This window comes from Chionomys nivalis, chromosome 12 (assembly GCF_950005125.1).
Source record: "Chionomys nivalis chromosome 12, mChiNiv1.1, whole genome shotgun sequence".
Lineage (NCBI taxonomy): Eukaryota > Metazoa > Chordata > Mammalia > Rodentia > Cricetidae > Chionomys > Chionomys nivalis.
In genome coordinates, this window is record NC_080097.1 from 43,104,937 (window position 1) to 43,624,648 (window position 519,712).

At 48.3% G+C, this 519,712-nt stretch overlaps 19 protein-coding genes across 48 annotated transcripts; 11 read left to right on the forward strand and 8 right to left on the reverse strand.

The window, feature by feature from the left end:
- The first annotated feature begins 2,841 nt into the window (after positions 1-2,841).
- On the forward strand, positions 2,842-18,262 carry Fhip2b (FHF complex subunit HOOK interacting protein 2B). 2 transcript variants are annotated; one of them, XM_057786589.1, is made up of 17 exons: positions 2,842-2,929; positions 7,914-7,992; positions 10,351-10,523; positions 11,473-11,577; positions 11,670-11,792; positions 12,610-12,852; positions 12,930-13,126; positions 13,448-13,556; positions 13,805-13,881; positions 14,131-14,320; positions 14,925-15,070; positions 15,182-15,310; positions 15,432-15,522; positions 15,663-15,806; positions 16,134-16,274; positions 16,461-16,561; positions 16,713-18,262. In XM_057786589.1, the coding sequence occupies exons 1-17, from the start codon at positions 2,885-2,887 to the stop codon at positions 16,849-16,851; spliced, it is 2,232 nt and encodes a 743-aa protein (XP_057642572.1). In that variant the 5' UTR covers positions 2,842-2,884; the 3' UTR covers positions 16,852-18,262. The 2 variants fall into 2 exon arrangements, with proteins under 2 accessions (XP_057642572.1, XP_057642573.1); XM_057786590.1 differs by lacking the exon at positions 2,842-2,929 and having other exon boundaries at positions 7,915-7,992; positions 10,351-10,446.
- A 3,104-nt stretch (positions 18,263-21,366) lies between these two features.
- On the reverse strand, positions 21,367-24,436 carry Nudt18 (nudix hydrolase 18). Its single transcript, XM_057786380.1, has 3 exons — positions 24,141-24,436; positions 23,004-23,217; positions 21,367-22,789 (listed from the first exon to the last, which is right to left on the reverse strand). The coding sequence occupies exons 1-3, from the start codon at positions 24,300-24,302 to the stop codon at positions 22,194-22,196; spliced, it is 972 nt and encodes a 323-aa protein (XP_057642363.1). The 5' UTR covers positions 24,303-24,436; the 3' UTR covers positions 21,367-22,193.
- Positions 24,437-29,038: 4,602 nt separating this feature from the next.
- Hr (HR lysine demethylase and nuclear receptor corepressor) lies at positions 29,039-46,536 on the reverse strand. Of its 2 annotated transcripts, XM_057786420.1 has the most exons (19): positions 46,420-46,536; positions 44,581-45,230; positions 43,093-43,879; positions 41,708-41,858; positions 41,421-41,608; positions 39,634-39,798; positions 38,102-38,191; positions 37,839-37,954; positions 36,277-36,358; positions 35,047-35,210; positions 34,693-34,929; positions 34,309-34,474; positions 34,049-34,118; positions 33,672-33,802; positions 33,420-33,539; positions 33,202-33,317; positions 30,966-31,130; positions 30,444-30,572; positions 29,039-30,257 (listed from the first exon to the last, which is right to left on the reverse strand). In XM_057786420.1, the coding sequence occupies exons 2-19, from the start codon at positions 45,190-45,192 to the stop codon at positions 30,195-30,197; spliced, it is 3,552 nt and encodes a 1,183-aa protein (XP_057642403.1). In that variant the 5' UTR covers positions 45,193-45,230; positions 46,420-46,536; the 3' UTR covers positions 29,039-30,194. The 2 variants fall into 2 exon arrangements, with proteins under 2 accessions (XP_057642403.1, XP_057642402.1); XM_057786419.1 differs by lacking the exon at positions 46,420-46,536 and having other exon boundaries at positions 44,581-45,241.
- Hrurf (HR upstream open reading frame) lies at positions 46,508-49,258 on the reverse strand. 2 transcript variants are annotated; one of them, XM_057786422.1, is made up of 2 exons: positions 49,155-49,258; positions 46,508-47,015 (listed from the first exon to the last, which is right to left on the reverse strand). In XM_057786422.1, the coding sequence occupies exon 2, from the start codon at positions 46,669-46,671 to the stop codon at positions 46,567-46,569; it is 105 nt and encodes a 34-aa protein (XP_057642405.1). In that variant the 5' UTR covers positions 46,672-47,015; positions 49,155-49,258; the 3' UTR covers positions 46,508-46,566. The 2 variants fall into 2 exon arrangements, with proteins under 2 accessions (XP_057642405.1, XP_057642404.1); XM_057786421.1 differs by lacking the exon at positions 49,155-49,258 and adding an exon at positions 47,523-47,630 and having other exon boundaries at positions 46,690-47,015.
- Positions 49,259-52,861: 3,603 nt separating this feature from the next.
- On the reverse strand, positions 52,862-56,516 carry Reep4 (receptor accessory protein 4). Its single transcript, XM_057786244.1, has 8 exons — positions 56,016-56,516; positions 55,188-55,260; positions 54,753-54,829; positions 54,543-54,663; positions 54,000-54,113; positions 53,691-53,826; positions 53,410-53,564; positions 52,862-53,321 (listed from the first exon to the last, which is right to left on the reverse strand). Exons 1-8 carry the CDS (start codon positions 56,045-56,047, stop codon positions 53,256-53,258), a joined length of 774 nt encoding a protein of 257 aa, XP_057642227.1. The 5' UTR covers positions 56,048-56,516; the 3' UTR covers positions 52,862-53,255.
- Positions 56,517-63,432: 6,916 nt separating this feature from the next.
- Lgi3 (leucine rich repeat LGI family member 3) lies at positions 63,433-72,353 on the reverse strand. The gene is made up of 8 exons (XM_057786072.1): positions 71,716-72,353; positions 70,833-70,904; positions 70,136-70,207; positions 69,740-69,811; positions 69,561-69,632; positions 68,569-68,738; positions 68,262-68,426; positions 63,433-67,489 (listed from the first exon to the last, which is right to left on the reverse strand). Exons 1-8 carry the CDS (start codon positions 71,919-71,921, stop codon positions 66,672-66,674), a joined length of 1,647 nt encoding a protein of 548 aa, XP_057642055.1. The 5' UTR covers positions 71,922-72,353; the 3' UTR covers positions 63,433-66,671.
- A 6,562-nt stretch (positions 72,354-78,915) lies between these two features.
- On the forward strand, positions 78,916-81,965 carry Sftpc (surfactant protein C). The gene is made up of 6 exons (XM_057786073.1): positions 78,916-79,001; positions 80,115-80,273; positions 80,654-80,776; positions 80,986-81,096; positions 81,428-81,578; positions 81,787-81,965. The coding sequence occupies exons 1-5, from the start codon at positions 78,960-78,962 to the stop codon at positions 81,566-81,568; spliced, it is 576 nt and encodes a 191-aa protein (XP_057642056.1). The 5' UTR covers positions 78,916-78,959; the 3' UTR covers positions 81,569-81,578; positions 81,787-81,965.
- A 687-nt stretch (positions 81,966-82,652) lies between these two features.
- Bmp1 (bone morphogenetic protein 1) lies at positions 82,653-126,293 on the forward strand. Of its 5 annotated transcripts, XM_057786106.1 has the most exons (21): positions 82,653-83,024; positions 91,058-91,171; positions 94,320-94,484; positions 94,668-94,785; positions 95,084-95,262; positions 95,655-95,760; positions 97,919-98,043; positions 98,560-98,675; positions 108,878-108,980; positions 110,681-110,797; positions 110,919-111,064; positions 111,175-111,370; positions 111,966-112,091; positions 112,957-113,117; positions 113,444-113,624; positions 117,401-117,526; positions 120,570-120,697; positions 121,057-121,270; positions 122,831-123,081; positions 125,592-125,680; positions 125,832-126,293. In XM_057786106.1, the coding sequence occupies exons 1-21, from the start codon at positions 82,859-82,861 to the stop codon at positions 125,959-125,961; spliced, it is 3,057 nt and encodes a 1,018-aa protein (XP_057642089.1). In that variant the 5' UTR covers positions 82,653-82,858; the 3' UTR covers positions 125,962-126,293. The 5 variants fall into 5 exon arrangements, 4 of the variants coding, with proteins under 4 accessions (XP_057642089.1, XP_057642090.1, XP_057642091.1 ...); XM_057786107.1 differs by having other exon boundaries at positions 125,592-125,975; XM_057786108.1 differs by lacking the exons at positions 82,653-83,024; positions 91,058-91,171 and having other exon boundaries at positions 94,347-94,484; positions 95,047-95,262.
- A 6,016-nt stretch (positions 126,294-132,309) lies between these two features.
- On the reverse strand, positions 132,310-142,956 carry Phyhip (phytanoyl-CoA 2-hydroxylase interacting protein). Of its 2 annotated transcripts, none has more exons than XM_057786063.1 (5): positions 142,661-142,956; positions 138,916-139,100; positions 137,541-137,715; positions 135,437-135,554; positions 132,310-134,335 (listed from the first exon to the last, which is right to left on the reverse strand). In XM_057786063.1, the coding sequence occupies exons 2-5, from the start codon at positions 139,078-139,080 to the stop codon at positions 133,801-133,803; spliced, it is 993 nt and encodes a 330-aa protein (XP_057642046.1). In that variant the 5' UTR covers positions 139,081-139,100; positions 142,661-142,956; the 3' UTR covers positions 132,310-133,800. The 2 variants fall into 2 exon arrangements, with proteins under 2 accessions (XP_057642046.1, XP_057642045.1); XM_057786062.1 differs by lacking the exon at positions 142,661-142,956 and adding an exon at positions 141,876-141,899.
- A 14,398-nt stretch (positions 142,957-157,354) lies between these two features.
- Positions 157,355-162,673, forward strand: Polr3d (RNA polymerase III subunit D). Of its 2 annotated transcripts, none has more exons than XM_057786060.1 (9): positions 157,355-157,502; positions 157,713-157,882; positions 158,650-158,693; positions 159,460-159,611; positions 159,753-159,877; positions 160,695-160,863; positions 161,219-161,484; positions 161,640-161,792; positions 161,925-162,673. In XM_057786060.1, exons 2-9 carry the CDS (start codon positions 157,718-157,720, stop codon positions 162,045-162,047), a joined length of 1,197 nt encoding a protein of 398 aa, XP_057642043.1. In that variant the 5' UTR covers positions 157,355-157,502; positions 157,713-157,717; the 3' UTR covers positions 162,048-162,673. The 2 variants fall into 2 exon arrangements, with proteins under 2 accessions (XP_057642043.1, XP_057642044.1); XM_057786061.1 differs by having other exon boundaries at positions 157,359-157,528.
- An 11,910-nt stretch (positions 162,674-174,583) lies between these two features.
- On the forward strand, positions 174,584-231,061 carry Piwil2 (piwi like RNA-mediated gene silencing 2). 2 transcript variants are annotated; one of them, XM_057786609.1, is made up of 22 exons: positions 174,584-174,781; positions 177,645-177,732; positions 177,896-178,034; positions 178,958-179,164; positions 179,893-180,003; positions 187,663-187,780; positions 188,379-188,503; positions 189,527-189,607; positions 189,896-190,009; positions 198,630-198,818; positions 199,338-199,422; positions 201,135-201,224; positions 202,829-202,969; positions 204,796-204,909; positions 206,030-206,218; positions 207,655-207,756; positions 208,660-208,776; positions 209,294-209,382; positions 212,063-212,168; positions 228,202-228,455; positions 229,669-229,776; positions 230,905-231,061. In XM_057786609.1, exons 1-22 carry the CDS (start codon positions 174,593-174,595, stop codon positions 231,059-231,061), a joined length of 2,913 nt encoding a protein of 970 aa, XP_057642592.1. In that variant the 5' UTR covers positions 174,584-174,592. The 2 variants fall into 2 exon arrangements, with proteins under 2 accessions (XP_057642592.1, XP_057642591.1); XM_057786608.1 differs by lacking the exon at positions 229,669-229,776 and having other exon boundaries at positions 174,593-174,781.
- A 7,069-nt stretch (positions 231,062-238,130) lies between these two features.
- On the forward strand, positions 238,131-284,111 carry Slc39a14 (solute carrier family 39 member 14). Of its 3 annotated transcripts, none has more exons than XM_057786341.1 (10): positions 238,131-238,262; positions 259,536-259,611; positions 268,896-269,174; positions 270,632-270,818; positions 271,390-271,559; positions 276,484-276,603; positions 277,097-277,285; positions 277,397-277,604; positions 278,512-278,696; positions 280,912-284,111. In XM_057786341.1, the coding sequence occupies exons 3-10, from the start codon at positions 268,911-268,913 to the stop codon at positions 281,056-281,058; spliced, it is 1,470 nt and encodes a 489-aa protein (XP_057642324.1). In that variant the 5' UTR covers positions 238,131-238,262; positions 259,536-259,611; positions 268,896-268,910; the 3' UTR covers positions 281,059-284,111. The 3 variants fall into 3 exon arrangements, with proteins under 3 accessions (XP_057642324.1, XP_057642323.1, XP_057642325.1); XM_057786340.1 differs by lacking the exon at positions 271,390-271,559 and adding an exon at positions 273,414-273,583; XM_057786342.1 differs by lacking the exons at positions 259,536-259,611; positions 271,390-271,559 and adding an exon at positions 273,414-273,583 and having other exon boundaries at positions 238,144-238,262.
- An 11,790-nt stretch (positions 284,112-295,901) lies between these two features.
- Ppp3cc (protein phosphatase 3 catalytic subunit gamma) lies at positions 295,902-366,121 on the forward strand. Of its 5 annotated transcripts, none has more exons than XM_057786092.1 (15): positions 295,902-296,204; positions 318,912-319,109; positions 319,653-319,777; positions 328,563-328,674; positions 336,399-336,544; positions 338,011-338,150; positions 342,477-342,554; positions 342,638-342,732; positions 346,594-346,719; positions 347,910-347,981; positions 359,121-359,147; positions 360,143-360,224; positions 360,786-360,883; positions 364,667-364,696; positions 365,767-366,121. In XM_057786092.1, the coding sequence occupies exons 1-15, from the start codon at positions 296,156-296,158 to the stop codon at positions 365,937-365,939; spliced, it is 1,551 nt and encodes a 516-aa protein (XP_057642075.1). In that variant the 5' UTR covers positions 295,902-296,155; the 3' UTR covers positions 365,940-366,121. The 5 variants fall into 5 exon arrangements, with proteins under 5 accessions (XP_057642075.1, XP_057642077.1, XP_057642078.1 ...); XM_057786096.1 differs by lacking the exon at positions 295,902-296,204 and adding an exon at positions 296,299-296,365; XM_057786094.1 differs by lacking the exon at positions 364,667-364,696.
- A 10,362-nt stretch (positions 366,122-376,483) lies between these two features.
- Positions 376,484-402,831, forward strand: Sorbs3 (sorbin and SH3 domain containing 3). 5 transcript variants are annotated; one of them, XM_057786445.1, is made up of 21 exons: positions 376,484-376,619; positions 380,783-380,930; positions 381,167-381,284; positions 382,666-382,859; positions 384,391-384,454; positions 387,651-387,689; positions 388,164-388,260; positions 390,129-390,219; positions 390,414-390,500; positions 390,602-390,655; positions 391,463-391,549; positions 392,007-392,068; positions 392,582-392,724; positions 392,945-392,997; positions 393,096-393,142; positions 393,311-393,425; positions 396,619-396,744; positions 398,706-399,014; positions 400,374-400,477; positions 400,701-400,807; positions 402,072-402,831. In XM_057786445.1, the coding sequence occupies exons 1-21, from the start codon at positions 376,513-376,515 to the stop codon at positions 402,131-402,133; spliced, it is 2,214 nt and encodes a 737-aa protein (XP_057642428.1). In that variant the 5' UTR covers positions 376,484-376,512; the 3' UTR covers positions 402,134-402,831. The 5 variants fall into 5 exon arrangements, with proteins under 5 accessions (XP_057642428.1, XP_057642429.1, XP_057642430.1 ...); XM_057786446.1 differs by having other exon boundaries at positions 380,786-380,930; XM_057786447.1 differs by lacking the exon at positions 376,484-376,619 and adding an exon at positions 378,128-378,439.
- A 2,723-nt stretch (positions 402,832-405,554) lies between these two features.
- Pdlim2 (PDZ and LIM domain 2) lies at positions 405,555-418,202 on the forward strand. Of its 4 annotated transcripts, none has more exons than XM_057786877.1 (10): positions 405,555-405,673; positions 407,981-408,075; positions 408,799-408,950; positions 410,888-410,957; positions 411,060-411,211; positions 411,381-411,459; positions 414,369-414,451; positions 414,622-414,749; positions 416,244-416,361; positions 417,623-418,202. In XM_057786877.1, exons 2-10 carry the CDS (start codon positions 407,983-407,985, stop codon positions 417,798-417,800), a joined length of 1,053 nt encoding a protein of 350 aa, XP_057642860.1. In that variant the 5' UTR covers positions 405,555-405,673; positions 407,981-407,982; the 3' UTR covers positions 417,801-418,202. The 4 variants fall into 4 exon arrangements, with proteins under 4 accessions (XP_057642860.1, XP_057642858.1, XP_057642859.1 ...); XM_057786875.1 differs by lacking the exon at positions 405,555-405,673 and adding an exon at positions 406,558-406,616; XM_057786876.1 differs by lacking the exon at positions 405,555-405,673 and adding an exon at positions 406,577-406,616 and having other exon boundaries at positions 407,951-408,075.
- Positions 418,203-422,274: 4,072 nt separating this feature from the next.
- C12H8orf58 (chromosome 12 C8orf58 homolog) lies at positions 422,275-426,868 on the forward strand. 2 transcript variants are annotated; one of them, XM_057786431.1, is made up of 7 exons: positions 422,275-422,395; positions 423,791-424,239; positions 424,594-424,734; positions 424,866-424,962; positions 425,110-425,222; positions 425,435-425,541; positions 425,993-426,868. In XM_057786431.1, exons 1-7 carry the CDS (start codon positions 422,347-422,349, stop codon positions 426,099-426,101), a joined length of 1,065 nt encoding a protein of 354 aa, XP_057642414.1. In that variant the 5' UTR covers positions 422,275-422,346; the 3' UTR covers positions 426,102-426,868. The 2 variants fall into 2 exon arrangements, with proteins under 2 accessions (XP_057642414.1, XP_057642415.1); XM_057786432.1 differs by having other exon boundaries at positions 425,438-425,541.
- Positions 426,869-427,461: 593 nt separating this feature from the next.
- Ccar2 (cell cycle and apoptosis regulator 2) lies at positions 427,462-443,091 on the forward strand. 3 transcript variants are annotated; one of them, XM_057785870.1, is made up of 21 exons: positions 427,462-427,630; positions 428,456-428,546; positions 428,738-428,829; positions 429,420-429,511; positions 429,719-429,833; positions 429,979-430,108; positions 430,257-430,353; positions 435,155-435,274; positions 437,449-437,671; positions 437,746-437,859; positions 438,164-438,327; positions 438,715-438,886; positions 439,102-439,329; positions 439,422-439,658; positions 440,267-440,411; positions 440,737-440,819; positions 441,168-441,314; positions 441,424-441,535; positions 441,621-441,809; positions 441,931-442,136; positions 442,344-443,091. In XM_057785870.1, the coding sequence occupies exons 2-21, from the start codon at positions 428,489-428,491 to the stop codon at positions 442,386-442,388; spliced, it is 2,769 nt and encodes a 922-aa protein (XP_057641853.1). In that variant the 5' UTR covers positions 427,462-427,630; positions 428,456-428,488; the 3' UTR covers positions 442,389-443,091. The 3 variants fall into 3 exon arrangements, with proteins under 3 accessions (XP_057641853.1, XP_057641852.1, XP_057641851.1); XM_057785869.1 differs by lacking the exon at positions 427,462-427,630 and adding an exon at positions 427,735-428,167 and having other exon boundaries at positions 440,740-440,819; XM_057785868.1 differs by lacking the exon at positions 427,462-427,630 and adding an exon at positions 427,737-428,167.
- Positions 443,092-443,306: 215 nt separating this feature from the next.
- Bin3 (bridging integrator 3) lies at positions 443,307-482,997 on the reverse strand. The gene is made up of 9 exons (XM_057785871.1): positions 482,878-482,997; positions 464,004-464,052; positions 458,571-458,611; positions 458,153-458,214; positions 452,329-452,465; positions 451,755-451,795; positions 446,617-446,758; positions 446,330-446,464; positions 443,307-444,081 (listed from the first exon to the last, which is right to left on the reverse strand). The coding sequence occupies exons 1-9, from the start codon at positions 482,883-482,885 to the stop codon at positions 443,935-443,937; spliced, it is 762 nt and encodes a 253-aa protein (XP_057641854.1). The 5' UTR covers positions 482,886-482,997; the 3' UTR covers positions 443,307-443,934.
- Positions 482,998-501,056: 18,059 nt separating this feature from the next.
- On the reverse strand, positions 501,057-506,749 carry Egr3 (early growth response 3). 4 transcript variants are annotated; one of them, XM_057786771.1, is made up of 3 exons: positions 506,091-506,222; positions 505,610-505,662; positions 501,057-504,792 (listed from the first exon to the last, which is right to left on the reverse strand). In XM_057786771.1, exons 2-3 carry the CDS (start codon positions 505,647-505,649, stop codon positions 503,780-503,782), a joined length of 1,053 nt encoding a protein of 350 aa, XP_057642754.1. In that variant the 5' UTR covers positions 505,650-505,662; positions 506,091-506,222; the 3' UTR covers positions 501,057-503,779. The 4 variants fall into 4 exon arrangements, with proteins under 4 accessions (XP_057642754.1, XP_057642753.1, XP_057642751.1 ...); XM_057786770.1 differs by lacking the exon at positions 505,610-505,662 and having other exon boundaries at positions 506,091-506,749; XM_057786768.1 differs by lacking the exons at positions 505,610-505,662; positions 506,091-506,222 and adding an exon at positions 505,811-505,978.
- Positions 506,750-519,712: the final 12,963 nt, after the last annotated feature.

The following is a 519,712-nucleotide window of genomic DNA, read 5'->3' on the forward strand; positions in this document are numbered from 1 at the left end:
AGCTGCCCAGCACTGGTGATATATCGCTATTTCTTCAGGGGAAGCAGGACTGGGCTTCCCACATGCTACCAGACATCCATTGACTATGGAGAAGTTCCTCCTGCTGGAGCCCGTGCAGTTCCTGTCCACTTGGAACTCACGGGCCGCTGTGGAAAATGCGTGTTTCACTGGTTACCAAGGAATGCTGAAAACTACATGATCAGGCCTGGCGGTGGTGGCGCACGCCTTTAATCCCAGCACTCGGGAGGAGGCAGAGGCAGGAGGATCTCTGTGAGTTCAAGACCAGCCTGGTCTACAAGAGCTAGTTCCAGGACAGGCTCCAAAACCACAGAGAAACCCTGTCTCGAAAAACCAAAAAAAGAAAAAAGAAAAAAAGAAAAAAGAAAAAAAACTACATGATCAGATGGACGGGGAAATGTGTGTGATGGGACTCCTTTTGACACTAAGCCCCAGAGGATTTGAAACTCCTGAGACTTTAGAATCCTTCAAAGTGAGGCTCTTGGCCCCGAGAGCAAAGTGTTAGTGAAGACCTCCATGAATCCTTCCCCTGACACACAGACGTATAACCTGGGAAACTGGATTCCAGTGGTTCCCAAAGCTTTGGTTTTGGTTTTATCCCATCTCCCCATTTAGAATCATGAGGTGAGGGCTTAGAATGCGGCTCAGGTGGGAGAACGCTTGCCCACCATGCGTGTGGCCCTGGGCTCTCTCCTTAGCAGTGCTGATGTTAGACACATGCTGAATTCCACACTAGGAAAGGGAGATCAGAAGTTTAAGGTCGTCCTCAGCTACACAGTGAGTTGAAGCCAGACTGGTTCACATCAGACCCTGTTTCAAAAAAAGAAATAAAGATGTCATATTTTTTAAAAAAATACATCAACTCTACTCTTTGGGAGATTTTGAGTTTTGTTTTGCTTTGCCTTTTTTTGTTGTTTGTTTTTGTTTTTGAGAGGGGGTTTCTCTGTGTGGCCCTGGCTGTCCTGAAACTCTGCTGGCAACATTACTTTTTTATTTATTTATTTAGGTTAATTTTATGTGCATTGGTGTGAAGGTGTTAGATCCCTTGGAAGTGGAGTGAGACAGCTGTGAGCTGCCATGTGGGTGCTGGGAATTGAATCCAGGTCCTCTGGAAGAGCCATCTCTCCAGCCCACTTTTTTTTTTGTTTGTTTTGTTTTTTTTTTTTTTGGTTTTTCGAGGCAGGGTTTCTCTGTAGCTTTTGGTGTCTGACCCAGAACTAGCTCTTGTAGACCAGGCTGGCCTCGAACTCCCAGAGATCCGCCTTCCTCTGCCTCCCGAGTGCTGGGATTAAAGGCGTTGTTTTTTTTTTAAATTGTGCTGCCGAAGCCTGAACCCAAGGCCCCCAACATGTTAGCCAAGTCCTCTTACCACTGAGCTATACTTCACCTCCCCACCCCCGCTATGTGTAACAGCCCTGGCTATCCTGAAGCTTTTTGTGGACCCAGCTGGCCTAGAAATCTCTGAGAGCCATCTGTGTCTGCCTTCTGAATGCTGGGTGCCTTAGTTACCACACCCTCCTTTATTTTTGTATTTTTTTATTTATTTTTTGAGTCAGGGTCATACTATGTAGCCTTGGCTTGCTATGTAGACCAGACTGGTTTTGAACTTAGAGATCTGCTTGCCTTTGCCTCTTGAGCATTGGGATCAAAGACATATGACACCAAGCCCAATTTACAAGTCCAATTTTCTTTTTGAGGTCTCACTAGATTTCCAAGACTGGCCTGGAATTTACTGTGCAGCCCAGGCTATCCTAAAGCTCACTAAGGGCTAAAATTATGCTTACATTATCATGTCTGGCATTTATTTATTTGTTTGCTTATTTATTTGGTACTGGGGATTGAACCAAGGGCCTTATGTTGCCCTTGTTTGTTTTTTAAGATTTTTTAAATTATGTATAGTGTTCTGCCTGCAGGTATCCCTGCAGCCCAGAAGAGGGAACCAGATCTCATTACGGGTGGTTGTGGGCCACCATGTGGTTGCTGGGATTTAACTCAGGACCTCTGAAGAGTAGCCAGTGCTCTTAACTCCTGAGCCATCTCTCCAGTCCCAGGACTTGTTTTTTTTTTTTTTTTTTTTTTTTGTGTGTGTGTGTGTGTGTGTGTTTGTTTTGTTTTAAACATCTTCAATCTCTCCCTCCCTCGGCTTTAAGAGCTGGATTCGCTTGGAATTCAATCGGACTGCATACTTCATGGAACGTCTTTTACGATAACTACTTTTTAAAAAGAACTAAACAGCCGGGCGGTGGTGGCGCACGCCTTTAATCCCAGCACTCGTGAGGCAGAGGCAGGCGGATCGCTGTGAGTTCGAGACCAGCCTGGTCTACAAGAGCTAGTTCCAGGACAGGCTCCAAAACCACAGAGAAACCCTGTCTCGAAAAACCAAAAAAAAAAAAAAAAAAAAAAAGAACTAAACAGGTGAAATTAGTACTAACCATAAATTAGCCCAATATAACCAATATCCTGATTACATTTAAACGCACCACCAATATCAATGGGAGAGCTATCTAATCTCCCCACACACACATACCCCATATGTCTTCACTTCGGGAGTGTCCCTGACAATTTAAAAGCTTCTCAGCCAAGTGTGGCCAGGGCTACTGTATTAGGCATGGCTGTGGGGACGCATGAGAAATTAGAAGTCTCTGGGTGTCACTCCAAGGGACGTCGAAAGGCCAAGACACTGGCAGCCATCAGCTCCCCAGGGCGCCCCCGAGGGCTCCTTTACGACCCAGCCAGCCCCGTGCTTGGAGCGCCCCCAGGCCTCCGGCAGGGGCGGGGTTCCAGGGCCGGGTCCCGCCTCCCGCCCGCTGGGCCACCTCCTCCGCCACCGCTGCACCGCCACCCGGAGCCGGGCCGGGCCGCCATCATGCTGAGCCGGCTCGGGGCACTGCTGCAGGAGGCCGTGGGGGCGGTGAGCCCGGGCCCGGGGCGGGCCGGAGGGGAGGGCGCGGGCAGGGGGCCGGGGGCCGGGTGGGTGCGGGCCCCTTGGGCAGGGCCCCTCCCCGGGCCCGACACTGCTTCCGGGGCCTCTGTCTCCAGATCGTGTCCCTAGTCCCCGCCGCCCAAGAGCGCCTAGCTCCGGATTCTCTCCAGGCTGACCGCCCAGCTCCCTCGATCTTGCGTCCCCACTCCTGATCCTGAGCCACGCACGCTCCCCTGGTGCTGAGTCCGGATCCCTTGATCCTGCCTCTGCACTGCTTCCTGTTATGCTCCCTGAGCCCCACTCCCCTGATCCTGCGCGCCGCAGTGCTTCTGGTTATGTTTCCTGCGCCTGAGAGCTTCTGCTTGCCTTCTAACTCTTCTCTCCCCAAATGCTCCCTTGTCACCAGCGCATTCCTCCCGGATCTCCCCCTCGCCTCCTCCTCAGCCCCTGGCAGCCTTCCTTCCTTCCTCATTCCTGTCTCTCCTCCATTCCTCTTCACCTGGGACTAAAACAGCCTTCCCCTTCCCCTCTAAGGTGCTGGAGAACTCCGGAGACCAGGAGTTCTTGCACCAAGTTCCCTTTCTCAGCCAGGGCACGGGAGTGACGAGTCCTCAGGAAGGTGATAGAGAGCCTTGCAGGGGTGGGTGGTCTCGGGATCCCGGAAACAGTCCTCTGTGAGTCACCGGTCTGAACGGGAACTGACCTTGAGTTAGGAAGGGCCAGCCGAAGGAAGAATATTTTGTTTTTGTTTTATGACCCTCAGCTTGCGTTTGGACCTTTTTTCTTGGAGTGCAGGTCCTTGGCTACCTGCTGTGTGCGTATCATTTCATTCAGTAGCTTTGCAAGAAGCTATTTGGAAAGTTATTATTATTTCTCTTTGTATAAGAACACCCACTAATTGATATGTTTAGTCTATCAAATTGTCTCTGGAGAAACAATTTTGAGTTTGACTCCCCTTCTTTCCTCGCACCCTCTTCCCAGTCGGAGCATTTATTACTATTTTTGTAATTACTATATTTGTTTGAGACAGGGTTTCTCTGTGTAGCCCTGGTTGCCCTGGAACTGCTCTGTAGACCGGACTGGCCTCGAACTCACAGAGATCCGCCTGCCTCTGCTTCCCAAGTGCTCGGATTAAAGGAGTGCACCACCACCTATTACTATTATTGTTAAAGACAGCCTCAGCCTTAGAAAAACTGGTAGAGGAGACAGAGACACTTCTGTAATCTGCCTTTTTCCAGCACCCCAGTCCTGCCCTGCCCTGAGACCAGGGATTAAGGTACCCCAAGAGGGAGAGTTTCCAAAATGAGCCTTTCTTCTCCTTCATGTTCCAAATAAAAACAACTATCGTGTTAGAAATGGATCTAATAAGCTAATTCATGCTACTGGACTCGGGTCCATTACAAAGAGGGTTTGAAGGGTGGGCAGGCCTAAGCTTCCTTGGTCCTCACACTGTGAGGGCAGAAGGCTCAGGCACCAGGATCTGAAGATGCAGAGTGGAGGGACATACTTTTAGGCAGGTGACCTGCGCTGTGGAACACACAGACCATGTCCTGGAAGTGTGGTTTATGACACACAAGAGTCCCTCTTTTTAGCTCCACCCACTGTTGTCTTCCTTCAGATGGGACCGGGTCATTATGACCCATTCAAAGTACTAATTTCTGCTCCCTCTTGACAAGATAGAATAGAAATCCCCATGGCTCTTTCTAAAAATACTGCTCTTTTTAGAGGAAATTGTCCTGTAGTTTCTTTGGTCTGGTATCTGGTAGTAGATTCAGGTAGCGATTTCAGCCCTGTTCTGTCCACCAGGTTTTGATGGCTGTCCTGCCTTACTATGTGAATAGCCTTTTTTTCATGAAGTTTGCCACAAGGATTGTGGAACTCATAGATGAAATCTGAGGCTAGATGAGACCCTATCACAGGAACTGTGAGGTTATTATGGTGCTAGCCAAGGCTCCAAGGACTATTCAGAACGAGAAAGTAGGAGGGTCTTCGGGAGCTTCCTAAGAGTTGGTAAAAAGCCCCTCTGAGATTGCCTGGTAAAAACCACAGCCCTGGCCCTTGGGAAGTGCATAGTCTATCGGACCCTGAATCACAGTGTTCTATGGCTGTGAGCCAGGTCACTCCTTGTGGACGTGGTATCTTGTTATTACGTTTCTTTAGTATGTGTGTGTTTGGGGGGTTTTGTCACAAGCACGCATGTGGAGGTCAAAGGTCCTGGGATTCAGACTCAGCATCAAGGTCTTTACCATGAGCTATCTTACTGTCTGGGGTAGGACATCTTGAAGGACTGAGTCATGCCTTGTTGGAAGAGTCACTGACCCTGCATCTAATTTATTCTAGTATTTTTTCCTGGAACTTGCTTTGTAAACCAGGCTGGCCTTGAACTCACCGAGATCCTGCCTGCCTCCTGAGTGAGTGCCATCACACCCGGCAACTACTTTGAAAAAAGAGTCTGCTGCCTGCATGGTGGGTGGGACTTGCTTCGAAGTCTCTGTCTGATTTTGTCATATGTGTCATCTTGCCCCCACCACCCATTTGCCCTGGCCAGCTAACATCTCCATCTTCCTGCCTTTGTCTCCTCTTTTGCCTGACACTGCCAGGTAGATCTTCCCACCACATTCCTCTGAAGGTGGCACTGACCTTGCTGACTTGAACAGGCTTCTTGACTTGGCCTTAGACCCACATACTCCGTATGCCCTTTGTCCTGATATACTTTGCCCTTTTTTTTTTCCTGTTGGGAACATCTTCCTTGCCCTGCTAAAATTTGATCCAGTTGGAGTTTTTATTCTTTAACCGGATCTTGAAAGGAACCTGTTAGTGACCTCTCTTAAGATTTATTATTTTTTCCTGGTGGTGGCAGCAGCAGCAGCACACACCTTTAATTCCAGCACTCAGGAGGCAAAGGCAGGCCTCTGTGAGTCTGAGGTCAGCCTGGTCTACAGAGCAAGTGTCCATACAGCCAACACTACACAGAGAAACCCTGTCCTGAAACTGTCCCCAGAAACAGGTCTGTTATTTTTACTTTGTATATGTGTGTAGCTATATCACATGTGTGTGGGTTCCTATGGAAGCCAGAAGAGGGTGTTGGATCCCCTGGTGCTGGGGTTGGAGTTGTGAAGCATCTAACATGGGTGCTGGGAACCAAACTCATGTTCTCTTGAAGAGCTGCAAATGCTCTTCGCTGAGCCATCTCTAGCCCTTGAGGTGACGTCTTTTCAGTGGAAGTCCCTTTCCACTCCTGCTGCTTCTTCACAGATGAGTGTTTAGCGACTTCATATTCTTTTCTCGGTGGCGGCACGTTGACTGGGGGCTCAGTTATCATTAGATGACTTGTGGCCTGTAGCGTGGCATCTCGCACCAGGCAGGCTCTCACAAGATGTGTACCAGATACGTGATTCTAGAGGATGCCCTGCTCTGGAGATGCCTAGTCCTTCGCTGACCTCACTGTGGAGTCGCAGGACCTAGACAGATGTAAAGGAATGATGGACCCAGATCATTGTGACCTAAGCAGAGACCTAGAGGAAATAAACACCCATGGTAGGGACTGGAGATACATTCTATCTTGTTAACAATTTTTTCCTTTTTTTGAAAAAATAATTTTTTCTGAATTTCTTTTCTTTTTCTTTCATATATATATTTAATTTTTTAATATTATTTATTTATTTATTTTTGGTCAAGATAGGGTTTTCCAGTAGCTATAGAGCCAGTCCTAGAACTCACTTTGTAGACCAGGCTGGCCTTGAACTCACAGAGATCCACCAGTTTCTGTCACCTGAGTGCTAGAATTAAAGGCATGCATCACCACCACCACCTGGCTTTTTTTTTCCCCAATTTCATATAAATACTGTACTTAAATCATTTCTACCCCTTACTCTCCCCCCATCAACTTTTCCTATGTCCCTACTTCCTCTCACATTTATGACTTCTTTAGTTATTATTGTTACACACACACACACACACACACACACACAGAGCAGCCATTAACTGTTGCTCTTCATGTAGGGGTGGGGGCCTTTTGAACTTTCCCCATCCATGTTGGCATGCCAGCTGATGTTGTCATTGTTCAAGTCTTGATTAGGTGACCCTATTGTTGAGATTTCATGGGTGCAACTTCTCTGTCATGTAAAAGACACTATCTTGCATCAGACAGGATGTCTGGTCCTCTAGTTCTTACAATCTTTCCACTCCCTCGTCTTCAGTGTTCCCTGAGCCTTAGGTGTAGGATCATGTTGTGGATGTGTCCATCAGGACTGGGAAACCCACTGCCGCCTGTTCTCTGCCTGTAGGAACATTCACTGTACAAGGAAAGAGGATGTGTTTTCAGGGCCATTGGTCACTCTCAGTTCAAGGCCAGTTTCAGCTAGAGCGCCTGGAGGGAGAGGATGCTTTTGGGAAGGGGGAGTCGAGGACTTGCAGAGAGCAGGGTCTGAAGCCACCAGGTTGATGGGAACAGGTAGGCACGAGTTAAGGGTGCAGACTGTGGCCTGGGATAAAAGATGGAAGCACTCTATGAGTAAGGCATCTCCTTTATCGAAGTGTTAACCATGTCACTGAATAGAGCCTGCCATGGCCTTGAACATGGCTCTCCTAGACTCCGGCAGAGCCCGGAAGCGTTTCCCCTGTGTATCATTCTTATCGTCTCCTCGGGTGCCACTGTATTGTTGGCAGTCTCTCTGTTGTAGCTTGTGTGGCTTTTGGATTGTGCAGAAATCTGTGTCTATTCCTCCTTCAGCATGTTAACTTCTTGGGGACAGAGCCTGTGGGATGGGGACATGTGGGAGAGAGAGTCCTCTGGGGAGGCTACGATGTTGTGTCTTGGAGAGATGAGTCGCTCTTCCCTTTGGAAAATCGGGAACCTAGAAGTCACCCCACTGGGCTCTGAACAGGCACGTGGGCCTCTGTTCCCTCAAGTGCTGGTGCCAACCGGCTCATGGTTGCACTCCAACTGAGACCATGTCTCCTCTCTCTGCAGCGGGAGCCCAGCATTGACCTGCTGCAGGCCTTCGTGGAGCACTGGAAGGGCATCACACACTACTATATCGAGAGCACAGGTAAGCCTGCTGCTCCCCAGCCTGGGACCCAAGGAGGGAGCTGGAGAGAGGGGGCAGAGAGTGACCACAGGTGTCTTGGGAAGGTGACGTCAGGTGCTGGATCACAGGACATCTCTGGGCTGAGCCAGGGAGACGGATGGGGGCAAGACCAAGAACCCCAGCCATCACCCGTCTTCATGGTTAAATTGTTGGTCTCACTCTGACTTTTGGGAGCGGAGTTGCCTGAGTAACGAGTAGGGACAAGAAGGTTGGGGACCTAACTGATCCACCTGCTTGAATAAAGGTGGTTCCACTTGCTGTAGTTTAGCTGGGCACAGTCCCCAGGCTTTCAGTCCCAAGTGCTTGTCACTAGTACTGTTGACTAAAGGACCTGCGTGTAGCTTAGTTGATAGAATGGTTGCCTGGCATTTGCAGAGACCCATGCTCAGTCCTCAGTGCATAAGCCAGGTGATGGTACATGCCTGTAGTCAAGTGCTTAGGAGATGGGAGCAAGAGGATCAGAAGTTCAAGGTCACCCTGGGATACGTGAGACTTTGTCTTAGAGAGGTTCAGTCGGGGAGAGGAGAAAGATGTTCAATAAATGATTTTGCCACCCCCAGAAGTACAGAAGGAAAGAAGGTGTAGAACATGCCTGGTTCCCTTTTCTCCTAGCTGACATCTCAAAGGGCCAAAGCTTTCATGCATTAACCCACTATAATGATTTGGTGAGGCTCAGAATCTGATTGGCTGCTTTGTAGTCAATAAGCCTGGTTGCCAGGTAACAAAGTCCTGTATCCCAAGCTTTCCATCTCCCTGAGTTCAGACTATGTCTGGGCCTAAGACTTTCCTAGAGGCTCTTTCCAGCCTGAGCCAGTGCAGGAATTAAAATGGCCTTTGAGCACTTTGGGGGAGACTTGGAGGATTCTGTTAGAGCAGGGTCCTTCAGTCTTGGCGCAGTGGCTGCTGAGACTGCACTGTGTTGAAGGGGAATGACTACTATCTGTTGAGCCTGTCCCCACTAGGTCCTGCTATCACCTCTCTCTCAACTGTGACAGCCATGAATGTTTCTAGACACTGACAGATGTTTCGGGGTCGGGAAAGAATCTCTTCCCAGTTGGGAGCCACTCTTTTAGACTAAATCATATGTTTTATATGTCTCTCTCTGTATTGGGGATTGGTTGAACCCAGGACAGTCCTCCCCACCCCCGGGCCCCACTAAGCTACATCCCTCAGCCTTTTTAGTTTGAAATGAGAGCTCCCCTAAGTTGTCTAGGCTGGCCTTGAACTACTCTGTAGCCCAGACAAGGCTTGAATTTTCACTACTCATGCCTCACCAGCCTCATGAGAAGCTGGGATTACTAACCCATGTCACCAAACCCAGCGTCAAACTGTCTTAAGAATCTTCCAAGTTCCCTGGGTCTTTCTGTGTATTTGGGCCTTTAATTTCCAGAGCTGTCTCTAGACCAGAGTTACAGGGAGGGGGTGAGGCAAGCTCCTTGCTTATGCCTTAAAGGAAAGCTAGGGGGTGCTCCAGGGCCAGTTGGAAACCTCTCTCTACTGAGGTACTACAAATTCCTGACAGGTTGTCTGTGCTTGCCTCTGACTGCCCTGCATGGAAACGGAACAAGAGCAGGCCTTAGGAGATGCTAGGAAGGAAGCTGCTAAAATATAGCCTGGACAGTCTCAGGACAGACTCCATAGCGGCTCACTTAAGCCTGGAATGGATAGACAGCTCTCAAAACATCTCCTATTGACCCATGTCCTCCTCTGGGCCCATGAGGGGTCCCTGTTCTCACTTTGGTAGGGAATGTTGCTACACACTTGGGCAAGCACACACTCAGCCAGCAGGCTGTATCCTGGACCTTGTCGCCTACCACTTTTGTCTTTTTTTTTTTTTTTTTTTTAATTTTCGAGACAGGGTTTCTCCGTAGCTTTTGGTTCCTGTCCTGGAACTAGCTCTTGTAGTCCAGGCTGGCCTCGAACGCACAGAGATCCGCCTGCCTCTGCTGGGATTAAAGGCGTGCGCCACCACCGCCCGGCTACTTTTGTCTTTTTTTTTTTTTTTTTTTTTTTTTTTGGTTTTTCGAGACAGGGTTTCTCTGTGGTTTTGGAGCCTGTCCTGGAACTAGCTCTTGTAGACCAGGCTGGTCTCGAACTCACAGAGATCCGCCTGCCTCTGCCTCCCAAGTGCTGGGATTAAAGGCGTGCGCCACCACCGCCCGGCTACTTTTGTCTTTTTTAAATGTGCAAGTATCAGCTGTAAACTTCCATTTTCCTGGTGGCCCTCAGCCCACCTCAGGCGTGACTTCCTCTGGGCTTGACATGAGAGGGTCTAGTGCTCTTCATGTTACCTACCCTTGTGTCTTGAATCTCGATTAGATGAAAACACCCCAGCCAAGAAAACAGATATTCCCTGGCGATTGAAGCAGATGCTGGACATCCTGGTGTATGAAGAGAGGCAGCAGGTATCCTCTGGTGAGGCCGGACCCTGTCTGGAATACTTGCTACAGCACAAGATCCTGGAGACCCTGTGCACTCTGGGCAAAGCGGAGGTGGGCATGCTCCTGGGGCATCTGGAAATTTCTACCCCAGGCAAACCCTTATTCCCTGATTTTCTATCTGTGCTTCTCTGCCTTGATGGGACCATTACTGTGACTGTTACTTGGAGTGGCCCAGCCTGTCACTCAGCAGAGAGGAACCTGCTATTTTCTGGACTCTATTCTAGGTGCTGGGTGCTGGGAATTGAGGGATGAGACAGTCACATACAGGGAGCCCTTGTTATTCCAGAGGTTGGTCTCCAGATCCTGCTACCCCTCCTCTCTGATCCCAAATCTGTGACTGTTCAAGTCCTTTATATAAAATGGGATCTGAGGACCAGCAAGATGGCCCAATGGGTTAAGGCAGTTGCTGCCAAGCCTAACGACTTGAATTCAGTTGTTGGGGTCCACATGGTAGGAGAGAGTTGCCAGTTGTCCTTTGACCTCCACGTGTGCAGTGTGGCACACGTGTGTGAGTGCACACACATAACTAAGTGAATAAATAAAATAGAATTTTAAATAGGGTTCAGAAAGAAAGAGAGAGGGATAGAGATGATGGATAGGTTGCTAGAAAATAAGTATTTCCCAGAACCAATCTCATATGGATACCTAGGGGTGGGTGTAGATAACTTACATAAGCTTCTATGCCTTTAAATCATCGCTAGATTGCTTATAATTATTAAATCTAAGTACTACGAAACTCCTGATGCTACAATAATCAGGTAATAAGAAAAGGGTCTGTACATGTTTTGAATATTTTTAATGTGAGGTTGATTGAACCCATACATACAAAACCAGTAGCTGCACTGTGTTCAGGAACGGCCCCGTCATGAAAGGCACGAATTCTGGAAAGGGGGTTGGTGGGGCAAGGGAAGAGCTGCTTTACACACTGTGCAGAAGAGGCCTCCCTGAGAAGAAGGCCTCTGAGCCGTCGCCTGACCTCTGACAGGACGCTCTGTCTCAGTACCCCCCAGGCATGCGACAGCAGGTGTTCCAGTTCTTCAGCAAGGTCCTGAGCCAGGTGCAGCACCCGCTGCTGCACTATCTGAGCGTGCACAGGCCTGTGCAGGTGAGGACCAAGAAGACATGGGGTGTCTGGGCCTAGGGCCTCCTTTTCCCAGCACCCCACTCTTCCGGGTTTCTGCGCTGTTCCTCTTTTAGAAACTTCTCCGACTTGGTGGGGCAGTCCCTGGATCCCTCACAGAAAAGGAACAAGTCCAGTTCACCACTGTCCTCTGCTCTAAGATCCAGCAGGATCCAGAGCTGCTGGCGTATATTCTTGAAGTAAGTGTTTTTGTGGGGACCAGGGTATGGTGCATAGGTGAGCCCTCTTGACCCTGCTGAGGAGGCAGAAGAGGGTGGTGCCCATAAGCACTCAAGGATGAGGCTTTTTTTTTTTTTTTTTTATCTGCTCTGCATTTTTTTGTTGGTTTTTGAATTTTTTTTTTGGGGGGGGGGGAGGTCTCATATAGCCCAAGCTGGCTTCAGATTTACTGTGTGGTCAAGGATGACCTTGAACTTCTGAACCCCCCTCCTCTATCTCACTATATTGTTATAGGCATGTACCACTATGTCCAGTTTATGGGGTGGTGAGGATAGAACCTAGGCCTTCACATGTTCTAAGCAAGTACCATGCCAACTGAGCGGTATCTCCAGCTCTTAACTTTCTTTACGTGTGCGTGCCCGTGTTTAGGTCAGAGTGAAACTGTGGAGTCAGTTCTACTTTTACAGGGACTCTGGGGATTATACTCAGGTCTCTAAGCCTCTTGTAGCAAATGCCTTTACTCAATGAATCGGCTTTTTTTTTTTTTTTTTTTTTTTTTGAGACAGGCTCTTTCTCTATATATCCCAGGTTTGGCCCAATTTTACAATCCTCCCGCTTCAGCCTCCCAAGTTCTGGAATTACAGAATGTACTACAGTGCCTGGCAAGACACACAGCAGACTGTGTAGCCAGGCCAGCCTTGACCCTGGGATCTTCCTCCTTCTGCCTTTCAAGAATACTGGCGCGCTCTGTTGCTCCACGCTCCGCCACACTCTCCTCTCACCCTGTACTCCCAGGGAAGCACTCTGGCCTTGACCTCACCCTACCCTTCTCTGCAGGGTAAAAACATGATAAGCAAGAAGACTTCCAGAGAACCTACAGCTCCATCTAAAGACACAGCTGGCTGCAGGGACAAGGACTGTCCCCACAGTGCTGCTCCCGGCAGGGATCCTGGACCAGATAGTGAGCACTGTGGTGTCCTGGCCTTGAGCAGCCACCTGCCTACAGAGACTGAGGGGCCAGAAAACGGGCCTGGGGAGAGCAATCTCATCACCTCCCTGCTCGGGCTGTGCAAGAGCAAGGTCTGGCTGCAGAGATGGCAGGGGTAGGGAGGGGTGAAGAGAACTCTTGTCTCAGACATCATCTCCCCATCCCCTAGAAGAGTCGGGTGGCCCTGAAGGCCCGGGAGAATGTATTGCTGCTGGTAAGCGTGGCCTCGCCAGCAGCCGCCACCTACCTGACACAAAGCACCTCCTGTTGTGTGGTGATAGCTGAGCACCTCTGCCAGCTGTACCGGTCCATGCCTGCCTTCCTTGACCCGGCAGACATTGCCGCGTTAGAGGGCATCAGCTGGAGGTGGGTGCCTGACCTGGGGAGCCGGGGAGATACCTTCAGGAGCGTAGTACATAGGATAGGCAGCCTTGGGCTGGAGCGATGGCTCAGCCGTTAAAGGCTAGGCTTACAACCAAAAATATAACAATAGGCAGCCTTGCTTGCTACCTTCTCCTGGGCGGGAGAGCTAGTCCCCAGGGCCCTTCCCAGCCTCCCAGAAGCCTCACTTCTGCAATCTCAGCATCACAGAGGTTCTAGATAGAGGGGATTCCAGCTCCCGGACGTCTTTCAGGAAGGCCTGGAAACTTAGTGCTCATCCTCCAAGCTCCTGCTTCCCTTTCACAGGTTACCCAGTGCCCCATCTGATGAGGCCTCTTTCCCTGGCAAGGAGGCTCTGGCTGCCTTCCTGGGCTGGTTTGATTACTGCGACCACCTTATCACAGAGGCGCACACGGTGAGCAGGGGCAGGTGTGACCAGGGCTCTGTCCTAGCTCCCCTGGGTATCTCGTCTCAGGGATGGAATAGAGCTGATACGTGGTGACTTGTGGCCAGATGCCAGCTTGGGCCTGGTTAGCAAGGCCCCTCTGACATAACTGGGGCTGTGAGAGGACACCATGATTTTTTTAGGAATGAATGGGAGGGAGTGTGAATGTAGAAGACGTGTTTTGTTTTGTTTTGTTTTTTTTTTTTTTTTGATCCTAGGTGGTTGCGGATGCCTTGGCGAAGGCTGTGGCCAAGAAGCTGTTTGTAGAGACCCTGCAGCCCCAGCTCCTGCATGTGTAAGTGTCTGTCCAGTCCCTTGTCCATGGCTCTGGTCTGTGTCTCTTCCCATAACAAAGGCCAGAGACTACCTGTTATTACTGGCCGGGTCTCACAGGCACTGGGCTCTACGCCCCATGGGGTGGAGCACAGCCTCCCGCCTCTAACTCTAGGACCTCATGAGAGATGGGGAGATAGCTAGAGATATGTCAGGCAACAATGGAAGGAGAACGGGACCCTCTGACCCTCTGCTCCCCCCCTCCCCACAGGTCCGAGCAGACCATCTTGACCTCCACGGCCCTATTGACAGCCTTGCTGCGACAGGTGCGCTCCCCTAAGCTGCTGCAGGAGGCCATGACCTTCCTCTTGGGCACTGAGCAGCAGCCCGCAGCCACAGAGGACAGCCCCCATACTCTGGGCACACACCTCATCATGCACTGTGACCATCTGTCTGACGAGGTAAGGCGGAAGGGCCTTCATCTCAACTTGCTCCACAAGTATCACTGGGCTTCCAGGGGGGTTCCTCCTGCTTTTTCAGCTGGCCCAGGTAGCTCAGCCTCAGGCCTCAAGTCAAACCAGTGGCAACATGTGATTGACAGCTGTGCTGTCTCTGTCATGATTTTCTATATATTTTCCAAACTGCTTTTCTATTCATTCAGCTTTTTGGAAACTTGAGCATTCTGAAGTAGTGTTCCCCCCCTTTTTTTTTTTCTAATACGGAAATGGAGGCACAGAGAAGCCCATGGGTCTGCCTGAGAGGGCACATCAAATAAGGAATGGAATACTTCCTCTAGCCCCTGACCAACAAGGGAGGTGACCCCCTACCTTAGAGGGTTTTGGTTCTCAGGCACTGAGAAGCCAGGAGGAGCCAGCAGTGGTGGCACGTGCCTAAAGGTGCATCCTGGCACTTGGGAGGCAAGAGGGAGGGGGATCTCTGAGGCCAGCCTGGTCTACAGACCGAGTTCCAGGATAGCCAGGGCTATACAGAAAAACTCAGCACAGAGAGAGAGAGAGAGAGAGAGAGAGAGAGAGAGAGGTCCCCTGCTGCCCTCTCTCACTCTAGATCAGCATTGCCACTTTGCGGCTATTTGAAGAGCTGCTCCAGAAGCCTCATGAGCGAGTCATCCGAAGTCTGGTCCTGCAAAACCTTGAGGGCCGCCTGTATGTGGCCCGGGGCTCGCCGGAGCCTGAGAGCTATGAGGACACCCTGTAAGTGGAACAGAGAGGGAGGCAGGGCGCCCACCCAGGACTCAACACACACAGCCATACACGCCCCTCATCCATCTGTTCGTTGGTACATGCCAGTCTCCCTGTCTGCAGAGATCTGGAAGAAGACCCCTACTTCACCGACGGCTTCCTTGACTCTGGACTTCAGCCCTCCACAAAGCCTCCCCCAGCTCCTGCCACCAATTCAGATGGCAAAACAGCAGTGACAGAAATCGTCAACAGGTGGGGAGGAGGTTAGGACATTGGAGTCACCTGAATTTTATCCTGTCCTTGGGGTCTGGTGAACAGCAGAGTGTGGGGGAGCTGGGGGAGGCGCCTCCACACCTAGGCCCCTGTCTCTTAGCTTCCTTTGCCTGGTCCCTGAGGAAGCCAAGACGTCAGCCTTCCTGGAGGAGAACGGATACGACACGTATGTGCACGATGCCTACGGCCTGGTAAGTGAAGGGCCCATGGCCCCCTCCTCTCCTGGCCCTTTGATACCCTGATACGTCCCAGTTCCACACGGTTTTTATGGAGTTCCTCAGCTAGGCCCTTCTGGGCTGACTCCTTCAACTCTTCCTCTTCGCTGCTTCAGTTCCAGGAGTGCAGCTCCCGTGTAGCTCCCTGGGGCTGGCCCCTGGGCCCAGCGCCCCTGGACTCTCATGAACCTGAAAGGCCTTTCTTTGAGGGCCACTTCCTCCAAGTGCTCTTTGATCGCATGACCCGGATTTTGGATCAGGTAGCCCAAAGACTGTGCCTAGGAGAGCTCCAAGCTGAGCCTTGAGTCTTTCAGGAGAGGTGGGGTCGGTGACCAGGGTGGACCCCTGTTTGGTTCCTCGGCTCCACAGGCCTTTACCTTTCCCCAGGCGGGAAGCCCTGTCTCGCCTGTTCCCCACACGCCCTAACATGCTCTGGCCCTCAGCCCCAGGGAATCCATGACATACACACATCACGTGAGCCTCCCACCCCCGCACACATTCACACCAGCCAGGCGCCTTGCTTGGGGAGTGCAAAAATGCTTGCCACCCGTTGCCAACACTGGTGTTGTCCATCTTGTTCCCTACAGCCATACAGCCTGAACCTACAAGTGACCTCAGTCCTGTCCCGGCTTGCCCTGTTCCCCCACCCCCATATCCATGAGTATCTCCTGGATCCCTACATCAGCCTGGCCCCTGGCTGCAGGAGTCTGTTCTCTGTGCTTGTCAGGGTAAGGATGGGGGTGCAACGGGAGGGACGGAGCAGGGCTAGGGGTGGGAATGGAGAAGTAGGCACCCGTACCCGTGCCAGGAAAAGCACAGGCTTCCCAATCCCTCTCTCAGCTCCTGTGGAATGGTAGAGCCAGGGGCAGCTGTGGGACATGGTAGTTCTCATCTTTGTTCTTTCTGGACTCTAGGTGATAGGGGACTTGATGCAGAGAATTCAGAGGGTACCCCAGTTTCCAGGCAAACTGCTCCTGGTGCGCAAGCAACTGATGGGCCAGATTCCCGGAGAACAGTAAGTGAACAAGGGAAGTGGGTGTCCAGGGTTAGGACGGCAGCACTGAGGAGGCTCCTGGGTCAAGACTTGTGGACATGGGCTGTCATGCCATGTGCACACCTGCTGACTCCCCGCTATGCCACGCCCCCCCCCCACTGTGTCTCCTCAGTCTGGACCATCAGACCCTACTCCAAGGCGTGGTAGTACTTGAGGAATTCTGCAAGGAGCTGGCCGCCATTGCATTTGTCAAGTTTCCCCCACATGGTCCTTACCTGAACTTCTCTCCTCCCCCGGAAGGGCAAGTCTGAGCCAGGAGCGTGATGGGCGGGGGAAGACTCCTGTCTGTACTTCTGCCCATGGGCGGCTTCCTGCCTGGCCATGCTGCCGCTCTGTCCTCCAGACTGGGGACTTCAGCTACAGGAGACCTCACCTCTTGACCACGTGAGCTGAGGTTTCAGGGTGGTGGCGCGCGGCAAAAAAGCTGGCTTCTAAGGCAGTAGTATTCTTGGGGCCTTCTTGGAGCACCTGGAGGCTGGCCAGCGAGCATCGAGACCCTGCCCTGCATGTGTTGTGTGACTATCCCTGCTATACTGTGACCAGGGCCACAACATGAGACAACTCTAGGGGCAAGGGAAATGAACTGTTGCCTTTGAGGCTTGCTAGGCATCCAGTCTGGAGAAACAGGGGCCAAGAGCCCTGTCTGTCACATTAGGTATCATGGAAGCTGCTGAGGACTCGGTAGGTTTCTTCATGGCTTCCATAGTGTGAACAACAGTGAAGGAGACAGAGGAGGGGATCGAGGGGAAGCCCCCTCTTCCAGCTCTGCCCTCCTGGAGACTGTTGCAAAATCCCAACTGCCTCATGGCAGATGCCCAAAGCGTGCTCCGCGCCCAGGCGGGGGCAGCTGCTAACAAGAGCCTTGGCGCAGCTGCAGCTGGGGCAGGCGAGGGCCTGGGAGCTAGGTGCCAGGCTCCAGCTCCAGCTGGTTCCTCTCTGGCGCCTTCTGAACCCGTCTTAGCAAGTCCACAACACCTGGGTAGAGAGGTTATTGACCAGGGGTGGTGAGCCTTGTCCTCCAAATCCTGCCCAGGACCCAGGGATCCCAGTGAAATGCATTCCTGGAGGAGCACAGGCACTCGAGGTACATATAGGATAGGGCACCCCAACTCCAGACCCCTGAGGCCTAGTGAGGAAGGACTGAGACACAAAGCAGATAGCTCTGCTATTGTTCTTCGTGTGTCCTCCATGGCTGGAGCTGCCACCCCGCCCAGCTGGAATCTGTCTCAACCTGCAAGAACACACGGGCGGCACCAGGCATTACCTCACAACAGGCCTGCAGTTGTTGGCTTCGCTCCTGGGCAAGGAGGAGCAAGCCAGAGCCCCTTTTGCTTCCTTTTCCTGCCCATGCCGCCTCTCGAAGCTGGGCACAGGTTGCCAGGAGGTGACATGAAAGAGGAGGAAACTCAATGACCTCTACCTCTCCCGAATTCCTCCCAGCGGGGGAGGACTTGTCTGCTGCTCGGAAGAACATCATGCACTCCTGTGTGTACAAGCTGTGTGTGTATGTCAGGGTACACGGGTGCTGGTGTGGGAGCAGATCTCGGTGGAGTGGGTCTGTGCTCTGAGATTCTTGCCATTCAAGGGTCTGGGCAGTAATGCACTTTGGCATTTGCATGGCGTCTTCACAACAGCGCAGCAATAAACAGTGTGATTGTGTGGACACGATGACCGTTTCTCAGTCTGCTTGTCTTCTTCCCAGAGCTTTTCTGCCCCTTTCAGCCGGTCTTTCACCCCAAGGAAGACAAACTCAATTCCTTTTCCAGCACTGGAGGTGGGAGGTAATGAGTTCTGACATTGCAAATTTGATACTCCTCAGCACCAGCCCGGAACTGACTCTTGGCTGAGCAACATTGTTTCAATTCGCTTCACCTCCAACTGAGCCTGCCAGCAAGAGTCGTCAGGCAGTGGGAGGGCATGGACGCAAGTCTCGTCTTGTGTGTTGCTGTGTGCTGTTTGACCACGTCAGTCACGATTGGGATTGATGAAAACTTGGTTTGGAGAGGGGATTTGAAGGTATAGGTCAGAGACAAGAGTGCTTAATCAGCTGGGAAGTGGTGTGGCCTGCCTTTAATCCCAGCACTCAGGAGGCAGAGGCAGGCGGATCTCTGTGGCCAACCTGGTCTACAGAGTGAGTTCCAGGACAGCTAGGACTCCACAGAGAAACTCTGTCTCAACAACACAAAGTGCTTATTTAGCATGGCTAAAACCCGTGGGTTCAATCCTTACACTGCTTTTTATGTTCATTTTAGTGGGTTGGAGTTTTTGAGAAAGGGCCATGCTCCCAGGCAGGCTTTGAACTGGATGATAATTCTCTGCCTCATCCTCCTGAGTGCTGGAGTTACAAGTGTGTACCATGATGTCCAGCTCCAAGTTTCGTCTTAAGGGAAAAAGTGGTATGGAAAAATGGGTGTTCTGAGTCATCAGGAGTACTAGAGATCAGGCAGTCAGACTAGAGAAGCAGGCTTCAGCAAAGCTCCAGTGGTATGTGGGAGAATCACCTAGAGAGGTGGGACCTAGCTAAGAACACACACTGCTCTTGCAGAGGACCTGGGTTTGGTTCCTAGCACCAACATTAGACAGCTTTAGCTTCCTTTGACTCCAGCTCCAGGGAATCTGATGTCTCAGGCCTTGGAGGGCACTGCACTGACATGCACATACTCACACATAGAGACATAGAGACAGAATTAAAACGAAATCTTAAAATATTCCTTCAAGGGGCTGGAGGGATGGCTCAGTGGTTAAGAGCACTGACTGCTCTTCCAGAGGTCCCAAGTTCAATTCCCAGCAACCACATGGTGGCTCTCTACCATCTGTAATGGGATATGGTGTCCTCTTTTGGCCTGCAGGTACACACATGCAGGCAGAACCCTGTATACATAATACATAAATCCAAAAAAAAAAAAAAAAGAAAGGTTTCAAGAATAAATCTAGGCCAGCGGTTTTCAACTAGTGGGTCAAGATCCCTTTGGAGGTCCAGAAGCCCTTCCACAGGGGTCACCTAAGACCATCGGAAAGCAGGTATTTACCTTATAATTCCTAACAGTAGTGAAATTACAGTTACGAAGTAGCAATGAAGTAATTTTATGGCTGGGGGTCAACACAACATGAGGAACTGTACTAAAGGGTCGCAGCATTAGGAAGGTTGGGAACCAGTCCTAGGTTTCTTTTTGCGATATCGGTGCCAAGCTGGGGAGATGGATCAGTGGGTGAGAGAAACTGTTCACAAAGACATGAGTTTGAATTCCCAGCACTCCAGTAAAAAAAAAAGGGGGGGGGGGCCTGGCTACACACACATTGGAGCTCTAGCACTGTGGGTGAAGAAGACAGGAGGATCACTGGGGTTTGCTGGGTGCCAGCCTAGCTCCAGTTCCAATGAGAGACCTGTCTCAAGGGAATAAAGTGGAAATCGACAGAGTAGGACTCCCAGCATCCTCCTCTGGCTTCTGCACATGAGCACGCATGTGTGCACACACACAAATAAAAATGCCAGCGCCCAGCTGCCTTCAGCAGCTTAGTCAGTACAGTGGGTGAACAGCATTGTCTGAGAACTCTCCGGGGGATGGTGATGTGTACCCAGGATTGAAAATTATCAGGCTAAATAGCCCTTCTCTGTATAGGAACTGGAGGAGGGGCTCTGAGCTGAATAAAAGGGTTTTGGTGCTAGTTGGGACCATTAGGTAGCCTGCTTACCTAGCACATGTGAGACCCTGGGCTCAACTTGCAGCACCACAAAAATGAAAAAAAAAAAAAATAGAAACAACTTTATCATTTTTCTTGTTCTACTTTTTTGAAACAGGGTCTTTCTTTGTAGTCCTGGCTGTCCTGGAAGTTGGTATATATATATACCAGGCTGTCCTGGAACTCATAGAGATCCTCTTGCCTCTGCCTCCTGAACATTAGGATTAAAGGCATGCCCTACCAGCGGGGTGGTGGTGGTGCACCCAACAGACGCAGAGGCAAGTGGGTCTCCAATGATTAGCAGCACATGATGCACTTCCTTTGCCCCGCTCTTTTGGTTTCTTTTTTCTTTCTTTTTTTTTTTTTTAAGTTTTTCGAGACAGGGTTTCTCTGTGGTTTTGGAGCCTGTCCTGGAACTAGCTCTTGTAGACCAGGCTGGTCTCGAACTCACAGAGATTCACCTGCCTCTGCCTCCCAAGTGCTGGGATTAAAGGCGTGCGCCACCACCGCCCGGCTCTTTTGGTTTCTATTTAACATTTTCATTTTTAATTGTGTGTGTCTATAGAGGGGTATGTGCACATTGAGTTACAGTGTCCACAAAGGCCAAAGAGGGGGTTGGATCACCTGGAGCTGGAGTCATAGGTGGTTATGAACCACTTAGTGTGAAAGCTGGGAACTGAACTCAGGTCCTCCGCAAGAACAGTACAAGCTCTGAATTGCTGAGCCATCTCTCTGGCCTCCAAGTTTTCATCAAATATAATAAAATAATAATAATATACTATGTCACTTGGCATGCTGAAGCACATCTGTATTCCCAGGACTCAAGAATCAGAGGTGGGAAGATCACAACAAACTTGAGGTTAGCCTGGTCTATATGAGTGGATTCTATCTCAAGAAAACAGAATCCTGTTATGGCCTGGGAATGCAAGCCAGTTGGTAAAGTGCTTGAGTTCTGCAGACATAGGATGATCAGAAATTCAGTGGCATCCCCAGCTACATTATAAGAGTTCACGGTCAGTCTGGGCTGTGTGAACTGAGGAAAGGGCTTGAACAAAACTCGCAGGGCAGTGGTGGTGGCACACGCCTTTAATCCCAGCAGAGGCAGGAAGATCTCTCTGAGTTCAAGGTCTACAGAGCGAGTTCCAAGACAGGCAAAGATACACAGAGAAACCCTGTCTCAAAAAACCAAAGCCAAACTAAAACAGAGTCCTGAAGCTCAAAGAGAAGGAAGCTTGGGCTGAGAGGCCAAGGTGTCATTCTCAGTTCTTGTCCCCACATGCAATTTCACCAGACCAAACTGTTCCAACACCTGGACAGGTCTGAGCTGTGTTTTTATTAGGGGTGTGGTCACTTCAAAGTCCCACACCTATCCCAGCAGGACAGAAAGGCTAAAGAGAGCCTGGGTGGGTTGAGGCTTCAGTCAACAGCGCTGCCTAACCTAGGAGCCCTACACCCCTGCATAACATGAGTGTGTATATCAGGAGGAAAGACCTGGATGACTGGGGGTGGGACAGTGGCCCTATATCTTCCCCACACACACATTTAGGCAAGAAAGCAAGTTAAACAACACCTTTTTACTCAGCAATGAGGGCTCTGCCCTGAAGGACGAGTCGGCCTTGTCCCAGCCCCTTCTACATTCCTAAGGGCTTGGATGGATTAACATGCGACTTTCACCAAAGTGGACAAAGAAATAAGATGGTGCCATTTGGGGCTCAAAAAGCTCCTCGCCATCTTGAGAGAAGCATTGTGTACCCTGAGAACAACGGAAACCCTTGAGCACTGGATTCAAGGCACTCTCCCCTTGGGCTCCACGTGGGGTCCCTGCACACAGTGCAATGAGATCTCTGATCGCCAGCCTCTTTCCAGTCCACAGAGGGAGGGTGGTGGCTCAGCTGTCACTGCTGGCGCCTCTCTATCTGCTCAGGGGGATGACGGAAGATTCCTGGAGTCTGTGTAGAAGCTGTTTTTGTAAGTCTTCCTCTAAAACCTTCCACCAAAAGTAGTTCTCACCCCGAATCTTTGGGGGCTCATCTTGGATTCCTGGGTTCCGAAAAGCCACGGCCACTAGCACATTCAGGCAGATCCCATCTGCGTGGTCTCTGCCCAGGTGCTGCAGTCCAAGCAACCCCTTGGTCTCCACGGCCAGATTGTGGAGCGTCAGGCACTCCTGTAGCAGCCGCAGGATGGCCACCTTGACGCCACCCCTTTGCTCCATAGGGGTGAAGCCACAGGCAGTGATGGGCAAGTGAGGTGTCCCCACTGAGCCCACCAGCACCCACACTGACTGGACTGTGGTAAAGGTGGCCACCAGCCGCTGGCAGACCACACTGCAGGGAAGCTCTTGAGGCAGAACGTGAGGGTGCATGGCTTGTTGGCAGAATTTGGCACCCAGCTCTACCAGGTGCAGAACATCATGGGCTCTAAGTGGAGTGGGCAGGGAAACCCGTGGGTACCAGCCAGCCTGTAGGGACTCAGCATCTGCCTCCTTGGAAGTCTTGAGAACTCCACCTAGGGGAGATTTGGGGGATGAGGAGAGAGCCAGCATGAGAAGTGTTTAGTCTGAGAGAGAAAAGGTGTTGTCACCCAAGCATTCCAGGTGGAGGACCCCTTCCCCCAAGCTCTCAGCCTGTACTAGGTCAGTGGCAATTTACAGAAGCCACAGTGTGACTGGCTTAGGAGAAGAAAGGGAGGAAGTGCCCGATTGCCCCCAGGTGGGATGTACCTGTGGGCCGAGCAAGGAATACAAAACGGATCCAGGAGGCACCCCGCTCCTCCACAGACAGCAGTGTCACTGGCTCACAGAGCAGCCCAGCCTCCTCCTTCACCTCCCGCTGCATCGCCTCCACGATGGTCTCCCCGGCTTCCATTCTCCCAGCAGGGAGGTACCATGCTCCCCGGCACTCTCTTTTGGCCTCCTGGATCATCAACACCTCATCCTGAGAGAAAAGCAAGACAATCTTCACTCCTACCCAGCCAGTCAGGGGCTCTAAAAAGAGCAGCCCCTAGCTGGATGGATGGTGGCCCAAAGCTTCCTTCTTGGTAGACACCTTCAGGGTTGCAGGGTCCTCGGGACTCAAGAGTCTGCTGTGGTTCAGCGCTGTGGCTGCGGCCTTCTCTATGCTGTAACACGACTTTGGATTCAAAAGGATTTCTGTTTGTAGGAAAGGGCTGAGGTCCCTGGGCGGTGCTTCAAGGAGGCCCTATGCTGAAGGTTGCCACCACTCCAATACTGACTCATATCTACGCCACTGTGATGCTCTCTTGTTCCCCACAGGACTTAAAATCGCTTGTGTCCAGTCCCCACTTTAGGGTCTGAGCTTTGAAATTCAGCTCCGCCTCCATACTACCTACCCCTACTTGGCCAGATGTTTTCACATAGACTTTTACAGAGGGGTTCACTAATAGATGATAGATAGATAGATAGATAGATAGATAGATAGATAGATAGATAGATAGATAGATAGAAAGATAGATAGATAGACAGACAGATAGATGATACTCTCAGAGGGTCAGAGACCTACGTGTAAGCTCCCCATTGCTAACGGTGGGGCCGGGAGGGTCTAGGAAACCCCTTCAGTAAGCCAGACGTGGTGCCAGACTCCTGGTAAGGAAGGAGGTATACTGCAGGCCTCTCCTAGAGGAGGCGAGGGGGAGGGAGGATGACAAACCGCCCCGGGGCCTCGGCTTCTTCCTCTGTATTATAGTCTATAAGGACGATCTCAGCTTAGCGGCTAGTGTGAGAGTGCTTTGCAACACTGGGAAGCGCCACGCACAGGCAGCGGCCGTTGGCTCGCCTGTTCCCACCGGGGCTGGCGGCGCGCTCCCGAGACCAGCTGAAGGCCGGCGGCCGGACGCTCACCTGCTCGTTGAGGAACACGGCCAGCACCACGTAGCAGACATTCTTCCGCAGCCGCACGGGCGACAGCGGCTTGCCAGCCGGCTCCGAGTCACAGCTCTGCACCAGCAACCCCTTACCCCCCAGCACGGTGGCCAGCGCCCCCGCCAGGCCTTCCGAGGCCATCAAGTCTCCAGGGAGGTGGCAAGCCGGGACCCGCCAGACCCCCGGAGGCAGGCGGCGGGGACCGGGGCTGCGGTGGGTCGCTAAGCCCAAAGCCCCCTCCCCTGCCTGGAGAGCCAAACCTAACGCGGAATCTCCAGGAGAGGCCGGGCTGCTGATAGGCTGCGCGTCACCACGGCCTGCCCGGATTGGCCAGCTCACGGCGGTTACCGAGGGGGCGGGGCTCCGAGGACCCTCCCTCTGCTCCCCCCGCCCCCCCCCCCGCCTCTCTGGGGTTTCAGCCGCTGGTCGCTCACTATTTTCCCCTGCTCTTAGCTAATTCACCCAGCACGCACTTGTCCGCGCGGGTTCCGACGATAATGTCACCCTGCCTGTAGGGTGCTGAACCCCACCGCGACCGGGGTCGGAGGCGTCACTCGTCTGATGACATTACGGAAGCCTAGGCTATGCCGTTAGCTCCCACTGTCCTGCTTTTTATCATAAACAAACTAGAGAAGCACTGGAGAGGAATAGGCCCCAAATAACTTTCTGACTTCGTTAAAATGTTCTGAACTTCAAGTGGCCGGGATACATAACGTTGCCTTGGAGATTCTGATCTGTGTGGATCGATGGGCCCAGACATTTGAAAAGTCAGCTGCAGGACTGGTTTGGGCAAATTATGTGATTGACATGGTTCAGAGGAGAGATGGGACAGGGCTGGTATGGTCAAGGTGGGATAGGACTGGGGGTGAAGGAAAGGGATTGGGGGAGGGGTGAGAAAGAGCTTGGAGACCGCAATGCAGCCTTTATCAAATTCCCCCTGCTCAAAGCATTTGCCATGTAGTTTCAAGGCTTCTGCAGCAGACGGCATCCTTAGAGGGCAGGGGTGGTGCCCTCCTACCCAGCATGCAGGGCCTAGCCATGGGGAACAGGGTGTGGGTTGTTTTGGCCAGCTCTGTCCTCTCCCCCAGCCTGACCTTTCTTCCTCTGAGCTTCTTTAACCTCGGCTCAGGACAGGAAGGCAGGGCCAGCTGGAAGGAATCCACAAAGCAGGCCAAGTCTGGGCTCCTCACCCCATCCTAGCCTTTTCCTCCTCCCTCCTGCTGGCTCTGTGTACCTCCTTTGGGGGACCGTGGCTTGGTGGTGCTGACAAAGCTCTGGAGTTTAAGCCAGACATCCAGCCACTGCTGGCTGGCTCTCTCTGTGCCTGGGTGGCCTCGATTTCCTCATCTGTAGACTAGGTCTATAACAACCGGCCTTCTCCCCGGTTGTTGAGAAGCCAAGATGGGCTGGGAGGAGTCACCTGGACTATCTGAACACGGCGACCAGGCAGTCCACCTATTCTCCAGTTAGGATGTCAAAGTCATCGCGTTTGTTGCTACACAAAAAACAACCTCTAGAGCCCTGTGAAACCGGGGGTGGGGTGTGTGTGTGTGTCTCAGCAGTACAGAATTTGCCTAGCATGCGGAAGAGCCTGGGTTCAATCCTCAGCATCACAAAACAAACAAACAGCTTCTGTGCTCCTTGGTCTTCACTCTCAGGATCTCAGCCCCATAGGACAGACACGTCATCTAGCTTTTCTCCCTGATGCTGATGCTGACTGAGTGCAAACTCCCTGGAGATGAGACTGTCTGAGGTGGGACCCACCTAGTGGACCACAGTATTTGGAGACACTTGAACACTGCTTGCTTGAGGCCATTGAAAACCTCCCACCTCCAAATAACTGCAGTCACTGACAGAGAGGCAAGATCAGGCCCCAGGGTGCAGATGTGCCTGTTAAAGCTCTTCCCTCCTTTTCCTTCCCTTCCTCTCCTCTCCCTCTTCTCCCCTCTCCTTTCCTCCCTTCTCTCCTCTTCTCTTTCCTCCCTCCCTCTCCTCCCCCCTCCTCTCCCTCCTCTTATTCTCCTCCCCTCCTCTCCTCTATTGTCCTTCCCTTCCCTTTCCTTTCCTTCCCTTTCCTCTACTCTCCTTTCCTCTCATCTTCTCTCCTCATCACTCTTGTTTAGATCTCTCAGTTCCTCAGTTTTCCCATCTGTGAAGTGGAGGCAGCACTGGTCATAGACTCCATTCTACCTCCCAGGAATGATTTGGGAGAGGGTGAGGTCATGTCTGGGCAGGCTGGGAGAGCTGCAGAGGCGTCCTAAGATAAACAGCAGACAGCCTAACTGCCTGGAAGAGCAAAGGCTGCCACAACCGCAGTTCCATTCCTCCATTATCATGGGGGAAGGGAAAACACTCAAACACTCGTCTGTTGTGGAGGGCCTAATTGCCTCGTCATAAGCCACACTGAAGCAATAGAACACCGAAAGCCCCTTGTAAACACAGAAGGCATTTGAAAGAGGCAAACAAGAAAGGTTGGCTTTCTCAAGGCCCTGGGGAAAAGAGCAGTGGTCAGAGACAGGTGAGGGAGTCCTGGATAGAAAGGGGTTCATGAGACAGGGAAGGAAACCGAGACAGACCCGCTCTAAGTATGTCTTCTATCCTCTGGGGGAAAACACTCCTGGAGCGGCCGTGGACAAGCATAGTCTGCCTAGTAGGGCTCTCCCAGCACCCATGGGAGCAGGCTGTCTTAGGGTGCATGCATGCGCATGTGTAAATGACCTCGTGAACAGAGGGATCTGAGATAGGCAGAGTCAGGTCTCCTGGGACAGGGCTGGGCAGGCAGGATGAGGCAAGGGTGTCTGGGATGCTAGAGTACTTTACAAGGTGGCAAATCCTGTCTCTTGACAAAGAAGGGATCCGCGAGAAGGACAGCAGGAGGAGGGCCCTTGGGCTCTACTGCTAGCTCCTTGAAAGACTTTGGAGTCACAGATCAGACAAAGGCATTTCTAAACCCTGGGACACAAAAGGGTATTACTGGGAACACTGGGGAAATTCCTGTGAAGCCGAGGCTTCCCGGATAGGATCATAGTAATGTTATGGCCTTGGTAATGATAAAAGCACCAACCTTGTATAAGATATTCCCACTAGGGGACACGAGGTAAAGGAAATGGAAGCTTTTGTTTGGCTTTTCAAGGCAGGGTTTCTCCCTGTAACAGCTCTGCTATCCTGGAAGTCGCTTTGTAGACCAGGCTGGCCTCTAACTCATTGAGATCCATCTGTCTCTGCCTCTCAAATGCTGGGATTAAAGGCGTGCACCACTGCCACCCAGGATTTCTCTGAACCACAAACCCCAGCAGTCCAATGGGAAGCCACGCATGCGCAGGACATTTTCTCCCAGACACCTGGAGCCCCCTTAAAAACGGGGCGTCTCAACCCGCCTCCCTCTTCTCCTTTCGTCTCTTCACTCCCGTCCCTTACCTGTTGTCCCCCCCCCGCCACCCCCGCCATTAAAGTTTACCCACGTGGGACCCCACGTGTCTCGTGTTTCCTTTCCAACCCCGCAGAAATAATAACAGCCAGTAACTAAAAGCTTTATGTGCTATATCTGTTTTTGTTTTCTGAGGGTTTTGTTTATTTTTTTAGAGGCAGGGTCTCACTATTTGACCCTGGCTGGCCTTGAACTCAAAGCACCACCTCTCAAGTGCTGAGATTAAAGGGATATGCTACCACACCATGCTATGTGCTATATTTGCAACTTGACTGTAAAATTGTAATTATTTCAAGATAAAATGTAGGGAAATTTTATAAGAAAAAGGGACAAGCAGCCAATGAATGGAGATACACCCCTGAGCTCACTTCCAACTTTTTAGCTGGTGTCATGGTGGATCTCAGACAAGTACCGGAGCTGAAGGCTGACCAGGAGCCACGGACCATGACATAAGCAGAGGCCCCAGGACCTCTGCTGGGAGCAGTGCCAACCAAGGGCCCCCGGCCTACGTCTCAGGGTCAGATACTGTTTGGGCTAGCTCTATTCTTGGTCCAATCCTAGAATAAATGAGTGCTGGTCCAGCTGCTGTTTGTAAGGGCCAGACAAATCCGCCCTCCAGGGAGCTGTGATGGTGGGGGAAGGGTGCCTCTGCCATTTCACCCCAATTCACAAAGCTCAGGGCTACACCTTTCCCAGGAAATCCTGTAGTCGGGGCTTAGGGTGACATTAGGACAAGGCTAGAGAAGGTAAAGCGTTAAGTAAGAACATGCCACTTGGAACGCGATCCGCGCTAGAGTCATGAGGATGGAGGAGCAGAAAAGCTTGTCTTTAAACTCCGTGAAGCGCTAAAACTAGAACGTCAGCGAGGTGTCTTGAGTCAGCAAACTTGGTTCAAATCCCATTCTGGCACTAAAAAGGCTGGGTAACCTTGGGTGACTTATTTAGCCCCAAACTGCCTGTTTCTTCTGTAAGATGGAAATAGACTGTCTGTACCTCAAAATAGCATCAGGGATTAAATGAGATGGTCTAAATGAAATAAAAAGGACACAGTAAAACATGGCCGTTCTCTAGAGTTCCCCACTCCTTTGAATCAAAAAAAGAAAAGAAAGAAAGGAAGAAAGAAAGAAAATGGAAAAAACCTAACCTTTTTTTTTCTTAGATGGGATCTCATGAAATCTCAAGTTGGTCTCAGAATCCCAATGTAGCCAAGGCTGGCCTTGAACTTCTGATCCTCTTGCATCTCCATCTCCCCTAGTACTGGATTTACAGGTGTGTTCCATCACACCCAGCTATAACACAGCTTAAAAGAAAGAAAGCAAGACTCCCTGAAGAAAATGCTAGAAGGAAACACAGCAAAATCTAGCATCGCTTACGTCAGGCAAGAGAGGATTGTGGGTGACTTGTTGTTTTCTAAATTCTCCGAACAGATGTTATATTTATAATAAAAATGTTTATTTAATTAAAAAAAAATCCCCAAACCACAGCAGGAACAGTTAAGTATAACAAGAGCTGGTGCATTTGTGCGGTTGAGATACACAGGGGAAAGAGGTAGAGAGCAAAGCGTTACCAAAAGGGCCATGGGGTTGGGGGTCAGCTGTCTGAGGCAGTGAAGCTCTGTCTCGGGGGGACCTGGACACCAAGAGTAGCTGGACTGAGCAAGGGCTCTCCTGTCTCTCCAGGTCAGAGCACACAGGATAGGTGGGACAGAGGCAGGGGGATACGAATTCTCCACAGGCTGATGCCACCCAGGGAGGCCTTCTCAGTGCTGCACCCTAGAACTCTGACTTTCCCGGTGTCCGTCAGGAACATCTTCAGTCCCCAGAGAGCTCCAGGGGTCCAGACCTCCCAAAGATCTGGCAGTGGTATTTGAGGTCTCTATCACTAGGTCCCCTGTCCCTATTCACTCTGTCCACTGGCCTCTGCTCCAGAGCAGATTTCTGGGTTTGCCCTTGTGGCCGGCAGAGTCAGGTCAGTCTACGCTGGCAGCAGTCACCAAACGATGGATTTTAATACAGACTGGGAAGCCGAGAGGTAGAAGCAGGGCCACAGTGGCACTGCCCATGTCATGGCCTCCAGCCAGCCTGGGCCATTAAAGGAGGCCATCTCCTTACCAGCTTCACAGCTCTTCCGTAAGGGGAAGAAGAGTTCTATGCCTTCCCCTCCCCCCCATCTAGCAGACCTAGAGTCGGAAGGGCTGTCCAGGATCTCCATGTGGATGAAGGCAAGCTCTAGCGTAGCTGGGGGCCTGGGACAACACAGGACGAGGCAACAGAAGGAAGTGTTGATTAAGCCAAAACAATTCCCGAGCTTCCCCAAGGAAGGGTGTTCATCCCCTGGGGTGGAGTACAGGGGTTGGAAGGAGTCATTTACCCCCAGTATGAACCTAATACCAAGGAGAGGGAGGCGTGGAGCAGGTGCACACTTCAATGGCACTACAGCAGATCCCTTTAGGGCCAGGGCCAAGGTGAGGAACAAGGTTCTGACTAAAGTGGTGTCGATGGAATGGACCACACCCTCTAAGTTCCCCCATACCATTCCTTGTTCAAATTATGCACAGCCTGAGCACTCGGTTACGTGCCCACCACCCCTCCAGGTACCAGGATCCCCTATTTAGCTTCCTGTAATGTCCCCACAGCCACCTTCACTGCTTGGAACACAGCCCGATCCATCTAGAAAAAAAGAAGAAGAAATGGCACAGTATTTTCAATCCTGTTCCAGCTCCTACCCTCCTGTTCTACTCCCCGCCCTTCCCAAGGACACCTTTATCCGACACAGGCTAGAGGCCCGCTCAGTTCAGATAGATCTGCCCTGCTTGCTGAGGCCGTGCCTCAAGACTAGGATGGCGGCACACTCACCTGGGCATAAAGCATACGGTGGTCAGGGGGCAGGCTGGTTCCCTGGTGGCAGAGCTGAGCAGAGAGGGCAGAGGTCTCAGGAGACAGAAAATGCTGGGTGACGCTGATTGTGCTCACCAGGCTTTGCACCTGTACCATGGGGGACAAGGGCAAGAGGGTAAACTGAGGCTCAAGCCATACTTCCCCTATTCCTCTGATCACAGAAGTCTACTTCACCCTTCACCACCCAACTTTCAGGAAGCAGTAGCCATGGTTACAGGACAAGACATCCCCAACAGCTTGGCCGGAATAAGATCTGAGGGATGCTGGAGTACCAAGTAAGTTGGCTTAAATCAGATCTGTAGAAAGAGTTCCACATAGCTTTCAAGATCCTCACTTTGCCATCTCCAAGGCTTCCTGTCCTGCCTAACTTTCTGTCAGGTAGAGAATGCTGTGCGATCATGTCTCTGATATGGTGCCCTCACTACTTCTGGTCTTCTGCTAAGTCCCGCCCACCAGGGTGTAGTAGCACCAGGGAAGCACCTGATGGGGTGCCCCAGCAGGCACAAGCACCGCCTCTCCAGGGGCTTGCAGCAGAGTCCAGCAGCTCACACCCCACTCCTCTCTTAGACGGCGACGCAACCCTGCATCCAAGTAGCAGCTACCTGGGGCCCCGGGTTCCAAGGTCCCTGCTCCAGCTGGGCACACCTTAAAGAAGAGGAACAATATGAATACTTATGGGAATGAAGGCAGGGATTCAACAGAGGAAGGGGTGTGGTTTCTCTGGGGGACCAAGTGCAATAGGATGCTGAAGCTGTCTTAAAGGGCAAGTGGAAGAGGAAAGAGGAGGGAGAGAGTGAGGTTGGTAGTAAAGGATGGGGGTAGGTCCAGGTTAGGCTGGAAGGAGCTTAGGAAAAAGACACTCAAGCTGGGGAGGAGGGGTTCAAATCCCTGCTTTTCCTAGGATGTGTCTTTCATAGCCTTTGTGACACTGGCCTGACCACTTGTCTTCTCAGTGGTCCCCTTTCTCCGAAACCCAGGAAGATGTCCTGCACAAGCCTCATTCATAACTGTATCAACAAGGAATTCTTAAGTTTTTGTAAACAGCCTGCATTATAAACCAAATTGTGGATAAACTGTAGCTTCCTCAGGGAGACGGTCCAGGATCCAGGAAAGGCAGGACCACACAAAAGTCCTGACTTGGCAGTGGGTGGACAGGCTGAGGCCCCTGCAGCAGGCACAGCTATGGGAGCCATCACCAGCCCAGGCGGAGTCAGAGCTCCGTGGGCAGGCAGGGACATGCGGAGGCCGGAAGAGGTGCCCAGAGAACACTTGCAGAGGTGAGCACCGGCATCATGCTCCAACTGGCCACTGGCTAAACCCACCCTCTCCAGCTAGGACCTCAGCCGTTGTCCCTGGATTGAGAGGGTGATGGCAGGGGTGGGGTGGGGTTGGGAGGCTTGTGAACCACATCCCCTAGAGGGGTCCCTGGGGGATGCCAAAGATTGGTTCCAAAGACTCAAGTCCATCCTGGGGCTATGGTAGTAACAGGCTACCCAGTGAGAAAGTGCCCCTCAGACCTCCCCATGAGTCACCCCACTGGCCCATACGGGACTGCCAGCCACACCCAGAGCTGACAAAGTCATCTGTTCATGATGGTGCTCTTGTCAGCTCCCCTCTGTGTGTCACAACATCTGGGTGTGCATCTGCAGATGTGTGTGTGGACAACACCAATCGACCCCTGCATGTTTGTGTGTATCTTAGCAGGGTGGCACTTGGTCTTTTCTCTAGGACAGCTGGGACTCAGCTAGACTTTGAAACCACCAGGTCCGCCTTAATCATTTATTTATTTTACTAAGTATTATTATTTTTGGTGGTGGTTAGTTGGGGGAAGTTTTAGTCAGGGGTCTCTTGTAGGCCAGGCTGGCTTCAGACTAACCTTGTGGACTGAGGATGACTCTGAGCTTCTGATCCTCCTGTTTCTACCTCTCAAGTATTGGGATTATAAACATACACCACCATGCTTAGCTCATTTATTTATTTTTGAGACAGAGTCTCATTATATAGCTTAGGCTGGTCTCAAACTCATGATCCTCTGTCTCAGAACTACCATATCCCACCTCCTATATCCTTATTAACCCTGGCCTCCCACCGCCCCTGTTCTGGAGTTTTCTGCCCTTTTCTCTCCCAACCTCTACCACTACGTACCTATCCCGGTAGGCATGTGTGCCCACCTTCCTCCCTCAGCCCTCTTCATGGCTAGTGCCTCCCCTAAGGGTCTCCAGTATGAACTATAGGAAAGGGAGAAGCTGCTTGCCAGACTCTTAACCTTGGAGCCCAGGTAGGGGAGAGGGACTTCCTGTTTCTAGGAGGAAAACAGGGTAGTAACCTAGAGTTGGAATAAATGCAAGTTCAGACCCCAGGGTTACCACCAAGTCTCAGTCTTCCCATCCATAAAATGGGAAAATAGCTGTCCCTGCCTAGCTCAGGAGTGAGGAAAAGAAGAATACCCATTAACCAAGACAATGTCTCAAGCCCTTAACGTAATGCCCATCCTACAGTTATTGTCTCATCCCCCATGAGATTCTGACTCCCCTGCTAGATCCTCTCCTTTCTCTTAGCCCCACCAGAAAATCAGACTTCTGGCCTGCTCTCTCTGCACCTGGCTACCTAACTCACCTCCAGGACTAGGGTAAGCTGTGCGATCACAGGAGATGGGAGTGAACCTATCAGTTATGCAGGGACAAGGGGGAGGCTCTGGGGTCCCCTCCCTCCTCACCATCTGGAGAAAGCGACGGATGCGCTGGGCATCCTGGGCCCGGAACACGTGCCACACAGTGCTGGTCTGGCTACCTGGAGACCAGACTCCCTCCCCTTCCAGGCCTGAGAGGATATCTGTAGGAGAAAGAAGGCTCGGGTGAGCCCAGGGTCGGAGGAGGCACACACTGCGGCTGACTGACAGTTTGACTTGCTGGTGTCTCCAGCCCAAACACTTACCTTTCTGTGCTCGGTGCCAGGCAGGCAGCTGTGCCTCGGCGTGTACCAGGATACTGATTAGGTCAGACACCTCTACACATAGGTTCTTGGTCCCCAGGTGTCCACGGTGTGGGCTCACACCTGTGTGGAGGCAGAGTGAGGACAGTAGGGAATTAAATAAGAGACATTTCTCAGCCCCCAAACCTAGGCACAGGTTCTCACGTGCCCTAAGATGTTAGGTAAGGCAGAGGTAAGGAGTGGAAGGGCACTCACCATAGGCTGCCCAGAGCTGAGGCTCCAGTGGATGCAGGGTGAGGCCCAGGGGGAGGTAGGAAGCTAGGTTGAGTTTCCCTTGGTGTGCACAGTACTCTGGGAGAGGAAGGCTGGACGCAAGGTTTTCCACCCTAGGGATAGGAGTTGGGAGGGGCAATCATGCATAGTAAGTCCAATTTAGATACCTGAGACCCATAATACCTTCCCATGGCTGGGGTAACATCCAGAGGGCAAAATCCATCCCTCCAGGAATTTCTATCACTCCCCCAAAGAGAGTCCTTCCATCCCTGCTCTAGCTAGACTTCCATTCAGAGGGCCTGGACATTAAGGGTGGGGTTAGGTAGGGAGACAGCACTAGTCTTTGGTACCGTACATACCTGCTAGCGTCCTTGTCCCCCAGGGTTCGGTGTAACAGGAGGACAGAGCCCTCATCTAACTTTGGACGTGCTAAGAGAAAAGATGTGCGTCAGGCACCCAAGGTGGAAACTTTTGGCCCAGAGACTCCTTCCTGTCCCCATGGCAGCCATACCTAAGTTCAATTTCCAGCTGCCTCCAAAGCCACTCTAGGGCTCTCTTGATACCTGACCCCTCAAGGACACGCTCCCAGTTCCCTCCATCCCGTGTCAGGAATACTTACTCTCAGGGTGAGAAAATCCCTCCCAGAATGCTGTGCTGTCCAGGCTTGTGGGCTGGGGAGGCCCTAGGGCAGTCAGTGTCTGCACCTGGCCACCGAGTGTCCCAAGAGCTTCCATTCCCCACAGGCTACCTCTCAGTGTCTTCTGGATGCCCGACACTAACACAGGCTGTAGGGAAGAAAAAAGAAGAACACAAGATTGGTGGGGGAGCCCATGGCAACCGGGCCGGGGTGTGTTGTGACAACACCAGAACCATGGGGGAAGGGCTGGGGAGAGACCAACCTTGCTGCTCCCTCTGAACACCAGGACACCCTGAGCCTGAGAACCAGGACCCTGCGAAGCAGGTGAGGCCATAGCACTGGGAAGGGAGAGGCAGGCCAGCTTACCTGGCCCTGCCGCCAGTGTTCCTGGAAGAGGTGAAAGCCTTGCCGAGGCCTGGGCTCCTGCAGCCACAGCAAAGCCCCAGGAGGAGACAGCCGGGTTCGGACCGGTGACAGGGGCAAGCTCAGGCCCTTGCGTAAGCCTGGTCCTGCTCGAAGGCCCGGCCCTAGGGCTTTCTCTTGAATCTTCCGTTCTACTACCTGCGCAATGATGCTGTCCAGGATGTTGGTGATGCGGTCATCCTATGGGGAGGCAGGGATGAAGGGGCAGGAAGGCTCAGGACCTACTCAGTCACAGAGGGATGGCCACCCAGCCTCTGGTCCTCAGGCCCTTAGACCTCCCTCTGAGCCCTTGCTCACACTGGGCAGAGCTGGGGTGACAGGGGCAAAGGCCATGTGAATCCGCTCATGCCCCAGACAGAGCTTGACAGCCGTAGACGCCAGCAGTTCACAAAGAGAGGGACAAGGGAGGGGTGATCGGCTAGCACGGTCCTCTGCTGGGGTCTCAGTGGAGTCTGGGGTCTCTGTGGAAGAAGAAAATGGTGAGCGACTTTCTGCTTGGCCTTTAGTCTTTACCTCAAAAAGAATCCTCGCACCCCCTGGCCACGCCTGCTCTCTCCTCAGTAGCACCCCAACTTTACTTACTCTGCTCTGTCTGGGTATCATCCCACCACTGCCTTCCTAAAAGAAGTTACAGAGCCTCTAAGAGAGTGGTATAGAATGGAAGTCTTGGCCTGGGAGACAGCTCAGCACGTAAGCACACAGCATTTGTATGTAAGCACAAGAATCTAAATTCAGCCGGGCGGTGGTGGCGCACGCCTTTAATCCCAGCACTCGAGAGGCAGAGGCAGGCGGATCTCTGGGAGTTCGAGGCCAGCCTGGTCTACAAGAGCTAGTTCCGGGACAGGCACCAAAGCTACAGAGAAACCCTGTCTTGAAAAACCAAAAAAAAAAAAAGAATCTAAGTTCAGGGGCTGGAGAAATGGCTCAGAGGTTAAGAGCAGTAGCTGTTCTTCCAGAGGTCCTGGAAGTTCCCAGAAAACAAGTGGCGGCTCACACCCATCTGTAATGGGATCTGATTCCTCCTTCCAGTGTGCCTGAAGACAGGTCACTCATATACATAAAATAAATAAATATTTAAAAAAAAAGAATCTAAGTTCAACTCCCCAACACCCATGGCAAAACAAACAAAAAACAAAAATGGGTGTGGTCATGCCTGCCTCCACAGTTCTTGGATTGGAGAGGGGTTGGCTCAGAGACAGGGGACCACTGCTGAGGCTTGTTGGCCACCAAGCTAGCTTCAGGTTCAGAAAGAGACCCTATCTCAAGGGAGTAAGAGAGAAAGTGACAGAGCAGGACACCCGACATCATCACACACATGCAATAAATGAACCAGTGCATAAATAAATAATAGAAGGTCTTGCTGAAGGAGTCGGGGCACCCATCTTGAGGTGAGAGATGGGGATTCTTGATCACGAGGAGGGGAGCTTATTGCCAAAGTATTGCCATGTTTCTTCTGGAGACTTTTCTTTCCCACATTACCCTCCTGCACCCCCCCCCCCCAACGGGTATGCAGACCCAGCCACTCACCCTCTTTGATGTCCTTGGTCCTATTGGAATCTCCATTGCAGGAAGGTTGTGGAGCTGGGGGAGTTTTCTCTGTTGGTTCTTTCTGTTGAACCCATCAACCACCAACCCAAACCCAAAAAGAGATTTTAAAACTGGCAGACACAACTGAATTCAATGTCCAAGAATTAACAATGATTTCTGACAAGTCTTAAAGTTGTTTGCAACTACATGTTACAGTATGTAGCACTAATAGAAATGTTACAGTATGTAGCGCTAATAGAAATGTTACAGTATGTAGCGCTAATAGAAATGTTACAGTATGTAGCGCTAATAGAAATGTTACAGTATGTAGCGCTAATAGAAATGTTACAGTATGTAGCGCTAATAGAAATGTTACAGTATGTAGCGCCAGTAGAGAAAAGAAAACTGGGATGTAGTTCTCCATAGGGTATGGTCTAAACAGTGTGTTAAAACAGGCACAAATAAATACAAAGACAGATAACTGGGAAAAGTCAAAATAGTAATGGCAACTTAAGAAGTCAGCATTATTTTCTTACTTATACTTGTTTATATTTTCTGACTTTTATATAATGGATATATGGCAGTCTCTGGCATATAAAATGTACTTCTCAGCCAGATGGAGTGGCATACATCTGTAATCTTTGTACTTTGGCTACCAAGGCAAAGCTCAGCTAACCTGGGATGAAAGACCTTACCTTTGAAAAAATAAACTCTACACAATAACATGTACCTTTTGCTTTCCCATGCTCAGGATGCAATCCCGGGCTTTAAACATGCCAGGGAAGCCCTCTGGCACCTGGCTACATCCAACTTTTGGTTTTTATGAGACAGTCTTCCTGTGTTGACTAGGCTAGTCTCACACTCCTGTTTCTTCCGCTTCTACCTTCTAAGACACGCACAACCATGCCCAGTTCATAAAATACTCTTATAGGGTCAGCAAGATGGCTCAGCAGGGCACCTTCCAAGCCTAAGTTCAATCACCAGAACCCACACAGGAGAAAGGAAAGAGCCAGCCCTCACGACTTGTCCTCTGACCTCCATGTGTGCGTCTTGGCATACACTGTGCCCCCCCCATACAAATAAATAAATAAATATGTTAAAAGTGTAAATGTCCATAATTAACTCTTTTTCAAGTGAATAACTTTTATCACAGAATCATGAAGTTCAAAAAAATTTTTTTCTCAGTACACATAAAGTGGCTGCCCCGAGTGGGGTGCCAGGGCTACTCAGAAGGTGAGCTGACACTGAACCCGAAAGCACCCACGGCTAGGGTGGTGATGATAAGGTAAAGTAAGAAGGGCTGACTGAGAAGGCAGGACTCTAGGAAGCAGGGAGAGAAGACTTGCGGTAGGGGATGGAGGGAAAAGGTGCAAGCTAAAGTCAACATCAGGATCCTGCTTCCTCGAAAGGTAGGAAATAGCTTATTCCACCAGCTTCTATGTCCTCCTTCATCCCCACCAACAGAGGAAGGTCAACCCCCCACCCCAAGGTCAGTCATGTACACGTACACTGCTCAGTACTGGGGTTGGCAGATGGCACTTGGACCATGCCCTGGTTCTTACCTGCTGACCCCCATCCCCTGGGGCCCACACACGGGCATCAGCTTGGCAGAAGCAGTGCCCCCGGATGTCAAACTTGGCCCAGACTTGGTGCATCACAGTGCTCAGTTCTGCCAGCGCTGAGTGTGTAGAAGAAGGATAGAGATAGAGCGGCCTGGTCTCACCAACCAGGAGGCCATGTCACCAGAGTCAGGAACAAGGAGACAGTATGACTGTCTCCCTCGGGACCCACCCACTGCATGCCCCGCCCCTCCACAATGGCTCACCCTGGCTGGAGACGAACTGGGTCAGAATCAGGGAACAGGCAGCATGCCCAGCCTCCTGGGCACACTCCTGTGTGTGCTGCTCCCGAGAGCCTGTGGGGTAGGAAGAGAGGAGCTGCAGGTCCAGAAAGCAAGGTAACCACAGGTTAAGGTCAAGGAAGGAGGCCAAGTACATGATATTTAAATCAGGAGTTCAGCAAGCCAAACAAGTGCTTGCTGGGAAGCTTGGGCATATGGAACAACATAGAATTCTTTGCTTTTGTAATGCAGAGGTTTTGGAATGCATATGCTGGGCTGCTTTGCAGGATCCTAAGGTGGGGGCCTGTGAGATGGCTCAGCAGGTAGAGGTATGTGCAGCCAAGTCTAAGGACCTGAGTTTGAGTCCCAAGACTCACATAGTGGAAGGAGAGAACGGATTCCCAAAAGATGTCCTCTGACTGTCACACACATGCTGTGGCACGCGTATGCATATGTATGTGCATACACACACAAATAAATAAATAGGTCAATAAATAAATAAATAAATAAATATCTTTAATAGAAGATCCCAGGATGGTCATATAAAAATGTATCTGGTTCTAGAACTCTTTTCGCCATGTCTACTGGAGCACTGGGAAACTCCAAGACCAGAGGTGGTCAAATTGAGCCAACGGAGTGAAAACTGAAAGGCTGGAACTGAATCAGAAGACCCGAGTCTAAAATCCTGGCTATAACACTGACTTGCTTTGGGACCTCAGATGGGTCATTGATCCTCTCTGAGTCATTCTTATGTGGAAAATGAAGAAAATCACACCCATGTCACTGTGCTAACGCGGCAGCCGATCCAAGTGAGACGCATCCAGTAGGTGCCTGACTTCTGTATGCATGCGCATGTGTGTGCGTGCATACACATGCATGCACGTATGCGTCCGCCTTATCCTTTGAGGCCAGATCTCTTACTGAACCTGGAATTCATTAATTCAGCCAGGCTGGCTGGCCAATGAGCTCCAGGAATCTGCCTTCCTCTGATCCTCCAGTGCTAAAACACCATGCTCAGACTTAATGCAGGATCTGAACTTAGGTCCTCGTGTTTGCTTGATCAGAACTGACTGGATTCATCCCCTCGGTGCTCAGGTACTCGACTTCTTTAAAGAGTGGGTAAGAAAGGGGCTGGAAGCCAGGCAGAGGTGGTGTACGCCTTTAATCCCAGCACTTGGGAGGCAGAGACAGGTGAATCTCTGTGAGTTCGAGGCCAGCCTGGTCTACAAAGCAAGATCCAAGACAACCAGGGCTGTTACACAGAGAAATCCTGTCTCAAAAAATGAAAATATAAAAGGGGGGGGACGTTCAGTGGTTAGGAGCATTTGACCCAGGTCCAGTTCCTAGCATGTACGTGGCAATTCACAACTGCCTATAACTCTGGTTTCAGGGGCTCTGACCCCCCCTCTTCTGACCTCAACAGGCAGCAGACACACACGTGGTACATACCCAAACATGCAGACAAAATACTCACACGTATAAAACAAATCTAAAAAAGCCAATCTGCTTTTCCTCACCTGATTTCTCCTTGGTTTTCCCAGCTCCAGCTATGCGACCACAGGCTACACACAGCCGGTGGCTGCAGCGGGGACATCTCCAGTGGGTGTTAAAGAGTCCATGGTTGCAACGGCTGCAGCAGTGTGGAATGCCCAGGCTGTCCTCTGTCATGGCTGGCCCCTGGCCTGTTGACCACAGAACAGGGTCAGAGGGCTCAAGTACACTGTCCTCTTGGGACGACCACATACAGCAGTGTGTGTCAACCTGCGTGTCTGTCACCCCTCTGGGGTCAAACGACCATCTGAATATCAGATATTTACATTACGATTCATAACAGTAGCAAAATCACAGTTATGATGTAGAAACCAGTGTATGGCTGGGGGTCCCCACAACGTGAAGAACTGCATCATAGGGTTTCAGCATTAGGAAGGTTGAGCTGTGGCCCTGGCATACAGGAAGTAACACAGGAGAGGCACCGAGCAATTCCTACCGAAGACACTAGAAGAAGGGAGCTGGGCTCTGTGGCCATTCCTTATACTTTACTCAACACACTTGTCTGGCAGTAGCCATCCTCTCCAGCACACTCCCAGGACAGTCGCGGCCAGCCCCACCTCCAGTCTTGCCCCAGGGATTTCCCCCAGTGTGCCTGTATTACTAATCCACACCACTTCCAGCATATTTTTCCATCCACCCCCCCACACACACACCCCGCAGCCCCACTGCTATCAGAAGTGGAAAGGCATAGCTGCTACTCGGGTGGTCTTTCCTCTAGGGGACTTGGTGGATTAAAAGGAGAAACTGTGAGAAGCCATGCCTACCCTTACCTAAAGGAGTAGATTTTTTTTTTTTAAAGAGCCAAGGTTCAGACTTGGTAGGTGGAAAAGGCCCCAGAGCACACACATTCAAGGCATCCCAAGTGGGCCCAGGAAACTTTCTCAGGAATAGGTCAGAGTTCCTCAGGAATAGGTCTTGCCCTCCTAGAGTTCACATCCCACTCAGGGAGACAACCCACAGGCACCGATGACTACAGGGATCCTGGCTGGAAAGACCATGGAAAGATGGGGGTGACGTGGCAGGGGAACTTCACAAGTGGCCCCAAAGGGTGAGTAAGTCCTTATCCACCAGGTTGCAAGGGATGATCAGGGCATTCCAGATTGAGGGAACAGCTAGTGCCAAGGCCCCAGGGGACAGACAAGCTTGGTGATCCGGGAAGGGAAGGACGACGGGTGGCATGTATGCCAGGAATCCAGGTTGGGAGTGGCAGGACCCTAGAGGAGCTGGCCTATGACTGAACTAACTAGGGGCTGCCCTCTCTGGAGTAAGACGGGGACCCTGGAGACCTCCAAGCAAGGAATAACTTGTGGGTCCAGGGCTGAGGTTTACAAAGATTATACTATTGCTAGAAAGAGTTACAGAGGGGTGCCCTGGATCTGAGGAATGCTGAGTCTCTACCCTCAGCCTGAATCCCATCAGCTCTCTAGGCCCACAAGCCTCATCCCTCTGGAGGCTTTCCCTGCCCTTCACCTCTCTGGAGCGCCATCCCCTTCCAGGCTCTTAAGACGTTTATACTGGCTGTTTCCCTACAAGCCCATTGTTCTCAGAGAACTGAACTGAACCAAGTTTCCAGATTTCTCAGGAGGCTCCCCCACCCAGACCCAGAAACCTCAGAGTTGACTAAGAGTCCAAGTTAGGAATAAGGATAAAGAAGGACGGAACTCTCCTGAGTAGACCTGGGAACCCTGAAGCTCTGGTAAACATGGCTTGGGAGGGACATGCAGGAGCAGGCCCACAAGGGAGGTCAGCTCACCTTCACGCTGTGCCCAGGCAAGGGCCTCCCGCTCCCTCCTCAGCAGGCGGCAGAGTCGGTCACCCAAACCACTAAGCAGATGCTTGGCCAGGCCCTTGTTGAGGGGAGCTTCTGGGTCTGACCCTCCGCCATCCTCGAAGCTGGCAGAGGAGCCCTCCTCCTCCAACTGCTTCTCTTCCAGAGGCAGCCTGGAGAGGAGATGAGGGAAAAGGGCTTGAGGGGGGAGCCCATGCGGGAGAGTGGGGGGTGGGGTGTCGCTGGATGCGATAGACAGAAGCAACACTCACCTCTGTGATTTCTGGGAGTGGCTGGTCAGAACTCCTGCCTCTCCAGTTGCCTGGGCACAGCTTTGGCACTGAGTGATACCTGCTAAGTGAGCCTGGCAAGATGTATCCCGAAGCCTGGATTCCTGGAGGTTAATCCTGCCATCTTGGGGTCCTGAGGGGACAATACAGCTGCTTTAGGGAGTCTGGTTCCTGAGGCTTGTGTTAGCCAAAGCCCTGAATTAGCACCCACCCTGCCCACATGCAACCAATTCAGCCCCTGCTGCCCAGATTTGTGAGGACTAAATCAGAACCCAAAAGAGAACCAGGCAGGTATAAGTTTCATACACACAGGGCTGAACAGTAGCTGGAGAGAGCCCTGGCAGGAACAGAGGCTGAGAGGTTGCTGGGCATGTTCAACTCAAAGCTCTGGGCAGCCTGAGCATGGTCCTGGTACACGTCCAGAATCCAGACAGTATACACTCTGGATAGGTTGCCTAAAGGCTCAGTGGCCATGAGACACCCTGAGAAGATGGTTCCAACGCAGACAGATGGGCAGATGGAGGGCACCGGAAAATGAGAAGGCCAGAGTTTCAACACAGAACACAGGTGCTGTAACCCAAGACGGCAGAGGGGCCAACAACATCCCAGCCCAGACTGAAGCCTGTGAGGGTGCAGACAGACCCACACCAGGTGCAGGGGCCTTGGGGTCAGGCCACAGAGACAATTCTCTGGGTTCAGCAGTCCAGGAGGCTGAGAATGAGGTGAGCCTGCAGAAACCAATCTGGCTCAAGGATTGCTGGAACCCTCTGTGAAGGGGACAGTGCAGCAGGAGTCCATGATGCACCCAGAAGGTTGTCATGCTGGCAAGTCCAAACTGAGTCTCCAAGAGCAGCTGGCTAAGAGAGGCTGACAGTGGTCCTTCAGGAGAGGTAATGCCCAAACTAGGATTTGTGGCACGAATAACCACGGCATTGACGAGGTGTTGTTTACGAGATGCCATGAGATCTTCAGTGTCCTGATGAGCCGTTTAATCCTTTCTGTAGACTTGATAAGGTGGGGACCGTCTTTACTCCCACTATGGATGAGGGAACTAAGGCTTTCAGGCGAAGTAACTTTCTTCAGGTCACAGCTACTGATTGGCATATCAGGAAGCAGATCCTGTTTTCGGAACCCTTGCTCCAGACCATGCCACTGAATTGCCAACAACAACTCACCAAGAGGCAGGGATGGAAACCACCGGCTAGAAAGCTGTGGTGGCGGCAATATTAGGAACTAGGAGGCTCAGGAAGGCACCCTGCCATCTTAGTATGACCCATCACAAAAACTTATGGACTCTAGTCCCTTGCAAAGACCCAGCCCTGTTGCCCCTTCTTCAGCAGGACCCCTGCAGCCAGTCACCCTCTTACCTCTCTGCCCCTCTTGTTGCTCTGCCTCCGCCTTGCTCCCTGAGGATGTGTCTGGTACCTCCTGCCAAGCCCTGGCCCCCTGCTTCCCAGTGCCTGGGAAAGGGTGGGATGGGCGTTTGGGAGCTGGGCCCCTTGCTGCTCCCTGAACTTCTGGACTGCCTGCCCTCTTGAGTGCCCGGATCCTAGTAGCTGGACTCTCTTCCTTCCCCGGACAGCCACCTGGGCACTCAAACTGTTCTGAGTGGCGTGTGAGCCAGGTCTTTTTTAGCTTGGTGTGATGGCTTGGGGGACAGGACCTGGAGTCAGCCTTGTTCCTTTCTTCACTAGATTCACCTGGCCCACTGGTACCTCCCTCTGGGCTATCCTGGCATTTCCTACAAGGGCCAAGATCCCCTTCTCTGGCAGGTAGGTGGGATGAGCAGCAGTCCCCCAGAGGAGTGGGAGCTCCAGGAGATGGGCATCTTGGTGTGACTGGTGGTTCCAGCTGATACCCAAGGCTGCTGCTCCCTGGACCAGACCAAATGTTGCTGAGAGTGTGAACTAGGCCTGGGGGACAAGAGGGCCAGGGGGTTCGAGGAACACTATCTGGGTACCCCAAGAAAAGTGGGCAAAGGTTCTGCTGCCTGCCAGTGCCTGTTTCCCCATCTCTCTGGTGAAGCGAGGGACCTTCTGCCTCACAAGCTCGCTGGAGATGCCCACCAGGGGCCAAGCCCAACAACCCAGGCTCTGAGGCTGCCAAGGGCTCTTTTGCTGGTCTGAGGATGTTCGGATCCTTGTGGTAAAAGCCCTGAAAAAAAGGCAAAAGGGTTAAGTTAATGCTAACGTGGGTCCTCAGCATTGAATAGGGCAAGCAGGACTGACAGCAGCCGAAACTACAGCTATGGGGAGTTAATGGAGAGCTTATGGACTGGCAGGGAAGTGGCACCTCCCCAGGTGGCTCCTCTACTACCCTGGGATTCCCCTTGATCTTCCCCCAAGCTTTCTTAGATTCCTCCAGTATCCAGAGGCTGAAGGGTAAACACTTGGCATGGCAAAAGGACATCAGGATCTACTAGAGAATTCTGCTTTGATCCTCATGGGCTTTCGCTTGTTCTGGTTTTGGAGACAGGATCTTTCTCTGTAGTCCAGACTAGCCTGGAACTCACAATCTTTCTGCCTCATAGGCATGCACTATGATGCCCATTTTTGACCTCCAAACACTTAAAAATTTCATTCTAGGCATGCGGGGTAGCCTGTCAGGAAGGAGTCCCAGAAACAGGCCATGAGGACTGCACATCTCACCCACTCTTTGCCCTCAGGATAAGGGCACACATTCCATCGGCAGTTTCTGCAGCCTGATCCTGGGTGAACTATGGGTGAGTCAATGGCTACGGAGGCCCAAGGGCAGGGCAGGGAAGGGCCGAGGAGCTGGAGCTGCCCAGTGTTTGGGTTTGTCTTTACAGCTAGGGACAACTGAACTCCATGCACCCATTGCAGTCCATCACTCACCTTGCTGCCTAAGCTGAAGGCAGAGGGCACTTTTGGCTGACCTCCAGAGTACACCCAGGGGTGAGAGGCCAAACGCCAGTCATACGGACGCTCTGGGGGCAGGCTGGACATTAGGTAGGGGGGCAAGCAGGTGGGGACCCAGAAAGGAGCTCGCTCTAGAATCTTGGTCTCCAGCAAGAAAGGGCAGTGCAAGGGCCGGAAGGCCACAGGGTCACTCTTGGGATGACCACCACTATGCTCAGGTACCAGGGGGCCATAGCGAGGTGGGCACGTTGGTCCACAGAACGCCAGTGGATGGGCCAGCATAGCTTCCTTCCAGAGCAGTCCTTCCTTGCTGCCCAGCCAGCTGGCCTTCCTTTCCCCATTCCGAGGACCCTCGCCCTCCACCAGTGAGAGCGTGTCCTTGGGGCCTCGGGGGAAGCCAGGAGGGAGCCAGGAGTCCGGAGTGCTCAGGACACCCCTCCAGAAGGGAGCAGGTTCTCCTAGACACAGTGCCCCATGGCGCAAGCCATCCTGTGGTGGGGTACCGGGCTCCTGTCCCACAATGCCGTTCTCAGGGGCTGTCTTCTCCCAGGCTGGGGAGTCCTTCAGGAAGCTGGGCATACTCTCCATCACTCTCCTGCCCTCATGGGGCTTTCCCAGGGGGGATCCTGGAGTACAAGGACAAAGCAGGAACTCTTTAGGCACATGCCCCACGTACCTTACCATGGGCACCACCCTGGGAATACCAAAGTGGCTCAAACCAGTAAAGCAAGTGCCAGGCCACAGAAGGGTACAATGCAGCCTTCCACATGTGGCCAAAGAATTCTGCTTCATGGCAGGAAATTGAGACCTTTTCCTAAGTTCTGACCCCTAACTGAATTTGGGGGTACAAATTCAAGAGAAGGTTGTCACTTCTGGGGTGAAAGGTTCTACCTTATGGAGCTAGGAATCTGGTTACAAGTCTTGGAAATGGACAGGAAGTATGACTGCAAAAGGTTAGCTTAGTAGGACTCAAGTGGAGGCCAGTGAGGCTGAATCCTGGCTCTGACCCTGAGTCACCTGCTATGTGGACGTTCAGCGGATCATTTTCTCCTCTGGGCTTCAGCGTACCCTTGTGTAAAAGTGGGACTCGGGGCACAGAAGACTCTTTCTAAACTTCAGTCTATGGTTTTGGGGATGCTGCTTTCCCACCCCCATCTCCAGCTCCACCAGGCTTGCAAGATGAGGATGTTCAGGCCTGGCAGGCTGGAGTCACTGGGCAGGGCAGCTAGCCAGGGCTACTGGCTGGTGTCTCTCCTTACACCTGGGCTGCCTGACTCTGCCCCTTCTTGGGCTCTAGTTTCTTGGCATCTCCAACAGAGGACCAGGACAACTGCTGGGGATTTCGGCTCCCAAGAGGAGGAATAAACTAGCATGTGAGAAGGTTTCAGACTAGGGTGGGTCGAGCTGCCCAAACCGAACGATAGTGCAGGGCACCGCTGCTAACTACAGCCCGGAGGGGGGAGGGAAGGAGGCGGGGAAAGCAGGCTGGGCCCCAGCGATACGCAAGCGAGGGAAAATTGAATGCGAGGGACCAGGATGACAGGTGGCACCAGATTGGCTGCACTCTCCAGGAGCAGTCCCCTTGGCCGGCCTGAGAAAGCCCCAAGAAGGATGGATATACGGGAGCCGTGGCGGAGGCTCCAGAAATTTTTGGAGCTGTAGCCCATGCGCGGTCCAGCCCCCTTAGTTGGGCATCCTAACTTTTTGATGTTAAGAAGTGAGGTCCAGCCTAGAGTGGCACCGGCACTTCACCCTCGCCTGCACCTTGGGATGGGCTCATAAATCCCCCAGAAGGCGCCCTCTCTCGGCGCTTACCTGGGCTTCACAGGCCGGGCGCGGTGTGGGCGGCGGTCGTGCTGGCCGGCGCTGGGCACTCGCTCCCCATGGGCCGGCTTCGGGGCTTTCTCCCTCTTTCTGCTCAGCGCGCTCGCGCTCTCTTTTCCCCCGGGCGTCGGGGGCGCTCTAGGGCCGCAGGTTGGAGGGGTCGGACTCCGGGATTTGCAGGATGCGGCACACGGCACGGATGGGCCGCACCAGCTTCTGGGCCAAAGCTGTGGGTTGCGCCATGGGACGCCGAGACTCCGTGCTGCGCTTTGGGGAGGGTCGAACCGGGGCTAGGGAGCGGGTGTCCCCGGAGGGAGAGAAGGAACCGGGCCGGGGGGAACGCGCGCCCCGGGTCGGAGATGGCTGAGTGGGGGGAAAGGCCGAGGGGCCGGGGAAGGGGGTCGTGCCTGGAAGTGGGGGGCCGATCCCGTGAGCCAGGAGCGAGGCACCAGCGAGGGCGCAGCACCGCGCAGAGCGGCTAATGGAGGGAGAGCGCAGCGGAGAGCGCAGCAGGACCTCTGATCGCCATCGCCAGACGCGCAACTGAGAGTGGGGAAGCTGCTCCGCCGGTTTCCTCCTCCAGCACCCTGCGGGAAACAGGAGCCCGTGATTCGGCGGCCCCGCCTGGGCCTGCCCCCTTCTAGCCCCGGGGGCTTCCGCCAACGCCCCGGCGATGCCACCGGCTGCGCACGGGGAGAATGAGCCCTTTGTTCCCCCCTCCCCCCGCGGCACCCGGGCGCCTGCCGAGAGAGGCTCCCCTGGGGCAGTGTGCCAGCTTCCCAGCCGCCCCACCCTCCCGTGGGCCCGGCCCGGAGCCTGGCAGGCGGGCAGCACCCCCACTATAGGTGCCAAGCCCGGGAACTGGAGCAAAGGGCGGGAGGGGCCGGACCAGGCCACTGTGAGGCGGGGTGCCCCCCGGGGTGCTAGGGCGGGGCGGCAGGGAGGGGTCAGTGCCAGAGCTGGCAGGGGCAGTCGGGTTCTCACGGGTCAGTGATGGGTGCTGCGACCCACGCCAGCAGGCCCGTGCCTGCGGACCACTCTCTCCTTGTCCTTTTCAGCTCTGGGCACACCCCAGTGGTTGGTGTCTTCCCTACCTCATTCTTCATCTTCACCTGCCCAAGCCCCTCTTCCTAGCATCCCTCTCAGGGGCACAAGGTTACACCAAGCTTTGGAATCTGGGAGGGCCTGCCATCTTCTGGTCTGTTCCTTGGTTTAAGGACCTTGATTTCTACCAAGTGTCTAGAGAGATGATGGGGCCAGAAGCGCACAACCGTCTGAAGCTCCAGTCGGGGTTGCCTGCTGGGCTGCCCCATCCTCAATGTTCCTGGTGCTCCCAGGCCCAGCCTGGAGAGGAGCCCATGGGAGTGGCTCCTGGGAGGGAACAGCGAGTAGGAGAGGAAATGGGCAAACAGGGCACCCTCCACCCGAGGAAGCATCCCTGCTCTTCTGCGGGGGTGGTTCCAGAGCACACACACAAACAGACAGATTCAGACAGACACACACAGAAACCCACACGCCCAACGGGTGCTTCCCTTCCCTAAAGGCACCCACCTCCTGCCCCTCTACTCCTCTGCCTCTTCAGTCCAGTCCCAGTCTGAAACAGAAACAATACCACCTACTTCCCCATCTTTGCAGAAGGGATAAATTTTGGTGGCCACAACCAGGCCCCAAGTTACACCACCATCTCTGAAAAGGGGGGAGGTGTACCATGAAGAGCCCAAGGTCTTTCTCTCAACAGACAAGAGTGAAGGCAAGGAGCTTTTCATCAACTGTTGAGGACAGGATGGGTACTTGGGAGAGGAGGTCGGAACAGCCGAAACTGAACAGACTTGGTTCTTGTTGACATAGGTCTTTCTAACTCCTCACCTTCAGAGGCCAAGTCTGGTCAGGCAGGCTGGAAGGGATTGTTTACTTGACTGAGTTTTTCATACCCCTTTTCTTATTCACTTTCTTGGGGATGGCCTGACCCTAGTGTGTTATGGGAGATGAATGAGGAGGGTCTAAAAGGGACTGGAGCCCAAGGCTCTAGCCTGGCTTCTAGCTCCCAGCCGGGCTCCTGGGCAAGGTGGTGGGCTGGGACATGCCTGTGGTCCCAGTCTAAGCCCTCTGGCCTACCGTAAAGGAGGCCTGTGGGAGAGTCGTTGTTTTGGGGAAAGTCCTGTGGCTTGAGGCCTGGAAGAGGCCAGAGTGGAAGCTTGGGTTGTCCAGAGTCCCAAGGGCCTGTGGCTGTCTTCCCCTGAGGTAATCGGGACTGTCTCAGGGCAACTGAATAGGTGCCCACCCCACACCTCCAGCTGCCATATCTGCCTGTCAGATTATATTGCCTGGACTAGACCAGAGCTCTCAGGGCTATCTTTTGGAATGTTTAGGGGTAACGAGATAGAGGTGGGGAGAAGTAGCACCCGTACCCCACCACATTCCCCGTCTTTGCATTAGAGCCTATGCCACAGGCCAGAGTCCTTGTAGCTGACTGTGCTGTGCCTGAGGACGGAGCAGAACTGAGGACACACACAAACACAGGGGGGTGGGGAAGCCACCCACTCAGTGGTCACAAAACCAGACCATGGACCTAGCAAGCTGACTAGCACCCCCAGACTCACGTGGGTCCAGCCCTAGCCCGCCACGACCCCTCACGCACCGAGACACATGCTGACACACACACTCGTGCTGACAGGCATAGCCTCTCTCACAGCCAGCTGCCCTTTCTCCACCCCAGAGCCCCTTACCTGGGCAAGCACAGTGCCCCTCAGGCAGAGTAGCCCCCTGCCCAGGGGTGGGCAGCAGGCAGGGCGGGGGAAGGAGCCCCGGAGAGTCAGGCCAAGCTGCCACTAATCCGGGCGGGGAGAGGGGGGGCACACACGTCAGAGCGGGGACTGCCGGGTGGAGGGCATCTGAGGACATCCCCTCCCACACACGCGGCCGTCTGGGCACCTAGCCCTGCTTCCCCAGCCCCTCCATCCTTCAGACAGCTGAGGCTGGCCTCCCCCCATCCCACCCCCACCCCTGTGGCCATGCCTGAGGTGGGGGACACGGGGGGGTGTTGATACTGGGCGAAATCTCCCAGGACCAGGGGGAGGGGACAGGGAAGGGAAGTGTGGAGATGCTGCTGGAGCCAGGAGGAAGCTCCGTGGTAGTTGCTATCCTCTCCTCCGGCCCACCCACCCACATCATTGACCTAATTCCTCTTCTGGAGCCCTCCTCTCTAGCCCTCCCCCACTGCCATCTAGCTTCCATTGTGTTCCAGGCTGAGCTCGGGACTTGTGTGCCCAGCAATGTCAGCTCTGCCCCCAGGATCACCCAGCCCTAGGCACTAGCCTTCTGCGATGAAGATCACCTGTCAGTGCGGCCCAATCCCAGATGCTGGGTGAAAAATGGGGGCGAGGACCTAAGCAGTTACCCCCTGAATCCCCTCTAGTGGAGGACCGGGTCTACCAGGACCCCTAACTCAGCCCGGGCTAGGGGTTATGTGGGATCTAGAGGCTTAGCGGACTGAGAGTGGCGGCTAAAAATACAGCCGTGGGTTCCTGTGCGTTGTGACCTAGAAGCCAGAGAAGGAGAAAGTGACTAGGACAATGAAAGGTCACAGGTCAGAGGGACAGTGATGGAGCCAGAGGCAGAGGGCTAAAGGGATGGTAGGAGGTGAGGCAGAGGGAGAAAGGAAGATGAGAGAGAAGCAGGTAACAGGCCAGGATGGGGGTGGTGAGGCTGAGAACAGGAAGGGGAACAGGGACCACAGAAAGTATGCTCTAGCTCTAGGGACTGGCCTTCATGGGGTCAGGTCCTTTCCAGCCTTGACCCTACCTGAGACCAGGTACCCTGATATCAAGTTGGTGGCCCTTGGAAGGCAAGAACATGGCTTAACCCCCACCCCTCTAAAGAGGCCCCGGCCAGAGGATCAGTGGTGGGCCAGGGACCCTGTTGAGGTGGATGGTGCTGGGTGGGGGTGTGCCTGGGTGGTTCTCAGAGAGGCAGAGCTGCTCTGAGGGATGTCCAGGTGATACCCAGTGCCCCGAGTCGTGGGCTCACATTTATGCTTGCCCAGAAATGCCTACACTTAGACATCTACTCATTTCTTCCTGTGTGGCCTCAGGATGCCTTGGTAGCCATAGATTTTAGCCAGCCATTCATCACCAGAGACACTGGTGGTTTGAGAGCTGTGTGGTGGAACTGAGGTGACACAGGGCAGAGACACCAAAGCACAAGTTCCCTCCCACCCTGGAGAGGGTTAAGACATTGATGTATGTGTTGCTTTAGAAGCAACCTTCCTTCAGGCCTCTGAGGTGTCAGGCCTTGGGCTGAGGCTAGGAGCCAGTCTTGGAGATATGGACACGATGACAAACGACTAATTCTGTGCTGGGAAGTTCGAGAGGCTTCCCAGAGGAAAGGGTGACGCTTGAGCTCAGAAGTCAGACAACTACTACCAGATCCCACAGTTATAAAAATACCTCAGCCACTTGTTCTGGGCTGAGATACAACAGTAAAATAAGGCTGGTTCTGAAGTCACGACTGAGGAGGGACAAAGACATGTGACGTACTCAAGATGAAGACAGAACCCCTCCACGAACAACGATCCGATCCGATCGTAGGAACAGCAGATGAGAAGGCAAGGCAGAGGCACGCCCGCTGGCAGAGGGTTCAGGTATCTGAGTTGGGGTAGGAGTATAAAGCTGAACAGGACAAGGCAGGGTGGGAAAGAAAGGGCAGAAATGATGGCATGCTGGCATGGACTTTGCCGAGCCTGCAGACACTGGCTCCAGTTCTGCCAAGGGGGACCAACCGCTTTTGCCCACCTCCCAGGCAGTACCGTTGGAGAGGAGAAAGCTCTTTCGCCCATAAAATAGGCATGGACCCGTTTGAGAGAATCCAAGAAAACTATCTCTGTGAAATGCCCAGCACAAGGTCAGGCATGTAACAAATATTCCATACATGCCAGGCTCCTTCTCCCTGCCTCCCAGGCAAGGAACAGCTCATTGACTGAACAGTGATTAAGAACATCAGCTCTGGAGCCAGACTGCCTGGTCCAAAGCCCAATCCTGCCACTTACTAGCTAGGCCACCTTGGGCAAATCACTTGCCCTTTACGTGCCTATTTGGGAAATGGGGATTATAATAATAGTGCCTACTTCCTTGTCTTCTCACCCCTCTAGTATCTAGCGATACATCTTTTGAGTGAATTAATGAGGTGGTAAATCAGCATCACAATGAGTGGGAATGCCATAGAGGAAGCCACTAAATCCCAATCCCAGAGAGGCTAAATCAGCCACACAGATTAGGTGCCTTCCCTCCAATAAAACCCAGATAATCCCCACACCAAGAGTTAATCCTCACAGGCAACTCCAATTTAGCAGCTCATGTCTGCCCTCCGTCCAGCACTCTCAGTCACCTCTTTAGCCTGAAGAGGGAACAAAGGGCAGATGGGGTGTAGGGAGGGAGCACCCCAGGGCACTATATCACTCCAACATCACGGGCAGATGACCCAGGCATCAGAGGAAACGGATCAGAGTCAGTCCAGGGCAAAAGCCTGGGTCTCCGTGGATGGAGCAGGCCACAGAGCAGCAACTAGCAGCAGAGAAGGGCAATTACTGGCCCTGTTGGGCTCGGCATCATTCCTTTGGCCTGCCCCATCTTCAGCCAGGCCCCAGCAGGGCGAGGCTTTGGCTAGTCTCCGAGCTCCGCCCACCTTGACCTGGAAGGTGGGGGCAGCTTGGCCCCAGGCAGCTGCTGCCCTCTCGTGGCTTCGTGTGCAAATTCACCCTGATTATACCTGAATGTTCACAGGAAGGTTTACAGAACTGAGACCCTAGCCTGCCTCCCCAGGTTTGCTCTGTGCGGTTTCCACACCCTCTCCATCCCTTTGCCTCTTCCTGTGAGAGCCAGTACTGACTCTTTACTCTGAGTCCTCTTCAACAGTCTGATTCTTTTATTGTTTTTTTGAGACAGGGGTTCTTTGTGTTGCTTTGAAGCCTGTCCTGGAACTCGCTCTGTACACCAGGCTGGCCTCGAACTCACAGAGATCCTGACTCTGCCTCCCGAGTGCTGGAATTAAAAGCATGTGCCACTACCGCCCTGTGAGAATCTGACTTTTGGTTTGGGAGTTTGTTTTTTTTGTTTTGTTTTGTTTGTTTTTGAGACATGATCCCCCTAGTCCTGGAACTTGTTATATTGACCATCCTGAACTTGAACTCACAGAAATCCTCCTGCCTCCCTGAGAACAATGTTGGGATCAAAAGCTTGTGCCATCACTCCTGGCTCCAGCCTGACTCCACGGGGGTCCCGAGGAGCTCAACCAGGACACTTGCTGTTGTGACTGTCGGTGGCCTCCCCTTTTAGGCACAGAGATCTTCTGGCAGTCTTCCCACCCTTTTGCAGGAGCCTACAGAGGGCTGCTAGTTACAGTAGGAAATGTGAGGAGCCAAGAGACAACCAGGGAAGGCAGACACCATAGGTGTTTATTTATAAAAACATTCACAAGCCCGACCTCACTCACCAACATGAGACACACAGCTAGGACACACACACACACCAGGCCTTGGGAAAGGCTGTCAAGTACTTTGAAGGACAAGAAGGAATGAACACAACTGGTTGGACTTTTGATTTCATCTAAAGGGACTAGTGGGGCTCTGGTCCCATGTCTGGAAAGGGAAAAGGTTGAGGAAGGCAATAAATAGGCCCCTGGGTCTGGCCTGCTTTGGTATACTGTAGGTGCATCCCCATGCCGGGGAACCACACCATGTGCCCCTTAGGCAGCTGCAGAAGCCCAGGCAGCTGGTGTAGCAGCAAAAGGTCCCCTGCTGGCTGGAGAGGTAAGATGGCCTGACTCTGCAGAATCTAGCTGTCCATGTCCGAGGGCATCGTCTTTTTCCGGGTTCTGACCTTCATGGAGCGCGAGGTTCCCTTGGGGAGAGAAAGCCAACATACCATGAGTGGCGTGGGAATGGTAGCTCAACTGCCATCCGTCACACTGTCCTTCCAACGCACTGACCTCTCGCACCAATGGCTTCCTTCTGACCACCCGAAGGCTCTGGCTGCGGCTCAGAGGTTTCTCTCGGGGCCGGACAGGTGGTTTGGGGGCTACCTCGTTGTCTGACCAACACTCTTCCTCTGTGTCACTATCTTGCAGGCCGCCCGCCTGGTACCCTGTGGAAAAGAGGCCAGGGAGGGCAAAGCTGAACATTTCTGCAAGCCTGGAGCCCCTCCCTGCTTCCCTTTAGCCCTCAGAGAGGCAGACTTCCCAGGTCAGCCCTGGGTTCCTTTTCCGCTTACCAATCGGGGGTCTGCGTCGGGGTACCTGGTCTTCTAGGTAGAGAGGATCTTGGTAGGTGGGGGCAGCGGTGTCAGGGATAGAGCGGAGGTCTTGCATGGAGAAGCTCCGCAGCCTTCCAGCTAGAGCGCCCTGACTCTAGGAGGTGAGGGACGGGAGGCACTGTATTAATGGCAGAAGAGGGCTACAGGGGAAAGACTTTAGCGGGGAAGCTGGCCTTCAGCTCATCACTGGGGCACCAGATTCAGAACTGAACTGATTCAAAGCTATGGGGGGGGGGCTGACACTGCGAGCCCCAGAGTCCAGAGCACCTTGGTAGCAGCCTGTACAGCAGCCGAGGCAGCGATGTTGAGGCCCCGCTTCCCGAAACTCAGCATGGTCTCGTAGCTGCGCTCCCTTGCCTGCACAATGCACGCATCAATCTCCTGCAGACCCAGAGTGGAGAGCTCAGATCAACAAAGGAGCCATTTCTCTGCGGACCCCGAGAAGTCACTGGTTGTCATCGTCCCTAGCCCACCCCTACCTAGGACCCAGGAGTCAGACAGAGGCTCAGAACAAAAACTAAGAGCGGGGTTCCCCGTTCACACACCCACTCCACACCTCAATGAGTATCCTTTCCATTTTTCCATGCCCACATCAACTTCCTGCTGGCATGTCACACCCCTAAAGTCCATTCATGTGTATCACCCAGGTAGAGGAGGAGAGCCAACCCCTTTCACAGTCCCACAGCAAATCTGAAGTGGGCAGGAAATTAGACCCAGACATCTCCACCTCCCTGAACCTGAGATACAGGGCTCTCTCTGACACACCCTCTCCCGGACACAACCTTCTGTATTCTACTCCCCCTGGGGTACCTTCTCATGGCGGGATAGGGACGGGTGAACAAACTTTCGGTACAGCAGGCTGGCCCCCTTGGTGTAAGGCGAGAGCAGCCACAGCACAAAGGCCATCTTGATCTCATAGTAAAAAGGGAACCTGTGGGAAGGGGAGGGATGTGTGTGAGCCAGGTGCCAGGTGGTGGGTAGGCCTTCCTAACCCATCGCCTGCCAATCCTTGTGCCAGACCAGGAAATGAAGACATCTGTGAAGGTCTCTGCTGCCATGAAGATTGCAAAGACGATCCAGTACATCATCCACCGGACCTGTGGGTCAGAGTGCACAGAGCTCAGCTTGGGAGCCTGAGGTGCCAACGCCCACCCCCCGGCGGCCCAACCCAGAGATTCCTGAGAGCCAGTCCCACTGCATTGCTGCATTCCCCCACATCTGCTCAGACGGGAGCCCCTGAGAAACCGCCTTTCTCAGTGCGCACCCCAGCATGCTTCACCCACAAGATCCTCCATAGGCCTGCTAATGGCTGGCCCTCCTTCCACGCTCCCTTTACCTGGAGTTTGAGAGGCCAGCTCAGGCCTTCCATATCACCAAGTTCGACCACCCCCTCCCTGACCACTCCTCAAAGGTAACCACATTAGTTAAACTTTCCCGCCAACCCTTTGCACTCACATATTCTCGAATGTTCTTGCTCTTCACAGCCTTGTAGGAAGCATATGCAGGATACAGCATCCCAAATATGAGCCTGGAACAGCAGCCATAGGAAGTGTGAGGGGCACTATGCCCCACCCTCTCCCTGCCAGGTGGCTGATTCCCCCAACTTGGGTGCGAGGTGGCAGCGCCTGCCCTGTTTTTCCCGCTTGGCTTGCACAACCCAAGGTGCCTGAGTCAGTGCCCTGGAGGCTGCCTCCCCACCCGGCTGTTTACAAACATCCCAAGCCTGCTCAGGCCTGCACCGATGGCCCATGGGTACAGGATAGCCTGAGAACACACAACAAGGTGGGTGAGGGCACCAGGCTGTCCCCTCCCACCACACGCAATCAGGCTCAGGGCCACCAGGATGCAGAGAGAGAGAGAGAGAGTCATCTGGGCCCGGTATTGGAATATCCAAAAGTGAGGGGTAGACCTAGGAGGCCCAAACTAGGGTGGTGGGTCATGTGGCTGCTCAGTGGGGAAGGAGGCACCTGGGTACTCCGCCCACTGCCGAGCCTATTGCCTTCTCACGGGGCTGTGGGTGGCAAAGCCTGACCCTGCCTGCACCTGCCTGCAGTGTGTGCGCGTGTAAGAAGGGTCCCAATCGGTGTACAAGGATGAGGGTTGGGAACAAGGCACTCAGTGACCAAGGTCCCACTTCAGACCTCGAGGACCGTTAAGCGTGTGCTGGGGAAAGGCTGACGGAATTCAGAAAACTCTCTTCTTTACCAAACGTTCCCAGCTTCCACCCCAAAGGCAGGCTGATACTGGGGATCAGAGGGGGGGTCTCACAGGGGCCATACTCACACCACCAGGCGACAGATCATCCAGGACACCATCCTGACAGTCTTGGGGATGGCCTCCAAGAGACAACAGGAGGGACGCTCACTCAGGAACTGGGGGCAGGAGCCGAGTGGTGCTGCGGTACACCTGTCCCTCGGTGTAGGCAGAGACCACCAGCCCTGACCCCGACCCCGCAGTGCGAGGAGTCTGGAGAACCCGGAACCAGTGGACTTAGGGCCTTGAAGAAGAAGCCGACTTGGGAGCTGGGAGGGCGGACGCGTTCCTCCGCCCCGCGCCGCGGAATCCTGGCGGCTCAGTCCAACGACTCCTGCCGCGGAGTATCGCGAGTTCGCCCGCTGAGGGCGCCGCTGCTAGTCCAGGGTCGGGATGGCAGGTCCCGATCTCCGCTCTCCCGGGCCACCGGGGTCCCGGGGTGGCCGACCACCTGTACCAGTGTCCGGGGCGGAGTTTGTAACTCACTTGAAAGTTGCACGGAACCTGGTTCTGCCCAACCCCAGTGCTCAAGCTCGAGGCGCAGGCGCAATGGAACCTTCAGAGGGGCGGGGCGAGGTCATGGAAACAAAAGGCCGGTCCCTTAAAGCGGCGACGCCACGCGCATCTCCGAGCTGGGGCCACAGGTCGAATAGTGTTCCAGATCTGAAAGGTCAGCAGGTGGAAAGTCACAACGGGAAGACAGAGAGGAACAAAACAACCCGGACTCCTAATGGCACACACATGAACCCCTGAGGCTGAGGCAGGAGAATTACCAGTTCAGGCTGGGCTACAAGATATCTCAAGACACTGCCGCAGATAAACAAAAGGGAAGAAGTTCAGAATGAAAGAAAAAAGTAATTGCATTGGAGTCTCCCAGTGTCCTTTTCTTGGCATTTCTCCCTCTCTGTAAAATGAGATAGAGCACGAAATGAGTGCGTCCAGCTGGGGATTCAGGCACTAGTTGGAGGCAGGCTTGGCTGATCCCACCGTCCTAGTGCTCAAGAGTGGGTCCGGGGTCATCCTTCCAACAGTGGGTTTCAGGGGTCCACTTCTCTCTAAAGCAGTTTTCCAAGATCCATACATCTGGGCAGTCTGACCCCAGTGTCTTGAGAGGCTGATCTGGGTTCATCCAGGTCTTTACCAGAGGTTTGAAATTCTACCTGTTTCCGAATCAAGTATACAGGTATCATAAGAAATTCCAAAACCAACGCTTGCCGTTTTGTGCAGTGCTTTTGTGCTCATGTATTTCTTGCTGTGTGAAATGGTGGGATTATTAAAGATTCTTCTTATGAGGTCGGCCACACTGGAGAGGTTTAACATTTGATGAAACTTGGGTAATTTATCATTAGCGTCATTATTATTTTGGTTTTCAAGATAGTTTTTTTTTCCTAGACAGGTTTTCTCTGGGTAACAGAACAGCTCTGACTGTCCAGGAACTCACTCTGTAGACCAGGCTGGCCTCAAACTCAGAGATCCACCTATCTCTGCCTCCAGAGTGCTGGGATTAAAGGCTTGTGTCATCACCGCCCAGCTTTAAAATGTTTTTATTTATTCTTTGAGAATATATTTTGATCATTTTTTTGGTTTGTTTTTTTTTTGAGACAGGGTTTCTCTATAGCTTTGGTTCCTGTCCTGGAACTAGCTCTTGTAGACCAGGCTGGCCTTAAACTCACAGAGATCAGCCTGTTTCTGCTTCCCAAATGCTGGGATTAAAGGCATGTGCCACCACTGCCAGCTTTTTTATTTATTGTTTGAGAATTTCATATAATATATTTTTGATCATATTCTTTGCTATCCCCCACCCCAGATGCCATCTCTGCTTCTTGTCCCTTCTCTCTCTCTGAAAACACACAAACATGACTTCGGGGAGAAGCTTCCTCCTGTAGCAGATGGGAATAAATACAGAGACCCAAAGTCAGACATATGCATAGGATGAGAGACTTTGGAACTCTCAGCCCTAAAGGAAAGGCCTCCACCAAATCTCTCCCCTAGGGTCAGGGAGCCCCATGAAAGAGGAGGCAGAAAGAGTATAAGAGTTCGAGGGGATAGAGGACACCCAGAAAAGTAAGGCCCTCTAAATCAACATGGTCATATGAGCCCACAGAGACGGCCTCAGCTTGTACAGGGCCTGCACGCACCATGAATCTGCACCAGCTCCTCTGCATATATATCGTGGCTTCCAATTTAGTGTTTTTATGGAATTCCTGTGTGTGCGCACCAGTGGGTCTCTGTTTCTTGTGCCCTCTCTTGGCTTGTTTCCCTTCTGTTTGTTTTGTCCAATTCCGGTGTGTTAGTTTTTGTTTTATCTTATTGCATTATATTTTATTATCAATTTGAAGCAAAATTGTCTGTTTTCAGATGGGAGATGGAAAGGGAGTGGATCCGGATGGGAGCGGAGGTGAAGAGAGACTGGGAGAAGTAGAGAGATGTATTATGTTAGAAAAAAAAAAAATCCCCTCCCCCACCGCCGCCGACAGGTTTCTCTGTGTAACAGCCCTGGCTGTCCTGGAACTCACTCTGTAGATCAGGCTAGCCTCAAAGTCACAGAGATCCACCTGCCTCTGCCTCCTGAATACTGGAATTAAAGGTGGTAATCACCACTGCCTGCCCCCCCAAAAATCTATTTTCAATAAAACGAATCCCCTACACACACACACACGCACACACACACACACACACAAAACCATGGCATCTGATTTGTGTTGGCCAACTGCTCCTGAGCACAGACCCTGCCCTGTGGTTGATCTATACAGCAGCACTCCATTGGAGAAAATGGGTTTCCCACTCACAGCAGGTGTCAATTTCCAATAGCTTCTTGGCTAGGGGCCGGACTTGGTACCCATGTCCCTTCTCTGTGCAGATGTTTTGTCTGGCTTGCTTGTGTAGGTCTTATGCATGTTGCCACAGTCTCTGTGTCTTCGTACATGCATCTGCCCCATCGTGTCTGAAGAACACTGTTTCCTTGAAGGCATCCACCACCTCCAGTCCTTACACCCTTCCTGTCCTTGCTTTTGCAGAGATCCCGGAGCCTTGACGGGAGAGCTGTGACATAGACATCCCATTTAGGACTGATTACTCCGGAGTCCCTCACCCTCTGCACGCTGTCCAACTGTGGGTCTCTGTCAACTGTCTACTGCAAGAAGAAGCTTTTCTGATTTTACTCATGGTCTTAATCTTTGCAAAGATTCCTCCTCCTCCTCCTCCTCCTCCTCTTCTTCTTCTTCTTCTTCTTCACATTTAAGAAATGTTCTCAGTGAAGTAAATGGCCCAATGTTACCCAGTGGTATTTAGTGCTGGCTAAATATGTGGCACAGCCAATTTTCTTAGGACTCGGCAGCAGCCACTGACGAGGGGCTCTGGGAGGGGACATGGGCCTGAAGAAGTTACCCTGATGGGGTGAGTACTCCTGCAAGAAGGGACAAAGCTGTGCAGAAGAGAGACCGTGGGTTTTTTACATAGGGGTTTTCTTCCTTTGTGACACCTGCCTCCTGTGTCAGTTGTTCCTTCTGAACACAGGGAGATCAGTGTGTCGCTGTCCCCAGACCCCCACCACTGCTGCCTTGAGGTAAGGGTGTAAGCCAAGCTACCCCAGGGCGTGGGGGTGGAAACACAAGCAGTTACTTCTTTTTATTAGAACACAGTTAACACCCACCCAACTATGAGGATGGAATTGGTAATGACGGGAGTCAGGGAAAGGAGGCTTCTTGGGAATAAACAAACACATGGTGATTATACAGTCTTAATTATTATCATCAATTTTATTGGTATTGCTGGATGTGGGAGCCGGTAATGAAACCTGCCCACAGGAGAAACTCCTCCATGCCTTCAGTCGCCCTTGTTCTGTTACGGAGAAACAAAAACACCAAGGCCAGAGAATATTCCAGACACCATCCATCTTGTGAGCCATTTTTGTTTTTCCAGACAGGGTCCTATGTAGTTTAGGTATGGCCTTGAACTTTTTTTTTTTTTTTTTTTTTTTTTGGTTTTTCGAGACAGGGTTTCTCTGTAGCTTTGGAGCCTGTCCTGGAACTCCCTTTATAGACCAGGCTGGCCTCGAACTCACAGAGATCCGCCTGCCTCTGCCTCCCGAGTGCTGGGATTAAAGGCGTGCGCCACCACAGCCCGGCTGGCCTTGAACTTCTGATCTTCCTGCTTCTTCTTCCTAAGTGCTGATATGCAGGCATGTGTCACCACGTGTATCCATACAGTGCTAGGGCTCGAACCCAGGGCTTCATGTGTACTAGGAAAGCACGAGACTGAGTCACATGCCCAGCATGTCAAATCAGATATATATATATATTTTAATGTGTATGAGTGTTTGCTTGCATGTATGTTTGTAAACATGTATGCAGTGCCTGCGGATGTCAGAAGAGGGTGTTGGATCCCCCTGGAACTGGAGTTGCAGGTGACTGTGAGCCTCCATGTGGGTGCTGGAAGGACAACCAGCACTCTTACCTGCTGAGCCATTTCTCTGGCCCTTTAGATCTGATTATTTAGGCAAAAGGTATCATGTAAGGCCAGCTGTGGTGGCACACTTCTTTAATTCCAGCATTCAGGAGGCAAAGACAGTGAGATCTCTGTGAGTTTGAAGCCAGCCTGGTCTACATATCAAGTTTCAGGACAGTCAGGGCTACCTAATGAGACCCTGTCTCAGAAACATCAAACAAACAAACAAACAAAAAGTATTGCGTTATCTCCTTGAAGGCAGAAAGATCCAGCTGACAGAACCGACTTAGGAAGTGCACAGAGCTATAAAAGAAGGAAGAGACACCCACCTGTCATGTGAGAAACCCGTGTGAATCCAAATCCTTTGGTACATTCATCCACTGGGTGACTTTTAGAACATCCTCCCTGACTCTGGCATCACAGCCTCTTTGTGTGGTATAGACATGGGTGGGCATGTGTGCAGAAGGATAGGAGTGTGTGTGTGTGTGTGTGTGTGTGTGTAGGCAGTGGTGGGCATGTGCGTGTGTGCAGAAGGATAGGTGGGGGGGTGTGGAGGCATGTGTGGGCATGTGTGTGTGTGCAGAAGGATAGGTGTGGTATGTGTGTGGAGGCATGGGTGGGCGTGTGTGTGTGCAGGATAGGTGTGTGTGTGTGCAAAGAGCATATGTGTGTGCAGAGACATGAGTGAGCATGTGCATGTGTGTGTGTGCAGAAGGATAGGTGTGTGTGTGTAGGCATTGGTGAGCATATGTGTGTGTAGAAGGATAGGTGTGTGTGTGTGTGTGTAGGTAGGTAGTGGTGGGCATGTGTTTGTGCAGAGGCATGGGTAGGCATGTGTGTGTGTGTGCAGAAGGATAGGTGTGTGTGTGTGTAGGCATTGGTGGGCATATGTGTGTGCAGAAGGATAGGTGTGTGTGTGTGTGTGTGTGTGTAGGTAGTGGTGGGCGTGTGTGTGTGCAGAGGCATGTGTGGGCATGTGTGTGTGTGTGCAGAGGCATGGTTGGGTATGTGTGTGTTTGTGGAAGGATAGGTGTGTGTGTGTGTGTGTGTGTAGGTAGTGGTGGGCATGTGTGTGTGCAGAGGTATGGTTGGGCATTTGTGCGTGCTGACAGGGGTCTTGCAGAGGACAGCAGGATGTCTTTCCCAATTATTTCTCTCCATTTTTTGTTGAAGATAGGGCCTTACTATATAGGCCTGTCTGGCCTAAAACTTAGAGAGATCCCCTAACTCTGCCTCATGAATGCAGGATTAACCCAGCTTCTACCCTTTTTTGTTTGTTTTTTTCAAGACAGGGGTTCTCTGTGTAGTCTTGGCTGTCCTGGAGCTTGTTCTGTAGACCAGGATGGCCTAGAACTCAGAGATCTGCCCGTCTTTGCCTCCAGATTTTTGTTCAGTGTGCCTGAACACTTCCCAGCATATTTTTTGAGGTAAGGCCTCTCGCTGTTCCTGGAGCCCACTATTTCAGCCATACTGGTTAGCCCATAAGTCCCGGAGAACATGGACACCCCAGGATCTGTCTCCACTCCTCCAGGGCTGGGATTGCCCTGATGTGCCTCCATGCCTGGCTTTTTGCATAGGTTTTAGGAACCCAGACTCAGATCTCCGTGTCTGTGCGACAGGCACTTTACCCACTCACTAACCCATCTCCCCAGGCCAACCCAAGCCATGTTTTGTGCTAGGCATGGTGGCACCTGCCTGTAAATCCACGCACTTAGGGGACCGAGACCAATTTCAAGGGTTCTCTGGACTACCTAGTGAAAGCCTATCTTAGAAGAAAGAAAAGAAAACCAGCTTCCCCTGGCTTGCATTGGCTGGAAAGAGGTGGCCTGGGCCCACTCTGAGCTTTCCCAGATGGGACAGCCTCTCTCCCACGGAGACTCCTGGCCATGATGCCGGTGCTTGGGAGAGCTAAAGGGCAAGGAATCAGAGGTTTGATGCTAGGAGTGGAGCTTCTCACAGAGGAGGGCGAGGCCGGCAGCCAACTGTCACCCTCCTTGGCTTTGACACAGTTAAGTGGCCTCTAGCTCTTATAGCCTTTGGTCCTGAGTTGTTGACACAGCCACCCAGTTACCCTGAGTTGCTAAGCAGCTCCATGGACCCATGGCTGACCCCCCAGGTGACCAGGCAGCCACGCCACAGAAAGCTGGGCATTCAAGGTTTGCTGGAGAGAATGTCTCTCTCCACTGAAGGAGTGGCTTGTTAGGAGCGGTGTTTATCTTGCAGCTGGGCAACAGAAGGCCAAGGTGTCTGGGAGACTAAAACCATTTCCCTTGGCAACCTCAGTGGGCATGGGTAAGGGTGCATTTATTTCCCGTTTGAAAAAGGAGGACAGCGGCTGAGGAGGTAGCTGAGTTGGTATAGTGCTTGCCTGGGTATACATAGAGTCCTGGGTTCAATATCCAGCACTATATAAAAATGCCAGGGTCATATACAGCTCTAATCCCAGCATTTGGGAAGTGAAGGCAAGAGTCAGAATTCAGTTACCCTTGGCTACACAGTGAGTTTAAGGCCAGCCTTGGCTATATGAGATGAGGGAGGGAGGGAGGGAGGGAGGCAATCCCAGGACTGGGTAGAGAGGATTCACGGGTCCCCACTCTGCTAAGAGCACAGGAATGTGATTTGAGCCGATGAAAACCTAAACCTGTCCTGTCAAGCTGTGGCCAAGGATAGTGGGGAGGGCCGGGTGCCTGAAGCCACAGATGGGAGGTAGTGTGCAGGGGTTCTGAGGGTGCAGCTAGTGGAGGAACCCCCACTCTCAGAGAGCACCTGTCACCAAGGATTGCCTTTCTTTCACTCCCATGAACCCCGCTTCTTGGAGCCACTCCATCACAAATACAATCCTACCGATCAAATAGCTCATAATTATGCACCAGGTACATTCTTCAAAGGGCCCGACAAGCATCCGTGTTTAATGCATGTAAATCTCACGAGAGGTAAGCTAGGCCTCACAAGCACTTGTTTATCCCATGGTAGTTGACCCTGTTGGCATCATCAGACCCACTCTGAAGACGGGGAAACTGAGGCACACAGAGGCAAAGTAAAGTGACCGAATGCCATTTGTCGCTTTTCCTCAGGAAGTGAACGGAAACAGAGTTCTATAAAGTAGGTTCGTTAATCTGCTTTGCCAGATTTGAGGTTCGGGGAAATAGCTGACACCAAGCAAAATGATAGAGCCCATGTCTGCGCATGTGTGGTCTAGACTGTGGCGTTCAGAGCATGCTGATGATGCATGCTCTCAGACCTAGGTCCCTCCCCTTGGGACAGATCAGTGATATGTGCCACTTATGGGCATTGTGTGGTTTGAACAGGAACGGCCCCCAGAGGCTCATACATTTGAAGGTTTAGTCATCAGGGAATGACTCTGCTTGAGAAGGACTAGGGGGTGTGGCCTTGTCAGAGGAAATGTGTCACTAGGAGTGGGCTTTGAGGTTTCAGAAGCACAAGCCAGGCCCAGTGTCTCTTCCTTCCCCACTGCCTGCAGATCTGGATGTAGGACTCTCAGCTCCTTCTCCAGCATCATGTCTGCCTGTATGGCGCCATACTTCCCACCATGCTGATAATGGACTAAACCTCTGAACTGCAAGCCAGCCCTTAACTGGGCTTTTTGTTTGATTGTTTTGTTTTAATAAGATTTGCCATGGTGTCCGGGTGGTGGTGGCACACACCTCTAATCCCAGCTATCAGGAGGCAGAGCATGCAGATCTCTGAGTTTGAGGCTAGCCTGGTCTACAGAGCGAGTTCCAGGAAAGACTCCAAAGCTACACAAAGAAACTCTCTGTGTCTCGAAAAACAAAAAAACAACACCCCAAACAAACAAACAAAGGGATTTGCCATGGTGTCATGCTCTCTCTTCACGCAACACACACCCTAAGAAAGACATATTTGTGACATGTGAGAGCTGAAAGGGGCCATGGTAAAACAGGTGGGAAGCAGGAGAAGAGAAGGGGCGTGTGTGTGTGTGTGTGTGTGTTTGGCAAGGGGTCACACACTCCAGCACACCACAGCTGGAGTTATTGTCATATCTACCATTCCTGTCTCTTTCCCTGTTTCTTTTCACATAAGATCCAAGGCTGGGTGGAGAGGAATGACAAAGAGGGAAGTCCCACAATGGAGCACGGCAGTTTTGCAGCACAGAGCTATGTGCCTTCCCCAAGATGCTCCACATTCCCCAGTGAACCTGGTCATCACTTTCGCCCCGGTCCCTGCCTAATGCTCTCTTCCCCCTCTCCCTTTGCGAGAGGTTCTTACTGTAGTCTCAGGAATAGACAGAATGGCAGCAGGCAGGAAAGGGACGGATGCTGCTGCATCTGCTGGCACCAAGACTGGAGGAGCTCGATGTCAGGCACGAAGCCACGGGTTTGTTTTCAAAAGAGCAGGGAGCTAAAGCAGGCTCCTGGGTAGCGGATGACATAATGGAGAGATGTTTCAGGAAGGCCGGACCAGAAGGATCTAAGAAACAGTCTGGCGGGAGGGACCTGGAGACTATAGTAATGAGGACAGAGATGGATAAAGGCTGTAGTGGGGTAAGGGGAAAAAAGAATGCTCATTTGGAAACCCTCAGAGAAGGAGAATTGGTAGCTGGTTAAAAGTGGGAAGAAGAAGGACCAAGATGTTACCTAGGACTCCAGGGTGCCTCAGCGTGGTGGGGGGCCATGACAATGGCAGATATTTGCCCAGTGGGAGGTTCAGGGAGGAGGTGGTAGAAGACAGGGTTGCTGAGGGCTGACCACATCTTTGCTTTGTTGCTTAACGTCCTCCTGACAAAGGGACAGACTTAGGTCTTAGCAGGTGGCAGGCCTGTATTGCACTGGGCTGTGAGTCAGACCCAGGTGGAGGAGACTCATCACACTGCCCAACACCTGAATGTCATCACCGCGAACTCCTGACCCTAGTGCCAGCTGACCTTGTCAATGCCCAATGCTCCGAGGGAAAGGAGCCACGAGGAAGAGGACCTGGAAGCTGGCGTGGTCCCTGTGTGTAGCAGGAACAGGTACACAACCCTGGCTCTGCTCCTAATAACACACCCTGAGGACACCTGAGAGCTAGCAGTAGGGTGGGACTTTTTATTTGAAGCAAGGGAATAGCATTGCCCCCAGGTGCCTCAAGGTGTCGGGGCCCCAAGAAATCCTCTCAATCCGGCCATTTCCTGCTTCTGGGCTGCTGTTTCCAGTGGACAGCAGAGGGCAGCAGAAGCCTGATTCCCAGGTGCCCTTCTCGCCACCCTCATCCAGCCTCCGAGTCACACTTCCAGGGGCATCTCCATGGGATGGAGAGGTGCCAGGGGCCCCAACATGTGCCTGGCACTCACACAAGTGGCTCAGGCATTCTCAGGTGTTGCCTTGGCCAGTCATTCTATCCACCCAAGGAGCAGTCACAGTTCAGGGTCCACATCCCCAAGGTGGGGCCCGAGAAGAGATGGTCCCATCTTGAAAAAGCAATCGCTACCCAGGGAAAGCCTTCCCACCTCTGTCCAGGCGAGCTGGGACTGAGTCAGGGAAGAAAACTCTAGTGAGAAGCAAGGTATCCTGCCTCTGTTGCTGTTATTGCTTCAGGATGAAGGCGCTTTGTCCCCAGGAGGCCACGGCCATGCTTACTGTTATTATCATCATCAGCTACATGGGGGGCACACTGGAGTGAGCAGAGGAGGTGTCGTTGCTGTAAGGCACCCTCCAAGAAGAGTGGCTAGGCGACAGCAGGGAAGCCTGTTTGCTCAGCACCCAGTCTGCACGTCTGCACACTCCCAGACATGTGCATATATGGAAAGAAGGGTGTGGCCTGGTATGCACAGGTATGCAACTGAGGATGTCCAGCAGTGTCCACGGGTGCATGCAGAAGGAGCATGGCGGGCATGGGCACACCTGGAGAGTGTGGATGCCAAGCAGGCACACGGACACCTCTAACATCCACAGGAAAGGCCAGGGGGACAGAAGGCTAAGCCGAGAAGAAAAGGCCATGGCTCACCCGTTCCTGCACCCATTGCGTCGCTCAGACACACTTAGCGAGGGAGCAGAGCATGGGGGCACTGTAGATAAGGGTGTACGCATAGAGGAGAACCTGAACTCTGGGTACCTGGTGCATACATAGGTGTTGATTACAGTAATGGGGATGGCTTCCCGGGTCTGTGCCCAGGCCCACTTCTGTGTGTATGTGTGTGGGGGCACAGATATAGGTTAGCCACATGTGACGTTTCCACCCATCTTACAGCGCCAACCTGAGGAACCCAAAGGACATAACTTCCTTCTAGGCACTGAGATCCACCACGACATGTCGGTACACCAGTGTTTGTCCCTTGAAACTGGGGGCCAGGAGCAGCTGGGCATCTCCAGCAGGCATATAGCAGAAGGCCCGAGGGGCCTGTACGGCCAGCTCCTGGAACCGTACAAACTTCTGTCGCCCCTCGTCCCACTGGTAAATCTGCGTGAAGGAGAAGTCACTGCCCAGTGCCAGGTAGCGGTGACCACCTACCAGGAAGGGCTGAAGGGCCAGCGAACCCCGGGAGGGGAGGGCCTGCACCTCAGAGAAACGGGTACCCTCCCAGCGCAGGATTTTGGAGTCACCGATGTAGCGACTAAGACACAGGTAGCTGTCGCGGCCAGCACGAAAGTGTTTCACGGCCTGGGCGTCAGGCACCTGAGTCACCTCTCCCTGCGCCACAAACTGCTTCTGAGAACGACTCCACTGATAGATGACGGGGGCCTGAGAACTGCTAGACACAATCAGCCGCGGCTTGCCCTCACCGTCAACAAACTCCAGGTCAGTGTCGCGGTGCCAGGCGTGCAGGGCCTGGTGGGAATAGAAGCCATTCTGGTGCCAGCGGTAGAGGCTAGTGGCGCCTGCCTTGGAGCTGTCAGCCACGGCAAAGTACCAGTCACCATCAATGCGGAAGGCTTCCAGGTCATTGGGCTTGCGCACGCGCTGGGGGTCGATGTCCTGCAGCTTGGTGAAACGTGTGGTGTTGGGGTCCCAGTGGTAAATGTACGAGCCACCAAACAGCTGGGCCACGATGACATAGAGCTGGCTGTCCACCACCATCGGCTTGCAGTGCACCGCTGAGGGAGCTGCCGGGACAGAGGCATGAGGAATCAGACAGCGTCCAATAGCACCCCCCTTTCTCTCCCAAATGAAAGATCAACGTCCAGACGTGCCCCACAACTGAGATCTGCTACAGAATCCCACTCCCAGCACAGCCCCACCCAGGACTCAGGGTCCATAATTGGTTTTGTTTATTCGTGGTATCAGGGAAGCCCTGGCTGACTTGGACCTTATGATACAGACCAGGCTGGTCTTGAACTTGCAGTGATTTTCTTTCTCTACCTCCCAAGTGCTGGGATTACAAGTGTGAGCCACCATACCCAGCAAGCTTTGCTTTGTTTTGTTTGTATTTTCCCTCTGAGGCAGGGTCTCACTATGTAGTCTAGTTTTGCATTCTTCATATTTCCCCTTCACCTCTCAAACGCTGGGATTATCGGTGTGAACCACCATTTGTACGTGCTAGATAAGAACTCTACCCACTGAGCTTCATCCCTAGCTCTCAGTATTGAATTTACTTATTTTTTGACATGGAGTCTCTCTGGCCTTGAACTTGCCCTGGCTGATCTTGAACTCACAGAGACCCACCTTTTTTGCTTCCTAAGCACTGGGATTAAAGGTGTGCAATCTATCGATACTATTTTGTAGCTACTGGCCTTCCTCAAATCCAGTAAAATCTTTAGGGGCAGAAAAAAATTTCATCCATCCTTCTTCCTTTGGGAATTGACTGGAGCTGGACAAGAGAGCCTTCTGCCACCTTCCCCTGGATAGGCCCAGCACAGGCAGGTCACAGGCAGCTACCTGGAATTCTATCATAGTCTCGGAGCTGCCGTTCCACGTAGTCCCACTTCAGGATGGTGCAGGCGCTGGCACCCGGCTGGGCCAGTGCCAGATAGAGGTCGCTGGAGTAAAGGAAGGGTTCCGCTGACACTGCGGGGAAGGACAGAGTCTGGAAGAGGACGAAATCTGCAGGGACAAAAGGCACAGGTGGGTGGGATCCACACGAAGGAAAAAGGCACTAGCCCACTGGGCGGCAGCTGGGACCTGGTTACAGAAGCTGGGCATGCCCTGCTGGGTGGCCTTTAGTCAGAGGCCAGTACCATCCTACCAGTGGTGATGCAGTCGAACTCCCGAAGGGGCAAGTCTTGCACCTTGTGCTCCTGGAAGCGGGGCGGGCTGGCACAGTAGATGGGGGCCACCGTGGTGTTGGTGTGTGCCAGCCACTCCACCAGCCATTTCACCTTGCAGTCACAGTTAAGGGCATTGCCCCGGAGGTCTCTGGATTTGGAGGGAGGGACACAGAAGGGGAGAGCCTCAGCTGCTCTGCCCAGCAGCCTCCCTGGCCTTCAGAAACTGCTGGGAACGGCTCAGAGTCCCCACAGCACAGGCTTGGTCAAAGGCGTGCTGGGTGAGCCTAGGCCCTGTTTGCTTACCTACCTGACCAGGTGCCTTTTTTGTTTGTTTGTTTGTTTGTTTTTAAACTTGTAATTTAAATTTTTGTGACTCTGGGGATTGGAGCCAGAGCCTTGCACACTCTAGGCAAGTGCTCCAAATCACCAATACTACTTTTACTTTCTAATCATAAGACAAAATTTTACTGCTTGTGATCCTCCTGCTTGGCCTCCTGAGTGTCTGAGATTACAGGCCTATAAAGTTGGTCCTGATAGCAAGACTTTTTGCAGTGGCCAACCTATCCCATTTCATGTTGCCTTCCTATTCCTCCAACCTTGACAGAATTTAGGAACTTATCTATCTATCTACCTATCTATCTATCTATCTATCTATCTATCTATCTATCTATCTATATGACAAATGACTGCAGACATGCTAGAGTTCTTTACTGTTAATTCAAATCAACCATACATTAAAAACAACATAAGTTTTCCATACATATCTAATATACATTTGAGGAGGACTATGGAGACTTGAAGAGCCCCAATTTGGAAGGCTCTCAGCTATAGCTAACTACCTCATCTTCTCAAAGTCCCTAAACCTAACCCCCTCCCAGTCTTTGATCACCCTAATTCTGACTCCCATTCTACTCCCTCCAGGCATATGCCCTCTGTGGCACTGTGGGAAGAGGCAGGATTCAGGCCTTACAAGTCACTCAGGATGTCCAGGGGACGGAAGATGTCTCTGGGCAGTGTCTGCAGGTTATTGTTGGCCAGTGAGCTGCAAGAAAGACCCCAGGGTCACCAAAAAACCACGACCAAGATCCAAGGAAATCCAGGGGACACACGGGTCCCAGTCCCATGTGGGCACAGGTATCAGGTACTCACAGGTGTGTCAAGGACTTGAGTCCTCGAAAGGTAAACTTGGAAAGTGCCCAGATGTCATTGTTCTCGATGAAGCTGGAGAAAATAAGAATCTGCCTCAGTTGCCATTCAGAATCAAAGACCCCCCGGCACTGAATTCCTTACATCTGAGGCCAGAGCCCAGCCCAGGAGCTGGACAGGCTTCTATAGCGTGTTCTATAGTAACATCACAGTGGTGGTGACAGGGTGTTAGGCATGGGTGAGATGGTCTTCTGCTCCTTCCTGCTGTCAGGAGTCTCAAGGGCTCTTCCCTCCCATCCCACTCCAAGCGAGCCTTCTCATTCACTGCACTTCCCCTCAGCCCGCTCAGGCCAGGGCTCCCTCCTTCTACCCTGCCGTTAACCCTTCCCTCCCACACACAGGTACTGCAGGTGCGACAGTCCTATGAAGGCATTGTCTCCAATGAGCGTGAACTTGTTGGAGTTGAGCAACCTGGGGAGACAAAGGTTGAATTAGAACCCGCAAGGGTGTGCCTGCTGCCCATGCCCACTGCCCCACCCTTGAGCTTCCTCAAGATCTGCCTGCCCTTGCTCCAAACCTCAGGACCCCCTGGACAGCAAGATCAGGTGTGAAATTGTTTTCCCTATCACAAGCTCCCCGTTTGCTCCTAAATATGACGGGAGGCAATGTTGCCCTGGTAACTTGGCTCCTGGCCCACCTCCATAGCATCTCCTCTTCCTGTCTTCTCACCCTTCCCACAACCCACTCTAGCCCTGGGCAGACCACACCTCCCAAACGCTGATCCCTGGAGCTATCTGTATCTAAGAGGACCCCCTCCCTTGAAGCGCCCAGGCTTTGGCGCTGGCCCAAGCCCTTACACCCAATTCCCTGGGGTCTCCAGAGCAGCCAAATCTGTCTTCTACATCCCACATTCTTGGCTTCTGTGTGCAGTTCCCCTGTTGCCTGGCCTCCTGACCCCAGGCCACTCCACCTTCTGCAGCATTTTCTAGCAGGGCATCTGCATTTTCAAACAGTACGTCTATCTACTCTCCCACAAGCTCAGCATCTATCTGACTCTAGCACGTCCCCACCCGCCCTTCCACAAGGCCATCCATACAAGAACTGTAACAGTGGCAGGTGGGAGAAGGCTCCGTCTTGGATCTCTGAGAACGCAGCATTCACCAGGGTCCTGCAAAGGAACATAGGAGTCAATACGGGGTAAGCATCTGAAGGACCTGTACTGGGCACAGAGGTAGACAGGGCAGCCAGTGGCTTCTGTTCTCAGCAGCCCTAGGCCCCACCTGCATCTGTCCTTTACTTCCCAAACTCAATGCCCTCCACCGATTTTCTCCCCTGCTGCTTCCAGGAGCACCAGTGGCCCCGAGGCTCCCCTTCACTCTCAGTCAACAGCGGGTTCCATTACCATCACCATTGCCATTATCCAACCCACAAAAGTGTTGGTGCTGCCGAGGGATGGGGCAGCAAGATGTGGGTCCTGGCAGCCTCTCCAGTCCCACAGGCAAGGGGCGGGGGCCGTGGGCCAGTTGCTGCAAGTGAGGCTGGCCCAGCTGTGTGCAGAACAGCAGACCCAGGGGCAGGAGCCTAGCCCGTGCCAAGATACCACGAGGGCCATCTCACTTGTCACCCCTCCCCCTGATGCCATCAGTTCTCCTGCTTTCTGCCCTTGGTGTGACCTCACAGGGAGGGGCCTGCATGCTCATGTAGTCACTCCCTCCAACCCACACTTAGTAGGTCTCATTACGCTACTGGTGATGATTCATTCTTGGCCATGAACTCTGGTTTTCCCGAGCTATGGCTGCTGTAGGATTGCAGAGCTCTCTGCAGACTGGGGCCTGAAAGTCCCCAGTTCTGAGGAACCCCGGGGAGTGCTCCAGGTCTGTCTCCTCTGAAAAGAGGAACAGGGTTTCTCTCTTCCAGAGCCCTCGGTGCCCTCCTTCCCTCCCCGCCCCCCCTCGCCCCAAGGCTATGTACACACTCACAGGGAGATGACCTCTGAAGGCAGGTTCTTGGGCACTGCCTTAGAGTCCACGCAGAAGGCGGTGTCCCTGGTGCAGGAGCAGCTGGGTGGGCAGGGGGGCGTCTTAGGAGGCTTCTTGGCACTGGCTTGCAGCATTAGGCAAAAACTCAGCGTAGACAGCACCAGTAGCCTGCGCCCAGGGCCCAGCCTGGCTCGTAGCCCGGCCATGCCTCCTACAGGGTCTCCCCTAACACCACCGGCCTGCCTGCGCCCCGCTGCTCCCTGCAGGCTGCTCTGCTCCTCTCCGGAGCTTCCACCTCCGGGCTGCCGCAGCTCTGGGCGACCCGCACTCTAGGCGCCACCTATTCCTCCTGACCTCAGGCGCTGGCTGCAGTCCTTTCAGCTTGGAAGCGCTGCGCGGAACTGGGACCGCAACTACCGGCTGCCGGGTCTGGTGGACGCGGACTGCGGCGCGGGCGGCGGGGGCGCGCGCGGGGGCGGAGCGGGGAGGCCCAGGCCCGGCGCCCGCCGGAGAGCAGCCAAAGGATGGAGTGGTTGCACCGGTCCGCAGCGTGCCCTACCAAGCCACCAGCCTGTGTCTGATCTCCAGGGCCATATGTGTAGCGAGTGCATTTGTATGAGAATGTGCATGTGCACGGGTGCACATGGATCTGTAGACCTACATGCACCTGTGTGTACGTCTTGGCTGTGAGGGGGCGTAGAATTCAGGGGTATGTCGCAAGTGACTCACGTACATCCAGGTTGGCATGAGAGATTGGGAGCTTGAGAGTGCGAGCGTGTTTGCATCAGCTGAGGAACAGAGTGTGCCCTTGTGCCTGTGAGCTGAAAAGGGAAAGGTAGCCACTGACGCTGGAGTGGAAGTGTGGAATCCGGGAACATTTCGCACCGCACGACCGCAGTCCGATGGAGCTGGTAGCACCTTGGATGTGCTCCAGCTCAGGTCTTTGTTTTATCAACAAGGAAGCCGAGGCCACGAGAAAGGGAAAAGAAGCCAAACTCCCTATCTCTACCGTGTACTTAACATGGTTAATTGGCTGGCCCTTTGAGGGGAAGGGCCATTAATTCCCTTCTACAGATAAGGAAAGTGTAGCCTTAGGTCCAGAACTCCAACTTCAAGTTCACAGCAACCCTTCTCCACCAGTGTCCTTCAAAGGGAAACTTTAGAAGTCCACAGCTCCTTGAGAACCTTCCACAGAGTCTTGAGGTCAACACACTCTACCTTAGAAGGACATTATTTGTCTTTTTCACTTCCATGCTGTCATAAAAACACTCTGGAATTTTCCAGAGCTATATGGCAAGTCTTTTATGAAACCTCAGACTAAAGAGATTTGCAAAAATATAACAGCAACACTTCTTTCTACAGCTATTTTTGTTTAAAAAGGCAAAGGCATATGGGTTGGCAAGACAGCCCAGCAAGTTGTCACCAAGCCCAATGACCTGAGTTCAATTCCAAGGGCCCTCGCAGAGGAAGGAAAAAACTAAATTGTGAAAGTTGTCCTCTGATCTCCACATCCATGCCAAGGCATGATAATAAATAAATAATAAATGCAATAAATTTTGTTACAGATGTAGATGTCTGGGAATATGATTCAGTGGGAGCATGTACAAGGCTCTGGTTCGAGCCCTCAGCATGGGGTTGCGGCTGTAGTTCAGTTCTTAGTGTTTGGCATTAATGGGGTTCAATCTCCAGCCCCACATTTTTTTAAGGGTATAAAGATGTATGGCTATAATCCCAGCACTTGGCAGGTAGGAAAAAGAGAATTTCAAGGTTATCCTCAGCTTTATCGTGTTTGAGCTTAGCCTGGGATACTCAGGACTTTGTCTCAAAAACAAAACAAAGAGGTATGTGAGCCAATCAGGTATAGTAGTGCATGCCTGTATCCAAACACGCTAGAGCAGTGGTTCTCAATCTTCCTAACGATGCGACCCTTTAATACAGTTTCTCATGTTGTAGTGACCCCCAACCATAAAATTTTTTTTATTTATTATGCATACAATATTCTGTCTGTGTGTATGTCTGCAGGCCAGAAGAGGGCACCGAACCTCATTATAGATGGTTGTGAGCCACCATGTGGTTGCCAGGAATTGAACTCAGGACCTTTGGGAGAGCAGGCAATGCTCTTAACCACTGAGCCATCTCTCCAACCCATAAAATTATTTTTGTTGCTACCTCATAACTATAATTTTGCTACTGTTTTTGAATCATAATGTAAATATCTGATATGCAGGATATCTGATATGTGACCCCTGTAAAAGTGTCCTTTGATCCCCAAAGGGATCTCAACCCACAGGTTGAGAACAACTGCTCTAGAGGGAGGCTAAGGCAAGAAGATCAAGAGTTCAAAGCTGGAATGGTCACATAGTGAGAGCTCATCTAAGAAAAAAGGCATCTTCTCAAGCTGGCCTGCTTCCACCATCAGGGGAAATCCCTGTTCTAAGTTAAAGTCCCCAGACTGTTCTTCCAGACTGAGATACTCCTGCCTTTTGACTCCCACTGGCCTCTGCTGGTCCAGTTGCCCATCTGCCTTGTGCATGCCAGCTTGAGGGAAAAGAGCAAGGAGGGGTAGGGAGGATGCCTGGGGCAGCTGGACAGCCATCCCCACTCGTCCCTGGCACGGCTTTGCCCAGCACACAAAGGCCAGAGTGAATCTTGTCCTGGACCGTGCAGCTGAGGGGCTGGGAGCGGGAAAGGGATAGTGGCCACTGTGAGGCTTTCCACTACCCACAGATGTTACTGAGGGCAACCCAGAGATGAGGGGGAGGAGTCTGGATCCTAGACTTAGTCAGTGAGAGGCCCCTGTGGATGAGGTAGATGATAGTGATGACGCTGGCCTTTTATATCCATGAAGTCATTGGCATGTCAGGACAGCTTAGTGGGGGGCGGCGAGACAGGTGGCAGCAGTCCCGTTTTAGAAATGAACACAGTAAAGTCTAGAAAAGCAGTACTTCCTGTAGGTTCCAGAGCTTCTAGGGGGAACACAGACCTCATGTACCTAAGGACTTACAGAAGGAACCTGCTTGTGCTGGCTAACAGTCTTTTGTTTTGCTTTGTTTTTGTTTTTCAAGACAGGGTTTCCAGGGTTTCTCTGTAGGTTTGGAGCCAGTCCTGGAACTAGCTCTTGTAGACCAGGCTGGCCTGGAACTCACAGAGATTCACCTGCCTCTGTCTCCTGAGTTTAAAGGCATGCACCACCACCGCCCGGCATTGGCTAACAGTCTTATGGTTGCATATGATCACATATGGGCTGTGTGCTTGCTCCTTGCCCTGTGACAGGTTCACAGAAACACAAAGAAAACATATTAATTTCCCTCCATTTGGGAAGACAGGGTGACAGCCTTCCTCCCAGCTTTTATAACTGACTCTAGTTAACATTGTGTGTGCTGAATGGTGGCCTAAAGTTGTGTGTGTGTGTGTGTGTGTGTGTGTGTGTGTATGTGTGTGTCGGGGGGTGGTGGCAATGAAAGGATTTCAGAGTCTGGGGCGAGGATGGAGGGGTCACAGAGCAGGTGCCATTGACTTTTCTGCCTTTTCGGAAGAGTGATATCCTCCACTGTGGGGACTAGCATCAGTGAACGCAAATAAAGAAGGCTGTACAGGCTGCACCCCAGGGCTGGTCTGGGGAGCAAGGTTGAGGGCTGTGTCTGCCTAGCTGAAGAGACAGCTTCCCTCCTTCCCCAAACCCTCTCTCCCCATCGTCCTCCTTTCTTTCCAAGGAACCCAAGGCCCCTACTAGGAGTTGAAAAACATCTGCAATTCACTCAGGGAAGTTGGCCAGCAGCTTTTCCCAGATCCCAAACTGACAAAACCAAGTTGTTACTCTTGTTTTCAAGTCATAATGCTGTGAGAACCCAGCCTAAGGGCAGCCTGCAGGGGAGACTGAGGACCTGGGAGAGAACAGAGCTCTTCTCTCCACACTTTGTGATGATAGCAAGCCCCAACTGTAGCTCCTGTTCAGAATAAGTATCACAACTAGACACTGTGCCTCCCCATGCCCAAAGGGACCCCGAGATGCCCGCAGTTCTTCTTGGCTCTCCTGCTGCCCTACTGCCCACCTGGCTCAGGCCCAGTGTGTGTGAGTCAGACATCAATCACAAGGTTTGCAGGACAACCCAGGGTAGGAGTGGAAGCCTGGGGGATGGGCAGGGAGGTAGGTAGTGTAGGCAGGGGTCTTTTACATCTGCACACCACTAAGGGGAGAGGACACTGGCTTTCCCCTCCTTTCCTTCCCTCAGCCCTCCCCTTCTACTCACTCTAAGACCCTTTGCTGGGCTCTGGGAGGCTTAGGCAAATATTTAAGGAGGTAGTTAGAGGGGCTCGGAGGATGGTGGGAGCAAATATTTCCTTCCTTTTCCTCTCCACTAAATGTCTTAGGAGCTCTCATTTCAGATGCTCTGCAGTTGTACAAACTTGAGAGGAGGTCCTTCAGCTGGAGAGGGAATCCTTGGGGGACAGTGGAGGTTGCCAGGGCTGGAGAGAAGGGGGCCAGCTCATGATCAAAGGGAAGGGCAAGGTGCTAAGGAGTCTGGGGCCTGGGCTAGGAAGCTGTCTGACCTTTCAAAGTCCAATACGGCTGGCTCTCTGCATCTCTTGGTTTGGTCTTCACCAATTCGACGGTAGATGGAGCTGAACATGGTGGCACATGGCTGTAATCTTGCCCTCAGGAAGTGAAGCCAAGAGGATCGCCACTAGTTCCCGGCCAACCTGAACAGAAAATAAGGCTGTCTCAAAATAAAAACAAGGGACTGGAGAGATGGCTCTTGCAGAGGATCAGAGTTCAATCCCCCACATCCAAGTAAGGCAGTTTACAAAGGTCCGTGACTCCACCTCCAGGGAATCCGACTCTTCCTATGGCCTCCACAGGCCCTGCATGCACACATGTGCACAGATACACATTCAAGCCAAACATAAATCTCAAAAACAATTTCATTGGAAAGATTTAAATTTTTTTTCCGTATTTATAGTTTTGATACTGTATGTATGTTTTCAAGGCTGACCATTTGGCACTGGAAAACAAATTGGTGTGTCCTTCTTTGGAGAAGGCCATCTTTCTGACAGCCCCCCCCCCCAGCTTTCCTTGGTTGCCCATAGCTCTTTGTGTAGGATTTAGGCCTTGTAGGCTTTCCCCATCCCGTTTGGTACATTTGTTGGTGTCATCCTTGTTTAACTCACGTTTGGGTGGTGATGTTGGTGAGACTTGATGTGTGTAGCTTTTGGTATTACTGGGAAACAAAGTCAAAGCCTGACAGCAAACTCCCTGCTCCTGATTCTCTGGTTCTTACAGTCTTTCTGTCCCCTCTCCTGCAATAGTCCTTGAGTCTTATGTGTAAAGTGTTTTTGTAGATATATCCATTGAGACCAGAACTCTGCACTTTGATTGGGTTGTGGTTTTCCGCAGTGGTCTCTGTCTGTTGCAAAGAGATGTTTCCTTGTTGAGGGGTGGAGGCTACAGTTCTCTATGGGTGTAAAGAACAAATGTTTATAAATTGTTGTTGGGGAACATGCTGACTTAGCAAGTTAGTGAGTAGATTCTCCTCCAATAACCATGGCTTCACTAGCACTGAGTAGTTAACTAGGCTTCCAGCACCAGATATGATTCTTTCTTGTTGGGGGGTGGTCTAAAGTCAAATTAGAGAGTTGTTGGTTACTCAAAGGCATTTTTTAAAAGCATACACGAGAGTATGCAAGTGGGTGTAACTTCTTTAGTCTATTTTGTATAAGGGATTTGCACACCTGTGGATTTGGCGTGTCCATGAGGAGTCCTACAAGCAATCTGGGAGGTAGAAGGGGCAGCTGTGTAGGAGAACAAGGGTGTCAGGTCACAATACACAGAAGTGCTGGGCTCTGGCTTACACACTGGTAAAATTTAAGAGGTGCAAAGATGTTTCAAGACCACCTGACCAAAAACTAAAAGAGAATTTGAGGGGTTAGAGAGAAGGCTCAGTAGTTAGGAGCTTTGCCTATTCTTCCACATGGAGGCTCACAACTGGCTGTGACTCCAATTCCATTGGATCCAATGTCCTTTTCTGGTCTCTGTGACACCAGGCTTGCAGGTAGTGCGCAAGCAAACATGCAGGCAAAACACATAAAATAAAAATGAATAAATCTTTAAAAGGGAATTGAAGGCATATAGCCAAGGCTAAGTTGAAAGGGTATAGCCAATCCTAAGTCACTGGTAGATATGACTTAGTACCCTAGGAACAGGAGAGAATTTGAGGAAAGAGAGAAGGCAAGGAGAGGGGAGAAGGAGGAAGTCATGAAAATGAACAAGATTTGGTTAAACCACATTGGGCACATTTAGAAGATATAAAAAGAAGATCAGAAGGGCAGATAGAGTGGTAGAAGGGCAGAGGTGGCTGATTGGGATCACACTCAGCCCTGTGCAAGGTCATCTCCGCTTAAGAAAATGTCAGGGGCTGGGATCGTAGTTCAGTGGTAAAAGGCTTCCCAAACATACTCATGACCCCATGTTTGATCCTCAGCAATGGAAGGCAAAGAGTAAGGCCTGGAATAAGCTCTCAGAGTGTTCAACTTACGGACAAGCCTAGAGCAAAAACAGGACTCATCACTCATGTGGAAGAGTTTCCCAGCAGTGGGGATGGGGTTACCAGAATAAGGAAAGTGACTGGAGCAAATCCGAGGTGGGGGAAAGCCTGCATGGGAGGTTGGGTAAAGAGGAATCTGACCCTGTCTAAGAAAGCACACTAATGGACCCCCAGCTGCTGTCCCAGATCCTGTTCCCCTGGTAGGCACCTCTCCACCCCCAGCAATAATCACCACTTTCTCAGGCCCTAAGTGGAGCTAGAGTCTGAACCTGGGGAGATTATCCGGTGGGAAGGGATGGCCAGATTCCTGGCTACAGCGGGGAAAGGTTTGGCTTGTCAAAAGAAGAGAAGCCACAGGGCTGCAGGGGCAGGTGCCAGCAAGAGAGGCAGACATGCCAGAAAGACTCCCACGGTGAGAGGAGCAGGTGGCCTGAGGGTGAGTTTGCTCACCTCACCCAGGTTTGCTCTTGTTGGGGCCAAGAGGATTCATGTGCCTAGGCCAAGGGCCCTTGGGGGCTCTTGCAGCTGGCTTATCAGGGCTGAGGCTCTGAAAAACCAGGAACAAACAAGCTTCAAAGCCAAGGACTTGGCTGGCAGGCAGGAGACCCAGTCCTTCACCTCTGTCTTCTCTCTCTCTCTGATGATATATATATAGGACACCGGTCACACCAGAGAGATGAGAAGAGGAGAGAGCCTACAAAAATGGACGTGGGTAGCAAAGAGGTCTTGATGGAGAGTCCACCGGTGAGTGTGTGTGTGTGTGTGTGTATGTACAGAGTGTACTGGGCTTGCCTGTTCCATCCTTAATAGGCTTTTTTCATCTTCTAGACTCATATAGTCAATTAGTTTGGGATTGATCATTAAAAGTCCCTGGCAGAGACAGGCATGGCAGCCATGAATTCCTGTATAAAGGGGTTGAGAGTCACCAGAGGGCTCAATAGAAAGGCCTGTGAAGAACCTTGGTGATAGAGTCACCAAGTAATCAAGAGATCACAGGAAGCATCACAGAGAAAACAGAACCTGAGGCTGGAATGTAGACCAGTGGGGAAGAGGGCCTTGCAAATATGGGTCCTGGGTTCAGTCCCCAGGACCACACAGACATGGGATGCATGCCATTTAAGAGTGTAAGCAAGGTAATCATTCAGGGTCATCTTTAGATATGTAAGGAGCTGGAAGGCAGCCTGGGTCATAGATATGATCTCAATGAGTAAATAATTAAAATAGAAAGGAAGAAAGAAAGAAAGAAAGAAAGAAAGAAAGAAAGAAAGAAAGAAAGAAAGAAAGAGAAATGGTTCCACAGATAGGAGGGCTTGATACCAAATGTGATGGCCTGGGTTTAATCTCTGAAACTCATAGGATGGAAGGAGAGACATTGTCTCTGAGTTTCACACACCACACACACACACACACACACACACACACGTAAATGTAAGAATATAAAGATGACACATGCACTGACTAGGAAGAATATACAGACACTCACCAGGCAGAGGAGGAAGGAACAAAAGGAAGAAAGGGAGGCTACATAAAGGTGCGGAGATGGTGCTCTCTGGATCCTTGGAGGGAACAAAAAGCTGGCTAGGTCTGAGGTTCCAGGAGCCTTGGGAAAACAGAAGACAGAACTGCTAAGTAGTTCTCTTGGCTCCTTCCAAACCTAGATTTTACTTCTAACTTTCTAAGTATCTATTGGTTTGTTAGAATCCAACCACCTTCCCCAAAGCCTTCTCTGATCTCCCCAGCCCTTCTCTGCATATTCATAGCCTAAAGGGGCATGAGAGGATGTTTGGTTTGTACAGGGAGAGGAGTAAGCATCCTCTCAACAGCCTTCTTGTCTCTCTTCTTCCCCCACTTCCTCAGGATTACTCAGCAGGTCCCAGGAGCCAGTTCCGCATCCCCTGTTGCCCCGTGCATCTCAAACGCCTTCTCATTGTGGTTGTGGTGGTGGTCCTCGTTGTCGTGGTGATTGTAGGGGCCCTGCTTATGGGCCTTCACATGAGTCAGAAACATACTGAAATGGTGAGCAGGCCTGGGTTGGGCAAAGGTCAGACAGCGGGTTGGGTGAGATGGGCAGAGAGATGGGCAGCTGCTGGAGATTAGGAGAAGGGAGTGGACAAACAAGGGTATAGCTTGGGTGACACAAGCAGAGATGGGGTAGCAGTCCAGCATTGATGGTTTTCCTCCAGCCCCTGGCCTGCAGTGTGATAACCACCAGTCTCTGCAACGCATGCTGTGTTTAGCCTTCCTGAGATCTCAGGAAAGGAGGAATTGTATTTGAATAGAGGGCTCACTCTGGATAGATATGTGTACCAAGAGGCTGGGCTCAGGGCAGATATGGGTACCAAGAGGCTGAGAGAAGAAGGAGGAATGCCAGGCGGTACTCTGACACATCTCCCTAGGTCCTTGAGATGAGCATTGGAGCACCGGAAGCACAGAAGCGCCTAGCCCTGAGTGAGCACATGGACACCATTGCCACCTTCTCCATTGGTCCCACTGGCATTGTTGTGTATGACTACCAGCGGGTGAGTGTGCCTGAGGGACCACTATGACTTTACTGGAACTGCCCAGTTGTACCACCTCTTCCCAGAGGTCTCTCCCCATTCCATGCCTGGCTGCCTCCCCTTGGATGCTCGAATCAATAACTTCTACTTGTCTCCCATGGTCATTCGGGGTTTGGGGAGTGAGCAAGGCAAGGGACCTTCGTGAATGACCTCCAGTGTTACATGCCTAGCTCGTGACTGCCTATAAGCCAGCTCCGGGAACCTACTGCTACATCATGAAGATGGCTCCAGAGAGCATCCCCAGTCTCGAGGCTTTTACTAGAAAATTCCAGAACTTCCAGGTGGGTATGTGAGTGAAGGGAGTGAGCTGTCTCCCTCCAAGGGCTGGGGAGAGGGATATTTAAAATGATGGCGAGTGCTAACTGTACGGTATCGATTCCCCTGGGCCAGCTGTGTTCTTGCTACAGTCACCTGCATCACATCTTCCCCAGCTGTCAGCTGACCTGCCACTAACTTGGTGGCCTTGGCTGAACTCAGACACCACCTATGGGCCTTTGGTTCCAGTCCAGTCCCTTTGTATTGGTGAGGAAACTGAGCCTCAGAGGTGGCCTGGCCAGTCTAGTATCCCATAATAAGGACCGCAGTGAGATTAAACATAGGTGCTTTTCCCAGGCCAAGCCCTCAGCAGCCACCTCGAAGCTGGACAGGGAGGAAGGGCGTGATACGGGTTCCGAGACTTCCGGGAGAGATCTGACTTTCCTAGGCCTTGCTGTGAGCACCTTGTGTGGAGAGCTACCACTGTACTATATCTAGGACTCCTCAGGTGAGCCGCGGTTCCTTTCAGGATGCCAGAGCAACACTGGGAGGGCTTGGGCTGCTTGCTTTGTCAGCAGAACAGGGATCTCTCGAAGTCAGTGGTCTGGGGAGCTCAGAGGATAGCAGGCTCACAGACACAGCCCACATTGGAATCAAGCGGATGGCTCCTCAGTCCCCCTCCTTCATGTGATAAACATCAGTTCTTTGCTTCACAGGGTCGGTGGCCGCATCGGGACAGGAAAGTCCGGCAGCAAAGGGTCTTTTGCAGACAAGCAGGAAGCTGCTCCTGTTCATGCCCGACAGGAGAGAGTAGAAGCCAGTAGAGCAAAGGTGTCTCCTACCGGCCAGGGGGCTCCTACCACAAAACAATAAAGCAACCTGACTGAAAAACAAAGGGTGGCATTTCTTTTCTTTCCCATTTTTTCAGCTCCGTTCCCGACGGGAGCCGTTCTGGGAAGGAGAGGGTTTGGGGGAGTTGGGGTGCTTTGCCACATCCTTTCTAAAAGTGATGAGGATTTGTTCTTAACCCAGGCAGTGTGGAAGGGGGCAAAAGGCGGGGATAGGGGGACGGGACCTAGGTGCCATACACGGGTGTTAGGCGCCCTCCAGCGGTGTGTCCGCAGGGAAGGACAGCGACAGAGATAGGCAGAGAGACAGCAAGACAGAGAGACAGCAAGAAGCGAGAGAGCAGGTCTGACACAGACAGACTGGAGTCTCAGGCTGAGGGAACGATCGCTGATCCAGGGACCGAGAGGCAGGAACGGACCTGACAGCGTGTCCCGTGCCCCGAGGCACTCCGCCCGGCGCGGGACAGCAGCCACTAGGGGGCCCCTTGCGGGAGCCGTGCCTCCGGGCATCCCCGGCCCGCGCCCCCTCCCCGGCCCCGGCCCCAGGCAGCCGATCCCCCTCCGGGGCGGGCGGCGCTACTCTCGCCCTCCCCGCCCGGCTGGCGCGCTTCCCGGCCCGGCCGAGCACGGTCCCGGCCCCGAGGGGGGCCGAGCTGGGCGAAAACCCGCCCTCCAGCGAGCTCATTTCCCTAAAAGGGGGGGGGGGTGAGAGGGCGGCGGAAAAAAAAAAAAAGAAAGGGAGCGACCGAGCCGAGGGCGAGGGGACGCCGGAGCCCAGGGCTGGAGCGAGCCGGGCCGAACGGTGGGGGGGGCGGGAGACAGGAAACGGGACGGGAAGAGGTGGCCGCGGGGGGAGAGCACCTCCCCTTCGCCTCCAGCGCTCCCTTCCCCGTCGCCCCGCTCCCGCGTCCGGGCGCGACCGCCACCGCTGCCCGCCAGCATGCCCGGCGTGGCCCGCCCGCCGCTGCCGCTGCTGTCGCTGCCGGTGCTGCTGCTGCTGCTGCTCCCGCGCGCCGGGCGGCCGCTGGACTTGGCCGACTACACCTACGACCTGGGCGAGGAGGACGCCCCGGAGCTCCTCAACTACAAAGACCCCTGCAAGGCGGGTGAGCGACCCCCGGTTCCCCCAGGGGCGCACGGGAGCCGAGCGTGAGCAGGCCGGGATCGAGGCTGCGAGCCGGGCAGGGGTAGGGGTTGGGGTTGGGGGAGGACAGTCCAGTGTGGGAAGCTGGGAGCTGCTTGGTTGGCAATGCAGTGGGGGAACAAAAGACCGAGGGAGAAAGGGAGGGGGAAGTTTGGGGGACTTTTAGGACTGAAGTTTTGCTGCTGTTTGTGGAAACTGCTGCGGCTGCTGCTTGCCTTCGAAGAGGATTCCTGGGGAAATCTCCCTGGATCTCAGCGAATCCCGCTGGCAAGGCAGCTTTTTCTCCACAGAGAAACTTTACTGGCCAAACTCCGAGAGTGAGTGTGTGTGTGTTCTTTTCCCTTCTCCCCTATCCCTCCTGCTTTGTGAAATATTGGTGTTTGCCCGCTTGTCTGTTTGCCACAGTGCTACACATCTGTCTGGTTTGATGCCCAGAAAGCCTGCAGCTCCAAAGGAATACACTTCCCGGATACTCAGCCCAGTAGAAGGAGAAAGTTTTTCAGGGGGTTTCGTAAGATCCTCTTTCGTGGGCAATTCTGTGCTTCTAAGTAGCTGCAGCAGCCCTCTGGCCACTCAGGAGACAGCTGTCAAAGTCAGAGAAACCAGGCTGGGGAAGGACTTACCTGTGCTCCTGGGTGCCAGGAGAGCTCTGCCAGAGCCAAGTTGGGATAGCAAATGAGCCACACACACAAAGAGACCTCGGATATTCTCCATCAGCTCTCTCATTCTACAGACACCTGAGACTAATTAGTCAAGGTCAGGGCTTCGTGTGTGTGTGTGTGTGTGTGTGTGTGTGTGCGTGCGTGCGCGCGCGCGCGCGCGCGCGCGCGCGATCTTTGTCCATGAGGACAACCGTGGTCCCCTGGAGTGACCAGATACCAGGCACTCAGGCCTGGAATATACTGGGAACAAGATGTCACAACTTTTCCTCAACTTCCTGCTTCTGACTTCAGCCTGTCCATGAAGAGCTAGAGTCAGGAACAGGGACACAAGGAAAGGAAGTGAACACAGAGTCTTGGGACAGGCAGCTATAGTTCTGACCACAGGAGGCTTGATCTATCCCCTCTCCTTGTTCCAACTTTACCCTTGGGTAGATAAGGACCATTTTAGTGTGGGCAGGACAAGCCAAACCCTCAGTGCTTGCTCCTCCATGTCTGATGGGCTGTGGGTAAACCAGAACATTAGCTGTCTCCATCTCATTGTGTGTGGTGGATGGGCAGGAGGAAGAATGAGCAGGGCATGGACTCTGAGGGACTCATTAGGTCCTGGGAGCTAAGCATAGTCTCTGAATTTCGGTTTTCTCATTAGTAAAACAGGAGCTGGCACTACATCCCTTCATAGGGCTGGTGGTAAGGTCTGCATCTGAGAACACATACAAATCTTTATTACTAGCATACAGTAAGCACTGAATAAATGGTTAGCTGTTGTGCTCTGTACCTCCGACTCTTGACTCATTTCTTTGGAGAGAGCCTAGCCTTGGATTTTAGGCAAAGCTAACATCTCCCCCACCCTGCTCTGTGTCTTTTATTCATTCAGAGATGCACATTCCCTGACATATCTCTGGCCTGGGTTTGATGTGGGAGGTGCAGAGAGGTGCCAGACAGAACTCTGTCCTTAAGGAGATCACGATCTAAGCCAGGAATCGAGAGCATGTTACAGTTACCTGGCATAAGCCCTGAAGAATAGGGTTCCCTTGGCATCTCAGAGCAAAGTGATCGCAGGGGTCTGGGAAGGTTTACAGAGTGGAGGCTTTGTGGAGGATGTGGGACAGAAACACAGCCTCAGAGAATGAGTAGGAAGCCATGCTGATGTTGAAAACGGGAGTGATTTTGGGGAATGGCAAGAGGCTCAGGGCTCCATCCCCAGTCTCAGATTTCATGCTAGGGTGGGGCCGGCTGAATTGGAGCTTCAAACAAGGGCTGTGGAGAAAGCTCTCCACCACGGTGAAGTGAGGCTGGAGGGGAGCTCAGCCAGGCCTGAGGTGATGGAGAGGGCCTAGAGCCTGACGAGGCCCAACTTCAGGGTCAGGTCAGGCCTTCTCCTTGTGGCCCACCCCTGGAGGGAGCTGGGCTAGATTACATACACAAACACTTCAGCTGAACCTCAGCTGCTCACCCCTCTGCAGACCCACCAACTCTCTTCTCTATGCTGCTCCTCCCTGCCTGACTTTGCTTCTTGGTCCCTCCATAGCCCTGACTACCAGATGCCAGGGTACCCATGGCAGGTGCCTGTCTCTACTTCCTTTGGAAGTGCCTGATAGACCGCTCCTTGTTCCTCTTTTTCCTCTTCCTTCTTTCTCCTTCCTCCTCCTTCCTCCTTCTCTACCTCTTCTTCCTCCTCTTCCCTTTTCTTACCACACAGAGAACTAGCAAGGAAAGCCTTTTGATTCTCCCAGCTTAAATGGGATCTCTCTGTTTATTCTAGACATAGCCAGGCCTCATCATTTGAAACTACTTCTGTAGTTACTGTTTGAGTTAGATTTATTTATTTACTCTATCAATGGTGTCTCACCAAATTGGCTTTGAACTCATCATCCTCCTCCGCCCTTAGCCTCCTACACGCTGAGATTACAGGGGTGAGCCACCATATCCATCTATGGCTGCTGTTAAAGAAAAAAATTAAGACCCCTGGGGAAGGTTCTGAATTTTTGGGCCAGAAGCCAACCTGTTGGTGTGCTTAAGGCTGATCCTACCAAGTCTGCTGGCAGGGGATTTACTGGAAATCCTGGTTTCTTATATGTTGAATGCCCAGCCATGTAAGAGGATTTCAGATATTCCCGGTGTAGCGTCCCCACCCCAGATGTCTTGCCACTGACACATATGGCTTCCACTGATACCTCAGCTGGCAGCCAGGGGGTCTGCAGGAGGAGAGGTGAACAGTCCCTCTCCTCACCCTTACCCCAGAGTCCTTGTAGCCCAGGTGTGGAGTCCAGAGGAAGCACACGATGTTATCTCTCACCAGACAACATTCCCTCTTCCAGACACCCTGAGTGAGTCACTCCGCCCACTTAAGACCCTGCTCCCGGCCTGAGTCACCCTCACTTTTAGGTGCCCCAGGCACAAAGGAAAACACATTTCCGTGGGCCCTCATGGAGGGAGACCAGTTACATACCGCAGGAAGAAGGGACCCTTCCCTTGTTTTGAAACAGAATCTTACTATGTGACTGGCCTGGAACCCCCTCTGTGGACCATTCTGGCCAGGAACTCACAGAGATCCACCTGCCTCTACTTCTGAGTGCTGGGATTAAGGGTGTGCGCCAACACAGCTGGCAGGAAGAAGGGACCCATGAACTGTGTGTCTCCAGTGATTTGGGTGGTGGTGAAGGAGTGGAGCAGGCCTCTCCTGAGGGGGGGGCTTAGTGGGTCCCTCCCTCCCTGCACATGTACACACCTTGGTCCATTCCTGGAAGCCCATCTCCTTTGAGGGGCGTGGCTTGTGAAGCATAGCATCCTGCTTTTGTTTTCTTTTTTGCATATGTCAGAACACCCTGGAACTGGCACAGGGAATTGGTTGCTGTTTGCATTTGCAGATGTGTCTTGCTTCACAGATGGTCAGTTCACCTGTGTGTGTTGGGTGAGCACAGGTACAAGTGTGCACTGGCATGTAAACGGATGGGAGAATAAGCCTATTTGCATGTTCTGGGGCCACAAGTACATCCTCTCTCTGCTTTAATTCTGCATCCATTGGGGTGGATACATGCCCGTCCTGCATACATGGCCTTATGCTTCATCACACCAACCAGGCTCCAACAGGAGGGGAGGCCTGGCCATGCCAAGGGGGAGGGGACTTTGGAGTCCAGAGGCTGATCTAGGGGACAAAGATTGCTCTCTAGGTCCACACGCACATTGATGTGTCTCTGTGATCTTTCCCCTCCAGCACCGGGCCTGGTGACAGAACACCCTCAAGTGCTTCCTGGCTGCTTTACAGCCAGAGAGCAAAACAAAAACTTTTGATCCTGTGTGTGTTGAAAACAGCTGCTACTTTGACCCTGACCTTGACCCTGGGGCTTCCTTTGGGCCAGGAAAGCATCCTGAACCCTCCTGCGTCTAGATTGTCCAACTTCCTAAGGTTAGGATCCCAGATGAACCAGCTGTCAGCCCAGCTCCTGGCCATAGGCTCCTCTCCAACCCCACCCTGCCCCCATTCTGTTCCCATGCATTCTTCAGTCATGACATCTCCACCACAGGGCATCCAGCTGAGCTCTGTTGCTAGCCCTGCTCCTTCTACTTGCCCTGCCCTGGTCCCACACAGCCCTGGTCCCACAGGCCAATGTGGTTCTAGAGTCTCTGTCCATAGATTTGTTCAGTTGGGGATTGAATGCAAGGGATGGAGTGTGTCCGGGGAAGGCTTGGCGCTGACGTTGGGTCTTTGGGGTTGGGGTTGGTGTGGCGAGCATAGTGAACCGTTTAGCGGTTGCTTTTTACACTACGGGCTTGGTCTAGATGCCTCATCTACACACCCGATTGCTCGCACTCATCTTAGGAGATGAATTCTATCGTGCTACATCTTTTAAATAGAGGAGAAAACTGAGGTTTCTAAAAGTTTACTTGAATGTCAGCTTGTGGGAGCCAAACCGAGATACAAAGATCAGCCACTACCTCCAAAGACTGCTTTTTGCTAGTAGTCTAGCCCCTTGGGTACAGCTGCCTTTTGTGTCTGTGGGCTCTGCACCCACAGGTCCCACCAATCATGAATCAAGATTATTCAAGGAAAAAATTGGTCCGGATGGAACATCTACAGACTTTTCCATTTATCCCTAAGAAATGCAGTACGTTGTATGAGGTAATTTAAATCATCTAGAGATGATTTGAAGTATATAGGAGGGATGAAGTATATAGGTCAAAAGAAGGCTTGCCTAGCATGCACAAAGCCCTGAGTTCCAACCCAAGTACTGTTATTTAGGTAGGCTGGTGCCTGCCTGTAACCCTCGCATTTGTGAAGCAGAGGCAGGAGGATCAGAATTTCATGGTCATCTTTGGCTATCTACGGAGTTTGAAGCCAGAGTGGGCTACATAAGACCCTGTCTCAAAAAAGAAAAAGAAAAGACAAAAAAAAAAAAAAAGAGCAAACATTTGAAGATATGTTAGGTTCTGTGCAAACACAATGCCATTTTATATATGAACGTGAACATATGAAGATTTAATATCTCTAGGGGTCCTGGAATCGATACATTAGGGAGACTGAGGGACAGTTGTGTCTGGTGATGCCCACAGGTGTGGGTGTAGAAGCGTGGAGGTGCCATGTTTGTTCAAAAGTACAAAGTGTACAATAGTGTGAGGGGTTCCTGTATTGTCATATAGGAACCTACCATCTCCTCTATGGAGTCACTCCTGTCTCATGCCCTTTTGTAAGCTCCAAAAGAGACTCTTGCCAAGTTACAGGCTGGTGACCTTGGACATGGCATCTCCCTCTTTGGCCCCAGGGTCCTGATCTCTGTATTCAAGGGAGGGGCCAGCATCCAGCTATGAGGTTATCTCTCCAAATGTTTGTATGGGACACTCCTAGGGTGTCATATGGCTTACTGGGCACGTTGTGGGTGGGCCAGGATTAAATGGACTTCTTAATGAGCGAACACTTTGTGAACTGGAAAGCGCTGGGTAAATTTCAACAGACATTTACATAAGGTGTCATTATTGCTACTATTACTGACTTAATGAGTTCTCAGAGCCGGCCACTGGCTTGTGTGTGTTGGAGCTCATACCTGTGTTTTTTTAGAACTCTGTGACTGTGTGTATATATTTTTTTTTGTGTGTGTGTGTGTGGATGTGCGTGTCAGAGTGTCTATTTTCGTGTGTCCGTATTTACAGTATGGGTTCCTGAGAGCTAATGAACTTGAGTAAATCGACTGGACTAGGAATGGTGAAGCCTGAGTATAAAGCAAGTCTTCCAGAGGCCTGAAAGTACAGTCTATGGGAGGCAGAGGCAGGCGGATCTCTGTGAGTTCGAGGCCAGCCTGGTCTACAGAGTGAGTTCCAGGGCAGCCAGAGACACACAGAGAGACCCTGTGTCGAAAAAAAAAGAATAGTCTAAAGTCAGTTTCCTTCTGGGCTTCAGTTTCCTAAATTGATAAATGAAAAGATTGGCTTGATGATTGCTAAGGTACATTCAGGTGATGGTGTCTGAGTGAGCTTATGTCTCTGGGCGTGCATTTGCAGACTAAAAGAAAACTGGCATGATCATTCATTCATTCATTCATTCATTATGTTCCATCTGCCCAAAAGCCAGTGCTGGGTGTTCCTTGCATGTGCAGGGGTGTAGTCCCTGACCTCAGTGGCTCTGCACAGACAGCATGGGTTTGGATGTCACCATATGCCCATAGGGACGTTAGCCATCTGTGACTAAGTGTGTGATAAAGTAAATGTATATGTATCCACCCAGTGGGGCCAACTGGGGAGGCGGAACCCGTGCGTAAGGCCTCAAGGTTAAAACAATTTGTGTAATGCTGACTCTGCCGGGATGAGAAGCAGATGTCACGGCTGCAGGGAAGCTCCTCCAGTTCCAGCTCGGCCTCCCACCTCCCCTCGGCCAGCCCAGCCCAGTGTGAATCTCACATCTGGGCTTTTTCCAAGGCAGACAGCGCTATGCCTCTGCTTCCTCTTACCCGAGATGTCTGAGAGGAGACCGGCTGCTCATCCCACCTCTCCAGACGCTTCTCTTCCCAGGCCCAGTCATGGAAATGACCTCTTGGGGGGCGTTGGAGAGATGAGGGTGTCCTACCTCTGGGCCTTTCCTCCCCAGAGGGAGGACCCAGAAACTTAGGATTTGTTTGAGAACTGTTACACCTTGCCTTGTTAGCTGGGAGCCTCCTGGTATACGTCTTGGCCTCTCAGATTTACTTACCCATGCCAAGTCTTGTCAAGCCAGGTAAGCATGGTAGACATCTCATAATACTTCCTGCTCTCCCCGGTTTGGTTGAAGTGGCATTTGCTATGTGACATGGTATACTCAGTACAGAATGTGGGCTCAAAAATAGACTGCTAGTTAGTCCGCTTTCCAGTACTATAACCAAGAGGACTGACTTAGAGAAAAGGTTGATTCTGCCTCACGGCTCCAGAGTTTCCAGTCCAAGATAGTGGAGAACTTGGTTCTGGCGTCTCTTAGAGACAGTGACTTGTGGTGGGAACACTTGGTAGAATAAAATGGCTCATCCAGTCCCCCGGGAGGCAGAGAGAGGCTGAGGAAAGGACCAGGCCCCACGATCCCCTTCAAGGGCGCACACATACAGTGACATAAGCATCTCTCAGGCCCCACTTCCTAAGGATGCACAGAACCGCCCAGGAGCACCACATGGGGACCAAAGCCTTTAACTCGTGGCCTCTTAGACACCAGAGCATCCTTTCTTCAGCATGTCCCACTGTCAGAGTGTTTGTCTCTCTGTGGACTTCAGTATTTGTGTGAGCTTTGTGTTGTCAAGGTTAGCTCCATAGGACCAGAGGCCTCTTCTGCCTTGCTACTGTCTGACTTAATGTCTGGCCCATCGTGGGGACTAATTATTTGCTGAAGAGTGACCCAATTGTGTCTTCATGGGACTATTTATTTATTAGCAGTTTTATTTATTGTCTGTCTGTCTGTGTGTGTGTGTGTGTGTGTGTGTAGATCAGAGGACAACTTGAAGGAGTTGGTTATCTCCTTTCTCAGGTCATTGGGTTTGGAGACAAGCCCTTCTACTCGTTGGGCCATTTGACTCTTGGGTCTGCAAAGCCCAGGCCCACGTGATCCTTCTGCCTCAGCAGCCTGAATAGCTGTGGCTATAAGCCTGTGTTATCACGCTTTGTTCTTGTTGGGATTTAAAGTAAAAAGCAAGTATAATCCCTAGAGAGATTCTAGAAGCTGACCTGTCGTTGTCCTTCTCTGTCTTTCTCAGGTGGCATCTGAGGATCCCAGTGGCTATAGGGGTCAGGGGCTGTGTACCACTGTGTCAGAGCTATAGGCCCAATGAACACAGCCATGGATAAGAGGATTAACTCAACCTCTGGCCCCTTTCTTTTTCTCCAGCTGCCTTTCTTGGGGACATTGCCCTGGATGAAGAGGACTTGAAGGCCTTCCGGGTGCAGCAGGCTACAGCTCTTAGACAACAGACAGCCCGAAGGTCGTCCATTAAAGCCACAGGTACACCGGGGACAGGCTGGCTCTCTGTGTCTTCGACATGTGTTTCAGATTTGGGAAACAAGGATTTCTGTCTCCCACTCCCACCCCCATTATCAGCCTGGCCTTCCCAGGACAGAGGCCGTGAATTTGAACCCAACATAGGGGCTATCTTATCTTTATCCTTTCCTGTCAATAAGTTCTGTCAATCAATGTTGACACCTGTGGGAACCAAAAGCCAGTATTTTTCTAGCATACAGCTTACAAAGTGCTTTCAAAAGTATTATCCTGCTTGACTGTCTCCAGCCACCTTCAAGAGTGTCTTAGGGTGTATATAATATATGCCGTGGTAGACCACTAGGAAACAGCACTCAGGTCAGACTCCACCACCGAGAGAAATCAGGGCAGGGACTCAAGGCAGGAACCTGGAGACAGGAACTGAAGCAGAGACCACACAGGAATGCCTATCACTGTCCTGCTCCTCCTGTCTGGCTCAGTTTGCTTTTTTTCCCTTTCCTTTCTTTCCTTCTTTCTTTCTTTTCTTTTTCTCTTCTTCTTCTTCTTCTTCTTCTTCTTCTTCTTCTTCTTCTTCTTCTTCTTCTTCTTCTTCTTCTTCTTCTTCTTCTTCTTCTTCTTCTTCTTCTTTTTTTTTTTGATTTTTTTTCCAGACAAGTTTTCTCTGGTAGCTTTGGAGCCTGTCCTGGAACCCACTCTGTAGACCAGGCTGGCCTCGAACTCACAGAGATTTGCCTGCCTTTGCCTCCTGCATGCTGGGATTAAAGGCGTGCGCCACCACCACCACTGAAGTCAGTTTGCTTTCTTATACACTCCCAGACCACTTGCCCAGGAGTGGCACTACCCACAGTAAGCAGGGCCTTCCCACATCAATAATTAATCAAGACAGTACCCCAAAGAGTTGCCTACAGGCCAATCTTATTGAGATATTTTCTCAATTAAGAGTTCTTCCCAGATGACCCTAGCTTGTGTGAAGTTGACAAAAATATCCAGCCAGGATAAGGGTGTCAGGACCCCTGGTGTTTCTCAGAAGCTGAGCCTAAGCCACGCAAAGGTAATTTTCCTAGTATCACACACACAGTGTCTAGGTGGCAGAACTGGAACTAGAATTCAAACCATTGTCTCCCAGTCCATCAGCTATGCCCAACCCCACAGTTCTTCCTGGGTCTCCTGGTCCCAGTGTGTAAGCTTCTATGCATTTTTGGGGGGCCATCCTCAGGAACTTCTTCAGTATCCCTCGCAAACTGTCTCCAAGACCCAACTCTTTATTTACCTTTACTTCCAGTGTTCTGCTGTTCTGTGTCTAGTTAGGATCTTTCCATACTTTTCCCACACAAAAAGGATTTATTTACATGCTTTTGGTTTCCTGGTGGCCCAAGCACCTATCAACCTATGTAGCATTGGTGACAGGGAAAAAGAATGGTTTGGCTTTTCCTGGCCTTCTTACTGCGATGCTGAGGGCAGTCTCACATCAGGATGGCGCTGGACCATGGTTCAGAAAACCTGCATGGAGCTCTCCATTCCATAAGCGAGGGATACCTATTGAGGTTCAGTTCTGGGCATACAGGAGTGTGCTGGGTCGTCTTCCCTGTTCAGCAGGAAGGATGATTCTGGTATGAGCATTTGGAGGTTATAAACCAACTATCCAAGAGGGCAGTTGGCATCCAAGGGTAACCTGGTGTCTTGGGGACAAGAGATGTTTACAGGACCCTAGTGGAGACCAGTGGGACTGGCACAGGGGAATGTCTCACTAGGGTCTGCTGCCAGCTCAACAGGTGACTTGGGGCAAAACTTTGACCTTCAGATACAGGCAGTGGCACTTGCCTCAATGCCAGAGAACTGCTGTGTCATGTGGGAAGGTGGCTCCCCAAGCCCCGAGACAGCACATAACTCCATTCTTCACTGGCATCGAGGCTTCTTAGACAAACGGGGACATTTTCCAAACCTCGATTCGAGTCCTCCTCTTTCCTGGGAAAGGAGTTCCTTCTTGTCTTCGTCTGGAGTCCTAGCCCAGTCTTGCTCTCCGTGGCAGTTTCAGCTACTTAGAGCACAGCCTCAGCTGTTATAGAACTTCATAGTTATTTTACCTAGTCACCGTGAAGAATGAATTAGCAAATAATGAGTCATTGCTCCTAAGAGAAATGCAGGCTCCCACCAGCCTTTGTTACAGTCATCACTATAGGACTACATTTTATGTGTGTTTCTCTTAAAGGTACCTTATTTAATATAAAGTTAGTTCATTAACACTGAACTCATGGCTAGCAGCACTGACTTGAGCCAGAACAAATTTATTGAATGCGGGCATTTCTTAGTAAAATACATTCCAGCTTTGTTTTGTTTTTGTACGTGTGTGTGTGATAATGTGGGTTGAACCTGAGGCCTCATGCATGCCAGGCCAACATTTTACCACTGAGATACATGCCTAGCTCCATTGTTTTGTTTTGTTTTGTTTTTCAAGACAGGGTTTCTCTGCCTGGCCCTGGCTGTCCTGGAACTCTCTATAGACCAAGCTGGCCTCAAACTCATAGTTCTGCCTGTCTCTGACTTCCAGGTGCTGGGATTAAAGGTGTGCCACCACCACCCGGCTGCCTAGCTCCATTTTTAATTCTTAATTTTAGATAGGGTCTCTCTTAGTTGTCCAGGCTGGCATTAAACTCACTGTAGAACTCAAGCTGGCCTTGAACTCATAAGCCTCCTGCCTCAGCTTCCCCAGGAGCTGGATGATAGACAGGTCTGCATCACCAGGCGGGGCTCATAGCCCAGCTTTTTTACCTTGGGAACACAAGAAAGCACAGGAGCACTTTGCTTAGGAGTTGTTTTAAACAGTCAAATTAAAAAAAAAAATACTTGAAAAGTGTCACTAGGTTTACCTAAGAAAGGACGTTTGTTTATAGTGTGAGGGGTGAAGCAGGCAGGCAGAATTCCTTGGCTGGGAATGTGCACCCATTGGACCTTTCTACTGCTCGGTGCATGTTCAGGGATGATCATGGAAGCCTGACGGTATTGATCTGAGAATTGCACATAAGTTTTTAACAAAGCAGACGAACGCAGATCCAGAATCTACAACTAACAGGATGGGTTCCACCGATTCTGCCTCCCCCACTCTTCCTGGCCCCTCACTTGCTGCTACCACTGACAACTCTTTCCTCCTTCCCAGGAAACTCTTCGGCCCTGGGTGGTCAGAACACTAGCGGGCAGCCACAGAGAGAAACCAGGGGCAGATGGAGAGGCAGGCCTCGGAGCAGGCGGGCAGCGACATCCAGACCAGAGCGAGTGTGGCCTGATGGAGTCATCCCCTTTGTTATCGGAGGGAATTTCACTGGTGAGTGTGCCGCTGTGAGCAAGCCTGCACCTGACCTTGGCCTGGTTAACCTTTGGCCTGTCCACAGCCTCCTGAGCTGGGCGGTGTGCCTGCAGAGTGGCTGTGACATCGTCTCAGCGGATGGAAGTGCCTCCCAGCTCACGTGATTGACACCATGACAGCCGGGCTTCTATCCTTCCGCAGGCAGCCAGAGGGCAGTCTTTCGGCAGGCCATGAGACACTGGGAGAAGCATACCTGTGTCACCTTCTTGGAGCGCACGGATGAGGACAGCTATATTGTATTCACGTATCGACCCTGCGGGTGAGCAGGAACCCCTGGACATTATACCCTTGGTGGTGATCCCCAGCCAGGTTCTGCCCTAGGCTCTCCTGCTGCCCTCAGCTGGGCCTGCCCACCCCCTCTTCCTGCTATGGGCATCTCCCATTGATTTGGCTCTGACCCTGGCATACAGCCTGTGCATTGGGTGCTCAGGGCCATCCCCACCCCCTCTGCACCCTTGCATACTCCCCCCGCCCTCCCTCGGCAGCCTGGCCCGGCCCCTGAGTGGATGCACTCCCCCAGCTCGGGACCACCCCCCTGAGCTGGCCCCGCCCTCCAGGTGCTGCTCCTACGTGGGTCGCCGAGGTGGGGGCCCCCAGGCCATCTCCATCGGCAAGAACTGTGACAAGTTTGGAATCGTGGTCCATGAGCTGGGCCATGTCATTGGCTTCTGGCACGAGCACACGCGGCCTGACCGGGACCGCCACGTCTCTATTGTACGAGAGAACATACAGCCAGGTACACACACCCCAGGGGTTGTATCCCATCCTAGGGCTTACGGAGCTGCTTGGGGGTCTGGCACAGGTCCTGGACAGAGGGGAAGCCAGCACTCCTGAGGAGAAGGCTGAGGCAGCCAGCTTGTCCCTGGATATCCCCACAGGCTTATGTCTTTACCTGTCCTTTGCTAGTTCTGGTCTTCACTCTGTCCTTCCTGCTTCCTGTCTGTGGTCTCCTGAACCTCCCCCTTCAGCAAGTTCTCCAGTCTCTTCTCCTGGAAAGGACTCCTCTGTAGCCTGTCTCCTTTCCCCTCTCCATCCTCCACACCTTCAGATAGACAGCCCCTCACAGGTACAGGGAGGACACAGGCCACTCCCTCCACCCCACCCCCACTTTTCTCACGGTCTTTGCAGGGCAGGAGTATAACTTCCTGAAGATGGAGGTTCAGGAAGTGGAGTCCCTGGGAGAGACCTATGACTTTGACAGTATCATGCATTATGCCCGGAACACGTTCTCCAGGTGAGAAATGGCCTGGGCCTTGCCCAGGGTAGCCCAAGCCTTCCTTCTGAAAGCCATTCCCTTGCTGATTTCCTAGTCTCTATCCTGCCCTGCCCTGTCCTCTGGGTGCCTGCAGCCCCTGTGGCTGTGGCTGCCTTAGTAGCCCTTCCCATCAGTGCAGCTGGAAGACCCCAGGCTTTGCCCGTTGCTGTGTGAAGCAAAGGTTTGTGGCTGAGAAGACAGAAACCCTGAGTTCACAGGTCCTGCTGTGTGGGGTCTCCAAACTGTGCCAACCCAAAGGAGCCGAGCTTGTCTCTCATCTGCTACGAGCGTACATTTCTTTCTCCTGTGATTCCCGGGGGTTCTCCTCTTTCTAGTTGTCTCCCCCTCCCCATTTGTTTTTGTTTTGCAGTACTAGGGCTTGAACCCAGGGTCTTGTGCATACTAGGCAATTGTGTACCCCTGGCTTATATCTCCAGCCTTATTATTTATTTATTTATTAGTGATTTTTTTTTTAAAAAAGTAATTTTATGGTTTATTTAACTTTATTTTTATGTACATTGGTGTGAATGTGTCAGATCCCCTGCAACTGGATCTTCAGACAGTTGTGAGCTGCCATGTGGGTGCTGGGAATTGAACCCGGGTCCTCTGGAAGAGCAGTCAGTGCTCTTAACCACTGAGCCATCTCTCCAGCCCTTATTAGTGATTTTGTTTTTATTTTATGTGCATTGGTGTTTTGCCTGCATGTGTGTCTGTCAGGTCCCCTGGAACAGGAGTTACAGGCAGTTGTGATCTGCAATGTGGGTGCTGGGAATTGAACCTGGGCCCTCTGGAAGAGCAGTCAGTGCTCTTAACCACTGAGCCATCTCTCCAGCCCCTAATTTTTATTTTTGAGAGGGGGGTTTTACTAAGTTACCCAGACTGGTCTTGAATTCACTATGTGACCCAGGCAGAGTTAGAACTTAGAATTCGTTTTCTTTTCCTTACATTTGTTAATGTGTGTGCATGTGTGAACACACGTGCCACACGGCACCTCGTGGAGGTCAGAGGACCACTTGCAGGAGTTCTCCTTCCTTCCACAATGTGGGTTTTGGGGACCGAACTCCATTTAGCAGGCATGGTGGCAAGTGCTTACTCACTGAGCTGTCTCGCTGTCCTGCGGACAGGCTGTCTTGCCTCAGCCTCTCAAGTAGCCTATTACAGACCAGGACTGGCTTTGTCTGCTTTGTGGCTGGCTAATTTGAACGAAGCTTGGTCCTTACCTTGAACTGGCCTTACCTTGCACTGCCCCCCCTTGTCACTTCACAAGAGACCTCCTTAACCAGGGCCTGATGTGAGAAGACCCTCCTACAGGGCTGGGAGAAGCACCCCACTCTTCACACCCCTCCCTCTACTGCCCTTCTGGCACCCCTCTCCCTGTCTTCTCTCTTCTTCTCTGAGCTCCCCTAGACCCATTCTTCCTGCTCTGGGCCTGGGAATGGAGACCAGGGAAGAAAGTGAACTCATTCACCCCTCCACCCCCACAGACCCTCCTTCCATTTCCCATCATACCCACGCCCCTTGCTGGGCCCTGCACGGCTGGATGTGAGTCAGGAACCCTGGGGATGGGGAGAGCGGCTGTCTCCACTTTGTTCTGCTCCTCTGCTGTGGAAACACAGAGATGAGCAGGAAGGAGTTGGGAAATAGGAACGCTGTGCCCTGAGAGCTGGCCGGCCACTGTGGAAGCTGCCCGTCGGCCTCTGTCCAATCACAGCCATGTTAGAGGGCTAGAGTTGACTCTAGGAAGTCAAGGGAGAAGTTGACTGAGACTGAATCATCGTTTGAGGGCTGGAGGTGGGGGCTGGGTGGTGTTGCAGAGATGGCAAACAAGGGCCCAAAGCTCTCTCAGGGCTGCAAGTGGAAGCCAGTTTGAACATCAAGGGCCTAGGTCCTTGGTCCTCAAAGCATTTCTGGGGCTCTCCCCCAGCTCCTGTGGTATAGCTGCCACGGAAGAGGGTGGCTGCTGGTCAGTGGGCAGCTTAATGACAGGGTGAGATATCTCCACCCTTCCCTGACCCGACCGAGGAATGTCTGCGCCCTGGCAGTGCCATGCCCTGTGGCTACAGATGATCACGCTACCCTTCTTCTTCACCCACCTTCCAGAAGACTCAGTCCCTCAGTCTCCTCATGTCCTTCTCAGGGGCATCTTCCTGGACACCATCGTTCCCAAGTATGAGGTGAATGGGGTGAAGCCTTCCATCGGCCAAAGGACCAGACTCAGCAAGGGGGACATCGCTCAGGCCCGGAAGCTCTACAAATGCCCAGGTCAGAGCAGGGAAGGGAGCGACCAGGAGGGATGGAGAGCAGAGACCAAGGAAGGCAGGGGCCAGGGCCTAGGAACACCTAGAAAGTCACGGCTGTAAGTCTTCAGAGAAGAGTGTTGGGAAGGACAGACAAGAAGGAAGGACAATGCTAAGGACCAAACTGGAGATCAGCTAGTAGGTGGTGGGAGGGCCTAGAAGAGGGAGGACGAGTAGGGGCAGCAACTAGCCTCTCTCCTGGACAGTGAGGAGGAGATGAGGCCCACCAGAAGAGCTTGGCCTGAACTCTGCAATCCATGTTGCCTTGACAACAGGGCATCTGGTTACCCTGGCAGCATTCGACCAGGGAAGTGGGATGGTTTATGCTTGCATGTAAGGAGGAGGGGTACATCTTAAAGGGACAGAACCCCTCTCTTGAGCCACTCATGTCTCCCTTATGGGATCTGGAGCTGAAGGGTGAGCCAGAGACAGGGTTCTGGCGCCTGCAGTCAGCAGTCTTGTTATTTTTTTTGATTGACAGCCTGCGGCGAGACCCTCCAAGACAGCACGGGCAACTTCTCCTCCCCCGAGTTCCCCAACGGCTACTCTGCCCACATGCACTGTGTCTGGCGCATCTCGGTCACGCCTGGGGAGAAGGTAACTGTGATGGACCACCTGCCTGAGTCTTCCTTCCTCTATGGGGACCCCAGAAGTGGAGAGCATCTCCCTCCAGGAGCCTCAGCCCAGGGATGTCTGGTCACTGGCATGAATGCGTTAAGTACGCAATGAGGGGGGCTCCACACCAGTTGCGACCTCGCTCTGTCCCCCTCCTTCCGACGAGCCGTACATCTGTGCTAACCTGAAGGTTGTGTTGCTATGTACAGTTGCCATGTAGTTCTCTCGTGATTGTCCAGCTCTTCTTGAGTGCTTTTTAAAGTGCCTGTCACATGGCTCCTCTTTTAATTTTCATGGCTACCCTAAGTCTTCATTTTGCAGAGGAGGAAACAGTTCACAGGAAGATGAATTAAGTAACTTGCCCAGGTCATACGTACAGTTAACAAGGATAGGGTAAGATGTGAACACTTCCTAGAGCTGGATTCAGCCCCAGCCTTTCCTGGGATGCCCTGGGTGCCCAGCCCTGGGCTTTCTCCTCGGTGTCATCAGAGTTGGAGTCAGGGATTTCCAAAGGGCCGTTCTCAATGCCCACAGGAAGTGGTCCTGAGAACGGTTAAGAGCAAGGCAAATGTCTCCAGCCCTGCTTTTGGTCACGGCTGTCCTTCCTGCCCTTACTGTCTGGGACCCTCAGGTCCTGGCTCTACCTGCTGCTCATGCGTGTGAGCAGCGTAGAACCAAAGGTGCGAGGGGCCGAGAGCTTGCTTAGTGCACTACCCCATTGCCTGATTGATTAGCATTGTTTGAATACCTGAGGTGACAAGAGCTTGGGACTTTCCTTGTTATTCTGTTCTGTTCTCTTGCCAATTCTTTTTTGTTTGTTTGTCTTTCAAGAGAGGATTTCTCTGTATAACAGCTCTGGCTATCCAGGGACTCATTCTGTTGAACAGACTGGCCTTGAACTCAACAGAGACCCACCTGCCTCTGCCTCCCAAAGTACTGGGATTAAAGGCGTGTACCACCACTGCCCAGCTCTTGCCAGCTCTTAAAGCTACAAAGTCTCCTGGAGAAAGGGGGAACTTCCATCCCTGAAAACCCTCAGGACTTCATTTTCATCAGTTCATTGTAACTCACCTCCTGTTTCCCAGACAGCCCTCCAATGTAGGAAGGCCACTCTCCTCCCTTTTTAAAAATTACATTACAGGCCGGGCGGTGGTGGCGCATGCCTTTAATCCCAGCACTCGGGAGGCAGAGGCAGGTGGATCTCTGTGAGTTCAAGACCAGCCTGGTCTACAAGAGCTAGTTCCAGGACAGGAACCAAAAGCTACGGAGAAACCTTGTCTTGAAAATCAAAAAAAAAAAAAAAAAAAAGACATTACATGCATGAGTATGTGGCCTGTGCATGCAGGTGCCCGAGGGGGCCAGAGGCATCAGATTCTCCTGGAACTGAAGTTGGGAGTTGGGAGCTGTCTGATAAGAGTGCTGGGAACTAAACTTGGGTCTCCTGCAAGAGCAGAGACACAAATCCAGCCCCTCTTCCGACTTCTTAGACACACACGTGGGCTTGTCACATGGCGTCTTGACTTCTCAGCCAACCCTAGACCTTTTGTGCTCCTCATATTTTTATTGTTCCCAAGAGTGAGCTGGTACATAATTGGAATTTTCCAATAATCCCATAATTGGAACATGGTGTTTGATTTGGTGTTACTGTTTTTTTTCATGGAGCCTTCCAGCACCTTGTGCAAGAGGGTTTAGAATCAAGAGTCCCACCGTCCAGCTGGACACTAACTAGTAGCCTCTCACCTCTGCCCTTGCCCATTGGATAGCTCTGACATCTGAGACTCTGTCCTGAGCTTTATTCAGAATGTGGATCAGGAAACAGAACAAAGTGTGTCTAAGATCTCCCTCCAAACTGCCGTTGACCCTAAGCTGTAGGTTTCCACCAAGTCTTGATGTCCAGCTGATGTCCAGCTACAGGCCACTGCCTGATGGCGATACGCTCTCCTCAGGAACCTCTGTGGTCTTTCCCTAGCATAGGAACCTATCGGGCAGTGATGGATACAGAGCTGGAATGCATTACCCAATCACACTCGCTGTCCCGACAGTTGGGAACAATCCCTTCAAAAAGGAGGAGAAATGTCCTCAGCAATATGCCTTGTTTCTGTGCACCGTACCCCACCCCAACCTCACCCCACCATGCATCCCTAAGCACTTCTTTCCTAAGTAGCCACAGACTGTCTCTTTAATTACGGATTGGCATTCAGCTCTACGGTTTGCAGTTCCCAGAATCTGCTCCTGACCCCCTCTCCACAGGCACACACACGCCGACACACACACACGCCCCTGAAACTTGAGAACGCTTTTGCTGTGAGCTGATCGCACTCACATATGCGAGTTATTTGACTGACCTCTGATGTCATCTGGGAAAGCCTAGAGGCAAACGTCACCTTAGGAGCGCCTTCCTCTCCCGCCTGTCTGATTGGGCAGCGGCTTTCCCTTGCTTTCCAGAAGAGGTGTGATTTTGTTTTTGCAGCTTGAAGATCATGCTTTCGTGTGACAGATTCTTATTGAGAATTTGGTAATTGTGTTATCTCTCTCTTAGTTGGCAGACTGCCATCTTCCCTTAAAAGCAATCTTGTCCCTTGTTCTTCTCATTCCAAATCTCAAAATTGCAAGCTTTCTGCTATTTTTCAATAGCCTGGCCCTGGCAGCCTCCCCAAGGGTCTCTACTACTCCAGTCCTTGGAAATTTGGAAATCTTATCCACAAATATGAATAGTAATAATAATAATAATAATAATAGCTAACAGCTATTGAGCTTATGATTAGTTGAGCATGTGTTCAATAATTTCTGTGTGTTATGGTTTTATTTTGGTTTGGTTTTTTGAGACAGGGTTTCTTTGTACCTTTGGAGCCTGTTCTGGAACTAACTCTTGTAGACCAGGCTGGCCCCGAACTCACAGAGATCTGCCTGCCTCTGCCTCCCGAGTGCTGGGATTAAAGTCATGCGCCACCACCACCCAACATTGTTATGGGTTTTTTTGTTTGTTTGTTTGTTTGTTTTTTGTTTTTTGGTTTTTTTTTGTGTGTGTGTGTGATGGGAATCAAACCCAGGGTTAGCTAGATAAAGGCTTTCCTGAACTGTAACCCCCAACCTAGATTGTGCTTTTTAATTAGCATGATGGCATTTGGTCTTGGTACTGACATGGTCCCTGTTTTACTTAAGAGAAAGTGACCCCTGGTCCAAGGTCACACAGAAGCTCGATTTGGATACACTGGTCTGTGTTGCACTGCTGCTCTGTTCTGAGGACCCATTGCAGCATCTCAACAATTCTGGCACTCCGCGGGGAAGTGTCGATGCACAAAAGAGCCTGGTCCTTAAGAGCAGTCAGGGTTCAGCATTGCTTTCTTTCCGGGTCAGGAGTGGGTCCCAGTCATCAGGAGTGAGGCCAGGGGACCTGGATCAGCTTCCTCCCCAGCAGTTTCCGGCTGCATGGGCCGGCTCTAGTCTCTCGAGTGGTCACAGGGCCCTGGTCCTCCCCGGGCTGTAATCCCTCCGTAATTTCCAGGAGACCTTTATCCCCTTTCAGAACCCTGCTCAGAGCTCCAGGACAAGAAGTGGATCCAACATAGAAGTTACAAATGCACCAGTGCATGGTTGTAGAAATACATCAATTACAAAATGGTAAATCCAGCCTAGCTCTATGGGCGCTCTCCTTTGATCCCAGCACTGGGAGGCAGGGGCAAGAGGATCTCTACGTAGTGAGTTTCAGGACAGCCAGGACTACTTTGTAAAACAAAACAGTAACAACAAAAAACAAGATGGCACCCTGGGGTCATGACCCGGAGGCTGCTGCTTTCATAATAATCACCATTTTCTCTTACTCTTGATCTGTGTCTCACATTACAGTTGTAACCTGGGGCTCTGGATTTGTTGTTAGAACAATTTTATGCCAAGCAATGAATCAGGCATGTGATGCGTGTAGTCTCTTGATGCCCGTAGACATCGTCAAGCTTGTCACTGTCACCTCTACTGTGTAGACGAGAGAATTGAGGCCCTGGCGTGTAAATGTGACCCGGGAGTTCTAAACTGTGTGACTCCTAAGTCTGTCCTTGCAAAAGCAGCCCTTAAATAAAGGCCCTGCCTGAGTGGATGGACTTTGACATCAAATCTGGCTACTGGGAGGTGCTGCTCTAGTGCTGAGCTCATGGCCAGAAGTGTCGATGACAGTCCCGTCTTGGCTTGTCGTGGGTATGTTATCTTCGAGAAAGAGTTGTTTCAGGAGCTGGGTGGTGGTGGCGCACGCCTTTAATCCCAGCACTCAAGAGGCAGAAGCAGGTGGATCTCTGTGAGTTTGAGGTCAGCCTGGTCTACAGAGCAAGTTCCAGGACAGATAGAGCTGTTACACAGAAAAAACATGTCTCAAAAAACAAAATGAAACAAAAGCAAAACCACAAAAAAAAGCCTTCCGGTGGCCCAAGTGCCTGTCAATGCTCATGTACTTAGCAGCTGGCCTGGGGACTTGGCAGTGTTTCCCAAGTAATGAAGCAATCTGTGTCTTTGTTTTTCTACCTGCAAAATGGGCCCAGTGATTTGTGGGTTTATATGAGGATTGAAGGAACTCATTCAGAAAGAGCTTAAGCTGTGCAAATGTGTGGAGACATCTCAACAAAGGTTGTGGTTGTCTTCTCTATATTCCCAGTGGCTCGCTGGGTCGGTTTCCCCAATGTCCTGCTTTTCTCTCTCTACTTCCAGGATTCTGATCTGGACCACTACATGTTTCAAAATGTCTTAAACAGCTTAGAATGGCTGCACAGGACTAGAATCCCACCTACTTGGAAGTCAGAGGCGTGAAGCTTTTAAGTTCAAGGCATGTCTGGGTAACTTCATGAGACCTTGTCTCAAGATTTAAAAAAAACCCTGCAAGAAGGGCTAGCAATGTGCAGTTAAGTGATAGGGCGCTTGCTTAGCGTGTGCGAGGCACGGGATTCAGTCAGTCCCCGGTAGGGCGAAGACTCAAGTAAACTGATTCTAAAAGTGAAGTCCAGGCTTGCTGTCTGCCCACCTTGCACCAGATGGTGATGTAAGCCCTGGGTGGCAGGTCCTATGACCCACTCATAGATAAGGAAAATAGTACCAAGGAATTCAGTGACATGTCTAAGATTGTGGGGTGAGGCCACCTTGAAGCCAGTGAGTGGTCTTAGGCGTGATATGGTTAATGGCCTCATGCAGCTCCTCCCCAAAAGAGTTCTTCCCTGAGATCACCCCCATGTGTGAGGGGACCTCTTCACAGATGGCCACACAGTACCTTACTTCGCCCCAAATGTCTCCAGTGTAGTCACTGAGACCCTGTCAGATCTGTAGACAAATATCCGGAGGCCTAAGGAGCTAAAGGCCCCAGGTCCTCAGCTGGGAAATAGCAGAGCTGGCTAGATTTCCTTTGGCAAAGGGCAGTGCCCCTGCCACCAGGGCACAGCTGTGTCCACATGACAGAAGTTAGTACAACTCTTAATTAGGTACCTCTGCTCTCAATATAGCCACTGCTGTGCCTCCCTTGAGGATGCTACTGACCACCAACACAGGTCTCTCTGCCCTGCCCCCCCAAATCAGGTGACTTCTGTCTGTCCAGCCCCTTGGGAGGTCTTGGGTGGACCCCCTGGGGTTCTGCCCTCTGGGTGTGGTGACCTTGGAGCCTGAGGGAAAGTAGATGTTTGTTCTTCTTCCAGCTGCTGAGCAGAAAGAAAGACTGGCAGCCCAGGGGACTGTCTGCATGAGGGGCAGAGGGTGGGAGCGTGGGAGTCGGGGCGCTGCGCCTCAGCTTTCCTCATCCCTTCCTCCATCTGGCATTCCGCGAGGGATATTTTTGTCATTCGTTAGATATATAAAAATAACATGTGCATGATATAAAATGCCTGAACAGTCCATAAACACAATGTAAAAAGAATGAATATTCTCCTCCTTAATCTTTTATATCCCACTTTTCAACAGGGACTGAGCACGAGGAATGCTTTGATGTGTGTGTCTATGTGACACACATAAAGCCAAAGGGACTCACGTTCGCATAATGGGTTTCTGCAGCTCGCCTTGCGCTTCGCAGTAAATCCTGTCCTTGCTTTGGGTCAGCTTGTATAGATTTACCCCCTCTATTTTTACGGCAACTTTCCCTCAGCCTGCTTCTGTCTCTCTCTCTCTCATTCTCAGTGATAAGGTTTCTCTGCGTAGCCCTGGCTGTCCTGGAACTCGCTTTGTCAACCAAGCAGACCTCGAACTCAGAGATCCACCTGCCTCTGCCTCCCATGTGCTGGGACTAAAGACCTGCGCCACCCCCTCCCCCTGGGCTGTCTTCATTTGTCTTTATGTAATTTTTCAACTACCTCTTGTACAACACTAGTGAAGGACAGTTAATGTTTTTTTTGTTTTTTGTTTTTTTTTGTTTTTTGTTTTTTTTTTGGTTTTTCGAGACAGGGTTTCTCTGTGGTTTTGGAGCCTGTCCTGGAACTAGCTCTTGTAGACCAGGCTGGTCTCGAACTCACAGAGATCCGCCTGCCTCTGCCTCCCAAGTGCTGGGATTAAAGGCGTGCGCCACCATCGCCCGGCAGGACAGTTAATGTTAAGTTTTCATTATTACCCAAGATGCATCAGTAGACATCTTTCTTTATACTTCCATCTTTATACACTTAGGCAAGTCTGCCTGAAGAATCCTAAGAACAAAACCGTATTTGAGAGATAGTTTTTAAGTACCTACTAAGTGCCACCTGTGCAGATTTTGTGCCACAAATGAGATTTCTGCCTGCATGGGTTTGCGTTTCCATGTTGGAGGAGAAACAGAATGGATCAGAAAGTCCCCAGGAGCAGGAGATGGTGATGCATGCCGGGGAGCGATCAGCAAGGAGAGTGACTCACGTGGGGTTTTCAGGCTTTATTCCTGGCAGGCATTTGGGGCAAAAACCAACAGGAAGTGAGGGAGCTCCTGCAGGCCTCTGGCAAGAGCTTCCAGCTGTATGGACAAAGGTCCTGAGGTAGGTGTGGTGTGTTTGAGGATGAGCGTGGTCCACGTGGCTGGAGCCTCGTAAGGAGGAACGATGGGAGACAGGGTCAGAGGTAGCAGATGAGATGGAGAAAGGCCTTTCAAAGTGTGGATGGCAGAGTTTATTCTGAGTTATGCATCTGTGGTGTGTATTAAAGGATTCTGAGCAGAGGTGGTATGATCAGATTTATATCATAAAAACTGTACTCAGTGCTGTGCTTCAGGCAGGGCAAAGCCAAAAGCAAGGACTGTGGAACTAATCCCAGACAAAAAGCTGATGGTGGGACTAGAATGGACGGATGATCAGAAGTGGCGGAGGACAGAGGAGAGGTAAGAGCTTGGGGATGATAGGCAGACTTAGCCTTGCAGCGCCAAGGCCCCAGTGGGTAGGTAGCATGGCATCCCAAGTGACACAGTCACACACACGGGCAAGTGTGGCTGTCCATATAGACAGAAGACAATGATCTGGACGTGACCAGCTTGTAGTTTTTAGGTGAGAACAGTGAGCTGGAAGAGGAGTGTGTGAGTGGAGAGTTCACACCATGGCAGTTGAGTGTGAGGAGGTGCCGGTGCCGGCTGGCTGTGGATTCGCTTTGAAGGCTACCTTGCCAGCCCTTAGCTGCTTCCTCCATGGGAGGATTTGTTCATTTTTCTAAACGGGATGAGTTGGGTGGAGGGGCTTGTGCTTTCAAAACTGAGCCAGGTGAATGGATCTCTGTGAACCTTGTCTACACAGGGAGTTCCAGACCAACCTGCGGTGGGGGGACATGACACTGTGGCTCCATGGGAAGAGTTAGAATGGATTTGCAGCTTCACCCTTGGAAAGTGCTGACGTTAGTAATGATGACAGCAACAGCTTTCCATAATAATGACGAGTAGAGAGCGCAACATAGAATTCCCTTTTCAAAAATACAGTCTCATTCAGATACATCTCCGGTCACTACGAGTGATGAAACTTTCATCGTGAATTCAGTAAGAAAGAAGAAAAGCGGGGAGTGTGGACGAAGGAGGGTGGCAAGGAGGAGTCATAGAAATGCCTAGAGTCCCAAGACGTTGAAGGTCACAGTGAGGACGTTTCAGGTCGCAGAGAGAACCGCTGGCAGCAGTGTGAGCTTGGAAAGATGGACTGTGGAGTTGGGGCCCTAGGAGCGGAGATTGTGAAAGGGGCACGTGCTTATTAGTGAGCCTAGGGCATTCTGTGCTGGGGTGTGGCTCAGAGGGATAAAGAGAACCAGGCAGATGGTGTCCTGGAACAGAGAGGTCAGGAAAAAGGATTGATGAGGTGGTGGCTACAAATCACCCGGAAGGGCTGGCAAGATGACTTGCCCCCCAAGTCTGTCAACTTGAGTCTGATGCTTGGAACCCACATGATGACGTGAGAGAGGCGGTTTTCTGAAAGTTGTCCTCTGACCTCCATGTGACTGTACATACACACACTAAGTAAATAAACAAAAAGCATCCACACCCTGCACTGACAAAGCTGGCTTGGGAGAATGCCCAGGAAGCAGGCACCTGTTGACAGTGATACAGACATTGGGTGCTGGTGCCTGACGTGGAATCTGTCTCGTTCTAACCTTGCCATCAGCATCTAGCTCCCCACCAGCGCCTTGTTCCTTCATTAGCACAAAAACCCACTAGCTGAGTATATCAAACCTGACCCTGGAACCTTGACAGCACAGCGGACTTCGGGATCTTTCTAGACTTTTCCAAGCAAGTAGATCCCCTTAAGCCTCTGCCTTTTCTTTTCTTTCTTTTTTCTTCAAAACAGGGTTTCTCAGAAGCTATAGAGCCTGTCCTGGAACTCGCTCTGCAGACCAGGCTGGCCTTGAACTCCCAGAGCTCTGCCTGCCTCTGCTTCCTGAGTGCTGGTATTAAAGGAGTGCGCCACCACCACCCCACAAGCCTCTGCTTTTAAAAAGCCACTGGTCTGGGGGGCTGGAGAGATATAGCCCAGTGGTTAAGAGCATATGCTGCTTTTGCAGAGGATCCAAGTTTGATTCCCGTCACCTACGTGGGGTGGCTTACAGCCACCTGTAACTCTGGTTCCAGAGGTTCACGCTTTCTTCTGGCCTCTGGTATACGTACGTATATTCAGTCACAAAATGACACATATGTACCAAGGTAAATAAGAAAACATTTTAAAGACAGTGTCTCACTGGGTGGTGTTGGTGTGCATCTATAATCCCAGCATTTGGGAAGCAAAGGCAGACAGAGCTCTGTGAATTCGAGGCCAGCCTGGTCTACAGAGTGAATTCCAGAACAGCCAGAGAAAGAGCAGCCCTGTCTCAACCCCCCCTTCCCCACAAAAGAAGACAGTGTCTTTCTATGTAGTTAGTCCTGGCTGTCCTAGAACTCGTTCTGTAGACCAGACTGGTCTCAGGCTCATAGGGATCCTTCTGCCTCTGCCCCCCTCCCAGTTCTGGAACTAAAGGCATATGCCACTATGCTGCCTCTAAAGTAAAATCTTTTTTTTTTTTTTTAAATTCTCGATCATGGTTATGGAGTATTGAGACTTACCAAGGGGCTGTGGCAGGTGTCAAGTCAGTACGGCTATGTGATCCTTTCTGCCTCCAGGGAATACGGTGGTGTCAGAGGCTGTTGCGTGAGCTGGGTCACGTCAGGGAGGTTGTATGGTTGGCCTTAGGACTTAGCAGGAAATATAGGCTGATTCAAACCCAGGTGCTTGGGCTGGAGTTTACACTTTTTTCATACATCTGCCATCTCATTCATAAACTCCCTGAGGGCAGAGACAAAACATTAAATCCTTTCATGAGAGGGACCTGTAACCTGATAACTACTCCCTGCAGATACTGTGCCCCTTCCCAGAATCAGGATCCAGGGAGTTTGTATGACTAGTGTATCAACCTTCTTCTTGGCCCCTTCTTTCCCGTCTCCGATCACCCTCCCCGATTCTGGGCAGTTCTTAGCCCTGCCCTCTTCCATTGTAAGGACATCATGGTTTATACTGATGGTGAGGGAATCTGATTGGTTATTTAACCCAGGACAATAGCCCTGTACTGGGGTGGAGAGTGCAGGCAGTGAAAGCCATGCTCTCTCCTGGGTGTTTACGATGGGACCAGTAGACAGGTGTTTTCAGTTAGACTGATGAGGGCTACATGGTAAACCGTGGCGGTGACGGTTAGCTCTCACTCCTGCCAGGGGCAGGTCCAGAGTGGGAGCAATGTAACCTTCTCTCCTCACCCCTTCTCGCTTTCCCTAGATCATCCTGAACTTCACGTCCATGGACCTGTACCGTAGCCGCCTGTGCTGGTATGACTATGTGGAGGTGCGTGACGGCTTCTGGAGGAAGGCACCCCTCCGAGGTAAAGGGCACTGACCACTGAGCCTCCTCAGCACCCTGGTTCCTTATTGGAACCTTCTGTGGCCCAATACCCTAAGGAGGGTGGGGGTGACATCCTGATACGAGACAAACTACATCCTCTGGTGTAGTTTGTCCTGGCTGGTTCCGGCACTAACTAGTGCTGCGACAGTGGGTGACTTCAGTCTGTGGTCCAGACTTCCAGTTCTTACTACGGACTTTTGAGTTATCGGCCGAAGATGCTATTAAAGGTTGGGGAGTCCCAGGAGCACACAGAGATGTCTGTTTTGCACATCCCCATAGCTCCAGGCTCACACCCTCACTGGGATTTCCTTGATCTACAGGGCTTTAAACCTAGTAGGGCAGGCCCTTGACTCACCTTGATAACTATAGGCTTGGAACAGTTGCCTGGCTCTCTTTGACAAGATACTTTGTCGCTAATAGTGTGTGCATGAAGTGAGACGGGGTCAAGGCCACAGGACAAATCTAGGCATAGTAGTGCCATACTTCCAACTTTGGGGAGGCCAAGGCAGAAGGATCCTGAGTTTGAGGATAGCCTTCGCTACATAGTAAGACTCTATCTTAACAACAACAGAAAAACAAAGCACCCCTGGACAAAAAAAGCAGTTCGGTGGGCATAGAATTAAAGCAAAAAGGACATCTGCACTGAGCCTGAGGTGTTGTGTGACTCTGTTCATTGTCCATCTGCACACAGTCTGACGTGATTCAGGGTTCCTCATCCTCGGTGTCTTTGCCCCATAGTCTGTGGGGAAGCAGCCAGCTGCTGTCAGTCATCTCTTCACTTTTATTGCTGATCTTCTAGTGGACCTGTCAGTCACTCAAAGCAGCTGACATTGCAGCGTTCCCTCTACAGTGGATTAGGTCTCCCAGGGTACACTCTCTTTCTCGGAACTGACATTCCTAGGCAAGCACCTACCTCTTGGCCCTTGCTGAAAGTTGAAAACCACTCAGTCTTATTCGGAGCACACAAATCATCCCCAGTCAACTCTTGACTCCAAAGACCCCACAGATGGTCAGCTTCACCCCTTGTGTTGATTCTTCGTGAGTTTCGTTCAAACAGGATTGCTTTCTGCCCCTGTTTGATTTTGGGGTTCGGGGTTCTTTAGGCATCTCCCAAATTTGACCCCATGGCAGATGCAGGGGAGAGCATTCAGTAACATTATATGCAGAGGAAGTTGTACCTATTGTTTGTTTGCATGGAGATCTCATGAAGACCAGTCATGATGGGAACGTGCTTTTAAAAAGGGTCAATAAAACTTTGCTCCCAGGACTTTGAAGGCTGAGACCAAAAGTTCAAGGCTTGGGCCTGGAGTGTAGCTCATGTGATAGGGTGCTTGCCTAAAGTGCACAAAACCATGGGTTCAGTCTCTTGTGCTTAGAATCTTAGCACTGGAGAGACTGAGGCCTTGAACCAAAAGTTCAAGGCCAGCCTGGGCTATATCGTTTGCTTTTAGAAAACAACAACAACAACCCCTCCCCCAAATAGCCCCCCCCCCCCAAATCAGTAAAACACATATGTCATTCAATCTTGTCCTGTCCCTTAAGGGGTTTCTGGCTCTCCTGGTGGTCTTGGGAACATGCCCAGTAAAGTGGCTGCAGACTGGAGCCCTGGGCATCCTGGGAAATTGGGGCTTACATGGAGAGACCTGGGACTCAGGAGTCATCTGTCTCTACTGTCTGCAGGCCGGTTCTGTGGGGGCAAACTCCCTGAGCCCATTGTGTCCACTGACAGCCGCCTCTGGGTGGAATTCCGGAGCAGCAGCAACTGGGTTGGAAAAGGCTTCTTTGCCGTCTACGAAGGTACTGAGGGAGGGGAAGGAGGGTGGGCAATGGGGAACAGGGTACATGGGAAGAGCGGGGAAGGGAGGGGCACCTAGGCAGGGCCGAGCATACTGACCACCATTATCCCGTGTTCCCAAAGCCATCTGCGGCGGGGATGTGAAAAAGGACAATGGCCATATCCAGTCACCTAACTACCCAGACGATTACCGGCCCAGCAAAGTCTGCATCTGGCGGATCCAGGTGTCTGAGGGCTTCCACGTGGGCCTCACGTTCCAGTCCTTTGAGGTAGCCACAGACCCTTCAATGTGTACGTTGGTCTCTAGGACAGTCAACGTCTCTGGGAGTAGGGATCCTGGAAACCTGCTCCTTACCCTGACAGAGCCCCTGCCTCCTAGATTGAGCGTCACGACAGCTGTGCCTATGACTACCTGGAAGTACGCGACGGGCACAGCGAGAGCAGCAACCTCATCGGGCGCTACTGTGGCTACGAGAAGCCTGAGGACATCAAAAGCACGTCCAGCCGGCTCTGGCTCAAGTTCGTCTCCGACGGGTCCATTAACAAAGCTGGCTTCGCAGTCAACTTTTTCAAAGGTGCGCTCCCTGCTGTCCTGCCTCCCTTCTGTGGCCTCACAGTCCCTCTTTATTTGCCATTCGTTTAATGTGAAGACCCCACGAGAGATGCAAACACAGGGACACCGAGGTCGTGATACTAAAGCATTGTGGGTAAATAGTAGCAAAGGTCAATCCTGTGTGGCGCAGAACTGCGGAGGCTTACGGAGAGAGGAGGGTTTTTTTGTTTGTTTGTTTGTGTTTTCCCCACCAATGTGATCTGCGGCAGACTGCTTCCACAGCCTCAGTACTTTACCTATACGGTGGATACCACAGCCGCCTCCGTATTAGGTATTGCATAGTGAATGAAGGAGAAACAAGAGGACAGTGCTTGGATGGGCACTGGTACACAGGAGCTGATGGTAGCCGCCAGCCAGCCTGAACGCTTGGAAGCTGTTGTAGGATATATCCTGTGGGTTCTCAGCCGCCATGGGGACTTGGGGATAGCTCAGGGCTGAATGGACAAGCGAGGTTTTCGGGGGACTTTCCCCTGCAGTGTGGGGTAGGTTCACAGGAATCCTGAGAAGGAGGAGCGAAGTCGGGCCCGTGGTTTGTGACATCTCTTTCTTCTCCGTAGAGGTGGATGAGTGCTCGAGGCCCAACCGCGGGGGCTGTGAGCAGAGATGCCTGAATACCCTGGGCAGCTACAAGTGCAGCTGTGACCCCGGGTATGAGCTGGCTCCAGACAAGCGTCGATGCGAGGGTGAGTACCCCACTCTGTCCCTGGGCCGCTGATTTCTTTCCTGTGCCTTCCGGTCGGTCCATCTCATTCCGGACAAGCTGTAGAGATTCCCTAGTCCCATTCCCAGCCATGGATGAGAAAGCCGTCTTGCATGTCAGCCTGGGCAGAACAGACTGGCAGAGTGTGATATACACTGACATGAGGGGGTTTTATTCTGACTCCTTTGTTTTTTTAATATTTATTTATTTATTATGTATACAATATTCTGCTTGGGTGTATGTCTGCAGGCCAGAAGAGGGCACCAGACCTCATTACAGATGGTTGTGAGCCACCATGTGGTTGCCGGGAATTGAACTCAGGACTTTTGGAAGAGCAGGCAATGCTCTTAACCACTGAGCCATCTCTCCAGCCCCTCTGACTCCTTTGTTAATACTGATCTTGACCTGGTGATGGATGTCACCACCCTCCCTAGGGTCATGATCCACAGTTTGGAAGCCACTGTTTTTCAGAGTCTCAGCCTGCATGTTAGTGACAGTCCTTCAGGGCAACAGCTTCAGATCAGGCTGGTCTTACTGCCTTTGAACAGCCCCTCTCTGTGTCTCCCGGGACTGCTACATATACATGTTCCCCAGGCCCCTCCGTGTCCCCTCCCAGCAGATTCCTTGCCCATTTAACAGAAAAAGTGGTAGAAATGAGCATATATGCAGCCCACCTGCTCTTAAACTTTGGACTCACCTCCAAAGATCTCCATCTACTGTCCCATGACCCCAGGTTGTGAGACCTACAAACCCTCATCTCCCCCTGACCTAGTGTCCAGCCTAGGACTCAGACCCCTCCCTAGAGTGGGGACTCCTGGTAGGTAATGCCACTTCCCTTGTTCCTCCAGCCGCGTGTGGTGGGTTCCTCACCAAGCTCAATGGCTCCATCACCAGCCCCGGTTGGCCCAAAGAGTACCCTCCCAACAAAAACTGCATCTGGCAACTGGTGGCCCCCACCCAGTACCGTATCTCTCTACAGTTTGACTTCTTCGAGACCGAGGGCAATGACGTAAGTGTCCTGGAGCCAAGACGGGTAGGAAGGTTGGGGCATTGACACAATGCTTGTCTTTCACCGTTGGGAGGGAATCGGAGAGAATCAGGCTCTGAGAACAGAGAGGAGACTACCCAATACAGGGAAGCTTGGTGGGTTAATAGGCCCGGAGTTGGGAGCTTGTGGAATGCGGAAGGGCTTGGGGCCAACTGCCCCGGGGCTCCACCATGCCCGGAGCAGCATTTGATGGGGGACCAGCTGCTTCGCCTGACAGTTTCCCTGGAAGGGAGTCATCAAGAGAGAGGCTTCCTGAAGGAGGCAGCCAGAGCTGGACTTTCCGGCAGGTTTGCAAGTACGACTTTGTGGAGGTGCGCAGTGGACTCACAGCGGACTCTAAGCTGCACGGCAAGTTCTGTGGCTCCGAGAAGCCGGAGGTCATCACTTCTCAATACAACAACATGCGCGTGGAGTTCAAGTCTGACAATACTGTGTCCAAAAAGGGCTTCAAGGCCCACTTCTTCTCAGGTAACCCTGGATTCCTTGGTCTCTAGTCCCATCTCCCATCCAAAGAGGGGGTTCCCCTGCCCTCCCTGGTCTCCTAGCCCTGCCCCCTGCCTCCCCAACTTATCATCCTCCATCAGGTCAGCCCCTGGGGCATCTGGATATCTTTACTGGGAAGCCCTTAAAATCTTAGTTGTGCCAGGCCTAGGGAGGGGCAGAGCATTTTAGTGCAGAAATGAAAAAGCCTGCAAGCCAAGGCCTGAAAGGGGAGGTCCTAGACAGGGAGTTCAGTTGCTTAAGAACAGAGTTGCCTGGGAATAGAGAAGAGGAGGGTGTTTGCCTTGGACTGTGTGGGCCAGTTCATCTGGCAGCAGCTGGACTTCTAATCAGACCCCGCCTGGCCCACTGGGTTCATGCCAGGCCTTCTCAAATGTGGAATCGCCTCCACCCTCCAGTACCAAAGCTACCCACTCCCCTGCCATGGAAGGCTTGGCTTGGTCCGTCCCTTAGCTTCATCTGACCCTTTTGAAGTACCTCTCTGGGTGGTCCAATCCCCAGCTTTTCCAGGCTGGACCTCTGGGGTCTGGAGAGACCTCTCCCCTACTTTAGAAATCCCTAAGTCTTTGACCCCGGGTTAGTGTGAGGCCAGGAGCAAGGGCCCAGACCCAGCAGTGAATGTGAGAATTCTCCGCTGCAGAGTGTGGAGAGAGCAGGACGTTGGCGCGCTGGCTGGAGCAGGTGGCTTGTGGAGGGGTGGCTTAGGGACCTCCACCCCGACTTCCCCTGGTGGGGTGGCCGTAGGGTGGTGGGCAGGAAGCAGGAAACCCATGATTCTGTCCATGCTGCCTCCCTTCTCCCCTCCTTACCCAGGGTCCTGCATCCTTCAGCCCCCTATGCGGCTGCCCTGCACCCTTGCCTGTCCCACCTGGATGCCATGCACCTGTCCCTGTGCACTGGTTCCCTGCTTGGCACTGCCAGCTGCCCTGCTCTGCTTAACGTGCTCTGTTGAGCTATCGCCCCCAACCCCCTGACTCCCTGCTTTCTGGGTCCCTCTGTGTAACACCGAGCCCCTCCTTCTCTAGAGCCCCCTAGAACAAAGGCGCTTTCCCGAGGCTGAGGGGATATAATACCTGCCAGGGTGGGCTTCTCAGAGACCATTACCTGCTTACTCTTGTCTGTCTCTACCTTTCTGTTGTTCCAGTCTTGGAGAGGCTGGGGGCAATATTCATGTCTGTCTGGAGTTATTGCCTTGTCTCCCTATCCCCAACATAAGACTCAGCACTGTACAAGATACGTACATGCCTGTACATATGCTCACACCATATGCAGACACACGTGCACACACATGCATGCACATACATGCATTGCCCCTTGCACAAGAGACCTGCAGAGGACCCTCATGGATGGGCATCAGAGTTCAGCCTCAGGGCCTGGGGCATGTGACTCTGGCCCCCAGGAGGGGGCTGTATGGACTTTTGAGACACCCATCGAGGAGACCCTAAGACAAGAAGGAGAAGCAAGAGCCTGAAGACCTTCGGTCTGACCCCCCAGCACCTCCGGGGCATTTGGGCACTGTAGGGTGAGTGCCATCTCCTTGTTGGGGTCTGTGCCACCTCCCCTGCCCTGCCCCCCTGTCTACTCTTCAGTGTGCCAGAGTCCCCTCCCAGATATTAAGGCAGTCATCCACAGAACCTACATTCCCTCACTCGTGTCTTTAGTTACTTGCCTACCCGTCCACCCGTTGACTTAATGTTTTTATTTTACCCTACCTGTGTTCCAGACACTGGACTAGGCAATTGGGGAGCACATATGAAGAAGGCATGGGGGTTCAAACATGAGAGGGAAGCTGTGGCTTCCTTCGTGAGTCATGCCGCCTGGAGCTCCTAGCAGAGCCCCAAGAGAGGCGCTCCCTACACCTGCACTCACGGTATTTCTCACAGGCACATGGCAGCTTCCTTGGTCAGGTTCTGCTCTCCAGAGGAAGTTCTGGGGAGAGGCTCGTCAACTCTACCTCTAAGCCCTATGCATCTGTGAACTCTTGATGGGTCTAGCTCAGCTGAGCATGGGTGGGAGAAGCAGGGCCTTCTGGGAGTCAGTGCGGCAGCCCTCAGGCTAGATTAGGAACAGTGTCCACTCGTCACAGACCTGCCTGGTCAGTGACGTGCCAGCAGCCATCTTTCCACGTCATGGTTCATCTCTGACATTCCTGGTGTAACTGGGATCCACACATCTGTCCTGACCGCCTGCTTCTATGACAGACACACCACCTTAAAACAATGGTGTGGCCTACATAAGCCTGTGACAGTGTGCATCTTTGTAAGTGTGTGTGTGCACGCCTGTCAGCGTGTGAGCAGCTCTATGTGTAAATGCCCACACGATGGGCATGAGCACCTCTGCATGGATGTGTATCTGCATCCGCATTAGGTCTCATGACCCCACGTATGCACGTTTGTCTGTCTCCTGCCTGTGTTTCTGTCTGCATATACTTATACACACACACACACACGGAAGGAGGTCACATGGGTCTTGTGGGTGCACCCATCCCCAGATGGGCGAGCAGGTTGTATGTGTGTGACTATAACTCTGTGTCCGAGTCTTCCTGCTGTACTGTAGGTGTTTGCCTGTGTGTGTGAGAGGCAGGACGTGTGCCCCTGTTTATCTGTGGTCCCGTGTTTGTACAGCAGTTCTTCCACGCGCAGGGTTGCGTGGGGAGCCTGTGTTTACATGTGTGCCTGTGTCTCACACACTGTCTGCAGCTGTCAAAATGAGGGTGAGCAGAGCTCTCAGGCAGCCCTTTCCCCAGCTCCCCTCTACCCACAGCTCCAAGTTTCTCTTCCCCAGTATGCACACCTTAGAACTGTGTGATCCCTGCAGCCCTCCCCCTTGCCACAGGCTCAGTCTTGTCCCCTGTTGCTGTGCCTCTTGCTAACCCAGCCGTAGTGACATGGCCGTCCTGCATGCGGGTCTGCCTGCCCCCCCCCCGCCCCACTCTGCCCTGCCCACCTGTCTGGAGACCCTGGGTCTAGTTGTCATTGATCTCCCTCCCTGGTTCCCGCCCGCCACCCCTATTCCTCGGCCCCCTTTCTCCTTCTCTCTCTCTCATTTCAGAAAAGAGGCCAGCTCTGCAGCCCCCTCGGGGACGCCCCCACCAGCTCAAATACCGAGTGCAGAAAAGAAACCGGACCCCCCAATGAGGCCTGCCAGGCCCCCAGACCCTTCATTACTCAGGAAGCTCACCTCGGACGGAGTGGGCTGGGGGCTTTGGAGCCCACCCACTCCCTGCCTCCACTCTGCCATTCCAGCCGCCTCCTTTGGCTGGACAGACCTGGTGCTCTCCTCTTCCCCTGCCCCCTTCAGCAGACAGGGGAACCTTCCCTGCCCCCTCCCATTTTGATGGTGTCTGTGACATTTCCTGTTGTGAAGTAAAAGAGGGACCCCTGCGTCCTGCTCCTTTCTCTTGCAGTCTGCTTGTCCCTGTGTCTGTTTTTCCACTTGTCCGTCTGTCCAGTAAGCAGGTAATGGTAGAGGTTCCCATGCTGGTTAGTTCCAGACCCCAGCCCTCCCGCCACCTACTTCTGCCCACTTCTGCCTTCTCTGCCCAAAAGCAGAGGCCCACTCAGCTGCCTCCACTGACACGGCGGCGGCGAGAACTCCATCATCACCCTGACCTCTCACGCCACGCCCGCCCCTCCTGCGCACTCCCTCCCACAGGAGGAAGCCCCTGCCAGGCCTCCCACGTCCCCTGGGGTGACCAGACCTCAGCCCACACAGACCCATTGCTCTTCTCTGCATCCTTACAGACAAGGACGAGTGCTCCAAGGACAACGGTGGTTGCCAGCAAGACTGCGTGAACACGTTCGGCAGCTACGAGTGTCAGTGTCGAAGTGGCTTTGTCCTTCATGACAACAAACATGACTGCAAGGAAGGTAAGACCCGCGCAGAGGGTGAGGAAGATGGAGAGGGTAACCAGAGCATGTCAGGTACCTCACACTGCCTAGAGACCTCCACACAGACAGCTCCATCCCGAGGAATGGAAGGCTAGCACCTCCTACCTGGTGCGTGGTCCACCCTACCATACTGTGGTAGCCAGGACATCTGCACAGGTGCTCTCCCCTTGCCCACACCAGGAGAGGAGTCCACAGATGCCGAAGGTCCATTTCTGGGCTCTTAGGACCTGCATCCAAGCCTTTCTGTTTGTTACGGCCTCCTCGGGCACAGAACAGAAAGGAGAGCAGCTAAGCGCACACACAGACTCTGAAGCTAGGTTGTCTGGCTTGAATCTGTCACTTGGTTGTGTGCCCTTGAGTGACTGCTTACTCTCTCTGTGCCTGGATTGTTCCCGTGTAAAATGAAGATCCTGGGTGCTGGGAAGTGATGAAGTAATCCCAGCGACCACAGTTGAGTACATTGCCATTATGGGCCATACCTCACTCTGGAGACTCTCAGGGCAGGGCTGCTACTGTTTCTGACACCAGAGCCCTGCAAAGACATGTGAAGCACCCCTAAACCGAACACTCACAATCCAGGCTGTTCTAAAAATCTAAAACTTTTTGAATACCATCATGATATTGCAGTAGGAAACTCTACCCCTGACCTCATGTGATTGGCTGTAGTCAAAACACAGGCATGCTAAAAATATGAAAGATTACCTTCAGGGACTGGTAAGATGGCTCAGCCTGAGTCCCTTCCTATAACCTGTGTAAAGGTGGAAGGAGAGCTCCAACTCCACAGATATCCACACGCATCCACACACATCATAATATTACGATATGTATATATCTATATATAATAAATTTAAAATTTTTTAAAAGATTTACTTTATTTTTAATTGTGTGTGTGTGTGTGTTTGCACATGAGTGCAGTTACCAGTGGAGGCCAGAAAAGGGTATTGGATTCCCCTGAAGCTGGAAACTTGATGTGGGTGCTGGGCACTTATATTTAGTCCTTTGAAAGGGTGGTATGTGTTTTGAACCGCTGAGCCAACTCTCCAGCCCCAAATTTTACAAATTTAAAAAATACTTCCAGGCTTTGTTCATAGGGTATATATATGAAACATGAATGAATTTAGCTGACACTTGAGTTCCATCCTTACAGCTCATTACCCAAAAAACTATTTGAAGAAAACAACTTAAAGAGAAATTTTTGCCCAGTGGTGGTGGTGCACACCTTTAAGCACTCTGGAGGTAAAGGCTGGTGGATTTTTATGAGTTCAAGGTCAGCCTGGTCTACAGAGCGAGTTCCAGGACTGCCAAGACTACACAAAGAAACCCTGTCTCAAAAACAAAACAAAACAAAAAAAGAGGGGGTGAATTTTATCTTGGCTCATGCAGGGGGTTTGGTCTATGGTCACTTTGAACTTAAGGTAAGGCCAACCTCATGTCAGAGTTCATGATGGAGCCACAAGCAAAGCTGCCCAACTTATGATGACAGAAGGGGTGGGGGCAGAGAGGCAGAGAAAGGCAGCCGTGGTCAGGGACAAGAAATACCCTTCAAGGACTAGTGAGGTGCTCTCCCTCCAACTTGACTTCACCTCCAAGAGTTTGTTGGCACCCACTAGTCTGTTCAAGTATGAATGCATCGGTGGATTCACCTATTGAGATCCAGTGACATTCCAGAAGCCGTATTGCTCCACTGGGGACATCTCTTGAGTGTCTAAGGGACATTTTAGGTGTGTGGTACCACACCTGGAGTTCATGTGGGTGCTGGAGACTGGACTCTCACATTTGTGCAGCAAACACTTTATTTATTTGTTTGTTTGTTTGTTTGTTTGTTTGTTTGTTTTTCAAGACAAGATTTCTCTGTGTAGACTTGGCTGTCCTGGAACTCTGTAGACCAGGCTGGCCTCAACCTCAGAGATCTTCCTGCCTCTGTCACCTGAATTCTGGGATTAAAGGTGCCACCCCTGCCTGGCTGGCAAGCATTTTATTGGCTGAGCCATCTCTCTAGAATCCTCTCCTTGTTTGCTTGCTTTGTATTGAGGATGAATTTAGGGCCTTACACACCCCAGGCAAGTGTTCAGCACAGAGCTACGTCCCAGATCTCTTTTTACTTTTTATTTTGAGGGAAGGTTTCACTAAATTGCTAGCTGCACTTTGATTCTCCTGCCTAGGCCTCCTTTGTAGCTGGAATTACAGCAAATGCTCCCAGGCCCAGATGAATGGGGTTTCTAAGGTAGAAGGGTAGGGTATCAGGTGACCAGACATGTCATCCAGCTGCAGAGGGGAGCCAACTGATACTCTGGAGGAAGACAGACTTCTAGGTGGTGGGTCCATTATTTTAATTCAACCAACCTCCTTCTGAAATATAGTTAATCCTCTGGGCAAACATTGTACCATTTTATGTGAGACTTGAGCATTGTGGATTTTGGCAGTTGTGAGGGGTTCTAGATCAAATCCCTTGAAGATACGTAGGGACTTCTAAGCATGCTGGGAAAAAAATGCAAGAAGGGAATGCATGTTGGAAAAACCCAGCATGAGGTTGTAGGGAGAGATGGGAACGAGAAAAACCCAGAAGGTCAGAAGCCACAGAGGACGTGATGGATGAGCTGGCCCCTTGTCTGTTTCTGTCACCTGTGATGAAAGCAGGAGTGGAGCTTGGGGACGACTGAGTCAGGTGCCCAAGTCTCTGGTGACATAGCCTCTCACGGTGCACAGACGCTCCCGGGTGGCAAAGGGGAGGAAGAGTGTGTGGCAGCTGGACAGAAGTGGTGTGGCCATATGATCACAAAAGGGTAGACCACCCCATGTGATGCGCCTAGGGGTCCTAACCAAGGCGTCATCTGAAACCAAGTCAGCAAATTCTCCCCCAGCCTGGGTAACTGAATGAGGAGGACATGTGTGTCCTCAGTCCATTCTGTAAATGGAGGACAGGAGGCAGAGCAAAGAAGTGGGCAGGAGGGAGACGCCTTCTTCCCAAGAGACATCGGGGTGGGAGGTCCCTGGTGATCCTCTTCTGTCACTCATCCTACAGCCGGCTGTGAGCACAAGCTGACATCCAGCAGTGGCACCATCACCAGTCCCAACTGGCCCGACAAGTACCCCAGCAAGAAGGAGTGTACGTGGGCTATCTCCAGCACCCCTGGGCACCGGGTAAAGCTGGTAAGATACCACTTGGCACCCTGTATGGACACCCCGCTCTTCGCTATCAAGTGACCTTTTGCTTCTGCCATCTGCAAAGACTTGTGTGAGTCCAAGGTGTGACTGTAGACAGGGTGGCCTGATTGAGCCTCAGGGCCTACCCATCCCTGTGGAAACAAGTCTCCCTAAACAGGAGCCCTCTTTCTGAATATATTTTGGGGATGTCTCTGCCACTACCCATTTCTGAGTCCTCCCTGACCGTCATCCCACAGTCTCGATTGCTACCATAGGTGTACATGAGCTGGAGTCTAGAGGTATAGAGGTTTAGGAACTCCTCTCAGTCAAGCCTCTAATCTGGACTCCTCTCTTGTATCCCGCAGACCTTCATGGAGATGGATATTGAATCTCAGCCTGAGTGTGCTTATGATCACCTAGAGGTGTTTGATGGGCGTGATGCCAAGGCGCCAGTCCTTGGCCGATTCTGTGGCAGTAAGAAGCCCGAGCCCGTCCTGGCTACAGGCAACCGCATGTTCTTGCGCTTCTACTCTGACAACTCGGTACAGAGGAAAGGCTTCCAGGCATCCCACTCTACAGGTGAGGCTGGCCTCGGCCTAGGTGATGCCCTTAGGCTGATGTTGACTTCCGGTACTAGCTGACTCTGGTTACCAATCCTGGCCTTGAGTTTACACAGGACCTTCGAAGGCCCATAGAACAGAGCCCTGTAGCCCCAGGGCCAACAGTGTTCTGAGACACAGATCGCTGGAGAGAGCGCTGAGGCATGGGGGAGAAGTCAGGGATTTACAAAGGTCAGAAAACCGGTTATAGTGACAGTGGTCAGAGGGAGGCGTGGTTAAGGAACCTACGAATGGGGAGAGCATCCCTGATTGTCCCTACTGTAGCATGTGCCATAGCAGCCTTGGCCACACTCCATCCCTGCAATGTGCTGTCTCTTTCCTTCTAGAGCTGTCTATTTTCAGGCAGCCTGCGTAAGCCATCGTTCTGAGTGCAGGTCCGAAAATGAGCCTAGCAGGAAATCCAGATCCCAGCCCTCTAGGAGCTTGCTCTGCTTGTTTATTTGACCGGGGGCATGTGGCAGTGAATCAGCCCTTACCCTGCCTGCCCCAGGAACTCATAGTTCAGCCGAGAGATAAGCCCTAGGCATGGATGATTACAGCCTAAGCCAAAATAGGACACGGGCAAAAAGAACGGAACCTGACTCGGGGGAGTTGCTGGAGAGTCGTTCCAGCTGGGGAGGGGGGCAGAACTCCGACTCATGGTTCACACAGATGGACTGCTGTGTCACCTGGTCTGACTAGAGCAGGCGGGGGTGAGGGGGTTGTGAGGACGGCAGTGGGAACCACGTAGCTGCAGAGGGAAGCTAAGCTGGAGGCCAAGTTCTGAGAGACCCAGCTGCAAACCAAGGATGTCAGTATCAAGTTTCCTTGTCTACTGGTGAGTTCTGAGCATCCCAGAATTGGTAGGCCCACAGCCCTCCACCTTCCCATTTACCTCCATCCTAACACAGCCCTTGCCTAGCTCATCTCTTCCCCAGAAACTGAGCCTAGGTATAAGAGGAAGGCCAGGGACGTGCAGACGAGGGCAGTTGCTCCCATGGTGCTTTGCATATCATTTCCCTTGCCTAGCACACATACACAAACCAGAGGCTGGAACTCCACAGTGTTTGACCCACAGTGGGGTGCTGGGCTTTATTTGTTGTTGGTGGTTGTTTGGTTGGTTTTTATTTGTTTGGCTGTTTTTTTTAAGCTTGAGTCAACACTTAAAAAAATCAGCTCACCTACAAGCATATAGCTTTTCTCTGTAAGTGTACAGTCTGACAGTGCTGGGCTGTGTTCTTCCATGACAGCCCTCAGCTAGGACACAGGAATAATTCCTTCTCAGGCAAAACTAACCTTTCCCAACACCACTATTCAATGCGACCTCTTCCCCGGGGTCTCACCCTCCAGTGTCTCCTAGCCTCCTCCTTCGGTCTCTATCCGGAGGTGGCATAACAGGGCATTTGCTTGAGGCTCGGCCAGATGCCGCCTCTCACTGGCCACATGGCATCGGTACCGGAATTTGTGTCTGGTTCTGGGTGGTTCTGTAAATATTGTCTTCTCATCAGTGACGGTCAGTCTTGTCATTCCTCCCCTGCAGAGTGTGGGGGCCAAGTGCGGGCAGATGTGAAGACCAAAGACCTTTATTCCCACGCCCAGTTTGGCGATAACAACTACCCTGGAGGGGTGGACTGCGAGTGGGTCATCGTGGCCGAGGAAGGCTACGGTGTGGAGCTGGTGTTCCAGACCTTCGAGGTGGAAGAGGAGACCGACTGTGGCTATGACTACATGGAACTCTTCGATGGCTACGACAGCACAGCTCCCCGACTGGGGCGCTACTGCGGCTCTGGGGTGAGCACCCCCCTGGCTCCTGACCTCCCATTGCCTTCCAGCTCTCACCCTAATCCCCTGCCTGGCCCTCTGCAGACGCTAATATGCTAGACCTAATATGCTAATATGCTAAACCTGGGGGTTGCTTACAGAGACCATCACGCCTTGGGCTATACTGACCCAGGGAACCAGGGGCCTTTCTAGGCGGTGTAAAAGTTTCTACAACTCCCGGCCTGGGCCCCACCCTGACCTCTGCTCCCTCGGGACCAGTTTGGTCTGGCCTGCGGCATGTATCTGGAAGTGGGAAGTGATAGGGTTCTCCCTCAGTCACACAACCCTTGACCCCACCACCACCACCAGTTTCCAGGGCTTAATTGGGGTGTGGAGGTGGGGCAGAAGTTAGAGCCTGAAACAGAAACAGGGGCTGTGAGCAGTCGCTCTAACCAGGCTGTCTGTCTGTCCCCTGGTGAGAGGGCTGTGTTCTAAAGCCATTGCTGCTGTTGCTATTCAAGCAGGCCTTCGGGGTTGCTTCAGATTCTGTCTAGAGGGTAATTTGCAGAAGCTGTGGGCACAATCACTTTGACTGGTTTGTAAGAAAAGCCAGGCCTAGCCTGTAGATGCACTTATTTTCCTCCCAGTAACAGATTAGGGTCTTGCTCTCTCTCTCTTCCTCCCTCTCTCTCTCTCCCTCATCCCCTCTCCCCTCTCCTTCCTCTGTCTTCATCCTCCCATCCTTCCCCATTTCCCTCACACGCATCCACAAGCAATGTCCATTCTGATGCAGGCCCTGGCTCCTGCCCCTCCCTCCTCTTTTGATGCCCCCAGAGAAGGTTAAACTTCCCTGGAGCCATCTCAGCTGCCAGGCCCAGCATCAGCTAAACCTCCCTTTAGGGCCGTGGTTCTAAATCTGTGGGTCAAGACCTCTTTGGGGGTTGAACAACCTTTTCACAGGGGCCGCCTGAGACCATCAGAAAACATAGATATTTATATTAAGATTTGTAATAATAAGGAAAAGTACAGTTATGAGGTAGCAACAAAAATAATTTTGCGGTTGGGGGGGGTCACCACAACATGAGGAACTATATGAAAGGGTTGCAGCATTAGGAAGGGAAGAACCACTGCTTTAGAGTCTGAGCTTCAGCCTAACATGAGCAGCAGGGGCTGGGCCAAGGGGGAAAGGGCTGTGGGAAAAGAGGCTGTGTGTAGCTCCAGCCTGGCTACCCAGGCTCTCTGGCATCCCTGGCTGGCAGGTGAGTGCCTCCTCTCTGCCTTGTCCCTTCCTTTTAGTCATAGAGCAAATGAAATGTCATCGGGAGGCTCTTCCAGGAATGTCCCCAGGTTGGGGCCTGTAGAGGGGATGTGGGAGAGGAACCCAGACAGGCTTCTTGGTACAGTTACTGGAAATATCTTTAAGGCTGTCGGGAATGATTCCTTCTAGGATTGGGGGCCAGGGCATAAAACCACCTCAGAAGAACGTTGCCTCTCTTCCTCAATCCCTGGCCCCTCACTTGAGGCAGCTCTTCAGAGTCTGGAGTCAGAGCAAGAAGTTGGGTCTAGAAGGAACCAGGGCAAGAGCAGAAATAGGTGGAGGGCAGCAGTGCCCACATCTAGGCTCCCTGCCTAGCCAGGTGGGCAGAGAAGAGCGCTCCCATCTTCTCTAAGTGGTGTACACTTACGATCCCGGCGCCAGAGAAACAGACAGGCAGACGCCTGGGGCTCACTGGACAATCACTCCTTGGCAAGTTCCAGGCCAGTGGGATCCTATCTCATCAATCAATTAATTAATTAGTTAATTAATAATGGATGGTATCTGATCAATGACACCCAAAGCTGTTCTCTGACCACACACACATGAGTAAGTAAATAAATGAATACGTAAATAAATAAACAAATATAGGAATGGCTGACTCTGAGCTGAGTGTGGTGAGTTTGTTTTGTTTGGAGGCAGAGTGTCACTATGTAGCCCTAGCTAGCCTTGAACTCAAAGAGATCCACCCGCCTCTGCCTCCCGAGTGCTGGGATTAGAGGCCACTCTGATCTTACACCAAGCTGCCCTTTCCAGATTTCACTTTAAATTCCTAATAGCATGAAACTCTGCTTCATTTTTTAAGAAAATATTTTATTTTTAACTGTGTGTAATGGCGGGGGATGGGGGCTTGTGCAATACCTAAAGAGGCTAGAGACAAGGTTATCAGATTCTCTGGAACTGGAGTCATACGTAGTTGTGAGTCACCCATTGTAGGAACTGTACTCAGGTCTCCTAGAGAACAGGAAGTGCTCTTAACTGCTGAGCCATCTCTCCAGACCCTCATCTAGCTATAAAGAGATTTTATATATATATATATACATATATATATAAAATATTCTCACTAGAGAGCCCAGACTGTTCTCCTTCTGGTTCTCTTTCTTAAGTGCCAGGATTACAGGCACACACTGCCCTGCTTCATGGGGAATCTTGAGATACTGAGGACCTCTGGCAGGGAAGACAGCAGCCCCATCCCAGCTCCTCATTCCCACTTTCTCCCTGGCAGCCTCCTGAGGAAGTGTACTCGGCTGGAGATTCTGTCCTGGTGAAGTTCCATTCTGATGATACCATCTCCAAGAAAGGCTTCCACCTGCGGTACACAAGCACCAAGTTCCAGGACACACTCCATAGCAGGAAGTGACCACCCCTGCATGGCAGCAGGAACTGGGGTCCTGCTTCCCTTGGTCACCCAGACTGGACAGTGGGGGTGACAGACAGATGGTGACACGGTGTTTCTCACCCCCAGGCACCAGGACCTACAGGGCCAATGGGCCAGATGTCATCGGGAGATAGGGGATGGGACTCCTGACAAGCCAGTTCCCCGTAGCCTCCCACCGGCGGGGCCAGGGAACCAGAGCTTTCACCAAGACACTTGAAGTGACCATTCCTCCTTGGGCCCCGCCTGGGGCAAGACAGTCTCCGTGCAGGACCCTGCTGCCTCCCTGCCGACTCTGCACACCGTATTGTGTATAGCCGGTAGCCCTAATCTTCATTGTACCGTACATTTCCTGCCCCTTCTCCAGCCTCAATTTGATTTTATTTTGAACCCCCATTTCCATGTTCCCAGGGGCACAATTATCTGTATCCCCTTGGAGCTATACGGTGGGGAGTTGGAGAGGAGGGAGTGGATAAATAAGACAGGGCTTCTCTTAGGCCCACAGGCTCATCAGCCACACCAGGGCACCCCAGCCAATAAACAGAAAGTGTTACAGCCAATACCCTGTGCCAGATGTTGTCTGCGGTGTGGGGACATGTGGATTCTTCCAGATGTGTCAGTTTGCTGGGTGTCTGGAGCCAGTATGGAGCCAAAACACCTGGTTTTGCTGGCTGGCCTTCTCTCTCAAAATTCCAGGACTCCTAAGGGTGTGATTTCACACTGAAGTGAACACACACACACACACACACACACACACACACACTACTTATAGCCCTCCCACACAACAGGAGTAGAACATTCTATAAAGAGGCTGTCTGGAGGAGGGAGGAGGCATATAAAAGAAGTTTAGGGTATGTTTGTCCATCTGGCTTTTCTGTCTCTTGGTCTGGGGAGGGAGGGGTCTGTGAGAGTGTCTAGCTGGCATGCCCACTAGAAGTGGGAAGACCCACATTGACTAAGTTAGGTCCATTCCTGACCCGCAGAGGCTGGGTGCCAACGCCAGGAATCCTCTCTCTCTTTGGAGAAGAAAGTCAGGATGGTTCGGTAGTCACTGAGTAAACATTCCAGCTTGGGCCCCTCTCCCCAGGCGACAAAGGCTGCTGTCTTGTCCAGTCTCCTCCTCCCTGCCGTTGCCAACAGTGAGGCCCAGACCGGAGCCTGGAGAAGCCAGAAAAGAGCCGTACCCCCTCCTTTCTGAGACTTCCCTAGGATTTCTGACTGTATCTCACAGAAAGCAGGACACGGCTTTTCTCCCTGTTCTGGCTATATACCCCGATACTGGAGCAAGCCAGTAGCTTGCCCTGAGGCAGGACTCCCTGAGATGCTAGGATTCTTCCATCAGTCCCAAGCTCCTCCCTGTGGCAGATGCAGACACTCTACCTGGCCACCTGGACCCACCCCTAGGGAGCAGCATGGCATGATGGACCTCCTATAGGCCTTTTATGCAGAAAGCCGTGGTAGAATGTAGACAGGCACCCAGGGCCTTCCTGAACACCAATTACTCCTGTGCCAGCCTGAAGCCATCCCACTCCCTCAGACAAGGCTACAGACGAGGCTCTGGAGACCTTCATGCATACACGAGATGTCCAGAGGTCCTATCACTTATCCCTAATCCCCCTCCTGTGGTGAGTTAAGTCTGTAGGGCCATGAGCAGAACTCAAGAGCTTCTGAATGATGGGAACCACATGGCATCTCCCGTACCCTCTGGTCACCTACCAACTGAGCAATGGCTCGTCCATGATTGTCTGTAGTAATGGTCACAGTTGTCTCTACCAGCCTTTCAGGTTCTTGTGAAATCCAAAGGAAGGCAATTCCAGTTCCTAAGGCATATGCCCAAAGGAGCCAAGAAGGTCACAACCTTGTCTAAGCTCAGACTTCCAGCCGCTGAGACTCATCAGTTCTCCACTTTGGTGGTGGAGGCAGCTGTGTGTGTGGTGTCTGGTGAACAACCACAGCATGACTAAAGACAGATGACCTACCCATGCAGCTGCCCCAGCGGAGCATCATAGCTTACATAGATGGAAGCATCACACACTTGGCTTTCGTGTAGGACCAGAGCCATAGTCTTGGCTCCTAAACAAGTGTGTGAAGTGGGTGCAACATGAAGACCATGGAGTAGGTTCTTGGAGTGGTTTCAGGGTTCTCCGTCACTGTGGAGCTGAGAAGTCGGGGGACAAGTCCAGATGCCCAGATGTTCACCTACAAATGCTTGTGATCGGGCAATGGCAGCTGAAGCGTGAATGATGAGAGGTGAGGGAGGGAGGAGGGGCTTTGAGGACAGAATGCCAAAGTGCGGTGGTGGAAGAGGGCGAAGATGGAGAACAAGGCTCTCCTCCTTACAGTGTTGGAAGCTATTCCAGGAAGTGGAAACATTTTGGGGATGGTCTTTGTTTTGTTTTGTTGTTGTTGTTTTTTGCTTTTCCCGACATGGTTTCTTTGTGTAGCCCAGGTTGTCCTGGAACTTGCTCTGTAGACCAGGCTGGACTTAAATTCAGAGATCTGCCTGCCTCTGCCTCCTGGGTGCCACCACACCTGGCTCATGGAAGTGTTTTTTAAGAGTTGATAAAATCACAATGCTCCCCAGTACCAGCCTACCCTCACGCCTAAACACTTAGCAATCTGAACTAGGTCAACTCCAGTGCAGTATATGCGATGCTGTGGCTGAGGAAGGCCCAATGGCTCCTCCACCGTCCCCTAGCTCTGAGTGAGTGTCCCCAGCATCCAGATACCAGATGATGGAAACATCAGGGAGAAGGCCCATTTCACCTCCACTCCTAGAGTCAGGAGGAGAAAAGCGAGCTGCAGAGCCTTCCGCCTGTGTTATCTGGGAGCACATCTCAAATCTTGGCAGAGAGGCCAGCACAGCCACAGGACAGTTTCCTCTGTGACACTGACCAGGTGCTCCATGCTGGTTGTCTGCTCCCTAAACCTGTCCACCCACTGACAGCTCCCTTGCTGCTACAGAGACAGTCAAGAAACCCCAACATCCAGGCTCTAAAGCCACCAAAATGCAGGCTAGGATGCAGAGGCCTCTGGGATCCTTTCAAGGAACTGAGGGCCCACTGTTGCCTCGACTGTCAAACCAGGAAGGTTGGGCGCCCAACTCTGCCCCTCTTTTTCTGTCATGTGTCTCAGAAGCAGAAAGGTTCCGAGCTTCAACACCAACAACCCATTTTTGGACCCTGGTTCTATCACTGGGTGCCTGTGCAAACCCAGGATGACTCAGTCACCCTCCCTTAGCCCCAGCTGTGTCATACTGCCATGCTAATGATAGAACACCTGCTCTGCCACGGTTATGACGAAGGAGGGAAGTGACCTCTGAGCACAGCCTGTCACTGTGCCTAGCAAAGAGTAGGTTCTTAATGATCAGGCTTTCTCTGCCAAAGAGCTCCCCATCCCGGACAGCTCTCTATTACTGTTCTGAAAACAAACTTCTGGGTACACCGGTTCCCAGTTAGACACTCTGAGCTCAAGGCAGCTCTTCCTCTGCCAGAAGGGAAGCAAGCATGCTTAGCCCTCAGCAAAGCGGTGCCTGTGGGGCAGCAAGGACATATTTCTGGCCAGCTGGTGGCCTTTCTGGGTACCTCCCAAGTTCCGCCCTGTACTTGATTGTCCCTACGCACAAGGCGGATTCTGGAATCTGTGAGAAGTTTGGCTGCTCCAGTTTGCAAACATAGTGATGCCTGCCTTGGAGAATTCGGGGGAGAGGGCAGCCAGGTGTTCTCCCCAGAGTGCCATGAGCCACCCCACTGCCCGCCCCCCCAAACCTAACCCAACCTCCTGACCAGAGCTGCTGCTCCTGCCTGACGCCCTCCCTGCCCCCATCCCAGAACATCTGGTTCCAATCTTCTCCAGATGCTGCGGCCACACTTTTATGGGCAATCACCTCAGCTCGGCTTCCTAAATCAGACCATTCTCCATTTCAGGGTACAGTCCCTCTTTGTCCTTTCCTTGGGACCTCAGCTACCTCTTTTTCTAGCTGAGAGAAGTCACAAACAGAAGACAGAGGAAATTCCGGAGCCCATAGAACTGGCCTTCTGCTCACTCCGCTCTGGCAGGCGGAGCTCTTTTCCACCAAGGACTAAAAGTACAGATACTGGCCAGGGAGCAAAGAGGAAGCAGGGAAGTTGGGTGCACAGTAGTGCAGAGGAGAATATGGGGGTCATGTGGGCCTTGGAGGGAAATGGGTACGACCATGTGTTTGTGCCTGTGTCGTGTATAGGGGAGCACCTACCTATATATAACCCTGAGCCTAGCCTTCAGTTCCCTTTTCACTCAGCCCTGGAGACAAACGAAGGTCCTTTAGCCACAATCCACCTTGGACCTCCTTTGCTTCCTCCAAAGCCAGTGCCAGGGAAGGGGTGTGCATCAATCCCTATGTGGATGGTGTATATGTCTGTATGCATCCCCTTTTCCTGGGTCAGATGGACCCTAAGCGAGAAAGAATCCCAGCACAGCCTGGAGTGGGTGGTCTGCCCATCCTCTCTCTGCCAGGCACACAGTCCAGGGTCGCTCATGTGCTGGGAGTGCCCATCCAGACAGAGAAGGAAGCAGGCTTACTTCTGTTCTCTACCCTTGTCCCCCAGTATGAGGACTGTGAGTCAGTCCCTCTTTCCAAGAGACCCAGAAGGTCTTTCAAAAGGACAGCTGAAGCCCACCCTTCTTAATGGCTCTGAGAATCCACACTGCCCAGAGGCAAAAGTCACTCCTGATCCTTCAACCCTGGGCTTGCTGCTACCCACTCCTTTAAAATAAGCCTCCGTGTGACATTTGTAACTCTATAGCCCCCCCTGGTGTCATTCTGAAGCTAGGCATGTGGTTGGTTAGCTGGAAGAACAGTGGGAAGGGTCACTAAGTGGGAGACAGCCCCTGACTGAGTCTTTCTTTTTTTTTTTTTTTTTTTTAATATTTATTTATTTATTTTGTTACATATACAATATGTCTATCTGTGTGTATGCCTGCAGGCCAGAAGAGGGTACCAGACCTTATTACAGATGGTTGTGAGCCACCATGTGGTTGCTGGGAATTGAACTCAGGACCTTTGGAAGAGCAGGCAATGCTCTTAACCACTGAGCCATCTCTCCAGCCCCTGACTGAGTCTTTCTAACTGTCACACTCAAACTGATATACTCTCAAGAAGGCAGCCACAGGGGCTCCGAGTGGAATGTTCCCATTTCTGAATTCCCATAGACACGTGCAAGCCTCTAAACTTCTTTGCGCCTCAGTTTCCCCAAAGTGAGGTAGGAATACCACGCCATGTAGACCAACCCAGCTGCTGTGTGGGAAGTCCTCAGCTGGTGCCTGCACAGGAGGCTCTCGGCGGTGGTAAACTGCCCTTGGGTTTTCCTTTCTCCCAGAGCGGCCAGGCCCCATGACACATGTAAACCTGGCCCTGACGCAGGCAGGGCTAGTGCTGGTAAGGTACCTCCGACAGTTCTGGAACATTTCCACTGCAGCTGAGAGCCATTTTAATAAGCCTATAATAATAGGCACAGAGGTGACTCAGATCTGCAACCGCGGAGTCCTGCCAGGGAGGAGGGGAGACAGGGCTCTCGGGAGAGGGGAATCCAGCGGCACCTGGGTCTGAGCCATGGCAGGCTGTGCCAGTAGGGAGGACTCCATCAGGGTACAGGGATTTTAGGCACACATTCCCTAGACACCCCAGTGCGACATCTGGAAAGCATGGGGAGGGAGGGAGACAAGATGATCTCTGAAGTCATTTTCACGGGTGAAGCTGTGCCTGTCACCCACTGTAGGATTCGGGCTCACTACTGGGGCAGTTTCAGGTGGCCTCAGGTGGCATACCCATGTGAGGTCCCTGGTGGCTACAGCAACTCAACCACTCCGTTCATCTCTCTTTCATCTCGAAGAGAGCCACTACCATATTGCCCTGCATATACCCCAAACCCAAAGTTCATATTGAAATTCAACTCCCAGTGTTGGGTTGAGGTGGCATTGCCTTTCACGAGGATGGAGTCTTAGGAATGGAATCAGTGCCCTTATAAAGGAGGCTGGAAGGTGGACTGAGCTGTGGTCCAGCAGAGTGCTGCTCTAGCGTGCAAAGAGCCCCACATCCAGTCTTCATGTCCTTATAGATCCTAGCACCCTGGAGGCAGGAATAGGAGGATCAGAAGTTCCAAGTTCAGCTCACATAGGGAGCAGGAGGCTGGACTGGACTAGAAACCCTAGCTTTTGAAAAGGGGGGGGTTGCTGGAGATATGGGTCAGCAGTTAGGGGCACCCAGGTTCGAGTCCCAGCACCTACCTGGTGGTGGTTCACAGCCTTTAGTGTTTTCTTTTGGACAGGAACTAGACAGGTACATGGTGTACTGACACACACATAAAATATTTTTAAAAACTTAAAGGCTAAGGAAACTTATTCACCCCTTCCATCATGGCGGGGCTGTGGGGTGCACAGAAAGCAGGCAGAGATGGCTGTCTATGCATCAGAAAGCAGGCCCTCCCCAGACATCGAGTCTCGGTTTGAAGAACAGTGAGAGAAAAGGTCCTGCTATTTGTAAATCTGTGGCGTTTCACTGTGGTTGCCTGAATGGACCGAGACAGATGGAGCCCTTGGGCCATGGTGGTTTATTGATGCACATGGCAAGCACAGCACAGGAGGGTGTACCCCACCCAGGGACAGAGGACAAGGCAGCAAGCCACGCCCACAGCAGCGCTGTCAGCAGAGGGGGAGGGGCTTAGGGGTCAGATCCTCTTGTACACACATTTCCCAGGATCCCAGACTTCCTGTGCCATTCCAATGAGGTGCTTGCTGTCCACCAGCATCACCTCTGGAGACCAGCCATTCACCTGTCCCTCAGAGGGATGGCCCTGTGGGCCTGCCAGCTCCTCTGTCCTTCACAGAAATCCAGAGGCCTGTGTGTCATCTGTCACCTCTGAAAATGTGACTTTGCCCTCCCTCTACTCTACCTCCCCACCTGCCTGCCCACTCTCACCACCCTCCTGACCCAGACAACAGCAGGAACAAGATGAACACATGGGAAACTGTGTGTGTGGGGGGGGGGACCCATCAAGAACTCCCCAGGGGAGCAGCCCAGATAGGGCAGGAGGTGGCATGACGGAGAAGCCCACAGTCGGGCTCACACACAGCACAGAACAGTCATGACTCGAAGGCAGAGCGGGCAAGGGAGCGAGCAAAATGCACAGCTGGGCAGGGTGGCAGGGCTCTGCGGGCCACACTCGGTTCTCTAGCTCTATCAGACCCATCAAGACATGAGGTGGCCCACTTCTGGCTGAGGACTAGGTCTCGGGGTTTCCTTCCCCCTCCTCGACCCCAGTAGCTGTTTTTTTTTTTTTTTTTTTTTTTTTCCTTTTAGGCCCTTGTGCTCTCTGAGCGAGGGAGAAGGTTTGCCAAGGAATATATCATCCCCAGACAGAAGAAAGTAAAATCTCAAGAGCCCAGAGCCCTCCAAACTAGGAAACGAGAGAGGGTACTTTTCCAGAAAGTGGGAGGGTATCTTAAACGGCTGATGACAGTGACAGAAAGGATGGACAGTTCTCCCATGCGGGAAGAGGGCTCCGGGGGTAGGGGGAGGAGCAGCCAGGGTGAGACAGCAATGCAGGAGCTTATTTATAGAGGGAGGGTCCTGGCCTGGAGGTGTCAAAGACCTGGGGCCCAGCTGAGTAGGGAGGGGGCTGTCTGGGGTGGCCCTGAGTGGGGTGGGTGGGGCTAAGAAGGAGGTGCCCCACAACTTTCTGCATCTATGTGGAGGCCAGGTTACACACGGGCTTTGGCCCAGGAGGCAGGGAGGACTCTGGGAGATAGAGGCCTGCTTGAGGCCCAAAAGCAGAAGAGGAAAAACAGAAAAGGAAGTCATCTCCTGCCGAGAACCGCCCCCACCCCAAGTCCACCAGGCCTGAAATGGGCCATGCTAACAAGAGGACTACCTTCTGTTGTCACCAACAACAGGGTGGAGGAAGGGTAGATGGACAGAGTGGAGGGAGCAGGGGGAGGAAGAGAAAGCCAGCTCCCCAAACCTAAGCCACACATCCCCGCTCTCTTGCCATCTCTCCCCAGGCCGCCAGCTCCCCAGGAGTCCCTAGCGGCCCACGCTGATGTTGCAGGTCTTGCAGCTGGGATCTTTCTTGGCATCGGCAGTGGACAGGCTCATGAGCTGGTGCCCGCTGATCTCTCCCAGCGTGCCCAGGGACAGGTCGACGGGCTCGGTGTAGATAATCTCCAGGATGAGGTCCTGAGCATGGCGGAAGATCAGCTCTCCGTCTTCCACACTGCAGGTCAGGAACTTGTTGCAGGCAATGTCCAGGAGGGGCAGCCGGTCACGACAGAAGCGGTCCCCCAGGGAGCCCTTGGGTGCCAGTACCAGGATGGCATAGTGGTAGGCTGTGTACATACAGTAGAAGTCCGCAAAGTAGAGGTTGGTGCTGGGGTTGAAGAGGCGCTGGGCAGGGATCTGGAAGCGCCAGCGGCCATAAGGGGAGTCCTGTGGGGGCTGGCCTGTGTTGAACTCCGTGTTGCAGCTGAAGAAGACACCGTGCAGCATGCCACTGGTTGGGGAGCCATGGCTGCCACTGTTGTCCTTCAGGTAAGGCTGCAGCACGTTCCCGCAGTGGGTCCTGCCCACCAGGGAGGACAGCCAAAGAGAAGGGGAAATGTCATGAGTTAGCCCTGCTGGAACCAGGCTGCAATACGTAGCTGAGCAGAGAACGAGCCAGCCCGACTCCAGCAGTTCTGTTAACCTGCAGCCTCCACTAAATCACAGACATAAAGTCCTTTCATGCTGTCTCCCTCGCCAGACTCTGAGGATGAGACTCCTCTGCCTTAGTCTATGTGCCCTGGACCCCAATTAGCAGCCCGGTGCAGGTGGGTATCCCTTGTCTCTTTCATTCTGAAAAAAAAAAAAAAAAGGAGCCTAAACAGGCTCACTGCCTCTTCTTTAAGAGAAGTACCAAAGACTCCGGTTCTTTACTGTTTTCTTAGGGCACGGGTGGGGAACGCCCACCACAGCTGCCAGTAATGATAAAGACAGTAACTGTGGCAGATTGCCCTGACCTAGCTTAGAAGGACATAGACTTGAAGCGGCGTCAGCAGACGTGGGGGAGGGTGGACAAGACCTCGTCCTGGCTGTCCTGAGAGACAAGTGACTTGCCAGCCCTTGGTGCCTTGGGCTCAACATCAGTAGGCTGAAGTACTAGAGCTGGTCTGTCTGTCTCTTTCTCCCCCTCTTCCCTGCTCCCCGCCTCTCTCCTCAAAAAAAGCAATGTAAGCGGGAGCCACTGACAACTAAGTTCGAGGCTATGCTGGTGGGTCACGTGGGTGGGATCCTCCAAGTCCTGGCCTTTGGCTTCCTACCTGCCTCTTATCAGTATCCTATAAGATTTCCCAAAAATGCTTCTCTGGAGCCTCTGTGCTCCTGGGTCCTGAAATGGAGAGAGCTAATGTGCATGATAGACTGCAGGGACTGTCCCAGAAGGTGGGGTCATACCTAGAACTTATTACCTGACTCTGCCAGGAAGCCCTACTTCAACGTCCTTGATCCTTCCTTAGCCCCAACCCTAAAGTACTTAAAGTACTAGTCTTTTTTTTTTTTTTTGAAGTAAGGTCTTGCTGTGTGGCCCAGGCTGGTCCTAAACTTGCAATTATACTTCTGCTGCGGCATGCTGGGATAGAGGAAGAGCCGGGAAAGGAGAAGCCCTTGCCGGTCTGTCTTGCCCTACCTGGCATGCTGGAAGTACTCCTTGTGATGGTTGCGGTAGAACACAGAGAAGCGGAGCATGCGGCCAGCGATCTGCTCAGCCTTCTCCTGCAGCTGGGCCAGGTGCTCCTTGGCATAATCTGTAAAGAGTCCGGGTAGGGTGAGATGAGCAAAAGATCCACTGCAGGATGGCAACTTCTTCCTCTTTACACCACCCACCAAGCCTGCAGGCAACCTCATCCTCTGGACCAACAGGGGAGCTTCTGCAATAGCCTGGACTCAGATGAGACAGGCCAGCTGGCCTCGACTGGGAACATGAAGAACTGTTTGTTGTCTGTTCTCACTTCTGTGGCAGCACTGCCAGAGGCTCAGGGTCCTCTGAGTCCAGAAAGGACAGAGGAATGCCTGTCATTATACCAGGGGCTCCAAGACTGCCATCCCAGTGAAAAGAAGGTCAATAGGAAAAGTAAAGACTTGAGAGAGAAAAAACAAGGTCCTTCAAACCCAGGGTGAGAGCCTACTCCACAATTAGTGTGGTGGCTAACTGTAGTTCTAAGTAGGGGCTGAGGATGAATCAAAGCCTGGGCCTCAGGTGAGCGTTCAGTAAAGAGGGGCTAAAGCATTAGCTGTCTACTTGAGCCTCTCTATTTGGGATAAATAAAAAGGGCTGATACCAGGACAGGAAAACTGCCCCGAGACTGGACCAGGGGCCTTGGGACCTGCACAGAGTGGGTGGCTACACAGTGTCTTGGAACACATTAGAGGAAGGTGGTTTTTCCTTATGGTAGCGCTGAAGGTGCCCTTTCCTTATGGGAGCACTGCAGTTCTGTGTGCTTGGTCTCTGGAAAAGGTAGGGTAGACCCAACTACACCAATTCCAGATCTTCAATTTAAATTAAATACCCACTGCATATGCAGTTTGGGGGCAGGGGCAAACCAAGATGCCTCTCCGTGCCGCTCTAGTACAGGTATGGCCACTCAAGGAGACCGGGGGCACAGAATTTGGCAGAGGATGGAGCCAGCAGCCTTGGAGGCCCCAGGGCAGGGAATGTTCTCTGCCCCTTCCTTGTGACAGAGAGCAATCTGGAGCAGATCGCACATGGACACCAAAGGGATAGAATATTCTGGGGCAGCTCCTTGGCTATCGGTGACAAGCATATACAAGGTAGTGTTTGTTCAGGCTAGAATCTGTGAGTGAGGCTCTGCCTAAGAGACCTTACAATACCACCAGATGGGAACCATTTTTCCAGGCTAAGGAGATACTCAGGATAAACAAAATGTTACTGAGCTACCAAATGACAAGCGGTAGACTATTGGTGACCAAAACATGATTTAGTCAATACAATGGAATAACCTAATGAAGGAATGAAATTCTGGGTGTCTTGCCGATATTCAGGTAAAAGAAATAAGCCAGTCCCCAAAGGACAAATACTTTGATCTCATTCATACAAGCCACCTTGCAGAGTCAAAGATCAGAAAGACAGAACAAACAGGGGTAGGCATGTCCCAGAGGAGAGGAAATGGGAAGTGAGGGCTCCTAGGGTATACTGTTCTAGCTTTGCAAGATGGAGAAGTTCTAGAGATTGGATGCACAATCACAATATAAACCCCCTTAACGCTTCTGCACTTAGAAACGGTTCAGATGGCCAGTTTTATGCTACATCTATTTACCACGAGGACAAATATATATTCTTGGGGCTGAAGGGATGGCTTAGCCATGCGGAGCATTTGCTACTCCTGCAGAGGACAGGAGTCTAAGTCCCAGCATCAGCATAGGGCGGCTCACAACCACCTGTAACTCTAGTTCCAGGGGATCCAACACTCTCTTCTCATCTCTGTGGGCACTCAAATGTATGTGTGCACACACAAGCACACATGTACACATAAAAATAAAGATATATATATTTCCCTTGAAAAAAAGCCAGAAAGTAGTTCCACTCCTCATGCAGGTGGCATTGCCAATGTGTAGGCAGACTCTATGTCACCCCTCTGGCTTAAGCATAGCACCCAGGATGCAGCAGATGTTTCTGTGTATGCCAGGCTAAGATGAAGAGTTCCCCCCTCCGTGGCCCAACCAAGCCAGATGTGTGACAGAGGCAGGGTATTCATGCACCATCAGGGTCTCACCTCCAGTGCAGAACTCCACAGTCTCACTCCAGCCAGACACCAGGTACTCCCCATCGCTCTGCTTCACCGCTGTCTGCACGGCCACACTGTATTCTGTACGGGGACTCAGGAACCAGTGGCCTCTCACTGTCATGGGCAGAGGCACTGCTTTGGCCACGAGCTTGGTGGGGACATCCTGAGGAGAGGGGTACAGATAGAGAACCAAAGATCAGTCTTGAAGTCATATTCCATCTTGCCATTATTCTGGAATCCCCACTCCCCCAAAACATCTCTCCTCTTCCTCCCAAGGAGGATCGGAGTTTCAGAGACTCCACGGTTTTGTGGCCCAGCCACCATCTCACTGAAGAGGCAAGCAGTAGCTTGAAGCTACCTCCTTCAAGCCCCATGATGCCCCATTCTCTTGAGAACTAAGGAGAAAGACCACTAGGGAGGAGGGCCCCAAAGTTGAAGGTGGCAAGACCTTCATTTCTGAGGGAGACTTTGAGAAATCTGCACACTGCAATGCTGTCTCCACGGCAACAGCAAATGCTGGGAAGCCAGGGAGGAAGAGAAAAATATGCCTTATTCTTTGGGGGGAGGGCCAAGGGGATGGTGTGGAACATTCACGTCACCGTGGCAACTGGCCTGCCAAAAGACACCCAGATCTGGGGAGCCAGATTCAGAGAGAGAGAGGGAGAGAGGGAGAGAGAGAGAATAAATGACAGAGAAACAGAAAGAGAGAGAGAGAGGGAATACGGGAGAGGGAAACAGAAAGGGGGGGGAGAGAGAGGGGGAGGAAGAGAAGTGAGAGCGCCCACACCAAGGCTGTCACCCTGGGAGTCAGATCCTTCACGCTGAACTCTCCCCATCCTATGCATGCAGCTGGAGAAGATGTGAGGTTCCCTCCCACCTGCTCCTATGCTGGCTTTTAACCTGGGGAAGGGACACACTGAAGAGCATCCTCCTACATGTCTTTCTACACCTAGGAAATAGACTAGCAGGCAGGGACGCAGCAGAGAATACCTAGGACTGTGTACAGTATCACATACCCAGATGAAAGGTGCCTACATAGCTCACCCAACCACAAGTATGACCCTTGAGTCCTGGGCTGAAGTTCCAGCCATAGGGGATAACAGCGTTGGAGCTGTGGTATGCATGGGACCAAACAGCACAAAAACATCTCCCACGGAGTCTTTTCAACAGCTCTATGGGGGTAGTGTGGTCATCCCATTATTACCAAGGAAGGCACTGAGGCTCAGAAAGGTGAGATCATTTTGGCAAGATGACCCCGTGAGAAGAGTCTGGATTTTGGCCAGGCATCTACTGCGTCCCTATTTGTCTGCTTGCTTCCACGTAAAATAGGAGTGGGGAGGGTATCAGGACGTCTTTTACTCACCCGGTGTTTGAACTTGTTGGAATTCTTGTTTTCCTTCTTGTTGAGGTCAATGAAATAATGGGTGACCCTCTCCAGGTCACTGTCTTCCATGGCCCAGGAGATACGGAAAGAGTCACAAGTGATATTGTTGATCTCGATGCTGTGGGGGGTGGACAGCAGTTCCATGGTCCCCTCTGGTGTGGATCCTGTGGGGATTGAGAGCCAGAGGAAGGATTAGCATCTCCCTCCCGTCACAGGGCTTTCTGGAATGTGCTGCTCCCATCATGCTTTGAGAGGTGGAGTCTCTCGCGTACCCATCGAAGCCCCCTGCCTCATTGAGGTGATGGAAAAGATTGCTAGGGGGCTAGCCTGGATAGGAGGGGCCCGAGGTGAGACGGGATAGCCTCTGGAAGGGGCTATTGGCTCTCCTTAGAGGGTCCACAGAGCAGACGGCACCTGACAGGTGGCAGAGGCAGTGGGAACGCTGCAAACACTGGGCAGGGACAGATTTGCAGCAGATGGAGCTGAGGAGGGAGGGGCCCTTAGCCAGCAGGCGTGAAAAGAGAATGGGTGGGAGTGGAGAGGCTCCGGAGGAGGAGGTACACAGGAAGCACCTGCTGAGGGGCCGAGGCCTGAGGGTTGAGGCAGGTGGCAGGTCAGGGGTAGCCAGAGTCCACAGGTGCCAAGACCCTGTGGCTCTGGCCTCACTCCTCCCTAGAGTGACTGGAGCAGCTAGGGGCCCTGCTGTGGAGGGATGGAGGGACAAACGCTCTGGATAGATCTTTGGTGGGTGGGGCGGTATGGGCCACAGCCTGCTTTAAGCTCTTTTTGGTCCATTACTTTGACGTGCAGTTTCTATCTTCACAGATTCACTTGACTTTTTTTTCTTTCCTTTATTTCTTTCTCTCTTCTCTTCTTTTCTGAGAAAAGATCTTCCTATTCAGACCAGAGTTTGAACTCACTATCCTCCTGCCTCAGCCTCCCAAGCACTGAGATTGGGAGTGTGTGCTTACTTTGCTCTTTTAAAGAATTCCTTTTGGTCTTTTTGAGGCAGGTTTTCTCTGTGTAGCCCTGACTGTCCTGGGACTCTGTAGACCAGGCTGGCCTCCAACTAAATCTGCCTGCCTCTGCCTCCTGAGTGCTAGGATCAAAGATGTGTGCCACCGCCCCCGGCTTAAAGAATTACTTTCAACACTGACATCTATTGGGGGCCAACAAACTGCTAACATCTCACACAGTCTGGGGGATATATAGGTACTGTTATCCTCTTTATTCATCCCCAAAGATGAGGATGTCGATATGTCCACACAACCTGCAAATTACTTACATCTGGAGGCTGCGTTCTTTCTTACGGACTAAGGCTGTGTGTGCACGTATAGTGTGTACATGAGATAAAACTGTGTTCCCACTGTTTACTTTTCTCTTTTGTATTCTTCAAATGATTGAAATTTCCTTTGCCTCTTACTCCCATTCCTTCAGGTCTACCCCGACTTTGTGCCCTTTGGGCATGGAAAAGACTACTATCTTTCTTGACTGTGCTTAACCAGGCTAGAGTTAGCTGGGCTTGTCTATAACCTGGTTCTCCCAGGAATGGGGCACTTGGAAGAGACACAGAGCAGCGGGTGGACTCGCTCAGGGTCTTTCCTGGCTTCTCTTCTGCAGCCTGTAACCCAGCACATCTCCCAGCACCTCCTTCTCTGCCCTCATCTTTCTTCCCCTTCCCTTGCCCAGGAGCTAGGGTGAGGGCACCTTGTGCCTGCAAAATCAGGTACTTTTATTTATAGCTCCCAGAAAAATCCAACCCACATTTTCCTGTCAATTAAGCCTGCTCCAGAGCCCGGCACCACTAAATTAATCTGTGGACTGCCTGGAAGGCAGGTACAAGGAGGAGTGCGGGTAAGGTTGATGGCCTCATCTGCCCAGGTGTTCCCCAAGTCCAGTATTGTCTTAGCTTCCCTCCCTGCAGTCAAATGTTCCTGGCTTCATGCGTACGAAAACGATGGTCAATGAACACGGGGATGCTACCAGGTCTCCTCCAAAAACGAGACAAAATGGGACGGGGTATCAGAAACAACGCGACAATAATACTTCTTGTACGTAATTTTGGAAAGAGGTGTGGAGCAGCAAGGGATTAGCAATGCCTTGGGTCCTGACAAGAAGCTTCGGAGGGAGCTTTCTGTACCCATGAACATGAACACACACTCCCACCTGAGCGCTTGAGTGGCTCCCACCTACGTGGGATCCAGCCTACGCCTGCCCTGAGCAGACACCTGTCCCTGCCTTGATCCGTCCTCACGTTTGAGTCTTCCCAGAGGCAAGGGCAGCTTTGGTGGTGGGTGGAGATTCCAGGCCAGGTGCTTTCTCATCCCTTCTCCTCTCCAGCTCTGGGAGAGCTGCACCCCACCCTAGCCTAAGGTCTGGGAGAGTAGGAACAACCGACCCTGCCAGGGCAGCCAGCCAGCATGGACGAAGGGCGGGTGTCAATCCCGCTTCTGTACACCCAGATGCCTAGGGAAGGGCAGCCTGTGAGGGACGGGTTGCGGCAACACCCTAGGAACACCCACACTCCCATGTGAATCCACCCTAAGCAAGCATGTACACACCCCCACGCAGGCAGGCATGCACGTACAGACACATGTGCAAGGGGTGCCCACACTCCTCAGCACACGCCTCCTTAGACATCCTCAAACCTCCACGCTCACCTACGCATGGATGTACCCTCCTCCACCTGGCACATTCTAAGAATGTCCCAGTATTTCCCCTTCAAAAAGCTGCTGCCTTCATGTCAACGCACACACGTTCATGTCCACAGGCTCACACATACCCACATGCGTGTGCCCCTCAGCATCACAAATCATATCTGGGGAAAAGAGGAAGTCACGGGCACCAACACATATGCAACGCTGCCTCCCCCAAGAAGGCAAGCAGCCCACAAGACTGCCTGTTCACACATGTACGTTCAAACACACGTCAATCCTTGCCTGGATCCTGATATTCCCCACGGAGGTTCCAAGACACAGACTTTGAAAACATGTTTGCCTCTGGCCACGTTGGTCTGCCTGCTTCTTCACAGGCCAACAGGTTTGCACACCTACTCAAGTTTGCCCACAAACAGAGGTTTGTGCCCACACTTCCCACCTACCCACCTCAGCTCGCCCCAAGTTGCCCCTCCGCGTAGAAACAGCCTGGTTGCTACACTACTCCCTCAGCATGCACTCCCACCCACACGACAAGTGACATGTCCACCCCCTAAAAATACTGCCTCTTGGGGCCCCTGCCCACATATGCCCACAGGCTACTCAGATAAACGCTGCCCCCGCACACATGTACCCCACGCGCAAAAATGTTCAGAAACATAAGCCGGTCAGAAACCCCAAAGGAACCTAACTGAGTGGAGACAGACCTACCTACGCAAGCTAGCCTACAGCCTCCTCCCAACCATGCAGACACGTTGTACACACTGGGGCCCCTTCCCCAAGCTCATTCCAAAAAGCCACTGGCATATCATATATAGGGAAAGCTCCCCCACCCAGCTGAACCTTTTGGCATCGCCGGCTGCGCAGAATGGTCACGGGGTAACTAACTGTGTCGCCGCGGAGACCAGATCCAGCTGTTAAGCTCTTTGCCAAGGACTTAGGGGAAAGGGGACAAGGTCGCCAGGCCTGGCAACCCAGAGGGACAGCCAGGACAGCTGTGGGACCCTGGTGGCTACAGCTCTCAGCCTTTCAGGGTACGCAGGATGGTTTGGGGGAAGAAGCGCACTTACCTGGCTTTAGCCGGCCCTGCAGAGGGAGACTTGGAAGAGAAGGAAAGGCGAGACTCTCTGTGGATGATGAGCTCCCCACGCAGGGGACAGCAGCCTCACTCCTAGGTCACAGACAGCGGGGCTCGCTCGCTTCTCTCTGGGCTACCGGGGAGGCTGCTTCCATGCCCCACAGGCAGCCACTCCTGTCAAGCTCTGCAGCTACCGCTACTGCCCCCGGCAAGAAGACCAAGAAGACAACGTTGTTCACAGGCAGCCCTGCGAGTGAGTGCACTAGAAGAGAGAGGCAAGAGCGAAATCAAAGCAGCGTGGAGGAAAGAGAGGCAGAGAAATCGAGAAGGAACGGGAGAGCCAGACCGAATCTGGCTCCACCAATGGGATCAGAGGCTGCTCAGCGTCAGGTGATAACAAGCAAGCTTGGTCCCTGCTCGCCCAGGCTTGTGGGAGGGGGAAAGGGCAGAGGGTCCCCGGGGAGCTATACAGATGTCCTTGGAGGCAGCAACTGTGGCTTCTGCCACATTTTCTCCATTCTTACAGGACAAGATGCCTCCCAAAGTCAGTCAACACACCCCCTCCTTGGAAATCTGGGGCTTAAATGCAGCCCCCAAACTTTAAGGTGCTGGGATAGGGGTGGAGCTTAACCCAAGGGCTCCGGAGGCTGGGTAGGGGAAGGGTCCCAAAGAGGTAGGTGAACTGGCTTGGAGGGACCTTATCTTCAGTCTAGGTGATCTCCTAGGGCATCTTCACCGATGCCACGGCTCCATTTTCTTACCAACTCGTATCAAGAGAAACCAGCCAGCCCCATAGGCTTCGGAGACTCTGGAGTGTCCAGGGAGAATCTTCTAGCTGCTTAAATGTCTCCAAGGAGTGGGAGAGAGGCGTTGTAAAAAAAAAGGGGGGGGTGGGGAGGGATGCACAGAGGCAAGAATGTGGGGGGTGGAAGGAGACACAGAGCTTTGAGTGTTCTTATCCCTTACCACCCTCCAGGCTCGAGGTCACCAAAGAAAACCCCGAGACTACAGCCAGAGGGCTGTCTGTCTGCAGGAGGCTTGTCTATCACCAAGACCTGAGGACGGCTGGCAGTTCCCAAAAGAGCAGTCAAGGAAATTTGATGGAAGCAACAGTGACCAAGAGTTGATAGTGTGGTGAAAAGCCCAGGTTTTGTAGTCTGATGGCAATGGAAACAGCTCCATGGTTTTCTAGTTGGGTGACCTCGGACAAGTGACTCTGAGCTTCAGTTTCTTCATTTGTGAAGTGGGATGATAATACAGGTTTATTGTTATTGCGGAATGAGATCATTATGTAAATCATTTCACTCTGGGCTTGGCACCTGAGAAGTGTCTGTCAACCAGTCAGAGTTGCTATCTTTCTCATCGTCGGTGGCAGTCTCTGTCCTGCAAAGTGCCCAGGTTTCTAGGGGAGGTAGGAAGGACGTTTAGATAATAAGGTGCCTCTAGTTGGCCCTTCTCCATCCTCTGATACAAGCAAGGATCAAAAAGATGTTTTTAGGCGCTGGAGAGATGGCTGAGAAGTTAGAGCACTTGCAGAGGACCCAAGTTCTATTTCCAGCTCACAATTATCTTTATCTTTCTGACTCCAGCTCTCGGGGAATCCCATGCCCGCTTCTGGCCTCTGCTGACACTGTACACCTGTGGTGCTGCCATACAGCAGTTTCCTAGGAGATCAAAGCATTCCGTCCTACAGGGGAGCTCCTTCAGCAGGAAGGTAAACAACTCAAAACAGCTTCGGGAAGTCCCTGAAACTGACCAGATTCACTAGGGTCCCTCCCTGCCAGAGTAAACAGTAAAATCTGAGAGCCTTTCAGAGGAATGAAGCTGAGCTGCAGAGAAGACTCTCAGACAAACCAAGGAGCTGCTGAGACCGGAGCAGCTGCGTGGAATAAAAGCAGAAACTAGCTGAGCTTCTGGAAGAGGTGTAGACCAACAGAGGGACCAGGAAGGGACACTCACTCTCCAACCTGCTAAGCAGCCTGCAGGCTTTGTAAGTTGTGTTGCACGTTGGGGTGGGCTTTGGTGGTGTAGCTGTCTTTGAGTCATTTCTGCCCCTGTAAGTAACCCTTCACCCATATTCCCGATAAAACTCAATGGTACACCAAGTTGGACTTTGGTGGTGTTCATACTTTGGTCTCTCATGAGCTCCCTATCTGGATGTATGTGTTTTGTCTTCCCATGCAAAGTTTTGTCACACACAACAGGTGCGACAGACATACATGCAAGCAAAACACCCATCCATGTATAGTAAGATAAAATTTCAGACATTTTCTCATATTGATTTGTGGTGATGAGGCTTTTGCTTAGTTGGTAGAGAGTGCTTGAGTATTTGCCCAGAATGCACAAAGCTCTCCCCAGGAGTGGCAATGCATGCTTGTAATCTAGTCCTTAGGGGATAGAGGCGGAGGAGGATCAGAATTCAAGATCATCCTTAGTGAGTCTGAAGCCAGCCTGAACTACGTAAAATTTGGTTTAACTGTATTTGTATTGAACACGTGCAGAGTTTTATTTCTTAAACCTCACTTAATATTTAGATTACATTAGATAGTAATCTAATGTAAATAAGTAAATTGTGGGGATGCACTTAAGTTGCACGTAAACTCCATGATGTTTTTATGCAAAGTACTTGAATATCGTCTTGTTTGGGTATCTGCGGAGATGTTGGAACCAACCCCACCAGTGCATAGAGAGGGTGTCCAGCTAAGTTCTGGATACAGATAAGTGTTCAGAGCAGGGAGAGAGGCCGACTCCTGAGCACAGAGGAGATGGCAGCTGAGAAAGGGTGATGGGGTGGAGAGGGGGTGACCTGGGGACAGCCGATGCCACTTGACCTCAGAAAGCAGAAGACATGAGCTGAGCATCAAGGGACATGCATGGAGAGGGACTTGGGGGTCTGTATTTATTGGTGGTAAGGGTCAGACAGGGTGCCAGACAGAATGAAGTATCCACAGGGTGTAGAGCCAAGCAGAAGCCAGGCCTGCCTTGAATGAGAACCCGAGCGAGTCTGGTCAGATCATGTACCACAGAATGTGGAGTGGTGTGTCACACAGGCGGGATTAACACAAGGCCCTGCCCCTCACACACCCACACTAAGATGTTGAAACTCAGAAGAGATTTGAGACATCGCCACCCAGTTAGGGACAGTTCCAGTTGTCTAGCCTAAAACCAAGAGCAACCTGAAGAGTAGCAAGGGAGGAACAGGCAGGTTCTCTGTGACTCAGTTTCTCTTCTTTGAAATGGAGGACTCCTGAACCATTTATGCTTCTCACTTTCTGAAGATGGCACTTGAAGTCAGCCTGAGGTCATGAGCCTTGGTGGTGGTGAATAGCAGCCGCATGAATGACCCTTTGTGCAGCCATGTGCCCGTGAGCCAGATGAGCAGGTGAAGACGCAACGCTTTATGGCTCATGCCTCTTCATGCCTCACAAGGACTCCTCTCAGAGCAGGAGGGAAACTCATGGTCAGAACAAAGCACAGCCAAAAATAACTAGCTGCACATAGGAAATCTACCGAACAGCCAAGAGGATGATGTGCTTCTGCCATCTTAGTTTGGTTTGGCTTCTTGTTTCTTTTTCTTTTTCTTTTTTTTAGATTTTTATTTATTTAGTATGTGTACAGCATTCCTTCCATGTGTGCCCGCATGCCAGAAGGGGGCGCCAGGTCTCATTATAGATCGCTGTGAGCCACCATGTGGTTGCTGGGAATTGAACTCAGGACCTCTGGAAGAGCAGTTGGTGCTCTTAACCACTGAGCCATCTCTCCAGCCCCTGGCTTCTTGTTTCTTTAAGACAGAGTTTCACTATAGCACAGTAGCTGGCCTGGAACCTGTTACATAGGTGTTGACCTCACAGAGATCCTCCTGCCTCTGCCTCTCAAGTGCTAGGATTAAAGACATGTGCCACCATGCCTAGCCACCAGCTATGTTAGTATAGTAACTTTTTCTTACACAAGTCACACATGGTCACTGTAGAAATATATGAAGTACTTCATTGTAAAAATTAAGAGCGGGGCCGGGCGATGGTGGCGCACGCCTTTAATCCCAGCACTCGGGAGGCAGAGGCAGGCGGATCTCTGTGAGTTCGAGACCAGCCTGGTCTACAGAGCTAGTTCCAGGACAGGCTCCAAAGCCACAGAGAAACCCTGTCTCGAAAAAACAAAACAAAAACAAAAAAAAAAAATTAAGAGCGGGGCTGGAGGGATGGCTCAGCCATTAAGAGCTTTGGCTGCACTTCAGAGGTCCTGAGTTCAATTCCCAATAGCTACATGGTGACTCACAACCAGTTATGAGATCTGGTGTCCTCTTCTAGTCCGCAGGTTACATGCAGGCAAAACACTGTATACACAATAAAAATATAAGTCCTTTTTTAAAATTAGGAAGGAATTAAAATGATTGGTTTTCCCATCTTTCAAAAATAGATATATGATATATGCACATGGTTTATTCCAAAAGTGGGAGGAAGAATTGGAATGTGCTTTTCTGATTTAGCAATATCCTTTTCTTTATGATATGGTCTAAATTGCTGTATTTTGTTCTATTGTTGGGTCTCTTTTGGAATCCTCTACTCATCTGATTCGATTCTCTGTCTCTCTCTGTCTCCTAAACAGTGAACACACTTATAGCAAAATTTCTTTTCATGCCTTAATTATACTTATAATAATTATAAACACTTAAGCTATTAAAATACAGATTTAACAAACTATTCTTTTAATTTTATTTGTTTTTAATTGGGTTATACTTTTTCCCCCAGTACCCTTCCTTCCTCCCCTCTCCCCTTTCACCCTCCCCCCACCCATCACCCTCCCAATTTACTCATTAGATCTTGTCTTTTTCTTTTCTAGGCAGATCTATGTATGTCTCTCTTAGGGTCTTCTTTGTCGTCTAGGTTCTCTGGGTCTGTGGACTGCAGGTTGGTCATTCTTTGCTTTATGTCTAAAAGCCACTTATGAGTGAGTACATATTATATTTGTCTTTCTGGGTATGGGCTACCTCACTCAGTATGTTTTTTCTAGTTCTGTCCATTTGCCTGAAAATTTCAAGATGTCATTATTTTTTACTGCTGGGTAGTACTCTATTGTGTAAATGTACCATATTTTCCTTATCCATTCTTCAGTTGAGGGGCATCTAGGTTGTTTCCAGGTTCTGGCTATTATGAATAATGCTGCCATGAACATAGTTGAGCAAATGTCTTTGTGGTATGATTGAGCATCTTTTGGGTATATGCCCAAGAATGGTATTGCTGGGTCTTGAGGTAGGTTGAGTCCCAATTTTCTGAGAAATTGCCATACTGATTTTCAAAGCAGCTGTACAAATTTGCACTCCCACCAGCAATGGGGAAATGTTCCCCTTCCTCCACATTCTCTCCAACATAAGATGTCATCAGTGTTTTTGATCTTGGCCATTCTGACAATTGTAAGATGGTATCTCAGAGTTGTTTTGATTTGCATTTCTCTGGTGGCTAATCATGTTGAGCTTTTCCTTAAGTGTCTTTTGTCCATTTGAGGTTTGTCTATTGAGAGTTCTCTGTTAGGTCTATGTTGTATTATTTCTTCGTTTGATGTCTAGTTTCTTGAGTTCTTTGCATATTGAATATCAGTCCTCTGTCAGATGTGGAGTTGGTGAAGATCTTTTCCCATTCTGTAGGCTGCTGTTTTGTCTTGTTGACTGTGTCCTTTACTTTACAGAAGCTTCCCAATTTTAGGAGGTTCCATTTATTAATTGTTGTTTTAAGTGTCTGTACTACTGGAGTTATATTTAGGAAGTGGTCTCCTGTGTCAATGTGTTCAAGACTACTTCCCACTTTCTTTTCTGTGAGGTTCAGTGTGGTTGGTTTTATGTTGAGGTCTTTGATCCATTTGGACTTGAGCTTTAACAAACTATTTTTTAAAAGATCAACCAGAGCAGGGCAGTGGTGGCACACACCTTTAATCCCAGCACTTGGGAGGCAGAGGCAGGCGGATCTCTGTGAGTTCGAGGCCAGCCTGGTCTGCAAGAGCTAGTTCCAATGCTACAGTGAAACCCTGTCTTGAAAAACCATAAAAATATCAGCCAGATGTGGTAGCTCATACCTCTAGCACTTAGACTGAGACAAAGCAATTGTCTTGAGTTCCAGGGCAGCCTGAGAACATGTCACTGTAGCCACCCCCACCCCACAAAAGAACCAAACCAAAGCATACAAAGCAAAACCACTAACTACCCAAAGGACTGGAGAGATGGCTCAGCAGGTAAGAAAACTGGCTGTTCTTCTAGAGGACTCAGCACCCATGTGGCAGCTCACAACTCTCTGCCATTCCAGTTCCAGGGGATATGACACTCTCACACAGGCAAAACATGAATGAAATGCACATTAAATTTTAAAAAAAATTTAAAAATCATTACCCAAACAAAACAACCCACTTATGTGACAGTTGGAGAGACTGACATTGTTTAGTTTTGTTTTTTTGAGACAGGGTTTCTCTGTGTAGCCCTGGCTGTCCTGGAATTCTTTCTGTAGATCAGGCTGGACTCCACCTGCCTCTGCCTCTGTAGTTCTGGGATTAAATGTGTGTGCTACTGCCTTTAATGTTTCTAAAGAATAAGAACTTTACATTTCTTTGACTGAGAAAATTAATTTTTTTGTTTGTTTGGTTTGGTTTTTTGAGACAGGGTTTCTCTGTATAGCTTTGCCTGTCCTAGAACTCACTCTGTAGACCAGCCTGGCCTCAAACTCAGAGATCCACCTGCCACTGGCTCCTGAGTGCTGGGATTAAAGGCATGTGCCACCACTTCTTATCTGGACATTTGGTAATATTTAGGAATCACTGGTTTGATGATAACATTTCAGTTATTTTTTTAAAAAGATTTTTATTTTCTGTACTTGTTTTCCTGCATGCATGTCTGTGCACTGTGTGTCTGTAGTGCCACTGGCTGTCAAGGAGGGCATTCAGTCCCCTGGAACTGGAGTTCCTGGTGGTTCTGAACAGCCAGGTGGATGCTGGAAACTGAAGCCAGGTCCTCCCAAGAGCAACAAATGCTCCTAACCTCTGAGCCATCTCTCCAGCTCTGCAGTTTGTAGTTATTTTTTAAAGCCCTTATTCTTCAGAAATGTATATTGTGATATTTATAAATGAATAACATACTATAAATGGTTTATTTCAAAGTAATCTGGGTGGGTGGTGATTGAGATAAAACAAGGGTGAATAATTAAAGCTGGGCTCGTGGAGATCTAATGAGCTATTTTCTTCTACTTTGTGCCTTGTTGGAAGTTTCCACATTAAACATTATACCTAAGCCAAGACTGCAACAATAACAAAGACACGTATTAAGCACCAAGACACTGCCAGACATGTGATTTGGAAGGCAGACTTGAGAGGTTGATTCATAAGTCTCATAATTGAAAGGGAAATGGAAAGGAGGCCCAGCCCCAGAGTTAGAAAAGGCGTATTCAATTTCAGATATGAATGCAAAGTCTATATTTTACCTCATGGAGATGGGTAGCAGATACAGAATCTGATATACTCTAGAAAGAGCCTGTCTTAAAAACAAATTAGATGTACTTATTTTATGAGTGTTCTGTTTGCATGTACGTATGTGCTCCACATGCACACCTACAAGTGGTTGGGAACCATGTATGTGTTGGGAACTGAACCTGGGTTCTCTGCAAGAACAGAAAGTGGTCTTAACTGCTGAGCCATGTAGCCAGCCCCAAGCTTACAGTCTCAATACCGCCTGTGCACTTTATGAAATCAAAATGTATAGATTTTCTTTCTAGGTAAACTGAGTGTGGAGAGCCCATGAGCCAACAAAGCACACATGTCCATGAAGCCCCTTGTTCATTCAGTTTGTGTTCATTACAGTGAGACAGAGGTAAGGGGAAGGGGTGTCTGTGAGCACTGCACGGGTTTCCCATGGCCTACCTACTTTCAGTGTTTGAGCCTGCATTTAGATACCCTGCCACTCTCAGTGCTTACACTTTTCATACTTAATAAAGAATAGTAATAAGCGGGCCTAGTGGAACAGCTACTCAGAAGACTGAGGCTGGAAGATCACATTTGTTGCCCATCAGGACAACTTACAAAAACAACCCCTGCCTCTGTAATGGTTTGCATAAGACGTATTTGAATGGTTAGTCAGTCATCAGAGAGTGGCACTGCTTCAAAAGGTGTGGCCTTGGTGGAGGAAGTGTGTCACTGGGGGTTGGGCTTTGAGCTTTTAAAAGCCTGAGGCCTGGTGACTCTCGCTTGCTGTTGTCCTTGTTCTGACTGTAGAACTCTCAGCTCCTTCTCCAGCACCACGTCTGATAACGGACTAAACTTGAGAAACTGTAAGCCAGCCCCAATTAAACATTTTCCTTTATAAGAGTCGCAGGGGTCATAGTGTCTCTTCACAGCAGTAGAACATTGACTAAGACATTCTGGAAAGATAAATCCCTACCACTGATGACACCATGCAGTTTGGACGCAGGACCCAGATGACCTAGGCTGGATCTGTCCTGAAAGTCTCTTCCCTGAAAACTGGCCTTCATGGTGTCAGAAGGCCATACAATCTTCCAAAGGAGGGAAGCAGCCAATACTCCCTCTCAGCTATGAAGAACAAATATCAGTTTGGCACAATAACCCTAAGGGTGCAGTAGTTGACACCATGTTTTGGAGGTGAGCAAAGCTCACTAATTGGATCTAAGACCTGCTCAATAAGAGGGAAATAATGCCTGGTACTGGAAACGATTTGGAGTTAGTGATTATAGACTCTTGTCACGGATCTTGGAGGAAATCTACAACGACCAATTTACTAAACCAGCTTAATCCCTAACTAAATTCTACTTAGTTATTCTAGCATCTACAGGTAAGCGTGGTGCTCATCCCTCATCAAGGTAATTTCTCTCTGCAATAGATGGGGACCACTCAGAAGCCCACAACTGATCAATACAGTTGTGGAGCTCAATACCAGTGGATACATCCACAACATAACTCCTGTGCCTGAGATTTAGATTCAGGGACCGTTGCAGAAGAGTGGGCAGGAAGACCGCCAGAGGAACAGGGAGTTGTCTGTGAGGTTTTGTCTTCTAGGAAAGTCAAAGAAGCTACATCCATGCAGTCTCACCAGCATGGCTGCCTAAACATGATCTGAACAAGGGTGACACCAATAGACTTGCTAACACGGAAAAGGGAAAGTCCACGAGGCCCCAACCCCAGACAGAGAACTTGAGCCAAGTAAGGAACAGTAGGAGAAGGAGAAATAGCCTTACCCAGGGAAGAGCACGCCAATCTGTTATTCAATACCAAATGGCCAAGTTCAGGTGTGGTGCTGCATACCTTTAGTTCCAGCACTTGGGAAGCAGAGGCAGATTGAGTTTGAGGCCAGCCTGGTCTACATAAAGAGTTCCAGGACAGCGAGGGTTACAGAGAGAGACTCGGCATCAGAACAAACGAACGATAACAACAACAACAACTAAATAAATGGTCAGCCTTGAAAACGTATACATAAAGTAACGTACAGCAAGTTGTGGTTATATTTTAGGAACACACACCACCACTACCAATCAAACCTACTGGCACCGCATATGAGGTCCTAGGCTTGGTCCTAGTATTTCGAATCAGAGAGAGAAAATATGAAAATCTAACTCAAAAATAGCATTTATGTATTTATGTGTTTATTTCTGTGATTCCGGAGACTCAAACCAGGGACTTGTATACTCACCTGCACCCGCCCTAGGCCCGAAATGGCGTTTTTGTGAATGGTGTCGGAGATGAATTTACCTCCTAGAAACAATTGACCTTTATGTTTCTAGCCATGGCCTCAGCATAAGCTGCAAGTCGTTCATTCCGTTTAAAAGATCTATTGGACACTCATTATATATCAGGCTCCGTTTGAGGCAGGAGGAATAGACAATGGACACCCACTTAACCTCCAAGAAATTCTTCTCATAGGGCTTGTTTCCTGGTAGGAAGGCGGCAGACACATTAACAAGCAGACACTACAGTCTACTGGGGTGATGACAGAGAAAAATAAGTCAGGAAATAGGAGTCAGGGGAAGGCTTTTTTTGTTTTGTTTTGTTTGGCAGTTTTAAGTAAGGCCACCAGAGAAGGCATCTATGTGAAAATGACTAGGGAAGCTGACTCGAGGGAGGGAGGGGCCCATGCAGCATTCTAAGGGGAAGGAGCATTCTAAGCAGAAGGGGCAGGAACCCTGAAGCAGAAGTGGGCTAGGTATGTTCCAGCTGGGACTGGAGTAGCAGGAACAGTCAGTGAGAAACTCGGGAGTGGAGGCCCGAGAGTGTGTGGGTGGATAACCAGATCATGCCGGGCCAGGGAGGCCACCCTCAAGCTGCTCTCCTGAAACAGGGATCCACTGGGAAGTTTAGGCACAGATGTGACCTGATGGGACTGTGTCACTGGCGCTGTGGAGACTAGACCAGGAGGCCCATCTGGAAGGGAGTCCAGCCAGGCAGGGAGTTATTGTAATAAAAAAAAAAAAAGAGCCACCAAAAGTGGCCTGCACCAGAAAGTGGTAAGATTCTGGAAAAATCTAGAAAAGCTGACGTGGTAAGAAAGTCTATGAGAGAAGAGAGTCAAGGGGACTGCAGAGATACATACACCCTGGCTAGCGTGCCTGGGGCGCTGGTTTTAATCCTCACTGTGGGTTGGGAACAGATTTTTGATGTAACAACTAGAGGAACATAGTTGCCACTTAGTAAAATGGGGCTGCTTTCTAACAGTTTGGATGTGGACTTGGGTTTTAGATGCTGTCTTAGGGTTTCTGTTGCTGTGAAAAGACACCGTGACCATGGCAACAAATTAGAGATCAGGAAATAGAAAACCCTGTATAAACAAATAAACAGTATGTGAAATACCTGATTTAAGTCTTCTGTCTAGAAATTCCATAAACATTGCAAGAGAATTGACCATAGATTTTGATCATATTCATTTGTCCCTTATCCTCTCTTGTGCCACCCCGTTTGTCTTAGGTTAACTATTGCTGTGGTAAAAACACATGACCAAAGAAACAGGGAGGAAGGGGTTTATTCAGCTTACACTTCCACATCACAGTTCACCATCAAAGGAAGTCAGGACAGGAACTTAAGCAGGGCAGGATCCTGGAGGCAGGAGCTGATGCTGAAGCCCTGGAGGGGTGCTGCTTACCGGCTTGTTCTCCATGGCTTGATCAGCCTGCTTTCTTATAGAACCCAGGACCACCAGCCCAGGGATGGCACCACCCACACTGGGCTGGGCCCTCCTTTATCAATCACTAATTAAGAAGATGATCTACAGGCTTGCCTATAGCCCAACCTTAGAGAGGCATTTTCTCTATTGAGGCTCACTCCTCTCCAATGACTCTAGCTTTGCCAAGTTAATAGAAAACTAAACAGTACACTATCCTGCTAATCCTCTTCTGAGCTAGCTACCATTCTACTTTTCTACTTTTCTGTATTTCTGACCATGATTCTATGAGCTTCATTAGGGCTGTTGAAGGGAACATGAGCATCTTACCAATGACTCCACCACATCTTTCCTTTCTTCCCGTCAACTTTTAACTACCTGGAAAATCCTCAGAGAGGAGGGGGATGCATGAGACCCTCCCCTATGTTATTCTTAACATTTTTAATAGAGATACTTCTTAACACAGTACTTTTTTGTTTTTTGAGACAGGGTTTCTCCATGTAACAGTCCTGGCTGTCCTGGAACTTAACTCTGTAGACTTGGCCTCAGACTCACAGAGATCCACCTGCCTTTGCCTCCCGAATGCTGGGATTAAAGGTGTGCGCCATGACCACCACCCAGCTAGTAGAGTACTTTGAAAAAATGGACTTATTTGTTCTCATTCTATGGGTATGAGTATTTTTGCTCACATGAATGCATGTATACTATGAGCTTGCCTGGTAGCCCCAGTGGCCAAAAGAGAGCACCAAATCACCTGAAACTGGAGTTATGGGCAGCTTTGAGCCCCTGTGTAGGAGCTGGGAACAAAAACAAGGCTTTTAGTCACAGAGGCATCTCTCCAGCCCTCTAGTGCAAACACTTCTGGAAAGAGATTTAGTAGTATCGATTGATGAGCCACAAAATACTCACCAAAAAGAGTCTAGCCACTGTGGAAGCCAGTTTTTGTTTTTCCCCCCAAATTAATCATACAGTCATACAAATCAACAGGTGAACTCCTTCCAGAGAAATGAAAAGTCGTACTTACACAAAATGTTGCACTTTGTTCACAGCAACTTTATTCATAATATCCACAAGTAAACACTCCAGATGTTTTCCAAAGGACGGGCTAAATAAACCATAGATATTCAGCAGAAAAGGGAACAAGCCAGTGATACATGCCACGTGGAAATAGCCACAGAATTATGGGGATAAAAAAGTAGCCACAAAAGCTAAGTCTAAAGAACGGCAGCATTCCTTTAAGGCTAGCATGGGGAGGCAGAGGCAGACATCTCTGTGAGTTGGAAGTCAAGCCTTGTCTCTACAGTGAGCTCAAAGTTAACCAGGGGTACATGGTAAGACCCGCCTCAACAACAAAGCAAGTCACATACTATATGATTCCATTTCTAGAATATTTTTGAAATAACACAGTTATAGAAATGAAGAATAGCTGGGCAGTAGTGGCACACACCTTTAATCCCAGCATTTGGGAGATAGAAGCAGCCAGATCTCCCAGTTCGAGGCCAGCCTGGTCTACAGAGCAAGTTCCAGGACAGTCAGGGATACAGAGAGAAACCCTATCTAGAAAAACCAAAAGACAAAAAAATGGAGACCAGATTAGTGGTGGGAGGAGTGGGGGCAGAGAAGGCTCATTAGTAAAGGTGGTTGTATATGAAAGGGCAGCTACAGGGATACCTGTAGTATAGAAAATGTCCCTGGGTGGTGGTGGTGCACGTCTTTAATCCCAGCACTCAGGAGGCAGAGGCAGGCGGATCTCTGTGAGTTTGAGGCCAGCCTGGTCTACAAGTACTAGTGCCAGGACAGGCTTCAAAGCTACAGCAAAACCTTGTCTCAAACAACAAAACAAACAACAAAAAAAAAAAAAGAAAGAAAAAAGAAAAAAGAAAGAAAATGTCTTATACTGAGACGATAAAAATGTCAATATTCCGGTTTTGATGTAACTGCTATTGGGGGGAACAAAGGAAACAGAACTTGGGGTCTCTCTGCTGCACCATTGTCATCGTTATCATCATCAATCATAATCACCATCATATGAAACAGGATCTCATTTTGTAGTTCTAGCTGGACTGAACTCACAGGGACCCGCCTGCTTTCACTTCCCAAGTGCTGGGTTTACAGGCATGCACCAACATGCCTGGCTCTCCAAATCATTTATTCTTTCCTTTTTTTTTTTTAAATAACTGCATATGTATGACCTCAAAACTTACTTTTAAAACATACATCTCTTTCCTAGGGATATAATCTAAGAGAAAATTTAACAAAAAGTGGAATGTATCAAATGTACACTACAGTTATTTACAAGGAAACACCCATATAAATGAAGTGCCCAATCAGGAAATAGTCATTTGACACCAACAAAGGATACAGTATTGTGGCACAATATGACAGTACCTCACAAATATTATAATACTAGCAGTTCATGGAATTCTAGCAGGAATAGTTTCCTTCCCAAGAACTACATAACATTGCCACAGTTTTTATTCGTATTAGGGGTCGGTAGGGTGTAACATTAAAGAACATTTTTCTTCAGATTAAATTACAGGCCAGGCGGTTGTGGCGCACGCCTTTAATCCCAGCACTTGGGAGGCAGAGGCAGGCGGATCTCTGTGAGTTCGAGACCAGCCTGGTATACAAGAGCTAGTTCCAGGACAGGCTCCAAAACCACAGAGAAACCCTGTCTTGAAAAAAAAAAGTTTTTTCAGCTTGGATTGGTGGTGCACACCTGTTTTTGTTTTTCGAGACAGGGTTTCTCTGTAGCTTTCAAGCCTTGTCCTAGAACTAGCTCTTGTAGACTAGACTGGCATCGAACTCATGAAGAGATCCGCCTGCCTCTGCCTCCTGAGTGCTGGGATTAAAGGCAAGCGCCACCACCTGTAAATCTCAGCACTGAGGGGGCAAAGAGACAGGATTCTTATGAGTTCGAGACCAGCCTGGTCTACTTAAAATCCAGATTAGAAAGGGTTACACAGGGTCGTTTTAAAATGAGCAAACAACCAATCCCCCTCCCCCAAAAGTAACAACACCGCCCACTTAAAAAGCAAACTACAGTTCCAGACTTCCCAGACTTTGATCAAGCAGTCATGAGCCCAAGCAAGTGAGAAGAGCTACTGGCTGCTCTGCCCAGCTGCGTTAAGGGTGACACACCCCAGGACGCAGAGGGAAGGCGCTGGCGAGTAAAGGACAAGGCCTGGAGGTACAGTGACAACTCCAAGGTCAACGCAAAGGTGCAGGCAGCCTCGGTCTGAGGTTACTCCCTGTGTCCCCAGCCCCATTCCGACCGGCGACCCCATTGGTCCTAGAGGCTAAGCAGCGGGGGACTCCACACGTAGCAGGTAGGCGACCTTGGAGCACCACCACGGACCCTGAGGACCACGCCCCCACTCCCTGCCAGGGGATCGAGACACGCCCCCACGAGTCCCGTCCCGGCGAAGCTCACATTCCACCTCTTTATCCTTTTTTCGCCCTCTCAACCCAGCTTTTCCCGACTCCGGGAAGAACCGGGAAGAGAAGGCGGAGGGCAGCGAGGCGCCGTCGGATAAATACTATGGTCCAGTCCCGCCCCTTGATGTCACTTCCGCCTCAGGGCAAGATGGCTGCGCCCGGTCCCTGCCACGCAGACTTCCGCCTGGCGGGGCGAGCAGGTGCCCGTGGTGGCTCGTGTCGGAGGTGAGGTCGTGACACTCTGCGTGGAGTCTAAGCGCAGGTGCGTCAGACGGTCCGGGAAAGAGGGTATGTGGCGAGTCCAAAGCTAGAGGTGGGGCGCTTCGGGGAGCCTCGCCACGTGGGACCGGGAGGAGCTGAGGCGCAGCGAGAGCGACGCAAGGACGGGGGGCGGGAGGCCACGTGGGTGGGGTTCCGCCCAGGGTCGGCGCGTCCCTCCCTTGGAGTCACTTGGTTGCCTGTTTTCCTCCAGGCACTATGTCGGAAGGAAACGCTGCTGGCGAGCCCAGCAATCCTGGAGGGCCGCGACCCCTTCTCTCGGGGGGTCGGGGGCTGATCGGCCGGCGACCCGCACCCCCGCTTACGCCTGGCCGCCTTCCCTCCATCCGCTCCCGGGACCTCACCCTTGGCGGAGTCAAGAAGGTACCTGCGAGCTTGTTTGCACAGAAACCCAAATACCTTCCAGGCCGTAGGGATGCAACTCCTGATGTTCTTGTAGGGCCCACAGTGTCCCTGATGGCATGTCAATCTCTAGGGAGACTTTTAAGTCTAGATGCTGGTACAAGATACTGAGATGGCTTCACAAGCAATTAAAAGACAGAGAACCTAGTTAATCCAGGGTGTTAAAAGTGCTTCTTATATTTTGGACACCTTTAGAAATACCGTGAAAGTCAGGCAGCCGTGAGCTTTACTTGAAGTTTGGTTGGTGTTCAGAACTCTGGGCCGGGCGGTGGTGGCGCACGCCTTTAATCCCAGCACTTGGGAGGCAGAGGCAGGCAGATCTCTGTGAGTTCGAGACCAGCCTGGTCTACAAGAGCTAGTTCCAGGACAGGCTCCAAAACCACAGAGAAACCCTGTTTCGAAAAACCAAAAAAAAAAAGGAACTCTGGATGCCAACACTGAAACTAATAATCTAGTATGTGCTTCCTGGAAGGAATGACCTTTACTGCTCTGTGTCCTCTTGCAGTATGTATGTGAGATATGATGCGTAGCTCTGAAAGGAAATAGCAGAATGACCCAAGAATAAAGCTACTGAGTTTTGCCTTGAGTACTTCTGCTAATAGTCTACCCATGACATCCGTCTGTGAGTGCTGACTGATCTGTCTTGCTAAGCCTTCCCAGAATTGTTTCCCAGTGAAACTGACTGGTCTGAATAGCACTTTGAAATGCTATTGTATTCTCCTTTCCAGAAAACCTTCACCCCCAATATCATCGGTCGGAAGATCAAAGAAGAGTAAGTAGCCAGTACTGATGAATGCTTACCCTGTGTTGCTGTGGACTGGGGGAAGCAATTAGGTGTGTGGCTCAGAAATTGTAATTTACACCATTAGCTTATTCACTAATGGAGACAGGGTCTCTGTGCATTTCCAGGAAGTCACTCTGCAGACCAGGCTGGCCTAGAACTCACAGAGATCCACTTGCCTCTGCCTCCTGAGTGTGGGATTAAGGTGTGTACCACCATGCCTGGCTCTAAGGCACTTTGATTTAGAGGTTTTTTCCTTCTTTTTTTTTTTTTTTTTTTTTTTAATTGTAATAAATAGTTGAGGTAATCAACTTATAGAGAGGGAAATTTTATTTTGGACCTCCACGTTTTGGGGATTTTAGTCCATGATCAGGTGGTTCTTTCGTTTTTGCGTCTGTGATGTGACAGTGAGCGTGTGATAGTACCTAAGGGAGGAAAGAAGTGGAGGAAAGGAAAGGGGAACTTCAGGGCTGGCCAGCCATCCAGGAGGTTCTAGCTCTTCTAGTACTGCTAAGGTGGGGCTAGACTCTTCGCACTTGTCCTCACGTCTCTGTCCCAGCCTTTCTACGTCCAGGAAATGGAAAACAAAACAAAAACCCCCACCTTTTTAACAAGAAGGTAAAGTAAAGGGAATGAAAAGCTCTGCCTTGTGAAGGAAGTCAAAGTTCCAGCAAAGGATTGGCTTCCGCTTCTTGTGATGTTGTAGGAAATGGGGTAGTTTTCTGAGACAGACCCTTTTATCTGTTCTCCTTTCCAGGCCAAAGGAAGAAGTAGCCATGAAGAAGGAAAAGCGTGAACGGGATAGAGACCGCCAACGGGAGGGTCATGGACGGGGACGGGGCCGCCCAGAAGTGATCCAGTCCCATTCTATCTTTGAGCAGGGCCCTGCAGAGATGATGAAGAAAAAAGGTATCCAAAAGGGATCCATTCTAGATTTCAGTTCGGACTGCCTGAGAAGGCAGAGCAGTGGAATTCTCCATCCCATTTTGGTTTTCCTTGCTGTCTCTGTCTTCCTTATTTATCCCTAGTGAACAGAATGGTTTTCCACAGGGAACTGGGATAAGACAGTGGACATGTCAGACATGGGCCCTTCCCATATCATCAACATCAAAAAAGAGAAGAGAGAAACAGACGAAGAGACCAAACAGATCCTGCGTATGCTGGAGAAGGATGATGTAGGTACCAGGAGCCTGGGGGTCAGGTGTAACAGGATTTCCTGGACCATTAGCCCCCAAATCATGACAAGAACGGATGCTTAGTATTATGAATGTTCTACCTTAGTTTAGGCTTGTCCCCTTAGCTCTTATAACCTCACCCCACCGCCTATACAGTTTCTCTGTGTATCACTGGCTGTCCTGGGACTCACTCTGTAGACCAGACTGGCCTCAAACTCACAGAGATCTGCCTGCCTCTGTCTCCTGAGTGCTGGGATTACAGGTGTGCACCACCTCCGCCCAGCTAGCTCTTATAACTTATATCAACCTGTTTCTCTTCGTCTACATTTTACTTTGAGGCTTTTTATATTTTTTCATTCTGTATGTCCTACTTTTCCTCCCTGCCTCGCTGGCATCTTCCTCTCTCCCCTCATTCTCTTCTTTCCCAAGCCTAAATTCCTTCTCCTACTTAATTCTTTCTACCCACTAACCCCGCCTACCCTCTACTGCCTAGCTATTGGCCATTCAGATTTTTATTAGCCCAACCAGGTGTCTTAGGCAGGCAAAGCAACACATCTTTACATAGTTAAACAAATATTCTGCTACATAAACAAATGCAACATGTTCTAGCAGAGATAAAGTAATTTTCCACAACGACAGGCTTCTTTGTAGTTGCTAAAGAAAGCATCTAGGGAGCTAGGTCAGGGGGTGCAGGGCTTGCTGATGTCCTGAAACTTTTGGTTACACTCACAAAGAAAGCAAAGAGAGGTGGGTCCTGTAGTGGACTGTGACCTGGGCATATGTGCTGACATTCTGTGTGACTTCAACTCTTTGGCAGTTCATCGATGACCCAGGGCTAAAGAATGACAAACGGAACATGCCAGTGCAGCTGCCCCTGGCTCATTCAGGGTGGCTTTTCAAGGAGGAGAGTGAAGAGCCAGATGTTAAGCCTTTTTCAGCTGGCCCCAAGGAAGAAGACATGGAAGTGGACGTGCCTTCTGTAAAAGGTATCCTGTGTCAGCTCCCTTGTGTTCCTAGCTCCCTAGAAGCTCTCACATGGCCTCCAGGGCTGCTGCTCACCAGCACCTCCGTTTCATTCCCACTCAAAAGTATAGGCACAGAACCAAGACAGAACCTCTCCTTGGAGTTCACATGTCTTTGTATATCAGTACGCTTGGCCTCAGCTTTTCCATTTTAGAGGAGCCACAGAGCTCTTGAATTTCTTTCTTGCTCCTGTTTATAATTGGCATCGCCAGCTTCCTGGCTGAGCCACGGTAGAACACGTGTGTGAAGGGTTGAGAACAGTGAGCTGGCTTGGTGGTTGACTACTTAATGTCTTTTTCTTTATTTCACTTTGGGCAGTGAAAGAGGAGCCACGGGATGAGGAAGAGGATGCCAAGGCGAAGGCCCCTCCCAAAGCAGTCAGGAAGACCCCCGCTCTCCCAAAGGACGTGTCTGTTGCAGAGCTGCTCAGGGAATTGAGCCTCACCAAGGATGAAGAGCTGCTGTTCCTTCAGCTGCCTGATACCCTTCCTGGGCAGCCACCCACCCAGGATGTCAAGCCTATCAAGACGGAGGTGCAGGGCGAAGATGGACAGATGGTAGTCATAAAGCAGGAAAAAGACCGGGTATGTTCAGCAGCGGGTTCTGGGGAGATTCCAGGTTGATAGTTCCAGGGCATGGCCCTTGTTTCAGGCCTTTGTTGCTGGTGCCTTTCTGGCACAGTACAGGGGTTCATTCACGAAAGTTGTTGCCTATGTCTTTCTCCTGCTTCTCTCCATAGGAAGCCAGGCTGGCAGAGAACACTTGTACCTTGGCTGACCTGACAGAGGGTCAAGTGGGCAAGCTGCTCATCCGAAAATCAGGGAAGGTGCAGCTCCTCCTGGGCAAGGTGACTCTGGATGTGACCATGGGAACAACCTGCTCTTTCCTGCAGGTGCGACCCTTGTGGGCCAGGGAGAGGCTTTGGGAAGTATTCACAGCTTGAAGCAGTGAGGGGAACATGGGTCACAGAACTGAGGGCTGACTTGGGTCTGTGGTTCTCACTGATGTCTCTGTTGAATGGCAGGAACTGGTGTCTGTGGGCCTTGGAGACAGCAGGACAGGGGAGATGACCGTCCTGGGACATGTGAAGCACAAACTTGTATGTTCTCCCGATTTTGAATCCCTCTTGGATCACAAACACCGGTGAAATGAGCAGATGGAGGAGGGTGGTGACTGTGCCCACGGCTGCTGCCTGCTCCAGACGTTTTGTTCTCAAATCCGTGCAGCCCAGAAGGGACCTGTTTAGCCCACCCACTGCAGCCTTTGGCAGCTGTAGTTCCAGTTTCCCCCGCTAGGGCCCGTGCCGCACCCCCCACCCAGCAACTGTGAAGGCACAGTGACCTCTCCACAGCACAAGTATGGAAGGTACATCCTCGCTGCTGGGGACTTGACCCTGCTATTTATTTTTATTTATGTCTTAATTCCCCACAACTAACTGCATTCTCCCAAGGTAGGATGGGCAGGCTTCTTGTTGGGGGAACCATGGGCTTCAGGGATGGGAAGGAGAGGGGTCCAGCAGGTAGGAAAGAATAGGGTAGAGTTTGAGACTTAGGACTCGGTTCCAGCTCACTGGTTTCTGGTTCTGTGTTTTTGAACAAATCACCTGACCTTTCTGAGCCTCATATTCCTCATCTGACAAACATGAGGATCATACCTACCTCACAGGGTTGGTGTGAGGATCAAATGGAATCTTGTAGTTGAGAACTCCTTGCACAAGACCAGGAATACATTATATGTATATATATGTGCTCAATAAATACTAGTTTCCATTTCCTTTGCTTGAGTCTTTTCCCAATCAAATGAACGTTATACTCTATAGAAGTAACTGGTTCTGCGCATACCCCTGCTTCTGTGACTCATTAACCTTTTAAATTTTTTTTTGCTCTTTGGTGCTGGGGCCTGGAGTGTGCTAGGCGAGTCAATACCACTGAGCTACACTGCCCAGCCCTCGTTCATGCTTACTTTGCATCCCATTCCTGCCCCAGGCTGATGTGGTGAATGTTTACATCAGCTCTTCTGTACCTTTCATCGCTTAATGTCTTAGCCACCTGCTTCCTCCTGGAGGTTCTGTTGGAAGAAGTTAGAGGCCCCTTCTGATAACCTCAGAGGCCTTTAGATAATGAGGGGGGTTGACGCTTACTCTCCTGCAATGAGTGGCCAGTAGACTAACTTCCATACAGGTGTTTCTCAAAAGAAACATCTGGCCACAGAATTCGCACATTACATCCGGTAGTGCTTAAAATAACAACAACAACAAAAACCTTGGTGGGATTGGGACTGACCCTTGATGGGTGACCTCCTGCTTTAAGAAGCTTGGCATTTGAGACGTCCCCTTCTGCCTCCTATCACCGCCGGATGTGCTGCCAGCATGTCCTGCCTGGTTCCCACTGCTCTGGTTGCTGTTGCTTGTCACCTTGCTTCCTTTGTAGAGTTGTTGTGCTGTGTGTGGTGCCATGAAGAACATCTCTTCCTTGTCAGTAGGGCTGAGGCATTTTCAAGTTGGTGACAAACATGAGGATCAAATGGAATATTGTAGCTGAGAACTCCTTGCTCAAGACCAAGCATACATATACTACACACAAACACACACACACAACACACACACGCGCGCGCGCACACTCAATAAATGTTAGTTTCCTTTTCCTTTGCTTGAGACTTTAAGACAAACTGATGTTTAGCATGTAGCATCTATACTGATGAACCTCAAACTCAGGACTGCCAGGTGGCCCTAGAATCTTTGGGTATTTCTTCTGTAGTCTCCCATTCCTTTCTCTTTCTCTAGTCTGTGGCTTATTGAGCACCTCTGGGACTTTTCCTACAGATCTTCTCAGGCTGCCCAGCCAGCTGTGTGAAGAGATTGAATCTTTAGTGGCCCCATTGTCCTGGAACCAAAAGTTCATCCGTTCTGTTGGGTCATGGGATTAGTGTTCATAGAAAACGGGAAGAAGGGTTCCTTGGGAGTGTGTGCCATGGATATCCTGTCTGGTCGAAGGCAGCTCTGGACTCCAGCCCTTTGTGCTTTTAAATAGCTGATGTACTGCCCTTGAGTGAATCTCTATGGGATCCTCTCTGTTGTGACTCAAAACCCTCCTCCTTTTTTGGGAGTAACCCAATGACCTTGTGTCTTTAGATGTTTGCGATTTTGTACAAATTCTTTGAGAGGTTTGTTTTTTTTTTTTTTTTAATTGAGACAATTTCTCTATATAGCTCAGGCTGGCCTCAAACTTTTAACCCTGCGTCAGCCTCCTGAGTGCTTTAATTACAGATGCGCAGCAACCATGGGCAGAAACCTTTTTTAGTTCCTCGAGTCTTCCAACAAGAGCCTGGAACACCTTCGTCCTCACGTCACCATTTGAAATGCCTTAACAGTGTGGCTTTCGACAGTCAGTTCTCACCACCTGTCGAGGCTCCAGACGTACAAGTTATAGAGCTCATCGCTACAAGGCTGGGAAGTGAGGCAAGTCTCCTGTCTTGGCTGAGCCTCTGAAGTGAAGCCTCTATTTCTACCAGCAAATGTGCGCAATTAACGGGGGGTGGGAAGGCAGTTCATGCAAGGGTGCAAATGAATGCAAATATATTACTACCTGCATCTGTGTGTATATATAGAGTGTTAGAAACAGAATGATAGACTTGTTCATTTCTTTGTGTAAGCGGCTGTAGACTTCAGTCAGGCTTGGGATTGGTTTCAACTCCACAAATAACCTTGGGGAGAAAAATAATCACTTGCCCTCTCTAGGTTTATTTTACTTAATTTTTTCAAAGAATGTTATTACTATAGCTTTTTAATTAAAAGGATTACTTTATGTGAGTTGGGGGTTCAAACATGTAGAGGTCAGAAGACAACTTTGAGAAACTCTCAACTTTCTACCCTTCTCCTCTCCCCTGGCTTGGTTTCTCAAGGAAGGGTTTCTTTGGGTACCCTTGGCTGTCCTGGAACTCGATTTGTAGACCAGGCTGGCCTCAAACTCACAGAGATCTACCTGCCCGTGCTTCCCAAGTGCTGGAATTAAAAGCGTTCACCACTGCTGCTTTTAACATGGGTTCCAGGTCATCAAGAGGACATCAGAGTTCCTTGAGTTATGGATGGGTTGTGAGCCACCACATGGGTGCTAGGAATGAAACTGAGGTTTACTGCAAGAATAATTGTTCTTCATCTCTGTGCCATCTCTCCAGTCCCACTCCCCGTACCACATTGCTTTTCTTTTTTATTTTTTTAAATATTTATTTATTATGTATAGTGTTCTGTCTGCATTTTTCCTACAGGCCAGAAGAGGGCACCAGACAGTAGTGAGCCACCATGTGGTTGCTGGGAATTGAACTCAGGACCTCTGGAAGAGCAGTCAATGCTCTAAACCTCTGAGCCATCTCTCCATTCCCCCACTCCCCCCATGTTGCTTTTCAGTGGCAATGAAAGAATTTATTGGGTACCAGATAGATAGGCTCCAGTAGCAGACACTTGTTCATGATCAGCAAGTTCTTATTAAACCAGTCTATTCATAATCATAGAACAGCATGGAACCCTCCTAGGATTTCTGCATCCTTTCCCGGTCCCCCGAGTTATTCCACTTCAGCCGCACAGACCTTGCCGCCATGTCATACAGCGGGCAGGCTGTACCTTTTTCCCCCCATTTCTTTGCCCAGGTCTGAACTCAACTTGCCCCAGACGTTTCTAAGTCTTGCTTATGAAACCCTCTGGTTCTCTGAGACTCCTGGGCCACGCTCTATAAATCAGCAAACTCAAGTGTGGTGCTCTGCCCTTGTTGCCAGCACTGATGATGCTACAGCCAGGGTATGAGCTTGAGGCTAGCCTGTGCTACACAGTTTCAGGTCAATCTAGGCTACCCAGCAGGGCTTTATCTCAAAAAGGACAAAAAGAAAACTCACATTTCTGATACTTTTGCTTCCCTTCCCTACAGAGCCATCGTCTCCCCATGATACTCCACTCTTTACCAGCTCTTCCCACTCGACTGTGACAGTAGAGCACAGATGTCGCTGTGCATACGTGATACTTTAGTACATCACAGACAGCCTTACACACAGCAGGCAGCCAGTAAGTTCTGGTTGAAAGAATCCAGACAACTCTTATGTGCAAATTGCGTGTGTTCTAGTCAACACCCACATTTCTAAGCAAACGTGAGAAAACTGATCCAACTGTAAGGTCCTTCCCTCTTCCAGGAAGAAGAAAGGGCCAGGCTAGCCCTGTGGATTGGGCTTTGGTCAGGTTCTGCTTAGTGTTTTGTCAGTACTCTTCCATTAATGTGTCAGATGTACTCATAAATGTCAAAGGAATCATGACAGGTGGAGATTGCTTCCTATAGACTTGTGCTTGCACCTTTGGGACCCCACGACCCGAGTGGTCGCTGTGAGATAACTGACTCTTTGGTTGGCTCTTTGCTATTGCAGCATGATTAAAGGGGAGTAGCCTCCTTAGGTAGTGTTCTGTGGTAGGGTTGGGATTTGCTGCTCCTTTGATAAGAATAATATATCTCTTTTTTTTTGTCTTTTGAAACGAGTAGGTTTGTTTTTTTTGTTTTTGTTTTTGTTTTTTCATGTAGCTCAGATTTGCTTTGAACTTGCTATGTAGAAGAAGCTGGTCTTGAAACCCTGATCTTCCTTACATTACTTTAGCTGGGATGAGAGGCATGTACTGCCACACCCAGCTGACATAACCCTTTTGAAAACAATTCTTAAGGTTGCTCCTAGGTTCTCATTGAAATTGAATACCTGGGGTAGGGTGGTGATGTGTCTCAGTGGGTAGAGGACCAGTTAGTTGTCCAGCCTTGTGTCTAAGTTTAATCCCTGGGTGGGACCTGTCTTCACGGTAGAAGGAGAAAGATTCAATTGTGTAGCTCTCCCACCTCTACACACTTGCCATGGCATATGCACACACATACATACTGGCAGAGTGTCCCAACTGGTACCCATCAAGGCCTCACGACAGATCCTCCCCTTTTGAGGTGGGCTAACTAATTCAGTGTCTAGTGAGGACCTAGCCAGCTTTTCACGCCACAGTCCTACAGTGTATTGCAGTACGCTGGCCTGACATTCAGCTCTGTCGATATGGGGGGCTGGGAGGAGGGATAGCATTTATCCCTTTGGTAAAATTTACCCTCTGCTCCACAGCCCAAAGCAAAGGCACTGGCTCATGAAGCTCCCAGTTCACAGAGGTTTCCTTATATGCCAGACCCTGGTTCACTGATGTTTGCTAAGCTGAAACCAGCAGTGTTCCAGGGGCTGTTATGGCAGCATCCTCACCAGATGTGTGGAATGGAAAATGGATTCATTTGCTCCGCTCAGTGGACAGAACTCAAAGCTGTTCTAGCACTGGCCAGTACTATTTTTACTGACTCCAACTGTTGACCTGTTTGGTCTACCATTTGGAAAACTACAGACTGGCAGGTTGGAGATTTCCCGTTTTGGAACCATGAAACATAGAAACAAAGCTGACAGAACCAGTTGGGTCAATCATGTCAATGCCCATAGTGAAGGTTCATTCTCTAATGAAACCGACTGGAATTGGCATGGGCTGAAGCTGTACCTCCCAGGTTGTCACCTTTGCTATTTGGATTCTTTGTGTCCTAGACACGTCAGGAGCTAAAGGGCCCATATTTGACATGCACAAACTGCTACTGCACTAATCCAACCACAACTAATAAAAATTAAACTGTCAGCCAGGTGGTGGTGGCACACTCTGGAGGCAAGTGGATCTCTGCAAGGCCAACCTGGTCTAACAGAGTGAGTTCTAGGACTGGCTTCTTAGCTACTGGGAAACCCTGTCTTGAAAAACAAAAAGTGTAAAACTGTCAACCAGGCATAGTAGCATACACCTATAATCCAAGCATTCAGGAGACTGAGACAGGAGAATTGCTTCAAGTTGAAGGCTAGTCTGGGCTATATAGTGAGTTCCAGGCTGGTTTTGGATACAATGCAACTCTATAAAAATCCAAAATAAAAGGGGGGAGGTAGGCTGTGGATGTCGCTCAATTGATGGGACACTTGCATGAACAAAGAAAGCCCTGGTTTTGATTCCCAGCACTTTGTAAACTGTGATAGTACATGCCTATAATCCCTGCACTCTGGAGGTAGAAGTAGGAGAATCAGAAGTTCAAGGTTAGCCTCAAGATCAAGGCCAGTCTAAAATACATGAGATCAAATAAATACATAAACTGTCTCTTGGTAAGGGAGACAAGGCACAGCATGAGGCCCTTGGGCTTTTTCGTGTGAGCTTTCATTGCCAAGACAAGTATTCAGTAGAAACAGTTGAAAGGAACTTAAAGATCACAGTCCAAGTCAATTGACTCTGTTGTTTGTGGACGTGTAGTTCGGGAGAATGTCACGGTGAAATGGTGTAGTGGAGCCAAGGTGACCACTCAGAGACAGGAAGGGACTAGAAGAAGGTGTACCTTTCTTATCTTTAAAATATTTACTTACTCTCTGTGTATGAGTATTTGGTCTGCATGTATGTAAGTGCACTAAGTGCTTGTTTGGTACTTAAGGAGTTCAGAAGAGGATGACAGATCCCCTGGAATTGGAGTTACAGAAAATTGTGACATGCGTAGATGCTAGGAATCAAATCAGAGTCCTCTGCAAGTCAAACAAGTGCTCTTAACTGCAGAATCTTTCCAGCTCCAAGACATACCCCCAATGGCCAACTTCTTCCAACTAGGTTCTCTTTCCTAAGCTTCCAGCACCTCCCAGTAGTGCTGTTGGATTATGAATCCATCAGCATATTTACCTCCTATTAATGAAGTCAGACCCTTCATGAGCTGTCTCTCTAGGTGGGAAGAGACAGGAGCTGAGAGGATTCATGGAGAAAGACTCTTGCCCACTTTGGTCTGAGGATTTGGTAGGGATAAAAGTCTCTGTAAGGAGCCGGGCGGTGGTGGCGCACGCCTTTAATCCCAGCACTCGGGAGGCAGAGGCAGGCGGATCTCTGTGAGTTCGAGACCAGCCTGGTCTACAGAGTTAGTTCCAGGACAGGCTCCAAAGCCACAGAGAAACCCTGTCTCGAAAAAAACCAAAAAAAAAAAAAAAAAAAAAAAAAAAAAAAAAAAAAAAAAAAAAAGTCTCTGTAAGGACTGACACCTTTCCTTACTTCTCTGATCTTTCAGTATTTACCCCAATATCTGACTCTGGGTTTTTATTATTAAGACCAACTAGAATTCACACTACACCTCAGTTTGAAGACTGTTTAACAGGTGAAAATTTTTAATAGGGGGTGTTATGCTAAAAAATAAAACACTGCAGGTCCCCGAGTGGCGACAGTGGGCAGCAGTCCACAAGGAGCTGTGGTGGTAAACACTGTGGTTCCCTGAGAGGCCCACAGGCCACGAGGGCCAGTGGGTCCCAGGCAGGGAGCCACGCGGCAGGTGAGAGAGAGAGATGGATGGGCACACACCATGCAGAGTGAGGTTGGATATTTATTTAGTGGGTTATAGAAGGGAAGGGAGAAGGGGGAAGAGCAGAGAGAGAGAGAGAGAGAGAGAGAGAGAATTAGAGAGAGGATGGGGAGGGGAGATGGGGGAAGAAGGGAGAGAGGCAGAAGCTGCCTTTTTGGGAGAGGGATGGAAAAGAAAAGAACTCAGGCTGGAAGCAGAAGGAAGATCTGCCTGCCTCAGCAGATGGGAAGAGGGGGAGGTGGGCAGGGCTTGTCTCTTAAAAGGACAGGACAGACCCCATTACAGGGGGTAATTCAGCCTTTTGGTTCTGTTCAGGCCTTTAATAGAGTGGGTAAGCTGGGCCACATTAGGGCAGGGCATTCTGGCTTACCATTTACATTTCTTCTTCCTCCTCTTCCTCATGGTGAAAAGATGTCTAAAATGTGTTGCATCTATTTATGTGTGCATGCAGATGTGCACCCATCATGGTAGGGCGTGCAAAAGTCAGAGAGCAACCTTCAGGAGTCTGTTCTCACCTTCCATCATTAACCACCCACCCACATTTTATGCTTTGCCCGCATGTATGTCCATGTACCACATGCGTGCAGTTTCCAAGAAGACTAGAAGGACCAGAAAGAAGAGGGTGTTGTGTCCTCTGGAGGAACTGTCTCTCCAGCTCTGGTTTCACCTTCCGGGTTCTGGTGGTTGAACTTGGGTCATCAGGCTGGCTGCAGGTGCCTTTACCAGATGAGTCAGCTTGCTAGCCCCAAATAGGGTTTCTTTTACTTTTGTTTTAAAGGCAATGTCTGGCTGTCTAGCCCATACTGGCCTTTAACTGAAGGTCCGTGTGTAAGGATTGCTGCCATGTGGTACCACACACACCCAGGTTGCTCTGTTCAACTCTCTTGCCCAGTTAGCGATGCTGTTGTTGTCTCTCAATGTTTTATATTTTTATTCTCTTGTATGGACTCATATTTGTTAACATCTTTTATGTGGGTGCTTTGGCGACCTGGCCGTGGGTGTGTTTCTCCTGGGAAGATTTATATTTACTTCTGCCTAAGATATTGAAGTCATACATCTACTTTAAGTGGAATCCTCCCTGTCCTTCCTGGGCCAGTAGGGTAATGTAATTCCATGTGCTTTGTGATTTTATTCTCTGAAGAACAACAGTAAAGTCAGACTCTGTGATTCTTACAGGGCCACAGTATTTGAAAGCAGGAAAAGTTGTACCATGTATACTTATGGACCTGTTTTCATCCTTAGGTTCTAGAGCCTGGTGGAGTTGTGACTTTTCTGAGTTAAAAAAGATATATCATCTGTATCTCAGACAATGCATGTATACTCTTTTGGCAAATCAGTCACTGTATTTATTTATGGGGACAAATGGGATATTTTATATGTATTTCATTGTAGAAAGATTGCAATTAAATATATTTTTGCCTCACGCACCCCCACCCTCTCTGTGGGCATGCACCTGGTAAGATAGTGTGTGCTTTATGAGAGTTATTTTTGGGGGGGGGGGTGTGCTGGGGATTGTAGCCACAGGCCTTGCATGCAGGAGACAAGTGCTGTATTTGTGCGTGCGTTTTAGAAATTGCTTTCCTAGAGATGACATGTTTGTTGACAAGTTGAGTGTCTCAGCAGGGAATATAAAAGGCAAGAGATGTTGCTTAGCGCTGGAAAGAATCCCAACAGATGCTGATGGTTCCAAATGCTTCCCATTTTTATCTCCAACCAACACTAAGATCTGGATTTTTCCTTTGGTGAAACGGTACTCGTGGTGTACGGATTACTTGGAAGCACTGTACCGAAGCCACGTACTCTTGGTTCAACACCGAAAAGCTAAGGAACCCGATCTACAGCCTTTGTAAGGAAAGCTGCTTGTGTCGGGTTATGATGAGGTGTGCTCTTCATCCGGGAGACTCTGAATCCTTTCCCTAAGTGACTGTTTCAATGTTCATTGAGTGAATCTTTCATGCAAGCTTCGGTCAGTGTTCCAAACAGGACAGGGATCTGGGATTTCATTAGGGTTGGAGCGTTTCTTTCCCACCCCACCTCCCCCCACTGTGGCGGCTTTGGTGCAAGCCCTCGGTCCCTGGCAGGGCCAGTGCTCTACCACAGAGCTACAGCCCTATAGCAAGCTTTGTTATTTACCACTGTATCTTATAACCTTTAACCTGCGAGGACAGAGCAAGTCATCGTCAACAAGAACCTATTAACTAAATTTGTTACAGGAGCAGCCCACCGAAAGGGACTCAGGACCACCCACGCCCTCAACACACTTTGAAACTACTCCCGTGACTTCTACCACCGTTTTGTTTTTTTTCTGGGGGGGGGGGGGGGAGAATCAACTTCCTAAGGCTCCTTGAAAGGGCGAGCCAATGAGGTGGGGAAGCCTTCGGAGTGGCACGTTGTCTAGCCAATGGGCTGAGCTTTTGGGCTGAGGCGATCCGAAAATCCGACTGGGGCACGTGGCTCATTTGAAGTGGCGGGTGGGGTGGTGAAGGCGGTGTTCTTCTAAGGCAGGGTGCTTCAGGGTCCTGACGACTCAAGGCCAGGTGAGAGGATGAGAGTCAGGTGTGAACAGCCAGGAGGGCATGGCGCAGGCGTGACGGGCTTTTGCTCATGCGCCTGGTGGTGAGCAGAGCGCTCTCAGCCAGGGCCCACCCCTTGGGTTGTCTCCTACCCCACGCCCCTCTCCCATAAGCACGAGGTGGCGTGGGCGGGGGGCAGGGTGGACTGGAATTCGTTATTCCAGGCCGAGTGTGCGGGAGGAATGCAGGGCCTGGAATAGGAGGGAAAAGAAGTGGCTCGAGGAGGAAGGACACTCGCTTGGGGTTCATTGACACAAGCTCTAAAGAGAAAACTAGGCCAGACTCGGCTGGCCTCAGTCCAGTTGGTTGAAAAGGTATTTTGCTATTGTGGACCCTGGGTGGGTTTCGCTGTGACGGGCTTGGTCTCAGGTTAGGCTCGAGGCCTAGTGATCCAACCCAAAGGGCATGCATGGAGAAGCGGAAGAAGATAGGACTGGTTGGGGACCCTTCACTGGCCAGTGCTTGAGAGCCAACCCAGTGAGGAAATCCACTAGAAAGAAGGCCCTTCAGGAGAAGTCCGAATCTGTAAATGTAATATTAGGAGGGTAAAAAGGATCCCAGAGGTTTGTGTTACAGCTTCGTACGTACCGGTTAGACAACTGACTTCTAGAGTCTTAGGTAGGGCTAGGGTGGTGTGGCAAAAAGTACAAGCTTCTGAGGAGCAGGTTTAGCAACCAAAGGATAGAACTGTGGTAGTCGTTGAGAATGGAAAGAAAGCCTTAGTGGCTTTTGTAGTACAAGAGGCAGTGCTTTAGTTCAAAGGCTTTTGGAAGCCCTTAAGCTACTTCCATCTGGACCAGCACTGAGGAATTAGTTGAGCGTCCATCTTCTTTCTACGTGTGGCTGGGTTTCTCTGTAGCTAATAGTGCAGGCTATATTTCAAAAGCTCAGAAGAGATTTCTGAGATTGCGGAGTGTAGCTCAGTGGTCTAATGAATGCATAAGGCCTTGGCTTTGATCCCCAGCACAAGAGGGGAATAAAGGAAGAGAGAAAAAAGATAATTCAAGGATCAGGAGCAGGTCAGGCCAATGAAAGAAACCCTTTACAGAGTGAGTCTTGAAATCTGTAAACCATAAAATGATTCTGAAGAGGCCTGATGGATTTGAGATAGGCTCTGGCTCATCCCTAAGGAGCTGGGGAGGGAAGGCATTTAATGGAACCTGTGAGAGTCAGCAGGTAGTACAGGCTCAAAGCAGGAAGCTTTTGTTCCTTGGAGACCTCAGTCCTGCTGGTGTTTGAAAAAAAAAAAAAAAACCTGGATAAAGATTCAGAAAAGCAACTAAACCCAAAAGAGTAGAGTAGAACACAGCTATAGATTGTGTGTGTGTGTTGGGGGACACAGGGACAAGGCCGTGTTAAAGGAGAAAGCAAAACAAAAGCCGTACGTATTTGTTGACAGTCATTTTATCGTATGGAGGTGTCAGCTATAGCAAATCACACCCATACATAAAACCTTGTTCCTTTCTACAGTAGGTGGTTAGTTGATGGACAGTTTCCAGAGAGGCTGTTTAGGTAGAGAAGTTCAAGGAGGACTTTGGTTAGTGGGAGGTGCTTAGAATGTTGTTCTTAGCTCCACTAGGAGTCTTGATGGGACGTGGGAGCTTATTCCTATAATCCCCGCACACAGAAAGATTGCAAGTTCAAAGCCTGCCTGAGCTACACAGCAAGACTCTGTCTTATAAATAAGAGAGGTGTGGTGGCCCATGCCTGTTATGCCAGCACTTGGGAGCTTGAGGCACGAGTATTGTCAAGAGTTGAAAGGCAGGTAGGGCTATATAGCAAGACCCTTCTTCTAAAGAAAATACTTTGTTTTTTGAGACAGGGTTTTTCTCTGTATCCCTTACTGTTCTGGAACTCACTATAGACCAGGCTGGCCACAAACTCACAGAAATCTGCCTGCCTCTGCCTCCAGAGTGCTGGGATTGAAGGTGTTCATTACCACCGGCAAGAAAAAGAAATGTTTTTTAATTAAAAAAAAAAAAAAAAAAACCTTTGGAGTGAGTCTGTTTTAGGAGACTGGACCTGTCACTGATCTATCTGACCTGTTTTGAAGGAAGGAAAAGGCAAGCAGGGGGAATTTAAAAACCTTTATTAGTTCTTTGAGAATGTTACACTTAAGTGTTAGGATTGTACTCATCCCTCCCCAGATTCTTCCCAGATCCACTCCCCTTCCCTACCGGCCCAACTTTGTGTTCTGTTTTTTTTTTTTTTTTAAACACCCATAAAATCTAATTTGTGCAACCCATATTCTCCTGGATGTGTGGCCTTTTTCTGGAGCATGGCAGTTTACTAGACGCTGTATTGATAAGGCTCCCCACCGCCCAGCTATCAATTGCAGTAGCTCCTTGGCTAGGGATGGACTTCGTGCCCACCTGTTCTCTCCATGCAGGGAGCTGGTATGGCTCAAGCAGTAACTGTCCACTTTCTGATTGTATATAAGTCTCACTGCACAAGATGAAAGTCATACCTGGCATCATTGTCGGGCCAAGAACTTGTGACTAGACAGGTCCTAGGTCTCAGGGTAGAATCTTGTTACTGTTATTCTGCTTAGTGGACATAGTATTAAACTGACTCCTAAAGACTTATTACAGCCATAGATTAGTACATCTCTCAACTCTCAGCAGAAAAGTTCTATTTACAATAGATGGTATAGATCTAATCCTTTGAAAATGCTGGCAGGTAATCAGAACAGAATCGGCAGCCATTTCTACAGTCTCTCGATGGATCCTGTCCGGCCATTGTTCAGGGGGCCCACCCCTGTCCCTCCATCTCAGTGCGTTCGGATGCCAGGCTGTTGGCCCCAAACTAGACCTTTGGACTCAGGCTGGGATAGGGCAGGACCTCCAGGCAGAGGCCTTGTGTTTAGAAAGCCAGAGGAATCCAGTCCACAGCTCCAGCCAGTACAAAAGGTAAGACTACTTCAGAGGGCTTAGGAAATAGGATACTTTGTGTAAAATCAAGGACTGTTATTTTTATTTTTTGTTTGTTTTGGGCAAGTAGTTGGATCTTGTGCAATTCAGGTCCTAGTGAAAGTGCCTGAAAATAAACACTAGATGGGCATGGTTGCCTTGGGTTGGTTTCTAGCTTTGGTCCTCTCTTTTCTTCATTTTTTTTCATCCTTTCATATATAAATGAGAAGTTCAAACACAACCTGTTGCTGCTTCTGAGTGTTGAAATTCTACTCTGATTAGCTCTGTAGTACTGGCAACAATCTTGCCTCCAAGGTAATAGTTGTTTAGTTTGTTCCTTTCAAAAATCCCTGGATAAAACTTCCTTGAAGATAAAGAGGATCCTCGCTGTTGCTGCTATAGTGTGAGCAGATTTAATTTCTCAATTCTATGGTGGTTTTTTAAATATTTATTTATTATGTATACAATAGTCTGTCTGTATGTGTGCCTGCAGGCCAGAAGAGGGCACCAGACCTCATTACAGATGGTTGTGAGCCACCATGTGGTTGCTGGGAATTGAACTCAGGACCTTTGGAAGAGCAGGCAATGCTCTTAACCACTGAGCCATCTCTCCAGCCCCCTCTATGGTGATTTTAAGAACAGTATTCATCTATAATTAATATGTCAAGGGTAAAGAATGCATATAGATAATGGAGTTATGATTATTCTAAGTAGAGTTGGAAGGGTTAGGAACAAGGTTTTTATGAGAAAGCTGACAGCAATGGTGTATTTCAGTCAGAGGAAATGCTGTGGTTTGCACGTGGCTTTTACTCACCTTGCAGTTGTCACCAGTGCAGCAGCGACCTTTCAGGACCCACAGCAGTGCAGCCATAGGTTTCAGTGGACATCGCTTAGAAGAAGAAAACCACAGACTGGGACTGAGGCTGCAGGGCAGTTGGTAGAGTACATGCGTGGCACCTAGGATTTGATCCCCAGCCCCACGTAACCATGTGTGGATGCGCAAATCTGTAATCCCAGCACTGTGGAGGCGGAGAAAGGAGGGTCAGAAGTACAGTATTTATCTTTGACTATGTAGCAAGTTTGAGACCAGCTTATTAAAAAAAAAAAAAGCAAAATAAAAAACCCTCATCTTCTGATAGCCTTCAATGATTTTTCTTTTTTTTCCATAAAAAGGTAAAAAGATTAACCAATGTTTTTGTTCCCTTTTAACTTGGCTATCTCAGAAACAGACTTGGGAAAGGGCTGGGGAGAAGATTCAGTGGGTAAGGACCTGAGTTTGAATCTCCAGCACCCATGGAAAAGCTGGGCACAGTGGCACAGTTATGTATGTGACCCTTCTCTGTAATCCCATGACTCCGACAGGGATCTGGGAAGTGGAGATGGCAGAATCCAGAGACGCTCCCAGATGTGCTAACCTGGGGTATGCACCAGCAAACAAACAACAAGAGACTGGTCTCAAGGTGGAAGGCAAGGGCCTATTCCTGAGGTTGGCCTCCAGCTCACATATACCCACCGTGGCACACACGGATGCCCGTAGTCACACTAATTCACAGAGATAGAAAATGTTTTTAATTTTTAAATTAAATAAATTGAAATTTAATAATAAAACGAATCAATCAATCAATCAAACAAACAAACAAAAAGCCAGGGCTGAAGAAGTGGCTCAGCAGTTAAGAGCACTTGTTACTCTTCATTCCCATGTTGGCTCTTAACAGTTTGTAATGCTGTTAGGATAAAGTCTGATGCCTTCTGCTGACCTCCACGGGCACCAAGCACACACATAGTGCACATACATACATGCAGGCAAACCAGTCATGCATATAAAATTTAAAATATTAAGTAACTGAGTGAATAGTACATGCCTTTAATCATAGTACTTAGGAGGCAGAGGCAGGTGGATTTCTGTGAGTTTGAGGCCACCCCAGTTTATATAGAGTTCCAGGTCAGCAAGGGCTGCATAGTGTGACCATACCTCAAAATAAGTAAATAAAAATTAAAAACCTGGAAAAGCAGACAAGTATTTTGTAGTATTTTCTTACACTGTCCATCATTTTGTTGTTTTTGTTTTGTTTGTTTTTACTGTTGTTGAAATAGGCTTTCTCTATATAGCCTTGACTGTCCTGCGAATTCATTGTGTAGACCAGGCTGGCCTGAAACTCACAGAAATCCATCTGCCTCTGCCTCTGCCTCCTGAGTGCTAGGGTTAAAGGTGTGTGCCACCAAGCCTAGCCAAATTTATAGACTTTTTAAAAAATGTATTTCTTATGTGTACGGGTGTTTAGTCTGCATGTGTGTGTGTGCACCACATGCACACCGGGTGCCTGTGGAGGCAAAAGAGGGCTTTGGATCCTCTGCTACCACATGGGTGCTGGGAATCGAACCCGGATCTTCTGGAAGAGCAGCCAGTGCTCTAACTGCATAGCCAACTCTCCAGCCCCCTAAATTCAAAGTTTTTTAACTCAACTACATTTACTTTAAAGTCTACTAAGAGGTGATAAGAAGTGTTGAAATTTTTTATGAAGAACTTTATCCTTTTTTAAAAAAGTTTTTAACTTGCATTTATTTTGTGTGTAGATGCGTGTTGCGTGTGTGCACAGGCACATGTGACAAGCAGGTGTGGTCAGGGGACAACTGGTGAGAGTGGTTCTCTGCTTCCTCCATGTGGGTCCCAGGGATCAAACTCCGAGTCTCAGGCTTGACAGTAGGCACTTTGATTCTCTGAGCCATCTCACTAGCTGATATCTCTTATTCTTATAACATTGATAGAATTTGGAGAAGGCGTTTTTTTTTTTTTTTAGAAAGCTGTTGTTTCTAGGGTTCCAATCCACTTCTTAGTATAACCTTACTAATAACCTTTCCCTAGGAGTCTGTGGGTCTGGTGTCCATGTTCCGTGGCATGGGCCTTGATACGTCCTTCCGGAGCCCTTCGAAACGAGACGTGCCTTCTCTAGGTATGTAGAAATCAACTGGAAATGCGGAGGCATATGTGTCGCTTGGTTCGTGTGTGACGGAGGCCTGTGAGATTTGGCTCTTGTGTCCACATGGTTTGCCTTCAGAAACCTACGTGTGTGACATGCTCAGCTCATAGTAACAGCTGACGTTTGGTTCTTGCAGGCAGAGGCGTTCTAGGTCGAGGCTTTTCCGCTAACATGGTTCGCAAAGACAGAGAAGAACCCCATTCTGCTTTGCCTGATCCTTCAGTGCTGGCAGCTGGGGACAGCAAGCTGGCAGAGGCTTCAGTTGGTTGGAGTAGGTAGGTCAAGTCACTTTGTCCCGTAATCTCACATGTAGTATGTAAAGAGAGGCTCTGGGCTAGGCATGTTACCATCCAGATGAACATTCCCAAGATGGGTGTCCAAGGTGGGTATTTCCTGGGAATAGTTGGTGGCTGCTCATCCAGGAAGCCATTGGGAAGGGAGAGTAGTTTCCACTGGGAACCACAGCTTCTTTTGACTCTTGAGAAGATCCCTGATGGTAAAATATGCGTCACATTCCCCTTAATTCTACCTAGACAGGTGGCTTTGAGAGTGCACATGAAGAGTGGACGATGAGCGGGCTTCTGTTTTAAGAGAATCCCAAGGCTGACCTTGGGTCCATGGCAGCAGTGGTTGCAGCACAGCTGCATTGGAGTGTGTGTGCCGTGTTGCTGACCTGGTTGCTCAAGAGACCTTGGAAACAGTTCTGTGGAGGCTGTTCAAGTCTCTGATCTTAGTACTGTCCCCAGTCTAGGCTCTAGACAGGTATGTGTCTATGAGAAGCCCTAGGGTTGTGGCCAGGCTTCACACTGGCCAGGTCATCATGTCCATTCACACCAAACTGCCGAATAAGGAACTTGTTGAGGCCCTGTGTAGAGCCAAGTTCAAGTTCTCTGGCTGCCAGAAGACCCATCCCTCAAAGAAGATCCACGCTTCACTAAGTTTAATGCAAATGAATTTGAGGACCTGATAGCTGAGAAGCGGCCCCTCATTGATGGCTCTGAGGTCAAATATACCCCAGTAGTGATCCCCTGGACACATGGTGGGTCCTGCACTCCTGGGGGCTTCCTTGTGTTGTCCTGCACACCACCAAATCATGTTCAGTAATAAAATCACAGCCAGTTTTTAAAATGAAATGAATGGTACACTTGAGTGGATTGTCTAGCCAGAAAAGCCCTGATTTGCCTCTTCTTCATTTCAGAATGCTGGGAAGAGGCAGCTCTGATGTTTCCTTATTGCCACTGGGAAGAGCAGGCAGCAGTATAGGCAGAGGAGTGGACAAACCTCTCAGCGCCTTTGGCCTGAATGCTCGGGATCCCCCTCGGCTGCCACAGCCTCTAACTCTGTCTCCGACCCCACTGCACCCTGCAGATCCCCTTCCAGTCCTGACTATGGAACGAAAGGAAAAGTGAGTTCCGATCACCTTCTGCTCTGGAGGAGGCATGGTGGAGGCAGAGGTGCTTCTGCAGCCTGCCTCAGCCTGCTGGGTATCAGTGTGGATGCTGTCCTGTGAGTCCACGTTCATCTGGGCTGATACAGGTTGCAGTGTGTTTGCCTTTTGACGGAGAGGAGATAGGCAAAGAGATTCCTGAAGAAGTGATGGGTTTAATTGTGACTATAAACAGTTGGGTGTTCCGGTGAGCAGACACATGGCCTGTCACTTGCCTTCCACATGACACTGACCGTTTGCTGTCATGTTGAAGATAAGGATGTCACCTAGGAGGAGTATTAGCAACCGCTCATCTCTCTCTCTGGAAGTAATTCTTTGTCCCTAGAGAGCTGGCCTTGGTTATTTTAGCCCTGTTTGCAGGGCAGCCTGGATGACCTTTACCATGTAATTTGACGTGGCTGCACTTGTACACTTTGATTCCCAGTTTGTGTAGCTGTAAGTGGAATGGGAAAAAATTATTTTCCCAGTTTTTTCCTTGTTGATGGGGACTGGTCAGTTGGTTATTGGGGTATATGCTGTGTGTGTATGTATGTATGATGTAGTCCCAGCTGGCTTTGAACTTCTGGGCTCAAGGGATCTTCTGCTTTAGCCTCCAGAATAGACGGAACTAAGTTGTTTATTCTCATGCCTGGCTTGTGCTTTTTTTTTTCTTCTTTCTTTATCTTTTTTTCTTTCCTCTGTTCCAGAGAGATTTTGGTCAAGCAAGGATCAAAAGGAACACCCCAGTCTTTGGGACTGAACCTCATCAAAATCCAGTGTCATAATGAAGCAGTTTATCAGTATCATGTGACTTTCAGGTTTGTGCAGCTGTTTTTTTCCCTCGTGCACTTTCTAGAGGACAGGGATCGTCTGGAGGTAACTCGGTACTCGTCTGAACTGCTCCTCACTGACTGCTCCCCATGCACTGAGCCTGCAGTCAAGTTTCTGGGAGGAAGTTCAGAGTTAGTATGAATGTGTTCTTTAGCTCTTTTCCCAATTCAGGCTTTGATTTCATAGGCACAGGTTTGTGGTCTGAGGTTAGACATGGATTTAAAGTGGAAGTGATGGACTGTAAGTTCAGGGCCTGTGATCTGCACAGGCTCCTCCTCTAGCTTTTCCTTTTTCTCTGGCTGTCCTAGTGCTTGAACCCAGGGCCTCACACATGCTAGGCAGTGCTCTGCTACTCCCATGGTCTCTTGACTCATCTAATTTTTTTCCCTTTTCTTAAATTCCTGCCACTTGTATAAGTTCCATAACTCACAAAACCTGGATCTTCCTATACAGATATTATCATAATCGGCATTTCATATCTCTCCAGTGACAGTCCAGGGTTAAACTCAAGGGTGTGGTATTGAGATGCTCAGTGGTTAAGAATATGTGCTGCTCTTGCAGAGGGCCCGAGTTTGGCTCCCAGCTCCCTTATTGGGCAGCTCACAACCAGCTGTAATGCCAGTTCCAGGTGGCCTGACACCACACCCACACACAGACACATACAGATAATTAAAAGTCATAAAATAAATCTAAAAAATAAAATAAACTCGGTTTGAAATCAAAGGAAAAAACTTTAATTTTATAGCAACATTTTAAGACTTTTTTGTTACTTTTTAAGCATAATGGTTCCTAGTAGTTTATGTTCTCTTCGTAAAATTATAGGAAAGCCTTTCTCTAGAGGTCATTGGCTGGAATCATGAAAAACAACTGTTTTGAAATACAGTTGAAGGAAATGTGAGGGTGGAGACCTGCACTTTTCTGACAGTTACTGTAACTGGAGCTGACCCTAATATTTTCCTGTGTGCACACATCGTGGCACTCACTGACTTATCTGTGACATCACCTACTTGCGGGGAGAACACTCAGGTTCCTCTGAACAGCGTATTAGAAGTTATGGTCACTCACTGAAGCTCACTCTCCCATGTCACAGAGCACGGCTGCCTTGATGGCATCTCTCGTTCCTCATCTCACCATTACCCTATTCTGTATGAGTTTGGTTTTTCTTTTTTTAGATGCCACCTATAAGTGAGATCTTTAAAAAGGATTTTAAACTATGTGTATTTATGTGTCTGTGCATGGGTACGTGCACATGGTGTGCAGGTGTACAAGGAGGTCAGGTGTCAGATCCACCTGGAGCTGGAGTTACAGGCAGCTGTGGGCCTCTGCCTCCCGAGTGCTGGGATTAAAGGTGTACACCGCCACCACCAGCTGCAGTGCATGCTCTTAACCACTGAGCCATCTCTGTAAGTGAGAGCTAGTAATTGGCCAATTTCTCTTGAGATAATGTCTTACAGGCTCCTCCATACTGCAAATGACAGAGTTCCTTTTCACAACTACAGAAGTGAGGTATGGGCAACACTATGGTGATCCCAGAACTTGGAGGCCAAAGCAGAATTGTCCTTCATTCAAGGCCAGTCTGCCTACATAGTGAGTTCCTACAGAGATTGTAACTGGTCAGAGTATTAAGAATTAAATGATCGTGAAGTGCTCAGTTCTAAATGAAATAATTATATCCCTCCCACCGAACCTCATATAGCATTGTAGAAAAGGAATGGAGAGAAGGCTAAGAGCTGTGGATAGGAAGTATGCCGCTAAGAAAACAAAGCACAGACTCTCAGCATGGCATAACCATTGCATTTGTGAATTCCCTATGGCTGGGTCATCTTGCAGAATGAACAAGATTTGGCCTGCTAACATTTTCTCATGAATGGAGGAGTGTAGTGGGGGGGAGCTGCGGGCTGTGTTCCTGCCACCCCAGTTCCTGGTCACCTAGCTAGCTTATGCCCCAAAATAACAACACACAAACTGTATTCTTTTAAACACTGCTTGGCCCATTAGCTCTAGCCCTTACTGGCTAATTCTCATATCCCGATCAACCCATCTCTAATAATCTGTGTAGCATCAATCTTACCGGGAAAGATTCAGCATGTCCGACCTGGCGGCTTGCTTCATTGCGTCTGCTCTGGAGAGGAGCAGCATCGCGTCTGCCCCAGAGATGAGAGGAAATGGCATCTGAGCTCACTTCCTCTTCCTCCCCGCATTCTGTTCTGTTTACTCCACCCACCTATGTTCTAACCTATGAGGGCCAAGCAGTTTCTTTATTATTTAACCAATGACCTTCCTCCATCAGAGGAGGGGCCGATGAGGCCCTGTCCCTGATGACAGACAGTGGTAGTTGATGGTCATTGGGAACTGGTATAATTTTCTTCACTGGTGTAGTCTTTAAAAGTTGCCTATATTGTAGTAACTAATATCATACAAGCAACCTTAGTGAAACTCAGTGAGTCATATACAAAGACATTAAGGCCAGGGGCTGGAGAAATGGCTCCAAAGTTCAGAGCACTGGTTGCTCTTCCAGAGGACCCGGGATTCAATTCCCTGAACCCACATGGTGACTCATAATCATCTGTAACTCCAGTTCCAGGGGATCTGACACTCTTTCCTGGTATCCCCAGGGACCAGACACACACATTCAATAAAAATAATATGTGCACAGACACATATAATAAAAATAAAATAAAAATTTAAAAATACATGAAAGTCGGAGGGGGAACTTTTCTCTCTTTTTTCCTAATTGGATTCAGGAAAACCTTACTAGTTTTATTTATTTATTTACTTTGGATTGTGATTTTTTTTAAAAAAAAAGACTAGGCACAATCCCTCATATCAAGACTGGGTATGAGGAAAAGGGTCCTAAAAGCAGGCAGAAGAGTCAGAGACACCTCCACTCCCACTGTCGGTCCCACAGAGACACCAGGTCAACAACAATAACATATATGCAGAGGACCTTGTGCAGACCCAGACATGATAGCTGCTTCAGTCTCTGTGGGCCCCTGTGAGCCCTGCTTAGTTGATTCTGAGAACTGCCTCCTGGACCCCTCTTCTATAGCGCCTCCTCCTTCACTTCCATGAGGTTCCCATGCTTCAAGGGGAGGAACCCTATGGAGACCTCCAACCTGGGCTCTTTCTCCACCTAATGTTTGGCTATAGGTCTCTGAAACTGCTTCCACCAGCTGCTGGAGGAAGCCTCTGATGACCTGGGTTAGGCATTCGTCTATGAGTGTGGCAGAGCATCTTTAGGAATCGTTTTATTGATTGTTTTTCTAATCGTGTTTGATTCTACCCTGGGTCTCTGGGCTATCCAGCTTCCAGTCCCTGGTCACGCAGGCAGTGTCAGGCATGGGCTCCCTCTTCTGGTGTGGACTGCAGATTACACCAGTCATTGGTGGGCTACCCCCGCAAGTTCTGCCCCACCATTGCCCCAGCACATCTTACTGGCAGGACAAATTATAGGTCGAAGGTTTTGTCGCTAGGTTGGTGTCCCAGTCCCACCACTCGGAGCCTTGCCTGGTTACAGAAGATGGCCAGTTCCGGCTCCATATCCTTTATTACCAGGAGGCCTTGCTAGGGTCACCCTCATAGGTTCCGGAGTTTTCACTGCACTAGGTTTCCACATTGTCCCCCAAATACCCTCCCAGTTCCAGTTTTGTTTCGCCATACGCTCTACCTCCATCTATCCCACCCCACCTGATCTCTCCTGTTCCCGTCCCCACCCCCTCTCAAGCAACCCACAAATCTATTTCCCCTTCCCAAGGAGATCCTTCTGTGCCCACCAGACCCCTCCTTGTTACTTAGCGTCTCTGGGTCTGTGGATTATAGCATAATTATCATTTATTTAACAACAAATCCCTCCTTATGAGTGAGTACATACCATGTTTGTCTTTCTGGGTCTGGGTTACTTCATTCAGAATGGTTTTTTCCTGGTTCCATCCATTTGCCTGCAAATTTTGTGATGTCATTTTTAACAGCTGAGTAATATTCTATTATGTAAATATACTACATTTTCTTTCTTTTCTCGTTGTTTCATTTGTTTGTGGTTTTGAGGCAAGGTTTCTCTCTGTTAATAATCTGGCTGTTTTGGAATTTGCTTTGTACACCAGGCTGGCCTCAAACTCAATGGAGATCTGTCTGCCTCTGCCTCCCAAGTGCTGGGATTAAAGGCTTGTGCCACCACTGCCCGCTAAAATAACTTTTTTTTTTTTTTTTTTGCTTTTCTTTGTATATCCCTGACTGTCCTGGAACCCTGGAACTCACTCTGTAGACCAGACTGGACTCAAATTCAGAGATTCACATGCCTCTGCCTTCTAAGGACTTGGATTAAAGGCATGCACCACTATTATCTGGCTGCCACATTTTCTTTAGCCATTCTTTGGTTAAGGGACATCTAGATTGTTTCAAGTTTCTAGCTATTATAAATAAAGCTGCTATGAACATAGTTGAGCAAGCGTCCTTGAGGTATGATGGAACATCCTTTAGGTATATGCCCAAGAGTGGTATAGCTGGGTCTTGAGGTAGATTGATTCCTAATTTTCTGAGGAACTGCCGTATTGATTTCCATAGTTGCTGTCCAAGTTTACACTCCCACCAGCAATGGAGGGGTGTCCCCCTGCTCTACATTCTTGCTAGCATGAACTGTCACTTGTGTTGTTGATCTTAGCTATTCTGACAGGTGTAAGATGGAATCTCAAAGTGGCCTACTTGGACTTCTGCTGGCCAGCGTGGTTGAGCAGGGGGTCTCTGCCTGAGTCAGGGGCAGGGGATAGTGATGAAGAGAGGACATTGGGGACAGGGCTGGAAATACCAAGAGAGTCTGAGGGTGGGTGGTCTACCTGGAATTCTGGCAGTCAGCGTGGCCTTTCTGGTCAAGCAGGGGGTCTCTGCCCAAGTTCAGTACTTCTGAGGAAGAATGGCTTTATCTGAAGAGGGAAGAGAGGAGAGGGTAATGGGGTGAAAACTACTGAAGTTCATTATATACATGCATGGAACTTTCAGAAGAACAGTAAAAGATATGGTATAGAACTTTAATGTGTATTTCACATTTTCTGTATCCATGTGCTGATAAATATGTCATGGCTATTGTGAAATTTCTAAAATAAATCTAGGTTTGTATGTAGATGTTTATTTGAAATGATTGTATATCTTTTAGATCTATATATGTAAGTGGGTTACTGGATCATACATAGTGTTTGGTTTTTATATATGCATGTACATGTATTCAAGCGTTCATATATGCACACATGTAAAGTCCAGAAAACAACCTCAGGTGTCATCTTCAGGAATGTCATTCACACCTTTCAAAACAAGGTCTTTCATTGGACTGAATTAGGACAGACTGGCTGACTAACAGACCCCAGAGATCCTCTTGTCTGTGGGGACACAAGGACACGCCATGGAGGCTGAAGAGATGGTTCTGTTAAACCCACTGTCTGTTCTTCCAGAGGACCAGAATTGACCTCTGTTCAATTCCCAACATCTCACAGAGGCTCACAACTGTCTAAAACACTGTATATAAACACTCTGTGCTGGCCTCCACAGGTACTACACACGTACAGTTCATAAACAAGGTGACGTAACTGGACGGTGATGGCGCACGCCTTTAATCCCAGCACTCAGGAGGCAGAGGCAGGTGGATCTCTGTGAGTTCGAGGCCAGCCTGGTCTACAAGAACTAGTTTTAGGACAGGCTCCAAAGCTACAGAGAAAGCCTGTCTCGAAAAAAACAAACCAAAAAAAAAAAAACAAAACCAAAAAACCCCCCCAAAAAACAAGGTGATGCCATCCTGCCCTGCTGCCCTGTATTTTTACATGGGTTTCGGGTGGGGGTTGCTGAGTGCTGATCCTTGTATGTGCAAGGTCAGCACTTGACAAATTAAGGCATCTCCTCAGCTGTGCTCTCAGTAAGAGGGAAAGTAAGATGTACAGAAGTAAAAAAGGAAAAAGCCCAGAGGCAAAAGGTAGTTGGGGATAATTTAAGATTAGAAAATGTGGCAGGAAACAAACCAGGCTAAGACTGAGAATTCAAAACTAAGAATAAATCTCTGTGTATGATTTATTTGGGAGCTGGGTGGCGGACCCCTCAATAAGCCAAAAGAGTAAAACATCAAACAACAATCTCCCTAAGCGCCAGGGACTTTTGCCGCCACAGTGTGAAGGTGATGTGGGGTAGCTGAGAGATACTGATAACATGGAAAATGCTGGTGTGCACTGATCTCCTGAGCTTTCTCACGGACTAGGGAGAGCAGGGCTAATGTCAGAATGTTGCTCTAAGTGTAGATTGGTTGTTCTCATCTGAAAACCCCAAACCTGAAGTCCTCCAGAATCTGAAATTTTTTGAATGTAGACTTGATGCCGTAAGTAGAAAATTACAAACCAGGGAACTTTTATTTACTTAATAAATACAAATTTATTAAGTATTATAAGGGGCCAGAGAGAAGGATGGGTGGTTAAGAGCACTTGCTGCTCTTACAGAAGCTCAAGATTTGGTTCTCAGTACCCACATAGTGACTCAAACATCAGTAACATCAGTTCCAGGGGATCCAATGCTCTTTTCTGACCTCCGTGGTCATCTGGGATTAAAGGCGTGTGCCTCCACCGCCCAGATGCCAGTTTGTTACAGTACATTAATGAAAAGTTGAAGTTGCCATGTGTGAAAAATGATTAAAATCTAACTTTTAAAAACACTTTATGGCAGGATATGTCTTTAATCCCAGCACTTGAGAGGCAGTTGCAGGTGGATCTCTTTGAGTTCAAGGCCAGCCTGATCTACATAGACCCTGTCTCAATGAAAAAATAAAAACAAAAGGCTGGAGAGATGTTCAGAAATAAAAACCAAAACAAACCCCACCACCACGACAGGAACTCAGCTGCTCTTGCAGTTACCAGCATCGGTATCAGGTGGCTCACAACCCCTGTAGCTCCAGCTCCAGGGAACTGCTCCCCTCTTCTGGCCTCTGCTGGCACACAGACACATGCATATACACATAAGTAAAAGTAAATCCTGAAGAAAGATGTTAAACACTTAAAAGGAAACAGCACTTTAAAAACGTGTGCCTCTGAAGACAGCAGAGATTGACGAACCACAGTCAGCCCAAGGTCAGTTCTGGCCCACAGCTTGTTTTAAAGTGAACTTTCATTGGGGCTTTGCCACACTCAGGAGTTTCTATGCTGTGTATGATTTTGTGTTAGGACAGCAGAGATGCACGATCGTATGTTCCTGTAAAGTCTTAGATACTTACAGCATGGCCCTTAGTGTTCTGACCCTGCTCTTAAGTCTAGAAGGGAGTACATGACACGTGAAGCTAGCTAGTGAAAATTATGGGTTAGTGTTCGTTTTGTTTTCCTTCGGTCCAGGTCCCTCTCTGTTGTTCAGAGAGGTCTTAAACCCATGATCCTCCTGCCTGACCCTCTTATGTAGCTGAACAACAGGCATACACTCCAAGCCTGGTAGATTTACAATATCTAATGTTTCTATCCAAGCAGGTATCCTTGCCTCATTGTTTTAGTCAGCTGTGTAATTATAACTGTGACCACTAGGTGGAGGTGCAGTTACAAAAAACTGCTTCTCAAAATAATAGACTTACTGCACAGCTGTAGTAAGACTGCTGTTCGATTCAGTCTGAACTAAAATCCTCTTTTGTTGTTTTGCAGCCCTAACGTGGAGTGCAAAAGTATGAGGTTTGGCATGCTGAAGGACCACCAGACTGTCACGGGAAACGTCACTGCTTTTGATGGGTCTATTCTCTATCTTCCTGTCAAGCTTCAACAAGTGAGACCTGGTGGAGATTGTGGTGTGGGTGAAACTCCCATGTGCTCTGATGGTTCGAGTAATGGCGAAGTACAGACCCCTTGGACATTTGACTTGTTCCTTCCCATTTTTAGACAGAAGGTAGACTTCTGCAGGACACAGCAGAGATCCCCCACTTAAGTTTAAGAAATGACTTTTCACATAGGTTGAGTGGTAAGAAACTTTGACCTCTGTGGCAAAGAATCACTCAAATTTTCATCATCAGGGCCTGGAGAGATAGCTCGGCAGTGAAGAGCACTTGATTCTCCTGCAGAGAACCCAGGTTTGGTTCCTAGCACCGGTACTGGGCGGTTCTTAATCATCCTTCTAATACCAGGGAACTCAGCACCGCCTTCTGACCTCCTTGGGCACTCGCATACAATGAAAAAAAATAAAGATTTAAAATTTCAACTTTGAATTTTATTTATTTTTGTTTATCTATTTATTGTCACACTGATTTTGCCAGCACAGGCTGCAGAGAGAGGAGGAAGTTGAAACTACATTTTGAGCTGTAGAACTCGATAAGTTAGGGCTAAGACTTCATGTCTGTAATTTCTTGTTCCTTGTACATATTTGTTAGGTTGTTGAGTTAAAAAGCCAGAGGAAAACGGATGATGCCGAGATCAGCATCAAGATCCAGCTGACGAAGATCCTCGAGCCCTGCTCTGACTTGTGCATTCCTTTCTACAATGTTGTTTTCCGGCGGTAAGGAAGCTGCTGCAGTCTTGCGCCTCTAGTTCACCGTGCTTGGAGTATGGCTCCCCAGGAAGTGTGGATGGTGCCACACGGTGTCTGTGGGTGGCCTTGGAAGCACTTAATGGGTGACCTCAGCATCAACTCATTCAGAAGTTACCTCTCACTCGATGGGTCAGGTTTGGGTCCCTGCAGTTAGGCATGTGGGTAGCTGAGTAGGCAGATGGAGGCCTTTGGATTAGTTTTAGGAATTTTCAGACCAGATGTTTGCTTTAAGATAGGATTTCGTATAACTCAGGCTAGTCTCAGACTTGATAAATAGCTGAGGATTGCCCATCCTGATCCTTCTGCCTCAGCTTCCCTAATGGGATTTTACAGGCATGAGCAACCATATCCAGCCAAAACAGATGTCAATATTGTTTATTTAATAGTGCTATGGGTGAAGAGACTTCTCAGAATGCAAACATATTTGCTGGCAGATATTTTATAGGCTTTAAAGAATATGCATAGCTTACAATTGTTTATCTTTAAAGAATATGCATAGCTTACAATTGTTTATCTTTTTTTTAGAGGCTTTCAGTTTTGCACAGATGTTAATCCCAAACTACCTCTTATTTAATGAAGCAGAACTTAAAGTGAACTGGAACAAACACAGTCCCCTTGGTGGGCTGTTCACAAATTTGGAAACTAGTTCACTTGTTCATAGTGAACAGTAACACAATTAGGCTGGGAAATAACCCTGTGTTTGGTGAGTTGGGCACTGAGAGAGCCTTCAACCATTTGTTCAAACTTCAGATGACTGCCTTGCTAGCTTTACGTTTCTATAGCAAGATCATTCTAAACATAAGCTACATTATGCAAAACACAAAAACTTTTCCGCACCTTCAGGTTTGTAGAGCAAGCCATAGCTAAGACTAAAAGAGCTTTTTCTATTAGGCCTGGGATGCGGCTCGGTGGTGAGTGCTTGCCTAGCTCTGAGTTTCACCCCCAGTTCGGAGGAGGAGAAAGGAAATTCACCCCTCACATTTATTTCAGGGTAATGAAACTTTTGGATATGAAGCTTGTGGGGAGAAACTTCTATGACCCTACCAGTGCCATGGTGCTACAGCAACATAGGTAGGTGGTTTGTTTTTTTCTTCCTTCACTTTTGAATGTTCTGAAAACTTCATTATGCCCACTACACTTAGGACAAAAACTTCACCAGTATTTTACGATGCTAACCACAATTTAATCAACTAAATCTTTTTGTTTCTGTTTTTAGTAAAATTGTACTGATAACTGACTTGATTACATTTCCCCCCTAGGGCTTTCTTATTATTATTGGAAAGGACAATATCAGTATTGTGTCTAATTGGGACATGGAATTCTGTGGCCCTGATGCTCTTGGAACACCTCTTTCTTTAGGTTGCAGATCTGGCCTGGCTATGCAGCTAGCATCCGAAGGACAGATGGAGGGCTCTTCCTGCTTGCTGATGTCTCTCATAAAGTCATTCGGAATGATTCTGTGCTGGATGTCATGTGAGTGAATGATTCACCTATAACATGCAATTGCTTTCTGACTCTGCTCTGTGGGGACTTTTTTTTTAAACTTGGTATTTTTTTTTTAATTTTTAAAAAAGAAACAAACTATCTTTTTTTCATTATACATACCAATCCAAGTTTCTACTCCTTCCTCTCCTCCCATTCCCTCCACTTACCCCTCTGTGGGGACTTTTAATCATAAAATGTATTAAAAGAACCAAAGTCTGGTATGGTGACTCCCCCAGGGCTGAGCAAGAGGATCACCTCAAGTTCAAGCCTGGCCTGGGCTATGTAGAGGGTTCCAGACCAGTCTGAGCTACAGTGTGAGATCCTGTCTCAGAAAACAGAACAGAGAGTGGAAGGGATGTGCTGTCTCCTGAAGTCTAGTGAGATGGGCATCTGCTGTTCTCCAAGAAGTCGGATCTCTTGGGTGGACGAGATCAAACTGGTTCTTCTGGGCCCCTGATTTCGTCTTGTGCCTGGTATCGCCCTCTTATGTCACACAGAGGCTGAGGTGATGGGTTGGGGTTTTTTTTTTTTCCTACTGGAACTCACTGTGGTCTGGGTTGGCCCCTAGTATGATTACAGTACAAAGCCAGTCAACTAGATCTGTGGCATTCAGGGGACCCTGCTACTGGCATGGCCTCTTTCATCCTCAGAACTTTTTATGTTACTACAGACCCAGGAAATGGCCAAAGAGAAGCTATTTTCCCAGAGGTCAGAACAGCTCAGTCTTTAGAAATAGTAGATTTTTTTTCATTACTCAGGAATAACTTCTAAATAGTAGCGAACAAATAGGTTTACCCAATGGATTCAATGTTACCTGTTGCTGCTACAATCTCAGTAATTGATTTAATGGGCTTCAGGACCAACTTCAGTGTCTCCTGAGTACTGGTGCCAGTTGGCTTGGCTGGGCTACCCCCACCTACTTCCTGGTGCTTATGCCTGTCAGGTCTCAGACCTAACGCTGCCTCTGTGTTATCCCCGCTCTGATGCAGGCCATGTCCTCCGTATCTCCTTAGAGCAGGGTGCATAGGAGGACATGCTGTGAGCCTCAGATCAGTGAAGCTCTAGACAGAAAGTTCTTTGCACTCAGAATCAGGCAGTGCTGCTTTTGAGCAACCAGGGCCGTGTTGAGTTCTCTTTCTTAAATTTTCAGGCGTTGTCTTTACTATGCTTCCTGTCCTTTTTGGAAGGTCCAAAAGCGACTCTTTGTTGTTGTTTTATAAGCATATATTAATTACAGTAATGGTGGTTTCATGCTGTTTCGCATCTGTTTGGGATGTATTTTGATCACCCTTGCCCCCCCCTTCTTCTGCTCCTGCTTACCTCTTGCCTCTCCTCGCCAGCCGCTGTCTCCCCGCTGTGCACTCTTTTGCTGGGCATATTTTTGTGACTCAGCAGCGTAGGTTGCTCCAGTGTCATTAAAGAAACTGCTTTCCAGTCACCCAGCAGCCATCGGATCCAAAGAGAAGGGTGGGACCTCGCTAGCTCCTCCCCACTAGCAACCTTTAACATCCTATCAATCTCTGGGGGCCCCTTGTCCTCCATGATGGAATTTTGACTGCCAGTTTCCTTCAGGTTTCTCAGTGTAGTCTCCTGAAATATTGCTTTTCTATGTTCCTTCCTGTAATTTTAGGATTCTTTCTAGTAGTTTTCTTTTTGCCTGAAGTAATACTTAGAGTATGTCATTTAGTTTAGGATTTGCTGATGACAATTTAGATGTTTATTTTGCTTTTTAAACTAAAATTCTGCACTTGGTAGATATTCTAACATTTAGTCTTTATTCCATTATCTTCTAGCTTACATGGTTTGTATTCACAAGTCAGCTGCCTGTGTTACAATTGTTTTTTTTTTTTTTAAACATTTATTTATTTATTATGTATATAGTGTTCTGCCTGCATGTATGCCTGCAGGCCAGAAGAGGGCACCCAACCTCCTTAGGGATGGTTGAGAGCCACCGTGTGGTTGCTGGGAATTGAACTCAGGACCTCTGTAAGAGCAGCCAGTGCTTTTACCTGTCAGCTGCTGAGCCATACAATTGTTTTTTAAATTGTCCTTAATTTTCGTCTTTTCAGAAGTTTTGCTATAGTTTATCCAGTTTGGTTTCTGTTAAAGAAAAGAGATGTGACACTTGTTCAGGAAGGGTAAGGTGGACTGAGGGAGGACCATTGGTGGGAGGAGTGGATTCAGCCATGAAGACCACTGGCAAAAGGGGATTGTTCTAGGAGGGCTTTTGCTATGCTGCTAGGCTAGTCTCAAACTCTTGGTTGGAGCCAGGCAGCACACCTTTAATCCCAGGACATGGGAGGCAGAGGCATGGCAGATCTCTGAGTTCGAGGACATTCATAACCTGGTATACGGAGTGAGTTCCAGGAGAGGGCTACACAGAGAAACCCTATCTCCAAAACAAAACAGATACTCTTGGTTGGGTAGCCCCCAAGGTGGCTGGCACTACAGGCGCATACCAACACATGCACTTGGGAAGTGGGAATGTCTAAAACAATAACGGCATAAGGGAGAGTAGAAGGGGTTACCAACAGGGAAACCCCACAGAGAGGGAGAGAGTCTAGCCAGAAGAGTATTCTTGCTGTGGCAGGCCTAGGACATCACCTGGATGGGTGGGGGATGATGGATGGGAATGAAGGGTTTGATCAGATATGCATGGAAGACAATCAGATATCAAGGTTGGAATTCAAGCTAAATTGATTGAGTCAGATTCTTGCTAAAGTCTAGTGCAGTGGTGAAAATGGAAGCCTGGAGAGGAAGAGCCCAGCTAGACTTTGGTCAAGGAGAGGCTCCTCCTCCGTTCCTAATAATGGTGGGGTCTGTGTGGTCCTTGTGCAGGCCTCTGCTCTGCAGTGTTGGCTGGGCTTTCCCACCCATCTTAGTGACAGAGTGTGCAGGAGGGTAGAGTAGGAAGACTGTGCTTCCCGTCTGTGGTGGGCGATCTCAGGGTCCTTGGGGAAGACCCAGGCAGAAGCCAGAGGCTGCGTTGCAGGGCAGCCCCGTGGAGTGGCTCACTTCCGTGATGTTAGAGATACGCCTTTTTTCTGCTCAGCCTTGAGACTTGGAACCTTGTTAAGAACTGCCTTGATAGGCCACCTCAATTCCTGACCCACAAAGACTGAGATAATAAGTATATGTCTGATCTTTTCTGTGACTGGAGACAGAACCCAAGGCCTCATGCATGGTAAGCTAGCATTCCAGCACTGAGCTATGTTCCAGCTTGTGTATGATTTTTCTTACATTTGTTTGTGTGTATGTATATGTACATGTGTGAAGGTCAGAGGACAATTTGAAAGAATAGGTTTTCTCCACCTTGAGGATCAAGAATCCAGCTCAGGTCTTCAGATTTGGTAGCAAGTGTCTTTACCCACTGAGCCATCTAGCTGGCCCCAGTGTGATCTTATTAAACAGCTTATTGAGATACAAACTATGAAATATACTTCCTTGGAGGGTGCTGCTCTGTGACTGTTAGTGTATCTAGTGCTGTATACTGTTGGTGCAGATAGTTTTAGGACGTGTTCGTCATTGCAGAGAGAAGCCCACACCCGTTGGTCATCAGTGTCCTTCTTTTCCATAAGACCTACAGAAACCATCACTCTGTCCACTCTCTCTTTCCTCCCTCTCTCTCTCCCCCTTTCTTTTTTTCACTGATTGAGACAGGATTTTGCCCATGTTGGCCTCAGATTTGTAATCCTAACGCACTAATTTGTTTTCTGTCTATTACAAACATTTCATATGAAAAGCTATATTATGCATAATATTCTGTGTCTTGGTATGCTTTCAAGATCCATTCATGTTATAAACATGAGACAGCATTCTTTTTTGCATGGAACAATATTCTACTATATTGGTATTCTATATTTTCCTTTTTAAAACATTTTCATTATGTATGTATGAGTATATGCTGTATATGTGTACAAGGGAGACCAGAAGTTAGAAGATTGTGAGCTATACAGCATGAATGCTGAACTCTGGTCCTCTAGAAAACCACTGATCTCTCCAACCCCAAGTATTTTCTTTTTTTAAAAAAAAGTGATCTTTAAATGTTTTATTTACAGCCGGGCGGTGGTGGCGCACGCCTTTAATCCCAGCACTTGGGAGGCAGAGGCAGGCGGATCTCTGTGAGTTCGAGACCAGCCTGGTCTACAAGAGCTAGTTCCAGGACAGGCTCCAAAACCACAGAGAAACCCTGTCTCGAAAAAACCAAAAAAAAAAAAAAAAAAAAAAAAAAGTTTTATTTACTAATGTGTGTGTGCATGCTGCATGTTTGCAGGTGTGTCTGCTGCTTGGGTTTGGAGGTCAGAGGACAATTTTTTGGTGTTGGTTCTCTCCTTCCACTTTTACATGGGTTCCAAGGATCAAGCTCAGGTCAATAGGCTGGGCAGCAGGAGCCCTTCCCTGCTAAGTCACCTCACTGAGCTATTTGAGGGATGCTTGTTGTGTTCACTGTTTGGCTATGAGCTTGCATGTCCAGATCTTGGTGTGTGTGTTGCCATTTCCATGTGCTCTATTTTAAGCCTTTATTTAGCCCAAGAACAGATGAACATTTACTTATGTATTGTTGGTTTTTTGACTGTTTGGGGGCCCACCATCCAGCTCCCAAATAAATTCACAGAGACTTATTCTTACTTATGAACGCCTGGCCTTAGCTTGTCTTGTTCCTAGACAGCTTTTTTAACTTAAATTTTCCCATTTTTCTTTACATTTTTGCCTCTGGACTTTTTACTTTTTGTTATTCTATATATCTTCTTTTTTTACTCCATGGCTGGATGTATGGCTTGGTGGCTAGCCCCTGGCATCCTCCTCTCCTTCTTTTCTCATTCTTCATTCTTTTCCCTAGATTTCTCCTATTTATTCCCTCTGCATGCCAACCCAATTTTTTTCTCTCTTCCTGCCCAGCTCTTTATTAGGCCAATCAGGTGTTTTAGGCAGTCAAAGTAACACAGCTCCACAGAATTAAACAAATGCAGCATAAAAGAATGCAACACATCTCTGCATCATTTAACAAATGTCCACAGCATAAATGAATGTCACACACCTTAAACTAATATTCCACAGCACTTACGTCCCCGCCAGTGGTGGTCGAAGGCTCCTGCTTACCTGCAGCTTCACTTGCCATCTGTTGTTGTTCTAACCCCCTTCGTATGGAAGTGACTCTCACTGTGGCTTTGACCACAGTTCCCTTATGACCACTGACACTGAGCAGCTTTTCCTGCACCTTTTTGGCCGTTTGTGTATCTTGGTGAAATATTTACATCTTTGGCCCATTTTAAAATGTACTTTTAAATTTTTTATTTATTTTAGTTCACATGCATTCGTGTTTTGCCCATATGTATGTTTGTATGGAGTTAAATTATAGACAGCTGTGATCTGCCATGTGCATGCTAGGAATTGAACTTGGGTCCTCTGGAAGAACAGCCAGTGTTCTTAACCATGGAGCGATTTCTTCAGTGCTTTATTTATTTATTTATTTATTTATTTATTTATTTATTTATTTATTTATCGAATCAGAGTTTCTCTGTGTAGCTTTGGAGTCTGTCCTCAAACTCGCTCTGTAGACCAGGCTGGCCTAGAGTTTACAGAGTTCACCGGCCTCTGCCTCCCAAGTGCTGGGATTAAAGGTGTGCATCACCACTGCCTGGCTCTAAAATGCCTTTTTTAGTTGTAAGGTTTGTGTATTTTAGATACAGATAGCCTGTCAGATACACAATGCAGGATATTTTCTTTCATGTACGTTGTCTTTCCTGTCTTGGTTAGGGTTTCTATTGCTGTGATGAAGCGCCATGACCAAAGCAGCGTGGGAAGGAAAGGGGCTTACACATCACTTACACGTTTACACAGCACTGTTCACCATCAAAGGAAGTCAGGACAGAATCTCAAACAGGGCAGGAACCTGGAGTCAGGAGCTGATGCAGAGACCATAGCGGGCTGTTCCTTACTGGCTTGCTCCTCATGACCTGCTCAGCCTGCTTTGTTATAGAATCCAGGACCACCAGCCCAGGGATGGCCCCACCCACAATGAGCTGGGCTTTTTCTACATTGATCACTAATTGAGAAAATGCCTTACAGCTGTGAGTTGTGGCTCATGCCTTTAATTCCTGCACTCAGGAGGCAGAGGTAGGCGGGTCTCTATAGGATCTCTGTAGGCCAACCTGGACAACAGAGTGGGTTCTAAGACAGCCAGGGATACACAGAGAAACCCTTTGTCTTGAAAAACCAAGAAAGGAAAAAAAGAAAATACCTTACAACTGAATCTTATGGAGGCATGTTCACATTTGAGGTTCTCTCCTTTCAGATAAGACTAGCCTTGGGCTGGAGAGATGGCTCAGTGGTTAAGAGCATTGCCTGCTCTTCCAAAGGTCCCGAGTTCAATTCCCGGCAACCACATGGTGGCTCACAACCATCTGTAAAGAGGTCTGGTGCCCTCTTCTGGCCTGAAGATATGCACACAGACATAATATTGTATACATAATAAATATTTAAAAAAAAAAAAAAAAAAAAAAGACTAGCCAGCACCTTTCTTCCCTCCTTCCCTCTACCCTCCCTCTTTCTTGTGAAACAGGATCTGGTTATGTAGCCCTGACTGGTCTGGAACTTACAGTGCTGGCCTCGGGACTCACAGAGGTCTACCTGCCTTTGCCTCCTTCCTGATAGGACTAAAGATGTATACCACTACTCCTGGCCCAGTTGCCTTATTTTTCGTAGAACTCTTTGGCACATAAAAACTTTCAGTTTGATAAAGATAAAAGCCATTTATTCTTTCATTAATTTATTTGCCTTTAATTACATTTTATATATGTATGTATTTATGTGTGTGTGTTTGTTTACTTGCATGTGCTCCTGTGTATGCCTGTGCTCAGTGTGTATATGGAAGTCAGAGGGCAACTTACAGAAGTGAGTTTTCTCTTTCCACCCATGTGGATCCTGGGGATCCAGTAGCAAGTGCCTTCACTCACCGAGGCATCTCATGGCTTTTTTTTTTTTTAGATTTTAAATTATCCATATTTTTATGTGTATAAAAGTTGTTCTAATAAATGTGTGTGGGGTGTGTGTGTGTGTGGTTTTAGGTATGAAAAGGTCAGGATTTTAAACTTTTTGTAGGTGATAACCTCAGGGTAGCTCATTATCGCTCTGTCCCCTCAGCCTCCTGTGGGTGCTTTATTGATTGTAATGAAATGTGAGCACCCTCGGCCCAGGAGGCGCTGTGCAGGGTGACTGGCGTCACCACGTTACCACTTTGCTTTAGATTGGCATGAGAAAGCAGATTAAAACAGTAATTAAAGTTCACTAGAAGTAGCCACAAACCCTTTTGCCCCATGAGCACACATCAAAGAAGGGCTTCTCTGTGAGCAGAGCAACCTTACAGAGCTGTGGGACAGAGATGTTCTGTGCTCTGAACCACTTAGTCATGGTTCTTATGGTTTAGCTTGTGGTTTAAAATAAAAATTATGGACAAATTACAGAACTTTCCACTCTTAGTTTTAGTTGGAGGTCATGAGTAATTAAAATTTAAAATTTTATGTATATGGGTGTTTTGCCTGTGTGTACATACATGTGTGCGCCACAGGTGTCTCGGTTCCCACAGAGGCCCGAAGAGAGTCAGATCTGCTGGGATTGGAGTTACAGATGGTTACATGTGAGCCTCCATGTTACACACTGGGAGCTGAAACTGGTCCTCTGTAAGATCATGTGCTCTAGGGCTGGAGAGATGGCTCAGCAGTTAAGAGCATTGCCTGCTCTTACAAAGGTCCTGAGTTCAATTCCTGGCAACCACATAGTGGCTCACAACCATCTGTAATGAGGTCTAGTGCCCTCTTCTGGTCTGCAGGCATACACACAGACAGACTATTGTATACATAATAAATAAATAAATATTAAAAAAAAAAAGATCATGTGCTCTAAACCACGGAGCTAGCTTTCTGGTCTCAATTTTTGTTTTGTTTTTGTTTGTTTTTTCAGACAGGGTTTCTCTGTGCAACAGTTCTGGCTGTCTTGCAACTCACTCTAGACCAGGCTGGCCAAACTCAGAGATCCACCTGCCTCTCCCTCCTGAATACTGGGATTAAAGGTGTGAGCATTTTCTTTTTTTTTTTTAACAATGCAAGTGACTTTTCTTTGGGGAACCTCAGTTAAAAAACCAGCAGTTACCTGAGTGTGGTTAACACCTTTAGACTCCTAAGGGTAGAGGTAAGCAAATCTCTGTGAGTTCAAGTCCATCCTGGCCTACATAGTAAATTCCAAGCCAGCCAAGGCTACATTATAGTGAAACCATGTTTCCCAAAGAGGAAGTGAGTTGGGGTTGACTAGAGAGATGGCCCAATGGCTAAGAGCACTTGCCCGAGCTGATGCTGCCTGTCTCCTTGGGCACTTGCAATTACATGCACATGCCTTCCTGCAGACACACACACACCACATGCACATAATTAAAACAATAACAATAAGTGCTAAAATGAAAAGGGTAGGTGACTCACATCATGACTGTGACTCATAAGGAGTAAAAGCTGTGATCAGTCCTTAGGCCTTTCCTCATTTTTTTGGCACCCCCATCCCTTTTCCTATGACCCTGAGTGTACGGATGCCATGCAAAGCCTCTTGCCTCTCCCCGAAGGCATGCTATCTACCAGCAGAACAAGGAGCACTTCCAGGACGAGTGCAGCAAGCTCCTGGTTGGCAGTATTGTCATCACCCGCTACAACAACCGCACCTACCGTATCGACGATGTGGACTGGAACAAGACCCCCAAAGACAGCTTTGTGATGTCTGATGGGAAGGAGATCACATTCCTGGAGTACTACAGGTAGAGAGGCTCGATTGGGTCTGAGGATGGGGGTGTGATGTGCTCTCCCAGTCTCTGGGTTATTGAGTACGGTTAATAGCAGGGTACAGACACTGTTCAGATCCATAAACTAGTAATACTCCCGAGACCGAGTGAGCTTGTCTGTGGGCTCTGGCCTGAATGTGTTGCCTTTACAGTAGGTTCTTTTGGCAATAACTACATAAGTGAATTTTGGGCTGTGAATTGTATTTCTCTTGTTGATTTTTGTCTGGTGAGAGAAGTGGAATTCAGCTCTTTAATCAGTAGACTTTTATTGTCCGAGCCCTTAAGCATGATGATCTTTCACACGCTTCTCTCCTGGGCTTACAGCTTCTGTTCTTCGTCTACTAGCAAGGAAACTGTAGCCTGCCTCTTCCACTTAAGTCTACTATGATCGGTTTCTGATGGATTCTCAGAGGGCCCTGTGCCTGTTGTAAGCTGTAGCAGCATTGGCCGGAGCTGCAGGGAGGGGTGACACTGTTTCTTACTCTCTTACTCCAGCAAAAACTACGGGATCACAGTTAAGGAAGATGACCAGCCACTGCTCATCCACAGGCCCAGTGAGAGACAGAATAACCACGGCACAGTGAGTGATAGTTCTCTGTCCTGTCGGCCACTTCATATGTGTGCACTCACAGGCATGTCCGCAGGTCTGCAGTGTGGGAGGCTCACTGGGCCTGGCTTTATGTTTCCTCTAGCCAGAGTTGCTAGGCCACATCAGGAGGAGCTGACTACCAAAATGAACAATTAGGTTAAAGGCATTAAGGAGAATTTTGTATAAATAAAGATGGAAATTCTGGGGGCTGGAGATATGATAGAGGGGTTAAGAGCACTGGCTGTTCTTCAGAAGGACCTGGGTTCCATTCTCATCACCCACATGACAGCTCACAATTGTCTGTGAACCTAGTTCCAGGGGATCTGAAGCCCTCTTCTGGCCTCTGTGGTACCCAGGTACATACATACATACATACATATACATATACACACACACACACACATATATATATATATATATATATATATACACACACACACACATACATACATACATACATATACACACACATATACATACATGCACACTAAACACTCTTAAAAAGAGAAAGAGATTAAAACTCTGATTTGGACATGGTAGGACATGCCTGTAATCCCAGCACTTAGGAGACAGACAGATTTCTTGAGTTGAAGGCCAACCTGATCTACATCGTGAGTTCCAGGCCAATCAGAGCTCTGTAGTGAGACTCTGCCTCAATAAAAAAAGAAAGAAAGAAAGAAAGAAAGAAAGAAAGAAAGAAAGAAAGAAAATGTTGAGTTTATGGGGGTTGGGGAGATGGCTCAGTGATTAAGAACATAAGTGCTCTTTCTCAGGACCTGAGTTCAAATCCCAACACCCACATCAGGCAGCTTAGAACTACCTATAACTCCAGCTCCAAGGGATCTGACACCTCTGAGCTCTAGGCACTTGCATTCATGTGTGTATACTCCATCACACACATAAACATAATTAAAATAATAAAAATGAATCTAAAAAAACACAAGTAAATCTGTAGATTCAGATGCAAATCTGTATAACAGGAGAAGGGCCCAGAGAATTGCCTTGATATTGTTCCTGATCTATTTTTTTTAATTTATTTATTGTGTATACAATATTCTTTCTGTATGTATGCCTGAAGGCCAGAAGAGGGCACCAGACCTCATTTCAGATGGTTGCGAGCCACCATGTGGTTGCTGGGAATTGAACTCAGGACCTTTGTAAGAGCAGGCAATGCTCTTAACTGCTGAACCATCTCTCCAGCCCCTTGATCTATTTTTTTAATTAAGAAACATCTAGATTTATTTATGTCTGCCTGTATGTCTCTGCACCACATGCATGCCCAAAGCTCACTGAGGTCAGAGAAGGTGTCTGAGATGTTTCAGATGGTCGTAAGACATTATGTGGGTTCTGGGACCCAAACCTCATTCCTCTGCAAAAGCAGCCAGTGTTTTTAACTGCAGAGTTGTCTCTCTGGCCTCACCTCTTCTGCTGAGGAGAAGCACTGAGCTTGACCAGCCGTCTTGCCATTGTCCTGAGGCTCAATAGGGCCAACCTCCCCCCACTTTCCCTCACTTAAACAGCGGCTGTCACGAAGAGGACACTAAGGGTAGACTACATGCAGTGTTTCCTGTCCTCTTGTTCTCTCCCCTGGGATTTTTATGAAAGTTCCTCGGTGGCAGGTGTATCAGTGCAGACCTGCACCCACCTCCAGTGGGCCCCAGGGTGCCATCTCTGTCCCTCATTTTCCTGTTTTCTTGTCTCAGCTGCTGAAGGGGGAAATCCTGCTATTGCCTGAGCTCTCCTTCATGACGGGGATCCCTGAAAAGATGAAGAAGGACTTCAGGGCCATGAAGGTTGGACGCTTGCTGTTTGGGGGGTACCTACTGTTTGGGGGAGGTGCCTACTTCAAGTAGCCACCTTTGGGATAGTATCCTGACTAGCTCTGACTCCCTGGGCGAGCCTTCCTCTGGGCTCTAGTTTTCCTTCCTGTAGAATCTTATCCACATTCTTTACCACCAGATCCAAGCTTGGGGGGTCTTTAGAACAGTGCAGGTCCTGGATTCTAAGTGAAAATGGCAGCCGTGTCCTCATCTCCCCAGTCTGCCGATGATAGCTGACTGGTTATGTAACTAACGAGACTCTTTGAGAGCACCACGTTACCGTAGTGTTCTCTGGGTCATCAGTGTCTGTGCCGGCATGGAGGAGAACGAAGCCAAAGCCAGCGAGTGGGGAGATGAGAAGTGAAGCTCAGGCCCTGGGAGCATCAGGTCAGCACTGACCGGCAGAGATGGCCCAGCTGTCCTCTGCCTCCTTGCTTTTCTGGACTGTCCCAAACTCACAGACTTTGTAAGATTTTTGAGTAGCATTACAGAGAGCCTAAAGAAGCAGAAAGGCCCTGTGAAAGATTTCTTTCATGTTTACCTTCAGCTCCGACTGTACTGTGCAGGTCAAAGCTTCCTCCCAGCAACACCCAGCCCCTAATGACTTTATGATCCCTGTGATATCTGGACAGCCCCAGAGGCTCTGAACAGCAGCTGCATGGTCCATGAGCCTCAGAAGCACCAAAAACTCTTACATGATTCAGATTCCTCACCTGTTGAGTTTCTCTCAAAGCACCTATAATGTGGCAATACTGTGGCAAGTGGTGGGGGTGGGGAACCTTATGGTGGTGCTGACTTTTTTTTTTAATTATTTATTATATATACAGTGTTTTGTCTGCATGCGTGCCTTCAGGCCAGAAGAGGGCACCAGATCTCATTACAGGTGGTTGTGAGTCACCATGTGGTTGCTGGGAATTGAACTCAGGATCTCTGGAAGAGCAGTCAGTGCTCTTAACCGCTGAGCCATCTCTCCAGCCCTGGTGCTGACTTTCTAATACACAAAGACAAAGTGAGACCCTGAGTGTGGTTCACTGTCCTGTTGTATTTGACCCTAGCATAAACATGGGGCTCTCTACCCCAGCCCTTTCCCCTACTTCTTCCCCAGATTTTAAAAAGATGTAATTAAGCCTCCTTCATTCCTGTTCGTAGACTCTCTTAGGAATTTTAAATTTGAAGATGCCTTGCAAAAGAAATCAGATGTCATGGAGCAGAGTCAGTAGCTTAAAAAAATTGAGACAGTGTCTTGCTATTTAGACCAGGCTAGCCTCAAACCAGGAGATCCACTCGCTTCTGCCTCCTGAGTGCTGGTATTAAAGGCGCGTGTCACCATGGCCTAGCAAGAGAGACAGACAGGGACTTCTGAAAGTTGTTAATTTTGTTACTGAATTTTCTCCATGTACCTCATTCACATTCCTCAGGAGTATTTACAAGAGTCCTTGGCTACATTTCACGTTTTCCACTGATTTCCCTGAGCATGAGATTGCTCACGGAAACATTTCATGCCACTGGGTTTCATTTAGCCTCCTGCTAGAGGAGTAATGCCTAGAACTTGCTATTTTCTTTTTAATTCTGTCTAGGACTTGACTCAGCAGATTAACCTGAGCCCTAAACAGCACCACAGTGCTTTGGAATGCCTGATGCAGAGAATTTCACAAAATGATACAGCCAACAATGAGCTGACCCGCTGGGGGCTCAGTCTGCAGAAGGATGTGCACAAGGTGAGCCAGAGGTGCTTGTGTGGAGGTGCATGTGTGGAGGTGCTTGTGTGGAGGTGCATGTGTGGAGGTGCTTGTGTGGAGGTGCATGTGTGGAGGTGCTTGTGTGGAGGTGCATGTGTGGAGGTGCTTGTGTGGAGGTGCATGTGTGGAGGTGCTTGTGTGGAGGTGCATGTGTGGAGGTGCATGTGTGGAGGTGCTTGTGTGGCATCTGCCTGGACCAGGGCCTGGAGCTGGGAGGGAGAGGGTGGCCTCCCTGTCCCCTGTGGGGCTTTGCTTTGCTCTTCATTTCATTTCATTTTTGTTTTTTGTTTATTTATATTTTGTTTATGTGTTCTCTCTTTCTGCCTTGTATGATTTGGGGATCAAACTCAGCCCCACTTAAATTTTTTAGGGTGTTTTTCTTAGGTGCTAGAGATTGAATCATCACCTAAATTATTTTTAAGAGTTCTGTGCCTTTCTTCTGTTTTCTTTTTAAATGTTTTTTTTTATTTTTTTAAAGATGTATTATGTATGTGATTGCTCTGTCTTCTGGTGTGTCTGCAGGACAGAAGAGGGACTCAGATCCCATTATAGATGGTTCTGAGTCACCATGTGCGTGCTGGGAATTGAACTCAGGACCTCTAGAAGAGCAACCAGTGCTCTTAACTACTGAGGCCATCTCTCCAGCCGTCTTGTTTGTTTTGCAAAATTTTAGCTGGATGTTGGTGGCACACACCTTTAATCCGAGCACTCAGGAGGCAGAGGCGGGCAGATCTCTGTGAGTTTAAGGCCAGCCTGGTCTACAGAGTGTGTTCTAGTACAGCCAAGCTACACAGACAAACGATGTCTTGAAAAAAAATTTTTTTGGTTGCATTTTATTTGTTGTGTGTGTGTATACACAGGAGTATCTTACAGCATGCATGTGGAGGGCAGAGGACAGCTTACAGGAGTAGGGTCTTTCCTCCCACCACAAGGACCTGGGGACCAAACTTGGGTTGCCATACCACAGCATGAGAACCTCAGTTCCAAGTCCTCAGTCCCTAACACCACATAAAAAGATATGCCTGGGCCGGGTGGTGGTGGCGCACACCTTTAATCCCAGCACTCGGGAGGCAGAGGCAGGTGGATCTCTGTGAGTTCGAGACCAGCCTGGTCTACAAGAGCTAGTTCCAGGACAGGCTCCAAAACCACAGAGAAACCCTGTCTCGAAAAACCAAAAAAAAAAAAAAAGATATGTCTGGTGCTGTGGATCTATGCCACATCACACCAGGTGGTCACAGTGTATAGGCAGGCAGAGTCCCAGTGCTCACTGACCAGCCAGTCTAGACAATCTGGGCTTTGGGAGACAGGCTGTCTCAAAAATAAGGCAGAGAGCAGTAGAGGAAAACACCTGATGTGAATCCCTGGCCTACACAATCAAACACACACACACACACACATGCACATGCAGCACACGAATGTACACGCACAAAAACACACTTGCATACATATTATGACATGCATACAAGAAAATGTTTATTAGAAAATGATGTCCGTGAAGCCAGTAGGTAAAGCCACTGCTACCAAACCTAACAGCCTAGGTTTTGAGCACTCTGGAGGCACAGTACAGAGGCCACATGATAAGCACCTCAGGCTCTGGTGACGGCCTTTCTGGCATTGACTCTCTGCCCTACCAAGTTGCAAGTTGGAGGCCAGCAAGACTATCTATAAAAGAGAGAAATGGAAAGGGGCGGGGCTGTAGTAGGTCAAGTGTGTGTGGAGCTGAACAGGCTTCAGAGGCAATAGTACCAGTATTTTCTGATGTCTGTAGCTGGCTCCATGTCAGAGGTACTTTATTCTCTGTGTAGATCGAAGGTCGACTTCTACCAATGGAGAGGATTAACTTAAGGAACACTTCATTTGTCACGTCTGAGGACCTGAACTGGGTTAAGGAAGTGACCCGAGATGCTTCCATTCTGACTGTGAGTGATTTCTGAGGTGCTGGAGAATCAGTATTCCCCAGAGTGTGGGAATGGGTGATCTGTGCTCTCTTTGAGAGGAAATAACCATCTGAACCACTCTGAGTGGCTCCTGAGCAAGCCCTTCTAGCTGAGTGGGGCTGGAGGGAAGCCCTGTCTGACCACAGATTGAAGAGAAGGAAATACGTTACCATGGGGATTTGTCTGGTATCAGCCCATCACCTGCTCTTCCTTTTCCTTCTCCTTTCCTCTTTGCCCCTGGGAATTCCCAGGGTTATTTTTATCCATGAAAGAAGTCAAATTAAAGCAGGGCTCCCCCAAGAGACAACTCAGTGTTAGTTATTTGCCTCAGAGTATAAAATAGTAGTCAATTATTTCTGAATTTTTTCAACCAACTTCATCTTTGTGGCCATATATGGAAAACATCGAATTTAGAGCTTTTGTTGAAATACAGCAGTGGTGCTGCAACACTTGGCGGCAGAGGCAGAAGGAGCTCTTGAGCTTGAGGCTAGTGTGGTCTTTAGAGTGAGTCCCAGGACAGCTAAGGCCACCCAGAATACCCTATATTAAAAAACAGCACCAGAAAAAGAAGAAAGAAATACAGCATGGTTAAGGAAAAAGCACACTTAGAAGTGCATAACTTGATTTTTACAAATTAAAAGACCTATATAACCAACACCAAGGACTGAGAAACAAATTTATAGGTACATTCAACCCTCTCACCATATTTCTTGGTTATTGCCACCCCCATGCCCTGGAAATAACAACTGTTGAAGTTGGCAAAAGCATATATTCTTTTTGCTTTGTAATGTTTTATATATCTATATATCTATATATGTATGTATATAATGCATATATATATATATATAAATCAAAAAGTGAATAGTCTGAGGTCTGACTGCTTTCTTTAGTCTTGTGTTCACGAGTTTCATGCATATTGTTGGATGTTCATAGATCTTCCTTTTCATTGTTGTATAGTATTCTGTTATATGACAGTCAGTTTATAAGTCAGTGAGAATGATAGGAATATATAAGGCAGAGGGACTCAAGCAGAGGGAGTGCAGAGTCACTTACTCTCTGTAGTAATATCTCCACAGTCTAAATATCATGTTCTTGTTCCTAGATTCCCATGCATTTCTGGGCACTTTTTTACCCAAAGAGAGCAATGGACCAGGCCAGAGAACTGGTTAACATGTTGGAGAAGATAGCTGGCCCCATTGGCATGCGCATAAGCCCCCCAGCCTGGGTTGAACTGAAGGATGACAGAATAGAGACCTACATCAGGACCATTCAGTCCCTGCTGGGAGTTGAGGTAACGCAGTAACTTCACTGGAGTAAACTTACAATGCTTAATCTTAAATAAGCTAGGTTGTGAGTCTGTTAGTGATGCCCAGGAGCCCGTGTCCTTCTCATTTTCTTCAAGCCCTTTGGTTATTTTCATTTCTCGTTCTGTGTTGGCTTTCATGTGCTGCTGTGTGCTCCCTCTCGAGCCGTTTCCTTATGAAGCTGGCTGAAAGACCAGCTGCCTTAGTTCATTATCTGTAGAACATGTTGTGCTCGGGAACCAGCTGCTGGGGTCACGTGCTGGCTTCTGGATTCAGTTCTGAGTTGTAACAGAACTGTAATGATCTGGCCCAGGAGGCAAATTGCCCTGGTGATGAACTTGACCCTAGACACATTAACTGATCCTGATAAGTGTCTAGAACACTGGACTGGGCACTCCCATCCCAGCTTTCAGACTCTGCCTTTTAATCTCTTTGTAAATAAACATATTTTTCAATTTTATGTATATGAGTGTCTTGCCTGTATGTATGTCTGTCTACAATGAGTATGCCTGTCACCTGAGGATGCTAAAAGAGGGGTCCCAGATCCACTAGAATTGTGAAGCATGAGTTCTAGTTGGTCCAGAGTCAGATATAGGGGTTAAAGCTGAAGATCAGAGAAGCAGAGCAGCCACTAGAGAGATCTTTTACCTCTATCGGTGCTCAGACCAAAGGGGCGATCCTCAGACTGCCTAGACTGCACTGTGTCTCCACCAGACCTCAGGCTCCATACTCCAGTGAGTTCCTGTTTCTTCCCCTTTACATTCTTCTCTCCACCCAATCAGATCCCTCATGTCTCCACATCCCTACTGCTGGAATTAAAGGTGTGAGCCACCACCACCTGAATCTGTTTCTGGATCAATCTTGTGTAGCCCAGGGTAGCCTTGAACTCACAGAGATCCATCTGTGTAGTAAAAGGAGCGGCGGGCCGCTTCCCGCAGCCCAGCTCCCAGCTGCCTGGGACAGAAGACCCTCCTATATCATTTCCCCTTTTTCTGTTTAAACAAAAAAGAAAGGCTTTCACTTTAACATAGTAAAATTACATATAACAAGACAGTTATCAAACAAGAATTACAGTTACAATACTTATATCTATTTTATCTTTTATCATAACTAAGGAAAACTATAACTATCTATCTATTCTTCAACTTCATCAAAGACTCCAGAAGGATATATTACCTAAGTAAACAAGAAGTAAGCAACTTCCAAAACTCTAGAAATGACAGAGACATCTCGCTGCCTGGACAGTCACCTAAAGTTCTTCTGTACCATTGGGGCATCTATCTTTGGCATTCAGGCCCATAGTATCCAGCAGACATTTCCATGAAGCAGGAAAATTCAAAGACAGTTCAGTCACTTTCTGCTGTGTCCTGCAGAAAGTCCCCAGAGCGATCAGAGCCTGACCATGTATGCTTCTCTCCTCCAGGGCAAGATACAAATGGTCGTTTGCATCATCATGGGCACCCGGGATGATCTCTATGGGGCCATCAAGAAGCTGTGCTGTGTGCAGTCCCCAGTACCCTCACAGGTGAGCTCTGGAAGCTGACATAGCCACTAGAGGCCAGAATGGGGGAAAGAGAGCCTTATGCTGCCAGGTTCCATCAGAATGAGCCAGCGACAGTAGGGGGCTCTTTCTGCTTCTTACAGTCCCTGGGGCTTCCCCATGACCAAGCCTGGATGTGTGGGCTTCACTCTGACAAGGGAAGATATTGTTCTCTAGGGAGCTATGAAAATGACACACTTAATAAGATGAAAGTTTTAGTAAGGTTTTGAATGTTCATTGTGGGTTATGTGCATATATGCCTAGTGGTCCAAGAATCAGAATTAACAGTCATGCTAATTCAAGTCTCCTAAATATAGTATATTCAATCTCAGTATTCATGGTCTTTTGAGACAGTCTCATGTCTAGTCTCATACTCTCTGTGTACACAAAGATGACTTTGAATTCCTCTCTCTCCTGCTACTACCTACCTCCCTAACACATACACAAAGTACTGGAATTACAGGCATGCCACCATGCCTGGCCTATCTGTGGATTCTGTATCAGCTGGTTCACCACACATAGTTTAAAACATTCTAAAAGAAAATTATACCTCTACTGAGCTCATCAGACTCACAAGGAAAACCCTTGTGCTTATTCCCTAAGCAACACAGGATAGCAACCATTTACATAGTGATTACATTCAGTCCTAAAAGTAATGGTGATCTGGGTGTATAGGAGGGTGTGGGGCGGCTCTACACAAATTGTGTGCCAGGAGGGTATGGGGCAGCTATACACAAATCCTGCACCATCCAAGGGAGGGAGTTGAGCATCTTCTGATTTCAGTTTCCTTGTTAGAAGGGACAGGGGAAGGGCATGGAGCCAGAGATGTTGGTGCTTTAGAATTATATTTCCTATGAGACTGATGATCTTTTGATCCTGTCACTATAGGTCATCAATGTCCGAACCATTGGTCAACCCACCAGACTTCGGAGTGTGGCTCAGAAAATTTTACTTCAGATGAACTGTAAACTGGGGGGTGAGCTCTGGGGAGTGGATATTCCATTGGTGAGTGTCTGTTCTGTGTCTGACTCTTTCCCATCCTCCCATCTTGTCATCCTTCTGTTCTCAGCGTGCTGCATGTTACTAGACAGACCAGGAGCTAAGCATGCACTTTATGTTTTGAAGTGTTGAAAAGTTAAGGTCAACATTTCTGAAGTGTGAAGGTTATCTTTTTAGGCCCCAGTACTTTAAGTACACTTTGACTGGAACACACGGCATTGACTGCATCTGTTTACCACTCAAAAGGCAGAGTTACAAGGTTCCTAGGGGACTCTCAACTCCTAAAATCTGAAGATTACTCATTTGTCCTCTGATTGAAAATACTTGCTGACCTGGTCTAGATCTGACTTGGTTTACTTTGTTTAGATAATGTCAAGTTGATTGCAGTCTTTGTTTCTTTTATAGAACTTGTTTTCAATATAAATTATAAGGGAATTTGCTTTGAAGTTGAGATAATAAAGATAGAGCAATGGATTGTTTGGGTTTGAACTTTTGCTTTTGTCTTTTTGTTTTTCAACTCTAGAAACAGTTAATGGTGATTGGGATGGATGTGTACCATGACCCCAGCAGAGGCATGCGCTCTGTGGTTGGCTTCGTTGCCAGCATAAATCTGTAAGCAATAATCTTAGCTATATTAGTATTAGCTACCTCATTTTGATGCCTGGTCTTATTATAAATCCATCAGATGATTTTTGGGCACTCTTGTATCATAGTATAAGAAACAATAAGTTCCTTCCTCTGGTCTCTAATATCTGTATTTATGTGATTGCCACACTTATTAGACACAGACCTGCTCCCTGTACTCTGCAGCCCTTGCAAGGACAGAGGCTGCCAGCACCTGTGTTATTAGCTTTTTTAGAAATGGAATTGTTATTGGTGAAGATGTGTGTGTGTGTGTGTGTGTGTGTGTGTAAGGTTCACATGCCAAAGGTCAACATCAGTTGTCTTTTTTTTTTTGAGATAGATTCTCTCTATGTAGTCCTAGAACTCACTGTGTAGACAGATTGGCCTTAAACTCACAGAGATTTACCTGCTTCTGCCTCCAAGTGTTGGGATTAAAGACATGGGCACCACACCAGGCTCAAATGTCTTTTTCAAAGACTGTCCACTGTCCCATTTTTTTTTTCTCTTTCCATGTGTATGGGTATTTTGCTTGCCTGAATGTATTTGTACCACATGCATGCCTGGTACCAAGGAGGCCAGAAGAGGGCATAAAATCCCGCGGAACTGGAGTTACAGCTGTGAGTAGCTATGTGGGTGCTGGGAATCAAGCCCAGGTCCTCCAGAAGAGCAGCCAGTTCTCTTAACTGCTGCGCCATCTCTCTATCCCCTCCACTCTATTTTGGGAACAGGATCTCTCTCACTGAACCTGGAACTTGACAATTCTTTTAAATTGCCTGGCCTACTAGTTGTTCAGATTTTCTTCTAGCTCTTCAGATTTGCCCCTAGCTCTGTGATTGCTGGTACATACCACTATGCCCAGTTTCTACAAGAGTATTGGGGCTCAAACTAGGTCCTGATGCTTGTGCAGCCAGCACTTTACCAACTGAGCCATCTCCCCAACCCCCAATGAAGTTGTTTTTAAAATATTTATTTAATGTATATGAGTGTCCTTCACAGATACCAAAGAGGGAATCGGATCCCATTGGTTGTGAGCTTATGGTTGCTGGGAGTTGAACTCAGGACCTCTGGAAGAGCAGCTATTGCGCTTAACTTCTGAGCCATTTCTCTAGCCCCTGAAGTGGTTTTATTATTTGTTTTTTGTTTTTTGGTTTTTTTTTTTTTTGGTTTTTCGAGACAAGGCTTCTCTGTAGCTTTGGTGCCCGTCTCAGAACTAGCTCTTGTAGACCAGGCTGGCCTTGAACTCCCAGAGATCTGCCTGCCTCTGCCTCCCGAGTTCTAGGATTAAAGGCGTGAGCCACCATCGCCTGGCAGTTTTATTATTTGTTATAATTATGAAAATCAGTTGTGCTCGGTGCGCATATCTGTAGGAATTTAGAAATCACGCGCTCCCAATGTCCATCCTTCATTAACTGTCACAAGGCTTGCTGCAGGTAGACCCTCATGCTCTTGTGCATGCTTGTGAAGCATACGGTTGTGTGGCCCTTAGCGGTTTTATCACATGAACATCATAGAATGTATGTGTACAAATTGAGGAGGTCACATCACTAGATGATGTAATTTTCTAAAATATTAGATACACATGTGTATTTGTTTATACAAATGGGCTATTACCGTGCACAGTCTTCATCAGTTTGGATTTGTGTATGGAACCCATGGTCCTACACATGCTAGGCAAGTGCTCTGCCACTGAGCCACACCCACTCAGCCCATCATTTTATTTTATGCACATAAACTGTAATTTGGATATTTCCCACATAAATATGATGAACTCTCTTTAGCTCTGTTCTGCACTGAACTGGCCGACCACTGTGTCCTCACTGAATAATCCTGTGCTGGTTGTTAGCAAGTTGCCACCCTTTTCTGTTGGAAGCAGTTTGTGATAAATACCCATAATCACATACATTTTGGAAGTTTCGTGAAAAATTCTAAATAATGGTTTACATGTATCTCCCAGTCTCTTTATTCTGTTTAGTAACAATGTTGAGGGGAGCTGCGGGCTGTGTTCCTGCTGCCCTAGCTCCTGGTCACCTGGCTAGCTTATGCCCCGAAATAACAAGACACAAACTGTATTCTTTTAAACACTGCTTGGCCCATTATATCTAGCCTCTTCTCGGCTAACTCTCGCACCTGGACTAGCCCATTTCTAATAATGTATGTAGCACCCCAAGGTGCGCTTACCGGGAAGATTCTAGCCTATGTCCATCCTGGGTCGGAGCTTCATCGCATCTGCCCCAGAGAGGAGAGCTATCGAGTCTGAGCTCACTTCCTCTTCCTCCCAGTATTCTGTTCTGTTTACTCCACCCCCCTATGTTCTAACCTATGAGGGCCAAGCAGTTTGTTTATTTTTTAACCAATGACCTTCCTCCATCATAACAATAATAATTAGTATTAATATTTGTGTGTGTGTGGTATTGGGGGTGTGGCACATTTTTGGAGGCTGGAGGCCACCCCGTGATGGAGTCAGTTATCCCTTCCACCTCCACATGGGTGTGGGTATTGAACTCAGGTCGTTAGGCTTGTACTGACCCCATAAATGCATTTGACAGGTAAATATGTGTTGAGTTGACTCAAAAGGAGCCTTGTGTGTGGACAGCAGACTGCAGGTCTCCTGTTGAGTGGCTGCTCACTTCCTTTCTTTTTGTCTCTTCTTTCTCCTGCACCTGCTTAGCACACTCACCAAGTGGTATTCGAGGGTGGTGTTCCAGATGCCACATCAGGAAATTGTGGACAGCCTGAAGCTCTGCCTGGTGGGCTCCTTGAAAAAGTACTATGAGGTGAGGAGACCAGAAATCCTAACATTTCTACATTTTTAAGTTTGATTTCTATTTTTAAGTTCTGCTGGCTTGGCAGGAGGAAATGAAAGGTGACTCTGAACTGTGGCCCATTAGAGAGCTCAGTGCCCCATTTCAGGCTTCTGTAGAACAACTACAGAACCCAACTCGGCACCTCACTGTGGTAAATTAAAATCTGCCTGGCAAGCTGGGTGGTGGTGGTGCGCACCTTTAATCCCAGCATTTGGGAGGCAAAGGCAGGAAGATCTCTGTGAATTCTGGTCTACAGAGTGAATTCCAGAACAGATTCCAAAGCTACACAGAGAAACCTTGTCTCAAAATAAAGATCTGCCTGGTTGACCATGGGGCCTGCAGAGGTAATTCCCATGCCCTTGCTAGATGAGTTGGCAGTAAATGTCAGAGTTAAAACTTATTAATTTACTCAATTACTATCATCAGCTGCTGATTGTTCGTTTTGGTTTAGAACAAAAGCATCACTGTAAGTCATGTCTCATAATTTCAAAGAATGCTACCCATGGGGAATTGCTGTCATTAAGCTGATACGAGGGCTAAGAGAGTGAACAAGCAAGGCCGGGGACATCAAAGGTGGCAGTCAGGCCACTGGTGCGTTGGCATAGGGTAGACCACAGGGAACTTCGGATTGTATGTGACTGAAGTCATTCTCTGCACCTCCACCTTGTTTCTTTATGGAATTAAGATCCGTGCAGTGTCCTACATGTGTTAGACAACAGGACTTCTGTGTCTAAGAAGACCCAAATGATGTGGGAATTTATCAACAAGCTCTATTATTTCTTTTCTTACTACTGTTTCCTCGAAGACTCTGTCTTCTGGACCTAACTCCGAGATGACTTCTGGGACACTTTCTGTTTTCTTCTCGCTGTTCCCTCCCATAGCTAAAATGTTGGTTTGTGTTCTTCTCCCAAAGTCCTCCATCATGTACTGTTGAGTTTGTTGTCTGTCATTACCTATCCTCCTCTGTTTGGTGATGTGTGGGAGCAGACTCAGGGCCTTGCACATGCTAAGGAAATGCTTTAATTTTGAGCTGTATTCCCAGACCCTCACTGGATTGTTGTTGTTGTTGTTGTTGTTGTTGTTTTGGTTTGCTTTTTGTTTTTTTTAAGACAAGATCTCTCTATGTAGCCTTGGCTGTCCTGGAACTCCATTTCTAGACCAGACTGATGTTGAACTCCTAGAAACCCCCCTGCCTCTGCCTCACAGACGCCACCATATTCAGCTTGGGAATGCTTTTCTCTCCATTCATTCATGGTTTCCTCTCATCTGTTTATGCTTACCTTTTCTGGTTTTCTAGATGGAAGTCTCCAACTTTTTATGTCTTTTCTAGCAAATGTTAATTTCAGAAATGTCATTGTTGATCAAAGAATCTAGGGCCAAACAATGAAGTTTACCTAATCTTACCCCATTCAGAAGGCCTACCAGTTGAAAGTTTGGGTGGATCCCCAAATCTCGCTCTTGCTTCATAGTTTGCTTAACGGATCCAGAACTCACTAAAAGCTGCTCTATCTGTGTTTGGGGTTTGTTTTAGGAAAAGAATAGAAATGTAGGACAGCGAGGGAAGAAATGCTCCATTCAAGTCAGGAAGTCCTGTATAGGGAACATCAGTGGTTCTCTCCCTGGGAAGGCAGAACACTTGGGTTCCTGGCACCAGGATATGATAAGGCATGCGGAGAGCTGCCAACCGTGACCTGAGTCTTAGATCCAGAAGTTCACTGGGATGCTTACATGGGTGTGGTGGGCTGATAAATTGCCCTTTTGATTGATTGCACTCTATAATGTCTGTAGTCTGGCTTGCACGTAGCGTGTGATGCCTCTGTTCAGATAGCTTTATAGCTAATGAATGGGCAGACTTGCTGTGAGGCTTGCACTGGCTTTGTGTTCACTGTGTGGCCCAGGCTACAGTCTCTGTCTGTGATTATTCTGCTTTAGCTGCCTAAGTCCTGGGATGACAAGAAACCCAACTTCAAGGGTTTCTTCAGATTTGTGAACCTCTTCTCTCCATCCTGTGGTGACGGCTGATTGTCAGTCACCAGAGGGCCAAGGCTGCAGGTGGGCACAGGAAAGCACTAGAATGTTAATCATAGTCCCTTCGAATGGATTATAAATCACATTTGAACTATCTTAATTCCTCACATTTTATCTGCTGATCCACGATAGTGATCTTCTCCAGTTTCCTTTAAAGGGAAGTCCCTCGAGAGTCCACATGATCTGCTCGTTTATTGTGAGCACTGTGCTTGGCTTTGGTTTGAAAAAGGAACACACAGCCGGGCGATGGTGGCGCACACCTTTAATCCCAGCACTCGGGAGGCAGAGGCAGGTGGATCTCTGTGAGTTCGAGACCAGCCTGGTCTACAGAGCTAGTTCCAGGACAGGCTCCAAAACCACAGAGAAACCCTGTCTCGAAAAACCAAAAAAAAAGAAAAAGGAACACACAGAGGCCCATTCTCCTTATTTGATACTGTTGTTTGCTTTTAGAGCTGAGGTCTGATATTATAGCTTTGGCTATTCTGGAAGTCACTGTTAATCTGGGCTCGAATTACAGATGTCATGATGTCCAGTCTGCTTCAGTTTAATTAAAGAGCTAATTAAAGAAGAAAAATAAGGAAGTGGAGATGAAAACAAAACAACCGCAATGTAGAGAAATGAGGGCAGCTTTGGGTGCCTTGACCCTGCAGACATGCAGCTAAGAGGTTGCAGAGTTACTCAGCATTAGAGAAAGTCTCCAAGAGACAAAATTAAAGCCAAGTCCCCCACCCCAGCCCCCATCATGCTTGTCCTGTGTATATATATTTCCTACTCTTTGGGATGCGAATCCTAAATATTACCAAGCTTAAAGCAAAAAAAAATGAAGACAAATGACTTATTTTATCACTCTATGTGGATGGGTCTGCTGTGACTGCTGCCTTAGCAGAAATGAATACTAAAGTCCTCGCAGGAAGTGACACCATCCCAGAGAGCAGCCAACCAGTGTGTGGGGAGAGAAAATGAGAAAAAAAACTGAGTAACTCATAGAAGATTCCCGTCATCCATCAGATATCCTGCATGTGGTGATACACTTCGGTTATCCCAGCTTCTCCAGAGGCTGAGACTGGAGGATTGCCCTCGTCTCAATAAACAGATGAGGGACAGTATGTGTCTGAGTGGGTGAAGGTGCTTGCCCATAAGCCTGACGATGTGCCTGAGTTTGACCCCTGGTCCGACACGGTAGAAGAGAACCTATCCTACAACTTCTTTCACACGCACACATACATGCACACAATTTGTAACACGCATCCCATGCATCCCCTCCACAATAAATCAATATTAAAAAAATATAATCAATGAATAAATAAAAACAACTTAGATTTTTAAAAAAGCACTAAGAATTTGAACAGTGCACTGAAAACTATGAAATCTGCAGTTTGTAGAAGGGAAAACTGGAGTAATTGAGACTGCACACCCCATAGGTAGGTGTGCTAGTGTCTTAAGGATGCTGTAAAAAGCACTGTGGGTGAAGGGCTCTAAGAATGACGTGTATTTCCACCTAGTTCTTGAGGCAAGAGCTTTGAGGTGAAGCTGACAGTGGGGTTGATTTCTTCTGGTGTCTTCCTTTGTCCTGTAAATGGATTTTCACACATTCTTACCTCTGTGTTTGTGTTGCCTAAAAAACTGTCACATTCTGAGACTGCAGGGTAGCGTGTCAGCTTAGAAAGTTCCTGGGGGTGGACAGGGATGTTACCATCCAAAACAGTGGGTAACAGTGGTTTAAAGACAGCTGAAGAAAGGTCAGGAGGATGTAATCAGACTAAAGCACAGAGATGCAAGAGCTACAAAAACAGGGAGACCAACAGATACGTATTTCTATGTGTAGTTTGTTCTCCGTGCAGTCCTGGCTGTGCTGGAACTTGCTCTGTAGACCAGGCTGGCCTTGAATTTAGAGATCCGCCTGCTTCCACCTCCTGAGTGCTGGGATGAAAGGTATGTGCCACCACCACCTGGCTTGTATTTTGTATTTAACTCCATACTGTCTCCCCCGCCCCATTGTGTATGTTAAAATAGTGTGTTTTAAGATATACAAGGCAGCAAACAAACATAAGGACCAAAGCAGTATCTGAAAAGACAGCGGAGAAGAGTGTCCTATGACAGAGAGGATGTCAGATCGTTGATTCGGAGTCCAACAAGCAGGCAGGTGCAGTGGTGCACCTGTAATTTCAGCACAGGAGGCAGATGAAGGGCTAGCCTGCACTGCCTGGTGAGTCCTGGTGTCTGTCTCTCTCTCTCTTTGTCTCTGTGTCTCTTATACACACACAGTCCAGCAGATCCCAGGAGATAAAAATATGTGTGTGTGAGCGTGTTTATGTGTTTATGTATATATGTGCAAAGATACAGTTAACAAATTATAAAAAAATAGACATAAGTTGGGAGAGGTTATATTTTTAGTGAATTAAAGGTAACTTGTCAGCAGAAACAGTGCAGCTATAAGATACAAAGTGATGACTTCAAAGTGCTGAATGACAGTGACTGCCAGTGGATGTAATGTCCACCGAAAGTGATGTCCAGTAATGAAGGTGAAAGACATGAAGGGAACTGAGAAGTGGAGACGCTGTCCTCATCAGATTACTCTGAAGTAAACTGCAATAACATTTTTCACCGGAAAAAGACAGTAAAAGTAATGGATACAATGGTAAATTTAAGTGACTATATCTGCAGCCTTACAGTGTCAGATTGGATATGTGTGGGGAGTCTACTCTGGAATCTGTGCCAGCAGCGGCATTATCAGCTCATCACTAGGAAGAAGTAAACAATGTTCCAGTGTTAAATCTTTGTATTAAGAGGAAGAGTACAAGACATTTTGTGTTACATTTTATTATAAAGATGTATGTTGAGCTAGGCATGCCCATAATCCCAGGACTGAGAGTGCTGAGCCAAAGCTGGGTTAGTGTGGGTCCTGACTCACTGGCTGCTATTCTGTGACTGTGGGTGTAGGGTATGGAAAACAGGGTCTCTCTGTGTAACTCGGGTTGATCTCAAACTCCCCACATCCCATGCTGGCCATGAATTGCAATCCTCCTGTCTCAGTCAAAAGTTCTGATATGCCCCAGCGCATTTAGCTATGCCTGCTATTCTGAGAGGGACAATTGGATGCAGACGCAGCCAGAACACCGTGTGAAAGTGCAGGGACAGATGGTCACGCCCTGCACTCCACCGAGGAAACAGAGCTGCAGACAGATGCAGAGGTTCCAGTGCTGTAGCTGCAGCCACTGGAAGTGTGAGGCCCCAAAGGGCTCTTCTCTAGGCCTTCAGAGGAAGCAAGGCCCCACTGACACCTGAAAGACTTTTTAAGCGGGATCTCTTCTAAAGATTTTTTCCCGGGCCAGGCTGTGGTGGTGCCTTTAATCCCCCAGCACTTGGAAGGCAGAGACAGGTGGGGAACTCACAGGGGTGAGTTCAGGCTCCAAAGCTACAAAGAAACCCTGGAAAAAAATAAAATAAAAGGGAGTCTCAGCTAGGCATAGTGGCACACATCCTTTAATCCTAGCCCTTAGGAGGCAGGGGCAGGCAGACCTCAGAGTTAGAAGTCAGCCAGATCTACAGAGTGAGATCTAGGACAGCCAGGGCTATTTAAACCTATCTTAAAATCTATCTTAAAACAATAGCAGCAACAAAAGGGGTCTCACGTATTCCAGGCTGGCCTCAAACTCACTGTGTAGCTAAGGATGCTGTTGAGTTCCTGATTTCTTGCCTCTACCTCCTGAGTTCAGGGATTCTTTTTTTTTTTTTTTTTTTTTTTTTTTTTTTTTTTTGGTTTTTTGAGACAGGGTTTCTCTGTGGTTTTGGAGCCTGTCCTGTAACTAGCTCTTGTAGACCAGGCTGGCGAACTCCCAGAGATCCAAGTGCTGGGATTAAAGGCTTGCGCCACCACCGCCCGGCCCCGAGTTCAGGGATTCTAAGAGTGTCCAACCACACATACTTCATGCATTGCTGGGTGTCAGACGTGGGATTCATGCATGCTAGGTCAGCACTCTACCCAATGAGTTACCTCTTCAACCCACTACTTACATCTTGATTTCATCTTGCAAATTTCAGAACCATAAGATAACAAATGTCTGTTGTTGGAGCCACCCAGTGTGTGGTTCTTGGTAAAAACAGTCACGAGGAAGCCACTACTTTAGTCTTTGTCTTAGAGGGGAAGCAGCTGGTTTGTTTCTTGTGTGATGTCACTAGTTGGAGAGGGTTTTCATGGAGGACTTGGGTAAGATTTTTTTTTTTAATCATATAGAAGTCTCCTGAACTAGCCTTGCATAGTTTAGTAAACCCACCTGGTGGTTATACAGCAATAAGCATGTTTAGTGCAAACAAAGGTAGCTTTCTGTCCTTCCGGTTTCTGTCTATTGATGCTTCATACTAGACGTCCCAACTGATGCAGTAAAGAAAGGAAGCTGGAAGTTTATTCCTCTTAAATGTTTTCACTTTTAGTCTTGAATGGCAATGATGTGTGTGGTTTTGTTTGAAGTTCAATTCTATAAGAAAGGAAACTGTTGGGGCTGGAGAGATATCTCAGTGGTTAAGAGCACTTGTTGCTCTTGCAAAAGACCGGGTTCGGTTACTAGCACCCACATGGTGGTTTACAACCATCTCTCTCCAGTTCTAGGGAATCTGACATTCTCCTCTGAGGGCACCAGGCAGCACACACATGGTGAACATACATATATGCAGATAAGTGTTAATATATAAAAAATAAATCTAAAAAATGTTTAGTATTAAATTTTATTTCTGCTGTGAGCAACTGACAGGCTGGAATTTTAATCTGACTATGGTGTTTAAAGGTGTGGCCTCTAATTCCAACACTTGGAACGCAGAGGCAGGCAGATCTCTATGAATTGAAGGCTAACCTGGCCTATATAGTGAATTCCAGGACAGCCAGACCAACATAGGGAAACCCTGCCTCAAAAAAAATTATTGTAAGATCCACATGTGGAAAACTATTAAACTGATGAAGAAATAAAAATAATTCTTTATTAATTGGTAGGCTTGATATCATCAAGGTATCTGTTCTTCCCAGCTATAACACAGAGTCAGTCAATGGAATGCCAGCAAGTTCTTTGGTGAACATCAGCAAAGTCATTCTCAGATTTATATGGAGAGTCCAAAGACACAGGCTAGCCACCACATGCCTAAGGATGGTCTGAAGACTGATGCTCCAGAGCTTAAACACTTGAGCATGAAGCCGTGGTGATCAGCACTGTGTGATACCCATGGGAAGGTAAACAGAACATTAAGGGAAAAGAACAGCCTGGAAATATACCACACAAGTATAGTTGTATAACCTTTGCTAAAGGAATGGGTGCAAGTCAGTGGGAAACTGGTATCTTTCAACAAATGCTGCTGGAGCAGTTGGCCTTAAACGTGCAAAAAGTAATAATAAGCCTTTGCACAGCCTTTACTTCACAAAGGTTGGCTCGCAGTGCCTCACACACCTATGCTTAAAGTATAAGACCCAGGGACAAGAGAGATGGTTCAGTAGTCAAGAGCCCACACTGCTCTTGTAGAGGACCCAAGGTCCCAAATTTGGTTCCCAACACCTTGATCGGGTGGCTCACAATTACCTGTAACTCCAGGTCCAGGGGAGCTGAATTCTTTGGCCTCTGTAAGCACCTAAAATAATAAACATTGACACATAGATACATGCATATAATTGACAAAATAATATGATTCTTTCTAAAGATGCAAAGCCCAGCCCGCTACTTTTGTGTTTTGTATAAGTCATCAGTAGCCCATAGCTGTGATCCAAACTCATGATGCTGAGGCAAGTCCTTCCACAGTTTGAGGCTAATCTGGGCTACATAGAGAGATCATGCCTCAAAGTAAATAAATAGATACATAAATAAATAAAGCAAAATGGCCTGCTGTGGTGGTTCATGCCTACAATCTGTAATTTAGCACTTGGAGGCAGAGGCAAGAGGGCTGTGTCGTTGTTGGATGTCTTTCTCTCCAGAAGTGGAGGAAGTGGTAGTACACACTGGAATTCTTTTTTTTTTTTTTTAATATTTATTTATTTATTATGTATACAGTATTCTGTCTGTGTGTATGCCTGAAGGCCAGAAGAGGGCGCCAGACCTCTTTACAGATGGTTGTGAGCCACCATGTGGTTGCTGGGAATTGAACTCAGGAACTTTGGAAGAGCAGGCAATGCTCTTAACCACTGAGCCATCTCTCCAGCCCTACACACTGGAATTCTAGTACATGTGCTATGGTAAAAGGATTTTGCTTGGCTTTGAGGCCAGCCTTGGCTACATAATATCAGGCCAGCCAAGGCTTGGCTACATATGTAGAAAAGCCCTGTCTCACTGCACTTCCCTCTGAAGTCGACAGAAGACCAGCACTGCCATGAAAGAATGTCAGCACATGTCAAGTAAGCATGTGGAAAGATGTCAGCTGTGCTCCTAGAGCCTTACACAGAAAACCAACAACCTACTATAGCCGTGGCAAGGGCAGAGTCCAGATACCGAGAATAGCAGATGCTGGTGTCCAGAGCCATCAGAATACTCAGTTTGCCGTTACACAACCAAGCATGACCTTACCCCAGAATCCCGGAATCCTGCTCTTCAATATTTTCCCAAACAAGTTGAAAACTTAGGATCCCACAATAAACTACCTGGATGCTTACTCGCGCTTGCTGAGACCTGAAAGCAGCGAGTGTGCTCTTTGGTGGACGAATGTATAAATGACTGGCGCGCCCAGACAGTGAAAGCTTACTCAGTGCGAAGAAGACATAAGAGAGCAGACATAGTGATGCGTGACTGTAATCCCAGCACTCAGATGGTGAGGCAGTAGGACTACTGAGAGTCCTGATCTGCCTGGGTTGTTGTGTGAATTCAAGGCCATGCTGGACAGGTTGGTGAGCTTGTGTTTCAGAAAGTAATTAGAAGGCCAGGCACCTAACGCAGTAGTAGAACACACGCCTAGCACATAGTCCTGGGTTCAGTTCCTATAGTGAAGAAGGAAGAAAGGAAGAAAAGGGAAGGGAGGAGAGAAGAAAGAAAATGTATTAAGTTAAAACTATAAGCTGGGATCCAGCACTTGAGAGAAGAAAGTAGGCAGATGAGAAGTTGAAAATCATGCTCAGCTATATACAGAATTTGAAACCTGCTTGGGCTACATGAGACCCTGTCACATACACAAAAACCCTACTATGTTCAATGCATATTAGCATAGAGGCATTTCAAATGAAAGGGAACTGCTGAAGTCTGAGTGAGAGCAGTGTTTTTTTTATGTTTGCAAATGGCCATCATACCTGCCTTATGAGTTGAAGAGATACTACAGGCTGCTGCAACAGCACACATTAGTCACTCTATAAAATGCTTTCGTAATTTATGTCAGAATTTCTCATGAAAACGTGTTGAGATATGCTGGGAACAAAGCTCGGTGACAGAATGCTCCCCTGGTTTGATCTCTAGCAGGAAAGAAGAGAAGTTTCCCACAGAGCCCATCCTGAGAATCCCCTGCCTGGCATGTCCAGTTCATGGCACTCATGTCCAGCTGCCAAGGCAGCTTCTTTATTCAACCAATGAAATCAACACAAATACAGAAGGACCTCCTACACCATTTCCCCTTTCCTGTTTAAACAAACAAACAAAAAAGGCTTTCACTTTAACATAGTAAAATTACATATAACAAAACAGTTATCAAGCAAGAATTACAGTTATATTATTTATATCTATTTTATTTTTTATCATAAGAAAGGAAAACAATAACTATATTCTTCAACTCCATCAAAGACTCTAGAAGGATATAAAATTACCTAAGTAAACAAGAAGTAAGCAACTCCCAAAACTCTAGAAATGACAGAGACATCTCGCTGCATAGACAGTCACCCAAAGTTCTTCTGTACTGTTGGGGCATCCATCTTTGGCCTTCTGGTCCATAGTATCCAGCAGACTTTTCCATGAAGCAGGAAATTTCAAAGAGAGTTCAGTCACTTTCTTCTGTATTCTGCAGAATGTCTCGCAGACTCTTTCATGAATCAGGAACCCTGAAGGATCATCTTACCTTTAGGCAAGTTCATCAGTCCACTCTCTGCAGGTTCTTCATGTCCAGTTTATGCAACAGTCCAGACAAGAGCAGTTTCTTGCCCAAATGACTATCAAACTCCATAAGGAGCCTCTTCGATGCCCATCTTCCTCTTGAAGTAGATTGGTGCTTCCAGGAGCAGACATGTCTCATTGTCATGAAAAGCCCTAAGTTATTAAAACATTAAATGCCATATTCTGTAGTCTTTGAAAGATATGAAGAATGCTTATCTAACCGAAATATATCTCTATATATCTAGAAAATCTAACATGACTACAAGCTTGACTATTATTGATGATTATCCATTAACAACCTATATTTCCTAATTATACATTACATTTTTAAATGAACTACACAATCATAATACCTTAATCAAGATCAGAAATACATATACATATAACAAAATTGACCTTAAATTTATATCAACAAAGCAAAAGTTATATCAATGTAAATTATTCATATCTATATCATATCCCACTTTAAATGTAAAAGAACATTTATAAACAATGGGAATATGGGCACAGTTATTTCTCTCCAAACTTCTTCCTGCTGTAGGGTCTTTCATGGTATAACCTGTATGCTAGGTTCATCTCAGTCATCAGTTGGGTGAAGTAATTTTCTGAAGGTGTTCACGGTGACCTTTCAGGATGGCGTGGTCTATCATACCATATTGGGATAGAAGCAATCCACAGGGTCTCATCCTCTGTGAAAACAAAAGAAGAACTTCTTTTCCAAAGCATCATATCCTTAGATCCAAATTCTGAAGTCAAGATAGTTTTATAATATACATGTTGGATTAGCTTAGCAGACCACACAATGAAATGTCTCTGTATTTAGCTCCTTCACAGTCAAAAAATTGAAAGAAAACACAATAATATACAGAATCCAAACTCTCTGTGAATTTTCCATTTTTCTTTATTTCTTTTAATCTCTATCTGTACTCTGTCTCTTTAAAGACTTTACCCTTCCCTTTTTTTAAAAAAAAAAAGGCATTAACTTTATTTTAAGGCATCAACTTTATTCTCTATATTCGTTTTCTTTTCTCTCCCAAGCCTACGTACACCCATCCAACACTGTGACCCATTTTATATCTGAATCTGCCCGATTTTGAATCTGTAATTCTTTAGTATCCAGGAACATTTTTGCTTTGCAGTTTTAAATTGCTAAGCACTTAAGAATCTAAGCTGTGACATTCCTAGGTCAAAAACAGATACTGCCTGCTTGCCCCACCCAGTCCAACATGGTGGAGCTGCTTGTGCCTCTAAGCTGCAGCACGCAATGTCCCCCTTTTAGGCACATAGCAAGTCTAGTTGCCACCAAATAAATCATAGCACTTTACTCCAAATGCTCCATCTCCCAAAAGAGTCAGAGGTCGCAATGGCAGCACAGCCCAGAAAGCCGGTGTTTTAAAATCACCACTTATTTTTCTGTGGCTGCTGAGTGAGGAAAGTCTTTCTGCGGCACCCCGCCAGTAAACAGCAAAAAGCTGTGTTGAGCTCTGTTTTTTTCTGTGTCTAGAATTAAGCTCTCTCAGGTTTACGTGGAGTTCGTTACCACATTGGAGCTCCATTCTGTTGTAGTGAGGAGTGGTGGGCTGTGTCCCGCCGCCCGGCTAGCTTAACCCCCCGAAATAACCACACGGAAACTGTATTAATTAAATTGCTGTCTGTCCCATTAGCTCTAGCCTCTTATTGGCTAACTCTCACATCTTGATTCAACCCATTTCTAATAATCTGTGTTACCACAAGCTCGTGGCTTACTGGGAAAGATTCAGCATGTCTGACCTGGCAGCTTCATGGCGGGTGGCTCTCTCTGCCTGCCTTCTTTCTCCCAGTATTCAGTTCTGTCTACTCTACCCACCTAAGGCTGCCCTATCCAAAGGCCAAGGCAGCTTCTTTATTCAACCAATGAAATCAATACAAATACAGAAGGACCTCATACACCAGAGAGCAGCCTATACTAGATGAGACCCTGTCTCCAAATGGACAAACAAAATGAGTTTTGCAGTTTTCTGAGACAATGCAATGGCACGTATCCAGTGGAGATTACACATTTGTGAATGAGTGGAGCCTCGTGTAAAATAGCTCAGCAACCATGTTATCCACTGACCCTTTCCACTGTGCCCAGTGCCAGGAGCATCAAGAGGGGTAAGCATGGGCCTACACTGGCCATTTAGTGTGCCATGTACCAAGATCACTGATGGTCTCTACAGCATACGTTAGCAGTTATCTTTTAGGCTTGTGATTGTCCTTATATAGTGACACCTCCCTCAACTGGCATTTTATAGCTTATGAAGTAAGGGCAGACTCAGTGGCCCAGAGAATTTTAACCGTATTGACTAGGTATAAGCCTACAGTGAGCAGCTGGCCCTTTAGTTGTGCTAGAAACTTGTAAATGGAGGCTGCTTGTTCATTTCCTGGCTGCCTAGACCCAAGCTTTCTCAGGTTTTATGTGGATATAGTCGAACAAGTTGGGTGCCACTTGCTGTTGGAGGCCACTTGTTTGTTTCTGGCTACTCAGCCCTGAAATAATCACACAGAAAGTGTATTAATTAAATCACTGCTTGGCCTGTTAGCTTTAGCTTCTTATTGGCTATCTCTTACATCTTAGTTTAACCCATTTCTATTAATCTGTGTATTGCCCCGTGGCTGTGACTTACCGGTAAGGTTCTATCTGGTGTCTGTCTCTGTCAGGGCTACATGGCTTTTCCTGACTCCACCTTCTTTCTCCCAGCATTCAATTTAGTTCCCCTCCCACCTAGCTCTACTCTGCCCCATCACAGGCCAATGCAGTTTCTTTATTCATTAACCAATGAAAGCAACACATACATAGAAGAACTTCCCACACCAAATAATCACACAGAAACTGTATTAATTGTAACATTGTTTAACCTATTAGCTCAGGCTCCTTATTAACTAACTCTTACATCTTAACTCATTTCTGTTAATCTATGTATCACTGAGGTTGTGGCCTACTGGTAAGGTCCCAAAGTGTTCGCCTTTGGCAGCTACATGGCATTTCCTTGACTCTGCCTACACTCTCTCTATATCTCTTCCAGCCTGGCTATATTCTGCCCTGCCATAGGCCAAAGCAACTTTATTCATTAACCAATAAGAGCAACACATATACAAAAGGACATCCTACATCAGAAACTGACATAGTCTGGTGCCAAGCACTCGCTAACAGATTAGCACAGGCTGAATGCTGAGGTGGTGGCAAAAAGCACTTGAGGTAAATTAGATTTCCACTTTCCCACCCCACTCCCTTCATTATGTTCTTTCTCTGTGATTCCACGTGTGTTCTTGACCTGGCTTGGTCTGAACTGTGACAACAAACATTAGTTTGAAACAGGATCTTAGGCTGTGTAACCCAGACTGGACTTAAATTCACAATCCTCAGCATTGTTAATGCTAGAATTATAGACATTATCACCACATTCAGCCTCTATAGTCAGTCTCTCTCTTTCTCTCTCTCTCTCCATATATATATATATACACACACACACACACACATATACATGTATGTATGTATGTGTGTGTGCATATATACTGGCATGTGTGGTGTATGTCTTCACCACTCTCTAGATTATTTTTGAGACAGAGATGCTAATGGAACCCAGAGCTGCATGGCTGGTGTGTGAGTCTCTGGGATTCTCTTCCTGTCTCTGCTCCCCAAGGCTGCTGCATGTCACTTGTTTTGTTTTTCGAGACCGTGTTTCTCTATAGCTTTGGAGCCTGTCCTGGAACTAGCTCTTGTAGACTAAGCTGGCCTCGAACTCACAGAGATCCGCCTGCCTCTGCCTCTCGAGTGCTGGGATTAAAGGTGTGCGCCACCACAGCCCGACACATCTGGCTTTTTATGTGGGCCCTGGGATTGTGCTTGTTCAATAAGTCCTTTACCCACTGAGTCAGTTCCCCAACCAGTGTGTTTACATAAATATGTGCATGTAGCTTCTTTCCCTCCGCCTTGAGAACGTGGCAAGGTGATCGTTTTACTTGAGTTATCAACGGGAAACAGTATTTGAAGCCATAGCTAAGAAGCATTGGGTCAGACTCAGCAGTGCCCCCAGGTCCCATGTATTCTTTCTGTTGCTTATATGTAAAGCCACATCTGCACCCCGAGTCACCTTCCCTCTTACCACAGGGCATTGGCTTCTGAGTGTGGCTGAGCCTTTTGTGTGCTTGGTGGCTAAAGTCACAGTTCTCAACTGGGGCAGCATCTGGAAACACTGTGGTTATGACTGGAGAGACTGCTGCTGTTATTTAGTGGGCAGAGACTTGGAACAGCACGAAACCCAGATATACAGAGCATGGACAGCTCTAACACTCATTCATCTCCGAATGCTGGCCTTCTGGGGCTGAGACACCCTAGGGCCTGGAGACCTTAAGGTCACTCTGTGTACAAGACTGTCTGATACTGGGAGGGAGGAGGGAACTGAGGTCCTGTCACATTAAAGAAGAGGGGGAGGGGGAGAAGTGAGGCAGAAAAAAACTTAGCTCAAACAGGGATAGGAGCTCCAGTGATTGTAAAGATGTTTGTAAATGTTGGAATAGTTGAGGTTTCTCAGAAAAGGGGAACATTGATTAAAAAAAATTTTTTTGAAACAGTCTCATTATACAGCCCTGGCTGACCTGGAACTTACTATGTAGGCAACTTGGTCTTGAACTAACAGATATTTACCTGTCACTGCCTTTGGAGTGCTGGGATAAAGGCATGTACCATCACACACCCAGTTTGAAGCATTGGGAGGGAGGAATTTAAGACCAGCTTTTATCTCACATCTCATGCTAACCTGTAGTTTATTGTGTAGCTCAGGCTGGCCTCAGATTCACAGCTGTCTTCCTGCCATGCATGTTTGAGAGCTAGGATTACAAACACAAGCCACCATGCTTAGTGAGATAATTTTTGGAAAAGAGTTTTTTTTCTGAGATAGTTTTTTTGTAGAGTCATCCTTACAGAATGTAATGAGTATTTAAGCTTTACTCAAGAATTACCTCTTAAGGGACAAGAACCTACATTAAACTGTAGTTAGAATTGAAGTCGAGCAGATCTGTTTCAAGGGGATTTCTAACTTAAAATGGACCTGAATGCACTCTGAGAGCTGATCCCACAAGGGGCTGCTGCTGGATTGGTTATCAGTGGGTCCGACATTCTGCTGCTCATGGGGCATTACTGTGTTGGTTATCAGTGGGTCTGACATTACTGTGTTGGTTATCAGTGGGTCCGACATTCTGCTGTTCATGGGACATTACTGAAGGACCTGTAACTTCTCAGCAACTTGGGGTGCTACTTACATGTCAAAACCTGAGTGTAGTCATGCATTAGATCTTCCTTAACACTTCCGGGTTCTTTTCCAGATAGGTTGTCAGCATTAAATCCAGGTCAGATAAACACTGACTCACCTATTCTGGCCATTATCTTTGTAAAAAAATTGAGTCCTTGCTTCCTCCTTCCTTCCTTCCCTCCCTTATCTTTTCCCTTCCTCCCTCCTTCTCTCCCTCGCTTTTTCCAAAGACAAGATTTCACCCTATGGTCCAGGTGCCCTGGAACTCATGGTGATCCTCCTGTCTCAGCCTTTGAAATGCTGCCATTGCTGGCGTGTGTAACCATGTCAGCCTCCTGCCATTGCCTTTTAACGGTGTCCCCTCTGTTTGAGGACAGGCTGTGAGCACGCATCTCACAATGGCCGGGTCTTGTTTCACATTTTCTAGCACCTCAGCTGTATCAAGACCGTTTGCTACTGTGAGCAAATCTGGAAAATGGTTAGACACTTTTGGCATGGCTGACAGTCATGTGCTTTGGGCTAACTTGCTATAGGGCCCAGCTGCCAAGTCTGCAGCCTGCACAACGGGTGTGGGCTCAGCTGCCAAGTCTCCAGCCTGTACAATGGGTGTGAGCTTTTCACTGTGATCCTTGAGCCAAAAGTCACCTCCTCCAGGTGTCATTTCAGGTGAACCACTGTCTCCCAGAGAAGATCGTGGTGTACCGAGATGGCGTGTCCGATGGGCAGCTGAAGACGGTTGCCAACTACGAGATTCCTCAGCTGCAGAAGTGCTTTGAAGCCTTTGAGAACTACCACCCCAAGATGGTGGTGTTCGTGGTGCAGAAGAAAATCAGCACCAATCTCTACCTCGCTGCCCCCGATCACTTTGTGACACCCTCCCCTGGGACTGTGGTCGATCATACCATAACCAGCTGTGAGTGGTGAGTAGACAAAATGGAGGTCCTCAGTCGAGGAGGAATAAGCTGGAGAAGTTAACCTGTTGCTCGAATATTCCTAGAGAGTCATGGAATGGAATCCTCACTTTCGAGTGCTGAAGAAAGCAAGCTTTGACTGAGCTCAGTGGTGGCATCAACCACAAACACACATATGCGTGCACACACACAGGTACACGTGCACATACACACTCATTTTGTTACTGGGGGTTAAACCTTGTGCCTCATGAATGCTAGACAAGCACTCCATCACAAAGCTGTGTTCAGAGCCCTAAAAAAATTTTTTCTTCAAGATAGGGTTTCTCTGTGTAATGTGAAACAGCCCTAGCTGTCCTGGAACTCACTCTGTAGACCAGGCTGGCCTAGAACTCACAGAGATCCGCCTGCCTCTGCCTCCTGAGTGCTGGGATTAAAGGTGTGTGCCACCACTTCCCACAAAAAAAATTTTTTTTGAGACAGGGTTTCTCTGTATTGTCCTAGCTGTCCTGGAACCTGTTCTGTAGACCATGCTGGGCTCGAACTCACAGAGATCCACTTGTTTCTGCCTCTTGAGTGCTGGGATTAAAGGAATGTGCCACCAGCACCCAGCTAAAACCTTTTTTTTTTTTAAATAGCAAGGCTTTTACTTCTTAGTAAAAACCTTTTTTTTCCTTTCTTCTTTTTGAGATAAGGTCTCATGTAGCCCATACTGCATCCCCTAAATTTTCTATGTAGCCTAAGCTTCTCTCAACAGATGGTTGGCCTCCTTCTCATCCTCCCCAGGACTGAGATTATGTGAGATTATATCCATGAGCTTTCCCTCCCAGATGCACAGACACACCGACACACACTCCTTTCCCAGGCTTGTCTCAACAGATGACTGGCCTCCTTCTTATCCTCCCCAGGACTGAGATTATATGAGATTATATCCATGAGATCCTCCCCTCCCAACAGACACATAGACACACACACATACTCCTTTCCCAGGCTGATCTCAACACATGGCTGACTTCCTTCTCATCCTCTAGGGCTGATATTATATCCATGAGCCCCCCCCAAGACACACACACACATATATACACACATGTGTGCACACACATACACATTGTCCTTTCATGTAATTGACTTTGTCCTTTTCCTTCTTGAGTCCTGTATAGTAGGGCTACAGGGATCTTCAAAATGCCATCAGTTATCTCAGCAGTTGGTGCTCTTTCTTTGCTAGGGTGGATTTCTACCTTCTTGCCCATCACGTGCGGCAGGGCTGTGGCATACCTACACACTACATCTGTGTCCTGAACACTGCAAATCTGAGCCCCGATCACATGCAGAGGTGAGCCTGTCAGAAATATACTTGTTCTCACTGTTTACCCTGACTAATAGCTAAATCATTAGTCACTGTACCTCAAGATAACTTATTCCTTTTGTGTGTGTGTGTGTGTGTGTGTGTGTGTGTGTGTGTTGCACGTGGGCATGCATGGGTCTAGAGGTTGAGGTCACTGTCAAGTATCTGTTCTTAGCAGCTGTCTACCTTGATTTTTGAGACAGTATCTTTCACTGGGATCTAGAACTCCAGTTAGACCAGGTCTCTGTCTCCGGTGTTGTGATCACAAACACACACCATGTGGTTGCTGAGAGCTGAGTTCTGGTCTTCATAGTTTGTGCCGTAAGCACTTTACCAACTGAGCCAGCTGCCAGTATTTCACCCCTTGACTCTCCCAGATCTTAATAATATTAGTTAGCTTTTTGAAGAGTGATTTGTAATCCTGCTTTATATTAAAATCACTTGAAGAGCTTTAAGGAAATGTGGATGCCTGCAGCCCTTACTCCTATATTATAAAGTGTTGGTATTTATTAATTTATTTAAGAAAAATGGTCTTCTAAGTTGCCCACATTGGTCTCAAACTCTTCAGCTCAAGTTATGCTCCTAACGCAGCCTTCTAAGTAACAGAGATTACAGGGCACACTACATGCTACTGGCATTTATATTTTAGCAGACTTCCCCAGTTGCATGTGGTAACACAAGCTTATACTTTTGTCACCCAGGGGGCTGAAGCCAGAAAATCACCTAGAATCACCAGCCTGAAGAGCATAATTAGTTACAGGCCAGTTCCAACTACCTAACAAGACCTTGTCTCAAAAAGCTCACAAGCCAGCTAGATGGAAAGATAGGTAATTCCAGCACTTGAGAGGCTGAGGCAAGAAGTTCACTGGCAACTAAAGGACAACCTAGACTAGTGGAGTTCTAAGCCAGCCTAGACTAGATAGTTGAGAGCCTGTACCCCCAAACCAAACCAGATAAACCAATATAAAACCAATTCCTGAAAATTGGCATTAGGTTTCCCCAAATCCCCCAGTTTGTTGTTGGTGTGTTGTGTGTTGTATCCCCTAGAGAATGAGCCCCTGCCCGCCCCTAGGTGAAGGCAACAGTGTTAAGAACACATTTTCATCCTAACTTTAGGTTGACTTTCAAACTCTGCCACATGTACTGGAATTGGCCAGGTACTATCCGAGTACCAGCTCCTTGCAAGTATGCCCACAAGCTAGCCTTCCTGTCTGGACAGATTTTACATCATGAACCAGCCATCCAGCTGTGTGAGAACCTGTTCTTCCTGTAAGTGGCAGCATGGACACTAGCTACAAGGAGCAACTGGACTCCAGCTCAGCTCCCTCTCACAGCATCAACAGAAACAGCAGTGGGGTTTATGTTGGCATTTTCTCTTTCTCCATCCTTGTAGAATTAGATATCTGTTCTTCTTTTAACCCTGATACTACAGTAGAGTATAGTGGTGCATGTCTGTTCTCCCAGTACTTGGTAGACTGAAGCAGAAGGATCGTTAGTTCAAGGCCAACTTGGGCTACATGGTGAGTTCTGGGCTAGCCAAGATTACAGAGTGGGACCCTGTCTCAAAAATCAAAAATAAACCCTCATCCCCCAAAGCCCACAACAAAACCAAACTCTGATGTCAAGGAAGCAGGTTTCTAAGTCCAGCTACAGGCTGCCTTGCTGCCTTTGTAGAGCAAAGTGGTGTCAGCAGTCCTGCTCCTGTGCGGAGCATGGCATCGGGAACTTCTAGGGCCTGGGGGACAGGTCAGCGATAAAGCATGTTCTCAGCATGTAAAATCCAAGTCCAGTTCTCAGCAATCCTCCTACCAAATAAGTAAAGACAGAAAAACTAGCCCCTCAAGGCAGCGTGATCATTGGTTATACCTGGAGGTCACGCCTACAGAGCCATCCTATTTCTGGTGCCAGGAGTGATATGAATGAAGTCATTGCAGACATCTAAATGAGAGTATTACTTTATTTTGGCAGCTGGGGAAGGCTATAGAAAGCCCTGTGCAGCATAGTGTTTCAGAAAGTGCAGTTGTATGCATGTGTGAAAGACGTAGTTAAGCCAGCATAAGGCACAGTCATGCCCTTGAACCCACTTGTCCCAGGGATGTGAGTGCAGCTATCCTGACTTCCTAAGAGTCCAGCCAGAGCTGCTCTTCTGGAGCTTTCAGCCCCTGACAGATGCATACGTGTGCACACACACACACGTTTGCTCTTGTGACTGATCTTCAGTAAATTCAATCAGAATACATGGGAAGGACTCAGCGGAACAAGGAACATTCTAGATGAAGTGTAGGTTTTCTCTGCAAATGTCTGCAAATGAGATTTTGCAAGGGTCTCTTCTAGCTGTTGACTGATGTTGCTTAGAATTTTTTCAGAATCCAGGTTCAGGCTTCCCAGAATTGGCTTGGACAAATGTAACACTTTCACTTGAGTGAGACAAGGAGGAAGTTGCCCTTGGGCCCCTGGGCTTCAGTGTTTTGGGAAAGCATTGGTTTTCTGTGTTTTTTTTTTTTTTTCCTTCTGTTTCAGAATCTTCCCATTTCTTCAGGCTTAAGTGGATCATCTTTTTACTGGGTTTTAAAAGCTGATTTTACTTAACCTTTTCAAAATTGTTTGTATCTGTGTTTTGGTGTGATGGATGGGTGATAGGGGACTGGACAGAAATACTTATTTTAAATGACAGTGTGACCAAGAAGGGCTTCAGCATGGAGCCCTGAAGAGGAACGTGCGGGCGGTCAGTGTTAGAGTGCTTGCCAAGCATGTGCCAGCTCCCGGATTTGAAGAGGACACCGAGAAAGCATTTAGCTTACTGCAGCACCCAGAGACTGGGGAGAGATGAGCATTGGGGTTCTCAAATGCACCCCTGGTTTTATTTGGAGTCTATGACCAAGGTTAGGCTGAGACCTGAAATATAAAAGCCACAGAATTAAACAGAACAGATTGAAAAATGGGCCTTTAGCTGAACAAATTCCACTTTCTGATTTCCTTGGAAGTATTTTGAGTTTGTCCTTAGACGCTTCTGTCCCTAGCATTCCTTTTCTCTTTAGGTAGCAGAGATTCTTAGCGGTAATGCCAGAATGTCTGTACTTTCTATATGTGATGTTCTTGCCTTGTTTTTCAGTTTCAGTGCCAAGCAGTTGAGTCCTGTGGTGTAAAATAAAAACCGTCTATGTGTGTAGTTGTGTCTGAAAGACTGTGGTTTATTTATTAAAAGGCTATGATGCTTTCCCTTCAGAGAGAAACAAAAGTTAGCGTTATCCATCTGTTACTCAGCGTGTTGGGGGCAGCACCTTTGGTAGACAGGGGTCCCCCCACCCCAGCAGCCTGGGGATCAGACAGTAAGGCACTGAAGTTTTGTGTGTGTGCTTGAACTGTTTGTTTTACCAGGTGCTATCAGCTCAAGGGGAGCCAGTAAGCTCACTTCCAAGTGCCTTCTCTATCATTAAAAAGTTCTTTTTAATTACATTTATTTACTATATGTAGGGAGGCAGGGAGAAACATGTGTCACAGTGTATGTATGTATATATATATATATATATATATATATATATATATATATATACATATATATATATATATATTTTTTTTTAAATGGAGGTCTCACTACATTGACCAAGCTGGTCTTGAACACTTAAACGTAAATGGTCCTTCTTCCTTAGCTGCCCAGTGAGCTGAACTACATTTAGGTGCCACCTAATCATTTAAAAATAAAGGCCAGAGCAGAAATTAATAGAAGACAAAATAACAGAGAAAAATGAACAAAGCCGTAAGTTGTCTGTTTGAAAAGAGTAACAAAGTGGGTAGCCCTTTCCCTGGACTGTGTAGAATAGAAGAGTTGACCAATGAGATGGCTCAGTACATGGAGGCGTTTGCCGCCGGCCTGACAGTCCAACTTTGTCACTGGACTCACAGGGTGGAAGGAGAGAACTGGTTTCCCGTCAGTTGCATTCTGGCCTCCACACATTTGCTGCAGCATCTCTCCATACACTAAATAAATGTAGAATTACATTTAAGGGGGGCTGGAGAGATGGCTCAGCGGTTGAGAGCATTGCCTGCTCTTCCAAAGGTCCTGAGTTCAATTCCCAGCAACCACATGGTGGCTCACAACCATCTATAATGAGATCTGGTGCCCTCTTCTGGCCTTCAGGCATAAACACACACAGACAGAATAGTGTATACATAATAAATAAATATTTTTTTAAAAAAGAATTACATTTAAGGGAGTTGGAGAGACAGCTTAGAGATTAGGAGCACTGGCTGCCTCTGCAGAGCACCTGGCTTGGGTTCCTAGCACCCATATGCTCACTACCTTCTGTAACTCCTGTTCCAGGGGATTCAGTACCCTCTTTTGACCTCTGCAGGTACCAGATATGTATGTGGTGCATATATACATACATGCAAGCAAAAATACTCAGACACATGAAATAAATATAAAACAAACAGTAAGAAGAATCAAGTTACCAAAAGCAGGGAGAAAAAGGTTATGGAATACTGGTAATATTTGTATTATTAGAATTCCCATTTATAATTACTCTAGAGCCAAGTATTCTCCCAGTTGTCTTTTTATCTGACTGGGTCAGAAGCTCATATGTGATTCACAGCTGAGGCCACTGGCCATCATCTGAGCTTTGCCTAGCCACATAGGGTATTAACACATGGGCCCTTGGGTCCTTCATCTGATTTTGGGGTGAGGGACAACTTCATATTTTCTCGGATCCTCTTAAATGTGTCAAGGCCTACCAGAACAAAGAAAAAGTCAGAAAAATCCCCACCCTGAATCCCCTCCCCACCCCAGGAATTGATAACTGTCTGGAGAAAAGCTGTAGACACTTTGCCAAACCAACATGGTCCAAAACTGACGGGAAGGATGAAGAGTCTTGGCTGCCCTGCTCATCCCCTGTCCATCTCGTCAACACAGTTGACTCACTGGACTGTGGCTTTCTGAGTCTTCAACCCCACCCCTCCATACTACAGGATGGGTGTCTCATTTCTTCGGCTTCTTGCGCAGGGCTATTCCATCACCTCTCCTATGGAAAATCTGTCTGCATATGTTGACAGGGCCATGACCATGTCAGTTTCTTGTGTTCAGTTCCCTTAAATATTGCCCAACATCCAACTTTGAGGGAGCTGCTAGCCAGACTAACAAATATTTATGGAGAATCTGTTATGTGCAAGCTGCTATATTATGCAGTTCAGGTTCAGATTGAAATCTCTTATAATCAAGGAAGGTTAATGTCTAAGGTTAGGGATAGAAATAAATACTTTGGGTCTCAACAAGACCCCTCAGAGGCACCTGCTTCCAAGCCTAACGACCAGAGTTCAATTCCCGAGACCCACATGGAGGAAGGAGGAAACCAATAACATGAAAGTTGTCCTCTGACCTCACACACGTGTCATGACGCCCACATACACATACATACACTAATAGATACATGTAATAAAAAGATAAAAAGCTTGTATTAGAAGTGAAATGCTTTCAAGGGAAAAAAATCCAAGTTCCATAAATCATATTAATTCTGTAGATTATAAGCCTATGGTCACAAAAATTTAGTGGGTTTGTCACTAGCTGTGAAGTCACAAAGACTTCTTTTGCCTCCTGAGTGCTGGTGTTCAAGGCATGGGCCATTGTGCCTGGTCCTTTGTTTTATGGTCCTGGAAATTGAACCCAAAACCTCAAGCATGCTAGGCAAGTGTTCTACCAAAGGGCTATACTCTTAGACCCTGTTTTATTACATTTTTGCTTGGTATGTTATTTATACTGGAATTGTGGCACTATATTATTTTTCTTTTATTTTAATATACATATATGAGTGATTTGCCTTCATGCCTGGAAGTGCACCATGTGTGTGCAGTGCCTGTGGAGACCAAAAGAAGGGGTCAGATCACCAAGTACATTTTTTTTTTTAAATACGGGTTTTTAAAAAGTCTGAAAGAGTAGATCAAATATACTTCAAAACAATCAAGAAACTTACTAAGAGGAAGGCAAGTGGAAAGGGGGATGAGAGGGAAATGGGTGACTGTACAGTAAGGGAGGTGGGACACCGGCCACACAGGTCCCAGGCTCCAAACTGTCCTGGACAAGGTAGGACCTAGTCTGGGTACGTCGTCTAATCAGGATCTGCCTCCCGAAGAAATGAGTGTGGGGCGGAGGCAGAGACTTAGGACCTTTTGATTTTTAGCTATGTTAATAATTAATTGTATTTCTCTGGTGTATAGCTTATCAGCTCAAGATAGCTTATCAACTCCTCCGGTTGCCCCTGTGGACTTTGACAGTTCTACAAACAAGTGACAATGCCACACAGCTAGGTCCAGAGATGTGTTGTCTAGCCTCTTTCCCGCTAGTACATTTATTTGCTTATTTGTTTGTTTGTTTGTTTGTTTGGAGACAGGGTCTCTTGTAACCCAAGTTGGCCTCTCACTATGGAGCTGAACTGGCCTTGAACCCTTGATCCTCTTTGCGACCAAGTGCTGGCTTTACTTTAAGACTTCCCATTCAACTCCTGGCTATGGCCTCTGGGCATAGTGTAAGCTTTGACAGTTGCCCAACGCAAGCTGTAGTAGACACCTCGCCTGGAATCCTGTGGGATGTGTATTTATGGGCTCCTCCTATTGAGAGCTCTGTGTATTTGAAGTATCTGAACTCTAGGTGGGCTTCTCATTGTTTTTATATACTCCTTCGAGGAAGGGCCTGGTGGGGGACTGACCTTTCCTGACAGCCTATTGCACTTTGGAGTCCCAAGTGGATGACATAATGTCTGAAAAACACTGTAAGTTTAACCGAGACAAATACTCAGTGTTATTACAGAATTGAAGGGGCTCTTGGAGGAAATTCTTCAAGAGCTATCATTACCTCCAAGTCACTCGGAAAGTAAATGAGAGGGCTGTCTTAGCTCTCCCGTTTACCCGCTGGATCACGGTAATTACAGAGTGAAGATAACTGAATTTTAGAAAAACAGAGTGAGCAGAAGACTCGGACTGGCCTCAGTAAATCTTTGTATATGCTGGGCAAGGCATTCATCAGTTTACTGAGAGGGTCTCAGGCAGCTCAGGCATGGCCTCAAACTCACAATAGGACCAAAGGGTGACTTTAAATTTGTGATCCTTCTGTCCCCACTTCTTAAGTGCTGAATTACAAGACCTGGTTTTGCTGTTCTTGAACCCCACGGCTTCACGCGGGCTTAGGCATGCACTGGACCAACATGTACCCAGTCCCTCTTTTACCTTTTATTTTGAAAAGGGGGTCTCACAAAATTGCCCCAGCTGGCCTCGAACTTGAGATCCCCCTGCCTCCAAAGTAGCAAGATTATAGGTCTGTACCACCAGGACTGGCTCTTACCCCACCCACCCGACCACTTGAGTGTTTTCCTTCCTTCTCTAGCCAGCCCCGGAGAGCCAGTTGCCACTGAGCACTGAGTCCTTCCTGACACCTATTCTAGGAACGTTGGGTTCCTTTCCTATTCCTTCCTTCTTGCAGGAACTTTCCCCAGTATGCCAATCTCTCCACTGCACAAATCTAGAGATAGTCGCAGGCAGCTGGGCGCTTTTCCCTGAGCTAGAACAGAAGCATGGGTACTCACTGGCTCCAATGCCATTTAAAGAGCTTCCACTGACTCTCTAAGCCCCAGGTGACATCTGGTTAAACTATAGAGGAAATAATCCTAACAACGTCCAGCAGAATAGAACAATTAGAGTTTAGTGGGTGGTTTATTTGCATGTCCAAGATTCGATATCCAACACAATAGGCCTTTCCTACAGCGGAAGAGACTCCCTCCTAAGACATTATTCAAATATAACCCAAGGCTTAACTGGCTCCTTAGGACTCTGATTACTGCGAGAAAGTGACGCGAAAATCTGAAAAATCTAAAATGTGAATATAATCTTTTATTTGGATTGTGACAAGACATTTTGGTCCTTTTGGTTGGCTAGGACGTGCAAAGGAAAAACAGTCTATGGATTGGCTCCATCCTGCGTAGAGAACATTCTTAGATTCTTCAGCAGTGTTAAAACACATAGACCTACCAACAGAAGGGCACTCTACTTCAGGGTAGAGGCCAGGCTGTTTCTCACAAAGGGCACAAAAGGACAGATGGAAGATTTCCAGAGAATAGAGGAGCCTGCAGGGCCTCTGTGAGTCAAGGATGGAATTCGAGAGGAAGGGTGGATGAGGCCGCGAGAGGTAGGATGCGAGCTTGGGATGCACAGCGGTAGAGGACCAGGTTGACCCGGGTGACTGGGCGCTGCTCGTTGACCGCCCCACGTGGCAGGCCCGGGGGAGTGGGGCGGGGCAGCAGGCGGGGGCGGGCCCTGCGGTGACGCGCGCGGGGTATATGGTCGGGCATGCGCACGCGGCGGGGGCCGGACGCAGAGAGAGGGGGCGCGTGGCTGTCGGCGGGGACGCACCCACTCAGTAGCCGTGTCGCCGGCTGCCCCGGGGCCTGAATAGTGAGGCTGCGTGGGCCCGACTGCCGGCTGGAAGACTGCAGGTGAGGACTGAGCGGGTTCACACAGGATGGGAACTCGGGCACCTCCGGGCTGGGGGTATACCGGATGGGGGTTGGGGACACAGGCACCCCGAGGACCGGGATCCTTTCGGGAGGCCGCGCACTCACTGAACCCGGTTCTAATGGCACCTGATTGCCGTGCCACGGTGGCGAGAGGAAGGAGGTCACAGCGCTGTCCCTTCGGCTGGAGGGCCTGGGATGTGTGAGCCAGAGAAGGGCGCCGGAGAGGTCGATAGCTGCGCGGAAAGGCTGAGATGGGCTTTCTGGAGCCCGGGGACACAGAGCGCAGAGGAAGCGGAATAGATGGGCAGATCGGATGCTCTGCGGTGGCGGCTGCTCGCAGAGGGCTCTGGTGTCTGGACCTTGCATTCCTGGAACCAGTGTGCACTCTCCTCCCTGCCCCCTGCCAGGCTACCCTCCGACTGAAGAGTGATGCCTGATTCTTCTTATTGGGTTGTGCTGGAATGGAGAACCACAAGGGAGGCACCGCGCTGATTTTCCAGTTTAGGTTGGGGCTGCCCAAATTAGGTGGTGTGGTTACCGGCTGCCCCCTCTTGAAGTTTTAGGGCTATGGTCAATATAGTCGTCCAGATTCAACTTGTGATACTGAGGTGGGGTCAGACCGTCTCTGGGTTGTGGTTCAGCTTTAAGAATCTAGATTCCAAACTGATCGGACTGTCCAAAGAGTTATGTGGCCTGTGTGTACAAGATGACTCTGAGTTTAGTTTGGTGAGGGACAGAGTGCTTTCCTGTGGCCTAAATGGAAGGGTGGGGGCAGGAGCAACTTTGGCAGAACACCTACCTCTTCCTGAAGCAACCTCTGGATTTGGAGGAGTGGCATTAGCCCTTTTTACCCAGCTAGCCCCTGGTCATTAGGATACATTATTACTTGTTGGGGGTGTTGATTTTAGGGGGTGGTGGAAACTGGACCCAGAGTAGTCACCCTGACCTCTGTGAAGAGAGCCTCTGTTCCTAACATGGTCTGCAACCTTGGGGGAGGGTTTGGGTTAGTACTGAAGCCAACCTAAATTGTTTTTCCAAAATCTGTACAATTCCCTAACCCTTACCTATTAAAACAAACTGAAGGGTTCCAACATGCTTCCTTGGCCAAGCAGGCAGAGGAACGGCCGGAATCACAACTTTCAACAAGTAGAATCGGAAATCCCTTTTCTGTTGGTGACTTCACTTGACCTCTTTGCCAGTGGTGCAAGTCAGGAGATGGAGTATGGGTCCTCTTCATGTGACTTTTATTGGTGTGACCAGAGGCACTGAACTGACCCAGGATATGGCTCTTTCAGAAAGACCAGGCCAGAACACTGTGTCTGTCTTCTAGTTGTTCACCTGGACAGTGTAGAGGCCCAGATACCGGGATAACAGAGCCCAGAAATTGGCTAAACCACCAACTACCTTGAGGGGTGAGGCGAGCTATGCAATTGGTCTTTCATTTAGACAAGAGGAGGAGAATTACAGGCTCCCAGGGATCCAGCGTGCTATTGTAAACCAAGAGTTGATGCCGCCTGCCCGAAGACCTAGGTTCCTTGTACAGCGCTTGGTTTGCACCCTTCAGAGGCCCCTGTGGTGGGTGCAGGCAGAAGGCCCGCTCTGCCTTTCAGGTGAAGAATTCAGGTGTGATAATTTAGAGAAGGCACAGTGGCAGAGCTCTCCTGGCTTTGGAGCTGAGTTCTCTGTCCGCACGCACGCATCCCAGCACCACGGTCTCCCTTCAACAGTGGGTCTGTTCTCACTGCCTGGTGGAACCCTGTGGTCACGTCTGGAATGTGGCTGATGCCTTGGTAGCTCCACCATTTTGTGGGTTTAGAGTCTCAGCCGCCCAAGTAGGCTAGGTTGTAAGGATGCTGGGAACCCAGACATAAGGTGAATTGTCTCCTCCTTAGCAGGGAAGAAAGTGTCCCTTGTCCTCCTGGGGAGACTGCTTTTCTGTGGCCTGCCAGGAATTAGCTCACAGATCCATTGGGCAATCTTAGGGGTGATGGATGTTTTTCTGCCTTGAGTCTATCCCTGGTCAGGGTTTCGTGAAGGCCAGGCAGGACTCCACCCCAACCTCCTGCAGCACCGTGTGTGTGTAGGATACTTGTCAGTCCCAGGGTGGGTGCTGGTTTCAAAGATTTTCTACCTGCTTCCTCTTCCCTGCACCCCAAGCTAACCCCTAGGGGGTGGAACGAATTGCATTGCTCCCCCACCCCAGAATCCCCCAACCCTACCAGTTCTGTTCTCCTTGTACCATTTAATACCTGAAGAAAGTAACACTGCCACTTTGCAGAGCCACAGTCTGGCATGTTATCTGGAGTGACCCAGAGAGGTTAATCAGTGTCCCCGAGTGACATTGCTTGTGAGTGGCAGAGACTTATTGGGGAATACCAAAGAAGTGTACCTCACCCTTTAAATATGGTGAATTTACCGATAGTCTTGTGTTTTCCTTGGAACATTGGGAGAGGGTCAGTTATTGCTTAGTATATTGGATGGACCAAGGGAGGGAGGGGTTTCTGCTTCCACCCTAGTAGTTTGTTTGGGGAAGCAGATTCTGGGCAAAAAGAGGGTCCCAAGAGAGCAGGGAAAGAGGAGCCGGTCATGCGAACCCCCCAACCCCCTAGAGTCTACAGTGGGCCTTCTCTGACCTCCAGGCTGGCGACTGGCAGAATGCCAGGAGATAAGAAGTCCAGAGTCTGTTAACTTAGGACAATTGCCAGTTGGGCCCCATGCTTGTCCATCACAGGAACTCCAAACCCCAACTGCCATGGAGTCTCCAGAGAGGGCCCTTGGTTGGGACCAGCCCAGATGGGGAAGCAGAGCCCTCTACTGGGCCTTCCAATTTATACCAGGCTAGAGGGCCTGGCAGTAATGTAAGTCACCTTCCAGGGGATCCCCCCCCCCACCTAGCTAGCCGTGGCAACCAGAGCTCTGTGTTCCACAAGCCCTCTAACTTTCTGCCTGTACAGGTCCAGGAGAGAGAGCCTAGGGTTTAGTGGGGTACAGTGATGCTTCTACATTTATTATGTTTGGCCCCTAGACATTCTCTTGGGGCGTTCTGTATTATTATAAAAACATTCATTAAAAGTTTTTTGAATTAAGGGGTTAGAATATATAGTCAGTATAGCTATGTGTGGAGTGTATTATTAGTGACATTATTAGTAGTAGTATGGGTTTTTGAGACAGGGTTTCTCTGTGTTACAGTCATGGCTGTGCTAGGACTCGCTCTGTAAACTATGTTAGCCTCAAACTCCTAGAGCTCCACTTGCCTCTGCCCCCTGAGCGCTGGGACTAAAGGCCTGTGCCACTACTGCCCAGCTACTTTTATTATTACTTAATTATTTCATAAAGAAAATGAGGGAGGGGAAGTGTTGCTCAGTGCTAGAACACTTGCCTACATGTACAAGGTCCTGGGTTTTATCCCTTGATACCACAAGTGTTTTTTGTTTGTTTGTTGTTTTGTTTTTAAACCACATGATTTATTTACTTTGTGGGCATATGTATGTCCATGGGCACTCGTGCAGAGGCACGAGTAGAGGCCACAGGACAGCCTAGGTCAATAAAAAGTTTTAGGAGTTCATTTTCTTCTAAAAGCTTGAAGGTATAACTTTCAAAAAGGTGGGGGTGCTATGGGGTGATGGTTCAGCAGATAAACGGGCTTGCAGTCAGGCTCAGCATCAGAGTTGTACTCTCAGGACCCACCTGGTGGAAGGAGAGGACCAGTTCTCTAAAGTTGCCCTCTGCCTTGTGGTTGTGTGTACACAAGCACACAAGTAAATGTAAATATATATATATATATATGTAAATAAATATATATTATATATATATAACCTGTATGTGTTCGTACTCACTTAGGTCCACCTTCTCCCACTGTGCTAGGCTAACACTTTGCCCCCGACACCAACATGATCCCTTTGGGTTTAGTCCCCTGATTAGACTTGGAAGTTGTATATGAGAATCACACCTACGTGTCGTGGGATATTTGTCCACTGTGTGGCGACGCATTGCTTTGATTGGTGCAATAAAAAGCCGGCTGGTCACTAACTAGGCAGGAGGTATAGGAGGGACTTCCCGGCAGAGAGAGAGGAAGTGGAGGTAATTGGGGTGTGAGAGAGAAGGCGCCACCTGTGAACCCTTGTTTTCCTTGGTTTGTGCTGCTGGGGCCGGAACCCATGGCCTTGTGTACACTCTGCAGCGTTCTGCGAGTGAGTTGCATAGACGTCTGGGCGCCATTCTGTTGAAGGAGCTGTGGGCTGTGTTCCTGCCGCCCCAGCTCCTGGTCGCCTGGCTAGCTTATGCCCCAAAATAACAACACACAAACTGTATTTATTTAAACACTGCTTGGCCCATTTTTATTCATGTGTGTAGCACCCCAAGGTGTGTTTATCGGGAAGATTCTAGCCTACATCCATCCTGGGTCGGAGCTTTATCGTGTCTGCTCTGGAGAGGAGAGCATGGCCGCTGTCTCTCAGAGGAGCTGCCCTGCATCTGAGCTCACTTCCTCTTCCTCCCAGCATTCTGTTCTGTTTACTCCACCCACCTATGTTTTAACCTATGAGGGCCAAGCAGTTTTTTTATTTTTAACCAATGACCTTCCTCCATCACTCTTTGTTTTCTTTGTGAAGTAATTTTCACTAGACTCTATAATCGTGTAGTTCAAATATCAGAACCGTCAAGAGTGAACACATTCATCATCCCGTTCCCCCACCCTGCCCTCTTAAAGTAAATGTTCTTGGCCAGTGTTTCGGACGTTGCCTGCTACTGTCCTGGCTGCTGTTATTAGTACCTCACCGTTGATTCAGCCCTGTGTGCTTACATTCTCTGTTACAGCCGTGTAGTTCCATGGTAACAGTGCTGTCCTCTTCTACATCTGTGTTAACCCCCCGGGTTGTCATCATTTTTCCAGTACATACGAGGCTGCAAGGAATACCTTTGCACACAAGTGGCACTTCCTAAGCATGTCAGTATAGAATAAGTTTTGTGAAGTGGATGTCCTACGCAAGTGGTTAAATACAGCCTATGCAAAAGGTTAGTAGATAGAGCTGTTAACACTCATTTAAAAAGTGACATTTACAAACTGTATTTAGAATCCTATTTCTTTTAAGTAATGCCTAATTTAAATTTGTAATTCTTTACTTTTACTTTTGTAACTGGTGTAGGTTATTCATTTTCATAGTTTAAAATTTTTAATTTTAGCCTGGCGGTGGTGATGCATGTCTTTAATCCCAGCATTTGGGAGACTGAGGCAGGCAGATCTCTGTGAGTTCGGGGGCAGCCTGGTCTACAGAGCGAGTTCTGGGTTAGCCAGGACTCTTACACAGAGGAACCCTGTCTCAAGAAAACAAAATGAAAGAAAAATTAATTTGATGTGTATGAATGGTTTTCATGCATGGATGTCTGTGTGCCACTTTCATGCAGTGTTCACAGAGACCAGAAGAGGGCGCAGGATTTCCCCTGGACCTGGAGTTACACAGCACTATGTAATGGGCATTTCCCATTACACTTCATTTTATTTACTTTTTTGGAAATTTTTTTTTAAATTTATGCGTGTGCTTGTGGAGGTGAAGGTGGAGGCCAGAGGAGGTGTCAGATCTCCTGAAGTTGGAGTTATGGATCTTTTCATTTCCTTCTGAGACAGGGCCTTGTGCCTGGAACTCCTACGTAGTCCAGCTGGTCTTGAATTTACAGTGATCCTTCCGAATGCTGGGAATACAGGTGAGCCACCATACCCAGCTGTTATTTTAAACTTTTGCTATTGACTTTAGATGTACTAAAGAGTTGTAGGAATAGATTTCCTTTCCCGGGGCTTCATTTACCAAGAGCAGGAAATCAAATATTGACACAGCATTTATAGACCGTAAGCCTTTTTAATATGCCTACACTACTATCTTTTTTTCTGTGTTCAGGGTCTGATGTGCCGCCCACATCACACCGAGTTGGTCAGTCTATGACATAGGTTCCTTGATCTTTCCTAGTCTGTACTGAATGCTGATGTTGCTGTTTAGAAGTTCATAATGAGCATTCCGTGTGTATGTGTGTGTTGCTACAGTGTGTCAGGGGACAGGGATGTCAGGGGACAACTTTAGGGTTGTTCTTTCCACCTGTGCAGGCAAGGTCTTTTTTGTTTTGTTTTGTTTCTGCCCATGTTGCATACTCCAGGCTAGCTGTCCTGCAAGCTTCTGTCTCCCATTTTACCGCAGAAGTGCTAGGATTACAGATGCATGCCCTCACACACTCACTGCGGTATCGGGGATTTTTTTATGGGGGTTCTGGACATGAACTCCAGATGTGAGGCTTGCAGGCTAATGTTCTTAGCTGAGTGATCTTGTTTTGGCCTCCAGTGAGTTATCATGACTTGGTCCGAGCATAGGGACCATCATGCACCTAGGTTCTCCTTTACCTCCTAGGGAGGACAGAGGAGAGGAGAGGTGGCATGGAGCCAGGTCAGATCTTCCCAGGGAAAGACCTTCTGCTCTGTGGGCATCCCAGGCTGAGGCCCAGGACATGGGCTGGTACCATGCCCACACAGAGTCCTTGCTGCTGAGCCCAGACAGGGTTAAATTGGTGGATGCTACAGCTCACCTAGTAAAGTTCCTGCCTTCCCCGTCACTGCAGGCCATGCTCGGAGACTGCCCAATCCTGTTTCTTCCGGTACTGTCACCCTCTGGTTGTAGCATCCAGCTGTGGAACTTGTCTGTGGTCACTGTGTTCGCCTCTCTCCCACTGCATTTCTTTATTGAGATTCTGCTGAAAGGAGGAACTGACCCTCTTCTTGGGTTAGCTTGTCTTCTATGGTCAGGATCTCCTGGGCTTTATTTATGACTCACCCTTCCCGTTCCCTCCTGCCTTTTGTGGTATTGTCAGCTTAACCCAGACCTCATCTGTGCGAGGCCAGTGCTCTCCAAGGAGCTGTGTCTCCCTGCCCCCACAGTGGCTGTCTTAATTAAGAGCTTCCTTGTCATCTTGTCACCTTTTGTGCCCCTTTCTCCCCCTCCCCCAGCAATTTTTTAATGTCACAGAATAATCCTTGTTCATCTTATCATTTCCCTCTTCAGCCTTAGAATCAACTGCTAAGAAGTAGAGAGATGAAAAAGTCTGTTTGTTAGAAGTGTCGTTAGTCACTACTGGGGTTATCTTTGTTTCTGGGCCCTTTTAGCAGACAAAGATGGGCAGTGTATAATGATACCGAGCTATCCTCTGTGTGTGTTGTATGATTTAGAAAATCTTTTTTTTTAATTTTTTTCTTTTTTTTTTCTTCTTCTTCTTCTTCTTCTTCTTTTTTTTTTTTTTTTTTTGTTTGTTTGTTTTTTCGAGATAGCGTTTCTCTGTGTAGCTTTGGTGTCTGTCCTGGAACTAGCTCTTGTAGACCAGGCTGGCCTCTGCCTCCGAGTCTTGGGATTCAAGGTGTGCACCGCCACCACCACCGGGCTGATTTAGAAAATCTTGAGCAGGGTCTCCTATGGCCAAGGCTGCCATTAACTTGCTCTGTAGTTGAGGATGACCTTGAACTTCTGATCTTGCTGGGAATACAGGCAGCTGGTTTACTCAGGCCTGGGCTTTAACCCAAGGCTCCATGTGTGCTGCATGAACTACGTCCCAGCTCCTCTGTATTTTCAACCACATCTGTTCTGACCCCTCATATTTCAGCCTAGCGCCATAAATTCTCTTTAGTTTTGAAGTCTTTCCCCTGTTGGTAACTTTCTTCTTCAGCAGTGCAAAGCTCTCCGCCCTCGTCAGACTGGTGGGTCGTAGGCTGTCTGCTGATTGCGCTCCTGTCGCCCTGACATTGACCTAAGCACATCCTCCTGTGCGGACTGCATTTGACCGCAGTGACCTTCCTGCTGATAGAATCCACAGGTAGAAGTCAGTGTCCCTGCCTAACATGGACATGCCTACCGACAGTGGCATCAGGACAGTGAATGCCGCTGACACCCTCCCTTCTGACTGCCCACCTCTGCCCTCACACCTCTGCACCCCTCTTCCTGCCACCCCCTCCCTCCCTCCCTCCCTCCCTCCCTCCCTCCCTCCCTCCCTCCCTCCCTCCCTCCCTCCCTTCCTTCCTAAGCTCAAGGATCATTTTATTAGGGCTTGAGAGAAAACCGGACAGTTGAGCTACAGAACTTTTACCTGCTGGAAGGAAGGGGATGAAGAAGAGGAAGAAGCTCACGTCTTCGGCCATTTCAGCTATGGAGATTTACAAGCAGCTCTGGAAAAGCTTTCGGGAGGATCTTCAGAAAAAACAGCCTGACTTTTTAGGCCAAGTTTGCCTAGGTTTTGGCTGGTATCTAAAGAAGAGCTGGAAAATAGAAAAGGAACACACACACACACACACTTTTGAGTTAGAACTCAGAAAAGTGGACGGGCTTAGGCGTAAAGCTAGTAAGCAACTGCCACATGTGTCTTTAAAATTTTTTCTTTTTACATTGATTGACTGTGTGTGCTTAGGCACACACCTGTGCAGAGAGAGGTCAGAGAACAACTGGCCACAACCGGTTCTCGCCTTCCCTTCCGGGTTCTGAAGTTGGAATTCAGGTCATCAGGCTTGGAGCCAACGCTCTTACCTGCTGCACCATCTCCCCAGTCCCCATCTGTCTTTTGAGATGGGGGGTCTCTGTTTAACCCAGGCTGGTCTCAGACCCAGAGATCTTACTGCCTCAGTGTCCCCAGTGCTGGGTTTGTAGGCACGTGACACTTGCCTGGCTTCGCGTCTGTCCTAAGCAACAGTCTTGTTAACATCATAGCTTCAGAATTTATCTCACAGAACATGCTGTTAAAAGGGTGGAATGGCCACTTGGGTGAGAGCATAACATGAGCATAACAGCCATAGTCAGGTCCCCCACCCCTCTGCTCTAGTGGTCCTGTGCCTAACATTGCCGGCAGGATGGGCTATCCTGTGCCTAACATTGTCGGTAGGATGGGCTATCCTGTGCCTAACATTGTCGGTAGGATGGACTAATGGAAGTTCCAGAATAGGGAGGGGCCCAGAGACCTGCCTCAGCTTGGGTCTACCATCATAACCCTAGGATATGGAAGTGTGTGGTGTTGTCTATGAAAACAGGCAAGCATGGTAGTGCCATCCAGATAGGTCTTAAAACAACCCCCTGTTTTGTGATTACCCATCTCTGTTGGCCAGTCTAGGCAATTGATCAACTGGCTTCTTTGTTGAAGGTCCTACAGAGCTAAAATTGAGGAGCCAACCATAGTTCTTTTCCAGAAGGCTGGCTTTCAAGGTTGGGAAGAAGTCAGCCCCTCATAGATAGATGTAGGATGGATTCTCCTCCTGGCTACTAGCCAGAGATCACTTTCAGTTCCTAGATCCGCACCCCCCCCCCTTTTTCTTCTATCTCTTGTTTTTGTTTTTGTTTTGAGACAGGTTCTCAGGTATCATAGACTGGCCTCGAACCTCGAATTTCTGATCCTCCTGTTTCCACCCCTGTTTTAGGGATTGAAGCCACAGTTTTGTTTATCTTAAGCAAACACTCTACCGATGGAGGTACATACCCAGCTCTTTCTCTTCCTTTTTACTTTTGGGGCAGCCCAGACTGTCCTCGAACTCACTGTGTGGCTGAGGATGACTTTGAACTCCTGATTCTAACTCCACTCCCTGCACTCTGGCGAGTACATCCACCACTCTTGCTTCCTAGGTGTCAGCCTCCAGCCGCAGCCTCCCTCTCTCCAGGAGGTACAAAGGAGTGCTGTGTCACTTACAGGTTCTGCCCACAAACAAATCTGGGGGGTCACAGGTGTCAACCTAGCACACATCTAAAGCGATCCAGCACCGACGTTATTTACCTAGTGTTAGCTTTCCTGACAAGTTGCCACAGATTTGGTGGTTTCAGACAACAGCAGCGTCATTCTCTCTGAGTTCCAGGGGCCAGAAGTCTGAAGTCAAGTGTGGATGGGGCGCTACTCCAGCAGCTCTTGGAAGAGTCCTCCTGCCCTTTCCAACTTCTGCGGGGCAAGGGGGCGGTGGGTGGGTGGCGATAGCAGCGTGTGGGTGGGGGCTTTTGGTGTTCGCTGGCTTGTGGCCACACTACCCCAGCCTGTGTTTCCGTCCTCCATACAGCCTCCCCAAATTCTATGCGTGTCTGTCTTCCTCTATCTCCTCTCTGAAGAGACAAGTCATTAGGTTTAGGGCCCATCCAGATACCACAATAGTGTCCTCTTAAGATCCTCGCCTGACCTCATCAACAGAGCCCCCTCCCCCCCACTCAGAGCACGTTCTGAGGTTTCAGATAGAGGTGTTTTGGGGGTACCATTCTTAGAATGCAAGGAGACGGGCTTTGTAAAGAGGAGGAAGGAGAATACTTCTGTTCAGCCCTGAGGCAGAATGCTGGCCTGGATGCTCTGGCTCAGAGCCCAGCCCTAGGCCCCCTGCCTCCTGGGTCTGAAGACCTGGCCTTGTGGATCAGATGCTCTGCAGTACCAGCGGCTACAGAGTGCAGGGTGTCCCTGACGAAAGAGCAGGGCTGGCGCTGAGGGGCCTCTTGAGTGCTCTAGCTCTGAGATCTACCTCCAAGCCTTTGTTTCTCTCGTCCACTTCATTCTGTCTCTACTTAACATTTATTGGGTGGTTTCTGTGTAGCAGGCACTATATTTAATATTCCATATCTCCCTTTTTCTCAGCTACCCTGAGGGAGGGGCTGTTACGACCTTTGCTTTTCTCTATGAGGTAACTAAGTCCCATTGGCTTGTGTCTTCCTTTAGATCCTTGAGGCTGATAATGTAGAGTCAGGACTCAGGCAGAGAGGTCTGTGTGGCTCAGAACACTCTTTTTTTGTTATTTTGTTTTTGTTTTTCGAGACAGGGTTTCTCTGTGGTTTTGGAGCCTGTCCTGCTAGCTCTTGTAGACCAGGCTGGTCTCGAACTCACAGAGATCCGCCTGCCTCTGCCTCCCAAGTGCTGGGATTAAAGGCGTGCGCCACCAACGCCCGGCCGTCAGAACACTCTTAAGTCTTCTTTTTACTAAGCATTACTTTATATGTGTATGCATGATGGAGACACATACGTGGAGACCAGAGATCATTTGCCATTTACCCTTTGATGTGGGCACCAGGCATTGAACCCAGGTCACCTAGTTTAGGTTGCAAGCCCTTTTACCCACTGCGCCATCTCGCTGGCCCAGGGCCTGCTAACTCTTAACCTTTGTATATATGTTATTACACAGATTACTTTCATGGTAACAGTCCTTGCTGTTATACCCTGAGACTGCTTGTCTTTGGCACATTGTGACTTGTCTCTTTGTTTGGGTTGGTGCTGCGGATTCAATCTAGGACCTTAATAAGCAAGCCAGACCTTATGTCATATCTCAAAATAAAACTTAAAAGGCTGTGGTGGTACACGCCTTTAATCCCATAGGCAGGTGGATCTCTGAGTTTGAGGCCAACCTGGCTTACATACTGAGTTCCAGGACTGCCAAAGATACATAGAGACTCCCTGTCTCAAAAAAAGAAAAAAAAAGTTGAGCTGACGAGACGGGTCGGTGGGTAAATGCACTGAACATCAGACCTGATGGCTTGAGTTTGGTCCCCAGGACCCTAATTCTCAGGCCCTGAACTCCACGTTGAGCTTTAGAAAGGAGATAAACTGTACCCTAGCAATATTGGTGTAACCAACTATTTATTAAGAAAAAAAATTAGGTTCTCTTTAGAGGCTGAAGTTTTTACATGCAAGAAACTCAAGTGCACATGTCTATAATTACGTAGTAGGAAGGTCTTGTGGCCGTTCTTTGTTTCTTTTCTTGAGTCGTCTCTCTGTAGCCCTGGTTGGCCCGGAACTTGCTGTGCTGCTGTGCAGACTAGATAGAGTAGCCCTGACTTGGTGGCCTTCCCGCGTTCTGCTCCCCAGGGCTGAGGTTACAGGTGTGTGCCACTATGCCTAGCTTGGGGAATGTTCTTCTAATCGTGCTAGTAAAAGCAGAAACTTCAGGAGAAATTGTATTTTGACCTCTGTTTGATCATCGTGTCTCCAGGAGCTTGAAAGATGGCTTAGTGATTAGAAGCACTGGCTGCTCCTGTACAGGACCTGGGTTTGATTCCCAGGACACATGGTGGCTGGGAACTGCGTGCAGCTCCTGTTCCAGGGGCTGCAGTACCCTCCATGGGCTGCTGCATGCACGTAGTGCACATGAACTCATACATACAAGCATGTACATGAAAGCAAATACATAAGAAGATAGACTATTATGCTGCCAATTCCAGTTGAGCAAAATTAACAAGGAAATAACTGGGAAAACATTTGAACATGTGACTAAAGGTTAATATACAATGAGATCTTTTTTTCTGGAATAAGGGGCACATATTCTTTAAACATCAAGTCTGTGCGTGCGTGTGTGCATGAGAGAGGTAGAGAGAGAGAGAGAGAGAGAGAGAGAGAGAGAGAGAGAGAGAGAGAGAGAGAGATGCATTCGAGTGCCTGTAGAGGTTAGCAGAGGGTGCCAGATCCCATTCACCTGGAGTTACAGATAGTTGTGAGCCGCTCAGCGTGGGTGCTGGTCCTCTGGGAAAGCAGGAAAAAACAAACTGGGTCGTTCTCCAGCCTCAGCAATGAACATAAGCACCAAGAAAAAGATGCTTGTATTTCAGCAAAACGAAGAAAGGAGACTAGTAGTAGGCAGTTGGGAAAACAAAAGCATAACTGTTTGCAAACCTAAGAATGTTTGGCCATAACTGACAGTCAAAAAATAAAATAAAATGCAAGGCCAGTGAACGGATAGAGAGACACTTGCCTCTGATGTGATAACCCAAGCTGGATCCCTGGAACACACCGGGTGGAAGGAGAGCGAACGCTCCAGTTCGCACTGTGGTACATAGATCCACACACAGACGCAAAAATAAACGTGCAAAATTGCAAAAGGCTGCAAATAATGGCCCAGTGGTAGTGTGCTTGCCCCGCATTTGTGAGACCACATGCCTGTCATCCCAGGAGGTGGAGGCAGGAGTCTCTATGAGAGTTTTGAAGAAGTGCTACTTAACCCCTGATCCAGTATTTGTTTCTGGGCCTGATGGCACAGGCATGTAATCCCACTCCAGGCCAATTAAGGAGGCAGTGTCTTCAAAAATAAAAAGAGCATAATTTAGTGGTTAGTGCTCGCCTGGCATGCACAGACCATAGGTCCAATCCATGTTATCAAACTAAAATTAATTATTTGGTAAGTGTGGCCTCTGCTAACTTGTTCCTGGATCGCACTCTCCTTTCCATCCACTCTGGTAAGACCCTTTTTTAGCTCTTATGGTTTGTGAACGAGTCTTGCTGGGGTGGGGTGTGGGGGCTGTGGAATGGAGACCTGTTAGGGAGGTGGCTGGCTGGTCCTAGCTAGCTGTGTTTTTGTTTTGTTTTGTTTTGTTTTTTTAATTGGAAACTCAAATTGTTCTGCCAGTCAGGAGAGCCCTGTCCTATGGATGCTTTCTCTGGCCTTTCCTGGAAGTTGGAGGGTCCCCTTGCCAGCCCAGAGAAACACTTGTTTTCTTGGAGAACAAAGTACAAAGCTTGGGGTTTAGTTGCAGCCTCGTTGGCCTCTGGGGATGATGGCTCTATTCCCTGGGGATTGGTATCATGCCCCGACATCCCTGGCCTACAGAACATCTCTAGCCTTTGGGTATCCCAGTGCCATTTCCCCAGTGTTGGGACACTTTGCATGTGGCAGGCTGGGCAAGTTCTCAGGATAACCAGGTCCCTGGGTGGTTTCCAGGGCAGCAAGCCATGACTATTCCCATCCCCTTTCCCAGAAAGGTGCAAAAAGTACAGTCACCCCACTCCCCCAGGCCCCGGGCAGCTGACCAAAATGCCTCACGGGACAGCCTGTCCAGCCCTGGGAACAAAGTCTCCATGTTTCTGTTTTCTGCTCCTCCCTCTCTGACATCCAGCAGACCCATGACAGAGACCTTGACCACGGGTGAGCTGCCTTCTGTGTGTGGTGTGTGAAGCTATGGCCTTGATTATCGTCCTCTCCCTCTTCTGGGCAGCCACTGCCCCCAGCAATGCCATGTAGCGTGCACATCGAGGTGTGCTTAATGGTAGCGAGACTCAGAGTTTCCATGAGCAGCTGAGGAATTCTAGAAACGGCCTGTGGGACTCCTCTTATACATCCTGTACCATGGGGGAAAGTAAAATGTTATTTTTGGTGAGATTATCAGGTGGCTGCCACTCTGGGCACTTGGTTCTCAGAGATGTCTTCTCCCCCATTTCCTGTTTTGTTTATTTATTTTTTTATTTTATTTTATTTTTTTTGGAGACAGGGTCTCACTACGTAGCTCTGGCTGTCCTGGAGCTCAGGCTGGCCTCGGCCTCGAACTCAGAGATCCACCTATCTCTGCCTCTTGAATGCTGGGATTAAAGGCATGAGCTGCTATGTCTGGCTTAACACAGTAGCTTTTAAAGCCCAGGAAAAGGTTAGACTTTCATTCAATTTTGCTGAGAGAACATTAACTGGGTTAAAGCCAAGAACATTATGTGATCAGCCTGGTGAAATACCCCTTTGATTAAATTAATGTTTGCATGTATTTGTCACACTGCTAAAAAGAGAGAACTCTGACAGTAGCCGAGTGGGTGCCCAGTGGAAGGCCAGGTCAGAGATCTTTCGAGAACAAACACGTCAACGTTTCTTCTCCAATTCCTCCCGCTCCTTTGGCATTACTATGAAAACTTAGTTGGGCTCTTGGCACCAGAAGTTTCCGGAGCAGTGTTCCAGACTCAGACAGGCTCTCCACGTCTTCCTAGAAGGGGTCTCTTACGAACTGCACGGCCAGTGAGCGCGTAATAAAAGCTCCCTGTGTGCACTCGCTCACATCCAGTTCCTTCCTGAGAAGCTCCTGGAGGTTTTCTACCGACCTTCTCAGGGGTCTTTGGGTTGTCTCCAGGGCTTTTGATGAATGGTGCTTCTATAATTAGTTTCTTTTGTGTGTTGTCTGTGTGTGTGCATTAGTGTTTGTATTTGCATGCAGCTGTGTGTGGAGGCCAGGGGACAACCTGGAATGTTGTTACCTAAGTGTTGCCCACACTTTTTTGTTATTTGTTTGCTTTTCCAAGAGAGGATTTCTCTGTGTAGCAGCTCTGGCTGCCCTCGAATTCCTTTTGTAGACCATGCTGGCCTTGAACTCACGGAGATCCACCTGCCTCTCCATCCCGAGTGCTGGGATCAAAGACATGTGCCGCCGCCACCACCTGGCTGATTTTATTTATTTTTAATTATGTGTGTATGTGTGTATGTACATGGAAGTGTAGGTACCCATGGAGGCCAGAAGAGGGTGCTAGACACTCTGGATCTGGAGTGATGAGCAATTTTTAACTGCGCAATGTGGGTCCTGGGAGCAGAATTCTGTTCCTCTGCAAAGCATTGTACACTCTTAACCACTGAGCCATTTCCAGCTTTGGTCTTTCCTTCCTTTCCTTTCTTTCCCTTTCCTCCCTCTTTCCCTCCCTCTTTTTTTCCTTCCTTCCACTCTCCCTCTCTAACTCCCTCCCTCCTTCCTTTCATTTTTCAGAAAGGTTCTCAAGTAGTCTACCCTGCTGGTCAGTGGGCCTCGGGGACCCACCTTCCCCACCTCTGTAGCACACGCCCCCACACCCAGGCTCTTTCTACATTTGTTCTAGGTACTGAATTCAGCTTCTTATGCTTGCCAGGCCAGCATTTACCAACTAGGCTGTCTCTCCAGCACCTAGAACTGCTTTAATGTCTATTTCTTTCATCTCTGTGTTTGAAAATGACCTAAACTGGAGCTTGGGTTAGTGTTGACTAGAAAGGGTAAGCTTTTAAGTCTGGCTAGAATGTTCATCCCTTTTTAATAGGCAAGCAGTTTGTGGGAGGTCGGGGAGGGGGTGGAAATACGTGCATAAATAGCTACCCTGCTAGGGAACTCAGTTTTGTACTCTATCGCCTGGAGATGGCAGTGTGTCAGCGGGTTTGCATATGTGGCCTCCATCTATAGCATGTACTGATCTGCGGCTTCCTGTGAGATGAACCAGAACCTTGCTTGCTTTTGCTCTGGAATCCATCTGTGCTTGAACTTGACAGCTTCTCTGCAGAGTTCTGGTCAGGACAGGGGTTGGGGAGGAGGACAGGACCAGGGTCATGGTGTCCTTTGCCCCCTTTCAACACAGGGAGCTTCTAGAAGATGCTGCTGTGCAGATTCTCTTGTCCCTCGTAACCTCACCCAGTGCTTCCATGGTGAAGTCTAAACTTCCTGTGGTGCCTAGGGAGGGTGAGGTTACGGCAGAGTATAGAAGGCTTTTCTTTTATATGCAAGTACTCAGTGAAGGTCCTGCCAGCCTCCTGGACGACTGTTAAGAAACAGCCACGGCAGTTAACCTAAAATGTAAGCCTGTCGTTCTCAGTGCCATGACCTTGAGACAAAGAGGAAGGTGAGAAGGGGTCTGGCTGCGGTGAGGTGGTGCTGGGGAACACCGGAATGGAGTACAGACAGAATTTCTGAGGACCCCTCATTCCTCCTCACCTTGTGGATGGGGCGAGCATGCACCTGTAGCCTTCTGATAGCTTCATCAGGCTTTTGAGTCCAGAGGGGTTGGCCTAGAAGGTGCAGGGGTGAATGGGTGAGGTGGGTGGTGGGTTGTGTGTGTATGTGTGATATTCTCTTTTTTTTTAAATTTATATTTTATGTCCGAGTGCTCTTCACGTACACTTGCACTCCAGAAGAGGACACCAAATCTCGTTATGCATGGTTGTGAGCCACCACGTGGGTGCTGGGAATTGAACTCAGGACCTCTGGAAGAGCAGCCAGTGCTCTTAACCTGTGAGCCATCTCTCTAGCCTTGTGTGTGATGATCTGGTTGGAGACCAGAGCCCAGGAAAGAATAGCTGCAGCTTAAGATGGAAGGCAGGATGGAGCCGGAGGAGTGCAGGGGCTTATGAGACAAAGCCAGGCAGGGAAGTCAGGAAGGAGGGTCCAAGCGGCTAGAGTGAGGGTCAGTAGGCTGGGTTGGTTTCTGTTTGGTGCCTGGGATCTTAGGAAGCAGGATGCTTTGGTTTGTGGTCCCACAGAGAGGAGGAAGCAGAGGATGTAGATAAACCTTATGTTTAGTAATCAATGACTGCCTGGCTATGACCTTGGCCAGAGAGTATGCTATGTAAGAGATTGGGTAAGTGAGAGAAGATTTAGGATTTGGGACTGTCATTTCTGTCTCTCTCTGCTGCCTTCTTCCCAATTTGGAAATAACTGTTTTTCTTTACTTTCTTCAGTAACCCTATCTCATGAGTGCAGAGTATCCAGGTGCTGAGCGGCAAGCAGTGGCCAATCAGGAAGGCTGGATATTGAGTGGAAAGGGCCATGTGGTCCTTTTTATTGCCCCTTTGGTTTTCATGGAAGTGGAGTGGCAAGCCTCCGGCTGTAGAGTCCAGGAACTTTGCCAGAGAGCCTGAAGGAAAACCCACATTGCTGGGCCCAGCGAGTTTCCGGTTTACCTGGAGGTGCTGAGAATTTGCCCTTCTAGCAGGTTCTCAGGTGAAGATCATACACTTAAAAACACACACTTCCTTCAGCTAATGATGGGATGCCAGGCTATCTCAGCTATGGAGACTGGCCAGCTAGAGCCTTTGAGGAGGACTTGGGCTTGAGCTAGCTTGCAAGTCTGGAGGGCCTTGGGGAAAGGGTGCTGGGGCAGGTAGTCTTGGCCATTTACCAAGGGGTGCAAACAAAGGCCCTCGGGGCGTGCAGTAAGCAGAGCCAGAGTGCATGCTTCTTAAATTGCCTACCTGCTGCAGCAGGAGGGTTGACTTGTCTTAGCCTGAATTTTGGGGTGGTCTCTTTTCTAATTCCGCTTGCAGAATTATGAACTCTGAATAATAGCCCGGGTGGCTGAGTCTGAGTCTGAAGCCAACACAAAGAACTTTTGCCCTTCAGACCAAATTGGTTCTGTTTTGACCTGACCGCTCTGTGAGAGCCCATTGTTTAATCTCCTGCTCCCCTTCTGCCTGCCTTCTGCCCACTCTCCACGATGCAGCCGGGCAGATATATTAAAAGCATATGAATGCCAGGCCTAGCTCATGCCCATGCTCCCAGCTCTTTGATGGTTGAGGCAGGAGGGTCGCCAGGGGTTCCCAGGCGACATAGTGAGCTCCAAGGCAACCTGGGCTACAGTGCGAGACTGCAGATAAGCAAAGCAAACAAAAGCAGGTGTGGGGGTGTAGCTGAGTGGCAGGACGCTCGCCTAGTGTGCCCAGGACTCTGAGTTTGATCCCCACCACAACTCAACCAGATGTTCTCTTGAATCCTTCAAGGCCTATATTTATAGCCTCTCCCCTATGTGACCTGTTGTGTATGGTGGACTTCAAATTCTAGCTGCTCCATCTTCACTGAGTCCCTAAGTATGGCTACAGCTTCATGAACTGTTCTACCGCCCCTCTCCAGCTTTCTTTCACAAGTTCTGGGGTGCTGCACTTTCCTTTAGGGGAGCCTTCTGACACCAGACTGACTTCTGTGATAAATGTATAAAAATATACATTCACGGCCTGGGAGCGTAGTTCGTTGGTAGAGTGCTAACTAGCATGCAGAAAGCTCTGGGTTAGGGCCTCAGCGTTGCCTATGAAAACAAAGCCAGACTACTCAGATATTCCGTGCTAAAATTCCCTGTGTGACTCAGACTCTGCCAGTTAGATGTGCTCATCACATGTGTAACGGTTTTGTGGGAAGAGGCTGGGCTTTCCCTTCCATGGGACAGGCTCGAGGACATCTGTGTCACTGGAATGGTGCCCTGGCAGGGATGCCTTAATGCCATAACTGTCAGATGCCTGAGTAGCAGTCCCTTTGCAGCGTAACTCAGCAACACGATCTCAGGAGTAGGCCTGGGAGCTCAGCCGAGAGCCCGTTTCTTCAGGCCGTTTCATAGCCTGGGTGGAATCCGTTGGCTCAGTTTGGCCAGGGAACCTTTGAGCTGCCTGCTGTCCTTGGCTTTGCTGTACTGCTAAGTTTCTTGTCCAGAGTTTACTTACCATCCCCGCTATGTGAGGGAAGGTATTTGCTGTACTGCTAAGTTTCTTTCTTTTTTTTTTTTTTTTTTTTTTTGGTTTTTCGAGACAGGGTTTCTCTGTGGTTTTTGGAGCCTGTCCTGGAACTAGCTCTTGTAGACCAGGCTGGTCTCGAACTCACAGAGATCCACCTGCCTCTGCCTCCCAAGTGCTGGGATTAAAGGCGTGCGCCACCACCGCCCGGCTACTGCTAAGTTTCTTGTCCAGGGTTTACTTACCTTCCCCACTGTGTGAGGGAAGGTACCTGCTGTCCTTTGCATCTCAGGGACTCACAGTATTCTTGGTCATAGGCAGGAAGTGGCCGTTTCTTGAATGAATGAACTCTTGGGCTTAGGTAGGTTTTGTTGTCCTTGCTTTTGATTTCTTTATTAATGGAGACAATCTAACACAGCCCAGGCTTGCTATGTAGCTGAAGCTGGGCTCGAACTCCTTATTTTTCTTCTCTTTTGGGAGCTGTTGTGGGCTGGGCCAGAACTGTTTTAGATTTGGTAAGCACAAGCTGGCTTCTAGTTTACTTATCATAAGTGAAGTACCCATTGTGATGGTGCCTACCTATAATCCCAGCACTTAGTAGGATGAGGCAGGAGGATTGCCAGGAGTTCAAGGCTAGCCTGGGCTGCATGTTAAGTAACAGGCCTGCTAGGGTTACATAGCAAAACCCATTCTGAAAAATAAAAGACAAAACAAACATTTATACATTTGTGCTTGTGTGTGTGTGTGTGTGTGTGTGTGTGGTGAGTTTACGATAAGAGAATGACTTAGGGGAAGGAACAGTAGATGGTCCTGACAGCTGACTTCACATGATCTGTGGGGACATGTAGGGCTGTAGAATGTCTGTAGACAGGGGTGTTGGGCTTTAGGGGCCTTGTAGACATTGGTAAGATGGGAGGTTAAACTTCTCATCTTTGATCAGAAGTTCTCTGCGTCTAGCTCTTGTGTGCCCAGCACCATGCTAGGCTCATGTTGACAAAGGGGTACTAGACAGCCCTCTTTGCCTTCAAGAAACAAAAATCTAGTTAAGGGGGCCTAGAGAGATGGCTCAGTGGTTAAGAGCACTGTCTGTTCTTCCAGAGGTCCTGAGTTCAATTCCCAGCAACCACATGGTGGCTCCAAACCATCTGTCAAGAGATCTGGCGCCCTCCTCTGGCGTGTGGGTATAAATGGAGGCAGAAAGTTGTATACATAATAAATAAATCTTTAAAAAAAAAATCTAGTTAAGCAGGCTTGTTGGAAGACCAAGAAATATAGTGTCCAAAATAGTTGGAGAGCTAAGAGTGGTTTGTGACCCCCTGGAAGGGGAGGTAATCGAGATGCTTGGGAGAAAAAGCATTTATGATTTTATTACTAGGTGTTGCTTTTTATTTGACCCTGATCAGCAAGCCAGAAGCCTTTGCTTAAGCAGGTGCCGGAAGTGAGATGTGGGCGAGCGCCATGGTACTGAGGCCGCATGTAGGACACCGTGGTCTGGCAAATGGAACAGCAGGCCACGCTTTTGCAATCGGTGTCTGGGAATTGTTGATGGCTAGGTGATGGAAATAGAAGCAGCTCTCGCCCAGGCTTTGGCGGGAAGCACTGGCCGGCTCCCCTGGGCCCCTTCCTTCTCTTCCCCTGCCTGAAGAAATTTTGGAAGTTCTGGCTTTTCCTGGTGGCCCCTGAGCCCTGACACGTGCTTTTCCCTCCCCCTTCCTGGCTCCAGCACTGGGTTTGGCTGCCATTAAACTCATTCCGGGCTCTGCTCAGGGCTAAATAAGCCTTCCTGTTCTAGTCCGTTCCAGCTGCCCCAGGTCCTGATCACTGGTCTCTGACCATATAACCTCTCTGCTGTGCTGACACACAAGAGGAGATCAGCAGATCTTTGTGTGGTGAGCTCCAGGCTACTGGTTCTGATTCTGGTCTCTGCTTCTGGGTTACCATTGACTTTTTTTTTTTTTTTTTTTTTTAATGTTCTTCCATCCTTCCTCTTTTAGCAACCTGAAGTTTCTTGAGATGAATGGGTGGGCCCCTGGGCCTCTTGTGCTGTGTGGAAGTCTCCCACCCTGGGTGGCCTTTGGCATACCATAGCTGGAGGCTCAGGCCCTGGAACAGGAATCAGGAACTGTAAAGTGGTTGGGTGGGAGGGAATGGAAGGGAGGCCACTAAATACCTGGACCCGGGTGAGTAAGGCTGTGTGTTACGTGGGGAAAGGAAGCTCGCCGTGGGTGTGCACGCCCTCTGGACCGGGCTCATTCAGTGAGCGGACAGGGACCCAGACAGGTCAGTTTACCTCTCTTTTTACTTCTGTTTCACAGGATCTTCTGTTGCCTAGGCTACCCTTGTATTCGAAGTAATCCTCCTGCTTCAGTTTGCTGACTGCTGGGATTGCAGGTGTGTACTATCTCAGTCGCTACCAACCCTTTCCCTTTCCTCCTTTGTGTGTGTGTGTGTGTGTGTGGTACGTGGGAGGGGGGTCAAGCCTAGGGCATTTTTAGCTTTTTTCAGGGGGGAGGTCTGTTTGGGGGGGGAAGTGAAGGTGAGACAGGATCTCTTGTAGCCTAAGCTAGCCCCCATATAGGGTATGATTAAGGCTGGCCCTAAACCCCTGACCTTCATGCCTTCTAAATGCTTGGAATTCCAGGCATGTACCACTTCACCTGTGTCTTAAGACAGGGCCCCGCTGAGTTGTTTAGGCTGTCTTTGAACTTATGCTGTAGCCAAGTATTGTTTGAACTTAACATCCTCCTGCCTCAGATCCCTTGAGTAGCTGGGATCGCAGGTCTACACCACCACAATTTTCCTTGATGCTCTCTGAACTCCAGAGACAGTGTTTACCTGAACATAGGGCTTTAAGGCTGCTGCTTGGGCTGAGGTGGTAGCCTGTTGGTGGGGAGAACATTTGCCTGGCATATGTGCGCCCCTCCGCTCCATAAAGGGAAATGGGAAAAAGAATAATTATTAGCTTTCTAATTTGGGATACTAATGATTTACAAGGGTGACTGTATCTTTGTTAGTTTGGCCATAAATATGGAGGCTTTTATAGTCAAGTGTTCATAGAAGAACCTTGTAACCAGGTGTCAGTGGTTGTTTCTGTAGGGTTCTAGGCTTTATGCTGTACTTGGAAGGGAGTTTGGGCTGGGATGTAGCTCTGTTGACAGTGCTTGCTTAGTATGCCCAAGACCCTAGGTGTGATTCCCTAGTACTACGTAAATCCATGTGGCTCTGAGAAGCCAGCACTCAGGAAGCAGAGGCAGGAGCATCAGGAGTTCGAGATCAGCCTCAGCCACACATCAAACTGAGGCCCATTAGACTACATGAGACCCCGTTTCAAAGGAAGGAAGGGAGGAGAAGTCAGCCTTTGCTCCCTGGTGATGCTCCTGTCTTACATCGCTGCATCCCCACATCAATGGGCTGAAGCAGAACAAAGCAAAACCAAATCCACTCCAGGCCTCACGAAATCCGTTCTCTTGCTGGGCTGTGGTGGTGCAGGCTTTTAACCCAGCACTCGGAGGCACAGGTAGAACAGATCTTTGCGAATTGAAGACCAGCCTGTCCGTCTTCATAGTGAGTTCCAGGACAGCCACAGCTATGTAGAAAGGAACTGTCTCCAACAAACAGAAAAGAGTATACATCATCAGCATTCCAGGCATGTTCATACATAAATGGATATTGAACAATAGATATAAATACTCCCATGGAAAAGCTTTGACTGCTTCAGAAGAAAAAGAAACTGCAGTAAACGAAAGGGAATTATTAAGTTTTAGAGAAATATGTTACTTGCAAGTGACACTTTTCTCTCTCAGCAGAGTTAATTGCTTGTGAGTCATCTATAATTGCTTGTTTTCATTTTAGACAGTACCTATTGACTCTTGCTCTATTTCAAATCTTTTTCCCCCACACCCTGATGATGCTAATTACATTATTGGATTGTCTTTTTTTTTTTTTAAAGGATTTCTTCTCCTAGTTTCTGCTTTTGTAAGCATGCTCTTTTTTAAAAATATAATTTTATTATTGTGTGTGTACGCGAATGTGCGCCACAGCTCATTTGTGAAGGTCAGAGGCCAGCTTTTCCCTTCTGCCTTGTTTTGGGGCGAGGTCTCCTGGGTCTGCATATTGGGTGTTCCAGGCTAGCTGGCCCGTGAGCTGCTGGATGGCTCTCCTGTCTCAGCCTCTCTTTGATGCATGAGTACAGGAATTACAGGTGGGCCCCACTACAGTCAACTTATTTCAAACATTTTTTCTAAAGATTTATTTTTATTTCATGTGTCTGAGTGTTTTGACTGTATATATGTGTACCATGGGGTGGCTGTGGGAGCCTGAGGATGGCACAGATCCCAGGATCTGGAACTGGAGTTACAGACGGTTGTGAGCCTCCATGTGAGTGCTGGCACTGGAATCCAGGTCCTCTGCAAGAGTAACAAGCGCTCTTAACTAAAGCTATCTCTCCAGCCCCAACAATCAGCTTTTTTACATATGTTCTGGGGTTGAACTCAGGTCCTCACACCAGGCTTGTGGGGCAGCGCTTTTGCTGGCTCACTTGCTCCCTGAACTCCTTTCTTTCCTTCCTTGCATCCCCCAACTCACTGTGTGTGTGTGTGTGCCTGTGTGTGTGTGTGTCTGTGTGTGTGTGTCTGTGTGTCTGTGTGTGTGTGTGTGTGTGTGTGTGAGAGAGAGAGAGAGAGAGAGAGAGAGAGAGAGAGAGAGAGAGAGAGACCCAGACTGGCTTCAAACTCACTATGTAGCTAAGGCTAGTCCTGAGCTCCTACTCTTCCTGCTTCTACTTCCTGTGTGCGGGGATTAGAGGTGTGAATCCCTGAGCTTTTCTGTCAGAATAGTGCAGACATTGCTGTTTGTCTTCTAACGTTGAACATTGCTGAGGGAAGATGAGAGTAGTCTGAAATAACTCCCATGTCAGGCATGATGGTATACATTTATACAGGTGGTGTACATCATCTGTACATGTGGTATAGTCATCTACACAGGTGGTGTACGTCATCTACACAGGTGGTATAGTCATCTACACAGGTGGTGTACGTCATCTACACAGGTGGTGTACGTCATCTACACAGGTGGTGTACGTCATCTACACAGGTGGTATAGTCATCTATACAGGTGGTATACGTCATCTACACAGGTGGTATAGTCATCTACACAGGTGGTATAGTCATCTACACAGGTGGTGTATGTCATTTGTACAGGTGGTGTATGTCATCTACACAGGTGGTATAGTCATCTACACAGGTGGTGTATGTCATCTATACAGGTGGTATACGTCATCTACACAGGTGGTATAGCCATCTATACAGGTGGTATACGTCATCTACACAGGTGGTATAGTCATCTACACAGGTGGTATACGTCATCTACACAGGTGGTATACGTCATCTACACAGGTGGTGTATGTCATCTGTACAGGTGGTGTATGTCATCTATGCAGGTGGTATACGTCATCTACACAGGTGGTGTATGTCATCTGTACAGGTGGTGTATGTCATCTATATACGTGGTTAGTCATCTACACAGGTGGTGTATGACATCTACATAGGTGGTATACGTCATCTACACAGGTGGTATACATCATCTATACAGGTGGTGTATGTCATCTGTACAGGTGGTGCATGTCATCTACACAGGTGGTGTATGTCATCTGTATAGGTGGTGTACGTCATCTACACAGGTGGTGTAGTTATCTATACAGGTGGTGTATATCATCTACACAGGTGGTGTACGTCATCTACACAGGTGGTGTACGTCATCTACACAGGTGGTGTAGTTATCTACACAGGTGGTGTATATCATCTACACAGGTGGTGTACGTCATCTACACAGGTGGTGTACGTCATCTACACAGGTGGTGTACGTCATCTACGCAGGTGGTGTACGTCATCTACGCAGGTGGTGTACGTCATCTATGCAGGTGGTGTATGTCATCTGTACGGGTGGTGTACGTCATCTACACAGGTGGTATATGTCATCTACACAGGTGGTGTAGATCTATACTCCTGCTCTTAGGAGGCAAGGCAGGAGGACCATGGATTCCAGATCTGCCTGGGCTACCTCCCAAGACCTTCCTTTGCCCCACCTCAATTTAAAGGTTTATTTTATGTGGATGTGTGTTTGTCTATGTGAATTTATGTGCATTATGTGTGTTCAAGAGTGTGTGGAGGCCAGAAGAGGGTGTTGGGTTTTTTGGAACTCTGTTATAGATGATATGGATGCCTCAGTGACTGAGATCATAAGCCCCTACCTCCATATCTCTGCCTTTTACATGAGTGCTGGGGACAGAGTTATCTCTCCAGGCCCTGTTTCATGATTGGGGTTTTTTTTCGTGTTATTTTGTTTTTCTTTGTGTGTGGTTTTTTTTTCTTGCTTTTTTTTGATAAAGTTTAACTATTGAGACCAGGCTGACCCAGAACTCATGGCTCTCCTGCCTCTGTCTCCCTCGCAAGTGCTGCTGTCTGGTGGACTCACAGTTATAGCGAAGGGCAGAACTGTCTTCCTTGAATTGTGTGCTGCTGTTTGCTTGGCTCTGCCTGTGTTTGCCTGATGTTCTGTTCTCTCTTCCCACCGGGTGTGGCTGATTTGTTTCCCACTTCCCCAGGCACACAGAGTGTGTTCAGGTCTGCTCTCTGGGACTGGAGGATGAAGTGAGGCAGGCGGTGGGTCTGTCCTCTGCGCAGGGGTTTTAAGAACGTTCCCTGTAGTGCAGACATGGCTCAGTCTGCTATTTTGGTAGAGTACCTCCCATTTCTTTTGGAAGGGGAAGACGGAGTCTCCTGGAACTGGCAGGTATCCCCAAGCCGGTGTGTGTTGGAGCCCTTCTGCCCGAGAGACATGGCTATCATGTCCCAGTTTTCTCCCCATAGCCCTCCAGGAACTTCCCCATAATCCTCCTTTGGAAAGGACAAAAAAATTGGTGACTGTCTTTTGCCAGGTTTGGGGACCTTAGTGAGAAATGGCCTAGTTTTGCTCAACATTTAGGTTGTCACAGTTGGGGTGCAGTTGAAGAGTGGTGTGCTTTCTAGTCAGAGTTAAGACAACTGGGAGGTCATCTAGTGAACACTCGGGAGTGTAGTGAAGCTGGTTGTCAGGAGGTCACGCTGGCAGCCATCTTAGAACCAACCAGTTCTGGCTAGCCCACCTGAAATGGAACTTCTGGCCCTTCAGGCATCCAGTTCTCAAAGATAAACAAGATTAGATGAGGTTGAAATTCAGCTTGGTCACCTAGGAAGTGCTCCATGTGACAAGGGAGGGGAAGGGTCATAAATACACCTCTCCGTGGCCTCACAAACACTCTTGCCTTGGCCAAGTTTGTATTGGATCCTGTCTCTGTGTCTCTGTGTTTATGGTTGTGCTCCTGGGAGTCTGGGTGCAGGGTAGTGGATCTCCTGGCCAGCTGGTGAGAACAGGGAAGGGAGGCTTGGCCACCCAGGTTCGTTCAGGTTTCTACTCTCCCCTCCTCTGTGGTCAGCTTCTTGACTGACCATTGTGGCAAGTTACCATCTAGTTACCTCAAAGAAAAATTAAGTGCTTTCCTTCTCTTGTTTAAGTCAAGAAAAACCAGAACCTAGTAAACATGACAGTAGTGTGCCAACAGACCAGGCAGAACCACCATTTGTAGGTAGGTGCTTCTGGACCTAACGAGGGGGTGACAGTCAGCAGGATTCCAATTTAGGAGCCTGAGGATGGCAGGGAAGCATCGCAGTGCTCCAGGATTCTAGGATGCAGTCACGTCGACTTCCCTGTCCACATATTTTGTTCCCCTGAGGCTGAGCTCTGGTGCTTGGAGCCGACCTGAGGCTGTAGGATAATTCACTTCGACCCTGAGCCCAGTAGTCAGATTGGGAGGAACTCTTTAGTGGGTAGGGCCTGGGCTGGGTGGCCACACACTGGAGCCTTCCCTCTGCCCCACTCCTCCTAGTGCCTCTGGCTCCGCTCCCTAGGAGGACTGCAGTGGCTCCCATTCGGCCAGGTGTGGGACTGAGACTGCAGAGCGAGGGCCTCTGGTAAGAGCTGTGTGTGTTTTCTGTCTCTTTTGTTTCCTCCAAGATATCTGGATTTTGTAATTTACTTGCTTTTTGTTTTGTGTGTGTGCGTGTATGAGTGTGTGTGTGTATGCATGCACGTATGTGCTCTCACACACTCGCATCCCTACATAGCCCTGACTAGCCTGGAACTCAGTTATGTAGATCCAGTAGCAATCCTCCTGCCTCTGCCTCCCAAGCGTTCAGATTACAAATGTGAGCCAGAGCCACCATGCCTGGCTAATTTCAAAGTCTTCTATAAACATTTTCCCCCTAAGAATAACTTAATAGTTAAGAAAGGGCAAACAGAAAAGATACCCAGATCTCTGGAGCAGAAAGCGCCCTTCATGCGTACTGAACGGCCAGGGCCACTTGAGTCTGTAGGGCCCTCAGCAGTTCCTAGAATTCTGCACAAGTACTCCTAACTGCCCCGGTTGTGCTGAGGCTTCCTTACTGTTGGTGAGATGAGCTCGAGGGCTGGACCAGGTGACAGAACTCTGCTCACTGGGTCTTCCCACCTGCAGGTACTGGCTTGCACCCCAGAGCCCTGGCAGTCTTGCCTGCAAAGCCCAAAGCAGTGCTTTCTAGAGAAGGAAGCAGCCATGCCAGCAGCGGGCAAGGGAAGAGCTTTCCTGGAGAAACACAGGCAGCCCCAGGCTTGGGTCCTGGCACAGCCGGAAGGGCCAGTTCTCTAGCATTGCAGGCTGCCCTCAGAGCCATGGGAAGGGATCAAGGGGCCACTAGGACACGGGAAAACCAATCCATCATAAATGCCAACCTGCCTGAATGCCCATCCGGGTGGAGCTGCCAAAATAACATCACCCTGTGGCGCCCACAACTGACAGGTTTGTGTCTGAACTAAAAGTAAAAGTTGGGAGAGCAATCTTGTCTTTGAATGATTATAGCCAGATTTTTGTTTTCTACCTGGTTAGTTTTTGTCTTTTTTTTTTTTTTTTCATTCTCATTCTTCTTCTCTTTCTCTCCTTTTTGAGGCAGGGTCTCACTGTTTGCGCCAGCTGTCCTGGAACTCAGGATGTAGATCAGGCTGACCTCAAACTCACAGAGATCCATTTACCTCCGCCTGCCTCCCAAGGGATTAAGGCATGCGCAGCCACACCCGGCCTCTTTTCCAGTGTTAGGGATTACATCTAGGGCCTTGTTCATATGAGGCCCATATTCTACGGCTGAGCTATAGCGCCAAGCCTTCTTTTAGGGGTTGCCCCTCTTTCTCCTTTTCCTTTTGTGTCACTATATAATATAGGTCGGTCTGAACTGGTAGAGCCAGATTTCGATATAGTTAGTGGCTAATAAAACACCTCACCATCACTTTGGTCCTTAAATTTTGGCGGTCATCCAGTGAGGTGGGTCCCGCCTTGACAGATGAGAAAAGGGAGGTAGTTGAGGCCAAGTGACTTGCTCAGTGCCTTTTCTCTTGGAGGCAACAGTGTGGAAATTCAAGCTGTGGCCCTGGTAATCTGCCCTGGATCATTCTATGATGTTTCCGGTTAAGGGCTAACCCACCATCACACTGTGTGTAAGCAGCAGGGTCAGGGTTCAGGCAGCCCTGGTTCTTAGCCATCTCTGCTCCTCTGGACAGAGGTGGAGCAGCTTGTGAAACAGCTGCTGCCGGATCCCCTCCGCAGGGCGGAGATCATCCCAGTGATAGCTTTCTACTGGGCTGGCATGGCCAGTGTTTGCTGATGTCACCAATTAAGTTAGAACTGTACTAAGGGAAGTAAGTGATTAACAGGAAAATTGTAACCAGCTCTCATTTGTCTTTGTCCCTTCTCAGTTTTTTTTTTTAACTGTATGAAATAATTCTGCTTTGAAATTTTTTATTATAGCTGGGCTGTGGCGGCACACACCTTTAGTCCCAGCACTTGGGAAGGAGGCAGGGGCAGGTGAATCTCTGAGTTTTAAGTGTTCTATATATATTTAGAATAAATATGTTTAGAAAAATAAATTTATTTTTATTTTACATGCATTTGTGTTTTACCTAAATGTGTGTCTGTGTGAGAGTGTCAGATCCCCAGGACTCAGAGATATAGACAGTTGTGAGCTGCCATGTGGGTGCTGGGGTTTGAACCAGGGTCCTCTGGAAGAGTAGCCAGTGCTCTTAACCTCTGAGCCATCTCTCCATCTCCGTGTTATTTATATTTTTTGTGTAGAGTGTTTGCTTGCTTGTACATTAAGTATGCTGAGTGTAAGCCCATGGAAACCAGGAAACCAGAAGAGGGCACCAGACTGAAGCTGCCCTGTGCTGCTGAGGGCTGACCCCTGATCCTCTGCAAGATCAGCAAATGCTCTTAACCACTAAGCCATCTATCCAACACCTAACTTTTTGTTGTTTTTAAAATTGCATTGGTTAAAGTAAATTCTGTAAGTCTGGATAAGGTCTGAAATATGTAAATTCTAGAAATAAGATAAATTCTGTGATTTAGTCCCTCGAACATGAGGTCTTTATGTTGAATTTTGCAGTTCTGAACATAGAACCAGGGCTTTTCTTGCACCTTAGGGAAACTTTTCTGCACTGTTAATAAAAGTTTCACTGTGTAGCCCAGACTTGTGATTTGCCTGCCTTGACCTCTTGAGAGCTGGGATTGTAAGTCTGTGCTGCCACACCCAGGTTGAGCTTTTAAATATATATTCTCAATATTATACAGAGGTTGTAAGCATTTCTTCTATTTTCTTTATTCTAGGTTTTTTTGTTTTTTGAGACAGGCTTTCTCTGTGTAGTCCCGACTGTCCTGGAGTTTAGTTTGTTGAGCAGGCTGGCCTCAAACTCATAGAAATCCACTTGCCTCTGCCTCCTGAGTACTGGGATTAAAGTCCTGTGCCACCATTCCTGGCTGTTTTTCTTCTTTTTAAAACATTTTATTAGTGGCTGGAGAGACAGTGCAGTGGTTAAGAGCACTGTCTTCTCTCGCAAAGGACCCAGCACTGACATGGGGCCCACAACTATCCATGACTTCAGTTCCAGGGGATTTGATACCCTTCCTCTGGTCTCTGGGGACACCTAGGTATGCACACGGTGCATAGACATAGATGCTGCCAAAATACACAAAACAATAAATTTTTATTAGCACATTATTTTATTAGCATAATGAAACCCACTACTGTATGTAATTATACACAGTAATGGGTTTCATTAAGACATTTTTATGTATGTATATAATGCATTCTGACTGTAGTCACTTTCCAGTACCCTCTCTGTCTCATTCCTGCTGAATCCCTTTCTCTTCTCAACTGAACCCCTTTCTCCATTTGGGGTGTGTGTGTGTTAGTTTTGACTCAGTGAGTTTTATTAGGGTTTCTTACAGGAGCATGGGCACCTGAAGAAAGCTCTCCACCGCTACATCGCCCTTTTCAGAGAATGGGTTCCCAAGCTCACTGTGTAGCTGAAACTGGCCTTGAACTCCTATCCTCCTGCTTCTTCCTCCTAGATGATGGGGAGCATGTTCCCAGTGCCCAGCATGTCCCTTTTCTTGTCACCTGGAGAGGGAGGCCACGTCACACTTCTGTGTTCATCCTACTCAGAGTCTGAGGGGAGGGGACCCTTGTCCTTGGCACATGGGTGAGGAGCTGAAAGTCACTTGAGTGTTGCCGAGAGAGATAAAGACCTTGCCCTCAACTGGTTTTGTGTTCTTCTAGGTGTCCTTGGCCACCATGAAGCCCCTGCCCCGCACCCTCCCTAGCTGCCTCCTATTGGTGCTGTTTGGCATATGGGGACCTGCCCCCCAGACTCAGGCCTCCCCTGCTACCGTGCCGCCCCTCAGCGCCACCTCCTTCCTGGAAGATCTCATGAAGCGCTATGGGGAGAACGACAGCCTTACGCTGCCACAGCTGAAGGCCTTGCTCAGAAACCTGGACGTGGGAGTGGACCGGGATAACGTTACTCGGCCCAAGGAAGGACACAGGAACCTCTCCACGGTAAGGCTCCTCTCTACAGGTAAGCTTTGTGGGGATCGACACTTCTGTATGTCCAGTGAGGGAGGCTACCTGACTGCCTGCATGTTGGTGTGCAGCTGCACCCGGGCCACTGCTCACAGACCCTGACTCCCAGGACAGCACATCCAGTGGAGTTTATGGTTCCCCACCGCACCAAATGCCCTCAATCTCTTCAGATGCAGGAGGAATTGTTTTCATGAAAACATCCTGGGATGGGGACTGAGACTCTAGATGCAGGCTTTTGCTGGTCTCGTCTGTAGTCTCAGCTAAAACCTGGGGCTTTTAGCTCTTGGTTCTGTGTTCTTCCATATTATCACAGCTACTCAGACAGAATCTGGGGCTATTTGTGGCGACCCAATAGGGATCAGCCAGCAAAGTCCTTATATTCTGCTTTGTTGCTCAGACAGAGCATTGGAAAGTAAGAAGCACAAGTCACAGTCAGGGGGCTCCATGGTTAAGAGCCCCGGCTGTTCCTGCAGGGGACCCATATACCATGGTTGAATGAAACTGGAATGAAAACAAAGTGCCACATTTTTGTGGACGGCACTTTAATTATGGGGTTTGTCTGTGAGACAGAAGCCAAGGTGCCAGAACAGTTGAGGGCTTGTGCATATGAGGTATGCCAAAGCCACACCTAGAAGGATGAATAGGCTGAGATTTGAAAGGAGAAAGTGGACGGGGTACTGTGTAGCATGCATGCAGAGTTGCTCGAGCATGACAAGTGTCAGCATCCCTGGGGAGGCCGAGTGTGCCACATGGGCTTTAGGGTCTGCAGCAGTATTCTGGGGTCAATAGAGTGTAGCACTTAAACTTTATAGGTCTAAAAACCTATACTGTCAGCGTTCCCAGAGGGCTGACTCTCAGGGGTATGCACACGTGCACAAAGAGAGGGGGTGAGGTGAGCCACAAGTTCATCTCCCAAGATTCCCCAAGGTCACAACGGGTACCTATGATTGCTAACTATCACATGTCCATACTACCAACAGAAGTTTCTAGAATCTGCAGTTTAGCAGAATAGTTCCTTGGGCTGTTGTGAGGGGCAGCCAAATTTGTTATTGGGTTTGCAGATAGATTCCTGTTTGTCTGAAACCATGCCCTGGTCACATGATTGGAATCTTGTCCTCCACTGCCACCCCACCCCCGGTAAGATTGACCTGGACCTTCCGGGTGTGAACTAGAGGGCACGCTGCCTGGATGACATCCCCCAGCACTCACTTGGAGCGAGCATCTCACTGAGCTGTTCAGGCTGGCTCACCTTCTCAAGTGTAGGATTTCCTTACTCATCTCACCCCTGGAGATGAGTCTTCCAGAGTCGCTGCAGTTTGGCTGCGTCCATTTTCTCCTTATTTCTCGAAGGGTTGAATGCGGTGTCACTTAGCAGGGCAGGGCACGACTTGTAGCATCTCCAAGCCTCTCCACCCACCACTCCTCTGTTTCAGTGCTTTAGCTCCGGAGACCTCTTCGCTGCCCACAATTTCAGCGAGCACTCTCAGATCGGGATGAGTGAGTTTCAGGAGTTCTGCCCCACCATCCTCCAGCAGCTGGATTCCCGGGCTTGCACCTCCCCAAACCAGGAGAATGAAGAAAATGAGCAGTCAGAGGAGGGGAAGCCTAGCGCCATTGAAGGTAAGTGAGGAGCGGAAGAGGAATGGAGTGATGGTTGAGTTTGGTGATTGACATGTGCGCCAGGCCCTTCCACTGCATCGCCAGACCCTGGGTGGGCTGACTGGTGAACACAGGGCATTGGGCCGTGGCCAGCATGTGAAACTCTTTGTTCTCATTAAACCATAAGAGTGCCAACCTTTATGACCTCCCTTGGCTACTTCATTATCCCCACCTCCTAGTACCACCCATCTAGCTAGAGTGGATTCACCCTGTCTGAGTCCTTGAGAGCCTTTCTGAAGTCCTGTATAGGCAGCAAGGGCTACCAGACCTAACATGCTGTCATGATAAGTACACGTACTGTCCAAGTCATGGTACTTACTCCTCCATGTTGTCTCCAGTCTCCTCCTCTAAAAGGCAAGCTGCCCTGACAGCCGCATTTGAGATCACTTTTCTGAGACTGCCCTAGCAAGAGATGGAGTCACCAGATATTTCCTGAGGGGCTGCTGGATCTCTGTGTGCCTATACGGCTCTCAGCAGCGGAAGTGCCCACCCTCAGTAATGGAGGCCCTCGTCTGTTCTTGTTCCTCCACAGTGTGGGGCTTTGGGTTCCTCAGTGTCTCACTGATTAACCTGGCCTCTCTCCTGGGAGTCCTGGTCCTGCCATGCACGGAGAAAGCGTTTTTCAGCCGTGTGCTCACTTACTTCATCGCCCTGTCCATTGGAACGCTGCTCTCTAACGCGCTCTTCCAGCTCATCCCAGAGGTGCAGTAGAACAGGCGCGCGCGCGTCCACTCCTCCTGGGCTGCCCCAGCCGAGCCTCCTCCGGCTGGCGTTCTCCCTCTGTACTCTAAATACCCAATAACTGCTCCCAAAAATGAATTTACTCTTCGTATCAGGGGGTCCATTAACTACTCCCGTGCCTCTGTTCATTCAGGTTGGCCTCTGGCCTCTTCAGGTGACATCAGATGCAAGGTCCTTAACACGTGTGTCCCTTCTTGGGGATCTGTTTGGGCTGCATTCCAGAACCCTCACTTTCAGGAGTCCAAAGGACAGTTGCAGTTTGTGGGTGCGGTGTACAAGGCAGGCCCTGTATTCTAAGGAAAATCCAGGGGTCACGTGTGGATTCCAGGTGAACGTCCTTGAGGAATGAGATGAAAGGGAGGGAGGTTACAGTGGCTCCAGAGAACCGGCCCGGAAAGCCTGAGCCCGATTTGTAATTAAGGCCGCTGTGGCAGCTCATGCCTGCAGTGGCAGCACTTGGGAACCTGAGGCAGGAGGATCACAGTTTTGGGGCAACTTAGCAAATATGTTGTTCCCACCAAGACAAAACAAACTGAAAAAAACAAATGCAATACATAAAGAGAAGCTCGATCATTGGGACCTTGCATCTTGATCTTTCCCTGACAGGTCTGGCTTGCTGGTAACTCACCTACTGTTTTGAGATGTTCAGTAATTCTGTTTTTCAATTGTCATCACTGAGGAGCTACAAAAATAAGGCCCAAGTTGACAGCCCACCCACCTTTTTGGCCCAGTCATGTGCTACTGTTGGAGAAACAGTATGTAGCTGCCTGGTTGGTGGGAAAGCTTTCATAGAACTCATGCCATTGGCTAGCCCTCCTTCCTCAACCAAGAGCCTGACCCAGGGAAGCCTCCATCTGAGATGCCATACCCCATCTGCTTCCTCCTTCATCACGAAGGAAGAACTGAGCAGGTCAGCTCCCTTAATGGTCTCAAATGTCCACATGGATCTAGAAAGTTCTTCCCAAGGGAGACCTCATCTTGGGCTATTTTTTCAGCTCCATTCATTGAATTTACTAATTGTTTTTTAAGGATTTGAAATGAACTGTTTCATTGCCTGTTTGGCTGGCACTCTTGCCATTGTCCGTGTTCCACCATTTGGGTCACACGAGGGTTGCCGTCCTGGTACGGTTTTGTGCCAGTCCTTCCTGAGGGCTATGCTCACAACCCGGAGTGTGTCGCCTTGGAAATGCATTTGAAATAAATTTCTAGAAGGGGTTGGTCTTGGAACTCTGCTTTCTACACCGAGTCTCTCTCAAAGCAAACAGAAACAAACACAAGTGCTCAGGAACCAAATCTGATGGGCAGCGAGCCTTACCTGTTCTGCCCTGCACATGACTTCGTTATATCTTGCACAAACCAAACCATTCCTGGGTAGTGTCACGTGTGCCTCTGTGACATGGCTTAAATATGCAGGAGCAAAGCCAGTGACACCCCTAACATTTTCTTTCCATTTGCTTCTGTGTACTGTTAGACGACCTGAGCCCAGAGTCTGTGCTGGCCCTGAGCACAGGGTGGTGTGTGATTCCGCCGTTTTCCGGTCACACCAGCTGATGGGTTATGACCCAGGCCACATCGGGAGCAGGGGCAGTAGTCACAGGGTTCCAAGGCCACCTCAGATTCCTCCTCATACCCTCCTGCATTGATTAAAGGAAATTGCATCGGACTCGAATCGCTAACAAGTTTCCCGTTTCTCTCTCCCTCCCTACTTGTCTCTGGTTTTTCTTTTTGGGTCCCTTTGTTAATACCCACACTCTCCTCTCCACCTCCTTCCCCTAATGGTGGTTGCCTTGCTCCCTGTCTTGGGTGGGCTGGCAGTATGGGGGTACGGTATCCTCTGCGTTACCGTCATCTCCCTCTGCTCCCTCATGGGGGCCAGCGTGGTGCCCTTCATGAAGAAGACTTTTTACAAGAGGCTGCTGCTCTACTTCATAGCCTTGGCGATTGGAACCCTCTACTCCAACGCCCTCTTCCAGCTCATCCCCGAGGTATGGCAAGCTGCAGCTCTCGTCCCAAAGCATCCCCTGTCTGCTAGGGGACAGTAGGCACAGGGGAGGCCCCTCCGCTTACACAGAAGGTATAGGGACTAGCCCCCAAGGTCCTTTCTGTTTGGAAAGGAAACCTGGGGCCAAGGCAGGCGCTAGGAGAGCTTGAAGAACTAGGTTGAAATATCATCCTTCTTGTTTCCGGATTCTACACCCGGGACTAGCCACTCTCCTCTCTGTTCTCTGGATACAATGGGAAACAGTAGGGTTGACCTCAAAGGCAGGAGTGCCTCCAAAGTACTGGGACTGAGTGCAGAGCCAGTGCCACTTGGGACTGGAGAAGTGGCTCAGTGGTTAAGACCTGGCTCTAGTCTGTTCTCAGCGCCCACACGGAGCTTACAAACTAACTCCAGTTCCAGAGGGTTCGATGACGTCTTCTGGCCTCTGCAGGCCCCAGGCACACTTGCGGTACACATACGTTCATGTAGACAAAACACTCATAATATATATATTTTTTTTAAAGAAATGCAAGCTGGTTTAGCTCTGACTCTCGGTGTGGGTCTTTGGTTCAAGAAACATAAAAACACCAGAATCCACAGGTCTCAGTAAAAATTTTGGTACGTGGCACCTTCTTGTGGGTGATCTTCCACAGAAGAGAAGGCCGTCATTGTTTTGAATCCTGGAAGACATTGAAGCTTCGGAGACATTCCATCTGATTTAGTAGACCTGCTAATTATATAATAAGCACAAGGCGTCTCACTGTAGGTGGTCTGACAGGCCTGAGCAAAGGCAAGGGACTATTTATCATGCTTCTGGAACACTGTTTTCCGCAGCATTGCTTTGTGTTCCTAGCGGAGCAGCTGTGATATCTGCCATACCTAGTCATGTTTTACCCACAGAGCCTGACCTGACGAGAGGCACCCCCCCCCCCCACCCGCCCACCCCGTACTTCTTCTCCAGAAGAGCTCACCTGAATGCAGAGCTTTGGTGTTTGCCCTCCAGGTCTCTTATATGGTGCTAGAGGGCTGGGATTGAGTGAGGTGCTTTAAACACCCGAAGGAAAAGCGCTTGCCTTTGGAGTTCCCCGTCAGGAGGAGCAGCGTCTGTCTGTGTCCTGTTCCAGAGAGAGCTGGAGGGTTTTTCATTTGTAATTAATTAGTTTTTGTTTTCTGTGTTTTTTTGAGACAGGGTTTCTCTGAGTAGCCCTGGCTGTTCTGTAACTCACTCTGTAGACCAGGCTGGCCTCAAACTCAGAGATCTGCCAACCTCTGCCTCCTGAGTGGTGGGACTAAGGGCATGCACCGCCACCATTCGGCTGGAGTTTTTTCCTGAGGCAGTCTCACTCCGTGGTCTCAGATGTCCTGTCTTCCTGCTGCAACCTCCTGAGTGCTGGGAACGATGTTTTTACTGAGCCTGTTCTCTGTTAGAGAAAAGACAAACAGGTCACTGCGTACTTGGCACCATAAACCAGGAGCCGGGCTTAGGGCAGGTCTCTGGCTACTTCTGTCTCCTGTGTCAACGGATTCTTTGCCCCCTTCCTTATTTAATAAGTGAAGTTTCCAGCAGGAACTCAAAGAAACATACCCTCCATTTCATTCTTTTGAAAAACTATTTTTACTGTGTTTGAAAGAGATGGAATCTTTGTTGGGCAGGCTAGCCTCAAATTCCTTGGCTCAGGGGATCCTCCCACCTCATCCTCCTGAACTGCAGAGACAGCAGGCATGTGTGAGCTTTACACCACCCCAAAGTAGCTGCTTTTTTTTTTTTTTTTTTTTTGATTTGTGGTCCTCTCAAGGCTCTGTGGTCAGGAAAATGCTACAGTTCTTGCTGTGGAACCGAAATGGATTTCCTTTTTTAGCAATCATATCTAAACCACTTCCTGTTGTATTTATGGACAGATCAACCAGGGACATTGGATGAGGCAAAAAAATAAATGCAAGTGGCCTTTCTTTAAATGTGGAGTTTGTTGGCTGAGTGCTTGTGTGGCTAAGTACTGATCGAAATTAAGGCAGTGTCCTCATTAAAAGAGAAAAGCAGCCTCCAGTCCCCAGCGCTAGGGTGGTAGGGCAGGCTGGTGTCTGAGTCTGGGACTGCTTGGTCTATATAGTGACACCTAATCAAAAAAAGAAGTAAGGGAGGAAAGTCAAGTTGGGCATGGTAGCGCATGTCTATAACCCTGCACCTAGGAGTCTGAGGTAGGAGATGGCTGTGAGTTTGAGGCTAGCCTAGGCTATGGAATGAGATCCTGTCTCAAAAGAGACCAAAACAACAACAGAAACAAAGTAGAAAGTCACCTGCAGTGTCTTTTCTCCAGCTCAAGGCTGTAGAGATGGCTCAGTAGCTAAGAATGCTTGCTGCTCTTTCAGAGGACCAGAATTTGGTTCCCAGCATACATATGGCTCACAGCCACTTATAACTCCAGGCTCAGGTGACTTGATGCCCTCTTCTGGCCTATTCGGGCACCCACATGTACATTCGTAAATACATACATACATACAAACACACACACACACATACACATACTGTATATATCATATGGATGTATATGATTTATATCATGTGTGTATGATAACATGATTTATGTCATACATACACACACACACACACACACACACATATATATATATATATATGGGCTGGAGATGTAACTTAGTGGTAGAGTGTTAGACCTTAGCATGCATAAGGTCCTGGTTCCAAGCCTGTCTTTTGTTATTAGCAGAGAATACCCAACCCATCCAGCTAGTGCTGGCAGATCCGGGGAAGGTCGAGGTTAGGTTTTTGCTGGCGAGACAGCAGAGCTCCCCAGGCCGCCTCTTTCCTAGAGTGGAGAGCTCGGTAAGCAGGTAATGGGGAACGATGCAGACTTGTTTCCTTAGACTCACTCTCTTTTCCTGGGCCCACAGGCATTTGGTTTCAACCCTCAGGACAATTATGTCTCCAAGTCTGCGGTGGTGTTTGGGGGCTTCTACCTTTTCTTTTTTACAGAGAAGATCCTGAAGATGCTCCTGAAGCAGAAAAATGAGGTGAGGCCCAGGGAGTAGCGATGGAATGTTCTAAGGGGAAACACTAAATTCAGAAAACACTGACATGGGTCAGCAGGGTGTCGCAGTGTGTGAAGGCACTACAGGGTAAGCCCGGCAGTCTCTCTGGAAGCCAGTATAGAGGCTTGGTAGCATACATCCAGGAACAGCACTGACGAGTGTAACTCCAGTAAGAGGCCTCCGGTGCCTGGCATGGGGTCACTGCCTGTTAGAGTTGAATGCAAGTGGTCATCTTGAAGGAGGAATCTAAGTACTGAAAGTAGTGGTCACTTTACTGGATTGAGTGGCATCAGGACACTACTTCTTTGTCTAATAGGAAGTCCTTGTCGTTTCCCCATATCCCCTCGTGTGGCCTGCTCAGTTTCCTTGGGATGTAGGACTGAGATCTTCCCCGGCCTTAGCTTGCTTCCTCTGAGTGGGTGCTGTGTTGGGCTGGAGGTTTGCTCGGTGACACCGATCCCTTTCCGTTCTCTAGCACCATCACGGACACAACCATTTTACCTCCGAGACTCTGCCTTCCAAGAAGGACCAGGAGGAGGGTGTGATGGAGAAGCTGCAGAATGGGGACCTGGACCACATGATTCCTCAGCATTGCAACAGTGAGCTGGATGGCAAGGCGCCTGGCACGGACGAGAAGGTCATTGTAAGCTCCATGTCTGTGCAGGTCAGTAGCGGCCAGCCCCTCGGGCAGTCTCTAGGAAGCCACAGCCTTGATGAGTCAGGCTCACCGGAGTCACCTGTCATCTCAAGTCCACTGGGATATGCTTTCTCATAGGACCTGCAGGCATCTCAGAGTGCTTGCTACTGGCTCAAGGGGGTCCGATACTCTGATATTGGTACCCTGGCTTGGATGATCACCCTGAGTGACGGTCTCCACAATTTCATCGATGGCCTGGCTATTGGTGCCTCCTTCACCGTGTCTGTTTTCCAAGGCATCAGCACGTCGGTGGCCATTCTTTGTGAGGAATTCCCACACGAACTGGGTGAGTGCACACTCCCTATCCCTCTGGGTCAGCTGTCTCCATTTTTGTCTGCGACATCCTTCATGTGTCCTCTCCCTTGTTGTCTCTTCTTTCACCTCAGCTGTGTTTCGTCTGACTTCCCAAATAAAACGGCTGGGTACAATACAGCTTAGGATGGGGAAGACTTTCGCAGGAAGATTTTTATCCCATGAGCCCCATATATTGTGGCTCGGTTTTCTCACCTGTGTAGTGTAGTAGCTGTTCCTGCCTTTTAGAGTCATCTAGGACATCATAAGCAGACCAATGCGGGACTTACCAGGTGCTATACACCTTTCTGGATACTCAGTGAAGATGATCATATTGAATGTTCTCATCCTCCTGCAGAAGCTGGGAGTCTGTTAAAGTGTGGCAGGTGAATGAAATAGAAAAGCCAGAGTGTAAGGATGTGTTAGTTTTACCAAGGAAGACCTACAAGCCGGGACATAAGACTCAGCAACACCTCAGGGTCCTAACTTTGGTATTTACTGGCTTGTGACTAACTTCTCCCTCTCTTGGTCTTGTTTCCTGAGTGTACCACCCCTTAGGAGAAAGGGAGCTATTTTTATTTCATGCTCCCTCAGTCAAAAAAGAAATGAGGCCATTGCTAGTTGGCCATCTACTTTTAAAATCCCGTGGGTTATTTCCAGCCTCTATGTGGGGAGCAACGAGGCCGCTACTGGTTATTTATGTCCTTTCCAAACTTTATGAATTATTTCCAGTTCGCGTGCTGGAAGGCCATAGCCAGGGTTGGAAGAGAAGGTGCCTTCGTCCCAGGACCATCTTTGAATCTGTGATTTTTAACCCACACTTCATCCATAGCTGAAGCAGTCTCATCCAGTGGTGTTCCATGCCTGACTCAACCCCCTTCCTATGCCCATCCCTGTTGTAGGAGACTTTGTTATCTTGCTCAATGCTGGCATGAGCATCCAGCAGGCTCTCTTCTTCAACTTCCTTTCTGCTTGCTGCTGCTACGTGGGTCTGGCCTTTGGCATCCTGGCTGGAAGTCACTTCTCTGCCAACTGGATTTTTGCGCTGGCTGGAGGAATGTTCTTGTACATTGCTCTTGCGGATATGGTAAGTGTGCCGTGTGGTTTATGATTGACTCTTGAATAGGAGAGAGAGGGCACACATTAGAATGTTTTGTTTTTTTTTTTTAATTCTTTTTAACGTTGATTTTTGTATGGGTGCAAGTTCATTTTTGTGGAAAGCAGCTTGCGGGGTTGGTTTTCTTTATGGGTTCCTGAGGTCAAACTCAGGTCCTCGGTCTCAGCAGTGAGTGCTCTTTCTTCATGCTGAGCCATCTTGCCAGCCCATGATTTTTGTTCTTAATAGCATCTTTATTGAGATCTCTTTTACCTGCCACACAATTCACTGCTTTAAGATGTAACAGTTCGGGGCTGGAGAGATGACTCGGGTGTAAGAGCGCTGGCTGATCCCCAGCTCCATATATAGTGACACAGAACCATCTGCAGCCACAGTTCCGGGGGATCCCACCTCTTCTGTCCCCTAAGGGCCCAAGCACAGATATATGTGCAAGGCAAAATACCTATACACATCAAGTAAATTTTTTTTTTTTTTTTTTTTTTTTTTTTTTTTTTTGAGACAGGGTTTCTCTGTGGTTTTGGAGCCTGTCCTGGAACTAGCTCTTGTAGACCAGGCTGGTCTCGAACTCACAGAGATCCGCCTGCCTCTGCCTCCCGAGTGCTGGGATTAAAGGCGTGCGCCACCACCGCCCGGCCCATCAAGTAAATTTTTAAAAAATCTAAAATGATAGAATCAACATTTTTAAAGTAGCATTAGGATTCTTTGTGTTTGTTTGCAACAAGAATCTCTTTTTAGTCCATACTGGCCCTGAAGTCATTGCAGTCTTGCCCCAGCCGCCCAGGTGCTGGGGGCACAGCTGTAAACTACCCCAGTGAGTCATTGTTTGCTTGTTTTGTTTTAATTAACTTATATTATGTATATGAGGGCTCTATCCGCATGTGTGCCATTATGTCAGAAGAGGGCATCAGATCCCACTAGAGATGCTTGTGAGCCACCGTGTGGTTGCTGGGAATTGAACTCAGGACTACTGGAAAAACAGCCAGTGCTCTTCACCACTGAGCCATCTCTCCAACCCACGTTGTTGGATTTTAAAGGGAGAACTTTGGTCCCTCTATTACCATGTCACTAAGGAAAATTGATTGTGCTCAGTCCAGGGTACTTATTTAAATTTTGTACAAGAGGCATAATGTGTAGGCAAAAAGAAAGAGTGAAAGAGAAAGAATTTACTTATAATTTGTAACAGGAGCGAGCGGGTTGCTTGTCATCCAGGCTAGCTTACACCTGAAATAATCACACAGAAATTGTATTAATTAAGTTACTGCCTGGCCCATTATGTCTAGCCTCTTATTGGCTAATGCTCACATCTTTATTTAACCCATTCCTAATAATCTGTATAACACCATGAGGTCGTGGCTTACCGGGAAAGATTCAGCATGTCTGACCTGGCATCTCCATAGCGGCTCTCCGTCTCCTTCTTCCCAGCATTCAGTTCTGTCTACTTTGCCTACCTAAGTCTGCCCTATCAAAAGGCCAAGGCAGTTTCTTTATTTAACCAATGAAAGCAACACATAGACAGAAGAACCTCCTACACCAATAATCTATCACAAATAATGGTGAACTATGTCTTTTTTTTTTTTAAGTTTAAAGATTTTTTTGATGGTTTCATGCATGAGCACTGTATTGGCATCATTTGCCTCTTCTCCCCCCAACTCCTCCTGTGTCATTCTCTCCACCCTGCCCCCTCTCAAATTCCTAGCCTCTTTTTTTGCTAATCATTATTGAGACATTATATGTATGTGATACATATATATTATACACACGCAAACACGTACAAACTGCTGTGTCCATTTAGTGGTGCTATGTGTATTATGAGCATTTGATATCCGATTAGAGGGCTCATCCCTGGGGAAGTCTGATTCTCCCTCCCTGAGTATTCATTGTCTATAATTCTTCATCTATGGGGGCTTTTGAGGTTTCCCCCAATCCATGCTGACATAGCCATTGGTGTTGGCATTGTTCAGGTCTTGTTTCTGACAAGCCACATTGTCAAGCTACAGGGAACAGCCAAAGATAATGCCCCCAATGACTTAACTTCCTCCAAAGAAGTCATCAGAACCTTAAATACCACCACCAGAAATTGGGGTGTGGGAGTGGGGTGGAGTCGAACCATAACTTGTTCCAGTCAGCGCCATTGGTAAGATGACAGCAGAAACCGTAACTCTCGCGTTTTTCTCTCCTTTCTCAGTTCCCGGAGATGAACGAGGTCTGCCAAGAGGACGAAAGGAAGAACAGCTTCTTGGTCCCCTTTGTCATCCAGAATCTTGGCCTCCTGACTGGCTTCTCCATCATGCTGGTCCTCACGATGTATTCAGGGCAGATTCAGATTGGGTAGGACCCTGCCGGTGGAGAGCCAGTGGCATTGCACATCGGACTCTGGGCCTTATGTCCCTGGCCTGAGGACTCTGCATCCATGAGCATCATGGGTGAGGCAGTTCTTTACAAACTGGCACACACTGCCCGCCTACATTCAGATGTCAGCTGTTTCAAAACGTCCTGCCCTGGGACTCTCTAGGTAGTGCCTCAAACCGTCTCCCCGACCCTTTTCACAGATGATTCCGGAACTGAAATGCCTCGTGTAGGACACGCCTCTCTTCCTTCTGATCACCCTCATCTGTCTCTTTCTCTTGGAGGAAGCACTGAGAGATGTTGAATCTTTTACAATGTAAAAACAAAGCCAATGGTCATGGTGTGGTTAGAAATATTAGGGTGATTTCCAACTCTGGAGCCCGTGATTCTGAATGTGTGTACCCTGGGCTTGAAGTCAGTCCATCTTGACATGGGTTCTCATGTTTTTACAGAGAAAGGTCAGAAGATAGGAATCCCGTTTGTTCTCAGTCTGTGCAGTTAACTGTTCTCTAAAAGAGACTGGCATGCTGAGCAGACGAGGCAGGGGTTCACCTTGAGGGACAAGGAGAACTGTCTCCTTGGTGCTCTCTGGTCCCCTCTAGGATGCTGCATGCTGGAGTGTGCAGCGTCTATGTCACAGAGTCAGCCAGGCGAGCCACTGTGGATGCCCTCTGGAGTGGCACAAGGTCTGCACCAAACCCATTCATTTTGCCCTGATTTTCACACACACCTTCTTGGCTTCCTTTTCTAGATACTGTTTAGATGCCTCACTAGAAGCACATTTAAGGTGTTCGCATTAGAGGGGAAACTGCACATTTAATCTCCCCTGGTCTAGATTCCTGCCAAGTAGAACCTGGCCCAGTATCGGGACGCAGTTGTTTATGCCTTATTGTGACAAAGGTAACCGGAAATGGAGTCCGTGCTGGCCAAACTTAGGACTTGCTAATTGCAGAAATAATAGTTGTATACCGAGGAACTCCGGACCTTGAGGTCAAACCTTCAGGTCAGGGCTGCAGACGTCTCTGCTGCCAATGGGTTTTAAAGGGCACACTGTCTAGCTCCCACTTCCTCCCTGGCCCCAGATTAATCCTGAATTGAATTGAGTGTAAACTGCTTTCTTTTACCCCAGGAAAACGGATGGTTCTGCTTGTCATTTCACGCCACAGGCCAGCCTCAGACACTGTGGAGCCCTCTCCTCAGAACTCTGGCTTCCAGGGGAGCTAATCTCCAGGTTCACTAAGTGAATTAATTTATTATTATCATATTGATAACGTGGATTCCTTAGCCACTTTGGGGAGCCACTCTCTCCCGGAGCCTTTCTTAGTGGTGCCCACCGTCACAGCCCAGGGGCCATTGCTCACATGACTGACAGTACTGGTTCATTGCCAACGCCTGAGTCTTTCTGTTCTTACCGTAGGAAAACTGTCCATTAAAAACAGCATGTATATATATATATATATATATATATATATATATATATATATGAACACATATGTGTGTATGAACATATGTATGAACATATATATATATACACACATTTCCTCTTCTTGGGGAAACATGCTTGAAACCAGGAATCCTGACAACATAACTGGGAAACGTAGAGATTTGCTGGGCGTCTCTCCTGCTCTTGAGAAGAGACAAGAGGAAGCTTCAGCAGTTAAGGTTCTAGATTGAATGTCAGGACCAAGTCCTGGTAGGATTAGGGTCCACTTTTACCAAAGAACCAATTCCTTCAATGTCATAATCTAATATTTTATGTTATTGTCGCCGTCATTGCTGTTGCTGCTTGAAGACGAGTCTCTGTCTTTTCTGTTTTATTTTTCCAACAACTGCTATCCGGAGCTGACAGAAACTGACAAAGTCTAAGCCTGAGCAGGGTGTGGTGGCTCACACCTGTGATCTCAGAGCACTTAGGAGGCGAGTTTTACACCAACCCGGGCTTCATAGTGTATTGCAGGCCATTCTGGGCTATGTAGTGAGATCTTGTGTCAGCAAGACAAAAGGAAGATAAAAACATAAAACTTAATCCTATTTTATGTGTGGGCGGAGGGTGTGGCTCAGTAGCAGAACTTTTGCCTAGTGTGTGTGTGACACCCTGAATTTCATTCCCAGCACCACCACCCCCAAAAAAGATTGAAAGATTCTGCTTTGCTTAGTTCATGTTTGTGTGTTATAATTTAATCTTAGACTCCCCTCTAGATGCTGATATTCCTTGAGTACCCCTCACGCTGAAGGAGGACGGTGGCTTAGTTTGTTTAGAAGAGCTTAAAAATAGAGCCTTACACGTGAGAGAGAGTGCTTGCCCTGCAGCGTCACAGGAACTCGAGAACTTTTCTTGTGCAAACAGCTGACTTTAAAGGGAAATCCTGAGCCTCTTCAGAGCAGAAGGCCGCATCCCTCAGACTCAGGTGGGGCATGGTGGGGGTTGCTCCAGGCCAGCTGATGATCAGTTGCTGTTGGCAGCAGATTTGCCCGGCATTTTAAGTTGTGCCCACTGAACTTTTTTTGACTTTCAAATATTGAACTTGCTGTTTTAAGCGTTTGTGCATATTAGAAGTCCAAGGGGTGGCGAGTTGTTTAGCGGATTTTCCCCCACTGGCCTTATTGCCCGTAGCTTTCCGCCTCCTGCTAAGGCTAGCAAGGAAAGTGTTTGTCACACCCTTAGAGGGCTCTGTCACCTCACACCTCATCCCTGACCGTACCTTCTGTCACCCAACCCTCCCCCCAATATTTAGTGTCTGGTGTCAGCAAGGGGAGCATTCTTCAGTCACCCTTCACCCTGGGTTTAAGCAGCTTCTCTGTTTGGATCGCCTCGGATCCAGTTTTAATGAGTCCTCTTCCAAAGAGACGCAGATAAGCTGGGTGACTTTTGCAAAAAGAAAGAGGATTTTATTCGAAGTTCCCTCGACAGTTACATCACAGTATTTTTTTAAAAAAATAACTCAGGTGTTATGAGAAGAATTAGAAAATAAAATAACTTATGTCATGTGGACTGTAAGTGTTTTATTTGTAAGATTCTATAAATAAAGCTATATTCTGTAAGAAATGGTGAGAGTCCCAAGCGTGGTCTTTGGCCTGAAGATCTGGGGTGTAATGAAAGATCTTTGACACAAGGTGGCGCCCTTGTGTTGCTGATTTACAAAGGGTTCTTTTGCCAGGTCTGGCTTACATTTTGGCTATGGGAATTTAGAAGGGACTTTGTATGTCATATGATGCACTTATTTTAAAAATTATTGACTGCCAGGTGGTGGTGATGGTGCACACCTTTAATCCCAGCACTCAGGAGGCAGGGGCAGGTGTATCTCTGAGTTCAAGGCCAGCCTGGTCTACAGAGTGAGGGCTGTTACATAAAGAAACCCTCCCCTGCTAGTCTGTCGTGTCCCCCCTCCCCCCGAAAAAAAAAGATTCACCTGGGCCAAGTGTGTAGCTCAGGAATGAAGCACTTAGCTGTGGATGAGTCCTTGGGAAGAGTAAGGACTGTATAGAGTTTTGTCTAGAGCTCCACTTAACGTTGCTTTTTCTCTACCTGCATTGTTGTGTATGTGTGTTTGAGTGGGCGTGTTCATGCATTCCTGGGCGTGTGTGCTGGTGTTAGTTCTCTCCTACTGTGTGGTTTCTGGGGATTAAACTCACCAGGCCTGATGACAAACAACCTTACCCACTGAGCCATCTTGACTCTTTTTAAAAAGCAAGGAGCTGTTTTTCTGGATAATTACTCTGTGTAGGTCAGGGGGCACTGTTTAAATGTCACACTGCTCTGGTTTAGGATGGGACGCCTCGGGGGACTCGTAGGATGATGGTCACAGAGATCTCATCATAGTCTGCTGAGGAATAAATCTTATAGTGTAAAGGGGCTGGAAAGATGGCTCAGCAGTTAAGAGCACTAGCTACTCTTCCAGAGGCCCTGGGTTCAGTTCCCAGCAACCACATGACAGCTCACAAAGTCTAAATGCAGTTTCAGGGGATCTTACCCTACACCCTCACACAGATATACATACAGGCATGTATGTATGCATCAATACACACAAAATAAAAGTAAATAAATCGTTTTTAAAAATCTTACAGTGTGAATTGTCATGAGTTCTTAGCAGTATCCAGAGTATCTGAGTCAGCTCTTTAACAAGTGGAACCCTCTTTTTCCTGACACCTTAGGATTTTAGCCAGTGCCTGTCCGAGGTTTGTTCTGGGCTCATTGGGTTGCTGTAGCTGACCTTGCCTGAGGCAAAACAGCATTTTTCTGAGCTTAGTAGGGCTCTCCAAAACCACCCATCCTGGGACGACATCTACAAATCATATTGGTCTTTAATTTTTTTCCTGCGTGTTTGGGTGTTTTGTCTACATTTACATGTGTATCTCTTGCATGCCCAGTGCCTGAGGGTTGGCAGCATCAGATTCCCTGGGACCCAAGTAGCAAAGGGTTGTGAGCCTCCTGGGTCTTTGGGAAGTGCATCCAGTGCTCTTAACTCTCCAACTCGTGTTGGCCATTTCACTCGCAGTTATCCGCTACCCATCCACTACCCATCCGCTACCCATCCACTACCCATCCGCTACCCATCCACTACCCATCCACTACCCATCCGCTACCCATCCACTACCCATCCGCTACCCATCCGCTACCCATCCGCTACCCATCCGCTGGTGCTGTCACAGAGGCTGTTGGCCACAGCGCTGGCATCTACCCCTTCTCTGAGACTCTTCCTCCAGGTGCTCTTACTACTTCCCCAGGCTGGCTTTGGTTTCCCTCTTTGCATCGCTCATTTCTAGGACTGTGTTATTGATTGAAGTTAGCACACCACACTCCTGGGTGGAGGCTTCAGTTGCTTTCTGATACATAAGCACCTATTATGCAGAAGGAACGAATGAGAGGACCAAATGATACATCTGCGAGTTCAGGGTTCTCTTTTTCCTTTCAGCAGCGCGGTCGCGTTTCTGAGCGGTGGTTTGGCTTTCTCCTCATCTGGCCCACGTTCATTTAGAAACATACTTGAAAGAGGTGAGATTACAGCATGGAAGACAATATGATGGCACAGCAGTAAACAGGCTTTAAGATGATTAAAGCTGTCAGTGGAAACCTCTCTTTGTAATACTCTTAGCCAGCTAAGCCCCTTGGGGGAGGGGAGGAAATGCCCTAAAACTGGAAGTGTCTTCTAAAGTAATTAATTAGGCTTCCTCCCTCATTGCTGCTTTTCTAGTCAGTGATACTTCGATCTGATTTGAGGAGAATCCATTCTGAGAAATAGCAAAGATACTCTATGAGGACACATTGGAAAAACAAAATACCTGTCTGTTTTAAAGAGCATGTACTTTGTGGTCTAGCTTAGGCTACACATGCTCCTGAAGACTGAGACTGCAGGCTGATCCGTATAATACCCACTGGAATTCAATTGTTTAATTCTTCTGGAATACACTGAGTTACATGCAACCTGTGTCTTCTAGACATGCACACACACACACACACACACACACACACACACGTATGTATGTAATTATTTGTGCCCGTGAGATGACTCAGAAGGAAAAGGGCATGCCTCTCTCCACACCTGATGACCTGAGCTAGGACCCTTGCACCCACATGATGGAAGGAGAGAAACAACCCCCAGAACATAATCCCCTGACCTCCACAAAAGTGCTATGGCATATGTGAGTTCCCCCCACCCAAGTAAATAACAATCTGGGACATCCAGGCCAGGATCCAGGTTTGTTTCCCAGCATCCACGAGGTGGTTCTCAGTCATTTGTGATTCCGTTTTCAAAGGCTCTGACCCCCTCTTCTGGATTTTGCAGGCACCAAGCACCAGGCATATATGTGCTGCACATGCATACAAGCAAGCAAGAACACTCCTGCATACAGATAAAATTTTAAGTAGTTTTAGAAGATTTTTATGTAGAGGGGTTTTGCACATGTACATGCAGATGCTCTCGGAGGCCACAAGAGGGCATCATCCCCTGGAGCTGGAGTTGGTTGTGAGCTGCTAGAAACTGAGGGTCCTTTTCAAGAGCAGAACACTCTCCATCCCCTAGCCACTTCCAAAGAAATTGTGTGTGTGTATGTATGTATGTTTGTGTTGTGTGTGTGTGTGTTTGTAAAAACAGCAGCAGTTGGGAAAGATGCAAAGGCCCTTACCAGAACTACCCGCCCTGTGTTTTCTTTCACATCAGAGCCTCTTCTCACCAATTGCCTTCTCCAGGTTCACTGGGAAGGAAGTGAGTTAACAGACTATTCTGGTATAACTGCAATCTCTGACCTTGGCAGCAGGTAGGCGGCCAGGATGGTTGTCACATCAGTTACAGTTAAGGGATAACTAGAAGTGTTCTGACCCTGGTAATCATAAGCCAAGAAGCACTTCTCTCCCTAGTCTCTGGGGTTTACTTCTGTGCCTGCGATTTGTATTAGATACTCCAGACACTGTGGTTTGGAACAAACTGGGTCCACCTGGATTTTCACAAACGCATCAGGTCGTCTCAGTGGAGGCCTCTGGCAAATCTTCTGCAGAAGTCATTGTAAATAAGATGTTTTCTCTTAAAATATGTATTTTTCTGGGGGCATATGTAGTACAGGCTGTGATTCCAGCATTGCAGCATTTGGGAGGTGGAGGAGGAGGATCAGCAATTATGATAGGGAGATAGTGAGTTTGATTGGGGCGGGTGTCATTAATTATAGATGCTAATAGGGAAGAAAAAATCTTTTTGATCATGTCTTCCCCCAAATTCTTTCAAGTGCCCTGCAACTGTCTTTTTTTTTATTAGTCTCTACTCATTGTACAAGACAGTGGATTTCATTGAAACACTTTGACACATGCATGTAATGTGTGCTTTGATCATGTCTGTCTTCTCTGTTGCTCCCTGTACCTTAAGGTTCACAAACCAGACGCTGTGGTCTGTTGGTGTCCTATACACAAGGCCCAAGGCACAGTGCATAACATAAGGCCGAGTAGTGTGTGCTTCGGGTTGGTTTTGGCTGGCTAGATCTGGTCCCTCTTATTCTGAAAATGAGTGAACAGTGAAGGACTGGGATTTAGATTTTACTTTCCTAGGAATGATGATGGTTTATTTATTTGGTATTTTTTTAGTTTTTTTTTTTTGTGTGTGTGTGTGTGTGTGGTGTATACACATGTGTGTGTGTTGGGGGGGTCATGAATCCCTGCACGAGTACAGAGGCCCAAAGAGAACATCACAGTCAACCTTATTTTCTTAAGATGGCCTCCATTATTGAACCTGGAGCCTGGAGTGGGGCTGGCAGCCAGCAATCCCAGTGACCCCCTCCTGCCCCACCTCCTCCTCCTGAGGTTACAGGCACATCTTGCAACCCTGGCTGTTTACTAGGGTGCTAGGGGTTCAAACTCGGATCCTCACACTGGGTGTCAGGGAAGGGTCCAGAAAAGAGGACAGTTGACTTGAATCGTAGCTCCATAAAAGCCTAGGAGAAGGATGTTCCAGGCTAAAGGGCTAGCGAAGCAGGAAGTGGGATAGGGAGATGTACAAGAAGCCCACGCTGCCCTGACTGTAACAACCCCCAGAGGGAAGTCGATGTCAGAAGGAAGAGCTGCCATCTGAGACTTTGAAGCCAAAATGGCAAATCTGCTTTATGCTGTTAGAAATATCTGCAGACGTAAAAAGGGACTGCTATGGGCTGGCAGACTACAGTGTAGGAAGGAAAAGGGTCCAGGAGATCTGACACCCTCACACAACACACAAATGCACATTTTTTTAAAAAAAAAAAAAATCGCCAGAAATGCTTGTTTTATTAGCTTCTACAGTGTTCCTCATTCTTTGGCCTGCTAAGGCTTAGCTGAGATTCATGGCTTCACTTACATGGAAACTGAGGCCAGGTTAGTTTTACAGGGCAGTAGAAACAGTGACTCCTTGTGCTTTGGTGAAATTGAAGGAGTTCATAATCATTTATTTCTTAGAGGGAGGTCATTAATTAAGATTCATACAGTGATTAGGGAGTTCCTAGGGGAATTCTCCAAGTCTCACAAGCCCTGAGGTGGAAACCTAAATGTAAGGTAATTAGTAGAAATCCAGAGAAACCTGAATCCCTTTTGGTTTTTGGAAATGAGGTTTCAATGTGCAGCTTGGTCTGCTCTCAGGCTCTTTTTCCCCTTTCTTTTTGTTCCTTCTTTTCTTTACTTTTTGTTTTGTTTTGTTTTGTTTTTTTGCTTTTCGAGACAGGGTTTCTCTGTAGCTTTGGTGCCTGTCCTGGAACTAGCTCTTGTAGACCAGGCTGGCCTCGAACTCACAGAGATCCGCCTTCCTCTGCCTCCCGAGTGCTGGGATTAAAGGCATGCGCCACCACTGCCTGGCTCTTTTCTTTACTTTTTAAGACAGAATTTAGTGTAGCCTAGGCTGGACTTCTCGACACGTACCTGGGGGTGGTCTTGAACTCCTGATCCTCCTGTCTCCTTTTCCAAAGCTGTAGCATGCATACTCACTATACCCAGCTCTGGTGTTGACCTCCTGACTTCCCTGCTTCAGCCTGTAGGGCAGTAGTTCCCAGTCTTCCTAATGCTTCACCCCTTTAATACAGCGCCTCATCTTGTGGTTAGCCCCCCCCCCAGCATAAAATTATTCCGTCGCTACTTCCTAACTGTAATTCTGCTACGGTTATGAATCATAATGTAGGATATCTGATGCTCAACCCCTGTGGAAAGGTCATTTGACTTCTAAGGGTCTCGACCCATAGGTTGAGAACCACTGCTCTAGGTGCTGGGCCTGCAGGCAGGCATCACCACGAACAACTGAATGCTAACCTTGGTCATTTCAAATGTATTTGTCAATTTTGTCCCAGGCGGAAAGTAGTTAAGAAAGAGACACGGGTGGCTGGGAGCTCAATGAATCTTCTACTTATTTGTCTGAGGCAGGATCTCACTGTGTGGCTCAGGCTGTCCTAAAACTCACAGTCTTCCTGTTTCCATGTGCTGGAAATAAAAGCTCTTGCATTGATTTGTTTTTGTTGTGTGATTTGAGACAGGACTGTTCTTGAACTCATGATGTGGCTGACACTGGCCTTATGCTCGTCCCTTGTCTTCCTGTCTCGGTCATCCAGTGCTGGGATTATATCACAGTGTTTACAAGTGCTCTAGCACCGAGATCGCCCTCAGCCCTCTTTTTACTTTTAGTTTTGAAACATTGTCCCATTGAGTTGTCCAAGCTATCCTTTAACTACTCTGTAGCCCAAGCCAACTCTGAGCTTTCTAGTTTGCCGGAACTTCCCAAGTAGCTGGGATTTCAGGCCTGTACTCCCAGGCCTGTCCCTGTAATGTTTTTGTTTTTGTTTCGTTTTTAACTCTTTTGGTTCTTTGCTGGATGTCACCCAACTTCAAAAAAAAAAAAAAATCACATGAAGGCTTTCTTATGAATGTCAGGCCTCAGCTTGACTTGTTTCTAGCCAGCTTTTTTTTTTTTTTTTTTAAATTTAAATTATCCCTACTTTTTGCCTCTGGGATTTTACCTTTCCCTATTTCTGTATACCTTTCTTTACTTCTTACTTCATCACTTGCTGTGTAGCTGGGTGGCTGGCCCCTGGAATCCTCTTCTTCTTTTCTCATTCTATTATTCTCTCCCCAGATTTCTCTTATTTATTTTCTCTTCCTGCCAGCCCCGCTTATCCTTTCTCCTGCCTTGCTATCGGCTATGAACAGTTCTTTATTAGACCTCAGGTGTTTTAGACAGGCAAAGCAACACAGCTTCACAGAGTTAAACAAATACAGCATAAAAGAATGTGACACATCTTTCCATCATTAAAGAAATAGTCTACAGCATAAACAAATGTAACACATCTTAAGATGATATTCCACAACAGGTCCCATTCTTACATTTTAGCACTTTACATATTTTTATTTTTCTTCTTCTTTTGTGTGCATATGGTGTGCATATGTGATAGAGGAGGGTATGTATGTGTTACTTTCATTGGTTAATAAAGAAACTGCCTTGGCCCTTTGATAGGGCAGAAAATTATGTGGGCTGAGTAGACAGGACAGAATGCTGGGAAGAAGGGAAGTGAAGCAGACGCCATGAAGCTCCAACCCAAGATGGATGGACATAGGCTAGAATCTTCCCGGTAAGCCACCACAACTTGTGGTGCTACACACATTAATAGAACTGGGTTAATCAAGATGTGAGAATTAGCCGATAAGAGGCTAGAACTAACCGGCCAGGCAGTGTTTAAAAGAATACAATTTGTGTGTTGTTATTTCAGGTATAAAGCTAGCCATGCAGGAGTTGGGTGGGATGAAAAGCAGGCCTGCTAGTCCCATCACTATAAGCTAGCCAGGCAGCCGGGAGCTTGGTGGCAGGAATGCAGCCCGCAGCTCCTTCTACGTGTGTGTGTGTGTGTGTGTGTGTGGTGTATACAATGAATGTGTACTTGTGGGTACCAAAGGAAGATATTCAGTGCCTTCCTTTATCGCTCCCCACTTTCTTGTCTCCCTCTGAACGGGATCTTGCCTGCCATTTGGGCTAGGCCAGCAGGTTGGTGAAGTCCCAGGATTTCCTGTCTCCACCCTTCAGTATTGGAGTTATAGGGACATGTAGCATGCCCAGCTTTTGTATGTGGGGGCTAGGAATTCAAACTCAGGTCCTCATTCTTGCATAGCAAATTCTCTGAACCATTGAGGTATCTCCCCAACCCTTTACTTCATTGATTTGAGTTTTGTTGTTTTTGAGAGAAGCTCTCACCATGTAGCCTTGGCTGACCTAGAGTTTGCTGTGTAGATGAGCCTCACACTTACGGCAATTCTTCTCTTCACCTCTCAAGTGCTGGGATCACAGCTGCACATGGTCATGACTAAAAATATTATGAATCGTTTGGCCTTGGCCCTTTTCCACACTTGTATTGCGGTGCAGTGCTGTTTTTTTTTAAAACAGGAAATTATTTATCCTGACAGATAATATGCAAATACATTCTTGTTTTATGCCTTTTAATTATGTTTGTCTTTTTCAAGTAGTCAAACATAGTAATCTTTTATTACTTTAATTACTTTTGTGTTTAGGAAATCCTTATCTGAAACCACTGAGTTGTTTTTATGTGTGTGTGTGTGTGTGTGTGTGTGAATCAAATCTAGGATCGCCTGCATGGTAGGCAACCACTGAACCACATCCTTAGTTCTATTGTTTGTTTTCAGGGCACTCTGGCTCCAACTCCGGTCTTGTAATACTAGTCAAATACTCTTCTACTGACTTTGTTTTGTTCTTTTTTTCCCTACTTGAGACTGGATCTCTTGGAGCCAAGGCTACCTTCAACCTTGCTAAGTATTTAGAATGACCTTGAACTCCTGGTGCTTGCCTGAGTGCTAAGACTACAGGTGTGCACCACCACATCTGGTGGAACTGAGTTTATTTTGTTTGTTTTGTTTCTGTTTTTGTTTTTTTCCAGATAGGGTGTTTCTCTGGGTAGCCCTGGCAGTCCTGCAACTCATTCTGTAGACAAGGCTGGCCTTGAACTCACAGAGGTCCACCTGCTTCTGCCTCCCAAGTGCCAGGATTAAAGGTGTGCACCACCACTGCACCACTAAGTTTATTTAGAGCTGATCAATGTGCACATGGAAGGAAGAGGTGTCAGCATCTACTGGCATTCATTAGGACTAGATTCTACATGCAGGATAATTTCTTAATTTTATTTAAATTCTTTTTTCTTTCATATACTTCATGTAATCACTCCCTCCCTTATTAAAACAAGGAGGAATTTATATCATGTTCAAATTATATTTCAATGTTTAAAACTGACACACAAATCTTCTTGGGGGCTGGGGAAGAAGCACAGTTGGTGGTGTACTTAATTAACACACACAAAGCTCTGGGTTCCATTCCAGTCATATAAACTTGGTGGTGGCACAAGCAAACTGTGTGGGTGGCACACCCAGCACTAGAAAGTAGAGACAGGTAGGTCGGAAATTTAAGGTCAGGACTTTGAGATGCACAGTGGATAAGACTTTGAGATGCACAGTGGATAAGTCATGTGCTAGCAAACTTGATGACCCAAGTTCAACTCCCAGGACCAACACTAAGGAAAGAGAGAACCAACTCCTGCAAGTTAGCCTCTGACTTCCAGATGTGTGCAGGGAAGCTTGAACGTACAATTACATATACACAATAAGTAAGTGCAACGCAAAATAGTAATGAAATGGATTTAAAAAGAAGTCCATGGTCTAAAGAGATGGCTTGGGACTGGAGAGATGGTTAGTGGTTAAGAATGTGTATTGCAGGCTGGAGCATGCAGGCATACATGCAGACAGAACACTGTATAGTGTCCAACATCTCTGGTCTCTGCACGCAATGGCACATACAAATAATTTAAAAAATGATGATGAGATAAATCTTTCAAATAAAATTATAAGGTTATCCTCAGCAATATGGTGAGTTTGAGGTCACACTGGGATAATGAAACCCTGCTTCAAAACAAAAACAATAAAGAGAAGAAATAAAACAGTTGTTTTCTTAAAACAATACTTGATTTTTCTGTGTGATAAGCTCTCTGATTGTCTTAGGGTTCTACTGCTGTGAAGAAACACCATGACCACAACAACTCTTACAAAGGAAAACATTTAACTGGGGCTGGCTTACAGTTTCAGTGGTTTAGTCCATTATCATCATGGTGGGAAGCATGGTGGCATGCAGGCAGACATGGTATTGGAGAGGTAGCTAGAGTTCTACATCTGGATTGGCAGATAGAAGGAAGAGGAAGAGCCCACTGGGCCTTGTTTGAGCATTTGAATCCTCAAAGTCCACCCCAGTGACTCACTCCAACAAAGCCACATTTACTGCAACCAAGAACTGTGACCAGGACATGAAGGTTAAATAAAACCTTTCCTCACCAAGTTGCTTTTGGTCATGATGATTTTTCTTGTTGTTTGTTTGTTTTTGAGACAGGGTTTCTCTGTGTAGCCCTAGCTGTCCTGGAACTAGCTCTGTAGACCAGGCTGGCCTCGAACTCACAGAGATCCTCCTGCCTCTGCCTCCCTAGTGCTGGCATTAAGGTTGTGTTCCACCACACCGACTTACTTACGTGGGTCTTAAATTAGAGCCATCTCCATGGCATCAAAACTAAGCACCCAGAAGGTGGAGGCAGAAGGATTAGAATGTTTATCGTGTAGTACCTTCCACAGTAGACACTCAAGATGGAGACTGTCTCCTGTGTTTAGATTGGTCTTATGTGAGATGCTCAGTGTTTGCTGATGTGAGGAATAGCAAAGCTACCCTCCTTTTAAAATAATTTCTTATGCTCATCTACACAGAGGCTGGGTGAAATCTCTGTGAGTTCAAGGCCAGCCTGGTCTACAGAATGAGTTCTAGGACAGCCTGGGCTATGCAGAGAAACCTTGTCCCAAAAACCAACAAAAGATCTAAGTAGTTGATTAATTTTCCCATGGCTATTATTGAATAATCTATCATTTCCCTTTGATTCTAGCAATCCTGTGAAGCTAGCATCTGCTATGCTTCGGAGTCTGCGTGACAGAGGGATGGCACTCTGATTGCTTCTTTAATGGAGAACTTTCTTAAAATATCTCCACTGTCCTCACTGTGGAAGCCTGAAGCCAGGTTCTGAAAAAACAAAGCCACGTTCTATTTATTCCCCAAAGTACTCCTGTCTGAAGTGTGCCTGACTGTGAAAGAGCTTTGGTCAAATCTTCAAGAGACAATGCAGGGTCTGATTCTAGTTCATATCTCCAGACCGCCTTTCCGTGTGTAAGTCTGGGTTAGGGGAGACTTAAGCCTTTACCTTCCAATCTCTTAGCAAGAAGCTGTCGGTAGAACTTTCTACAATGGCTGGGCATGGTTGTAGATATCAGTAATCCCAGCACTTTGGGGGTGGAGACAGGAGGACAAGTAGTTCAGGATTATTCTTGACTACATATCATGTTCCAGAACAACCTGAGGGACTTGGGACCTGTTTCAAACAACAAACCAAACAAAATCCCCCAAACAATCAAACAAAAACAAAACAACTTTATGCAATGATGGGACTGTCCTATCACAGCCAATAATGGAGCCAGCACTTGAAGTATGGCTAGTACACAGAGGAAACTGAACTACTTTAATTTACATAGCCACATGTAATTACTTATTGACCACTGTAGACCACCCAACCTCGACCTCTGGCCTCCACCTGCGCTCTTATGGGCGAGCCCAGTAGCACACACAAATGCAAAAACATCACGCAGCCACACACTCACACACACATGCACGCTCACACGATGGGGAGATGCGGTGTTACTGTACCATGGTGGAATAAATGCGTCCAGACAGGCAGGTGACCGGTAAGGAAAGATAGGTCAATTCCCTTAATCAAGGAGGTTTGGACTAGCGTTCTAGAAGCCAGAGGCTGCTTTCTCTTGGAAGTAAAAACAGTCCCTCCCGTCCTTCCAAGCACTAGGTTGGAACTAGGATGGTCGTAAAGGTCTTTAGGATACTAAGTACAAGCTGCCTGCAACAAACATGAAGTTGACTTAGGGAATTTCAAGGTTCGGGGTGTTGGTTAACGGGAGAGAGTAATCTGAAGAGCGGGGTAGAATGGATAATTTCTTCTGGAGACAAAGTAGGTGGGGACCCAGTGGTAAGGAGGCAAGCATTCAGAGAAGACAGGCGACACAGGCTCGGTGCCTCCGAGAGTCAGGACGCCGGCCTGGTTCCAAGATCGCAGCTGCCCCAGGGGCTGGTTTGAGACGCTTCAGATCGGGGTAAGGATGGCCAGCAGCAGGCAAAGAGCATCCGCCCATCGCAAGGCTGACTTGGGGCAGCGAGTTTCCTGCACGGAAAGCCGAGAAGCGCGCGTGCGCAGGGCGCGGCGGCGACAGCACGCGGGGCCGCCGGGAAGTTGTGAGCGCGGAGGCGCGCACGCGGGGACCCCGGGCGCGCGCAGCCGCGGTCTCCCTAGTTGTGTCCGTCAGACGCGGTCGCCGTCGCTCTCGACGCGGTCGTCCCCGCCGGGCGCCGCCTCAGAGAGGGAGCGGCGCTGCGGCCGCCGCCGTCCGAGGACGCCCCGTCTTCCGGGGCCCGGCACGGTGGCTGCCTGCCCGCCGAGCGCAGCCCGCTGGGGAGGAAGGCGGCGGCTCGCGTCGTGCGGGCCGCCGGAGCCGGGAGGAGACCATGTCCGGGAGGCGCCCTCAGATCTCCACGACCGAGCGCGTCATCAAAGGTGCCGAGCGCGCCGCGGGGAACGGCCCTCGCCGGGCGACGGCTCGGGGACTCGAGGAGCGGGGATGGAGGCAGCGGCGGGAGGCGCTGCAGGGCGCGGGGAGGACCGGGCGGCTGTCCGCCGGCGTCCTCGGTGACTGCTGGACGGGTACCTAGCGGGAGGTGGGTAGAGCGACCGCGCCCGCCATCCACTCCCACGGCATCCAGGCGCTCTCTCCCGATTGCCTTTTTCCTCGTCTCCTGTCTAGAGACGGCTGTCTGGGGTTGTGTGAGCAGGGAGTTCTCTTGACTCACCCAGTCCTGCCTTTTCTTAGGCTCAGCTCTCTCTTTGACAGCTCCTTGCCTAACCCTTAATTTTTTTTTTTTTGAGGGGTGTGGTTCGTAGAATGTGCACGTTTGGCCCACTATCTCTAGATATCACAAGTCACCGCTTTTACTAAAAGAAACATAGTTGTGATAACAACACAAATCTTTTTAATGATGCTTAAAGGAGCTGACAGATTTTTTGACATGTGGGTCTTAAGTTTTCGCTTTGGCTGTAGGGACTTGGTGAATAATAACCTCTGATTGAGATGTCTACCATTATATCTTATTTTCATTGTTACTATGAGAAGAAAATATAAAAGTGTTGGTTTCTCAATCTTGCGGAGTTTTATGGTGTAGTTTCTGCCCTTTACCTGTCAAACGTAACCACTGATTCGTGTGCTTCTATTGTCCGACTGTAAGACCTCCCTCCTCCTCGCTTTGTATTAATAGTTGGTTCGAAAGCACTGTTTTCTAAGAAGGTAATATGCTTAGACCAGCTGTTTCTGGGCGAGGTGGGTTTCATCACAGTGGGAGAAAAACTATTAAGATATCCCCCATTTCATTTTGATATTAGGAGAAAAGGAAACTAAGATTAGTAACGATAATTTTTAAAGGGGGGGCCCTACTGAGTGCTCACAGAGAGAAGGGCAGTATTAATGCCATAAATGTTGGTTATCTGCCTTGCCGGACAGAACATATGGCACTTTTGAGACTTATGTCCTAAGAATTTGATGTCAGTAGGGAAAGTCAATTGTTCATAAAATGGATGTTAATCCTTTAACAACTAGTCCTGGAGTGCCCTGACTGTTTTAGTGTAAATCTTCATAGCATCTACCCATAAAGGGGATATATGCCTCTTTTTATACACAGACATCACTTCACACAACCTTTTCTGATGGAACAAGGTCATCGTATGTACAGCAACTTCTGAACTGTACTGTTCATATGGCCAGTGCAGTCGACTGTGTAAGGGTGTTGGCAGTTTCCTCCTGCATTAGAATGACTTCTCCCCACTCTGCCATTGTAGTGTTTCATCCGGTCTTTTCTTTCTAGCACTGCTTTCTGTCAAAATGTGCCTGCTTCTCAGCTGAAGTCGGCAAGGAAACCAGTTAAACCTGAATCCCGTGTCAAATCAGGATAAATGAGGCCTGAACAAGGCTTAGGGGCACCCTCAGACCTTCAAAGTCTAATCTCTTTTTGAACCAGTTATGTCCACCACAATGTATAAAGGACTCTTTAAAAGGACTCTTAAGCAGAAGTGGAATGAAAGGTAGTTAAAGTGCAGGTGCTGTTTATTGCTAGGTGTGTTTACAGCTAAGTGAATGCCATCTTCATAGTCTAGATATGATACAAACCTGTTCTTTAGCAGAATTACAAATTACCACATGCTATATACCTTCAAGACCTGTTTCTCTCTGTGTGTGAGGGACTAAGCAGTGTTTCCTTCTGTTGTCCAGCCAGGCAAACTCATGGTTACCCTCCTATTGCAGTTTTAAGTGCTGGGATTACAGGTGTAAACTTCATACCTAGTTTAAGCCTTTTTTTTTTTTTTTTTTTTTTAAAGACAGGGTCTCTCTGTGTAGTTTTGGGTGTTCTGGATCTGTGGTGGTGCACAACTTTAATCCCAGCCCTCAGGAGGGAGAAGCAGGCAGATCTCTGTGATTTCTGGGACAGCCTGGTCTACAGAGTTAATTCCAGGACAGCCAGGGCTACACAGAGAAACCCTGTCTCAAAAAACCAAAATCCAATAAATAAAACAACTTTGGCATAAGCACTTGACCTCAGCAATGTTGGATTCTGGGTAACTTTTTTTCTCTTTTTTTTTTTCTTTTTGTTTTTCGAGACACGGTTTCTCTGTGTTGCTTTGGAGCTTGTCCTGGAACTAGCTCTTGTAGACCAGGCTGGCCTCGGACTCACAGAGATCCACCTGCCTCTGCCGCCTGAGTGCTGGGATTAAAGGTATGTGCCACCCCCGACCAGCTCTGGGTAACTTTTTCTTGGTTTTTCTGAAGTTTGAAATAGTTGAAAATGCTTTTAACAAAATTGGGCATGAGGCCAAACATGGTGATACCTGCCAGTAATCCCAGCACCAGGGAGGTGGAGGCAAGAGGATCAGGAGTTCAAGGTCTTTCTGAGCTACAAAGTGAGATCAAGGCTAGTGTAGGTAGCTTGAGATCCCATCTAAAAAAAAAAAAGAAAGAAAGAAAGAGAAGAAAGAGAGGGAGGAAAGAAGGAAAGAAAAGCAAGCCATGCGGGCAGGAAAGTCCTCTGTTGTTGGGCTCCAGGTCTGACCTGATGCTCTTGTGCCTGGCCAGCTGGGCTGCACTTATTCACAGCTCCAAAGCTGTGTCACAGGCGACACCACACCCGTTATTTTTGGTTGTGTTATTTCCTGTTAACTTTAAAGTCTGCTTAATTGTTCTGTGAGAGCAACTCTTGAAGAAGAGTGGGTGGGTGGGCGTGATTGTATTTTAAATGTCCTTTGAATGCGGCTCTCAGAAACCGGAAGAGGTAGAAAAACCTGCTTTGCTCTTGCTTCTGACCTTATTTGGGGAGTTGCCTTTTGTGTGTGTGTACTAGTGGTTTTCTTGGTTAGTATCAGAAATAATGGTTTTCACTTTAGTATTTTTATCTTTTGGTTGTAAGCCTTAGCCTTTAACAGAAGAGCCCTTTCTCCAGCCCAGCCTGTCATCATAACTTTATTTATTTATCTGTCTATTTATTGAGACAGGCTCTCACTGTAGAGCCATGGCTGGAACTCACTATGTGGACAAGGCTGGCCTCTGCCTTCCAGGGTTTCAATCAAAGACATTTGATGTCACACCCGACTTTTTACTTTGCCTTTTTAGTGACACTTGTTTCTGATTAATAATCTCATTTATAGTCATTTTCTTGTCTAGCCTGTATCATATAAATGACAAAATGATTGTGGAATCTTAAGATAATATTGAGAAGCTTGAGAGCAGTTTCATAATCAATCCACCTGCCCCATGATCTTGCTATGTAGCCCTGCCTGGCCTTCAAATTGTTGAAATCCCCCCACCTCGCCCTCCTAAGTGCTGTGACTGCAGGTGTGTGCCATTGTACCCCACTTCTACTAGATCTCCAGCCATGTAACTGGTTAGGAGAGAATTCATTAGCAGTTGAGAAAGGCCAAGGTTAGGAAGCAGATGAAATTATAACAGAATTTATATAACAGAATTTTCTTGTTAAAAAACAAATTGAAACAACCTTACCCTAGTCTGGAAACACCTGTTTCAAAATACAGAGCTTATATGAATGGAATCCTGTCCGTAAGGATGAAGAGGCAAACTGTCCAGTGTTTGGTGTCTGATTTCTTCTGTGGTTTATTTTATATTTAAAAGCTCTTTGGATTTCACTAACTTATTAAGTATTATTAGGTGCTATCTACAGTGTACCTTGTGTTCAGTTGTTTTTCTTCTTTGAAAGTCATGTTTTTGTGAACCTCTAAAGCAGAAGTTGCAAACTGTGGTCTTTCTGTTGATATCTGGGGCAGAGATCTAGGAATTCAAATAACTGAGTTATGAAATTATTTCCATTTGACACTCCCACCCCTCCAATTTTCAAGTTTCTTTTCTTATTTGGAGTTTTTTTTTCTCTTGGTGTCTTCCTCATTTATGTAATGAGGGATTTTTAAGTATTTTTTTTCTTTTAAATGTAGTCTGAACCCTGCTAATCATGAAGTTTGGGAGGTGGAAAGAACAAAACCTTCATGCTCAGAACAGCTTCTTTTAACACTACTCTTCATTTCAGCCTCTGGGGAATTTTGAATTAAAAAGAAAACAAATCACACATATTATTGGCTCCTTAAGTTTTCAGTGGGGTAGCACAATACCAATCCTGAAAAACATCATCTATGAATTTTCAAGGTAAATAAGTCTTAGTATGTACTTGTGCTTGCCAGCAGGGTTTTTGCTTTGTGCTTGCTTTGCAGTTGTAGTCAATAACTGCAAACTCTAAGACTCTTGAAGTTGTCGCTATTGAGAATCATACTCTGCATAGAACTCGAAAGGACATTCTAGACATTTAATTCCTTTTTGAGCAGGGACAAGCTGCTCTCTTTAGCCTATGTTATTGGTTGTGACGTTTGATGGTACAGCTTTCTACAAAGCAACATTATCGCTTGTTTATTTTCAGCTCTGGAGATGGAGCCTTGAGTTTTGTACATGCTGGACAAGCGCTGTGGCACTGAGCTATGTGCCCACTCTAATAACTTAGGATCACATGAAGTCTCTAAGTTACCAGATGAGTTAAGAGGGAAGTACTAAGGACTCAAAGTGACAGATAATTAAAGTCCTTTCTTAGGCCATATTTGGTAGTAGGAATAGAACACTTCCTTTAGAGTAACATTTTTGGAAAAAGTTTAATATTTAGATGCACAATCTGTAAGAGAATTATTCAGCTAATTGTGCAATTTGTAGTCATTTTGGAGTGTCTTTTTTTGGAACTACTTAATTGCAAATGACTAGTGGAAATGAACACATGGCTCACTGTCTCCTTCCTACTCTCATGGTACAGCCACTTGTAGAATATAACAGTTTCCAGCCGGGCGATGGTGGCGCACGCCTTTAATCCCAGCACTCGGGAGGCAGAGGCAGGCGGATCTCCGTGAGTTCGAGACCAGCCTGATCTACAGAGCTAGTTCCAGGACAGGCTCCAAAGCCACAGAGAAACTCTGTCTCGAAAAACCAAAAAAAAAAAAAAAAAAAAAAAAAAACAGTTTCCAAGTTTCAATGCACGAAGAAATATATGCACTTAACCAAAGAGGAGAGAGAAGGCAGGTAAAGCAGAAGCCAGAGATAGAGGTCAGTGCAAGGGCAGCTGACTGACTCCAATAAGAAGCTGGAGAGATGACTCAGCAGTTAAGAGCACTTGTGGCTCTTATGGGGGATCCAGGCTTGGTTCCCAGCACCCACATAGTGGCTCATGACCATCTGTAACTCCAGTTTCAGGGCACCTGCTTCTGATCTCTGTGGGCATCAGGCATGCATGTGGTACACATATATGCACACAGGCAAAACAATCATACACATAAAATAAAATTTTAAAAACTAAACAAATTTAAGAAGGATAGCAAGGATATCTATAATACTAAAAATCTATAATAATAATAATCTATAATAATAAAAATACTAAAATATCACATAAATAAATGACATGCAGTGGTAATTTTTTTATTCTATTAGACTGCAGTGAAGGGCAAATGGTTGAGATAGATACTAAAACTGTTCATGAGTAGAGGAGAAAGGATTCTTTAAGCTTACTTCCTGTCCTGTTAGCACTCCACTTACCCAGTTAGTCACTGGCTTAAGTGACAAGCTCACAGTCATTGAAGCCACTCTCCTTTCATGGCAGAGCCAGTCCCAGGGATGAGATGAGCTGGACTTGTGGTTTCTGAGTAGCCTGCTTCCTCCCTCTCACCTCTTCCTACTCATTGAGTAGCCCTTTGCACCAGCTGTTTAGACCTGTGACTAATGTAAAGACTCTTCTCAAGCAGGGGCTCTTTCCTGAGTACTTCCTGTCTGGAGGTCGGTGAACAGTACCACCCTGCATGCTAAACCTCTACAACCTCTCTCTCCACTTCCTCTTATCTCTCTTCTCCAACCCGTTAACCATTGCTTGTGGGTCCTGGGTATTGTGCATCTGTGCAGAATTTGTTCTACAACCCGCATCTCCCATTTATCTTTCAAGATTCAGTTGAGAGGACTTCTGATAAGTTTATCCTCTACTAGATGGGTGTAAAGAAAAATGGCTTTAAGCCAGGTGGTGGTGTGCACGCCTTTAATTACAGCACTCTGGAGGCAGAGGCAGGAGGATCTCTCTGAGTTCAAGGCCAGCCTGGTCTACAGAGCTAGTTCTAGGACAGCCAGGGCTACACAAGGAAACCCTGTCTCGAGAAACAAAAACAAGCAAGCAAAAATTACTTTAGATCATGACTTCAAAGTCATATTTACCTGGAATCAAATTCTTCCTTTTAGTAGGTGACTTCATGGCCATGGACAAACCGGCTGGGCAGTTTGCTTGTCTGGAAGAGGGATAATGAAGAACTTATAGGGTAATTGGAAAGATTAATAGACTCTCCAAAGTGCCGTGGCAGGCGCACAGTCCCCATTGCCATCACCATTGCTGGCTGTTATTTGTTATTTCCTATGAATGCCACAAACGTTTTAAAAAGATTTATTTCTTTTTATGTGTATGAGCATTTGTCTGCATGTGTGTATGTGCACACCATGTGTGTCCAAAAGAGGGTGTTGGATCCCTTAGAACTGGAGTCACAGATCACTGTGAGCCACTCAGTGGGTGCAGACAACTGAACCCAGGTCCTCATCTGTTGTAATACGAACGGCGGGGCTGCATCCCCGGCACCCGGCCGCCCACATGGCTAGCTTATGCCCCGAAATAATTACATGGAAACTGTATTCTTTTAATCACTGTCAGGCCCATTATTTTCAGCCTCTTATTGGCTAGCTCTTACATATTGATCTAACCCATTTCTAATATTCTGTGTAGTACCACGAGCTGGCTTACCAGGAAAGATCTTAACCTGCGTCTGTCTGGAGTGGGAGAATCATGGCGACTCCTTACTCGGCTTCTTTCTCCCAGCATTCTCTCTGTTTACTCCACCCACCTAAGGGTTGCCTATCAAATGGGCTTAGGCAGTTTCTTTATTATTTAACCAGCCACTCTGTTGTAATACGAACGGCGGGGCTGCATCCCCGGCACCCGGCCGCCCACATGGCTAGCTTATGCCCCGAAATAATTACATGGAAACTGTATTCTTTTAATCACTGTCAGGCCCATTATTTCCAGCCTCTTATTGGCTAGCTCTTACATATTGATCTAACCCATTTCTAATATTCTGTGTAGTACCACGAGCTGGCTTACCAGGAAAGATCTTAACCTGCGTCTGTCTGGAGTGGGAGAATCATGGCGACTCCTTACTCGGCTTCTTTCTCCCAGCATTCTCTCTGTTTACTCCACCCACCTAAGGGTTGCCTATCAAATGGGCTTAGGCAGTTTCTTTATTATTTAACCAATGACCTTCCTCCATCACTCATCAATAGCAACAAGTGCTCTTAACCACTGAGCTTTCTCCCTAGCCCCAGTTTACAAACACTGGGAGTGTTTTCATGCTGAATGTAGCACACTGTAGTTCAGTGGTAGAGTGCTTGCTTAGTATGTATGTAACCCTGGGTCTGGTGTTCAGTACCACCACCATCACCCCCTCCCAATATTTTCACACTAAACTGTTTTTTTTTTTTTTTTTGTTTGTTTTTTTTTGGTTTTTCGAGACAGGGTTTCTCTGTGGCTTTGGAGCCTGTTCTGGAACTAGCTCTTGTAGAGCAGGCTGGTCTTGAACTCACAGAGATCCACCTGCCTCTGCCTCCCGAGTGCTGGGATTAAAGGCGTGCGCCACCACCGCCCAGCAAACTGTTTTTCAAGGGCAATAATTGTGTATCCTTAAAGCAGAATATGGTTGGGTCCCTAGGAAATGTTCTAGTGCAACTATAAGAATCTTAGTTGTGGATAACAGTGAAGGAAAGAGAATGTGCTCGGCTCACTACAGCCTGCTGATTTTGTTAGTTATTACTCCTTGCTGTAGATTTAAAATAGGAGCCAGCACTAACCTCAGAATTTAAAGAATGGTGTATGTGAAGAGCTTAAGACAGTTCCCATTGTAGGTACCTAGGAGCTAGCCAGGCAGTGGTGACGCACGCCTTTAATCCCAGCACTTGGGAGACAGAGGCAGGAGAATCTCTATGAGTTTGAGGTCAGCCTGATCTACAAGAGCTCCAAAGCTACAGGACAGGCTCCAAAGCTACAGAGAAACCCTGTCTTGAAACAGAAAAAAAAAAAAGAAAGAAAGAAAAGAAAAAAAAAAGGAGCTAGAACTGACCTTAGAATTTAAAGAATGGTGTATGTGAAGAGCTCAAGACAGTTCCCGTTGTTGGTAGAGCTTGCTTAGCATATTTGAGGTCCCAGCACAGAGGTGCGTGATGATCATAAATCTTGATGAACTTTGACAGGAAAACTGTTATATGGAAACTGGCATGTGAGAGAACTTAAAATACTTAAGTACAAAAACGGTGAAATGTCCTTTTTTGTGGTGTGCATAGAATTTTGGAAATCTGTCTATTCATAAACAAGTATTGATGAATTCTTACTAGGTTGAACACATACTTGGTTTTATTTAGAAGCTTAAACACTGCTTGGAATGTACTCATGGAGTATAGCACTTATAGCCTCCACACAATGTAACACATTAGAACCGTGGAGCTGCCTATGACTAATGCCTGTGGAAAAGTGGATGACTAAGCTAGACCACATCTGGTGTGAAAGGTTTGCTCCCACACTCTGAAAATTGATAATCTTTTAAACTTGGATGATAATCAGTGGCTCAAAAGATAAGACTTAATTTGTATGTGAATGTGGATGGCTAGGCTTTGTTTAAAAATAAAGTGGGGTGGGCTGGCATAATAAAGGTGGGGTTAGCCATACAAGGCTATTATAAAATTGTTAGTGACAACTCTGGCTGTCTTGGAACTTGTTCTGTAGACCAGGCTGGCCTCGAACTCGTGCCCACCTCTGCCTCCTGAGTGCTGGGATTAAAGGCATGTACCACCACCAGGCTTTATTTATTTATTTATTTATTTATTTGACCCAAGGTTTCTCTGTCTAGCCCTGGTTGTCCCGGAACTTGTTCTGTAGACCAGGCTGGCCTCAAACTCTGAGATCTGCCTTCTGCTTCCCAAATACTGAGATTAAAGGTGTGGGCCACCACTGCCTGGTGTAAAGATATTATCTTTATTACTACTATGTTGTTCTTGTTGTTATATGTGGAGGCTCATGTGTTTGTAAGGTCTATGTAGATGTGGTTTGCATGCATGTGGAGGCCAGAGCATAATCTCTGGTATCCTGAGAAAGAAATATCATCCTTCTTTGAGACAAGGTCTCTCTGTGGCCTGCCACTTCCCAGTTTAGTCGGCTAGACTGGCTTTGCCAGTGAGCCCTAGAGAGCTTCCCTAGTGCTGGGATTACCAGTCACACACAGGGGTTTACATGAATTCTGGGGATCAAACAGATTTTCAAAGCAAAGCACTTTATTGACTGAACTGTCCCCCCTCCCTCAACCCCCGTTGGGTATTTTGACCATCCTACACTGTTCTGGAAAATATGGTGTCACTATAGAGCTGTGGAAGCTGTGGACCAGAGGGTACAGAGTTTGAGATGGAGATGGGAGGGGTCTTTTGATGGGTGTTGCATACCAGGGTGATTGCAGTAACTTAACAGTGTCACATCTGTGCATTTATTTGCTAGTGGTGGTGGGAGGGGGTGCACACAGGAAGGCCGGGACATGTTTTTGGAGATCGGAGGACACCTTGAAGGGTTTGGTTCTTTCCTACTGTGGCGATCCCTAGGATGAAACTCAGGGCTTCAGGCTTGGCATCTAGAGCCTTGACTGTGGAGCATCTTGTCGACTCTTATCTTTGCCTTTTTGAAACAAGATCTTACTAGCAGTCTCAGGCTGGCCTTGACCTTGATATCCTCTTGCCTTCTGCCTCCTCTGCCTTTCAAGTGCCAGAGGTGTATATAGGCATTCAGTTACAAAGGTGGGGGCTCACTCCCAGCAAGCCTAGTTCTCAGACGTGCAAACACCCTTGTTTACATAACTACACCGCCCGTAACACTGTAACACTCTAACATGGCTTTCCTTTTTAAAGATTTATTTTTGAGAGAGAGAGAGAGAGAGAGAGAGAGAGAGAGAGAGAGAGAGAGAGAGAGAGAGAGAACACGTGTGAGTGCAGGTGCCAGTGGATCCCTGAGCTGGAATTTGTTGATGGTTGTAGCTACTCAGTAGCTGGCCCTAGAACTTGGGTCCTCTGTAAGAGCAATATGCATTCTTAACCACTGAGCCATCTCTCTAGCCCCTCCTCTTATTTTTATTTCTTTTTGAGATACAGTCTCATTAAGTCTCCCAGGCTGGCCTCAAATTCATTATCTTGCTGTCTTAGCCTAAGAAATAAATACTCCTCATGCCTTCTAGAAAAATGTTACTGTTTCTGTCAACTGTCACCGATTGATTAGCTCTCTGAGGGCCACTTCTAAGCTGTTCTTTGGCAGTGAGTTCTGTGAGCATCAGAACAGAGGGAGTGGTCTCCAAGAACGCCTGTCAGGTCACTGAAGTCAGTCAATTCCTTGTTCAGTAAGTTATGTAAGAATCTAAAAAGAACATGTGATTTTCAGTATTTAAGCTAGCCTCCTAGTTCATGATTGGAAAGACAGGTGAGTAGATTAGGAGACAAGCATGCAAATGTAGGGCAGGTTTGCCGGCTTAAAATAGAAACGAAGCGGAGCTGTTTGTGGTGAACAGAGATAGCTATTTAGACATATCCTCCTGTCCCGTGAGGTACAAACATACAATAATCTAAAAATAGCCACCTATAGGCCAGTAGCTTTTTAGATTTATCTTTCATACCTTAGATTAAAGTGGTCATCTCCAGTGTGGCCTTTTGTCATTGATGCAGTCTAACTAGATTTTACTTTCATTTGCTTATACTGCTTACACTATTTCTGTGTTAGGTATATATTACAGCAACTTAAGTTATGACAAAAAGGTTGCAGAATTTTCTCAGTGTACTTTAGTTTAAAAACTTAGTTTTAAATTTAATTTTCACTTTGATAATTATACATAAATGTTACAAGAAAATGTATAGAAGAACCCCCCACACCCCTCTAAGTCCCCCTTTGCCATAGTGTTAACTTAACACACCACAGTCCTATATCCTAAACAACAGAGTGGCATTGGCATAAATCCAGAGGTGGTTATTTTTTTATGATCCCCTGCTATTTGTGTGTGTGTGTACATGTGCATGTGTGTGTGTGTTGTGTGTGTCTATGTATTCATTATATGCCTTGCTTACTCATGATCTTGCTTACAGATCACCACAGTCAAGATGTGTAATGGGCTGGGAGCCTAGCTCAGTGGTAGATGACTTTCCTGGCATTTGCATATATAAAACAGTAAAATGCTATTCAACAATACCATCAACCTAAAACTTATTATATTATTTCTCCTTTATAGCAACACCAATAACACCTTTCTTCACCAAAAATTCAGCTTTATAGTTTGAGTCTTTTGTAAGTCTGGTTTGATTAAGATTTTGCTTCTGAGTTGGAAGCACTGAAGTAATGTGACAGAAACTGACAGGTGGTTAAAAGCTGGGTTTCCTGTGGAGTTAGTAAAAACCATGACGAAAAACACGGGCATCTTGGCCCCATTCCAGAGAAGTCTTGAAAGCACTGGTTAGTCTAAAAATATAAGTTGCAAAAGGATGCATAGTGTAGTACCATTTAGATAAAAAAGGTATTTGTGTAAAAATCCAAAATATATTAGTAACAAAGTTATATACACATGAGAAGAATATACCACTTTAAGGTCCTATTTAACCTGTGGGGAGGAAGAAGGAGTAGAAGATTTATTGAGCTATATATTTATAGCATTGTGGGGTTTTTCTTCATTGAAATGAGGGCTGGAGAGATGGCTTAATGGTTAAGGACCCAGGTTCAATTCCCTACACTTATATTGGGCAGTTTACAGTTGTCTATAACTCCAGCTCCAGGATATCTGGTGCCTTTGAGGGGACTGCACTCATTTATACCCCTATATACATATAATTAAAAACAAAGTTAAACCAGGACTACATAGAGAAATTACGTCAAAATAAATAAATAAATAAAATGAATAATGAAATCAAAACTTTGAAATGGGTATGGAAAAGTTGAATATTTTATATTTTACAGTTGGTATGTGGTATTTATATTTTTTGCTGTGCCACTTTATAACAAATTTTATTTTTAAAAGTAGTTTATTTTAAATACTCATATCGGGACTAGAGAGATGCCTCACTGGTTAAGCGTCCTGGCTGTTCTTACAGAGGACCCAGGTTTGATTCCCGGCTTGGTAGCTTACAGCCATTCATAGCTCCAGTTGCAGGGGATTGAACTCCCTCTTTGACCTTTGCAGGCACCAGGGACACCCATAGTACATATGCACACCTATAGGCAAAACACTCATATGTGTAAAAGAAAATAAAAAATTTTAAAATCTCCATATGTACAGTATATTACATATGTGTCCAGAATTTTCTCTTTTCTCCCCTCTAGTGTATCTGTTTTTAACTTTTGTGTCAGAGTTGAAGGACAGCTAAACAGATTTCCTTATAGTAAAGTAAATGAACATGGTGCTGCCGAAAGCCAGCGCTCCTGCAGCCGTGAGCTCTCCCCCCTCACCATCTGTCCTAGTCTGCCCAGTGGTGCACTGACTGCTGTGCTGAGATGCTCTCGGGTAGTCTTCTTTTCCCAGCTCACAGGCCGTGCTATACTGCCGAGGGGTGGCATTGCCTCTGTGCTGAGGGCTCTGTGTGGTCTTCTGCACGTGTGTGCTTCACATTTGTGGTTATGTCTTTTTGTTTTCAGGTAGCCTCTTTGGTAGGGAACTTTGAACTTGCTACATAGGCCAGGGTGGCCTCAAACTTGAGATGATCCTTCTGCCTCTGCCTCCCAAGTGCTGAGATTATAGGCATGTTCTATCATATATGGTCATGGGCTTTTCTATTTTGTTGTATGTGAATTGTTTTATCTTAACTAGAATGTAAGGTTCTTCAGGGGAGACTCCTGTGTTAATCTTATGTCACATGCTACCACTCAGTGAGATATAGATAAATGTGTGTAACTACTTAACATTAATGTAATTATTTCCCTAGTGTTTTTCCTTAGGATTTTAGATTTTACTTTAACAACCTAGCTCATTGTCTACCCGACTCCAGAACTTCACTTTTAACAAACATCATTATTACCCAGCATTCCAGGCTGGGGATAGAAACGTAGCTTTATGAGGTATTGAATGTTTATGTTAGTAATGTATCATCTTTCAGCCTTTAAAAGGATGACACTGGATGGCTGGAATTGAATTGTTAATTTTTCCACCTGGTGTAGGAGATAGAATGTAATGTTTAAGCTTCATAAAGAAATGGAGTATGGGGACTGGAGGGATAGCTCAGCAGTTAAAAGCACTGGCTGCTCATTCAGAGGACCTGGGTTCAATTCCCAGCACCCACATGGTGACTCACAACTGTCCGAAACTCCAGTCCCAGGGGGTCTGACACTCTCACACAGATTCTATGTAATCAAAACACCAATGCATATAATAAATAAACTATATATTAAAAAGAAAAGAAACGGAGTGTCATCCCATGCACCATTCCTTTCCTAGTTCTTCTTAGTAAGGAATATGATGTTAGTTGGGGGCCAGTGGATTTATTTCCTCAAAGCTTGCTGCATTTTTTTGGTTTGAGACAGTCTCACATAGCCCAGGGTAGCCCCAAACTAGCTTAGTAGCTGAGGCTCTTGAACTGATTCTTACACCCCCACCTCCCTGGACTTACAAGGGTGTGCCACCATGCCTGATCAGATCTGTTGCTTTTAAATAAAATTGATGAGGTCAATAGTGTGAGTCTGGAAATAAATAGCAGAAGAATAAATGCCCCATTATTATAGCAAAGAGTTCATTGAGTTTGTGGCCTGTTTAACATACTGACGTCGACACCAGAAAGGTAAATGTAATGGTTTAATTATTTTTATCTTGGCTCTGTCTTAAACTAGAGCTTCAAGTTTCTTACAGTTTTTTTGTGTAACTCAGATATGAAGTATATTGGAAATAATTTAGTAATAGTTGAAGTTCTGAACTTTATTTTAGTTTCTGTAAGAATTGAATTGGATTCATGTTTATGACATATAAGCCCTTCCCTGTTACTTTGCATCTTGCATTGAATTATTTGTCCTGTTTTGTATATATAGTTGTTGCTTACACTAGACCTTATTGATCTCTTAGGTTATTTTCATTCCAGCCCATGCCATAACGTAATGTAATAATTTATGTATTAGGGAGTAGGAAGCTGGAAGATGGCTCAGTGGGTAAAGGATTGCTATGTAAACACGAGGACCAGAGATTGTTCCCAGAACTCCTGTAAAAGGCCAGGTGTGCTGGCTAGCACTTGTAATCCACTGGGACACATGCACACGCCAAGGAAGCCAGAAAAGGGCACTGGATCCCTTCGAGCAATTGTGAACCTCCCTGTATGGGTACTGGGAACCAAACTCTGGCCTTCTGAACGTGTTCCTAACCACTGAGACATCTATCTCCCCAGTCCTATTCATTTACTTATTTTTTGAGAAAGGGTCTTGCTATTTAGTCCAGACTGGCCAAAAGCTTTCCTAATCATTCTGCCTTCCGCCTCAGCCCTCTGGGTGCTGGGATTACAGGTGTAAACCACGATTCCTTACTAGAAGGAGAGATTTGGGAGGTGATGGGAATGCTTTGTATAAAGATAGTGTATACATGTGCAAAAAATTATCATCAGACACAAAGGTCCTTAAACAGAAAAAAATTATTTTGAAAAGTATTTGTGGAGGCTATACTATAAAATTAATGCAGATTTCATGCAGATAACTTACTTTGGTTAAAACAAGGCTGTGGGATTGATAGGCTACTGAGAAATTTAGCTGAAAGTCTGAAAGAAAAAGACAGACAGCCCTCCTGTGGAGATAATATGTAGATTGCTTTAGAAAGGTAAAATGTGCTTTGAATATTGCCCAGGTTGAAATTCTTTCTTTTAGAGGTATGTTTTAGGGAAACACTTATACTACATATAACAGGGTTCCAGCTAGCTTTAATATGTGAGTATATTTTTTGTCATCCATTTTTAAAGAACTGTAAATTAGCCATATGTATGAAAAGTAGGCCAAAGATACCAAAGTCCTTATTGATTATTCAGAAGTGAGCAGACTACACTGGTCACTTTTAGCTTGTTGACACATTGTTTCTTATTAACAAAGTCAACACTTTAGTATCTCACAGCAGCAAACTAGTGAGATGATGCCAGCTCTGAAAACCACAGGATTATGAATTGTTATTTGCACAAGAAAATTTGAGTAGCTTACTACTAAACTAAAGATGATATGTCTACAGCATAACTGACTATAAAACAATATGTTCAAGTAACAAACATAATAATGCATATACTAGTATATTAACAGTGGTCATTCTAATTGGTGGGATTTGAAGAGATTTGTGGTATTTTTTGATGCTCCTTAATTAAAAAAATAGTTATACATTTTTCTCTCTCTCTTTCTCTCTCTCTCTTTCTCTGTGTGTGTGTTTTGTGTGGTACTAGGATCAGACTCAGGGATTTGTACATGCTAAGCAAGGGTTCTAACACTGAGCTGTATCCCCTGCTCAATATAAAATATCTGTGATTTTAAGAAATCTTTGGGAGCAGGAAAGATGGCTCAGCAGTTAAATCTCATACTGTTTGTGCATGTGTACACACACACACACACACACACACACTATTATTGTTGTTATCATCATCATTATTTTATTTATTTATTTATTTATTTATTTATTTATTTACTTACTTATTTAGCATACAATGTACTGCTGGCAAGGAAGGCACCAGGTCTCATTACAGAAGGTTGTGAGCCACCATGTGGTTGCTGGGAATTGAACTCGGGACCAATGGAAGAGCAGTCAGTGCTCTTAACCACTGAACCATCTCTCCAGCCTCCATCATCATCATTATTACTATTTTGAGGTAGCACCTCTCTATATAGCCCTGGCTATTCTGGAACTCACTCTGTAGACCAGACTGACCTCAAACTCAGAGACCCACATACCCGTTTCCCAGTGCTGGGATTAAAGGCATGCACCACCACATAAAGCTTTGGTTTTACTTTTTGAGACAGACTCTCCCAGTAGCCCTGAGCTTACCACATAGACCATGCCTGCTGGGTAGTATGCCCCAGGGACCAACCTGTCTCTGCCCCCCACCTTTTCAGTGTGGCCTCTAAGAACTGGACTTGGGACCTTGTGCTTGAAAGGTACTGAGCATCTCACCAGACCTGCAGTTTGCTTCCAGTAAGTTACAGATTTCACGCTCTTTACCACCCCGAATTACTTGATAATTGAAGCTTATAGAAACAGTGAATTTCCTGTCTTCTGACATCCAGCGGTACTCTGATTCCAGCTAGATTGAATATTAGTAGCATTACTGTTGATTGATTCACTTATAATGGAATGAAATACAAGTCTAAAGTTATTTATTTATTTTTTTGTCTTTTTTAAAATTTATTATGTATACAACATTCCTTCCATGTATGCTTCCATGCCAGAAGAGGACACCAGATCTCATTACAGATAGTTGTGAACCACCATGTGGTTGCTGGGAATGAACTTGGTACCTCTGGAAGAGCAGTCAGTGCTCTTAACCTCTGAGCCATCTCTTCAGCCCTATTTTTTGTCTTATTAATAACTATATTCTTATATAATTTTAAAAGGTATTTAGTAAAAATTCTTATCTCTCTCATGAAGTGTAAAGCCCACCACTGCAGAAAACCCGGAACACGGGGTGGTGAAAAACGAGCTTTATTCGGTTAGCTTATTGTAGAAAGTAATGCCATTCCCTGAAAGGAGGAGTCAGGAAGTCTGTAAAAGGTATAAAGGAGTTGAAGTAAAGTTAGTAGTCTGGCGGGGGTGGTTTGCCTTTAGTCTGCAAGAGCTCCCTTGAAGTTGCAGATGAGTTTGTGGACTAGGATCCTGAGTGTCTAGGGAGGTGGTCCTCATCCTGTGGGTCTCAGCCCTTTCACAGGGTCACATAGCAGGTAACTCATACCAGATATTTACATTGTGATTTATAACAGCAAAATTACAGTTGTGAAGTAGCGATGGAAATAATTTTATGGTTGAGGGTTACCACAGCATGAGGAACTGTATTAAAGGATAACAACATTGGGAAAGTTGAGAAGTCTGGGGGTCTGATGCTGAAGAACAGTGCTTGAGCTTGGGTGGCTTGCCCTACACAGTGGGACTTGCTTTAGTTCAATTTGTCTGTTATGCAAGTCTTAGTATGTCCAGAGGATTTCAAGCAGCTTGTGGCTTCTCTTTTCTTTCTCTGTCTTTACTTCTGATTTTTTTGTTTGTTTGTTTGTTTTTGTTTTTTGAAACAGGGTTTCTCTGTAGCTTTGGAGCCTGTCTTGGAACTAGCTCTTGTAGACCAGGCTGGCTTTGAACTCACAGAGATCTGCCTACCTCTGCCTCCTGAATGCTGGGATTAAAGGTGTGCGCCACCACCGCCCAGCCCAGTCCATAATTTTTAAATTTTATAATTTTAATTTGATTTTCATTGTTTACCTTTACAAATATCTGAATAAGTAACTGTTCAGTATTTGGTGATGGACATGGGTAAAGGTTTTGATAGTGCCGACATTAAAGGAATGCGTGGGTGTCTATGCCGGTCTAGAGTCGTGAACCACAGGGAAGAGAACAAAAGAGACGAGATTGACAGTTTGCTTGTCCTGTTGTTTTTCTCTCAAAATCTTAAAAAGGGGGGGAGGGAGTAGATTTACTTTACATGTTTCAACAATCAGAAAGATCCAGAGGAAACTGAGTCTCTGTAAAAGAGAGGCACCCACCAGGTGAAAGGAGCAGGCACCCATGGCGTACTGCTGCTAGAACAGTAGCAGCTGTCGGGTTTTAGGTAGAACTAGTGTGCATGTAAGCTAGGGAGTTGGTAGACATTGCAAGCTCCAGTGTTAGGTTGAATCTGGTTCCTGTAATTCCCTTTGAGTTCATTTGTTTTCTCCTGGGACATGAAGGATCCACCCAGGGTCTTGTAATCTGTGATGCACATTTGGTTTGGTGTGCTTACTTTATCTGTTTTATGAGTCATCCTGTAGTACAAGTTGCAGTTTCTCTTTTAATTTAAAAAGGCAGCTAGTGTTAGTTTCTTGTGTATGTGTGGGGTTGGGGGAGCATCTCATGGTTGAGCACACTTAATGCTCAGCTGCAGGAATGTGCATCAGTCTGGCTCCACCCCTTCTAACAGAACACTGTAAGCTGGGCATGCTGGTAATCCCTGACTACAGGCAGACAGGAGATTCAAAGCAAGGTTGAAGCTAGCCTGGTCTGTGTATTGAGTATCAGACCTCCAAGCTTATATTGTCATGAGACCGCTACTCAAAAAACAAACAAATACCAACCAAACAAACAAAATCAAACCCAAAAGTAAATATTCACAGCTATTTAAAGGCTATAAAAAGAAAATTTTAACCTCAAGGATTAGCCTTTGGGAGTAGGGCTAGGCAGTACTGGGGACTGAACTGGGGGCCTCATCTTCCTCTGAACCACAGCCACAGTCCTTTTACTTCCAGTAAATGACCTTAGCCCTGGCCCTGGCCTCAGGCTTTCACAGAGTTAGACTAGACCACATATCTGGAATCTGCTTTTCTTCCCCTTGAACCTGGGTGGGCTTGAGAATGCTAGGACAGTCTGAGTTGGGAATGGTGTGATGTGGCACATGAGGCTGTGGTGTGAAGCACACAGCTTCCTTCTGGGTTGCTCTTTCTGGATGCTTGTCCTTGGAACTCTGTCACATGAAAGGCCATGCAGGTATTCTCATCAAAAACCCGGACTGAGACTCAGCTGACAGGCATACTGGATGAGTGAGTGAGCAGCATTCAGATGATTCTAGCCTTGGGCCTACCAGTGTCAACTTAGACAGACAGGCAGGCAGTCCTGCTGTGTCTTCTGAATTCACAGTCCATAGTCTATGAGAGAATACGGGGCTATTGTTTTAAGTCACTGTATTTGGGAACATTTTGTTAGGTTACATTAAATAATTGATATTTGGCTTTTAAATACCCATCAAAGGGTAACAAATCAAAAATTTTGGGACAGAAATATACATGGAGGTTAGCAGGGTGTGGTGGGCCAGGCCTAGAATCTCAAACTCTTGGGAGACTCTAACAGGATGGTCTAGAATTCAAGGCTGGCCTGGACTACAGAGAGAGATGCTTTTCAAAAGGAGCAACGAAGCAAGGATGTTCATAGCAATGTAAATCTGTAACAATAAGTAAAATTAAGAGAATGTTCATAGCAGTATAATCTATAACAATAAGTAAAAAAATTTTAAAATAGTCTATCCAACAGTAAGAAAATGTTTGGATAAATTATGATACACACTTTTCATAAAGAAACATTTCTGTTTTCAAAAGAAAACTTTAATTTCTTTGTAGTCAGTTTTGTCAAAACCATTTTCAAAATGGGTCAAAGTGGATACACACGTAAATAAAGATGATTAAGAACAAAACAAAACTGGAGGTCTAGAGAAAGTAGCTCATCAGTAGAGGAAGGTCTAGCAGGGACAAGGCCTTGAACTGATCCCCAGCACGGCCAGAATCCAAAATAAACAAGTAAGAAAGAGGAGGGCTCAAGGTGACCTGACACATACTAGCTGGAAAGCATTAACTAACAAGTTTATCAATACAGCTCAGAGCTATCGGCATTAGAGTGTGTGTGTGTGTTTAGTGGAAACTTACGCAGGAAATTGCTCTAATTATCTTATTTCAAAACCATGGTTTCATATTTCTTAAAGTCTTCCTCTTTAGACCAGTTTGATTTTGAACAACTAAAGACTGTGCAGATTGTCCAGAGCACACAGTGTCAGAAGTGCCAGCCCTCTCCACTGTGTTCAGTCTAAGTGCTCTCTGGATCTATTTGCTTCATCCTGACTCTGGTTCTTTCTAACTTTTTTTTTTTTTTTTTTTTTTTGGTTTTTCAAGACAGGGTTTCTCTGTGGTTTGGAGCCTGTCCTGGAACTAGCTCTGTAGACCAGGCTGGTCTCGAACTCACAGAGATCTGCCTGCCTCTGCCTCCCGAGTGCTGGGATTAAAGGCGTGCGCCACCATCGCCCGGCTTCTTTCTAACTTTTTAAATGTTGAAACTCAAACCCAGGACCTCACATATGCTCCACCAAGCCCCGTGGACCAGTGTTGAGCTTCTTGAATCTGAACTACTTTGTATAGGGACTTAAAAGATTGGCTTTGCTAAAAAGCACCAGCGCTTCATTGTAGGTGCACAGTTGATAACGAAAGCCAGAAAGTGTTGGCATCTCTGACTTCATTTGGTATGTCTCTTTGTTTTCTTAACCTTCAAGTCAGATTCCTGCTCAGCTCCGCACACTTAAAAACTGTTAATATAAAATTCATTAGTCTTAAATTTACCTAACCTCTCTGTAAAATACAAGAATGAAGACACGGGTGTCTAAGATATTTTTTTTTAATTTCACAATTTTGTAGACAGATTACACTGATGACACTACCCCAGTAAGTGCTAAATGGGAGCAGTTGCCCCGTGAAGGGAACTGAAGCTGCTCTCTTAAGTAAGAATGATCTCCTGATGAGAACTTTATTGCCCTCCTCAAGCAGTAAAGACCTCCTTGTAGCCAGCAGAACCTTGCAGGATAGACCAAGATAATGACCAACCAGACCACCCTGATCAAGTTTGCCTGTGTTGTCAGCTGTGCAAACAGCGCCTCCTCATTTCTATAAGACCGCTTCCTAATGTGGCCATGGAACACAGCTCTTGTCTGCCTTTCATCACTGATCTGTCTTCAGTTGACATTTGGGGACAGGTGGCCAGACCTACTCTTTTGTAAAGCTTCAAGTCAGGGCCTTTGTCCTAAACTTCTGCAAAACTTTTGTATTTTATTTTTATTAAATATAGCCCCTTTACATTATTGTTGTTGTTGTTATTTTATTTCCTGTATTAGCCCACTGTTAACATAAAATCCATCTCTCATGTCAAAGGAAATAAGAGATAGTTGATTCTGAGTCAAATATGGTGGTCATGGTCCAGAAATAAAGATCCAGATTGCTTCTGTGTGACTTTTCTCACATAAGAAGGAAGGGCTCATTTCGGCGGCCAGCAGAGGATGTAGTGTGCCACGGTAGGAAGACGTGGCGGCAGAAGCTGGGGCAGAAGCGTGGCTGGCAGCTGCTCCCATTGTGTCCAGTTAGGAAGCAGAGGGAAAGCCGCTAGTGATAGAAACTTTCTGCCCTCTGCTGTAAGCCTCGAGATCTCCTCACTCTTGAAGTTTGCTTCACTGCAAAACCATCACTGTGTGGATGGCGCCGCTGTGTTCTTCTGGCAGCTCCAGCTGCAGTTTGGTCCCCTCCTGCAGCTGTCATAGATTCTGTGCCCTTTCGTGGCTGAACTGGGAAACACTTCTCTGGTTGTTTTTGAGGGGGGAACCCCTTCAGCTGCTTTCTTAGTTCAGCCTCTTCTTTCAAAAGATTTTCTATTTTTATAAGTTGGGCTATTGAGTGTCTTTTCTGTTGTCCCAGTGCAAACTGTAAGGTTCCTCTTTAATAATGTTAATCTCTTACAGTAATTACAGCTGCTTTGTGTGCACCACCTTGTCTGCAACTTTGAGCATACTCCTTTGTAGCTAGAAGGTTTTCGTCCCACCTGGTCCCGCAGCCACTTTTAAAAATAACCACTCTGAGGCTTAATATTAATTACAAACTGTTTATTAGCTCAGGTTTATTAGCTCTTACAACTAAATTAACCAACTCATTTCTATTAATCTGCATGTCGCTATGTGGCCCATGTCTTACCAGTGGTGCTCTGGCATGTTGTTCCTTGGGCAACTGAATAGTGTCTCTCTGTCTTTACCCTTCTCCCTGTATCTCTGTTTGGATTTCCCACCTGACTCTATTCTGCCTGGCTATTGGCCAAATCAGCTTCTTTATTAACCAGTGGTAATAAAACATTCAGCATACAGAAGGGCATCCCACATCACTCCTTCCTCAGCAGACAGCACATTTTTTTCATGTTTCTTCTCTCAGTGTAGATCTAAGAACAGTAAACAGTAGCCTGGATGTTATACAGATTAATAGAAATGGATTAAATTAAAATGTAAGAGTTAGCCAATAAGAAGTTAGAGCTAATGGGCGAAGCAATAATTTAATTAATACAGTTTCTATGTGGTTATTTCAGGGCTAAGCTAGCTGGGCGGCCGGGACAAACAAGTGGGCCCTACTGCAACAAACTTCTGTCCCAACTGCCTCTACATTCCAGGTGATGGGATTACAAATGGGGGCCACAAAGCCTGTTTTATGTAATATTGGGGGTCTGAACCCAGGGCTTTGTCCATTCAAGGGAAACACTCCACCAACTGAGCTACATCTTCAGTCATCTGCTTTATCAAAACCTATATTGTTGCATTCATTCATTTATTCACCCATTCATTTATTCAGTGTGTGTGTGTGTGTGAAATAAATGTACAGACAGGATATGATTTGAACTGTGACTATTTTAAAATTAGAATTATCAATTCTGATACATAGTATCTTGGATTTTTTTCACATTCTAATACTGTGAAGTTATAATTGCTTATTAGGTTTAGTTTATTTTTAAAAATAGGTTTTTGATTGTTATCTGTGCCTTTAAATATTTAAAAAAAATTTTTTTTTGTCTTTTTAGCTGTCCCCTTTCCTCCAACCCAACGGCTAACTTTGAAGGAAGTATTTGAGAATGGGAAACCTAAAATGGATGTTTTGAAAAACCATTTGGTCAAAGAGGGCCGGGTAGAAGAGGAGGTGGCCTTAAAGATAATCAACGATGGGGCTGCCATCCTGAGGCAAGAGAAGACTATGATAGAAGTGGATGCTCCAGTCACAGGTATGAACTGCACCTATATGGGGCCCTTAAATTTGCACTCATTCTGAGAAATTATTACAAAAATAAAAGGAGTGTAATAAATATTTCTAGGAATTTTAAAAGCAGTCTAGACATTGGTTAGAATGACTTTTGTTCCTTAACAACCAACATTAGAGGCTCAAGCTTGGTGGTTAAGAGAACATACTATTCTTGCAGAGGACTAGATTTTCATTCCAAGTATCTGTTCTGTGGTTCACAACCATTGTAACTCCAGCTATAGGGAGAATCCCCCACCTCTGGCCTCTGTGGACACCTGTACTCATGTATATACCCCCACACAGACAGATACATGCGCACGCGCGCACACACACACACACACACACTTAAAAATAAATCTTTTTTTTAAAAAGTACACTCATAACTGTGTAATATTTAGTACAACTAACTAATTATACAGAAGTCTAGTCAAAAGCCAAAGTGATTAAAAGTTACATTTGGTCCCTGTTGCTCTAATGTTGTTTTCCTTCTAATTTATAATTTTTACCTGTTGTCTTTCTTATGAAGTGTGTGGTGATATTCATGGACAATTCTTTGACCTGATGAAGTTGTTTGAAGTTGGGGGATCACCTAGTACTACTCGCTACCTCTTTCTGGGTGACTACGTGGACAGAGGCTATTTTAGTATAGAGGTAAGATTACCTTGGCTCTGCTTCCCCTATTGTACCACCTTCTACTAAGATCTGCTTTCCATCCATCTGGAGGGCAGCTTAAGATGTGATCACTGGTAGAATTTATCCACTTTCTTACATTTGACATTTAAGTAATAGAGAATTGTTTTATTTTTTAAAAAATCTGTTCTTTTTTTAACTTCCTAATTTTGAAAGTAAGTATTTGCTAAGTTTTCCTCTTTGAAGATGCTGTCTGGGCTATATAGAAGGCACATACATAACTCTTCATGCTAAACAGTGTCTGGATTAGCTAACCTTAATTATAAGACTGTAGTTGACTCTTAGATTTGTCTTCCTCTGAGAATTTGGCATCGGGAGTTCCTTACTGAAATGATTTCTGGTCCTGTTGCACATGGCAGACAGTATGTTCTTTGGAAGGCGAAACATGAGGTGGAGCTAATAAAAACTGAATTCCTTTATATATTTAAGAAGTAAATGATGGGCCTGGCGGTGGTGGCGCACGCCTTTAATCCCAGCACTTGGGAGGCAGAGGCAGGCGGATCTCTGTGAGTTCGAGACCAGCCTGGTCTACAAGAGCTAGTTCCAGGACAGGCTCCAAAACCACAGAGAAACCCTGTCTCGAAAAACAAAACCAAAAAAAAAAAAAAAAAAAAAAAAGAAGTAAATGATGGGAGCATGAGTAGAATTAAAAACAATTATAAGCTTTTGTATGTAAACATAACATTATTTTAGGCCCTAATTCAAACACTTGCAGTTATAGCACATTCATGTTTGATGTGTATCTGGTTTTTGTTTTTGTTGTTTTTGGTTTTTTGGTTTTTTGTTTTTGAGACAGGGTTTCTCTGTAGCTTTAGAGCCTGTCCTAGAACTAGCTCTTGTAGACCAGGCTGGTCTCGAACTCACAGAGTTCCACCTGCCTCTGCCTCCCAAGTGCTGGGATTAAAGGCATGCACCACTGCCACCCGGCTTGATGTGTATCTGTGGCTTTACAAGTAAAGGAGCCTTTTGAAGAAGTCTTCAAGTTTGTAATACAGAAAGAACACGAGATGACAGATTCTATGGGATTGTGGTGTCTTTAGGCTGTGTGCTCTTCACAGTGTGAGAATTTTGCTGCACTAGATTGCTCCTGGTAGAGAAAGGTTCTTTTTTTTTTTTTTTTTTGATTTTTCGAGACAGGGTTTCTCTGTGGTTTTGGAGCCTGTCCTGGAACTAGCTCTTGTAGACCAGGCTGGTCTCGAACTCACAGAGATCCGCCTGCCTCTGCCTCCCAAGTGCTGGGATTAAAGGCGTGCGCCACCACCGCCCGGCTTAGAAAGGTTCTTTTTCTCCTTCTTCTTCTCATAGCATTGATCTTTTTTATTGTTGTTGTTGCTTTTAAATTCTTAGAGGTTTTATTAAGAAGACAAAACGAGGGTAAATGAGCACAAAAGAACTTCATTGATAAAAGGATATTAATGTTATGGAATCTAGAATAAAGCTATTTCTAGGAAACTCTTTTAAAGTATTTGATTTATGACATTTTACATTTTTGCAGCGATGTAACCTAGTTGCAGGAAGAACAGTTACTCTAAATACACTGTAGACGGACTCAGAGACCACCTGCACCTCTGCTCACTGTTAGTAGCTGTACAGGTATTGGCTTAAAACAGAGAAGGGTAGATATCAGATACTGAAGGTTTATGTTATGCCATTATTTCACAAAATATAGGTAACAATTAACAAGTAAAGTCTATTTCTCATAGAATTGCACATAGTATTCAATATCTCAAGATTACAATGTTGCCATTCTAGGAGAGAGAAACAGAAACAATCCAAAGAAACCTTTATACTAAATTCAACACATTTGGTTCCAAAATGTTCATTTTATTACAAAAGCAACTTTATTATTTAGAAAATAAGATATCATATATATTCCTTTGTAGTATTACATCTAATTTTATTTAAAGCATTAACCTTATACATTTAAAAAAAACAGTAATTTAAGTAAGGATTTGTTTGATTTTTCTTGTAATTTGCAGAGCCAGAATTCTTTTTTGTTTGTTTTTGTTTTTGTTTTGTTTTTTGAAGCAGGGTTTCTCTGTGTAGACTTGACCATCATAGAACTTGCTCTGTAGACCAGGCTGGCCTCCAACTGACAGAGATCCACCTGCCTCTGAGATCAAAGTCATCCTCAGCTACATAAATGAGTTTGATGCCAGCCTGGGTTGCATGAGCTTCTCTGTAAAGAAAAAAAAATCCAAAAATTAAATGCAGAATCTCATTTGCTGATAGCATTTAGACTCAATATGTATTAGAATTCTGCCTCTGTCCTGGTGATGGTACTGCACACCTTTAATCCCAGCATAGCATTGTTCTTAAATATAATTTGTCTGTCTTACCCCAGTGTTCGAAGAAGAGCCAGGTCTAAAGTCCCAGGAAGAATGAACAACAAAGTATTTTTATTTTACTCTTCAGTTAAATGGCAGTGTAGGGAGCTAGGGATGCAGTTCGGTGGCACAGTGCTTGCCTAGCGTCTCACTGCTGTGCCTTGTCCTGCTGCTCAGTGGCACTCACAAATGTCCTCTAACTAGGTACTGGCGTGAGTGGAGGTCATGCTTCTAGACTTTGTCCTTGAAAGCCTTCCTATTGCCAGCACATCATCTCAAAAGGGTGGGCGTTCAAAAGGCACACTGGGTTTTTCTTTATGGGTTTGTTAACATAAAATGATTTAAGAGACAGAAGGAAAGAATATAGAATGTTTTCAGTTATTCATTGTTTTACTTAATGAAATGTATTTTTGTTGTTGTTTTGTTTTTATTTAAGCAGTGTTTCATGTGACTTAGACTGGACTCAAACTTGCTATATAGCTGAGGATGACCTTGAACTTCTGATCCTTCTGTGTCATGCTTCCTTGATATTTACATAGTGCTGAAGATGGAGCCCTGGACTTGGTGCATGCTAGGGAAATGCTCCACCAACTGAACTACATCCCTATTCCCTGGAACAACGTATTAGACATAAATATTGGGGCTGGGAAGAAGCTCAGTCGTTAAGAACACATACTGCTTTTACAAAGGACCTGAGTTCAGTTCCTAGCATCCACATCTGCTTGTGGATCACAACCATCTTTAACTCTTGCTCTAGGAAAGAGGAGATGTTTCTGGCCTCTATGGGCACCTGGTCTCATGCACACAGAACAGATAGATGCATAATTTGAAAAAACAAAATTTTAAATGTGACAAAATATTTTCTAATTATTTATTGTTATCACTTATATAGTTTAAAAATAGGCTTTTAAAGCTTTAATTTTTTTTTTAAATTTAGGTGCTGGGGATTAAACCCAGCATGAATTCTACCACTGAGCAACATCCCAGCCCTTGGGCTTTTGTTTTGTTTTAGAGGCAGGTTCTTTATGTTACCCAAGTAGGATTTTTCTTTCTTTTGAGATGTGTTTTCTCTTTGTAGCCTTGGCTGTCCTAGAGCTTGCTGTGTAAGCCAGGTTGGTGTTGAATTTCTGCTTCAGCCTCCCAAATAGCTGGAACTACAGGAATATGCCCTCCTCTGGCTCTAATTCCTGGTTTTTAAATAGTTTTAATTCATTGATACAATTACTAAATTACATTTTAAAATTCACAATGAGCTTTGTGCCTATATGAAACACGATTAATAAAAACTCAAGGTCAGAAATTGGGGTTCAGCCTGAAGATGCGAAAAGCAAAGCAGCCAGCCAGGCTTTTACCTCGACCTCAGTCTCAAATGGCCATTCTGCCTCCAGGGATCTCAGAATGAGACTGTGTGTTGAGAGCTGTTTCCTCCCATTTTATAATCCTCTCTAGGGCTGGGATTAAAGGCGTGCACCATCCAGTTTCTATGGTAACTAGTATGGCTACTGGAATTAAAGGTGTCACTGTGGCTGCTGGGATTAAAGGTTACCATAACCAGGTCTGTAAGGCTGGCCGGTGGGACTGTTTTACTCTGAGATCTTCAGGCAGTCTTTATTTATTAGGATACAATTGAAATACCACTACACCTATATGCCATTTCAGGAAACTTTGTGTTATATGCTCTTCCCCTTCTTTATCAATAAGTTCCTGAGTACCAACTTTATAACAAGCTGTAGAGATAAAATCAAGACTAACATTCAGGTGGAGGATGTCACTCAGCACTAGAACACTTGCCTAGCATCCCCATCTTCACACAGAAAGAATAAGATTCATATTCTCTGGAGGAGCTAGCAAAAGGTTCCCTTGTTGAGCGTGTCTTTCTGTAGTAGAAGTGTTCCTGTCATTCGAAGTAGTAATCTTCATATTAAGACCTTACCCAGAGGGCTAGTAAGGTGGCTTAGTGGGTAAAAGCATGTAATGTTTTTGTAGAGGACCCAAGTTTGACTCTCAACACACATATCAGGCAGCTCACAACTGTCTATAACTCCAACTCCAGGGGATCCAAATAACTCTTTGGACACCTGCCCTCATGTGCTTATACTTATACACAGGCATACACATACACACATAATTAAAAATAATAGAAATGAATTTTAGGGAGCTAGTCTAGTCTCCTGATATATAATAGACACCCGGTTGGGTGAATGAATGAATATTAACAAATTGTAGTTTGTGTTTGACATTATTTGATGGGTTTTTATCTTGACTTTTTTTTTAATAACTTGAATTGAAAGTTTTAGGTACAGTGGTGATTTAATTAAAAGGTGTTTTCCTTTTAAGATTGTATTTACTTTGATTTTACATGTATAACTGTTGCCTGGATTTAATTAAGTGCATGCCTGGTGCCAAAGGATGTTAGAAGACAGCAATCAGATCCTTGGAACTGGAGTTCTAGGAGGATGTGAATCTCCATGTGTGGGTCCTGGAAACTAAACCCAGGTCCTCTAGAAGAGCAATAAATGCTCTTAACTGCTGAACCATCTCTCCAGCTACCACCCCTCCCAGTTTTTTGAGATAGCATCTTATATAGCCAAAGCCCCAAGCTTGTTATATGTGTGTCTCCACCTCCCAAGTGCTGGGAGTATAAGCATAAACTACTATGTGACTTTTATTTTTAGGGCATTATCTTTAAATTTTTTATTTTAGTGGCTAGAAAAATCACTTAGTGGTTCGGAGCTTGTAGTGCCCTTGCAGAGGACCAGAGTTCTGTTCCCAGCACCCATGTCAGGTGGCTCACAAAGCCTGTAACCCAGCTCCAAAAGTTCTGACCCCTTACATGCACATGTCATACCTCAATGCACATAAACTCGTGATTCAAAATGTTCTAATTTTTTATTTTATTTTTAAAAAATTAATTTGTATGCTTTTGTGCATGAGAGAGAGGGAGGGAGGGAGCTTATGCTACTTTGTGGCTGTGTCCTAGTGTGTGTGTGTGCGTGCGCACACGTGTGTTTACATACATGCCTATAGAGGCCAAAGGACAACTTGTAGGAATCAGTTCTTTCCACTATGTGGATCCCAAGAATTGAACTCAGGTTGTTGGGCTAGGTAGCAAATTCCTTAACCCCCAGGATTATCTCTCAGGCCCAGTTAATTAGATTTTGTATCATTGCACTGAAAGTGGTACAAGCTCATTTTCCATTTTGTTCTGTACATTGCTGAAGCTAGTGTCTTATTGAATATATCTTTAATTTAAAAAATTACTATATGGGGGTGGTGTGTGTGCATGCTACCGTATACTTGTAGAGGTCAGAGAACAACTTTGTGGAGTTTTTTTTTTTTTCCCCCGAGACAGGGTTTCTCTGTAGCTTTGGTGCCTGTCCCGGAACTGGCCTCGAACTCCCAGAGATCCGCCTGCCTCTGCCTCCCAAGTGCTGGGATTAAAGGCGTGCGCCACCACCACCCGGCCTTGTGGAGTTTTTTATGTCCTTTCACCTTTATGTAAGTTCTCTGGATTGAACTCAGGTCACCAGACTTACACAGCAGGCTCTTTTACCCACTGGTCACCTCACATTAATACATCTTTAATAGCACATCTGACTTTTCCTTAAATCAAATCCTTAAAAGTTAAGTTCTTGATTTTCTCTTGAGGTGCAGGAACATATTGTTTGTTTACTATCCATGAAGATGAAGTTAAATAAAAGGATAAAGGGAAATAGGAACAACTAATTTAGATGAATCAGTCAGGGCAAGACTTTCAGAAGCAGTAACCTTTGGGTAGAAACTGGAATGATCTTGAGAGCTGGTGTAGAGAAATGGGAAGTGTAACAAGACTGGGGTGGTGAGAACAGGCATAGGGATGTGGGGATGTAGCGGGGAGGCAGGCAGAGGTTAGGTGCTGGCAGGGCATTTAGGTTTGTTCTGAATGTGTTATGAAGCCACTGGGTTGTTATTTCAATTGCTCTTATTTTAATGTTTTGGGGGCTTTGAGGGGAGTAGCATAACCATGTTTGTGTCTTAGAACAATTACTCTGTTATATAGTGACTGACTGCTAGAGCCTGAGGACAGGCAGAGACTCCAGGTAGGAGTCATAATAGAGTTTGAGTCCTTGTGTCTGAAAAGCTTGAGACAGATCTGTTTTCTATTGCAGAGGTTCTTGGGCATTAAAGCATTTGCATAGACTTTACCAGTGGAGCATCCCTCATCCAGAAGTAAAATCTGAAATGCTCCAGAGTCAGATCTTTTGGAGTATCATGTTGGCACTCAGAAAGTTTCAGATTTTGGAGTATTTCAGATTTTAGAATTTGATAATATCTGTGATATGGATAAGAGATAGCAGTAACAGACAAAACATTTTACATAGTTCTTTCTCATTCTTTTTTATAGTGTCATGGTGTTTCTTAGTGTGTGTATGTATATGTTATTGCCAGTATTTTGCTATGACAATGTTGTAGCGTGTATATATATTTTCATATTAGTGAAAATACATGACTTAAAAATGTGTCAAGAGTTAAGTTAATAATGTAGTTTTGTCAGTTTTTGCTGTATTGTCTTTACTGTGTAATTTTTTTCTTTGTTTTTAGATCTATTTATGTATATTAGTGTTGACCAGTATGTATATGTGTGTACCATGTACGTGCCTGGCATCCCAGAGGTCAGAAGAGGGTATCAGATGCCCTGGAACTGGATGGTTGTGAATCGCCGCATGGGCGCTGGGAACTGAGCCCAGGGCCTCTGGAAGAGCAATGAGTGCCTTTACTGCTGAGCCAGCTCTCCAGCCCCTGTGTACCTTCCTTTTCACATAGTGAAATGTGTTGTTTTCTCGCCTGTGGACCTCTCCTCATTACAATCTCTTTCCTTCAGCCATGCATCCTTCTAGAGCTTCTTTTCAATACTGATCACTTGTTCTCTTGTCACTTGTTGGGTGCTATGTAACATTAGAGCTGTTTTTATTCTTTTGAAATGGCATCCAACCCCAGAGATGTTTATTTAAAAGCTCATCATTACCCCAGTGATCTTATTTTATTTTTCTGTTTTTATGAGACAAGATTGTATACTGTAGCACAGGCTAGCCTCCAATTGAAGGCAGTCTTCCTCTTTAGCCTACTCAGTGCTAGGATTGCCGTCATGGCTGCCATGCACAGCTTTCACCTAATGACTTGAGGTACCATTTTTACTGTATATGTCTGTCCCATGAACTTGGATCCGTTTCTGGACTGTGATAAAATACTGCTGTATTGTGGCATATGGTAGGGTACAGTTTCTTTATTTTATATTATAGGTTTTATTATGTAACCATGCTGGTCTAGAACTCCTTATGTTGTCTGACCTAGCCTTGAATTCATGATCTTTTTACCTGAGTACAGGGATGCATGGTCTGTACTTCCATGTCTGACTCAGAACATTGTTGTTTTTGTTTTTTTTGAGACAATGTGTCACATAGCTTAAGTTGCTTCAATTTACTGTGCAGACAAGGTTGACCTTAACTACTGGTTCCTCACAGATTCTTCTGCTTCCACCTCTCAAGTTCTAGTATTATGGGTGTGGGGCATTATGTTTTGTTTATGGGTTCTGGCATTTGAACTCAGGACCTTGTGCATGCTAAGCAGATATTCTACTAACTGAGCTATATTATATCCCTAGCCTTTTTGTTGCTGTTCTAAATGTAACTTTTAGTTTTATAATTTTTATTTTTGTTTTTTGAGACAGGGTTTCTTTGTATCCCTGGCTGCCCTGGAACTTTCTCTATAGATCAGGCTGGCCTGGAACTCACAGAAATCCACCTGCATCTGCCTCCTGAGTGCTGGGATTAAAGGCGAGTGCCAAGGCATGTGCCACCAATGCCTGGTTTTAAATGAAATTTTTATACTATGTTACTCTATTTCATACTTTTATATAAAAGCTTGTTTATTTATATATTCAAATTTATATCCTATTTTGCTGAATTCTATTATTTATGCTGCTTTTATCATTGTTTTTTTGTTTTTCTTCAGTTATACAATTATGTCATCTGCACATAACGATACTTTACATTATTCCTTACCCATTCTGAAGCCTTTACTTGATCTCATTTGTCTAATTATGTTGCTAACACCTTTATTGTAACGTTGAAGAGTGACAGTTAATAATCTTGCCTTGTTCCTAGTCCTAGTTTTTGTCCACTATAAAACAATGGTGCAGATTTTAGGACTCTGGTATGTATGTGGGTAGCTTTGCCCAGAGAGTTCTCAGTGTTTAAATATTTGGGAGAGATTTTTTATGAAGGCTGCTTATTCTACCAACTTTAAGAGTAACTTTCAAAAGCTAGAAGATTGCATTTTTCAGTTTGGGACTTTCAGTGAGCTATACCATAGAGCACGTCATTTCAATTTAGTTAAACTGTCTTTATGTCATGAAGAACATTATCCTTTGTGTCTCCTAGTGTGTGCTGTATTTATGGAGTTTAAAGATTAACTATCCTAGAACATTGTTTCTGCTTCGAGGAAATCATGAATGCAGGCATCTCACAGAGTACTTCACCTTCAAACAGGAATGTAAGTATGCATCTCCAGGAACTGTTCAGTTGTTTCATGTGCTGCCATGTTCACTTAAGATCATACCTTCTAAATAAAAATAGTAAGTGAGGCTTGGTGTCTCTCGCCTGTAACTCAACGCTTGGGAGGCTGAAGCAGTAGGACTACCCCAAGGTTGGAGCCAACTTGGGCTATAGAGTGAGACCTTGTTTAAAAGAAAATGAAGAAGAAAAATTGGGTACTCCTACACTGTTATCAGAGAATGAGTTTATTCAACACCCACATGTCATTTTACTGTGTGTTCATACTGAGTCTTGTTGCCAGTAGTGTCCTGTATTGGACATGGGGTGGTTATAATGGCAGCCTTCCTCCCAGGAGAGCCTGAAAGGAAAGGTCAGAGTTATTAAAAGAAATGGTAAGCCAGGTTTAGTGTTCATGTCTATAATCCCAGCACTTGAGAGGTGGAGGAAAGAGGATAAGGCATTCAGGGCAAGCCTTGGCTATGTGGTGAATTCAAGGTCAGTTTGGGCTCTATAAAATTCTCTCTCAAACAACAACAACAACAGATTTAGTCAGACACTAAATTCTGTTGCAAATACAGGATCTTCAGATCATTTCAGCCCCAGAAACTTTCTGAAATAAAGATACCATTAGACCATAATGACCAGGAAGTTATCAAGTTAGATTTACTCTTGGTAGGTATTTGAATTGGTGTCAAGTAGTTAGACAGCAATTTCACAATATTTGTGAAAATTGCAGATATACATTCCCTTTTCTCAGTATTTTGACTTGTCAGAATGTATCATGCAGACTGTATGTTAGTGAGCTCACACATGTGTCTTGTCATATTTAGCAGGGCCAGAAGTCTGGATTCTGTTAAGTTTTGCTCAGCTGAGGTCATGATGTTGTGAGGACTGTGAGTGCCTTCCTCTGAGCTCACTAGGTGTTTGGAGTCCTGCAACTGTGGATTAAAGTCTGTATTTTCCAGCTAGCTCCCAACTGGGGGTCACTCTCAGTTTTAAGACTGCTTTCAGGTTTTTGATATATGATTCCCATGGATAGTTCCAAGTGTAGATGTTGGCTTTCTTCTGGCCCACCCTGAATGAGTCTCTGACTTATTGTCAGTTAGCTGGGGGAAGCCTCTGCCCTTTAAAGGTTCGGCATGCTTAGGTCATGGTCATCCAGGAGAATCTCCCCTTTGCCATCTCATGAAATGTAACTAACAGTGAGGCTCCTCATAGGCAGAGTATCCATGGACTCAAAAACAGTGGATGATTATACCAAGTGGAAGCCTCTGGAAGTCATGCCACAGTTTGCCCAGTGCAAGGAAGATGGATGAAAACTAGTAAGATATTTGCTTTGTGAGGATGTTTATTCCACTGTCAATTATAACATCAAAAATAATTATTTGTCAATAAAGGGCTGATTAAATACAATATATTAGTATTAGAGGGGTGTGTGGGAGTTTGGCTGACAGAAAAATATTTTTGTGGAGTGCAGTCTTTGCTTCTACCTTTATGTGGGTTCCCAGGATTGAACTCAGGCCCTCAGGGTTGCACAGCAAGTACTTTACCTGCTGAGTCATCTTTCTGGCCCTCAAAATATTTTTAAAGCAATTCTAGGCCACTATTTAAATATTGAGGGATCTGTGTGTGCTGTCAGGAGAGATGCTCAGATGTGCTGTTGGCTGAGAGAAGCCATTTGCTAAACGTACACACTATGTGAAGAAGAAACTGGCACTAGTGTTTACTTCTGAGGTGCTGAGTCAGAAGGTCTTATTTTAATATTTTTCTAATACTGTTTGAATTATTTTTGCCATCATTATGTACTACTTTTGTAATTTTTTTTCAAGTTGCTAATCTAAAAATTACTCAGTTGGGGACTTTTATTTGAAGGGCTTTTTAATTTTTTTGCTTTCTTAAAGATGTGATCTTGCTATGTAGTCCTTGATGGCCTCAAACTCCCTGTATAGACAGGCTATCTGTCAGTCTCTCAAGTAGATGTGTGCCTCCACCCCTGGCTCTTGAAGGCTTTTGTTGTTTGTGTGTGTGTGTTTTAAGGCTGGGGTATACTTCAGTGGTAGAGTATGTGAAAGGCCCTGAGTTCAGTCCTCAGCACTGTAATTAAATATTTTTTAACATTGATTTTTTTAAAATTTTGTGTATGTGCATGGGATGAACATGCCCTGGCTTATGTGGAGGCCCTTAAGTTGATTCTCTCCTTTCTGTGTGAGTCCTGAGGATTGAATCCGGGTATGGGCACAGCAACAGTGCTGTGTCCCCTAAGCCATCTCACTGGCTCATGAATAGGTTTTTGAAGCACTTCTAGTAACTCGGCTGTATGCAGTTGAATAAGAATGACTGTAGGGCCAGTGAGATGACTGAGCACTTGCTCCTAAGCCTGATGACCTGAGTTCAATCCCCAGGAAACAGAGAATCGATTCCTTGAAAGTTGTCCTCTGTCCCCCACATTTTGATATTATGTATATATGTGCATGTGCATAGACAATGTAAAAGAAATAAAAGAATACTGTGCCAGTGTCTGAAAACTCTTTACTCTCTGTTTGTCCCCTTCATCTAACCTTTAAGATTTTGAAATACTTTGCAGTTTCTCTAAAACATTACTATTTTTGCCTAGAAAATTAAATATGTATATAACAACTGACAAAGGCCCTGGAATACACTTGATGGAAGTGAGCTGCTGGTACTTAGAATTAAGTGGGTAGCAAGAAAATTGCCTGTGGATGTCCTGTTCTGAGTGCTGTGGTGTTGTGGTTTTGACTTTGACAGAGAGTCCTCTGCATTGCCCCGGCTATGCACAGCAGTTCATTAGACCTAGGCTCAGGCTTTTTGTTTGGTTTGATTTTTAAGGGACATGTACTGTAATTTCCCCACCTATTTGCCCCTTTTAAGCTAAGGTTTTTGTTTGTTCTTTTTGTGGACTTTGGTGCTGGAGAGTGAAGTAGATTTCTTTTGTGATCAGCATAATTGGTTCCTTAATTGGTTCTGACTGTTTTTAGAAGATAGAACAGTAGGTTCAGGAAATGCTTTAAGCATCTTATTTTGCCCAGCGTTTCTTACGTCGTGTCTCTATTTGTTTTCAGTGTGCTTCTAGCTATACTTCAGCCCAGTCACTTATTCTTCTGTATAGTATCTCCCGCTTCATTCTAATGCTGCATGCAAGATGCAAATAAATCTTGGAGCAAGCATACACACTAAAATAAAAATATAAATGTTATTCCTATATAAGGAAAGAGCATGTGTGTGTTTCATGGGTGTTCACTGATAAGCTGATCTTGCCTATGGGCAACTGAGGCTTTTAGGATCAGAACCGTGTAATTAATGTTAAGTGACATCAGTTGCAGAGCATGCAGCTGCAGGCTTGTTGCTTTTTTAAGGAATGTGGGCAGAAGCTTTTCTTGTCTCATATCAATATTTGCGTTTTTTTCTTTTTTTTTTGAAACAGTGCTATTTTTACTTTTTTTCTTTGAGGCAGAGTCTAAGTTCCCCAGATTGCCCTTGTATCTCCTAGCTAGCTGGGGTTACAGGCTGTGTCACTAGGCCTGCATCACACTCTTTCTTAGTTATAATGGGAGATTGAATTTTTGTTTTGTTTTGTTTTGTTTTGTTTTTGAGACAGGGTTTTTCTGTGTAGCCCTGACTGTCCTGGAACTCACCATGTAGACCAGGCTGGCCTCGAACTCACAGAGATCCACCTGCCTCTGGGATTAAAGGTGTGCACCACCACTACTTGGTTGGGAGAGATGCTTTTTTTTTTTTTTTATTTGTTTTGCTTTCTTTGAGACAGGGTTTCTTTGTGTGGCCTTGGCTGTCCTAGAACTAACTGTAGACCAGTTAGTTCAAAGCTGGCCTTGGCTCACAGAGATCCTCCTGCCTCTGCCTCCTGAGTGTGCCCCACCACTGCTCAGCTGGGAGATGTGGTTTTAAGATCGGGGCCTTAGGTATTAGGCTACCCTGCTGGCTTCAAACTCTCAGTGAGCCTCTGCCTCATCCTCCTGAGAGTACAGGCATGTGTTATCATGCCTGGCTAACAGTTAATTTTTTATATACTGTTTTTTATTGTTCTGTACTTAGAAAGCAAGAAGCCTTGTGTATCGATCCCATCTCGTAGTTCTGGGTCCAGATTTCTCAAGCAGATTAGTCTGTTGTTTCATGAACTGTTTTGTTTTGTTTTGATTGCTTACTGACAAGTCCCAGAAATTCCTGTACTTTCCTAATGAAAATAATACTGTTATAACAGACTTTAAAGAACAAATACTGTTTATTGAACACTATTTAGAGTAGCAGTTTGACCTGGTTAGATTATGGCATATCCATAAAGTCAAGTGCTGTGTAGTTTGTTTTCTTTTTAATTACTAAGCTGCTCTTATAAGAATGACAAAAGTTTACCTTACCCTCAGAATTTTTCAGCTAGGCTAGAAAATTAAATTGGCCTGTAACGGTGCACACCTTTAATCCCAGCACAGGAGGCAGCGGCAAATCTCTAGTGGGGATGGGAGGGGACAGAGAGGAAAGACAGAGTCGGGGAGAATCTTTAGTGAATGCAAATAAAAATTAAGGAAATAATGCTCTGTGGATAGACTTATAAGTAATGTTGACTCTCAAAACTCTTTCTAGAATTCTTTTAAAACTTTGTTTTACTACTGGCCATGGGTGATGCAGGCCTGTAATCCCAGCACTTAGGAGGTGAGTTAAGGTCAGATTGGGCTATAAGACCTTTTAATTACATATAAAATGTTGTTCTGTCCTGTTGCATTATTGTCAACAATTAAAACTTATTTAAATGTGGCCCTGCGGTTGTGATAGTTCTCCTTTATTTTAGATAAGTCTTAGCCTACAGTATAGACATTAATTTTTCATGAAAATAACTCTTGAGTCAGCTAATTTGACCTTCAGGAATTATAAATTTGGGTATTTAGATTCTGTTTAATTTAAACTTAAAAAGAATGGGTGGCACATATCAGTAATCCCAGCACTCTGGAGGCTGCTAGTTCTAGCCAGCCTGAGCTTCATGGCAAGACCTCATGTTGAAAGTTCACAGGCTGAGGAGGTAACCATTTGGTAGAGCACTTGCCTAGCATTCTCAAGGCTCTGGGTTCCAATTCCTGCACTGTGATTAGGAAGAGTTTGTGAGGATGCTTAACATGCTTGCAGTTCTGGGCACTGGGCCCAGTGCCCTCCCCTTTTATTTAATTGTGTTTATATTTATATCTGTATTTGTTTGTATGTCTGTGTACCACATACATGCCTGGTGCTCTCAGAGGTCAGAAAAGGGTATCAGATGCCCTGGAACTGGAGTTTTAGATGGTTGTGAATCGCAGCGTGGGTGCTGGGAACTGAGCCCATGGCCTCTGGAAGAGCAATGAGTGCCTTTACTGCTGACCAGCTCTCCAGCCCCTGTGTACCTTCCTTTTCACATAGTGAAATGTGTTATGTTTTCTCGCCTGTGGACCTCTCCTCATTACAATCTCTTTCCTTCAGCCATGCATCCTTCTAGAGCTTCTTTTCAATACTGATCACTTGTTCTCTTGTCACTTGTTGGGTGCTATGTAACATTAGAGCTGTTTTTATTTATTTTTGAATGGCATCTGACCCAGAGCTGTTTCATTAACCTGGGGTTACAGACAGCTGTGACAGTTGTGAGCTGACATGTGGGTGTGGAGAACTGAACTCTGGTTTTATGCCAGGTCATCCAGTGCTCTTAACAGCTGAATACCTTTCCAGCTGCCTTCCTCGGCTTTTAAGTGAACATAGAAATGGTACCAACTTCATAGAGATTCTATAAAGGAGGTCAGTTAACACTCACAGTTACAGCCATTGTGTGCCAGGCATGAATACACTTTACACACGTGAGTGCACTTCAATCCTTACAGCAGCATTACTTGTAAGGATTATCACTTCCATTAGATAGTTGGGAAAACCATAGCACTTGAAATGAAGACATTTGTCCAAGGTTCCAAGCTAAAAGCTAACAGATCTGAGATCCAAAGTGAAAGAGTTAGGTTACAGATAATTTATCTGACCACTGTGCTGGGTCAAGGCGTTTAGCTCACTGATATATATATATATTGTGGTCACTATGTATATGTATACACACTATATACCTATAGATATGTATACATTCGATAAAATTAGGAAAATATGGCAAGATAGGGTTATAGATACTGTCTCTGGTCTAATATCTCAGGAGAAGAAAAAGGTAATGTATTGCTTCTTATTTTACTCAGATATTAATGCACCATAAATTTCTGTTCACATAATTTGGATTTTGGGCTCCTGTTTTGATTTAAAAATGGCTTTCCCCAGATCTGGCATCTGTTTGGAAGTAAGCTAAGGACTTTTCCCAAGTCATTGCAAGGGTGAAAAGCAAGTTACCAGAACTAGATGGTGGTGTGCAGCATGACATCCTGTGCCCTTTTCAGTTCTTAACCTATACTCAGAGTTAGGACTTTTTTAATTAAAGGAATTTCTTTTGATGTTGGTAACAAAGGGAATCTGCCTTTGGGCTTTTAGGAGCATTTATTAAAGTTTTTTTGTTTTCTTTTATTTTAAACAGATGTTATACTCACATCTGGATCTACTTTTAAAATATCAGTGTAAGGATGTAACTATAAGAAGGTACAAAATCAACCAGGCGGTGATGGAACATGCTTTTAATCCCAGCACTCAGGAGGCAGAGGCAGGTGGATCTCTGAGTTAGAAGCCAGCCTGGTTTACAGAGGGAGTTCCATGACAGCCAAGACTACACAGAGAAACTGTCTCAAAACAACAACAAAATAATAAGTTAAAAAATACAAAATAGTTCAATAATCCAAACATTTTTACATAAACTAGGATAATAATAATTTACTTACACATCTCTAAAGTAATGATCAGAAAAGAAAGAGCTGGGTGGCTGGAGAGATGGCTCAGAGGAATAGAGCACTGGCTGCTCTTCCAGAGGTCCTGAGTTCAATTCCCAGCAACCACATGGTGGCTCACAACCATCTGTAATAAGATCTGGTGTCCTCTTCTGTACTGCAGGATACATGAAGGAAGAAACCTATATACATAATAAATAAAAATCTTTAAAAAGAAAAGAAAAGAAAAGAAAGAGCTGGAGAAATGACTCAGTGGCTTAAAACTGTTGTTGCAGAGGACCCAGGTTCAGTTCCGAGCACCCACATAGCAGCTCACAACTCTCCTCAACTCCAGTTCCAGGGGGATCTAGTGCCCTCTGCTGGTCTCCTGAGGCATCAGCATGTACTCAGTGCATATGTGTGGATACACACAAGCAAAACATTCATGCACATAAAAGTAATAAAGATTTTAAGACTAGAACAAAATGAGTAGAAAGGTTTCTGATACAGAAATAGTTCTCAGTACTGTGGGGACAGTTCCACATGAGGTGGGACCTGGAACTACTCTATCTTAGAAGCCCATGGATCATAAAAACTTTACTGGCAGAATCTGAGGTTCCTAGAAGGACCCTCAGAGGAGCCCAAAGCCGTAGCCTCCCATCAGGATTTAAGATGCTGCCTAATAATTGACAGCTGGCAGCAAGCTGCACTTTCAGGTTCCCAGGGCTACAGAGCTAGAAAGTTAATCCAGGGACGCACTATAGAAATGGAAGGAAGTTCTCATGGATGGAATCTTCAGACTTGCCTAGAACCAGTGGCTTCCCTTCTGACTCAGGGTCTGTGGGTGTGATAAGGTTCATCCTTTGACTGTGTCCTCTTTCGGTAGGTCGGATTAAGTATTCAGAACTGGTGTACGAAGCATGTATGAACACATTCGACTGTCTTCCTCTCGCTGCTCTCTTAAACCAGCAGTTTCTCTGTGTGCACGGAGGAATGTCACCTGAAATCACTTGTTTAGACGACATAAGGAAAGTAAGTAATCGTTCATTGTTTTCACAGGGGATGTTGTTACATTTCTGTTCTTTATCCCAGCCAGTTAATATATATGTAAAACATATAATATAACTGAAATTAAAAGAAAATACAATCGGAAGTAGAAAAACAGAACTTACCCATGATCTTGTCATTGCTGGATAGCTCTTAGTAACACTTGAGATACATGTATTTCTTACTTCTTTCTCTTTTTAAAATTAATTTTTTTTTTTTGAGACAAGGTTTCTCGGTGTAGCTGTGGCAGTCCTGGATCTTGCTCTATAGACCAGGCTGGCTTCGAACTCAGAGATCCACCTGCCTCTGTCTCTGTGCTGGGATTAAAGGCGTGCACCACCACCAGCTGGTCTTAAAATTAAATCTTAATGACTAAAAATATACTATTTTTATAATTCTGAAACTTTAAAATTATTTGTATGTTTTAAACAGAATCTTTCTGTAAAGTCTTGAACCTAAGACAATTCTCCTGCCTCATCCACTAAAATGCTAGAATTATTCAACATATGCCACCATGCCTAGCTTGAAAACTTTAAATTATATTCCAGTGTTCAAGGAACACAAAAGTGTCCTTGGCCATCCCTTAACCTTTAGTACATTGTGTTTGCAAAATGAGGAAATTTGAATGAGCGCTCTGAGCTCTGCCAGTTCTGAAATGCGTTGACTTTGACGTCCTAATGGTATGGGTTGGCGCTCCATTTGATTTACACAGTGACTATTTCCAAGATTCTGTGTCTTTGTGATTGGGGGAAAGGAGCAGCCTTGTGTGCTTCCACTGTTGTTCATGTCGCCTCCTCACACTCATACCCTCTCAGTTTTCACACAGATACAAAGTCGGCAGTGCTATTTAACAACTGAGTCAGTTGTGATAAAAAGCTCCCCCCTCACTCAGTAGAAGCCCTCTTCTTGACTCTCAGATGTTCCCGTCTGTTCAAAACCTAAGTACTTATATTCTTTGATTTTTGTGTGTTTGTTTTTAAGTTAAAGCAGCATTGACTAAAAATGGAAGTTAATAACAAATATTAAAATTTTGCCACTGCATAGAGTGGGAAGAATAAAAAGCCTGTGGTAAAGAAAACCTCTCCTTTGAAATAAAGTAAGCAGTGGAAGAATCACCGTCAAGCATTCCTATAGCACTGTTTCCCATAGAAAACTGAAATTAGTCTCTAAGAGTTTGTGGCCGCCGATTTCACATTTGAGTTGAATGACTGCTGCACTGGATTAGCACAGAAGGAGGGGGGCCCTTTTCTACAGGATTCTCAGATGACGGAAACAGGACACTACAAACCTTTATTACAGAGCACTCATTCTCCCAGGACCGTCCTTTCGGGCTCACTGCCCCATCTTTAGTGCATTCCTTAGGTAGAGGGGACTTTTGACCTGTCTGCTTCCAGGAACCCTTTTGCTTTCCTGATGTTTCCCCCCTCTTTTGGCTCTTGTGTGTCTTCTAGTTAGATAGGTTTACTGAACCTCCTGCTTTTGGGCCGGTGTGTGACCTGCTCTGGTCTGACCCCTCAGAGGAGTATGGCAGTGAGAAGACCCTGGAGCATTATACCCACAACACTGTCCGCGGCTGCTCCTACTTCTTCAGGTAAGCCGGTCCTCGGAGGGGAGAGCACTGAGACAATGGGTTCTAGCTGGTATGTGTGTATGTCTGTGGGTATAGAGGCAGTTGTGAAGCACAAATGTGGGTGCTCCAAACTGAACTTGGGTCTTCTGCAAAAGAAGTATACACAATCTATTTTATGAAATTAATATTTCAGAAAATATTTTTAAAAGTTTTTGTGTATAAGTGTTGTACCTGCATATCCATCTCTGGACCACCTGTGTGTCTGGGGCTCTCTGAGGTCTGATCCCTAGAACTGGAGTTGTGGAGCCGGCAGCCAGGTGGACGCTCAAACTGAATCTGGGTCCACTGAAGGAACAGGGAGTGTTCTCAACCACTGAATCATCTCTCCAGCCCTGATTTTATGAAATTAACTTTTTTTTTGAGACAGGGTTTCTCTGTGTAACCCTGGCTGTCCTGTAACTAGCTCTGTAGACCAGGCTGGCCTTGAACTCACAGAGATCCACCTACCTCTGCCTCCCGAGTGCTGGGATTAAATGCGTGCACCACCACATTCAGTTTTATGAAATTTTTCTGAAGTGGTTCAGGTCTTAAACATGTACTGTAGAGATTTCTGTTTAATCTCAATCTCTCTACTCTTATTTCTCTCTTTTTTAAAATTTCTTCCCCACTTCTTCCCTCCCTTACTTTTTTTTTTTGGTGCTGAAAATCAAATCCAGAACCTCACACATTCTGGGCAAGCACTTGTTCAGTTCTTTAAAGCAGAAACTTGATGTTTTCTTAGACATTAGACCATAAGAAATGTCGTGTAGTGAAGTCAGATGCCTTCTAGTGTCTTGATGTTGTTATCAACTCTAAATGAGCTTTCTTTTATTTGTTGCTAGTTAGCATCGAGACACTGCCTAAAGATTTTATTTATTTTTATCTATTTGGGTGTTTTGCCCCCCCCCTCTGTGTGTGTGTGTGTGTGTGTGTGTGCATACATGTGTGTGTGTGCCTGATGCCTGAGGAGACAAGAAGGCATCAAATTCCCTGGAACTGGAGTTACAGATGACAATGAGCCATCTGTGGGGGCTGCAAACTAAATATGGGTCCTCTGCAAGAACAGGAAGTGCTCTTTACCACTGAGCATCTCTAGATAATGAGCAGGCATGGTAGTATACACCTTTAATCCCAGTGCTTGAGAGACAGAGACATACAGATCTCTGTGAGTTAGAGGCTAGACTGATCTACATAGTGAGTGCCACGCCTACCAAGGGCTACATAGAGAGACTTTGTATATGACTTTACTTTTTCTACAGAGAGTGTGATTCTGAAGATCTGGGCCAGAGGATTCTATTATATAGTGAGAAGCTCCCCAGCTTTTAGAATGCCTGGTGTAGATGAAAATAAAAAATGAATAGGGGCTGGACTGTGGTGGTGCATGCCTTTAACCCCATCACTTAGAAGGTAGAGGCAGGTGGATCTCTGTGAGTTCGAAGCTAGCCTGGTCTACAAGAGCTAGTTCCAGGATAGGCTCCAAAAACTACAGAGAAACCTTGCCTCTCAAAAAAAAAAAAAAAAAAAAATGAATAGGACACTGTGATCTAAGCTTAAGACATTTCCTGGAAATTGACTATTGTCCTAAAGCTCACATGGGAGCTTTTGGTGTGGTTTACCAAGCAAAAAAAAAAAAAAAAAAAAAAAAGTAAATAAAAAATAAAAAAGGAAGGTTGAAATGTAAATTATTTTTAATTCCAGTGTTCTATCATGAAAAATAATGCAATTATTTTGTTCCCTAAAACACTTGCTGATTGGCTAAGATAATGCAATAACTAAATGAAGTAAGCATATACAAAAGAAGCCTTGATTTATTTGCCTTTAAACATTTTTGAAATAATATTTTTGTATTCTTCTCTGCCAACCTTTCTAGCGACTTATTTAGTGAAACAATTTAACTTTTCCTTCTTTTGACATTGCTTAAGAACTTAGCATCATTGGGTAAATGTCATTTGATACAGTTCCTGTGGTAACTCGCCAGCACCTCTTACAGTACCTAGGCCTTTCACCCCAGAACCCTCTTTCTATAATCTGTTTTGGGAATTGTAGTAAATCCCCACTCACCTGAGATAACTGTTGCCCAGTCCATCCTCACAAAGCTCTCAAGCGCTCATGGACATAAACTGCAGAACAACAGAACACGCTCTGACTTTTTCCCTGATCTTCATTTCTTTTGTTTTATGTGTATAAGTGGTTTTGCTCACATGTATGTTTATGTACCATGGCTGCCTGGTGTCCATGGAGGCCAGAAAAGGGCATCTGATCCCCTGGAACTAGAATTAGGGAGGAAGGTGCTGAGAACCAAATCCAGGTCTTCGGTGAGTGCCGGAGGTGCCCTTGATGACTGAACTCCCCTCCAGCCCTGTCCTGTATTCTGTTCCTATTTTTGTACTTTTGTCAGCCGTTCATTTCCGTGTTGGCAGTGGTACTCACGCACAGTGCCAAAGTGCTGTCCAGTGTTTGTGAGCACACATGGGGTAATGTGATTTACACAGAAAGTAGGTCTATGCTGGATTTGCCAGGTGTGAGCTAGTGTTATTGGCCATAAGTTAAATGTTAATGATTCCATAGCATATTTACATAAAATGTCCTTACACAGAAAGAACATCTGAAACACATAAGTGGTTGATGAAAATACTGTGGCCAAAGGTTCCTAGAAATCTTTTTAGTTTTTCAAGATGGGGTTTTTCTGTGTAATAGTCCTGGAACTCGCTTTGTAGACCAGGCTGGCCTCAAACTCACTGAGATCTGCCTGCCTCTGCCTCCCAAGTGCTGGGATTACAGGTGTGTGCCACCACCACCTGGCTGGCTCCTAGGAATCTTAAAGTACATTTAGCCTACAGGAACAATGCCTCATGGGTCTTAGGCTTTTCCAGAATTTTACAACCTCCTACCTCATCGCTAGGGCCTCCATAAAACCACTTCACAGTCTATGAATGGCTGACAGGCCATTGTTTCTATGACAGACAGGAGCAGGGACTTCTTGTTCTGCAATGGTGAAAATGTTTATCCAAAAATTAAACTTTTTCTATTGAACATAGGGAAAAGCGAAGTTGCCCCCCCTCTTTTTCAGACCATCCCAAGCTGGTCCCAAACTTACTATGTAGGAAAAGATGACCTTGAACTTGTGATTCTTTTGCCTCATTGGGATCATAAATGTTTGTAGCATCCCTAGTATATATTTCGGGGGTTAAATCCAGGACTTTGTGCATGCTAGGCAAGCACTGTCCCAATCGAAGAAACAAACTTAAAAAAATATGTAATTAACATCTACACACTCAGGATAATTTTATATTCTCCAGTTCCTCCTATTTGTTATCCAGAAAAGTAAAAATAATAAGACTGTTTTAGGATTATATGCAGATAGCATTAGAATATGGTATTCTAGGGCTGAAGAGATAGCTCAGCAGTGAAGAGCACTGGCTGCTCTTCCAGAAGTCCTGAGTTCAATTCTCAGCAACCTCAGGGAGGCTCATAACCATCTCTAGAGGGACCCCATGCCTTCTGCTGTTGTGCAGGCATACATGAAAGTAGAGCACTCATATACATAAAATACATAAATAAATAAGTCTTTAGAAGAGAATATGGTGGTCTATAATACTAATATCGACTCCTAAAATAGACATGCATAGTATTACCTTAGTGTTGATATTACATATAAAGCTATAAGTAGATTCTTTAAAAAAAAATTTCTCTAAAGGTTTGATGATTGAAGAAAGTCTGCACTCATTTTGTAGCATTTACTATATACACACACATGCAGACATGCTGTGTAGTATGTTTTTATATCAAAATAACAAGAGAAGTTTTGATTGTATTATTAGTGTTAAAATAAAATAGATTAAAAGATGGGGAAATTGTTTCTATTCTAAGGTATCCTCTTCAGGTTTGATAGTAATATGTATTATTGAAGTAGAAATTACTGATTTCTGAACTTTTAATTAAAGTTCAGTGGTGGGGCTGGAGAGATGGCTCTGTGATTAAGAGCACTGACTCTTCTTCCAGAGGACCTGGGTTTAGTTCCCAGCACCCACATGGTGGCTCATAGTTGTAACTCCAGTTCCAGGGGATCTTCCCCCTTGCCTTTGGCCTCTGCAGGCACCAGGTACACATACATACAATCAGGCAAAACTCTCATACATATAAAATAAATCTTGAAAAATTCAACAGTCTGTAGTATTTGTAATCTTAAAACAACTCTGAGATTGGATTTTTCCTTTATTTTAATTAAAAAAGAATAAAAAAAATATTTAAAAAAAAAAACCTAACTGCTGGAATTCTGGACTTATGTATTCTCATTTTCTTTTTCAGTTACCCTGCGGTTTGTGAATTTTTACAAAACAACAGTTTATTATCAATAATCAGAGCCCATGAAGCCCAGGATGCTGGGTAAGCTGCGCTAAAATTTTCACGTATCCCCACAGAGATTCTATTTTAGTGTGAAGATGCGTGAGCTCCCATGTCTTTTCCAGGTACCGAATGTACAGGAAGAGCCAAACAACGGGCTTTCCGTCACTCATCACGATTTTCTCTGCCCCTAATTACCTCGATGTTTATAACAATAAAGGTAAAGAAGCCCAACAATATTTATATGTGAATTTGTTAGTAACTATGAGCTCTAGTTTAATTTTGTGTTTTATTTTTATTATTGTGTTCATTTACTTATTTTTATTTTTTGGTTCTATGGATTGAACCCAAGACCTTGTGTTTTTGAAGCGTTCACTCTACCACTGGGCCATATCCTCAACATCTATTCTTAAGTACAAAATTTCAGTCAGATAAAAAGGTCTTGGGTAGGGGGTGTGGCTCTGTGGTAAAGCATGTGTTTGGCTTTGGAAAGACCTTAGCATCGATCTCCTCATGCTTCAGTCTCCCAAGTGATAGGGTCATAGGCATGCACTACCATATCTAGATGAAAAAGAGCTCTCTTATTTTTTTAAAACAACCTTTTATACATACCAATCCCAGTTCCCCCTCCCTCCCTTCTCCCGCTCCCCCCACCTTTTCCACACTCCACCCCCCCCCATTCACTCCTCAGAGGGGATAAGGCCTCCCATGGGGAGTCAACAAAGTCTGTTGAGGCAGGACCAAGGCCCTCTCCACTGTATCTAGGCTGAGTAAAGGTATCCTTCCATAGGGAATGGGCTCCAAAAAGCCAGTTGATGTAGTAGGGATAAATCCTGATCCCTCTCCCAGTGACTCCACAAAGTGCCCAAGCCAACAACTGTCACCCACATTCAGAGAGCTTAGTTCGGTCCTATGCAGGTTCCCCAGCTGTCAGTCTAGAGTCAGTGAGCTCCCACTAGCTCGGGTCAACTGTTTCTGTGGGTTTCCCCATCGTGGTCTTGACCCCTTTGCTCACATTATCACTCCTTATTCTCTCTTTTTTTTTTTTTTTTTTTTTTTTTCGAGACAGGGTTTCTCTGTGGCTTTGGAGCCTGTCCTGGAACTAGCTCTGTAGACCAGGCTGGTCTCGAACTCACAGAGATCCGCCTGCCTCTGCCTCCCGAGTGCTGGGATTAAAGGCGTGAGCCACCACGCCCGGCACTCCTTATTCTCTTTGACTGAACTCTGGGAGCTCAGCCCAGTGTTTAGCTGTGGATCTCTACATCTGCTTCTATCAGTTATTGGATGAAGGTTCTATGATGACAAATAAGATAGTCATCAATCTGATTACAGGGGAAGGCCAGTTCAGGCACCCTCTCTACTATTGCTTAGATTCTTAGCTGGGATCATCCTTGTGGATTCCTGGGAATTTCCCTAGTGCCAGGTTTCTCGCTAACCCCATAATAGCTCCTTTCATCAAGATACCTCTTTCCTTGTTCTCGCTCTCTGTCCTTCCCCCAACTTGACCATCCCATTCCCTCATGTTCTCCTCCCTTCCACTCCTTTCCCATCCCTCCCCCACCATGCTCCCAATTTACTCAGGAGATCTTGTCTATTTCCCTTTCCCAGGGATCCATGTATGTCTCTCTTAGGGTCCTCCTTGTTCCCCAGCTTCTCTGGGATCGTGGACTATAGGCTGGTATCCTTTGCTTTATGTCTAATATCTACTTATGAGTGAGTACATACCATGTTTGTCTTTCTGGGTCTGGGTTACTTCACTCAGGATGTTTTTTTTCTATTTCCATCCATTTGCCTGCAAATTTCAAGATGTCATTGTTTTTTTACTCCATTGTGTAAATGTACCACATTTGAAGAAGATATCTTATTGGAACAAAGGTCAATAAATTTAGAGTGCAAGCTACTGCTTGGCCTTCATCTCCTAAGAGATCTTTAGTGTATAAATACTGATTATATTGGAAAACTATAACATAACGAGTCATGTTAGAACAGTTAGTGTAAGTTAATAATACTACCTCAAAATAGTTACCATTTGATGACACTTTATTTTGTTTGTTTGGTATTTTAAAATGGGGACTCGCTATATGGCCCAGGGTAGCCTCAAACTCACCATCCTGCTTTGGCCTCCCCAGTATTGGGATTTAGACATTTATCATTATAACTGGCTCAATATTTGGTGTTTTTTTTTATCATTTATCATTATACCTGGCTCAACATTTGGTGTTTTTTGATTTTGTTGTAGTTGTTGTTGTTTTTTGTTTTGTTTTTTTTCTTCGAGATAGGGTTTCTCTATGTAGCCCTGGCTGTCCTGGAACTCACTCTGTAGACCAGGCTGGCCTCGAACTTAGAGATCTGCCTACCTCTGTCTCCCCAGTTCTGGGATTTGGGCGTGAGCCACCACAGCCCGGCCTTCGTATACCTTTTCCACATAATTTCACTGATGAAATTTGCATTTCTAATTAACAGTAAGTTTAAAAAATGTCTTACATTTATTTATTACTTTTCATGTGAATATGTGTTCATGCGGAATTAGGAACTTTTAAAACTATAGAGAAGCCTTTCTCATTCCCCAGGTTTTGGTTGGGTGTTGTCCCTTATCTGAGTCAGGAAGATGGTGGCTGCAAAGACAAGTCTCTAGCCAGGCGATGGTGCTGCACATCTTTAATCCCAGCACTCAGGAGGCACAGGCAGGTGGATCTCTGTGATTTCAAGGCCAACCTGATCTATAGAATGAGTTCTAGGACAGCCAAGGCTTTATAGAGAAACTCTGTATCGGAAAAACAAAACAAAACAACAACAAAAAACAGACTCTGAAGATGGTCCAACAGGGCAAAATGAAATTGGTTATTCTCACCAACTGCCCAGGAAATCTGAAATAGAATACTATGCTTTGTTGGCTGAAACTGGTGCCCATCACTACAGTGGCAATAACATTAAACTGGACACAGTATGTGGGAAATACTACAGAGTTTGCACATTGCCTATCATTAACCCAAGTGATTCTGATATTAGAAGCATGCCAGAACAGATTGGTTGAAAAGTAAACCTGGAAAATTTTTCTTTAATAAAATTTTGCCAGAGCTGATTAAAAACAAAAACAAGACAAATGTACAGAAAATCAGCTTGGTACAGGTAGGCATGCACCTGTGTGACTGGGTACTGTTAAGTGTCCATAGGCACCCTCAGAATTCTGAGAATAGAAGAAACTGGTTGTTTTGCTTTGTTGGTTTTTTTGTTGTTGTTTGTTTTGTTTGGTGTTTTGGTTTTTCAAGACAGTATTTCTCTGTGTAATGGTCCTGACTGTCCTGGAACTCACTTTGTGGACCAGGTTGACTTTGAATTCACGGAAATTTGCCTACCTCTGCCTCCCTAGTGCTGTGATCAAAGGCATGCACTGCCAGGATTTTTGTTTGTTTGTTTGTTTGTTTTTGTTCTCAAGACAGAGTTTCTCTGTCTAACAGCCCTGGCTGTCCTGACACTCGCTTTGTAGACCAGGCTGGCCTCAGACTCACTGTGATCCACCTGCCTCTGCCTCCCAAGTGCTGGGATTAAAGGCGTGTGCCACCACTGCCTGACAAGAAACTGCTATTTTTAAAATTTACTCTGAGGAGAGATTTTACCCTTAAACATTAATTATAAGTTGCTCCAGGTTTATAATTTTATAGCCTCCCACTGTGAATTGATAAATTTCTGGAGGGTTTATAAGAGGGTTTGACAGTGGCTCATGACTAGCTAAACAGTCTGTCTATTCAGTGGGTGATATTTGCCCTTAGAGGTGATTACAGCTGTTTGGCCAGTAAATGGAAATTATGGGAAGTTTTTCTTTGTTGAACCTGAGGTTTATTTAATAGCTAATGTACAGCAAACACATTGTCTTCCATGTTTTGATCGTGTCAACTCCTCGGGTAACTTTATTCCTTGTGATGAGAATGAACCCTGCACAATTCTTTAAGCTGACCCTGTCCTGAATTTACAAATAGGAAATAAGTTATTGAAGTCTGTAACCAGCCCACAGCTGGGCAAAGCACAGTAGCTGCTATGCTTTGGTTCTCTGTGCCCAAGTGTCTTGCGTTTTACTTTTTAGCTGCAGTGTTGAAATACGAAAACAATGTCATGAACATCAGGCAGTTTAACTGTTCTCCACACCCCTACTGGCTTCCAAATTTCATGGATGTTTTCACATGGTCTTTGCCTTTCGTTGGAGAAAAAGGTAAGAGAATCCCAGTATGCATCTGAACACCGCCAGCTTTCTCCTGACCAGCCACGAGATATTTTACATTCCCAAAGTTTATCAGAAACGGGCGCTAATTTTGTTGTTTTCTACAAAGATTTTGTGTAGCGGGCAGAGGATAACTTGTGCTGTTGGTTCTCTCCTTTCACCTTTACATGAGTTTCAAGGATTGAACTTGGGTCACCAGGTTTGCACAGGAACACCTTAATCCACTGAGCCCTCAGAGAGATTTTTAAATAACATTAGTATTATATCATGGTTTTCTTATCTGAAACACCAATTTAAAGCAACTGTTCTATGTGATCAAGTTATTAAAGTAATGTGATCACTATTCTATTTTTTTATGAATTATCAGTGCTAAAGGGAATTAGGATTTGTTGAGTTTTATGTGTATAGCTGTACAAGTGTACGGTACAAACATAACACCTAGTTACACAGTGAGCTGTATAGACATAAAACACAGTTACACAGTGAGCTGTACAGACATAAAACAGTTACACAGTGAGCTGTACAAACATAAAACAGTTACACAGTGAGCTGTACATAAAACAGTTACACAGTGAGCTGTACATAAAACAGTTACACAGTGAGCTGTACAAACATAAAACAGTTACACAGTGAGCTGTACAAACATAAAACAGTTACACAGTGAGCTGTACATAAAACAGTTACACAGTGAGCTGTACAAACATAAAACAGTTACACAGTGAGCTGTACAAACATAAAACAGTTACACAGTGAGCTGTACAAACATAAAACAGTTACACAGTGAGCTGTACAGACATAAAACAGTTACACAGTGAGCTGTACAGACATTAAACAGTTACACAGTGAGTTATACAAACAAAGCAAGTTTATTGGATGTAGGCCTGTTGTAACAACTTTGTAAAATGAGAAGAAATTTTTACTTGCATAACTGAGCCAAAGGTTCTGAACAGCCATCTAATAATAAAATCAAGTAATTCTGTGATAGAATTCTCAGATTTTCATCTAACCAAGACAAGTATGGACATAAGTTCTCTCTGAACCTAATGATCTACTTTTAATGCTCCTTATGTAGCTATTTATAATAGGATAAGTCGTTTCTGTCAGCATATACTTAATATATTTTAATTTATATATCTTTGAAAAATATTAACTGTGTACAAATGCACTATCTTGTCATACAGTCACAGAGATGCTGGTCAATATTCTCAACATATGCTCTGATGATGAGCTGATCTCAGATGAAGAAGTGGAAGGTAAACTTCTTATTCAAACTAGAAACTAATGAGTTTTGATTGATTTATTTAGAAATTTTTTTGGTCTCACTAAAAAGAATTACGTTAATTGTAGAAAAAGTTTGATAACTGTAGGACTCACAGACAGGAAGAAAATAATCACTATTATTCTGCCACCCCAGAGGTCTGCTAATGTCTTTGTGTAAACTGTCTTTGTCTTTGCATAGATTTCTTTTTCCTTCTCATTTTTGTCACTTGCAAAAATGAGGTGACATGATGGTATCATGTCTTAATATCTATTTCTCATTTCCCTTTGGAGTTTAGTTTCTCATAGTTACATAGTTGTTCATGTTATCATTCATTGTGCTAATCAATCACATGCTACTGGGTATTAGATTTTTTTTCCCCCTTCAACTTGAGCTTTTAAAATTGCTACAATTTTTTTCCAGGCAGTGGTAGTGCATTCCTTTAGTCCCATCTCTCAGGAGGCAGAGGCAGGTGGATCTCTGTGAGTTCAAGACCAGCCTGGTCTTCAGATCGAGTTCCAGGATAACCAGGGCTACACAGAGAAACCCTGTCTCGGGGGAGAGGGGGTAAAGGATTCAAATTCTTATAGATAAATCATTACATGTTCTATGGACAATCAGTCTTTGTTATATGTTTGATGTGTGCCAAATACTGTTTATGCCTTGTTCTTAATAAATTAACTTTATTATAAGGAAAACAAACAAGAAATAAATATAATGCGGTTACTGATATTTGCTATGGAAGAAGTAATACAATATTAGTAAACCTGAGAGTAACATTTTCTTCTTTATAGGTTAAATGTCTAGAAACTGCATATGTATATCAGTTAGTATGTAAAGCTTAATCTGATACAGATAGCCTTTTAAAAGGCTATGTTAATTTGTATCTCTGTGATACATAGTTCTCATGCTTCCTCTAGTACTGTTTATTTTTCTTGTTACAGTTTGTGTGTGCGTACACACACACACTTGCAGTGCCAACACTATAACCGAGACATTGTGCAAACTAGGCAAGCATTTACCACTGAGTCGAATCCCCATCCCTAGTTTTTAATTTGTTCTTTTTTGCCCCAACATATTTTTATTAACATTTATACTTTATGGTAACTAATAAACAATTCTCTTGTGTTTATTCCTCATGTTTTTTTCTGTTTTGTGATTATCAATTCATATATTACTAGTTCTACTGGATTATATGCACATTTTACTTCCCATATTGATGTGTAAGATATCTTTGTATTGTGTCTGTGTATAGTAACATTGGTTATATGTGTAGCTAAGTGCTTTTTTTCTCATGATTTCTATCACTGTGGATTCGTTTGTTACCTTTAGAAGAACTGTTTGAACTAATTTGTAGCCAGGTGCTTCTAGTATGTTGTCAGTGGTTTGATCTGAAAGACAGGCTCTAACTTTTTTCTGAGGGTACAGGAGATTCTGGAAATACAGTGTCACATGATCACAAACCTCCAAGTCACATTTTTTACAGACCTGTGCCAAGGCAATTCACTTAACTGTTATATAAAACATCGATGGTATAGAATGCATAGCGCCTTCTAGGAATCTAGAGGAACTGCCCAAACAGATTTTTATTAGATTCTTCATGGGGAATTGTGAGCAGATAGAGTGTAGCTGTGTGAGTTCCTTTTCTGGATAGGAGATGGTTGAATGGAGCCAGACCTTTTGAAAAGATTTAAAAAGAAGAGCTTAAGTTAGGGACGATGAAATATGTAAAAAAAAAAAAAATTACTTAATTAAGTTGATATGCAAATCTAAGTAGAAATGGAAATGATTATAAACTTCTTGGACTGGTGAGGTGGCTTGCTGAGAAAGGCCGTTGCTGACAGGCCTGATGACCTGAGCACCATCCCCAGGATCCACATGGCAGAAGAGAACTGGTTCCCACAAGTTGCTTTCTGACCTCCGCACACCACTTCAGTGTGCAGCTGGTGCTCTCTTCTCCCTGGGTGGGGCTCTGACTCCATCCAGCTTTGTGGGAAGAACCCTTACCCCCTGAACCCATCTCACTGTCTGAAAACTTGGATTTTAAATAAGCAATACAATCTAAGGATTTCTACTTCAGTCTCTCCTGTTAAGACAGCTAGAAAAGCTAGTTGTTTTTTGAAACGGCTTTTCTGTGTAGCCCTGGCCGTCCTGGAACTCTGTAGACCAGACTGGCCTCAGACTCAAAGATCTACCTGTCTCTGCTTCCCAAGCGCTAGGATTAAAGTCATTTGCCACCACCGTCTAGCTTGAATAGTTCTTAAATCCATATGAAAGCAGGCAAAAGAGTAAAGAATTACAAAATGAGAATAGAAAATACAGACAGTTGAACCAGTGTTTGAGACTATTTCTTTCTTGAAAACTCATGAATTTCAAAGGAGGAGGTAAAAAGTTTAAGAGCAATTTTTATAGTCTTGTGTAGCTAAGCTTAAAAAAATGGGTTTTATGACTTCCCAAGGAGGATGTACATGATCTTAAGTTTCTACTCATTAGTTTGGGACCTTGAAGGGTGAATCTGTGAGAGCAAGGATAAACTAGAAGGAAATATATTGTCTTTCATCATCATTTCAGCCTTTGACATGAAGTCCAACCCCTGACAATATCCCTGGAATAGCAGCATGTCAGATATTAATAAGCAGTCTGTCAATACAGTATATGGCCATAACCGAAATAACCAAGCAAATAAGGAGATACAACAGCAGAATGAGGAAGAGGAAGGATTTCCCGAAACAGCTGGCAGTTTGGCTCAGTGTGCAAAAGGGATTGCTTTGCGAGCCTGTGGCCCTCGATTGGATCCTCAGAACCCACATAAAGAAAGGCAGGAGAGAACCGATGCACGGAGCTGTCCTCTGCCTGTGTGTGTGTTCACACTGTGACACAACCTCCCCCAGCACACAGGCATGGGCAATAATAGTAACAGAAATAGGATGCTTTAAAACAAACTTCCAGGGGCTGGAGGTGGTTCAGCAGTTAGAAGCACTGGGTGCTCTTCTAGAGGACCCAGTGCCTACATGGTGACTCAACAACTTTCTGTTACCTCCTCACGGGCACAAGGCCTGCGAGTGGTGTACAAACATACATGAAGGCAAACTACCTATATCATAAATAAAATATTAAAAAAATTAATTCTGGCCAAACCTGGAATTAAAGGCATATACCTTTAATTCCTCTACTCAGAGGAGGCAGAAGCAAATGAGTGTGTGTACATTCCAGGCCAGCCTGGGATACATAGTGAGATCCTGTCTCAAACTACACCAAAAGAATTTTCAGGAGCAGCAGAAATTAAAAATAGGCCTTCCAGATTATACAGACATTGGCTTCATCAGGTCAAACTTACAAACAAACAAACAAAAACAAATTTAAGATTGACTTGTCTTAGCCTCCTGAGCCCTGGGATTGAGGTGTGCACTACCATCCTTGGCTTGGTTTAAGTACTTAAAAGACCCGGTTGAAAAATGTTGGTAGATAACTGAAGAGTGTAGCAGATTTGATAAAGTGTCAAATATGAAATTTATAAGACTGAAAAATAAGATAACAAATTAGCAAATTTGATAAAAGTGAAACACAGACTAAGTGACCTAGAAGGTAGTTGAGAATAAAAGCAGCTAAGGGGAGATGAGAAGGGGGTGCAACAACAGCTAAGAGACTTAGAACATTTGATGAATAGACACTCCAGATGTGTCCTGGAGTGCCAGAGAAAATGAGAAAGTGCAGTTTTGAAAAGGTCCAGATAAAAACAACTCCAAGAACCGAGAAGGCACTGAGTTTTAATGAAGAAGCCCTTAACAAAGCGGGAGTGACACTAAGAACAACCCCTAGCCACTTGTAGTGAGGTCCCCAAGATGGAAGGCAGATGTGAACACAGCTGCCCAGAAGCAGATTTCCCAGAGGAGAAGCTACACAGACAGGTTCTTCATAGAGGGAGTGGAGTAACACTCGAGGTGGTAAAGATCTTACATTCAACAAAAATATTTTTAGCAGTAAAGGTGAAATAAGTATTTGTAGGATACCACATTATCCCTTAAAATTTTTCCTAAGTGGATTGGCAGAAGATGTATACCAAATGAAATTCTAAAGGATAGCATTTAAGCAGAACGAAAGTACTAGGAAGTAGTTTAGAAACGTAGGAAAGACTGAAGAGTAAAAGAGGAGAGAGCATGTGCAGAAACCATCAGACCTGACTAATAAAACATGCATATAGTGCCGCACCCCCCCACCCCCTCTATTCTCTCCCCTCTATTCCTCCCCCCCCCATCTGCGCTCTATGCACTAGAATCCAGTTCGCAAGCTTCGGGCAAGGGGCTGGAGGTTGAGGAAACACACACAGAGACAGACAGACACACGGACCTCCACTCACTGGTAAAAAGCCCTTCTTTAATAGCACCATGGAGGCTTAAATACCCAGCAGTCAATGGCCAACAGATGAAAATCCCATCCTCTGATCCTCTAGGCAAGGCACAGCTTTTAGTAACTTCAATTAGAAGGCTCTAGACAGGGAAGAACAGCTGAAGGCCAGGACTCCAATTGGTCCCAACAATATAGTATAAAACAATACTGCAATACATAAATTATAATGTATGGGGAGCTATAAATTCTGATCAAATCAGTGCTTCATACATGCTACACCAGTGCTTTTCTAAGCTATATCCCCAGCCTTTAGCATTGTACTTCAGTGAGTAATAATTCATAGTGCAATCTCTAGGTTCAGCTGTAAGAAAATAGTTTGTTAGCCAGGCGGTGGTGGTGCATGCCTTTAATCCCAGCACTCGGGAGTCAGAGCAGGTGGATCCCAGGGCTCAAGGCCAGCCTGGTCTACAGAGTGAATTCCCAGGACAGCCAGAGCTACACAGAGAAACCCTGTTTCGAAAAACAAACAAAAACAAAAAGAGAGGAAAAAAAAGTTTGTTATATAACATTTAAGTTTTAGGGAAAATGGAATGAAGAAAAGTAGCACAGAAGATAGCAATGTACATCTCATCATAGTTTAAGAAAACAGGTTTATTGATAAAGTGCGAGAGGCAGAGGCTGGAGAGTAACAGAAGCACCACTATCTTAGGGTTACTATTGCTGTGATGAAACACATGAGCAGAGAAACCTGCAGCTTATGCTTCCTCATCACCGTTCATTGTCAGGCTGGAGGCAGAAGCTGATGCAGAGGCCATGGAGGGGTACTGCTTACTGGCTCACTACTCATGGCCTGCTCAGCCTGCTTTCCTATAGAATCCAGGACCACCAGCCCAGAGTGGCACCATCCACAGTAGTTTGAGCCTTTCCCCATCAATCACTGATTGCTGTGGCCCAGTTTTACGGAGGCATTTTCCCAATTGCATCTCCCTCCTTTCCGAGGACTCTAGCTTGTGTAAAGTTGACATAAAACCAGCCAGCACAACTAACCCCTTGTCAGCTGACACACAAGCACATCACTTTTTAATTAGAACCTTTCTTTTCTCATCTCCAAGATGGCACATTAATATTAATACCACAATATAAAACATAACTTTAAAAGTATCACAGTATTTATATATTCAAATACAGTAAAACTATGTTACAGTCTCTGTAAACTATCCAATCTCTCTAAAAATCCAAAATATCTTTTAAAAGTTCAAAGTCTTTCAGCTATGGGCTTCTATAAAAATTAAATTACCTGCTCACTTCAAGAGGGAAGAACCAGGGCACAGTCACAATCTGAACCAAGCAAGACCAAAATCCACCAGTATAACTGACTCAACATTCAGTGTCTGGAATTCACTCATAATCATCTGGGCTCATCCAAAGGGCTTTGGTCACTTCTCTAGCTCTGCCCTCTGCAGTGCGCATTTTGTCTTCTAAGCTTGGGCAGGCTCTGCTCCACTGCTGTTATGGTTCTTGGTGGTTATCCCATGGTGCTGGCATCTCCAAAAAGCTGGGGTTTTCTGCTACAACTGGGCTGCACTTTCACCAATAGCCTCTCCTAGGCCCTCCTCACAGTGCCAACCCTCAACTTCTCTGCATGACCCCTACAGTCCTGGCCTTTAACTGCCACTGAGGCTGCACCTTCACCAGTGGCCTCTTCTGGTCTCTCACAGTGCCAGGTCTCAGCTGCTCTCCATGACCCCTTCATGCCTTTATGAACCTCTGAGTCACTCTTATACTATCAAGTTCGGCTGCCAGTAGTACAAGATACAATCTTGTCCATGTTTAGAACACAGCTCCTGTCTGCTGACTCTCAGAAAACACTTTCCAGAAGATTTCACCTCAAGGATGCTGGTCTCTTAAGAAGCATCGATTGTCCAGTAATGCAAAGGTTTTATGTTAGTGGTTCTGGTCTCTTAATAATCATAGCTGAGTTTTCACCTCCAGCTGAGCAGACATCACGGATACACAAAGGCCTGATAGAGTCTTTGCTTCCCTATGCAGTGTCACAAGTCAGGCTTCCATCTTCTGCACAGCTCTCAACATAGCTTATCTTCCAAACTCCTACAGAACAGCTCACTGAGCTCTCAACACTCAATGACTTTTCTAACCCAACATTCCAAAGTCCTTCCACCATCCTCCCGAAAACATGGTCAGGTCTGTCACAGCAATACCGCACTATCCTGGTACCAATTTGTCTCCATTAGGGTTACTACTGCTGTGAGGAAACAGAAGCAAAGAAGCCTGTGGAGGAAAGGGTTGATTCAGCATGTACTTGCTCAGTTCTCCATCAGAGGAAGTAAGGATGGGATCTCAAGCAGTACAGGGACCAGCAGAGGCCATGGAGGAGTGCTGCTTACTGGCTTGCTCCTTATGACTTTCTCATAAAATCCAGGCTGGGCTCTCCTCTGTCAATCACTAATTAAGAGAAATCCTACAGCCTGATTTTATGGAGGTATTTTCTCAATTGAGGTTCCCTCCTCTGATGACTCTAATTTGTGTCAAGTTGACACAAAACTAGCAAGCATAGCCACCTAGCCTTGATTGATTCTAAACTTCATAGGGAAATGGCTAAAGGTTTAAAGAATACCATAGGGGCACTTGCTCTATAGATGTCAAGATTTACTGTAAAGCTACAGTAATTAAAATGATTAATTCAAGGGTAGATAAGCATTAAAACAGATTAGAGAATCCAGAATTAAACCTTGATTTTTATCAGAGGTGGTACTGTAGAATGACTCTCTCTCTTTTCTGTTCTTTTTTTTTTTTTTTTTTTTTAAGACATGGTCTTACTGTGTAGCTCTGACTGTCCTAGAACTCACTTTATAGACCAGGCTAGACTTGAACTCTGGATTAAAGGTGTGTACCAGCGACACCTGGCTAATAATGGTATTAAAATTAATACTTAGTTAACACCCACTTTTGAAAAAAAATCTATGTGGAATTTATTTTGTAGATCCAGAATACTTGTTTTTGTGGCTTTCTATTTCATTGAGATATGAAAGGTAGAGCAGGCTGAGGATGTGGCTCCAGAGTGGAGAACTTTCTTAGCACCTGTGAGTTCCTGAGCCGCTATCTAGATTTGCTACCATCACAGCAACAAACTGATAAATAAGAACAATTGGTGATGAACGCCTCTCATCCCAGCACTCAGGACTGGGCCAGCCTGGCTTATGTAGTGAATTTCAGGTTAACCTGAGCTTGGCAAAAAGACCGTTTTTTTGGTTTGGTTATTTTTTGTTTTTGTTTTTCAAGACAGGGTTTCTCTGTGTAACAGTCCTGACTGTCCTGGTACTCTCTTTGTAGATCAGGCTGGCCTTGAACTCACTAACATTTGCCTGCCTCTGCCTCCCAAGTGCTGGGATTAAAGGCGTGTGCCACCATTGCTGCCCAGCGTCCCTGTCTTAACAAACAACAATGATTTAATTTGCATTTTTATGATTACTAACATGACTGAGTATCTTTAATTTGCATTTTTATGATTACTAACATGACTGAGTATCATGTTAGTAATGAAATTTGTAGTATTTATAATATAGAATTAACTTGATAACCTTGAAATGAGAAAAATTCTTTAAATGGGATGCAAAAAACACTAGCCATCCAGAAAACTATTAATAAATTGGATAAATTAAAAGCAAGAACTAGAACTGGAGAGATGGTTCAATGATTAAGAACACTAGCAGCTCTTATACCCACATGGTTGCGGCCACCAGCAATCTCTGGATCTCTGATCCAGACAGAGATCTTATGTGAGGCCCCCTCTGGCCTCTGAGGGCACTGTACACATGTGGTACACCTACATATCAGCAGGTAGCACTCATACACATAAAACAAAATATCTTTAAAAGTAAAATAAAGATAAATGCTTTTGTTTGTTCAAAGACTCTGTCAACATATGAAAAGGCAAGCTGCCCAGAAGGACAGGACAGCAAGCCAACAAATGGCCCACTGACAAAAGACTGGATTACCACCAATTAAGATGATGGGGTATGAATAGGCACATCACAAAGAATTTCCAAATGGTTAACAAAAAAATATGAAAAGATACTCAGTCATGTTAGTAATCATAAAAATGCAAATTAAATCATGGAATATGTCTTAGGGTTTCTGTAGCTGTGAAGAGACCATGACCATGGCAACTCTTATAAAGGAAAAGATTTAATGGCATGGCATACAGTTTCAGAGGTTCAGTCTATCATGGTGGGACATGGTGGTGTACAGGAAGACATGGTGCTGGAGAAGGAGCTGAGAGCACATCTTGCAGACAACTGGAAGTGTGTGAGATACTGGGCCTGGCATGAGCATATGAGACCTCAAAGCCCGCCTCCAGAGTGACATCCTTCCTCCAACAAGACCTCACCTACTCCAACAAAGCCATAGCTCCCAATAGTGCCACTTCTTTTGGGGGCCATTTTCTTTCAAACCACCACAGGTAATATTTCATACTTACCATACTGGCCAGAATTAAAGATGAGTCTTGTCTAGTGTTGGCCAGCACGTGTAGTAATTGGAATGTTCACACACAAAAGTATAATTCAGTAGATTCCACTTTAATAGAAGGTCTATTAAATTCCACTTTAATACACATGGTCCAGAACTGAGCATTTTTATATCCTAAGAACAGACCAGAAATGTGCTTATGTGCAGCAAAGACAGATGCACTGAAATACATACAAGAGCACCACATGCGGTTATGTTAGAACAACCCAAATGATCATTGCAGTACAGGTGGTAAATTGTGGCATAGTGGATGGGCATGGTGCCACATATCTTTAATCCCAACACTTGGGAGGCAGAGGCAGGCAGATCTCTTTTAGTTGGAGGCCAGCCTGGTCTACTTAGTTCTGGAATAGTCAGGGCTATGTAAAGAGACTGTTTTAAAAACAAAACAACAAAATTGTAGCATAGTGCTGCAGTGGAACCATATGTGATAATAACAATGGGCCACAGTGAATAAGTGAATGAGTTATTTATTTATTTATTTATTTATTTATTTATTTATTTATTTATTTTACAATGTTCTGTCTACATGTATGTCTGCAGGCCAGAAGAGGGCACCAGACTTCATTACAGATGGTTGTGAGCCACCATGTGGTTGCTGGGAATTGAACTCAGGACCTTTGGAAGAGCAGGCCATGCTCTTAACCTCTGAGCCATCTCTCCAGCCCCTAAGTGAATGAGTCTTACAAACAAAATGTTGGATAAAATAAGCCAACCGCCCCAATACTTAATTGTCCAGTTATGTGAAATCCCAAACCTGAAAACCACTACCAGGCCTGAGGACCTTAGTTCAGTGCCTGGGACCCACATAGTGGAAGAAAAGGAACAACTCCTGCAATTTGTCATTTGATCTCCTGCTGAGTGTGCACACCAAGAGAAGATAAATAGAAGTCTCTAAAAACAATAAAAACTATAGTGCATATAGATGCATTCCTACATAGTAAAACTTTCACAGAGCAGGAAGAAAAAAATCCCAATGAAAAGTGAAAGAGTGATGTCATCTATCTAGACAGGAGAGGCTGCAGGCGTCGGAGGTGCTGTGGGTTTTAGCAACATTGATGACTGCCCTAAGTGATGAGTCTTGTAGGCATGTGCTTCTTAACAAATCATATAGTGTAAAGTACAGAAAACTCACTGTGCTTCATAGTAAAAAACTGAAAAATTATATGCCTACAAAAAGGGAAAGATGGAACTTTTGGGAGCTGAGAAAACAAATTAATCGGAAGACAGTGGGGAAGGAGGCAAGTTAGAAAACATGTAATAGCACATGTATAAACATGCCTGGATGAGGCCTGCTACTTCATGTGGTGGTAACTTAAAAAGCTAATTAGAAGAAACAAACAAAAAACAAACCAAAGATCTTTTCCTGCTGTAAAGAAAGGTGCATCCACTGTTAAGGCTAGGAATGGAGCAAGGTAACAGGTTATTCTTTAAATGCATTAGTGAATTCATGTAGTTTATTTGGAGGCACTAATGCCCTATTTAGTAATTAGGGGGTGCTGAATGTCAGTACCAGTTGCTAGAACTGAGAATAGAGGAGCAGGCAGGGACACTGAGCTCACCCAAGTGAAATAGGCAAGAACCTTTGAAAGAGCTGTTAATCTCCTTTGCTTCGGGTGGCCTCTCTAAGTCTGGAGGCTGATCGCTAAAACTAAAGGAGTTCTGGAGCATAAATGACCCAATAAGAACTCATTTCCCTAACAGAGGCCCAGAATGCAACGCTCGGAGCTATCAGTTGCCTTTTCCCAGCTCTAAAAGCTTTTGATTCCCTCCCTGTCTTAATCATGAGTGAATACGGAGGATCAGCAGGTCCCTAAGCAAAGTCTTTAGGAGACAGTAGCTATAGAGAACAAGGTGGAACCCTGAAGGCTTAAATGCATAAAAAGGAAAATGTCTCCTGGAAATGAGATGTGCTAGCACGTCAAACAGCAGTGCAGTGTTCCTGCTAGATCTGCAAACTCTTCTGGCCGTTGTTTTTGTCCTTTGTGTTGTCCCACAAATAGTATCTTTGTGTTATTTTCCTGATGGGGGAGGTTGGATAATACTAGATGGGAATTGGTATGAACGGTTAAATTGTTAAAGGGAAGAAAGGACAGAAAAGGAGTCTGCATCAGCGCTCATGGAGCCTGCTCCTCTCCATGCCCTTCACTCCGATTTTCTTCTCTTCCATGTAACTCGCACCCTCCTCTCATGTGTCTGTCTCCATCTCCTTATTTCTTGGTGTCTCTTCTCTGTGAAGATCACTACATTTCAAGCTGTCCGAAAGGTATCCAATGGAAATGTGCCGTGAGCTAAATCCTTGCTATCTGCTCTGCCGCCATTGATTGGCTAGTCGTTTTGAATTGGTAGTGGAGCAGTTTCACATGGCTTCCCACCCTCCCTCTCAGTAGGAACAGCTGGTTCCTGTGAACCAGTTGTTTGATCCAGCAGCATCGGGAGGTGGGAGAGAGGGAGGAAAGCCTGTGTTTCTCTGTCTGACTTTTGGATGCCATCTCCTGGTGTTCGCCTGGATCTTACCTTTCATGTTTGGGCTATTTCTGAAATCTTAAGTAAGAAAAGGCCATACAGTCTTACTTTAACTTTTCAGTGTTGCTTTTTAAAATGCCTTACCCATCCTGGGAATCTGTGTGTCACAGTCATTGGCAGATCCCGAAGAAACAGATAATGACTGGTGTGATTGGTGGAGATGAGAGATGAAAGCGGCCCTCCTGAGTTCAGGACAGCTGCTCCCTTTGGCAGACCAGACCTGCATCCAAAGGTGGCACGTAGCTTTCTCAAAAGAGATCGTGGCTTGTAGCGGCTTGTCATTGTGAGCTTTGTGTCTTTGTTTCATCCTTCACTGTGTTCAGCATTTCAGACCTACACAACTTTCTGCTCCCCGCCCATAGATGACTCGGTGTCTTTTTGTGGCCCCTTTATTCATTCTTCATTTCTTATTTTCTGGTGTGTTCCTCTTGTTCCTTGCAACTTCCTGGGATTTTTGTTTTTGTTTTTTTTTTCAAGACAGGGTTTCTCTGTGTAGCCCTGGCTGTTCTGGAACTCTCTTTGTCACAGAGATGGCCTGCCTCTGCCTCCTGAGTGCTGGGATTAAAGGCGCGCCCCACCACCTCCAGGTTATTGTTTTTTTAAAAAATTAGGCTTTGATTCTTTTTTGTCCTTGTGGTTTCTCTTTAACTACAAAAGACACTCCATCCTGCATTTTAAAACGCTGTCCTGTTAACCACATCCCTTTAACCTCACTTGTTCTTTGTATTTTCTAAGGAGGCACTTCAGTTCGAAAAGAAGTCATCAAGAATAAAATCAGAGCCATTGGGAAAATGGCGCGGGTCTTTTCGATTCTTCGGTAAGGTTCTGTCATTACACTGTGGGCTGAAGGCTTTTGGAAAGTAGGTTGAAGATAGCTTTAGAGTGGTGTTTTTAAGGTTGCCGTCTGGTGCTAGAGCTGCGAGTCCTCTGGTTGAGTGTAGTACTTCTGGTTGAGTGCAGGTTGAACTAAACTTCCATGGGAAAGTAACAGTGTTTGGAAACCATTCATTTGGTACTGGCATAGATGTAGAGGTTTGATGTGGATTTTAGAGCCAGATTCCCCATGTTCAAATTCTGGCTTTCCTTACCTGTGTTGTCTTGGGTTTAATCTCTGGGTCTTAAGTTTCCTTGTCTATAAACTAGAGATTATAATAGGACCTAGCTCAAATGTTGTTAGCTGAGTCAAACGGGATAAAGTGTGGGGAACAGTGCCTGGCTAACTGTTTGCATCTGAAGTGTTTGCAGAAACCCTGGGTCAGATGCAGGTCGGGGCCTGTCTTCATCTGTTGCTGCCTCTCTGTTACTCTCCTTCAGATGTCACTGCCCAGCTGTGCTGAGGCTCCCTGGCATTAACCAGGGCTTCCATGTTCCTTTGCAGGGAGGAGAGTGAGAGTGTGCTAACCCTCAAGGGCCTCACTCCCACAGGCACACTCCCCTTGGGGGTCCTCTCTGGAGGAAAGCAGACCATTGAGACTGGTGAGTATGAACGCGCCCCTTCCAAAAAGCCTGCCCCATTACCAGCCATCAGTGACTCTATTTAGAACCTGATACTAGAGCAATGGATATTTATCTAAGGGAGGATGAATCTTGACCCTTATTTTTTCCTGTACACACACACACACACACACACACATACACAATATTTCAGAGTAGTTGGCCTTTAAATGCAAAAGTTAAAACAAACTCAGTAAAAAAAAGTGTAGAGAATAGGCATTGTAGTAGGCAGAGTCTTTAATAAGAGATAGAAAGTACTGACCTTAAAAGAAAGTAAAGTTTATTAAAATTAAATTATGCTTATGAAAGTACATAAGAAAAAGGCACACCATAAGAATATTTCTGCGTTATCTATGTCTGACAAAGGCCTTGTTTTAGGATAGACAAAAAATAATAAGAAAAAATAAATTTAAAATATAGCCCAGTGATCTTTTCAGTTTATTTCACCAAAGAGGATTTCAAGATGGCCAGTAAACATCTATGAAGATGCCTAGCATAGTTACTCATCTGGAAGATAAATGTAAAGTCTAGTGAAATATGACTATATACCCATAAGAATGACTGAAATTAAAAAATCGACAAGCTCAAGTATCTCTGGAGAACTGGACTAGATATAGGCTAGTGGGCTTATAACTAGACTCAACCACTTTGACCAGCTGATTGCCAGTAAAGGAAAACATATTTGTACCCACACTGTGAAATATCCAAGAGGAATTAGCATGCGTGTCTATCAGAAAGGATACTACATAAGGATGTTTACTGTGGTTTTTATCATGGTAGCTCCAAATCAGAAGCAGCTCCCCTACCTGTTGGAAGTTGTACTATATTGATACGGTGGGCTGTTGCTCACCCACTGGTCCTGTTGCTTTAACTTCAGAGCAGACGCTCTGTCCATCAGTAAACGAGTAATGAGCTCTGAAATTCAGAAGTCATCCTAAATTGATTAAAACACCGATTCACACCAGAAATGAAGAGGCACAAAATATATTGGAACTAAGTCCCAAAAGGTGTGAAGAAACATGTACGTCACAAGTTAGCATATCTATAAAATTCTCTTACTGCCCTTGGTTTGCTGCCCTTGAAAGATTTGCTCTTCCAAGATCTAGCAAAAACCTAAAAAAAAAAAAAATTAGATTAAAGCAACTCTGTGGATTAGTAAATTTTCAAAACTTTTCAAGTAAAGAAGCTATATAAACAAGACTCTCTTTTTTACCCATATTACCCCAAAACCCCCTCGTCAGAACTGTTCACAGAAAATCTTACTTAGTTATTAAGTAACAAATCAAAGTGGATAAGTGTCTTTAAAACAAACAAAACCCGGCACGTTTCTTTAGGAGTGGCCTTAGGTTGACCATGCTTCCTTCAGTGGATGACTTCATAGCCATGTTCATGAGCGGAGCACTAAATAGATTCAGTGAGTTACAAAGGTGGGAGGAGATGGATATGTACACTGTATGTGTAAAAATCCTGCAACCATTGGGTTGAGGGTGCATATTTTATGGGCCTGTGAGATGACCCAGTGAGTAATAAATGGTGCTTACTGCCAAACTTGATTACCTGAGTTCAGTCCCACATGGTGGAAGGAGAGAACTGCCTCCTGCACTCTTTAACCTCCGCGTGTGTGCTGTGGCATGCTCGTGAATGTGCGCTCTCTCTCTCTCTCTCTCTCTCTCTCTCTCTCTCGCTCGCTCTCGCTCTCTCTCTCTCACACATACACACTAAATAAAAATGTAATTGGAACATTTAAGGGGCTGGAGAGATTGCTCAGCAGTTAAAAGCTGTTATTGCAGAGGACCCAGGTTTGATTCCCAGGAGAAACAATCATACCCATAAATAAAAATAAATCTAAAGCCAGATGGTGGCACATGCCTTTAATCACAGCACTCGGAAGACAGGGCAGGAGGATCTCTGTGAATTCAAGGCCAGTTTAGTCTATATAGCTAATTCCAGGACAGCTAGGGCTAGACAGATAAACTCTGTCTCGAAAAACAAACAAAACAAAAACAAAATTAAAATACTGACTAACACACTCTAAACAATTGAATTTTATGATATAGGAATTATATGTTAGGGGACTGGAGAGATGGCTCAGTGGTTAAGAGCAATGCCTGCTCTTCCAAAAGTCCTGAGTTCAATTCCCAGCAACCACATGGTGGTTCACAACCACCTGTAATAAAATCTGGTGCCCTCTTCTGGCCTGCAGGCCAGGCAGACCACTGTATACTTAATAAATAAATAAATCTTAAAAAAAAAAAAAGGAATTGTATGTTAGTTAACAGTTTCATGATTTTTTTTTTTTTTACCACGTCCCTTGTTACAGACTGCTGTGCTAATAACCAATACAAAAGAACGGTTCTATGAGAACCCCAAAAATGTGATACTGGAGGCCTGTAGAGATGGCTCAGCCACTAAGAGTACTTGTTATCCTTGCAGGGCACCTGGATTCAGTTCCCAGCACCCACACGATGGCTCACAATCATCCTTAACTCCATCCAGTTCTAGGGGATCTGACACCCTCTTCTGACCTACATATATGCAGACAAAACTTTCATACATATGAAATAAACAAATCTAAAATACTTTTCTTGAAATTTGATGCTGTTATGTACTACAGAAATTCAAACTCTAAATAGGCCAGCACTGTTCATAGAATTTTTGACAAAGGTTTGGCTCCCACGTCCTCACAGCTGCCTGAGCAATGCCCTGCTCTGTGAGAAGCTGCTGTCACTTACTTATGTGGCTTATTGGGCCCATCTGAGGTTAGGGAGGATGCATGTGGCAGTGCTTTTAACAGGAGCCTTCCAGGGGCATCCCAAGCGCTTGGGTTGCCAACAGATGTAGGAGGGCAGGTAGCTTTGCAGCTCTCCCCCTTCCTGTAGTGACAGGTAAAGCCTCACAGTGGTCTGGCTGCTGAGTGACCATCCTCCCTTCCCTAGGAAAATTGCTATTGGAGAGATAGAATCTTTCTTGCTGCACCCTAGACCTTTCTGTGTATTTTACTGTCTGATAGAGAATGGCAGGAGGAAGTTTCCTTGTTGGTGGTCATTTTTAAATTGCTCCCATTTCTGTCGCTGAGAGGGGGAAGATGGCTTTCTTAGTAATTGACTTGCTTTCCTACACAAGAACAGAAGCTATATGGAGTATCAGTGTGAGCCTCTGCATAGCTTCCACCTCAGATGGGTATATGAATTTGAGTTCAAATCAGTGCCTAGTCATTTACCCCTAGACGGGAAGTAACATCTCATCTATAAACTATTTTTCTCCCTTTCCAAATGCCAGAGCTATCAAGGGGTACCATATTGCTGTTGTTTATTAAATGGTTAAGGACAGTTGGATTATACATCAGTCATTTGAAAACATTAAGAAGTAGGATTTTTAAATAGGACCCAGCAACAGCTCGCCTGATATAATCTGAGCAGTTATAAACTCAAACACAGTTGTGATGTTAAATTATCTGATTTGACAAGTCATTTTGATGTGTGATCACAAGACATAAACTAGCAGCTGGCTGTTTCGAATGAAGAGAGCAGCAGTCCTGTGCCACCAGAAATGCTGGAAACGTTAGATCCTCCCCACCTCATGTGCACATCCTCCTTCATCTCTCTGCAGTAATCCCCTAATTTCTTTTGACTCAGAACCGACTTCAGTTATGGGTGGGTGTGCTGGCCGGGGGACTCTGGGATGTCTGCTGGCAGCATTACTATTGGTTCACTCACTCTTTCTCTGTCTTCATTTTTGCATGCCACTGCTCCTGCCTTCTTGCAGCCACAGTACAAGCAGCAGAGGCACAGGAAGGTATGGTCATGTCACTCTGTTGGAACGCCCCTGTGTCTATGCGCCAGTCGCAAAGCTTCATCAGCATTTCCAGACTCACTTGTATCTGCAGAACTGTGACAGAAAAGGAGAGGATGGCCCTCAGTGTGGCCACGTGTCGGCCTGTTTCTCAGATGACCTTCACACAGTTTATGTCCTTTCTAAATCTATCAGTTTTGTGTGATGACAGAAGTCAAATGATTTAATTAATTTTTTCTTTATTAAGAGAATTAAGAGACAGGCATACTTTGTTACCTAATGACTCAAAAGGCTAACAGGCATGGAGGCAAAAATAGATAGAACTTAGATGCTTCATTTCTGAAGTTGACCGAACTGAAGTTGCATTCAGACTAAAGTATCTTTGTTTCTATGGAGACACATTTTAAGTAATACCATCGGAAGTGATAAACCTGTATTGTAGATTTAGTGATTTTATTAGATAAGGTGATTCTTTGACAATTCAAAATTGAGTCAGGCTGGAATTATAGCTCAGTGGTAGAATGTTTGCTTAAGGTGTGTGAGGCCTGGGGTTCAATCCCCAATACCACAAGAAAAAAAATTTCAAAGATGAATCAGATTGGCAGTGCTGATCTTATTCTATGTTCTGACTGTAAAGATAAAAAGCTGTCTTGAACAGATAGCTCTCTTGTTGCTTCTGTGTGGTCAAGGTGATGCTTGTGCTTAAAGCAACCATCTGTGTGGTGTGCAGGGTTCTCCTGGTGTCGCCCTTTTCTAGAACTGAGCAGGTTTCTCTTAAGAAACTATTTCAAATGTGTGAAGGCTAATTAAGAGCTAATCTTTCTTAGCAAGATTATTTTTGCCAGAATTTTTTAATCTATGACTGTTTCTTTCGCACTGTGAGCTGTATGGAAGCAATGGTTGTGGACAAGGCTGATTTAATCACGTGTTGCTTGTCACCAGACATGTGCTCTGTTGCCACCTTCCTGTGTGTTCCTAGGAGATTGCTGTGTGCCTAGAAACTTGATCTAAGCTGTTAACTTTGCCACCTCCCTGCCTGAGCACTTCCTCCCCCCCCCTTTTTTTCTCTGCAGCCATCAGAGGGTATCCACAGAAGATCCGGAGTTTTGAAGAAGCCCGAGGTCTAGACCGAATTAATGAGCGGATGCCACCCCGAAGAGAGGGTGGGCATCCTGATGGGCCAGTGAAGATGGTCCACTCACACGCTGCACGAAGGGGCGACCACAGAAAGAAAGCCCTGCAATGACTTGGAGCCCCGTGCAGCCCAGATGAGTTCCAACCCTGCGATCAAATCATATTTATTTATTATTGGAAATGAAACAGAAACAACTCAAACAACTTAAACATGGAGGTGCATTTGTAATTCAGCCGCATTTATTCTGTAAGAAAGATGACCATTTTATAAATTCTTTTAATTTATGTTCAATATATATAAAAAGTACTTCTGTTTTGTTCCCCGCGCCCCTTGTGGATCTGATTGTCGTCAGTGAGTGTGTGTGTGTGTGTGTGCGCACGTGTGTGTGTGTGTGTGTATTGAAGCTTTGTTCTGTAAAGGAGTCTGTCCCCTAATAAAAAGGGACTTGAAAGCCTCAACCCTGGGTTTCTGATTCAGGCTACTACTTAGCCCTTCTCTTGTCCGGGGAGGTGATTTCTTTCATTGAAGACTTGTAATTTTACTAACTCCAACATGTCTTCTCATTCCCCTTTCTGTTTGGTACCGTTGAAGAAAACCTCAGGTGGCAGTAGCTAAAACTGCTTCTGTTCTGAGGGAAACTTGAACTTCCAAGAGAATAACTTAATCTAATGATTTTTAAGATCCAGGTGGGACTGGCTTCTGTAATAATTTATTTTTGGACTCTTCAGTTCCATGAGTGTGAGGTTTTTGTTTGTTTGTTTGTTTGTTTGTGATACACAGCATTGAACCCATGCCTCACACATGGCATAAATGTCCTCTGCCTCTCAGCTGTGCCTCCACTCATAGGTTTATTTTAATGGTTCTAATACTGTTCCTCCTAAAAAAGTGAGATGGCTAAGGCTGATGACTTGAGTTTGATCCCCAGGATCCACATGGTGGAAGGAGAGAGAGAACCAACTCACAGAAGTGATCCTCTGACTGCCACACAAACACTGTGGAACACACATAGATAAAAAAAATTAATAATACTGAGAGGTTTTCTTAGAATTGCTTAAAGTCCCCTTGGAAGTTTAAGGGAGATTTTCAAGGTTTCAATTGTTGCTAGATTCTTTTGTTTTTATTTTTTAATCCCAGATGAATCCATCTGCAAAGGAAGTTGAGTATTTTCTGAAGGCCTGCAGGACATGCAGCACTGAGACCTGGCTTTGCCCTTCTGTGTCATCACATCAGGCATGCGTCTGTTTTTCCCAGCATGCATCTGTTTTCCACTGTCAGTCTGTCTAAAAGGAACTTATTAGATGGTGGAGTGGGGTCCTTATAAACTGACCCTTGTTAGAGGGATCCGATGAGTGAGGCTTCTGGTCTAAAGTTAATTAGAAAACTAGCTTCTAGTCATGGGGTCCTCATCCCTCAGGGGTCATTGGGCTGAACTCTGTGGAACCTTGGTTAGCATAATTTGGAATCCAAAATTAGGGACTCAGATATAATTACCCCTTAGACTTTTATTTTTTTTTGACACAGAGTCTCACTATATAGGCCTGGAACCCACAGAACTCCGCCTGCATCTGCCTTGTGATTGCTAGGATTAAAGGAATGCACCACCACATTTGACTTTGATTTTAATTTCTGAGACAGGCTCTTATGTAGCCCAGGCCAGCCCAGACTTATTATGTAGCTGAGGCTGCCCTTGACCTCCTGATCTCTTGCCTTTACCTCCCAAGTGCAGGTATTACAGGTATGCCCCACCACTCCTGACTAGCTTGTTGGGCTTTTTTTCTTTAAATTTTTTAAAGAATGTCCTAACTTAGAAGATTTAGGACTGCTTGGACGTCACCTTTAGCTCCATCTGATCACAGGTACCATGTCACAGCACTCACTGGTGAGCTTTATGATGACTTGGATTCTGAGCCCCTTGGTCAAAGCTTGTAGAACTTTTTGATGTGATGTGGGAATCTAGCATTAAAGTAAGTATCTCGGACAATAATATAGCACATTGGAAGATTTGGGAAAAGCATAAAAACAACAGTAATTTTTACTTTTTTAAAAAATTTGATTTTTATGAGGAAAATGAAAGGTTAGCTTGTTTATCTGTGGGATTTTTTGGATTTATTTTATTTTATGTGAATGAGTGTTTTGTCTGAATATATGCATGCGTGCCATATGTGTGCCTGGTGCACAAAGTCAGAAGAGGATGCCCCAGGTTATCTGAAGCCTTGAACTAGAGTTACAGATGGGTGTGAGCCACCTTATGGGTGCTGGGTTTGAACCCAGTACTCTGCCAGAGCAGTAAGTGCTCTAAACCACTGAGCCATTGCTCCAGCCCCATCTGTTTTTGTTTGTTCTTTTTTAAATACCTTTGCTAACATTTTGCAGTTTATTCATGACAGAGATCAAAGTGTTCTTGGGAGTTGTAGTGTTCCTGCATGGATTGCTTTGTTCATAAAAGAGAGCCAAGTGTGATGGCACAGGTCCACAGTCCCAGCATTGGGGATGTGGAGGCAGAAACATCAGTAAGTTCACGGTCATCCTTAGCTGCCTAATGCATTCCAAGGCCAAGGGACAGGTCTTGTCTTTGAGCCTATGATGTCACTCAGATAACTGGAGCCCACTGGTGAAGAGACAACCAGCTTCTGCTAGTTGGCCTCTCAGCTCCATATGTGCTATTTCATGCATATACAAAATAGGTAAATATAAAAATTTTAATAAAAAATGGTGGCTGGACACCAGCTGGTGGTGGCGCATGCATTTAATCCCGGCACTCAGGATCTCTCTGTGTTTTACTACATCTTTCCCCTGTATTCTAAATATGCCAAAAACACTTCCCTCTTTTTCGGTTTTCACATTAGGTCCACAGGGATCTTCTTTTTCAGAAACTTCTCCCATTCAGAGAAATTACAGTAACCACTTCTTAAAGCAGTTCTCTAGGAATGGCAGAGCCCTCCTTTGCAAACCTCTGAAACACCATTTTAAAGTGGATACTCCACACAGAAAGGGCTTTCCAGCTGTGGTTAAATATGCGCATATGAAACTTCACACTTACCAAAGACTAAGTTTTAAATAGAAATTTAAAAATTTGTCTGACATAAAGGGAACATCCCTTTTCAATCTCTGTGTTCTGATAAAATCTGAATAATACATGTGTGTGCTTAGATGGTCTGTATGTGCTTAGATGGTATGTGTGTGCATAGATGGTCTGTGTGTGCATAGATGGTATGTGTGTGTATGTGTGCATAGATGGTGTGTGTGTGTGTGTGCATAGATGGTCTGTGTGTGCATAGATGGTATGTGTGTATATGTGTGCATAGATGGTCTGTGTGTGCATAGATGGTATGTGTGTATATGTGTGCATAGATGGTCTGTGTGCTTTGATGGTATGTGTGTGTGTGTGTGCATAGATGGTCTGTGTGTGCATAGATGGTATGTGTGTATATGTGTGCATAGATGGTCTGTGTGTGCTTTGATGGTGTGTGTGTGTGCATAGATGGTCTGTGTGTGCTTTGACGGTGTGTGTGTGTGTGCATAGATGGTCTGTGTGTGCTTTGATGGTGTGTGTGTGTGCATAGATGGTCTGTGTGTGCATAGATGGTCTGTGTGTGCATAGATGGTCTGTGTGTGCTTAGATGGTCTGTGTGTGCATAGATGGTCTGTGTGTGCTTAGATGATCTGTGTGTGCATAGATGGTCTGTGTGTGCTTAGATGGTGTGTGCTTAGATGGTGTGTGGGTATATGTGCATAGATGGTCTGTGTGTGCTTAGATGGTGTCTGTGTGCTTAGATGGTCTGTGTGTGCTTAGATGGTGTGTGTGTGCTTAGATGGTGTGTGGGTATGTGTGTATAGATGGTCTGTGTGTGCATAGATGGTCTGTGTGTGCATAGATGGTCTGTGTGTGCATAGATGGTATGTGTGTGTGTGTGCATAGATGGTCTGTGTGTGCATAGATGGTATGTGTGTATATGTGTGCATAGATGGTCTGTGTGTGCTTTGATGGTGTGTGTGTGTGTGCACAGATGGTCTGTGTGTGCTTTGACGGTGTGTGTGTGTGTGCATAGATGGTCTGTGTGTGCTTTGATGGTGTGTGTGTGTGCATAGATGGTCTGTGTGTGCATAGATGGTCTGTGTGTGTATGTGTGCATAGATGGTGTGTGTGTGTGTGTGCATAGATGGTCTGTGTGTGCTTTGATGGTATGTGTGTGTGTGCATAGATGGTCTGTGTGTGCATAGATGGTCTGTGTGTGCATAGATGGTCTGTGTGTGCATAGATGGTATGTGTGTATATGTGTGCATAGATGGTCTGTGTGTGCTTTGATGGTGTGTGTGTGTGCATAGATGGTCTGTGTGTGCTTTGACGGTGTGTGTGTGTGTGTGTGTGCATAGATGGTCTGTGTGTGCATAGATGGTCTGTGTGTGCATAGATGGTCTGTGTGTGCTTAGATGGTCTGTGTGTGCATAGATGGTCTGTGTGTGCTTAGATGATCTGTGTGTGCATAGATGGTCTGTGTGTGCTTAGATGGTGTGTGCTTAGATGGTGTGTGGGTATATGTGCATAGATGGTCTGTGTGTGCTTTGACGGTGTGTGTGTGTGTGTGTGTGTGCATAGATGGTCTGTGTGTGCATAGATGGTCTGTGTGTGCATAGATGGTCTGTGTGTGCTTAGATGGTCTGTGTGTGCATAGATGGTCTGTGTGTGCTTAGATGATCTGTGTGTGCATAGATGGTCTGTGTGTGCTTAGATGGTGTGTGCTTAGATGGTGTGTGGGTATATGTGCATAGATGGTCTGTGTGTGCTTAGATGGTGTCTGTGTGCTTAGATGGTGTGTGTGTGCATAGATGGTCTGTGTGTGCTTAGATGGTGTGTGCTTAGATGGTGTGTGGGTATATGTGCATAGATGGTCTGTGTGTGCTTAGATGGTGTGTGTGTGCTTAGATGGTGTGTGTGTGCATAGATGGTCTGTGTGTGCTTAGATGGTGTGTGTGTGCATAGATGGTCTGTGTGTGCTTAGATGGTGTGTGTGTGCAGTGCTGGGGTTGCTAACTAGTGTGTTACAATGCCTCCATTTTCTTTGCAACCTCAAGGCAACAGATACCTCTTTTGTCACTAGATATTAACTATCAAAGTATATATGACTTGTCACATGACGATGGGGGTGCTTGATGTGGTTCTTTGCCTAGGAACAGAGATGTCAGACTGTCAGGGAATGCCAGCATTGCTCCCATCTACCACTTCCTCTCTTTCATTGCCTTTTCTCTTCTTCCAGAGTAGCTTGCTGTTCAGTGAAGCAAGTTTCCCTTGCTGGCAAACACTTCTTTTCTTACCCTGACAACTTAGAATGGGAATTAAAAACCCTCTTGTTTTGGTCAGTAGAAAATCAGTTGATGACCTTAAGGAGCAGAGGTAGAATCTCTGAAAATGGAGTCGCTCTGAGACTTTTTCAGCCTTCACATTATTCCTTAGTTACTTTTCTCCGTGTGGCTTTCAAACACAAAGTCTGAGGCAGCTGGTGTATGTAAGAAAAATATCCTAAGTCATGTGAGATGCAGCTGGGCTTCCTGCTTATAGCCATTGTGCAAGAGTTCTCCAGTCTTCAATTGAGGAAGCCCAAATCCCTTCCCTCTGCCTTATGTAAACCTTGTAGCTGATCTCCCAAGTATCGCCTATATCATATCTATAAATGTCTATAAAGTTCACACTCTAGAGAACTAAGTCTATGCCGGCCAATCTGAGTGACCACTCAGTTATACTAGTTTAAGAAAATCCTGCCCCACACTGTGGTTCATAGTTTCCTTCATATTAGTGATCATCGGTTCTTCTGCTCAATGTTTGTTTTGAAGATAATTTCCTAACCAGTAAACATTTGAGGTCGCATTCTAGAACCCCAGGATTTAACCTAGATGTTATGGTAACGGCAGAACCCAGGTTTCTTGCTTTCAGTTTTCCCTACCCAGGCAGAAAACAATTCCAGAGGAAGAGTGGACGTCAAGCCCAGTGTTGGGTATGAGGCTCCAGTTTGCTAGATTGTTTGTGGATTTAGCCATGGGGTTTGACCTCATCTGACAGCCACCTCATCTTTCCTGTAGTCTGTTAGACTGGTGTAAAGGGCAGCTGGGATGGGCCAGTGAGACACCAGCGAGGAAGCTGTGGGTCACATGGAGGAATCCTTTAGTCCTTGCCATGGTCACAAGCTCATAGGACAGCCGTAAGAAAGAACAGACATGTGTAGAGAAGAAAGCTGGTCAGCCAAAGGACAGGGACAATGCTCTCATCTTGGATGCCAGCAGTGAGCTGTGTTAACAATAGGGCTCTGTGCCATTGAGTCTGAGAGAGGGAACTACATGACTTTGGGACTGGGAGCTGTCCTGCCTCTATCTAGCCAGCCAAAGTGAATGGGGTCAGTGTTAGCTGCTTTCATCTATGCAGTCACAAAGGTAAAGATGATACTGCGGGCATATTCCCTCCTGGGAGGCCTTGACCTTGCGCCTCAGCAACCGTGGCAAGACGTGCTAAATAACACCTTTGTTTGAGCCAGGGTTATGCATCGTCAACGCTTTTATGCCAAGTCTAGGTGGTTTCAGATCAAGCAGCGAGGACGTGGACATGGACCATCCCTCTGTGCAGCTCTGAAGTAGAGCCAAGCACGCTGCCTGCCTGTAAGTCCCTGCCACATTCCCTTCGATCCTTTTCACCATTTTCCAGGTCCCCCCTCCGTGTCCTTTTGGTTTGAGGGGGGCATATCAAAGTGAAGTGCACATGATTAGAAGCAGGCAACCAGAGATTGTGATTTGTGATGGTAAGATGTGATTTGGATTGGGCACAGGATGAAGCAAGAGATCACTGCAAATTTGAGGCGAGCCTGGTCTCACAGTGAATTCCAGGCTAGCCAGGGCTATATAATGAAAACCTGCATTGAGAACAAGAGAAAAAGAAAATGTGTTTTTGTCTGTCCCCGAACTTTTGTAAAGATGCCATCAGGAGCTCCTCAAATTCCTTTCTCACAGCGTTCTAATCCGTAGCTCTTCTTCCTAATAGGAGTATCATCGACCTTCTCCTGGGTCGGTTCCCGGTCTTGCTGCCTAGGTGATGAGGTGGTCACACATGCCGATCTAGCTGGTGGCTCTCTGAATGATGGGCTATTTGCTTGTGCTTAGAGGTTACCTGCATTCTCTTGCTTTCTGTTATGTTAAAGACAGTTGTGGAAATGTTACTTATCAACAGGAGACATTAATAAGTCTTTATGAATAATAAAATTTTGTAAGAACTTTCTTACTGTATATTGGAAGTCATTAAGAGTAAAAGAAGAAAATGCCCTTAAAATTGAAGAAAAACTTCATTGACTCCCTGTGTCTTTATTTCCTTGATTTCTTAGTAGAGGGACTTACTAAGTTTGGCTCTGACCTAGGTAATAACTCGAGAGGCAAAGGAAAGCCTGGTTTCTGATGTCTGGTCTGGTCTCTAACAACACCAACGAAGTCCTTTCCCAAGAAATGACCTCCCCTCCCCCAGCCACAGTTATCACTCTGATGGCCTCTTCCGAGTTTCTGTTTTTCCCCACATAAATTCCCTTCCTTTGCCTCTTGCCCCCTCCTGGAATTATGCCCACAACTAACTTCTGCTCTAGTCCCTGATTCTTCTGTGACCTCTCCAGCAGAGGCCCCTCCTTGAAGTTTGAAAAAGAAAAATGATAACCCAGAAAATAGTCTTTACAAAGCACAAAAAAATATGTTTTGCAATAGTCATTTAATAAGTGTGCATATGATCTTAACCATAGATATGGGTGGATTCCAGCCTGGGAAAAGTCAGAGGCCAGAAGGGAGTTGATGGAGAGTTGTAATACCAAGCTTAGAAGGACCAGACCAGCCTTGGAGTCCTCTGAAGAGAACATAGATCCCAAGGGGCTGTGAATGCGCAAGAGCGGATAAGCATCGCTGCACAGCTTGGGGCTGGGGATAGGGAAAGCCTGGGGCCCCGGAGAGGGACTTGGATGGATTTTGACAACAGAGGTGGAAAGGCTAAATCTAGGTCTACTGGACCCAAATTGCAACATTGACATCAAATACAGCTACAGTGTGCAATTTTCAGACCAGAAAAATGAGCCCAGATTTTTAACTGCACAAGAGCCAAGTGAATATTTTATGTTGTTACCCCAGTGACTTCCTGAGCTAACAGTGGCCTTATCCCTTTGCTAAAGCTCCAGTGAGATGAGGTAATGTTTGCCCTTATTTGTAGAGTCGTGGGAAGCTGCTTAAGAGCCTAGGAAAGAAGGATGACACACTGAGTCACACTGACCCTGCTAGATCAGAATCTAATCCCCACTTTGTGGTCTGCTATGGGTAGTAAGATGATTTTCTCCTCCTCCTCCTCCTCCTCCTCCTCCTCCTCCTCCTCCTCCTCCTCCTCCTCCTCCTCCTCCTCTTCTTTCCTTCCTTCCTTCTTATTCCTTCTCTTTTTAAAGATCACAACTCTTAAGATTGTCTTAAAAATCTGCTTATCAACAGTGGGCTGGTCACTTAGGGGGGTAAATTAAGTCTTAATGTTGATACAGTGGAGACAGTTCATCATAGAACTCTAGGAGGCAGAAAGACAGGTTAGCCTTTGTTTGGAGACTAGCACTCTACCTCATGGTACTCTCTGGCCAGCCAACCAGCCCTCTGTCTCCCTTATCTCAGTTTACCTGAGCTGGAAAGGAAGGCTGAGGCAGACCTAATTTTCCAGCCCCTGGGTCTGTGCCCTTGTCTTTGGTCAAGGTGACTTGGCTTGCGTTCCCACTGACGTCATCATTTATATCCTCCTCTGTAGAGTCTGCTTTCTTGAGAGCTGGCAACTTGTTCTTTTCATCCTTTGTAAGAACTGAAGGAAGTCTGTCTAGCTCGGCCCTTCTCGGAGGCATCCTGCTTGCCCATAGCATCTGTTTGTTCGCCCATGAAAAGGAACACAGGGTGGATGTTATGTCAGTCAGTGTCCAGGCCACCTGCAGGACAGGCTAGATAAACTGGGCAAGGACTGCTTCTTTCCATAGCCTTTGGGGTTTAGATGTTGAGAACCATGAGGTGCCTATTATATGTGTGCTATGAAAATATTTGTGCAAGGCAGGCCTAAAATCCCGAGCCTCTGATTCCCTTGGCTTTTACATACCTGTCCTGACTGCGAGGCCTGACACTCACCATCCTTGACCTGCACTGTGGGGTTTTGTTGTTGTTCATTTGGTTTTTTTCTTTCCCACTCAGAATTCCTTCACTTTGCTGTGACTGAATAAAAACAAAACAAAACACATACTTCCAAATAGGCCAGTGTGTAAGAGGGCCCTTGGAGCCCCAAAGTGGGTCACTTCACTTTCCTGCCTTGTTCGCCCCTGTTCCCATGAGTGGTTGGCATATGTGGGGCCATTGATAGAGTTCATTTGGCAGCACTGCAGGAGCTGGAGTCAGGAGATGGCCCCAGGGGTGAAACAGAGTCCCTGCCTGGGCTAGTATATCCATGGTGACTTGGCTCCTGTTCCTCGCGGTTGGGTTACCTGTGGTCCCCTCTAAAGCGGTCTGCATGTCCTTGGTTACTCCCATCTGGTCTGTAGAAAGAAGACACTCTTCTAGGAGCACAAATCCAAATGGCTGTGAAAGCCTACCTGAAGAATGGACTGCAGGTTGTCCCAGGGAAGGAGCTAGCAGATGCTTTTCTCTCTTAACTGGAGGACAAACAGAAACCTGCAGCAGAGATGTCAGGGTGACTCATCCAAGTGGTAGACTCTTCTCAGCACTAATTGGTCACCACTTGACTAATGGCACTTTGAGTTGGTGGCAGAGGACCGAGTACTGGTGGGGGAGTTGCCTAGGCCAGAATTGGCTGCCTGGGGCTGGGTGGAGCTCCTGGTGACTGGAATCAGATAGCCAGGATAAACAGACCAGTTACATAACTGTGTTTACTTGGGCTCAGGTGGCAGTGGAGGCACCAGCAATCCTTGACCCAAAGGCCATGCCAGAGGTGTGCAGGTGACTGACTAATAGGGAGGGAGGTCCCTTTTAAAGCAGACGGCATGTAGGAGACAGGATGGCGTACTGACCAGAGCTGCACTCTCTGGGACAATGCTGCCTAGCTCTGTATGCCATGGGAAGCTGCCCGGCTGTGAGTCAGGCAGGCAGCAGCCCTGAGCTGAAGCTCGGAAGGAGGAGTCGGGAAACCGGACACCTGGCTCTTAGTGCAATCTCAGAACCTTGCTACATTTTTCTCTTTAATCTTCTTAAAAGAGAAGGAATTCTCCCTAAATATGGACAGAAAAGGGGATTATTCAAGTTTCCTTGGATTTCTCTAACCCACGGTCCTAGCAATCTTGCGTCCTGTGTTTTGTGAGGCCAACCAAATACTTGTGAACACAGCGGGCTCCAGCCTGAGAGGTGCTGAGCCAGTCCAGGCCTGAGCGGCCAGGCAGAGCTAAAGCAGCTAAGCAAAAAGCTCAGCTCTCCAGTGCCCCCCTCCTCCCCACATGCGTCCTCTGAGACTTGTTTACTGGATTCCCCATTCCCATAGAGATGGGACTGGTAGCCCGTCCTCAGCTCTTTGTCCATAGCTGTACCTTCTCTTGTGAGAAACAGGAAGCTGGAACCTTTGGCAGCGCAGCGGCACCCTCTACATTAAATATTTATCTTGGAGCCCAGGTCAGAGCCCTAGAGCCTAAGAAGTTCACTCCTGCTGAGGGGGATGGCCAGGATTCCTGGACTTGGAAGATCTTCAGCCCCGTCGTCTTTGGAGAACAAGGAAGAGAACGAAAGTGATGTGGCCCTTCTTAATCCCAGGGATCCTGACAGGTGGGAGAACGTGGAAGAGGGAAATGGGTAGGATTTGTAATCCCACAGGAGGAAGAGACTGCTTCCTGGGGATGGATGGATAGATAATTCTGCATACTGCAGCCTGACCTCAAAGAGGTTCCCAGAACTCCTCCACTCCTGAGGTCCCGTCTGTGGGCCTTGTAACCCACCTCACCCCTCTCCCTTAAGCCTTCTTAAAAAGACAGGCGTATTCTCTAAGGAGACCTCACAGAGCATCTCATTTAACCCCCCTGAACTGTGCAATACCTGCCTTTGTTAAAATACCTCACTCCTGAGGACTGGAGCCCCATTAGGAGGTTTACATCTGTGGGAGCCTGCCAAGCATCTTCCTTAGGGTTTTCACCCATGGGAGCCCTGGCACGTCCGTCTCTTGAGCTGTTCCTGGGCCTAAGTTTCCCAGGGGATCTTGTCTAAGGACAGCACAAACAGCTCTTTTCCCACAATTGGGGAAATGTGAAGCTAATAAGAAGTGAGGGTGCTAGGGTATTAGGTGATGTGCTTGAAAAGCACTAAAACTCGGGGTGCCCCAAGCACCCATCAAACTGCAGTGGGTATCACTGACCATACCCAACATTGAGCTGAAGTGGAACAGAAACCATTTTTCCTGGTTGGTTTGTTGGGAACTTGGGTATCCCAGGAGTGACTCACGGGCTAGAAGTACTCCAGGGTTTCCATTGTCAGCAAACATTTGCCAGCGTGCTTGCCAGCTGAGAGACTGGAGGAGGAGGGGAGAAGGGAGGGCCAGAGAGAAGGGACAGCCAGTGGGTGGTGTCCAGGGGATCCGCGTCAGCACCGCAGGAACAGCGGAAAAGCAGGATCAAAACAAAACGGTGAATGGGAACACCAAGACTCTCCTAACCTCATCCCCGCCCAAGGGACCCCACCCTTGTCCTCTTTAGTGCTGCTGCCCATCCAGGGAACCGCTGGTTCTCTTACGACAATTTCCTCCTTAAATTTTACACGTGTGTGAGCATCCTCACGTTTGCCAGAACACGCGCGTTTGTTTGCAAACTCCTGGCCGCGCGTTTAGGCAGGCACAAACTCTCTCCCCAAGTGGGCGCTGCCTTCGCCCCAAGGCCACCCTGCTGTGGGACTCCCTTATCTCAGTCCCAGCCTGTCTGCCTCCGGTCCTGTCTCCTGCCTCTCCCAGGCTGAGGGCTGCGTATCTAATGCTGGCTCCACCCGGACTCTGGCACTATCACTCCTGCCCTCTGTCCTAGCTCTGCAGAACAGCTTGCTTCCCACACCCTGGAAATGTCGCTGGAAACTCTGAGTGGCCCCCCACCAGCCCGCCCGTCCCCTTCCGACGCCAGCTTTGCGGTGGGGGCCGGGGAAGGCATCTGGGAAACCCAGCGGGCTCCCTTGGGACCCTCGGTGGCCCCTCCCGGCGCCGCCTCCTGGCGGGCCCGGCCCCTTGGGCAAGGGGCCACAGCGTCCCCACAGCGCGCGGCCGGACAGAGGGCACCCGCGGGAGCGGAGGGAGGGAGTAGCCAGCCCCTCAACTCCACCCCAGCACAACCCGGGCTCACAGTCCAGATCCGAGCCTCAAACTCCTCCCGCCGCACTCCTCTCAGGGTCCTGCCTCCCAGCTCGCCCCCTCGGCCTCCCTCTTCCTCGTTGAGCGCCCAGCCTGGCCTAGCGTCCTGACGGGTCACGAGGGCCGCGACCGCTGGCAGCTCGCACTTCTCCTTGCCCTCTTTCCCAGAGGGCGATCAGCGGCTGCGCCAAGCAGGAGCCAGCTGGGATGCTCCTGCCCTCCTGGGCGGCCCCGAGTCCCCCCACCTGCTCGCCGGGGGAAGGTAGGTGCGGGAACGCCAAGGGGCAGGAAAGAGGCAAGACACAGCATGGGTTAGACAGGAGCGAAGACATAGAGCCCCTCCCCCGGGATCCCAACCTCTGAGGTTGTGTGAAGTTCCATTACCGGCAATCCAGAAAAGTGTGCTGGGGGAAAAAAACCCTGACCCTGTCTGGGGAGCTGTAGTTTGATCAGACCAGGAAAAGCAGAAGGCAAAGTCCCCCCACCATCAGGGCCTCACTCTGAGGTGGGAAGGAGTTTACCACACTTAGAAGTACTTCATTCTTCCAGCTCTTTGGAGAGAGCTGCTCGGGTGCAGGGGCTGCCTGAACTCTGGGAGCTCACCAGAGGTGTATGGACACCAATTCTCCTGGAGGAGTCTGTCTTTCTTAGGTTCTGCCTAATGTCTCCAGGCAGGCCTGCTGGGAGAAAGACCAGGACCACCTTCCGGGCCCCGTCCTACCCCTGTGTATTCTTGGGAGTGCTTTTACGTGAAGTTGGGTGGGAACGGAGCAGATTGAGGTATCCCACGGTCTACAGCTCCTGCAAACAGGTGGTGATGGGGTTGAACCCTCTTCCCTGGAGAGGATGCTGGGTGAGGACACTAACATTAGGGAAGGAAGGCCTGTCAGCTGATGGGTACAGCTGCTGATGCTTAGTGCAACTTGGCCTCAAGCCAGCAGCCAAGCAGGGAGCAGCGGGGTAGCTCTACACTAGTCTGCCCGGGCCTCTTTGGTCCTCAGTCCTGCCTTGCCTCACTTTCCCTGGGAGGAAGGCCCAGCGGCGGGAACTGGGGTGTGTTTGCATGTTTGGTTTTTGGTAAGTGCTCTAATTGGATCCAGCTGGTGGGCTGCACCTCCTCCAGACTCAACCTCCCCTCCCCACAAACTCAGGGAGGGATTGGCCAGGTCCCCAAAAGGTTGCTCAGATGTCAGAAGAAATCCCCACAAATGCAGACCAGAGAGGGTGCTATCCTAGCCTCCTTTGAATCCATGCCAATGCCTGGGCTGGAATTGAGTATGAACGGCAAGGAACCACAGGCCTCTGTTGTCCATCTTACCCCATGGTCCCCCACAACTTCTTATGCTATTCATATGACTTCTTGCCACACACACTCCTGGGACCTTCTTTTCATCTTAACTCCCATGCTGCTCACATGATCCATCCTGCATCCCCACCCCCAGGTCATATTCATAACACCGAATATATTCTACCACACAAAGGACACCTCCTGAGCTGTCTGGTGTCCTTGCTGGGAGCCGCTACAAACTCCCACAGGCACATGCAAGTCTAGTCCAAAGGTGGTTCAAGTTTATTCCACTAGCGCCCTGTCTACCCGTGAAGAGGAAGAGACACAGATTCTGCCCCACAGCTCTCTGGGCACCAAAATTCTTTTGTGCCCTTAAACCATGGCCTCTTTGTCTTCTTGTACCCACCTTTGGGTCCCCCTTTGCATGCCTCCATCTCCCAGGTGCTCTGCGCTCCCATATGCTGACCCCCTTGAGTGAGGCCTTGTCAGGCATGATGCTGTCAGCCAGGGAGGATGGGTCTGGGTCTGGGTACGGGCACGGGTACAGGAGTGTTTGTCAGTGCGCAAGAGAGCAGCTTCCAGAACTCAGCACCACTCCCAGGGCGGGAGCAGGTTCTCTTGTCGTCTGCGGCTTTGCTTTCCATCCACCTATCACTGGCCCTGAGTGTTCTGGAGCCGTGATCTGCACAGGAGACCAGTAGATACCTCACAGTCCCTTGATCCCCGGAGGACTGGCTGCCCTTCCTGGCAGTGCTCCCATGCTCTCCCTGGCCCTGGTAGGGATGAGGGCACTGCTGGCTGCTTCCTGTGGTCAGCAGGTAGGAGGCCTCGATGTTGGCTGCCCTTGTAGCTATGAGCAAGCAGATGCTACCCAGGGCATGAGAGTGGCAGAAAAATGGAAACAAAGTCCTGCATGCCCAGGTCCTCTTTGCTAACTGCCCTACTTCCCTTGGGCCTTCCGTCTAGGGGAGCTGGCTATCCTGGCACACAGAGCCCCCAGAGGGGTGGTCAGCAGGCTGCAGGCCTGCTCCTGGCCAGCCTCCCTATCCTCCTCCTCGCCTAGCTTCCCCTCCCCCACTCCCACCCAGCGCTCCTGCCCGGGGCCTAACAAGTAGTCCATTGTGCCTCTGGGAGTCCTCCGCACTGGCAGCCTGCAGGCGGGTGCCCAAAGCTGCATGTTTCCTGGGCCCTTGAGCTCCCACCCAGCCGGTCATAATCCCCTCCCACAACCTACCTTCCTCCCCCACCCGTGGGTTGAGTCAAGAGGGCCCAGGCAGTCCAGCTCAGCAAGGCTTTCTCTTCCTTCCTCCTTCCCAGCAGAGTACACACGAAGGAGCAGCTGGTACATCCTGAGTCCTCCAACCTTGACCCAAGCATGCAAGGCCTCCCTGCTGGGCTCAGCCTGGACGATTTCATTCCTGATCACCTACGAGCCCATATAGGCCCATCCTCCAGGGGGACGAGGGTGAGTGAACAGCCCAAAAAAAAGATACACTGGTGGGCCAGCCGTTGATGGGGACATTAGCAGGCCAGGTGAGAGAGCAGGGGACAGAAAGGGTCAGAAGGGAAGACAGTCTAAAGAAAGCTCCCCGTGGCTTCCCCCCAGGAGGCCAGACTGTTGCTATGCCCTGGCTGCTAACCCTTCCCACCCCAGTGGAACCTATGGGCCCTGAGCTGGCTGCTCCTGGCCCCTCTCCACAGGTGCCTGTGATCCGGAATGGTGGCTCCAACACCCTTAATTTCCAGTTCCATGACCCTGCGCCCAGGACTGTGTGCAATGGCTGTTCCCCACCCAGGAGAGATGGTCTCCAGCATCCAGGTGGGTCCGCTGGGGGAGATCTGCTCTAGGAACCTTATATGCAGGGTTATGGGGCAAATCCCCTATGCCAGATGGAAGGGAGTAGATCTTTCAAGGCCATGAGAAGTTCCCCCAGGGAACAGCGAGTTCAGTTTAGGGTTCTCTAGGTGATCACGCTTATCCTGAGACAGGAACCTTGAAAAGAGAACAGGCTGACACAGCCCTTCCCTCCCTCTCGACACGGGAAGGACGTGGCCTTAGGAGTCAAGGGAACTGTAACTGGGCCAGTGATTCAGATGAGAGGGTGAGAAGTGCTGGCTCAAGAGTGAACAGGGACTGCCCCCGCCCCCCGCCGGGGACTCTCATGCCACCCAAAAGGATGTGGAGGATGCAGCTTTAGAGCCTGCCATCTGGGCCCTAAGGTCTCTGAGCTCCTGGGGACTCCTCAGGACGATTCGGCCCTGAGAGAGATGGCACCCTTTACTGAGCATTCATTCTCCTGAGTCAGACACTGTGCAAAGGACCTCAGTCGTTTAACAAGTGATTGTTGACCACTTACAGCCGGGCAACACTGGACAGACCTCATGAGCCTCCCCTCATCTAATGCATCCACATCCAAGCAAGGTCTGAGGCGGTTATGGGCATCTTCCCAGTGGGGATCCCGTCTCAGAGATGCTCAGAGTAGGAGCAGATGAGGTTGCACTGAGGTCCACACCCTTGGCCATCTGGCCCTGGAGCACTTATGCCATTAGACTGCGCCACTTAGAAATGAAACGTTCAGCGGGAGAGGGGAGGGAGGGAGCTGGGGACACAGCGCAGAATGCATGCCTGGGGGAATGGGTTTTGGACCCCTCTGAGGGTCTTTGTGCTGGGTACAGTGACACAGACTAGAAGTCACTACATCTTTGCTGACATTGCTCTTCGTTTATACAAGTGGAAACTGAGGCACCGTGAGGGCGATGGACGAGCCTCAACTTAAACGACCAGTAGGTGGCAGAATGGAGTCAGAATTTAGGTCTGAGTCCTCCGTCCAATCCCATTTCCCCTACCAACCCTCCTGCAGTCCAGATTCCTTGTCTTGCCGCACCCTAGCTGGGATGTCCTCAGCATTTATTGCACGTCATGATTCCCAGCCGTCCTTCTGCAAAACACTTAGAACAGTCCAGGAAACCAGCATGGGGGTGGGGATACATACGGACTGCTCCAAACAGAATCCGTTGAAAATTCATTTTAAAGAAGCAAATAAGCGGGCGCTGCTAGGGATGAGGAGGTTTGTGGAGTCCACACCACACAGCCAGATGAGGAGGGGTTGAAACCGAACTCACAGGGATTGATGTCAGACGAGACAAGGCCAGGCGTGGACCCCTGCCTTTCAGCTAATGCCTATGTACACCTCTCACAGACCCAGCATGGTATCAGACCTGGCCAGGCCCTGGGAGCCGGCCCTCTGGAAGCCCCAAGCAACCTGCCTCCCAGCATGCCCAGAACTGGTCAGCCACATGGACCAAGGACAACAAGCGGCGGGACAAGCGCTGGGTGAAGTACGAGGGAATCGGGCCTGTGGATGAGAGCGGCATGCCCATTGCCCCCCGATCTGTGAGTCCAGGGCTGGGGGTCACAGATAGCGAGGGCCCAGAGACCCCCCCTAAGTTTTATTTCTATGAGTAGAATAGGATTGAGGCATGACGGCCGTGCCCACACCTTATGTATCTGAGTCAGGCGTTAGTTACATGGTGCAGATCTCAAAACTGAAAAGTTACAGCCTTAAAGGATGTTTCTTAGTTTTGTACCCCAATGGCCTGGCATAGCACCCACAGAATGGCTGCCTATTTACTGGCAGAGTCTTGAGCGAGATTGCCTCATACCATAGCGGGCAGGGAAGGATCCTGTATTCCACCAGGACTGCTGGGGCCCTGACCTTCTGTTGCCTTCATATCTTGGGGCCAACCAAATTTCCTCATAGTCACGCATTCTTCCTGCTTTGTAAGGTCCAGATGCGGCCTTCTCCTCCTACAGTGTTACTTTTGTTTCCTCGTGAGGAAACATGATCATTGTCAAAGCCATGGGAATAGAGAAACAAGTCTGAGGAGATAGCTCAGCCAGTACAGTGCTTGCCCTACAAGCCTGAGGACCTGAATTCTAGTCCCTGGAACTAAAAGGAACATTACATTAAAATTCAATTTTTTTAAAGTTTAAATATTTTATTATTTATAATACTATTTATTATTATTTAAATAATTTTAATTAAAATTTAAAAAATAAATTAATACCAATTTTTTTAAAGGTAAGCACGGTAGAGTACTTGATGAGTTCCAGGCCATTGAGAGAGACTATTTCAAAAAAAAAAAAGAAAGAAAGAAAGAAAAAGAAAGAAAGAAAGAAAAGAAAACAAAAAAACAAGTGGATATGGATCAGCTGGTCATAGCGATGAACACCTTTAATCCTAGCACTCAGGAGGCAGAGGCACAAGGATCTCTGTGATCTGTGAGTTCAAGGCTAGCCCAGTCTACATAGTGAGTTCCAGGCCATTGTCTCAAAAATAAAATAAAATAAAATAAAAGTGAAGGACTGAAGAGGTGGCTCAGTGACTAAGAACACTTACTTGTTCTTGCTGAGGACCAGAGTTTGATCCCTAGCGCCCACACAGTAGTTCACAACTGCCCATAACTCGGTTACAGAGGCTCCAACTCTCTCTTTTGACCTCTGAGGATGCAAGTAAAACACACACATAAAAAAAATCTTAAAAAAAGAAATAAATACAAATAAATTAGGTAGAGAGCTGGTGAAATGGTTCAAGTAGATAAGGGCACTTGTCATCAGGCCCTCGTTCCTGACGACCCAGGTGACAGCAGGAGAGACCCTGTTCCTCTAAGTTGTCCTCTGGCCTCCACATAGGGGTGTGGCATGCGCACATCCCATCCCAATAATAAATGAAAGAAATATAAAAAATATGGTGGCGCTCTCCTCTGGCCTCTACATGCACGGGGGTATGCACCTCTATGAGGTGCCCAGAGAAAGGTCTCATTAGTAAAGCTCTCATGACTTTTCCTTGGGAAGGATGGGTGAGCAGGGAGGCCTGAAGACCGTGGGTGAGCAGGGAGGCCTGATTTTAATTTTCTGATCTCAGAGTGTTGACAGCCCCAGAGACTGGTATCGGAGAATGTTCCAGCAAATTCACCGGAAAATGCCAGGTTAGACATCCTTCCAGGGCCCAATAGACTTCCAACAACATGGAGGTTGTGGGAGGGGTGGAAAGAGACTTTTTGGTTTTGTTTTGACTTATGAGATTCTTCTCTCTCCAAGCTCTAAGGTAAGTGGTCTTGAATATCCACCCCTCCCCCCTAAAAAGGAGTTGCTACCTGTAACCCCAGCAGGGAAGAGGCCCTGAGCTAAACCCGGAAAGGGTAGAGAGAAATGTGCCAGCAGAGGACGCTCCAAAGACCCACAGGGTAAAACACATCTGGCCCATTCCTGCACTGGAGTGAGAGGGGGTTCACATAGGAGATGCCATCAGAGTGATAGGGTCAAGTCTTGTGAGGCTTTGGGTGACCCTGAGAGGACTTTGGCTTTTACCAGACAAGAAATCTGGAAGCCTGGGCAGTTCTGAGCATCAGAGTGACAAGCTCTGACAATGGGACTGGAAGGATCACCCACACTGGCAGACACAGAAGAGATGGTGGGAGCAAGGGGACCAGTCCCCCCCGATTAGCAAGACCGGGAGGAAAAAGGTCATCATGGAATCTGCTTTGATCCAGTCACACCTAGAAGTGACCCAGACCAGGGCAGGGGGCAGTGGGATGTGGTGGGGAATCCAGGGAATTTCAGGCATAGTCCTGGAATTCTGGGCAGGAAAGAACATCCTCAAGGGTGAATTTAAGACCAAGCACGTGGAAGGATGAAGCTACTGTTTGGCTTCTTTTAATTTTTCAGACAGGGCCTTGTGTATTCCAGGAGGACCTCGGGCTCACCACATAACTGAGGTTCACCTAGAGCTCTCGGTCTTCCTGCCTCAGCGGTCACAGGAGTGTGCCGCCTTTGGTGCTGCCATTTTGTGTTTTTAGAGAAAGGGAAGCCTGCAGAGGGAGCATGTTTAAGAGGCATTTGGAGCTTGGTGTGACAGCACATGGCATTAGTCCCAGCACTCAGGAGATAGAGGCAGGAGGATCTCTGTGAGTTTGAAGACAGCCTGGTCTACACAGTGAGTTCCAGGACAGCCAGAACTACATAATGGGTCCTTGTCTCAGAAAACAAACAAACAAACAAACAAAAAAATAGAAGCTTTTGGTTTTTGAGACACGTCACACTCTAGTGGAGGCAGCGGAATGTCCAAAGCTAGTTCAAGGACAGGTTCTGAACTGCACAGGAAATACCTGGGACTCTCAAAAGAGATGGTGAGTTCCAGTCCCCGAGGCATTGTTATTTATAGTTTAACTATAAACTAGGATTGTGGGAACAGATAGCACCGTCCTTATCTTTTAGTATCCAAAGGAGATTGGTTCCCCTACTCCCCTACCCCTGCAAGAACGAGCCCTTTGTATAAAGTGCCATATCCAATGCTATGGATCTAGGACTCTGTAGCGGCTCACTCAGGGAAGTTGGGCCAGGAAGGCTGTCATGAATTCTAGGCCAGCCTAGGCTATGGTATGAGGTCCCATCTCAAGGAAAAACGAAAAATGGGTTGGCAAGGTGATTCAGTGGGTAAAGACTTCCACGCCTGACAATCTTCAAAACCCACATAGTGGGAGGAGAGAACCGACCCTGCCTCTCTGCCCCTCACATACATGCCGTGGCATGCATGTGTGCACGCATACACATAGAAATGTTTCTAAGAAAAAATAAACAAGCAAAAAACCTGAAGGGGCTAGAGAGATAGTTCAGCAGTTAAGTGGCTGTTCCTCTAGAAGACCCAGGTTTAATTTCTAGAACCTACATGGCTGCTCACAGCTTTGTAACTCCAGTTTCAGGGGGTCTGGTACCCTCCTTTGGCCCCTATAGGGAACCAGACACACATGTGATTCACAGACATACAAATAGAATATAAAATAAAGTTTAAAAACCAATAAAATGGCCGGGCGGTGGTGGCGCACGCCTTTAATCCCAGCACTCGGGAGGCAGAGGCAGGCGGATCTCTGTGAGTTCGAGGCCAGCCTGGTCTACAAGAGCTAGTTCCAGGACAGGCTCCAAAACCACAGAGAAACCCTGTCTCAAAAAACCAAAAAAAAAAAAAAAAAAAAAAAAAAAAACCAATAAAATGTAGATATAAGTATTCATATTTGCATCTACTTGCATATATATCCTTTCATAGACCTTAAATTGCCTCTAGGTTACTTATATTTAATCCCAAGTAAATGCTGCATCAGTAGCTATAGGCACACGGTACTGTGTTGTTTAGGGAATGGTGACAAGAAATAAGGCCATGTGCAGCACAGATGTAATTATATTTTCAAAGAGGCCTGGTTGGATCCATGGAGATGGAGCCTGTGGGAAACAAGGCTGAATGTGTTTGAAAAGCCTTAGGACTAGCTAAGATCCCATAGAGAGACAGAGAGATAGTCCTTAGGACTGAGCCTCCTAGGCATGTGGGTTCTGAGAGTCTCTGATAGGAGGAAAGTAGCCTAGAGCCTCCAGAGATGGAGAGACGAATAGTCTCCCTGCAGCCAGATGAGAGAGCCGAGTTTCAGAGGGAAAAGCTGTGGCAGATGCTGCCACCGAGTCAAGTTAGATGACTTTGGAGCTGACCATAAGGCTGAGTGCTGTAGAGGTCCGGAGCCCTTGGTCAGAGTGGTTGACGCAGCAACGGTGAGCAACAGGTCTTCTGGGAAAGAGGAATGTGGACCGGAGATGTGGTAGTACGGTTTCTTGAGGAAAAGCAGACAACCCAGCAGCAGAGGGAGGTCAAGGCAGGCTCCTGAACAAAGTGTTTGGGTTTTAGAACCTCTAGATGCCTCCCTCATCCCAACCCCTGAAAGCCCTGCACACTGGGAGGTGTGGTTCAGGACGCAGTAAGAAGTGGGGTATTTGAGAAGGAGGTGCAGGTGGGGAAGGGAAACAGAGAGGAAGCCCAGCTTCCACAGCTGGCATGGCCTGAACAAGCCTACAGAGGTCAGGAGAGGGTGGGGGGGGGGGATAAATCAGGAGGGGTTAGAGGGTGTGGCTGCCGCCCAGTTGGCTCTCCCAGGCCCAAAGTCTGCCAGAGGCAGGCATTTCAAGTCCTCCCAAAGGCTGCCCTCCTAATTCCTTACCTCCCTCAGGACATTCTTCAGGCCCTGACTCAGCCCTCAACCCTGCTCCAGGCAGAAGGGAGGCTGGGAGCAGCTAGGCAGGCTGCGGGAGCGCCCTGTCCTCACTCTGAGTCCTACTGATGACCCAATCCTTTCTGTTCTCCAGATCTACAGTTTGACTGGACCTTGGAAGACCCACCCAAAGGTGAGAGATATGGGTTTACTGGTCTGTGTCTGGTGACGGGTGGCCTGAGCTTGGGGGCCTCCCAAGTGGTGTGGTTCTACACAAGAAGTTTTTTTTTTTTTTTTTTTTTTTTTTTTTAATTCATTTTACATAACAACCACACAAGAAGATTTTAAAGGCCACTTCTGGGAACACTAAATCCCCTGGTAGGAGGTGACCAAGACTTCCTTGGCTGCCCAGAAAGCCCTTGTTTGCCATCTGCTGACCAGACTTCCCTGGGCATCTTTTCTTATATGATTATCTTATGCGATTCTTCTGAATTATGAGAATCTGGGGATCCCACCTGCCCCAAAGCTCTTGGTACAAAGCCCATGGACTAGCCAGGAGCCTATCTCCGTTCCTGTGAGCCATAATCCAGGTGTTAGGATGGAGGTGGGTACCACCGCCTTAAATAATTACCCAACCCTAGTCCTTGTCTGTCTCCTTTCACTCCAGTGGTTTCCTCGCGTGCCTCTTCTGCAGACTCCAGGCATCCAGAACCCCAGCAAAGACCTGCTGCCTCCAGGCCAGGCACATCAGTGACTTCTAGCGGGTGAGCAACACAGAGACTAGTGTCCCCTTGTGGCCAAAGTTGGCACAGCCTGGGAGCAGGCAGGGAAGGGTCTATTCTTCCATTGGGTTCTACAGGGCCTTAGAAGGTTTCCACCACTATAGCTATTCCCACGCACAAGGGCCAAAGACATCCAGGAACAGAGCCACTCCTGTTGTGCACCAGGAACCAGAGACTATGAGTGATATGTGTGTGTCCAGGACACCGGGGCATGGAAGCTGTTAAGGGCAGCTTGGACATGTGATCTTCCCCTTTAAAACCAGAGAGAACCAGTAACGTGGATGAACCAGGTTTCCACTAGATTGTGACCGAGAGGTGCCCTGGGCTGAGCGCTCAGGCGCTGCAGGAACTCTGTTCCGCTTGGGCCCCTGGAGCTCTGCTCTGCAGTTAAGTGCACCAGCTGTGTGTGCCTTTGTGGGGGACAATTCAGTTCACTAGCATAGCCATCACTGACTTATGGCCTTTGTCATCAGTGAGGCAGTGACAGAAATCCAGATTGGACCCAGAGTTGAGGTCCAAGTCAGGCCACTGCCAACTAGCCTCCTGTCCCCATCTTGTGAATGGGGACGATGGATGGTAGATTATTAGGACTGAGTGAGCCGGGGTCTGATCTCACAGTGTGGTTGGCATATAGCGAGTCTGCAAGCATTCGAACACACAGGTTCTCAGATGATGAATGCTTCCTTCTACGGCAAACAGCACATTCCATTCTCATGATCACCTTTTTATTATCGAAATGAGAACAGAGTCATAATTATAGGCGATGAATCCTCACCCTGTGCTCAGACATGCCATCATTTGATAAGCTCCATCCAGTTGTTCCAGGCATGGGTAACTTTCAGACTAAAAACATGGGGTGTGAAAGCCAGCCAGGAGAGGGAGCCTAGAGGAGAGCCGCGGCAGCAGGACACTTCAATGACTGAGGTGACCACACAGGTTTTATCACTCAATCCAAGCCACATAACCTGAGGCCCAGAGACCCAAAACAACTTGCCTGCCAGGTCTCCTGGGCAGAGATGCCCACAAGTTCTCCTTGGAGTTGTGTGTGGTCTTATATCCTGGGCTATGGTTTGTAGGCAGACTTTTCTGTCCCACCAGCCAGTTCTCAAATAACCACACAGAGACTTCTTATTAATTATAAATGCTTGGTCAATAGCTCAGGCTTGTTAGTAACTAGTCTTACACTTTAGGTTAACCCATATTTCTTATCTACGCTCTGCCATGTGACGGTACCTCTTTTCAACGAGGCAAGTTCATCTTGCTTCTCTCCACATCTCCTCTTGACTCCTGAGACTCCTCCCTTCTTCCCAGCATTCCCTCTGCCCTGAAAATCCTGCCTTGCCATAGGCTACTCAGCTTTTTATTAACAATAAGAGCAACACACCTTCACAGTGTAGTGAAGGGTCATTCCACAGCAATGGTTTACAAGACCACTTGACTATGGCCGCTTGAAAGCCTGCTGCACTCGGACACAGCACACCAAACACAAATGCGGGATGCTTTTGCCCAAGGCTACAAGAGAGGTCCTGGCCACCTGTGGAGCGATGTTTGCAAAGGCCAGCAGCTGCACACCTAACACACATTCCTGCAGGCCACTCCCATTTTACCAGTGTTGAGCCCAAGGCGCCATATAGCTTGCCATAGTTACTAAGTCTCATAGATACTAGGGGACGAGGCTGGATTGAAATCCCTGACACTACTTCCACAGGAAGGGGGCAGGGTGGACTCCTTTTGTGGGAATGGGGACAGTGGTAGAGGAGAGGGGTGCAGCCCCTTCTCCTTTGGTTGCGTTCTCACCCATGCTTCAGATTTCTAAGAGGAATCTGAAGTGGGATTTTCTCTTTCTTCAGAAGAAACTGGCACCACTCTGAAGAGCCATCTAGAAACACCTTTAACTATAATTTTGGACCATCCTCTTCAGGACTCCAACCCCCAAATCAGGTAGACCATCCTGCTCACCAGCACCATCCCCAGGTGTGTGTTTTCCAGCCACACCCACCTGCTGGCACAGCGCAGATAATTCCCTGATTTTGGCATGTATACGTAGGAAGGGACCCGTGGGCAGATCAGGGAAGCCAAGGCCTGCCTTTAGACTGTAGACCCAGCCCTAGTGATGGCTACTCACATACATGCAGGTGCCCAGACGCCGAGAGAAAGTAGAGAGTGTCTGGACAGAAGACTCCTGGAACCAGTTTCTGCAAGAACTAGAAACTGGACATAAGGTGAGTGTATTAGTAGGGTCCTCTAGGTCTGGACACACCCCACCGCTGGAGCCTGTTCCAAGTGAGGCCATTGTCTTAGATGTACCCTTCCCACCCTGCAGCCCAAGAAACCACTGGTGGATGACCCCATTGAGAAACCTGCTCAGCCCATTGAGGTGAGTGCTACCCGGGGGGAATGAAGGACAGACGGATGGACGCCAGTATCAGCAGTAAACAAGGATGACTCTGGGTGTTGTGGTCTTAGCCACAGACAAAGGCCAGGGACTTGCCCTAGTCCCATGCATTTTCATCTCTAGCCTTAGCACCAAGGACAGTGCCCGCATGCAGTAGGTGATTAGTAAACACGTATGTAGAGATCAGAGCAGGAAGAGACTAGTCAGTGTGAACTGGGGTTAGCAGAGGTACTCGTGAACTGGAGCTGAGTTTGGCCAGGCAGAGAGACAGCTCCTCTAGAAAAGAGACTGGTGTGTGTGTGTGGTGGGGTGTATACTCGAGTATGCGCCTGTGTGTGTGTGTCTGCATGCCTGCGTGTGTGTGTGTGTGTGTGTGTGCGTGCGTGCGCGTGTGTACGCTTGAGTAAAATTCAGCTCTCACTGGAATGAGCAGTATGATGATGCATGGGTGGGTGTAGTGAAACCAGGCCGTGGAAGTCCATAGAAACCAATAGAAATTTGGCAAGCCCTCAGGTTCTTAAACAAAACATAACCTCCCCCCTCCCCCGCCCGCTTCCTCAAAATTAAAAAGGCCAGGAAAGGCTGAGGCACTCTTGACACCCTGGAGTCCTGGGTTGGGGACTGGTGACAGGGATGACGTGACACCTTTTCACTAGTCCTGAAGCAAGCCTATAGGCATTGAAACCTCTCCTGGTCTCCTCCCCGAGGCCTGGCGGGACCAGCCTCTCACTTCTGACCTCTGACCAGCCTCCGACACAGTGCACTTCCCAAGAGAATCTTATCCCCCAGGTCCTGCTAGAAAGAGAATTGGCCAAGCTGAGTGCAGAGCTGGACAAGGACCTGCGGGCCATCGAGACCCGCCTACCATCTCCCAAGGTATAACAGCCTCCAGAGGACTTCCAGAGAAATGCTTTAGCCATAGCAGCAGGGGACAGAGGGAAGCAGGCAAACCTAGAAACTGGCGACCTTGGGCAGACATCAGCCTTGTCCGAGCTTCAAAACACTGGGCGTCAACTTTCTAAGTGACCCCTAGGAACCCTTCTCCGCCAACTCAGATTCAGTCCATATTCCACCCCGCCTGGCCCCACCCCTAGCCGCAGCCCCGGGGACCCCAGGACCCGACCCGGCCCTGGCTTCCCGGGCCAGCCTCCTTCCTCCGTGCCTCCTCCCAGCGCGAAGGCTCGCGGCCGCCTCTAGGACCCTGCGTCCCGCCCCTCCCCGGCCTCCTTCCCTCCCAAGCCGCGAACTTTTCCGGAGGAGGTGGCGGCACTGGCCTCAGCTGCCCTGGCCCCGGGGTCCCAGGCTCTGATCACGTCCGGTGTCCCCCGTGCAGAACTCGCAGGCGCCACGACGGTCCTTTGAGCAGCCCGCCCCAGAGCAGCGGCCCTCGGCCCGGTGAGTGGCAGAGACGCAGGCAGGAGCAGAGGGTCTGTTCCCCACGGAGGGGACGTGGCGCCGGCGGGCGAGGGGGCGATGGCCCTGCCCACGGCGGGGGACGGGCGAACCTCAGAGGAGGGGCCTGAAAATCGGAAAACTGGCCTAGGGGCATCCCAACTGCAACTCTGTTGGGACTTATCCACTCCTTGAGGGTCACCTGCCCCATGCCTGGGACACCACTGGTAGTGGTGACGGCAGCGGCGGCGGCAGGGAGTGGGACCAAGCCCCGACACTTCCCGCGTTCCCTTGGGCGGTCACCTCCTCTCCTAACCCAAGGCCTCACCCTTCCCGGCCCTCTGCTGCACGGGAAGTAGGACATCCTGTTGAGAGTCCCAGACCTGGGAAGACGCCTTAGAAGGCAGGGGACAGGTTGGGGGTAGCGGGAGAGCCTGGGAGGTCAGTAATGTGTGAGGACTAGCCCTGAGGGATATGAAGTTCCAGACAGGTGACTCACTGCCTCTGTCCCTCCAGCACGGCCTCAGCCTGGAGGCCCAGCTCCCCGCATGCACCTTACTTCGGTTCTTCCCGACCCCTGAGCCCCCACAGAATGGCAGATGGAGGAGGAAGCCCCTTCCTGGGACGAAGAGATTTTGTCTACCCTTCCTCAGCCCGAGGTAAGACAAATTCTGTTTTTGTTGGCGCTGAATGGAGGCCTACCTGCTCTGGGAGTTCTCTTACAGCTCTGTGGTGCCCCAGGAAAGGGAGGGTGGGGGCCAGGAGGGTCACAGAGTCCTTGCTCCCTTGTGCCTGACCTGGGTGGGGGGAGCATAATCTATCCCAACCCGATCCCCCCCAGACATGACCTCCTCAAGCTGAGGTGGTGCTTCTCCACAGAGCCTAGTGCCTCTGAAAGGGGTAGCAGCCCTGCGAGGAAGGAGGAGAAGAAGGTAAGAGATTCCCCCGGGGTCAGGGGTCAGGGAGTGTCTGGGCAGGACCCTGTCTGGCTGAGGTAACCCACTCTGTCCCATCCTCTCCCCTTTCCCAGAGGAAGGCTGCCCGGCTCAAGTTTGACTTCCAGGCCCAGTCCCCCAAGTAAGTGGCCTTCTCAGCCCTTCCTCTTCCAGCCTGGGCAGTCTGCACTGTGAGGGGGTAAGGAAGGGCTTTAGTGGGCAGAAGGCTGGAGGGGGGAAGGGTATACAGGGCAGAGTCTGAAGAAGAAAGACTCAGGAACTTGGTGCTGTACATGGCTCTCATCTGCAGGGAGCTGACTCTGCAGAAGGGTGACATTGTCTATATCCACAAAGAAGTGGACAAGAACTGGCTGGAGGGGGAGCATCATGGCCGGCTAGGCATCTTCCCAGCCAATTATGTGGAGGTGAGTGGGAGGGCTGAAACGGGCAGGCTGGGAGGCTTAGACCCCAGACCCCAGGTTCTTGCAAAACTTTGAGGAGTCCAGGCTGTCTCTCTTGAATGTCTGTGGCCTACATATCACCTGGTCCAGGACTCAAACTGTCTGCCAGCACAGGAGAAGTTGAAGAGCCCCTTGCCCGCCCAGAAGCCACCATCCCATAAGGGCCTCGCATTTTAACTCTCAGAGCCCTGATCTCTGATTTCTATCCTGTTCGCAACTAACCAGAATGTGTGACAGTTCGCCTGTGAATGGGTCGCTTCTTTTTGGCGTGTTACCTGTTCGTTCCTCACACTGCCCAGGGAGCCATAATCACCTCACTTTATAGACAGAGATTCTGTGTTAAGTAGAGAGTCATGTTCTAAATGCAGGCTGGGACCTATAGGTTACGTTTAGTATCTGTGTCTTAAGTCATAACAAACTAAGCCTCTGGTATAAAGTTGTCCATAATATTCCCATATATTTTAAAAATATTTATTCTCGCACTTGGGAGGCAGAGGCAGGTGGATCTCTGTGAGTTCGAGGCCAGCCTGGGCTACAGAGTGAGTTTCAGCACAGTAGGACTGTTACACAGAGAAACCCTACAGAGTGAGTTTCAGGACAGGCTCCAAAGCCACAGAGAAACCCTAGCTCTTGTAGACCAGGCTGGCCTCAAACTCACAGAGATCCGCCTGCCTCTGCCTCCTGAGTGCTGGGATTAAAGGTGTGCACCACTACCATCCAGCTCTGTGTCTGGCTTTTACGTGGGTTCTGGGGATCTAAACTGAGGTCATCAGGCAGGCTTCTGCTCTCAGTGAACCACCTCCTTGGCCCCGTTCTTTCTTTGCCGTTAGTAATCTCTGTAATGATTGTCCTCTCATTCCTGGTATTGTAGTTGTATATTCTCTTATTCTGCCTACAGATTTATTTTCTCAGTCTTTTCAAATAGCTTACCTTTGATTTTATCAGTTTTTCTCTGATATTTTTGTTTTCAATTTCATCTTTATTCTTTCGTCTTTTACTTTTCTTGCTCAGTTTGTCAGAGTGGAAGAATAGCCTTTCTTCTTTTTTTCTCTTTTCCTTTGACAAGCCTCACACAGCAGCTCAGGCTGGCCTCGAACTCCCTAGGTAGCCCAGGCTGGCCTCAAATTCATAATGTTTCTCCTGACTCATGCTAGATTAGGTGATTGTTAATAATAGTATTTGATACCATAAATTTCCATCTAAACACTGTTTTAACTGCATCCCACAAATTCTAACTTTTTTGGTTTGGTTTTGTTTGAGTCAGGGTCTTACTATGTAGCTCTGAATGGTGTGGAACTCACTCTGTAGACCGGGCTGGTCTTGAACTCACAGAGATCTGTCTGCCTCTGCTTCCCAAATGCTTGGGATCAGAGATGTGTGCAACCAGGCCTGAACAAATCATGATTATTATTATTATTTGTTGTTGTTGTTATTGTTTAACTTACTATCTTCTCATTTCCTCTGATACCTGGGTAGGCTATTGTAATTCAGGCCCTTGTTTTAACAGGCATTACAGGTTCTACCCACCCACACATTAATTTCTCTGTTTTCACTGAAGTTTAACTCAATTTACACAGTCATCTGATAGTCTATCAGTCATCTACAGCTTAGTGAGAAATGGTCGATTAGCTTATTGATTTTTATGAATAGGATCAACCAAGATAGCATGAGGATTCAGAGCTCTGGTGGGGCCGGAGGAGAAGAGGGACTAAGCCTTGAACCGAGGGCCACTTGACGCTGAGCAGTAAGAGATGGGACAAATTGAGCCAGGCTTATTGGCACATCTCTTTAATCCTAGCACTTGGGAGGCAGAGGCAGGTGGAACTCTGTGAGGCCATCCTGGTCTAGATAGTGAGTTTAAGAACATCTAAAGAGCTGGGCAGTGATGGTGGCATGTGCCTTTAATCACAGCACTTGGGAGGCAGAGGCAGACAGATCTCTGTGAGTTCGAGGTCAGCCTGGTCCACAGAGTTAGTGCCAGAACAACTAGAGCTATTATACAGAGAAACCTTTTGAAAAACTGAACCCCATCCCCAAAACAGAAACAGCTAAAGCTATATAGTGAGCTCTTCCTTGAGAAAACAAAACAAATAATAATAGTAATAATAATAAATAAATATATTTTCAGTTTTAGAACAAGGTGCTCTGTAGCTCAGAACACTTTGAGAGTCTAGGAGTTAGATTGATGCCCTAGCAGACAGACAGGAAGAAGGACCACGTCTAGGCAATAATTGTGGTGAATTTCCAAGATGGCCAGCTTCTTCCTCATCCTCCTGACTTGACACAAAAGCTTGGCAGCTTCAGACAAAGGCCTTATCAGCCCCGTGTCCTTCCTATAAGTCCCCCTGCTGATGGACTGGCCCAAAAAGTCCTTGTTTGATTAGGATGTGTGTTATGCGACAACTGTGGGCCAGTCCACCCTCCAGCAGACCAACCCTGACTCGGGTAATTCTCTCTGTGCTTGAGATTTCTCTGCCGCTCCCGGTTGCACTCAAAGTTTCTCCTGCCTTTTAATTCTTTCACTGGCAGAGGAAACGGACGTGACCAAGACCCCTAGACAGTGTGTCTTAGTCACTGTTCCAGTGCTGTGAAGAGACACCGTAACCAAGGCAACTTTTATGAAAGAAAACACCAGGGTCTTGCTTACAGTTTTAGAGTCTTAGTTCATTATCATCATGGCAGGGAATATGGTGGTCTCTGTGGTGCTGGAGCAATAACAAGAGAGCTACATCCTGAACCACAGGCAGAGAGAGAGAGAAAGAGAGAGAATATCCTGGCTTGGACTTTTGAAACCTCAAAGCCCACCCTCAGTGCCACACTTCCTCCTCCTCCAATGCCACACCATCTAGTCCTTCTAATCTTTTCAAATAGTGCCATTCCATAGTGACAAATCATTCAACTATATGAGCCCATAGGGGCCATTATTATTCAAACCTTCTTCGTTTGGGTGGGTCAGCGTAGGGCTGTAGTTGGGCTGGCTTCTATCTTTGCATTTACCATCCTGCCCTGCCTGTCTCGTTGCACATCGCTGCACTGAAAAGTCTTCCCCCAGCAAGCCTTCTTGGATGACAGAGCCTGCCTGTACTCCCACTGCCAGGAGCGCAGGTGTGTGTTCGGTCAATATCAGGCCTAAGCTTTTCTCCCGTCCTCCCTGCAGGTGCTACCTGCAGATGAGATCCCCAAGCCCATCAAGTCACCCACATACCAGGTGCTGGAGTACGGAGACGCCGTGGCCCAGTACAACTTCAAGGGAGAGCTAGAGGTGGAGTTGTCCTTCCGAAAGGTGCGCTCAGGCAGGGCGTGGTGGAGTGGGGTGGGGGAAACAAAGGTGATGAAAGAGATGAACATTCCTTTTTTAAAATTAATTAATTAATTTTTGGTTTTTTTGAGACAGTGTTTTTCTGTGTAGTCCTGGCTGTCCTGGACCAGGTTGGCTTCAAACTTATAGAGATCTGCCTGCCTCTGCCTCTTGAGTGCTAAGATTAAAAGTGTGCGCCACCATGGCCTGACTAAAATGAAATGGACATTTTTTAAAATGTCAGCTATACCCAGAATTTTGGTTTTTCCAATCTCTTGAATAGGTTACTCTTGATTTTTTTTTTTTTTTTTTTTTTTTTTTTTTTTTTTTTTTTTTTGATTTTCGAGACAGGGTTTCTCTGTAGCTTTTGCTGTCTGTCCTGGAACTAGCTCTTGTAGAACAGACTGGCCTCGAACTCACAGAAATCTGCCTGCCTCTGCCTGCCTCTGCCTCCTGAGTGCTGGGATTAAAGGAGTGTGCCACCACTGGCTGGCCCCTATTTTACTTTTAATTTTAAGACAGGTCTTGCTAAGTTGCCCAGACTGGCCTTGAACTCACTCTATAGCTCAGGCTATCCTTGAACTCACTTTATAGCCAAGGCTAGTCTTTAACTCACTCTTTAGCCTAGGCAGACCTTGAACTTTTTTCCTATATGTATAGTGGTTTGCCTGCATATATGTATGTATCACATGTGTGCAGTGCCCATGCAGGCTAGAAGCAAACACCAAATCCCATGAAACAGTAGTAACAGATGGTTGTGAGCCACTGTGTGGGTGCTGGGAATGGAATTTCAGTCCTCTGCAAGGGCATCAGATATTCTTAACCACTGAGCATGTCTCCAGCCCCAAAACCTTGAACTTTTGATATTCTTGCCTTGGCCTCCCAAGGAGCTGGGATTATAGGCCTGTGCCATGGCTTAGCCGGTTTATTCCAGTTTTGAAAGAATGTTATGAACAATGTCTCACTCTGTTATCCAGGCTGACCTACCAGGATAGCCTGGAACTCACTGTAGTCCTCCTGCCTCAGCTGCCCAAATACTAGTTACAGGTCTGAGCCAACATGTCCGACCCTAGCATTGTGTTTTTATTGACCGCAGGTTAGTTGATCATAAGGATGATAATCTACATTTTTAAAGGGATAGAAAGAAATTTTGCGTGTAAAGGGTACTGTATCAAACATGAGGCCCTTATATGTGCACATCCATTTGTGTGTGTGGCTTCTGGGATGTCACTGACAAGAATGTATGTTTTGTGTTAGGTTATGGTGAAGGAAATGGTAAGTTTCTGTGAGATGAGGAACTGGCCTTCCTCTGGTTGAACTGGGGGCAAAGCCTACAGATGCCCCTAGTGAATTCCTCCAAGGAAAGCTGGCTCCAAAGACAGATGGGGAAGGAAGTGGGCTGGGAGGCTGGGCAGAGGAGGACTGGGCAGTGAGAGGTGGGAACACTGTCCTGAGAGTAGCCTGCTAAGATGGTGGCAGTTCTCCTCCGACCTCCTGAGAATGCCTTCCGTCCTGGGAGAGGGTCACAGGACATGCGCGGCAGGGACAGGACTGAGTTGTGGTGGCATGCTAAGACCTGTCAGTGACTTGGAGGCCACCCTTGATTCTGTGTCTCACAGCAACAACCATGGTTGGTTATCCCACTTAACCCATGAGGAAACCAAGCTCAGAAGGGCAGAACAGCTTGTCTAAGGCCACATAGCTTGAACTTGACTTTGGGTCCTGCAGCTACTGGAGGTAGGGATTGATAGTGTTAGTTAGTCTTCCATTTGTTCCTGACTCCTCCATTTTTAGCTGTGTGACCTTAGACAACCTGCTCACCCTTTCTGAGCCTGATCCCTCAAACATGTAAAGTGTCAGGCCTGAAGATGACCCAGGCAAACCACCCTTAGGTGTGTGCTACCCCAGGAACCCTGGCTGACACAAACTCCTCTCTAACCCCTCAGGGGGAGCACATCTGCCTGATCCGCAAGGTGAATGAACATTGGTACGAGGGGCGCATCACAGGCACGGGGCGCCAAGGCATCTTCCCGGCCAGCTATGTGCAGATAAACCGGGAACCCCGACTCCGGCTCTGCGATGATAGCCCCCAGCTCCCTACATCACCTCACCTGACAGCCACTTCTCGTCTCGCCTGTCACCCCAGCTCCCCCTCAGTGCAAGTGGACCCCACGGACTGGGGAGGTCGGACTTCCCCTCACCGCTCTGGCTTCCCCTTCCCCATCACCCACCAGGAGCCCAGATCCCAAACCCAGGTAAGGTGTCCTGCTTCCTCACACCGCCTTCCTATCTTCTCACGGGTTCACACTGGTAATCCTTCCTGGGCAGTCTCTGGACAAAGAAGCAGGGAGCTGGGCAGAACCTAGCCTGGCTCCATCTTGATTTGGCCCTAATCCTCTTGAGGTTGTTTTACTGTTTGGTCCTCTAGCTCAGAGAGGCATGGGTAGGATCTAGCACTATGTGGAACCCCAGCCAACGAGGGTGACGAGTGAGGCCTCCTGAGGCTCTAAGATGCTTTTTTTTTTTTTTTCATTTTTTTTGTCAAATAGTGTTAGGTATCAGGGCTCTGGTATTTGCTTGTTGTGTGGCCCACAAGCAAGTGGCTTGTACTCTCTGAGCTTGAGTCTCCTTCTAGAGGGAGTTCCCACTGGAGAAGATTGATGGGTAGGTCCGAGCAAAGGTGCTTGGCAGCCAGCCCTTCATTGTGCACTTGGCCCTGGGTCCACATGTTCACCCAGCACGCCTCTCTGAGCAAGTACAGCTGCTCCTGGCTCCTCCTTGGACCCATTTTGTCCTTGCTGCTGCTCACCCTGCCTGGGGCCCTGGGGCCACAGTCAAATCCCTCTGAAGTGAGCTAGTCAGAGCCCACTTTTCTGGGCCTGGGAGTTTGATGAAACGGCATGGAGACTACTCATCAGGCTCTGTGGGACTCGTGACCTGCTGCGTCTCTGTAGTGACGAGGAGAGCAGGCCTGCTTTTCATCCCGCCCGGCTCCCGCACGGCTAGCTTAGCCCCAGAAATAATAACACAGAAACTGTATTTATTTAAAACACTGCCTGGCCCGTTATCTCCAGCCCCTTATTGGCTAACTCTCACATATTGATTTAACCCATTTCTAATAATCTGTATTGCCACTTGACTGTGGCTTACCAGCATGAGTCTAACCACTGTCCGTCCCGGAGAGAAGAGCCATGGCGTCTTCCTGTCTCTCTTTCCTCCTCCCAGCATTCTGTTCTGTCTTCCCCACCTACCTATTTTCTGACCTATCAGACCAAGCAGTTTTCTTTACTTTCTTTCTTTCTTTCTTTCTTTCTTTCTTTCTTTCTTTCTTTCTTTCTTTCTTTCTTTATTGGTTTTTTGAGACAGGGTTTCTCTGTGGTTTTGGAGCCTGTCCTGGAACTAGCTCTTGTAGACCAGGCTGGTCTCAAACTCACAGGGATCCACCTGACTCTGCCTCCCAAGTGCTGGGATTAAAGGTGTGCGCCACCACCGCCCGGCACAGTTTTCTTTATTAATTAACCAATGAAAGCAACAGATAGATAGAAGACCCTCCTACATCACTTCTCCCTCATGCCTCCTCTTTGTGGCCCTCCTTTCTTCCCACGAACCCCCAGGGTCTCAGCACTCCTGGACCAACCCTGTCCCATTCTCGAGGCACCAGCCGTCCCGTAGACCTGGGGCCCTCCTCCCCAAGCACCACAGAAATACACTGGACTCCGTGAGTACCAACTAAGGATGCTCGCCCCGGGTGGGAGTTGCTGGCAGACAGTAATGATCCCAGGCCCTTCACTTATAGGTTAAGGAAACGCCTAAGCAAAGCTCGTCCTTGGGTGCTTAGGAGATGGGGAGAGGATACCTGGAGTGACAGCTCTTGGTAGAACGGCCAGCAGGTCTGGGAAGGAGCCCCAGGCTTCTGGCTGCCATGTTGCCGTCTCCCGCAGGTACCGGGCTATGTACCAGTACAGGCCCCAGAACGAGGATGAGCTGGAACTTCGTGAGGGGGACCGTGTGGACGTCATGCAGCAATGTGACGATGGCTGGTTTGTGGGTATGTAGCCTGTGGAGGGGAGGGCGGGCCAGAAAGAGAAACCTTAGGGTCTCCCTGAAGACTTGAGTGGTGGCACCCAATCAGTTAAGATTCAGAGCCAGCACCCCCACCTTCCTTCTGTCCTGAAGAGAGGCAAGGCCCAGGGAAAACTGCCTCAGTGCATGCTCAGTGATAGACTGACATTTGGGACAGGACTCCTGACTTCCAGACCCCTGCTTTCCACATACCACGGCTTCCTCAAGCAGGTCTAGGATCCAGGATCTCGTACCCTGCCCCTGCCCGCTCCCTACAACCTGGGAAACAATATAATTAATATCCCAGCCCTTCACTACTGGCCCAAGACATTGCACTTTAAGGACTAAGATCTGAAGCCTCACGTTGATCTTGTCTGGTGCCAGGTGACCTACCCACTAGACTCCCCAAAGTGGGCAAGCCTTGTATTCCCTTGGCTTCAAAGGGGAGGCCAGGGAGAGACGTGAATCTAGAAGCCCTGCCTCCGAACAAGCAGACTTCGGGGCCCAAAGGACCGAAGCTCTGCCTGGGCGGAGGTGTCATAGGAATGACCCCTTGGTGATATGGTCTCCTCCTTCTGATATGATTCTCCATGGCTCAATGCCAGCCACGCTTCTCACACCACAGAGGTTAGCAGCCCTTGTGTCTCATTTTACTCGTGCACTTTTGCTGTTGGAGTTCTTTTATACCACAAGTGAAGTTTTGTAGACTTGTATAGACAAGAAGGAAAGCACACCTTTCTGCAGTCGAAGCCACAATGCTGTCTGGTATAGCATTCAGTAGCCACATGTGGCCACTTACGTATAGATTAGTTAAAGAGAACGAAAGGCCCGGGCCTCTTCCTACTAGTGCATTCCCTCCATCACCCCTGGACGCTTGCCTCTCCCGGGGTCTTAGCAAGCCAAGAAGTCTGGCTTACCATCCCAGCTCTGCCCCTAGACAGAGCAGTGCTCATCTCTGAAATCAAGGTGCTTTACTAGATCAGTGGGTTCTGCTCCATAGAATGTCTGTGATTCGTCTTGCTGACTCCCGGTTTTCTCAAGGAAGCGTGGAGCTAGGGCTGTGTGCAAAGTTGTCTTCATTGGTTGGTTTACGGGTACAGCTTCGCTTATCTCATCTTGTGCCGCTAGGGGGCAGGAATGAGGAGAGGAAAATCGAGTCCTTTCGGTGAGAACGTGGTTCCACTTTCAGTTCCAGGTCCTGTCAGCGGAGGGCGCGCCCTAACCCGCATAACCTGTCTTTCCTTTCTCAGGTGTCTCCCGGAGAACTCAGAAATTTGGGACATTCCCTGGAAATTATGTAGCCCCGGTGTGAGTGGTCTCCGTGGCAATTTGGAGCCAACGAGGACGGGGTGGGGGAGCAGTATCACTATGGGAGGGAGAGAGGCTCCCCACATCATCCTCCCCTCCAGGACCTGCGCTCCCAGCATCTGCAGCGAGACCCCAGCAATCTTCCCTCCAAGCCCCCTCGAAGTCCCCTGGACTGATTCCCACCCGCGCGTCACAGGCATTCCTTTGACAGCACCCCCCTCACAACCCCTCAAATACAGACGTCTGCTCTGATGTGGAGACTGCCTACCGGCCTTATTGAGACCAGACCCCAAGGCCCCCAACCCCCCAGCGTTTCCCCTAATGGGGACTGGCTCTTGCTTCACCCCCATGGGGTTCCTCTAATAAGGACCAGCCTCCTACCCTGTGGAGACCAAAGGCCTCCCGCTTCTCACAGCTTGCCCGTCACCACTTTACCTTCTGGCTTCCAGCTGGGCCTGGAAGCAAGGTGGGGAACACCTTGTCAGCCTTCAAGGCCCAGTGAGAGGCCTTGCCTCAAGACTTTCTCTTTTCAGAGGCAACTGACCCCCTGGGTAGGGCCTCCACTTATACTCTGTGCCCCCCAACTAAGACCCACAACTGCCCTGATTTATCAGAAGATAGATTTCCAGGGAGACACGCTTGCTGCCCTAATTCCCAGCTCCTCCCCAGTATCTAGGTCCCCTCTGGAAGAGAATGTAAAATAAACATACCAGAGACACATCTGCATCGTTTCCTTTGGGTCGGTGTATGGGGTGGGGAGGACTCAGCCCATTTAGGATTGTAGGGTCTCTTTCTGTCATGGGTTGTGGCCCAAGGTAGATGGGCCAACTGTAGTTGGAGGGAAGTTAATCACCATTGTCTCCTGTCTCAGCAGGGATGACAGGCAGAATGGAGCAGTATCTGAGGATCAAGTATCCGACCAGAGATGCTGAGAACTAATGTCAGTGGGGACAGGACAGGGCCCAATGGGAATGTTCAGAGCTGGGGACTGATAGGTATTCCTGATTCCGGAGCTGTTACCACGCTGTTGCTGAACTTGGTGACATTTCTGTTTCACACTAATGTTCCCCACTAACGCTCCATCTCCACACCAAACTCTCGTGTTTTTCTTCTCTGGACTCAAGTTTTTGAGCATTTGCTTTATGGCGGCTGGGAGTGGGTAGGGCAGAGGTAGCCAAAGCAACTCTTCTCACCCAAGGGCTTGGTGGCCTCTGGGAACATTAGCACATCCTGGGACTGGCCTTTCCTCCAGAAAAGGAAAACTCCATTCTCTTTGTTGTTGACTCAGAGTCTAACTATGACCCAGGTTGGCCTGGAACTGGAGATAAATATGCTTCAGCCTCCACCACAGCCACCACACCCAGTGATGGGAAGCTCCATTCTTAGGCTGTCGCTGACCGTTGAGCAGGCAGCAAGGTGCTACACCCGTGTCACCCAACCTGAACACTACACCTATTAGACAGGAGAGGCACTCGGACAGTCAGAGGCCAAGTCCTGGTTGGAGGGTGGAGTCAGCTCCTCATTGCATCCCATCTACCCAGTGCCCCGGCAGTCCCTGTTCAGAGGCCCCTGGAGGAGAACAGTCTCTTAGGGATGACTCTGAGGTGACCTAGGGTTGGGATGCTTCTGTCCCCTTGGCCTGTCACTTAAGTGTGAGTGGGTAGAGCTGGTGACTGACATGAAGTAGTATGTCTGGTTTTGTCAGGGCGGGTGAAGCCGAGGTGTATAGAGCAGTGGCCTGGTCGTGGCTGGTCCCTTGAGCCTGGGTGTGGCTTGGACGCCGGCCAGGGTGGTTAAACAGCTGCTTGCAGAACGAGACCTGCGTGCCCTTATGCCCTCCATTCAGTCGCTGTGCCCAGTGTTCATCTTGGTCTGGTTCCAGATCGGCAAGCCTAGAAATGACAACTCTCCAGGGCCCCGCTGGCCTGCTTTTGATCCCTCATCCTGGCTTGTTTTATGTCCCTTGGTGCCTTCATGAAACATTTCAGGGTTGAAACTTTGCCTGGGCAGAAACCAAGTCTCTTTGATGAGGCCCCGGGAACCTCTCTCCCAGCCACCAGGCACCACTTCGACACCTCGGCCTGGTGAAGAGAGCCTGAGGCTGTTGGGCTGCGCTCACCCATCAGACAGGTGAAGGATGTGACTTGCACCCAGTACCTAGAATCATTTAGAACAGAACAGGTCTTTTCTGAATACCAGAGTCATGCCTCTGGTCAGGTGGCTTCGTAGTGCGATTCGCAAATACGCCACCTAGGGAAGCCAGTAGATGAACCTATGTGTGTTTACAGAGCCTGTCTGAGGCACCCTTGAGGGTCCCTGAAGTCAGTATGGCACAGTACCTGGCGCACAGTGGGTGGCCAATAAAGGTTTGTTAATGAATGTCATTTGAAGCATTGATTAGATAAAATGAAGTGAATTCTTTTCTGTTGCCTCCTCTCCCTACCAAGTCCTTCAACTTTTATGCTTCGTAATCCTTGAACTTCTCCTCTGGGAAATCACCTGTACAGTAGCAGGATAAGATGGAGAAAATGGGGGCTCCAGAGAGCTGTGGAATCTGCCTGTCCTGGTTTCCTTGCTCTGTTGCTGTGATGGAGCACTGTCTTAGTCAGGGTGTCTAGTGCTTTGTTAGAACATGACTGAAAGCAACTTGGGGAGAAAAGGGTTTATTTCAGCTTACAGTTCCACAACACAACACATCATCAAAGGGCCTCAAGGCAGGAACCGAAGCAGACTTAGCAGAGGAACACTGCTTAATGGTTTGTTCTTTGTGGCTTGCACAGCCTGCATTACTTATACCTGTCAGGAACCCCTGCTCAGATGTGGGACTGTTCACACAGGACGGGGCCCTCCTGCATCAGCCATCAAGAAAACGCCCCCACAGACATGCTCACGGGACAATCTGGGGAAGCAACTCCTCAGCTGGGGCTCCCTCTCTTACATAACTCTAGTTTATGTCAAGTAGACAAAAAACTAAACAGCGCACGGCCCAACAGCACACAGCTAAAGGCAGCTGTGGCACTTAAGGATAAGGCACTGGGATCCCAAGGCAGACCTTACCCTATTGGAGGCCTCCTGCTCCAGAGGTTTCCAGGGGGAGCTTGAAGGGAGGTTACATCCATGTCTAGGGCCTCGTGTTCAATCCCCATCACCAAAACAAACAAACATAAAAGGCTTCCCGGCTAGCTGGGGAGGGAGAGCAGGTGCAGCAGAGAAATGGCCCCTTGGATTAGTCTGTGGTAGAGTCATTTACCTGCCCAAGACGTAGTTGTGAGAGGTGGGGCCAGGGAGGTAACTGGAGGCGAGCTGACTGAATGGGAAGTGCCCGGACCATGAACCACACCAGCTCTCTGGAGGTGAGGAGGATGGTGAGGGTGGCAAGGGCAATCCTCTCGGGGAAATCGGAGAGAATGACTCACACCTGAGGCAGGCAGGTTACAGCTGTGTCCACAGGTGTGCTCCTCGGTGTGCCAAGTTGTAAGAGCAGCTGAAGAGGCGCAGGAGGCAGCTGCGTGGGCCCCGAACTCCCCAGGGCAAGGGTTGCGAGGTACAGCTCTGGGGGACCCTCTGGTCAGATGGCTCCTCCTTCTTGGGTCTGCACCTGTCCCCTTCCCCCCCCCCCCGCCACTACTTCGTTGGGTTGAGCCCCCGGAGCCTAATAGAAGGGATGGAGCAGACAGGGTCCTTGATCGTGGTTGGAGCTAGCCCATGCCAGGCAGGATAGCTGGGAGGGGAGGTGCCTGGTGACCCTGCCAAGCGCTCTCTATCTCTGGGTCTGGGCATGCCTTCCTGCTCAGGGCAGGCTTGGCTTGCGGGGTATCTGAGGCTAAGTCACTTCGCTGGCAGCACAAAGCCATCAGTGGGGCGTCTGCCCGGGAACAGATAGGAGGGTGGAGGGATGGCTCAGGTTTGGAGTTTGTGAGTATCGGGCGGGCGGCAGCTGCTCCAACATTGGAGCTAGGAGAGGGCAGAGGAGTCGGGCGGACCACAGACAGGTCCACCATATCAGCGGTTGCCTGACAGAGCCCTAGATGCTGCGGTTCCCTTTCCTATTGTGGGGTGGTAAGAAGTCTCCGTAGTCTGCGCTTGGTGGGGAGGGTCTGTCATTTGAACCGCTCCCCTGTACTCAGGGACAGTACGGAGGATGCGGGCACCTCGGAAGGGTCTCACTCTAGAGGCGACTCAGGGAGAGTCTGCTGCCCCCCACGCCCACTCCCAGCTCCCCAGCAAGACACGGGCCAGGTGGCGGCGCCCAGGCTCAGAAGCGCAGAGGAGGCGGCTTCCCGGGCCAGGGGCGGCGGCAGGGGCGGCCCCGGGATCACATGGGCGGAGGCAGGTCCCGGAGCCCCGGGCGAGCTCTCCCTAGAGTCGGACAGACGGCTGCGGTGGAACGGCGGAGGCTCCTCGTCCTCACTCCCTCCGTTCTTCCCTCCCTCCTTCCCTTTTCCGGCGGTCCTGGCCGCTCAGCGGGACAGGCGGGCGGCAGCCAGGTGAGCGCGCGCCCACCTGAACCCTCCACGGGCCACCGCCCTCGGGGATCTCCGCCTCGTCGGACCCTACCCTCGGCCCAAAGCCCCTCTTCCCTGAAGCTTCCTTTCGGCCTGGGTACCGAGTGACTTGGACTCGCCTTTGACCCAGACACTCGTCCTCCAGTCCGGAGCCTCCGGGGTACTTTGGCCTTTGGTGGGAAGAAGGCTTGAGAACTGGTGCTGGGGACAGCCAGGCTGACGCGCTAGGCTAGGCAATTCCCGCAGCAGCATTCGCAGCCCTGGTCCACTGGTCGGCTCAAAGGTCTGAGAATCTCAGGTCGTTTGCAGACTTTCAGCGATCAGCCAGAGGCACGGTGGCTGGGCCTGGGTAAAAGGGAAAGCCAGTTGCCTGAGGAAAAGACTGTGGAACTGCTGGTCTGGATAACCCCCTCTCATAGGCCTTGATGTTCTTGAGATATTGGACAGTACTTGCTGACTCCGTATCTCCCCAGGGACAGCCTCAGGATGGGTGCTGGGCTGGGTGGTGCCAAGCCTGGCATTGTAGCTTCCTGCCTGGCTTGACTCCTGGCTCCAGACCTAGAGGCTCAGGAAATCCAAGGAGGGCCTGATCCACAAGGACACTCCCTTGCGGGGCAGAGGGGGCTGTGGATGGGAACCTTGTGGCCAAACTGGCAACATCATGAACTTGCCATGCTGGCCAATACCAGGGGCAGTGTGGGTGTGCCTCCCTTGGCAGATGAGCCCTGGCCTCCTTGCTCAGGCTGTTCAGAGGGCAGCAGGCCCCCAGGCTTCCTCTTGCTCATCTGAACCCCTTGTCAGGTAGCCAAGTTGCCCCTCTGGAGTCCTTGGTCTGATACCCTTCAACCCCAGGCCTGGCTAACTTATTGCAGTCTGGTGGGGCCCCAAGGCTTGCTGTTCATCTGTGTGGAAAGCTCAGCTCTGCATAGAGTACACAGGGCAAGTAGGAAGTATCGCTGTGCTCTTAGTTTTGGGGACAGGAAACAAGCCCTTGAGGTAGCGAATGGGGGTGGGGCAGATAACTCCTACCACCTGCTAATTCCTTCCCACTATTCTCCACCCTGCACTTGCAGGAGAAAGCCTGGCAGCCTGCCAGTGGGCCTGCTACCTCTCCTAGGGGATCTGTTAGACCTAAGACCCTAGAAGGGGGAACTCAGAGTCAAGGCCTCCCAGGGTGGGGGGAAGTGAAACTCTCCAGGGAGGGAGGGACTTAGTCACTTCCTCTACCCCCATCACCCAGGCCCAGGCCTTACTGGGTAATTCTGAGACCTGTCACCTTCTTCTCCCTTTTCTTTTGGGGTGTGTTGTGGGAGTAGATCCCACCTCCCGGTTCCTCTCTGTCCCAGGCATGGCACTGACTGTGGATGTGGTGGGGCCAGCACCCTGGGGCTTCCGCATCAGCGGAGGCCGAGATTTCCACACGCCCATCATCGTGACCAAGGTAAGGGCTGTCTTTAGGAGATAACAAGCCAGCTTCCCCCTGAAAATGAGGGTCCTTCTTCCAATTTGTTCTGGAGCCTGAAGCTTGCTCTGGACAATGTTGGCAGGGGCAGGAGGGGCGGGGGCCGGAGACAGTTATGTTCTGTTGTCATGGCTACATGAGGTCTCCTTCAGGAAGGCCATTGCGACCCTGGGCCCTACAGTCTTGAAACTCACACCTGTTGGCGGTCATATGGGGGTGGTTACATAGGACAAGCTCCTCTGCAAGTTCTTGGTAGGCTGGGAGTTTCTTTTCTGCCCAGGCTCAGGCCCAGATCCTGACTGGAGAACATTCATAGCCAGGGTGGTATTTAATCAGCCACCTGCAAGGTATGATTTGCACGGGCAAGGTTCTCTGTCCAGAAGTATTCCCAAGCCTGGTTCCTGACATTCTGCCATCACATTCCTTAGGAGTTTGTGTTTAGATGCGTGTGTACTTGTGCGTGTGCCTGTGTGTGTGTTGGGGGAGTAAGGAAGCCACTCAAGCCTGTGAGGAATTAGCTGGCAAGCTGGCAGCCCAGGAAAGAAAGAGGAAAAGGTGGTAGAAGCACAACCCTGCTTCCGTACTTCCTGGGCAGCAGCAGGAGGTCCCTTCGGCTCCAGCCTTCTCAAGTGTACCCCTATCCAGGGTGGGTACTGAGTACCAAAGACTCACCAGCCAGCATCTGGCTCCTCATCCCTCTAGGTAACAGAGCGGGGCAAGGCCGAGGCAGCCGATCTCCGGCCTGGTGACATCATTGTAGCCATCAATGGAGAGAGTGCAGAGAGAATGCTCCACGCTGAGGCCCAGAGCAAAATCCGACAGAGTGCCTCCCCCCTGCGGCTGCAGCTGGACCGGTAGGCCTTCCACCTCCACTGGCTGGTCCTGCCACCATTCTGCTCCTCCCTTGTCCATTGCCATCCCAGGCAGCCGCCCTCAACCTGGCCTAGAGGCCCAGTGGCGCCCCATCCCAGTCTTCCAAGCCTCTTTTGGCATCTGGGAAGTGCTCAGCTCTGGGCCTATGGTATGGAAAAGGAAGGTGTCCCAGTGACTACCTGATAAAGGTGGGCGCCAGGCTGGGCATGCAGCCACAGGCGAGGTGGGGCAAGCTGGCACCAGCTACCTGGAAGCCCGGGTTTGACTGGTTCCCAGGAGTGTGAATGGCACAGGGTGTGGGCATGAAGTGGTTGAAGAGAGGAAACTTTGGGGCAAGGTGTACCCTAGGCTGAGTCTCCAGTACCCTTGTCTCTGAGAGGTGGCTTTTTTGTAGATTCAGGTGGAGATGGGAATTGGGAATTCACAACTCACAAGAGTTTATTGTCCTTTCCCATCACTGACTTGGGCTTTGCCATTGACCATAGGTCCCTGCACTGGGGAGGAGTGTTGTAGGGGTGCAGGCGGACAGGTGGCTACTCAGGATAGAACATCACAGTGAGTGAGTCACAGTTCAGGAATGCTGAAAGATTCCTTGGTCCAAAGGCCCTCTGGGCAGACCAAGAAACGAGTTGGACATCTTCTGCTTTTATTTTTGCCTCTACCCCACTGCCCAGCTTTCTCTGGCCTCTGCACTACTCCTCACCCATGGGCCCTGCTGGTAGGGAATGCTCAAGAGGCAGGCTCCCACGATAATGGCCATGCCATTCTGTCCCTGAGTGTTTGCAAGAGAGAGACCTAAAGGAGGAGGGTGGAGGGGGCCTCATGGCATCTGGGAATGGGACCAAAATCCACAGGAGGCTGCCATCAGGGGAAGATCTGCAGACAACATTGCTTGCTATTATATTAGGTCCTTCTTGGAAGAACCTGGCCATTGGGGATGTGGGCCTGGCCAGCAAGCCAAGGCTCAGAGTGTCTTCATTCTTTGGCCAGGAGCTCTCCTCCCCAACCCTCCTCCCTCCTCTCTTCAGGAAGCATTCAGAAGTTCTGAGGCAGACCCTCCCCTCAACCCGACCTTGTATGACTACCCCTGATTCCAGGAGACAAAGGCTCCTGTAGGCCAACATTGCCAGAAGGGACCAGAGGCCCAGAAATGTAGTAGTGATGAATGGGTCTTCCTTTCATCTTCACCTCGGATCGCCAGGGACCTCCCACTCTAGGCTCCTGCCAGTTCCACTTGGGTCAGGGGGTGCTCTCTGGCTAGCTGCTGTTGGTTGCACATTGGACTCCGAGCCTTGTTGTAGCCTTGGTCTCCAGGTCCTCCAGATGCTCGTCTAGAAGGGAAGAGAAGCCTGGTCCCACCCCTGGTTTTGCTGGGCGGGCGAGGAGTCTGGGAAAGGAATTCCAGTGACCTTCCCAAAGATATTCTGGCCATTAGTAGAGCGGCTGGTAGAGACAAGGCTATCAGTGGGGAGAAGGTTCTGGGTCAGCCGAAGACGGGCTTTGGGACTCGGGACAACCCATTTTCCTTCTGTGATTTTAACTTCTCCACAATTTAAAAGATGAAGGGTTATTGATATGGAACTAGCCATCTTCCTCCAAATTGATCTCAAGCAGACATTGTCCGGTGACTAGATGAAATGAATGGAAACAGGGACATGGGTCACGGGAGGAACCTCTGATAAAAATGGATTTATGAAGCCTTCTGCTGAAACTGTCCTTTCTGTTATGGTGCTGAACCTGAGAGTGTTGCTGGTGGTGGTTGATGGGAGTCATTTGTTCTGAATATAACGAAGTTAATAGTCCAGTGTCCAAGTGTCCTGGATACTTGGCTGGTCTCGAGAACCAGGCCTAGGAACTGTGTTCAGGATGCGGATATCTAGGGCCCTGCGATAGACAGTCTCTCTCTCTTGTCGCTCAGGTCCCATCCTGCCTCTCCTGGGCAGACCAATGGGGAGGGCTCCTTGGAAGTGCTGGCAGCTAGATTCCAGGTAAGCTGGGTGCTTCCAACCATGAGCGACAGCACCCCCAAGTACCCTGAGGGGGTGCAGCCAGCAGGGTTATGCCAACTCTCTCTTGGCCCTTCTCCACAGGGCTCCCTGAGGACACACCATGACAGCCAGTCCTCCTGGAGATCTGCCTGTTTGAGCCCAGCCTCCCTCAGTCCCAGGCCAGGCAGCCCTTTCTCCACTCCACCCCCCACCAGTCCACTTGCTGCTTCTGGAGAGGATGTAATTGGCCGTAGGTGAGCTCAGTGACTGGGTACCATGGCCAAGTGTGCCACCAAGTCTAGACCTGACCCCATCCGAGTCTCAGTTGCTATGTGTAGGGAACCCTGGACACCCCCTCTTCCTTCCTGGGGCGGGCTGTGTGGGTTCTGTACCCACAACATCCCCCCTCCTTTCCAATTTCAGTTTTCAGAGTCTGACACACTCTTCAGGCCTCACTGCTACTCACCACTTGTCCTACCCGAGCCACCCCACCAGCCGACAGGTGAGGCTTCCCGAGGGAAGATGTCTCCCATGCTACTGGCTGCCACTGGTGCCTCTGGCACTAACAGCAGCTGGCAATACCTGAACAGCCTGTGGGACCATTCCCCTGTGACAGGTACATTACACTCCTGAGCCAGAGAGGCTGGCTAGCGCTGGGGTCACCACGCATTCCTCGCTCCTGTCGCTCTGGCCCCCTCCGTCGCATTGGCTTCCTCCCTTCTCGGTGTGTTTCTTTTGGGCTGTGGCTGAAATAGTTTTGCTGCTGTCGTTGGGATGAGTCCCACTCCGTGCTGGCTGCATCTCCGAAAGACATTCCTCCCCGTCACAAGCCCCCAGCTCCCACCCCCAGCTCCTTCATTTCCTTCCACTCAGCCTAGAGAGCCTCTGAGGGACTGTGGTTCTGTCTCAAGCTGCCCTTGGCCAGATTTCTGTCTGCTCCTTCCTCGGCAGGACCCCTCCCCCACCCCGTTCCCAGCATCTCTGTCACCGCTGCTGATAGCTTAACCCCCCCAGGTGGTATTTCTCCTCCCCCAGGGCAGGGGCGGGGCAGTGAAATAGTGAGAAGGACAGACAACAGTCCTGGCCCTCAGCCGCTGGGGGCAGAGTGGATGGGGACATGTCCGGCTTTTTGGGTGAAGGGGACAAGACCCAGCTGCTGAAATCTTACTTCTGGGTTGGTTCTGCATTCCAAAGAGCAGGGCCTTTGGGGATGGAAGGTTCTGCATTCCAAAGAGCAGGGTCTTTGGGGGTGGTAGGGGGGTAGAGGACAAAGAGGGAGGGCAGTCTGGAGAAAGAAGGGGCAGGATTTGTGGTGATAGGCCATATGCCTCCCCTAGGGCCAGCTGGGTGGGTGCTGTGGTCACAGAGCCATCTTTAAAGAATTTAAGATGTGGCTGTTAAGATAAGACAAACATGCCAAACAATTTTGAAACAATTAAGTATGGGACAGTGTGGGATTAATTACAAAAGCAGGAGGCATTCTGGAAGCGGGGAGAGAGAGAGAAGTAGGTTGGGTGGCCTGGGAAGGCTCCGTTAGGAATTTTGCTGGACTGGACAGTGGAGAGGGACTGGGGGTAGAGTTTCGATCAGAGAGTGATAGATGGTGACCTGAAATCCTAGGAGAAGGGGAAACGGGTCCCAGCAAGACCGGGCTGGTTCTGAGCCAAGGTGGAAAGGAGCTTGGATTAGAGCTGGTTGGAGCTTCCCTTTCCTGCCCCTGCTTTCTTAGGGGCTGTTGGCTCAGCAGACCATGGGTGCTCAAGGGCATATCTCCCTGTAGCGTCCCACCTTGGCCAAACAGGACCGATTCTCGAGCCAGCATCAGCCCCTGGGAATTTCTATGGGGAAATGCAGATTCCCAGGCCCAAGTCTGGACCTGCGGCAGAGTGGGAACTGGGGGTTCGGAACAGGAACTTGTGTTTTGACAAGGTTGTCTGCTAAAACAAGGCGCTCAGGATGTCAGGTGGTAGGCAGGTCCTGGCTGGTCCCTTTGCTGCTGTGTTACCCAGAACGGGACCCTCTTCCTCTCTGGTCCTCAGAGTCAGGCTAGATTGACCCTGAGGACCTCTCGTTCTTCTCTCTTGACAAGCCAGCTGCTGCTTGTCAAGCCCCCTCTGGGCCCTTAGGGATGCATTCATGGACAAAAACCGGAACTCCTCACCCCCCAGGCTGTGCTGATAGGTGCAGGAGTCATGGGGTCCACGCTTCCCTCCTGAGTCACACTGCATTTTAGTTTCTCAGAGAATCCAGAGGAAAGCAGTACATTCGGTCTGATTAGATTCCTCCTGAACTCCTCCCAGCTCTCGGCCCACCTTCAGTATTTACCGCAAACATTGCTGCGTGCCCCATAGCGTTCACTACAGGCATACTCAAGAAGGGCGGATGATGAGGCAGTAGCTTGTTGAATTTGGAGAGGAAACATCCCTTCTGTGAACATAGGGTCTTCCGTTGTCTGGGAGAGACAGGTGAGGCAAAGGTGATGGCTTTGGCTGCCCAGGAAGAGCTGTGGGATGGAGCCAGCAGTGATATTCCCATTTTGTCATGGACTCTTGACTGGCTGAGGCTCGAGATCTGGGATGCAGGATACCTCTAGAGTCATTCTGGAAGCTGCAGGTGAAAAACACACCTCTTCTCTTGCTGGGAATGAGAACTTGGCCCCAGAAGGAGCCTAGGCAGGAAGGATCGTCCCTCTTCCCCGAGGCTGTTCTCTCCGATGTAGGACACATGCTGGCCTGCTTGGAGATACGGCATTGCTCTTGAGGCCCTGAGAACATTATCACAGACCTTCTTTAGCCCTTACACAGTTATGTTTCCGTGGTCTTGTTGCAAAATGATTGGCTTCAGCCGGGCGATGGTGGCGCACGCCTTTAATCCCAGCACTCGGGAGGCAGAGGTAGGCGGATCTCTGTGAGTTCGAGACCAGCCTGGTCTACTGAGCTAGTTCCAGGACAGGCTCCAAAGCCACAGAGAAACCCTGTCTCGAAAAACCAAAAAAAAAAAAAAAAAAAAAAATGATTGGCTTCCAGGCTTGCTTGCTTCTTCTCTGTTTCTTCTGTGGAATAGGAGGCTGGCCACATCTCTGCGGACAGTAGCATGATCTAAGTGTGACAATGTATCTAAAGGGTGTCTGTGTGGAGTTCCCCATGTAATTGTCCTTGCTCGGCACCTTGTGGGATCCCCAGGTGTAACAGGCATCTCTGCAACTGGGTGCTGGCCTCTCTCCCCTTTCGGGATCCCATCCTCCCTGGGGCCTTCACTCCGAGGATAGGGACTGGGTACCTGACACCAGCGGGTCATTGGAGGCCAGGCGCCCCCTAGCGTTGGTATTGGGAGCAGCATCTGGTAATGCACAGGGACGTGCCGGTCACTGGGGGTTGGGCCTGACTCCTCCCCTCTGCTCTCTTCCCTCAGGCCGGCCACAGCAGCCCAAGCGACTCAGCAGTGAGGGTGCTGCCACATTCCCCAGGACCTCGGTCCTCCAGCCCCAGGTTCAGGTACCAGTAGGTCCTGCAGAGTTGGGTGGGCTCCTGGAGGGTCTGGAGGGGATGGGTTTCCCTGAGAGGGATGGGATTCTCCGCCTCTTCATCTTTCCATACTCCTCTGTACTGGGGTGTGTCCTAACACTCTGACACAGGGTCCTCATTCCTAGCTGTCGCTTCCACAGCTCCTTCGATCTGGAAGAGGACTCGGAAGTGTTCAAGATGCTGCAGGAGAACCGCCAGGGACGAACCGCCCCAAGGCAGTCCAGTTCCTTTCGGCTCTTGCAGGAAGCCTTGGAGGCTGAGGAAAGAGGTGAGGCCTCTTTGCTTTGGGATGAAGTAAGGCCCCATGGACTCCCTGGAGCGAGACCAAACAGGCTAAGGAAGTAGTTTAAGGTCCCATAGCGGAACTAGGGAATTAAGGGAGCAGATGTCAGGCCCCAGTAGCTTTAAAGAAGTTTATTTTCTGGTTGGGATGTACAAGGTACCGCTAGAAGATGGTGGGTTGTACCAGCTAGAACCAGGACAGGGGAGTGAAAAACCAGGAACTCTAGGCTAGGTCTCCAGGCTTCTTGGAAGAAGAGGGATTTGATTTGGCCTTAAAACAGGATCCGAGATTCCAACAGCCTTAAGACAGTGGCCTGGCTGGGAGGACTATGGAATGTGGACTCCAGCAACCAGAGAGCTTTGGGTTCAGAGAAAATGCCTTGGCCTGGCAGCTTGGGAGAGCATAGAGCACAGCAAGCTGCTGAGGCAAGGGCCCTGGGAGCCAGAACAAAGAACACTCTGCCATAAGCGATCATGCCAGGCAAGATAGCATTGTGAGCAGTACAATGCAGGCTCCTGCCAGCTGCCCGTTTACTGATTGCAAATACACTGATGTGTTTGCTTATCCAGTGGAGAGGATGTGTGGAGGCATAACCTGACTTCAACCCCCGAAGAGCTCCAGTTATTGGGGTCGTGGTCCTGGGAAGATCCTACAGGAGTAGATACCCAAGTGGACTATATACTTCCCTCTAGGAAATCAGGAACGATGCACTTTGTAGTAGCCGATAAGAGCACCTCTTGTCCACAGGGAGGATGGGGAGGATGAGTCTGGTAGGACAGGGCTTAGAGCTTAGAACAGAATGGCCAGGCCAGTTTCTGGTAGCTGGTTCTGACTCTAACGCATAGTGCTCACACGGCTGTTTGCTGGAACATAGAGGGATAAGTAAGAAAGTTTTGGAACAAATTCCACCAATCCTGACTCTGAGAGGCCACAGGGAGATGATAGTCGTGGTGGTGGTGGGGAAAGAGTACAGACAGTCACTTCATAGGTGCCTCAGACTCCGAGTTGAGGCTTGGACAACAGCTGCCCAGTGCCTCTGCTCTGTGCTTCGTCTTGGTGTTTTCGCTGGCCCAGATGCAATGATGCATATAAAAACCCTTTGAAAAGGCCATACAAAGACACTGTGGTGTGGTTACGACCTAGGACTGTCTGTATCATCATGACTGGCTCACAGAGAACACCTTCTTGTTTATGTCACACACTAGGCACAGATGTTCCCAGGCTGTTTTAGAAGGACAGGGGCTCACACCCGCCATCAGCCTTTGCCAAGGGTCTGCCCCACTCACCTTCTTTCTTTACCTGTTTGCATACCCACTGGTACTTTAGAGATTCATGTGAAAGTGTGCCTTTTGCCACAAGTGTGGGAGTGTCCTGGGGAGGATCTGAAGAGCGTCATAAAATGCCATTAAGTACAGCCGGATACTTCTGCGGGTGGTACAAGCAGCTCTCATGCGTCTGTCTGTCTCCTGCCCCTCCCAGGTGGCACACCTGCCTTTGTGCCCAGCTCACTGAGTCCCCAGGCCTTCTTGCCCACTTCCAAGGCCTCGGCCACCCCACCCAAGCTCCACACCTGTGAGAAGTGCAATGTCAACATCTCGTGAGTTTTGGAGGGCTGGGTGATGAGCATGCCTTAGGGAGCATGGGGCTTATAGGCAAAGCAGGGCTGTTAGTCCGGGACCATAGAGGGAACTGTGGCCAAGTGGACTCATGTTCAGAATGAATGCTTGGCTGCTTCCTGCCCACCCTCACTTTCTCCCCTCTCGCCAAAGAAATGAAGAATGTTACTGCTTTTGGTTTTTCCTACATATTCCCCCAAGCCTCTGGAGATCTGTCCCCGGATGAGGCTCATTCCTCCTTCTGGAGAAGTTCTCCCTTCCCTGCCCCTGGGTTCATTTCTCAGTGGGTAGCATTGTAATATAGCCCTTCTCTCTGGTAGAGAGAGAGAGACAGAGAGAGACAGACAGAAAGAGAGACAGAGACAGAGAGACAGACAGAGAGACAGAGAGACACAGAGAGACAGAGATAGAGACAGAGAAAAGAAAAAGAAAAAGAAAGAAATGCTGGTACTCCTCCACCTATAAATGCCCAAACTGTGTCAAGGTGACTTACTTTGGGCCATTCCTTGACTTTTCCTGGTAGAGCTTTCTCATCGGCAGGACAGGACAGCATCCTGCATTCTGAGGAAAGTGGGTGGAAAGCTGGGCTGTAGTGGTGGCGCTCCCAGGATCCTGCATCCCCATCCCTGCAGGACTTGGAAGAAAGCACAGAGCACACAGCTAGCCCCAGGGTATCCGTTCTGATTTCACTGCCTTGTAATGCTGACGCATTATGAGTTCTGTATTCGGGGTCACTCTCTGAGAGCCACAGCTCAAGGGAGTTTGTCTGTCTATGAGACAGGGTCTGCCTCAAACTATAGACTCTTGCCTACTTAATACTGTGATCACAGACATGTGCTAGTATGCCTAGCTCATGTTCTTTTTAATTAAACATTATTTGATCATGTCTGCACGAATGTGGAAGTAACCCTGGCGTACATGTCAAGGTCAGAAGACATCTTTCGGGAGTTGGTTCTCTCCTTCCACTACAGCTTACGGGATGACACTCAGGTCTCCAGGCTTCTGTGGCAAGGGTTTCCACCTGATGAGCCATCACTCTAGCTCTTTTTTTGTCGTTCTTGATTAGGGGGTAAAGTGAAATTCCTGAGAGAGGCTTGGGAGTCAAGTGCCTGAGGTATTTGTGTCTGAGGTTCTGACTGGCTGGGGAACAGGTTTCCTGGGAATGCTGACTTCGTGCCAGGTCCTCCTAACTATCCCACCTCTGTTCTGTGCCCCTGTTCTAATGGCTTTCCCTTTCTGCAGGAACCAGGCCGTGCGCATCCAGGAGGGGAGGTACCGACACCCTGGCTGCTACACTTGTGCGGACTGTGGGCTGAACCTGAAGATGCGCGGTCACTTCTGGGTGGGCGATGAGCTGTACTGTGAGAAGCACGCCCGCCAGCGCTACTCAGTGCCTGGCACTCTGAGCTCCCGGGCCTGAGTCTCAAGGTGCTCAGACAGGACCGACCACACTGAGAGCAAGCAGGGAGGGGTGATGGCAGGTGACGGCTCTTACAGGAACTTATGATTGTCCTTGCTGGGTGAAACCAAGGGCTGGGACTAGTCTCAGGCTGCAAGTGCTGAGGACAATTCTCTCTGGCCTGCCTCCTGCAGGCCAGTTGCTGCACTGCAGCCTGAAATGGCCATTCCATTGGACAGGTTTGTGTATAGGACTGGGCACAGATAGAAGTATCTAGAAGGGCAAGGTGGGCCTGAGGTTAATGATATTTGTGTTGTAAAGTTTATTTTGGCGTGTGAACTCGATATACATGTGGATAAAATGAAACAGTGTCCTTTTTCCTTCTTTCCCTGTTTCTGAGAAGAAAGTCTTTGTTTATGGTTACCCGTTTATTTCCCTTCCTTAAGCCCTACTCGCTATGCACTCCATTGCAGAGGCCTGCTCCTTTTTCTTTTTTGTACCTTTGAGACAATATCCCAGATACCTCAGACTTATAGCTCTGCCTCCCAGCAGAACCGGATCCAGCTACAGTGTGTGCCCCACCTCATTCAGTGGGTTCCTTCTTTAAGTTGGGGGTATATGCGTTCTTAACTCTCTCTCTCTCTCTCTCTAAGATGGTTGCTTATTTTTGGAGGGAAGAGGTTTTGTAGGTTTCTTCTCTGAAGCTAGGAGAGACACAGGGGACCAGGAAGGACTGTCAAACACACCACAAACTCAGCTGTGGGCGGAGCTAGACTGGGACGTGATTGTCACTCAGTGTAGATGCTACCAGCCTCACTACCAGTGTAAGGAGATGAGCAGGACAGGCAGGAAGGGGGACCCAGTGATGGTGTGAGGGTGGGTGGAGGAGCTTGATCTTTTAGGCTTCTTGCTCCATTCGGAACAGTGATTCATCAACCAAGGATAACCTTGAACCTGGGCTCCTGGGTGGCCTCTCTCAGGAAGGGCTGTGGCCTGAGACAACTCATTCCAAGGTACACCCACAACGCACCAAGAGCTGGGTCTTTGGACCAGGCTGGTCTGCTCACACCTGCACCTCTTCTGCTGGCTCTCCAGGTGTAGCTGGATCGCAGCATCCTTCACTGTTCACGGTGCATTTGAACAGAGAGGCGGTAGGGAGCAGTGGTTCTTAATTTTTGATCTGATCTACCAGCCTCCCTTAGTTTTAATCTCAGAGGACATTTCAGAACCTCTTCAGGTATTGCTGTGTGTTTCAGCCATGCCTGCTGTCAGCCTGGGGAGGGGAGGCATCTAAAGCTTTTTTTAAAAAGGGGATCAAAGCTGGCTATGGAGGGTGGGGTCTTGACGGCGGTCTTTGCATCTGTCTCTTTGGGAAAGGAATCTTGGCAGAGACAGTGTTGTCTTCTTAGACACCTGTGTATATAATTTATACCTTGATATAATCATCTCACCTTTTGCCTGGATGGCTGCCTGATGATGAGCCTGTGTTTTTATAGAAAAGATCAAGGTTGGCTGGCTGAGTGGGAATCTGTCAGGCTCAACCTCTCGTTAGAAAGGTGTAGCCTCTTTGGCGCCATCTAGTGTTCAATGGTCCCACAGCAAGGAAACTGCTCAGAATTTGGGCTTTGGCTCCGTGGGCAAGCGGAGGACTAAACGCTTTTTGACTTCGCTGGAGACAATGTTGAAGCAGCAACTATGGGCTGTTATCATAAAGTACAGTAACTGATAAGATTGTCTCAAAACACACAAGGAGCTGCTGTGTATTCAAAGCCATGGCCATCTGAAAAGTGACCGATACATATGTTGAGAGATGGGTGACTGCCAACAGGATGCTCAGCTGAGAGCAGTGGCTGCCGGGGAATCTATCCTAAGATCAAGAGAGGCTGAATACCAGGTGTGGTATGAACGTCACCCTGAGGCTTTGGGGACACTTGGAAAATGTTAAACGAGTTCAGTAACAGGCTGGGAAGGCTGAGTTGGGTTACTGATGTGGTTATATCTCCACCTGCAACAAACCAGTGTGGACTAAAATGTGCCACAAGACATGAAGGAGGACCAGGGGCAGGCTTTGGTATTTGCCCTTTCTCTCATCCTCACCCTAAGCCAGCTAGTGGCAAGTTTCCATCCTCTCTGACCCACACACCCCTTTGGCACAACTGTACTCCGTATTTCTTTCTGTATTTTAGAGAATAAGTTCAAAAATGAACCTTTCTTCAAACAAAGCTGGGAGAGCAACCACAGTTCAAAGTCACACATTAGGATAATAATGGTTAAGACTCTAGGTCAGCGGTTCCCAACCTTCTTAATGCTGTGACCCTTTAATACAGTTCCTCATGTTGTGCTGACCCTCCCCAGCATAAAACTATTTGTTGTTACTTCATAACTGTAATTCTGCTACTGTTATGAATCATAATGAAAATATCCGATATGCAGGATATCTGCTATGCAATCCCTGTGAAAAGATCATGTGACCCGCAGAGGGGTTGCAACCCGCAGGTTGAGAACCGCTAGTCCAGAGCATCCTGGATGTGCTAAGGATGTTTGAACTGTTTGAACTGCGGTCTCACGGCTCAAAGACAAGTATCACTGTCACCTGCTGTTTGAATGTGGGAAGGGGAGGGAGTCAGGAAAGGAACCAAACCAGAACTTGTCTTTGGGTCCTTGGCTTCACTTGTCCCATGTGAAGCTTAGAGCTGGGTTTTCAGGAAGTCCGCTTACTGAAATCGGGGTTTCCCCACCAGAGGCAGAAGGACCAAGGCCATGGATGGCCTGCCTCATGCTGCCACAAGCAGTTGAGTGGTGATGCTTCTTGCGATTCCCTCCGAGGGACATGATTTTCCAGGTGGGGGTGGCAGAGAAGAGACATAGACAGTGGCAGGTGTACACACTGATGTACAACGCTTTGGGTAGTGGAGAACTGGCAGGGTTCTGAGTTTAACAGGACAATAGGTGCAGAAGTCTGGCCCACCACACCAGACCCAGTTTTCCTGAAGGCTGTGGCCGCTCAGACCTGGCCAGTCTTGCACAAGGGGGTGGGGCCCTATCTGGGAGGGGAGTATCTGTTGGGGAGTGTACTTAGTGGGGTGTGTGTGGGTTCTTTGTGCTGAGCCGCCACATTCCTGCTGGCTTGGCTTCCTGTTTCTAGATGCATTCCTGTCCTGGTCACCACGGAGACTGCTTGGAATCGGGCCTCACATTTTCCAAATTCAGGGCGAGATCAGACCAAGGGTCCCCCCTCTTTACTTCCCCACAGTTTCACCTTGGAGGAGAAAGCCACCTGGCTTGGCAAACTCTTCTTGGACCTGGAGAAAGCAGGACTGCCTGGCCCAGCTTCCGGTTTCCTTCAATGTATTTAAAGGACAGGGATGGGGGGGGGGGTTGGGGGGGGCAACCAGAAGCCCTGGGAACTCATGCTGCAGGAAAAGGGCTTGACCTAAACATCAAAGTCTGAAGACGGCAGAGAACTGCAACTCGGGCCTCATCTTGAATGGTGGGTGCCTCAGTTCCCTGACTTTATAGTACTGAACTTCGATTGTTGGTGGCTCTCTGATGAAGGAACCAGTGGAGAGCATTTGAGTATGCAGTCTAGGAAGACAGATGGAGAGGGGCCAGCACACTTCCCTGGGCTCTGGCTCTAATGTCTCCTCCCTCCTCCCCAGCATCCTTAATTGCCTCTAGGGGATTTGAAGCCAGCTGAGATTTTCCAGTTTCGTTTTGGTTTCTGAGAAAGGCGGTGTTTCACCACAAGCCTCCAGCATCATCTGGTCACCTGGTGGTTGACCATCAACTGCCGCCTGGGCTCCTTTTAGAATGGGGTTGGGGTGGAATGGGACCGGGTCAAGGGTGATGGCTGCTACGGTCAGGGAAACATTTAAACTTCTGCTCAGCCTCCAGGCAGCTCCAGGCTGCTGGCTCACCTCTTGCCCACTCCCTGCAGACCCAGCCGCCACATCCTTGCAACTTTGTGGCAGCACTCGGATAAGACAGAAGCTTGGGCTGGATAGGGGGCTCATAAGTTGCTCAGGATACAGAGCGTCTTTGCTCTGTAGATTTTTCCATGGCGCAGAACCCTTCCCCCTTTCTGACAAGCTGAGGGACCTGCCCTCAAGTCACACAGCTGGGAGGCCGGATGCAGTCCTAGTCTGCCTTCTTCCCTCCGCCAGCGCTGTGGGGTTCCATTTCCTTCCGGACTGTTGTGCAGTGCAACTCCTGCACTAGCAGGTTCCAAGCTGCAGCAGGAACGCAGCAGGCAGGAGCAGCGGGGGCGGGGGGTGGGAGGAGGGGGCGGTGACCCCGTGCAGCCAGCCCTCTAGCGTCCTCGAATGGGGACAAGACGGCCGGGGTAGGGAGTCCTGGGACAGAAGCTGCCAGGGTCAGCGCCCTCTACCTGCGCGCCGCGCCCCTCCCCAGCCTGCCCCGGCCCGCCCCCTTCGGGGAGTGTCCTGGGGCCTCGCCCAAATGGGCGGGGAACGGCGGGCTGAGCTGCTCCGGCGCAGCTAGGGACTCGGGGACGCCCGGGGATCGCTTGGGTGCTGCAGCGGTTACTACGCCTAGCCGGGAACGCACCATGCTGAGCCGGCGCCGCGTCTTTGCGGTGGAGCGACTTGGTAGCCGGGGTGAGTCGCGTTGCCTCCCACCTTGGGGTCGCCTCCGGTTCTCCGGTCCCGCGCGGGCGGCGCCCACCGGCCGCGCCCCCTCGCTTCCTTGCTTTGAAGGAGTTCAGTCCAGCCAGTGAATATGCTGGGGTCGCCTTGCACAGCGCAGATCCTCTGGGATTTGCAGGTTAATCACCTACTACTCGCATCCTACCGGTCCATGGGCTCCTTTCCCCCTAATTCCCTACCCGAGATTGGGTGACTCCAATACCCTGGCCTCAGCCACCAGTCCTGGAAGCCCCTCGGCGACCAGAAACCCATTTCCCGGGGAAGGTTGCAGGGCATAGGCTTCCTGGTCCACTTCCTGAACCAGAGGGACGGGCTGGCATCCTCTTCCCGCCAAAGCAGCCCTAGCTTCTGCCCGATTCCAGTAGACCTCCCAGACTACAGTAGAGTCTGGCACAGAGAGGCTGATGGACGCTAGCCATCAGAGTGTGGAGGCTCATGCCTATTACCTACCGTTTGGGAGGCCAAGGCGGGAAGGATGTTGGGAGTTTCAGGGCAGTTTGGGCTACAGAGTGGAACACGTTCAGAAACAAAAGTCAGCTTCCTTGTTTTACTTAGTTTGTATTTTTAAAGGTTTTTTTTTTTTTTCTTAAAGAATTTGGGCTTTTATTTTGTGTGTTTTACCTGTGTGGTCTGACCAGGGAGGTCCGAAGAGGGAACCAGATTTCTTGGAACTGGAGTTGTGAAGGTCCATGTGGGTGCTGGATGCCAGCACCCATCTTCTGAACAAACAGTGCTTTAAAATACTGAACCATCGAGCCAAACCCATTTCCCCCCTTTTGACAAAAATCTCCAAATGAGTATAGTTGCTGTCATTTTGTTATTTCTGTTCTGCAGGTAGGGATGGAACCAAGTGCCTTGTGCATGCTTTGAAAGTTGTCGCTCTGACACACCCCAGCCCTAGCTGCTGTCGTTTTTATCACTGTCCCCACACACTCCAGGAGATACCTCATCCTGCTTCCTGGTGTGTCAAGGGCTCCAGACAGCACAATGTGGCCCCGACCTTCCCCTCGCTCTTTCTTCCTCCCATATCCAAATTTCAGGTAGATCCTAGTTAAGGGTCTATTAAGCCAGCCATATTGCGGATTGTCACGACTTGCAATGACTTTTTGCCTACTGCAAGCCCAAAGTGTAGGTTCCTGCCTGTTGACAACAATTGTTATAAAGAGAATCTCATCTAGACATCTTCCAAGCAGGGGTAGAACCATATCCCAGTAGGGCTGTGGATGGCCTGTGTCCTTGCTCACCACTGGTACAGGACAAACCTCCTCAGGGGAATGCTGCCAACTGCTAGGAATGCTGGGGGCACTGAGGGCAGCCTGCCCAGCCTGATACTGACTCTCCTTACAGATGGAGCCTTTGAGGACCTAGCACAAGGCTGTGTGGTGCCAGGAGTTACCTGCACCTACAGACGGATACCAGATAAAACTCATGGATGTTCATTGGACTTCAAGGAAGGACAGATACCACTTCTGAAACTGGCTTCCCAGGACTCAGGCATGGAGATGGTGGTGGGGGACAGTCCGTTGGCTACCTTGTCGGGACTTTCTCAAGATTCTCTGAACCTTGAACCCATGGGAAGCCCCGAGCTGCCATCTGCCCAGCTAGACCGGCTGCTGGCCCGACAGAAGCTGGAACAGGTGCTGGAGAGGTCTCGAGAGTTTCCCAGCTTGTCCCGCAGGCGCGGTTCCCTGCAGCTGCTGAGCAAGCCTGTAGGTGGAGTACCCATCTTTGCCGGGGAACTAGAATCCACTGAGGCAGACACTGAGCTAGAGGCTGGTCTGGAAGAAGCAAAGGTGGTGAGTAGTCATCTTGGCTGAAGACTGGGGTGGAGAAAGCCCTGTCGTGGGGTTTGTGGGGACCCTCCCCCATTTCCCCTGGAGCTCTCTCGGGGTGGGGCGTTCCTTGCCCCTAATTGATGGTTGTGTCACTGCTTCTTGCTTCACCCTGAACCCAGCGGTAGGTAGCCACCCCCACAGAGGAAGTAGACAGGAATGGGTGCCATGCTCAACTGGGCACCGAGGAAGCCAGCCAGGTGTGTCTTCCTCGGCTTGCCTGCTGTGTCGCATTTTGTTGGTTCAGCATAGCTTGACTACCCAGGATGGGAGTCTTGGAAGGATTTGGAAATCTTGCTATCTTAACATGTCCCACAGGTGGGTGATATGGAGTCTGGAGCATTGACCTGCCTTCCAGGGCAGGGTTTACGTTACCTGGAACACCTGTGCCTTGTGCTGGAGCAGATGGCGAGGCTCCAGCAGCTGTACCTGCAGCTGCAGACCCAGAGGCCCTCTAGGGTGAGTGATGGACAGATAGAGGTGACTAGATCAGGCAGCAAGGGAGGCAGGGACTCCTGCAAGAATGAATACCTCCTGAATAGCCCCAGCTTTCTGACGAGTCTCTGATTGTCCCATCTCTCCCATCTCAGGATCCCGAGGAGGAAGAATTGGCTCTTTCATCTTCACATATTCCAGACAATAGGGTGCAAGGGCACAGAGAGCAGCTTAGCCAGACAAGGGACCCAGGTAAGGGGTAACTGTGTCTTCCTCTGCATTCTGCCTGCCTGTGCGCCTGCCCAGAGTCCCCATCAGCAGACCCCCTGAACTATAGCTTAGCAGGATTGCTTCCTGTTTGTTTCTGGCCCCAGGTGATGTGTGGTTCTCTTTCTGAAGGTGCAGAGGCGGCTGCACTCCCAGAGATGGGGGTGCTCATTGCCAACCCTCCCAGGCTGCCAGAGGCCTTGCTGGAATCAACCCACATCCTTCCATCCTCCCAGGGACACAAGGTAGTGATGGATATATGTGGATATATTTGGTAGAATAGTGCAGGGTGGAAGAGCATGGGGATATGTAAGTGTTCCCAAATCAGGAGTTTAGGGAAATGACAGGATTCCTGTTTGGAGCAGGTGACCTGCTCTGGCAGTGAAGTCCCTGGGAGCATCATTAGGGATATATAGTATTTAGATGTTTTGTATGATGACCCCTACTCTGTGTTCAGCAGGACCTTTCCCACTGGGACAAGGTCAAGGTCCTGCTCAATCGGATCCGCTGGAGGAGCCCTCGACTCCCTGAGCCTCCTGCCCCTCCTGATAGTTCTGGACCCAGGTGAGTCTTGTGCCTGGTTCAGGTTAAGGCAGTGAGGGAGAGGCCAGGATGTTGATATTGTTCTGTCCTGACAGTTGTCATCTTAGTCCCTTGGGAATTCGTGAGACAAAGTGTTGGAGAAGCTGCTCCAAAGAGCAAAAGCAGGTTAAGATGCCCCATCTGTTGGTAAGAAGACTAGATGAGGTTAGGGACAGTGGCTTTTCTAAAGCCACAATGAGATTATTTGGCATATTTTTATTTTCACCTGCCAAGCCCTTACTCCTTAACACTGAAATTTAGGGGATGGTGAGGTAGGCAGAGAGGTAAATTAGCCTGTCATGTTTGGAGGCCTGTTCCTTAGGGAGAAGCATCACTTTACCACTCCTATCTCCTCCTCGGAAAGGGAACAAGGCTTTGCAGCTCTGGTTTCTTTCTTCTGCTCTAACTTCTTCTGTGCTTTTTATTTTTGCAGGATGGAGTTCAGGAACCTCTCTGAAAGGACTGAGTACCACTCCCACCGGAAGACATTTATCCCATCATTGGTGACTAAGAAACCACGAGCAAAAAACCTTTCTGTATGATCTCTTGGTGTGCCTGGTGACCTTAGGTGGAGGGGATTTGCCATGAAGTCCCTCACCTTTTGGTTTACTGCTGTGTCTCTGCACTGCCAGGAAAAGCGATTTGTGCTTGTTCCTTTACAAGGTGACGACAGAGTCCTTCCTTCTCTAAGCAGCATGGCCAAGGAGCCCTAGTTTCCCTGTGAGAGCCTCAAGTGCAGTTCTGGCCATCTTCCAGGGTTCTTACTCGTTGTCAGAAATCTCTGGGCTCAGAGAATGTGAATGGACTTATTTATCAGGTGCTCCCAGAGCGCGTTTAGTAAGTGATGTGCCAGCATGTTGTAGATGTATGTTTATGCCATCTTTGTTGGACTGTCAACTGCCTGGATTCAATCATCTGGCGGAATCACGCATCCAAAGGGCTGGTGCTTTGTGTGTAACTGTGGAAGGACGGGCACTGATCTTCATTCTACAACGGACAGTTACCGATGTGGATTTCTAATTTCTTCCTCATATCTGAGATGGCAGACCTGGGACAGAGAACAACACTGCCTTGGGTAACTTTGTATTGAGTCATGGCCCTGGAGCACAGCCTGTGAAGACTAAATGAGCAATGGGGGGGGGGGTGATCAAGCGCAATGTGAAGAATAGCGAATGACTTTCAAGGTCAATTCTAAGTTGCTGTGTTCTATCCTGGAGTTTAGACCATGGCAATGTCTCTTAATTTGTGAGCCACAGCTTCCTACTTGGGATGATGCCTGCCTTACCTACCTCATAAGCTTGTTAGGAGGATAAAGTGACATTAAACTCTCTCAATGTGTGCTGTGACTGTTAAGCACATAGGAAAGGGTGTACTGCTGGAGGCAGACAGGAGTGGAATGGGAGGGAGGTCAGAGGTTAAGGGAGGGTGACCAGATTTCTGGCAAGCGTTTGGGTAAAGTCATTTCATTGAGATATAGTACGTTTCATATTTGAGAATTTGGACATGAATTTCTGTTACGGTTACCCCTTGCTGGTGGTGCTGTCAATAGAAGGGCAGGGATAGGGATGGGGGCCACTGGCTTAAATCAGGCAGAAGAATGCCTGCTAGAAATAGCCCCTGAGTAGACATGCTCCTCTTCCAGTCAGTGGAGGCGCTGCTTCTTTTGCTGTAGTTTTGGGGGTTGGTAGAGCACAGCAGGTGTGTAAGTAGTAGACCCTTTCCTGTATTTGACGGAGGGGTCTAGTTCCAGTCTCCTTGGAACCAGGAACCAATGCTCCGAAGTCTACTTTCCTAATGGGACACTTGAGCGAGGACACCACTGAGCTCGGCTTCCGAATGCATTATCAGATCTGGGAAGGCGCACTTCCGTTCCACAGTTGGAGCGGGATGGCAGACTGGCGTGGGGGAAGGGAGAGGTCGATGGAGAAGAGGGAGGTACCATATCCGGGAGAGTGGCAGCTTCCGACCAGTGGTCGCTCTTCCGGAGAGGCGTTTCCGGTGGCGGTGGCAGCAGCGGCTGCGGTGGTTCCGGGTGTCTTTGTCCCCCTGGTGTCGTGGCCCTGGCCCGCAGGTGGGTTGGGGGCCTCCCGCCGCGCCTCTGCCTCTCCGTCTCTCCCGGGTGGCGAGGCTGCAGGGGTCTGATCAGCGAAGATGTGCCAGCCGGGCGGAAAGAGCCGAGCCCCCTCCGGACTGCAAGCTCCGTCTCCCTGGCAACGGCCTCGGCCCTGGGGGCGGGCGGGAGGAGGAGAAACCTCGCGCCGTGGTCCTCCCACGGTGGCCTCTCCGGAAGGCTCTGCGTTGGCCAGAGCGAGGGTCTGGACCTAGGAGGAGGGAGCGGCTTGCAGGCCGCTTGGCTAGGGCCGGCTGGACAGCTCCCTTCCCAACAGCCGGTCCGAGAGAGGACGACGGGCGGGCTTCCGGGAGAGGGCCCGCATCACCTCCCCGCTACTCGCACCTCCATTTTTTCCGGGCCCTGCGTGGAGTGTTTTGGCGGATGTTTTTGAATGAATGAATGTCATCGGAGCTCTTCCTGCCCCTCACTCCGCCCGCCTTTCTAAGGGTGCCAGTGGCTAGTGAAACGAGTGCTAAGTTGTTGGGAGACCTGGGTGTGAGTCCTGCTCTGTCACTACCTGTTTTGTGGCCTTGGGCAAGTCTCCTAATCTCAAAGCTCCAGTTTCCTTCCCTGTAAACCAGCATGTCACTAGCCCCCACCGTTAGGTTATAGTCAGATCAAACTGGAGTAACGTAATTATCCATTTCATTTCCTCTACATTCTCCATTCCTCCATTTTAGGACCCACCTCCTCATCTTAAAAACTTTACTTCATTAAGATTTCCCAGGTAATAGGTGGAAGCTTTCCATTTGAGCTGTTAATGTCTTTCTTTTTCAATTGAAGGTTTCCCAAGACCTTGAAAGGACAGCATTCCCAATGTCCCAGTTTAAGCGCCAGAGGATCAACCCACTTCCAGGGGGACGAAACTTCTCAGGTGCTTACCTTCCTTACCTGGCTGCACTCTGGACTCAGTTCCCAAAAATATTGGTTCTTGGGTGTTTCCCTGAGTGTCTAAGGAGCTGGTTGGAGCCACTTTGACCTCTGGGTTTACAGGATCCTCTGGCTGTCTCTAGTGTTTAGGGTGGGTGGGTGCAGTTTCTGGAGCTTGCTTCTCTTTCCCCATAGGCGCGGCTTCAACATCTCTTTTGGGTCCTCCTCCTGGTTTGCTTACTCCTCCTGTGGCCACAGACCTGTCCCAAAATGCTAGACACCTTCAGGTATGTTGGGTGCCCTTTCTAGTGAGTTTCTCTTTGGTATGTTTAGGTATCTGGTGTGTGTTCTCTCTTGTGTTACAGTTATCAACATCCCTGGTTTTTGTTTTTTTTTTTTTTTTTTTTTTGATTTTTCGAGATAGGGTTTCTCCGTAGCTTTTGGTTCCTGTCCTGGAACTAGCTCTTGTAGACCAGGCTGGCCTCAAACTCACAGAGATCCGCCTACCTCTGCCTCCCGAGTGCTGGGATTAAAGGCGTGCGCCACCACCGCCCGGCTAACATCCCTGGTTTTTGCTTTTGTTTTTTTCCTGGTTGTGGGCCAGGGCCGGGGAACTCAGACACCTTTTAGACTGGGGAGTTTTTAGTATCTGCCAGAGATCTTCTGGTACCTTTTAGGATTAAAGAACTGAAAATCCTAGAAGCATGAACACGAAGAATTAGTTTCTCCCCTCTTCATAGATAGGCTGTGTTTGCTGTGAAGTTTCGTGTGATAACATGAGCCGGGGTCCTGGTGGCTAGAGGAGAGGCCCTCGTGGCTGAGCATGGTCTTGTTCAGGTGGCTTCCTTTGCTTTTGACCTCCTGTCTTCTCTTGCAGAGTGGGGAGAAGCAGAGGGTCTTCACTGGCATTGTTACCAGCTTGCATGATTACTTTGGGGTGGTAGACGAAGAAGTCTTTTTTCAGTTAAGGTAGGTTTGAGGCTCCCCTCTTCTGGGGAAGAGATGGTTCTTGAGTTCAGTTCCGTCTCCATGTTGGTGGGCCCGCTCTTTAATGCCATTGCTTTGCTAATTTACTGCAAGGTGAGAAATCTCGATGGGAAGAGCATTGAGGGGGGCAGTCAGGGTAGCTCGTCCCAGGGCCCACCTGATGAGGTCCCCTTGTTTGTGCACTGGCAGTGTGGTGAAGGGTCGGCTCCCCCAGCTGGGTGAGAAGGTGCTGGTGAAGGCTGCATATAACCCAGGCCAGGCCGTGCCCTGGAATGCCGTCAAGGTGCAGACACTCTCCAACCAGGTATTTCTCTCCCCTTAGCACGCGTACCGAAAAGGGGAGGGCGAGAAGAAGACCTGTGCCCTGACTTTTGTTGAGGGGTGGGATGGCTATCTTTCCGTGGTATCAATGCTGGGATCCCCTGAACTTTGTGGTTGTTTTCCCTCAGCCCCTACTGAAGTCTCCAGCACCCCCACTTCTGCATGTGGCAGCTCTGGGCCAGAAGCAAGGGATCCTGGGAGCTCAGCCACAGTTGATCTTTCAGCCTCACCGAATTCCCCCACTTTTCCCTCAGAAGCGTGAGTACTGGTGGCATGCATGTTGGGGTGTGACTGTATGTATAGATGCTTTTGGAATAGAAGGGGTTACTTTGGGACCCAGGAAGAGGAGGAGGAAGTGCGACGGGGTTTTAGGGCTTTTAAGTCACCAGCCATTCCCTTTCTTCAGCCCTGAGTCTCTTCCAGACATCCCACACACTTCACCTGAGCCACCTGAACAGGTTTCCTGCCCGGGGTCCTCATGGCAGACTGGACCAGAGCCGCAGGTGAGAGGATAAACGGGTGGGGCAGAGGCTCCGTTTCATTCCTCTAGGAGCCATGGTCCACCTTTGACAACTGTTGACACTAACACTTTTTTCTGTGGATAGACACAGCTTGATAGTCCCTTGTCTTTGAAAGGCAGATACATTGAGGCATATAATCACATGCAACAGCTTTATACACTGCCTCAGCAAAGTTGAGACTCAATACAGTTCATATTCTTAAATGTCACACTGCGAGTTTTCGTTGTTTTGCTTGCCTGCCTAGTGATGGGATTATTGGGGTGTTTACCCACACCTACCCAGATGAGATACTTTATTTTGAATCAGGTCTTACATAGCTTGGCTGGCCTTGAACTCAGTATATAGCTAAGGATGGCCTTGAACTCAGTATATAGCTAAGGATGGCCTTGAACTCAGTATATAGCTAAGGATGACCTTGAACTCCTGATTCTCTTCTACCTCCACGCGCTGGGTTTTCAGGTGTGCACCACCTGCGTTGCTTATGGATTCATTCATTTTTCAGTATGGTTTTGAGATACTTTGTGTGTTTTCTATGAATTTGTATGGAGGTGTGTCTAGGTGTATGTGGAGCTAGGAGGTTGTTGGTTTACTCTACTGGTTATTGTTTGTGTTAGAGACTATCTCACTGGAGCTTGCCATTTTGGCTAGGTTGACTGGCTAGCAAGGCTTAGAGATCCTCCTGTCTGCCCCTTCCGGTGCTGGAATTACAACTGTGTCATTACGTTGCCTCAGCGCCAGATACTTCAAAAAGTTTCCTTTTGTTTTTAGTTTTTAACACAGAGATATAAGACTTGTTACAAGACTTGTTACAAGAAAACAGTAACATTAAAGAAAGGAATGTTGCAGAATATTTTAGCTCCTAATTTAAATGGCTTCTGTGAAGTCTATTTTGTATAACAGTGTTACAATACACAGGCGGCAGTATATTCAAAAGTTCAGGCTTTGTTCTGTACACATAGCTTTCTTGGCCCTCTTGTAGAGCAAGCATGTTTGATTCAGGCTCTTGAGACTTCCTGTGGTCCTTTATCATCTGCACATTTTGCGAGTTTCCAGGAGCGTACTCAGTGTATCTTAAGTTCACACCTCCTGTGTGTTCACTGTTCTTAAGAGGTTTTGATCAGCCTTTTGTTTTTGTTGTTGTTTTTTGAGACATGGTTTATCTGTGTAACATTTCTGACTGTCCTGGAATTCACTTGGTAGACTAGGCTGGCTATGAACTCACAGTGATCCATCTGCCTCTGCCTCCCAGGTGCTGGGATTAAAGGCCTGCGCTACTACCACCTAGAATTTGACTATTTTTGATCTCATAGCACTCTGCCCCCACAAGATCAATGTAGAAAATTCCCTTGTGCTGTGATTTTCTTTGGAATAAGGTGGTACAGGAAGGGTACCAACTTGACTCTCATATGCCAGTAAGAGCTGAAAAGCAGTCTAGCGACAAACACTTGGAATAAGCATGGCATAACTCTGAGGAAAGCTGAGGGAGGTGACTTAGCCAGTCCCCATGTAGAAGCCAGCCTTTGTTCTCTGGGGAAGGCTTCTGTGGACCTAGATTTGTCTAGGGTTGGTCTCCACATCGTCTCCATTACTGAAACCCTTTGTTCCCCTCTCCATTCCTAGATGTGGCTTGCACCTACTCTGTTGGTCTAATGCACCATCCTGGTCTCCAGTTTGCAAGGCCCTTTCCCTTTGCCATTCTTTATTTTTTTTATTTTTTTGGTTTTTCGAGACAGGGTTTCTCTGTAGCTTTGGTGCCTGTCCCGGAACTAGCTCTTGTAGACCAGGCTGGCCTCGAACTCCCAGAGATCCACCTGCCTCTGCCTCCCGAGTGCTGGGATTAAAGGTGTGCACCACCACCGCCTGGCCCCCTTTGCCATTCTGAGAGCCTGCGAAAGCCTTTAGTACAGAACTGTAGTGTGTACTTTTAAGGTTTATGTGACCTGGTTAGGAACCAATGTCTGTGGCCTTGCTGCTTTCAGTGTAAATTCTGGATGTGTGCTGGTGATTGTATTTGACTGCTAGGCCCTGGTGCAAACCTGCAGTGTATTATCTTGGCCAAGGTGCTTCCGGGTTACAGCGTTTGGAGGAGGAGGCATCATCCTGGGAAGGGGACTCTACCGCCTGTCAGAAGTGAGAATGTGCCAAGTAGGAAGAGGGGTAGCGGGAATCAATCACTGAGGGTAACTGCCAGTTTATAAAGGATCTGATCATATGGGTGGTTTGCCCAAGGCCCAGCTTTATGTTAAACTCCCAGCTCTAGGAAGCAGGGAATAACGTTGCCATTGCTCTGTGAGCAGCTCAGGGCTTTAGGTAGGCCAGGATTCTGCAACTTCCACTGCTAACGTGTTTCCTGCTGGCTAACAAATGGTTAGGAGTGCAAGGCTAGCCCAAGTGACTTAAGACCTTGTCTCGAAACAAAAGAGAAGAAACTAGCAACACTGAAAGGTGCAGTTCTAGCCTTCTTTGAAGCCTTTCTATTGTTGGCAGGAAGTACTAAAGAGTTTGGAAAGTAATTTTTGCCTGGGAAAATGGTTCCTGTTTCACCTTCCCTGTGACCCTTCTAGTTTCTTTCTGCACACAAGTGCATGGTCTGTGACTGTCGTCTCAGAGGTCAAGGTATTTGTATGTTTTTAGCTGTTTTCCCAGACTGTCACATTATCTTCTCTAAAAGTTTATTTTTCACATTTCTCACATATCTAAAATGCACTTTGATCTCCTTCTCCATAGCCTCTCATCTCCCCGCCCTGAACCCTTTCTTCCCGGATACCTCTATTTTCTTTTTTTCTTTTTTTTTTTTAGATAGTCTAAATTTCTCCTGGCAGTTTCAGGCATGCATACACTGTATCTCAATCACACCACTCCAGTCTTCCCTCCTCCCGTCTCCTCTCCCTAACATTACCCTTCTTGCCTTCATTTTTTTTTTTTAACCCAGAGTTTGGGTGTGGGGCCATCCATTAGAGCTTAGGCAACCTACTGGGGAACTTCACCCCACGAAGAATAACTCCTTCTGTCCTGATTCGACTTTTATCGCTTTCTTTGGCTTCCACATTACCTACAGTTGCTTCCATGACTCTGGGTGGGGTACATGACCTGAGCAAGTGCAGCTTACCAGTGCCTACACCACCGAAAACAGGACCTTGAAGTGTCATCTTAGTGACTGCCTTAGTGATTGGATTATTATTGTAGCCACTAAACTGTCAGTGGGGATGCATGTACTCATTACATGGGTCGGGATTTTTGCATTATACTGCACCCTCCCTCCCCCAAACATCCTGGGATAGTTTTTCAAGGATGGAATTACTGGAGCAAAAGGTGATCCCCCCCCCCCATTTTACTTAAGAAAAACTAGAGTTTGGTGTGGTGGTGCTTGCTTTTAATTCCAGCACTTAGGAGGCAGAGGCAAGTAGATCTCTGTGAGTTTGAAGCCAGCCTGATCTACAAAGTAAGATCCTGGACATCTAGGGCTTTATAGGGAAGCTCTGTGTTGAAAAACCAAAAATAAAATAACACCTTCATTCCCAACACCTGGGTGGCAGACGCTAGAGGATTGGTGGCAATGAGTTTGAGGCTTGCTAGGGCTATATAGAAGGTTTGAGACCAGCCTGAACTACAGAGTTCAGTATGGAACTGTCTTAAAAATCCTAAAACGTGGGTTAGAGAGATGTCTCAGCAGGGAAACCCACCTGCCACCAAACCTGATGGCCTGAGTTTGATCCCTGGGACCCAAATAGTTGAAGGAAAGAACCAATTTTCAAATATGCATTGTGGTATGCTGGTATGTGCTCGTGCATAAAACACAGGGAGAATCCTAAATGCAGAGCCTTCAGGCTGCCCAGCAGGTGAAGAAAGGTTCTAGAGTATGTCCCGAGCCCCAGTATTTTAACTTTAAAGATTTTTTCCATTTATTTACTCATTTTGAATATATATATATATATGTGGAGATCAGACAACTTGCAGAGAGGGTCTTTCCTCCCACCATGGGGATTCTGGGATCAAACTTAGGTCACCAGGCTCTTTGATAAGTGCTTTTACCTGCTGAAGCATCTCGTTGGCTTGCCTTTCATTATTTTTTTTATATTTATTTATTTATTATTTATACAGTATTCTGTCTGATTGTATGCCTGAAGACCAGAAGAGGGCACCAGACCTCATTACAGATGGTTGTGAGCCACCATGTGGTTGCTGGGAATTGAACTCAGGACCTTTGGAAGAGCAGGCAGTGCTCTTAACCGCTGAGCCATCTCTCCAGCCCGCCTTTCATTATTTTAAAGTTCTTCTTCTTCTTCTTCTTCTTCTTCTTCTTCTTCTTCTTCTTCTTCTTCTTCTTCTTCTTCTTCTTCTTCTTCTTCTTCTTCTTTCTATTGTAGCCTTTTCGTGTCTATTCTAATGTCTTTAATAATCTGTCACATATTTGCTAGTATGTGCGTGTGATGCTGGACTTGAACCCAGGGCCTCCACATGTTAAGCAAGTGTCCTCCCACTGAGCTATATACTGTTTTCTTCTTTCTGTCTTTCTTTCTCCCTCTCTCTCTTTTTTTCTTGAGGTAGGGTTTTCCTGTAGCTTTTGAGCCCGTCCTGGAACTCGCTCTGTAGACCAGGCTGGCCTCCAACTCACGGAGATCCGCCTGCCTCTGCCTCCTGAGTGCTGGGATTAAAGGCGTGCGCCACCACTGTCTGGCTTTTATTCATTTAATGCTGAGGATTCAGGTATTTTCCAGTTCTTTATGTATGAAAACATGTATAACAATATGTTTCTTATTTCTGGGGATGGCTCTACCTCCAGTGATGACTATGACTCGAAGAAACGCAAACAGCGGGCTGGTGGAGAGCCTTGGGGTGCTAAGAAACCTCGGCATGACCTGCCTCCTTACCGGCTTCATCTCAGTCCTTATACTGTGGACAGGTGAGTGACGACCAGGAAGGGACTTAGACTTGCCTTGCGAAAGCAATGGTTTCTAGTGTAAATGGGATATGGCCTATTAGGGCGCAAGAGGGTATTTTGTGTCACCTGGCGGCCCGTGGGATCCTGCTGCATGTGGCTTGCTGCTCTGCTTTTCACATCACATCTTCGAGTAGTTCTGTGTTAATATGTACTAGTCAGTCTTGTTCACGTGTGTGCGCAGTTTTGTTCATGTGTGTGGGGGTACGTATACATGTTTGGGTGCATGGGTGGAAGCCAGAGGACCACCTCAGATATTCCTCAGGTGCTATCTAGCTTTTTGTTTTGGACACAGGGTCCCTTACTGGCTTGGGACTTTCCCGGCAGGCTCCGTTGTTGAGGAGCTGCCTGTTTGCCCTCTTCAGCACTGGCACTGCAGACGCAAGCGCCATGCCAACATTTTTTTTTTCTTTTTGAATTACAGGTGTTATGACCTGGCCTGATTTTCAACTTTGATAGCTATCACAAATTCTTTTTCAGAGGCTGTATCCACTTACATTGTCACCAATAGGGCACAAAGTCCTTGTTTCCTGTACCCTTGCCAACACTGTTTTTCTATACCTTCTCTCTCTCTCTCTCTCTCTCTCTCTCTCTCTCTCTCTCTCTCTCTCTCTCTCTCTCTCTCTCTCGTTTGTTTTTGGAGACAGGGCTTCTCTGTTTAACAGCCCTAGCTGTCCTGGAACTCACTCTGTAGACCAGGCTGGCCTCCAACTCACAGAGATCTGCCTGCCTCTACCTTTCATGTGCTGGGATTAAAATCATGTGCCACCACTGCCTGGCTTCTTGTTTTTGAGGACAGGGTTTCTCTGTGTAGCCCTGGCTGTCCTGGAACTAGCTCTTTATAGACGAGGCTGACCTCAAACTCACAGGGATTTCCCTGCCTCTGCCTCCCAAGTGCTGGGATTAAAGGTGTGTGCTACTACAGGCCGCCTTTGATTTGCATTTCTAATTATCAGTGAGTTTGACACTCTTTAAAACAAAATGTTTTACATTTATTACTTTTTGTTTGTGTGTGTTCATTTGTGTGGGCTCCTGTGTGGAAGTCAGAGGGGCAACTTTCAGGAGCTGGTGCATTCTTTCTACCATGTGGGGTTTAGGGACTGAACTCAGGTGGCGATTTTGTCTTTCCCTGCCCAGCCGTCTTGCGGACCCTCTTCGTGTGATGCACTTAAGTTACATGTGGTTATTTTTCTGGGAAGGATTTGTCGTGTCAGGTCTCACAGTTTTCTCCTGGGCAGCTGAGCTCTGTTACTGATTAGAGACTTGTCTATTTAGACCATGACCATGCGTGGGCCTGGAGAGATGGCTCAGTGGTTAAGGGTCCATACTCCTCTCCCAGAGGACATGAGCTTAGTTCCCAGCATCCACATGAGGCAGCTCACACCCGTCTGTACCTCCAGCACTAGAGGAATCTGCTGCCTCTGGCTTCTGTGGGAGCCTGCACAAAGGTGCATGTTCCCGTATACAGATACACATAAAGAAAGTAAGAGATCATCACCGTCTCTGTATCATGCATTGGGATTTTCTTCTTTTCCCAGTTTGACTTCTTTGCTATAGGGAATTTATGAGTCAAGTGGTCATACAGGATCCATCTTTACCACTTGGGAGATGCCTTATTTGTGTCCTTATTCCTCAAACTGAGTAAAATGCTATAGTCTTTTGCAGTTTTGTTCGTTCGCTCGTTCGTTGATTCATTCATCATTCATTCATTCAGTGTCAGTGTATGATGGGGTGGCACACATGCCTGCCAGTGTACACATGTGAGCCAGAGGACAACTTTGTGAAGTTGGTTCTCTCCTTCCTCCTTTCCATGGGCTTTGAGGATGAACAGGCTTAAGCCATCCTGCTGGCTCTGCAGTTTTTTAAAATTTAAAAAAAAAAACAAAAACATTAGTTTTATGAATGTTTTGCCCACATGTATGTAAGTGTACCACATGTGTGCTTGGTGCTCATGGAAGTCAGAAGAGGGTGTCAGATCCTCCTGAATTGGAGTTACAGACAGTTGTGAGCTGCCATGTAGGTTCTGTGAGCCAAACCCCGATCTTCTGTAAGAACAGCACATGTTCCTTAACCTCTGAGCTGCTCTCTTTAATGCTCTGAGTGTTTGCTCAGTGGATTCCCTTTCTGTCTTCCTGCAGTCCTGTGTGTGACTTCCTAGAACTCCAGCGACGTTACCGCAGCCTTCTGGTCCCCTCGGATTTTCTTTCCGTTCACTTGAGTTGGCTGACAGCCTTCCCTCTGAGCCAGCCCTTTTCCCTCCACCACCCAAGTCGGATTCAGGTCTCTTCAGAGAAGGAGGCAGCTCCAGACACTGGTGCTGAGCCCAGCCCTGCAGACAGTGACCCCACTTACAGTTCCAAGGTCAGTTGCCTGGGCTCCTGTGACCGTGCCCTTGCTGGGACAGAACGTGGCTGAGCACTCTGTCTTCTTCATAGGTGCTGCTGCTCTCCTCCCCGGGCCTGGAGGAGTTCTATCGCTGCTGCATGCTGTTTGTGGATGACATGGCTGAGCCAAGGGAGACGCCGGAGCACCCTTTGAAGCAGCTAAAGGTAAGAGTGCCTTATACGGGAGGCAAGGTGTGCTGCCACGTTTTCAGCAGCTCGGCTCCTGAGCAGTAACACAGAAACTCGGTGTTTCAGAGCTGAAAGGCCCCTCACTTTTACAGCAGGACAGTGTAATTCAGAGATGCCCCCTCTGAAGAGGAGTTAGGTGGCTGGTTTGGGTAAATGGCTGTAGAGCCCCACCCCAGGTGGTGGCCTTTACCCCTCACTGCCTCAGTTCCTCATGGGCAGTAGCATTGCCTCACACATGGGAGCCGCAGGCCATGTTTCGTTATCCCCAATCTCTCTGCAGTTTTTGCTGGGCCGGAAAGAAGATGAGGCAGTGCTGGTTGGGGGTGAGTGGTCTCCTTCCCTGGATGGCCTCGACCCCCAGGCAGACCCGCAGGTGCTGGTGCGCACAGCCATCCGCTGTGCACAAGCCCAGACTGGCATTGACCTGAGCACCTGCACCAAGTGGTGAGTGGCCTTCCCCGTGTGGCCAGCTCGCCGTGGGGTGTCAGGAGTCTGGCTTCTGGGTTCTCTCCTGCCACAGCTCACGTCTGCCCACCCCTAACTGCTTAGAGGTGACTGAGAACCCATGCCTGAGAGCGCTAGTGGCAGCTGATCCCCAGGCCACGCCCAATACTCCCGAATGCCCCAGTGCTCCTCTGTGCTGTTTGTTTACTGTGTCTCCCTGTTGCCTAACCACTGCGGCTTTGGCGTGTGGCTTTCTGTTTGTGCTCACAGCTTGGCATGCAGCATGTGCGCATGGAATGCTGACTGGAAACAGGGTACTTGTCTGTGAGTGGGACACCCGTGATTATGTCACAGTTGGGGACTTTCTTTTCCTTTGGCTCTGAACAGGTGGCGATTTGCCGAGTTTCAGTATTTACAGCCAGGGCCACCCCGACGTTTACACACAGTAGTGGTATACCTGCCAGACGTGTGGACCATCATGCCCACTTTGGAGGAGTGGGAGGCACTGTGCCAGCAGAAAGCCACAGAGACAGCGCCCCAACCCCAGGAGGCATTAGGGGTAAGGCTGGGCCTTAGGGAAATACAGGGAAGCTGGGCATGGTGGCACAAGCTGTTAACTCTAGCACTGGGAAGCAGAGGCAGGAAGATCCAAAGTTCAAAGTTGTTCTCAACTTCATAGTGAATTTGAGGTTAACCTAGGCTATATGAGCCCCTATCTCAAAAGTAGGTACCTTGACCTCAGGGCCCAGAAGGTCACCTGAGCTATTGTCATAGGAAGCAGAGTCTACCGAACAGGCCCCTGATGCGTCGGAGCAAGCAGACAGTTCTAAACAGAATGCGGAGACTTCGGAGGCCACCACACAGCAAGATGTGGACACTGACCTCCCAGAGGCCCCTCCGCCTCCTCTAGAACCTGCTGTGATGGCACGCCCTGGCTGTGTCAACCTGTCTCTCTATGGGATTGTGGAGGAGCGGAGGCTGAAAGAAAGGATCTCTTTCGAGGCAAGTGCAGGAGAGGCCACGAGTATGAAGATGGGATAACGGTGTCTTTGTCCTCTTGCCTGACGCCATGGTCCCTGCACCTCTTCCGACAGGTCGTGGTGCTGGCTGAGCTGTTTGTAGAGATGCTGCAGAGGGATTTTGGCTATAGGATTTATAAGACGCTGCTGAGCCTTCCAGAAAAAGTTGTATCTCCCCCTGAACCTGAGAAGGAGGAGGCAGCCAAGGAGGATGTGGTCAAAGAGGAGGAGGCTGTCAAAGAGGAGGTGGCGAAGGTGTCCAAGGATGAGGTACAGAATGAGGGCACAGCCGCCGAGTCAGATAACACACTGGTGAGTACTGTTCTCAGCCCTGGGTGGCCTGAGCTTCACACAGAATGCTTATGATTCGAGTCCCTCATGTGGGTCAGGCATTGTTCTGGGCACTTTGTGTGTCCAGTTGCATCGTTTCTTTATGTTACCCATTCTTGGAAAGCTGGGGATGGGCAGAGGCCCAGGAAGGTGAAACCCTGCATGTGGACATACAGCTAGGAAGTAGTATATACCCAGAGTGAGGGACATGGCCAAGAAGAGGGAGGGAAGTGTGACTGATAAGCCATGGCAGCATAGAACTGCCAGTCAGACTGCTTAAGAGTTGGGATTGCCTGATGGTTTATAGGTGGACAAACTGGTCTTCAACCATTTCTAAAATGTAGCTTGGCTTCTTGTCCAAATATTGTCATATACACATAATTGCTTCCAGAACTAAGAGTGACTTCTGAGAACTACCCCAGGGGTCTAGATGTGCCGCTGTGATCTGAATCCGGGTATTATTAAATACCCATGAGCACATGGTGGACCACTCAGTGCCCAGCACACAGCTGATGTCTGAGTGTCAGCAACTGTTATGTTTGTGTCACAAGAGTCCTGCACCTCCTCACCACCTTGGTCTGCTTCTTTAGAAGGAGGATGGCCTTCTGCCCAAACGGCCTTCTTCAGGGGGAGAAGAGGAGGAGAAGCCCCAGGGCGAGGCAGCTGAGGACCTCTGTGAGATGGCCTTGGACCCAGACCTGCTGCTTCTCAGGGATGATGGAGAGGAGGAGTTTGGTGTGTCTGGGGGTAGTGGCTCTCTGGGGCTGGCTGTGGTAGTTTTCCTCTTAGGCAGTGGTTCTCAACCTTCCTAATGCTGTGGTCCTTTAATGTAGTTCCTCATGTTGTGGTGACCCCCGACTATAAAATTATTTTCATTACTACTTCATAACTAATTTTGCTACTGTTATGAATCATAAATATCCGTGTTTTCAATGGTCTTAGGCGACCCCTGTGAAAGGGTCATTGACCCCCAGAGGGGTTGTGACCCCAGGTTGAGAATCACTGTCTTAGGTGTGTGCACCACCATCCTTGCCACATGTTGAGCTTCGGGTTTCTGTAGCAGGAGCAAAGCTGGAGGAAACGGAGGTTCGCTCGGTGGCCTCAAACCAGTCCGAGATGGAATACTCCTCTCTTCAGGACATGGTGAGACTCTATCTCCTTCTGTGCCTTGTGGTGGGAAGTTTGGCCCTTCCTGGGTGAGGGATGCCTACCAGTGACCTCTTCCCTAGACAAGAGACCAACTATGGGTCCTGACTCACAGAGAATCCTTCACTCTCCCTGGAAGGGTGGATCAGAGAGAGATTCGATTAGGGAACACAGCATGTTCTTCTGGGAACGTGCCCACAGAAGCCTGGAGCCCCAGCCCGAGTCCCCAGTTATGAGGGCTACCTGTTGCTGTCAGCCCAGCCCCTGGCTGTGACAGGCTGAATGCACTGTGTCCTTTAGCCTTGAGAACTGTCTGTAAAGCCCATTTCTCTGCTTTCTTTGCAGCCTAAGGAGCTGGATCCCTCAGCCGTGCTTCCCCTGGACTGCCTTCTGGCTTTTGTGTTTTTTGATGCCAACTGGTGTGGCTACTTGCAGCGGCGAGACCTGGAGCGGGTCCTCCTCACACTGGGAATCCGGCTCAGTGCTGAGCAGGTAGTTTCTGTCCCCGCTGTCCTTCTGGAGGGCCTTTCCAGAGCTCTTGCTTCCTTCTGCTCCCCCGAGGCATGTGTGTGGCCAGCAGGTGTCCTGCTGTTTTCTGTAGGCTAAGCAGCTGGTCAGTCGGGTGGCGACACAGAACATCTGCCAGTACCGGAGTCTTCAGTACAGCCGTGCCGAGGTGCTGGACGACGGGCTTCCAGAAGAGGTGCTCTTTGGTAGGTCTTGAGCTCTGTGGTCTAAGGGAGTGGGGCTTCCATGGTGGGCTACTCTCTTCTCCTAAGACCACGTATGTTCCTCTAGGAAACCTGGATCTACTGCCCCCTTCAGGGAAGAGCACAAAGCCAGGTGCTGCCCCCACAGAGCACAAAGGCCTGGTGCCTCACAACGGTAGCCTCATCAATGTGGGGAGCCTGTTACAGCGTGCAGAGCAGCAAGACAGCGGCCGCCTTTACCTGGAGAACAAGATTCACACACTGGAACTGAAGCTTGGTGAGTGCAGGGCAGATGTCCTAGGGACTAAGAGGACACCACTCCTGAGACCTAGGGCTTCGGTTTCATGCGCCAATTGACTGAGCAGAGCCTTTCTGCCATGTCCTCACCGACCTTTCAGAGGAGAGCCATAACCGTTTCTCAGCCACCGAAGTGACAAATAAGACACTAGCGGCAGAGATGCAGGAGTTGCGGACCCGGCTAGTGGAGGCGGAGGAGACAGCCCGGACGGCAGAACGACAGAAGAACCAGCTTCAGCGGCAGCTGCAGGACTTCCGTAGGCGCCTGACCCCACTGCACCTGGAGATGCAGCGGATGGTTGAAAAGGTAGGATGGGTGAAGGGTGGCCATAGTTTCTTTTGGTGCAGAGCAGAGCTAGGCTCTGTGTGGAGAGGCTTGGGATGCTGGTCCTTGCCATGCTGGTCCTCTGTTTGCTGGGATCTTAGACTCCTGCCTGCTCCCAGTGCTCTGTATGCTAGCGGCAGGACACAGGGAGAAGCCTCATCCTCACCAGTGTTCCGTGTGCTCACACAGGCTGACAGCTGGGTAGAGAAGGAGGAGCCAGCACCTAGCAACTGAGTGGCTGTCTAGTGAGGTCTACAACGGAGCCTGATGACATTAGAGCCTTTTTGGTACCAGAAAGCAGCTGGAGCAGGGCCTGGGAGTCGCAGCAGAGGTGGCTGAGTTCTGTGCTCAGCCTCTGCAGGGGTGATCAAGCTATCAGAATGGGGTTTGTGCTACGTGGATGGATGTGTAAGGAACCCCAGTTCCAGCTACAACTAAATACAACATCTTTTGCACCCCTAGAATGTCATTTTGCCCTCAACCTTGGAATTTCTCCCAGGGCCCTTGTAGTCTTGTGCTGTCTCCTGTCCTCGTCCACTTTAAAGCAAGACAGGAGGAAAAGGCTTTTCCAGCCTGGAATAAGGTCTGATGCCAATAAATGGAAGGAACGGGTGTAGAACTGGCACAGCCAAGAAATGTCCTTCCTCTAGAGGGCACGAGTCCCGTAGACTCCGGTGTCCGTTAGGTGATGGAGCCCATGCGAGGAAGCACTTGGAGTTGGGTCAAGGTTGCCAACAGAACACTGTGTTCCAGCCACCCCCCAACTTGCCAGAAGAACCAGCACTTCTTTCTCTAGCTCTTGTGTTCAGAATGTGGTATTGGCTCTGGCCCAGCCCTCTTCCGTTTCCCATAATTCTTGCCTCTTTCCATAATCCGTGGTTTCAGTTTGACTTTGTATATAAAGTTGTTTGTTGGTTTTTTTTTTTTTTGGCTTTTTGTTTTTTAAATAAACCAAAGTCAAAAACAAACCAAGTGTGTCCTTGTAGCACTCCTTTTTTTCCAAGCTGCCAGTGCTTTCTCTGCTTGCCAATCCTCAGTTCTCTCCAGAAGGCTCCAGAAGGATCTAGAAGGCAGGCAGGCAGTGAGCTGCCACAGGTTGGCAGGCTCTGGCAAAGTTGTGGTGACCCCCATGGCACTGGCTACAGCACACACTAACGTTTTACTGGGAAACTTTACTTGAAAATAAAATTCCAGCAACACAGGTGAGACATAAGCCTTGCTCTGAGGCCTGTGAATGAACGTGTGACATTCGGTAGAGCAGAGAGCTAGAGACAAAGCCTGTGTACCAGGGGCTTGTCCTTAGCTGGCTCTGCAGGAGACCAGCTCTGGTCATGTTGGCATGAGGGGCCCACCACAGCAGAATGACCAGAGTTCTGCTCCCCATGGCACCATGTCTCACTCAACAGTCTGAAGAGTCATGAAGGGAAGGGTAGTGGGTTCCCTAGAGTAGGCCCTCTGGAGGTAGTCAGAGCTAAGGCCCCCAAGTTCACAGGAAGCCCAGACCCTTCCTAAAGGCTGAAGCTCCTGCTGGCCAGACACTATAGCACACTTTGGACGGTTCTGGAAGTAAAAAGGGCCCTGGGGTTTTTCTACATTGCTTATTAGTGTTGGGCAGAGGGAAACAGCAGCCTGCAAGGCTCCCAGTTTCAGGCTCCAGGAAATGGAGGACTGGCAAGGTAGAACAGTGGCCACCTGTCTCCAACTGGCAGGCCACTGGGAGGTCCACGGATCCATGCCTGCTAAGAGCAAAGGCTATAGAGACTGTCCAGAGTCTGAGGACTCAGTCATCAGCCACGATGGAGAGGGCTCGGAGCTCACTTAGTTTGGCCTCGTTTTCCCGCTCTCGCTGCTCATCTGAGTGGCCTGGCTGGTCAAGCTGCTGGGTGAGGTCTCCAAAGATCTTCTGCATTTCTGAGTAGTACACAACCTGGGGAGGAGGCAAGAGTTCCAGGAACTGGACTTTGGTTCTACGCAGCACCCATTCAGTGAAGCAGCCAAGAGGTACAAGCAGGGCCGGGTTTGGGGTCTATGGGTTGCTTCTTGCCGAAGGGGGTGGGGATGGGTGTTCTTGTCTTGCTCCTTCACTGCCCCACAGATCTCATCCTATCACCTGGCAGCCTACGGATGGATGGGTGAACCACAGCTGAGGCTTTTTCTACTGCATAGAAAGGGAATCTGTAGTTCCTTGGGGGATGGGGTTGTGAAGGAAGTGCTACCCTTTGAACCCCTGGCTCCCCAAAACAGCTAATATAGAGAGGGGACTGTGCATTTGAGGCTAGCCGAGGGCAGGCTTCGGTTTACTGTTTTCCTAAGCTAGGAGGAGTTGGGGGCTTCTGGTCATGGAAAAAGAACAAGGCAGACATTGGTTCCCCAAGCCCTGAGAGTTGTTCTAAAAGTCAAGTCAAGGGAGGCGACAGCTTCCCAGATTCCACCACTTCCATTCTTGCTCATTGCATCCAGGGTAAGCTGCTTAGCTGGAAAGCACCAGTGATGTGGTTTGAGTGACAGGGTGAGAGGCTGGAGAAGGTCCAAGAGGGGAAGAGTTTCTCCAGATGGTAGGTGATGACTTCTACAGAGGTCAGAGGTCATTTCTGCCTCAGTTTCCACTTTCTGACATGACAGTGCACACTCATCAAAGCATTCACACTCTATTCTTCAAGCACCTCAACTATGAGACAGACTGTCTCCAGGATTCTCCTTCCATCCAAGAAACTGGAAGGTGGTGACCGGGAGGGTGGCTGTGCAGCAAAGGCCAGTGGGATGTGATGTCCTAGGAAATCTCCCCAGAAGCCAGAGCTGGGTTCCACTGGGCCAAGTGCTGGGGGCCCCCAGTTCTTTGCCTGGTGAGTCAGTGGGATGCTCACTTCTCTAGTGACTAATAGCAGCAGCCGGGTGAGGAGGATGCTGGCACAGAGGAGGAGGTAAACAACCCTGGATACCCTGCTGCTTGGTTACAGGGTATCCCACTGCCTGGGCACCCTGCGGCTTCCTCTAAGGATCTGGGCTGGGGTGGTGGACACAGGTCACTGGAAGCAGAAGCAGGTATCATAGCGAAAGAGGGCAGGCCAGCAGCTCCCCTCTAAAGCCACAAAGAGGGCAGCAGCTGGAAGGTGGCCCTTGCCTGCAGGGATAACAGTAGAACACCCCCTCCTGAGTATCTCCGTCTCACTCCCGAGAGAGCACCAGACTGAAAACATGGGCATTAGCAAGTCTAGGCTCCAGTATGCACCTTGCCTGGGCTTCTTGATGTATTCTGGCCCATGCCTTTGGATGGGAAATGTGGATCAGGCTTTTCTTTACTCAGGGCGCTTGTGACTAAGGAAGCAACGAGGAAATGAGGATGTCCACTGGAGGGCACCAGAGGCCCAGGTAAAACAAATAGGGCAGGCAGAGCTTGGGGACAGGAAACCTTTAGCTTGGGGACCAGTTAGTGCCGGGGTCCTGAGATGGAAGCCAGCACCTGTGATCAGTTGCGGGGTGTTGATGTGGAGACCTGCTCCTGGCTCCAGTACCACTGCCTCGCCCACCCACCAGTGGGAAGAACAATTCTAGTTAAAATTTGCCTGAAGATGAATGAGGAAGAAAGGGCAGGAGCTGCGTACCCTCCCATTTGGGCCCCCCACCCTGGTGGTAGGAGACACTGGGGTGTGTTTCTGGCCTGTGTCCTGCTCTCTGGCTGCCACGTCCATACCAACCTGCACTCCACTGTCTTTCCACTAGGGGGAGCATTATACCTAGAGGCCAGCATCTCAGAGTTGGTCCAGGACCCCTCCTTAGGAAGCTCAGTTAGGGCTCCTGTGGGTCTCCTATTGGGTCCTTGGGCATTCATTCTACTGGCCTCCCAACCACCTCTGCAAAAGACCTGCCCAGTTAAAGTGGTGGCTAAAGATGCAGTCTGGGGTCTTGCTGCTTGAATGTAGGAGGAAGAACTTAGGGGCAAAGGGTTAAACGAAAAGGAACCCTGTCCATCACAGGGCTGGAATTAAGTGGAATGGAGGATGCCCAAGAGAAGTTCCTGCATGATATCAGTGCTGGGCAACAGGGCTGGCTGGGGCACTACATGAATTCTCAAGAGTGCCTGGGGCAGGAAGATGTTGCTGTCTGCAGAACATAGCTACATCAATGGGAACTGGGCTCTGACAAAGACTATTTCCCAAGGGGGAGCCTTGCCTCACCTGTGCCCGGATCAGGGACTCAAAGCTGGGTTGGAAGTAGTCAAGTCGGCTGCCATAGAACCGTGGCATCTCATCTAGGAGCTGTTTGTTCTTGGCCTCGAAGTCTTCCCGCACAGGCCGCAGCTCTTCTCGGGCCTGGGGAACAAGACCCTGTTGTCAGGCCTGTCGCTGAAGGGGGCAGGGTGTGGGAACAGCGAGGGTCCTGGGTCTGCGGGTCCCCACGTGAGGACCTCTGGGCAACTGTTCTGTTTACCTTGCTGCTCCCCTCCCTCCTCCTCCCGCTGTACCTGGTGGAGCTTGGCCAGCACCGGGCCAGTTTTCTCCTTCTCCTCGTACTTCTCCACCTTGGCCTGCAGCCTCCGGTAGTCCTGCAAGGCTTGCTCCCGCCGTTTCACTGCCATGTTGAGGCTTGGGAATACGCTGCCAAACCTGTTGGGCACAGCCGGGTTGGAACAGGCTTGTCGTGTGTGTGTGTGTGTGTGTGTGGTTCTGTCACCCCTTACTCAGAAACATGTATGACACACCTACTATGTGCCAGACCCAACAGGCTCTGAAGCTGTGGGACTTGTGCTGGCAGGATGAGATGGGGGGCAGCAGACAGTACTGAGTGCGCTCCCTAGACTGCGGGGGGGGGGGAACAAGAGTGTTCCTTGCCCTGTTGCTGTCGCCCTACACACCCTGAGCCCCATCACAGAGAATGGCGGGGCTGATACTCCTGAATACACTAAAAAACAAAACACACCAACAGGGGAGGCCAAGGCCGCAAACAGGTGGTGATGGTCCAGAAAGGACCAGAAGTTTCTGAGTTTGCCAGCACCTTTCCTACTGCACCACAGCGCCACTGACAGGTGACAACAAATGACAGCCTGTGGAGAAACACAAACGCTATGGCTCTCCCACAAAAAGCACGGGAAAAACCATGCTTTAGGAATGGCCCTAGCCCATCCTACCCAACATGACACTCAGAAGACTGGCCATTCAGAGAGGGCTGTATTTTAAATGTTTTGGCATCTGACTATAACTATCATCACCAGGGCCACCTTTCGGGGCCCAGACAAGAGTAGACATTCTTTTTGACACAGATGAAGACGGAGGCGAGGCGACCTTGCAAGCAGGTCTCCCGGAAGTGAGAAAATGGGGTGTGCAAAGCCTTAAGGAGCTGTGGCTGACCTTGGCACTGTACAAGGCTTCCCTACCACACCATGAGGTGCCTGCTATGCCAGCCAGGAGCTCTGACAGCCTGGTATGGTATGGAAAAGCAACCAAGGGATTCAATGCCTCTGGTCACTCAGGTGGAGAGACACAGTTGGTGACCTGGGACCAGAAGAGTCAGCTTATCCAGGAAGAGCCCAGAGAGGGTGACAAAGCAGGCAAACAGGAGTCAGGGGGATGGAGATCTTCTCACTGGGACCCCAGGCAGTGGTTGAGGCCACCAGAGCTGAGAGAACACCTGGATGCTTAGGGTAGGCTTCGACCTGCAGGAGGCCCTATTCCCAACCTCATGAATTCAGTACCTAAAGCCTCAACAAGCCAGGGATACATAGACGAGAATATTGACTACTGCTAGAGAATAGAGAATATGACCCGGCCAGGCATCAGGGTGCCCCAAGCAAGCAGCAGACTCCAGGAGCAGATCAGGGTGACACAAAGGGTTTCCTCTCAAAGGCCACTGAAACCAGTTCCTGTGCTTAACCTTCAAAGCGGGCTCATGGCTTTCCTGAAGACGCTAGTGGGTCAAGGCCATTAGGATTTCTCTGAGACCGCAGTCATAGGGCCTGTATAGTAATCAAACCAAGACGTGATGAGGTGCTTTAACAGGTAGAAGATGTGAACCCATGGGGCTCTGCACGTATGGGGACCAGGCACCACCAGGTCACACTGGGAGGAGCCAGGCACATTGCCTATGTCAAGGCAGCTGTGCCTGGCCATTCAGCTGCTCTGGAGCCCCCTCTCTCTTCCTGGGCAGCTGAGCAGTGTGCAGCTCAAGGGAACAGGTGCCCGGGCCTGAGAACTACCACCCTGCCCCTCCCTCTATCCCAAGAGAACAAAGGGCCCCAGCAGCCTGATCCTGTTGTCAGGAACAGCCTGCTGCTTGGGTGGCCCCAGGGCTAGGGGTCAGAGACAGGGTAAGAATGAGACACAGGCAGGAGGCGGAGGTGTAGTACTTTTTCCTGCCCAGGTCTCAGGATCTCTTTGCTCACTGGAATTCACCTCTTGGGAGGGCAGGTGGGCATCACAAGAAACAAAGGCATTGTGTGAAGGGAGCCTGCAGGTGTGAAATGGCCTTGGTGCAATGCTGGCTGGCTGTGCAGCCCTGGGTACATGCCAGTCTCAGCACAGCTTGGACATTAGCCCATGGTCCCAGTCCTTTTCCATGGCTGTCATCTTCAAGACCAAGTCCCACCTCCTGAGAATATTAATACTAATACTTTTTGACCTGGCCAGCTCATGAAGGACACAGGTCAAAGTGCTGAGCTGGGAGACCAAGGCTAGCACAGCCCAGGGGTTGTAGGGATGTGTGGTGCCTAGACAGCACTACTAAATAGCATGCGCTCCTTCTCAGAAGCCCACAGGAGTCAAGACCACCACCCTTTGCAGGTGCCACTGGTCCTGCTGGCCTACCAGAGGCTCCTGACTCTTTGGGGACTCACGTGTCTTCCTCAGATCTGTCTCCTACAGCAGTACTTCTCAGTCAGGCTAAGAGCTGATTGAGACCTGAGCTTGGTTAGCAGCTCAGGCTACTGGAGATGAGTCCCTAACAAAGGGGAATCTGGGTAGCTGTGGACCTAGGACTGGGAGTCTGTGAGACAAGGGATGGGACCCATGCTCTTTTCACCTGAGGGGTTGTTAACGTCCCTCACAGGAAGAGTGCCTATTCTAATGTGAGGGAGGACAGGATTCCTGCTCATTGTCCCACCAAGCCTCACTTTCAGATTTTCTACTTCCCAGCCTTGGACAGATCCCGCCAGTTACCTGACAACAGGGTCCACTCTAGATGTGAGCTAACTCGAGTGCTGGTGCAGAAGGTGAAGACAGGCGTGGGCTGGTCCCCTATGATGGACCTTCCGCAGATTGCTCTTGGACCTCATAGGGTTCCTGCTGATCTGGCCACCATGACACATGGGCCCGGCTCTCGAGGCACAAAGCTTACATTTCTACAGGTCTGCTTCAAATACACACGGCGGAAACGTCAGAGCCTCTGCCGCTCTCAGTTGCCCCTTGATAAATTAGGGGTAAGAGACGGGCCATATTCTGTTCCTTGGCCCTATTCAAATCCTGCATCCTCAAGCACGCTTAGTTCACTTAACTCTGCTTCTAGGTGCTGACTTTACCATACCAAGGAAGTGGACAGATTTCGGCCAGTGGGGTTGCTGGGACACTGCCCCTGCTCAATACGGCGGCACGTACACCTGGGCTTACTTGCCTGAGTTCCCAGTCTGTAAGTACCTAGGACAAATTCACATTGATCTTCAAAGATGGGGGGTGTAGGCCTAGGTCTATATCAGGGCTTCAGGGAGCTCAACCTAGGAGGTACCCATTTCTTGCCTGGCATAGGGTTCAACACCAAGCTTGCTCCCCAGGGAGATAAAGCGTGGGGTGAGGAGAGAGTGGTGAGGGAAAGAGGCCGGCTGGGAGGTGGGCTGGGAGCAGCCGGCCTGGTGGGGAATGCCTGCCATTCCTCATCTGTGCCCACACAGCCGGGATCTTCCGCCCACCAGGAAAGGGAAATTGAAAGCATCCCCATCCGACATGTGAACAACCCAGGGGCTGGGGGATTAGAGCCCGAGCCCCCTTTGCAGGAGATGCTGGGGGCGACAGGGTGGCCATGATCTTCATTAGAGGACAGGAAAGCTGCAGTTTCCTGTTTCCGGTGCTGGGGTCCCTGGGAGCTTCTCTCCTGGCACAAGGATGCAAGCGGGGAGGAGGTAACAGGCAGTGGTGGTTTCTGTGGTCATGGGGGATTGTATGTTGGCTGTGGGCTGCAGAAGCCAGCCAGGCCCGAGGCTCACACAGAGGTCAGCGGATCCATGGCGGAGATGGTGGCCGCCCCCTCTGCCACGCCCCCACCTTCCTGGCAGGTGGTGGGCTGTGAGCTTGGTGGGAAGCAGCCGGGGTTTCTCTCTACTTGGCTGCAGAAGCCAGAGATCCGATTTCAATGCCGCCTCGTTGGTTGTGAAATCGAGAAGGTAGTCACCCCCCTAGTTCTCTGAGCTGGCAGTCCTGCCAAACTCTGCCAACTCTGGGTGCCTGTGGCTGCCTCTGGGCCCCCCTGTATCTCCAGCACAGCAGACTTCTCTGTGCATAAGAGGCGCATCCCTCTGAGAGCCTTCCATTCAGCTCTGAATCTATCTTGGGCACCAGATCAAATGTACAGCTCCTTCTGTACTCAGGCCCCATACAGGACCTGTGGTTGGGGATGAGCTCTGACTAAGAGGCAGGGAGGGGTTCGAGAGCCCAAGCTGATGGGGCCGGGGTGGTGGGCATGGGCCAGGCTTGGCCTCACGGCATCTGCAAGTGCTCTGCAGGTCCCGCGTTGGGAAGAGGCACTGACGAGGCTAGGGGGGCTGCTCCTAATCCCACCCCCAGACCTGAACAGGGAAGAACAGCACTCCCCAACACCCAGACTGTAGGAACACAAACGGCTCTCTTCATCTTCCTCCAGTTTGATCCTGGCCTAATGACAATGAAGCACAGGCGCACTGCCTCGCCCTGGCGAGGCGACTGCCGGGACCACCGCAGAAGAGGTAATAAAGTACAGCTGCAGCGCCGAGGGAGCCTCTCTAGGTCAGAGCAGGCTGGGAGAGGCCAGGAGAGAGGACGCACTCAGGAGCTTCAAGGCAAGGCTTGGGCCAGCCTCCTCCCCTGGGGACCCACGGGACAAGCCTGTCTGATCCTTGACCAGGGCCTGCAGGACCAAAGACGGAGTCTCACAGAACCCCTCGCTCTCCCAGGTCACGAGTGAGGGAACCTTCCCAAGCAGGATGTGATGGGGCTGCCGCTGCTGCTCCCTTCCCCATGTGCAGCCACCCCCACGCTTCCAAAGCAGAGTGCTGCAGGCAGCTGCATCCCAGGCCGGCTGTGAGATGAAAGGCCTTGCTCATGTCTGCTGAGTGCCGGCCAGGAGCTCTGATCGCTGCAATCAGCCAGAGGCAAAGGGGAAGGGGCCAAAAGACCACCAGGGCAGTGTCTGGCACCATGGACATGAGCGGCTCCATCCCCTACAGATCAACTAGGCGGTGCTGGTGCTCAGCAGCAACCAGGAGCCTCAACCACAGGACACGATGTATGGCCGGTGTCCCTGCTGTTCCTTGCCATGGGAAGCTGGGGACATGCTGCTAGACACGCTCCTTGGTCCCCAAGTGGCTGGCTGGTCTGCTTTTCCCACAAGTGCCTGAGGCCCATTTCCTTGGATAACCTTACTTACTTTTTCAGGGGTTCAATCACTGTCTTTTGGATCTGGTTCACCTGCCAAAAGAAGAATTAAATAGCATCCAAACTGGGAGCTCTAGACTCTTCTGAAGGAGGAGGCCCCAGGTTCCCCAGAAGCCAGAATCCCAAGATCTGGGGAAGAGGGGATCTGGGTGAGACAGGTAATACAGTATCCATATTCTGCAGCCAGAGGAGAGGGAGAGGCCAACCAGGGACCCCGAGGGCCACACCTAGGGCTGGGTCTGGTCTCAGGCCAGGCTTTTCCTGTCAGTGCTACTGGGCCAGGTTTGTAACAGCTTTGCTCAGTGTGGAGGGATGGGCGGGCAAAGCAGTCCTGCAGAGCGTGGCTGCTGTAGGCACTTCCTGGCTTCACTGTGGCCTCAGTGACATGCCTCACAGGAGACATGGGCAACTGAACAGCCTGGTTTGGGAAGAGCTGGGCTTGGGGAACATCAGGCCTTAGGAGGCTGAAACCCCAGCACCACTTACAAGCTATGATGGGCACTGTATCTATGTAGGCCCGAGGGGAAGAGGGCAAGCACTGGCCACTGGCAACAAGACCTGCTTACCTTCTCCTGGTTGAAGGCGTCCATCCGTTTCATAGCTGTGTCTAGGGCTGTCACCATGTTCAGAAACTCCTGGTCCTGCTCACACAGGGGGTTGGAGAGTAGGTCCAGGGAGATCTTCACAGCAGATTTGGACATAGCTGTTAAGGAGGTTAAAAGCTCCGTGAGTTCCCAGAGGGCCAGGTTTCATGGTCTCTTTAGTGTTCCTTGACCTCTTCTGGCCTAGGGGTCTGACCTGAGCACCTCCGCCTATGCCATGGCTACCAGAACGTTGAGGTTCCAAAAAGCTATGTGACATGCTCCGTGGTGTTTACCACAACTCCTAGCCATGAAGAAAAACTCCTAGGTTGTTCCAGGACCAACCAAGTGTGGGTGGGGAGCTGCACAACACATTTCTGCTCCAAAGACGCTAAGTCAATAATCGCAGAATACAAGAACCCATATTGTAGGTGGGCTGCCCGCCTGGACTGTCTCATGTACCCCACTGCACCCCAGAGCTAGTCTACTTATCTGGACTGGACAGAGGGTGAAAGCTTGAAGTGCTGTGGGCTGTCCAGAAGTCCCAGGCAGCACCGAGGAGGATGGAGACCCGATGTTAACCTCTTGATCTAGGGCTCATTTTTAACTTTCTATTATTCATACATGAAATTGTAGAGGGATAGGCAGAGGGCCTAGAGAAGGACCAGGCTGGCTCAACACTGTCCACAGCAGTTTCTAACATATTAGAGCAGAAGACAAATTTGGCATGTGACCTTGGCCAAAAGGCTGAGGAGTAACCGAAGATGAGCGTTCTGTTACTGTTGCTCTAGATTGTACCGTGCGCTGTCTCCAGGCTGTCCTCACTATGATGCCCCAGACGGGCAGTGATCTTCTGCCTCGGCCTTCTAAGAGGTGGGATTAAAGGCATACACTACCATCCTTGGCTGGAATTTATTTTACTATTACTTGAGTATCACAGCACTTAAGCTGCTATTGATTTTAAGGCATGCAGTAACTGTATGAACCATTAAGAAAGAAAAAGAAGGGGGCCTGATCTTGACTTGCCCTGTAGTCAGACTGATGAATATCTTAAATATCACTATAGAACCTTCATCCACCTTTAATCCCAGCACTCAGGAGGCACAGGCAGGCAGATCTCTGTGAGTTCGAGACCAGCCTGGTCTACAGGAGCTAGTTCCAGGACAGGCTCCAAAACCACAGAGAAACCCTGTCTCGAAAAACAAAAAAAAAAAAACAAAAAAAAAAACAAAAAACAAAAACAAAAAAAAACCAAACCAAAAACAAACAAACAAACAAACAAAAAACAACAGAACCTTCATCCAGCAACTGATGGAAACAAAGGCAGAGACCCACATCAGAGCACCGGACTGAGCTCCCAAAGTCTAGTTGAAGAGTGGGAGGAGTGAGAATATGAGCAAAGAGGTCAAGACCATGATGGGTTCACCCACTGAAACAGTTTACGTGAGCTAATGGGAGCTCACCAACTCCAGCCAGGCTGGGAAGGAACAAGCATAGGACCAAACTAGTCCCTCTGAATGTGGATGACAGTTGCATGGCTGGGGCAGACTGAGGGGCCACTGACAGTGGCATCAGGATTTATCCCTACTGCATGTACTGGCTTTTGGGGAACCTGTTCTCTTTGGATGGATACTTTGCTCAGCCTAGATATAGTAGGGAGGGCCTTGGACTTTACCCAAAGCAATGTGCCTTCTCCTCTCTGAGGACTGGATGGGAGGGTATGGGAGGAGAGGAGGGAATGGGAACTTGGATTGGTATGTATAATGAAAAAAGATACTTGTTTTCTTTTTAAAAAAATAAATAAAAAGAAAAAAGAAACAAAGATAAAAGGGAAAAAAGAAAGAAAGAAAAAGATGTTTTTCAAACCACCATATTAGCAAGTAGTAAGAACTGTGGTCTCAAGGACATTAAATTGAAAAAGTGTCTTAGAATGGATGAAGGAGAACCCATCTCCCAGCTGATTACAAGTGGGACCTTCTTTGCCATCCCACGAATAGAACAGACAGCTTATGCCCAATGCCAGCTGCCAGGGGAGGGCCTTGCCACTCCAACGTGGGAGAGTAGAAGCCCAGGCCCCGCCAGAGGTCCCTGTCATATCCAGGTCCTTCCTTAAGAGGCTGGTGGGGGCTTATCATCATCAAGCAAAGAGAGCCAACAGTGGGAGGGGACGGGAAAGGTAAACTTGCCAGATGTTGAAGCAATGGAGGAGGAAGAACCATTTCTGAAGTGATGGCAAGCAGCACAGTCAGAAGATAATAAAAATCTGCACAGAGCTGCAACCATGTCTGAAAATGTCTTCTCTTGCTTTCTCCCCGGTACTTGATGATAAAGGAAATCCCAGCAGTCATTGGATCGTGTAAGGCTTTCTTCCACCTACCCTTTCCTCCCCTTACACCCTCATACGCTCAGTCTCCTGCCTGCTGAAGACACATGAAGCCAACGTGCTCCATTTTCTTAGGCCACTGCCCTGGGAACAACCAGGTCTGAAATCCAATTCCACACACCTGTTCTTGATCCCTGCTCCAGATAACAGCTTTCTCCCCTGCAGGGACTGGGTGGTGGTGGGTCCATGGCTCACATGGCTTAGTCCCTAAGATCGGCAGTCTTTGAATATTAGAGAAAATATTAAGCTCCTGGCCTTGCCCTTGTGTTTCTGAGGTTCTAATACAGCTTCCAGGCGAAGTGCCCAAAAGTCCTCAAAACTGATCATTCTGAAAGCTCTGGAAGTCATAGTTTTACGGACCGGAAGATCCTCTTTTCAGAGCATTAGCAAGGATTTTAGAGCCTGTTCTTGGGATTTGGGAGAATCTGAGGTCACATTTTCCTCACGTGTTGGGTCAGCGGCTCTAGGTGTGTTCCTAGTCTCACTGCACCAGCATCACAATGCAACAGAGATACATTTCCAGGCCTCGTTCTGGACCTCAGAATGCTAAGGCCAGGCCTGGCCTGGCATCCTATGCCACCACCAACCCAGTGGTGACAGTGCGGTCATCCATGTGACAGACCCTGAATGCAGACCACGTGAGCTGGAGCCAGTGATTCTAGGCTTCCAGAATCACCCCTCAGTCCCAGTTTTATTGTTGGATAATAGACTCTGTAGTCAAGGTCTCTTCCTTGCAGACTCCTGATGTCTACTTGGTTGTGATGTCTCACTATGGAAACAAAATCCTGCGCTCCATTTCTACTCTGACCCCTCAGCGGTGTGGGAAGCAGGTACCAGCGGCTCCCTTGCTGGAAGGTGGTGGCGAGTGATGCCAAGGCCCTCCGTGAAAGTCAGACCCGCTCCCAAGCCTGGCCCCGGGCTCAGGACACGACAGAAGTAAGGTGGGAGTCACGTTCAGACTAGCCCACAGCCTTGGGGTTGACAGAGAAGCTTGAGAGCACAGACCAAGAAGGTGGGCGGTTCTGCCAGGGCTTTGGCAATAGCAGTGGCTCCCTAGGAAGACATTTCTCTCTCAGATCAGAAGATGTTCAGTGTGTCTATTGAAGAAATAAAGAAGGTGTAAGTAACCAGCCGAGTCCTAGTACCTGGCAAAAATGGGGCAACCCTGAGGCTTTGGGCCTATCAAGGGTTTCCTTTTCCACTGCATGCCAAGTGGGACAACAGTAGACTCTCAACCCACCCGAGCTGCCCACCATCCTGTGACCTTTCAGATGGCATCTGGATACCACTGTGCTACCCGAATCTGAATTCTACTCTTGGGGCAGACAGGCAGACACTAAGATAGGTCCGGTTACTGCAGTGAACACCCCTCTGCCCTATTAGTGCTTCCTAACTTAGAGCAGTCAGAAAACAAGCCAGCCAGAAACAGGCAGGTGGGCTGGAGAGATGGCTCAGCGGTTAAGAGCACTTGCTGTTCTTCCAGAGAACCCAAGTGCAGCTTACAGCACCCACAAAGGGTCTCAGAATTGCCTGTAACTCCAGCTCCAGGCAATCTTATGCCCTCTTCTGGCCTCCATAGGTACCACAACTCATGCCCACATGAACACGAACACACACACACACACACACACACTAAAAAAAATAAAAGGTTTAAAAACAAAACCAAAAAACTCTGCCTCAGGTGACTGACAAAACAATTTCCTTCTTTAAAGGACAGACATATAACCAGGTGGTGGTGGTGGTGCACACCTTTAATCCCAGCACTTGGGAGGCAGAGGCAGGATCTCTGAGTTCCCAGACGGCTTGGTCTGCAGAGCAAGTACCAGGATAGCTAGGCTACACAGAGAAACCCTGTCTCAAAAAACAAAACAAAACAAAACAAAAGATGGACATTTCACCCGCCCTGCCAGTCTTAGTTAAGAAGGTGTATAGGAGGTGGAGTTCCTCTGTGGCTATTCAAACACTTGGTAACTACCACAAGACACCATTACACCATGTGGCTGAACGAACCAGGCGGGCCTTCAGTTCTTCTGCCTCTGGGTCAGTGAGCACAACCACTCGGGTTAGGCCACCTCAGGGCCTTTGCTGCAGTGTTCTCCCAGGCACAGAGAGTGCTCCCTTATTCTTTCAGGTACAGGGATACCTCCTGAGAGAGGCTTCCCTGCTCATCCCACCCAAGGCAGCACCCGTTACTCCCCACCCCTTTACAGTCCTTCATTGCATGGGCCATTGCATGGTGCTAGAATGCACGGTTACTGACTTCTTGCATGCCTTCTCTCCTAGGGTGGAGGTTCCTGTCTTGACTCTGGTGAATCCCTAGCACTGAGCTATGTGGCTGGAGCAAGTCCCTAGTACAAAGTGACATGCACACATCCCACTCTTTGGAATCTGTAGAAGCCTTGCTGCAGCTACTTCTGCTACTGCTGCTGTTGGCAGTACCACTGCTCTTAATAGAAATGCTTCTATTTCATATATTATATTTCATATAATGGTGACTATGTTGCTCTCAGGGCTTTTTTTTTTTTTTTTTCGAGACAGGGTTTCTCTGTAGCTTTGGAGCCTGTCCTGGCACTCGCTCTGTAGACCAGGCTGGCCTCGAACTCACAGAGATCCGCCTGCCCCTGCCTCCCGAGTGCTGGGATTAAAGGCGTGCGCCACCACCACCGGGCTGCTCTCAGGGCTTTACACCAAACATACAGCTTCACCATCACAGCAAGCCATGGGGCTGAGGACCAGCGATGCGGGTATTTCCCAGACAAGGCACAGTGAGGTTAGGGGCAGTGTTGGATTAGAGACCATCAGGCTGGTGCTTGGTGGGGACAGTAAGGGATATGTTCTCTGTCACTAGTGACACAGCCTCTTGATGTTCCCTGACCCAAAATGCCTTAGTCACTGGGGCCTCGGGGCCTAATTTTTCCTGAACAAGTTTCTTTGGCCAAGAGTTTCCCTAGTCCTGACCGTTTGCTAGCACCTGCTGGTCCCTCACCAGAGGCTGTTCTGTGCCCTCTGTAATGACAGAATGGTCCTGAAGTTTCCCTGGCTCGGCTTGCCAACTCATCTGCTCAGCTGGATAGCACCCTCAACTGCTGTTGTCATGGGAGAGACAAGCTGCCCACTTCTGCCATGAAGGCCGTGCTTCCCTCTCTCTCTGGCCCTGACACGGAGGCAGGGAAGGGACTAGCCATAGAGACTTCTGCTGGCTGTAATACCACCCTAACAGTACCCCGGAGCATCTGTCCCCGTGGAGTGGCAGGACCCTATGGGATGTGGCGATCTGATCAGAGAGAATGACTTCTCTCAGGCCTCTTCTTAGGTTCAGTGCATGGTGTTTTCTGAGCAGGTGACTTCTGAGTCAGTCCTGAGGATCTGAGGAAACGGGCATCCTAGCTCCATCTGCCTCAACAGACACAGGGAGGGGCCGCTTACCTAGGTCGGCATCGGTGCTTTTCTTCATGTCCTTCTGCAGGCGCTTGGTTTGCTCTTCTAGCCTGAAAGGCAAGGAGCAGGTGGGTCCCTAGCCTCACAGCACTAGGGCCCCCCACTTCTCTGCCTCAGGGTAAGCCTAGCAGGGAGGGAAGATGCTCTCTGTGCCACACCCCCCACAGATCGCCATGCCACCTGAGGCTCTGCATGAGGCCAATCACCCAGCACCTGTGCGCTAATGACCTTCCTATAGCCAGTCTCTGTTGGCGCTGTCTTCGGTCCCTAGTTGTAAACGGACAAAGGGCACAGAGGCTCCCTGGCTGAGCCTAACCTGGCCAGGAGGAGGCAGGGCAGGTAACCCTGGCATGAAGCACAAGCCCCAGCAATGTCCCATCTCACCCTTCTGGAGTTTGACACTCACTGCTGCAGCTTTCCATACTCCCGTTCAAAGTCTCTCTCCACCTGTAGGGAAAGAGCGAGCTCAATCAATGGGGCAATGACAACACGGTGGAAAACATCACCCCGCTTACTGAAACTCGCTCCACGCCCTCCCCCAGCCTGCAGCAACAGCACTGTCCAGTCCCAACACGCTCGAGCCCATCGTTAACAACAGTGTCCCTGTGTTCCCAAACTAATGAAGTGTTTGACTTAGGGAGAAGGCCTCTCCTCCCAGAGGGGCCAACCAGGCTAGCTGGCAAGTCTCAGCGGATTGAGCCTTGGCTCTGTCACCCCAGGGTGGGGTTCTGTTAGTGCCCTTTCCTCATCCCAACTCTGATGGCAGTCAAGGGAATCTGACATGACGAGACCCCACCTAGGGGTCAGCAGGGCACCAAGGAAGAGGCGAGTCTCAAGTCGCAGGGTTCATGTATTAGCTATGAGGTCCCTTCTCAGCCACAGCTTTCTCATAGACCCGGCCAATCTGCTGTTGGGCCTTGGCTACACTGAAAAGGATCTTGTAGCTGGCTGGTGGTGGCACACGCCTTTAATTCCAGCACTTGAGAGGCAGAGGCAGGTGGATCTCAGTGAGTTTGAGGCTAGCCTGGTCTACCAAGCGAGTTCTAGGGCAGCCAGGACTGTTACACAGAGAAACCCTGTCTCAAAAAAACACTCCTCCCCTAATTTATTATCACTATCATTAGTGTGTTTATGATGTATATGTAAGGGCAGGCAGAGTGTATCCACGGAGGTCAGAGGACAACTTTTAAGAACTGGTTCTCTTTCCACTGTGGGTTCTGGTGGTAAGAGGCTTTCAAGCTTACACAGCAAGTCCATTTACCTACAGAGCTATCGTGCTGGCCTGTGCTTTAGGGGCAAACAGTGACTTAACTGTGGCTTTTGAAAGCGAACTCTGTAGATGACAATGCCATGTCCTAAGATCAAAAGGCTGGACCAGCAGAGTCATTTCCCCAGAACGTGGTACAGGACGGCAGTGGAGAGGAATGAAGTCTGAAGTCAATAGCATCTGGTATCTGAGTAGAGTGGTTTCACTTGGTCATTGCTCTAGGCTCAGTGGCTCACTTGCTTGGGGGAAGGTAATACATGGGTGGGTGGGTGGGGGCCCAGCCCACACTGGTGATTGCAGAATGCACATCCATGTTCTTCTCTTGCTTGCTGGGCATGAGAGGGTTAACAGTAGCCTAGAGATGCAGATAGGAATACAGAGAGCAGCAGCCAAAAGTACTTGGGGAATGGCACCAGGTGAACCCCACTGTGGCTAAGCATGGAACCTCAAGCTACAGAGTACCACATAACTGGCACTTCACAGCCTTTATAGCCCAGAGGATGTGGCTGCTGAGCGTCTTATTTTTCTTCCTATTAGTGTTTACTTCCCAAAGTATAGAATTAAAACTAAGTATTTACTGGCCATAACCAAACTCTTCTGGAGACATACCCAGGCACTTGCTCTCCTGGGGTGGTGGGGCTGAGCTTCTGCGCTGCTGCCTTTGGCTTCCAGCCTTCTCTTTTGCAATGCCTGAGAGCGCTGATGTGTGTGGGATGTCAGAGAGCACCTGGTCTGCCTGGCTGCTTGGAATTGTACAGAGGGGCCTTCGAGCTCCCAGCCAGGTGGGATTGTTCAGGGGGAGCAGAAGCTCACAGTCTCTGGAAAACAGAAGCTTGCTGGGGTGGCCATGTGCTCTTTCTGATTGATGTCACTCAAGGTCATCTCATAGAAACTCGGAAGCACCAGCTCTCCTGCTTCCAGGAGCCACGGTACAGTTCATGGGTCCCTCATCTTTCTCCCCAGAAGACAACCACTTGGGGTAGGACCAGAATTCCAGGCCCTCAGATTATGGCTGGTAAAATAAAGGGACACATCGGAGTTACATTCCAAGGTGCATGTCTTCTGAGGGAAAGAGCCAAGTGGAAAAGATCTGAATGTTTTTGAATGCTTGATGCCTTTGCCAAAAGGCAACTGGAGGCCAGTCAACAATGCAAGTGTAAACACATGTGCGCGGACTGTCAGGGGATCGGGCGGGGCCGGGCTGCTGAAGGGTAGCCTAGGGAGAATCAAGCCCCACATGATGCTCCCTACATTCTCCCAGGCCCAGGGTGCAAGGGCAATGCCTAGGCTAGCCTGCCCAGCAGGAGCTCGGCACTTGCTTAGTGAGTGAACAAGCTGAGTTCCTTCCAAACTCAAATTCCTGGTAAAGGGGAAAAGGAGGCCGCAGGCGGGGCTGTGGCTCTGATGCCAGGGCTAAGGCGTGTCAGGTCAAAGTGAGGCAGGGAAAGCATCCTGAGAGCCATGCAAGGATGTTATAGGTGGACAGCACCTCCCCTTCAGTATGCTCCAGGGCTAAGGAGGATTAGAGGGGCTGAAGTCTGAAATCTTCCTCGTTGCAGGGACTCAGAGTGGCTACTTGTCTTTGCCCTGGTTTTGCAATGCACCTACTGGCTAGGAACCTTGTTTTGTGTTTTCCTACGTGCACAAGATCTAAAAAACCCTTGCTTAGTAGGCATGGGAAATAGTGTCTCCAAGAGCTCCCCTGTCCGTGTGTGTGTGTGTTTGGTGTATATGTCTGTATATGGTATGTAGGTATATATATGGGTGGTGGTATATATGTGGGTGTGATGTATAAGTATGAGGTGTGTGTGTGTATGTATGTGTGGTTTCTGTGGTGACTGTGTATGTATGTGTGCTGTGAGTGTGTATGTCTGTGTATGGTGTGTATGTGTGTGTGTATCTGTATGTGATGTGTGTTTCTGTGTTTATGTTCTTTCTCCATGCTAAGAAACCCTGAGGCTTCAGAGGAGACTAACAGAAGTTGGATTAGGAGGTGGGAATTGTGGTCCTTGTCATAGTGTCAATGGTCAGTCCCTGCAGAGAACATGTCATTCCTGCCACAGTCTCAACAATCATGGAACGCATGCTGGTAACCTGAACACAGGCAAGCAGTGAGAGCAAAGACAATGTTTTCTTTGTGGCTGGCAGCTGGGTACCCTGAGCCAATAACCTCCTGAAACTCCCTGAAGATAATATGAACATTTCTTCCCATGACAGGGCTGCTATGACTTCCAATAACCTGGGCGGTCACATCTGTTCCTATCCCAGAGTGCGTCACCAGCGTCCAGGGACAGCTGCCAGAGATTTGGAGACATCTGCATAGCCCAGGCCTGTGCTCAAGGTGGAGAGGTGAGCAAGAACCGATCCAGAAAGGGCAGGGTCTCGCTACCTGTGCTTAAGCACCCTGGGAGCTGAGGGGAATAGGCTGGATGGAGGAAAACGCCATTCTAAGTCACCCCTAAGCTTTCATTGTTGGTGAAGGATCACAGGCCTAACCCCACAACCTCACTGCACCTGGGGGTGGAACTGCTGGGTCCTTGATGGCTTTGGAGGAAGCCAGCTGTCAGCGAGGGCTCCTTACAGACCAGGCACTGCACTAAGTACCTTATATGCACTGGTTTATGTGAGACTCTTCCTATACTGGGGGTACCCTTACCTTACACACGAGAAAGCTAAGGCTTGAAGAGAGTAAGGCTTGTGCCAAAAGCCGCAGATAACACAGAGGCAGAGCCAGGTAGGAATCCAAGGAGTCAGTCTCTAATCTGGCTCCTTAACCTGGATACTTGCTCGATTTGGGGGAGGGGACACCACAGACTAAAGGACGACAAGTCCCCAGCAAGGACATGGACAGCATAGGGAACGGACAAGGGAAGCTATTGGTGGGGGGTTGTCTGTTCTTCCCTGGGAATCTTTGCTATTCCTTAAAGTAAAGGCTCTAGGATCCCCTATCATGATGGACTGACATTCCTGGAACCACAAACCAAAATAAATAATTCCCATCTTTAGCCCCTCCCCCAGGAGCCAAGGCTTTCCACCAACAGACTCTGGCAGGGAGCTGGAAAGTGCCTGTAGCCCATCCTGCTCTGGGGATCAAAGCCCCATCAAGGAAAGATGAAAGTCGTGGTGGAGGGAGGGATTTCTGTCTTCTTGTTTGCAGTGGCGAACAAAGTAGGAAAAAAAGACCCTTTTCAAAACCACTTCTCTTTTGGATCTGCTGAGATTACTCTCTGGAGGCTCATAGCCACACCCTCCCCTGCCTGCAGCCCAGCATTTGCACACCCAGACTTTCTGGGTCTTAGCTGAGAGGCTCCACAGATGGTCAATCACAGAGGCGACACCGAGTCTGCTACAAGCGGCCTTTTTATGAGGTAGAGGGCGACTCTTTTAAGTTGAGCCCTGCTCCCTTCTGTGACCCATCTCTGGATGGTCCCAGAATGGTGTCTCCACCACTCTACTGAAAAACCAGACTGTGGCCAGGTGAGGTCCATGGGCTTCCAGTGTTAATGTTCCAGGATCTGCAGTTCTTCCTCCCCCATTTGTGACATGAAACAGGGATAAACATCATGGGCACTGGTCAGATGAGTTGGACTTCCTGCCAAACCAAAGTGGGATCGTTCCTCTAGCTCTGGTGGTGGATCCGAGGAGAGAAGGCCAAGAGGACGGCGGGAGCACAGAGGATGGGCACAGGGGCCTCTACTGGGAAGGGATTCCTGGACCTTGAGTTGTCATGACAGAGTATGGCTTTACTTGATGTTAAAAACCAAGGTCTTGGGTGCTGGAGAGATGGCTCAGGGGTTAAGAGCATGGCTCTTTCAGAGGATCCAGGTTCAATTCCCAGCACCCGCATGGCAGCTCACAACTCCAGGGGAACCTGACACCCTTACACAAACACCCATAAAATAAATAAATCTTAAAAAGCAAAGCAAAACAAAACAAAAACCCCTCAAGGCCTCTCTTGTGTGTCTGAAGGGGCTGAAGAAGCTACTCTGGACGGATGGGGCTGCACAGTGGGAGCAGCACAAAGCATAGATGGAGGAGGGGCCAGAGTCACAGACCCAAATGTTAACTGCAGCTTTCCAGGCGGGGACTTTTCAGATCTAATGGTGTCTCCACCACTCTACTGAAAAACCAGACTGAGGCCAGGTGAGGTCCATGGGCTTCCAGTGTTAACGTTCCAGGATCTGCAGTTCTTCCTCCCCCATTTTTGACATAAAACAGGGATAAACATCATGGGTTCAAAGGTGGGTAGGTGTTACTATTGCACAGAGTGACTGGATCATGGCAGCTATACCACTCTGTACCAACAAAAAGATGTGGGCTACCTGGAGAAGCTGCCGTGTCTTTTACGTAGTTGAGGTGGGCCAGAAAGAAAGGCCTTAGGCACTACCATGGTCTGTATATTTGGGGAGCAGTGTATGCTCCAGGGCTCTCCTGGGACTAGGACTGCTCAGATGTAGAACAACCAACAGGATCCAGTACCGAAGACAGAGAAAAACCCAGAAGGCTGAAGTTCCATGCAGAGGTGGTGTGAGGCACAACCGAGACTCAGGGCACAAGAACTGCGTTACTCACGGTTTTGGGAATGATCTGTTTCTTGGGCTGCCCGATCTTAAATGGAATCCTGAAAGAGGGAGAGACAGAGGGTGTTGTGAGACATGGGTAAGGCGAGGCGGCAGGAGCAGATACACAGAGGGGATTAATGCTTGTTCCCCCAGTCCTCATGGGGCATGTGAGCCAATAGCACCCAGTTTGGTTCTAGGATAGACCATGCTCCATGTTCTTGTCACTCCTGCCTGCTGAGATGGTCACTCCTATCAGTGGTCTGTCACTTAAATACACTGGAAAAGTGGGGGAAGGGAGACACCTTGCGGCTCTGCAAACCTTGCCTTGAGGAACCGCTAAGAGAGAAACGCAGCTCCCTATAGCGACTATCATTCTTGAAAACATGCCCTTAAAAAAAGCCCACAAACATCCCTCATCTTCTGGAAGAGGCACTCAGCTTCCCACAGGTGCTACAGTGCATCTGGTAGGGTTTCTGGGGTTAAGGAGAGAGGACAAATTAAATAATATTTCTATTAAAAAAAAAAAAAAGACAGGATGAAATGTGGCGGGCTTGGTGAAGCATCTGTCCAAGCCTGCTTGGAACTTGCTAGGAAGCTTGTTTACCATGTTCCCAGGTTAATTTGGAAGAAGCTGGGGCTAACACAAGGGAGATCATGGGGCTGGGGCTCAGAAGAGGGGCTGCAGCCCAGCTTCCAGCTACTCCAGCAGGCTGCTCTATGCCACTAGCCGCTGCCCTGGTGCCCTTTCTTGCTCTCAGGAGTGAGTGGATTGACAAGAGGCAATGGAGAGATTTCTTCCAGGTCCTGACAACATGGACCCTGTTAGTCCACATTGGTGGCCAGATGAGAACATCAACACGGTTCGTGCCAGTGGTGACAGAGAGGGTAATGCATTTCCTCTACCTGTCCTGACCCTAGGTCGGAAGTGTACCTAGGGGTCTGCTCTGGGAAGAAGCCCCAAAGACAGCCTCTCAATACTCTCCTCTCGGCTTCTGGGCTGACGGTGCCAAGGCTATTCTAACCAACCCTTAGGCTCCATTCCCATCCTTCCTTTAGTCATTCTCCCGTGCCCGCCTCCACCTGGCCCAAGTTGACCAACACTGCTGCTAACCCCAACGGTATAATTAACCACCGATAATAACCCCCAGACAGCGATCTGGCTGAGGGGATGGGCTGGCCTGAGTCACGGTGGTTTAAATTTAATTTCTGGAGGACATCCTGTTTATTGTTAACCCAGCCCCATAATTTGGGAGAGTTAACCCTTTGGGGTCTGGCGGAAAGCAAAGTGTCTCGGGCTGTGTCATCATCAGATGGGAAAAGGTTTGCTGTGGGACTGACGGGAGGTGGGGTTGGGGGAAGAAACTGTTGTTTCAGTTTCTCAGACCTAAAGAGGAAAAGGGGGAGCTGGGTTTTCTGTCCCAGCCCCCACCGCTTTCCCTAAGACTGGGAACTGGAGTTGAGGGCTGATGAACAAGTACTCTGGAGGACCACTTTGGAGGCTGCACACACTTGGGTTCTGTGGGAAAGAAGCTGCGATGGGACAAGGATAACCAGGAAGGAGACCCTGTCTCTGCCCCACTGGTTCCGCCACTGAGCAAATCAGTGTCTCTGAAACCCAGCTTCTTCTTGAGGAAACCAGCCTGACTAGTTGGCTTTCTTGTTTACCTACAAGGGACCTACACCCCAAGAATGTGGGGAGTGGGCTAAGGATCCTGAGGAGCCCCCAGAGTGGCCCCAGAATCTGGAACGACAGACCACAGCCCAAGGGAGCTACAGTTGGTGGCTGTCGTCTGCAGGGTCATGGCCTCTGCAGCCCCCACCTTAGCATCCCAGGCCTTGTAGAGCAGCATGACATCAGAAGAGCTTTTCCCACTTCAACCCTCTCATGCTGCAGGAAGGAAACAGATTTTAAAAAGATTCAGTGTTGGGCCCAGAGTCACTGGGCCCCTGCTTCTCGCTGCCATTCACAGTTCAGTGTTTTGCTCCTGAACTGTTGTTCTAGGTCTGAGTCTGTGGGATCAGCTGGGGCTGATGGCCAAGAACCTACAAATGCAGGAGAGCCTGTATGTAGCACAGGGGGGAACTGTGGACTCGCAGGCAGAGTTAGGTCTCCACTGCAGTTACTGATGGTCAGGCAGCATTTCATCAGACTCTCTGCACTATTGTTCAGCCTGCTAGCTCCAAAGACACGTCCACCTGTTACAACATCTTTTAAGTAAAATATACATTTTATTCTAGATTTTCAGAAAAACTGTGAAGTAACATAATTACTATGCCCCTGCCCTGTTCTGCCGTATGAACATCTTATATTGGTATGGTACATTGGTCATGATTAATGAACCTGGAATGACATATTAAAGTCTGTGCTTTATTCAGTTACTTTAGTTTCTGCTCAATACCCTTTCCACAACTAGGATCCCATGCAGGCTACCACACTACATTTCCTCCTTAACGGCTTCCTGGTGTGACAATGTCTAGACTTCCCTTTTTAAGGGGCACCGGTCAGGCATTTTATAGCTAAAATGCTCCCCACCCCTTGGATTTTGGGGGCTGGAGAGATGGCTCAGTAGATTGAGAATACTGGTTGCTCTTTCAGAGGACCCGAGTTCAGTTCCCATCACCCACATGGGGTGGCTTACAGCAATTCTAGCTCTAGGGGACCCAATGCCTTCCTCCGGCCCTGGCAGGCACCCCCACACATGTGGCACACATCCATACATTCACATAACATAAAGAAAAATAAATGTTTAAAAAAGGAGAGAGTCATTCTTGTTACCCCCACAGACACACTGCAGACAAGAGACAGCCCTGCTGCCCCCGCCTGAGCCACAGGCTGAGGAAGTCAGGGCTTCAAAGGCTCCCCTCTGTGGTCCTCCCTCCCGCTACTTCTTTCCACCAGGGAGCCACTGTTTATTTTACTCATCTATTCATATCGGCATGGACTCATGGCTATTTTATAATCGGGGTCATAATCCAATACTGCCTTATTTTGATACTAAGAACTGCTCTGGTCTGACTACTGACAGACAGCTTTGCAGTTGGTTCCTGCGACCCTCTGACATATTCCCATCAGTGTGTGAGCACATGTCGGAGTTATGTGGTGCTTCCTCCAGGACACCCTGGCTCAGCTTTCCTGCTCTAGGTCCTGTTTTGGGGGAGAAACTTCCATTCCATTGTGCCTGATAATGTGACCTTTTCTTTTCTATGGAGTCCACACAGGGCTGTCTCTCAGTTTTTCTGATTATTTCCTGTTTCAAACTGGGAAATTATGTGGTCAGGACCACTTGGATCATACAGGAAACCGGCATACAGCAACACCACCCAAGCAGAGCCGTCCCACCGCCTGGCTGATGACAAGGAGCAAGCGCTTAGAAAGCTCTCATTGAAAATTCAAGGAAAGGGTGAGAGAGAAGGGAAGAAGATGCCCTGCCGGCGACGTCTCTGCCTTAAAGATGACCAGTGTTTCAGTGGTGCTAACTATATATGTTTTTACACGAGCTGGAAGGAAAACAGCTGAGGCAAATCGCAAGTGCTGGCAGCCTCAGTTCTGGGTGTGAGAATGTGGCTACTGTCTTCTTCTTTTCACTTGCTGCAATTCTTCAAATAAGCCAAAGGGAGGGGGGCAGGGAAAGCAACCAAACAAAAAACCCCAAAACTCTTCAGTTTTTTTTCTTAACTACAAAAATAGCATCTGATTAGTGTAGGAAACTTGGAAGACATGGGAAGTACAAATGATAGAGAAACCTGAATGCACACACACCACAAAGACAAAAATAAGCAGTGGAGGTGAATTACAGCACGGGCATGCATCTGTACACATTTATAAATGTATATATACACACACGCGCATATATGCCATGTAGTACTTCCTTTAGCTGTATATGTATACATGTACATATGCACTGATATGCATAAGTCAACATAGTTTTTAATCTAATCTTTAAAAGTCTTTAAAATAGTAGACAAAGTAATGTGTTTCATTACAGCATCTTCACGCATTTGCAACATAACACTTTGGCCTCATTTGCCCGTCTCCCACTAGGTGAGGTCCTCCCTCATGTAGTCTTTGCTTCAGCTTTTGTGGATCCCAGCACTCCATCCACGCTTCCCACTTCCCTTAAGATCTTTTCCTTTCGTGATCCCTTCTCTAATTTTGTGATACACGCACACACACCCTTTCAAATCTAGCTTCTGCATGAGGAAAAACACACATGGGATTTGCCTTTTGGAGACTAGCTTGTTTTGCTTAACATAATGACTTCCAGTTGCAATCTTTTTTTTTTTTTTTTTTGGTCTACAAATGTCATGCTTTCATTTTTCTTTATGGCTGCAAAAAATTCCTTTGTGCGTATGTCCCGCATCTTCATTATCCACTTACTGACAGACTCATAGGCTGGACGTATCCCCTGGTTTCGTGACCAGCACAGCTATTAACATGGACATGCAGGTGTCACTTTGGCACACTGCTCCAGGAGGGCGACAGCTGGCTCGCACGGCAGTTCTATATTCCTCCTTTGAGGGATCTCCGTACTGATTTCCACAGTGGTGGGACCAGTTTACACTCCCATCAGCGGCGGATAAGGCTCCCCTCCCCCACGCTCTCACCAGCACTTACTATTATTCATTCTCTTGGAAGATGCCAATAGTTTCCACCATCAGTTTTTATTTTTTGAAATGTTACACATTTATTGATTGTGTATGTGTGCACATGTGTGTGCTAGGGTACATGTGTGGAGGTCGGAGGACAACTGTGTGGGTCCCAGAGATTGATCTCAGGTTGTCAGGCGTAGGAGCTAAAGGCCTCTGCCTGCTGAGCCATGTCAGTGGCGCACACTGTTTCTCTACTTTCCCAGTGTGACCCTCTTGCCTTACCCTCTGGGGCTGGATTACAGGCAAGTGGCACATACCTTGCCATAATTTCCTTTTGAACTTCAAAGGCATTACTTTTTTATCTTCCAACATCCCAGTATGAAGTCTCAATGAAGGCTGAAGTCACCCTGGTTTCTACCCCCTTTAAGTGGTCTATTTTTCATTTTCTTTATGCGAATCCAAAGGATGGCAGGTTTGCCTTGGTTACATCACAGCACCTCCTGGGTCTGTTCTCGTCCACTGTGCTGCTTCTCACTGCACTTTCAGTTTGGCACTAACCCTTGATCGGGTGGACTCCTTCCATGTTGTTTACTTCTGCCGCTGCAGTCTTACATCCATCCCTCTTGTCTCTGATTTCTCTGCTTACACCATTTTTTAAATTTTATCTGTTATTTTTGTTTGTTTGTTTGTTTGGGTTTTTTTGTTTGTTTTGGTTTGAGATGGGGTTTTTCTCTGTAACAGCTCTGGCTGCCCTGGAACTTGCTTTGTAGACCAAGCTAGCCTTGAACTCACAGTCTTCCTCTGTCCCGAGCGCTGGGATTAAAGGCGTGGTGTGGCTTAATTTTATCTTCTAATACTTGTGGAAAGTTGTTTGCGTTTCTGCTATCAGGTTTTCCTAAAATTCCATGACTTTAACCCCAATGAGACAATTTTAATTTAGTGCACTTTGCAAAGGAAATTCAATAGTTAATAACAACAACAACTTCAGAAGCTCTCACCACCACCTCAGCGCACTGCAGGCTGAGGCCGAGGCCCGGTTTTTGTTTCTGTATCATTTACTTGACTAGTGCATCTTTCGACTTCAGAGCTTGACCTTTTGGGCTGTCCTCTGTGGTGCTGTTGATTCCCAGCTGGCTCCATGACAGTTGAAAGTTCCTCCTCCCTTTCCCGTCTCTTTGGAGTTAGTCTTTATGTGTTGGCTTAAAATGTCTTCCTTGGATGTCTCACGTACATGACTTGGGAACAAAAGAAAACTCTGAGGCACACAGCACGTTGGTTGATCCAGTAGAACCTTCCTAACGCTGAGACCCGTTACGGTGGCGACACCAACCATAAAAATATTTCATTGCTGCTTCACAGCTGTAATTCTGTTACTGTTATGAATCGTAATGTAAATATCTGGTATGTAGGATATGAATTGTAATTAAATATCTGATAGCAAGAATAACCTTGCAGCTTGATATGTCTCTGTATTTTTGTTCCTACTGTTCTGGCTGCATGGTCTTTGTCTTTTTACAGGAGAGTCAGCATCATTTTCCCAAAGGACAAAGAGAATTTGCTTTTTTCTCAGTTGCAAATTTCAGAGTTGATTGAAATTTGCTTTCTACTACTCCCAGTGTAGGAAGAAATCATGTTTCCCTGCTAACTGGTGATGCATAAATGTAAATTTTAAAACTGATGGAAAATTTAGGAAAACCTCATGTTTCTTTTATAAATAAACTAAGATTTCAGGGCACAGTTCAAGATTTCTTGTACAATGGTTAATCTCAATGCTCTCTAAGTTAGTGACAGCAACCACTTGTCACTGATGTCCTTGCATGTGACATATCATGAGTTTTGCTATCTTTGTTGTGTCTTTTACATTAAATACACCAGAAATTCCTGTCTTATCAACGTATTCATGTGAATTGCTCCTGTTCATTAAACAGATTCTCAAAAAATTACCATTAATATTTAAAATTGATTTTGTCTCCTTACTGATGACTAGTTTTGTGTATAAATTGAAAATACTTTGTTTTATTGTTTGATTTCCGTTGATGTAACTGCTCATCTACCACTTGTGTTTGATTCATTTTTAAATCCAATTTCCCCTCAATTTTTGTAATTGGGAATTGAACCCAAGCTTATCAGGCAAGCATTCTATCAGTGAGCTATGATCCTTAGTTTCTCCTTTAATTAAAAAATGAACTTAAAGGTGATTTCAAAGGTACTTTTTGTATACTTCTAAGTCAGAGCCAGTCATTTCTCATCTGTTTTATTAAAAATGTCTCAAACACTTTATAAATGGTGGGTAAAACACTATAATCTCAACTCATCTCCCAGCCCCACCCTAAGGAAGGCACAGGCTGTGACAAAGCTGAGTGACATAAGTGGAATGATAGTAATAAACAAAGCGACAAGTCAGAAGCGTGAACAACAATAACAGTTAATTATGGTAGAAATGCTTTCAGTTTAGAAAACCAGGACCACGTGACCACAAGGCTAGGGCTCCTTCTAAAGGGGCTGGACACTGTTCATGCAAGTGAGGGTTCCTGAAGCGAGGTTTGTTAGTTTTCCAGAGTAAATTCACCTATACATCCCCTAGTGTGGAGCTCTCTGTCAGAGGTGGATCCTTCATCCTTCTGCTAGGACAGAGTAAAGCGCAAGGAAGGAGGGAGATGGCTGGGCTCTACACTTCAGCCAGTCCTGGCGTGGAGTCCCTGGAGCCCAGCCTCACTCCACTCTAGAGGGACTTCGAGCTACAGGAGTTCTGTAATGGAGGATGCCATGGTTCTTGGTATCGACCAATGCCCGTTCCAGGTCTGCTTCTTCTCTCCGTACAGGTGGGTGTGAGGTAGTATTTCGTTGTGGCTTTGATTTGCCTCTCCCTCAAGATGCCAGACATCTTTCTGTGTGTTCACTGACTAATATGTACCTCTGGAGAAACACACATAGGGCTTTCTTTGGTTTTGTTGAGTTATGAGGAGCCCGTTCATATTCTGGGTCTAAGCTCCTAATCACATACATGACTGGTAAACATTTTCTCTCATCTATGGATTTGTTTAAAAAAATGTAACTGAACAAATGCTTTCAAGTATTAAAGTTTAAAATTTTAATAAAGCTCAATTTACCTAATTTTATTCTTATTCTGATGTTCATGCTTGTTTGGTGTCATGTCTAAGAATCTTTCGTCAAATTCAGTATGGTAAGGATGTATCCTTATGTTTTCTTTCTTTTTTTTTTTTTTTGGTTTTTCGAGACAGGGTTTCTCTGTGGTTTTGGAGCCTGTCCTGGAACTAGCTCTCGTAGACCAGGCTGGTCTCGAACTCACAGAGATCCACCTGCCTCTGCCTCCCGAGTGCTGGGATTAAAGGCGTGCGCCACCACCGCCCGGCTTCCTTATGTTTTCTTATAGGAATAAATATATGAGTTTTATGGTTGGGTTCTCACACTATAGGTCTTTGATATTCATTTTTGTATATGGTGCAATGCATCTCATTCCTCTGCAAACACTGTCTTGTTAGCTCAGTTGTTTGTTGGGAAGACAGATCTTTGTGTCGTCTTAATATCCTTGTGAAAATACCAAGTGGTCACAAATGCAAAGGTATATTCTGCATCCTCCATTTCACTCCATTAGTCTATCTGCCTGTACCACCCCATCTGACTTACTGCAGCTTTGGAGTAAGCTTTAAGGCTGGGAAATGAGAGCCTTCCAACTTTGCTCTTCTTAAGGTTATTTTGATTATTCTGTGTCTCCTTTCTTTCCAGATGAATTTTAGTGGTTTATTTTTCACTCTTAAATCTTGTATCCATTTAGAATTTATTTTAAGTGTGTGACTAGACAGTTGCTTTAACAGGAATTAAAATGTATCTTTCTCACAAAGCTGGGCGTGCTGGCACACAGTTATAATCTATAATCCCAGAGATAAAGACAGGCGGATCCCTGGGGTTTGCTGGCTAACTAGCTCAAGCTACCTGGAGTTCCAGGCCGGTGAGATCCTACCTCAAAAGACAAGGCACACAGCACCTGGAGGCTTGCCCTGATACACACTCGCAAACATGTACGATATAGTCTTTTTTTTTTTGGCATGTGTTGGTATAACTTTTTTTTTAGATAGTTCCCACAACAGTCTGGAACTCATTCTATAGCACAAGCTGACATTAAATTCACAGCAGTCCTCCTGCTTCAGCCTCCTAGGTGCTGGGATTACAGGAATGCACCCCCATGCATGATTTAAAAAGTATCTCCAAAAAAAATCATGTATTGGTGTTAAATATTTCTACTGTTCCACATCACAGGTTAATAACATGGGCTTAACTATTTAGGGTTACAAAAACTCTTAACATCAAGTAAAATGAGTTCCTTCTCATTGCATGTCTTTCCCAGGTAATATTTAGAGCTATTTTTGTTTTATTAGTCAAGATGAATCATCTGCTATGTCCTCCCTCCATACTAAAACCCTATAAATATATTTAATATCATTAGAAATGCATCACACTCATAGGACTTTAAGTGTGTGAAGAACCTGCATCCATAGACACATAAGTTTACACTTAGGGCAGCAATATTCCCATCTGCTCATTCGAGTCTTTTTATTGTGCCTCTTAGTCTTAAGGCTCAATTCTTTGTTTTTTTTCCTTTCCTCCCTTTCTCTCTCCCTCCTCCACCCCTCCCTTTCTTTCTTAAATAGGGCTTCTACATTTATTTCGCTGGCTATTAAGAGCCCAAGGTAATATTTAAATGTGAAACATTTAGCTCTTTATGTCTTAGGTATGTTTCATGGCGGTTAATCCTGCTCCCTCAGCCCCATGAGATGGGTTTTTTTTTCCACTCTGTCTTGCTGGATAATTTACCCTACAACCACTCACCATACCTACAGTTATCCTATATAGCCTAAGAAGTTCAACTGTGGAAGGGAAACTCACTAGGTTTTCCAAATAGATAGGAAAATAATGATCAAATGTTCCTTTTCCTTACCAATACTTATACCTGCTTCTTGTCTAGTTACTGTGTTGGCTAGAAGTGGTATTTTGTTGTTGTTGCCATAAGAGTAAGATGGATTTGCACTTGATCTTCCACTATGCGACATGAAGGGAGCCACTGATTTCAGTCACAAAGCCCGCAGAGGAAGGAAACAGCTGTCTGCTGCTAGATTACTAGAAGACACAGAGATTGCATTTTTGGCAGACCAATGTCTTGGCAGCATGCATCTGGGTGAGCAGTTTACTCTCCTATGACGTATCACTGGGATGAAATGAGCAAATATGTTTTCTAATATTGAACCACCCTGTCATTCTGAAGTGTTCACCTGATAAAGAGCACAGGCTAGTCAACCACTACGCCTCTGTATTTTGCTTTCTGATTATGATACACAGCTCATCAAGGACACGGACTGAATGTTTTCCTTCTCTGCGATCCAGGCAGGTACGGTCTTAGGCATAGTGCAACATTCTCAGCCTTTTGCTGAACATTTAATGCATCATTGCTAAAGGGCTACCTTTTGTGAAAAGTGCGATGCTAGGTTCTGGGGACAAATAAGGAAAACCCATGCCATGACCTCATAGAGCGTTTATTTCATGAATGAGTAAAAGGAATTCAACTGTCCCAAGCTTGGGTCCTGCAAAATACTACACTGTGACTTAGGGGTCCTAAAAAACATAAACAACCCCCTCCCCCACCACATGCACTCGTAGATAGGGTATATAAAGAACAAAAAAGGTAACTGCCTTTGGGCTTCCAATCTGATGTGTGATCAAAACTAAACAGACAAGGAATGCCACTAGCCAGCTGCAGATCAGAGTTGGCCTTTGACCTCTGAAGCAAAGCCTGGAGAAGTTACCAAAGCTTGAGTCAAGAATATAACTAATTTTTATTTATGTGTATGAGTCTTATGCCTGCATGTAGGCATGTATACCACATGCCTGCAGAAGCCAGAAGAGGCTGCCAGATACCTGGAAGTGGAGTTACAGATTGTGGTTAGGCACTATTTAAGAGCTGGGAATTGAACTCGGGTCCTCTGCAAGAGCAGCGACTGCTCTTAACCACTAGCCATCTGCTAGTGTCCAAGGCAAGGCATTCTAAAGAGCTTTTGAGGATACTACAAAGGGAGAGGAGTCTCCTGGGTTACTGGATATAACCCCATTGTGCACAGGAAATGGCTAGAAACCGGGGGCAGATGGGATACACCCTGGCACTGGTATGGGGCATACTCCTAGTGGACAGTGGAAGATGACAGGGAGGGGACAAGAGAAAGAAACTGCAGTTCAGCTACATTTCACCAGACTCTCTGCCTCCCCAAGCCTGTGGCAGAGTCAGGCTAGGTGACACAGCTGCTCTGGGGGGTGGCAGCATGCATGAGTGACAGCTAGGGGCGGCTGGGTCACAGGAGGCCTCTGGTCCTCCAGGACAAGGAGGCCAATGGGGCAAGCAGTAGCCCAGAGAGAAAGTAAGGCCTTCTCCCCAGAGAATCTCTGTGTTCTGGGAGAAATCAAGAAGTCTGTGGTTCTCTCTGGAATGGGAGTCACTCCCCAGCTCTGCTGGCCACTCTATAAACACAGGCTCCAGGGGCCAGGGGAAGGGATATTTTGGTCTCACTAACAAAATGGGGAAAACAGTCCTCAACCTCTAACACACCTCAGAAAGAAAGAAAACAAAAACAAAACAAAACCCATGTTTACAGAGGGAAAGGACTCACAATAAAGAAAAGTCAACAGGATGTTCTCCAAAGCTACAAATATACTTCTTTCAAACAGTAAATATGTCTATTAGCAGCATGATGCCAGTTGGCTAATTCTGTCTCGGTGGAACCTTCCAAACAGGGTCCTGCTCTTGTGTAACATCTATTTACAAACGGTTCTTCTGCATTCTCCATTTGCTAGGTTTCTCAATCTTTTGTTTCCTCACCCGCCTCTGCTGCAGGGGCAGAGACAACAGGCCGGCCCAGATGGTGGCTGCGTGGGGATCCCCGGGTCACCCCAGCACATCACTCAATTCCTGCCTTCTTGGGAGCATACCCTGTGCTCAGCATATGCAACGGCAGGTAGTTCAAACCTCCGTGAGCTCTCTTGGCTTCGGCTGGCTTTCCAAGATTTGCTGCTAGTAAATGGGAAGCTAGGCCCGGGGGTGGGAAGAACGCCCAGAACGATTCAGGCTCCCCCGTTCTGTACCTTTTGATATGTCCAGCTGGGCAAGAGACACACAGACACCCGGAGCTGAGGGTGGGGGTGAGAAGAAAGGAAAGCTGAGCAAGAGTAGGCGGTGGTTGATAGTGGCTGGAAACCCTGGCTCCCCAGGGAGTGGTCTGGGCCTGAGTCACTGTCTCAGTAAGAGAGGAAGGTGGGCGTGAGGCAGCAGCTTCTCCGGGGCCCTGGCCCTGCCCCCATCCTTCATAGACTGTCTTTGGAGTCCTGCCTGCTCTGGTTTGAGGCCCACAAGGCCATCACCAACTTAACATTCAGCAAAGTAGAGGACCAGGGCCTGGGTCAGGGCCAGGCAGAGCTTACCACATCATGTGGCCCTGTTGGAACAGGTGTTAATGGATCTCTCTTTTCTAGTTGCTATGCTGAAGGCCAGAGAAAGGTCAGCCTGAGAAAGAGCAGGACAGACTACCTCAGAGGGTAGCAACCTGGGCTAAAATTCTCCACCTCAGTGCCCATGACCACAGCCTCCTGCCCTTGACATGGTTGGCATGAATTAGCTACATCCCAGATGAGAGAAGGTGGAACAGGACCCCCGACCTGTTATTTGTTTGAAGAGGGCGTGTGCACAGTTAAAAATAGAGTCCATGACTTTGTGACTTGGCTGACTTGTAAGTGGGACCAGGACAATCAAGCGGCTCAGCTGTGATCCCTCCTTCCCGCTGCTCCCCAGTCTGCCCTCTGAAGCAGAGAAAGAATGCATTACATGGTGTCAGGTCATGTGAACGAGGGTGCCACCTAGTTAAAGTGAGCATTTATTAAGCACCTGCTATGGCCAGATTCTAGAGACTTCTGATAAAGTGACTCCCATGAAGCACTCAACCCCTGGGCCTCACAGGGGCAGCACTGGAGGAGGGCTGGTGTCGGGACGCTGGGGTTCAAGTCCTGGCTGTGCTGGTCAGCTGTGACATTCACACAAGTTATCTCAACTCCTCAGTTCCCTGACCTACAAAACAGGGCAAGTATCTGCTTATCCTACAAGGCCACTGAGGGAGCCGAGCGAGTTCAGAGTTTGAAATGGCTCCTGACAGGGAGTCACTGGTGCGGAGAGATCTGCTGTGATGCTGGTGGCAGGCCACCGTGATGAAGACCAAACTGAGGCCTAGAGGGAGGGCCGCACAAAGTGACGGAAATAAAAACATCCGAGGCGGGGGTCAGAAAACTCGAAATTGTGTGTTGTTCTTGAGGCAAGCAGCGGTCCTACAGTACATTGTACCACAAGCGGGGCCAAGCTATACCCCAGCTTACAACCCAGCGGGGGGATTTCTCCCTAAACAGCGCGAGGATTTGTGCTAGTGGTCCAGAGGCTGCTGTGTGCTTAAAGGCCAAGAAAATAGAATACAGAAGATTCAAGGTGTCTGGTGACAATTATCTAAGAAACTTCTAGTGTTTGACAGACAGGCCATCATCTTTTCTCATTCTCGGCAAGACGTGAGGGTAGGAAAGGCCAGGTGCCCAACTGGAGCCGCTGGAGCTCCCCAACGAGCCTGCCTTACTGCTGTCTTTTTTGTTACCCCAGAATAATCACCATTCCAGGATTTCTTACCTTCTTTCCCACATTTTCACTACATGTGTCCATAAGCAAAGCCTGGTCTCATTTTCTTGGTCTAAACCTTATGTAAGCAGCAAATGTCATCAAGACGCCAGCTTTTACACTCTTGGAAGCAGTATACTCTGAGACTCAGCCATGCTCATATACAGACCTAGGCATCACTCTCCAGCTGTAGCCCAGGCTGGCCTCAAACTCACGATGCTCTTGCCTCAGTATTCCAAGTGCTGGAATTATGTGTGTGTGCTACTATGCCTGGATACTTGGCTCACTTAACATGCCACTTCACTATGTCCAAATATTACAGCTGCTGGACCTCTACAGTGACAAAGCTGGCTTCGGGTAGGTGTTTCATCTGGGGTCCAGGCTGTGCCAGAGTCCAGTTTACCCCTCCAGCCCCCAACACCCCCGTGAGTTCCCACTACTCCTCACCCTCAGACACCTTTTGCCCCTCTGTTGGCTCCCTTTCCTGGAAGGTGACTAGCGACGGGTAGGTATTCTTTACAGCCACCCCTCTGCAGTTCTCCTCTCTTCCCTTCCCTTCCTCTCTCCCCCTCCTTCCTCTGTCTCTGTCTTTTTTCTGATACTGGGGATTGAACCTAAAGCCTTTGGCATGCTAAGCAATAGCTCTACCACTGACTTACATCCTCACCCCCTCCCCCTTTAAAATGTTTATTTTTAGTCAAAGTCTTATAACCAAGCAAAATCGGCTACATAAACACCTGTACTTAGGTTGCTGAAGTCACAGTACTGGTTTGTAGTCTGATTATTTGTGACCATGTGCTTGCACTGTTGTCTTTCAAACTGGAGTTCGTGTAAAATACCTACCCACTTTCTTTTTGGGCACTAGGTTTCTAATCCAGGGCACATAGATCAGTTTAAAGTGTGACACATTGTTACACGCATGCACACGCGCACACACACACACTCACACACTATATCTCTATCTATATATATTGATTGATTTATGAAAAGTAGTCACAGAATCAATGAAGATAAATCATTCTTTAAAATATGAAAGAGAAAATAACAGAAGATGCCGAAATATATATCATGTGAAACTTTTATTGCACATGAATGTGCACGTATGTATGTGCAGTGTGTGCGTATGTGTGTGTGAGAGAGACAGAGAGAAAAAGAGAAAGAGAGAGAGTGAGAGAGAGAGAGGTGTCGAAGATATTTCTAGGTGCTTAAGATGCCTTGCAAGTGTGAGGACTGAGCTCAAATCCCAGCACACATGTAAAATGCCAAGTAAGGTGGCCAGTGCTTGGAATGCAGTGCAATGGAGAGAGGTGGAGGTGGAGGTGGAACCCTGGGGCTTGCTGGAAAAAAAACAAAAACCAAGGTGGGGGCACCTGGGGAACAACATACAAGAGTGCTCTCTTGTCAGCACGCACACACACACACACACACACACACACACACACACACACAACACACGGGGGTTGTATTTCTAACTGTAAATTGTGATAAAAACCATTGGGAAGATATCACACAAGAAGAAAGGCTTTCATGACTTCACTCTTGCTCCTTTCTGAGCTACCCTGCAGGTCAAAGCCACAATAATGTAAATCACCGCTTTTGCTAGCCTACCTCCCTGCTTAAAAGCCTTCAATTTTCCAAAGGCCAGGCTCAATTTCAGTTCCTCAGCAGGGCAATGACAGGAGTACAAAAAGTGACTCCAAACTAGAGTGCCAATTCCCACCAGGGAAACCTCTGTCCGACCATTCCTTAGTGTGTCGGCTTTCCTACTAACGGTCCCTACCAAACACTCCGCATGCGCTCTTGCCAATCACCTTTCCCACACTCTTCACCTGGATCTCTCCCTCAGGTCCCCATGGAAACAGTAGGCACTTGCTAGGTCAAAGTTCAATTAAAATCTGCTTGGAGGGCTGGAGAGTTGGCTCAGTATTAAAGAGCACTGGCTGTTCTTCCAGAGGACCCGGGTTCAATTCCCAGCACCCACATGGCAGCTCACGACTGTCTGTAACTCCTGTTCCAGGGGATCCAACACCCTCGCATAGACATAGACACAGGCAAAAGCACCAATGTTCATAAAATACAAATAAACTAATTAAAAAAAAATCTGCTTGGAACGCTTCCTGACATCATCCTGACATGTGCTCTTTAGTACTTTCCAGGCACTTATTAAAGGAAGGTGTTGACTCGGACAGCCTCCAATGTCCCCCAGCATTCAGCACCTCTGGATACTGTCAGCGTTTACCAGCATTTGGTCAGCACAGATCGGCTGAGTACCATCTGTGTGCATCGCACTATACAGCTCCATAAACCTATCAGAACCTAAAAGGGCCTCAAGAGGAGAAGGCCTTACTGACACCTAACTTCCCAGACACTCTGGCTGTGGAATATCACTTGTTCACCTTCCAAACGCACTGTGAGCTGGGTCTGAGGAACAGCAACATCTAAGGGGAAGGTGAATGAGAAGCAGCAGCCTGATGCCCTATCTGCAAACAGTATTCACGCTTACCGGCAGACGCCAACAGTGGAGGAGCTTCTGGGATTATCTACTCCCTCGTGTTACAGAGGGAGAATCAAGCCCTGGAAAGGCTGACCCGCCACCCTGTGAGCAGCGAAACCTGGACTTGAACACAGCACTCGACTTCCTAGTGCAACGTACCTCTACACTTTCAATTTCCTTCTTTCTCAAATGACTAGCCACCTTCAGCAACGCTCCCCTCTCATCACAGAAACCTCAGATTATCGAGGTATGTGGCTCCAGAGAAAGCTACAATTCCTGGAGCCAGCCTCATTAAAGTCACTATTCTTGTTTGTTTTGGATACAGGGTCTCACTGTGTAGCCCTGACTGGCCTGGAACTCACAAAGTAGACCAGGCTGGCCTTGAACTCACAATGATCCACTTGCCTCTGCTTCCCTAGTGCTTGGATTAAAGGCATGTGCCAACCACGCCTGGCAACTACTCTTAATTGTACTTAATTTTCGCTATCCATCATATTGAACACACTTAGCAGAAACTGTGGAGCAGGGGTGAGGAAGAAGTAGGGGGCGTTTGATTTGGGGCCAGCAAGTGAATTAATGCTCTGAGGGGCAAATATCCAATGCTTTCAATGCTTTCTTCCTACTAGGACAGATCACTGTAAATAAGCCTTGCTGGAAGGCTAATGGGTGGGTGGGTGGTAGTGCAGGTACTCAATAAACAGGGGGCAAGCAGGCTGCCTGCACAGAGGAAGCAGAAAACAAAGGCCTCTTACTCTTCACGCAAAGTCCACAGTGTGCAAAGGGCATCAATATTAGACATTTCTCACTGTGACATTTTGAAAGTACAGCCTAGTCCAGAACAATGGATACCCTTTGGGCACCACGGGCCGTGATAGCCTTAGGCCTTATTTAACGATGCTTGGCACAGTCCATGTACTTGGTGAACTTGACCTTGGGCATCAGCCTCCCATGATGGCTCTACGTCACTCTGGTCTCTTCCCCTAGTGAAAATTCCGATCTCAGATGAATGGAGAGATTCATTCTGGGAGCAGGAAAACCACGCTAGGAGTGAATCAGAAGGACCCAACCCTCGTTCCTTTGCCAGCCATTGAGCTAGGAACTGAGTGCGATTGTGTGCCCAGGCGCTGGTGTTGGTCCCCTCTCTGGGAGACAGGGTCAGGGTCCACGCAAGAGATGACGTAGAAGCCCTCTACACAGGAAGAGACAAGAATCTCAGAGTCCAGGGACAAAGCCACCCTTTTGGTTGTGGCCCTCAATCCGAGGAGGTACTAAGATGTGCCTGTAGTGTAAATTAGCTTGTGAAAACCTCAGTTCCTGCTAGTTACTGCCAGTTTCAATTCTCTCCAACCTGATGGGCTTCAGGAAATGGGATGCTAGCTTTTCAGAAACAGAAACATTCTGAAAGACAAATGAGAGCAGCTTGTGTCAGTTCATCCAGAAAAATCCATACCACTAGTGGTCTCTGCTTACTCTCTTCCCAATTAGTGAAGAGAAAAAAAATTACATTTTTTTAAAAGTATAAATGCCAAACTAAACAAACAAAAAAAGCACATGTGCTTTCTGCTTTCTACTTCAGAAAAAAAAAAATTAAACGAGAGAGATTCAGATTCAAGGTGCACAAAACGAGATCACTTCTACTGTCACAAGGCTGGGGGACCCAGACTGAGGCTTCAAACAATTAATTCCTTTAGGAAATGGACTTGCAGAAATGCCACCTACCCTGTTAGTAGCCAAGCGATACAAGATGGGAAAGTTAGCTTTTTGGGGGGAGGGTGGTTCCAGGCCTCTGTTGGGCTTCTAGGAACAAGAGGTTGGGGGGAAATGAACAGCTCCTGCCAGGGCTTATTAGAGCGTCACAGGGGCTGTCCTGTCATGGCTTCTCCAGCCGCTTGACATTTGTCCACAAATTAATCTCAGTCTGAGAAGCAGGTGGAGGAAGGGGCAGAAATGGCTTACATCGTCATTAGAGAGCTCTCCTTGACATTGAGTGACAAGAGCTGCTTGTGGCCGAAGCTTGGTCTCCACTGGTGGTCAAGCGTGAAAGCCTTCCCAGAGGGTGACATGCTAATTTCATTCATTCATAGCTGGTTACCATGCACTTATTTTGCATAACAGGCTGGGCTCTGAGCAAGTATGGCCCCTACATTAATGGTCCTTGGGCTCGCATAAGGGCAGATTCATCTCGTACTTCTCTGGGAGCCAATTTATTCATACACATTCATTATAAGCAGTTGGAATTTGTGAGACGGGGGATTGTGGACACACAGGCTCTTGGGTCTAACGGTAAAGTCTTTGACATGGACAGCCTTAAAAGAAGGCAGAAAATACATAGCTTTTTTTCCCTGTGACTATAAAAATAATCCAGAGCAATAAATAAATAAGGCTTTTGGGAAAAGAGGACCTTCCACCATATGTTAGCCACGAACATTAGGAAGTCTCCATGAGCTCATCACTTGCAGCAGTGACGCTCTAGTTCCGGGGCTCCTTGGTTTTACGATCCCCATAGAGTTTAAGCGAATTATGTTTATTTTAGAGAGCGGGCAGAGGGTCACACCTCTGGAAAGATTCGAATCGTCCAGACACACTTTAAAAGGGTGTGTGTGGTGTGATTTTGGCCCCTTCCATGTGAGCATCAATTTTTAAATTCCTAAAAATAATTTTGTCTTTTAAGGACCGTTAGGGTGGTACTATTTCAGCTGTCTGAAAGCAGATGGATTTTTTTATCAGAGAACTGTGCCTACACTGCCTCAGTGAGGGACTCCGCTGGGGGGCGGGGGGAGGAAGAGGCAGTGGGGAGATGCCCCCGGGAGCGAAGGAAGACACTGACTCCACCTCAATGGATATTTGAGAGAAGAGGGAAGAGAAGCTCCTTACACCAAGGAGCTGGAAGAAGACGAGGTGGGAGAGAAAGCAGGCAACAGGATCAGACGCGGGGGTCCCAGGCTAGGGGATCCACCAGCCTGCCTTCCCGGGAGTCCGGCCGAGAGATGGAGCCTCCGGGAGGGCAACCGAGGAGGTTCCCGGAACCGCTAAGGAGCCGGGCTGTCGGGTCGCTCCTGGCTCCAGCCGACGCCGCTCGGCCTCACTCACCAGCTCATGGTCCCAAACCCACGCCTGCTGCCGGGGTCCTCTGCAGAAACTCGGTTCTCGAGGATCACTTCCGGATTCGATCAGTCTCCAGGAAGTGATGTGGGACCCGCCTCCTCTGCCCGGAAGAGGCGGGAAGGGGGCGGGCCTACGTGTTAACACTTCGCTTGCTACTTGAGGCGGAGTTTCTTTTGCAGACCACGGTTCTGAGTCGGGTTGTGAGGCTGTCTACGTAGAGCCCTTCCCGGGCTAATTACCGCAGTTTCTCTGTCTGATGCTTGGTTTCTGACCCCGAGACATAAGCAACAACTGTCGTGGGGAAGCAGCTAGAGGAGATGCAGTAGACGAGAAGCTTGCGTTTGCTCTAAACTCTTTCTTTTTTTTTTAATTAATTAATTAATTAATTATTTATTTCGTAAACAATATTCTGTCTGTGTGTATGCCTGAAGGCCAGAAGAGGGCACCGGACCTCAATACAGATGGTTGTGAGCCACCATGTGGTTGCTGGGAATTGAACTCAGGACCTTTGGAAGAGCAGGCAATGCTCTTAACCTCTGAGCCATCTCTCCAGCCCTCTAAACTCTTTCTTATCTATAAAATAGTGCGTGTCTCACACGCATCACCTGTAACAACAAGCAGGTTCCCCTCCCCCTCTCAAGATGGTTCAGGGCTCAAATGGTAGCAGAGTAGGTGCTTTTCAGGGTGCAATAGTCTGTGAAGCTATTCTATGAGGGAGGACGCAGAGAGCACCGGTGTGATGACATGTACCTATAATCACAACACCTTGGAGGTTGAGGTAGAGAGGGGTCATGAGTTTGAGGCTAGTCTAGGCTACGCAGCAAATGCAAGGCCCATCTGGGCTTCATAATCAATACTTGTCTCAAGACAAAATAATACTCCAAAACCCATAAAACAAAATAACAAAAGAGGAGGGTGTATGGAGAACTCCGCAACAATATTAGGAAAGATCCCAAGTTCTATTCCTTCATTTAACAATAATGTGCCAGGTATGAGGCTAACCTGAGGGATACAGCCTTGCAAAAGGAGTATTGACCTTGTCCTTATGCCCTTTCAGAGCTATGGTCTTTGAAGAGGTAACAAGAAAGGAGGGGGGGAGGAGGGAGGAGAAGAAAGGAGGAGGAGGAGGAGGAGGAGGAGGAGGAGGAGGAGGATAGCTAGAATATAGAACAAGGACAAGGTGCTGGGCAGCCCATTGGGGGTCCTGGAGCTGTACATGGGGTTGTAGAAAATAAGAGCTAGGCAAACAGCTGAGTTGTCTTTGGCCCCAGTGTTCAGAGCCTCAGCGTATCACCAACTGCCTAGACTTCTGAACTGAACCATGTTTCTTTGCCCAAGTTCCTGTTTTACAAGTGAGAAAGGCAAGCAGTGAGATCCTACTCCCTGGTTTTCTCTCTAGGAATTCTTTCTTCAGATGGACCTTAATGGTGGTAGGCATGACCTGGGGAGCAGCTAAGCCCCTGTGACCTAGAGCAGAAGGTATATACAATGTGTCCCAAATTCCTAGGGCACAGAACCTCAGAGTAAGAGGAACAGGGATGGGTTTTAGTTTAGTTTAAAAAGGCTCCAATGGAAGCAGAGTAGGTGTCTTTCAGTGGGAGGTGGGCCCCCCAAATCATCATGTAGATTAGCTCCATCACCATGCCATTTTTTTTTTCCCAGGAAATGAGCAAGCATGAGCACAGAACCGTCTTAGTGAAGACCCAGAATCCTTGAAGCACAGCTCGGGCAGAGAGGTTGGGTGGAGCGGGTCTTGGTCCTTACTGCTTTTTGTACAGGGAAGATGAATGGAAGGGGGTAGAATGTCTTTATGAATCTCTCGATGTTCCAGCACCTACAGATGGTTCTGCCACATTTCCTCCCTTCCCCACACTCAGCCTTCCTCAGACATTGCCCATAGTGATAAATACTTTCAAAAGTTTTATCCTAGGCCACTACTGCCCACCAAGGGAAGTCTGTTTGGGGGTTGTGGGGTGGAGTGGCAGACACATTTTGCAGGATAAGAATGGATGAGCTCTGGATTAAGAGTCAGAAGAATTTGAGGGCTCTATTCCCCTCTCTGGCAGCATGACCCATTTCACAGAAGTCACATCAATTCCCTGGTCATTGGACCCTCATCTATAGGGGGGTTAGAGGGATAACACTGCTGGTCTCCCTCAATCAATTTCCAAGGTCACTGTTACATTGATTCAAGAGCAGTGGTTCTCAACCTTCCTAATACTGTGTCCCTTTAACACAGTTCCTCGTGTTGTGGTGACCCTCAATCATAAAGTTATTTTAGTTGCTACTCCATAACTGCAATTTGTTATGAGTCGTAATGTAAATATCTGACACATAGGGTATACGACCCCCTAACTAAGGATCCTTGACCCCTGCCCCAGAAGGGGTCATGACCCACAGGTTGAGAACCACCGTTCTCGAAACCCGTGGGAAATATGACAGAGGAAACAGGACCCGAACAGAGAGACTAGCCCAAAGAAATGAGCGGGTCTGGGCGATCATTGATGTCTGAGAATGGAGCTAAATATGATCTTCTGGGAGAAAAGGATTCAGCCCGTGGTCTAACTGGGGCTGTTTGTTTACCATCCACCCAGGACTTTTAACATAATCAGCAAAATCTTCAAGGTTACTGGGAAGAAGGCTTCCCAGGGTCTGTCTGGAAAGTGTCTGGAAGTCTCTGAGCTCGACATGGCCTTCCTTCCTCTCAGCATTAGGGCTGAGGGTGGACAATCAGATCTCTTCCTGTTCTGTCCATCTTGAAGTTCCCTCTGTGGATTTGCCTGTGCATGGCACTCATTCCCAGGTAGCTGCGCGCAGGAATGTATGCATACATCTCACTGTGGAGGAAAGCCTGGCCTGCAGGACTAGAACCTATGTCTTCCCTTTCTCTAACCAAAGGACGGTTCAATACGGGTTGATCCTACCTCTTCCAAGGAGTGGGAAGGAGCGGAGGGGGTTTGTGAGTTGAAGCGGAGAGTGGAGGTAATTCAGAGAGAGGTTATGTCCCTGATTGCGAGCCTTGTAAATATTGCTTCTTCACCAGATGTCAGGTGGCATGGGTCTATTTCATGAACAACTCTATAGAAGAACTGATTTATAGCTCCCTGGAGTCTTTAACTCAGAATATACAAATGCTGTCTATGGGTCCCTGTCTCAGGACATGGTACATCCTGCTTTGTCCCAGCCTTTTCCATATGAAGTTTATGGCTGGGCCAACTCTTTTACTATGCTAGCCTCAAGGAGGTCCCAGAAGCAGACCAAAACCCAGGCTGGCAACATTCTCCCTTCTTTGCACCTGCCTAGGAGGGTTCAAGGGATCGGAGTTTCCCGAGAAGCCAAAAGCCAATGACATGGGATGACAAGCCAGAGTGGCAGAAGATGAGGACATCAGAGTAAGAATTTGTGGAGGATGGGAAGTCCACATGGACTCCTTAAAGGTCAGGGTGAAGTGTTCTCTCTGAAGCTAGGCTAGCAAGCACTAATCAGGACTAGGAACACCTGCTGGGTCTTGGCTCTGCCTCCAAGTGGCTTGGGAGTTATTTTTCTTCCCATGGGCTTCATCTTCCTCCACAGTGCTTTGCTGTTCATTTGTAGAGGGCAACCTATTATCCTGGCAACAGCCAAGGGTATTGGACCCAATGTGAGAGGTCCAGACTAAATCAAGGCTGGCAAATGGGTGTCATTCCACATGTCAGTTTAGAATGCCTATTATTAGCTGTCTAGAATGCTTTATTGAGGAATCGGGGGACTCACTTCTCTCCTTGTGAAGACGCTCTGTGATTGACTAGTAATGCCTGCCATAAATGAGCAAAGCGGGTAAGATGGTATGTGTGCTGTCTTATTTTGTTATGTTGACAGTTACTGTGCATGCTATGCCATGTGCTATCCTAGGCAACTACCATTAATCCTTACAACAACCCTGTAAGGTAGGTGGCACTATCACTGTTGTCATTTTTTTTTTTTTTTTTAGTATGACATTCATACAGGACGAAGAAGAAGACTCCAACCTGGGCAACCTAGCTCTGCTTCCGCCCGTTTACCGCTTGAGTATATCACCACCCCCAAAGTTCCTGCCACCTCTGACTATCTTTAGCTCTGTTAAGGTGCAGTGTGCAGTGGGGTCTCAAGCTCGCATATGGGCCAGAAGGAGCACCAATTTGGAAGGGCCAGCATGTGACCAGGCCCTAACAGAGAACACTTTACTATGTATGTTTCCTGCCCTTTGGAAAGCTGCCACCAGCAGATGGCAGCACCTGGCAGGGTGAGAGCAAAGGGCATCTCCTGACTCAGCCTGGAAGACCTTTAGGGGGCCCCTAACCCAGATGTCAAGGAGAGTCGGAGCAAACAAGGGTGTGGAGGAAGCTTAGCCAAGGGCCCCAAGGCGGAGGGCCCTGGACCTTAGATCTGCAGGGAGCCGCCAGAGCACATGCTTCAGTTGTGCCCAACAGTAGGAGCCTCTCAGCTTGCATTTCATGGCGCTTGCTGTGCGCTCACCCCCCCACCCTTTCCTCCACTCTGGAAGAATGACTAACTTTAAGGACTAAAAAAAAAATGTTTTGATTACACTGCCTTTTCACCAACTGGGAGCATTAGTCACCCAGGACTGCTGCAGATAACGGGGAAGGCAAGCAGCGTCCCCCTCCTCCCCCTCCTTCTCTCCAATTAGCTCACAGGCCCAGGGAAGAGATGAGTGAGTGAGTGAGAGCGAGAGAGGGAGAGGGAGAGGGAGAGGGAGAGGGAGAGGGAGAGGGAGAGAGAGAGAGAGAGAGAGAGAGAGAGAGAGAGAGAGAGAGAGAGAGAATATCAGGATGCAAAACAATCCCCCCTCTGGATAATGCACTGCCCAGGCGTTGGGGTGTGAGGTGCTAGATGAGGGCTGGGGAGACCCCTGAGGTAGGGCCCAACCCAGGGTGGCAGGTGCTCACTGGAGACAACTATAAGAGGACATTAAGCCATGGCCAGCTGGCCCTGGGTGGCCTATTTCCCCAGGTAGGTCCTGGGAAGGGGAAATGGAGGTAACCCACTAAAGACATGGCTACTGAGGTGGGGACCCTAATGTGAATGCTGTTAAGGCCACACACAGTGAGACTAACAACTGTCCCTGGGAGGTGGCCCTGAGGAGTTTGGAATTTGAAGTTCACTGTCGGGTAGTACCAGCACCCACATTCTATTCTCTGTGTCAATATCCCCCCTTCTCTGTTCCCAAGGAGCACGCATGATCTGCTGTGTTGGGCTAGCCCTACCTGAATGTTGTTTCTGTCCCTACCTTGGTGCTATGAAGCTAGAGGGATAGTGCCTTCTCCTGCTCCGGCCTTTTGGTCCAGGGAAGCATCTTGGGCTTTGTAGGGAGGGCCTGTCGTCAGGGCTGGGCTGACTCCCGGGATTCTGGCCTCTCGGCATAGATTTGTAGCCCATCCCTCCCATTCTGAAGAGAAGTTGTTCTGAGTGGCCTTTCGCGCAGCAGAGCTGTGGATACTTGTGTGAAGAATTTCAAGTACTGGGATACACATCGTTTTAAATGCTAAACATACTGAAAAAGGCTGAAACAGGACCTCAGTTCAATTCCTCCCAGGAGCAGGGTTTCAGTTAGACCTCATTGCTAATACAGATTTTTTTTTTTTTGCATATTTCACATCCACAAATGTTAGGGACTCACTTTTTGGGGTGAATAGGGTTGAGAGAGGTAGAAGCAGCTTTTCCTAGAGCAGTGGTTCTCCACCTTCCTAATGCTGTGACCCTTTAATACAGTTCCTCCTGTTGTGGTGACCCCAACCATTAAATTCGTTCATTGCTACTTCATAACTGCAACTTTGCTACTGTTATGAATTGTGATAATGTAAACATCTGCTGTGCAGGATATCTGATACGCAACCCCTATGAAAGGACAGTTCGACCTGCAAAGGGGTCTCGACTCACAGGTTGAGATCTGCTGTCCTGGAGAAAAGAGGCCTATTGGCTGCCACTCAACTTCAGGGCCACAGTTGCCAGCCAGTGTCTAGGAGTCTCTCTTGGTTTTGCTTTTCTAAGTATCTTTCAACAGGCTTAAGAGACTCCCACCCCTGATGTGCCCTCTGCAGTTCCCAATAACCAGGAGATCTTGGCAGCACCAGGTAAAGAACACATTCTGAATGTATTAGCTAATGTACCCTGCGTAGCCGTTCAGCAAGGCAGTTCCTCTATGTTCTTTTTTTAGAGATGGAAAAACTGAGGTTGAATTAGTTACCCCGAAGTTATAGACTTGACCATGAGAAGGACATGCATTTAAACCTAGGCTGTCTAAATTGCCTTTTGATTAAAAATAATAAGTAGCATTTATGGAAGATTCACTCGCAAACACCGTTTCACTAAGCCTAGTTGGCATCCTGAAGAAGGTAGGCTGACAGGGTCGAGTTCTTCTTGTTTGGTGACTGTACTTCCCATTGGTCAGATTATGGATGAGGGTCCCCCCCATCCCATATCAGAAGACAGCTCATGATTTGGACTGATCGTGGTAGAACAAAATAATTCTGAGACTGGTCCCTAACTGGGGCACCATTCCCTCTTAGATGAAGTCATTGGATATCCCAGGTGAGCACAACTCCCAGAGGCATGTGGGTTTCCTAGGGAATCCTTGCAGGTCCCCTGAGTGGCAAGCTGACCAGGGTGTGGTGGGCAGGACTGCCCTAACCTGACCTTGCTCCAGGCCTGGCTGCCCCATGTCTGGTTGCTGTTGCTGTGGACGAGACAGCCCCCAGACACTGGCAGGACAGGTGGCAATTATCCCTGGGCACTGATTACACCACAGGGCCAGCAGTGCCTCAAATAGCCCAGCAACCCAGCCCGGCGCTGGGCGTGGGGGAGGAGAAGGGTCCTGCAGGAAAGGAAGGGGCAGGACCACAGGGTATGGGGTGTAGATGTGTCGGGAAGGACTGTGGAGGTAGGGGAGTATTTCATCTCCAGGCCTCTGTCTTTTGGGTGGCCTAGACTTATCAGAGAAAGGGCTGAGCTATCAATGAAACAGGATGGTCCTGTGCAACTAGACAAGGCACATGCCAATCATGTGGTCAAGGTGGAAAAGTGGTGCCTTGGTTGAGGGACATGTGGAAAAGGTCTCTCTCCTATAGATCAGTAGCCAGTAGTATCGCTGAGGCAGGCTAGCTGTTCCCTATCTTGCTTGCACCTGCACTGATCAGGAAGGGGCTCCCATGGACGATACGTAGCATGGAGGAGGAAAGTCAGAGCTAGGGTGAGGAGAGTGCTGAGGACTCCGAGTCCCCCCTCTTAGGAGGGGCCAGGTCAAGACACTCCAGTCCCCAACAGCCACCCTTGGTCTTGTGTGGGACTGCAACTGCCAGGTTTCAGGGCACATTTCTCAGGGTTCCTTTCAGTCAGAGGCAAAGCCATGAAGCTACAGGTATCAGGGGTACTGGGGAATGGGGTGGTGGCTGGATAGAGCATCATGTAGGACTGTGCTTAGCGCAGGGAAGTCTGGCATGTCACCCCTCCATTTTCACTCATTCTGCCTTCTGCAAAATGTGCTTGCTCCCTCTCCTTAGACCTCAGTTTCCCTAAGCTGTCAGAGCGACCTGGGATTCTGCCAGGTTGGCACCTTCACATTGAGGACAGGGGTGGTGGGAAGCCCTGCGAGGTTCCGTAGAATAGCCCTGAAGGCCATCAGGTGAGGCTAGAGAGATCACTTTGGGGATCTGTTCTGAAGCTGGCTTCTTTTCAGACCGGCTTCTTGGTGAGCAGCATGGCCAGAACAGCAGTGGAAAGGGGACACTGGGAGAGACAGAAATGACAAAGAGAAGCCCCTTCATAATATGCCCCCTCATTTCTCCCTGTGTAAGCACAGATTCCCATGAATTAACCCCTCCCATTTGAAGAGTTCTCATTCATGGTAGCTTCCCTGCCTGTAATCCAAAGGAAGGCCTCATCTGTTGGACCCTATGACCTCAAACTAGCTACAGGCAAGCAGGCCAGGGGCTATGCCTATATTTGACAAGTTGGAGACCAGGCAGGACTGACTCTGGATCCCCAAACATCATTAAGAAGGTAGCAGAGACCCACGATGATTGGGTGATTGGCATGTGTACTCTTTCCCTTCCATTCCTGGGACTCTGCCCAACAGGTGTACCTCCTCAAGAGCCACCTGTAAGTTTCGGAGACCAAGGCCAAAGCAGGAGGCTGTGCGGCTCCCAACCACCTCTCTCAGCAGCCCTGCTAATCCAAATAAGATAGGAAAAAGGCAGTGGGAGGAAATGATAGTTTCATGGTTATTTTCAGAAAGGAAAGGAAAAAAAAATGCAAACAGGAGCGCACCCTGCATTTTGGTACAAAATCTAGGAGTCGCATGGAAAAGAACCCACAGTTCTTCCTTCTTCTTGTCCCTCTCACCAGATGCTGGGGAGAGGTGGCTGGGTTGTGGGGGCTTTAGGCTGCTCCCCTCCCCCCATTCAAGGCAAGGGAGGTGAGGGGCTGTGGTAGACATGGAAAAGCCAGCAAAGACCCTATCAAATAAGGGGTGTTAGAGAAAAAGGCATTTTTGTTTTGCGGGCCTCCAGGGGCCCACCCTTTGGGGGTGGAGGAAGCCAATGCGGGTTCTGGAGCCAAGGCCTGTTAGAGCACAGTGGCAGGGGTGGGATTGGTGGGTTGGGAGGGTGTGTCTTAGAGGCACAGTGCAGAGAGAAGAGAGAGGGGGAGGAAGAGCAGGAGCTGCTGAGTGCCTGTGTGTGCAGGGAGTGAGCAAAGATTGGGGCTGCATAGCCTGGGATGTACACAGAAGGGATTGCAGAGGGCCTCATCATCTCCAGGGTGCTGTATGGACAGCCAGCAACGCCCAGTTTCTTGTTCCCAGACAGGACTTGGACTTCACTGTCTAGTCTACGCATTTCTGTCGGCAGGACAGGGCCTGGGAGAGAAGGAAGCAGGGCCCTGGATCTGTGGGAGCTTTGCTTGAAACTCTGTTTGGTGGGTGTCACATTCACTGAGATTCCCACAGGGACCCTGAGAATAGGATGTGAATGGAAAAGAGAGACTTGAAGCATGGATAATAAAGATACATTGAAGCCAGACAGTGGTGGCACATGCCTTTAATCCCAGCACTGGGAAGGCAGACGCAGGTAGATCTCTGAGTTCGAGGCCAGCCTGGTCTAGAGAGTGAGTTCCAGAACAGCCGGAGCTACATTGAGAAACCCTGTCCCAGAAAATAAAACAAAACAAAAAACAAAAGCAAAAAGATGCATTGGATTAGGACTCCTAAGCGTTACTGGATACAGTACTCTAAGAGCAAGGGGAAAGGGTGCACAAACTGAGATTAGCATGCTCCGAAGAGTGGCAAGAAGATCCTGGGAACTTAGCTGACCCAGTGTCCTGCCCTGAGGCAGAAGTACAATTATCCCCATTTTATAGATGTGTCATCTGAGGCTGAGGTTTACAGATAGGCCCAAGTTTCCATGACTTATCAAAGAATAGGGTGGGTGTGGAGTGAACAAATCCAGGTATGATGTTGAGTGGTTGGAATGGTGAAGGGGGCTTTTCTGGGTGGGGGGGACGACACCAATTGAGGCTGACTGTCAAGAAGACTGGTCCTGGGAGACTCCCAGGCTTGGAAGCTGGAGACAAAGAAGGTTAAAGCCTGCTGAACCAGCCCAACCCTAGGACCTGGAAAGGCTGGGAGGAGAAGGAGATAATGACTCAACCTGTCCGACACTGGCTTGACCTAGGGAGGTTGGGTAACCCAACAGACGCCACAGCAGAGTAAGGATGGAATAAATGCCTGATGCCGGAGATAAGGGCCTGAGGGCGTGCCAGCAGGGAGGGACCACTGGCTCCTGGCAGCTGCCTTTGGGAGGAGCACACTTGGACTTTGGGGATGAGAAGCACTGAGGTTTCCCAGACCTTTGGAGTTAACAACTAAATCAGAGCGCTCTGGGCACTAGGGGAGAGAAGGATTACCCCTAGATAGAGGTTCTGAGCCTCCCAGGTCCCTGCTGTTCCCTCATCAGGGTAGAAGTTCCCACTTGGGCCCTCTGGTCCATGAATATGAGGCAGGTCTGAACAGGGCGCACTATTTAACGTTTCTGGTTTGGGTTTGAATGGGACTTTAGATGAGAAACTATATTCCATGTCAGTTTCTATACATTCTCAAGAAAATAGAAGAGAAAGGGCTGGAGAGATGGCTCAGTGGCTAAGAGCTTTGTCTGCTCTTCTAAAGGACCTGAGTTCAATTCCCAGCAACCACATGTGCTCATAACCATCTGTAATGAGATTTGGTGCTCTCTTCTGACCTGCAGGGATACATGAACACTGAATACATAATAAATAAATAAATAAAAAAAAAAAAAAAGAAAATAGAAGAGAAAATGGGGTTGTAAACATATTCCAAGAAGCAAACACAGACCAGCAAACCGCCTTAGGCCATAAGGATCCAAAGTCAGGGAGCTGGGCCCCAGGAAGAGAGGAGAGTCCCTGGAGCCAGCCACAGAGGACAGAGTGGTGCTTCTGAGCAGCAGGAAGAGGAACACTTGAGTTTGGGCCTTGTCTGATATGTCTGAGCCTGAGCTTAGTTCTAGAGGAGAGATAGCAAGGTGGGTTTGTGTATGGTGTGCATATTCTGCAGACAGGCTTACGCAGAGGGTACTCCATGGATCAGTTGCTATGGTAGCTTTTCTGATGGGGACTACAAGAACCCAGAGAAGGATGGTGACTCTGCAAATGTCATACATCTTTGTCCCAGTGTCTGAGCCAGGAGAGAAGCCAGGTTTCCCAACTCTTGATGCAGTGGGAAGCACAGAGGCAAAGACCTCATTGGTTGGAAATTTCGGTGCCCTAAAACTCAGAAGATGCATTTCCACAGAGAAGCAGGATTGTTCCCAGGTTTGTCACCTCTGAGCCATCTGGAGCCTATGTGCCTTGTTTACATGACCTGCTTAAAGTTAGACCTGGCTTCTAGAATATTCACTCACAGCAAGAGAGGTACTCCACTTGCCTCTCTCAATGGTCTCCAGGCTTTGGGACCAGGACAGTTCTTTCCATAATTGTACATTACAACAGAGCCTCTCTAGCAACAACCGGGGTTGTAGATGGGGATCCAGGCTAAGGCACCGGAGAGAATAGGTACCAAAGGGACAGTTTTGTCTTTTGGATGGGAGGCCTGACCTCAACACCAGCAGCAGCAAAGGAAGAGCAAGTGGCTGGGCTGGGAAAAGGCAAGATGGCAGTTTGCTCATTTCCTGAACTGTGGAAGAGCTCCTCTCCTTGGGTCCCACATGGAGGTGTCCGCATCCCAGAGAGATGTTCTGCTTGTCGCAAGCAAATGTGAAGGTGGTGTCTCCTTCCTCAGCCCTCGCCTAGCTCTGGAAAAGTCTTCCCTGTAGCCAGAAGCAGCAACCAGGATGTAGCATGGAGCCATGTCATCTGGGTTGAACAACCTCCATGAAGCTAGAGATGTCAAGCTGTGCATTGTCATAGGACCCAGAACCACTGGAGGTTTTTCTCTTTCTCCTTTGGGAAAAGGATAAAAAGAGGGAGTAACCCAGCACCCACCAAGGGAGGGTTCTAGCAGGTCCTCACTAACTGGAGAGCAGTGTGGGTATTTTAAGTGGTATCCTCAGCTGAGTACATGGCATGTAGGAAATGCTCAGTATGATATGCTTTTGTACTATGGGAGACCTAGAAGAGGACTTTCAGAGATCCTTTAGAAATTCCTTTCCCCTCCACAACTTCCCGACTGCTTGCCTTCCTACCTCCCATCGGACTCTGATTTTGGTGTCTCCTTATGGGGTATCAGCCTCAATGTATTGAAGTCATCTGCTTCTCCATGTCCACCTCCTCTCTGTCCCCAGAAGACCCTGGAAGGCCGATACAATGTCTTGCTTATCTTTGTAGCGTGGGTGCCTTCTTCTCCAAGTGCTGTGAACTTTATATGTTTAATAAATTTTTATATATGAATAGATGAATGAATGAAACACGAAAGAGATCTGGATGGCACTACACTGCCTGGGAAAGATGGAGACTTGGGGAGAGGTGTGAAATAGAAGACCTCAACTATTATAAAAGCTATAGAAATGAATCCACAAGACTGAGATTTGCAAGAATCTAGGAACATGGCAAGGAACAGCTCAAGTTCTTTTAGGGATGTCCCATTTTGAATGTTCAGGGTTGAGGGTATATATAGGAATATGCCCATCTTGGCAGGACCTGGTCATCGGCCAGCTTTGGCCCAAGGCAGGACACATGGCTACTCCAGCCACAGACAAAGCAGAGAGTTGGCTTTGTAGGAACCGTTTATGACTGAGGAGGCCGAAGTACATTCCTGCTCCTAGGCTGGGCAGTAGGAAGAAGGGTTATCCATCCTACTAGGTACCCTGGAGAATGTCAACAGGAGTACAGGATGCTCTAGGATTCCTGTTCTCCTTAGCTAAGTTGGAGTATATGAAACACCAGGGACCTCTGACCTCTCAGACATAAAGAAAACTAAGAAAACCTATGTCAGCAAATTAAAAGATAGATGAGGCAGATGGATGGGAGCTTTGGAGATACGGATAAGGCAACTGTGATTGGGCCAAGCAGTCCAGGTGCATGTTGGGACTGGGCAGCGCTCTTTTTTTCTTTTTCTTTTTGCTTCTCTTGGATGTATGAATTTCTTTTAAGGAGCTGGCCTGGTTTGGCCCCACACTGCCACTCTGACTCTACTTCTTATAGCTGGCTAACTTCCTTTCTCTAGCTGCTCTAGCTCCCACAGTTCCTTTGAACATTCTAAGACATTATCTCCTCAAGACCTTTGCACTTGGGTATCCTGTGCAAAGTCTGCCTGTTCGCGCCATCACTTCTCGGGCCTGTGCTTACAGGCCCCCTCCCTGGGAGGCAGCCCTGGACCACCCATCGAGCAGCAAATCCCTCCCTCTGGCACTCTCCATTCTTTCTATAAGCTCAGCTCTGTTTTTACTCCATATCTCATATCGCACGCAGTCAGCCACAACACATAGTTGCTTGTTTGTGTTTTACCTGTCTCTGCCTTAGAGAAGAACAACTTGGAGAATTCAGGTCCTTTCGCTTCACTATTAAAACCCTCAATGCCTAGAAGAATGTGCTGCAAATATTTACTGGACTAGAAAAGCAATGACGAGTTTCCCTGGAGCTTTCCACTACCCAGGAGAGGATCTGAAATGGGCTCTGCCATTACTAACTGCATAAGAAAAAAAAATCTCAAACCTTTGTGACTTCTGTTCCCTTACCTAGGAAAAGAGTATGTTGGGCCAAACAACTACAGATTTAAGAGAACCTGCCCAAAGAGGTAGGATGAGAGAAGGGCTTTGATGCCTGTGGTTCTCTCGGAGAACACCATGACATCAAGTCTCAGGAACTTGGTCTACTCCAAAACTGGGGCTGGGTGCCATGAGACCAGCAACTCAAAGCTAAGAGCTGAGTTCGAGGGCGGATGACTAAGAACCATGCTGGTATCAAGGGTGAGGGATGGACAGAATGCAGAACTGGGCTAGCTGCGTTTTATTTAAATCCTTGATAAGAATCAGGAAGCAGGCAACAGCCCAATGACACATTAACTGATTTTGCAGATGATACCAGATCAGGAAGGCATTATATCCACCCATCTTGGTGAGAGAGAGAGAGAGGACAAAAGAATCAAGGAAGGGGTCAGGAACTAGGTCAGGAAATGACAACAGTGAACCTCAGCTAAGGCCAAGAGGGAAAGAACCTGTGCTCTCGGGTGGATGAAGGGGTTGAGGGAAGTGAAGAGCACCGATGTTTGGAACCCGCATCCTCAGTGGATGGTTGGAACCAAGGGTTACACTGTTTTCTGAATATGTTTCAAGTAATGCATCAGTCTCAGGCTGGCCATAGAGCCATTTCACTTACAGTGATGTTTAGAAGGTAGGGTGTCTCCAATGAGCCAGCACTATATAGATGACCTTGTTCGAACTCTCCAACAGCAATGAAAAAACAGGCAGAGACTAGGCTTCAGTAAGACAAGAAACTAGTCTGGGCACATCACTCAGTGGTAGAATACTTGTGCAGAATGTGAGACCTGGACTTGATTCCCAGCACCACAACAAAGTAAACAATAACAGTATCTGTTGACAGTCACACTGTAATGAAGTGGCCAGCCTGAGATTTGGATCTTGAATGGAGGTCACAATTCCAAAGCAGGTTAAGAGTCGGAGGGGAAAACAGAATAGCTGCTGGACTGTTAAAAATGGCTTCCGAATTTTTAGACTTGAGATCTAATAAGAGTGGCCCTTGAGGAAATTTTCTTTAGGGCCTCAAGATCCCATGGGACAGGTGATGTTTTGATTCTCTTGTTGGGATGAACTGATTTTTCTAAACAGTAGGGAGAGTAAGCAAGGAGAGACAGAAGACTGTAAAAATCTATACAGCTTGAGGCAAAATGCCAATTATTGAGTGAGTAGCCCAGAGCTCTTTTGGCCTGCTCTTGAGAAAATGCCAAAGGGCTTAAGGTCTCCGTTCTGCTCTGGTAACTAGTCTAACACTTTGGTAGAGACAAGAACTGACGGATCTGGGCTGGTGGGCAGTACCCAGCGGAGTGTGCCATGCTAAGAATACAGTGATAAAGGCAATATTCTCTGAGAAATATGAACCAACCCCACCCTCAAGAGCCACCGGCCTCTCTTTTCCTTCAGGAGGGTGAGAGGTGGGGACTTTCTGAGACCACAGTGATGATGCCAAGGACAGTCACATTTGCAGTCGAGCAGATCTCTGCATGGGCCACAATGCCAACAATGAAAAGTTCAAGACATGGATGGCTGCCAGGCCTTGGCAAGCAGGGTGAGGAAAGCCAGCCTGAAGAACTGGTGACCATGACCACACTTCACGTGGAATTAGCAAGGCCCTGCCAACAACACAGGATCAAAATGTCTGGATACTAGGGGCTCCGGTCACAGAGTGAAGAAAGAGACTGCAGCCATGGGGAAGCCCTAAGGCCTGGGGAAGGCATTTTTGAGACCCACAGAAAAGGCCTTTTCCATTTAAAGACATTTGGAACCAGACCATGTGTCCTGATCCCAAGAAACTCCTGGAGGGGCAGCCAGGAAGCAAGTTAGGTAGTGTTAAAGAAGCCACTTGGTGGGCCTATGCCCATCCAGCCTGGCAGTTAAACTTTGTGTTGATGTTTTCATTTGTAGCTCTGCGGCCAATTTTTGTGTTAGCGTAATATTGAGATTGTTGACAAGACGTTCAGTCGTCTGTGTTTGTTAGTTGGAAAGAAATGGTGGGTCTACCTTAGAGTCAGGGGCTCCTGATGGCAGGTGGGTGGCAGGTATTGCCTCAGGTCCATGCCAGAGAGCAGCCCTGGCCATGCCTAGAGCGGACACAGTCAGAGACACATCAGAGACCTTACTGCTAACAGGGAGAAGCCTTGTCACACTGCCTTTCCCTGTTCCCTCACTGAACTGTAAGGACGACCAAACTCAGAGGGAGGGAAACTTTAAACAAAGGAAAGGTCAATTTTAAGTTTTAAGAAGTCCTCTGGCCTCTGTGTCTGATGCATGAGTAAGACTGTGTGTCTTCAGGGGCTGTTCTAGGTTCTGGCCGAGGGTCTCTATTCCTTTGCCCTCTGGAGCTCTCTCTCCTCTCTCTATGAAGACCGAGTTTTCTGAGATGACCCTTTTGGGGGCATATGGAGGATGATACCCTAATTTTAAAACTCCATGGTGCCTTTTAGGAGGTCACGTTTTCCTACTAGTCACCGGTGGTGCCATCTCAAGTCTTTGGGACATACAGCACAGGGGTCTCTTTCTTTCCTTAGGCTTATCAGTCAGGACCATTGGGAGCTCATAAGGGTCAGCAAAGGCAACTCACAATCTCCTCATCTATGCAGGTAAATCCCGGACTATCAAAAAGGGAACACAAAATAAAAATAAAATAAAAAGGGAACCCTAACAATTATCCAGAAGCTAATGCCTGCATCCACCAAAATCCATCTCGTGATTCCTTTTTACATACTTGTAAATATGCACGCACTCACGCACGCATGCGCACACATACACACAGAGTTCACCACCACTGTATAAAAACACACGTCTCACCTCAAATTCCTAAAAAGGTTCTCATTTATGCCCAATCCCAGTTTACGAAGTACCATTTTGTAGCCATCAGTTTCAGTACGCCACGCCAGAGGTGGTACATGTGTGCATATATATGCAATGTCCTCTCCTTCTCCTCTAGACACTTCAAATGTTTGGAACAAGCCACGGCACTATCTGTCTACACCTTTACACCTTGTTACGTCCATTTTGTCCTTAGGTTTCATGCTCGAATCTCTTCTCTACTTACAAAACCCAGTCAGGTTGGGTAGCAAGTGTGATGCTATCTGGGGCAGTCTTATCTAGCTAGCTACAAAGTTTGAATCAGTGGTGATTACACCACACTGGGCTGGTGCCAGGCAGGCAGGCTGCCATATTGCCAAGTAACCCAACAGTTGAACCAGGTTGGGTTGAGTAATAGCCACCAATGGGAAGTGAGTTTATTAATCATACAGCATGGGATACTGTTGAAAGCACAACTCTGAAGGCCTGGTTTGGTTGGAGAAGGTACAGGTGGGGCAGGAGGCTACCTGTGAAGACATCCAGTGATGATATCTTCAACTCTGAGACAACTCACCTGAGAAACCACACAGACAGCTGGAAACATGTAGTTCATCAAAGAGCGGGGCTCTAGGTTCAGTCATTGAGACTTCTCAGCCCTCTTGGACTCCTTTAGTTGGAAGGAGGGCAGCTCTGTGTGGTTGTGTATAATGCTGGAGCTTGGAATTCTTAGCTTCACGAGGAGCGAGAAAGGAATCCAAGATGGCAGAGAGGGAGCTAGAATTGCGTGGGTGCAAGAATTTAAGATTGCACAGTACTTGCTCTTTATTCATCTCTCCCTTCGGAAACATTCTTTGCTAGGGCTACACCACCACACTCTCCACCCAGCTCTGGCCTTAGCTTACTGGTAACTATAGCCAACCCGAAATAACATCTCTATTTCTTGCTGAGATGGGCCTGCTATTAGCTAGTATTGAGAGCGGTTTCTGTGACTTTGGGCTGGCTCTGTGTGTGTGTGTGTGTGTGTGTGTGTGTGTGTGTGTAGAACTGAGACACTGACGCCCCATTACAATCTGGTACTGTGTTTCCATAACCCAGTGTCAAGCATCAAGCCCAGATTTTGATGAGGCAGATCATATGTCACACACACCGCAGAGGGGCTCCGGTGAATATTCTACAGGGAGGGAGGCAGGCAGGATGGGGTTTTCTGAAGACTGCTCTAGAACAAGGAAGGATTCTGAGAACTAGGACATAAAAGAAAAGGTAGATACAAAAAACAAAGGGCCAATATTCCTGGAAGGGCAATGGTGGAAACGCTAGGCTAGCCAGAGAAGTGAGTTAAGGGTGAGGGAGATAACCTGAAGGGCATGGGAGGCACTGCTTTTACAGGACACAGAAAGCTTGAGATGCAACGCACTGACACTACCCAGACTTTCCCTGTCCGGTGTGTTCTCCAAACCCCAGGTCTTTGTCACTCACAAGGACCACTTTCTAAGGAGAGCCACCTTTCTTAGACACTGACAAGCAGGGAGGACTTTGGAAGGCCTGTCCAGGTGGAAATAGAGCTGTAGAACTTTAAAATGAGACTCCCCTCTCCCCACTATCTGACCACAGAAGAGCTGCCAATCTCTCTGGTTATCTTGCCAACCCCAAGGAATCCTTGTCAAGTCTCCACCTGTCTCTCAGGCTTCAAAAGCTTAAGCAAGAGAATTTCTCAGTGCTGTTCCAGAGGCCCTTTAGGGTCTTGTCCTAAGACCAACAGAGGAATAGTTTACCAACCAGGAGACTTAACCATAAAGAAGGTTCTAGAAGATTTAAGTCACTTCCTTGACTCCCTCGAGTTCAGCCTACCCAACCCATTCATCTAATTGTTCTGTTAGTCTGAGAATCCATGAAGGGTAGAGTGGAATCCTCTCAGAGCCAGCATTCAAAGCTGGATTAGAAACATCAGAACCCACACAGAATTCTGACCCATGTCCACGGTCATCAGTTCTACTCTGAGGGTTCTCAGAGCAAGAGGCATAAATCCAGGCACCACAATCTATCAAACAGACCACCGCACCCCAAACAAATCAAGACCCCAAAACAAAAACGCACAACAACAATAACAACAAAAACCCCAGGCCAAACTAAAACTTTATACCATGAAAACAAGAAATAAAATGAGATGTAAAGACGGGCTGATTGTCAGCAAACACAATATATTTACTGTATTGGCATTTGCTCACAGGGCAAATGGTACAACATTACACCATTTCAATATTTGTTTTTAAAAATGCTGTTTTCATGAACTATATTATATTGGCATAACAATGTGACAAGGGGTAAATGAAATGTTGGTGAAGAATCTCACCTTTTCACAATATCAAGCATTTGTTTAACCTTAGTATAAGGTACTATAAATCCAAGAAATAAAAACATCCACAAAATATATTACATCTGGTTTGTCTTTTTCTAAGTACTCAACTGTATACAAAAGTCTTTCAAAAAATATCATTCCCCATAGGTTTTCCTGTTTAAAACCTGATATTTTTTTTCTCTCAGTTCACATAAGTTAGAGTGCATTTTCTCTTGTTGGTTTTTTTTTAAACATGCAGACATATAAAAAAAATCGGGATAGCACAACCTTTTGGCAACAAAGTTATTTTTCTCTTAGTTTAGCTTAAATGACTGAGAACAGTTTTATTAAAACAAAGGAAAAGTCAGAGTTACCATGCAGTGACATGCATATTTCAGAAGGAGGAAGGAAAAAATATTAAAGGATATTTGATTCCTCCTTCCAGCTTTGAACTGACCAAAATTTGTGTGTGTGTGTGTGTTTAAATAATCATCACATTATAAAAAGTATTCAGCAAAATACTGTCTCTGCAAAGAAAGATTTTACCCTTCAGCTGAAAAAATATGGGCCCTCCTGGCAAACTTCTCCTTCTACAAAAAGCCCGAGTACCTGGAAATTCCCAATCCCCCTATTCTTTGAGTTTTCCCTCTCCTTTCACCAGAGTCCTTTTTAGTATTATTTATCCACCACCAAAAGACGGTGGTGCTTCTATTTTATTTTATTTTTTTATTTAAAAAAAAAAAGTGGGAAACGCATAAAGTGACTTTAAAAACAGACATTCTGTAAACTCCAGACCTTTGTCGTTCCTCTCTGGGCAGCTCGATGGCCACAGGAGAAATGACAATAAGAAACAGTATACATTCAGTCAAGACTGGGAAGGAAGCTGTGTCAGAGAGCACCCTTCTCTGCGTCTCCACTTCAAAAGGGCCACCCTGTGTGAGGAAGGGCCGGGCAGGACAGCTGGGGTAGAGGGGCTCCTGAGAAGAGGTGAGGTAGGGCTGGGAGAAAGGTGTGATGGGGGAGTGAAACAGACGTGCCTTGTTCAGCAACAGATTAATGCAAAAAATCCCCATCTAGTTTTGAGGACCATTTGAACAGAATGTGTATGCATATATACACATGTGTGCACATATATTCACACACACACATACACAGGTAGATATAATCTCCTCAGTTAGCATTTTCATAAAAATAAATCATTTAAAGCTGTATATGCCTACAAATTCTCTTTATTCCAGTGCACTGCGCTGGATAACCAAATGCCTTAGATTTGATTTTTGCTAGGAATACAGAGTGTGTGTTATGTAAACATATGTGTATCAAGAAACACACACATACATCTACATACACACACCGACAATCATCATATACATACATTTCATTTCTAACTGCTGTGTTGGCGATCACAGAGGGCAAATGAATAGAGCCAGCTTTTCCCAGGAATGGGGGAATGAGAAATGGGGGAAAGAGAAATGACAAACATCAGGGTGGTTGAGCGAGGCCTGTCTTGAGAGACCTAGTGAGAACCTGAGAGGGAAAAGGAGACCATGGGGAGGAAAGGAAGAGGGCAAGCTCAAGAACACAGATTTTGAAAAGTGGGGGGTGCTGAGCAAATGATTTTTTTTTTTTTAAAAAAAGGCAGGCTCAGGAGATGGTGGCTCTTTCTCCCTAAAGATCAAACTGCCCTGAGGCCTAAGAGGGAAGCGCTCGGAAAGGGAAGGGGCCTCTGAGGAGCCAAACCCGAGGCGGCGGCAGCAGTACCGCAGCAGCTGCGTCCGAGGCATTTCTGTAAGAAACATTATTACGGAGCAGATGGAAGACCATCTCCTCCGGCCACATGCAGGTCCCCAGCCTGGGACATCTCCCAACGGCTTGGAGACCCTATGTGAAGAAGAGTTTAGGGGTAGACACAACCCAGTTCAGCTCAAGAGTCTCACACACGCGTGCGCGCGCACACACACATACACACGCACACTCACACATACAGGCGAGCACGCACACACTCGCGCGCATCACCGCACGCAAGCGCGCGTGCGTGCGGCTGGCAGCAAGCTCTGCGCTTTGGTGCGCTCCTTACCCCCTCCCCCTCTCGGGTGTTCGAGGGGTAACACAGGGAGACACTGGAGGGGGAAACAGTGAGGTGCTTGGGTCTGGCGAAGGTTGGATGGGTCCCGCCTTCAGTCCCCCGCAGGTCCTTGGCCCGGCCCAGCGGCCCCTGGATCAAGGCGATCCTAACTGAACAAAGCGGGCTAGACGCCACCTTTCCGCCCCCACGCCTTGGCAAAGGGGGGACAGCAAGGAGAAAGTGCCTCCAGCCCTAGCCCCCAACCATCGGCCGGTGTGAAAGGGTGGGAATGGGGGGCATCGAAGGGGAGGCAAAGGGGGCCGCACGTCCAGGGCGAGACCAGGGCGCGGCCCCTGCGCCTCAGTGGCTGGCTTTCCCCGCTGCTTTCAGGCGACCAGCCAGGAGGCACTGGAAGGGAAAAGAGGGGATCTGGGTGCCCGAGCCTCAGGCGCAAGTAGTGACCACAGGGGCCAAGGACACGGTGGGCGCCGAGGATGCAGAGGGCGCACCCCCTTTCTCTGACTTCTTCTCCTTTTGCTTGAGGTGGATCTTGGCGTGGCGCTTGCGCTCGTCGCTGCGCGCAAACTTGCGCCCACAGAACTCGCACGCGAAGGGCTTCTCCCCGGTGTGCGTGCGGATGTGAGTGGTGAGGTGGTCGCTGCGGCTGAAGCTCCGCATGCAGATCCGACACTGGAAGGGCTTGTGGCCCGTGTGGATGCGCAGGTGCCGGGTCAGCTCGTCCGAGCGGCTGAAGCGGCGGTCACAGCCCTCTGCGGGGCACGCGTGGGGCCGCTCGTGGAGCGGGGTCTTGCTAGGCCGATTGGGGTACTTGCGGGGTCGGATGGGCTTGAGAGTGAGTGGCGGCTGGGGCAGGCTGCCGAAGCCCGGGTGAATCTGCTTGTCTTTGAAGGCCTTGATGGTCTCCAGAGGGGTAATAGGGGGTGGGTTGACCCGGATGGGGTCCATGCCCTGGAAGGGCTTGTGTTCCGGAATGGAGCCCATGTCGTTGGGGTGGTGGTACAGGTTGTAGTCAGGAATCATGGGGAAAAGATTGCTGTCCAAGGCCGGCGGCTTGGCCGATTGGTAATCCTGGGGAGAATAGGCGAGCCCAGGGTTACCCTGGGGGTCGTGGAAAGACACGGGCTCCGAATAGAGATCACCGCAGTTGGAATAGGGGGGTAGAGCCGGATACATGGCTTCCACGTCGCCCTGCGGAGGCTGCACCATGCTAGCCGTGGACGTCTGCGTACTGAGTGCCCCTGAGGCCGGGGGCACCCCCAAGATGCCGGCGCTCATGAGGCTAATGATGTTGTCCTGGCACCAGTTGGAAGGAGAGTCGAAAGCGAACTTTCCCAAGTAGGTCACGGTCTTGTTGCCGGGAGCTGGCTGGAAAGAGCCCGAATAAGAGAGTTCCGGATTGGGCTTCTCGTTGGTCAGACCGATGTCCATCACATTCTCTGCGGAGAGCGGGGGAGAGAGGGGAGGGGTGAGTGAAGCCGAGCCGGCTCCGGTCTGCGGCGCCCCGGTCCTTGCCTAGGAGTAGAGGGTGCGGCCGGCTGGAGTGCGCAGCGCGTGGGGTAAGAGGAACGCTGAGCCCGGCGCAAAGCGGGCGGTGCCGCGCTCCCCGGCGCAACCTGGATACAGCAAAATACTACGGATCGGGGTGTGGAGTGGCTCCGGCACACACACCGCACACGCCGCGCACACACTCACGTACCACACACATACACGCACGCGCGCGAGAGAGCATTGTTGTTCTTCCCGAGGTGGGGCGGACAGGTAGCTGCAGCTACAGGTAGTTTCAGACCCGAAGCGCGCCCGGCTCTCGCTCTCCAGCATACACAACTCGGCCTCTTCCCCCGGCCCTGTCTACTCCAAGACGCCGCACCTTCACGCCCCAAGCGATGTCCCCCTACGGGCGCTGAGCCCCGGGTGGCCGACCCAGAGCGCTTCGACGCTTTTGTCCTCGGAGCGCAGAAGGGTGCCGCCCGTAAAGGGAGCCTCTCCCGGCCCCAGTCTCCTCCCGGCCTGAAGGAGCTTTCGGCTTGTGCTGGAGGGGAAAAGCCTAGACCCCGCTGAGAGTGGAGAGCGGCGGAAAACCGGCCGGTGCTTCCACGGCGGGAGCAGCTGCCTTTCCCAAGCTCCCGGGTCCCCGGATCGCCCCCGGTGGCAAACCCTTTCCCCCGCCCCGTGGGTGAGCCCCCTCCCTCTCCCCGCCGTCCCCACACCCCCAATGGCTTTGCTGAACGCCCCGGAAAGGCAGCGTCGCAGTACCTCTCCCACCGCGGGGACTCCACGCCGCACATGGCTCCATCCCGGGTGGGAGGCTGAGGGAGTAAGGGGGGGGGGAGAGCTCGGGTGAAAAAGACGCTGGGCTCCTCCCGAGAAAGGGGGCTACAGCACCACGCCTTGCGCCCAGCCCAGCGATCGGCCCCCTGCGTGGTGAGGGAGAACCCCAGAGCTGCTCGCACCTACCTCCCTCCGGTCGGCGGCTGCCCCCACCCGGGAGAACCGAAGCCTCCACCGTGGCGGCGTAGCCAACCAAGCCTTCCCGATCTCGGAGGGCGGGAGGAGTGGGTGGGAAAAGCAACTCGCCCCCCGGAAAATTCCCAGCGCGCCCCCCATCTTTCCATCCGTCTCTCCATCCATCCATTTCTGCATCCATCGATCTATGCATCCATCGCTAGCTCGCTTCCTCCTCCTCTTCCACCCCCTTTCCTTCCTCGCTGCCTCGCAGCCTCACCGCCACCCTTACCTGTAGCCATCTGATTGTAATGGGCTACTGAGTCGCTGCTGCCGGAGAAGAGGTTGAGCGCGCTGGGGATCTCCTCGGGGTACAGATTGTCAGGCAATTGGTTTAGCAAACTGCTCATGGTCACCGGCAGCTTCTCGGCGAGTTTGCCGGTCATAGCAGTCCCGAGCTACCGCCGCCACCGCCGCCGCCGCCACCGCCGCCGCCTGTTTCTAACGCAGCTTCCAGGCTAGCGGCATCCGAGAGGCGATCCGTGGTGCAGGGGAAAAGCATGCGAGAGGGAAAGTTCGGGGAGGGGGGAAGAGGGGAAGGGGTGGGCCAGGGGAGGGGATCTATTCTTTTTTTTGGAGGGGGTGGGAGAGGGGCAAAGAGGGTAATCCTTTCGGGTGCTTCAGCTGATGCGGTGCGACGCTGGGTCGTGGGGGTGGGGTGGGGCGTGTGCGGGGAGTGGGATGGGGGCTGGGCTGGGGGAGATCTAGGCTCCAGGGGGTCAGACGCGGCTTCAGTATTGAGCTCACAAACAGACACGCGCCCGCCGACCCCCTCCCGCCCCCCGATCTGCCACAGCCGCCGCCGCCGCCGCTGCTGCCGCCGCCACCTCCTCTGCCGCTGCTGCTGCCGCTGCTACCACCACCACCAGCCCCGCCGCTTCCTAGCTAGCTCACTGCTGCCCAAAAGCTCCCAGCCAGGGAACTCCACCAGTCTATTTATCTGAGCCCCGGGAAAGCTCCGTGACGTAGCTGCCCATATATGGACAGACAAAGCCCAGCCGAAGGGGCGCGACGTCACAATGGAAGCTCCTCACAATGGAACATTAGAAAGCAGGAAGCGGGCCGCAGCCAACGTGCAGCGCCCGCATCGCTCGCCGTTCTTAAAAAAAAAAAAGACAAAAAAAGAAAAAAAAAGTCAATTAGAAGATTAGAAAGAAAGAGAGCGCGAGGAGAAAGAAAGAAGGATGAAGCCAAAATGCAAAGCGCGCGGTGCGCAGTGCACAGTCAAAAACCCAGTAACCAAACATGTAGGTTTTTATTTGAGGTCTGCATTAGAGATAACATTTAGGGAGTGAGGGGTGGAGTTGTTTGCAACTGGCCTCCAGCATGCCCAGCAGGAAGAAAGAGTTCAATATTCTAGGCGACAGGTCCCTTAGCAGTCTGGGAATTGTTAAGAAAGGGGGAGGTGACTGCTTCAACCCATGTTCCCCCATCCCAACCCTACCCTTCCTTCAGCACCCTACCCTGGACTGGATTCAGGTGGAAAAAAGGAGTACTTCTCTTAGAGGAAGGGGTTCCAATGTCTCAGGGTTCCTTAGTCTAGTACCTAGAACTTTCCTGCCTACACCATTCTGATTCACCGCCCACAGCCCTGGCCCCTCCCTTGGCTCCTGACCCGGCGCTGACTCCCAGTGGTGCGCAAAAGTGACCCGGGAATGTGTAGCCGACTAGCTGGTTGCGCAGGGGGCAGAAGTCCCACACTTGGGGCGAAGACTTGAGTTTTTGGTGGAGAAGAGGAAAGAGTGAAGTTTAGGGGATAGAAAACACGTGCACCAAATAATTCCCAGATGAACGGTTCTAATGCAAACACCTTTGGCCACAGGATGGCAGGAGGGCCCAGCAGGCCCGGGCACAGTAGCTGTTTACTGCAGCCCGCGAAGGGCTTGTGGCTGAATTACAGCAGGAAGATGAGAAACCCACGGTTTCTAATTCGCCACGGAGGTCTCCCCTAGTCTCTACCCTCCTCGTCTCCCAAAGGGCTGTCCTCATCGCTGCTTGAGGGTGCCTTGCAGTCAAGGGCGGCCCCTGTGCCGACCCGGGGTGCTGTCACCTCCCCGAGCGACAGCGGATCCCGGGGGTGGGTGATGTGTTCCCCGAGGCCTGCTCCTGAAGCGCGCAGCCTGGCTGAGAGCGAGGGGGAGGAAAGGGAGGGAGCTTGGAGGCGCGACCCCGAATCACACCGGTTTGGCGGGGGAGGATTCCCTCCTCACTGGCCGCGTGGGCGCGGTGAATCCCGAGTCCCCCGCTGGAGAGTCGGGGTTGGGGTAACTTGCATCTCTCGGGGAAGGGGGAGTGTTGACAAGGAGGAAGAGAGGATCCCCGGGCCTCACGCCGTGGGAGGTCCATGCGGGGCCGGGGACGTGTGGGAGGAACTCCCGAGCTGCGCATTGTAGTGGGGGTGGATGACAACCTCACTCCCTCTCTCCTCCCCTTAGTTTGGTGGAGAACAGAGGGTTGGAAGGGCCCAGATTCCCCCGGATCTTCTCTAGCTTTTAGGAAAGGAGGGATTCCCGCCGCCCGTGAGCCCCCTCTCTGCCACCCCCGCTGCATCTCCCTCCAGGCTACCCATTCCTGCGCTCTAGAGGCACTGCGCCCCCGGGTTCTCCTCCGCCCGCGCGGCGCGGGGAGACTGCGTGCTGCAGCGGTCCCGGGCTTCGGCCGGAATCAGGGCACGCAGCGCTTCCCGCCCCCGGCTCCATCCCTGGAGGGGGGGAGCGGCCGGTCAGGGGCGTGGGCGGCGGTGTGAGCCTGGTTGGATGCGGGAGGGGCCTCCGCGGCTACTGGGAGGGTCGTGGGGCAGCGGGCCAAGCCGGGAAGAGCCATACAAGGAGCGGATCCGGTGACGCGCCGGCCGCGCCCCTTCTCCTGCTCTATTTGGCTGCAGATTCCGGTCCCCGGATTTGCATATTTTGGCATCCAGTGGAAAAGGGAAGAAGAACGGAACCCGCAGCCTTTAAAGGAACCGCACAGACTGTAGCGTCACCTAGGGAGGCGGTCTGGTGGTGGTGGTGGGGGGGGGTTGTGTGTGTGAAAAATTAGCCTGGAGCTCTGGCCTCTAGCTGGAGAGCCTGGCTATTGGGGCGGGACAGGACGCCCAGGGTACCCGCAAGCTTAGGGCGCGCCTCTGCAGCGCTTCCTGCTGCGCGTGAGAAGGGGGAGGCTGGCGGGCTGCGACGGGAGGGACGAGGTGTCTCGGTGGGTTCCTGCTCTCTGCCTGGACGCGTCGCGAGGTTCTCAGCCCTGGAACAAGCTGCAGGTCTAAGATTGACTGCAGTGCCCATGTCTTCCCGAGGGAGGCAGAGATCAGCCTGGGGGGGTGGGGGGGTGGCGGGAAGGAAGTGGAAGGCCTTCTGCGGCCCAGCTCAACTAGCAAGGACTCCAGAGATCACCCACTTGCCACCTGTTGGGCGCTCTCCATAGGAAGAGCTGGGAGCCCAGCACCTTTTCCATAGAGGCCTGTGGTGGAAGCATTTGGTATTCTCAGAGGCTTTCCGGTTCCAGCGTCAGCTAAGGCTGCACCAAGGATGGCCTGCCACACTTTCGAGGCTAGTTTGTTACTTCTAAGAGGGAAAGCACATAGCCAGGCCTGGCTTGCACCAGGACCTTGTTGCCTAATAGGCAACTCTGGAAAGGCTGTCAGCCTCCTCACTACTAGTTCTTCTAACTGAATAGAAGCTTTCAGTTCACTTATTTATCAGACTTTCATTGTGACAAGGCAAACTACTGAGCTTCTTATCGGCAGGCCTCATAGGAAGAATTAAATCAGAGTTTTCATAGAGTACTTATACCGGACCTCTCGCAAGCGCTCCGTAAACAGCGATTACTATTAAACGATGCCCCGCCCCCCATCCTGCTGCATGATGGACACACTCCTTGTGTGTCCCAGAGATGCATTTAGAAAGTGCATTTAACAAGAAGTGCCTAATGGAAGAAGCCATCCCTTCCAGCTTGTGTATGCAAGAAATACTACTTATTTACAGAGAAAAGGAAATTACTGTTTGGGTGCCTGGTAACGGTACCACTATAGGGATGCTTAAGGAATGGTCCCCTTTCTGCAGGAGCCAAGAACTGGATTAAGACGTCAACAGTTGGAGGTGAGACTAGGCTGGGATCATTCTGGAACACCTAGGAATGCCTTCCAAACAACAGCAACAACAACAACAAAGTTTTGGCTGTGGCTCCCAGGAGAGGGTGGGCGATTCTGGGGCCTTTTCTTTGCCATGAAAGGAGCTTACAAGCATAGGCCCTTGATGACTACTTTCTATTCAAGTTGTGGTGCCAACAGATGCCCTCCGTCACCCTGAATGATGATGGTTAGGTGGAAGCTATGGTTCTGTGCCAGTAGGCACAACCAGGAATCTGGAGCAGCATGGGGTGTTTACAGTGGCGATTTATAGATTACTATAGTTCCCTGGTTGTCAGGGGTGGAATTCAGCATAGAAAAAAAAAAAAGTTTTCCTCTTCCTCACTGCCCCTCCCTCCCGGTATGTTTCCTTTCTCCCTCCTGGACAGGGGCTGAGGTGTTTGTTTCAGGTTTATTGGCGGGCTCCAGAGAGATTGCCAAGAGCCTAATTACCTGAACCCTAAGCCCTGAAGTTGTTGGGGAGCCAGCGAGCGAGTAGGCACTGGTTCAGAGCGTCCTCCCCTAGAGCTGGTGAAAGGCAGGCAGGCTATCCTCCCTGCCTAACAGAGCCAAGGCTGCTGTCTCCCACGGAGGGGGAATGGGTGTCTTTGTTTTTGGTGAGGATAAAGAAGATGTGGTTCAGGAATTCCACTGCAGAAACAGGCACAATTCTATCTTGGTCCTTTGTCCCAGGCATTTTCTCAACTTTAGTTCTCCTTTTTTATTAACCAGTCTTCTATCTTCCAAGAGTTCTCCTTTCCTTCATTAAAATTAATTCAACCTGCCATGAATTGATGCTTTTCTGGTCTTAGAGGGTATTTTCATTTACTTTTATTTGTTTTTATGTGTATGGGTGTTTTTGCCTGCGTGTATGTGTGTAGAGACCTTAGGAGGCCATCAGGTCCCCTGAGACTGGAGTTTACAGTTGTGAGCCTTCCCATGGGAGCTGGGAATCAAACTCTGGTCCTCTGGAAGAGCAGCCAGTTTCCTTAACTGCTGAGCCTCTCTCTGTTCCAGTCACAAGGGAATTTGTATTTTAAATGAAAATGCTTAGGGCAGGGGATGTGGCTCAGTGGTAAGAGTACTTGTGTCTCCTGATCAAGACCCTGGATTCAAGCCTTCCAGTGACTTCTTTTTTGGTGTGTATATTGTCTGTATGTGTCCGTGTTCATGTGCATGCTCCCGTGTGCATGAATGTGTGTCCCTTAGTTGTTCTCCACCTTATTCTTTTTGAACTAGAGTCTTATTAAAACTGGATTTCATTGATTGGGCAAGACTGGCTGGACAGTGAGCCCCAGGGATCCTCCTGTCTCTCAGTACCAGCCTTACAGAGATGGGTCTTTTTATTTGTTTGTTTGTTTTTGCTTTGTTTTTTTGAGACAGGGTTTCTCTATGTAACAGCCCTGTCTGTCCTGGAACTCATTCTGTAGCCCGGGTTGGCCTCCAACTCAGAAATCCACCTGCCTCTGCTTCCTGAGTGCTGGGATTAGAGGCGTGTGCCACCACTGCCGCGGTGCAGACAGGGTCTTGATTACCCTTTTGAAGTCAGCTGAAACTGCCCTTCCTTGCCTCTACCTCCCAAGTGTTGGGATTATCGATGTGTGCTGTTGTCCCAAGTGGCTCTACTACCTAGCAACTCGGAGGAAAAAAACATGTATTAAGAGTTACTAATATAACCTGAAGATATGAAGCACAATACTCAGAATGTCGTCTGGAACATGGAGGTACTCACTAATGCTTCTAGAATGGAAGTCTGGTTGTAGGGCATCAGACCCAATGATGAGAAATGGGAGTTTGGGGTTTCTCCAATCACACCAAGCATGTGTGCTGAGGACCTGCCCTGGTGGCATTGTTCTTGAATGTCAGTTATCTTGAGGGTCTTCAGGCGTTCTCCACTTTGGGATGCCACCCAGGAGGGTCACTGGAGTCCTCCTGCTCCTTAGTGAAATCTTTAGAAGTCATTGCCATTTTTTTGGCAATGACAGCCAGTGCAGAGGAGAAGCTAGGTGCAATTTTTTCTGGAAGCTTGAAAAAGGAAAGTGTTGGTATCCTGTTGCAAGGGCTTCTGGGTGATTATATCTCTAGAAGGTTGGGCTGCTGATATGTGATGCCTACTCTGCCCAGGCCTTGTATACATACTGTTTTCCCTACTTTTTTTTCTTAGATTTCTATTTTTTATGTGTATAAGTGTTTTGCCTGTGTGTGTGTGTGTGTGTGTGCCTAGTGCCCATGGAAGTCAAAAGAGGGGATCAGATTCCTTGGAACTAGAGTTAACCCCTATGTGGGTGCTAGGGGAAAAAAGTCTTCTGTGAGAGTAATAAGTTCTCTTATTCACTACGCCCTTTCTCCACTCTCACTTTCTTTACAACAGCCGAGTGAGGAAGATTTTAGGACTCTCTTCCTTCTTTCTTATTGTTAAGAGGAGATCTATGTGGTTGGGAGAATTTTAGTAGTTCCCTGGAAGTTTATTGGTCTCAAAGTGGCCCATCTACTTAAACACACCATATAACTCCAAAAAGAATGCTTTTGTCCCCTTTGTGACTATAACAGAGGGAAGAAATGAGGTGATTGTTGTGGGTCAGATGATTGGATGGATGGATGGAGTTACGGGCAGTTGTGAGCCACCACACTAGGCCCTCTGAAGGAGCGGTGAGCAATATCAACCACCGAGGCATCTCTCCATCTCCTCCATCTTTATTTTTTGAAGACAAGGTCTCTCACTGAATCTGAAAATCTGGGGAATGAGGAATAGAAAGAGGCTTGACTGTATTATCCCAGCATGCTTTGGACCAAGTGTGGTGGTAAAGAAGAAGCCCAGGAGCCAGTACAGGTGTGTAGCATTGCACTTAGGACTTCTGCCAGGACCTAGTAGTAGGCATGAGGGACTGTTACTTTGAGCTCAAGCCCTACTTCCTAAAACTGTTTCAGTAGCCACAGGATCCTCTTCAAGGATAATCGCATACTTCACTTGTATGTATTTTTAAATTTGTATGTATGTATTTGGTGCGTGCACCTGTGTGTTCACCTGTGTGTGTGTGTGTGTGTAGGGTTGACTTGAAGTGTCTTTTCGCAATTGCTTCCGACCTTTATTTTTTAAGATTTCTCTCCCTCTCTCTGCCTCTGTCTCTTTCTGTCTGTCTCCATATGTTTGTCCATCCGTCTGTCTCTTGATCTCTCTGTCTCTCCCTGTGTGTGTGTGTGTACACGTGGGCGTGCATGCATCTGTGTGAGTTTGTATTCACCATGCTCCTGCAAGTATCCTTGAAGATCAGAAGAGACTATCAGATCCCTGGAAATTGGAGCTACAGGTGATTTTAAGCCACATGGATGCTGAGAAACAAGCCCAGGCCCTCTGCTAGAGTCATACAGTGCTGAACCAACTTCCCAGTCCTTTCACCTTTAGAGTTTCTCTGCAGCTCACTGATTTGGCTAGACTGGCCAATGGTCTTCAGGGATCTGCTGGGGTTCCCTGGCCTTGCCCAGCTTGTTACATAGTTTTAGGGATCTTAAATCCGCTTGTTTTGCTTGGTAGGTGTTTTACCAATGGAGTCATTTCCCCAGCCAGACATACTTTTCTCTTGAAATCTATTGGTCTAAATTCAAATGAACTTGTTCTTATCATGCTGAAACAGGATATTTGGGATCACACTTTAGGTAATTTCAGGGTGACTGATAACCAAAGAGAAAATGTTTTGTTACAGAGTACCACTTGCTGGGAGCGTGGGAGTAGCCACTAAATTCCCAAGGTGGTTTATCCTAGAGATCTCTCCCAAGACCTGAGTGAGTCTATAGAACTAATTAATTGTCATGGGTAATTCAGAGGCCCAACATCCAGGACTGAGCTGGATCAGGGAGGGAAGGGAAATATTAACAGGCAGAACTGAGAAAAGTGTACATCATAGGTAAATGTCAAATACTAACTCTGGCCTGGGAATCAAGAGTTCTGATTTTCTTGGTAAACTGTGTATGACTTTGGCTATGATCAATCTTATTCATGGGCTTCATGAGCATTGGACAACCCTCCTTTTCTCTTAATTTCAGCTCCAAGTTTTGTCAACTCATGGGTTTCTGAATGAATTTCTAATGCTGGGGCCTAGTGAGGGGAGAGGGAAAGCGAATTAATGAACCAAGTCCCCTTTCTCAGCTCTCTGGGTTTCTGACTATTGTAGGCAGGTGTGGGAGGAATGTATTGAAGTTCCTAGTTACAGTTAAAGGTTCTAGAAGGAGGGGCTGAGTTCTTGGGGGCAAGGGTGGGGTGTGTGTATTGGGGGGGAGTGGGTCTGGGGATGAGGGCTTGTGATGGGAACTTTGCTGTCTTAGCTCAGGTGCTCATAGAAGGTAAACAGAGTCATGTGCTCTAAGGGCCTGCCTCTCCCCTGGGACCCGCTATGGGGTAACCCCTTTTCAGTTGAGAGGGATGGTGTCTCTGCAGAAAGGGCTCTCAGGGGATGGCACTTTTTGGAAAGAGGAACTTCATGATTCGAAATGAAGCAGAAAAGGTGTGAGTGTGTGTGGGGGAGGGGCAGTGGAGAACGCAGCTGAGGAGAAAAGAGATAGAAAAGAAAGTGGGAGGGACCATGGGGGAAGCTCTTACGTCCCTGGCTGGCAGAACACCAGCTTTTGCGGGACAGGCTTTTTTTTTTTTTTTTTTTTTTTTTTTTTGAAACAGTGTTTCTCCGTAGCTTTTTGGTTCCTGTCCTGGAACTAGCTCTTGTAGACCAGGCTGGCCTCAAACTCACAGAGATCCACCTGCCTCTGCCTCCCGAGTGCTGGGATTAAAGGCGTGCGCCACCACCGCCCGGCCAGTGGGACAGGCTTTATCCATAGGCGGGCGCCGACTCTTCTCCTTCACCCTCATAAGGAAAACTAGGGTTTTAGAGAAGGTTGTAGGCTTGGAGCCCTGGTCTCAGGCCTCAGCCCCAAACTGTTATCCCTTTGGTTTCTTCCTTCCCAGAGAGGATCGGGAAGCACATCTTTGTCCCCACCCCCACCCCATGCTTCCAGTCAAGCGGGTTTAGGGAAGCAATTAATGACTCTCTAGAGCTCAGAACTCATGGTGGGATTAGTGCCCTACTCTGTGAGGAGCTCAGACGTGGGTTTAATGTCTTTGTAGGTCTGGCATCACCAAGGAAATAAATAAGTATTTGGGTGTAGAGGGCTTGAGGCAGGGTCTCACTGTGTAGCCCGAGTTAGACTTGAACTCTTAATCCTCCTGCCTCAGCTTACTACTACTGAGCACTGTGATTAGAAGTGTGAGCTCACAACTGCCTGTAACTCTATCCCTCCTCCTACCCACACCACCCACCTCATCAGAGACTGCATAAATCCTCGTTCAAGATGGAATATGCTAAATATTCTGCCAGTCCTAATTTTGAAGGGGGGGGAACTAATTACCAGTGTGAAATTAGGAAAGGTGGGGGACCCAGAAACAATACAACAGGGAACCACCATAGATCCAAAGTTGGGGGCAGGGGTGGGGTGGGGTAGGAGTCATCGGACACAATCTCAAGAGGTAATAACCCCGTTAATTGAGAGGTAATGATCCTTGGCATTTTCATCTTCAAAGCCAGGAACAAGCTGTAATTAATGCTCCCACCACCCGGGGGCAGGGTGGGGTGTAGGGAACCCTGAGCTACTGCTACTCAGGGAAACTGAGGCACTGACGGAAAGTCTATAGGAAAGAGGAATGGAGCCTCAGCACAGTTGGGATCTTCAGGGAGCTTGGGACACATCAGAGCATTGCCTTCTCCAAAACCTGGCAGCCAGAAGAGAGTTGGGGAGAAGTCAAGGTCATGTATAGACTGGAAGAAGCCTAAAACCTTCACAGGCCTCGCCACAGGCGGTAGCAGGGTTACTGGGTTTGCTGGTGGCTCAGCCTCAGGAGATTCGGCCGAGGTTGTGCCTAGTTTCCCAGAGCATGGCCTCGGATGTTCCAAGGGTGAACCTTGCAGTCCTCCCCAGCTCGTGCTGCCGTTTCTGTAGAGCGCAGAGGAAGAGGACGTGGAAGTCCTTCGCGCCCAGATGCAGGCGGGCTCCCGGCACATTCAGAGTGACTCATCGGGCGACTCCGAAATGCCTCCCGGTTTCTTCATCTCAGTCTGGCTACCCCAAGCCCGGAGGGAGTTTTTCATTAGCATGATTATCCTGCTGTTGTTAAAAGCTGGTAAATCTCACCCAGAGACCGAGGCCGGGAGCAGCCTCTGAACTGCTTGTTTGAGTTCATAGGCCCCCAGCTGCGGGCCAGCGGCGCCACTCCACATCTCTTGTGACCAGTTCAAACCCAGCTGTCCGGGTACCCGGGGCAATACTCGCAGGCTGTGTGCGGTCTCAGGGACGCCATCTTCACCCTCTCCCACCCGGCCAGGTGCTCACAGCCAGTTTCTGCTCTACTGGATATCACCCACAGGAGAACAAGGGATGGGTCACACCTCAGCCTCCTTGGCGGGAATGTTGTAGGAATGCCTTGCCCAGGCGCTTTCCTACCCCCCCACCCCAATTTGTGAAATCCCTTGATAAATGTGCCCTTTCAACACGTGCTCCACAAGGGCAGAAGAGTAACTTCTGCACCTCTATCTCTTCCTGGCCCCAACACCATCCCATGTACCTGGCAGGAGCATCTGATGCCTAGTAGCCCTCCTCCCTCTTTTTCAAATTAACAAGTTTTCAGGGAATAATAGAGCAATTTAATGCCTCTTCTCCCATCGTTTCCCCACCCTACCCCCAACATTTGACTATTATTTACTGTATATTTATGGTGTACTGTGCACCATCACACACCGGGCTAAGGCATTTATGAAAGTAGATTCGGTCTTTGCGGTGGAGAAATGCAGGTCCCATGAAGCCTCAGGGTGGGCGGAGAGAGAGTAAGCAAATACAGGTGATTGGGTGGTAAGGAGCATGGATAAAAAATCAGTTAGGAAGAGGGAGTGTCGAGTGGTGAGGCCTGTCTGGCAGTTACTCTTTGATCCTTGCCTTTGGAAGTCTGGGTTGGTCTGCTGGCTTACCTATCAAAGTACCGATTTCCAATATATAGACTATATAGGTTTCCAATATATAGTGTTTTGGTGCAGTTATGGTCTTGGCTCACTAGGTGCTCTGAAAAATTCCATGCGGTTTTTCAACCTTACCAGGTGCTAGTGAGTTCGCTCATCAGGTGGGATGCCTGCTGCTAAGCCCAGCAGCCCGAGTTTGATCCTGAGTGAACTGATGCTGAAAGTTGTCCCTGCTCGTAGGTACCACAGTGTGCATGTGTGCGTGCACACACAATTAAAAAAATCACACCAAAGTACGTTAGGAACAGTCAGATCTTGAAAGCAGTTGTCACTTGGTCCCTGCCCCAGGTGTCAACCCCTCGGCCTCTGGATTAGCTTCTTGATCTACCACCAGATGGCTATCTGACAGTGTTGTATGCACAGGGTCATTTTAATAGTCTTTTTTAGGCTGGAGGGGGAGGGTGGCTTTGGGTGCCCAAGCCCCAAATCTTGGGCTCACACTTCCCTCTTGCACAAACTGTTTTTTTTTTTTAAATTGGGAGGTGGGGAGGGGGAGAAGGAAGGTGGAGAAGCTTCCTCTAGACCTCAAATGAAAGAAAAAGTGGCCATGATGGAAACTCAAACAAATGCTTCCCCATTGCCCTACTTCCCTCCCGTGGTCACACTTCCGGCTGCCACCACAGGGTATTTTAGGCTCAAAAACAAAGCATCAGATCTATTTGAGCAACTTTTGTTCCATCGGAGTAGAAGCCAAGGGGCCTGTGGCCGCCCTGGGCTAGGCCACTTCCCCAGGGAACTGACGCGTTTCCCCTTCTCTGCCAAGGTCCAATTTAGCAGCTCAGTCTGGCCACTTTTGGCTTCTCCTTTCCCTGGCCGGGCAGTACACGGGCAAGGGGCCAGGGGTAGGGCTGCTGGAAGGATGAGCATGCGTCTGGATGCCTTCCTCGTGAACTTTAAGGGAAGGCCTGGTTCCCTTCTGCGAGCACCTCCCCCACCTTCCTTCCCCAGTCACACACAAGAAACCTGGGCACTGCAGTCATCAAAACTCCACTTGCAGCAGCAGGTGATTGCAAAGTGAGATTTGTGGTTAGGTCACGTCTGGTCCTCCGTCTCCTCTGTGTTAGTGGTGGGCTGATGTGCGACCAGGCTGTGAGGGAGAGTGTGCTGAGGTTCAACAGTATCATCACAAAGGCAACCCGTCTGGGATGTCTAGGAAGAGGTTGGCAGAGTCGATGCTCCGTAGTGTCTATCGGGTGTGTGCGCCGTGTGATTCTGTGTGGGTTGCTGTGTTGACGGTATGTGTGTGCAGGCTGCATCCAGTCGAGGTGTGTTGTAAATGTGGATGTTCGTGCTTATATATGTGTGGATGGGCGGGACATGGCCGTCAGAAAGCCAGAAGACTCTTGGTTTGCTGGCAGCTGTGACCAGTGTCCCTGTGGGCAGAGGTAGGCTGTAGATCAGTGGTTCTCAACCTGTGGGTTGCAAATCAGATATCCTACACATCAGATATTTACATTATGATTCATAACAGTAGCAAAAACTTACAGTTATAAAGTGGCAACGAGAATCTGTATATGGTTAGGGGTCACCATAACACAAGGGGCTGTATTAGAGGGTCACAGCGTTAGGAAGGTTGTAGATGCTGCTGTAGATGTTATTTCTGTGTGGAGCCAGGCTTGGAGGGCAGGCTGACAAACTGTACTAAGCCTGTTGTAGCAACAGCCAGGGATGAGCTACTACTGGTGCTCATAGGTGCCTTGATCTCCACCCTATCTTCTCAGGTCTCCTCTTCCACCCCTACAGACTACAGCATCCCCTCCCAGCGTGCATGCCCCTCTTGTGAGTTTGTCTTCTGACTGCTCTCTTCTGAGACCCAACTCTTGATAGGATTCACAATCGCACAGCCGGCTAGGGCAACGACTTTGCCATCCGCACATCATGGATTTCCCTAGGACATGTGCAAGACTGTCTCTGTTCCTGTGGGTGGGAGGGGGTCTGGGGAAGCAGAGAACATATAGGCCCTACAGGAAGTGTGCTTACCTGCTTCCATCATGAGACTGGACGTGAAAGTGGGAACCCAGGGCAACTGGGTCCCTTTTTGATGGCCTCTGTCTCTTTCCTTTTAACCCATTGCTCCTGACTTAGGATTCTAGTTCATGATTCCGTGTGTTCCCTTGGGTCCCCTCGAATGAATATGACAGTCCCCCTGCTTGGGTTTTGTCTAGCTTGCATCTGAAATAGATGTTGCCTGTAGGAGACCCCGGGGTCATCAGCTCCCGACATCTGCAAGCTCACTTTTACCCAAGCACCCTAGGATCTCCCAGCTTCTGTAGCTGCATGCACTTGGCTTTTTTTTTTCATTCTTAATCATGGAAATGCTCATTCTACCGTGTTGTGGGGCTTTCTCCACTGTTTTCCAAAAATAACCATTTTACAGAGTTGTAGAATATGGAGGTGGAGGGCCCTTACAGAGTGACGTATTGGATAGATGAAGAAACTGAGGTCAAGAGAGGGTGGCTGACTTGCCCAGGCACACAGAGCAGTGAATGGCAGAGACGAACGGCCCACCAACAGCTCCTTTACAACAGAACATATGCGGCTGTGCCCTTCTCTGTTTCCTTTTAGTCCTGATTTCTTGCTGGGCTCGGGGTTCACACGCATGTGTATGTGCATGTGTGTGTACAGATACACATCTCATGCGTTTCTTAGCAAGTTACTGGGGGGTGGAGAGAGGCGGAG

Excerpts from the sequence above, each read along its gene's own strand:
- Polr3d (XM_057786060.1), top strand. The coding sequence starts at position 157,718 with ATGTCGGAAGGAAACGCTGCTGGCGAGCCCAGCAATCCTGGAGGGCCG. Across the intron at positions 159,612-159,752 it reads AGAGATGATGAAGAAAAAAG|GGAACTGGGATAAGACAGTG; the intron begins GTATCCAAAAGG and ends GGTTTTCCACAG. Across the intron at positions 161,485-161,639 it reads TAAAGCAGGAAAAAGACCGG|GAAGCCAGGCTGGCAGAGAA; the intron begins GTATGTTCAGCA and ends TTCTCTCCATAG.
- Bin3 (XM_057785871.1), bottom strand. Across the intron at positions 446,759-451,754 it reads GTGATTGAACCCCTGAAAAA|GTTTGGCAGCGTATTCCCAA; the intron begins GTAAGTAAGGTT and ends TGTGCCCAACAG. Across the intron at positions 444,082-446,329 it reads AGTCCCTGATCCGGGCACAG|GTTGTGTACTACTCAGAAAT; the intron begins GTGAGGCAAGGC and ends CCTCCTCCCCAG.
- Bmp1 (XM_057786106.1), top strand. The coding sequence starts at position 82,859 with ATGCCCGGCGTGGCCCGCCCGCCGCTGCCGCTGCTGTCGCTGCCGGTG. Across the intron at positions 83,025-91,057 it reads CAAAGACCCCTGCAAGGCGG|CTGCCTTTCTTGGGGACATT; the intron begins GTGAGCGACCCC and ends CTTTTTCTCCAG. Across the intron at positions 113,118-113,443 it reads TCGAGACCGAGGGCAATGAC|GTTTGCAAGTACGACTTTGT; the intron begins GTAAGTGTCCTG and ends ACTTTCCGGCAG.
- Sftpc (XM_057786073.1), top strand. The coding sequence starts at position 78,960 with ATGGACGTGGGTAGCAAAGAGGTCTTGATGGAGAGTCCACCG. Across the intron at positions 80,777-80,985 it reads TTGTGTATGACTACCAGCGG|CTCGTGACTGCCTATAAGCC; the intron begins GTGAGTGTGCCT and ends TTACATGCCTAG. Across the intron at positions 81,097-81,427 it reads GAAAATTCCAGAACTTCCAG|GCCAAGCCCTCAGCAGCCAC; the intron begins GTGGGTATGTGA and ends TGCTTTTCCCAG.
- Nudt18 (XM_057786380.1), bottom strand. The coding sequence starts at position 24,302 with ATGGCCTCGGAAGGCCTGGCGGGGGCGCTGGCCACCGTGCTGGGGGGT. Across the intron at positions 23,218-24,140 it reads CCGTGTTCCTCAACGAGCAG|GATGAGGTGTTGATGATCCA; the intron begins GTGAGCGTCCGG and ends CTTTTCTCTCAG. Across the intron at positions 22,790-23,003 it reads ATTCCTTGCTCGGCCCACAG|GTGGAGTTCTCAAGACTTCC; the intron begins GTACATCCCACC and ends AATCTCCCCTAG.
- Phyhip (XM_057786063.1), bottom strand. The coding sequence starts at position 139,080 with ATGGAACTGCTGTCCACCCCCCACAGCATCGAGATCAACAATATCACT. Across the intron at positions 137,716-138,915 it reads CCAACAAGTTCAAACACCGG|GATGTCCCCACCAAGCTCGT; the intron begins GTGAGTAAAAGA and ends CCCTCTCCTCAG. Across the intron at positions 135,555-137,540 it reads TGTGGAGTTCTGCACTGGAG|ATTATGCCAAGGAGCACCTG; the intron begins GTGAGACCCTGA and ends GACTCTTTACAG.
- Sorbs3 (XM_057786445.1), top strand. The coding sequence starts at position 376,513 with ATGGCCAGGATTCCTGGACTTGGAAGATCTTCAGCCCCGTCGTCTTTG. Across the intron at positions 390,220-390,413 it reads GACTCCAACCCCCAAATCAG|GTGCCCAGACGCCGAGAGAA; the intron begins GTAGACCATCCT and ends ACATACATGCAG. Across the intron at positions 399,015-400,373 it reads AGCCCAGATCCCAAACCCAG|GGTCTCAGCACTCCTGGACC; the intron begins GTAAGGTGTCCT and ends ACGAACCCCCAG.
- Ppp3cc (XM_057786092.1), top strand. The coding sequence starts at position 296,156 with ATGTCCGGGAGGCGCCCTCAGATCTCCACGACCGAGCGCGTCATCAAA. Across the intron at positions 359,148-360,142 it reads CATTTCAAGCTGTCCGAAAG|GAGGCACTTCAGTTCGAAAA; the intron begins GTATCCAATGGA and ends GTATTTTCTAAG. Across the intron at positions 360,225-360,785 it reads CGGGTCTTTTCGATTCTTCG|GGAGGAGAGTGAGAGTGTGC; the intron begins GTAAGGTTCTGT and ends GTTCCTTTGCAG.
- Pdlim2 (XM_057786877.1), top strand. The coding sequence starts at position 407,983 with ATGGCACTGACTGTGGATGTGGTGGGGCCAGCACCCTGGGGCTTCCGC. Across the intron at positions 408,076-408,798 it reads CGCCCATCATCGTGACCAAG|GTAACAGAGCGGGGCAAGGC; the intron begins GTAAGGGCTGTC and ends TCATCCCTCTAG. Across the intron at positions 416,362-417,622 it reads AAGTGCAATGTCAACATCTC|GAACCAGGCCGTGCGCATCC; the intron begins GTGAGTTTTGGA and ends CCCTTTCTGCAG.
- Fhip2b (XM_057786589.1), top strand. The coding sequence starts at position 2,885 with ATGCTGAGCCGGCTCGGGGCACTGCTGCAGGAGGCCGTGGGGGCG. Across the intron at positions 14,321-14,924 it reads GTGACCATCTGTCTGACGAG|ATCAGCATTGCCACTTTGCG; the intron begins GTAAGGCGGAAG and ends CTCTCACTCTAG. Across the intron at positions 15,807-16,133 it reads TGACCCGGATTTTGGATCAG|CCATACAGCCTGAACCTACA; the intron begins GTAGCCCAAAGA and ends TGTTCCCTACAG.
- Egr3 (XM_057786770.1), bottom strand. The coding sequence starts at position 506,244 with ATGACCGGCAAACTCGCCGAGAAGCTGCCGGTGACCATGAGCAGTTTG. Across the intron at positions 504,793-506,090 it reads TTACAATCAGATGGCTACAG|AGAATGTGATGGACATCGGT; the intron begins GTAAGGGTGGCG and ends CGCTCTCCGCAG.
- Piwil2 (XM_057786609.1), top strand. The coding sequence starts at position 174,593 with ATGGATCCTGTCCGGCCATTGTTCAGGGGGCCCACCCCTGTCCCTCCA. Across the intron at positions 206,219-207,654 it reads AGTCCCTGCTGGGAGTTGAG|GGCAAGATACAAATGGTCGT; the intron begins GTAACGCAGTAA and ends TCTCTCCTCCAG. Across the intron at positions 228,456-229,668 it reads ACCATAACCAGCTGTGAGTG|GGTGGATTTCTACCTTCTTG; the intron begins GTGAGTAGACAA and ends TTTCTTTGCTAG.
- Hr (XM_057786420.1), bottom strand. The coding sequence starts at position 45,192 with ATGGAGAGTATGCCCAGCTTCCTGAAGGACTCCCCAGCCTGGGAGAAG. Across the intron at positions 34,930-35,046 it reads TCACCCCAGCTCTGCCCAGT|GATGACCGCATCACCAACAT; the intron begins GTGAGCAAGGGC and ends GCCTCCCCATAG. Across the intron at positions 34,119-34,308 it reads GGGATTTTCTCACCCTGAGA|CACGTCCAAAGTTAGATGAG; the intron begins GTAAGTATTCCT and ends CTTTTCTCTTAG.
- Slc39a14 (XM_057786341.1), top strand. The coding sequence starts at position 268,911 with ATGAAGCCCCTGCCCCGCACCCTCCCTAGCTGCCTCCTATTGGTGCTG. Across the intron at positions 277,605-278,511 it reads GGAATTCCCACACGAACTGG|GAGACTTTGTTATCTTGCTC; the intron begins GTGAGTGCACAC and ends TCCCTGTTGTAG. Across the intron at positions 278,697-280,911 it reads ACATTGCTCTTGCGGATATG|TTCCCGGAGATGAACGAGGT; the intron begins GTAAGTGTGCCG and ends CTCCTTTCTCAG.
- Lgi3 (XM_057786072.1), bottom strand. The coding sequence starts at position 71,921 with ATGGCCGGGCTACGAGCCAGGCTGGGCCCTGGGCGCAGGCTACTGGTG. Across the intron at positions 70,208-70,832 it reads CTGCCACTGTTACAGTTCTT|GTTGCTCAACTCCAACAAGT; the intron begins GTATGGATGGCC and ends TTGTCTCCCCAG. Across the intron at positions 69,812-70,135 it reads CTGTCGCACCTGCAGTACCT|CTTCATCGAGAACAATGACA; the intron begins GTGTGTGGGAGG and ends TATTTTCTCCAG.
- Reep4 (XM_057786244.1), bottom strand. The coding sequence starts at position 56,047 with ATGGTGTCCTGGATGATCTGTCGCCTGGTGGT. Across the intron at positions 55,261-56,015 it reads ATGATCTGTCGCCTGGTGGT|GCTCATATTTGGGATGCTGT; the intron begins GTGAGTATGGCC and ends CTGCTGTTCCAG. Across the intron at positions 54,830-55,187 it reads GCAAGAACATTCGAGAATAT|GTCCGGTGGATGATGTACTG; the intron begins GTGAGTGCAAAG and ends TCTGACCCACAG.
- C12H8orf58 (XM_057786431.1), top strand. The coding sequence starts at position 422,347 with ATGCTGAGCCGGCGCCGCGTCTTTGCGGTGGAGCGACTTGGTAGCCGG. Across the intron at positions 424,240-424,593 it reads GTCTGGAAGAAGCAAAGGTG|GTGGGTGATATGGAGTCTGG; the intron begins GTGAGTAGTCAT and ends CATGTCCCACAG. Across the intron at positions 425,223-425,434 it reads CATCCTCCCAGGGACACAAG|CAGGACCTTTCCCACTGGGA; the intron begins GTAGTGATGGAT and ends CTCTGTGTTCAG.
- Ccar2 (XM_057785868.1), top strand. The coding sequence starts at position 428,072 with ATGTCATCGGAGCTCTTCCTGCCCCTCACTCCGCCCGCCTTTCTAAGG. Across the intron at positions 428,547-428,737 it reads AGGGGGACGAAACTTCTCAG|GCGCGGCTTCAACATCTCTT; the intron begins GTGCTTACCTTC and ends CTTTCCCCATAG. Across the intron at positions 441,810-441,930 it reads CACACTGGAACTGAAGCTTG|AGGAGAGCCATAACCGTTTC; the intron begins GTGAGTGCAGGG and ends CCGACCTTTCAG.